Below are 512,357 nucleotides of genomic sequence, written 5' to 3' on the forward strand. Positions count from 1 at the left end.
GACAAAAGTTAGCTGGGTGCAGCAGAGACATCTCTTCATTAGTAATTCAGCGGGGGCAATACCGGTGGTCGCGTGGGGCGTCGTCCGGTACGCAAACAGGAACCGTGACAATCTGGTGCTGATGGAATCCCCGTCCAGCTTTTTCATCCAGCACTTAAAGGTTTGGACTGCTGGCTTGGCCAAACCATTAGAGGCTGGGTGGTAAGGCGAGGTTTTGATATGAGTTATTCCACTGAGGGTTGTAAGCCTGTGGAACTCTCCAATGGTAAATGCAGTCCCGTTATCTGACGCAAGCACCTCTGGTAACCCGTGCACTGCAAAACTCTGTTGTAAATGGTCCATGGCAGCAGCAGACGTGGTTGACCAGACATCATAGACACCCATCCACTTAGAGTGGGCATCTATTAATAAAAGGAACATCGTGCCCAAGGAGGGCCCCACGTAGTTGACATGGAGGCGTACCCATGGCCGTCCCAGCCATTCCCAGGGGTACAATGGAGCTAAGGGGGTAGCTTTTGTACCTGCTGGCATTGAAAACAACTTTTGACTAGGGTTTCGATGTCCGTGTCCATCCCTGGCCAACACAGGTAGCTGCGCGCGAGCATCTTCATCATACTAATGTCAGGGTGAGCACTATATAATTTGGCCAGGAAGGGCCTTCGCCCTCTCGGGGTCATGATAACCCTTGCTCCCCAGAGCAATTTGCCATCCTGGCAGGTGAGCTCATATCTGCGATTGAAATAAGGTTTCATGTCATCAGACTTTGGCCTGGACAGGGGAGGAATTCAAAAATTTAGTAATAAGACAAGTTCCTGGGGAATTGGAACCTTCATGTTGTTATCTGGCAGGGGGAGGCGGCTCAGTGCGTCAGCATGTGCGATCTGGCTTCCCGATCTGTGAATAAAAGTGTATTTGTAAGCTGCCAACATCAGTGCCCGCATCTGGATGCGAGCAGATGCAGTGGAGGGTATCGCTTTATCCTCTCCAAACAATCCCAGCAGAGGCTTGTGGTCAGATAGAATGTGAAAATGGCAACCGTGAAGGTATTGATGGAATTTCTCAATGCCAAACACAAAAGACAAGCCCTCCTTCTCAATTTGAGAATATCGTTGCTCTGCAGCACTGAGTGTGCGAGATGTATAACCAATGGGTCGTTCGGAGCCATCCGCCATCCAATGTGAAAGTACAGCCCCTACTCCATAACGGGATGCGTTGCAAGTTAAAATCAATTCTTTCTTTGGGTCAAAGTGGACCAGTAGGGCCGGTGATCTTAACAATTGCTTTACTTTCAGGAACACATCCTGGTGCAGAGCTTGCCAAATCCATTTATGGTTTTTCTTAAGCAATACATGTAATGGAGCCAGTATGATTGATAGATTTGGGAGAAATCGGCCATAGTAGTTTATTATGCCTAAGAAGGCCTTTAGTTCTATAGTGTTTCTCAGTGCTGACGCCTCGCTAGTAGCCTTGACCTTTTCTTCCACAGGATGCAGGCCCTGCGCGTTGACCTTATGGCATAAGTAAACTGCCTCTTTGGTTTGGAAAATATATTTTTCTCGTTTCAAGCATACCCCCACTTGTGAGAAGCGTTTCAGCACCTCCTCCAAATTGGCCCAAGTATTCTTCGTCAGTTAGTCCAGTGACTAAGGCATCATGGGACAGTCCCTGAAGCAGATTTTCCATGGTGCTTTGGAAAATAGCACACGCCGATGAGACCCCAAAGGGTAGTCAAGTATATTGATACAATCCTTGATGTGTATTGATGGTCACGAATTCCCTAGAGCCCTTTTCCAACTCCACCTGCTGGTAGATGTGGCTCATGTTGCGTTTTGAATATGTGATGCCCCCTGCCAATTTCTATTTAATTCATTAGTTTTTGGTATCAGGTGTCTATCAAGTTTGGCCACCCTGTTTACAGGTAGCTTATAGTCACCGCATAAGCGAACACTTTGGTCTGGTTTCAGTATGAGTGCTGGGTGCCATCCACTTTGAAAATTGCACCAGTTGTAAGATACTTAACTTTTCCAGCCTGTTTAATTTGGTCTCAGCCTTGTCCCGTACAGAATAAGGGATTGGTCTGGCTCTGATAAGTCTGGGGGTTGCTTTAGTGTCTACGTAGATTTTGGCTTGTAGCCCACGAATCCTTCCTAGCTCATCACTGAAAATGGAAGCGTACTTTTTTAACAATTCCTATAAGTCTCTCATTCCGATTTGAAAAATCTCAGCCCATTGCAATTTAATCTTTTTGAGCCAGTTGCAACCAATTAACTGATCTCCGTACTGCACCAGGAATTGACATATCCCTTTCACTTTTATTTCTTTGCCCGTATATGTTTTTGATTTAGTGTCCGATTCTTACAAACTTAAAGGATAGAATCCTTTATTCAAGTATCTGAACGTATGTTCTCCTATGACAGACACTGATGCCCCAGTATCAACCTCCATCTTGATGGGTTGTTCATTGACTCTAATGATTACCTGGATTGGCTCAGTTCTACCCACTTTCAAGTTGTATAATGAATAGATGTTAGATTCTGCTTCCTCTGGTTCTTCACCGAGACAGATTTCACGATTTTTACCTTTGTTTTTAAAATGCTATCTCAGCCTAGCTTTACAGTGCCACATTATGTGACCATTGCGGTGCCAGAAAAAGCATTCAATATTTCTGAATTGTCGATCGCCTGCAGACTGCCCTGATGCATTTCTCTTATTACTGTTGTGGGTTTTCACTGTAGTGCTGTTCTTCAATGGTCTATACATAGTGGGCGTTTCCCGCCTTTCTGTGGAGTCCAGTGTTTTCACTCCTTTTGTTACAGGCCTCCCACCCTGCAAAATGGATGGCGCCATTTTGTGTATCTTTTTTGCCTCCAAGTCTCTAACAGCACTCTCCATAGCTGTTGCCAATTCTAATGCCTTACTAAAGCCTAGATTAGTTTCAGATAGCAATCACTTTAGAATAGCATCGTCCTCGAGTCACACCCTTGATATAAACACAGTAGTTGGTGCATGATACAATACAGTCAGAGAGATCAATTGGCTGAACAAACACTGGTGGTTTATGGGAACTAAGAACAGAGCACTAACACATTGTGTGCTTCTTCAAACACTTCCAGCTCTAGACTTACAGTCACCAAAGTAGCCTGAAATGTATAGCGATTGGTCAATACAGTCAAGTGGTTAATCAACTACATTCTCTTAAAAGTACATAGCACTCCACTTTACCACATCTCCAGGGTAGTCAGTGCCCAAGGTTTGTACCAGAGGACTGCCCAGCAGGGCAGGAAGCAGATGAATGACCTCATCTGCTCCACCAGGGTAAGGGAAACCTCAACTGCTCACACTCAGCTCACTGAATGGTAGAGGGGACTTGAGCCTCAATTGGAACTCATAGTCCCATTGCAGTCTATCTACTCTGCAGGTGCCTCATCAGCCCCTTGCGGCAACCAATTCCAGAGGTGCCTCATCTGGCTTGGACGTCACAGATGCCTCTTCCTTGGCAGTCCTCCAAGTGTTGGGGTGCTTAGCTGACCCTGCCTCCTCCTGATGCAAGCATGTTTCCATGCAGTGACCACCAGAGCGTAAGAGCCTTCCTAAACTAGATCTAATACCCACCGAGGTGCGTGTCTCTGAGCTGGTGGAGGATGAGGGTGCAGGTGGCTACTGTGATGCCTCTACAGGTGCACTTTCTTCCTCCTCAATGTCCTAGGTCCTTTCTGGGCTTGTCTGAGTGCTAGACGGGGTTTCGTCTGTTTCGGGCCTTGCCCTCTTCTTGCTGGCACCTGCAAATGAAAGAGGAGATAGCAAGTGACTGCATGTGCTGCCTCCAACATGGAGGAATGCATTACCTCTCCTCCCAGTTTAATTCCCAACCCCCTGTCCCACCCTCAGCACAGACCATCGCTGCCCAACAGTGCCTCCTGCAGCCGTCCACCTGTAGCTTAAAGATCCACCTCTTGGGAGAAGCAGCATCTTGAAGATTGACCTCCTGGAAACTGCTGCAGCTTGAAAATCCACATGGTGGATGCTCCACCCACCCACTGCTGCACATGGTGTTCCACGGGCTGGTTGCTGGAGTCCTCCATCTTCTCTTCCAAACTCTGCAGGCTGCCCCAAGCCTCCTTCAGGTAAGTGCTGACATTTCAAACCATGTTGGTCCAGGCATGTTCTGGACCAGCGTGATTTCCTGCTGGCAGTGCAGACGATCGGGGCGGCGGGGGGGTGGGGGCTGCTGCTGGTGGTGTGGGTCGATTCCTGTCGGGCTTTCGTCTGCACCCCATTAATGGCTTGCAGATCAGTTTCACACCAGCCTCTGGCAGGAAAGGTGACCCGACATGGTGGGCAGCAGCACAAGATCCCACTGTCATTTCACACCAGCTGGAAACTGCTTTTTCAACTCCCGCCAAGTTGTCTTCCTCCCACCCATCATTAAACCTGCTGCAGGGGGGACTGGAGAATTCTGCCCAGAGTTTCAGAATTTGCCTGATCACATTAAATGCCTGAGTGTTGGGGGCTTCTTATGAGTATAAAGTATTGGTGCAAAGTTTTGGTAACAAAATAAGTTACCTCATTTTGTTCGCCATTATCATTTGAAGTAGATTTTGCTAGAATTGAAGATGGTGGGGGAGGGGGTTTGGGACAAGGGGCCGGAAGCAGGAGAAGCACCAGGGCCCATGATTTCTTTTTTGGATGACAAAATTGGATAATTGATTAAATGTTAGGATTGAAGCTAAGAAGACACTGTGACAGTCAGTAAAAGAGGGAAGGTAAGGTATGGGACTGTTGGTGAATCAGATCATAGTCAGCCCAGTCAGAGAGGGCACGTGTTGTTTACCTTCTTCCTTCCTTCTCCTCCTGGCAAGGGGTGTGTCCTCATGGTGGCAGGGTTGTGCAACATGCAGCAGACCACCACAATTATTGACACTCTGTTGGGTATCGCAAGGCTCCACTAGAGCTATGTTTAAAAACCTCAACAGTCTATCATATTTCATGTAGCAGCATGGTTTTCATTATACGTATTTTGTCCACATGTGTTACGTTGGGCACTGGAGTCATGAACCATGTGGTCAGCTGATAGCCTTTGTTACTACTCTGACCATAAGGCCATAAGACATAAGAGCAAAAGTAGACCATTTGGCCCATCGAGTTTGCTTTGCTATTCAATGGGCAGAATTTTTCCATCGGCGTGCAGGACTCGCACACCAACGCGTAAAATGATGTGGGGTAACATCAGGTGGAACTCCCGACGTCACCCTGCGTAATTTATATTTTCAAGACAGCGGGCGCGTCCACTGACCTGTCAATGGCCTATTAAGGCCATTAAGAAACCAACTCAGCTTATTAATGGACCTGCCCGTCCAACCTTAAGGTTGGCAGGCAGGCCAGGAGCCCAGGCGGGCTTGTGAAAAAATATGAAACCTCATCTACTGGCAAGATGAGGCTTCATGAGGGTTTTTAAATTTTAATGAAGGGTTGCAATAAAAGTTATGGACATGTCCCAACTCATGTGACAGTGTCACATGAGGGGACATGGCAAGGAAAATTTTTTAACTCCTTCATTAAAAGTTTCAAAACGGAGCCGATCTCCCTAAGGCAGCACTTAGACTCAGGGAGATCTGTGCGCTCTTTTGCACGCATGCGCGAAAAAGCGCACTCCCGGCTGAGGGAATCCCCCCCCCCGCCTGCATAGGGAACGCATAGCGCTTCCTGGCGGACATCACGCCCACGCCTTAATTGGCTTGCCCACGTAAAATGGCAGCACGCCCCCAACCGGGGCCACCAATTGGGAGCCCGCCTTCCCGCGCCCGCTCTTCCCCCCAAACGGGGGGGAAAATATTTTCCAATGAGATCATGGCTGATCTGATAATCTTCAACTCCACTTTCCTGTCTTTCCCCCATAACCCTTGATTCCCTTACTGATTAAAAATCTGTCTATCTCAGCCTTGAATATACCTAATGACCCAGCCTCTACAGCCCTCTGTGGTAAAGAATTCCACAGATTGACTACACTCAGAGAAGAAAATCCTCCTTATCTCTTTTTTAAATGGGTGACCCCTTACTCTGACATTAAGCCCTCTGGTCCAAGGCTTTCCCACAAGGCAAAACAATCTCTCAGCATCTACCCTGTCAAGCCCCCTAAGAATCTTATGTGATTCAATAAGGTCACCTCTCATTCTTCTTTACTCCAATGAGTACATGCCCAACCTACTCAACCTCTCCTTATAAGAAAATCCCTCCATGCCTAGGATCAACCTAGTGAACCTTCTCTGGACTGCCTCCAATGCCAGTATATTTTTCCTTAGATAAGGGGACCAAAACTATTCACAGTATTCTAGGTGTGGTCTAACTAGTGCCTTGTATAGTATTAGCAAGACTTCCCTATTTTTATACTCCATTCCCTTTGAAATAAAGACCAACATTCCATTTGCCTTCCCTATTACCTGTTGAATTTATATGCTAGCTTTCTGGGGTTCATTCACAAGAACACTAAATCCCTCTGGGCTGCAGCTTTCTGCAGTCTTTCTCCATTTAAATAATATTCAGCTCTCTATTCTTCCTGCCAAAGTGTTTAACCTCACATTTTCCCACATTATATTCCATCTGCCAAGTTGTTGCCCACTCACTTAACCTGTCTATATCCCTTTGTAGACTCGTGACATCCTCACCACTTGCTTTCGCACCTATTTTTGTGTCATAGTGGTTTAATTAAGATGTTACAGCGGACTGCCACAGAATGAAGCCATTGTGACTTCTCCACTCATCTGCAAGATATACCGAGGATGGTTGCATACCAACTGGATACTGGCAGAGTGGTAGCCCACCCCATTGCAAAAGATCTCAGAATTGACATGCAGCATGTGCAAGGCGATGCATGTGCAGTCAATGGCATTCTGCACCCATAGAGCAGCCGGTAATCCTCACAAAACCATGTGCTCACTTAATTTGCTTCTCTCTAGTCAGAGAGAATGCTTCTTCTTCCTCCATGCCCTAAGAGCGCATTGGTGATCATGGACTTCCATTGGAATGGTCCATGGTTATGTGTGGCAAAGTATTGCAGTGGTTTGCCATTGCCTTCTGCAGTTTGGCTGACCAGGAGCTCTCCTGCTTTTACCGCCTGCCATCAGGCGTATTGGAAGGATTTAGAGGCTGATAATCAACCTGTTTGGCCATGTTATGAATGCACCTTCCATGGCCATCAAGTTCTGAAGTGGGAAGACTTGAACCTGGAGCTTCTGGCCCAGAGGTAGGGACACTGCCATTACACCACAAGATGTCCTTACATGCTTCTTAAATAGATTTGAAAATCAGTAAAATGCCATGAATATGTCACATCAAAAAATCAAAGCATAGTTAAAATTACAGTATTCAACAAGTCCTATATTTTATTAGATGAGGATTAGGTTCAAATAAAGATGTATATTAACCCAAAAGGAAAACAATTGAGCATAATGGCTATAGTGAACAGAATTTCAGCAGTGCTTTAACAGAATATTATTACAGTGTATAATAGAAATTAGTAAAGCTACATTTTCACTGCCTTTTCAAAAGTGCCTGGATCGTTTTGGAAATATTTTAAGACCAGGTGGAAGTGTTCCCACTCTTGAATTGAGTTAAGCAATACTGGGCTGAGGGTCCTTTAGCATTCCGCTCTTTTCTCTTTTCCCTACAATGTGACCTGTATCATCTTGTTGCTGAACTTAATGCAAGGAGTACCTTCATCAGACCTCAAGTAACTCATGGTATGAAATCCATCCACTTTACCCCTCTTCTGAAGGTGCTGATTCCTTACAGGGGCTGAATCTCAGGTATCTTACCAAAGTGCCCATTCTTCATATGTGAACCTTGCCAGCCTATTCAACTGCAGTGGTCATCACAGCCAAACTCAATCCTTTTCTCCCTCAACATCTAAACTTGTTGGAGTTGTTGGACAAGAGCAGGACGTTTTGCTGATTTTCTCCTCCTTAACCTGGGAAAGCAGAGGAGAGTTGCATTGTTCCCTGCTGGCATCACTGCTGCGATCAGATGATTTAGCACAGAACAAGGACTTAACCTGAGAGCTTTGTAATCTGTATGACTCAACTATTTACTGGCAAAACACAGTCCACCAGTGGAGTCTATTCTTCTGTTTTTATGTGTGGAGACAGTGTGGAACTCATTACCCCATGGAGTAGTTGAGGCAATTAGAACAGGTGCATTTAAGGGGAAACTAGCTAAGTACATTAGGGAGAAAGGAATAGTAGGGTATGTTGATAATGGTGAAATTAAGTAAGGTAGGAGGAAGCTCATGGACAGTAGAGGCTTGTTAGGCTGTAAAATTCCACATAGCAATGTAATTTTCACGGATATCCCTGCTCCATTCAAACATAAATTTTCAGATGCAAAAAAGACTTGCAAATGTACATTTTATTTTTGACCCAAATAGAAAGTAATATCCTTTAATTATCTGAACTGTAGCTAGAAGCACTGTGTTCTGTCACAAAGCTTCACCCTTCCACACCTTAGGGAAACAATATTAATGGAAGGAAATAATGAACATTGATAACATGACTGGGGCTGTATCTGAGTTATTAGAACAGAAATGCATCAAGGAGGAGGAAAGGCCATTAAGTTAGCCAAAGCTCATCCTTCCAATACTCCACTTCCCATCTAACCATCCAAGTGCATCTACAACATTGATAACATTTAGACTATAGGGCTGATTTTAACTCTCAGAGTGACAAGAAATGAGCAATAGTTGATCGGCCACCAGTGATAAGCCATCCCCAAAGTTCTATTCCATTGAAGTTAATGAAAAGAAGCATTGGGTGAGGAGTATGACAGGCAGCCAATCCACTGACACTCATGTACTGCTATTGTCAAAAGTTACAACCTGCCTTCATCTCTCCAAAGTTACATTTCGGAGTTGGGGTCAACCTCCACGGAAATTACTACTGTGTGATTCTACTACAGGTGATTATTCCAGCCATTTATCACAATTTATATGAAGATCTTTTTATGATATAAAAACAGAAAGTGCTGGAGACACTCAGCAAGTCAGACAGCACCTGTTGAGGAAAAAGCAGAGTTAATGTTTCAGGTTGATGACCTTTCATCAATTCTTTTGATATTTGATTTACAACAATAACAACTTGCATTTATACAGCAAAATGTCCTAATAACCGGAATAATCAAGCCTAGGGCATGGATGGAGGTATCAGTGGCAGATGAACTGAGCCAGGAGCCAAGTGAGGCAATGTTATGGAGGTAGAAATAGACAGTGTTATTGAGGGTGCTATAACCAACCCTGTGTCAGTGTTATGGATAGAAGTGGGGTCGAGGGGGAGGGGCAGGAAGGGGTGGGTGGGTGCGGTTAATTTAAACAGCCCTGATTTCTCCTTTCAGAACCCATCTGTAAATAGAAAGGTTTTTTAATTTCAATTTCCCCCTTTATAAGCAGTGGCTTATTTTCCCAACCCCTCAGTTTTGCTGTGATCCAATTTCTACTGTTAATCCCACAGCAAACTCCAGATAGGGTAAACTCAGAGGATTAGTTTATTTGCACACAGTCAAACGTGGCAGGAGGGTCGCAACATAGCCCCCTTTTCACTCATACAATAAAAGACGGGGATAGAGAAAAAAAGATTTACAGAGCAAAGAACACAGAGGAAAGCATTATTATTTCACGTACGTCCAGAGTCCAATATCAAAGTTCAATGGTATATTCCTTCACAGAGGACAGCAGGCTGAACTGATGCTCGCTAATTCAGTTTTCCAGTAGAGAATTTACTTTCATGATGAGATAGGCGCATGGAGAGGAATCAGTATTGTGGGTGATGGTACAGAAGTTCAGAGGTTCCAGTAGGAACATTGTAGGTAGTGTAAGGAATATATCTTTTTATTTTCTGTTGGACTGTGGATAAAATTACAATGGCGGCAATTTGAAAGACATGCCCAATGGAACAGTATGAGATATATATACACAGTGTTGCAGTCCTGGAACAGAGTGTGCCTTGAAAGACAGGTTGGTGCCAGAAAAGAATCCTGGACCAAGGGAGCTGCCTAACAACAGCATTTTAATTGGCTCCTGGCCAGGGTTTTGTGTGGTAGCAGTGCAGCAGAAAGCTCCTGGCCTGCAAAGAGAAAACATCTAAAATCTCTTTTCCTCATATCTCTACAACCTGTTCTCTCTCTGAGGAACCCCTGTAAAAAGGAAAATGGGAAAACCACTGTTGGAGACATTGGAAAGCAAGTTCTCAACCATTGAACTAAATACTGAAAGTGCTGGATGACCTCCTCATATCATCAACGAGAACTGAAAGGAATTTGAAAAACATCGACCAAAATCAACCCATCGAATCCTGTACTCCGGATTGGTGCTATTGAACTGTTTTATCCCACCCTTAAAATCTATGATTTGTGTGTCTTATGTGTCTTGTGTGTGTGTATGTGTGCCTGTATAGGGCTTTAAGAAGGGGATAGAGTTTAAGTTATAGTGTTAGAAGTTAGCAATTCATATTTCTTTCTTTTGCCACTGCTTAACCACAGTTTGTTCAATAAATAGTTATTTACTTATTAAGTTTACAAACCTGGTGCATGTATTTTGTTAACTTAAATTAAATGGTTAGGTAGAATTGGGGCAATCTGGTGGTTTGGTCACACTTTCCACATTTGTTGCAGCTCGGGAACAGTGGGGCTTGATTTTACAGTGCACTATCCCCAGTGAGTTGTGACAACGTTTGGGGGAATCATCTGGAACAAAAGACAATGACGATTTGGTTGCAGATTTAGTAACTAATAAAAGCTAAAAGGAAACACCAGGTTTGTACTGTCAAAAATAAGATGGCACTGGAAACCGCTAAAGCTTTCCTGCAAGTGGAAAAGATGTCCATGACGATTTTACAAGGGATCCAAAAGCCAGGTTAATCAAATTGGCAAGTAAATTAAGAGGAGGATTGCTTGCCAAAGCTAGGAAGGCAGAGCTAATCGAAGAGATGGCAAGGCATTTGAAATTGGAAGGAATACCCAAGAGACCTAGTTCTCCAAGGGGTGGTTCATTGGAATGGGCTCAAATTCAGTTGTAAAATAAAACTGGAACTAGAGGCAGCAGAAAAAGAAAGTGCAGATAAAGAAAAGGAAAGAGAGAGAGCATTCCAAAGGGAACAGGCAGAAAGGGCATTCCAAAGGGAACAGGCAGAAAAGGAAAGGGAAAGGACATGTCAAAGGGAGTTAGAATTGGTGAAGTTAGAAAAGGAGGAAAGAGAAAGAGAGAAAAAATTCCAGCTTATAATGCTGACCGTCAAAAGAGAGACACCAATAAGTGAGGCAGGAATTATTTCCAGATTAGAATCCAGTGGGGAGATGTTTAACTTTGTACAAGATCTTCCAAAATTTGAGGAAAGGGATGTTGAAGCATTCTTTATTTCATCTGAGAAGATAGCTAAACTGAACTGGCTGAACTGGCCAAAGGAAAACTGGACATTGCGCATGCAGTGCAAATTGACAGGAACACAGGAAATATATGCTTCACTGTCAGAGCAGATTTCTAGGGATTATGATGTGGTGAAAAAGGCCATTTTGAGCGCACATGAGTTGGTCCCTGAAGCATACAGACAAAAGTTTTGAAATTTAAGGAAACAGCCTGGGCAAAGTTACATTGATTTTGAAAGAGTTAAGCAAAGTAGTTTTGACAGGTGGATATGAGTATTAGGAGTTGAAACTATCTATAAAATTCTCAGAGAGACCATTTTCTTGGAAGAACTTAAAAACTCCCTACCCTCTGCAATAAGAGCCCATGTTGAAGACCAAAGAGTTGCAACTGCTAGACAGGCAGCAGTAATGGTTGACAATTATGAGCTGATCCATAAAACTAAATCTTTTTTCCATCACCCCCATAAATTTGAAAAAGATAGAAAGTGGGAAAGTGAAAGGAAGGCAAGTAGCCAGGGTAAAGGATGGATATCTAGGAATATCTTGAGACCTCCTCCCCAGGTTAGGAAGGAAGGTACTGAGGGTGGAGGTGAAACTTGAAGGTCTAAGTGTTTCCATTGTAATAAAGTGGGACACATTCGTTCAGAATGCTGGAAGTTGTGAGGGAAGCCCATGGGACTTATTGGAGTTTGTAAGAGTGAGTCCGAAAAGGGATCTCAAAAAGAAAATGCCATGGATGAAATTGTAGCTTTAACTAAAAATAAGGGTCTGGAGGTAAACACTGCTGTGAATGCAGGTGAAATGAATAAGGTGGGTTAGAGATATAAAGGGTTTTCATCTAAAAGATAACCCCTTTTTCATCAAATGGTGCAGCTAAACCCATAACTACATTAAGGGACATAGGAGCTACTCAAACTCTTTTGCTGGAGGAGGACCTAGTTTTCCCTCCAGAGAGTTCAGTGAAAGCTAAAGTATTGGTAAACGGGATGAGTGGAGAGTATATCCCAGTTCCATTGTACAAAGTGCAATTGGAGTGTAATTTGTTGTCTGGATCAGTGGTTGTAGGAATAGTTAAGAGATAACCTGTGGATGGAATCAATATCCTCCTGGGGAATGATTTGGCAGGAGTGAAGGTTATAGCTTCGCCCACAATTATGGAAGGTCCGATAGAGGCTAAAGAGACAGAACAGTTACGAGAATAGGTTCCTGGTATTTTTCTATTGTGTGCGGGGTCCAGAGCATTGGCTCAACAAAGTCCATCACCTGAGGTCAAAGTAATGCAACAAGCAGATGTTAGAGTAGCCAAAATTTTCTTTAAGGATGAGGATAATCCAAAGGAAGTGTCTTCATTAATTGAGGCTCAAAAAGCAGATTCAGAGTTAAACAAGTAAGCACAGTCAGCTTACACTGAAGCTGAGGAGGAAGGAGTTCCAGAGTACTATTCCATTAAAAACGGAGTTTTAACGAGGAAGTGGAGACACCCTCACGGACCTGCAGATGAGGAATGGATGGTTGCTCATCAGATAGTGGATATCCCTATGGCAGGATATGTAGGAATACAGAAAACCCAAGCGTCGATAAACAGGCATTTTACCTGGCCAAGACTCCATAAGAAAGTAGTGCAATTTTGTAAATTGTGTCATACATGTCAGGTAGTAGGTAAACCTCAACATGTAATTAAACCAGCACCTTTAATACCCATACCAGTTTTTGAAGAACCATTCAGTCGGGTATTAGAAGATTGTGTACGACCATTACCCAAAATGAATGCAGGATATCAGTATATCCTTACAATCATGGATATGACAACCCGATTTCCAGAAGCTATTCCTTTAAGGACAATTACAGCTAAGGTGGCAGTGGAAAAGTTAACTCAGTTTTTCAATCGTTATGGCCTACTAATTGAAATACAATCTAACCAAGGTTCTAACTTCATGTCTAAAATTTTCCAGTACATAATCAGCAATTTGAGTATCAAACAACTAAAGTCTAACATCTATCACCCACAGACACAGGGAGCTTCAGAGAGATACCATCAGACTCTCAAAACCATAATTAAGGTCTATTGCTATGAATACCCAAGGATTGGAGCAAACAATTAGATTTCTTACTAATTACTACCAGAGATTCTCTGAATTAATTTACTAGATTTAGTCCATTTGAATTGATCTATGGTCATGAAATAAAAGGTCCATTAAAAGTGATTAAGAAAAAGTTCCTAAAGCAGAAAGACAAATCCTCCATGTTGGGTATGTGCCCATGTTTCTAGAAAGACTCATAGGAGCATGTAAAGTAGCACACGAGCACTTAAAAAATTCCCACGCCAAAATGAAAGAATGGGCAGACAAACTTGCTACAACTAGAAAGTTCCAACTAGGAGATGAAGTGTTGGCATTATTACCTTTGTAGGGGTGAACCCTTGAAAGTGAAATTCAGTAGCCCTTACAAGATAGTGAGGAGAGTTAATAAGGTGACTTATCTGATAGATACTCCTGAGCGTAGGAAGAAACGGTTATGTCACATAAACATGTTGATGCAATATCATCGCAGGGAAGATAAGACAGAGCAAGTGCACCAGGTGGGAGCAGTGGAAGATGACAGAGACAGTAAGGGCAAGGTAGAAGGAGAAGTAGATAGTGCCCAAAGCGAAAATCCTACAATTCGTCTAGCCAATACGACAATACTGGGACAGTTAGACACTGTGTTCTCATATTTAGAGGAAGGACTAAGGGAAGATCCAATAAGGTTACTTAGGAAGTATAAGGGAATTTGTAGGAATACACCTGGGTGTACTGTTAGTTAAACATGATGTGGACGTAGAAGACTCAGTGCTAATAAAACAAGATTATTATTGGTTGAGCCCAGAAAAACAAACAGATCCTATATATGCTGGACGATCAACTGATTGAGCCTAGCCAAAGTGGCTGGAGTTCACTGGTAGTATTGGTTCCTAAGCTGGATGGATCCACTAGATTTTGTATAGACTATAGGAAAGTGAATGTAGCAATGAGGACAGATTTGTACCCAATTCCTCTGTTAGAAGATTGCATCAATAGGGTTGGCAGTGCCTCATTTCTTCCTAAAATTGATTTATTGAAGGGATGCTGGCAAGAACCATTAACACCAAGGGCTAAAGAAATATCCACCTTTGTTACACCAAGTGGATTGCATCAATGTTGAGTCATGTCATTTGGGTTTAAAAATGCCCCAGCTACATTTCAGAGGCTTATGAATCAAGTCATAGCTGAAGTACCTAACTGTGTGGTTTATTTAGATGATGTTGTAATATATAGTAACACATGGGAAGAACACGTAAAGCAATTAGAGGACCTGTTTAAGCAATTGCAGTTGGCTGGCTTAGTCATAAATCTGGCCAAAAGCAAATTTGCAAAAGCAAGGGTATCTTATGTAGGTTACATTGTAGGACACGGGCAAGTGGTGCCAAGAACAGCAAAAGTGAATGCTTTAATAGAATTCCCCATTCCTAAAACTAAATGAGAAATCATGAGGTTTTTGGGAATATGTGGGTTTTATAGGAAGTTTGTGCCTAACTTCAGCACAATAGCTGTACTTCTCACCAATTTGTTAAGAAAACAGGTAAAAGTGACATGGTCAGCAGAATGCCAAGTAGCCTTTGAAAAGCTGAAGGCAATCTTAATAAATGAACCAGTGTTGGTCACCCCTGACTTTACCAAACCTTTTAAAATGGCAATTGATGCTAGTGACTTGGGGGTAGGAGCAGTTGTATTACAAGATGATAAATTAGGGATAGAGAAGCCAGTGGGGTACTTTTCCAAGAAACTAAACCAATATCAGAGGAAGTACTCTACAGTAGAAAAAGAAACTCGAGCACTGTTGTTGTCTCTTCAACACTTTGAAGTTGATGTCCAACACAATAACAAAGAAACATTAATCTATACTGATCTGAGGTGTTCTTTGAAAAGTTTAAAACTCAAAATGCGAGACTGTTTAGATGGAGTCTGTTGTTTCAGCTATTCAATGTAAAGATTGCTCACATTGCCGGCAAGGATAATGTGATTGCAGACGCATTGTCCCAGGTGTAAAATACTAAAACAAGTTAAAGGGGTAAGAAATGCTGCAGATTGTATAAGGATGAATGGAAGTAAATCTTGTGTTTTGTTGTCAATGTGTCACATACCTTCTGATGAAACGCATTTTGAAATGGCATTTCATTACTTTTAAGGGTGGAGGCATGTAAAGAACATATCTTTTCATTTCTGTTGAACTGTTGCAAAGAACATATCTTTTTATTTTCTGGTGAACTGTGGATAAAATGACAATGGCTGAAGTTTGAAAGTCATGTCCACTGGAACAGGATGAGAGATATATACAATGTTGCAGTCCTGGAACAGAGTGTGCCATGAGACAGGTTAGTGCCAGAAAGGAGTGCTGGACCAAGGGAGCTGCCTAACAACAGCATTTTAATTGGCTCTTGACCAGGTGAGCAGGGTTTTGTGTAGTAGCAATGTAGAAGAAAGCTCCTGGCCCGCAAAGAGAAAACATATAAAATCTCTTTTCCTCATATCTCTACAACCTGTTCTCTCTCTGAGGAAACCGCTGTAAAAAGGAAAAAGGGGAAACCACTGTTGGAGACATTGGAAAGCAAGTTCTCAACCAGTGAACTAAATACTGAAAGTGCTGGGAGATCACCCCGTGTCATCAACAAGAACTGAAAGGAATTTGGAAGACATCGATCAAAATCACCCCATCGAACCCTGTACTCCAGATTGGTGCTATTGAACTGTTTTATCCCACCCTTAAAATCCATGATTTGTGTGTCTTATGTGGGTGTGTGTGTGTAGGGATTTAAGAATGGGGTAGAATTTAATTTATAGTGTTATAAATTAGCAGTTCATATTTCTTTCTTTTGCCACTGATTAATGACAGTTTGTTCAATAAACAGTTATTTACTTATTAAGTTTCGTGCTCATATTCTGTTAACCTAAATTAAAGAGTCAGGTAGAATTGGGGCAATCTGGTGGTTTGGTCAAACTTTTCACATTTATCGCACCTCGGGGAACAATGGAGATTGATATTACAGTGCACTATCCCCAGTGAGTCGCGACAATAGGGCCAGGCATTCAAACCTGGACAGAGTCCCTTTTCTGTGCTGCTGCTGGGTGGATGGAAAGATGGCAGACTGTGCTTTACAGCTCCGCAAGGTAATATTACAGGTTCTACCAGCTGGGGGCGGGGAGTGGGGGGTTCATGTCTCATGACTCCCACCTCTCCACTTTGGCTTGGACAAAGGGTGTATATCCTTTTTCTGGGTTCCTGAGGTTGTTAATGTTCCAACCATTAAGAATTTGAAAGGAAGGTTGCAGGGTTCTTTGTCGTAGCAGACTTGTCATCTCCGGTTGTCCAGCCTGGGTTTTGAAATGCAAATGGCCTTGTTATGGTTCCCTTTGAATTTGGTCTCTGCAACCCACTGGGGTCATTGGTGTCTCTTCAGAGATAGTAGGGCATGAGTTTCTGCATACTGCCAAATAGCTCCTATTGTTCGAGGGTCACAGCCAGATATCACTCCAGCTATTTTAAAAGGTCATTATCCAGTTTTAATATTTTAGAAATTAGCCATGATTTTATATTATATATGTTTATAAAAAAAATATTGAGTGAGGTCCTAGCCCCAGTCATGACACCTGCAATAAAGCACTTTATTCACCATGTAACTCTAGCCTAATTATTTAAGATAAGCACTAACATGAAACCTTTCACAGTATGCAATCTCCTGTCACCATACTAAAGGTTGAGACCAGTTGGTGGTAAATGAGAGAACAACTATAAGCTGAATTCAGCCAAGTTATTTTGTCTGAGGTATGTCCAAGATTGTTATGTGATTCCCCGGGCCACCTACACATGATAACAAACACAGTGTGAGTTCAGATCTCTAGGCCAGGCAGTGTTAACTGTACTCTGAAGCTGTCCATACCAACAACCCCCTTGTGGATTCCAGCACCTGTGTCCTTTTCACATTTGTAACCAGTAATTACACAGTGATGCCTGTCTTATCACAGCACCTACTTGATTATTTATGACTCTTTTACATAAAATTTACTTCACATATGCTGTAAAATAATTATAGAAAGGTTGGGATTTAACCATAATCATGCCATTACCTTAAACTGTGTGAGATGGGGAAGAGTTGTTGGTGTGAGGCTAAGGATTCCGTCTACATTAATGATAACTTTTCTTTTAAATTACAGTCTGAAATATTAAAATGACCATGGTAGTTGCTGTTAATTGAGATTTTTAATGTTTTGTCATATTTGAATATTATGAACAAGAAACTTGGCAGAGCTATGTCAAATCTATTTTCTTTAATTTTGTTTGCCATCATAAAATTACTTCAAGCTATACATATATTCCATCATATGCCTGACTTATGCCCTGCAGATGGTGAAGTGGCTTTGGGGAGTCAGGAGGTTAGTCACTCACTGTGGAATATCAAGTCTCAACTTGCTCTTTCAGTTTACATAGTTGGTCCAATTGAGTTTCCAGTCAATGATGACCACCTCGAGGGATGTTCACAGTGCAGGACTCAGTGGTGGTATTACATTGAATGTCAAGGGAAGATGTTAAAGCTCTCTCGGTGGAGCTGGTAATTTGGCACTTTTTGTGCTTGCCATTTACTAGCCCAAACCTGATTGTTGTTCGGTTTTTTGCTGCACGTGGACATGGGTTCTTTTATTATCTGAGGAGCTGCTAACAGAAATGTAATCTGTACAATCAAACAGCTCCATTTCTGACCTGATGAAAAAGGAACATTCAGCTAAGAGGCTGAAGATATTTGGGCCTGGGGAGTTGCTCTGAGAACCTCCTGTGGCAATGCCCTCAGCATGATTGACTGTAAATAGGAGGGCACTTCCAGCAGCAGCGTAAAACTGGTCAGAAAATTAGAAGGATTGGTTACACCCATACACAATTGGTTCTCAAACATTTTCATCCACAGGCCACTTAGGTAGAGTAAAAGACATACCAATCCTACCTGCCTGCTTTTGTTTGCCACTGCAAAAAAAAAAAATCAGAATTAATGGGAACAATCTGCTGCTTTTGATGAGATACCAATTGTGTCTGGTTCCAAGCTGGAGAACTTCATGTCAGGCTCCACATTCAGCTGGTTCCTCTTTGTTTTCAGCCCATTCTGAAATGCCGGTCTTGCAGTTGTATGTTCCAACAGTGACATAAATCTTGTTTATAAACCTACATTGTTGTTGCTTGGCACTAATGACGATTCATGCCATGCATGCAGGAGCTGGTCTGATTGTATGATATTAGTCCAGTGGTGGGGATGAGCGCTCTAGCCTGTTCTCTCATATGGCCACAGCCATGGTGTTGCACGACAGTGACATTCATTTTGGATCAGTCCATGGGCCACCTGGAGGATCCTCGTGGACCATCATTGGTTCGCAGACTGCATTTTGAGAACCACAGCTATACACCATCATTTCTGTCAGGAGTTTCCCAACCTACATCTGTGCCTTCCCGTAGAAACTCTAGAGAAATGGCATAAAGGCTCCAACCACGATTTCACGCTGGCTGGCCAATTAACCTCAGTGCTGCCAGGGTTGGGGCTGGAGGAGTGCTTGAGGTCTGCGCATGCATGGGGGAGCATGCACTGAAAGCTCCCTGAAGGCACAGAGCAACCTCAGGGAGCTGAAGAATTTTAAAATGAAAAACAAACAACTTACAAATGATATAAACATGTCCCCACATGTGGCTCAGTCACATGAAGATGGACATGTTAAAAATGATGTTAAAACATTTTTATTGTTTTTTTTAAGTAACCGTTGAAAACCTCATCCTGCCCATGGATGAGGTTTCATTAAAAAATGCAAAGAACGCCTGGCCTAATCGCCCGCCCGCCAACCGAACTATTGAGTGGACAGCGAAAAATACAAATGAATTATTTGTTTAAGGGCCTTAATAGGCCTTTTAATTGTCGGCGGGTGCGCTGCCACCTCTCCCGCGCACCCGCCGACCGAAACATCATGAGAGTGCGTGATGACATCGGGACACTCGCCTGACATCTTCGCGTACTATTTTATTCCCTTTCAGGTCAGGTGTGCGCCCGCCCGTGGGACGAAAAATTCTGCCCCAGATATGGTCTCCTTAATGCACTGTATAACTGAAGCATAACCTCCCTATTCTTGTATTCAATTCCCCTTGTAACAAACGATAACATTCTATTAGCTTTGCTAATTACCTGTTGCACCTGCATACTAACCTTTTGCAATTCATACACTAGGACACTCAGATCCCTCTGCATCTCAGAGCTCTGCAATCTCTCATCATTTAGATAGTATGCTTCTTTTTTATTCGTTATGCCAAAATGGAAAACCTCACATTTTCCCACAGTATACTCTATTTGCCAGGTCTTTGCCCACTCACCTGACCTATTTACATCTTTTTAAAGCCTCCTTATGTCCTCTCCACAACTTACTTTCCTTCCTACCTTTTTGTCATCAGCAAATTTAGCGACTGTAGCATACCACTCGTCACATCCTGACAACCAGAAAATGAAACATTTCTCTCTGTTATCTATTAGATAGCCAATCTTTTATCGGTGCCAATATGTTACCCTCTACACCATGAGCTTTTATTTTCTGCAATAACCTTTGATAAGGCACGTTATCAAATGCCTTCTGAAAATCTAAGTACATCCCCTTGAGTTGGTCTAAGTCGAGTGGAATGCCTGAGGGCGCGGCTATGGCTAAGGGTGGTGCACCCCACAAGGCGTCGATGCAGTCACTGACTAAAGTCACCAAGAAGAAGAAGCCACCCAAGAAGTGGAGGAAATCTCGCAAGCAGAGCTATTCCGTTTACGTGTACAGGGTGTTGATCCACCCTTCCACCAGGATCTCGTCCAAGGCTATAAGTGTTATGATTCCTTTGTTGTCGACATTTTTGAGCATATTGCCTCCGAGGCTTCGTAACTCATTCACTATAACAAGCGCCACACCATCTTGGCCAGGGAGATCTAGAGCACCATCCGTCTCATACTGCCAGGGGAACTTGCTAAACACGGCATCTCCAAAGGCACGAAAGCAGACACCAAATACACCAATTCCGTTTAAGTTCATCATTCTAAAAATTATATTCCCTTTATCCACAGCACCTGTTACTTCTTCAAAGAACTCCAATAAATTGGTTAAACATGATTTCCCTTTCACAAACCATGTTGACTTGTCTGATTATCTTGAATTTATGAGTGCCCTGTTATAACATCTTTAATAATGGCTTCTAACTTTTTTCCTGTGACAGATGTTAAGCTGATTGGCCTATAGTTTCTTGCTTTCTGTCTCCCTTCCTTTTTGAATAAAGGAATTACATTTGCTATTTTACAATCCAATGGTGCTTTCCTTGAATCTACTGAACGTTGGAAAATGAGAACCAACGCATCAACTATCTCACTAGCTACTTCTTTTAAAACCCTAGGATGAAATCCATCAGGGTCCAGGGATTTGTCAACCCACAGTTGCAGCAATTTGCTAAGTAACATTTCCCTGGCAATTGTAATTTACTCAAGTTCCTCCCTCCCTTCCAAACCCAGACTTACAGCCATTTCCAGGATGTTATTTGTATCCTCTATAGTGAAGACTGATGCAAAATACCTGTTTAGTTCATCTGCCATCTCCCTATTTTCCATTATTAACTCCCCAGACTTACTTTCTATGGGACCAATGCTCACTTTGTTAAACTCTTCTTTTTAAAATATATATAGAAACTCTTACTATCTGTCTTTATGTTTCTAGCTAGCTTTCTCTTGCACTCTAATGTTTCCCTCATCAGGCTTTTAGTCATTCTTTGCTTTTTTTTTATATTCTTCCCAATCTTTTGACCTTCCACCCATCTTTGCACAATCATGTGCTTTTTCTTTAAGCTTGATACTGCCTTTAACTTTTTTGGTTAAGCATAGTTGGTGGGTCCTCCCCTTGGAATTCTCCTTTCTCATTGGAATGTATCTATTCTGAAATAGCCCCTTGTCTGCCACTGCATCTCTATTGACCTATCCCTTAACCTAAATTGCCAGTTCACTTTCGCTAGCTCTGCTTTCATGCCATCATAATTGCCCTTATTCAAGTTTAAAATACTAATCTTAGATCCACTCTTCTCTCCCTCAAACTGAATGTAAAATTTAATCACATCCTGATCACTGCTACCTAGGGGCACCTTCACTATGAGATCATTAATTAATCCTATCCCATTGCACAACACCAGGTCTACTATAGCCTGCTCCCTGGTTGGCTCCAGAACTTGCCGATCAAATAAATTATCCCAAAAACATTCTTTGAATTCGTCATCCACGCTACCTTTGCCCATCAAATTATTCCATTCTATCTGTAGATCAAAATTCCCCATGATAATCGCCATAGCTTTTTGACAAGGTCCCACTATTTCTCCTTTGATTTTCTGTCCTACCACGTGATTACTGTTAGGGGGTCTGTACACCCCTCCACAAGTGACTTTTTGTCTTTATTATTCCTCATCTCTAACCAAACGCTTCTATATCCTGGTTTCCTGAACTTAGGTCATCTCTCTCCATTGTGCTAATGTCATCTTTAATTAATAGAACCACCCCTCCACCTTTTCCTAACTTCCTATCCTTCCTAAATGTCACATACCCTTCAATATTCAAGACCCTATCTATGCCATCCTGCAGCCATGTCTCTACAATGGCTATAAGATCGTACTTATTCATCTGTTTGCACTATCAGTTCATCTGTTCTGTTTCAAACGCTATGTACATTCAGATATAAAGCCTTAAATTTTGTCCTTTTATTTTTGTAACTGCTAGCCTTATCTGTTAATTTATTCTTAGACATGTGCTCTCTGCCCCTTCCTGTCACAGTATCATTTCCCATATCATTACCTACCTCTCTACTCGGTTTCAATCAATGGATGTGGACAGTTCGAAGCTTGCGCGGTTCATTGGTTGCACACATCAGCAAGGGGTCCATTAATGCTGAGCACTATATAAAGCCACAACTGTTAAAGGAGAGGTTTGTTTGTAGCTTCTGGTGTTGTCGAATTCATTCTGAATGATGTTATGTGGGAGAATCAACAATGATTGACCATGGAAGAGGCTGTACAACAAGGTTTTCCAAAGCAGCACTGGAGGTCTTGGTAAAAGAGGTGGATGGGAGGTATAGTGATTCTTACTTTTATTTGCCTTTGTTGGGAGAGGCCCTCTTATGGTATTTATATGAAGTGTGTCCAACAGGTCGATGTGATGCATGTGGTGTGTGGGTGAAGAGAGATAGCATGCATTCTGCTTTTGTGTGCTAGCTTGCTTCTCATTTACAGCCTACGTCGCTGACTTGCAGCAATGCGAAAAATGAAAGCCATATGTGTAAGTCTCTCCCTTGTCAGTGCACAATCTCAATCAACAAGTTTTCAGCTATGCCTCCTTGTGGAAATACATGGAAACAGAGTCCATCGTAATCCCAGACTAAAGCTTCAGAGGAACTCAAAGGAGGGTTGGCCCCCAGACATATTGTGTGCAGGTCCTCAGTGCAGTGGACACTCCCTGGCACTCATGAACCAAACTCACACTCATGGGCGAATAGCTCCACCGCCTTGTGGATACCTTGGGAGAGTTGAAGGATTAACGGAGCAACCTCCGACAAAAAATTCTGGAATGGAGTCCAAAGACGGACCGATGTCTAAATATGTCATCTTTCCAGCAACTCCTGCAACCAAACCAATGCCAAACATAGTTCTTTGTATTCCTTTGAACTTAACCAGGGAGGTCAAAAGGGAGACCCTGATGCTTGGGCAGCCCAGGGTCTTCATACATTTTACCTAGCCTTGCGCCCTGGAGTGGACACTCCAGCTTTGCAGCGGAACTCTAACAGTCCAACTCGATTGGTGTAGAGAATGTGTGCTACAGCTGTTGACAGAGACAATGGCTGTCTCCGTTGTTGGGAGGGTCCATCGTGTCTCGTTGGTCAGCCACTGCCCATCTCAAGGTGGGGCAGCCTCCGACTGGTAAGGTGCTGACCTGTCATACTATGTCTGCTTCAATGGGTGCATGGAGCTTAGAATCTCTGCTCAACAAGTGGACGGAAGCCATTGCGCCAAAAAGAAAGAAAAGAAAGAAGTTGTCAGCTCTGTACTAAGCAAGCTGGAACATCAGGGTCACATGCATGGGATTGATAAATGACTTGCAACTAGTTGATAATACACAAAAGATAGCCATGTTCAACATGGAGCTTAATAGGCTGAACATAGCTTCCCTACTAGAGACCAGGCTCACCAAGATCAGATCACTGAAAGAAAAACATTACACATTCATCTGGCAGGGGAAGAGTTCAAAGGAAATGCATGAGCAAGCTGTAGGTTTTGCTGTAAGGAACTCGCTGCTCACAATGATAGAAACCCCCACAAATGGTTTAGAACGTGTTTTCTCCATCCACCTCTCAACTCAAACACAGCCAGTTAACCCTCATGAGTATCCATGCTCCAACGCTGTGCTCCGCTACAGATGTAAAAGGCCAGTTTTATGAGGATCTTGACACTAATGTTACCAGAATTCCTGAGACAAATATCTTTACATACTAGAGGATTTCAACGCAAGAGTGGGCATGGACCATGAAGCACAGACCTGCCTTGAACATCATGGGTTGGGAAAGATAAATGAGAATGGACAGAGACTACTTGAGCTCTGCTGCTACCATGATTTTTGTGTAACTAATACCTTCTTTCAGAAGGAACCATGCCACAAGGTGTCCTGGAGACATCCAATATCAGGACATTGGCAGCAGCTAGATCTGATCACCAACAGACATGACTCTCTGTAAAGCAATCTCAACATACACAGCTACCACAGTGCTGACTGAGATACAGATCACTCCCTGGTGTGCACCAGAGTTAGGATGCAACCCTTGGAGATCTTTCATTCACAGCAGAAATGCTGTCCTTGTATCAATGTCCACCATAGTACCTACCCAGATAAAAACCAACAGTTCCTCGACTCAATTATACAAGGTGCTCTCTGGCATTCCCATATGAGCGCAGAAGCACTAAAAAGCAAGATCCTAATTGTACAAAGTAGACATACCCCCGACAAAAATAAGAGTGGTACCGCCAAATCTAGACCTCCCTGGTTGTCTAGAGGAATACAGGGGAAGATCAAACAGAAAAAGAAAGCGCACAATAGGCACAAAGAACTAAGCACTGCAGATAGCCTAGGCGAATGTAGGAAGAGTAGGGGCGAAGTAAAAAAGGAAATAAGGAAATCAAAGAGAGGGCATGAAAAAAGATTAGCAAGTAAAGTTAAAGATAACCCAAAGATGTTTTACCAATACATTAATGCTAAAAGGTTAGTTAAGGAAAAAGTGGGACCTATCAGAGATGAAGATGGAAACTTGTGTGTAGATGCAGAGGCTGTGGGAAGGGTTTTGAATGAATATTTTGTCTCCATGTTTACAAAGGAAAGGGAGGATGTAGATATAGTAATCCAGGAGGAACACTGCGAGATATTGGATGGGATAGTCATAAAGAGAGAGGAAGTACTCGAAGGGTTGAAATCCTTGAAAGTCGATAAGTCACCAGGGCCAGATGGATTGTTTCCTAGGCTGCTGAAGGAAGTCAGGGAGGAGATAGCAGATGGTCTGAGGATGATTTTCCAATCTTCACTAGATACAGGGGAGGTACCAGAGGACTGGAGAAATGCAAACGTAGTTCCATTGTTTAAAAAGGGATCAAAGGAAATGCCAAACAATTATAGGCCAGTTAGTCTTACATCGGTGGTGAGCAAATTAGTAGAATCAATCCTGAGAGATAGGATTAACTGTTATGTGGAAAGGCACGGACTAGTCAGAAATGGTCAACATGGATCTGTTAAAGGAAGGTCTTGCCTCACAAATTTGATTGAATTCTTTGAGGAAGTGACAGGAAGAGTTGATGAAGGTAGTGCAGTGGAAGTTGTGTACATGGATTTTAGCAAGGCATTTGACAAGGTCCCTCATGGCAGATTGGTCAGGAAAGTAACAGCCCATGGGATTCAGGGTAATGTGGAAAACTGGATAAAAGGTTGGCTTTGTAACAGGAAACAAAGGGTAATGGTGGATGGATACCCTTGAGAATGGATAGTTGTCTCAAGTGGTGTTCCACAGGACTCGGTGTTGGGACCCTTGCTAATTGTGTTATATATTAACGATTTGGACGTGAACGTCGGGGGCATGATTGGGAAATTTGCAGATGACACAAAGATTGGCCGAGTAGTGGATAGCGTAGAGGATAGCCATAATCTCCAAAACGAAATAGATGGGTTGGTGGAGTGGGTGGTAAAGTAGCAGATGGATTTTAACATAGAGAAGTGTGAGGTCATACATTTAGGGAGGTCAAACAGTTACAGGGATTACACAATAAATGGGAATATACTAAGAGGGGTAGAGGAAGTGAGAGATCTTGGCGTACAAATACACAGGTCCTTAAAGGCAGCAGTTCAAGTAGACAAGGTTGTAAAGAAGGCATATGGAATGCTCTCCTTCACTGGCAGAGGTATAGAATATAAAAGTAAGGATATAATGTTGGAATTGTATAAAACACTGGTGAGGGCACAACTGGAGTATTGTGTGCTGTTCTGGTCACCACATTACAGGAAGGATGTAATAGTTCTGGAGCGAGTGCAGAGGAGGTTTACAAGAATGTTGCAAGGCTTAGAAAAGTGTAGCTATGAGGAGAGATCGGATAGGTTGGGGTTATTTTCCTTAGAACAAAGAGAGTTGAGAGGTGACTTGATTGTGGTGTACAAAATTATGAGGGGAATAGATAGAGTGGACAGGATAAAATTGTTTCCCTTGGTGGAGAATTTTAGAACCAGGGGACATAGATTCAAGATAAGTGGCAGAAAGTGTAGGGGGGACATGAGGAAGAACTATTTTACACAGAGGGTAGTGGGTGTCTGGAATTCGCTGCCTAAGTTGGTGGTATAGGCAGAAACTCTAAACTCTTTTAAAAAGTACCTGGATCTGCACCTTAAGTGTTGTAAGCTGCAGGGCTATGGACCGGGTGCAGGAAGGCGGGATTAGAAAGGGCACCTGGGTGTCCTCGGGCTGGCATGGACAAGATGGGCCAAATGGCCTCCTTCTGTGCTGTAACTTTTCTATGGTTCTGTGGAGTGCAGAAGCACAATGGAACATACTTCGAGACACCATCTACAACACCATATTCTCAACATTTGGGAAGTAAGAGTGGAAAATGTTGACTGGTTCAAGACTAACATCATTGTGATGGAACCTGTCACTGAAGCAAATCGGTCCACTCTTATTAAATACAAGGGAAATCAGAGGGAGAAGACTCCAAATGCATGAAGAGCTACTCAAAACAATGTCCAACAGATTGCTCAGTGGTATGCCAAATACTACTGATTACCACTTTGTTAGAATACCCAGAAGTCCTTCAACACAGGGAATTCTAGATGCATGTGTAAAGCGATAAAAAAGGCAACAGATCCATTAGCAAATAAAATAGCTCCACTGAAAACAAAGGTAGGGGAGGTCACCATCAACTCCATAAACAGCTTGAGAGATGGATTGAACAGTACCTTGAGTTGCACAGTAGGGAGAACACGTCAATGTCATGAAGCTATTAATGTCTGTATTATTGAAAAATATTTTTCTTTTAAAATAGAGGTTTAGTCTGTGGTTGTGTCTTAATTGGATTAAAGCTTTGATGTGCATTAGTTTTGAGGTGTAAGAGAGGTAGAGTGCATTTGTAATTTTTGAATAGACCGTTCAAGAAGTGGGGTGAAATCTGGCACCTAGCGAGCAGAGACCAAGCAAACTGTTCATATTGCTAATAAAATTGGAACTATGAAAGGGGTTTTATTGTTAGAAGAGGCTGGTGATACAATGAGAATTTACATTCAATGAGCTGTGCTAGGTATAACTTCAGCAGTTTTGTGTGTGCAGGGCAGAGACAGAGGTAAGATCAAAGCAGCTGTAAGTCTCCATCTGACTCCACAAGAACCAAAGTGAAAAGAACCTCATTTTGAATTCATAAGGTGAAAATGCTTTATTTAAAGTGTCTGTTTAAAAATCTATGGGTTGCTGTTGCCTTAATGGAGACTAGTTTAAGAATTTGTTAAAAGTTATGATAGTAGTAATTTGTAGCCATGTATATGTATTTAACTTGTGTAAATTAAAAAAATGTTTCATTTAGTTTAATATAAAATCTCTCGAGAACTGGTGGTCTGATTCCTGAATTTCAAATTGCATCTCAAACATACCACTTAAAAATATAGGTTATGACAGTTGTTTAAAGTTTCCCTCTGGGATTTTTAAATAACTCAGCTTTACCAAAAGGCTGTCTCATAACAGTGACCAAAGAAGCTCTAAACACCGTTAAAAGCCTGCTTGTCATGGGAGAGCTGGGTATTGACCGCACAGTGGAGGATCTTAGCAAAGCTATCGACTTATTTGCTATGGGCAAAGCTTCAGGTGCTGATGCTGCTATGCAGCCTGAAATCATCAAGCATGGGAAATGACACTGCAGAATCCACACAAACTTTTCTGTCTCTGCTGAAGGAAGGGGGCAGTGCCCCAGGATGTGTGTGGTGTAAAGATTAGGACCCTGAAGAACAGCAAGGGCAACCGCAGTAATTGCAATAACTATTGAGGCATCTCTCTGCTGAGCATTGTTGGAAAAGTATTTGTCTGTGTTGCCCTCATCAGATTGCAGATCCTGGCAGAACACATCTATCCCAAATCCCAGTATGATTTAAGAACTGGAAGATCTCCAGTTGACATGGTCGTCTCAGTCCGGCACCTGCAAGACAATGCTGTGAAAAAAGAATATCACTATATATCGCCTTCATCAATATCATCAAGGCATTCGACCTTGAAAGTCTATTTAAGCTGCTGGAGAAAAGTGGCTGCCTACTGAAGCTGCTCAATGTAGTGTCCTCTTTTCATAACATGATGGGTGAGGTCAGCTATGATGAGGCAACATCAGAACCCTTTGAGGTCCACAGTGGGGTCAAATAGGGCTGCGATCTGGCACCGACACTCTGGCATATTCTTCTCATTGCTACTTTGCTACCTTCAGGTCATCTACAAAGGGTGTCTACTTATAAACCACAACTGATGGAAAGCTGTTCAGCCTTGCTTACCTGAGATTCAAGACCAAAGTGCGGCAAGTTCTCATCAGAGATTTGCTCCGCGCTGACAATGCCACAGCACCATTTCATACTGAACATCTTCATCAACAAGTGGACAGGCTCTCAAACCTATGAAGAGAGTTTGGTTTGACCATCAGCATCAGGAACATAAATGTCATGGTCCACGATGTTGCCATACCACCATCTATCAGCATTGACAATGTGACGTTGGAGATTGTTGACTGCTTCACATATCTAGGTTCCACAATAACCAGCAATCTGTCACTTGATGCTGAACTCAACACACACATTGCAGCAGCTGCACTGTTATGTCTAAACTGAGCAAGATCATGTGGAACAACAACAACCTGACCGAGAACGCCAAAATGCGAGTCGACCAAGCCTGCATCCTCAGTGTAGTCCTCTACAGGAGTGAGACTTGAACGACATATGCTAAGTAGATGAAGTGGGATAACTGAAATGATTTCATAAATGTTAATATTAAAACACGCATTAATAGCTTTAGAATAGACAAATGTGGTTATGAGAGCTCTTTCTCAGCATAATGGAAAATGTAGCCAATACCGTAGGCATGATGGGATATGTGACCAAAGTGACTATGGGGCTTATGGCTTAGTAGTTAGCAATTAATGCATTAACAGCTTGTATAAGCATCATAATATTCATTGTTATGGTGAAGAAGGAAATAAGGTGGAACTGAAGGCCATACCCAAGGCTGAAGGTTGAGATAATGGGTACTTCTGCTGGTGGAATAGTGTACTTGGTTAAGAAACTAATGAGAAACATTAAAATGAAAAGTCAGAAGATAGGGACAATAAATATGTGCATTTAAACCCTGTAGCTTTGAGAAAGGCTCCTTGGCTGGCTGAGTTCTTTCTCACCCTTGCACGTACTTGAAATAAAATCTTTGTTTGCTGGATCTCTCAGACTCAAGAGTGGTCATTTTTACCACAACAATTGACGTAGTTGGCAGGATCCCTGCAATATGAGTCCCTGGCACCACATGAAATGTTGACATCAGAGGGCCAATGAGTACTTTAATTTTACCAGTCATTAGATAGGGAGGTCAGCATTCAAGATGGGTAACTAGTGGGCCAATTTGAGGATCTAAACTGGAGAGCTTGTCTGTGAGTGGAGTAATTAAAGACGGTGTGGCGCCTCACAGGGTAAAATGGGAGAGACCGTTCCTTAGAGAGAACCGGTAGAGGAAGACGGGAGAGACCATTGCCTGGAGAGAAATGGTAGCGTAAAACAGGAGAGACCGTTTCCTAGAGATAATAGGCTATAAAGGTAACATCAGCCATGGCAGACAAAAATTTAGATTCGGGAACTGAAGGGTCACTCACTGAATTTTTGGCAAATAAGTTAAGAGATGAAAATAATATTTTAAATTGATGTAAGTCACTAAAGCTTTTTGTTCTGGAGAGGAAGAGAGAGAGAGAGAGAGAGGGGTACCCCTTGGGGACTAGCGAGCAGTGAGACTCAGAGGCAGAGGAAATGTGAGCTTTGGTCATTTTGAATGTCCCTGTAGGTGGAAACCTTGAAGATCCCTTTATTCCCCCCCATTGCGGCTTGAAGTTTCATTTGTGAGAATTTACCTCTTCCTTAGTTTTAAATTACAGTTTATTTGGAGAAAGAAGAATCAAGACCACCTTTTTAAGTTTTAAGTTGTTAAGATAAATGTTATAATTGTGTGCAATGAAAAATTTGTGTAAGAGCTTTAACGTGCTTTCTTCCCTAAATTGTAATTTTGCTTAGGAGTCTCAGCACGTTGAGTTAAAAACCTCACAATGAGGACTGAATCGGATTAAAGGAAAGCACAATTCAACAAACCAGTGTTTTAAGTTATAAGATTCAAATTGAGATTTCCGGCCAAAATTCACAATTCAAATATATTCTAAAGAAGATACAGCATATTTTTTCTTTGTTTGAAATGAACCAGTCTTTGCACCACCCTCTTTCAGACTAGCAGGGAGTTAACTCTTTCCACCAGCAGCTTCAGCTTTCAGGGTGCCAAATTAAGGGGTCAGAATGGACCCTTGTGCTTTTATTTAGAAGCAACCATAAATGTAACAAGATGTCTAGCACTTTGAGAATCTGAGAATTTATCTATAGATTTTCAACGCCACAGCATAGTCATGGTTTAGAGGCTTTACTAAACCTTTTTTTTAAAAATGACTTAACCTATTTAGGCCAATTGTTGCCAGTGAGTATCAGATTTTTAGCAAGTTACTTTTGAAAAGCTATGATATCATCTAAGACAAAGAATCTGTGTCGATAAACATTTGGGACTTTTAATCTGGATACAAATTCACACACATGAAAATGGGTAGTTTTAATTTTGATAGTGAAAATTGCAGTTTTGAAACAACTGATCCTGAGTTGGATTGACATTGGGTTGAAAACTTCTTACAAAGTTTAAAGATTTGAGGTTTGGTTCCTGATAAAGTTCTCAAAGCGGAAAGGGAATATTCTTTTGAAAAAGAAAATAATGAAAACTATTGATACTAATTCAAAATGCTGCAAGTTTCTGTGCTGAAAAGAACTGGTTTAAAATATGCTCATAAGTCTGTCCCAAAATATAAAGATAAGCCTGATGTCTTGAAGAGGTTTAGCAGAAATCCAATTCGTGGCAGAGTTAAAGAAGAATTGTTTTTGGAAGAAATAAATTGAACACTAACAAAACCTGTCAGCTCAACAGCACTGCTATTTGAATTTGGGATAATTTTAAAATGAAAAAAGTCAAGCACAATCTAGTGGGTTACTTTTGAGAATAAAATGTTGTTTATGGGAAAGGAGACAAAGACGCAAAACATGTTAATGCCAGGAATCAAATAGAAATGTTTGATTTCTGTTTTAAAGATATTATGAGAATATTTTATTGAACTGTAAAGTCTCTCCACACAAAATGAACAAGATAAGGTGTTAACTATTGCATGTGTAAAACAGTATGAGGAAATAATTAAGGGTAGAAGATAGGGTTAGGGAAAAAGGGCACAACATACAAACTTTTTAAGAGAACTGAATTTGATAACCTTGCCATCACCTGAGTCATTGGAATCATACAGGGAGAGATAAGCAAGACCTCCCTTGACATGAAATGGTTACTATGCCCTAAAGAATAAGAAAACATTTTTTAAACGATCAAAGCAACAGAGATAAAAGCAAAATACTGCGAATGCTGGAAATCTGAAATAAAAACAGAAAATGCTGGAAAAACTCAGCAGGCCTGACAGTATCTGTGGAGAGAGAAAAGCAGAGTTAACGTTTCAAGTCCGTATGATTCTTCTTCAGGGCTAAAAATAAGTAGAAATGTGACAAAATTTATACTGTTTAAGGGGGTTGGAGCAGGTGAAGCTGGATAGGAGGTCAGCGATAGGTGGGGGCTAAGAGGGATTGACAAAGATGTCATGGACGCACCCCTCTTAGCCCCCACCTATCGTCAATCTTCTATCCAGCTTCACCTGCTCCACCCCCTTAAATAGTATAAATTTCATCACATTTCTACTTCTCTGCAGTTCTGAAGAAGAGTCATACGGACTCGAAATGTTAACAGTTTCTCTCTCCACAGATGCTGTCAGAGAGAGTAAAAAATTAAAGTAAAAGTATAAGGAATTTTGGGTTGAGACAACTGAAGGGTAAGGAGAAATAATACTTAATAACAATTACCCACAAGATGGATACAGGTAAAGGGAGAGTAGGGAAAGGATGGGTGGACGTATTACCAACCATATTAATGCACCTACAAGCTACACAGGATTAACAGCATGGTGACAGGCAGAGCTATGCAGTTCCCAGCAGGAACTGCCAATGGAAGTGAATATATTGCACCATTGAAAGATAGAATAAGAAGGTATGTTTAGAGTTGTGTAGACAGCTTAAGGAATTGAGGTCCGAGTGAGACTGCAGCAGGAGGTAGCAGACCAGGAAAGGAGTGAGCAGCTCCCCAAGGACATGTCAGAAGCAAGGGATAAAGTTATGGTTAAGGGGGCATCAGATGACCAGGATTTACCCTATGATGGCAAGAACCTTACCAGAGAATAATGGCTAGTGACACATGTGTGTTTGGACATGGTTGGTCACAGGAAAAATCTTGTATCTCACAGTCTGTTTCTGTCAGCAAGAAAGCAACCAGCAGCTCACTTAATTATTTTGTTTCAGACAAATCCTCAGAACAAAATCAATCTGGAGGACAGCAGCAGCCATCACACTCTTAACAATAACAGCAGCATGGAAGCTGCCCACCATGAACATCAAAAAAAATACCGGTCTGCATCCAGGACAGTACAAGCAGCTACCTAAAGGAGGGAGCGGGGAATGGATAAGGAAACCGAGTGTATGGATTTCTGATAGAGTCACTACCAGTAGTCATCGTGTCATTCAGGTAATATTATCAAAAAGGCACAGTCCGACTATTGTAACACTGTCCTGACCTTTTGCACTAATGACATGGCTGGAAGAGAGTGTGCGGCTCCAGCACCAGCACGGCACCAGTGTGGGGCAATTCTGGCATCTGTGCTCAGTATTTATGGGTGGGGGCATCTTAAGGGTGTCCAACACAGGACATTGAACATTACGGCGGGATAGATCAATCTACCCCCATTTGTTTGGGAGCCAGGACTGGAAGGACAATGTTGTCAAGAGCAATGTATAAATGTTGTTAATCGGTTTGGTTTTAGTGATATGAGATGCTTTAATTTGTCAACTTGTGGGAATCAGAAACCCACCATGTCACTGCCCCTGGATGAGATAATAGTAGAGGGGTTGAAACTACTATCCCAGGATATCATTAATACCATGGATTCATAGTCTAAGGGGAGGGCATGTGACATGTTGGTTCAGGACTTGATAGATAGCGTTGGGTCAGATATTGAAGATATCAGATTTGGTACTGCACCTCGACACATGTATCAGGCTGTGAAGAAATTAGATCTAATCAAATTACAAGAAGATTGAGAGGAATTAGTAGTTACATGGCCTATGACAGGAGAAGTGGGGGACACAATAAAATTTCTGATGAGCATGCCACAGGAACACATTAACGGAACATATCAGGGGGGATATAAATTTGAGCCCCTAGGAGTGGCTATACCAGGTAGGATCCCAGGGATATCTGGTTCCAGGCTTGAAAAGCACCCTTTTAAACCTCCTGGTAGTGGTTAGAGCCCTTTTCACTGTTCCCCAGGCCATCCTCCCCGGGACATCATCGATATTTAACATACTGTACCACCATGGGCTGAATGCATAACCAGTGAGGGCCCTACCTGCAAGATGAAAGCCATCCACAGTAAAGGAGTCAGTGATCTTTAAGCAGAAGATGTGGTTATTGTCACACTCTAATCCTCCATATAGGAACCTTATCTTGTCCATGAGAAAGTACCACTGCATAGGGGAGGTTTGGACTGCCTTAAAGGCCCTTTCAAGAGGACTGACTGATACTGCAATGGCAGAATCGTTACTGGTGGGTTTCAGGGTATTACAGGAGCAGCTGATGTAATGCTGTGATTCAGTACAACATTCTTGTGTTGTCATTTAAAGGGGAACAAAGCCATGGAGCAATCATGGGGAAGGATGCAGGTAAACCTAGCCACAGAGGAAACTAGGAAACTGGAAGACTCAGCTAGAAATCGAGCAAAGATGGCAAAAATGCAGCATAACTGGTGGGAAGTAGGGAGGATGGCAGCGGCCATTGCGCCTATCATGGTCTTGTTGGTTAGTCTCTATATTTGCTGTTATCAGAGGCTGATGGTATCCCAAATGTTGCAGATGGAAATGTTGGCTAATAAAGGATATACCGTGGAACCGCCACAACTGAAACTCCCCGCCCCCTAGGGAACATGAAAGTCGGGAACATTTATGAGGAATTTGCTATCTAATGAGATGGCAGTTCCAGGCTTAGCCTAGATCATTAGGACTTCAGCGAAGCTGTAAGAGAAAACTAGGATAACAGATCTGAAGCCCACCGGATTCTAGTAGGATCCCTAGAGCTGCTGGTGGGTGGAAGGTCTCGGGAATCTTCCACCTGGGCCAGGTAGTGCCTGACCAGGGGTCCAGAAGGAGGGATTGAAGTGGGATAACTGAAATGATTTCAATATTTGTTGATATTAAAACATGTATCAATTGCTTTAGAATAGACAAATGTAGTTATGAGAGCTCTTTCTAAGCATGGTGGGAAATGTAGCCAATACTGTAGGCATGATGGGATACTCGACCAAAGTGACTAGCAGTTAGCAATTACTGCCTCAGCAGCATGTATAAACTTACTATTCACTGTTATACAGAAGGAGATAATGTGGTACTGAAGGCCCTACCCAAGGCTGAGGGTTGAGATACTGGGAACATCTGATGGAATAGTATGGTTAGTTAAAAAATTAATGAGAAGCATTATAATGAAAAGTAGGAGGATAAGAATAATAAATATGTGCTGCAAACCCTGTAGCTTTGGGAGACTCTCCTTGGCTGGCTGAGGTTCTCTCTCTCCTTTGCATGTGCTTGAAATAAAATCTTTGTTTGCTTGAATCTCACAGACTCGAGTGGTTATTTTTACAGCAGCAGGTGAAAAGGCCGAACAGTTTCCACCTTTGCTGTCTCAAACATATTGTCGCCATCTCTTGGCAAAACAAGGTCACAAACTCAGAGGTCCTGGACTGAGCATGCTAATTACATTAGCATACACTCATTGCCAAGCCAATGATATCTGCAATGGCTTGGCCATGTTCATTGGATGGACGAAGACCGTATTCCCAAAGACCTTCTGTACAGTAGAATGGCCACTGGCTCACAACCTTCAGGGCATCCATACCTCCGCTACAAGGATGCCTGCAAGTGAGAAATGAAGATGGCAGACATTGACACTGAAAACTGGGAAACAGCTGCTGACGGCCATGACTTCTGGAGACTGACTGATTGAAAGAGCACAGCAAGAGGTAAGTAGAAATGAAAAGTTCAGCTGGTAGAAAAGAGGGCCCAGAGAAAACGGGCCAGTGAATCATGCACCTTCTCAGTCCACTGTCCTCCTCTGCAGAGACTGCCATACCTGTGTGGGGCTCCTGAGCCATACCAGGTGCGTTTAACACAGAGCTGATTACCACATTGCAAACCATTGTCTCACAAGACAGAAGGCTGCCACCACCGATTATTGAAAGATGGTTAAACGAATCTTATGAATTGTATGAGCCGTTTAAGTGATAGAAGAGTATCTTGAATTGCAATGCTATTCTTGTTTTGTAACTTTTTTAAAGAATGATGTTATATTCATGAGTCGTAGCTTTTCCAGTGAGTTCCTAGGCTTATTGTGCTGTGCATAAACTGACAAACCATCTGATGGGTTATTGTGAAATACACAGGCTAATATAAGAATATATAAATTTTTGGCTTTTGGTTCAATTTGATTTATAAATCCACCTATTAATGTATGCATTCAAAATCTTGTTTCAAAGACACTGAAGCTATAATCCCAACTCGGTATAATTTACCAATTTTACAGAATGAAAATAACTCTCTTTCTGTCAAAACTAAATTTTCTGCAGATCAGTTCTAATCCATTCACATGTGCAAACAAAAAAATAACTAAAATTAAACATTCCAGAAAACATTTAAAATTTGCTATACTTTCTAAAAGTCTAGGTATTAACATTGAAATTAGATTTGGCATCTTCACACAGTGTAATCTAAATGTCAAACCATAAGCTTGTTCAAGCTCTTCTCAAGTTAAGAAACAAAGGGTCAGGTTGGGTGATATTTTAAAACTTCAAACACAATTTTGTTACATCTCATGTTGGGACACAATGATGCCATTGTTTTTGACAATGGCTTGGTTGAAGAAACAGAGAGTCGTATATCCAAGTTTGCTGATGATACTGTTAGATTGCACAGTAGGTAAAGTAAATTAGAGGAGAAAGTTGCAAAACGACATTGGTAGATTAAGGAAATGAGCAAAACTGTGGTAAATGGAGTTTAGTGTGAGAAAGTGTGAGGTCATTAATTTCAGACCTGAGGAATGATAGATCAGAGTACTATCTAAACATTAAGAAGCTAGGAGCAGAGGGATTTGGGGGCCAAGTGCAAAAACCACTAAAAGCTAGTGGACAGATACAAAAATAACTTAAAATGTTAATAGAATTTTCGGCATCTGGGATAAATGGGAAAGGCCTAAAAACAAGCATAGGGAACTATGATAGGTGATTAACCCCCACAAGTTCATTTTGATGCAGGTAGCAGGCAAACTTTGTTCTGCCTCTACTTTTAAATGATGATAGCATGCTGCCAAATGCTAAATGCACTGTTGAGTGGCTGAATGCCTCAGCAAGAGGACCAAGTTCATGCAAGGGTTGTACCACTTAAAGCCAGCCTACATCTCTTAAAAGGGGAGTGCATTTTGGATGCAACAGGTGCTGTAACTGGTTGCAAAGGCATTCTGAAGAGGACAAAATGTGAAATGGTATAATAGGGCAGACAGTATGCTCCAAGGCTCTCAAATGCAGCACTAGAGGCATTAGTGCAGGAGGTGGGCAAAAAAAAAAGGTTATCTACTTGTAGCGGACCCTCCAGGCAGACACAGTGATGGTAATGGGAGCTGATTGTCACCACTGTCAATGCAAACAGTCTATCCCTGAGGACTTGGATGCAGTACAGGAAGAAGTTTCATGATCTCACATGAGTGATCAAGATCAGTGAATGAATGAATCGCCATATCCTACGAATTGCATCACTAGTCTCAGGCACAGCTCCATTCACCACACCCCTACCACTCACCTACCAACAACTTCTATCAGCCAGGACTCATACCTAGCATTCAGAGCTTCATCTCACCCTGCACTGTTCCAAGCCTCTCACCCACACCTCACACCTTTAACACATTGCTAGCTATTCAACCATGAAAGGCATGTCACCCAAACACACTGCACCACCCTCATTGACACAATTCCCTCTCTCTTGCAGGGCAAGGTGGTGCACAGTTGCAGGCAGAAACTGTTAAGCCCTCACCTCCAATGAAGAGATTGCGCTGGTAATCACTGGTCCAGGAACAACCGAGGCTGTAGCCAGTGACAGGGCCAAAATCATAGAAAATGACAGTACCTAATCCATCTTCTCATGTCCCAGTGTCTTACGATTTACAAGCTAATGATCTAAGGATGCACCTCTTGCTTTACGCCCCTTCTCCGCAATCCCACCCTTGTGCCTATTGCCAAGACAGGGGGAAAGGATTGCGCAATGATAATTGTATAAATTAAGGTTAAGTGTTTACAAGTGGGGACACTCATTGGATAATTACTTGCGCATGCACAAAAAGACACTTTATTGACACTGGTGGTGGGTTTTAGAGTAAGGAGCTATATATTTGTAATGTCCAACTTTGTGAATAAATCTAAAACTGAATAAAGACTGACTTCTGGTCTCTTCTTTCACCAATTTCAAGGCTGCAACAAGTTTAGCATGATAGCAGAAAATGGTGGCCTAAAGATGAAAGTTGGAAATGAAGAATTTTTTTAAGATGGAAGATGAGAATCTGAGCAGCTTTTGTGAAGAATGGTTGAAAGCAAGTATAATTTGCCAGGATCTGATTAGCCGACAATATTCCCAGGTTCTGAACCTTATTGGAAGAATGAAGTGGGTATGTGGACACGGATTACATCCCTATTAAAGAGGAAGCAAGGTACAGCCTTGGCGTAATTGCTTCCCAACAAAAGTCAGATCAGAAGCAAAGTATTTTGTGAGATGGAAGTCCATCAGTTAGATACTGAGGAAGGTTTGCCTCTATTAGGTTACATGAAGAAATTCACCAGAAAGAGCTGAACTCCAGAGGCAAGGTGAGAATGACTGCCCCTGACATCAAGGCAACGTTTGACTGACTCAAGGAACCCTAGCAAAACTGGAGTCAATGGGACAATGACATCACTGCAGGAGTTCCTCAGGGTAGTGTCCTAGGCCCAAACATCTTCAGCTGCTTCATCAATGACCTTCCTTCCACCATAAGGTCAGAAGTGGAGATGTTCGCTGATGATTGCACAATGTTCACCAATTGCAACTCCTCAGATACTGAGGCAGTCCATGTCCAAATGCAGCAAGCCCTGGACAATATCCAGGCTTGGGCTGACAAGTGGCAAGTAACATTCGTGCCACACAGGTGCCAGGCAATGACCATCACCAACAACAGAGAATCTAACCGTCGCCCCTTGACACTCAATGGCATTACCATCTCTGAATCCCCATTATCAACATCCTGGGGTTGCCACTGACCAGAAACTGAACTGGACTAGACATTCTGAAGGGGGAGGGTGAACAGCCAGTGGTTGTGGTACACATTGGTACAAACAACATAGGTAAAAAAAAGGGATGAAGTCCTAAAAGCAGAATATAGGGTGTTAGGAAGTAAGTTGAAAAGTAGGACCTCAAAGGTAGTGATCTCAGGATTACTACCAGTGCCACATGCTAGTCAGAGTAGAAACAGCAGAATATATCGGATGAATATGTGGCTGAAGAGATGGTGTGAAGGGGAGGGTTTCAGGTTCCTGGGACATTGGGACCGGTTCTGGGGGAGGTGGGATCAGTACAAACTGATGGGTTACACCTGGGCAGGACCGGGACTGATGTCCTAGGGGGAATATATACTAGAGTGGTTGGAGAGGGTTTAAACTAAAATGGCATGGGGGTGGGAACCTATGCAAGGAGTCAGAGGAGGGGGAATCAAGGACAAGAACAAAAGACAGAAAGGGGAATAAGGAAAGTGATAGGCAGAGAAATCAAGGGCAAGAATCAAACAGGGCCTCAGTGAAAAAGTGGGAACGGGACAAGTAATGTTAAAAAGACAAGCCTCAAGGCTTTGTGCCTTAACGCGAGCAACATTCGCAATAAAGTGGATTAATTAACCGTGCAAATAGATGTCAACAGGTATGATATAGTCGGGATTACGGAGACATGGCTGCAGGGTGACCAGGGATGGGAACTGAACATTCAGTATTTAGGAAAGAAAGACAAAAAGGAAAAGGCAGTGGAGTTGCATTGCTGGTTAAAGAGGAAATTAACGCAATAGTGAGGAAAGATATTAGCTCCAACGATGTGGAACCTGTATGGGCAGAGCTGAGAAACACTAAGGGGCAAAAAACATTAGTGGGGGTTGTATATAGACCCCCAAACTGTAGTGGTGATGTTGGGAATGGCATTAAACAGGAAATTAGAGACACATGCAATAAAGGAACATCTGTAATTATGGGTGACTTTAATCTGCATATAGATTGGACAAATCAAATTAGTAACAATACCGTAGAGGAAGAATTCCTGGAGTGTATACGGGATGGTTTTCTGAACCAATACGTTGAGGAACCAACTAGAAAACAGGCCACTCTAGACTGGGTATTGTGTAATGAGAAAGGAATAATTGGCAATCTAGTTGTGCGAGGCCCCTTGGGGATGAGCAACCATAATATGATAGAATTCTTCAGCAAGATGGAGAGTGACGTAGTTGATTCTGAGACTAGGGTCCTGAATCTTAATAAAGGAAACTACAATGGTATGAGGCACGAGTTAGCTATGATGGATTGGGAAACGTTACTTAAAGGGATGACGGTGGGTAGGCAATGGCAAATATTCAAAGAGCGCATGGGTGAACTGCAACAATTGTTAATTCCTGTCTGGCGCAAAAGTAAAACAGGCAAGGTGGCCAAACCATGGCTTACAAGGGAAATTAGAGATAACATTAGATGCAAAGAAGAGGCATACAAATTGGCCAGAAAAAACAACAGGCCTGAGGATTGGGAGCAGTTTAGAATTCAACAAAGGAGGACCAAGGGATCGATTAAGAAGGGGAAAATAGAGTGCGAGAGTAAGCTTGCAGGAAACATAAAAGTTGACTGTAAAAGTTTCTATAAGTATGTGAAGAGAAAAAGATTGGTGAAGACAAATGTAGGTCCTTTACAGTCAGTCAGAAACAAGGGAATTTATAATGGGGAACAAAGAAATGGCTGACCAACTAAATACATTCCTTGGCTCTGTCTTCACAAAGGAGGACATAAATAACATACCAGAAATGTTGGGGAACACAGAGTTTAGTGAGAGGGAGGAACTGAAAGAAATCAGTATTAGTAGGGAAATGGTGTTGGAGAAATTGATGGGATTGAAGGCCGATAAATCCCCAGGGCTTGATAATCTACATCCCAGAGTACATAAGGAAGTGGCCCTAGAAATAGTGGATGCATTGGTGGTCATCTTCTGAGATTCTATAGACTCTGGAACAGTTCCTACAGATTGGAGGGTAGCTAATGTAACCCCACTATTTAAAAAGGGAGGCAGAGAGAAAACAGGGAATTATAGACCAGTCAGCCTGACGTCGGAGTGGGGAAAATTCTAGAATTAATTATAAAAGATTTAATAGCTGAGCACTTGGAAAACAGTGGCAGAATCGGACAGAATCAGCATGGATTTACGAAAGGGAAATCATGCTTGACAAATCTACTGGAATTTTTCGAGGATGTAACTAGTAGAGTTGATGAGGGGGAGCCAGTGGATGTGGTTTTATTTAGACTTTCAGAAGGCTTACGACAAAGTCCACATAAGAGATTAGCGTGCAAAATTAACGCGCGTGGGATTGGGGGTAGTGTATTGATATGGATCAAAAACTGGTTGGAAGACAGGAAACAAAAAAGTAGGAATAAACGGGTCTTTTTCCGAATACCAGGCAGTGACTAGTGGGGTACCACAGGGATCGGTGCTGGGACCCCAGTTATTCACAATATATATTAATGATTTAGATGAGAGAACTATGTGTAATATCTCTAAGTTTGCAGTTGACACAAAGCTGGATGAGAGGGTGAGCTGTGAGGAGGATACAGAGATGCTTCAGTGTGAAACAAAAACAAAAATAGAAATACCTGGAAAAACTCAGCAGGTCTTCAACAGAGTCATACGGACTCGAAACGTTAACTGTATTCCTCTCCGCAGATGCTGTCGGACCTGCTGAGTTTTTCCAGGTATTTTTATTTTTGTTTTGGATTTCCAGCATCCGCAGTTTTTTGCTTTTTGCTTCAGTGTGATTTGGACAAGCTGAGTGAGTGGGCAAATGCATGGCAGATGCAGTATAATGTGGATAAATGTAAGACTATCCACTTTGGTAGCAAAAACAGGAAGGCAGATTATTATCTGAATGACTATAAATTGAGAGGGGGGAATGTGCAACGAGACCTGGGTGTCCTCATACACCAGGTGCTGAAGGTAAGCATGCAGGTGCAGCAGGCGGTAAAGAAGGCAAATGGTACGTTGGCCTTCATAGCAAGAGGATTCGAGTACAGGAGCAGGGATGTCTTGCTGCAATTATACAGGGCTTGGTGGGACCACACCTGGAATATTGTGTGCAGTCGTGGTCTCCTTATCTGAGGAAGGATGTTCTTGCTATCGAGGGAGTGCAGCAAAGGTTTACCAGACTGATTCCTGGGATGGTGGGACTGACATATCAGAAGAGATTAAATCGGTTAGGATTATATTCGCTGGAGTTCAGGAGAATGAGGGGGGATCTCATAGAAACCTATAAAATTCTAACAGGACACGACAGGGTAGATGCAGGAAGGATGTTCCCGATGGTGGGGGAGTCCAGAACAAGGGGTCACAGTCTGAGGATACAGGGTAGACTATTTAGGACTGAGATGAGGAGAAATTTCTTCACCCAGAGAGTGGTGAGCCTGTGGAATTTGCTACCACAGAAAGTAGTAGAGGCCAAAATATTGTATGTTTTCAAGAAGGAGTTAGATATAGCTCTTGGGGTGAAAGGGATCAAAGAATATGGGGAGAAATTGGGAGCAGGCTATCGAGTTGGATGATCAGCCATGATCATAATGAATGGCGGAGCAGGCTCGAAGGGCAGAATGGCCTACTCCTGCTCCTATTTTCTATGTTTCTATATAAATTCCTTTGCCTAACAATCTAAGGGTATTGGGGTAGATGGAAATGTAGAACTCGAAACACAACCAGATCAGCCATGATCTTATTGAATGGTGGAGCAGGCTAGAGGCACCAAATGGCCTACTTCTGCTCTTATTTCATATGTTCGTATGTCTCTATTTCATATGTTCGTATGTCTCTCTTTCATGGTTATATCCATGCTGGGGTGTCCCTGGAGAGAGAGCACTTGGTGTCTTCCTGTACACTTGTGGCCATCCGTGACTTGTGCGCACTGCAAGGTCTGGGGTGCATCATCTCCCCTTCTAAAATACTATTTTAATTTAATTTTGATAAGTTTCATTCAAAGATTTGGTTTTTGTTACAGTGCCCCATTAAGGCATTGTCAATTAGTTAATTTGTTTAGTTGTTATTAAAAGAGCATAAAGAGACACTCTAACAATTTCAGGCAGCGGACATGGTGGCTTAAATATGGAGGGAACAGTGGACTGGCACAGAATAAAAGCATCACGAATGCTGCCAGGATATCAGGAATTCGCCTGCAAGATGGGCAGAGAATGGTTGCACACCAACTGCATGTATAGTGAATGATGAGCTTTGCGGTTGGGGTACATCTCAACATTTAGAAGTGGCTCCTGCAAAGTCACGTGTATCCAGTCAATAGCACCCAGCACAATGAGGAGGTCCACTATCCTGGTAAAGCCACATGCATGTTCCACCTACTTCTCTCCAGTCAGACAGAACACAATGTATTGCCTTCTCCTGGCATAAAGAGTGCTTGTGAGTCCCTTATACAGCAGTGGATGGCGAACTGAGATATGTTATATTGGTCACCTGCTCCTCCCTGGAAGGATGCCAAAGCAAAGAGATTCAGGGACACAGTCACCTTCACAACCATCGGCAGACTCATCCTTGCCGAGGCTGCAAGAGGTCACAGATTTCTTTGAACACCTCCTTTGTAAAAAGAGGTGGCAAGCACACTGATCCAGACTTAGGTTGAGGTAAGAGAAATGTGAAACCTTAGGTGGAGTAGACCTCCTGCTGTGAGTGCGTTTACCTCTCCTCCTTCCCTCTGCGAGCAGCTTGTCCTCTATTGTGCTGCCTCAGCTCACTCTCCCTTTCATGCTGCAGACTGAGAGGAATGGTAACTACAGCACCAATAACTGGGAGCAAGTGGATTGACTAGGATCCTTGAAGTCAAAACCAGGGCCTTTCTACATGTGAAGCACCTCTCTCGATCAGTTAAATGATTGAAAATGCCGTCAAGCAGCAATAACCTGCTCACTGATGTTCAGTTTGGGTTCCGCCAGGGCTACATGGCTCCTGATCTCATTACAGCCTTAGTCCAAACATGGACAAAACAGTTGAATTCCAAAGCTGAGTTGAGATTGACTGCCCTTGACATCAAGGCAGTATTTGACCAAATGTGGCTTCAATGAACAATGAAGCAAAATTGAAGTCAATGAGAGTCAGGGGAAATCTCTCCATTGGTTGGGGTCACCTCTAGCACAAAGGAAGATTGTGTTTATTGGAGGCCAATCATCTGAGTCCCTGGACATCGCTGCAGGAATTCTTCAGGGTAGTGTCCAAGGACCAACCATTTCAGCTGCTTGATCAATGACCCTTCTTCCTTCATAAGGTCAGAAGTGGGGATGTTTGCTGATGATTGCACAATGTTCAGTACCATTCACAACTCATCAGACACAGAAGCAGTCCGTGTCTATATGCAGCAAGGCCTGGACAACATAAGTGGCAAGTGACATTTGCGCCGCACAAGTGCACCACACGACTCCAACAAGAGAAAATATAACCATCTCCCCATGACATTCATTGGTATTACATGGCTAAATCCCCCATTATCAACATCCTGAGGGTTACCATCAATCAGAAATTGAGCTGGACCAACCATATAAATACAGTGGCTAACAACAGCAGGCCAGGATTCTGTGGCAAGTAACTCACCTCCTGACTCCCCAAAGCCTATCCACCATCTACCAGGCCCACCATCTACCTTCAAGCCACTGGCAAGGTGCTGTGGCTGCAGTAGTCGGCAGATTTCAGTGGGAAGGTCCTAATTGGAGTGCAAGTGTCTTCGAAATTGTTCCTAGCTGAGGTTCAGTTAGCAGAATTGCTCCCTGAACACCCTGCGCAAATGGACCCTCTGCTGAGAGCCCTTCTCCCCTGATCTTCTTCCCTCTTCTACCAGCTTATCCCAGCCTGCATGGCCTCTGTTCATTTTCTCAGTCGTGCTCCATTCCATGGAGAAGGCCCACTATTGTACCCTTGTCTGGAAGCAACTGGTTTGTGCAGAAGCCTTCAAGTCAGCAAAAAGTCCTTCAGCACCTGCCATACCAACCTCTGTAGGCATTTGCAATTTGAAACAACTATAGAAAAAGCACCAAATACATGCAAAATTGTATCAGCAGCTAGAAAGAAATCAACAAGCAACTAATCTGCACATAGTTGATGATCCCTTTAGTTAGTGCTGGTGGGGAAGTCCTTCATGCTGCTGAACACATGTTCAGCTGTGTGAGCTTAAGAGAGGACTTCATTTAGAGCGCAGAGCTCCAAATGTCAGTGCTGGCATTGAATCAAGATGCATGTACTAACACCTTCACCAAGATGGCGCTCAACACAATTCAAGGCATGTGTGTGTGCTACAGAGGGTGCCATTTTGGTCCCCAAGTGGCATCCATAGCACCAAAATAAAAAGGTGCTCCAGAGTCCAAATTTTTCTCCATAGAGATCTTCATTTTCAGTGGTGTCTCTGAATTTTTACTCATTGGCTGAACAAATAAGACATGTCTTCGCTCTGCAAGGCTGCCTTTGCATTTTCCCTCATAACATTTCAATGTTCCCATGTAAAAGTGAAGTAAAATGCTGCCTGATTTGATCCGAAAATCTAATGCAATCTGAATGGTAAGTGTGCATACACACAAATCAATAGAATTTTCTGCTGTTTCCATCAAAAACCTTTACTGTACTCTCTCTTAAAGCAAAAGCTACTCTTATAAGCAAAGTGGATGAATAGAATCTGAGCCAAACAACTAATAAATTTAAATTGGATCAATGACAGACTCATGCATTGGTCAAGGGACACACAACTGAACAGCCACAACCATCCAGTTTTCATTTGCCCTCAGCTTTACAGTGTCCATTTTACAAGAAATGAAAATGTTCTATTTAGTACTAATATTAAACAGATTTGTCATTTAATGATGGAAACTTTATTTTTCATTACCATAATCTCTAATTATTATACATCATCTGCCAGGTTATGTGCTCATACACCTGAGAGAACATTTGTTCATAAACTTGAGTATTGCTGAAAAAAGAGACAAAGCTTTTTGTCATGCACTCATCAGCCCACTTCACAAGAATACCAAAATAAGGGAAAAACAATAATTTATGCTGTATGTGAAGAGAATGCTGATTGGTTGGCAAGTGGACTCTGGTTGGTCAAGGCATTGCCATGGAGATGGTGACAGACAGTTCATTGCCAAGCATTGTTTGAAATTTAAACCAGGCAACTTCACCCTGATTGGTCAAGGCACTGTCCTGAGGAACGAGTCAGCAAATGGCTGTCACTCATTTTGTTTAGCTGAAACAGGCACAATGTGTGTACATGTTCTTTCTGTCTGCAAAGAACAGGCCCCTGTTTATATTAATATATGGCCAAGTCTGGCATCAAGGAGCCCTAGCAAAACTGGAGTCAATGGGAATCAGGGGGAAAACCCTCCACTGGTCAGAGTCATACCTAGTACAAAGGAAGATGGCTGTAGTTGTTGAAGATCAATCATCTCAGTTCCAGGACATCACTGCAGGAGTTCCTTAGGGTAGTGTCCTAGGCCCAAACATCTTCAGCTACTTCATCAATAACCTTCCTTCCATCATAAGGTCAGAAGTGGGGATGTTCACTGATGATTGCATACATTCAGTACCATTTGAGGCTCCTCAGATACTGAAGCAGTCCATGTCCAAATGCAACAAGACCTGGACAATATCCAGGCTTGGGCTGACAAGTGGCAAGTTACATTCGCGCCACACAAGTGCCAGACAATGACATCTCCACCAACAGAGAATCTCACCATCACCCCTTGACATTCAATGGCATTACTATCGCGGAATCTCCCACTATCAACATCCTGGGGGGTCACCATTGACATGAAACTGAGCTAGACTAGCCATATAAATACAGTGGCTACAAGTACAGATCAGAGGCTAGGAATCCTGCAGCACGTAACTCACCTCCTGACTCCCTAAAGCCTGTCCACCATTTACAAGCCACAAGTCAGGAGTGTGATGGAATACTCCCCACTTGCCTGGATGGGTGCAGCTCCAACAACACTCAAGAAGCTTGACACCATCCAGGGCAAAGCAGCTCAGTTAATTAGCACCCCATCCACAAACATTCACTCCCTCCATCACTGACAAACAGTGGCAACAGTGTGCACCATCTACAAGATGCACTACAGGAATCACCAAGACTCCTTAGACTGCACCTTGCAAACCACTACCACTCAGGACAGGGACAGCAGACACATGGGAACACAACTACCTGGAAGTTCCCCTCCAAGCCACTCACCATCCTGGCTTGGATACAACCTCTCAGCATCTAACCAACAAGTCCTCTAAGAATGTTATACATTTCAATAAGCTCACCTCATTCATCTAACTAGGAAAATAAGAATAAAGGAATATACACGAACACAGGAATATAGGTCCATTCTACTCAATCGGTCCTCATAGGACAGACAACCCTCTCATCCCTCATTCTAGTGACCTTCATCGCAACCCCTAAGGTAAAGAAAACAAAATTACGATGCATGAGGCATCGCTCAAAAAGTTTAATACCAAAAGGCAAAACGTCCCTTTATGATTAACTCGATAGTCATCCAGCCCAGGGGAACAACAGTCATCATTTGGAATAGCTGTAAAAAGATATCTTGAACATCACATAAACTTCATATAAGTAATAAAACATTTTTTCCACTAAAATCAAAGAAAACCTGACTTTGGAGCGCCCTACTTGATTTCAGACAGATATGAAGAGACTCACGAGCCACAGTACCAAGAAAGGAAAGACTCAGCAGACGCAATATAGCACTTGCAGCAAGGGAACGTTTTAAGCCATTTCCCAACAGCTTCCATGAGCTAAACTCACACAGAAACCTGAAAAAAAAATCAGACAGGTGTGGGTGAGAGGCAGGGGTTATTGTTTCATTGAACTCGGTGATCTTTTCTCTAAAGTACACAGACGCCTGTTCTTTCCCAACCCAAAGGCCGTCGCTTCCCTTCAAGCCTCACACCAATCACTTCTTCCTGACTCGCTCACGCAGTCGGTCAAAGGTCAACGTCGTAAATAAAAGTTGAAGGGGAAGGAGGGAGCCGTATTTACGATGGTTGTGACGTATTCAGGGGTGGCCGGGCCGCGCGGCAGCTTCACTTTACGGCAGTGCCTAGTTGAGAGTGGAAACGGCCTCGAGTTATAGGCTATTTGGCGGTGCCGCTTGCGTTTGGCTTCTCCTCAGCTTCGGGTTCATCTCTTCCCACCCGCCCCCGCCCTCTGTGCCAGTGTGGGTGTCGGGCTTTGCCTGACAGGCCTGCTCCTCTGCAGCCTGGTCTAGTGTGGTCCGGTCGGTTGCGGGATGTGTGAGTACTGAGGGCGGGCAGCGAGTCTTCCCCCCCCCCTCCCTCCACCCTCTCGGGTTGGATCATTTTCTCTCTCTCGCTGCTTTCGGCCCTCATGCTGTCGCCGCGTTTCTCCGCTCTTTAGGATGTCTGATGTACCGCCCGGGCCCAGCGTGCTCTCCCCAGCCCCCGCTGACATCTCTCCCTTCGCTGCCACTCTCAACCACTCGGGAGCCTACGGCCAGCTCCCGGGGCCGCAGCCAGGAGGGGGCGGCGAGCAGGAGGAGGAAGCTGCGGCTCAGGACGGGACAGGCCAGGAGCACGGCGAGGAGGGCGGGCCACAGCCGGCGAACAGTGTTGGAAACTACTCGGAGCCGAACCGAGCCAAGAAGGGCGTCCTGCACCTTCACCACCACCATCACCACCACCACCAGCAGCAGCAGCGACTGCTCAACGGCTGTGTTATCATAAACCCTGAGCTCCACTACAAGGCGGAGTGCAAAGGCCGCCTGTCCTGCACCGAGGCCGCCGCTGCCGCCGAGTTTCACCCCGGACTGTCACTGCCCGAAGCTGGCAGGAGGAGAGCCGACGCCAATTATTGTGAGGGTCCCAACGTAAACTATGCGAACCAAAGGACTGCCGAGGCGGCCGGGTCCGACACTCACAACCCCAGGGATGGACTCGATCGGATTGGTATCAGCACAGATGATGAAGAGCAGTACAACCTGGCCGCCTCGATAGCTGCTTGTAGTTTGCATCCGCAACAAGAGTCCGACACGAACGACAGGATACGATATGTTGGCTATGAGTCAGAGTTGCAAATGCCAGATATAATGAGGTTGATCACGAAAGATTTGTCTGAACCTTATTCCATATATACATATAGATATTTTATTCACAACTGGCCGCAGCTTTGTTTTCTGGTAAGTGTGGCTGGGGAAGGGGCTATATAATATGAAAGTTATATCTAAAACAATGCTTTTGATAGAAATTTCTGTATAACATCTTGAATGTAGCACCTTTTTTGCATGGACTAAATATAAGTTGCCAAAAAAGTCACTTTAACGTATTGCATGCTGACTCCCACACTTTCAGTTGCAACTAATAATTGTCGTGTTAACGAGTGCAATTTTATTTTTGTGTAATCATCTAGGCTTTGAGAACTTATTGGAAAAGAATGAATTTGTCTTGCTATTTATAGTCTTCAATGTGATGAATAACCTTGACTTTGCAGTCCTGTTTAACGTGAAAGACTTCATTCAAAGGCTTACAGGCTTGTTCTAAAATCCATTGAAATCCTGTTGTATGGAATGGGCAGAAAGTTATGTATCACTAGACTTACTTACATTTGGTACATTGAGAGATTTTCTTTAATGGTAACACTCGTCATATTAATACCACATGTTCTAAGCACGTTTTGAATTCCTCTGATTTACTACAGATAACTGATGTGAAAATCATTTCTGTCTTCAGCATTTGTTTTTACCCGAAATAGGTAAACAGTGGAGGTAGTTTGAATGTTTTTGATTCTATGTAAATACATATTTAAAACCTTAAGTCACCATTAGTGACTGAGAAATGAAGAATGCTTTCCTGGCTCTAGATAGCAAGCCATAGGGCACAATGCAATTTTTTGAAAGTAGGTGCACAGAGTATACTAGTGCAGGAATATTCATATTTATGCAATTGGTTTTAGCAAATGGAGAATATCAAAATGCATTCAACAACAACTTATGTTCATAGAGATTGATAAATTTGTTTTTAAAAGTTAAACTTCAAATTCATAGGATGACACAAGATTTTACATTTTAAGACTGTTACTGTAACTAAAGAGTAAGAGCACAACTTACTTAGTAAGCATTACCTTTGTAGACAACTTATACTTTAAACCACAAAACAGAACATTCCCCTTTTTGCTTTTAGCAAAACTAAAAAACAGACTTCACAGATATACTTTACATTGTCCTTTAAGTAGCTGTGCCTCGGGGAGGTGATGGCGTGGTGATATTGTTGCTGGACTAGCCATCCAGAGACCCAGGGTAATGCTCTGGGGACCTGGGTTTGAATCCTGCCATGGCAGATGGTGGAATTTGAATTCTATTTAAAAAAATCTATGAAACCATTGTCGATTGTTGTAAAAACACATCTGGTCCACTAATGTCCTTTAGGGAAGGAAATCTGCCGTCCTTATCTGGGCTGGCCTACATGTGACTCCAGACCCACAGCAATGTGGTTGACGCTTAAATGTCCGCTGAAATGGCCTAGCAAGCCACTCAGTTGTATCAAACCGCTACAAAGTCTCAAAAAAAAGAATGAAACCGGACAGACCACCGGCATCGACCTAGGCACCGGAAACGACAACAGCAAACTCAGCCCTGTCGACCCTGCAAAGTCGTCCTCACTAATATCTGGGGGCTAGTGCCAAAATTGGGAGAGCTGTGTCTCAGACTAGTCAAGCAACAGCCTGACATAGTCATCCTCACGGAATCATACCTTACAGATAATGTCCCAGACACCACCATTCCTGGGTATATCCTGTCCCAATGGCAGGTCAGACCCATCAGAGGTGGCGGCATATTACTTACTATAAAGTAAGAAGGGAGTTGCCCTGTGAGTCCTCAACATCGATTCCAGACCCCACGAAGCCTCATGGCATCAGATCGAACATGGACAAAGAAATCTCCTGCTGACTACCACGCATCGCCCACTCTCAGCTGATGAATCAGTGCTCCTCCATGTTGAACACCACTTAGAGGAAGCACTGAGGATGGCAGGGATGCAGAATGTACTCTGGATGAGGGACTTCCATGTCCATCACCAAGAGTGGCTCAGTGGCACCACTACTGACTGAGCTGGCTGAGCCCTAAAGGACATAGCTGCCAGACTTGGTCAGCAGCAGGTGGTGAGGGAACCAACAAGAGGGAAAAATATACTTGACCTCATCCTCACCAACCTGCCTGCCGCAGATGCATCTGTCCATAACAGTATCAGTAAGAGTGACCACCGCACAGTCGTTGTGGAGATGAAGTCCTGCCTTCACATTGAGGATACCCTCTATTGTGTTGTGTGGCACTACCACCGTGCTAAATGGGATAGATTTTGGACAGTTCTAGCAACTCAAGACTGGGCATCCATGAGGCACTGTGGGCCATCAGCAGCAGAATTATACTCGAGCACAGTCTGTAACCTCATGCCCTGGCATATCCCCCAGTCTACCATTACCATCAAGCCAGGGGATCAAAAAAAGCCAATTCTCTGGGAACCAATCCAAGGTAACTTTTAGCCGCCAGGGGTTTAGTTCTGTTCCCTTCCTTTCTCAGCCCGGAAACTTTTAATCTCAGAACTGTCTTTCACAGTGAGTTTTTTCCCCCCTGGAGATTTTTCCTTGAGCTCAAGCTAGATGAATCTCCCAGCCTCGTTTTAACCCTTCCATGAATTAGGTCTTTTCAATCAGAGCAGAGCTCCCACCTGCATTACTGTGTGTGAACCACAGCATCTTGCTGCCTATTGCTGCTTGCCTTCTCCTGGTTCTGGCAGACTAACTTGTCTGAGATTATCAGCGATACCTTAGAAGCCCTTCCCCTCTCAAAGCCCATCTTGATGGCAACATGAATCACATGGGTCTTGTAGCCAGGTATAAATGCTGATTTGCATTCCTTGAGACCCCAACGCTTTTATATTGGAAGTAAATGGACACTCAACTGTTTGCAACCTGACATTCTCAACATCTTCAACTTTGGAGACTTTGTCTATCCACTGTTAGACTGCTTCCATTGTCTCCAAGTATAAATACCTAACACCTTGCACCTTCTTCCCAGTAAAACAATCTGGGCTTTCTTTAATCTCGAACAATCAAACCACCCAGCCTTGCTATGAGGCAGACTTCAGGACACGCCCTTCATTTACCTTTTAATTAAAAGACAATCCCAAAACATCATAATTTTAAACTTCAGAATTGTAACACATTTTTATGTAATAAAAACAGGAAATACTCAGGTCTGGCAGCATCTGAGGGGAGAAACAAAGTTAACTTTTCAGTTTGTGACCTTTCATCAGAACTGGGAAAATGTTGAAAATGTAATCGCTTTTAAGGAAGTGAAGTGGGAGAGGGTGGGAGAAAAAAACAAAAGGGAAGGTCTATCATAGGGCAGAAGGGATTAAATGACAAAAGTGTTGATGGGGCAGAATTCAAGGGAGTAGTAATGGGACCAGTAAAGAAACAAAAGATGGGTCCAGAGGAAGTGCGAATAGCAGAATAATGAATAGCTGCCACCTGAAGGCAAAGTTAAGACCGATACATGCTAAAAAATAAAATGGGCAGGGGTAATCTTGCACCCCACTAACCCCTGTATTCGACAGATCATGCTCCAGCATTTCTGCTCTCTCCAGGGTGCTGCCACCACCAAATACCTCTTTCACCCCTCTTTCAGCATTCTAAAGAGAACATTCTTTCTGCGACACCCTGGTCCACTCATCTATCACCCCAGCACTCTGTCCCCTTCTCATGGCACCTTTCCATGCAAACACAAATGTAGCACCTGCCCTTTTACCTCCTCTCTTCTTGCTGTCCAAGGCCCAAAACACTTCTTCCAGGCGAAGCAGTAATTTACATGTACTCTGTCATCTTCAGGGGACTCAGCAAGCCAATTCTGAAGATGCAAGCCTATGGGCAGAGGGCAAGTTGCCCTGATTTTGTGGGGTGGGGGAAGAAAAACAAAGGTGGTCCTCAAGCCAGGGTTCTGTTCTCTCTGCTTCTACTTCCATCATTTCTTTGCTGCAGGATTTCTGTGGTCAGCTTCCGACAGTATTGTCTCTTGCTGGATGAGGTGTTGCCACATGGTACAACTTGTGGCAAGTTCCTCCCATGCACCAATATTCATTTGTCTCCTTTTCAATGAAGCCCTCAGAGTGCCCTTAAAATGTTTTCTGTCCTCGAGGTTGGGTACCGTCCTTAAGTTGTGAAAAGAGAATCTGCTGAGGAAGCCAATTGTTTGGCATGGGGATGCAGTATCCAGATCAGCGGAACAGATTTCACATGATCGTAGTTGTAATGCTGAAGGAATTGGTTTCGGTGAGGATGGAGTTTGTTAATCTGTCTTCCCATATGACTGAGTATCTGGTGGAGACACCACTAGTGGAAATTCTTCAGCACCTGAAGACCTTTGAAAAGTGACCCAAATCTCGGTATCATAAAGAAGGGGTGGGTGGTGGTGGTGACAACAGCAGCGCTGTCGACTAAAGCCTTTGTCCTGTTATGGAGATGTCTGTTGTCGAAGACCCATTTGCACAATTTTTGGAAGCTGCACTGGCACAGCTGATTTCCATGTTGGATGATCTCTTCAATGATATTTTCAGAAATGTAGCTGCTGAGAAAAAGGAAGTGTTCAATGACTTCTAAAGTGTCTCCGTTAATGTTAGCTTGTAGGTGCTTGTACAGAGGATTTTGGTCTTGCTGATGTTGAGTGAGAGATCAACCCTTTTGTATGCAGAATTGAAGATGGCCTGAATGTTATTTGGAGTGTGGGCCACAACTGTGCACTCATCGGCATATTGTAAGTCTTGGATATGATGGAGGGTCACCTTCGTCTTGGCTCTCAGCCTACTGAGCTTGAAAAGCATCCTGTTGAGTGAAAACTCAGTCATGACTCCTTGTGGAAGTTGGTCACGAATGAGTTCCACAACTAGGCTGAGGTAGATAGTGAAGAGAGTTGGCGCAATCTCAGTCTTGCTTGACATCTGCCTGGAAATGAAAGGGCTCGTGCTTCAATTCATTGCAAAAGACAGTTGCTGTTATACTGTCATGTAGGAGTTGCAGAATATTAGCAAATTTTGCTGAACATGAAAGTCTCTGGAGGATTTTCCAAAGGGCTTCACGGTTGATGGAGTCAGAGATCTTTGACAGATCGATTAAATCACGTGGAGCTGTTTGCATTGTTCCAGACATTTTTCTTGAATTTATCAAGTGACAGTGTCTGTGATTTCCCTGGATGGCGAGAAACCTTATTGGGTCTCTGGAAGAATGTTGCCAATAGGAAGAAGGCAGTTCAGCAGGATTCATGTGAGAATTTTCAATTTAATGCACTGTATTCGCTGCTCAATGCAGTCTCATCTACATGGGGAAGACAAAACACCGATTGAGTGACTACTTTGCAGAACTCCCCTCAGTCAGCAAGCATGACCTGAGCTTCCAGTGGCTTGTCGTTTTCATTCTCCACTTGGCTCTCATACTGACATCTCCATCCTCTGCTGACTGCAGTGTTCCATTGGGGCAGAATGCAAGCTTGAGGAACAGCATTGAGGCACTTTACAGCCTTCTGGCTCAGCATTGGGAGTTCAACAATTTCAGACTGTAACCTCTGCCCCTCACCCAACATCCCCCTCCCTCCTTCCTGCCCTGCCATTTCGCAACCTTTTCTTTGCGGTCCTGTCTTAACCTTGTTTTGTGTTTTTGCTTCTAGGTGACAGCTGTTCAATATTCTGCCATTCACACCTCCCCTGGACCCATCTTCCGTTTCTTTACTGGTCACATTACTACTCCCTTGGACTCCGCCCCACCATCACTTTTGTGTCTTCTGCCTTAGGAGAGAGCTTCTCTTTTTTGTTTTTTCTCATCGTCTCTCACTTCACTTCCTTAAAAGCGATTACATTTCTAACATTTACCCAGTTCTGAAGAAGGGTTACAAGCTGAAACATTAACTCTGTTTCTCTCTCCACAGATGCTGCCAGACCTGAGTACTTCCAGTATTTTCTCTTTATTACATAAATACAAGTGTTACAATTGTGAGGTTTACAAGATTATGATGTTTTGGAACTGTGTCTTTAATTTAAAGGCAAAATGAAGGGGGACATGTGACCAGTTCTGAAGTCTGCCTGAAAGCAAGGCTGCATGGCTTGATTATTAGAGAAAACCCCATTTGTTTTACTGGGGAGAAGATGTTAGATGTTTATACTTGGAGACAATGGCAGCCTAACAGTGGATAGACTGAGAGTCTCCAAAGTCCCAGATAAGTGTTGAGAATGTCAGATTACAAATAGGCTGCCTTCAGATGGTTCATTATTATGCCATTCACACCTCCTCTGGACCCATTTTTCTTTTCTTCACTTGCCCCATTGCTACTCCCTCTGGCTCTTTGCCCTACAAACGCTCTTGTCATTTAATGTTTCCCGTCTTCTGCCCTATCACAGACTTTCCCATTATTGTTTTTAGCGCCTTCTCCCCTTTTCACCTTCTTAAAAGCTATTTTATCAGAACTGGGGAAAATTAATGATGTATGGTTAAGGCCTGAAATGTTAACTCTGTGGCTCTTTCCAACTATGCTGCCTGACCTGCTGAGTATTTCCAATATTTTCTGTTTATATTTCAGAGTTCCAGCTTCTGCAGTATTTTACTTTTGGTTTTGTATTTATGTAGTGCTTTGAATGTATGAAGACCTCCAGAGGTGCCTCAGAGGCATCATCAGGCAAAACTTGACACTGAACCATGTACAGCAATCTTAGGGCAGATGACCAAAAGCTTGGTCAAAGTGGTTGGTTTTAACGAGCGTCTTAAAGGGTGAAAGTGAAGTGGGAGATTTAGGGAGGGAATTCCAGCGCTTTAGTGCTATATCACCTGAAGGCATGATAGTGATTACAACCAGAGATGCTCAAGAGGCCAGAGTTGGAAGAGTGCAGCTATCACAGAGGGCTATCAAGCTGGAGGGACTTAAAAAGAAAGGGAGAGGTGAGGGAATAGAAATCGAGGATAAGAATTTTAAAATCCAAGATGTCGCTTAACCAAGGCCCAAGATATTTAATGGAACTTGGTGCAAGTTGGAACACAGAGCAGAGTTTTAGATGGCATCATGTTTATGGAGGGTAGAACATGGTACACTATCTAGGAGTGCATTGGAATAGTCAAGAGGCAACAAAATCAAGGCAATGATTTCAGCCTCGGTAATACTACTTTTGTATGCTTGTCTAAAATGCAAATACTATACATATAAAGCTGAGAGTTGTATGACTTGCATTTATAATTTGCATTCCTTCTTGCTGTTCAGTGCTGTTTTGCTCAAAATTTTACTTTGAATGCGTTTGGGAATCTATTTCTGAATGCAATAATTCTGCTCCTGGTTCCTTGATTTAACAGAAGTAACACTGCACGTTTAAATGCTTTCTTTTAAGTCAGCTGTTACTGACTCCTAGTTAACAAATGCATTAAGTGATACAGCATGAAATTTCTATTTGGGGGGAAAAAAGACTTGTCCTTTGGACGATACGGCCACATCCCTCCCAACTAAGAGGATTTTGGGCTCCCTGAGAATTAGTGTAGTCTTTGTGAAGGTGCTCCCATGGTGATTGTGGGTAAAGTTCCAGGAGTTCTACCCAATAACAATAGCCTTTACAATCTGAGGGACTAGCTAGACCACTTTCGAGGACTTAAGAATCATGTTACCAAAACAAATAAACCTCAAGTCAGCTACTGGTTAATGTTATATCTCAGGAAGACCCGAATGTGAGTTGCATTACATAGGGCCGCTAATGCTTGTTAATGGCCAGTGGCAAAATCATGGCTCAAACAGTTGAAGTTGATTAAACTCAGGATCAAGCTCACCATTGTTCATTTCTATAATTTACTTTTGCTCCTTGTGTAAATTTTCTAATATATTTACGGTGACTGAGTTTCTACTGATCATTCACATCCCATGTTAAATAAATGAATGTCTGTTTAGTCGGTGCGTACGAGTGACTGCAACTTTGGTACCTGCCAAAGTCTCATTTGCCTTCGTTATTTTGCTTGCTTGTACAGCTAGTGGATCTTTGCTATTTTTATTGCCTCAGATTTTTATATTTAGACAAGACCAATCAGCACCTTCTTTTGGTAATCTTTGACTTCAATAGGTAACGTGGAATTGGAATTACATGTAGGCTAGACCAGGTAGAATTGGCAGATTTAATGAACCTGAGTTTTGGGTGTCAGTTCAGCTTCTGCTTCTTTTAGTGTCAGTCCACAAATTGTGATCTAGTGAATTCAGCTTCATAAGTTGTTATTGGCAAAGCTTGAACTTTTGTCCATTAACATAACCACCATGCTATTATGCCCATAAAGCTTGATCTATGGTCTGATCGATCTCAGTATAGTTGTCATTGTTTCTGGTAAATGGAGGGAGGGAAATTGACCATTCCCATTCACTGAGTCCTTGAGAAAAGCGTGCTTAACACCAGGTCAGGTTCAATTTCCATGTTCCTTTTCCTACCTACTCCCCAACTGCACCCTTATTAAATACCCTGCTTGTACATCGGGAATAGTTATTTTGGTGAGAAATCGGTAGTTGGCCTATGCTGCCAGCTCCCCCAATTTTCTTCTAACTTTCGTCTGTTGAAAACAGATTCTTGCCCTACATAAGCATGCATCACCTTCTGGGGGTTCGGGGAAGAAAATTGGAGAGGAGGGTTCACTTCTTAGCTCCACAATCCTGCGTGATACCTGTGCTCTTCTAGTTCTAGCCTTTTGATTATCCCCAATTTTAATTGCTCCATGATTAGTGGTCAACTCTTCAGCTGCCTGGGCCCTCTGCCTTGAAATTCTCTTCCTGAACATCTACCTCGCTTTCCTCCTTTAAGCCTCCTCTTTGACCAAGTTTTTGGTAACTTGCCTTAATGTGGCTTCATGTCAAATTTTGTTTTATAAAGCCCCCGTGAAGTGCTTTGGGACCTTTTATAATATTAAAGGTGCTATATAAATACAAGTTATTTTGCATAATAAATTGTAGATTGTAAATTGAGGTACATATGTCTATAAATGTTATAATATAAATTGATTGTATTTGAGTCAATATCCCAGTAATACCAGGATATTGGTTTTTATAGAGAGCATATCTTTAAGCATTTTGCTAAAGGAACTTTTCAATCCTTTTTTAAATACAGAGAAGCTCTCTGAGTAGCGGACTTGAAATTTGGACTGTAAGAATCTTATTAAGGATTCTTACCATTATGAAAGTACACCAGTATCTGAAGCTGGTAATTGCAAGATTAATTGACATTCAAATTCTAGCTTTATTTTCAATTTTTTTATGGAAGTTATAGCACTAATTTGGTTCTGAAATCTTGATATATATCCTATTCACATTGTCTTTTATTTACCTCAAAAGATTCAAATGCTTTTGATACACTTAAATGTTTATGCTGTATTCTGGCTAATTGGTCCTATTTCTTTAGCTCAACTCCTCATCCTACCATCTCCCCAGTTTTGTTTTTAGTATTATTTTGGTTTTGTTAAAGGGCAAATTCTGTTAAATTTATAATAAAAATTCTAAATACTACATCATCAAATTTACGCTTGCCTTTACTTGTAGGGCTTAATTCATATTGACTTCTACAGTGGAAAAATATTTTTTGAATGTACTGAATTATTTTGGTGCAACTTTGCAGGAATTTAATATTTTCTCATCTGCATTGAGCACAGGAGAAGACCGCTCAGCCTGTGCCAGATCTTTGACGGAGCTGTTGAATTACTCCTATTCCTATGTTTTTTCCTCTCAGTCCTTCAAATTTCCCCTTTTTTCCTTTTCAAGTATACATTTCATACCCTTTGAAAGCTGCTATTGAATCTGCTTCCATTATCCTTTTAAGTAGTAAATTCTACATTTTAACAACTTATTGCGTTTGCAGGGAAAAAAAAATTCTCCGCATTTCTCTAAACCCTGCTCCCGGATTAATGTTTTTTTTTAAATTAGAGGGTTTCTTCCCAAACTCCGATCTCCTTGTGAACAAACGACTAACAAGTCTTAAAACTTTATTTGGAAAGTGACAATTAGGTTGATTTTTAAAATTGTATGCATAGTCTTAAAAAGTTTACAAAGTACATTGTTAAAAAGGAAAACCCTTGCATTTATGTACCTTTCATATCCTCAGGATTCCCCAAAGCACTTCACAGCCAGTTATGTTTTGTAGGCAAGCATGGCAGACAATTGTGCACAGCAAGTTCCCACAAACAACAAGTAAAGTGCCTGGCCAGTTATTGATGGTCTTCTTTGAAGGAAGAATGTTGACCTGGACAACTCGTTGCTCGTCTTTGAAAAAGCAACATTCTGTCTTTTGTAGTATCCACTTGTGCTGACATAATATCAGTTTAATATTTCACACAAAAGCGCGCACCTCTGAGAGAACAGTACTGCCATCCCTATGCTGGAGTTGGGCTTAAACTTGCAATTTTCTCCCTGAGGCAAGAGTCCTAGCATTGTGTATTCTTACTATATCTAGCAAAAGACTTTTGCTCTCTAAAGCAATTGCATCTCTAATTGATGAAAGGTGTTCAACTCATTATGTTTTGGAAAACAACACATTTTGAAATTAAGCGAAAACGTGCCTTGTTGGGCTATGCAGAAATGGTATTATGAATCATGCACACTAGGAAGTAAACAATAGTGTATTTTGAATAGTAAGATCTTAATGGACCAGAGGAATTTTGATCTACAGATAGGGAAGATTCGATACGTACCCATCAACACTGGTGCACTGTGGCTGCAATATCTATAAACTATCGATGCACTCTGGCAACTTATGCATTTTACTTTGATAATACCTCCTTCCTTGTGACCTACCACCAAGAATGAAAGGAGCAGCAAAGTTTTGGGAACACCATTACCTCGAGGTTCCTCTCAAAAATGCACACCATTTTGGCTTGCACAAACATTGCTCTTCCTTCATCACCACTGGGTCAGAATTCTGAAATTCTATACCTAACATCATCATGGCAGGCGCATCACCAGAAGGACTGAAGTGGTCCAAGGGGATGGCCCAACAACACCTCAGGGCAACCAGGACAATAAGCACAGCCTTGACAGCGGCATCCACATTAAAGGCGGAAGCATGATACATAAGGCCATAATATGGCATTGCAATTATAGATATTATATTAAGAGGCACAGAATACAAAATCAGGTAAAGGTGTTTCACCAGTATATTGCTGGGAAAGAGAAATTGTTAGTGAGAATTTAGGGCTGTTTTCACAAACTGCAAAGACCAAGGGGTGTTAAATTGTTTTCACTGGCTGGCCACATAATAAAAAGGGAGCACAAATTGAAGATAATCAGGAATTAAAGGTCAGAAAAAATTATTGCACAGCAAGTAGTTAAAACATGGAATTCTCTGCCACTGAGTGTTGTTGAATCCTAGTTCACAAGTTGTTTTAAAATTGAGATATGTAGTTGCTTTAAAGAGGAATTTTAAATGTAAAGAGCAGGAGAGTGGGATCAAACTAGCTGGCTTGTGAAGAAAAGCAACATAGATCTGCTAGACAAAATACCCTCTTTCTGTCTCCTAATATTCTATAAACACTCCTAGTATAATTTATATTCTGTGCTGGCTTTTCTAATTGTAGAAATGTTTTAAGTAGCCTTGGAACATAAAAGGTAAAATTGGCTGCATTTCCTAAACGCTGACACTGGAATGCCTGACCCTGGAATTAGATACATGTAGACCTTAAGGATTGGATTGGATGTCATTCATATAATGATCACTTGGGAGAGGAACCAGAGGGAGCTGGTATCTTTACTGGAGGCAGAGCAAGAAGATTTTTCAGAAGTATACCACGCCCCTTCAAAAATTTCAAGCAATAGAAAGTGTTGGAAACACTGATCACACTGCACTTTTGGCGACAGGAAGGTAGAGTTAACCTTTCAGGTGGTTGATTGGATGTCAGAACAATCAATTTATCCTGGGGGAAAGGAAGCTGTGCAAAGATCATATTTGTGCAAAAGGAATGATGTGATTTGAATTGCCATCAATTCAAAACAGATGTATAAGCTCTCAAAGCTCTGACCAAAGATAAATCTTCAATGTTAGTGATCAGGTTAACCTTTGGACAAACTTAAATGAATTCAGAAGTATTAGGCACATTCCAATTGCACATAATGCTGCTGATATTCAGAGTGAGCATGCACTTGTAATATAATTGTTATTGTATTGAAAGGGAGGCGGTGGTGTATTAGTATTGTCATTGGACTAATAATCCAGAGACCCAGGGGACCCGGGTTCAAACCCTACCATGGCAGATGATGAAATTTGAATTCCATAAAAGCCTGGAATTTTAAATCTAATTGTTGATTGTCATAAAAACCCTTCTGGCTCATTAATGCCCATTTAGCGAAGGAAATCTCCATGCTTACATGTGACTCCAGATCCACAGCAACGTGGTTGACTCTTAAATGCCCTCTGGCCTAGCAAGCCACTCAGTTGTATCAAAGGAATGAAACCAGACAGACTACCTGACATCAACCTAGGCACTTTGCCCTGTTGACCCTGCCAAGTCCTCCTTACTAACATCTTGGGGGCTAGTGCCAAAATTGGGAGAACTGTCTCACATACTAGTCAAGCAACAGCCCGACATAGTCATACTCATGGAATCATACCTTACAGCCATCGTCCCAGCCACCACCATCACCATCCCTGGGTATATCCTGCCCCAGCGGCAGGACAGACCCAGCAGAAGTGGTGGCACAGTGGGAAACAGTCAGGAGGGAGTTGGCCTGGGAGTCCTCAACATCGACTTTGGGCGCCATGAAGTCTTATGGCATCAGGTCAAACATAGGTAAGGAAATCTGCTGATTACCATGCTCTGCCAACACCCCCCCCTATTTTTTTCAGCTGATCAGTCCACCTCCATGTTGAACACCACTTGGAGGAAGCACTGAGGGTGGCAAGGGTGCAGAATGTGCTCTGGATGGGGGACTTCAATGTCCATCACAAGAGTGGCTTGGTAGCACCACTACTGACCAAGCTGGCTGAGTCCTAAAGGACATAGCTGTTAGACTGGGTCTGCAGCATGTGGTGAGGGGAAAAACACACTTGACCTCACCCTCACCAACCTGCCTCCTGCAGATGCACCTGTCCATTACAGTATCAGTAGGAGTGACTACCACACAGTTTTTGTGGCGATGGAATCCCATCTTCACATTGAGGATGCCCTCCATTGTGTTGTGTGGCACTACTATTGTGCTAAATGGGGTAGATTTCAATCAGATCCAGCAACTGGAGACTGGGCAACCATGAGGCGCTGTGGGCCATCATCAGCAGCAGCAGCAGAATTGTACTTGGCCACAATCTGTAATCTCAGGGCCCAGCATATCCCCCACTCTACCATTACCCTGGTTCAATGAAGGGTGCAAGAGGGCATGCCAGGAGCAGCACCAGGAATACCTAAAAATGAGGTATCAACCTGGTGAAGCTACAACACTGACTACTTGCATGCCAAACAGCATTAGCAGCAAATGATAGAGCTAAGCAAAGCCATAAGCAACGGATCAGATTTAAGCTCTGCAGTCCTGCCGCATCCATTTGTGAATGGTGGTGGACAATTAAACAACTCATTGGAGGAGGAGGCTCCACAAATATCTCCATCCTCAATGATGGGGTAGGCCAGCACATCAGTACAAATGATGGTGAAGCAATCTTCACTCAGAAGTGTTGAGTGGATGATTGATCTCTGCCTCCTCTGGAGGTCCCCAGCATCACGGATGCCAGTCTTCAACCAATTCAATTCAGCCCACATAATATTAAGAAATGGCAGGAGACTGCAGAGACTGATAGTATTCGGGCAATGGTACAGAACATTTGTGTTCCCGAACTTGCCGTGCCCCTAGCCAAGCCATTCCATCACAGCTACAAAATTGGCATCTACCCACAATGTGGAAAGTTGCCCAGGTATGTCCTGCACACAAAAAGCAGGATAAATCCAACCCAGCTAATTACCGCACTATCAGTCTACTCTTGATCATCAATAAAGCGATGAAAGGGGTCATCAACAGTACTGTCAAGCAGCACTTGCTTAGCAATAACCTGCCCACTGCTCAGTTTGAGTTCTGCCAGGATCACTCGGCTTCTGAGCTCACTACGGTCTTGGTTCAAACATGTGCAAAAGAGCTGAACTCCAAAGGTAAGGTGAGAGTGACTGCCCTTGATATCAAGGCAGCATTTGACACTGTGTGGTATCAAGGAGCAAAACTGGAGTCAATGGGAATCGGGGAAAACTCTCCACTGATTGGAGTCATACCTAGCGCAAAGGATGATGGTTGTGGTGGTTGGACGTCAATCATCTCAGCTCCAGGATATCACTGCAGGAGTTCCTCAGGGTAGTGTCTGAGGCCCAACCATCTTCAGCTGCTCATCGATGACCTTCCTTCCATCATAAGATCAGAAGCGGGGATGTACGCTGATTGCGCAATGTTCACCATTTGCAACTCCTCAGATACTGAAGCAGTCTATGCTGAAATGCAACAAGACTTGGACAATATTCAGGCTTAGTCTGACAAATGGCAAGTAATATTCGTGCCACACAAGTGCCAGGCAATGACCAGCTCCAACAAGAAAGAATCTAACCATCGCCCCATGACATTCAGTAATATTCTCATCTCTGAACCCCCCAATATCAACATCCTGGGGGTTGCCATTGACCAGAAACTGAATTGGACTAGCCATATAAATACAGTGGCTACAAGAACAGGACAGAGGCTAGGGAATCCTGTGGCAATTAACTCACCTCCTGACTCCCTAAAGCCTGTCCACCATCTACAAGGCACCAGTCAGGAGTGTGATGGGATACTCTTCACTTGCCTGGATGAGTGCAGCTTCAACAACACTCAAGAAGCTTGACACCATCTAGGACAAAGGAGCCCACTTGATTGGCATCCCATCCACAAATATTCACTCCCTCCACCACATGGCAGCAGTGTGTACCATTTCCAAGATGGGCTGTAGGAACTCACCAAGACTTCTTAGTAACAGCACCTTCCAAACCCATGACCACTACCACCTAGTAGGACAAGGGCAGCAGACACATAGGAACACCATCACCTGCAGGTTCACCTCCAAGCTACTCACCATCCTGACTTGGAAATATATCGCCGTTCCTTCTCTGTCACTGGGTCAAAATTCTGGAATCCCCTTCCTAACAGTACTGTGGGTGTACCTACACCACATGGACTGCAGCAGTTCAGGAAGGCAGCTCACCACCTTCTAGGGCAATTGGGGATGGACAATAAATGCTAGCCAACACACCTCATGAATTTAAAAAAAAGTGAGCTGTGCATTCATAGTGTAATGTATTGGGAATCTGTAAATTACAAATTAAAATTCAGTACAAATGATTTTCACCCTATCTGGAGTGCTTGGTTGGTTGATCTTCTGTGAATGCACTAAGTAAAACTGTACATTACAATTTGTGTTTTAGTAACGTGTTGTAAACTGTATCTTTAGCGGTGATTCAAAGTGTTTTTAATGGCAGGAGCAGTATCAGCAATAAATGATCTGTCAGATGTTGCATTGAGGGTGCTATTATCTCATTGCTACTCCACATTAAAATAGAGTCCAAAATGTAAAAACTAAACAATGCACCATAAATGACCACAATGATTCACAGACCTGTGAAGGAAGTATTTCCTGTGTAGAAAATTGACCCAGTAATGCCAGCGATTTGAGTGTTCTCTCTAACAGCAGATAAGAACAAGAGTAGGCCATTTAGCCCTCGAGTGAGAGTACATAACTCGCATACCTGTATTTGCCCCATACTCCTTAATACCGTTGATAACAAAAATCAATCTCAAATTTATAATTAACCATTGACCTAGCATCAATTGTGTGCAGAGGAGTTCCAAACAACACCCTTTATGTGTAGAAATATTTCCTAACTTCACTACTAAAAGACCTCACTCTAATTTTTAGATTATATCCCCTTGCCCTAGACTCGCCAACTAGCGAAAATACACTCCAGTTTCTATATCTCCAGTCAACTTAACTGGTGAATTTCAGCTATCATTCTGGTAAATTTTCACTGGACTCCTCCAATATAATTTCCCTAAGGTGTGTGCAGAATACCAGGTGTGATCTAACATTCTTTAGTGTCTTTATTTTCTTTATTTAATGTTGTTTTGCAAAGTGCTAATTTTGGTGAGTCCTCAATCACTGATTCAGTTGTAGTTTCTTTGGGATTGCAAGCATCCTATCCCCTTTCTCTACTGTAATTACTAATGTAAGATAATTACCCAACAGGCTCGCCGTTTCCTTATTTTCATTGAAAATTTCAGTTTTGAAGGGGCCCACATTTACTCCTAACCACTCTCTAATGGTTGAGTACAGCTCGAACAACACCGAAGAAGCTTAACACCATCCAGGACAAAGCCTCCTTGATTGGCACCCCTACCACAAATATTCACTCCCTCCACTACCAATGCACAGTGGCAGCAGTGTATACCATCTACAGGATGCGCTGCAGGATCTCTAAGGCTCCTTAGACAGCACCTTCCAAACTCACGACCGCTACCATCTAGAAGGACAAGGCCAGCAGACACATGGGACCATCACCACCTGGAAGTTCCTGTCCAATTCACACGCCATCCTAACTTGGAAATATATCGCTGTTCCTTCAATGTTGCTGGGTCAAAATCCTGGAACTCCCTCCCTAACAGATCTCTGGGTGCACCTACACCACATGGACTGCAACGATTCAAGAAGGCAGCTCACCACTACCTTCTCAAAGGCAATGAGGGATAGGCAATAAATGCTGGCCTAGCCAACAATGTCCACATCCCATGAACAAACACATTTTAAAAAAAAAAAAATCTTGCTGATGCTCCTGCTTCCCTCCCCCCCTCTCTGTGACCATCCAGGTTCATGACCTGTCCCACTCCCTGACCCAGCCTCTCACTGCTGGGCCTATGGCTTGCAGCCTCTCTCAATCCGCGACTCCCCCTCTTGCTACTGACCCTCCCAGGATCGTGGCCTCTACCACTCCCTGACTCTTCCTCTCACTGAACCTCCCACTTCCTGACTCTCGCTTGCCTCTCCTGAGCTCTCGCTGTGAGCGAAGGCTCTGGAGATGAGTGGCGAGAGGCAGGAGCCTGGAGGTCAGCAGCGAGAGGTTGGGTTCGGGAGCAGGAGAAGCTGTAAGTCAGATTCGGCAGCGAGCAAATGAATCGGGGAGCTTGAGAGGCCGTTCCAAAATGGTGCTGATTGGGTCACATGGTCCTATATTAGACAGCCGTGAAACAGCTTTAAAATGAAACTCGACACTAAATGAGAATACAGGCCTTATTAAATGACTGACATTAAAGCCAAACAATGTAAAACAGGGACTCTCTGTTAATAAATGGAATAGTTACACTGGATCTGGCCCCAGATCCAAATGGGGAGCCTGGATCTCAGGAAAACATACTATGAATATGCCAATGACTTTTTGCTCCAAGTTTTAATTCTCTTGTTCCCTTTTATGTGGTTCCTATAGCAGAGCCCAACTGGTTTATGTTGATCATACTCCACACAAGTCTCCACACACTAATTACCTCTTTCCATTTTATATCCCTCTTGCTTTCAAACTCTAGCATCAACCAAGCCCCTTAAATACATCAATGCTATCTGTTTGAACAAATCCATGTGGCAGTGAGTTTGATATTCACCCCACCCGATGTGAATATATGCCTCTTAAATTCTTTAACTTGATCTGTTAGTGACATTATTATACTTATGCCCCCTTGTTCTGGGCTTACCCACAATGAAAACAGTTTCTCCACATACAGCCCATTGAACACCTTCATAATTTAAAATATACACACACCCTGATGAAACACTAAGGAAGACACAAAACCAACCTGATGGGAAACAGGCCGATCGGCAAAAAAACAGATCAGAAAATTTACGCTGTCCCCAGTTGTTGGCTGGGAAGCTGGGACTGGGCCCACTGACAGACAAAAGTGCAACTTCAAGGCTTGATGCTTGCAAGCCTCAGGCACTTGATACAAGGGCCACAAGTAGGAGACAAAATTCTGGAGTTGGAAAACCAAAGATCAGAGTAAGTCATGTGAGGAATTGAGTCAGAAGTAAAAGAAACAGAGTTAATAATAGCAAAAGCATGAAGTGCATTATATTTATGAGATACAGAAGCAGTGAGAGGGAAGCATTATAGGAGTAACACAAGATATATGTGCTATACATGAGTTATATATAAAAAGAAAAGCAGCATCAAACCTTGTTGCTCTTCAGTTGATACCATGGCATTGTTTAAAAAAAAAAATCACTCATGTCAAAGCTCAAATTCCCCAGCCACCCTAACATGCATACATGGTTAGGACACTTGTCATGGGATTGCTCAGCAATTTGTGCTTCTTGTAATAAGAGTCTTTTGGGATTGGGGATGAGATTTATAGCTGTTCTGTACATTGAATTGCTGACTTTTTTTCTATTCTTTCCCTCGATGCCCTGATGATGTCTTTTTTGCATGCTGGTGAACAAACTGTACCTAATGCTAAAAGATGGGTCTGAACAGCTTGTGGACGTGCTTGCCTTCTGTCTGCTCTTGTTTCTTTAACTTATTTTCCTTTCAGATGAGAGGTGGGTATCTTGGCAGCCTGATCAGTTATTGTGCCATATTAAGTTTGTTGCTGATGATGTTGTGTTCTTTTGTTTTATTGATACTGTTATTTGTGGCCAATTTGTAGATATTTGTCTGTCTGGTAGTTCAGTTATTCTTTATTTGCCCACTTTTCCCTTTCTTCCTTTGGTTGTACCTTAGATGTCTCTGCCTCCTGTTAATTCTGTATCTACTCTTTTAGGTTAGAATTTATTTTACAATTGATGTCTTTCACTTCCTGCATCTGTATTTGAGAAAAGGAATGTAAAGGACTGGATCTGGGAGGCAGATATCTCAATTTCATTTATGCCTCTAATTTTTCTGTTTAACTCACCTGTTTTTGAGTTTTCCTCTATCTGTACATTATGGCTAGAAAAAAATCAAGGATTTGGGGGGTGGTTTTAAGGAAGCAAAAACAGCAGGAGGTATGTGAGACATCAGCCAAGACATCAGGGAGTACTTTGAATCTAGGGAAAGCACTACAGAGGGAAACCTGTGTATTTAAAGCAGAGAAACAGGCCATTCGGCCCAATGGGTCCATACAAGTGTTTATGCTCCACATGAGCTTCCTCCCGCCCTTCATCTAGCCTCTTCAAATATCCTTCTATGTCTTTTCCCTTCATATGTTTGCCATGCTTCCCCTAAAATGCATTTATGCCAGTTGCCTTAACTACTCCTTGTGATAGCAAGTTCCACGTTTTAATCATTGAATATTAAACTTCATGCTGAATTTCCTATTTGATTTATTAATGGCCATTTCCCCCAAAAATGGAACATCTTTCATAATTTTAATGACCTTTATTAGATCATTCCTCAGTCTTCCCATTTATAAATAAGAGCCCCTGCCTACTCATTCTTGCCTGATGTGCATAATTTCAGAGTTCTGGTGTCATTCTACTAATTATTTTTTGCACCTTCTCTAGTTCCTCACTATCCTTTTTATAATATGGAAACCAGAACGTTCACAATAGTCATATGGCCTAAGCAATGTTCTACACAAGTTTCACTTAATTTGTATTTTTTTTCAATTCTATTCCTGTAGAAATGAATCCTAGTCCTTTGTTTTTTATAAGACCTTATGAACAAGTTTCAATATTTCTGTATCCCCCCAGATCCCTTTTGTTCCTCTAGCCTGTTTAGATGTTTATTTTCTGAAGATTTCGTGGCCTCCTTATTCTTCTTACCTAAATATACCAACACGCACTTATTTAGGTAGCTCATTTGCCAATTCTACAAGCTTATTAATGTATTCTTGTACTTGTCACTTGCCTGTACTTGTCACTTGCCTGTACTTGTCACTTGCCTGTACTTGTCACTTGCCTGTACTTGTCACTTGCCTGTACTTGTCACTTGCCTGTATTAACTACACACCCTAATTTGGCATCGCCTGCAAATTTTGAAGTTTTACTTGCGGTTCCCGAGTCCAAATCATTTATGTAAATTGTGAACAACAATAGTCCCAACACAGATCCTTGTGGAATGCCACTACCCACCTTTAGCCAGTTTGAGTAATTACCTATAACTCTGACTCTCTTCCACTTTGTTCCAGGTTTCTATCTATTGTTACTTGTTCTCTAACTCCACATGCTTTAACCTTAGTCACGAGTCTACTACGCAGTACCTTGTAGAAGGCCTTTTTGAAAGTCAGAAAATATTATTCTTACATTATTCTTATTTGCCCTGTTATTCCTTCAAAGAATTCACTAAGGTTGGTCAGGCATGCCCAGCCTTTTGAAATCCATGTTATTATGTTTTTAAGTTTCTAGATGTTTTCTATTACATCTTTGAGAAAGAATTCCATTATCTTTCCTCCCACCGATGTTAAGCCAATTGGTCTATTATTTCCATGACTTGTTCTACTTCCCTTTTTAAAATACAGGAATCACATTGGCACTTTGCGTTTTCTCTGGCTGTGTTCAGTTTCCTGATTTTTGCCTCTGCTATCTCTTCCCTAACTTTCATAATGTACAGATGCAATCCATCCAAATCAGGAGTTTTATCCTCTCCAAATTTGATTAGTTTATCAATTGTCTGCCCCCATCCCTTGGGGCACTACTATCTTAAAGTCTTTATATCCTTTTTTACCTCTTCATCTAATGTCATGTCCGCATATAGAAAGTAACATTTAATATTGCTGCCATTTTTGCTGTCATTATCTGTGGGTTTATCTAAGGTGCCCTTTAGTAGTCGTATCCTGATTTTTCTTGTTATTTGTTTTTTTTTCATAAAATACATTTTTTTGTATTCTTTGATATTTTAATTTCAGTTTCTCTTTGCCTTTTTTCAAAAAACCTTCATACTTGCTTTTGTCATCTTTCCTTTTGTTTATATATTTAATTTATGCCTTCTTCCTTTGTTTCAAATCTGCCCTATTTCTTTATTCATCCAAGGTGTTTCGTTATTGGCAAGTTTGTTCTTGGTTTTTAAGTGGAACTTTCTTTCCTGAACCCTATTGATCAACACTTGAAATGTTTCTCACTGATCTATTTCTTTCTTTGTTGGTAATTTTTTTTGTTTACTTTCCCCAGTTTCATTCTCATCCCCTTAAAGATCAACTTTTTTAAAAAAAATTATTACTTTGGTTTTTGGCTTACTTATGCCCTTCTCAATATTTATCTTAAACCTTACGTTACACTCATTAGAGCAGGCTACAAAAGGAGAAGATATGAAGAAGGCAACATAGAAGCCTCAGGAGTTCACAGTACAAAGGAAAAAAAAAGAGAAACAGAAAAATTAATTTCAAAGAAAAATATAATTATCGGAATTTAATTCCACTTGTACTGCTGAATAGTCCATTCTAAAACCATATCTCAAGGATCTTGAAAATACATTATCTCTGATTGGCCAGCTATAACTATACAAGCAACATGGAATTATATGTAGTTACTGAGTATTATAGTCAGTTGTTCATTGCCCATCCCTCATTGTTCTCAGAAGGTGGTGGTGAGCTGCAATCCATGTGGTCAAGGTACACCCACAGTGCTGTTAGGTAGGAAATTCCAGGATTTGACCCATTGACGATGAAGGAATTATAATATATTTCCAAGTCAGGATTGTGTGGGGCTTGGGGTGGAGCTGGGAGCGGGAGAAGGCTTGGAGGTAGTGTTTCCATAGCTTACTGTCCTAGCCCTTCTAGGTGGTAAAGATTGCAAGCTTGGGAATTGCTGCCAAAGATGCCTTGGTGAGTTGCTGCAGTGTGACTTGTAGATGGTACACGCCAAACCATGGTGCACCTGTGGTGGAGGGAGGGAATGTTTAAGGTGGCTGATGGGGTGCCAATCAAGCAGCCAGCTTTGTCCTGGATGAAGTCAAATTTCTTGTGTTATTGGAGTTGTGTTTATCTCTCACACTTCTGACTTGTACTTTGTAAATAGTGGAAAGACTTTGGGGAATCAGGAAATGAGTCAGTTGCTACAGAGTACTCAACCTCTAACCTGCACTTACAGCCACTTTTTATGTGGCTGGTGCAGTTAGGTTTCTGATCAAAATTGGTATGTTTTATAAAACACCATGCAGATAGAAAGTGCCAATAATTAATGATTTAATGACTTGTACAGGAGGAAGTATCTGTATGTCAAATAACAGCGGGTGGGACTTTGTACAGAAGAATTACAATTGTCCTCGAGCTCTGCACAAGTTTCATTCATGCACTTTGTGTTGAGTTCTATTTTGCATAATTTATTGATATAACTAATTTTATCTGGTACTGAGATGTACTGAATTTAAAGGTTAAGTTAGTGATCATATCACAACAAATTTTTATTCCTTTTGTCTGTGCAGGAGTAATTTGCTAACTAAGTGTATGTGTGTTAAGTTTCTGTATATATCAAATGTGTAATATATTTTGGATATATATTCTGTTTCATGTATATAGCTAAAGAATCTTGTGATTTTTCTTTAGGCTATGGTTGGAGATGAGTGTGTGGGTGCCATTGTCTGTAAGTTGGACATGCACAAGAAGATGTTCAGGAGAGGGTACATAGCTATGTTAGCTGTGGATTCCAAATACAGAAGAAAATCCATCGGTAAGATTTGGATTTTCAAATTGGCAATGAAATTTTATTAAAAATATGTATGTAACCTTCTTGTTTCCCATGAAGCCCAATGTGGCAGCCGTGAATATGACTTGAATATATTTAAGAGATGGAAATTGATTCATGATTGCAATGGGTTGTCCTTCACTCTTTAGCCCTAGCTATGGCTTATTTGCCTATACCCATTTCAGAGTCCTGTACCTATAAACATCAACTCATCCAAAGCTCTGCTGCCTGTAGCTTATCCCACTCGGACATTACCCCCGTTCTCGCATTGGCTCCTTATACCCCAATGCTTGAAATTTAAAATGTTTTAAGTACCTTGTGGTATCTTTCTATGCTAAAAGTGCCAAATAATGCAAATTTCAGTTGTTTGTCTTTTTCCTCTCCTACTTCTCAGCAGCTTGTATCTACTGATGTGGCTAAATACCTTTAATTTTGAGCCGCAGTTTGCTACGCATTCACTTTTTAATATCAGTAACATAAGCTTAATAAGCAGTTATAAGCTTTAATACAAGTAGCAGTCATGACTGTTTTCAAACCTGTTTTAATTTATTTGAAATATTTTAGCCAGTTCCCTATTGGTTAGCAGAAAATTGTTTGTGACTGAATATCATCAGCCAAATCTTCTGGCCTCCAGATTGTCGGAGACTGGATGTACGGCTGAAGATGTGCTTCGGGGCCCTGTGGAAATCCTGATGTGCGGACATCCATAGGAATTGCCTAGAAAGTTTCAACTTCTGATGCACAATTCCTCTGCTCCCCAAGGCCCTCCACGAATGTCTATGACTCCAAGTTAGAGCGCCTTGGACGAGAGCCACAGTCCTTACCTGAATAGTTACCCAAGAAATGTTTGACAGATTAAAACCTAGCCTAACATCTGGGTAACAAAACTGACTACCCCCCCACCGCCATCGATCCAACCCGACCCAACTACCCACCTCAAACCACCTACCCCACTGAGCCCCACCTCACCCATTCACAAACATTCAAACTGGACGTTTAAGCTTGTCATACAGCACGTGTGTCTTCTGCATTGATCTTCTTCACGTGGATTCTTGCACTGAGGGATGACTTCTGGCTGCTGCACCGGAAGTCAGACCTTTTTAAACGTAACCAGGCAAGTGCACAGTTTTCTGACTGATCAGCGTTGGATGCAGTGGCTCCGATGCTGATCAGAACTTGTGGGCTCTTACTTTGAAAAGAAGCTTACAATTCACTGAGAAATATCAATAGTGAAAATTCACTTGTTAAAAAATGCATTAAAAACAATTAGATGGACACGTTTCACAACTTGTTCAATGGTATTCACTCAAACTTTTAAATTACTTGGAGAAAACTGATTAAACAGTATGATTTCCATTTCCTCTGTTCATTTCTTAAGTATTAAATAATCAGTAGAAGGTTGAATTTTGACTGTCCTATCAGTCGTAGTGACCATACTCATTTAAAGGGGGTATTTGATGCAACATTTCTACCAAGAAATTCTCAATTTAATTTATGCTTGAATGAAACAAATTATGAATAATATAAACTGAGATTTTCAAAATGGATCAGGTTTTAATAAGGGATTGATATCAATTATACAATTTACTTTAACAAAAAAGAAGTGGGACATCAATGGCTCAATTAGAGTTTGGGCTTTATAGCTTAACTAGGCCTCAGGAAAAAATACATTTGAAAACAGGGGGGACAGTCCTGAAATAAAAGCAGAAAATGTTGTTAACTTTGTTAAATGGCTGTTGAGGGTTATTATATGAGGTTAGAGGAAGAGAATAGTCTTGTGCCGTTCCACAGCACATCCCATAGGTTAGTATACCTGGATGAAGGTGAAGCCAAATTTTAGTCTTCTGTTATCTGTTGCTTTCACTGACTGTGTTGATATGCTATCTGATGCCTGCTGATATCACCACTTTCTAACTGGCTTAACTAATGATCCAAACCTTATACGTTTCTATAGTCTTTGCAAGGGCCTGCAGCTAAGTTTGGGTAATATCTTAGGTGTATCCAGAATACACTGGTTATTGATCACAATGGCATACCTTTCATGTAGTGCAATTGAAACCATAGCCTGATATGATCAGAGTGCTTCCAAGGGAACCTAAATATTATGGTTGATAAAGAAAGAAAACTTGGCATTCATGCTGCACCTTTCACAACCTTTAAACTGTAATAATCGCTGTAGTTAGTCACTGTGGTAATGTGTACAAACATGGCAGCCAATTTTGCTCACAGCAAGAACTTTCAAACAGCAATGAGGTAAATGACCACAAAACCTGTTTTGGTGGTGCTTGTTGAGGAATAAATTTTGTTCATGACACCAGGAGAATGGCACTGCTCTTCCGTGAATAGTGCCATGGGATCTTTCATGTTCACTTGAGAGGCAGATGGGGCCTTGCTTTAAGGTGCCACCTGAAAGACAAAACTTTCAACAGTGCAACACTTACTTTATTGTATCATTGAATATCAGCTTAGAGTATGTGCTGAAGTCTCTATCACAGTATTTTAATTTTAACCCTCTGGCCTTCTGACTTTGGTGAGGGTGCTACCACCAAGCCAAGGTATGCACAATTTAGTTTTGATTTCCCAGCTTCCATTGTAGCTGAAGCCTTGGCCTGCACTAATTATGCTGAATTGTGTGGTATGTGCACCGAATTGTCAAAGGCAGGTCTGTCAATACTTGTAGATGGGCAGAGAGCATGCCTCCTGCAATTGAATATGTCTGATAAGTCCTCCACTTCAAAATATGGCTGATTTTCCAAATGGGAATCCTCACTTCATGAAAATAATATTGGAAGCATTTTTTTAAAAAAACGCAGCACACAAGGCTTATGAAAACCTGAATGTCAGCTGGACAATAAATAAATTAAAAGTGGATAACTGCAGAAATAGCTGAGATAAAACTATCTGAACATTACAATGCTCTTTTAATTGAACTTCTAAATATTTACTACAAAGAAAAACCCTGGCCATTCAGATTGCATAAATATAATTAAGAGCTGAAGTTTTTTATGGAAAAACTTGATGACATGGGACGCATCACCGCTCTCAAATTGAAGAACAAACTTGTATGTTTCTGGCATTTTTCTGTCTTCAAGAAGCCTCAAAGTACTTTACATCCTATAGATTACCTTTGGAAGTTTTGCTGTTATGTAGGCAAGCAAGGCAGAGCAGGGTTCAGAGCAGAGTAGAAGAATGAATGATTGGTTGTGTTGGTTGAGGGGCGAATGTCTGTAATGATATTGAGTGAACTCGCTATTGTTCTTCAAATAGTGACGAGAATTTTTTTTGCATCTTTATCAGCAAGTAGATTGGATCACAGTTTAATGTCTCCTTGGAGACAGAACACCTCTTACAATGCAAGTCCTTGCATAGTACCACACTGAAATGTCAGCTGCGATTGTGTGCTGAAGTTCTTTTTGGGACTTCAGCCATATCTCTGATTCAGGCAAGCCTATTTCCAGCTGACCCAAGGTGACACTTTAAAAATTAATATTTAATTGGGTGGGCATATCCTCTCCCTGTTTCTTCCCACTCATGAAATAAACATATTGCACAGTTGGCGATTCAGTGTACTGGATCTTCATCATACGAATTAGGAGCAGGAGTAGGCCACTCGGCCCCCCGAGCCTGCTCCGCCATTCAATAAGATCATGGCTGATCTGAATGTAACCTCAATCCCACATTCCTGCTTACCCCCGCTAACCTTTCACCCCTTGTTAATCAAGAATCCTATCTAGCTCTGCCTTAAAAATATTCAAAGACTCTGCTTCCACCGCATTTGACGGAGAGTTCCAAAGATTCTCAACCCTTGGGTTTGCCAAGTTTTACATTTGTAAATTGGGAGTATCTATTTAAAGAATCTAGCCAACAAAGTAATAAATGTGGAGCAGGAAAATGACCAAAGAAACAAAATGCTTTGTGGATTTGTTAGCACAGTAAGAGATTGTAAAATGAAAGCTTGACAGTGTAAATTGATAAATACGTCTTTAAATCTCAAATTTATATATTGGATGTATGTTCACTCAAGACTGGGCCTTTAGTGATTAACTGGCAGCAAAGTGCATAAAACACTATCGAGACTCTGCAAATGTTAAGAAATATCTGGTCCATTTCCCTTCTGTGTGTCCATATGTAGGAAGCTGAGCAGGTCAGGCAGTATCTGTGGAGAAAGAAACAGAGTTAACTTTTCAGGTTGATGACCTTTCATCAGATGAAGTTATTAACCTAAAATATTAATTCTGTTTCTCTCTCCACAGATGCTGCCTGACCTGAGTATTTCAAGCATTTTCTGTTTTTATTTCAGATTTCCAGCATCTGCAGTATTTTGCTTTTGTGCAGTGAACTGATGTTGATCACGTAGCTGCTGAGGAAATGCTGATGCTTGGGCCAGTGCAGTTGGAAAGTATTATACTCTATATCTAGTGTATATCTGTCTTGATTGTGTTGTACAGACCCAGAATTGCTGCTGAAGCTCCTTTTCTTGAGTTATAAGAATTTCTATTTACCCATTATAGGCTCCAGAGACCCTTGGTTTAACTGGGTTAAAAAATTGAGGAGGATGGTTACATTTTGAGATTAATCCTGTATAATTCTAATAAAGTGGATTAATGCTGAAAAGGGTTAGTATTGAATTTTCACCCCTCTTAGTGACATTCTGATTTCCATTTAATGTGACCTTTTCAGTGAGGGGAGATCAAATATTTTGAAACCAGAGTTGTTGTTGATCATGTCCACTGAATCTGGTTGTGGGAGCAAGAAGGCACAATATGCTGCTGAACTGCAAATAGGAGTCATCTCCAAGGAATTTGCATGTCAGTCAAATACCCAAGGCTGCTTTGCCTTTTTTGTTAAACACCTGTAGACCTCTTTTATTCTTTCATGGGATCCGGGTGTTGCTGGCTAAGCCAGTATCAGTTGCCCATCCTTAATTACCCTTAAGGTGGTGTTGAGCTGCCTCCTTGAACCACTAGTCCATGTGGTGTAGGTACATCCACAGTGCTATTAGGGAGGGAGTTGCAACATTTTAACCCAGTGACTGTGAAAGAATGATGATATAGTACCAAGTCATGATGGTATGTGGCTTTGAGGGGAACTTGCAGGTGGTGCTGTTCCCATGTATATGCTGCCCTTGTCCTTTTAACTGGTAGAGGTCGTGGGTTTGGAAGGTGCTGTCAGAGGAGACTGAGTTCCTGCGCTGCATCATGTACATGGTACACACTGCAGCCACTGTGTCAGTGGTAGAGGAAGTGAACATTTAAGGGGGTGGATAGGATGCCAGTCATGCAGGTTGCTTTGTCCTGCATGGTGTTGAATATCTTGGATGTTGTTGGAGCTGCACTCATTCAGCCAAGTGGAGAGTATTCCATCACTCTCCTGACTTGCGCATGTAGAGTTGGGGAATCAGGAGTGGAGTTACTTGCTGCAGAACCCCAAGCCTCTGACCTTTTGTAGCCACAGTATTTACACAGCTGGTCGAGTTCAGTTATTGGTTAATGGTAGCCCCAGTATGTTGATTGTGGGAGATTCAGTGATGGTAATGCTATTGATTGTCAAAGTGAAATGGTTAGATTCTCTCTCACTGCAGATGATCATTGCCTGGCACTTGTGTTCTATATATGTTGCTTGCCACTTATCAGCCTAAGCCTGAATGTTGTCTAGGTCTTGCTGCATATTGACACTGATTGCTTCGGTATCTGAGGAATCGTGAATGATACTGAACATGGTACAATCATCAGCGAATATCCCCACTTCTGATCTTATGGAGAGGAGGTAGTAGCTGCAAATGGTTGGACCTAGGCCACTACCCTGAGGAACTCCTGAAGCAATGTCCTGGGACTGAGATGATTAACCTCCCACAACCATCTTTCTTCATGCTAGGTATGACCCCAGCCAGTGGAGACTTTTCCCTGTAATTCCCATTGACTTCAGCCTTGCAAGGGCTCCTTGATGCCACACTGTGTCAAATGCTACTTTAATCTCAAGGGCAGTCACTCTCCCCTCATATGTCCTTTCTGATCTTATGTCTACACAATATTTAAAAATCAAATAATTGCCAGTCGATTATACAGGATATTCCTGTCCCGAAATGCTGTTTTGTTTCCCTTGCTGAAGAATTTGATTTACTGAGTATATGTCCATCACATTTGCTGATAAGGTACTTTGCTATCCTTAGTATTATCAGTACTCAGCCTAATTTTATTGAACTTGATAGTGTAAATTGTCTACAAAAATGCATCTAAGCATTGATGTAAACTTTTAAGATTCTTGGATCTATTAGCTTGCATTAATTAGGAATGTGGTGTTTGTCATTTAATATTTTTGTCCACACCAGCCAGCATTTGCAGCAAGATAGATGGGGGACAACTTCTTCCCCTCTGCTTATGACACCCTGAAAACAGCTATAAAGTGTCATGCTCCCTCTCTGCGTGAAAGTTTATGACCTTTTTGTTTCTTTATAGCTACATGACAGCCATCAAACACTAAAATTACTAACATGAATGGGCCTCCCAGTCGCACCATTTATTGGTTCTGTATCTTGTGCATTCTGACTTGCAGTTGATATTTCATTTTGGAGGTCAAAGTTACTTTTCAGGTGTACTGATGAAATGACTGTACTCTTTGTTACTATTTTGTTTTCCAGGCACAAATCTGGTGAAGAAAGCAATTTATGCCATGGTAGAAGGCGACTGTGATGAGGTACAAAATGCTGCATCTTCTGTAAAGTCATATTTGGATTTCTTAATTTCACTTGCACTGTACTTTTATGTTATTAGCTTTGTATTGCTTTTATATTCCTCTCCTCTATGGATATTCACTGCTCCCTGACTCCCTCCTGCAGCTGATCTTGCGATTGACTCCTGACTTTATCATTGATAATCCTTGATCAGAAGTGAGGGTCTCTTTCTCTGTCCTTCCCTGCTCCCCACCAGGGGCATAGACTTGCATACATAAGATTCGCCCATTTTTTCCTGAAGTTGAGGTGGCTCTGTACTCTAGGTTGTTTTGTCGAACTAAGAGCTAGTAAAATTCAGGAGTCAGGTTAAATTACAGTAGAGCATTCAAATGTCGAGAACAACGACAGGAACTCTTCATTGCATTCATCGTCTTGACCGAAGCAGTTGACTTGGTAAATCACGAGGCTCTGTGGATTGTACTCCAAAGATTTGCATGTCTAAGAAACTTCTTCACAGCCCTGCAGTTGCTTCAGGATGATATGACTGCAACTGTCTTGAATGGGAGATCTGAAACACGGCTTCAAAATCCAGACTGGGGTCAAGCAAGGTTGTGAGATAGCCTCCATACTATTGACAATTTACCTGATAATGGCTATTCGTGTCATCAAAGAGTAACTGCCTTCTGGTATCAGTATTAATTACTGCCTAGATGGAAGACTCTTAACTTCAGTCACCTCTGTACCAAAACTAAACTGACTGCCATAGACATAAATGATCTGCAACTTGCGGCTGACTACTATGTCATTGCCCACTCCGCACATAGATTTGCAGGCCACTCTCAATCTCTTCAATCCTGCATACAAGAAACTCAACCTGTCCTTGAATGTTGTCAAAACAAAACTCATATAGCCATCCTTGGTCAACCAAATATTCCACCTCCCATATGTGTTGAAGGAGAGCCTCTGGAATATGGTGAGCACTTCTCATACCTTGGCAGCCACCTCTCTCAAAAGGCCACCATTGACAGGAGATCCAACACCGGATCAGCTGCACCAGCTCAGCCTTCTACAAGCTATGGCAGAGAATGTTCGACACCAAAGATCTTCGCAAGTCAACGAAAGTCCTAATGTTTCGAGCAGTTGTCGTCACCACACTTCTGTACTGCAGGGAGATCTGGACTGGGTGTCAGCCCACAAGTATGTTAGAGAAATTCCATTGACAATGCCTCTACTGCATCAGATTCAATGGGAGGACCGTCAAATAAGCACCAGTGACCTTCTTGAAGCCAGCTCCACAAGCATTCAGGCAAACCTCCTGCAAAATCAACTTTGATGGACTAGATGCTGTGTCTGAATAGCTGAAAACCGTCTCCCCCACCAGGTTCTTTTTCTAACTCTCAAATGGCCAACATTCTGGGGGAAACCAAAGGAAATGATTCAAAGACACCTTGAAGATTTCCTTGAAGTGCAGCAACATTGACATTGATCACTGGGAGGGGCTTGCTACCAATCAATCATACAGCTTGTCCATTAAGCTATACCATGCTTTGAGTCCAATGTCTTAATGAGGAGGCAGAGCAGCGGCAGAAGGAAAGGTCCCACTCCTTCATGGGATATCCTGCTCCATGTGCCCAAAAATCTGTGGGTCACATGAAGATCCATGGCAGAAACTCACAACCCTGACTAGAAGTCAACCCCAAATCAATCTATGTCAATGGCTTAGATGAGAGAACCGCATAATGTATCCAAGTTTGCTGATGATACAAAGTTAAAGGGAAGGTAAGCTGTGTGTAGGATGCAAAGAGGCTGTATAACGACATGGACAGATGCAGTGACTGGAAAATAACATGGCAGTTGGAACATAGTGTGGAGTTATCCACTTTGATAGGAAAAATAGGAAAACAATATTTTTCAAATGACGAGACACTGGAAAATGTTGGTATTCAGAGGGACCTGGATGCCCTTGTACACAAAGCATAGCAAGTTAACATGCAGGTACAAGAAACAGTTAGAATAACAAATGACATGTCTGCTTTTATTATAAGGAGATCGGAGTACAAGAGTGGGTAAGTTTTATTGCATTTCCATAGGTCCTTGATGAGACCGCACCTGGAATTCTGTATACAGTTTTGATCTCTTTACCCAAGGAAGAACATGCTTGCCTTGGAAGAGCATGCAATGACGGCTCACTAGACTGATTCCTGTTCCCTAAGAGGAGAGATTGAGTAGACAAGTGTCTCATTGAAATATTAAATTTTTGGACTTGACAAGTTGTAGCTGGGAATATCGTTCCACTGACTGGAATCTCGAAAAAGATATCATAATTTCAGGCTATGGGGAGGTCATTGGGATTGAACTGAGGAGAAACTTCTTTAATCGAAAGGTTGTGAATCTTTGGAATTCTGTACCCCAGACAGCTACAGATGCTCAGTCATTGACTGTACTCAAGACAGAGATCAACAGGCTTATGGATATTAAAGGAATCAAAGGATATAAGTATAGTGCGGGAAGGTGTACTTGAGGTAGTTCAGTTGTGATCTTAATGAATGGTGGGGTAGTCTTGAAGGGCCGAATGACCTCCTACTCTTCCTATTTCTTATGTTATGATATGTTTCACACGAGATTACTGGCAAAAATGAGAGCGATCACAATTCGAGGTAATCTTGCGATATAGATTGTAAATTGGTTGGGAGATAGGAGACATATTAGGTATAAAGGTCACATACTCTGAGGTAAGTGATGTTCCCTAGGGACCTGTACTGGGGCTTCATCTTTTCATAAATATCAATGACTCAAATGAAGGAGTAGAATGTTGTATAATTAAAGCTTGCAAATTATACTAAGTTGGGAAGCATAGTAGCAGTGCAGATGGGAACAAGAAGTTATAATGGGACATAAATCAAATAAGTAGGCAAAACTGGCAATTGGAGGTCAACGTGGGGAAGATTCATGGAAGAAAATAATATTTTCTAAATGGCAAGAAACTAGGAACTATTGAAGTACAAATTTGGGTGTCCGTGTATGCAGATTGCTCAAAGCTAGTGGACCAGTACAAAAAAACAATCGAATTGGCTAATGGAATGTTGGCCATTATCTTAAGGGAGCTGGGATGGGTAGGAGGATATGCTTCAGTTGTATAGTCTTGGTCAGATCACATCGACTATAAAGTTCAGCTCTGAGGACTGCATCTCAGTAAAAGAATAAAGAAAAGAAACACTAGCATTTATATAGTGCCTTTCATGACCACAGGAAATCACCAAGTGCTTTACAACCAATGAAGTACTTTTAAAGTCTACAAACTGTTGTAACTTTTACTGAGATGCAGGAAATATGACACCAATTTACACACAGCAAGCTCTCAAATAGCAATGTGATAGTGAGCAGATAACCTGATTTGAGGGATAAATATTGACCAAACATCAAGGGTAACTTCCTGCTGGAAGGATATATCTGCTTTGGAGTGATGCTGTGCAGATTCGCCAGAATGATATGAAGGCTAAAGAGATTAAATTACGACTTACGGCGCCATAAAATTCACTTGTATTCTTTTGAATATAATGATCTAATCAAAGTGATTAAAGTAATAAAATGAATCAATAGGATAGATGAAGATAAACTATTTCCTCTGTGATTTCAGAAGAAAGGGACATAATCTTAAAATTAAAACTAGATCATTCTTCAGTGAAATTAGGAAGTGTTTCTTTACACAAATGTTTGTAAAAATGTGGAGCTCTTTCCCTCCTCACTGCCCAAAAAAGGCTGCAAAACCTGGGTCAATTGAAACTTTCAAGACTGAACTGAATAGATTTTTGTTAGGTAATGAAACCAAGGCATATAGAGTAAAGGTACACAATGAGGATGAGGTACAGATCAATCATGATCTATAATGGTGGAACAGGTTCGAGAGATGAATGGATAACACCAGTTTATATGTTCTTATGATGAGATTCACAAAAACATTGTTTTGAATTCATGAATCTTTTAATTCCAGAAGAAATCTGAATAATTGACTACCTAAACTGTTATGTTAAAATTTAGTTTAATCAACATCTGTATATACTATATCAAATACAATATCCATTGCTTAATAAAATGCTGACTTGCACATTTGTATTGTTTGTGATGTTTCTAATTTTAAGAGATATAAATAGATAAAATGAACACTGACTATCCTAATTGATTTCTCTCTCTTTTTAAATATAGGTTGTCCTGGAAACTGAGATTACAAACAAATCTGCTCTGAAACTCTATGAAAATCTTGGATTTGTGAGAGACAAAAGGCTGTTCAGATATTACTTAAATGGAGTTGATGCACTGCGTCTTAAACTGTGGCTACGTTAGAGAACTATAAAGAACGAGTTCAAGATGAGTCCTTTTTGCATGCACTGCAATTTTAAAGAATTGCTTTGCAACAGGACTCTTGATTTCCATGCAGCTCTTATCTGTCTGTGTCTCATTGAGTGTCACATACATTTGTTGCACTATGGCATGGCGCAGTTGTGCTAAATAAAAAAGGAATTTTTTTCTTTAAAAATTGTCAAAATATTCATGGATGAATTGTGGTACCAGAAAGATGGAGCAGTTGTTCTGAGATGCATCATTTCAGTGAAGTGTGAGGAAAGAAACAAAGTTGCCTGTCATTTGCAGTAGACGACATCTCAAATGACCTGTTGGTGGAAAATGTTTTGTGGCTTCCAGAAAGCTTGTATGTTGAGATTTCTTCATGGACTGCACCAACATTTCAAACAGAAATTTGCCAGATTAAATACTGAACTCCTCAAAGGGTGTGGATTCTGTTATTCAGATTTTATTTTTCATATTAAATTTTCCAGTTAATAATTCTTGGTACCTCAGTAAATGAAGAAAACACATGTTAGGAGTTTGTATGTGTTTGTGTGTGTGTCTGTGAGAGAGCATAACAACAAAATAACATTGCGCAGCCAGTGCCTGTTTAGATATGCATAAATGTCTCATTCCTAGTTTGAGTGCATGCATTTTTTTTCCTCCAGATATTCTTGCCACAATGCTTTTACCTTTATTCAAACTATGATTTTGATTGGGAGTGACTCCACTTTTTTTTTGATTAGGACTTTTTTTCCCTCGAGCAAAAGCAAAGCTATTAATGCTTTAGGCGATATTTGGTAATTGTTTTAAGAGAAATTGTACTTTTTCTTTTATTTTGGAGAAACATCCAGTAGCTGTTCCTAAAACCCCCTTGTACACAGCTATATTTCGTTGATTCTATATAATGCACCTTTCTGGTTTAAATAGAGGAAATTTTTAAATGGCAGATTGTATGTTTGTATGATTTTAACCAAAAATCTATTCAAATTCTTGGAAGCTGTGACAGGCTGGATGTTTAAAATGATTGAGGCACATTTTATTGTCCAATTAAGTATGCAAGCAGGTTAGCTATAGGATCCTCACCCATCAGGTGCATAAGTTAGCTATTTCTAAAGGAAATTAAATTCCAAGTGCATATTACCCAATTTCAGTTCAATGTCTGTATGCCTTCTGCAGCTGAGCTCTTCTTTCCTTTGGAGCTAATGAATGCTCTCACCCTTGAATACATGAGCTACTTGGGACTGTACTGCTTTACATGGTTCAAAAATCACTTAATCTGCCTTATTTTCTCGAAGGGTGGATGGCCACTGAACAATGGATTTGATACTTTCATCAGTTTACATCAGATGGAGTTGGGAGCAGAGCACACTTCATGGAATAAGTCCTTGGGTTTATGTAAACCAACATGATAACTTTGCCATATGGTTTTATTGGAGTTAAGGGTAGTAAATGAGATTGGGCAACTTTTCAATATCAATAATTATTTCTGTGTTGAATGATTGGACTTCTATTTAGTCAGTAAATGTTGCTGAATTTCACTGCTGCCCCTGCTACTTCTCTCCAAATGAACAAGACAAAACCTACAGGAAAGGGTTAAATGGCAATTGCAATGTTTGTAACTTTGTAAGATGCGGTAAAATAAAGTGAAAAGTGGTTTTAAGAGTCTGAAATTCTGTGGTGAAAGAAAAGATTTTAATATTTTTGATAGATTGTCAATTCATGCCATGTAGGTTATCATACCAATAACCAAGTATTACAATTATTTCACAGGTTAGAGATTTCCTGTTTTATTCCATAAGGATTTTCAAAGGGGAAGTTAAAATGACTGCAAAATCCCAGCTTGTGAAATTATACTTTTTAAATACAATTTCAGGTTTTACTGTAATAACTTATTTTGGGAATGTGACATTTTCCAAATGTGCCCATAGAATAAATTTCTATGTGAAACACTATCTGGTAGCTTTTTATGTAGCAAAAATGTTTGACTATTATTCATAATATAGTAGCCCCTCACTATAAAGCTATGAGGCACAGTTGTCATTTATACACCTGGTTAATGTTTATTGAAAACCATATAAAATCACTCTTCCACTATATAGAACTACTTCAATCAACATTTCTAAATATCCCCAATATACTTAAATTGTAAAGTTTCCAAAGGTGGGAAAGTGGAGGTCTACTGTTTATCAGAGTTTGCCTCTACTGTGTTACTGTTGTACTGTGCAGTATGTAAATGTACTATAAAGTACATTTTTTAATAGCAAATCTTCTACTGAATTTTGATGGCAACAAATAATTCCCACATTTTAACACTATTACATGTTATAATGTTCAATTATGACATTTCTGCACTGTGGAGCTGTTTAAAATCTTAGCCAAAGAAAATATTGTGGATGGAGGTGTATTCACTTGCGCAAAGGAGAGCTTTTTTAAATTTATTGATGCTGTTCAGACCAGAATGTGCAATTATCTCCTAGTAAAGGGGTATTATAAGATGAATCCCACACAGTTATCTCTGGTGTCCCCCAAGGATCTACCTTTGGCCCGCTTCTATTTCTTATCTACATGTTGCCCCTCAGCAATATCATCCAAAAACACTTTCATTTCCACATGTACACTGACACCTAGCTGCACCTCACCACCATCTCTCTCGACTCCTGTCTCTAAAATGTAATACTGCTTGCCTGACATCCGAACAGCAATTCCTCCAATTAAATATTGGGAAGACTGAAGGCATTGTCTTCAGCCCTTGCTGCAAATTCTGTTCCCGAGCGTACGACTTCCCCTCACCCTGGCAAGTGTTTGAGGCTGAATCAGACTGTTTGCAACCTCTGTCATATTTGACACCATATCCTATCTGTAACTAAGACCGCCTATTTCCACCTCCTTAACATTACCTCACTCTATACCTACCTCAATTCTTTTGCTAAAACCCTCATCCATGCCTTTGTTACTTCCAGACCTGATTATTCTACCAGATTCCTGGCTGGCCTTCCACATTTTACTCTCCGTAAACTTGAGGTCTACCCAAATTCTACCCTTGTCCAAAATCGCACCAAATCCCATTCACTCATCACCCTGTACTTGCTGACCTAAACTATGTCTTGGTTAAGCAATGTCTCAATTTTAAAATTCTCACCCTTGTTTTCAAATCTAAATGGCCTGGCCCCTTCCTACTGCTGCAACCTAAAACCCTTGAGATATTGGCATTCCTCTAATTCTGGCCTCTTGAGCATCCCTGATTTTTATCACTCCACCTTTAGTGGCTGTGCCTTCAGTTGTCTACGCCCTAAGCTCTGGAACCCTCGCTTTCCTCATTTTAAGACAACTAGTCTTTTGACCTAAATAGTGCCTTATCTGACTCAGTGTCATGGTTTGTTATATAATGCCTTTATGAAGGGCTTTGGACGTTATGTTAAAGGCACTATGCAAATACTAGTTGTTGAATTAGAATTATTGAATTATACAACACAGGATGAGGCCATTCAGCCCATCATGCATGTGCCAGCTCTTTGGTAGAGCTATCCAACTCTGTCCCACTCTGCTGCTCCTTCCCTATAGCCCTGGAATTTTTTTTCCACTCTGTATATATTCGATTCCTTTTTAAAAGTTACTGTTGAATCTGCTTCCACCACCTTTTCAGGCAATGCATTCCAGACCATAACAATTTGCTGTGTAATTTCTTTTCCACATGATACTTCCTGGTTCCTTTGCCAATCACATTTAATCTGTATCCGATCATGAACATCGCATTCTGATGAAAGGTCATTGACCTGAAACGTTAACTGTTTCTCTTCACAGACACTGTTTGACCTGCTGAGTATCTAGCGTTTTTTTCTTTCATTTTTATTTGCAATTTCCAGCATCTGGAGTAGTTGGCTTTTGTTTTAATCTGCATCCTCATGTTTTTGGCTGCCACGGGAAACAGTTTATCCTTATTTACTTCATCAAAACCCTTCATAATTTTGAGCACCTCTATCAAATCTCCCCATAAATTTCTTGCTTGACGAAAACAACCCCAGTTTTCTAGCCTCTCTACATAATTGAAGTTCTTCATCCCTGGTATCATTTTGGCAAATATCCTTTAAACCTTCTCCAAGGTCTTGACATCCTTAAGTGGGATGCCTAGAATTGAACATCATAATCCAGCTGGGGTTTAACCAATGATTTAGCATAACTTCCTTGCTTTTGAACACACTGCCTCCTTTAAAATTGTACCATGTTTTTTATAATGTCTCTCCTCATCATTATTCCTACCAAACATGTCTCTGCATTAAATTTCATCAGTCATCTGCCTGCCCATTTCCTCAGTCTATCCATGCCCTTCTGAAGTCTGTTACTATCTGCATCACTGCTTGCTACATTTCAAAGTTCTGTGCAAACTTTGAAATTATCCCCTGTATACCCAAATCTATGTCATTAATATGGCAGAAAATGCTGGAAACACTCAGCAGCATCTGTGGAGAGGGGAAACAGTTAACATTTTGAGTCCATATGATTTCTTCAGAGCTCCGACTCGAATCGTTTGTACTTTCCACAGATGCTGACAGAACTGCTGAACTTCTCCAGAATTTTCTGTTTTTATTTCAGATTTCCAGCATCCACAGTATTTTGCTTTTGTTATAATACTGATCCCTGGAGAACATAACTGGTGTTTCCCTTCAGTTTGAAAAACAACTGTTCACCACCACTCTCTGCTTTCTGTCCCTGACTTAATTCATATCTACACAGCTAATATTCCTTTAAGCCTGTGGCGAGTTGACAAGGTATTTGAAGTTAACAGTGACTCTGCTTAAGTGACAAAGTAACTGCCCTCCCTGTTTGCAATGGGGCATTAATTCTTTTATCAAAGTAAACCATTCCTTGACTTTAATGTTCCATTTCTTTCCATTGTGAATTCATACTTTAGAAAGAAGTGGGAAAAGAACTTTGTATATTCACATAAGTAAAAGCTAATCATTTGTGCAGGTCATGTTGTTTACATTTCAGTGGACACTTCTAGTGTAAAACATTGCACATTAAATTTCATAAATTACTAGTGACTACGCTCAATAGTGCTTCAGTCCCTGTAAAGTGCTTTAGGATGCTTGGTGGTCATGAAAAGGTGCTATTTTATCATAATAGTGCAGGAATGTTTGAGAACAGGACAAGAATGAAAGAAATCTGTATTCTTTCACTTCAGATTCATAGTTTAAGAATCCAAGAGGAGAAGTGAGTTTGTGATCCAATAAACAATAAATTGCCAGACTATCAAATGCAAGTTGGTGGGAATATAGGCAAAGAGTTTGATTAGAAATTTGAGATCATTACTTGAAGTGAAACCAGGCCAACTGTTCAGGATTTCAGATAATTAAAACTCCCAAAATAACTATTGGTGTGGGAGCTGAGGTAGCTCAACATAAGTTCTCAATGCCAAAGCGAGAAGACATAGTGTGACTATTTTCTCAGTACATCAGGCTACATGAGGCAGTTCTGGAAGTGGCCAGACTATTGAGGAGGCCTAAGTAACTGAATCTCTGAGTGATAATGAGCACTAATAGCATCTGCTTCTGAGAATTTTCACCAGTAGCTTGTTCATCTCTGAATATAGAAATGCATGTTTGCAGAAAAATACATTGAAGTGAGAATATGAACCAGAAAGAAACACTATGACAAACAGCAGCCTGTACTGATCACCTGTCCTCTGGTTCCTCACGGGTTAGTGATCAAATACAGCTGCAAGTCCAAATCATGAATTAATACTGAGACTAGTGTTTTAGCTTTTTTATTTCACTACCTTTCATGATACACAGCCTGTTTCCTTGCATCCTATGTAAGTTGCAAATCAGAAGCAGAGCATATGTTTTAAATAATTTTCTAACCAATGCGACAAATTTTCAACTGCTATGGGAAATTTGAATGGACGCTCTTAGCAGTACTTTTGTCCAACACACACTATTTTACAAAGCCAGTGCAGTGGATAATAGGTCCTAATCCCAGTGGTAAAGTATAAAAACATTCGATTGTGTTGCTTATCAAATTATGTTCTCTGAAGATATGGGAAAGCACCATGAACTGTATTCTGTGACATGGTGCATATGAATGCTCCATAGATACTGCACTCTGTTGTGGATGGACCGTTTTCAATTTTCAAAGGGTTACATTTGAGATTGAGCACAATGAAATGTCTCACTAACTTATAAGTAGTGTTTGTGTGTTCTCAGTTTCCAGTGTTTCATTATTCTTGCTTCCTTAGTACAAGGTAACCTGCAGCCAATTATTATCTTAATGATAATTCCTTAATCATTGTAATGGATGTCCAGTAGTTTCTGCTAAATAGCACAAGGTCAGTGCTTAAAGTGATTTTCCCCTTCAAATTTCCTTCCCCTCTTGGTTCTTTGCTAGGAATTTCCAGGTGAAACTTACTTGCACAATTTCACTTTAGTATACTGTATTCACGCTCATGGTGTAGACTCCTTTATGTTGGGGAGATCAAACACAGACTGGGTGATAGTTTTGCTGTATACTTCCATTAAGTCTGTAAACATGACCTTGAGTTTATGGTCTCTTGCCATTTTAATTCTTCGTGCCAGCCCCACTCTGACCTCAGCCTCCTACACTGTTAATGAAGCTCAATGGAAGCATGAGGAACAGTACCTTATCTTTTGGGCACTTTACAGCCTTTGGATTCAACATTTGAGTTTAATAATTTTAGATCATAGTTACTGCACATTTTTGGATAGCAAGTGCTAGTAATGATTTTACTGTTGCCATTTACAGCTCATCTAGGCCCATCTTATTTTGCTTGTCTCACTACCGCACTCCTTTGCTTCATCATTCCTCGTTTATCATTTAATGACTCCTTTCAATCCTATCACAGACCTTCCATTTAATTTTTTCCTCCCCTTTCTTTGCCATGCTTAAAACCTGCTGCAACTGATAGAAACATAGTAAGTAGGAGCAGGAGTAGGTGAATTAGGCCCTTCGAGCCTGCTCCGCCATTCATTATGATCATGGCTGATCATCCAACTCAATAGCCTGCTCCCGCTTTCTCCCCATACCCTTTGATCCCTTTTGCCCCAAGAGCTATATCTAACTCCTCCTTGAAAGCATACAATGTTTTGGCCTCAATTACTTTCTGTGGTAATGATTTCCACAGGCTCACCACTCTGGGTGAAGAAATTTCTCCTCATCTCAGTCCTAAATGGTCTACCCCATATCCTCAGACTGCGACCCCTGGTTCTGGACTTTCCCACCATCGGGAACATCCTTCCTGTGTCTACCCTGTCTAGTCCTGTTAGAACTTTATAGGTTTCTATGAGTTCCCTCTTCTGAACTCCAGCGAATATAATCCTAATCGACTCAATCTCTCCTCACATGTCAGTCCCACCATCCCAGGAATCAGTCGGGTAAACCTTCACTGCACTCTCTCTATAGCAAGCACATCCTTCCTCAGATAAGGAGACCAAAACTGCACATAATATCCCAGGTCTCACCAAGGCCCTGTACAATTGCAGCAAGACATCCCTGTTCCTGTACTCGAATCCTCCAGCTATGAAGGCCAACATGCTATTTGCCTTCTTTACCGCCTGCTGCACCTGCATGCTTACCTTCAGCGACTGGTGTACAAGGACAACCAGGTCTCGTTGCACATTCCCCTCTCTCAATTTATAGCCATTCAGATAATCTGCCTTCCTGTTTTTGCTACCAAAATGGATAACCTCACATTTATCCACATTATACTGCATCTGCCATGCATTTGCCCACTCACTCAGCTTGTCCAAATCATACTGAAACATCTCTGCATCCTCCTCACAGCTCACCCTCCCACCCAGCTTTGTGTCATCTGCAAATTTGGAGATATTACATTTAATTCCCTCATCTAAATCATTAATATATGTTGTGAATAACTGGGGTCCCAGCACAGATCCTTGCGGTACCCCACTAGTTACTGCCTGCTATTCGGAAAAAGACCTGTTTATTCCTACTCATTGTTTCCTGTCTGCCAACCAGTTTTCTATCCATCTCAATACACTACCCCCATCCCATGCGATTTAATTTGACATGCCAATCTCTTATTTCGGACTTTGTCCAAAGCCTTCTGAAAGATGAACAGTCGACAAGCAAGTGCCAAACGATTTCCCTTGGCACAAATACTGCCAGACCCGATGAATATTTCTGGTATTTTCTGTTTTTATATCAGATTTCCATGGGTTTTATTTGATGCTTTGTTCACTAATGTTTACATTTAGACAAGATACAGATTATTTGACTTTGTGAAATATCACAGCCGAACGCAATTCCGCCCTTGCCTGATCAGATGTCATTGAAAAATGGATGTGAAACATGATTTTCCCCTCGACAATTGAGAGTGGTCTGCAATCTAGTGACTGTACTGCTGCCCTATTGGGAACAGTTTACCTGAAGGTCAAATCACGGAAATTCCCAATCTACTTGCCCCAGAATTGAATCCTGGTCATCATCGTGGTTGCTGACTTGTTATATTAACAAGGAACAGTAACAATTGGCGGGAAACCTTTGCTTCCTGCTCTCTCAGCCACCACATGTGGAACAATGCTTAGCAACAAATCATGGAGATTAATGCTAGCACCAGTTAAAAACACAGCTGAATAAGGGTGGGGCCTCGGGCAGGAGTTCATTTAAAAATGAAGCCAAGATCTCTTTCCTGATAGAAGATGCTTTCATGTTTGTGACTAATATTCTGTATGTTGTGGAGTACTTTTTTCCCCCCTGCACTGGCAAGCTTAATATGCATTAGAGTTCTTCTATCTGTTAACCTGGAAATTGCTGTTTCAGACAAGGTCCTGTCCGAGTGCAACAATTTGTTTCTCTGTAGCTAGCTAAAAGTGCATTGCTTTTCATATCAGTTATCACGTCGACAAAATCTTCAGCCTTTCTGCAGCAAGAGGTAACATGGCAGAATGCTATCATTCATTTTGTTTATCCTACATGGAATTTTGTATTTTTTCATGTTTCCCAGTAAATTAGGGTGACAACACTAGAGAAAGAGCTTCTGGAAAATAATTGGGCCTTGAGTTTGAGGTCAATGACGAAGCTAGGGCATTCACCGCTGACCTTGAAGAAAGCTGACACAATGATCTAGCAATCTCAGGCTGAATCTCAGAAATTTCCCCTTTCCTGAGAGCAGTTCAAATCTGGCGCCAAGGCAGATTTGCCGTTCAGCAGCAGTGATGTCAGCGAGCAGTAGGAAACCAAAGACACAGCAAAGCAGGAAGTTTAAAACATTTAAAATTCCTTGCTTTTATTTCACCAGACGAAATTTTAAAATGAACTTCGATTAACACAGAAGCTAAATTAAAGATCAACAGACTCTTAATAAAAGAAAAGTTTTAAATATATATAAGGAATTGTGGAGAAATTTGACATTTGAAATTAGGTTGCGTCTTTGGGTCCCAACATTCGGGGGAGCATTTCCTGCACATGAGCAGATGCATTACAGTGATGGGAAATGTTGTATCTACTGTATGCTCCACCCTAAAAGCATGCCTGAAAATGAAGACCAGGATAGCAAAACCATGGCAGAATAAGAGGACAAAATACCAATGAAAAATTAGCAGGAGTGCCAGCAACCGATCCCCTAGGTGCTAAATCCAGATGCTTTCTAATGAACGTGTCAGTTACAACATTTCATCATGGAACAAACCAGATCTGCCAAAGAACTGTGTAAACTACTTCTTCCAAAAGTTTCTTGCTCAGTTAATTGAGTAAAATTTATTATCTTCTTAAATGAAATATTAAATTTTAAAAAGTTATCACTTCATGTGGCCATGACACTGGGGTTACGAATCCATTAACTATCAACTGAGCTAGTCAGGCTGTGGAAGAACTCGGTCCATGAAACCTTGACAGCTCCCAAACTCACTGCTCAAACTTTTTCCCTCCGTCGGGGGAGGGGAGGAAAGAAATAAACGGTCCAAGCAAGGAATCTCTGTACCAGGGAGTCTCGGCAGTTCTTAGTGGTCTTCAGAGATTTTAAAGCAACTTTTTTAAAAATTCACCAATACTCCTGCCGCCCCCTGATCAGAAAGGTGTCAGGGTCAAAAACAAAAATACCTGGAAAAACTCAGCAGGTCTGACAGCATCTGCAGTGCTTCACTTGCACTTCCCTCAATTTAGTCCACTGCATTTGCTGCTCCCAATGCGGTCTCCTCTACATTGGAGAGGCCAAACGCAGACTGAATGACCGCTTTGCGGAACACCTTCGGTCTGTACATAAACCTGACCCAGACTTCCCTGTCGCTTGCCATTTCAACACCCCATCCTGCTCTCATGCCCACATGTCCGTCCTTGGCCTGCTGCAATGTTCCAGTGAAGCTCAACGCAAACTGGAGGAACAGCACCTCATCTTCCAACTAGGCATTTTACAGCCTTCTGGATTTAATATTGAGTTCAACAATTTCAGGTCATGAACTCTCTCCTCCAGCCCCACCACCTTGCCGATCCCCCTTTTTCCAATAATTAATAATTTTTTAAAAATATATATTTTTCTTTTCCCACTTATTTTTATATTTATTTCGATCTATTGTTTCATCTCCACCTTTTAGCCCATTTTGATCCCTTACCCCCATCCCACCCCCACTTGGGCCATCTGCCACTAGCTTGTCCTGCTTGCTACCCTTAATGTCCCCATTAGCACATTCCTTAGATAATATCACCACTGTCAACACCCCTTTGTCCTTTTGTCTATGACATCTTTGGCAATCTCTTCTTTGCCTCCACCTATCACTGGCCCCCTGTCCAGCTCTACCTGTCCCAACCCCCTCTACCAGCTTATATTTCACCTCATTTCTCTATTTCCTTAGTTCTGATGAAGAGTCATACGGACTCGAAATGCCAACTGTGTTTCTCTCCGCAGATGCTGTCAGACCTGCTGAGTTTTTCCAGGTATTTTTGTTTTTGTTGCGTATGCGAGAGCGGCGCAGTGCAGGCTGAGTGCGTGTGGACAAACGTTCCTGCCATTTTTCCGGTCAGGGGCAGGAGTTACAGTGGTTAGCTTATCAGTGAGACTAATAGCGTTAGAGTGGAAGTTTCCACCATATCATGATTGCAAGGGAGCTAGCTGTGTGTGGGAACATCTACAGTCCACCACATAGAGAAGTGCAGGCTCACTGACAGCATGTCCGAGCAACAGAAGTTGCTTTCAGTTTCAGTTTAATAACGACAGTGAAAGCTGATTGTTTTGCTCTCATTACTAGAACAAAATATGGGCTGTCTGATCCTAAAGTTTATAAAGTATGCAAAGTTCGCCAATAGTTCTCAAAACTTTTGTATAGCACACCTATTACAAAGATCTTTCCAGCCCCTCCATAGGGCAAGGTTGTTCACCTAAAAATTCCAGGTGATCCCTGTGTATTTTTGAATGTCGGATGCTAACATGCCTGTTTAGGACCAGATGATGGCTTCTGCACAGCACCAGGAATCAGTTTCCCTGTCTGCATTTGGTTTACTGGAATGCAGACTGGTAAGCTGCATTTAGGGTCACTCTCTTAGAAACTACTGCAGCATTTATTGTAAATGGAGAACTGTATAGTTGGAGTGCTGGGAGAAGAATCGGATGAATCTTTTAAAGAAAACCAGCAGAGCAGTTTTTTAATAATGAGATTGGTTATGAAAAGCAGAAGCCCCTTTAAGAGTCATTTGCTTTTGAAAGTCCGTCCCAGCCGTTGTATTTTCATGGCACTCATCAGAGTTTTCAAATCCTGTAGCATCTCCATTTTAACATTCATGCCAGTCTTTCCCACCAGAGACCCACCTACAGATCCAGATAGTCTTGGGCTCCCTCACTTGGCTTATTGAATATTCCCTACGTATTTGAGATCCAGAAGGGGGCTGTCTCCTGTAGGTCAGCTACACTGGTGGGGTGATCTATGGGACCCTATTACAGCATTATTATCCAACGTAGACAAATTTTGCTATCATAGGTGATGCAGAGTGATTTATTTCAATTGAGCAAACAGGTTTTGATTTCAGGTGCTTTGTACTTCTGGAAAGACAAGGGCCTCTTCCTTATACTAGACCTCATGTACTTCATAATCAAATTACTGAAATGAGTATTGAAAAGGGTTCAGCATGGAGACAATACTTGAGCCCATCTGTCCTATTAGTTGATGAATTATGTGCAATAAAGCTCCTAGACAGGGCAAGCTATATAAGTTAATTGTTCCCATAAATAAACAGTGGGGAACTTGTGATCCAACTTGTACGCCAGTGTCTCCATTATGAAATTATTCCCTTAGTTCTATTAGCATTGATGTATGGTGTAATGTAAGATGTTTTTCTGTTGTCTCCAGTTACGCTTCCAGCATTGGTTTGAAGCTCACTCTTCCTGGAGCTTATCAATGACTGCAAAATCAGCAGCATTATACTGATTGTGACATATATGATGCCACAGTGCTACTGTCAAGTGTTCAGCACAAATGCAAAATTAAAAGCTAAGAGCTGACTGGTTTGAAGCTGTTCTTTATTATAAAGTAAGGACAGTTGAACTAAATTAAACATAAATTATATTGGTACAAAGTCTTGTGAACTGAGCTGCAAGCATCAGGGGCAGTAATAGGAACTGTGCATTATTGCAATACAAGCAGAAAATGCTGGAAATACTGAGCAAGTCAGGTAGTATCTGTGGATGGAAAAGTTATTGGCTCGCATTTCGCTGTCAACTGCCCACAAAAATCTCTGTGGCAGATTTCCCCTTTCCTGACATCAGTTTGAATCTGCTGCCAAATCAAGAGGAGCTCTAGGCACCTAAAAATACAGTAAAAGCATGAAATATTTCACAGGCAGCAAACCAGGAAGGAAAATGCATTGAATTTTCCACTTCTAATTAAAATTCTACAAAGAGCAAAAAGGATTGAGACCTACACATGGGATGAATCTAGAAACTGGAATATCATAAAGGAACTTAAAAAATCACATTTTTAAAAAACAATCATAATGAGACATTTGACACTCCACAAGTATAAAATTAGATTTCCAGGACTAGAGGCACTGTTTACCAATAATTATGAACTTAGTATGCCATTAAGAATCCAATTGCACTTCATTGAACTTTTCCAAGGGTTTTTTTTACAGAAAGGCTAGTCGTGTAAAATGACCAGTTTTCATCAGTTCAGTGATTTCTTAACCGCAGTTTGGGCGTCCTCAGCATGCTTCGTGGGGAAGTGTAGAATCACTAAATGATGACAAAAGCTGAAAATTTCACGATCATTACTACCACAAGATCTGAGCTATTGTTTTAGATCAATGATCTACTATCAGAACTGGAAAACATTAGAAATGTAACAGATTTTAACCAAGTGGTGCTTGGTGAGGCAGACAAAGGGAGAGAAGAGGAAAGAATAAAAGGGAAGAGGACAGAGAAGTTAGAGTGAGAGTGAGAAGGAGAATTAAAATGACGTGACCAGAAGCTCCGGGTCGTGCTTGCGGACTGAGTGGAGATGTTCGGCAAAGCAGCCACCCAATCTGCATTTGGTCACCTCAGTGTAGAGGAGAACACATTAGGATGCAGAGAATGCAGTGTGCTGAATTGAAATGTACTGGTAAATTGCTGTTTCACCTGGAACAAGTGTTTGGGGCCCTGAACAGTGAGGAGAGGAGGTAAAGGGGCAGGCGTTGCCTATCCTGCAGCTTGCACATGAAGTTGCCATGGGAAGGAGAGGGGCTGTTGAGGGTGATTGAGGGGTGGATCAATGCTTTTGTCCATCACTCCATTTGGTTTAGAAAAAGAAAAAGGAAAAGATCTGCTGAAATGTAAATCCTTCAAGGCGTAATTGAAATTGTGAAGAGTTAATGGATTGCTATCTTCTGAAAATGGTAGAATGGTGATAATGCTACTGGACTAGTAATCCAGTGGTCTGGGTGAATGTTCTGAAGGCATGAGTTCAAATCCCACCATGGCAGCTGGGTAAATTTAAGTTTGATTAGTCAATAAATCTGGAATAAAAAAACTAATCTCAGTAATGATGATCGTGAAATTACTGGATTATTGTAGAAACCCAATTAGTAGTGTCATTTTAGTTGACACTCTAGTGCTTTCACTATGAAATTAATCTATATCTGATGAAATCATAAATGAGTTTCTGTTCTGGAGGTTCATTTAAAGAATCCATGGTACTATTTAAAGAAGTGTAGGGAATTCTGCCAGTGCCCTGGTCAGCAGACCCTCAACAGCCAACACCACCAAAAACTGATCAACTGGTAATTTATCTCATTGATGTTTGGGGATCTTGCAATGCACAATGGCTACTGGTTTTGCTTTCATAATGGTTGATGCACTTCAATGTAATTGATTGTATTTAAAGCATTTTGAGTTGTTGAGATGATAATGTATTATAAAATGTGTATTTTGCCCAGGGTGACCTGTAGCTAAGTTAGTGTCACTCTTGTTGGGATAGTGTTGGTTGCAGAATGTATTTGTTAAAGAAGTCTTCGTAGCGTTCTCTATGTTAACAGCGAATCTTTATTAACCACTTGTAACTATATACAAATACACAGTAAAGGGCACAGGCATGGAGCCATCTCCCTCCTAGGTCTTAACACATCTTTGGTCAACACCACACTGACCCTAGGCCTAGGTTATGTGCCTTCTTACATCACTGTGTGGGGGGTACTGCACTCAGTCCCACATTAATCCTGGATGTACCAGATCCTCCTACTACACCTCTCATCTGTGAATCAGACGGTTGTGACTACAAGTCCCATTTCAGAGGCTTCAGCACAAAAATCTCATTTGACACTTCAGTGCAGCACTGAGGGAGAGCTGTACTGTCGAAGCTGTCATCTTTTGGATGAGACAATAAACTGCGGCCTTGCCTGTGCTCTCAGGTGGAAATAAAACATCCCACATGGCACTATTTTGAAGAGCAGGGGAGTTATCCCCGGTATCCTGGCCACTATCTGACCCTCAGTCAATTTTGGACACTAAGGGAATCAAGGGATATGGAGAGAAGGTGGAAAATTGAAGTTCAGCCATCATCTTATTGAATGGTAGAGCAGGTTCAAGGGACTGTATGGCCTACTCTTGCTCCTTTTTCTTATATTCTTAACTAACATCACTAACATTGATTATCTGGTTATTATGACATTTATGGGAGCTCGCCATGTACATTTTCATACATTACAGCAGTGACTACACTTAAAGTACTCCATTGGCTGTGTAGCATTTTGGGATATCCTGAGGATATGAAAGGTACTTCTGCGATTCTGTTTAAGTCTGTCTTTCTTTTACTCTTTCCAAGCTGCAGTTTGCTTTATAGTATTTGAAAAGGAAGTAAGTTGTTGGCATGGAAATATGACAATAATAATGTATCAGGGATATTTTGTATGCATGTTTCTCTGCCACAGTTGTCTAATGGAACTGAAACAAGATTATGAGATAAGATTGGTGAGATCAGTTTATGATCACTTGAGCTCTGCCATACTGTAGCCATGAACTTTTACAGTGAGCTGTACACTTTGAGCTAGGGTTTATTTTATAATAATGAGGCTGAGTGTAGTGAATTGTTTAATGACCTTGAGTCAGAATTTTTTGACTAGATACAGTATTGGTATGTTAATAATTATAGGGTACTTCTATTTATAAGCAGTGAAACAAATTATTCTTAGAACTCGGCAATTAGAAATAAGTCAATACTTTCTTATATGGGCGTGCAATATAACTCAGTTTTATTAATCACCTCTTGAAGCGACCATTCAATTGCATAGATCAAACCTTACTCTCCAAGTCAATTTCCTTTGTTTATTATTAGCATGTTTGCAATCAACAGTCATTCAGCTGTAAGAATCTGATCAAAAGTGATATTCTTTAATGGCAAGAAAGAATTTAAGCGCTTGCATTAGCCTATTGGCTGCACAGTATATGAGTATTATGGTTTGCTGTGGTTTATAAGGCTGGCTGAGCATTTGATGCGTACAATGTTTCTATATCTCTTGTGAACAATGACAGACATCACCACCAAAAGTGACACTCAGTAAGTAATTGTAAACCTGCAACATGATGAGATTTACAGTAAGCTCATAGACTTAATTGAGGACAATGAGAAACATTTTTCATCCTTTTGTTCATTCATGTGATGTGGACATTGCTGGCAAGGCCAGTGTCTAATGCTCTTGAGATGCTGGTGAGCTTTTTTGAACCACATAGTCCATTTGGTGAAGGTACTCCCACAGTGCTGTTAGGGAGGGAGTTTCAGGATTTTGATTCAGAGACAAAGAATGACAATACAGATATGAAGTCAGGATGGTGTGTGGCTTGGAGGAGTGGTGTTCTCATGCGTCTGCTGCCCTGGCTATTCTAGGTGGTAGAGCTCATAGGTTTGTGAGCACTGTCAGGTAGCTGCTGTGCAACTTGTAGATAGTACACAGTTCTCCAACAGTGCACCATAGTTGAGGAGGTGAGTCACTCACTACAGAATACACAGTTGACCTGCTCTTGTAGCCACAGAACCTATGTGGCTAGTCCAGTTAATTTCCTGGTCACGGATAATATAATTGGTATAAATTAATGGGCACAATTTTAAAGGGGGTGCAGGAACAGAGAGACTTGGGGGTATATGTGCACAAATCATTGACGGTGACAGGGCAGGTATTAAAAAGACACACAGGATCATAGGCTTTATAAATAGAGGAACAGAGTTAAAAAAAACAATGAATTTATGATGAACATTCATAAAACTTCGTTTCAGCCTCAACTGGAGAATTGTGTCCGATATTGAGCACTGTGCTTAGAGAAGGATGTGAAAACTTTAGAAAGGATGGAGAAAAGATTTATGAGAATGGTTCCAGGGATGAGGGACTTCAGTCATGTGAATAGGTTGGAGAAGCTGGGGCTGTTCTCCTCAGAGAATAGAACATTGGAAGAAGATTTGATAGAGATGTTCAAAATCATGAAGGATTGAGAGTGTCCTTGTGGGGGCTTTTGCTAGTTCTGTTGGGGAGTATTTAAACTAGTGTGGCAGGAGGATGGGATCCCAGGAGTAGGATCAGATAGGTCAGATTCAGATCAGAAAAATGGAGGTAGAACATTAGCTAGGGACGTTGTGATAGACATGGAGTTACAGGAGAAGCAAAGTTTACAAAGTGTCCAGCAAGGGAAATTGACGGGGTTAAACTGTTTATACTTCAATGCAAGGAGTATTACAAACAAGGTAGATGAGTTAAGGGCACAGGTAGACACATGGCAGCAGGATGTAATTGCTATAATGGAGACCTGGCTAAAGGAGGGACAAAACTGGCAGCTAAATATCCCTGGTTATAGAGTCTTCAGACATGATAGAGTAGGAGATAAAAAAGGAGGGTGGGGTAGCGCTAATGGTTAAAGAATCAATTCCAGTTGTGAGAAGGGATGATATACTAAATGGGTCAACAAATGAGGCTTTATGGATTGAGCTTAGAAATAAAAAAGGGGCAGTCACACTACTGGGAGTATACTACAGACCCCCAAATAGTGAAAGGGAGATAGAAGAACAAATATGTAGGCAAATTTCTGCTTGTAAGAGCAAGAGGGCAATAATAGTAGGAAACTTCAACTATCCTAATATCAACTGGGATTCAAACAATATAAGGGGCACTGAGGGAGAAAAATTCATGCAGTGTGTCCAGGAAAATTTTTTCAACCAATTAGTGACAAACCCAATGAGAGGAGATACAATTCTAGACCTAGTCTTGGGGAACGAAGAAGGGCAAGTGGGTGAAGTGACAGTTGGCGACCATATCGGGGACAGTGATCACAATTCAGTCAGATTTAGCATTACCATGGAAAAGGACAGAGTAAAAGTCTTGAACTGGGGGAAGGCAAATTTTGCAGAAATGAGAAGGGACTTGGCTGAGGTGGACTGGACAGCACTGCTGGAGGATAAAACAGTGGAAAACCAGTGGGAAGCACTAAAAAGCGAGATCCTAATTGTACAAAGTAGACATGTCCCTGACAAAAATAAGAATGGTACTGCCAAATCTAGACCTCCCTGGTTGTCTAGAGGAATACAGGGGAAGATCAAACAGAAAAAGAAAGCATACGATAGGCACAAAGAACTAAGCACTGCAGATAGCCTAGACGAATATAGGAAGTGCAGGGACGAATTAAAAAAGGAAATAAGGAAATCAAAGAGAGGGCATGAAAAAAGATTAGCAAGTAAAGTTAAAGATAACCCAAAGATGTTTTACCAATACATTAATGCTAAAAGGTTAGTTAAGGAAAAAGTGGGACCTATCAGAGATGAAGATGGGAACTTGTGAGTAGATGCAGAAGCTGTGGGAGGGGTTTTGAATGAATATTTTGTCTCCGTGTTTACAAAGGAAAGGGAGGATGTAGATATAATAGTCCAGGAGGAACACTGTGAGACATAGGACGGGATAGTCATAAAGAGAGAGGAAGTACTCGAAGGGTTGAAATCCTTGAAAGTCGATAAGTCACCAGGGCCAGATGGATTGTTTCCGAAGCTGCTGAAGGAAGTCAGGGAGGAGATAGCAGATGGTCTGAGGATGATTTTCCAATCTTCACTAGATACAAGGGAGGTACCGGGGGACTGGAGAAATGCAAACGTAGTTCCATTGTTTAAAAAGGGATCAAAGGAAATGCCAAACAATTATAGGCCAGTTAGACTTACATCGGTGGTGAGCAAATTAGTAGAATCAATCCTGAGAGATAGGATTAACTGTCATGTGGAAAGGCACGGACTAGTCAGCGATGGTCAGCATGGATTTGTTAAAGGAAGGTCTTGCCTCACAAATTTGATTGAATTCTTTGAGGAAGTGACAAGAAGGGTTGATGAAGGTAGTGTAGTGGATGTTGTGTAAATGTATTTTAGCAAGGCATTTGACAAGGTCCCACATGGCAGATTGGACAGGAAAGTAAAAGCCCATGGGATTCAGAGTAATGTGGCAAACTGGATAAAAGGTTGGCTTTGTAACAGGAAACAAAGGGTAATGGTCGATGGATGCCCTTGCGAATGGAAAGTTGTCTCAAGTGGTTTCCATAGGGCTTAGTGTTGGGACCCTTGCTGTTTGTGTTATATATTAACGATTTGGACATGAACGTGGGGGACACGATTGGGAAATTTGCAGATGACACAAAGATTGGCCGAGTAGTTGATTGTGTAGAGGATAGCCATAATCTCCAAAACGAAATAGATGGGTTGGTGGAGTGGGTGGTAAAGTGGCAGATGGATTTTAACATAGAGAAGTGTGAGGTCATACATTTAGGGAGGTCAAACAGTTACAGGGATTACTAAATAAATGGGAATATATGAAGAGGGGCAGATGAAGTGAGAGATCTTGGCATACAAGTACACAGATCCCTGAAGGCAGCAGTTCAAGTAGACAAGGTTGTAAAGGCAAATGGAATTCTCTCCTTCATTGGCAGAGGTATAGAATATAAAAGTAAGGATTTAATGTTGGAATTGTATAAAACACTGGTGAGGCCACAACTGGAATATTGTGTGCAGTTCTGGTCACCACAATCCAGGAAGGACGTAATAGCTCTGGAGAGAGTGCAGAGGAGGTTTACAAGAATGTTGCCAGGGTTAGAATAGTGTAGCTACGAGGAGAGATTGGATAGGTTGGGGTTATTTTCCTTGGAACAAAGAAGGCTGAGAGGTGACTTCATTGAGGTGTACAAAACTATGAGGGGAATAGATAGAGTGGACAGGATAAAATTGTTTCCCTTGATGGAGAATTCTAGAACCGGGGACATAGATTCAAGATAAGTGGCAGAAGGTGTAGGGGGGATATGAGGAAGAACTTTTTTACGCAGAGGGTAGTGGGTGTCTGGAATTCGCTGCCCAAGTTGGTGGTAGAAGCAGAAACTTTAAACTCTTTTAAAAAGTACCTGGATCTGCATCTAAAGTTCTGTAAGCTGCAGGGCTATGGGCCGGGTGCAGGAAGGTGGGATTAGAAAGGGCACCTGGGTGTCCTCGGGCTGGCATGGATAAGATGGGCAGAATGGCCTCCTTCTGTGCTGTAACTTTTCTATGGTTCCAAGGTTCTAAGTGTGAAGTTATTCACTTTGGTAGAAAAAACAAGAAGGCAGAGTATTTCTTAAATGGTGAGAGTTTGGGAAGTGTAGGTGTCCAAAGGGCTTGGATGTCCTCATTCATGAGTCACTAAAAACTAGCATGCAGGTACCAAAGGTAAATGGTATGTTGGCCTTCATCTCAAGGGGATTTGAGTACAGGAGTAAGGATGCCTTGCTGTAGTTATACAGAACCTTGGTGAGACCTCACCTGGAGTATTATGCACAGTTTTGGCCCCCTTATCTAAAGAAAGATATACTTGCCATAGAAGGAGTGCAATGTAGGTTCACCAGATTAATCCCTGGGATGACGGGATTGTTTTTTTGAGGAGACGGGGTCTGTGTTTCCTAGAGTTTTGAAGAATGAGGGGTGACCTTGTTGAAACATACAAAATTATTACAGGGCATGACAGGATGGATGTAGATAAAATGTTTCCCCTGGCTGGTAAGTCTAAAACCAGGGTACATAATCTCAGGATGAGGGGTAGTCCATTTAGGATTGAGATGAGGGGGAATTTCTTCACTCAAAGGGTGGTGAATCTTTGGAATTCTCTACCCTAGAGGGGTCAACCATTGAGCATGTTCAAGACAGAATCAATAGATTTCTGGAGACCAATTACATCAAGGGATATGGAGATAGTGTGGGAAAGCGGCATTGAGGTAGATAATCAGCCATGATCAAATTGAGTGGTGGAGCAGGCACGACGGGCCCAATGGCCTACTCCTGTTCCTATGTTCCTATATGACTGAAGTTAATCAGCTTTCTGATTCAGCCAAGTATCTTGCATATCTCTGAGCTTGCACTGGACAGTTCTGCAGATGTTTTGATAAGCATCATGCTTGGATATTGACGACTTGTCATTGAGGTAAACTCTATAGGGGTGATGTTTCTTCTCCAGTATTTTCTGGATTGCCTTATAGTTTTCATCAAAACAACCTTGATGTTTACGAAGGGTAGGGCCAAGGGCCTCTAGAGCAGTGGAGTACACTATATCCCTGAAGGTCGCCCAGTCATCCTCAATGCTGTGTGTCCATTTTTGCTATATACAAGTGACTCTCAAGTTTTTCTCGAAACGTTAACTGTATCCCTCTCCGCAGATGCTATCCTAACTAGATAACTAGGTAAACTAGAAAGTAGTATAAAAACAGACAGTAAGAGCTTCTTTAAATATATAAAAAGGAAGAGAGAGGCCAAAGTGAACATGGGCCCCTTAGAGAATGAGGCTGGGGAAATAATAATGGGGAACCAGGAAATGGCAGAGGAGTTGAATAAATACCTTGCCTCAGTCTTCACAGTGGATGACATTAATAGCATTCCAAAAATACTAAATAATCAAGGGGCAAAAGTGGGGGAGGAAATAAATACAATAACTATCACTAGAGAAAAAGTACTAGAGAAACTAATGGGGCTAAAGGCTGATAAGTCCCCTGGACCCGATGGGTTGCATTCTAGGATATTAAAGGAAGTAGCTACAGAGATAGTAGATGCACTGGGAGTAATCTTCCAAGAATCCTTAGATTATGGAAAAATCTGAGAAGATTGGAAAGCTGCCAATCTAATGTCCTTATTCAAAAAGGGAAGGAGACAAAAAACAGGTAATTATAGGCCAGTTCACTTAACATCTGTCATTGGGAAAATGTTAGAATCTATTATAAAGGATGTAATAGCAGAGCATTCAGAAATGCATAATATAATCAAGCTGAGTCAGCATGGCTTCATGAAGGGGAAATCATGCCTGACAAATTTATTAGAATTCTTTGAGGAGGTAGCAAGCAGGATAAATAAAGAGGAACCAGTGGATGTAATATATTTGGATTTTCAAAAGGCATTCAATAAGGTACCGCACATAAGGTTACTTAGTAAGATAAGAGCCCATGGTGTGGGAGCTAGTATGTTAGCATTGATAGAGGATTGGCTAACTAATAGAAGACAGAGAATTGGGATAAGGAGGGCATTTTCAGGATGGCAACCTATAACTAGTGGAGTGCCACAGGGATCAGTGCTGGGGCCTCAATATATATATTGACAATATGTACAACATATATTTATGACTTAGATGAGGGAAGTGAATGTACATAAAAATAGGTGGGAAGGCAAGTGGTGAGGATGACACAAAGAGTCTATAGAGGGATATGGACAAGTTAAGTTAGTGGGCAAAAACTTGGCAGATGGAATATAATGTGGGAAAATGTGAGGTTATGCACTTTGGCAGGAAGAATAGAGAAGCTGAATATTATTTAAATGGAGAAAGACTGCAGAAAGCTGCAGCCCAGAGGGATTTGGGAGTCCTTGTGCATGAATCACAAAAGCTAACATACAAGTTCAGCAGATAGTAGGGAAGGCAAATGGAATGTTGGCCTTTATTTCAAAGAGAATGGAGTATAAAAATAGGGAAGTCCTGCTAAAACTATACAAGGCACTAGTTAGATCACACCTAGAAAACTATAAACAGTTTTGGTCCCCTTATCTAAGAAAAGATGTACTGGCATTGGAGGCAGTCCAGAGAAGACACACTAGGTTGATCCCGGGCGTGGATGGATTTTCTTATGAGAGGTTGAGCCTGTACTCATTGGAGTAAAGAAGAATGAGAGGTGACTTTATTGAAACATATAAGATTCTTAGGGGGCTTGACAGGGTAGATGCTGAGAGGTTGTTTCTCCTTGTGGGAGAGTCTAGGACCAGAGGGCATAATCTCAGAGTAAGGGGTTGCCCATTTAAGACAGGGATGAAGAGGAATTTCTTCTTTCAGAGGTAGCTAATCTGTGGAATTCTTTACTGCAGAGGGCTGTAGAGGCTGGGCCGTTAAGTATATTCAAAGTATATCTGAGATAGACAGATTTTTAATCAGTAAAGGAATCAAGGGTTATGGGGAAAAAGCAGGGAAATGGAGTTGAGGATTATCAGATCAGCCATGATCTCATTGAATGGCGAAGCAGGCTCGATGGGCCAAATGGCCTACTTCTGCTCCTATGTCTTATTGTCTTATGGTCTTATGGACTGTATGATGGCGAGAAAGTCATTGATGAAGCAGCTTAAGATGATTGGGCCTACAACACTGCCCTGAGGAAATTCTGGGACTTAGATTATGGCCTCCAACAACCACAACCATCTTCCTTTTTGCTAGGCATGACTCCAGCCAATGGAGAATTTCCCCCCGATTCTCAGTTTATCAGGGCTCCTTGATGCCACACTTAGTCAAATGCTACCTCCATGTAAAGGGCAGTCATTCTTACCTCCCTTCTTCAGTTCAGCTGTTTTGTCCATATTTGGACCAAGGCTGTAATGAGATCAGGAGTCGAGTGGCCCTGGTGAATCCCAAACTGAGCATTAGAGCACTGTTCCATCACTTTGCTCACGATTCAAAGTAGGATGATGGGGCAATATTTGACCAGATTGGATTTGGCCTGCTTTCTCTGAACAGGAAATAAATGGACAATTTTCCACTTTGTGGGGTAGATGCCAATGTCGTAGCTGTACCTGAACAGCTTGGCTAGAAGATGGCTAGTTCTGGAGCACAAGTCTTAGCACTGCAGCCGTGATGTCATTGGGCCCCATAGTCTTTGTGCTCAGCTGTTTCTTAATATCACTTGGAGTGAATCGCATTGGCTGAAGATGGGTATCTGTGATGGTGGTGTCTTCAGGAGGAGTCTGAGATGGGCCATCCACTTAGCACTTCTGGCTGAAGATGTTTTCAAACATCTTGCCTTTTGCACTCACATGCTGACCTCTGCCATCATTGAGGATTCGGATGTTTATCCTCCTCCCGTTAGTTTTTTAATTGTCCGCCACCATTCTCGAGTGGATTTTGTAGAACTGCAGTGTTTTGATCTTAGCAGTTTGTTGTGGGATCACTTAGCTCTGTCTGTAACATTATGTTTCTTCCACTGTTTGATATGTATGTAGCTTCACCAGGTTGGCACTTCATTTTTAGGTATATCTATTATTACCCCTGACATACTCTTCCTCATTCAACCAGGTTTAGTCCCCTGGCTACACAGTAATGTTAGAATTAGGGATATGCAGGGCCACAAGGTTACAGATAGCGGTGTTACATAGTTCTGCTCTGATGGTCTGTACCGTCTAATGAATGCCCAGTTTTCAACTGCTAGATCTGTTCTGATCTATCTCTCTTAGTATGGTGGTCGTGGCACACAGCATGATGGAGGGTGTTCTCAGTTGAAGATGGCATTTCTGAAGTCGTTATATAGTATCAACTAGTTGTAGCACTGCACTGCTGCTTCTCAGTAAATAAAATTGTTAAAATTTCTTCCTTTACCATCTTATTTGTGAAGCATTGAAGGGTACTTAACAATCAACCAGAATAACAATCCAATTGAGGACTCCTCAGAGTGGTGGATAGAGCTGAATTCCACTGTAGTGAATTGATGCAATGCAGTCTAAGCTACAAAACCATCAATATAGCACCCAAAATGTGTCACAAAGGAGGAACAGATGCAGTGAAGTAATGGAAGAGTTAAGAAACGTAACAAAAGCATGCTTAAAAAGATGGATTCTGACAAAACCTTCAAAAACAGAGAGAGAGAGAGAGAAAAGTGGAGTTGCAGTAAGCTGAAAGAGGCAATTGGAGGTTCTCCCAATGATTGGGGGTGGGTTCAGTGAAAGGAACATAATACAGAAGAAGCCAGTCACAGGGCTTAAGGATACAGGCTTTGGGTGTTGGGTTGCTTAAGCAGAAAGGGTGTGACCGTGGAATTAGAATTTGGTGCATCATAGGAACAGAGCCAAAGAAATGTCAAAGTCTGCTACATCAAAGGTTTGTTTCCAATCCCTGCCAGATGCAAAGCTGGCAGTTCAAGTGCTTCTCCACAGGCTGGGAAGGAAAATGAAAGTGTGAGTCAACTAGTGGCCCAGCCATGTACTTCTCAGAGCTTGGCTTGAGTAGATTGGCACAGGACAGAGAAGTTTGCCATTTGTTCTCTCAACCAGGTTACAGTCTAAGGCTAAGGAAGTACCCAAACAAAGAAAGAAAATGGAATATAACAAACTGATACAATAAATAAGTGAAGTATATTGGCTTTGTTTTCCGCACTTTAGCTTGGCAAGTGGACTGCTCCTCGTCTTAATTAGGACTGCACCAGCAGAGAAAGAAGAAGTAAATTACATTTATATAGCATCTTGAAAATGTGCAGGGCTCCCAGTGTGCTACACATCCAATGAAGTACATTTGAAGTAGAATCACTGTTGTAATGTAGACAAATATGGCAACCAATTTGCACACAGCAAGTGCCACAAACAGCAATGAGATAAATAACCACATAATCTGTTATAGTGGTTTAGTTGAATGATGAATATTGGTGAGGATACCAGGAGAATGCCTCTGGTCTTTCAATAGTGCCATGGGGTTAGTTACCTCCACCTGAGTGGCACGCGATGGTTCCTCTGTGCTGCACTGAAGTATCAGCTTAGATGGTGTGCCCAAATCTTGACTGGAACTTGAACCCCTAACTTTCTGTGTCAGAGCCAAGTGTACCATGGCACCATTGAACTGACAAAGAGGCATCAATTCAGGGTACAACAGGAGGATTAGCTAAAAGTGGCTTCAGGTACAAGAAAGCACAATAAACAGAACAAAAAACTGCTTGAGAGCATTAAATACCAATCATAGGACAAAATAACTAATTTAAGTAATTTTGGTATTAAATCAAAAAATGTATTTCTTGTCATTGAAGAGTAGCACCAAATTTTCACTGTGCAGCCCATGTCTTCATGAAGTGCTGCACTTGGTCCCAGTTCAAAATTCTTTCAACCATATGAAATAAAAAAAACTACAACTGTTGGAATCTGAAATAAAAACAGAAAATATTGGAAATGGTTAGTAAGCCATTAAACTTGTAAAGGACTAACATAAGCTAATCTTTCAGGCGCAAACGCCTTTGTAGGACAGCCAAAACAAATAAAATTGGTCAGGAACTTGATCCATTAACAAGTTTCGCAGAGGGGCTAAAATAGATTTTAGAAACAAGAAGGATGGGTATCGGTATTGTTCTCTGTGACTATCTGGCACGATATACTGTCACCCGAAGTACAGGTTATTCTCTTGCTCTCTTAGTTAAGGAGCATTTCAACAAAAAAATCAGCTTCAATGTAGATATGTGAAAAGATAAGGAAAATGACTGATTTTGCATACATCAACTATAATTCTACAATTTAAAGTGTCAAATAGTATTAGTTCATCAAATCAGTGTGGTGAGAAGAAACCAAATACCTTGTATAATATCCACTAGGTGGAGCTATTTTAACAATTTTAGTACTTAAATTGATCTATGGGCAATTCTGGATTATTTATAGTTGAATTATTAAATGAAGTTCGTATCTGCTGCATGAACAAGTTAATGTTACCAATATTGCAGTAAAATGATCAAACTGTACATGTAAACAATTAGCTCAGTTCCCAGGAAGAGTCACATTGAACTCAGAACGTTAACTTGGTTTCTCTCTCCACAGATGCTGCCAGACTGATGAGTTTTTCCAGCACTTTCTGTTTTTACGTATATACTTCTTCATCCAGAATGCAGTAAAAAAAATGTTTAATCATAGCACAGAACATTAAAATTCAATTACAGTATACAGTATTTCAAGGTTAAAGTTTTAGTGTATTGAATACCAAATAAATTACAAAAATAATGAAGTATTTAACCTTTAAAATTATTAAAAGTATTTGCAGAATGGCTTGGTATGGTATCGATCACTAATTAGATCGGGCTCATTTATACATCTAATAGTCGACAACATGAGTTAATTTTCTTCATGTGCATAAAATGAAAACACAGAATGGTTCTGTGATCACGCTCCTGTCTTGTGGCGCCATGGATAAGCACATCATCCATATGAACAAATTACTCCCCTTTCTCCTTCCAGAATGCCTGACATGGTTCGCTGGAATATCTCTGGAGCTGACAATATACCAAAGGGAAGGCAGTTAAAGCAGAATTGCCCGAAAGGTGTAATAAATGATGTCAGCAGCCTGGACTCCTGGTTGAGGGGTATTTGTCAAAACCTGCTATTAGCGTCAAGTTTAATGAAGAGCACACGGTTGGCAAGTTTTGTCAAGCTGTCATCCACTGAGGACATAAGATGGATTTCCCTCTGGTTTATTTAATTGTGTGAGGTCAACGCACAGCCTGAGCTCACCATTTGGCTGGGGAATTGTTATAAGCTCCGAACAACCCCTAGTTGGCTCAATAATGGGTGATATAACACCTCCATGTAACATTCTGTCAAGTCCTCTTTAGCTTTCTCCAGCAATGGGTCTGGTACCCTCCTGGGGGTGTATAGACACATAGACTTAGCATCTTGAAGCAACATAATATGATATTCACGATTGAGTTAGTCAAGTCCCTGAAAGAGTTGTGGGAATTCTTGATTGAACTCTGTACCGTTGTCCTGTTGTAGGACTTCATCTGCTTTTTTTTAGAAGACCCAGTTGTATACATGCATTTCTGCTCAGTAAAGATGTGCTTTGATTGTGCAAGATATAGAGGGTCTTGGTAATCTCCCACCCCTTGTGGCTAAAGGTGGCGGTTATCTGACCTTTTACTTAAAGACCTGTATCACCTGGGCCTTGCAATTTAATTCTTGATGGCTGGATGTCTACTGCTTTGAGACATTCCAAATGGTCAGCCAATACTGTAACATCGACTCAAGTACCGAGTTTGAACTCAGTTTTAAAGCCTTTAACTTCGAAAGCAACTGACCAAAATTTTTGTTCTTGAACCTTTACTTCTCCTGGGAAGTCTGTATTCCCATTTCTTTCCTTATTCCCAATTTCCTGGATTGTCTGCTTTTCATAGACATTCTCTTGTTTTCTTCCTTTAATTGCCTATTTAGATTCACAGAACTGCTTGAAGTGTCCTGTCTTTTGACATTGGAAACACACTGTGCCTCCTGTTTGGAAATCTTGCCTTCTGTGGTGCTCTCTAGCTCCACAGCACGGACACTTTAAAATGGCTGCTGCAGCGTTTCCCACTCTTTCCCCTGTTTTGGGAGGCTTTTGAGTGAGTGGGGCAGCTGCCTTTGGGCTTACCCAACTAAGAGACTCATCCAAAGCCTCAGTACTTCCATGGATTATGGCCAGATTTTGCTCCCTAAGTTCAGCCTGTCAATCATATTAAACCACTTGTTCAAGTGTTAGGTTGTATTTTGTCTGCAAAAAATCTGACAGTTTTTTGTTGTGGACTCCGACAACAATGCAATTGCAAATAAATTTGTCTTTCAATGCATCATACCTGCAACAACTAGCAAACCTATATATTCCTGTAAGGAACAATTCAATAGATTGCCCTGGCCTTTGCAGTCTCTGATTGAATTGTGCTTGCTCAATTACAAGGTTCCATTTGGGTCAGAAGTTTGCATCAAATGCTTTCAAGACAACCTTCAGAGATGCCTTCTACAGCAGGACATCATCAGCAATGGACCCCACTACATACAGGAACATACTAACCTGGTGCTTCTGCTCTTTGGCATGCAAACCTAATGCTGCTCGATATCTCAGGAATTGCTTTTTCCACGACTCCCAATGCTGGCCTTTCTGTGGACCTTCAAGGTCTGAAAATGGCTGTGGAAGGGACAGTGACTGTTCAAATTGTGCTGACATCGCTACTGATTCTCAGTGTGCCTCTCACCAAGGTAAGTCTTCTGATTCTTCCTTTGAAGAAGTCTTCTTCCAATTTTCCTCCATGGGTGTCCTGTCAATTGCACCAAATTGTTAGATTGGTGTCACCACCGCTGCTACCATGTTTAGTGGTTTGGTTTCCACTTTGAATACTATTTGGCCTCTCTTTGGATAACTTGTGGCCTGTTCTAGATTGGGACGATTTTCCACTACTTACGAGTGACTTAGGTCTAACTCCAGTATGTTTCTTCAAAAACGCCTTTATTCACATCATAGTACATGCTAAGCTTCTAGATAAGTACATCTCTCTCTTGTACAGACTATTCCATCTTCTCTTCTCAGTCTCTTGCACATGATTGTTGATGTCACCATTACATCATGGTACACATCACTATCCCATTACCATAACTATTAACCCATTATTCTACAGTTCTCTCATTCCCTTTTATTTGCAAATGTAATTCCATAGGAAAGGTGAGGGAGAGAAAGTCAGAGTTTCTACTTCTGCTTGAGTTGTGTCAGCATCACAGAATAATATCTGTATTCAACATTTATATACGTAATGCTAGTTAAACTAGGCATGACCTGCTGAGATGGTAATCCTGATAAAATAATCTAAGTATAGGTTTTGAAGATTTCAAGTGATGGGACTATGACTATTTCCTTTCGCAGCTTGTTCCATTGTGGGATTGTCCTTGGACAGAAATATAGACATGTCAGTCTAACATCTGTTCCGGGGAAGTTATTGGAATCTATAATTAAGGACCTAGTGGCTGAACAAATAAAGGAATTTGAGCTGATGAGAGAGTAAATTTGGAATGGATTTGTAAAGGGTAGGTCATATTTAACTACCCTAATTTTTTTTTGAGGACGGTGCTTTTAAGGAGTAATGAGATCATGGATGTAGCTCATGAGGACTCCTAGAAGGAATTTGATAAGGTTCCACAAAAGACTCTTAGCTAAAATTAAAGTTCATGGAATTGAAGCCAAATTATTGATCTGGTTAGGAGATTGGTTAGGTGACAAAAGACACCAAGTAGAGATAATGGAGATGTACTCAAGGTGGACAGAGGTCATGAGTGATGTCCCACAATAACTCTGCTTGGGCCTCAATTATTCACCATATTCATCATTACTGATTTAAAAAGCACAATAGAGAGCCATTTATCCAAGTTTGCCAATAACACAGAGGTTGGTGGTATAGTAAGTAGTGTAGATGCTTGCATTACATTACAAAGCGACATTGATGGATTGTGAGTGGGAAAAACTGTAACAGATGGATTTCAACGCAGGCAAGTGCAAGGACATCCATTGTGAACCAAGAAAGAATAAATCGGAATATTATTTAGTGGCGAAAAACTACAAACAGTGAAGTTCCAAAGAGATTTCAGGGTCCATGTGCATTGATTACTAAAGTGTAGCAGTCAGGTACAAAAAATAATCAAAAGGCTAATGCAGTGTTAGTTTTTAGAAGCTGGATTCAAGCGGGTAGGTGTGGAGCTTTGCTGCAGCTATACAAAGCCCTGTGCAGACCACACCTGTGACACTGTGTACAATTCTGGGCATTGCACCTTAGCAAAGATATATTGGTCTTGGAAGGAGTGCAGCGCAGATGCACCAAAATGTTACAAGGACTCCAAGAGTTAGATTATGAGGAGAGATTACATAAAGTAGGATTGTATTCCCTGGAATGCAATTTTCAAAGGAATTGATAGGGTAGCTGGAAACATTTTCAACTGCTGGGCAAGTCTAGGACAGAGATACATAACCTTAAAATCAGAGGCAGACCATTCAGGGGAAGAGTTAGGAGACAGTTCCTCACTTAAAGGGTGGGGGAAGTGTGGAGCTCTCTCACAAAATTACTTAAAATGCTAGCTTAATTCATAATTTTTAATCTGAGAATGATAGATTTTGCTAGCCAAATGTATTAAGGGATATTGAGCCAAGGTGGGTCGATTGAGTTATGACACAGATCAACCAAGATCTCACGGAATTCTGGAACTAGTCTGTGAGAGGCACCAGGTTTGCCTCCAGGGATGCTACTGTTTCTTATTGATCTTCACAGTGGTCCTTAGAACAACACAGCTCTGAAACTCATTAAGCCAGAGGAAATTTTAATTCATGTACTTAGCTAAGCTATTCTGATATCAATCTGTGGCACCGAATGTACAATTGAGTGTTGGATAGAACCAGTAGGCTTTGCATGATAGTCATTGTGCTATACCCATTCAAACAAATCGCTTTTGAACAGGTTGATAAGCCTAAGATATATAGATGGTACTCAACACTTGCTCTTCTATAATGCTTATTGTTGCACAAAAGCACCTCAAAAGTGTTGATAAGGAGGAGAAAAGAGGAAAATGGGAAAGTTAAGGATGGAGGAAGCAAAAGCACGATTGACAAGAGGTGTGGGGAGGTATTTTGAAAGGAAGGGAGATGATGAAACAAAGGAAACTAGTATGGGAGTTTCAAAGGCCAGGAGTGCAGTGGCTGAATGTGTAGCCAACATTGATGAAATGGAGGGTCTGAAGTAACAAGAGACACCTTAATTTTAAAGGAATGAAAAATGTTTGTGGGACCATGAAGGAGACAATCACTAAGGTAGACTGAGTGGAGGGATTAAGGCTGGGTTGGAAGGGTTGCACACATTACTTGTGTGAAGCCCCTGGCCAGGGAGGCCCCACCGTTATTTTGTTTTCAGGTTGCCAGCTTGTGTTTTTGTTTGCTTTGCTCTGTTAGAATTGCAGTACAATTCAGTCAAATATTCTGTATTTTAACATTTAGCTACAGAGCACACTGTAAACTCTCCGATCTGGGATGCTTGGGACCAAGTAATTTCTGGATTTTGGAATTTTCTGGATTATAGAATGATCCTAGCCACAAGTGTGTGAACCAGAAAACACTGCAGATATAAATATTTACCTGAAAGATAAAAGTGATAAAACATTATAAAGCAGTAATAAAAATTATTTTACTTATCCAAATGCTGAATCTTCCATGTTTCTACCCTCAGAGTACTGTACTAAATTGATGCCAATGACATAGAGGATCTGCTCAGAACATTTCCAGACAACTGGTGTTTCTGAACAATAGATTTCCAGACTGGAGAGATTACAGAATATTACATAGGATCCCCCAGCACAGAAACAGACCATTCAGCCCAATGTTTCCGTGTGGAGAGTTTATGCTCCACACGAATCTCTTCCCAAATTTTCATTCAACCCTTGCCTTGTGGGCAAAAATATTTGCATTTATCAAAATAGAATCTGCAGAATGTGTGTCAGGCACCTTGACACGTTTCAGGTTAGCTCTGTTTCTCTCTCTGTGGATGCTGCCAGACTTGCTGAGTATTCCCAGCATTTTCTGATTTGATTTCAGATTTCCAGCATCTGCAGATTTTTGCCTTTATGTTTAGGGGATGTTTGCTGCAAGTTGGCAAAATAATCTGTAATTGTTCAATCATGGGGGAAATTAGGACTTGGTGCTGCTCAAAATGTTATCCTGTTTCAAAATATTGAAGTATCTCATACAAAAATAATGAAATATTGCCAAGAAATGTTGAACTATTACTAACAACTATTATTGTATTAAGAAACCAAGGTGATATCACAGGGGCACCAATTTTTTTGCAATTAGGAACCTAATATAAGATTATGTTCCAAAGAAAAGCTTTCAAACTGGAAGTGGATGTCCTAGGAACAAAGTAAATAAAACAGCATGCAGCCTATTTGTGTTTGACCTTTCCATTATGTACAATTGATTAAAGGAATGAACTGATTCTACGTTAAGCACTGTGTGACACAGCAGCAATAGAATGGATTCCTGAAGTTGTCCTTCCCCATGGGCTGATGGTTTTATTTTCCACACTTCGCTGTCAATGCTAATTGCTGAATGACAGAATACAGCAACAGTGCTGTCCATTGGTGTCCAAGGGAATAGCCTGATACTTATAATGCTTTTCAACTGTGATTCCTCATAATGTCAGTCAGATATTTATTAACCTCAAATTCAGCACACACTCTGTCCAAATTCTGAAAAACCTCAAACAAATAATCACTAAACTGTTCACCATCTTGCAATTGTTTTGATTAAAAAAAAATGTCTAGGATATAAAAGGATATAGTCAGCAATAATCAAATTTCTAGCTACAAATTAGATCAGAATGTTAGAGCAGAATTTTACCAGCCGCAGGGCAATGGGATTGAGGTGGGGAGCGGGAAAACTCACCAAGGCTCCTTCGACAGCACCTTTCAAACTCATGACCTCCACACCTAGAAGGACAAGGGCACCATGGGAACACCACCATCTTCAAGTTCCCCTCCAAGTTACGCATCATCCTGACTTGGAACAATATCGCCGTTCCTTCACTGTTGCTGGTTCGAAATCCTGGAACTCCCTTCCTAACAGCACTGTGGGTGTTCCCACAGCACATGGTCTGCAGCAGTTCAGGAAAGCAGCTCACCACCACCTTCTCAAGGGCAATTAGGCATGGGCAGTAAATGCTGACCTAGACAGTGACACCCACATCCCATGAATGAATAAATAAAAAATCACTTGCATCCCCTTCTGTGGCTAAAGCAGCATCGAGTGGGAAACTGATCCGTAATCTTGCGATAAACCCAGTAGCCTCCCAGAGTGGAACTAATGATTTTCCATCATTGCAGTTCGAGCGGCAGCACCCGGAGTCCCAACATTGTCGAGGCAGAGTCCCCCCTGCTGCTTCTGGACCTTGGAGACACAGCCGCTAACCTGTACACTCCAATTAATGGCAAGGTAATTAACCTTTAATGATTCTCAGGGCATCACTTGAGTTCTATATCACCCGAATTTTGGCTTTAAGAACAGCTCTGTGTAGAAGTAGATTAATACAACAGCACTGACTGCAGTGTTTATATAACTAGTGCCTGGCAAAGAACTTTAATGAAATATGTGCTACTTCCTCATTTTTTAGATGTGTGATCTGCCCTCGATTTCACTTACAGATACGATTGTTGAGTGGGATTGAGATCCCAGAGCGAGTGTGGAACTCTGTCCATGGCCATTCCTTATTCTTTCACTGCTTTGCTATTGGCATCTGGGGCTCCGAGATGTTCAGAGAGGTTGGTCTCTTGGCAGAGCATGTCCACACTTCATGAGCAGTGGGTTATCTGCAAAGCTGGCACTTTCGCCAATAGAGTTGAATGCTGTCAAAGGTATACACTGAAATATACACATCTTAATGTAAATTGTTGTCATCGTCTTTGTTCCATGTCTCTGACCTACTTATGTATCCCTGTCACTTGTCTGTTATTGGATGCCCATTTTGTGCTGTGACTAAGGGTTTATAAATAACTCCTTGGTTAATTCTTTTGTCTTCTCTCCCACCAGCATGCTTCATGTGCCACCTCCACACCCAGGGACTAAGTGCGGAGGATGTAATAAAGAGATAAAGAAGATTAACAATTATATCTCAGACATAATACATGACTTTAACAAGAAATGCTTCCTGGAGACAAACTGTGTGCATTTACATTTTGAAAAGAAAGTGTTTTATTTATATATGTATTGTTTTTAATTGTGTTTTTCGAATAAAAGTTTGATACTTAGCTATAGTGTCAGTTTCAGTTTCTTCAATAGTTTTTCACAATTGTGCACATCATCAACTGATGCGCAAGGTCTTACTTCATTCAGGGTGGGTCCGCTATATATTTCCCTTTCATGAGTTGGATTAGGAATTTATTTATATGATATAAAATCATGATTTACATAATTGTTTCCCCAATAAAAGTTTGTTTACAGCTACAGTCAGTGGCTTTCAATTTCTTTCTTAGTTTTTCACATATCATCATGTTGGCATGCAAGGCCTTTAGAGGAGTGGATTTGCTAATTACCTATCATAAGTTACCAGCACCAGCTGTTTCCAACTAGGAAAAGCCAACAGGCTGGCAACTGGCATCAACTGTTGCCATATAGATTATATTATATTTTGTTCACTATAGCAGGAGCAATATTGCTGTGTTAGGACAGAATTTTATGCTGGCGGGATTTTACAGTCTCGCTGAAGGCAATGGACTTTTGAAAGTCTGGCTGCATTTTACATACTGGTTGGCCGTTGTTTCGCCCATTCATGTTAAACCAGTTTTTTCCCTTCTCGGGGACAGAATACCATCGGGTATCCAAATTGCAGACTTGGAAATATAACATCCAGCACCAAATCAGCACTTAACTTCCCAAACAACTGGGATACAAAAAATCTAATTTCGGTTTATGATTTGGAAAATAAAGTGAATCACAGATTATACAATATTTTGTTCACTATAGCAGGGACAATGGGCTGAATTTTGCCGTTGGCGAGCAGGGGGCAGGGTCCGCTCGCTAACGCGTAAAATGACAAGGGATGATGTCGGGCGGAACCCCCGACATCATCTCGCCCCATTTAAATTTTCAGGAAGGCGGGGGCACAGCAAAATCAGCTGCGGGCCCGCCAACCTGTCAACGGCCAATTGAGGCCATTGACAGGATCATTAAAACAATTAAAGGACCTGCCCGTCCAGCCTTAAGGTTGGCGGGCAGGCCAGGAGCCCCGGCAGGCAATAGAAAATACATGAAACCTCATCCATCAGTGGGATGAGGTTCCATATAGGAATTTAAAAAGTTTAATAAAGTTTTAGTGTAAATTATGAACATGTCCCATCTCATGTGACATTGTCACATGTGGGGGACATGTTAAGGATATTTTTTTTCCTCTATTTTTAATGTTTTTATAAGTGTCAGCGATCTCCCTGAGGCTGTACTTTGCCTCAGGGAGATGTGCGCTCTTTCGTGCGCATGCGTGAAAGAGCGCACTCTCGCTTCTGGGGAATCCCCCCACCCAACCCCACCCCCCCCCACCCCCCCACCGCCCGCATAGGGAGCGTATAGTGCTTCCCGCCAGAATTCATGCTGGGCGGGCCTTAATTGGCCCGCCCACATAAAATGGCGGCGGGGCCCGCTTCTCCGGCGAGGATCGGCTCCCCACCCGCCCGGCAGGCAGAAAATTCTGCCCAATGTTGCTATGTTAGACAGAATTTTACACTGGTGGGATTTTACAGTCTCGCTGAAGTCAATAGACTTTTGAATGGCTGACCGCATTTTACCACCCCACTCTCATTGCAAAGTGACTGTAAAATTCCTCCCAATGTCACAATTGTATAGAATTTATATTACACTATAACACAATAAAAAGTGGAAAATTGAGCACTAATGCCAATCATCCTGCCAATAAGAACCAGGCCTTTTGTATGCTCTTGCATTGTGTCACTGATCTTCAAACAACATTTCATCTATAGGTTAAAAATGAATCAATATTTCATAAACTCCTTTTCAAATAATCCAAGTTGAATTAAGGTTTCTTTTTATCATATTTTGTTTATTTTTTGCTGCTTGTCATTAACGCCTAACTGACATTAGTAGCAGGTTCAAGCCTGAGAACAGTTCTGTTTTGCAACTCTGTCTTTTCCTTGCCAATTTTATTTTTAACCTTTGAAATGCTAGAATCCCCTCAAGGAGAAACCTGTTAATTAGGTTCTAATGATAATTGACAGGCTACAACATAAAATGCTCAATGCATCTCTTTCTGGTGAAAATTAATTATTTAACCAGTAATAAAGTTAATTCTTACTTTCTCCCAAATTACATCTCCATCATTGCCATAAAATACATGAAGGATTAAGGGGGTCATTAGCATGAATATTCAGCCAGATTTTGTTATCATTCTGTATCACAAAAGCCTTTTATTCTCCTCATAGCCTTGTAGATACATGCAGTAATCTGGGTGGTTCTTAAGTGTTTGTGCTGAGTTAGCTGGTTTGAACCAGCATAGTTTTTAAAAGAAATCAGTGTCACTGAGTTAGGGAGAGGACAATAACAACCAAGTTTTGAACTCCTGATCAGTATCCAATTATGTGTGTTTGGATTTTAATTGAGAAGATAGTTAACACCTCTTCTCCTCCATCCAACCCTACATTAAACTAGACTGTCAAAACTCAAGCTCGTATGTGAAGAATGGTCACGTGGACAAGGTTCCAGAAGGCAGCTGGCTCCTCAAGAACACATTGCATTGTGTCACTGATCTTCAAACAACATTTCATGCTCCAGCATGAGCCAGCACCTTTAGGAGAACAGAGCAGAAGATGGGAGGAGGGATATTTCTTAGTTGTTCTTTGAAAACTTGATATCAAGTGAAGTTAAAAGGAAACTCACATTAAGATTCGTATGTTCTGTCATTTTCATTGATTCAGATTTTGCAGTAAGATTAATGTTGCTTATTTTTATTATTGAATAACATCTTCTGGCATCCACATGTGAACAGTAAAACATGGTAATCAGCAAGCTGTTGTCCCATTCACCCTGCTCTTCCACAATCCTTCCTACACCAGCACTTACTGATAGACTTGACATTGAAGTAAATGCAAGGGTTTAAAGTTGCAGTACTTATCCACGAGATACCTATTAAACTGCCATAAAATGTTAAGGCTGGTAAATTCAGGTGTAAGTGAATCTTTGATTTGATTACTGCCAAACAACCTCTCTGGCACTGAAAATTAACTTGTGGAGTCACATTCCTTCAGGTTTCAATTAATGTTGAGATTTTTAAAAGTTAAAAAATGTCCTTTTTCTCTTATCTCCCTCTCAATCCAATCTTCCTCTCCTACTCTTTATTTTGCTTTCTGTATCTGTACATGATGTTACACTGAATTAAATATTCTAACTTGATTTTGCAACGGAGGCAGGACTGGGTTAGGAGGTGGTGAGCAAGTGGCAAATTTGTGCTTGAGAGCAGCATTCTGGTTGCCCAACATGTTGCCTCCTTGGCAGGTTTTATTCCAGAGGCAGTATCTTGGGGACATCTTCCACATCTGATCTATTTCAGGTTGTACTGGAAGTGCATAGTGTTGATCAGCCCCTGACAAACATGTGCACCACTGGGAGAGTGCCAAATTTGGCAATTCTCTTCTTGACTTTTTTTTTTCCCAGGAGTGGGACATGAACCCACAACCTTCTGACTCAAAGGTGAGGGTGCTATGAACTGAGCCACAGCTGACACCTAGTATCTTGGGGAGGAGGGCTGTCCATTGGGATGTGTTGGAACATCAGTTAGGCTCATTATTAATCCAATTGAGTGGTCTATTTCATCACATCTGCAATTTTACAACAACGTATGGGCCTCGTGCTGTGTCCGTGCCTCATCAAACAGTTGAGGGGGCAGCACAACAGTACTCAATGAAGCTTCAGGTATTTTTTTTTTGTTTAAAAGGGGCAAGAGCCAATGAGCAGCCAATGAATAATTACAGACTTACGACTGAGGAAGTTGAGCTGTCATACTGAGTGTGCTGGAAGAGAGGGGGTCATTGGACTTGTGCTTAGTCATCATCACATTCAGGTGCCAGGTTATTTCTGCATCTAAGGAACGTGTGACTGTGGCTGTATCAGAAGAACGGGCTGGAGCTGTGATGAGGAGCAGTGTGTATAGCAACACAGATAGCACCCTGTGCAGAGGGACTTGGGGATGCTGCCCAAGGGGCAGAAGATGATACCTGCTGAATTGACTGTACTGCCAGAGGATCAGCTTCCTCAATATGTCAGAGTAGCAGTGCCAGTGATGGCTGCACCTAACGAGACAGACGGTGACTGAGTGTGCGCTTGTGTGCGCTCCTGGAGGACGACCTTAGGCCACAAGGCGCGGGGGATACCTTAAGTCAGTAGTTGTCAAGCTGACAGTGTCCTTGAACTTTCTAAATATGCCTCAGTCGGGGTGGGGGGAACAGCTTCAGAAAATAGAGTCCCTCGAGTAATGGCACCATTGATATCCTGTCATGCCTCAGCCCTTTCATGGCCCAGCTGCATGTCCATTTTTACCAGGTGAGCGAGAACATCTGATTGGTGTTTGTCAGAATGATGTATGTACACCCAATCTCACTGTCAGCAGCAGCCTACACTGCCACCATGGTGTCAAGGTTAAGGGCCTCCTCCTCAATGGGTGTTAATATTGCCAGATTGGCCACTCCACCCCCTGAACAACTTTTCTCATAGGCATTGTGTGTTTTCTCCTGCAATGTGAGGATGAAAAGTTCGGCTACAGTTAACCTTCCCATCTGACCATTGCAATCCACAGTCAGATGTGATGATCCTGGCATTGCAGGTCCTGTGCTTACATGACCATCCTCCCAAATCTACATTGCTTCGATGACTTTTGCTCAGGTGAGGGTTGCCGCTGAGCACACATCTCCTCGGGATTCCTATACACTGCCTGCCTTCAAGCTGTCCAGCTAAGAGGCATGCTATCCCTCTAAGATCCTCGTAGCTTACAACCTGGCTCTGCATGAAAATCCAACTTGCCAGACCTGAGAAGGTTGTTAAATTGTTTCCTGCATTAGACCCATGTCCTGATAACCACACTGCACCTGCTGAATTCTCTAGCGATCTCCAGCCATGTCCCCTTAGCTTGCCTGGCAGGCCTCCACCTGCTGCCCTTCAGAAATAAATTGTTCCTCCCGGCTCTCACTGCCTCTAGCTTGACCTCCAGGGATGTGTCACTTATCTGTGGGGTTGCCCTACCAACACAGGCTGCCATGTTAATGCTCCAATAGCATGTTCCTTCAGGGCTGACCCCTCTGGCTGCATCCATTTTGAATGCTGGCAGGCGTGCTTTAAATGGGCCCATCTCTTCAATCCTCCGCCCCCGATCGCACTTCCCATCAATAATTGGACAGAAAGCCTGGTGATGACCCACTCAGTGGCAGTCTCCTGCATAATGCTAACATGTGTTGCACTCCAACCTCAAGCAAGGGTGGGAGCCGAAAATGGCCCCAGCCTCGGGGTCCCGATGATCTCATCAAAATCCAGCCGAGTGTCTCAAGGGTTTTCAAGCAGATTGAGGAGTATGCTATCCCAGAGGTCCTGTTGAGGCTGCTGTGCTATTTCAGTCAACCAATGATTCTAAATTGCCCTGAAATGCCCACAAAAGGTCTGTGGCCACCTGTAGAAGCAATAAATGGTGAGCACCGTTCCTTCATCACTGACCGCAAAATCTGGATCAATATAAACTCCTATGTGAACAGTGCTTACATGTTTCAAAATTGTGTCCACATCGATTTTACACCAGATGGCGCTTGCCTTGTCACATTAATGTAAGATTTTCCCATTAATATGACAGACTGTGATGCTGGAATCATTTGTAATGGCACTATTTGACCCCGCAGTGATTTTGTTTAGCAAATATGATCTTTGTCAGCTGTTGTCAACTTAGTTTCTGTACCATTACAGTTTCAAACTACAATTTACATCAAAGTATATTTCGATTTAGTAATTTAATATTTTGAATTCTTAAGTTATTTACTTTTTTAAAAAACTTTTCCCCCATTTCAAACCTTCCACTGTTTTCCTTGATCACCGGCATTTGGCCACCCAGATTACAGCGGTAATCTTTTAAAAAATGGAACTGCTGCTTTGTGTAATTAGTATAGTTTTTTTTAATGATAATGAAACTCCTGCCCTGCTCCCAGTTGCATCTTGCCCCCTGTTATTTCCCACCACTGGGAAGCCTGCTGTGCTTCACCAGCTTTGCTGCCTCAAATGTTTATTCCCCACACCTCCAATCTGATGATCAACCCTCCCCTTCACTGCAGTGTCACCTCCCTGAGCCTCCCCCTTGCTGTGTTGTCACCTACCCGGCCTTCCCCCTGACTGATCTGTAGCTTCAATGGAGGTAATGTTACACCTTTAATAACAAGAACAGTTTGAGTAATGAAAAACTGGATTCCAGTAAACTGTATGTGAATTTTCATACCTAGTTCAGATAAAGCCTTCTTTCAGGATTTTAATCACTGCTTCAAACACAATCTATGTTTCATGTCTTGTCCGCAGACCTTAGCTAAGTATATAAAATGTTACCTCTTAGCTTCTTCCAGAATGTTTTCTGATTTTCCTTTGTTTCTCTCCTCCCTCTTCACTTCTCCTTCTCTCTCTCGCCTCACCCATCATGAATCTTCCTTTTCACCCCCACCACCCCTCTAATTGTACTCCACTTCTCCCACCTTCATTGTACTTTCTCTTTACCTTAATCCTTCTCTATCTCTGCATTCCTTGTCCTTTCTTCCCACTACTTACTATCTTCCTCTCTTCCTTTCCTCCTCCCCTTCCCCCTTTCCCTCCTGCCCCTTTCACCTTCCCACTTTTATTGCCCCTGTTCTCTCATTCTCTCCCCTCCTTTGCTCTTCCTCCCCCTCCCCTTTCCCCTGTATTATCTCTTTACCCTCCTTCCCTCATTTACCTGTCACATTTTTCACACTCTACTTTCCTCCTCCTTCCTTTTACCTACATACGCCGATACAAACTAGGATCAGAAGTAGGCCACTCGGCTGCCCTGGGCCTGCTCTGCCATTCAATAAGAGCATGATTTCCTCATCTCTGTTTTAAATCTAGAACCCCTAGTTCTAGATTCTCCCACAAGAGGAAACATCCTTTTGTAATCCACCTTGTCAAGACAGCTCAGGATCTTATATGTTTCAATCAACTCACCTCTTACTCTTCTAAGCTCCAGCGGATACAAGCCTAGTCTGTCCAACCTTTCCTCATAAGACAGCCCGCCCATTCTAGGTATTAGGCCAGTAAACCTTCTCTGAACTGCATTTACATCCTTCCTTAAATAAGGAGACCAATACAATACACAGTACTCCAGATGTGGCCCCACCAATGCCCTATATAACTGGAAAACCTCCCTACTTGTGCATTCATTTCCCCTCGCAATAAATGATAACATTCTATTTAGCTTTCCTAATTATTTGCCTGATGAGTGCAATTCCAACAACACTTGAAGCTCCAAGCCTCTCACCATCCTGACTTGGAAATATATCGCCGTTCCCTCATTGTCACTGAGTCAAAATCCTGGAACTCCCTCTCTATTAGCACTGTGGGTGTACCTACATAGGGACGGCAGCAGTTCAAGAAGGTGGCTCATCACCACCTTCTCAAGGGCAAATAAATGCTGGCCTAGCCAGCGACGCCCACATCCCGTAAATGAATTTTTAAAAATGCACATGCACACATCACATCATCATGACACCATCACCCCCAATTTCTCCTTTAAATCACAGAACACCCTGACTTGGAATTTTATCACAGTTCCTATATCATTGTGGGTTAAAATCCTGGAACTCCGATATAACAGTGCTTTACGCGTACCTAAATCACATGGATTGCAGAAGTTCAAGAAAGCTGTTCACCACCACCTTCTCATCGGCCATTAGAATGGACCATAAATGTTGCACTGCCAGTGATGACCACATCCCATGAACGAGTTAAAAATAAAACCCTCTCTATCATCCCCACCACTCTCTAATTACACTCTAGTTTCCTCCTCTTGCCTATTCTTGCCTTTGGTGTTGCAATTGTTACAACCAGGTGAAAAGGGGTGAACTGGTCCTCCTCTATTCACAACACAGGTTTAAGTTTCTTTTTCACAGGGATATGCCTTTTCCAAATTAGAATGTATTTAACTATTTAGGCTGTAATAAGGAGCCAATCAAACAAGGTTTTCTTGAGTCAAAGAAAGAGCTAACTTATTAACCACTAAACCTGGAAAAAAAATAATAGAAACACAACATGAAGCATTCAGCTTTCATGCAATCATTTGGGCACACACACACGCACACACATACAGGCATCAGAAACAAAGGGAGTAAGATTCCAAAATAAAAAGTAAAATAACATACGGTTAAGTGTCCTTTGGTTATTCTTGAGGCGTGGATTTTAAATGCTGCAGCCGATTTAGGTTAGCTGGTTTCTGGGAAACGGGCAGATGTAGAAGATGATGCAATTATTACAAGATCTCAATTCGCTGGTAGGTTTCTGGTAGAGTTGGCTCCTCGAATTGGGAAACACACTTGTTCCAAAAGAGAGGGACAGAGAGAGCATCCCTCAGCCTGTTTCCTTTCCTGAAGACTTTCTTGACACCACCTATGTCACTTGCAATCTCTCTCTAGTGGCTGGCAGCCTTGCTTTGAAATACTTCACCCATTGTGTATTTCCAAGAGGTTTTGGGGTGTGTCTGTCTATGGCAGCCATTGTTTCAATAACCAGCATTTTGCATTTTTTAAAGTCCCTTCCTTAGGCAGTTACAAGTTTTGATGGGTGTCTGGATTGTAGGAAATGTCTCTCTCTTCACATTCCCCTGAGGGTGATTTGTTTGTTTTTCGTCTTCATCTTGGAATGTGGCCTTGCATTTTTGAGCAGTTTGCTTTGTCCCAGTTTAAATTGCAAAATTTCCAGTCAATTGAAAGCTGAACAATCATATTTTCAAAAAAACAAACGGGCATTGCCTCGTGACACAGTTCTCACCCAGTTCTCATCCAATTATCTCCTGCTATCTAACCGTATCTGACCTAAAGAGCTCACTTGGTCTTGACTGCCAGCGGCAATGCAATGAAAAATCAACTGGTACAGCAAATAACTGCAAAATATCCCAAAAGTTGCTCTGCTAACATTGCTTCCAGATGTCCCCTAAAATATATGGCATTCAAAGTTATTTAAAGTCCAGATGTATGGCCTAGGGTTAATTGACAACACAATGGTCCAAGCATCCAAGATCCCTCAGCTTCACACTGAAATGTTTTCTCAGTTGATAATACTAACACAACCAGTATAAGAATGAAATATATAATTAAACAAAAATCATTTTAAATGTAATGAAGCCATATAATGACCTGCTCTCCATTAGTGGGATCACCAACTGATTCATTATTACTTTTAATTTTTTTTAAGTGGTTCCTCCACCATCTTGTGACTTCTTTTAATTTAAATCGCAATCGCTAAGTTCACAAGTCAAACACTGGGTTTGGTGTTAATGCTTCTTATATGCAGCAGTAACAATTCTTTAAATTATAAATTAAAACTGAAGTAGATGTTTCTGTACAACAGTTAACATTTTTCTAATGGGCACACTGACTTAGATGTAAACATTTAGAATGAACAGAATTATATTTGATGTGTAAATATGATGCAATAAATCTATTATTCATTAAGGTGTCTGTAAGAACCTGATTATTCATTGTAATAACAGTACCTTCATCCTTCAGTCTTTACGCAGTTTTGCATTCAATGAAACATTCTTCATTTATCACATGGCATAATAATTAAGGTCAATATGAAGAGAGAAGAAAGACACAAGGCCAACATATTCTTTCCATGTTTATTATTACTTAGGAATTGCATCAAAAATGGAACAAAATTTGATAGCTCCCCAAACCGTGTGCAGGGGATTGTGATACATGGTTAATTTGCACCATTGACTGCAATGGAGGTAACATGCAAACTTCATGCTGCCCAATGTTTTAAATGATTTCCATATCTAGTTAACACCAACCGTGCTGTTGATTGGCTGGGTGCCTGAATAGGAGCTCAATATCATGATGGCCTAGCACCTGTTAAAGATAGCCTGCATCTCTTTAAAGGAAAGGTGCATCGTGGCTGGAGCAAGTGTTTGGAGTCCTGTGGGAACTGAATCTTCCATGGGAAAGACAGAATGACACTACACGGGAGTGAAAAGGCCCCAATTCTTTTGAGGCCTTGATGGAGGAGTTGGAAAGGAAGAGAGATGTCCTGTAACCGCTGGGGGCCAGAAGGTCCTCCAGGTACATGCTCTAAAGACAGTGGGAGCAGATTACTGGGGACGTCAATGCCAGAAGTCAAGTCCCGAGGATCTGGCCACAGTGCCAGGTTCAATAAACCCACAGGAGTTGTCAAGGTCAGTCAATGCATCTTCAAGTGCTAAACCCTGCTATAACTGCACCACCAGCGTCAGGCGCTGCTCAAATCACCACAACCCCATCACACCTCCCAACAATCTCTATCAGGATTCATACCTGACATTCACATGCTACAATAAAAATATAAAGTGCTTGAAAAACTCGGCAGGTCTGGCAGCATTTGCGGAGAGAAAAACAGAGTTAACGCTGTGAGTCCTATGTGACTCCTCTTTGGAACTGAGTTCTGAAGAAGTCATATTGGACTTGAAATGTTAACTCTGTTCCTCTTTCTTCACAGATGCTGCCAGACCTGCTGAGTTTTTCAAGCACTTTCTGTTTTATTTCAGATCCCCAGCAACCACAGTATTTTGCTTTTATTCACAGGCTATACTTCACCGTGACACACTTAGCACTGCTGCAAGTTTCACACCCCCATCTCAGAGTTTGCACACATCACTGGCCATTCACCCATGACAGCCACATCAGCCAAACAATTTGCACGACACTCATTGACACACTTTCCTCTCTCTTACAGGAAAAGGATGCACACAACAGAAATGGCAGGAACTAACTAGAGAGTGACAGATGCGCCTGCATGTCCTTACTCCTATGGAGGAAATGGTGCTTGCTATTGGTGGGACACTCATTGCTGAGGCTGTGGTCAGCAAAGCAGCTGAAACCACTGATGATGACAGTATTCTCATACCTAATCCTCCTTCTCACATTCATTTCCCTCTTGTCCCATACTCTTTTGATTTGCCAGCTACAGATGGTATAAGCATGCACCTCTTATTTTCCCCTTTCCCAGCACCACAACCTTACCCTGTTCCTTTCACCCATTAGATATCCAAGACCTGTAATCTGGTCAGGCAGTGGAGGAACGGCAAGAGGGCAGTTTTGATGAAGGCACAGCACTTGATTGCACACATGAAGCCACCAGCTTGGATACTGGTATTCTACATAATTTAGAGGATAGGATTTAGAGGCGGGATCTCCATATGGTGAGACACCAGGCACAAGTGGCCTCCAGCCAGGGCAAGCATAGAGCAGATGCCAACTCACTAGAGGACAAGATCGCGCATGAGATCTGCTGCAGATCAGTCAGATAAGCACTTCAATGGGGCAGCTTACAGAAAGAGGCTGATAGGTATGCAGAAAATGGTAGGTGCATTGGGAAGTCCGGGACTAATGTCCTTTGGCACAGAAAGGTCCAGTATCAACTTGGAACAGGACTTTGTACTGAGCTTGAAGCCCATTCTTTTCAGCACAAAAGTGGTGGCCATCTCCATCAGCACATAGGACCCAAGCATGAGAGCTTTAGATGGCTGATGTTTCAGCCTCCAGCGCAGCATAAGCAACTTCCACCACAAGTCTGAGTGAAAGCTCAGACTGAAGTCACTCACGGTTAACTTGCTGCCATGCAAGTTGGGTATTGAGGGAGTAAAATCCCATTCAATTCTGGTACATGGCAAAGCAATATCTTGCAGTCAATGGCACCTGCACCATGGGAAGCCTGCAAAAGTTGTGTGCTCACTCCACCTGCTACCACTCAGTGATAGAGAGGGTCAGTAACCTCCATCATGCAATAGTGGATGGCTAACTGCAAGCTGGAAGGATCCAGATGTATAAAAGTTCATGGCCATGAATACCTTCACAGCCAATGGAAATGCTGTCCTTGCCCTGCTCTGAGGTTGCAGTTGGGGCTGTAGCAAGTGGCGAATTTAAGTAAGGACATCTTTACTGAAGCGTAGATAAATCACACATTTGTTTTCATTGAATTTTAGAAAGGCAAATTTCTCCCTGAACACCCTGAGCAGATATGGCTTTCTGTTCAGAGCTCTTCTCCCCTGCTCCCACTTTCAACAACTTGTCCTGCTCTGCATGGCCTCTGTTCATTCTTCAAGCCGTGCTGTATTCAAAGGGGAATTGTCAAATGGTTCTGTGAACTTATCCTATTGCTGTGAAATGATTCGGATTGGTTCAGTTCAACAGAAAAGCTATAATTCTTGATCAAAGAATTCATCAAACACTAGGATCCGTTCAGTCTTAGTTCTCATCAGTCTGTGCTGTGACTGCCTGGTATTATCCATCCAGCAATCCAAGGACTCATTGCTGGAGCTGTTGCTGGAACCATTCCATTGTGTCTGATGTTTCACAAGTTGATTAGGTATCCTAAAGTGGTTATTATTGCCAAAATTATCATTTATGAAGAGCATTGGAGAGATCAAGTTATTCCATAGATTATCTAAAATAAAATAGAAAGAATTAACCAAAACATAATCAGTTTGTTATTTTGTTAAAAAAAAAAGAACAGTCTGCTTTTAAATCTTTGCATATCAGGGGTGCAGATTTTCCGCTCCGTTGTCCATGAGGAATGCTCAATTCCTGGTGCAATGAAATGAAAATCAGGGCAGAGACACCCTGGGCCACATTTTCATTGCAGGTTCGGGAACCTGACACCCAAATGAATTCTGGGTCCCAGCCCCGTGCCTGAGTTGTGTCACTCTGTGAGGCTATTTTTAAATGACCTAATTGGACAGGAAGCAAGCTTGGCATCACTCACTTCCAGAAGACAGGAGTTGCCTGCCTGGCGCCAATGGCAAAGGCAGGCAGAAATCATGTTGGGGACTGCCTCTGCCTTGCCAATTAGAGTGGGCAACTCCTAGAGGTAGAACACAGTGGAAAGCAGCCAGGGGTGAGAAGGGTAAGAGCAGCACTCATGTCAGCGCTTGTTGGACCCACAGAGTAAGTTTAAACATGAATGCCAAGTAATTTCCCAGGGCTCTGTGGCAAACCCAACAGCTGTGCACAAACTTACACAAGAATGTTTGGGCTTGCCAGAAAAAATTAAAAATTCCAATTTCAAACAAATACCCCCCTTAATGATTTCCTTAAGGAGCTTAAGGGGCCATTAATTAACAGTGAACTTGTTTCTCAATCCCTCCACCCACTAGTCCTTTCACAATTCAAAGCTGTCCTGGAGACATCAGGATCCCAAGACAACATCTGGGACTGCAATCTTTAATTCCCACCTGCACTGAGTCCTGACTCCATGACCCTTTGAAAATCCAGCCCACTGTACCAGGTCTCCGCCCCGACACCACTCGCCCAGCTTTTCACGGACAAACTGATGTAAATGATTCTATGCCAACTGTAGGTGCCTTCATTGAGCTAAAAACATAGGAGTGTGCAAAGGATCTTGGGAATGGTTGTTGTGCTTCAACCGTCCATGGAATTGGGGGTGTCTAGGACCCTGGGAGCAAGTAACCGAATGGTGGCAAAGAAACCAGCATTTCAAGGACCCTTCCTCCACCCCATGGAATTTGAGTCTTAGGGCCTTGTTACTTCTGCTCTCTACACCACCACGTCCCATCCACCGTTTTCATTGGCGCACTAGCTCACGATCCTGCATCAATCTGCTGTGAGGCCAGTTCCAGGTACCCATCCTTATCATTATCCATTTCTGGAGTGGACTAAGATCTCACCCCTCAAAAATGTCAGGGAAACTCTAAAGGAAGGGAAGAGCCTAGCACATCCAGGTCCCAGCCTAGTTTGTGGTTATTTTCACCATGCTCCCATTGGATTTACTATCCAACGGTGCATTTTTTTTTTTCCCCTGCAGTCAACAATACGTGACAAATTTAATGAATGATTAGAAAGGCCTGGAATAGTGAGGGGCAAACAGCCTGCATTTGTAAAGGGCAGGTCATGCTTGACAAACTTTCTTGAATGTTTTTGAGGACATCACAGTGTATAAAGGGAATGTGGTGGGTGTAAAAACAAAAAACTGCGGATGCTGGAAATCCAAAACAAAAACAGAATTACCTGGAAAAACTCAGTAGGTCTGGCAGCATCGGCGGAGAAGAAAAGAGTTGATGTTTCGAGGACTCTTTTCTTCTCCGCCGATGCTGCCAGACCTGCTGAGTTTTTCCAGGTAATGTAGTGGGTGTGTTGTATGAATGCTCAGAAGGCATTTGATAAGCAGCCATTTAAGAAGTTTCATCCAAAAAGCCATGGGATATGGTGTTAAAGAAAATGCTGCCACTTAAATATAGAAATAGGGCGGGAACGGAGAATCCAGCGGCAGGCAAAAAGTCGGAACTCCACCGGTGTAAAAGCAGCTTGCAATTCTCTCGATGGTGGGTTTCAGGCAGGTCAGTTATCCCACCGTGAACGCCTTTTGCATTCATTAACAGCTCATGAATACCCATTAAAACAGCTGCTCGCTGGAATCTTGTCAGGCCTTCCAATCTTGCCTCACGCCAGCGGGAAATTACATCGGCCTCAAACCCGTTTGAAAAGGGGTGGCGTGCACACATCGGACCTCAGTTCACTGGCAACTTCGAGGTGCATGTAACATACATAGCCTACCTGCCATAGCGCTGCGCCGATCTTGTTGCTATGAACGCCACTCTGCTGGGGCTGTAGGGTTGGACTGCTCCTGCTCTTTGCCTACGTTGTCCGGAGGAACATCACTCTGTGTGGTACTCATACAGACCTCCACTTTCAGAAACTAGCACTTCAACTGGGGTGGGCTGTGAGGCGAGTGTGGAGTTGATGAACATGAGGGGGGCAATAGGGTGGCAAGGCTATGGAATGGCAGTGAGGGGGAAGGGCAAACATGAGGAGGCCTTTCTAGGGTCGCCCTCTAACTTCTTGTTGCCGCAGGAGTGAGCAGGAGTCTGCTTAGAAAGAAAGGAGGAAGACCTACTTGTGATAAAAGCCAGAGAAAGCCAATGGCTTCATTAGTGCTGTTAAAGGGCTACTCAGAACTCAGTGGCTTCATTTCACATTCGCTGCATCTCAAGAGTAACACATATGGATGTAGAATATGGGAATGCAGGCAATAGTGAAGGAGGCACAGCTGTATCATTTAGGGCATTCCAACAACGAAGGCCCATCACGTGTTCACAAGATTTGACATTCCTAGCGAGCCAAAGGGCATCCACTCATTGACCATGTTGTGGTGTTTGGAGGTCAATCATCTCAGTTCCAGGACATCACTGCAGGAGTTCCTCAGAGTAGTGTCCTAGGCCCAACCATCTTCAGCTGCTTCATCAATGACCTTCCTTCCAACATAAGGTCAGATGTGGGGATGTTCACTGATGATTTCACGATGTTCAGCATCATTCGCGACTCCTCAGATACTGAAGTAGTCCATGTCCAAATGCAGCAAAGCCTGGACAATATCCAGGCTTGGGCTGACAAGTGCAAGTAACATTCCTGTCACTCAAGTGCCAGGCAATGACCATCTCCAACAAGAGAGAATCTAACCATCCCCCCTTGACATTCAATGGCATTACCATTGCTGAATCCCCCACTATCAACATCCTGGGGGTTACCATTGACCAGAAACTGAACTGGACTAGCCATAGAAATACTGTGGCTACAGGAGCAGGTCAGAGGCCAGGGATCCTGCAGTGAGTAACTCACCACCTGACTCCCCAAAGCCTGTCCACCATCTACAAGGCACAAGTCAGGAGTGTGATGAAATACCTCTCCAATTGCCTGAATGAGTGCAGCTCCAACAACACTCAAGAAGCTTGACACCATCCAGGATAAAGCAGCCCGCTTGATTGGCACCCCATCCACAAACATTCACTCCCTCCAACCTGACGCACAGTGGCAGCAGTGTGTACCATCTACAAGATGCACTGCAGAAACTCACCAAGGCTCCTGAGACAGCACCTTCCAAACCCATGACCACTACCACCTAGAAGGACAAGGGCAGCAGACACATGGGAAGACCACCAACTGTAAGTTCCCCTCCAAGCCACTCAGCATCCTGACTTGGAAATATATCGCCGTTCCTTCACTGTCGCTGGGTCAAAATCCTGGAACTCCCTCCCTAACAGCACTGTGGGTGTACCTGCACCACAGGGACTACAGCAGTTCAAGAAGGCAGCTCACCACCACCTTCTCAAGGGCAATTAGTGAAGGGCAATAAATGCTGGCCTAGCCAGCGATGCCCACTTACTGTAAATGAATTTTTTAAAAAGCTGATTAGTCATTAATATGCCACATCAGAGATTCGAGCACAGAGCTAGGTTGGGTCACTCATCTCAATGAAATCTTAGCATCTCACACATGTTACATATCTGCGATGTCATCTTGGTGACCTCGATGCGTGTGCTAGTGTCTCAGAGACAAGGTGGCATCAGCCACCATGTACGTAGGGCAGGAAGAACTATGGACCCTTACAGTACCCATATGTTTCATCTACTCAGCTTCTTGCCCCTTGATGTCTTCAACATTTCCTTTCAGAGAGAAGGCAAAAGCAGATATGGATCCAGGGCTCCATGCTGCCTTTGTCATGTTCTAATGCAATGGGGGAGGTGAAGGAGGGGCAACTCCACGCGCAGATCCAGCAGGAGGGACATGGTCAAACGGAGCCAGAGCATGAACAGGAGGGTCAGGAGGAGAGACCCAGAAAACAGGGGTGACTTGCCAGACCTAGCGTAGAAGAGTCTCCTATTTACAAATGAGAGAGAGGCAATGCCGTGCACGTCTGCGCTTGTCCCGAGTTCTGGTACATCACATATGCCACATTCTTCATGAAGACCTGACCCTACGTGGAGTTAGAGGGTATCCCCTGTCAGTGGCTTTGAAGGTGAATGCAGCTCTCAATTTCTTGGCCTCTGGGTCTTTCCAAGGATCAACAGGCAACCTGTGCAGCACCTCTCAGTCTGCAACACATCGATGCATAAAGGAGGCCACAGATAATCTTTACAGGAAGGCCCATCATTATGTCAGGTTTGCTCTGGACAAAGATACCCAGGTCGCAAGATTCACCAGCTTTACTGCCATCTTAGGTTTCTCAAGAGTGCAGGATGCAATAGACTGCACACATGTGGCTATACGGGCTCCATGGCAGCAGACCCTGATGTTTATAAACAGCATGGGCTATCATTCCTTCAATGTACAACTGGTGTGTGATCACCGGAAGCACATGCTGCATGTTTGTGCACGGTACCCTGGGAGTTGCCATGACTCCTACATCCTGAGTCATTCACACGTACCTGAGATTTTCTAGGGATCATTACGTCTGCAGGGATGGCTGATTGGGGATAAGGGGTATGCACTGAAACGCTGGCTGATGACATAGGTGCGTCACCCCAGAGTTCTTCTGAGGAGGGCCCACACCTTCACATGCTCCCTTATACAGCAGACCATAGGGCTTCTGAAGATGTGCTTCAGGTGCTTGCACCGTTCAGGTATATCACTCCAATACACTCCTGACAAGGTTTCCCGCATCATCGCAGTGTGTTGCACCCTTCACAATCTGGCAATGCAAAGCGGTGACCCCCCTGCCAGGGGATGAACTGGAGAGGATGAGTGCTCATTGGAGGATGACGATCTGGAGGCTGGAGAACCTCAGGAGGCTGCTGAGGGTCAGTATGAGTGCGATCACGCCTTGGAGGAAGGAAGACGTGGGAGACGTGCCCGTGATACGTTAATCACTGACAGATTCCAGGAAGAGTAAAGTTAAGTGAGGGAATATGGCCACATCTCTCCTAGTTCTCAATGCCATTTTCTTTCATCTCAGGGGTGTCCACACACTTGCAGCGAGAACGAGTCCCACATTCACACTTGCACTTTCTGGCCTCATGAATCGCCAGGCCATGATCTTTGCTTTGGTCAGTGGGGCCCTGTGAGTGAGTTCACTCTGGGAACTGAGAGTCCACTTGGGAACAAGAGCAATGTGAGAGAAAACCTGAAGCCTTTGCCACCATCTAATGATGCAAACACTGCTGTGACTGAGATGTGGACATGCCCAGGGATCTCCTCCTCCTGTGTGTGTCTTTTCTTCTGCCGCTACCACTGAGGAGACACAAATGCCGCTAGAATATCAATGCTGATGAGCTGCCCTCACTCAATGGTGTTCCTTAGGGAAGAAGGGTTAGAAACGCTTACATCATACATTTCCAATAAAGATTTAAACACATCTCCCTGACATCACACAAGGTGTGGCAACTAGTTCAACTGAGGTTGACATCACAAGAATGTGAATCTCACAGTGGGACACTATCGCTGAGTGGGAGAAAGGCTAAACCTCAAAATAAGAGGGTTCCAATGTACAAAATCACAACGCCTTCAGATGCCCAAAACATTTACATAACCATCAAATATATTAACAAAAGTGCAATTTCTTTGCATCTATAGCACGCTCGTGACCCAAAAGCGACATCAAAATTTCTTAACTTTCCTAACTCTAGCATTGTGTCTGGGTACAACCCTGACATCCGCAGCAGAGGTGGAGGCAGCCTGCTGGCTGCTACGTTCTGATGCCTGTGATGACCTTGGCGGACGTCCTCTGGTGGCCTGAGGCCTGGAGGGCCCTGGCGCAGGGGCAGAATTGCCCTCGGCAGCCTGAGAAGCTGGAGTGGATGGGGTCACAGGCAGAGGGGGCTGTGAGCGGCTGCACACCCTTGGAGTGTCCTGAGAGGAGGCCGCCGGTGTATCCATCTGACGCTCCTCCTGCCTGTGGGTGCCTGAGGGCTCCGCCCTGACTCCTGCAGGAGATGGTACACCTGGAGGGAGGTCAAGGTGCCTCGTCCCCGTGTCACCTACATCTTGCTGCTGCCCACCCGGGGTGTGTGACCATGGAGTACAGGGCCGAGCCAAAATCTGACAGCTCCTGCTGGACCAAGGTCTCCATGGTGGTCGCCAGCCTTCCCATGGTGACCTCCAGGCGCTCGCATGTCGGAGCCACAACATCAGACAGAACGTGGACAGACCCCTCGATCTCTAGTCTCTGAGTGACTGCCGAATCTCTGCCTGATGTTTCGCAGCCTGTCATTGCATCTCCAGCATGGATTTGGCAGCTGCTTCCAGTGGCTCATCATCTGACTCGGACTGAGTGGGTGGCTGGTCTCCAGCAGCCCTCCAAGTGCTGGAGACCTGGTCTGTCTCTGCCTCCGACTGCTGCGGGGACGTGTCAGTGAGGTGTTCTCCAGAAAGTGAGGCCGAGCCTAATCTACAGCTGTGCCCCTCCCACGTGTGTGTCTCTGAGCTGGTGAGCGTGTGAGCGCCGTGACGATTCTTCTGGAGCTTCCTCTTTGGACGTAGTCTGGGGGCTCGGACTGGTGCTCGACTGGCTTGGGGGCCTCAACCTGCTGGTGCCTAGAAAATAGAAAATAGACTTTCAGTTAATGAGCATGAGCCAGATAAGACTGCATGTGACTCACTGAGCAGAATTTTATGTCTCATGGGTGGGCGTGCGCCCAACTCAATCGGGCATAAAATGGCGCGCGATGATGTCGAGTGAGCGTCCCAATGTCACTGCACACTCGCGCGATATTTCAGTCGGTGGGCCCACGCAGGAGTCGGCAGCCGCCTGCTGACAATTAAGTGGCCTATTAAGGCCATTAAAGTTTCAATTAATGTGAATTTTTGTTGCCCATCCAATGTTACAGTTGGCAAGCAGGCAAATCGGTCAGGCGGCCTTTGCATTTTTGAGGAAACCTCATCCAAGGGTGGGATGAGATTTCTGATATCGATTTTAAAAAATAAAAATGTTTGGGCAGAATTTTTATTATCTACATGCTCAGGTGAGTGAGTCTTATGTGGCGACATTTTTTTCAGAATTTCATATTCTTTATTTTTGTATTTAAAATTCTTCAGCTCCCTGAGGCAACTCTCTGCCTTCAGGGAGCTTTCATTCTGCGCTCCCCCATGTCCGCACTGATGTCACTGCTTGCCCTCTTCCCACCCCAACCCCAGCAGCGCTGAGCCTTTCAGCATGTGTTTCACGCTAGTTGGCCGCTAATTGGCCAGCCAGCATGAAATCGCAGTCCAGGGCTGATCACGGTTGGCGGTCTGTTTCCCGGTCACTCCCAGGCCTACCCACCGCGCCTGCCCGACAAAAATCCTGATTGTCAGGATTTGATGACATGATAATGCTGTGATCTGCACTAGGTTACTGGGAGAGGCTAATCTCCCCTTCCCTACAAGTGCGATCTCTGTCTTCCCCAGCCAGGTCAGCTACAGTGTCCTCAAACTCATTGAGGGCAATGATGTTGGCCATCCCTTCCCTGGTCTGCGCTCTCTCGCGTCTGTTGTGTGCCAGCTTGGTCTGTATCAAGAAGTAAGAAAGGCATGTAAAGAGAAGGGATGGAGCAGAGGTTGGGTGAAATGCATGTCCCCTGTGTCCGGTGGGCCCTCTCCAGAAGGGCCAGAGGATGGAGTGTAAGCAACATGATAGATGGGATGGTGGTGATGTGAAAGTCTCGGTGAGAGAAGGAGTGTTGATATGTGTCTCCCCCTAATGGTTGTGTGAGATCCCTGAAGAGAGTAGCTGTTTGAGTGCATAATGCCATGATTAGAGTTTGAAATTGGAGGGAGTTGAAGGATGACTCACCCAGGTGGAGCAGATGAGATCATTCTTCCTCTTCCTGCACTGGGTGGCATTTCGGGTGCCGTTACCAGCCACGCTGACCTGCTCTGCAACAGCCTCCCAGGCCGGAGAGGTGAAGCCTCTGTGCTTCCTGCAGCCATCCCTGGGATACAGGACTTGCCTGTGCACCTGCACCACTCTGACCAAGACCTGGAGGGCCTGATGAGTGAAGCAGGGTGCTGCCTTCTTCTTGAGGCTCTTGGCCTTCTTCTTCTGGCTGCAAGACATCTCTGCACATGTCCGGAAGACAGGTGGGCTGGAGAAAGCGAGATTATGTGATGGTCTGACCTTTAGATATGGTGCCCGGACCTTCAACTCCGCCAGCTGATGGCAGGCAAACAAATCAGCTCCTGACCCGCCAGATGTGTCAGCCCGATATTTGCCTGTGCATAATTAATGACCCTCCAAGTGCGGAATCAGGCGTGAGTTCCCGCCATTCCAGCCAGCGGGATGAGTGCTGCCAAAACCACCCCCCACCGCACTTAGTCTCAGGATGCAAATGCAGTCTCATCCCAAAATCTCTTTCTAGGAATCACCCAATCACTAATCATATAAATAATTTGGGCACAAGAGAAAAGTTTGTTGATATCAAATTAGGCCTTAAAGAAGAATGTTGGAGATACAGCAGGACATGAATAGGTGGTGGAAACCTGGGTAAGTAAGGTTTGGGAAGAAATGAATAGGGAATGCAAAACTATGCCACATGGTAAGATTCTTAACAGGGAAATCTGAGGATGTAGATGAATGGGTCCAGGTTTTCACGGAGTCTTCCCGACTCTACGGAACTTCAAAAATGATGGGCGGGACACAGATGCATAAGTCCTGCCCCATTTCTGACATATCCAATTCTTGCCAGCAGGAAAAAGAGGGCAGGGTATGATTCACACATGAGGGAAACTCAAACTCAGCAAGGTCATTTGAACTCAGTGCTGAATTCAAGCATACCCCATTTTGGATGTTGCAATGGCCTTAACCAGCTGTACAGGTGTCACAAATTTATGGAGTAGACATAAGCGCTCTTGACGACTGTCTAACCACCATGATCTGAACTTATTTAAATTCCTGTCAGTTTAGAAATGAAAAATAGGCTTCAGACATCAGTGACAGTTAAAACAACTCTGTTGTATTGCTTTGATTGATAGTCAGGTGATGGAGCATCTGTTCTAGCAGTTTCAATAGTTGTTGTTGGCATTTCATAAGGGCATGAATGCTTGACTCATTTCTAAAAGATACAATTATCTCAGCCAGGTGTTCTGAGGTTACAGTTTGTATTATAGTTAAAGAACCTATTGCAGGGTTAGCTGTCTTAGATGTGAGGTATCAGTAGAAGTTTGTTTGGTTTTATAAGAGATTAAACACTTGAGATTTTATAAAAGCTTTAATGGGCCTTCATGAATGGGAGTTTTTTTTACTATTAAGTCTTTATGGTGAGAGCTGTATTAGATTTTTAGAACTTTGTTTCATTTAATCTTCAAATGGCTCCCTAGGTCTTCCCAGGGTGGATACTGGGTAAGTTGGTATGGGGGGTATAAAGGACCATTGGGGAGGCGGCTAGGTGGGAGGGCATGAATTGGCATGAGTTGGGATGCAGAGTATAAGGGGCCATGGGGGGTAGTTGGGGATGAGAGGGTGTGAGGAGTGAGGGCTAGAAGGCCTAAAATCTTACAATACAATTGGCATAAAATCCCAGAGAACTGAGGCGAGCCTTCTAACTGTTGTAATGTGCCTTAAAGGGATAACTATGTCTTTAAGGGGTAACAGCATGACACACCTCCCTTCTAGTAATAGCGTGCTGCTATCCCTTAGAGGTTTATTACAACACTAACCAGCCCATCCTGGCACACAGTTGCCCCTGTGGCCACCCACGCACTGCTTCTGAGGCTGCTGACCCGACTCCATCCTGCCCCTTCCCCCCGGGAGCAAAAGTTGTGAAATACGAGGCCTGTTTACCAAGGCCAGATATTTCCTGACTCGAGCTACTGGCCTTGGAGGCAAAAATCCAGCCCATAGAACTTTAGAGTGCAAGTCGAAAACATTAATTTAAAGAAAGCAAATGGGATTCTAGGTTTTTTATTTAGGAGCATTGAATATGCTGTAAAAAACAAGTAGGGAAGACCTAACCTATAAAAGAAACTTACTAGGGCAATGTTGGGAATGGTAGCATAGTGGTAATATTACTAGACTTACAATCCAGCAGTCCAGTCTAATGCTCCAGTGAGTAGAGTTCAAATGCCGCTATGGCAGCTGGTGGAATTTAAATTCAATCACAGAATTCATAAATCTGGAATTAAAAAGCTTAGTCTCAGTAGTGATGATTATGAAAGTATTGGATGATTGTAAAAAACCATATGGTTCAGTAATGTCCTTTAGGGAAGGAAATCAGCTGTCTTCACCCTGTCAGACCTATATGTGTCTCTCGGCCCACAGCAAAGTGGTTCACTTTTAACTGCCCTCTGAAATGGCCGAGCAAGCCACTCAGTTATATCAAGCAACCACAGAAAAGCCAGAAAGGAATAAAACACCAAGTGACACCCACATCCCATGAACGAATAAAAAAAAACATTGACCTTGGCACCAGAAATGACACATTCTGTCAAGTCGGCCCTGCAAATTGTTCCCTACAAACATCTGATTTTGTGCCAAAAGCTATGGGTCCTGACATCTGGCAGTTGTACTGAAAACTTGTGCTCCAGGAATAGCCATGTCTCTAGCCAAGCTGTTCGAGTACAGCTACAACACTGGCAAATACCCGACAACGTGGAAAATTGCCCAGCTCTGTCCTGTCCACAAAAGCAGGAGAAATTACCAACCCATGAGTCTGCTCTCAATCATCAACAAAGTGATGGAAGATATCGTCAAAAGTGCAATCAAGCAGCATTTACTCTTCCATAATCTAGCAGCCAATACTTACTTTGGTTTCTGCCAGAACCTCTTAGTTCCAGACTTCATTACTGCCTTGGTCCAAACATGGGCAAAAGAGACGAGTCCAGAATGACTGTCCTTGACATCAAGGTAACATTTGACCAATTCAAGAAAACGCTCACCACCACATTCTCAAGGGCAATTAGGGATGGGCAATAAATGCTGGCCTTGCTGGCCAGAGATGTTCCCATCCCATGAGCAAAAAAAAACATGCATGAAATTCTGGGAAATCCATTATCGGGGGGATTTTAAAACTATGGAAAGTGAACAGAAAAGTAAAATGATACCGTGAATGAGAGGCTATTGTTATGAAAGGAAGACTCAAAGTATTGGCGACTTTCTGATTGTAACAGAAAGATTAGGGGAGCAACCTAATGAAAAATGTTAAAACTGCAATAATTGTTGAGAGGCTAAATAGCAAAAGATTATTTCCATAGGTTGAAAAAATCGCAACAAGGGTATACTCAGAATTGTCACTTGAAGAATGAAGGGAATTAAAAGCATAATTATCCATAGAGGGAGATTAGAACATGGGCCTGAATCTTCTGGTCGGCGTGCGGGGGCGGGACCCACTCATTGACACATAGAATGACACGCGGTGATGTCAGGCATGCGTCCCGATGTCACCGCACGTCATTCAGATCTTCAGTTCGGTGGGCGCACACCGGAGCCGGCTGTGCACCCGACTGTCAAAGGCTGAGTAAGGCCATTTAAATATCAATTAAAATAATTAACAGAGCTGCCCGTCCAACCTTAAGGTTGTCGGGCAGGCAAAGAGCCCAGGCGGCCTTCGCATTTCTCCTGAAACCTCATCCACGGGCGGGATGAGGTTTCATGAAGTTTTTAAACTTCTATTAAAAATTTTTAATAGAAGTCATAGACATGTCCCAGCTCATGTGACACTGTAACATGAGGGGACATGTCTGAATAATTTTTAAAAATCTTTTATTGACATTTTGATAATGAAATTGAACTCCCTGAGGCAGTTTCATGCTCAGGGAGGACAGGCCCAACTCAGCCTCCTCCTCCACATGCACAGGGAGCACTCAGCGCTTCCGGGTGCACGTCATGCTGGGCGTGCCTTAATTGGTCCACCCACGTAAAATCGTGGCGTGCAGCAGATCGCTGTCCCCCCCGCCCTCACCGACAGGGAGAAAATTCTCCCCATGGAATACTTTGCCACAAATTGGAACTGAGGCAGAATTTGTAAGTGGATTGGATAAGTATTTGAAAATTAAGATGATAAATGGAGAACAGGCCGAAAATGGGATTAGAGCAGATAATTCCAGTTGAAGAGCTGGAAGCAAACACCTGCATATTTGATGCAATGCCCAAAACAGTAACTTGAACGATTTTCAATCTGTGTTAAGGCTCTCTCACGCCACAACATATTTTTTACCTTGGTCTAAGGCAATATTTGCCATTGTCTTTCTGCATAATATTCAGGGTGATCACCCATCCACTTTTGAAGGAAACAGTCCTGTTTTGAGAACGGCCATTTGGTAGTTTTGAGGAATGAAAACCAAACAACAACGTCCATTTCGCACTCATGTGAACCAAATAACTTCGGCTCACAAAAAAGATTGGCAGAGTTGGGGGTCATGTGGCTGCAGCTTTCTTACTTCTCAGACCTGGGATGACTACCCATTTATTCCAAGTGCACCAGCATTTCTTAGAAATAAACCTGAACGTGGAAATTCATTTGGATTTGGTTGTGTTCCAAGTTGTGCCTTATGCCTGGGTGTTTGACTGTTGCATTTAGCAAAAGATTGCACACGTGTGAGGATGTGTGTTTTGTATCCATACACAAGCAGATCCTTTTTATCCATGTGTACAGCCTCTAAAAATGACCCACGTCATCCAGTTTTGGAGTAGGAAAGTGGTGTGATATTCATACCAAATATTAGTTAAGACACATTTCTGCACGAGTTGAACACTTCGGGTACATGGTTTGCATAATATCAAGCACTCTAATGTGGTATGGACTCTCACCCTCTATGTGGGAGGTAGGCCCCAAAATTCCTAGGTGTAACAATTCATCAGTGCCTTTGCATTTTATCCAAGGGATAATTTAGTTACCATCATCTGTATTGAACGTTTCATCACATTCTATTGCAATATAGTACTGATCTTCTTGATAATTATTATTTTGTTCTCTTTCCCTTGCTTTTTTGGCTCCGAGATCCTTTATTTTCTGTTTATTATTGCGAGTCTCCAAGTGAAGACTCCTCTTCATTTCTGTCTGTTCTTGCAGGTGAATTGTCTGTTCAAAGAAACAAATGAAGCCATGAACCAGTCATTCTACTGGGTTATGAAATAAAATGTGATAAAAGTTTAGACTGGAAGTTGAATACAACCCCAGGCATGAATATAAAAAGAGCTACAAAGTTAATCAAAACTCTAATATTACGTTATTTTATTATATTTGAATTGAAATAGGTTCTCTCAGCTTTAAGGTAGGGTTTTAATCTATCTGCATCCGAGAGTATGATGCCAAGGTTAAAGATATGCTCTTGTTGTATTTTTATTGCTGTTATAGACTTGCTTTCCCCATATCCTATTTGTTTCTCATGAATGCAGGATAAAACGCTGATGGTGAATATGATTCCAATACTGATAGAGGTCTGGATGGTGTGTCCCCAGGCTTACTCAAGGAAAGTAGGAAAGAGATAGTAGTGGCACTAGTTTAAAAAATACAGAAGGTCCAGAAAAGAGGGGGTGGTGTCAGAGGACTGATGGACAGCAAATGTTAATCCATATAAGAAACAGGAGATAGAACAAATCCTGGGACGGAGAAGGGGGAAGGGGAAAGTAGGTCATACTTAACTAACTTAATTGTTTAAAGAGGTAACTGAAAGAGGAGATAAGGATCATGGGGTACATGTCATACACTTGCATGTTCAAAAAGTCTTTGCTAACATGCCTCAAGACAAAGATTAGAACATGTGGAACCAGAAGACAAATAGCTCAATGGATAACTGCCTAAAAAAAATTAAAAAGCAGAAGAGGAGGGGGACAGAGTTATTCAGTAGGAAGGAAGGCTGCACAAGATTCAGTGCTGAGATCACTGCGTGGAATTCTCCCAAGCCCCCGCCAGTGGGATCAATGGCGGGCGGAGGGAGCGGAGAATTCAATGGGAGGCCCAAAAATCGGTTTCATGCCGGCATGAATTTTCAGTGCCATCTTCCAACGCTGCCCGCCATGGCAGATCGGGAATCCCGCTGGACGCTGGCGTGAGGCCAACCTGCGTTCCACTAATGGGGTGCAAATGAAGGCCCGACCAGAACTGCCCCCCATGCCCAATTCTCCGTTACGCCATTGAGAAAACACGCCAGTCCAGAACACGTCTCAACAAGCGTGACGTGCAGAAGTCGGGACTTAACTTTAGGGCCTTGCTCAGGTCATGGGCATCGGAGGAGAAGATGATGCTGGAGGTGTACAGCAACCGGGCCCCAGAGGAACACGTGCAACACATGCTGGGTGGATTCTCATGGACACGGCTTCACCGCGAAGCAGCTCATGGAAGGTGGGAGGCTTCAGATCTTTGTGGACTTCGTTGATGCTTCGGAACTTTCTGGACTTTGTCATGGGCTGTTAAGGATGCAGCAAAGGGATACGGGGGAAAGAGGGAGGTTTAAGTGTGAGTGGGTGAGGAAGATCTTGGGTGGGGGGAGCGAGTTCGGAAGGAGGAAGGTGTAACAGGGAGAATGTTGCAAATGGGGAGGTAGGTGTAAGGGAGGGAGTCTGGAGGGGGGAAAGGTGTATAGGGGGAGGTGGGAGTACGGTGGGGGGAAGGAGCAAGTTCTGGGGGGGTAGGAGGTGTTCGGGGGAAAAGGGCGTATGCGGGGAAGAAGGAGTGAGGGTGAAGGGAGGAGAAAGAGGGGGAGGAAGGTGTAAGGTGTGAGGGGTGGAATTTCCAGGTGAACATGCAAGGGAGGGGTTTGTGGAGTCAATGACTGCCTCCTGGGGAGCGTACTCAGGGTGGGCATAGTAGGATGGGATGATTAGAGTAACAGGGGACAGTAGGATGGGAGGCCAAGGATGCATTTGTAGCATTGGAAGGTGTGGAGAGGGTGGTTGGTGGGGACATGAACCCGAGGGATGGGAAGGAGGAGGTCAGGGAGTTCAATGTGGACAGGGGTGGGGTTCTCTGAAAGACAGGGAATGTGCATGTTCATCTAAACATCTTGGAATGAGGAAGGTTCAGACTGAAAGGTGACGGTGGGGAAGTCAAAGGTTATGCCGGGGGGGTCTATTGTTATGGGGGAAAGGGCATGGGTGACTGGGGGATGGGAAATGGTGGGGGAGCTCATCAGAAATGTGACTATTGCCATCCTTGCGATGTGTTGGATGGGCACAGGTGATGCATGGGAGTGTGCTCAGTGGGTGGGTGGAGATGCAGGTCAGCTCAGTTGGACAACTGAAAGAGAACCCCAGCAGGCAGCATTGAAAATGCTCGGGACAAGATGAGTGTGACAGATGAAAGCTTTAGTGTTTGGGAGAATGCTTGCATGAGGTTCTGAAAGGCCCTGCCACACACACACTTCTCCCTCCAGGATCATTTGTGGTCCGGTTGCATGCAGCTGAACTGCTGGTGTTGTGGGGGGGTGGGAGGTCTTACGAAGCCTGTACAATGATGCTGAAAGGCAACAGTAGACATTATTTAGTGATAGTGAACATATTTGCAGCTATTACAGTGACATTGTTCACTGTTCAAATTTTCTTGATTTTACATTGCCTACCACCTCTCCTCGGTGCTGCCCTGACATCCGCAGGAGGCAGGCTGTGGAGTTGTTTGCCCTGTTTCCTTTGATGACTTCGGCGGCTGTCTTCTGGAGAGCTGAGGCCTTGGGGGCCCTGGCTTCCTTTGGCTGTCACCCTGTGGGCCAGCTGCTCCCTCTGCGGTGACAGAGGATGAGGTTCAAGGGATCACAGGCAAAGGGGACTCAGAGGGAACCTCAGAGTCCTGAATGGATGGCTATCCAGCTGCCGCTCTCCCTCCCTTTGGGTGCCCAAGGGCCCCAGCCTGGCTCCTTGAGGGGAAAGGGCACCTGGAGGGATGTCGATGCGGCTTGTTCCCCTTTCATATTGTCAGTGCATGAACTCACCCATGACAATGGCGATGGAGTGCAAGTCTGCGTGTATCTCCGCCAGAAACTGGGCATTCTGCTTGACCAGGGTCTCCATGGCTTCCGCCATCCTCCCGATGGAGACCTTCATACGTGCTCATGTGGGCACCACTTCTTCAGAGATCAGGCCCACAGACTCCTCCAACTCGTGTGCCACTCTGTTGAGGGCTTCCAACAACTCTGCATGATGTTTCCCCGCCTCTTGCTAACTCTCTACCATGAGCTGGAAGGCCAATTCCAGAGGCTCATCATTTGACTTGGTCCTCACAGGTGCCTCTTCCCCAGCAGTCCTCCGAGAACCGGGGAGCTTGGCTGAACCTGCTTCCTCCTGCTGGGGACACGTGTCCATGCGGTGACCACCAGATTGTGAGACCCTTCCTAAACTAGTGCTAATACCCGCTGAGGTGTGTGTTCCTGAGCTGGTAGAGGGTGCAAGTGACTGTTGTGATTCCTCTACAGGTGTGGAGCTCTCCTCTTCCACTCCCTCCTGGCATATCTCTGGTCTGGAGCTGTGGCTGATGCCCGATAGGGAGTCCTCCTCCTCCTTGGGCCTTGGTCTCTTCCTGGTAGCAACTGTAAGTGAGATGGAAGAGTGCAAGTGACAGCATCAGCTGCCTCCAACATGGAGGCACATTTGACCCTCAGGTTTGCATTGAATGGATGAATCCTTACCAGATGGGTGCCCAAGGCTGAGCTCCCCATCGCCAATGGCTCGGTCCAGCTCCACTCCTGCGAGCTCAGGTGCCCTCTCCTCGAATTCCATCAGAGACCTGAAAAATGGTCACCCCCTTCTGCCCCCCCCGACCTCTGCAATTATAAAGGACCTTCTCCTGCTCAAAGAAGAGAACATGTTTGAGAGGAGTTGCATGTTGCATGGGTTGGAGCAGTGGAAATTGGTTCATTTATCATGCCTCCCCTCGTAAGATAGCCCATGTCATCACTGGTGCGAATTGGGCAGAAGGGTTGTGGACTTGCTCCCTCCAGAGCGCTGAGCAAATCCACATGCAAGGGGAGGGCTCAGACAGGCATGTGATTTGCAGAGGTTGCTGGTTCCGTCTGCGACTAAGCCGGTTTCCCCCCTTTCCCCCCCACCCATCCCCAGCCCCCCTTCCATGTAGTGTTCCATGTCTGCTGAAGGGTGAGGGAGGCACAGTGGGCACTCCACCACAGTGTGGATCCACTGAAGTGGGACTGTGAGGCAGGACATGCCATTGCCACTGAGCATTGAACGCTGACATATTGGAGCCTTTGTGGTTTATGCAACCATCTGATGAGACTTACACTGGCGGAACAAAGAGGGTCGTTCATCCTCATCCAGCACTGTGTTGCCGACCTCTTCTGCAACACTGGGCACTGACAGCATCGGCCACCTGCGCCCAAGCAGCATTGGTATCTCTGCTTGGCTTCCTCCTCCCATCAGGCGGGTACAACACACCTCGACATAGTCCAGGAGGACGCGCAGGGAGGCGAAAATAAATTTCAGAGCAGGGCTGACGGATGGGCTTGCAGGCATCTCTCTGTTTTTGGTCTGACATTGTGGATGTCCGGGTGCCTTTTAAATATGGTGCCCTGATACGACAGTGTGACGCGCGCCATCAAGCCCACCCCGCAACAGAAGACGGCGCGGAACCCTAGGATGCATAATTAATTACGCTGGGGCCAGAAGATGTGGCGTGGTTTCCTGCCGGCCTCCACAGCATGAGACACTCCCCGCACTCCCCGCACTCCCCTTCCCTCCCCTCCGCCGCCCCCTCAAAATGGGGCTTAGTCCCAGATGGGAAAATTCCGCCCACTGTTATTAATTTATATTAATGATATGGGCTTGGGAATAAGTAACCCAATATCAAAATCTGCAGGTGACACCAAAGCCGGGGAGGGTGGGGGATGCAGCGAGTTGTGTGGCATAACTAACACTGAGGAAGAATGTAACATATTACAAAAAGACATTAGAAATCTTACAGACTAGGTAGCTAAATAGCAAATAAAGTTTAACCTTGATACATATGAGGTGCATGCACTTTGGTACAAAAGACGGAATCATCACCGACACTTTTAGCAAGTAAGAAACTGAATAAGGTAGAAGAGCCAAGAGATCTAAGGGTACAGGTGAATAAATCATTAAAAGCAGCATCGTAGGTCAGCAAAGCAATTAAAACTGCTAAAATGCACTGGGATTTATTTCTAGAGGTACCGTGTTAAAAAAATACCAAAGTTATGTTAAACTTAAAGCACTGTGCAGTTGTGGTCTCCACACCATTAAAAAGGACATAGGAGCACTGGAGAAAGTGTAAAAATGATTTGCAAGGATGGTACCAGAACTGAGAGATTAGCTACATGGGCTGGATTTTTTATCTTTAGAAAGGATAAGACTTGGAGAAGACCAAATAGATATTTCTTTAAAATTATCAATGGGTAGGACAGGGTAGATGAGGAGAGAATGTTTCACTTGTGGGAGAATCCAAACCGACATCATAAATATAAGATTGTTGCAAATAAATCCAACAGAAAAATAAGGACAAATTTCTTTACTCAGAAAATGTGGAATTTGTGGCTACAGGAAGTGGTTGAGACAAATAGCTTAGATACTTTCGAAAAGAAACAGATGAGTATTTGTGAGAAAACAGAATAGAAAGATATGCTGAAAGGATGAAATGAGATAAATGGAATAGGAGGAGATTCATGGGGAGTATAATGTCAGCTTATAGTTGGGCCAAGTGGCCTGTTTCTGTTCCATATATTCTATACAAAATCTATTTTCGGCTAATTTCTGAAGTATAAGGAAACCCAATTTAGTGCATTATTGAATTATACAATGGAACTGTTAATTAACGCCTTCTTTATATTACAGAACTGCTCAACTTAGAAACAATTGCGCAATATGTTTCCAATACTGTGGAATCCACCCTATTTACATTTCCAATTAACATCAAAGGACAAACTGCAGATAGCAAGTTTTATGCATGAGTAGCTTAATTCTTGGTCAGAAAGTCTTCCCAATGTCTGACAAAGTTCCTCACATTGAAGCAAATGAAAAATCACTGTTAGCCTGTAAGAGTGACTTGGCTGAGTGTTTAGCCTGTCTGTGACAAGACAATCATGGTCACTACCATTACTGTCAGTATTTATATTTGCTGCCTTTGGAGGCACCAGGGAACTTATGGTCCTGGTCACCTCCAGAACCTGCAATGTCACTCCCTTTGCAGTGTTCCTGGTCAAGTTCGAGCTCCCTTTGTACGCATCTTGGTAATAACTAAAGAGCTGCCTTGGACTACATGTATTTTGTTTTGTTTACCTTTAATGATACTAACAACCAATTGTAAAAATACAAGCAACTTTGTAAACCTCTTAAAAAGTTTGAAATAATTAATATTAAGTTTTCTCACTTTTCAAAAAAAAAATATGGTTTAAAAAATCACACCATAACATTATCCAAGTAGAGAGGGCTTTAAACTAAACAAGAGGGGTGAGATCTCAAGCTTGGGTAGATGTAGCAGTTCAAGGTGTAGAGTCAAGACAGGAGAGCAAAATAGTAATATGAGAAATGAGGGTCAGAGAATGGCAGGAAGGGACAGAGAGAAAAAACCTAAGAATACATCAACAATCAAGACTGTATGTTACAAAGGTAACAAAAAGACAAAACTGAAGGCTCTCTGTCTGAATGCACATAGCATTCATAACAAAATAAATGAATTGATGGCCCACATTGAAGTAAATAAATATAATCTGATTGCAATTACTGATACGTGACTGCAAGACGACAAAGATTGGGTCCTTAATATTGAGGGGTACATGACATTCAAGAAGAATAGGAAGCTAGGTAAAGGTGGAGGGGTAGCACTGTTAATCAAAGAGGGTATTGGTGCAATAGTTAGAAATGACCTTGGTTCAGGAGATCAGGATGTAGAATTGGTTTGGGTGGAGATCAGGAAAAGTAGGGGTAAAAAGTCATTTATGGAAGTGGTTTACAGGCCCCCTAACAGTAGCCACAGTAGGACAAAGTATTCAAGAGAAAATATTGTGTGCTTGTGATAAAGGGACGGCAATAATCATGGGTGATTTTAATCTACACATAAGCTAGAAAAATTAGATTGGCAGTAGTAGCCTGAATGAGGAGTTCATAGAATGCTTTTGAGATAGTTTATTTAGAGCAGCATGTTCTGGAACCAACCAGAGAGCAGGTTATATTAGACTTGGTATTGTGTAATGTGACAGGATTAATTAATGACCTCAAAGCAAAGGCACCCCTAGGTAACAGCAACCACAATATAATTGAATTTTATATCCAGTTTGAAAGGGAGAAGAGTGGGTCTAAGGCTAGTATCTTAACTTAAATAAGGACAACTATGTGGGGATGAAAGCTGAGCTAGCTGAAGTGAACTGGGAAACTAGGCTAGAGGATAGATCAATAGAGAAGCAGTGGCAGACATTTAAGGGGATATTTCAGAGTATTCAGAATAAATACATTCCTACTATTAAAGAAAAATTCTAAGGGGAGGATGCGCCATCTGTGGTTAACTAAAGAAGTTAAGGAAAGCATCAAACTTAAGGAAAAAGCATACAACCCCACAAAGACGAGTGGCAGGACAGATGATTAGTCAGAATATAAAGAATGGCAGAGAATGACTAAAAAGTTAACCAGGAGAAAGAAATTAGAGTATGAGAGGAAGCTAGCTAGAGATATAAAAACAGATAGCAAGAATTTCTACAGGTTTTAAAAAAGGAAAAGAGTAAGTAAAGTGGGTGCTGGTCCTCTGGAGAGTGACAGTCGGGAGTTAATAGTAGATAATAAGGAAATGGCAGAAGAAGTTAATAAATATTTTGCTTCTGTGTTCACTCTAGAGGATACAAAAATACATTCCAGTAATAGCTGCAAATCAGGAAGTGGAAGGGAGAGAGGAACTTGGTGAAATTGAAATCACTAGGGAAACGGTACTGAACAAATTGATGGAGCTGCAGGCTGGCAAGTCTCTGGGTCCCGATGAACTACAGCCTAGGGTCTTAAAAGAGGTGGCTAATGAGGTAGTCGATGCGCTAGTGTTAATTTCCCAAAATCCACTAGATTCTGGAAAGGTTCCATCAGACTGGAAAGTAGCAAATATAACCCTTCTGTTCAAGAAGGTAGGGAGGCAGAAAACAGGACACCATAGGCCAGTTAGCTCAACGTCTGTTGTGGGGAAGTTGTACGAATTGATCATTAAGGAGGTTATAGCAGGGCACTTAGAAGAGTTCAAGGCAATTGGGAAGAGTCAGCATGGTTTTATGTATGGAAAATCACGTTTAACCAATTTATTGGAGTTTTATTGAAGGAATAACGCGTGCAGTGGATAAAGGGGAGCTTTAGACGTACTGTACTTGGACTTCCAGAAAGCATTTGATAAGATGCTACATCAAACGCTATTACAGAAAATAAAAGCGCATGGCATAGGGGGTAACATATTAGCATGGATAGAAGATTGGCTGGCTGGCAGAAAGCAGAGAGTATGGATAAATGGGTATTTTTCTGATTGGCAGGATGTGACGAATGGAGTCCCACAGGGTCTGTGTTGGAGCCTCAACTTTTTATAATTTACATCAATGGCTTAGATGAGGGGAGCGAAGATATGGTGGCTAAATTTGCAGATGACACAAAGATAGGTAGGAAAGTATGTTGCTGAAGAGGACATGAGGAGGTTGCAGATGCATATAGATAGGTTGAGTGAGTGGACAAGGATCTGGCAAATGGAGTTTAATGTGAGACAATGTGAAGTTGTTCACTTTGGCGGGAAGGACAAAAAAGCAAAGTATTACTTAAATGGAGAACAGCTGTATAATTCTGAGGTGCAGAGGGATCTAGGTGTTCTAGTACATGTGTCACAAAAAGTTAGTACGCAAGTACAGCAAGTAATTAAGAAGGCTAATGGAATGCTATCCTTTACTACAAGAGGAATTGAACATAAAAGTAAGGATGTCATGCTTCAGTTATACAGGGCATTGGTGAGACCGCGCCTCGAATACTGCATGCAGTTTTGGTCTCTTATTTTAGGAAGGATGTAAATGCATTGGAGATGGTTCAGAGGGGGTTTACTAGATTGATACCTGGAATGAGTGGGTTGTCTTATGAGAAAAGGTTGGACAGATTGGACTTGTTTCCACTGGAGTTTAGAAGAGTGAGGGGTGATTTGATTGAAGTATATAAGATCCTGAACGGTCTTGACAAAGTGAACGTGGAAAAGACATTTCCTCTTGTGGGTGAGTCAAGAACTAGGGGGCACTGTTTTAAAATTAGGGGTTGCCCTTTTAGGACAGAGATGAGGAGAAATTTTTTCTTCAGAGGGTTGCACGACTTTAGAACTCTGCCTCAGAAGGCAGTGGAGGCGAGGTCATTGCATATTTTTAAGGCAGAGGTTTTGTTAGGCAAGAGAATCAAAGGTTATCAGGAGTAGATGGGAATGTGGAACTCGAAACACAAAAAGTTCAGCCATGATCTTATTGAATGGCAGAGCAGGCTCGAGGGGCCAAATAGAAACATAGAAACTAGGAGCAGGAGTAGGCTATTCGGCCCTTCGAGCCTGCCCCGCCATTCATTATGATCATGGCTGATCATCCAACTCAATAACCTGCTCCCGCTTTCTCCCCATATCCTTTGATCCCTTTGACCCCAAGAGCTATACTTAACTCCTTCTTGAAAACATACAATGTTTTGGCCTCAACTATTTTCTGTGGTAATGAATTCCACAGGCTCACCACTCTCTGGGTGAAGAAATTTCTCCTCATCTCAGTCCTAAATGGTCTACCCCGTATCCTCAGACTGTGACCCCTGGTTCTGGACTCCCCCACCATCGGGAACATCCTTCCTGCACTAACCTGTCTAGTCCTGTTAGAATTTTATAGGTTTCTATGAGGTCCCCCCCCTCATTCTTCTGAACTCCAGCAAATATAATCCTATTCGACTCAATCTCTCCTCATATGTCAGTGCCGCCATCCCAGGAATCAGTCGGGTAAACCTTCGCTGCACTCCCTCTATAGCAAGTATATCCTTCCTCAGATAAGGAGACCAAAATTGCACACAATATTCCAAGTGTGGTCTCACCAAAGCCCTGTATAACTGCAGCAAGACATCCTGTACTCGAATCCTCTACCTATGAAGGCCAACATACCATTTGCCTTCTTTACCGCCTGCTGCACCTGCATGCTTACCTTCAGCGACTGGTGTACGAGAACACACAGGTCTCGTTGCACATTCCCCTCTCTCAATTTATAGCCATTCAGATAATAATCTGCCTTCCTGTTTTTGCTACCAAAGTGGATAACCTCACATTTATCCATATTATACTGCATCTGCCATGCATTTGCCCACTCACTCAGCTCGTCCAAATCACACTGAAGCATCTCTGCATCCTCCTCACAGCTCACCCTCCCACCCAGCTTTGTGTCATCTGCAAATTTGGAGACAGTACATTTATCTAAATCATTAATATATTTTGTGAATAACTGGGGTCCCAGCACCGATCCCTGTGGTACCCCACTAGTCACTGTCTGCCATTCGGAAAAAGACCCGTTAATTCCTACTCTTTGTTTCCTGGCTGCCAACGAGTTTTCTATCCATCTCAATACACTACCCCCAATCCCATGCGCTTTAATTTTACACGCCAATCTCTTTTGTGGGATTTTGTCGAAAGCCTTCTGAAAGTCCAAATAAACCACACCCACTGTCTCCCCCTCATCAACTCTACTAGTTACATCCTCGAAAAATTCCAGTAGATTTGTCAAGCATGATTTCCCTTTCATAAATCCATGCTGACTCTGTCCGATTCTGCCATTGTTTTCCACGTGCTCAGCTATTAAATCTTTTATAATGGACTCTAGAATTTTCCCCACTACTGACTTCAGGCTGACTGGTCTATAATTCCGTGTTTCCTCTCTACCTCCTTTTTTAAATAGTGGGGTTACATAAGCTACCCTCCAATCTGTAAGAACTGTTCCCGAGTCTATAGAATCTCGGAAGATGACCACCAATGCATCCACTATTTCTAGGGCCACTTCCTTAAGTACTCTAGGATGTAGATTACCAGGCCCTGGGGATTTATCGGCCTTCAATCCCATAATTTCCCCAACACCATTTCCCTACTAATACTGATTTCTTTCAGTTCCTCCCTCTCACTAAACCCTGTGTTCCCCAACATTTCTGGTATGTTATTTGTGTCCTCCTTTGTGAAGACAGAACAAAGTATGTATTTAGTTGGTCAGCCATTTCTTTGTTCCCCATTATAAATTCCCCTGTTTCTGACTGTAAGGGACTTACATTTGTCTTCACCAATCTTTTTCTCTTCACATACCTATAGAAACTTTTGTTCTGTTTTTGTTTTGGATTTCCAGCATCCGCAGTTTTTTATTTTTATATCTGCTGAGTTTTTCCAGGTAATTCTGCTTTTGTTTTGAAACTTTTACAGTCAGTTTTTATGTTCCCTGCAAGCTTGCTCTCATACTCGATTTTCCCCTTCTTAATCAATCCGTTGGCCCTCCTTTGCTGAATTCTAAACTGCCCCCAATCGTCAGGCCTGTTGCTTTTTCTGGCCAATTTGTCTGCCTCTTCCTTGCATCTCATACTATCTCTAATTTCCCTTGTAATCCATGGTTTGGCCACCTTTCCTGTTTTACTTTTGTACCAGACAGGAATAAACAATTGTTGCAGTTCACTCATGCGCTCTTTGAATGTTTGCCATTGCCTATCCACCGTCATCCCTTTAAGTAACGTTTCCCAATCCATCATGGCCAACAGGTTTACTCCTGTTCCTATTTCTTATGTTCTTATGTTTTTATCTTGTGTCATAAAGAAGGTATTAAATACAAAGTATTGCGAACTCAGAAGTTGTCAACTCAAATTTCAAATTGAATCCCAGTAATAAACTGCTCTAATTTTATCCAGAGAAATTATTATTATATATTTTATGTAAAACACGATATCTTGCTTTTAAGAGATTGTGACGGCAATACAAGCTCCTAGTTTTGCAGTGAAGTGCAAAATGAGTCCACTATAGGGTAATGCGAGGAATGATTCCACAATCCGGCAATTCTTAACATTCATGTTAGGAAAGCCTACCTGTCAATTAGTATAGCATTTGGCAAAAGCCACAGGTGACTGAGATTGCATGAAAAACTTGAAATATCAGGGAAATATTGTCATGTATTGCTAGAGCAGAAGGCATGATTTCCCTCACATTCCAAGATCTTCTTTTAGACTGTACCATCCTCCTAGCAGCAAAACTATGGCATGCTACAACCATTGAGGCACTCTTTTAGTTAAAGAACAAGACATAGCTTAAGGAAGCTAATTTCAACAGAGTTATAAGATTTTTAAAAATTTAAATTAAAACATCAGATATTACAGTAAACAATACTTCCAGGGCTGCTCAAATGCGTCAAGCCATAAATTTACTAAGTGGTGCAGTACAAGCCATACAAATTTGGTTTGATATCTGGGACGGAAGCTTCCGGGTTCACCAGCAGTGGCGGGCAGGGGAACTAAATTTGGCAGGAGGCCAAAAATCAGTTTCCTGACGGCAGGCTGAGCTTTTGTAATTAAGTTCTTGGGGCTTTAAAGGTGGGTCGAGCTTCCCGACGACCAATGTCGGGAAGCCCTTTTGCATGCATTTGCATGTCATGCATGCTCATTAAAAGCCACCTCTCGGGAATTAAGTTCTCCTTCCAAATTAAGTTCCCTGCCAGTCAGAAATTAGTATGTTCACTTCTCGAGCTGCATGTAAGTGGTGTGCACCTGGCGAAGTTGACGTCTTCCAGGACTTTGAAGTGAGCAGCCACTGCTTTGTCCTCTTTGGGGACCTCTCAGAAATGTCAGCCCCCTTTTTGAGATCGGGTGCCAGTCTGGCAAGCTGCACGTGACTGGACACAGGAAGCAGGGCCAGCGGGTAAGGTTGGAGCAGGAGGGAGGACCAGTGGGGAAAGGTGGGAAGCTGTCCTGAGAAGGAAGCCAGACTGTCTGGCGTTTGTTCAGGAGGGTAAGCATGTCATGAATGTCCTGGTCCCGCTGTAGGGCAGTGGAAGGCCTATCCAGGCAAAGAGCATCATGGGGAGATGTGTCCAAAGGGCGTGGTCCATGAGCTCTTGAATTTGGCCCTAGGGGTTTGAAGGCGGGTACTGGGACTCAGAGGGTACAGTCATAGTCAGATGAGGGAGTTGGATCAGGTAGGGTGGAAGTGCTAGAATCATGGGGAGGTCGTGGAAAGGCAGAGTACAGCTGGCCTCGGGAATGTGACAGTTCAGGGTCAGGGGCATAGGCACATCGACAGTGAAGGGAACAAGGGAAAACGAGAATGTCAACATAAGTGATAATTGGGTCCAGGTAACGGGGAGGGAGGGGAAGGGAAGCTGAGTGGTTACAGTTGGGAGAGAAACAACATGGTGGTGATTATGGAAAAGGATCGGGGGGCCTTTGGTGGGTAACAGTGGGAGGGTAAAAGGTGCTCGATGCACTTGCAAACCTCACGCGCACACAGGCTGAAGCTCTCAATGTTGTTGCACAGTTCGTAAAACCTCTCAAGCATTCAATATGGGAGGGGTCTCAGAAAGGGTGGGAGAGCTGATACCTTGTGTTTGGGCCGAATGAAGGGACACACTATTAATTATTAGCCCACACTAGGGGGAACCAGGCTCAGCTGAGTTCCCAACTCAAGGTTCCAATACCCAATAAAGCAGCATTGCCCCATGACTAATGGGTCGAATTCCAGCGAGAACCCATCAAGGTCTGGAGCTGCTGTACATTCTGTGCGATTTTCCCTCCCATGCTGTCAGGCTTGGAGGGAAGGAAGAAGGTGGATACCTGTAAGAGGAATAGCAAACTTCCGACTCAAAACCTCCATCCTCCCTGGTAAATGGTCATGGCTGACAAGGGCACATGTGTCTTTCTATGATACTAAGGCTACAGAGTCTCGAGGGTAATGGAGGCAAGCTGAGTAGTGTCTGAGGGAGGGTTCTTGCACATGATTGTCATCATCCCAGTCAATGCACAATGTCTCCATGCACAGCCATGTACGAACAGAAGCAACACTCATCTGTGGTCCTCCAGGATGTCCTTCACCAGGAAAGGGTGGGGTTGGCCATCTCTAGTTACATGCCGGGCACAGAGCTTAGCACTGGCATGGTGGCTCAGAGATAGCGGCTAATCTACAAAAAAAATGTGCTCATGAGGTATATTGCTCATTCATTCACAGATCCATTGAGGCCTAGGTCATGCAGGCTCCAGGCAACGCTACCTTTCTATTGGCTCATGTCCAGATGAGGAGGGGAGGGGAACTGGTGCAGGTTGGCACAGGGCCAGGGGGAACAACAGCCTGAGCAGCAAGAGGCAGCGGGGCCTCAAGAGGGTTAGGAGGCTGGTGACCAGGGGCCAGTGCAACACCGAGCATTGACCTGACCTTGGGTGTATCGCAGGTGGTGCAGCTGTCTACAGATGAGCAAAAGGCAATGCCAGAGCTGCCTTAGAATATCCCAGAATGTGGTTGCTCACATCTGCCAGCTTCTCCATGAGGACATGCAGCCGCAAGGACTTGGAGGCAATCCCGTGCCAGTGGCATTAAAGGTCACTGCATCCCTAAACTTTTTTGCCAGTGGCTCCTTCCAGGGCTCCACTGGGGACCTGTGCAGTATCTCCAAGTCAGTGATACACAACTGCAACCAGGAGGTGGTAGATGCCTTGATCAGGAGAGCGCACCAATTTGTCCAATTCTGCATGGATCCTAAAAGCCAGGCTGCAAGAGCATTGGGTTTTGCAGCAATCACAGGGCTCATGCGAGTGCAAGGGGCTATTGACTGCACACATGTAGCCTTGAGAGCTCCCTGGCATCAGCTAATCATGTTCATCAATAGGAAAGGTTTCCACTCTTTGAATGTGCAACTGAAATGTGATCACAGAAGACAAATCCTGCATGTTTGTGCTCAGTTCCCAGGGAACTCTCAGAATGCCTACATTCTGTACCACTTCCAGGAGCCACACATTTTTGAAGGACCTCGGCAATTGCAGGACTGGCTCCTTGGGGACAAGGGATATCCCCAGAAGACCTGGATGATGACACCAGTTCACTGTCTGCAGAGTGCTGCTGAGGAGAGCTACATTGCTGCATATGCCGCCACCTGATCCATGACTGAGCAGCGCTACTCCTCCTAAAGATGAGGTTCTGATGTTTGGACCGCTCGGTCGAGGCTCTCCAATACTCCCCATAGAGAGTGTCCTGGATCATCGTTGTCTGCTATGCCCTGCACAACCTTGTGCTACAAAGGCGGGTGGGGGGTATCTTGGCTGAGGGAGATGTGAAAGAGGGAGATGGTGATGATGAGGGCCAGGATGTCGTGGAGGCACATTGCAGCAGACAGGCCATGAAAATCTGATAGCTGCCAGATTCCAGGCAGAGTCAGCTGCTAAGACATTTCATTCACTATTTGGTTTTCTATCCTCTGCTGACTGGCAGGCCCCAGCTACGTTTTGGTAACAGACATTATACTTTGCTCTAATGTACCTTGATTTATGGTAACTGAATTAAATTGCACTACTTAATGTCTGCCCTGTGATACAGAGCCCTGGCCTTAGAGCCTGCACAGCACTCTGTTCTCCCATGACCATGTGCACCTGTAGAAATGAGATTTTTTTCCATGCCCTCACAAAGTCCGTATGCATGGCACTTTGGAAACAACATGACATCTTACCTGAGCAGGGATGCACTCATGTCACCTTCATACCTGCTGCTAAAGGGGGCAGACCTTGCAGAGAGCTCTTTCAGGCAGAACCAGATATATGGGTCCACAGGGAGGAGCAGCAAGAGAACAGCATTTGAACCCTCGCGATTGCACCTCCATGCAGACTGATCAGAGAAGTTCATGTTTCTGCCCTCCCCAATCACCATTCACCCATAGTAACCCCATATCGCTTGACATCTTTATCATGCCGAGAGGTTGAGGTTACTTTGAAGTCCTCTCACTGAGAATGTCTCATCTGTGCTGTGGGTTATTGAGCAGCAACCACTCCAAACCCTCCAATCACAGAGATTCCTAGAAGTCTCAGTCCTAGATGGCCTTAGTATTATTGCGAGACTGTGATCTGTCATTGTGGATACCCCAGCCAAGGTAAACTTCTTTCCTGCACGGACCCAATAAGTGATTAACAAGCAGGTTGCCCTGCAACTGATAGGATATTGAAAGCATGAAGTGGCTGCCACACATTAGATGCACATCTGCTGCTGAGTCCTACAACCCAAACTCCTGCCTGACATCCCTGTGCACTCGCTCACTAACACTGCCTGATGCCCTTATGAGTGTCAGTTTGCAGTGTGTAGACAGTGCCACTTACCCTGGCAGAGCGCAGCAGCTCACTATCCTTTTCCTGCACTCCAGAGCACTTCTCCTGTGGGTCCCATGGGTGCTAATCTCTGCTGCGACCTATGCCCAGGTCAGATGGGAGGGCCTCCTGCTGTTACCCTGGGAAACAGCGCCTCCCGCCTTTCCTCAACAGCCTGGAAGAGAATCTGCAGGGAGGCTTCGCTGAACCGTGGGGCCACTGCTCTGGGACACACTGCCCGATGTGGGGAACCTGGAGCTCCTGGATTGCAGTGAGTGAATGCCTGTCCGGGTACCCCATAAATATGGTGCCCAGACCTTCGACCCCATGCGGTAACGGCGGGCAAGGCGACTTCCTGTCCAACCCCACCGTGAGAATCGGTGAGCTCCTCACCTAGGTAATTAGCTGAACGGTGCAAGATCGCGCATGGCCAGCACTCCCACCCATCCCCACTCCACCCCCCTCCCTCCCAGTGGAAATCACTCTCACTTCCGCTCCCCCCACCAAACGTAGGCTCCAGAACAGAAGATTCCAGCCCTGGACTGTGCTGTATCAGCTGGTCTCAGCCACCTTCTCTGTATCTCAGATCCAGCTGCCTGCCCTCTCTGTGACTTTGTGATCCCCATCTTCTCCAGGTCTCAGATTTCTCCCACCCTTTCCAAAATCCCATTTCTTTTTCTCTGTGATTTTCCTTCTCTCCGTGCCTTTGAAATTGCCTCTCACTGATCTTTCCTTCCCTCTGTCTTTTTACTCCAACTGCAATGTTTTAAACTTTTTGTTCCTACATTCCAACCTCCTATAAGCCCAAGGTCTAATATAAAAAACCTCGCTCAACTATCCCCTTTCCTCCCTCTCACTGGCACCAATTTTCCTCCTGTCAATGTAGCACATGTTGGTCTTTCATTTACTAGATCTAGCCGTGCTTTTAACTTGCTCAATATAGTCTGCCCACAATTCTCATTCACCACCTGTTGTTATCCCTTAATCCATATAGAGCTGCTCATATCTCTTATCCCATCTAAATTCACTCTGCCACTATCATCAAACTTCTCACCCAATCTGGTCTATCTCCTACACGCCAGCACTCATACAATGACCTAATATCTGCAGCCAGGTAGGTGCTCCCTACCATCCTTCCTCTGTTTCTTTACTTTCATAAAAAAAAATGTATAAAATCTATTATATATATTTACATAGCTTAAACAATGTATTCTCATAACGTACTATGAGTAGCATTACTAGGTATGCACTAGCTTTTACTTAAATTTGGGATAGCTGATAAAGAAGATTAATTTACAACACTATACTTTTGTGGTGCGCCCAAGAGACTGACTCCATGCAGTTGAGAGAATTGACCAACCATCTTGATTTCCAACTACTGCATTGTGGATACTTAATTACAAAACCAGTCACACCAGCCACTTGACAGTTAATAAAACTGACCTCTTGCTGTCTTTGTTTCTTCACATATTGTACCTTCTGGATTTGCTGCCGTCTCCTGGAAAATTGCTTTCCAATTTCTGCTTGTATTTCTTGTGCCTTTGATGAGAAGTGGAGATTGTGATAATGCAGTCAAAATGTATTCCAGAGAACTGAAACAGGAGATTATGTTTAATCATTTCTTAAGATAGTGTTAGTCTCTCTGAGCACTGTGATAAAACATATTAGGCTAAAATGGTTTTCTATTCATATTATGATCCACATAACTGTTACTCCTCATGATTGTAAAAATTGAAGTGTTGGAAATGTTGACACACTGTTCAAAAAAATTACAATAATTAAAGACAAGTCAAGTCATTTGGTCCATCTTAATTTAGCCATCCACAAAAGTCCACAAGTTAGCCCGTTGGAGTTTCTGATTTTACCCCCACTCCAACCCCCCATGACCCCCACCTCCTGGGAGTCGGTAAAATTCAGCCCAATGGGCCTGTAGCTACCTGTTTTAACACTCTTTGTGAAAAGCACTTGTGACTGAACAGTGGCAGTGTGCTTACCAGGGCAAGTTCACCTTTTGGCTTCTCTTATGCATGGAACTCTATATTTGGAAGAGAGGTTTGTTAACTGTGTGCCTTGTTTGTTCTGGCTTCACTATAGTCATGGGATTTAATATTATTCAGGTCCTCACAGGGTTTTTTTCTCTCTTTTATTGTATAGTGCTGCCCTATTATATTTGCAACAATAACACAACATTTGTTTATTTACATTTACTTCACTATATATTCATAATTTACTTCATTAACTTTCAAAAATCCAACTCACCTCCAAAATCCCAACTGTCTAACCTTTGGCCTTCTGTTAGCCACACCATTTCTGCAGCTACTGATTCAACCACACACTCACCTCCAATTTTGATACCCTGATCCCCATTGAAATCATTGCTCTCTCTCTTCCGGGCCATGCCCCCAGGTATGGTCCACATCTCTGCTCCTTTAAGTCCAAGGTATGCAGACTTGAAAGAATGTGGCTGTCAACTTGTTTAGCCATTCACTGCCAGATCTGATTGTGCCACATTAAACACTACTGGGTCCTGCTCACATCTGATAAAACTGCCCACTATTTCAGGATTATGCTGAAATGCAAAGATAACCCCTGGCTTCTTTTCTCTACTATTTTTTGTCAGTAAGATTGACACCCAATCCGCTACCACTGCATCTTCCCACCCTTCCACTAGCCCACACCCAGCTGAACCTCCTTTAAAGTTTTCTCCTGTCCTAGCCCTGGACTTGCATCTTTCTCTAGTTTCTCTCCTCGTGCATTCTCCAAGCTCAACTTGCCCATGAGACTCACCTTCTGCTCCCTCGATCCTATTCCCATCAAACTGCTGACCAACCAACCTTCCCTCCTGGTCATGTTAGCTGATATTGCTAACGATTCTCTCTCTTTAGGTCATGTCTCTCTCTCCTTTAAATCTGCCGTCATCACCCCTCTCCTCAATAACCAACCCCTGATCCCAGTGGCCTTGAAAAATACAGCCTCATCTCCAACCACCCTTTCCTCCCCAAAGTTCTTGAATATGTTGCTGCCTCCCAAATCCACACTAATCTCTCCTGGAACTGTTTGAACACCTGCATCCTCACCATAGTACTAAAACAGCTCTCATCAAAATTGCAAATGACATCCTATGTGCTTGTGCCAAAGAAATCTATCCTTCCTTGTCCTTCTCGACCTGCCCCCACACTTTAACATAGTTGATCACATCATCCTCCTCCAACCTTCTATTGTTAGGCATCTGGGTGTGTCTAGTCAAGTGATTTATATAAGATAGAAACTCCTATATCCAATTAACATGGTTACAGGAAATTATTGCAGATGTAACAGGTTGAGAAAAGAACAGAAAAGAAAATAATAATAAAAAAGCAGCAGCTGCTTTGTTACTTTACTCCCAGCAGTTCAACTCTTCACTGATATCTAGCATCAGAATGGTCAAATATGTTATTTTATTTCCAGCAAGTAAACACTTCACCTATATTCAGCTCAAATATGCTATCAGCTGTGGTCACTCAATCTCCAGGAGTGGCCGGCTCCTGTGGTCATAGATTCTTCTCCTAACGGTCAGTCGGGCTCTCTCTCTCTCTGAGATCTCCTTTCGACAATTAGTGGGGTTTCTTCCACTTTGACTGCATTTCAGGTCTCCAATGTGTTCAATCTTTTATACCTTTTTTCAGGGGATGGGATTAGTTTATTATATTAACAAGCCATGCTGTCCCATGAAGCTTCTTATAAAAGCACAATACCCAATTATGTTCCGCAGTCTTTGTTTAACCCATGATTTGAATCACTTCAGAAAGCTGTCCGTCTTTCATCTGCTTTCTCCAGTAATTTTCCATTATGTGAAGTCCATCATAGTCAATTTTCCAGGAAAAGCTGTTTATATTCTGCTGGAACATCTTATCTCAATTCAAGAGCTGGTCATCAAAACTAAAACATTGATCTCTGGCTAGCCTGTAATCTCTGCTGTTTTCCTTAATGGTATTTGTTTTGTCTCTCAGCTTGGTGAGGTTTCTTTTAGAAAATCTGCGCAAAAATTGCTTTTTCAGTCCAGGTCGCTTTATTGCAAAGCATGATGGGTAACCTGATCAATCATTGCCCTGAATCCATTTAAAAAGTTTTTCTTTGCCACAGTCTGCACTGGCTTGGTCCTATTCTGTTCTGTCTAGTCATAGCTAGAGAATCATTTGCAATGGCTTCTCTTCCCCTTCCAATACCATTATTTCTGGTGCCCTCCAAGGATCTATCCTTGGCCCCCTCCTATATCTCAACAGTATGCTACTCTGTCAGAAATTAGAAATATGGAATTCCCTTTCCTGCTGAGGTAGACTTGTGACCTGCCTCCTTGTCCTGGCCCTGAGAATGGAAGGCAACAGCAAACCACATCTGACAAAAATAAAACTGCAAAAAAACAGCTCAGGATGAAGCATCAGCAGGCAATGAGCTAATGAGCTGCCTTCAGGCTGAGCACACAGACCATATGCTATAGATATATATTTCAGCTTGAAATAGGTAAAGGAATAGATTAATCTTGTAAGTTTCATTTTCCTGTGGACTGCATAAGGTTCTGTTTCTCCAGAAATAAATCACTGGGATGATTATTCTTAGGTTGTAGCTAGCTCAGAAAGGACCCATGCTCAGACAAGACCTCAACACTTGTGGCAGAGCAACTGGTAGATACTTAAAACAAGCAATCATATTACAAAACTGTGTTGGGCTTTTCATTCAACCCTGCTTAATGAGGACTTTGCTGGAACGCAAGTTCATTAGTGTGCGGAAGTAGAATAGAAGTTACTTAAGTGAACAACTCCATGGTTCAACAGTTTAATGAGGAATAACAACAGCTGAACTGAATGGCCATTATGAACAGCTTGTTAACAGGTCTTGTGAACAGCTCTGACCATAAATAAATGGTGATAGGACTGATACAAATTAATGAAACTTAGCTTTGAAGGCTGGAGATGGAATGCTTCTTGAAGAATGCAACTGATCAGGCAGAACAGCCCAGGGTGAGATAGGGAAGGATGATGTGTGACTTAAGTCTGATTGATCAAGGACAGAAGGTATGTGCAAAAGCTCAAGGAGCTAACTGCAGGTGAATGACATTAAAGGCAGGTTTCCTGACCCAAGATTTAGACAAAGAACTTCACATTTTATAGATTTAGTAAAAGAAAAACATCTTTATATGGTGAAAAAGCCTTGTCAATAATCCATCAAGGTCCACCTGTGAAATAGAGTATAAATAAGAGATTTTTGAAGACCTCAGGTGGTGGAGAGAAACTCCTAATGGTCAATCCATGGGTAGTTTGAGAAGTTGTGAAAACATGAGGCATCAAGAAGAAAGAAAGGAGGGAGGGAGGGAAAGGAAGGAACGATGGAGGATGGAAGGAAGGAAGGACTTGCTACTTGTCATGGTCATTTTTTTCTTTATAACTAGTGAGTTATAGCTCGTCTTAAACTCTGATTAAACTCAACAGTCACCATATTTGTTGCTGTCGGTCTTAATTGATTGGTTAAATAGTGATAACTTTCAAATATCTTTTGAAAGATTAAAATTATAACAGCCCCTCGATGACATGATCTGCAAGCATTGAGTTAGTTTTCACATGTACGTTGAGACACCCAGTTCTACTTCTTCACCACCCACAACTGTGACTACACTTCAAAATTGGCTGTAAATTACTTTGGAACGTCATATTAAAGCATAAATGTAGGTCTTTCTTTCCTGACCTTTCTTGAAAGTTCATCGACATGAAACGTTAGCTCTGTTTCTCTCTCCACAGAAGCTGTCTGGTTCATTATTTTAAAAACAGCACAGGGAAATATTATTGCCTTTCAACAGGGAATGGATTGGATAAAATAACATCCAGCACACTGATGAAACTACAAAGAACTCTATCTCCAAATTGACCTTCTTTCCTGCAGTTCTACTGACAAAATGGCATTGTTACTTATATGTACATCTGACAAAACCCTCTTGAAAACAGTAGCAGCTTTGCGGTTCTTTGGTATTCTCTATAATCTTACAGAGCAGAGCAGCAAATCTTTCTACACAACATGAAAAACATTCCGAAACCACCAACCTTAGTGGCAGGGCACAATGATAAATACTAATCAAGTTACCGTTGTCCTAAAGGAATTACAAAATTGCTGAAAATCAAGGCACACGAACACAAAGAAGGAAATACAAAAGATGGGGAAACAAACAAAATATACAAAGGAAAAAGTCAATTATGTAATCCAATCAATAGAAGAAACTGCAAAGGAATTAATCCACTTCATGAAGTGCAGCATAATTTGCTTCATTGGATTCTAATTGATTGTCAGATGGTGTGTATGTGTTAATGATTATACATGTGTTGACAATTCTCAACATTAATGCAAGGCTTTTTATAAATTATTGGCGACCATAATATGCATGTCTGTAAGCCTGATTGCTATACCAGCATGTTTATAAACCCTTATGAGTAATAACCAAACGGAAAGAGCTGTCCACAAGATTAAAAACTACCTGTTAACAATCAATCATTTAACAACTGGTTATCAAGCTGCATTGTTTACTACAGTTCAGCTCCTCTGATACCCCAGTTACCTTTCAAGAACTGTTAGCCATTTCAGATCATATCTGCTACAGAAATATCTTTTCACAATCTGTGTACAAGTTAGTTTAAGGAGCATTGTTATTTACACACTGAGATCAATATTCTATAGTGTTTCTAAACATTCAAAAAATGTCAATTTCTATTTATCTTAGCAAACATTAAAAACCTTCTGAGTGCACGATAGGTGAGACTAGGAGCAGATCTGAGAAGCATAGGATCTGAGGATGGGAGTGGAGTGGAGCAGCGTAAAAGGTGAGGATGGGAGTGGAGTGGAGGAGTGTGAAAGGTGAGGATGGGAGTGGAGTGGAGGAGTGTAAAAGGTGAGGATGGGAGTGGAGTGGAGGAGTGTAAAAGGTGAGGATGGGAGTGGAGTGGGGCAGAGTAAAAGGTGAGGATGGGAGTGGAGTGGAGGAGTGTGAAAGGTGAGGATGGGAGTGGAGTGGAGGAGTGTAAAAGGTGAGGATGGGAGTGGAGTGGAGGAGTGTAAAAGGTGAGGATGGGAGTGGAGTGGAGGAGTGTAAAAGGTGAGGATGGGAGTGGAGTGGAGCAGAGTAAAAGGTGAGGATGGGAGTGGAGTGGGGCAGAGTAAAAGGTGAGGATGGGAGTGGAGTGGAGGAGTGTAAAAGGTGAGGATGGGAGTGGAGTGGAGGAGTGTGAAAGGTGAGGATGGGAGTGGAGTGGAGGAGTGTAAAAGGTGAGGATGGGAGTGGAGTGGAGGAGTGTAAAAGGTGAGGATGGGAGTGGAGTGGGGCAGAGTAAAAGGTGAGGATGGGAGTGGAGTGGAGGAGTGTAAAAGGTGAGGATGGGAGTGGAGTGGAGGAGTGTAAAAGGTGAGGATGGGAGTGGAGTGGAGGAGTGTAAAAGGTGAGGATGGGAGTGGAGTGGAGGAGTGTGAAAGGTGAGGATGGGAGTGGAGTGGAGGAGTGTGAAAGGTGAGGATGGGAGTGGAGTGGAGGAGTGTAAAAGGTGAGGATGGGAGTGGAGTGGAGGAGTGTAAATGGTGAGGATGGGAGTGGAGTGGAGGAGTGTAAAAGGTGAGGATGGGAGTGGAGGAGTGTAAAAGGTGAGGATGGGAGTGGAGTGGAGGAGTGTAAATGGTGAGGATGGGAGTGGAGTGGAGGAGTGTAAAAGGTGAGGATGGGAGTGGAGTGGAGGAGTGTAAAAGGTGAGGATGGGAGTGGAGTGGAGGAGTGTAAAAGGTGAGGATGGGAGTGGAGTGGGGCAGAGTAAAAGGTGAGGATGGGAGTGGAGTGGAGGAGTGTAAAAGGTGAGGATGGGAGTGGAGTGGAGGAGTGTAAAAGGTGAGGATGGGAGTGGAGTGGAGGAGTGTAAAAGGTGAGGATGGGAGTGGAGTGGAGGAGTGTGAAAGGTGAGGATGGGAGTGGAGTGGAGGAGTGTGAAAGGTGAGGATGGGAGTGGAGTGGAGGAGTGTAAAAGGTGAGGATGGGAGTGGAGTGGAGGAGTGTAAAAGGTGAGGATGGGAGTGGAGTGGGGCAGAGTAAAAGGTGAGGATGGGAGTGGAGTGGAGGAGTGTAAAAGGTGAGGATGGGAGTGGAGTGGGGCAGAGTAAAAGGTGAGGATGGGAGTGGAGTGGAGGAGTGTAAAAGGTGAGGATGGGAGTGGAGTGGAGGAGTGTAAAAGGTGAGGATGGGAGTGGAGTGGAGGAGTGTAAAAGGTGAGGATGGGAGTGGAGTGGAGGAGTGTGAAAGGTGAGGATGGGAGTGGAGTGGAGGAGTGTGAAAGGTGAGGATGGGAGTGGAGTGGAGGAGTGTAAAAGGTGAGGATGGGAGTGGAGTGGAGGAGTGTAAAAGGTGAGGATGGGAGTGGAGTGGGGCAGAGTAAAAGGTGAGGATGGGAGTGGAGTGGAGGAGTGTAAAAGGTGAGGATGGGAGTGGAGTGGAGGAGTGTAAAAGGTGAGGATGGGAGTGGAGTGGAGGAGTGTAAAAGGTGAGGATGGGAGTGGAGTGGAGGAGTGTAAAAGGTGAGGATGGGAGTGGAGTGGAGGAGTGTGAAAGGTGAGGATGGGAGTGGAGTGGAGGAGTGTGAAAGGTGAGGATGGGAGTGGAGTGGAGGAGTGTAAAAGGTGAGGATGGGAGTGGAGTGGAGGAGTGTAAAAGGTGAGGATGGGAGTGGAGTGGGGCAGAGTAAAAGGTGAGGATGGGAGTGGAGTGGAGGAGTGTAAAAGGTGAGGATGGGAGTGGAGTGGAGGAGTGTAAAAGGTGAGGATGGGAGTGGAGTGGAGGAGTGTAAAAGGTGAGGATGGGAGTGGAGTGGAGGAGTGTAAAAGGTGAGGATGGGAGTGGAGTGGGGCAGAGTAAAAGGTGAGGATGGGAGTGGAGTGGAGGAGTATAAAAGGTGAGGATGGGAGTGGAGTGGAGGAGTGTAAAAGGTGAGGATGGGAGTGGTGTGGGGCAGAGTAAAAGGTGAGGATGGGAGTGGAGTGGAGGAGTGTAAAAGGTGAGGATGGGAGTGGAGTGGAGGAGTGTGAAAGGTGAGGATGGGAGTGGAGTGGAGCAGTGTAAAAGGTGAGGATGGGAATGGGAGTGGAACAGAGTAATGTAGATGCAAGGCCTCGCCTTTTACACTGCTCTCTTCCACTCCTGGCCTTGCTTTCGACACATCTTTGGGCTGCATTTTACATTCCGCCTGTCTTTAAATTCGGGTGCAAGGTGGCCTATGTTTGGCAGACAACTCTGCAGTTATTTAACAGTTGTCAGATCTTTAATTGGCTTTAGGTGAATCTTCCAACTCACCCGAATGAAATCCCAGCTACAAATGCTGCCAGCCAATCAAACGGTCGACAGCTCTCTTGTCTCTGAAGCAGTGGGAGCAGTGGCCACTGCAAGGATCCTAATGAGATCCCTGAAGAAGAGAAGCCAGAAGCCCAGAACAGGGCGAGTTTAGGGTCTTGCTGGCAAGCCCCTCACGGGAATTCCTTGGTGGGGAGCCTCTGATAGGCACAGCGTGTGTAAAACAGGTGACATCCACCCTGGCCTGGCCACCAGCTTTTACCAAGCGGCCTGGACACTCGGGGTAGGCCTCCTACCATCGCAGGAAGAATCGCAGCAGTGGAGGGAGGAGGCCCTCAAATGGCCATTAATAGCAGCACTGTGGTTGTACCTACACCTCATGGCCTGCAGCGGTTCAAGAAGGCAGCTCACCACTACCTTCTCAAGGGCAACTAGAGATGGGCAATAAATGCTAGACTAGCCAGCAATGCCCACATTCCATAAGTCATTAAAAAAAATTGGCATTTAAGGGACACAATTGGCTTACAGGCAAGTGAGCCACCTACCACCTCCCCTGCAGTGGGTAAAATATCCATGGGGCAGATGAGGGAGGGTAGATGGGCATGAGTTGCTACCATAGTACCCAATTTCTATGCCCCCGTCTGCTATCCCAGTCCCAGGGAAGCATATAAAAAAAACATAACTCTATTTTTCTAGGATTCGATATTGTCCGGTCACCAACTTAACTGGGCTATGCTGCATGACGTGCCCCAAGAAGGAGGTATGGAAGTAAAATATAAAATAATTGGAACATAAAAATTGCCCGAGCCTCACCAGTGGTAGAACCTGCCCATGTTATCCCCATAGTTTGGACTTGAATACAAGGTGTATTCAATTAATGTTCACCTGTGCTTCGGATGCATTTGCTGCTCGTTGCTTTTCTAGAAGTTTCTCTGAGGAGATCACTGTACCACTATTGATGGGTTCAAGTCTCTAAAATACATAGAATAAAAAAACTACTCACTTTCATAGTTTTATGCATGTTGACGTTTTAACTTAATGACAAACAATAATTTGGATACTCTTTGCCCAGTATAATTTTGAACTGACATATACTTTTGTTCCGTAATGTGGCCTGTATATTGGAAAACAGTTGTTTTTGCTTGTGAACCAGCATGAAGAGAATTGTACAAATTGTAGAGAAGTGCTGTTCTATGCTACAATATGATAATATCCCACTTTTATAAAATTGCACTTGGTCCTAGTTTTTTAATTGGGAAGAAAACTGGTGTTAAATTAGTTTATGTTAATTAACTCATGTTAATTAATGAAATTCTGACATTCTGACTGGGTCCCTTTAGGGTAATGATTGGAATAGGCATGATGTTTTTGTGTCTAATAAAATAAATGGGATCAACCAAAGGGTCCCATCCACTTTTCTTTAGTTATTGTGTGCTACTAATACAATGATTGTCCGCCTCAAATGCTACCTTAAATTGTAAAATAGTGGAACTATCACTCGGCCAGTCAAATGTTTCCATAGTACATTAGACCTTCGCACCAGGGGTCCCTTTCTTTATGAAATGGAAAGGTCTGTTGCTGGAATTTTAATCTAAGTAGACATTTGTATACAAAGCATTGAGATACACAGCAATTTGATTATTGTTGAATATCCGTGGACTGATCTTCCAAATGCACGCTTTCACATGTAGCATCAGAATTACTCATCTGAACAATCGTTCTTTAGAAGCATCTAGTATTCCTACTAGAAAAACTGAGGACAATTTGTAAAATAGCGTTTTTGTAAAGTAGCATCAATCTTACAACAGTGGCTGCACTTTAAAAGTACTTCAATGGCTGTAAAGTGCTTTGGGATGTTTCTAATGGTTTCTAAAGGTACCATATCTCACTTTGGAAAGCAGTGCTCTGGCTGATGATACTGCAGAAACTGTTACAGGAGCAGTGCTGATATTAAAGGCAAAATAAGCCACACAATGGGTGGAATTGTTCCAGATTTGAACTAAGTGTGGTAGTGAGCAGTTAAAATGTCATTTCATGCCGTATCATCCCAAACCCGCTGCATTAATTATGCATTCCCAGGAAACATGCCGTTTCCATGGCAGGCAGGCTCTCATTCGCCTGCCACGCCATCATCTCGCCGCTTCATCACACCGGGCACCATATTTAAAGTGCAGCCGCACACACCTCTCAGTGTTTCCAGCCCTGAAAGGCAAAAAGACTGCAATCCCCAGGTTCAATGACACGTCCCTCATACACCTTTTGGATGCAGTGGAGGCTCACCATGATGTCCTCTACCCCCGTTCTGACTGCAGGATGGGCAGCAACATCACCCCAATCTGGCTTGGGAGGAGGTGGCAGCAACGGTCAGCACCAATGCCCTGTAAAAGAGGACAGCCACCCAATGCTGCATCAGGATGAATGATCTTCTCTGTCCTGCCAGGGTAAGTCACTCTTCTCATCAATATTAACTCTCACACTCACAAACCCATCACACATCCACAGGGCCCTCACTCACTGCCGGTTCAAGGGACAAGACCATTCACTCTCTCACACACACCTTCATTGTTCCCATCCCGTCCATGGGACCACTCAGCACCCACACATGCCAGGCATACTTTTCATCTGGCCTGGCAGGCATCCTGCTTACACTCTCTCCATCTCTATTCATGCAGGACAAGCTGGCACACCCCAGGAGGGAGAGGTCGCAGGCCGGTGGAGAATTGTCTGAAATCAAGGTCCTCACGGACTTTGAAAACAGAGCCATCCAGCTGGCCGGTGACGATCTGGACCATTCCTGTGCTGACAGTGAGGTCGGCGCTGCTCTACCAAGTGAGGGTCTAGCAGTGCAACAACCATCAGACAACCATGCTGTGAGTGATGTGTCCACTTTCACAGGCCACTGCCATGCACTAATTATCTCTCCTTGCTTTCGCAGGCACATCTGCTAAACAGCCGACAGAGTCCATGACCCAGGGCCTCAAATCAAGCCCCAAAGAAACCCCTGAAGAAGAATCTGAAGGCACCCTCCCTGAAGTCCCAACACAGCGCTGACCCACACCATCCACCAGCACAGATACACACATCGGTGGAACCTAGCTTGAGAGTAGCCTCGGGATCACAATCTGGTGAGCATAGCGCACTTTCTGACCCACAGCAGGCAGTGGCAGGGACTTCCCTGGTGTCCTGCATTCGGAGGACTGCTGGAGGCCAAATATTTGCTGAGTCCGAGTCAGGTGATGAGCCTCTGGACTCGGTCATGTCACAGTTGCTGGAGTTGCAAAGGCAAGCTCAGGAACATCAGGAAGGGATGTCCGCTGCATTCCTCAGATCACAAAGCACAATGGAGGAGACCGCCCACCTTCAAGCTGAGGTGATAGCGCCGGCATGTCAACACACTGAGGTAGGATGGTGGCCACCATAGAGACCGTGATCCAGGACAGTGCTCCGCTGCGTGGGGTCAACTCCAACACTGACGCCATAGTTCATCTCCAACGGTGTGTATGCGAGAGGGATGCAAGGCAGCTCGATCTCACTCCAGCTACCCCTTCTTCTCAAGTAGTCAGCCTGGGGCCCTTGGACACCCATAAGGAGGAGGATCAGCAGGCGCACACCCCGGGGCCATCCACCCAGGTAACTCCGGGAATGCCCAGCCCATCCAAATCCCCTCTTCCTGCGACCCCAGCAGCACCAGTTCCACAGGTCAGGGAGGGTGCCACTGCCACACAGCAGGTCCCCGAAAGCAGGCCGGGGCTCTCCAGAGGACACCCATCAAGGTCATCACAGAAAGGGTGTAGCAGTCAGAAGGCTGCCTCCACCCCCACTGTGGATGCCTGGGGAGCACCAAGACGTAGTGGCAGGGCTAGGAAAGTTAAGAAGAATTAGTTGCACAGCCTGGGCATGGGTGTTAATCACTTGTACATACTGTTCGCTATTGTCAATAAACTCACAAGAATTCCTCCCTGCCAATGGCTCCTTGTCCTAATGAGCAATGTTTATGTCATTCAGATGTGAAACCTTTCTGTGCAAGATAAAAGTGGGTGTCTCATTCGAGGGCCTCATCCCTGTGCTCTGTGCAGCCTTCAGACCAAAGTGATGGTTTGGCTTCACACTCACTGGACACATTAGTGATGCCTACACCTCGATGGTGTTTGTCATTGCTGCCAGAATGTTGCCATGGAGATCTGAGCGCCACATGAGTGCAGTCGATGGCACTCTGCACCTGTAGGAAAACTGAGATCTGGGCAAATCCAATCGCTCTTGCATCCTGGCTTTCCTAGTCCTGGGTGAAATGCACCAAGATGGCATCCTTGACCTCATGGATGCACTTGTGGGTGGAGGATTGTCATATCCCACAGAGGTCACCTGTGAAGCCCTAAAAGGAGCCACTGGCATAGAAATTGAGCAGCGCAGTCACTTTCACGGCCACGGGCAGTGGATGCCCTCTATGTCCATGTGGCGCCAAATCCTGCAGCAGGTGGCAGATGTGACTGACCAGTTCCCTAGACATGTGCAGTCTTTGCCGACACTGGTTCTTGGTCATCCGCAGGAATGAAAGGCGGCATCCATAGACCCTGGGTCTAGCTAGGCGCCGACTAGTTACGGCTTGTTGTGTGCGGGAGCCCCAGCCGCCCTTCTTCCTAAGGGTGCTGCTCCTCCCTCTGCGCAGCCAGGCACCTCAATCACTTTCTTCGCTGTTGTCTCCACTCCCTGTAGGCCATGAGGCATACAACTAATTCACCAGGCTCCATGCTCCTGATGTTCTCCTCCTGCAGGATGAAAGAGAGAGACGTGTGGGTTAGCATGAGTGTACTAAGGACCTCTCTTGGTTAGGTCTGAAGGCCCCTTAATGCATCCCGGAGAGTGCTGGCTACCACTTGGATGGTCAGAGATTAGTGCGCTGAATGGCTGCCCGAAACCCCACCCACCTCTGCCCCACTCCACCTGACCGATTGGCAGCAGCTTCACTCATTGGACTGCTTGCTGTGCTCTCAGCTCAGGTGCAGGCATTCTCCTAATCCACACTGCAAGGCTGCACTGTTAGCTTGAACCATGGCGGGGCTGATCCAAACCGGGATGCTGACATTGCAAGGGGCTGTGAGCGCCTCCACCAGTGACTACTCCATGGCCAGCTTTAGCAAGGAGATTGTACAATGTGCCCAACTGTCCAATTGTTCTGCAGTCCTCTAAAACACTCATTAGTTTGCAGCCTGTGCCCGAGGGGTGAAAAGTTCTGGAGCACTTGGTGGCACTTTCATGCCTCTGCGTTGCTTGAGTGGGCAGATAAGCTAGAGGCCCGACTCCAATCATATCAATGTGGTTGTGCCTGAACTGTCTGAGTTGCAGAGGAATGGTCACTTTATACAAGGTTTCCCTAATGCGTGGTCACTTCCCTCGCCCACCTCCACCCCACACCACACGTGCTTGTGTGCTATCTTCAACCGCAGGAAAGCCTTTGCCCCCACCCCACCAAAGTTGCCTCAACCACAGTGCAGTCTTTGTTCCAGCCCCACCCCACCAAAGTCGCCTCAACTTCAGGGCAGCCTTTGCCCCCTCCCCCAACGTGCCTCAACCTTGTAGTGCAACAGACGTCCTTCGCGAGTGCTCCACAACGTTACTGTGCACTCAACTCTGAGTTCCCCTCAAAGTGCAGCCTGCCAAGTCCAATCCTTTTATATGATGTTGTGAAACACGTTGGTGTGATCCATGGGTGGATGATCCAGCAGGTGGGGGGAATGAGTCTGGCGGGCTGGCCTTATAATGATATGCTGATGTATTACAATGAGGTTCCCGACGTCTGATTGACGAGCTGAGCGGACGATCGCAAACTGGTTTCACGACATCATGAAACCAATTTTTGGCCTTCTCGCCACGTCGTCCACTCATGTCACCAAACATGCCCAACATGCGACAAGGGCAATTCCACCCAATGTGTGCATTTTGTTGCAGGTATGTTATTTCTATCATAGCTTGGATAAAATCTAAGATGGAAATGTAAGGAAGTTGTGTGAAGGCTCGAGATGCAGAAAATTAAAGAAATCCAAATTGTGAATTGCATGTCCCCTGTGGATCTAGCTTGTTGTCAATCCAGTCCTGAAAATTCAGGCTGTCAGTTCTCTTTGAAGTTATCCTTCTAAGGCTCTGGCTGGGATTTTACATTCCCAATCGCGGCGGGCATAATGGTGGCCGCAAGAGCTAAATCTCGTGAGAAGGCCCAGAAGTGGTAATACAAGGAAGCGATTGTGCGCTCCGGCCGTCAATGGAGTGTCGCGTTCCCCGCTGCTGATTGTCGCAAGCGTCATTAGCTTAAATCAGCATCTCTTTATGACGCCAGCTCGCTGGAATCGTCCCTCCACACTGGATGAACAGCACATGTCAGCGTGCAATTAGAACATGTTTCACAAGAGCACTTAAACAATGTGCAGCCGGCGATTTGCACTTCACTCCTGACCCCGAGGTGAGTTTATATAAGTTGCATTGCGTAGTGCTCGTGGGGGTCAGCGCCAGGCTTTGCAGGCTGCACCGCATCGGTTTCAGGCGGATCCCAAAGCCAGTTTCTACAGGTACCAACAGGCAGGGGTGGCTTTTACCGTGCTGCAGGACGAGGGCTCCACTGGGTCAAGGGCCAGACAGGACTGAGGGAAGGGAAGGGCTACGTGCTTCTCATTGTTACCGCAGTGAGGAGACCATCAGGAAGAAGGAGCCTGGTGTTATTGCTGCCTGCATTATTGCTTATAGGCAGGAGGGAAGAATGAGAAGAAGATGACAGAGGTGTCTGGATTGCCAAGGGGAGGAGCAGAGCCCTCAAGACCAAGGAGCAGCGGATCCTCCTCTGAACACAGAGGATAACCCTCAGAGAGCCATAATTCATACACGCCTCACTACTCCCAGGCTGTATAGACATCACATGTGTAATCTGCAGATGACCGAGAACCAGTGTCACAGATACCACCCATGTCAAGGGATCTGGTGACTGACGTTTGCCACATTCTCCAGGAATTGGTGCCTCGGGGACTGGGAGGCCATCTATTGCTCGTGGCTGTGTAAGTAACCGCTGCACTCAACTTCTACGCCAATGGCTCCTTCCAAGGCTCCACTGGGGACCTCTGCAGCATCTCCCAAGTGTTCACCCACAAATGCACCCAGGAGGTCACTGACATCCTTTTTGCAAAGGCCCACAATTTTGTCCACTTTGACAGAGATCAAGCAAGCCAGGACACGAGAGCACTGGGCTTTGCAGAGCTTTCCAGTTTCCGACAGGTGCAGGGTGCCATTGACTGTACTCATGTGGCTATAAAAGTTCCCAAGCAACAGGCAGTCCAGTATATCAACCAGGAAGACTCCCACCCATTCAATGTTCAGCTGGTGTGTGACCATAACAAACTTATCATGCAGATGTGCACCATGGAAGCGTCCATGACTCGTACATCCTGAGTAGGTTTCAGATCCCTGACATCTTTGAGGGACAATACAGGATGTAGGGTTGGCTCCTCGGGGACAAGGGTTACCCACAAAGGCTGTGGCTGATGACGTCCATGCATCAGCCTCAGACTCCTGCAGAGAGGTGGTATAACAAGGCCCACGCCACAACCCATGAACACACTATGGTGATCCTGAAAATGCAATTCCGATCTGGCAGAGTGCTCCAGTACCATCCCCAGAGGCTCTCACACATCATCTTGGCTGGCTGCATGCTACACAACCTGGCGCTACAAAGTGGGGAGGACTTGGCAGGTGACGAGATGGTGGAGCTGCACATCTCCTCCAATGAGGAGGACCTTGAAGGGGATAATGGTGATGAGATCTTGGAAGCCAAGGATGCAGGCTGCAGGTGCAGAGGCCACTGCACAGGCCAGATGAGGCAGGTGTGCTCGTGAGGCCCTCATTGCCTGCAGATTTCAGGAGGAGGATGATGAGATGCACTGAGGATCTTCCTGGACAACCTCCATCATGGGCCAGTATGACCACCAGCATAGCTACTCCTCTAATTTCACCCAGGGACTTCCAGATGATAGTGCATCATTGCACAGAATGCTCACATTGCCCTGATGCAGTGAAGGATGTAGGTATATGTCTGCGCTGAGATGAGGTGATACCTGGTGGAGGGCATTCCGACATCAGACATCAAAGTACTGCCTCTTCACACATCCATCCAGCATCCCAATTGCAACAGCACCCAACAAGACACATGGGCACTTGCGCGATCCTCACTGGCCTAGTGCCTGCATTGCCTTCAATCTGGCAAAGCTCCTCATGGAGATCCATCAGAACCAATGCAGCCACGCACAATGTGTTACATCGATGGTGACACAGAAACATAACACTTGGGACAAGGCAACTGATGAAATACCGCTGCTGTGACCGCACTTAGAGATGACTCAGTACACTCCCTGACTGCCTGATAGTGAGATGCCTCCTCTTCTACACAACCAGTGTGCCCTCATGGCAAGCCCTGGCTCTAGCAAAGTCCAACATGATCATGAGAAAAACATGAAAGAATATGAAGCCCCCGAGGGCACACGCCATGGCTAATGAGGAGCACTGTTCTGCTTCATCACATACTCACTCCTATCCCATTGCTCCCCTCCACCTTGTCTGAAGCATCGATGTGCAATTCCAGAGCATACCTGAAGGCTGTTTTGGCCTCCAGAAATCACCATTTGGAAATAGCATCAGTAACCTCTTGGAGTGTCAATGTGATAGGACGCACATCACTGTCTATCAACTTTGTGACCAGACTCTTCTCCCCACAATAGTCACAACTGCAGGGTGAGAAATGCTTAAGGTTGGGCATCTCAGCGCCTGCATACAAATGTGCCATTGCTTCATCACCTTGATGCGGAAAGGTTGTCCAAGTTTTTGCTGAGCTCAGCAGATTGACACTGGGAATGTCGGAAACTTGTTTGGCGGAGGGCAGCACACATTAGCCCTGAGAATAGACATATCATTGTAAGCCTGCCGAGAGACAGTGGGCAGATGGAGTTGGATGGTACATGAGCCTTCTCCATGCGTTAGCACATCTCTCTTTAATCACCATGCCTTCACCTGTCAAGTATGTAGATGACATAGGGGCACACCCCAGCCTCAATCGTTCAGAGCCAAGAATGCACATGACGAGATCCTATGAGGCATGGGAACGAGGGTCATTCCACAAGCACAATCAGCATTAGGTGCAGGCATTACTGATATGGAGCATAATGTTGAAATGGGCCACTCACTGTGGTGAGATGGCAGCACACTGCACAGAAGAGAGGCCCAGGATAGAGACAATTGCGAAAAGTGGGTGCAGGAATCAAGGTATCACGTGATTGACAGTAACACATCTCACCATAAGAAGGAGGCATAGACAAGAGGAGATATGAAATGATTGTGAGTCTATTTACATTTGTGAACATTATATACATGTGGTTAACACCCTGCCAACATTGTACAACTACATCTTCACTTTCTTTGCCCTGCTGTTACTTCTTGGTACTCCCCCGGCTTCCACAGTGGAGCTGGAGATAGCCTGCTGACTGCTACGCCCTGTTGTCTGTGATGACCTTGGCAAGCGTCCTCTGGAGGGCTGAGACCTGGTGGGTCCCAGCCTGCTTTTGGGGTCCTGCTGTGGAGCTGGTGCACCTTCCTTGGCCTGTGGAGCTGGAACTGATAAAGTCATAGGAAGAGGGGATTTGGATCAGCCAGAAAATCCCGGAGTCACCTGGGTACATGACCCCGGAGGGTCAAGCTGCTAGTCCTGCTCCCTTTGGGTGGCCCAGGGCTCCTGGCTGACTCCTTGAAGAGAAGGGGCAGCCCAAGTGAGATTGAGTGCCCTGCAGCCCTCTTGTGCTGACACTGGATGACACCAAAAGTTACAGCATTGGAGTGCAGCACCTGCAGCAGTGCAGGACCGATGTCCTGGACCAACATCTCCATGGCAGCCGTCAATCTGCCGGTGTTGACCACAGTGCATTGGCATGCCGGTGCTATCACCTCGGACTGAAGGTGGATGGACTCCTCCTTTGTGCGTTGCAATCAGGAATGCAGTGGACATCCCTTCCTGATGCTCCCGAGTTTGCCTTTGCAGCTCCAGCAACTGAATTAGGATGAGTCCAGTGGCTCGTCATCAGACTCAGACTCAGCAGAATTGTGGCCTTCAGTAGCCCTCCGCGTGCCGCAGACCTCTGATGTCCCTGACTTCACCTGCTGTGGACTAAACTGTGTGCTGTGCTCGCCACATTGTGATCCCAAGGCTGCTCTAGACTAGGTGCCACTGAGGTGTGTATCTCTGAGCTGGTGGAGGGTGTGGTGAGTGCTGTGATGGGCCTTCGAAGGTGCTGTACTCAGGATCCTCCTCCGAGAAGTCTTCAGGGCTGGATTTGAGGGCCTCGCTCGCGATGCCCTCGGCAGCTTCCCAGAGGCATCTACTAAAGAAAGGAGAATGATTTGTGCATGGCAGGTGACTCTGAAACAGGAGAAATCACTCTCAGTGTAGCTGTCTGATGGATATTCTAGTTAAGGATCCTTGCTTGAGTGTGCGCCGCTAACCTCACTGTCAGCACAGGCACGGTCTACACCCTCCATGGCCAGCTCTATGGCTCTATTCTCGAACCTTGATCTCGGGAGCTCCACCCCCGGTCTGGGACTTCTCCTTCTTGTTGTAAGCCAGCTTGTCCCGCATGAAGACAGATGGCGAGAGTGTGAACAAGACGCATGCGAGGGCAGACAATAAGGATGCCAGGCACGTGTGGGTGGCAAGTGGAGCCCTGGACAGGATTAAGATGCAAACTCCAGAGGAGATGAGGTCAGTTGGAGATGTGAGGGTGTGTGGGAGTGAGAGGTGATGTCCCTTGAGGTGGCAGCGAGAGAGATCCTTGCGAATGTGTGATGGGCTTGTGAGTGTGTGAATAGATGAGATGGTTGACTTACCCTGGTGAAATGGATGAGATCGTTCGTCCTCTTCCTGCACTTGGTGGCTGACCTCTTCTGCAGGGCATTTGCACTGACCACCGCTGCGGCTGCCTCTAAAGCCAGGTTGGTCACCTTGGTGGAAGGCCCGCAGTCAGAGCAGGGGTAGAGGGCAATGAGGTGGGCTTCAACTGTGTTCAACAGCTGCAACAGAGAGGCACCACTGAATTTGGGCGCAGCATGCTTTCTGCATTTGGCAGCTGTATCGTCACTGGAGCAGCTGCAGAGAGTGCGAACGCTGTGCAGAGGCGAAGTTTAAATATGACACCTGGAGTTAGGGAGCGCTAAGGTCACGGCAGGGTGGAAGAATCAGATGCTGCCACCAGCGGGACGACGTGTTCCTGTGGATGAATAATTAATCAGCTGCGATGCGGACAATTCACCACAAAAAGCCACCATTGTGGCTGGCGGGTGGAACGCCATTTTTCCTGCCTATCGGACTTCGCACATTTCAGGGAAAATCCCAGCCTCTGGTTTATCCCAGTTTACATTTTATGAGCCTGAAGATTTGAAAAGTTCTTACTTAGTGTTATTACCCCTTTGATGAATAAATTCAACATTATTCTACCTGTTAGTTTCAGCTGCCTGATATTGGTTAAAATGATTGACAAACGAGTTTCAAACACTATGTACAGCCCATAAATGTAGAACACTTGGGTACTCCCATGTCGATAAAGAATATGCAGCATAACACATCATTTTCAACAGCCTACCTAACAATATGACACTACATCATCCAGCAGTTATTAACACTGATCATGTGTAGCTGAGTGAGGTTACCTGTTCAAGTGCCATATGGTTGAAAGGTCGTCAAGCTGAAACATTAACTCTGTTTTTCTCTCTCCACAGATGCTGCCCGACCTGCTGAGTACTTCAGCATTTTCTGTTTTTATTTCAGATTTCCAGCATCTGCAGTGTTTTGCTTTTGCCATATGGAGGATCTTTCCATATCCAGACAGGCAGACAGCCCTTTCCAGGTCAGATGCATAATGACACAATGAGGATTGGCCTCACCCATATCTGAATAATGAGAGTTTTTGCTTGGCCTTTAGGACAAAGTTTTGACAGGCCATAACCTAAAAGGTGTTTTAAGTTTCTTCTTTCAAGAGGGGAAAAGTAGAAAATCAATAAAATGAGATTAAATTACACACACAAAAAGGTAACATTTAAAACCGGGGCCGAACGGACTGAAGAGGGGGGACCTTGTTTATAAGCTGACTGGGTAGAAAAGGGCTGATCATTTCCCAGGTCCTTCAGACTGAAGTTTCCTTCTGTTTTTGGCCTTAAAAGTTGTTTCGTCCTCTGATTAACTTAGAGCTGATCCAACGCGCTGACGGGTGCAAAATAGTTGACTCACCTCAAATACTTCACTCACCTCAAATCTTCGAGGAGGGTGTTTTTTAATGATGCTCTTTTCCCCGTCGTCTAACGTGACATCAATCGAGATGGGCCTGGGCACTTAAAAGATGGATACAATTTGTCAAAAAATCACACGTGGCCTCGTGAAACATTAACGGTGCAGGAACTGTTGACCGCTTTGTCCTCTAGGAAAAAATACCATAGCAATATGCAAATCTATAGACAATAATTAACAAATTAAAATGCACTCCAAGGGAATATTGACAAATCCCTGGGTCCCCTGATCCATTCCACTGAACTTGGAAGGCAGGAGACGACAGAGCTTGTAAACCTGCTCAGTGCATAATGTATTTACACAAATAGTTTCCCCCGTAAGGAGAACTTCTCTGACCAATACAAGATTATGTGTGTGTCCGCGACTAAACCGTCTGGAAAAAGTGAATCTTTCCTGTTGTAAAAAAGGAAACAATTGGGCGAAAGTGAATAAAAGCTGACTGGGGTTGAAAGCCCCCGTGCTGAGCCAGCACCGAGCACAAGCTGCTTCAGGGCAGGTCCAAGTGGGTTGCTTTATTGGTGCACTTACCTTGCCTGAGGCTGGGCAGGGCGCGAGCGCCACATCCCACCTCCGTCAAGGGAGGGAGTTCGCTGACTCTCCACCGATGAGCTGCCTTCAGGTGGCCGTGGGTCAGAAAGTCCCCGGCGGCCACAAGCGAACCCTCCGGCCCGCGACAGGCGGAGCTGCCGTCCCGTTCGCCTCTGGGGCAAGTACCCGCTTCTCCTGCCGGCACCGGAGTCACCTTGATCACCTTGTGATGGGCTTTGGACCAGCCCGAGCCCATCTTCCCTCCGGGCTGTCTAAAGTATCAAGGCTCAGGGAGCTTTCAGACGATGACTGTGTGTGTGTGTGTGTTTGTGTGTTAGTTGCGGGTTTTAGTCCACGGATCTAGGCGGGAGATTTACATTGCAGTGATCAACCAGGGAATTCTGCAACTTCTGTTACCGGGGTAACGCCACAAGCTCTGCCCCTGTTACTCACTAGCACAGGTTAAAGAGTTACCAACCCTGTTCCTGTCAGTAACTCCAAGCGCCCTCTCAGCCTGTTAAATGATAAACTCAGTCACGCCTGGCCTGCAGAGACACCAGGGATTAATCTATTAAGGGTACGTTGTTGCACTATGCTCCTGGCCTGGTTACTTTGTTCATTCCTTGTTTTAGCATCGAAAGATAGAGTGAGGGAATAAGGCACAAGATTATGCCCTTCCAACAGTTAGTCAGCAAATTTAATTTCTCCCTGCATGCAACCACTACCTGAATCTGTGGTACTGCCTCCAGAACTCTGAATAGTCAACCTGTGTCAATCCCTCAGAACTCTTATTCCATTTCCCAAGTCTCCTCTTCACCCTGCTCACCTCCATAACTAAAGACATTAGAGAAAACCTGAGGAATGCTGTGGTTAGTGAACCAATAAACCCTTCAAGAACTATTGAGCAGAGGGCACCAGATGGACCTTTACACCTTAAATCGTCAACAAAATACCAGCTAGAAGTTTACCATCAATATCTGGGGAATATAAGAATGAGTATAGGTGGTTTCTGACTATATGGCTGTTTGTTTATGTAATTTAATGGCCATTTAAGGGAATAAACTTTTTTCTATAGAAATAGAGTTTCTTTTTGCAGTATCAATGACAGAGGCTTGAATGAGTGTTTAATTAGATTGTTACAGGTTTAATGTTTTCATACCTGCATTGCTATTGCATGGCTCCATACTGGGTGAGATGCTATGGATAATACATGGTGGGCATGGAGGGGACATGGTGTGGCATGGGGATCTGAGGGGTCATAGAGGAGCCTAGGGGATCTGAGGGAGCATGGGAAATCTGAGGGGCATAGAAGTGGCATAGGGAAATATGAGAGGGCATGGAGGGGGCATGAGATAGCATGGGCATGCAGGGAGCATGAGGTAGGTGGGGGTGGTGGGTGAGCCTTCTAAGCAGCACACCTCCACACCCAGGCTCCTCCTGCACTCCATCATGGCTCACAAATCATATTGTGAACCCAAACCCTGTGTGAAAAGATGAAAATCCTAGGCAAAGTAAGTCATGAGTAGGGTGTGCATTTTGGACATCAGGAAAGGGCCCGACTCACATTTTGCAACAAAGAATCTGGCCCCCAGGCTCAATAAAGAAGGTTGAGAGGGGAATTGAAACAGCAAATAAGGGAAGCAAAGAGAGTATGAGAAAACACGGGAGGCTAATATTAAGAGGAACATAAAAGCCTTCTAGAGGTATATAAATAGCAAAAGGGTGGTAAAAAGTGGAGTGGAGCCAATTAGGGACCAAAAAAAGATCTACACATGGAGGCAGGTGGTATAGCTGGGGTATTACATGAATACTTTGTATCTGTCTTTACCAAGAACGAAGATTCTGCCCAGCTCATGGTGAAAGAGGAAATAGTTCAGCTGTGGGAATAGGGAATATTTAAAAATTTGAAGGCTGTTTTCAGCTATGTAGAACAACCAATTATCTTTCTAAAATTGGCAGAAGAAATATATGTATTCATAGAACTTGGTAATTCAGCCAATCACGCCTGTGCCGGCTTTTTGAAAAAGCTTTTTAATTAGCCCCACTCCCTTGCTTTTTCCTCATAGTCCAGCAACTCTTTCATTTTCAGAAATACATGCACTTCCCTTCAGAAAGTTACTATTGAATCCATTTCCACCACCCTTTCAGGCAATGTATTTATGATCATAACAAGTAGCTGAGTAAAAGATATTCTCCTCATTTTCCCATTCCCCACCTTCCTCCAAGGATGCTTATTATCTTAAATCAGTGTCCTCTGATTTCTGATCCTCCCACTAGTGGAAACAGTTTCTGCAGATCTACTTTTATCAAAACCAACGTGGAACAGAAGTTCAGGACCCTAGCGGCTGTCACAGGAAGGGCTACCCTGTGACTGGTTTGGGGCTCCAGATTTGCCTGCAAAGTGACAGAGCTTGGTTACAGCCTCCTCACTGAAGCAGGAGAGGGGGGAGGGGGTGGGTTATGAGTAGTGGAGTTGTAGCTGGTGCACATGTGAACAGAGATTAACTGAGCTGATGGTTAGAAGCCTTACTTTGACAATCCAGGGAAGGTCATCACACTTCTTTTACCATTGCAGCCAGGTCCTAGGGGCTAAGTTCCTGAAATCAACTTCCTGAGTTATCTCTTCCCATTGCCAATGCATTTGTTGTCTGGAAGATTCTCTGTCCCCTGAGGAGTATAGATCTCCCTCCCCTTGCCAACTGCCTGAACAAGGACCTCCCATGTTACATGTGAGAATCTGCAAGTCTTCCAGTTATGTCGTCCAGTTTCAAGTACGTCCTGCTACCTATAGGTACGATTCATCTCCCCTTTAAGGAGGTGCAGGCTACCTTTAAGTGGCATCAGTGAATTCTAATTTCCTGCCCACAGTCCCCCAAACAGCCACACTGCCAATAAGCAGCATGGGCAGCACTGACTATGTGCCAGTCTCATTATAATGAACTGCCAGCACAAATCTCCCATGCATTAACTGCAGCACTTAAACAGTATTCAAATAAGTCATAGTATGACCTATACAAGACAAAGCAGGACACTTTTACATGTGCTCTATAGGTATTTTATTTTGATTCTGTTAGAATACAATTGAATGCAGTAACGACAATCAAAAAGAAAAAATGCTCTTTTTAACCAAAGAGTTGTATCATTAAATAAATAATAGAAAACCCAATGCAAGGACCTTTACAAAAACTTTATTAGACATTAACACCCATTCCCATGTAACTTTATAAAGTTTGAATTGCAATAATGTATTCTTTATAATTTATTAACTATTATACTTATATTGTATACCATAGATCTTTGCTTCAAAAAGTAATACTGTCATAATAGCATACTAAGTCTCACAAAACTAAATTATATTCACAGAATATACATCTTCGTGCATTTAAAAACTTAGCTGCTTTTAAGCTAAAGGAATTGAAACTGTTCCATTTGCCCTGCTTCTGCTTCGGGTGTGGACACTGGACTCTGTGGTGTCTTCTGTTTGTTCTTCATTTTTCTTCTCTTTTAATCTGTTTATAAACCTTAAAGTTATTTCATCCCATTCTTCAGGAAGAAGCATGAGCAGGAAGCCGATGCATATGATACTAGTTGCAGTCAACCTCACCATACTGAATATTACCTCATGTTTCATAAGGTCGACAGCTGTGTAAAAAAGGTATCATTCAATTAAAATGTTTCTGTACAATTTATTAGTAATGTTGCAAATTGAATGTAGTCTAACCTTGTATAGTTGTGGAAACAAAATGCAATTTAATAGTTATTCAGAAATTACTCAAAATGAGTCCTTGAATTATCCTGTTGTTTCCTTCTGTATGTTTCATGCTTAAAAATATTACATTTCACATCTGGCTTATTTGAGTATTCCATCTGAACATGACTCAGTCTAAGAAATCAGGGGCTGGGTTTTACATACCCCCACCAGGCATGTTTTCCCACCACCTTCCCGCCCACCACCGAACTCACCCCCATAACACGGCAGGTGGGTGGGCGCCATTTAAATAAATAATCAAAGGTCAACTGAGCTTGTTAACCAGCCAATTGACTCCAATAATACACTGACCACGCCATAACACAGTTGGCTTGGTCAGTCGGCCGGGAATGGGTAAAGTTGAAGCGCATGGAATAAAAGGGACAGTGGCAACACGGGTACAAACTTAGCTGAGTGATAGGAAATAGAGAATAATCTCCTCAAATAACTTACAAGCAGAGGCCACTGATAGTTATTTGGTGAAGGAACTCTGGCTGTTTTCTTTTCTCTACCTTAACAGCTCTTTTTCGGACTGGAGGAAAGTATTCAGTGAGGTTCTTCAGCGGTCAGTACGGGGACCACTAGTTTTCTTGATATATATCTTAATGACCTCAGAAGATGACAGGGCACTCTACTTAAAACATTAACTTGGTTTTTTTCCACAGCTGCTGCCTGACCTGCTGAGTTTTCCCAACATTTTTTGTTTTCATTTCAGATTTCCAGTATCCACAGTATTTTACTTTTGTATGGGATCCTGGGCTTAATGAATAGAGGCATAGAGTACAAAAGCAAGGAAGTCATGGTGGAGTATTATTTGCAATTCTGGGCACTGCACTTTAGGAAGAATGTGAAGGATTTAGATGGGGGTACACAAAAAAAATTGATGAGGATGGTTACTGGAATGGGGGAATTTGAGTCTTGGGTTCTTGGTCAAATTGGAGAAGCTGGTGTTATTCTCAGAAAGGGTTGAAAGGGGGTTTGATAGAAGTGTTCAAAATCATGAGGGTCTAGACAAAGCAGCTAGGGAGAAACTGTTCCCATTGGCAGAATGGTCAAAAACCAGAGGACACCGATATAAGGTGAAAGGCAAAAGAACCAATGGTGACCTGAGGAAAAAGCTTCTAATGCAGAGTGTGGTTAGGATCTGGAATGCACTGCCTGAGAATGCAGTGGAGGCAGATTCAATCATGGCTTCAAAAGCGAATTGGATAAGTACCTGAAGACAGCAAAATTGCAGGGCTAGGGAGTGGAATGAGCTGATTTGCTATTGAAGAGAGCCAGAACAGACATGATGGGCCAAATGCCTCCTTCTGTGTTGTAACTTTTATGATTCTAAACATAAATGCTGAGATTTTTAAATTGAATGAATTGAGGCAAACAGATTAGCATAGCTTTCACAATGGGTATTACAGTTAAAGAAAAGTCAATAAAATGCCTGAAGTAGCAATTAAAGGAGAGATTTTTGCTTCAGTGGTTGTGCTGGTGTGCTACTGGGAAAGAGAATGGCAAATTCACTGCCCTAACAATGCAACAGGACTGTGAAGCTCTGCATCTTGTAAGGAACATATCTTGTTATTTCTGTCGGACTGCTGTAAAGGACATATCTTTGTATTTCTGTTGGACTGTGGATTTAAAACTACAAAGGCTGCAGTTTGAAAGACATTTCTAATGGAACAGGATAAGATATATATACAATGTTGCAGTCTTGGAACAGAGTGTGCCATGAAAGAGAGGATGGTGCTAGAAAGGAGTCCTGGACCAAGGGAGCTGCTTGACAACAGCATTTTAATTGGCTCCTGACCAGGTGATCAGGTTTTGTGTGAGAGCAGGACAGCAGAATAGCTCCTAGCCTGAAAGGAATAAGTCCTGAAACCTCTTTCTCCTGTGTGTGGAAGATTCCAGTAATTCCACAATAATAGCTAGCTGGCTTTTTCTCCTCATATCTCTACAACTTGTTCTCTCTTTGAAAACTCCTGTCAAGAGGCAAAGGGGAAAATCACTGTTAGAATCATTGAAAGGCAAGTGCTCAACCAGTGAACTAAAGACTGAAAGTACTGTAAGACCACCTTGTGTCATCAGCAAGAACTGAAAAGAATTTGGAAGACATTGACGAAAATCAACCCATCGAACCATCTTCCGATTAGGCACTTTACAGCCTTCCGGACTTAACATTGAGTTCAACAACTTCAGGCCATGAACTCTCTCCTCTATCTACACCCCTTTTTAATCCCTTTTGCAAAATTCATTTTTAATTTTTATCCACTTATTTTTATTCATTTTTATTCATTTATTCATTGTTTTATCCCCCTTTTTTACCCCCTTATCCCATTTTCGATCCCTTATTCCCCCCACCACTGCCCCTCCCCCCACCCCAACCCCACAAGGGCCATCTGTTACTTGTGCATGTTGTTCTTTTCATAGTGCTTACCATTGTCCTGCTATTATCACATTCTGTGTTCTTACCTTAATGCCACTATCAGCACCTTTTTTAGCCCTTACCACTACCATTAACAATCCCTTTGTCCTTTTGTTCATGACATTTTTGTCAATCTCTCCTTTGCCCCCACCTATCGCTGGCCTTCTATCCAACTTCACCTGCTCCACTCCCCCTTAAACAGTATAAATTTCATCACATTTCTACTTCTCTGTAGCTCTGAAGGAGGGTCATACGGACTCAAAACGGCAACTGTTTCCCTCTCCACAGGTGAGGTCAGACCTGCTAAGTTTTTAAAGCATTTTCTGTTTTTGTTGCCATCAAATCCTGTACTCGGAATTGATGCTATTGAGCTGTTTTATCCCACCCTTAAAATCCACGCTTTTTTGTGTGTCTTTTGTGTTTGTATGTGTATGTGTATAGGGATTTAAGAAGGGGTAGAGTTTAGGTTATAGAGTTAGAAATTAGCCGTTCATAGTTCTTTCTTTTGGCACTGGTTAATGACAGTTTGTTCAATAAACAGTTATCTACTTATTAACTTTACAAACCTGGTGCTCATATTCTGTTAACATAAATTAAAAAGTTAGGTAGAATTGGGTGGTTTGATCAAACTTTTCACATTTGTTGCAGCTCAGGGAACAGCGGGGATTAATATTACAGCACAATATCCCCAGTGAGTGGTGACAATCTCCTGATTGGCCAATGATAATAATGCAAGGAGCTCACGTTGCAGACACATACAGGTTTTTAAAGTGAGCAAACATCATGCAACAAGGGTCAGAGCCTCCTTCCTCTTCTATATTTTCCATGGTTTGCTGCAGAAATGTCTTATCACCACTAAAGGCTGATTTAGGGAAATAGATTTTCAGACTCACACTTGGTGTTCCTCACAAATCGTTTTTAAATGCATTGGGGCTGAATGTGATGCATTATGTTTTAGGTTTGCTTTAGTTGCAATTTTTTTTTGGTGTATATCTTTTGGCCATTTTGTTGTTCAACTGTGGACAGCTGAGCTCACCCAACCTCCACAAAAAACTTTCAAAGCAGAGGCCACTGACAGTTATTTTCTGGCTGTTTTCTTTTCTCTTTGCTAACCCAGAGTAATTAATGTCATTTATAATAGCCTTACTTTGTTGCTAGCTGAGATCCTAATTAACAATCATGGTTAATGTCAACAGATAAATAGCAATCATTTGTTTGATCTGAACTGTGGAACCGAACCCAGGGAAAGAGTAATGGCTTTAGCAAGGATAAGGGGTGGGAGGAGCATAGTTTGTGAAGAAAAAATAAGTAGACTAGCGTATAAAAAATAGTAAAACTGGATGGTTTTAATGGCATTTTTCATCCAGAATTGGTTGTATCTGTTACAAGTGGATTAGGCAACTGGATATAAAAATTGTGAAAGTCTCACAAGAATAGTAACTAGTAAGAACTTCACAATTTTCAACATGTTTTTGTCCAAGGGATTGATACACCGATGATGTAAAAGACCAAGCAACATTGCAACTGCAAAATGGAAAAGCCCAGCAAACTGCATGACTCAAGAGGGAATCAATGCACATTAAACCGGGGATATCTTACTCAATGGAATGAAAACAGGTCGGCTCTATAAAAGGTTAGGTGATTCACTCTTCAAGATTACCATCCAAACAGTGAAGGCAAAATTCAATGGCCAGAATCTTACGCTGTTGTGCAGGCATGCGCCCAACCTGGAATCATGTCAAATCGCACGAGAAGATGTTGGGCACACATCCCAACGTCATCGCGCTCACGTACAACCTTACAGTCATCAGAAGCGCGCCCGCCGACAATTAAGCAGGCAATTAAGCCCATTTAGCAGCCACTTGTCAATGAATTTACGTGGCCCGTCCACTTTTACAGTTGGCAGATGGGCCAAATGGCCAGGCAGCCTTCACATTTTCACTGAAAACTACATCCAATGCAGAACAAAATGTCCGAGGTTGAATAAAACAAAATAAGATGTTGGAAGGATGATCTGCTATGTAGTCTGCTGCCAGGTGCTTGAATTTACAGTATTGTCACAGTTTGCAGCAATTTATTGAGCTCATTGCATTTTTAAATTACTGCAGCTCGCTGAGGCAGCAGCCGTCAGCCTTCAGGGAGCGCAAGCCCACACCCTCCCTTCTCTCGGCATCCGCCCTTTTCCTGCCCCCACCCTGCACCCCTCCACCAGCAGCGCTGAGCCTTTCTCAGCATGCATTTCACGCTGGACGTAAATTGGCCAGTCAGTGTGAAATTGCGTTTGGGGGCCAATCACAGGCAGAAGCGCATTTCGCGTCCGCTTCCAGGCCCACCGATCGCACGCGCCTGACGAACGTAAGATTCCGGCCAATGCTATTGTTTTATCACAAGTGTAATTTTTTTTAACCAAGAGGATAGGAAAATCATTTGGTACTTTTGCTCAACAGTGAAAGAACAGGAGAGCAGTGCACAGTGAGGAAAAACATTACCTGCATTTCCAGGGACACTCAGTACAGTTCCAATTGAAATGAGTATAGGATAAGTTAATACAACACCGACATTCACAAGAACATTGAAGGCTGTACAAAGAAAGAAAATGAGACAGGTATTTAAATTCTGATAAATTATTTCCATCATTTTCACTCTTAGGGAGATATCAGACAGTTATTTTGTTCACTAAATAAACAACAATTTGGCTTTGGAAACTGATCTGAATTTGTGTTTCAATGGGTATGGATTTCAACCAAACAAACCCAAGTGCAAAAATAAGACTACTGAGTGTCAAAATTTATCTTCACGAAGAATATAATTAGTTCATGCCCAAACCCAGTATCAGCAATGGGAACAGCAGCAATGGATAACTGGAATCCTGCCCAAGCCAATAATAATGCCTTCTGCTGCAACTTGTGTGAACTCTGTTCTCTCAGTCAAAACATTCTTAATAAAATTCATATCTTAGTTAAAACACATTGGCCCATATTTCGTAATGAGAATAACAATAAGGCTATCGGCACAGCCATTATAAAGAGTAAATCAGACAGCAACTTCCAGCGACTACATAAAAGTGGACATCAGGAAGTCCTGTTCAAGCTTCCCTGCTCCTCCACAAATTTTGTTCAAACAGTCTCTCGCCAAGAGACTCAGCACTGAAACACATGAGGGATGTGAAGTTGTGGTACTTACCGACTAGCTACCCACTAAACACATCAGAAAGTTAAGGCTTGTCCATTCAAGTGTAAATGAATTTTTAAGGGTGTATTACCGTCGCTGGGTCAAAATCCTGGAACTGCCTCCGTAACAGCACTGTGGGTGTACCTACACCACATGGACTGCAGCGGTTCAAGAAGGCAGCTCACCACCATCTTCTCAAGGGCAATTAGGGATTGGCAATAAATGCCAGCTTAGCCAACGAAGCCACATGCCCTGGATGAATAAAAAAATTACTGACAACCTCTCTGGCATTAACATTTACCTTTAAAAATGTAGTGTCTCATTCCTTCAGATTTTAATTATTGTTGGAAGCATTCGGAGTGGGAAGATTGTGATGTTAGCCAGTGTCTATTGTGGTTTTGACACCTGACCTGCCATTTTAGACTTTGCGGGTCCTTTCCCTCTTAAACACACATGAGGGAATCCCCACTGGTGCTATTTAAAGGGACCATGATTCAACTGGTGAGGTGCTTTTGACTTTCCTTTGCTGCTGCAGATTTAGTTGAAGGCGCTGTGTATTGAGTTGATGGAGGAGCTCACAAAATTCTTTCAGTCAGGTAGGAATGGCGTTGGACCTTAGCAAGGAGTGGTATGGATTTGAAAGGCCTCTAAACAGGAAACCTGTTAGCAATTATGGCAACTATAGTTGCTGTTTCTTTTGGATTGCAGCATGTTTTGCAGATGGAGCAGAGACGAGTGACTGTTTGCAGTGGGAGGAGGAGGCAGGCTCTCAACAGAAGGTCAGACCCACATACTGTCTTCGAAGACCACTTCTCCCAATTCCCCTCAGACAGCCATAGTGTCTGCAGTGTCTATACTTCACCAAGGAGGTGGTCACTGTCCCAACAACCACCCCCCAACCCTTCTCCCACCACCCCCGCCCCCCCTTCTCCCACCCCCCCTTAAACCAGCTTATATTTCACCCCTCTCCTATTTTTACTTAATTCTGTTGAAGGGTCATGAGGACTCGAAACGGCAACTGTACTCTTCTCCGCCATTGCTGCCAAGTTTTTCCAGGTATTTCTGTTTCTGGTCACTGAACTGTGATGCTTCCTCAATCCAGGCCTGCAGCCACAGAGTAGCGTAAGAACGAAGCACAAGGACAGTGCTACCTATGGCCCTCAAGGTAACAGTGACCCTCAATTTCTATGTCTCAGAACATTTCCAGGCTAGAGCTAGCAACATCGCAAACATCACAGAGTTTTCTGTGCATTGCTGTACCACTGAGGTCCTTTATGCAATGAAAGGGGCCTTTGACAATACAAGGCTAAGTAGGAATGCAAGCTGTGAGGAGGACACAAAGAGGCTGCAAAGCGATATAGACAGGTTAAGTGAGTGGGCAACAAAGCGGTAGATATAATGTGAAAAAGTGTGAAGTTGTTTACTTTGGTAATAGGAATAGAAAAGCAGATTTTTTTTTTAAAAGGTGTGAAACTTGTAAATGCTGTTGTTCAGAGGGCCTTGGTTGTGCTCGTACAAGGAACACAGGAAGTTAGCATGGAGGTACAGAAAGCAATTAGGAGGGCAAATGACATATTGGTTTTTATTGCAAGGGGATTGTAGTACAAGAATGAAGAAGTCTTGCTACAATTGGACAGGGTGAGATCATACCTGGAATACTGAGTGCAGTTTTGGTCTCCATATTTAAGGGAGGATATACTTACATTGGAGGCATTACAGCAAAGGTTCGCTAGATTGATCCCTGGGATAAGAGGGTTGTCCAATGATGAGAGGTTGAGTAAACTGGGCCTATGTCTGGACTTTAGAAGAACGAGAGGTGATCTTATTGAAACATATAAGATTCTAAAGGGACTTGACAGGGTAGACACCAAGAGATTGTTTCTGCTGGCTGAGGAATCTAGAACATAGGGACACAGTGTCAGGATAAGGGGCCGATCATTTACGATTGATTTGAAGAGAAATTTCTTCACTGAAAAGATTGTGAATCCTTGGAATTCTGTACCACAGAGGGTTGTGGATTCTCCACTGTTGGATATATTTAAGGTTGAGATAGACAGATTTTGGTCTCTCAGGGAATCAAGGGATATGCGGAGTGGGCAGAGAAGTGGAATTGAAGCAGAAGATCAGCCAATTCATATTGAATGGTTGAGCAGGCTCATCAGGCTGCATGGTGTACTCCTGCTCCTATTTATCTGTTCTTATGTTCATTGTCTTCTCTCTAAGCAGAGAGAATCAGGAGGAGTGGGCACATGGATTTACTCAGATATTGGGCCCCCAGTAGTGTAGGGAGCCATCAGTTGCTCTGCAGGCTCCATCTCAATATCTCAATCACTGCAAAGGGTGTGCAAATGTGTGTGTGTGTGTTTGGCAAGGGTGGTGGGGGGTGGGGGGGGGGGGGGGGGGGAGACAGGAAGAAAGGAAGAGAGAAAGAGACAGATGATAGTTTACTGATAATGTCACTGGACTAGTAATCCAGAGGCCCAGGCTAATGCTCTGGGGGCATGGGTTCAAGTCCCACCACAGCAGCTGGTGGAATTTAAATTAAATTAATAAAGCTGGAGCATAAAGCTAGTCTCTGTCATGGTGACCATGACAGCTATCATTAATTGTTGTAAAAACCCATCTGGTTCACTAATGCCCTTTAGGTAAGGAAATCTGTCATTTTTACCTGGCCTAGCCTAAATGTGACTCCAGGCCCATAGCTATGTGGTTGACTCTTAAATGGCCGAGCAGGCCACTCAGTTCAAGGAATGGGCAACAAATGTTGGCCTTGCCAGTGATGCCCATATCCCATGAAAGGATAGAAGCTTCATGATCATGCAGTTGGTGTGTAATCAAGCACAGGCCTATCTGTTGATGAATTCTTGCTATCCTGGCAGCAATTCTGATGATTTTATCCTGTGCCAGTCAGTCATTCCCACCATCTTTGAGCCACCAGAGGGTTGCCACATGGTGGCTGCTGCACACGTGGTTAATGAGTGACCCAAGGCCTGAGCACACGTGGATAGATCTCCTTCAATGACAGCGATCCTGTGCCAGGAAGGTTGTGGAACAGACCACTGGTATCCTCAAGCAATGGTTACACTGCCTTGGCCATACAGGACTCACCAGAGCATGTCTTGCGGTTCGTGGTGGTCTGCTGCATCTTCCACAATCTGGCAATATTGAGGGCAGCCTTTGCCACCAGAGTTTTGGTGACCACCTCAGGAGGAGGAGGAAGTGAAGGTGGAAGGGAGGAGGCATACAGGATATATCACTCTGGATTGACTGTCATGAACTTCTGTCAGACTCTAGTGAAAAACTTTACCTGTGGAAAAAGGTTCCAAATTACAGTTGCTCCACGCTTCTGGAACTTTCCATCCTTCTGTTATAAACCATCACAGTGTCCTCAGTCAAAATCCCGAAATAAAACACACCTCAAACCAACCATCCCATACCAGCTTTATTCCACTTCTAATAATACATAGGCCAGAATTTTACATCTCGTGGGTAGGTGCGAGCCTGACCCAAACGGACATGAAATAGCGCAAGATGACGTCAGGCAAGCATTCCAACGTCATCCTGCAAGCGAGCAATCTTTAGGTCGGCGGGTGCGTGCGGGTGTCGGAGCCACGCCTGCCAACAATTAAAGGGTCACTGACGGCCATTAAAAAGGCAACTGATCCTGATTTAACGTTGCTCGTGCGATTTCGCGCTCATCGCACGGGCAGCCTACCTTTAACGAAACCTCATCCAAGGGTGGGATAAAAAGGGTCAGCAGCATTGCCATTGTGAGTAGTGAGGAGTTTAGGAGATAGTTTGCTGCTGGCTGCTTATTTGAACTTGACAGTACCATCTCTGTTCTGAGCTTCAGTACTTCCAGGCATTATTTCAGGACTCATTGGTGTCTCCAAGGCCCCCCAAGAATTTTGACCATGTGGACCCAACCAGGCACCAGGAAATCTTCTGTTACCCTGGTAATGGGGATTGTGCTCTCCACTGGTAGCACCTCCTCTGAGAAGGAAGAGAGGGGCAGAAGGGAGGGGAGGCCAGGTGTCCCAATTCAGCTTCCAGGAGGGACCTGTAGGAGGAGAGGCGCAGGCACATGAAGCGTAGGGCCAGATGGTAGTCCAAGGCGGAAGGGACCGCAGAAGATGCTACTATCCTGTTGCCAGGGTTTATAGGCAGCAATGCACCTACCTCAACACATGCGAGGTGCAATGCCGAAGGAGGCTCTACCTCTCCAGAGAGACTGTGACCTCTATTTGTCAGATAACTGGGCCTGAGATCAGCTCCGACTGTGTGGGTGGAAACCCCATGCCAGTGGCTCTGAAGGTCACAGTGGCCCTCAACTTCTATGCCTCCGGCTTTTTCCAGGAGTCAGTGGAGGATCTGTGTGGTCTCCCAATCAGCTGCCCACAGCTGCATCAAGCTGGTGACTGATGCTCTGTTCAGGTGGATAATGACATTTATTCATTTCCGTACAGACGAGGCCAGCCAGCTAAGCGAGCCAGAGGGTTTGCAGCGACTGTTAGGTTATCGACAGCAACATTTGGCCATCAAGGTGCCAGCAGGTCAGCGGATTTCTTCGTCAACAGGAAGGGATTCCACTCAATGAACATCGAGATAGTGTGTGACCACAAGACACAGATTCTGCAAGTCTGTGCAAGGTACCCTGGCAGCTCCCATGACACTTACATCCTCAAACATTCACAGGTGCCGAGGTTCTTCACTGCTCCAGCCCAACTGGATGGATGGCTGCTGGGTGACACAGGCTATCCATTGAAAAGGTGGCTTATGACTGTTAGGAAATAGAGATAGTTTAAGTAAGGTATATTGGTATTTGTAGGTGTTAGGAATGAGTTTTAGCTTTAAAGTTTAAATTTGATTTGTATTTCTGTTTCCGTGTGTTAGTAAAGGTCTAATTGAGTTTTAGTTTCACTTTAAAAAGGTGCATGCATTTCTAATGAGGTTTTTTACAACTGTTGCAGCTAGGTTAAACAAACAAGAGTAGAAGAATTGGGCTGTTGCCTAGCCACAGGGATCCACAGAGGCAGGCCCCTCCCAGACACACACAGAAAAGCTAAAAACAGCAGTTTGTTTTGGAAGTTGTTGGAGTTCAGCTGGTATTGAAGATAGCTGCCAGAGAAGCAGACTAGAAGAGGCAGATAGCCAGTTCCAAGCTAAAGTTGGTTGAACGTAGCTGCCAGAGAGAGACTGGAGCAAGAGGGACAGATAGCCAGTCCCAAGCTAAGGAAAAACCCCAAAAATCCAGACGGATGGAACAGGGGAAAGTCCCAAACAGACCTTCTAGTCAAAGAAAAGACAGGAACCTGAAAAAGGTCCTGTTAAGTGAAGTTAAGAGTGAGGAGCAGAGAGAGAAAGGCTCCAAACTTCAGATTTAAAGAGACAAAAGCTGCTTAAAGCAGATTTAAAGCAAGAACAGCTTGCAAGAATGTCCAACGAGATAGCTGAAGGTCTATAACTCTTTGCTATGAGCATGTGAAGCAGTGGTACTGTTGACAGCTGAGTCGGTGAGAGAGAGTGTGTGGAAGACAGCTTGAATGCATGTGGTGAGCCAGGGAAGAGGAACATAGGAAGAAGAGTTCAAAACCCTGGAGGTGAACCCTGGTGGAAGGCATCAGAGAGAAAGCGTCAGTTTGGGAGAAGATTCCAAGGTGAGGTCTTGGAGAGTGGAGATTGGAAACCCTTGTGTGAAGGACAGAATTCTGAAGGACTCACAGTTGGCTCACAGTGTGACAAGCGTCTGGTGGGGAGCTGAGGAGAGATCCATAGTATCTCATTGAGGTGACATCTGTCACTTGGTTTCAGCGTGTGATGTGTCTGACCACAGGGTGCCTATTGGTTTACATGAAATGTGTATTTACCGTGAACATTAAAGGATAAAGTAGCTTTTGCAACTTGTATTATCCTTACAAACCTGTATATATCTGTAAAGGTATAGTTGTGGGTAAAGGAGTATTGTAATATAGTTCATCTTTAGTTTAATAAATGTTAAATTATTAGCTGACTCTGTTCAGTAGCCACTCTCCACGTATCTAAACAAAAAAATTAAAAGTTAGGGTCTATCAAACTGGGTTCCACCCTGGGATCGGTCTTGTCCAGGGGTAATCTCAGCTGGGATCATAACAATGACACCTCTCCGCTACCCAAGAACAGAGACAGAGCATCGTTATAATATGAGTCATGCCTCCACAAGGGCGATGATAGAGAGGACCATTGGTCTTCTGAAATTGCGTTTCTGATGCCTGGACCATTCAGGGTGAGCACTACAATACCCCCCAGGGCGGGTGTCACTTATGGTGGTTGCATGCTGTAGTCTCCACAATCTAGCACTGGCAAGGTGGTGGTTAGGGGCCCCACTGGAGGAAGAGAATCTTAAGGCTGTTCCACAGGCCACAGAGGATAAATCCAGTAGTGAGTCAGAAAAGGAGCCCAGTGAGGAGAATGGTGAGGACGTGGAGGCAGAGCTTTGGATCCTTCAAGGAGGCAGGGGCACCAGGGAAGCCTTCATCCAACGCTCCTTCAGCTAGGCTGCTAAAGATCCTCTTCCACCTCATGCCAGGGGTGCCGTCTCCATCCCGGATGTCTGAAATGACCCTTTCCTTTGAACCCAGAGTCCACTCAGTGCCTGAGCAATAAAGTTTAGAGCCACTCATGTCCAGCATGAGATACTGGCCTGCCCTGCAACTACAAAACAAGTGAAGCATACTCAGCCCATTAAGACAAAAGCAAAATTTATATCATGTTGGCACTCACATTGAATGAACATAACAATATACAGTGTTAATGGTCACACCAGTAAACATATTAACAAAACATGGCAGAACAGAAGATCACCCATGAACAGTCCCTCTTGTGTTCATGGTGCCTTAAACTTACGTTTTGCGAGTGCTGCGTCTTGTTGCCCCACACCCTATTCCTGCCCACCCCGCTAGCAGCTGCATTAGAGGCAGCCTGCTGAGTCTGCTCTCCTGTTGGCCTTAATGACCTTGGCGGTCGTCCTCTGGCCAGTGGAGCCTGTGCTGGCCCCGCCTGGAATGCTCCATCCAGTGCCACGACTGGCCTCTCCCCAGTCATCACAGCCTCATCAGATGCCACGTTCACTGGTAGAGGGGCGGAGGAGCTGCTGCCATCATCCAGAGCACCCTGAGAGGAGCCCGCAGAGACGACCAGCAGCTTGTGTGCAAATGTGAGGTCACTCTGGACCTCCCTGCTCGCCATTAATGGATGGGAACCTAGCTGGGATACAGGGTGTCTCATCCATCTCTCACACTGGCACTGACCACCTGAGGTCAGTACCTGTGTGAGGGCTTGCAGGTCCGAGCGGAACCCCAGGAACCCTTGATTCTATCCCTGGAGCCGCTTCTCCATGAGAGTCACCACTCTCTCAATGGAGGAGGCAGTGCGCTCGGTGATGAGGGTCAACGCAGTGCTCACGCTCCACATGGACTCCTCCACAACAGAGACCATGGCAGGCATACCCTCATGGATCTCCACCAGATCTTTCTGCATATCCCGCTGGACATCCAGCATCTGCCACCTAATGGATGACTCCAGAGGCTCATCATCTGCCTTCAACCCAGCGTCATCCAGGTCTCCAGCAGTCCTCCGACTGCTTGTGCCTTGGGCACTCTCTGCCTCCGCCTGCACCTCAAGCAAGTGTGAAGTGCCCTGACCACTATGCTCCGGCATTTTAGCCAACGATCTGATGCCCATCAAGGTGCTGGTATCTGTGCTGGTGCTTGGTGCAGAGAGGAGGTGTGATGCAGGTGCATCAAAAATCCTCTGGCGTCAAGGGTTGCTCTTCGGGGTCTAGTGTTCGAGGACGAGCTGGCAATTCTAAGGGAAAACAATGACATGTCATTCATTTAAGTCATTACTGTCACTGTGCATGCCAAGTGCCCTGGTGAGACAATGGAGATCTGCATCATGATGCCATCGTCTTTCAATGTTAAATGGGGACTCCAGGTTTGAGGCTCGCATTAATGATGAGACTACACAAGAATGTTTGCAGAATCTGACACTCTCACCTCTGTGTACTGCACTCTTACCTTCATCAGAGACCCCTGCTTCTCCACGACCGGCTGACCGAGTTGGGTGGCGGCACTCCAGCTCCATGGCATCCATCTTGCACCTCGTCAGAATGAGGAGGTTTGGGGGCCCTCTGCCTGTCTTAGCTCTTTTGTTGTTGTTATGGCTTCTCTTCTCCTGAAATGACAGAGGAGCATTAATTTGTTCACTCTCTACCTGCAGCGCCATTGCAGCCTGGCCAACACCCCCTCCACCCCCGGGGCACTTTGCAAGGCACATCCGAGTCATGACCCTCGACCTGCAAGGCACTCAGACCAAGCAGCCAGGTCTCACCCCCTTGGCCGCCTTCGGTGTCAGCGTCAGTGCCAGTTGGCACTCACTGACACCCCTGAGCTGTGCGGGTGGGCGGCCAACCCTTAACACTTCTCCACACTGATCCATGCCAACTCGGTACTCACCCTTGCCGAGCGCAGCAATCGTTGAACTTTCTGCAGCACTGCACACGTTTGCGCCGCACAACGTCATGGCCGCTGACCTCGGCTGCCATCTCTTCCCAGGTATTTTTTGTCAGGTGCAGTGGCCTCCTCCAGCTGTACCTGGCTGTCCCGCCTGACACTAACCTCCTCCACAAGCACCGCAAGGCACCCGCCCAAGAAACGGGGGGCCGAGTGCCTATTCGACTTGCCCTTCCGCCTGATGTTTCCAGTCACTGGTGAGGCCATTGTTTGAGTGAATGGTTTCCTGAACAGACTCCAAAGATTCTCTCCTGGCAGCCTTCAGGGAGCTGCCTCTGCTGGTTTTAAAGTGACTGCCAGGTCACCATTGGACCCAGCACCCGACAGGCTCCCGCCCCTGCCCGGCCCTTCCCGGCCATTGAGAGGACACGTTTCATGCTGGGTGGACCTTAAATGGTCTTCCAGTGTGAAATCGCATTTCCAACACAAGCGCGGCCGGGAGTGGATTCTACATCCGCTCCTGCCGACTGGGCACGCATGCCAAGCATGAAGTTCATGTCACAGTCTCACCAAGCACACCTGGTCAAAAAAAAAGAGTAGCATCTGGAGCTCCAGAATTTCTTGTGGAGATTTGAAGCAGCCAGAACCTGGCACTCCCTCCACGCCACTGCCCTCATTTCACTCATGTCTCTGGGGACTTTGGTGACATCCCCACAATGTCAATAATCCGTTTGTCTTGCCCACTGCCCTCTCACCATCAAATTTAGTGGGGTCAACTGCTGCATTTGTGCGCCAGTACAACTCAATATTTAAGCCAGGAAGCACCCCATCACACCACCACCCACCCACCCTGTCACCACCCTAAGGGATTCTCAGGGCCCAGATCTTTTCTATCCACAGTATTTGTCTATAGCTGTGAATTGAGAAGCCACTATTCAAATAAAGGGATGAGCATCCTTTTGTGAAATAAAATTAAAAATTATAAAATGCTCATATGAGAAACTAAAGAACTTGCATTTGGATAGCATCTTTCCTGCCCTCAGGACATCTCAAGGTTCTTCATGCTTAATTAATTACTTTTTAAGTGTTATCACTGACAACAGGTCATTGACCTAAAACATTAACTCTGTTTCTTTCTCCACAGATGCTGCCCAAATTGATGAGTATTTCCAGCATTTACAAAATAATTATTTTATATTAGAAAATTAGCACATGACTGGATATTTAATAGAGGGAGTTTAGGGACAATTTTGTATATTTTAACTTTTTTGTCTATCATGTGTATACCAAGAAAAGAGACAAGATAAATATTAGCATGAGCTTTATGATTAATAAAGCGATGCTAAGAACAGTCTCTCAGGGCCCTTAAAGTTCTTCATCTGAAACAACTAGTTACACTAGCACTAATACTCATAATGCAGTGTATTTAGAATGTTGTTTCTGGAAGCAAACTATACTGTAACAATCGTTTTCACTTTGTGCAAATGTGCTCAATGATAATTAGAGTTCTCTGAAATTATACTGAATTGTGCAGTAAGAGTCACAAAATCTTATTCATCAAAAATACTGTAAATGTGCAATTAAAATGTAAAGAAAACCATGAAGCAAATTATAAATCAGATTATATAGAATTCGTTTTGTTATTTTCAGGATAGGAGTAAGAAATTAATAGGTTTCTAAAGTATATTGAAGAAGCATCCAAATCACATACCTAACCAAAGCCCAGCAACACCACAGAGGTAACCCCAAGGCAAAGCAGAAAATGAGGACCAGTACTCCACTTTCGTAAAATACAGTATAACTGGTGCAGATGATATGAAAATTAAATTGAAGAAACCCAGTGTAGAAATGAAATAGGCAGCTTCTCCAAAATTTGCACTTCCAAGAAACATTTTAAATAGAACCTGAAAGAGATAAAAGAAAATCAAATTGAGGACACCAGAGACTCCTGAATAGGATTTCTTTAATGGTAAAAGCAAATTGCAATCAAACCATTTAATCAACCAAGGTAAATTATCTAATATCTGTATTCATCATGCACTTTACAAATTATGGAGAGAGGACAATGTATACCATCAATAACATTTCATTGCAGTTGGCATGGGTTAAAAAAAACTACTTTGATTGTCGAAGGGTGGCCCAAAGGGTATGAAATTTAACTGCTGGAGAAGCGTTACCAGGCCCACGCTCCAGTTGATCCTTCTAAGAGAAGGAGGCCAACAAGGGTGCAGGAATAATGTACCTTTGTCAAAAATAAATAAATCCTGGTCTTATAATGGAGTTGCACATTCTGTGCATACATTGATTGTTGCTATTAGAAACTTGTCGGCCATTCCCTATGTGAGGCACACAAGTGTGATGTTTGTTACTATCTTATAGTCTTCCATAGTTTTCTACACTATGGAAGACTATAAGATAGTACATTTCTACACTAGCCACCCTGATCTTGCCTCTTGACTTATATAAGACCATAAATTGTATGGAAAAGGTCAATCTGGAAAATTACTGTAAATTACAATGTAAGTGTAGGGTAAGAATCAAAGGTATAACTAGTAAAAAGGTAAATTTATGGCTGATTTAAGTGTGTATTCATACAAACAGCAATCAATACATCAAATGGAGTAAGGGTCAATGGAAGGCTGCAGTGGGGAGATTTTTGGATCACTAACATAGGTCTAATCGCCTTCCTCTCTGTAATTATTTTGTGATCTAGTCCTAGAGTCATGTTTTAATTTGAAGCAATAAATTTATCTTTTCTGTGTGATTATATCTTGCATAGTTCAACACATACACCATAAAATTATGTCCTTTCAAGGCTAAAAAATCCATAGTTTTTCTAGTTCTTCATGATAATTTATTCCTGTGATGGCAACAATCAATCTCATAGCAACGTATGTATTATAATAATTTAGCTTATTTTTGATTTTTTTAATTGCCAAGCTTCATGCAGTCATGAGTTTTGCACTTAATCCTACTCACTGTCAGCAATTCAGCCGTGCCCAGAAGTAAATATTTTTATTTATTTAGAAACGAGGATAAAAGGTTAAGGCTCATTTGACAGGACAGCTGTAAAATTGTTGGTGCTGATAAAGATCAAAGGAGAAACAGAATAAAAGTTACATAAGGATACAGTGAAATTATACATTTCTGCAAGGAATAGTCCCTGTTGCATTTTTGGTAGATATTTTGATGCTAGAGTCAATTGAGTGAGGATTAACTTTGAGTGTCTGCATCACCTGCCAGCTGACAACCAACATGTACAACCCCAAAACCAGATGGGTGTCATCAGAATTGCTGAGTCAAGGTCCACTTTTTTGGCACATACCAGTTCAAATTGCACGAAACACTGATGCTATAAAGGAACATAGGGCAGAATTTTTCGCTTGGTGGGCGGGCGCGTGCCCGATCTGCTCAAGTGTGAAATAACGCATGTTGACTTTGGCTGAGCATGCTGACGTCAACGCGCACTCTCAATATTTCGCTAGGCAGGTACGCGAGGGAGACAAAGGCACGCCCGCCATTAATTAAGAGGTCAGTTAACGTCCTTCACACACCAATTGTCTACGAGTTTATGTAGCCCGTACGAATTATCAGCCATCGTATGAGCAAAATGGGCAGGCCACAATTTGCAAAAGCATGGGTGGGATAAGAAGGGTCAGCAGCATTGTCAATGTGAGTTGTGAGGAGTTTTGGAGATCGTGTGCTGTTGTTGCTTTTGTGAACTGGACAGCTTCATCTCGCTTCAGAGCATTTCTAGGCTTCATTTTAGGGCTCGATGTTGTCTTCCAGGCCCCCGGAGGATTCAGACCGTGTGGGCCCTTCCAGGTAACAGACAGCCTTCCATAACCCTGGTAATGGGGATTGTAGACTTTGCTCTGAGGAGGAAGAGAGGGGTGGAAGAGAGAGGAGGCCAGATGTCCCAATGCAGCTTTCAGGGGAGCGACCTGTGGGGGGAGAGGCGCAGGCACAAGGGGGGGCAGGGCCAGCTGACAGTCCAAGGCGGAAGGGGCCACAGAAGACGGCACTATTCCGCTGCCAGGGTTTACAGGCGACGATGCAGCTACGTCAATATATCGAGGTGCAATGCCGAAGGAGGCTCTGTCTCTCAAGGGAGACAGTGACCTCCATTTGTCAGAGGATCGGGCCTGAGATCAGCTCCGACTGTGTGGGTGGAAACCCCATGCCAGTGGCTCTGAGGGTCACAGTGGCCCTCAACTTCTATGCCTCTGGCTCTTTCCAGGGTCAGTGGGTGATCTTTGTGGAGTCTCCCAATCAGCTGTCCACAGTTGGATCAAACTAGTGACAGATGTTCCGTTCAGGCATGTATTGACTTTCATTCATTACAGTATGGATGAGGCCAGCCAGACAGAGCGAGCCAGAGGCTTTGCAGTGATTGATAAGGTTCCCCTGCATCCAGGGTGCCATCGGCTGCACGCATGTGGCCATCAAGGCGCCAGCGGGTGAGCCGTGTGCCTTTGTCAACAGGAAGGGATTCCACTCCATGAACATGCAGATAGTGTGTGACCACAAGATGAAGATTCAGCAAGCCTGTGCAAGGTACCCAGGCTGCTCCCATGATGCTTACCTCCTGAGGTACTCCCAGGTGCCGAGGCTCTTCAGTGCTCCAGCCCAACTGGATGGATGGCTGCTGGGTGACAAGGACTATTCCCTGAAAAGGTGGCTCATGACGCCTCTCCATCACCCAAGAACAGAGGCCGAGCAGCGGTACAGTAGGAGCCACGCCTCCATAAGAACAGTGGTAGAGAGAACCATCAATCTTCTCAAGATGCACTCCTGATGCCTGGATCGTTCAGGGGGCACACTGCAATACTCCCCCAGAACGTGTGTCACTGATAGTGGTTGCATGCTGCACTCTCTGCAATCTGGCACTGGAAAGGGGGGATGCAGTGGAGGAAGAGGATGTTGACGCTGCTGTGCAGGCCACAGATGATGAGTCCAGTAGTGAGTCTGAGAAGGAGCTCGGTGAGGAGAACGCTGAGGGCATGGACGCTGACCTGGGTAACCTCCAGGGAGGCAGGGACACCTGGGACGCTTTGATCCAACACTCCTTCAGCTAGCCTACCAAATAAGAACCACCACCACATGCCAGGGCTGCAGGCTCCATTCTCAATCCCTGACTGGGCCATTTCCTTGGCCAACAACATACACTCTGTGCCTGTGCAATAAAGTTTCAGGAAACACACGTCCATCATTACATAATGGCTTACCCTGCACCTACAGAACAAATGAAGCATACTAAGGCCAATAGCACAAAATAAAATCTCATTTAATAGTGCATGTGAAACATAGCTGAAATGACCATTAGCTGGTGTTGTTTAACACATCTTTAAAAAAGTTAAAGTAAAATGGAGGAACAAAATATCACCCGTGATAAGGCCGTCTTGTGCACTGGCGTTGGAGACAGGCTGCTGACTCTGGTGTCTTGTTGACCTTGATGACCTTGGCAGTCATCCCCTGGCCTGTGGAGCCTGTAAAGGCCTGGGAGGGAGCAGCCAGTGCCACGGCTGGCATCTCCCCAGTCGCCGCAGCCTCATCAGGTGCCACGGTCACTGGCAGAGGGGCGGAGGAGCTGCTGGCCTCATCCAGGCCGCCCTGAGAGGAGCCTGAAGAGACAACAGGCAGCTCGTGCGCCAACATGAGGTCATTTTGGACCTCCCTGCTCACCATTGAATGACAGACACCTAGCTGGGATGCTGGGTGCTCAATCCATCTCCCACACGGGCACTGACCAGCTGAGGTCATTGCTGGTGTGAGGACTTGCAGGTCTGAGTACATCCCCAGGAAGCCCTGATTGTGTCCCTGGAACAGCCTCTCCATGAGAGTCATCACTCTCTCCATGGAGGGGGCATTGCGCTCAGCCATGAGGGTCAATGCAATAGTCATGCTCCGCAGGGACTCCTCCCAAATGGACACCATGGCGCACATTCACTCATGTATCTCTGCCAGATCCTCCCGCACACCCTGCTGTCCACCAATGGACAACTCCAGAGGCCCATCATCAGCCATTGACTGAGCATTTTCCTAGTCTCCAGCAGTCCTCCTAGGGCAGTCTCTGCCTCCGCCTGCACCTCAATGTGCACCGAGATGCTAGACAGCGATCTTATGCCCACCAAGGTGCTGGTATCTGCGCTGGTGCCTGCTTGACAGAGATGGTGTGACGCAGGTGCATGCTGAGCACAGTGTCCTCCAGGGTCAGGGGTGGCCCTTCAGGGTCCTCATGGCGATTGCCTGCTGGTCAGCCTAAAAGAGAGAAGAAGGACATGTCATTAGTGTAAGTCAAGACACTGTCATGCCATGCATCCTGATGAAACAGATATCTGCATCATGGTGCCCTCGTCTTTCAATTATCAACGGGGACTCCAGTTTCGAGGCTCACATCAATATAGAGACTACACTAGAATGGTTGCAATAACCAACATTCTCGACTCAATGCACTGCGCTCTTACCTTCGTCTGGCACCCCAACCGGTTGACCGAGGTGCATGCTGCCTCTCGAGCTCCAGTGCCTCCTGCTCATAGCGCATGAGGGTGAGGAGGTGTGGGGGTCACCCGCCAGTCCCTGACCTCTCAATATTGTTATGGGATGCCTTCTTCTGAAAGGATAGAGGACCATTGATTAGTCCACTCTGTATCTGCAGCACCATTGCAGTCTGGCCGACCCCAAATGAGGAGCACTTGGCAGGGCTCATCCAATTCATGGCCCCTGAGCTGCAAGACAGACAAAGCAGCCAGGGCTCAGCCCCTTGGCTAGCTCTGGTGTCATTGACAGTTGCTGCTTGAACTCTGGCACCCCTGAGGTCCACGGGGGGATGGCCAGCCCTTAGCTGTTCTCCACACTGACCCATGCCAACACGGTACTCACCCATCCCGATCACAGTAGATCATTGAAGTGCTTCCAGCACTGCACCCATGTGCACCTCACCAGTCGTGACTGCTCACCCTGGATGCCACCTCCTCCCAAGCCTGTTTGGTGAGGTGCAGGGGCCTCCTCCTCCCGTCTCTGGGGCCAAGGGTACCCCACCTGGCTGCCACCTCCTCCAGGAGGGTAGTGAGGCACTCATCCAAGAAATGAGGGGCCGACTGCCCTGCCGACCTGCCGTGTCCAACTGCACTTAATTGGCCCGCCAGCGTGAAATCGTGGTCCGTTCCCAATCGCAGGCGGCAGTCGCCTTCCTGGCCGCCCGCCCACTCTGCCCATAGTCTTAAAGTTACGATGTCAGGGTAAATCTCAATTAGCCAAGTTTGGGGGTTTTCCAGTCCTGTGTTATACTCAGCCATGTTACTGAACCAGCAGTGAATATACTACAGGGGAATGTTCTACATATTGTAATTATAATAATAAGGTTTAAAAGATTATGATATTTTAGGGATTTTTGGCAGAATTTTACAGCCCTGTCACAGCCAGGGCAGAGCCCTAAAGTGCGGTGAGCCCTCCAAAAGTCCATTGACTTCAGTGGGACTGTAAAATCCCACCGGTGTAAAATTCCACCTTATGTCTTTAATTTAGGCTAAAATGAAAGGGGTAATGTGACCTGTTCTGAAGTCTGCCTGACAGCAAGCCTGGGTGGTTTGACTGACAGAGATTAATGGGGCCCAGATTGTTTTGCTGGGAAAAGGCGCAAGACGTTTACTCTTGGAGAAAACAGCAGCATCCCGTGTGCTATCAAAGGACAGACTGAGAGATTCCAAAATCCCAGAAAAGTGTTGAGAATGTTGGGTTGCAAATTGTTGTGCTTTAAACTGTCCATCTACTTCCCAGATAAGAGAGATTTGAGATCTCAGGAATATCTACCTGGATACAAGGCTGATACGATTCATGTTGCCACAGTGATGGGCTTTGAGATGGGAAGGGTACATAGGAAGCCACAGTGATATCAGGTAACAGGCTTTCCTAAAATCTCATTGAATACCACAGACAGGTTAGTCTGTCAGGATCTGGGAGAGGGATAGCAGCTATAGGCAACACATCACTATGGTTCACCACACAGGAATATGGGTGGGAGCTCGCACTTCCACTGGAAACACCAAATGATTGGGGAGTTAAAAGAGGTTGGAAGATTTTCCTAGCTTTAGCTAGAGGGAGAAGTCTCCAGGAAAACTTGGACCATGAATAGCAGTTCTGGAGTTAAAAGTTTCCAGGCTGGGAAAGAAAAAGATCAGAAGTAAATCCTCGGGAGCTAACAATCATTTTGGACTGATTCTGGAAAAAGTTAATATCTACTTAAAGGACAGCGTAAAGTATACCTGCGAAATGTGTTTCTTCAGTTGCACTAAAAGTAAAAAGGAAAAGGTTCTGTTCTATGGTTTAAAGAATAAGTTGCCTACAAAAATAGTGTTTAGCCAACAGTGCTTTTAGTCTGGTGTTACAGTAAAAGTCTTAAAATGTGAAGTTTTGTTGTGCTATCCTTTCAGGTATTAACTGGAAATTGAAATTTCTTTTTTTGAGAAAAGTTATCAGTCACTGATAACTGCCTGAAGCTTGAATGTGCACTCCTGGCCTCCTCCTCCTTCTAGCTCTCCCTTCCTCCTCAGAGGAGCTGCCTTCAGTGGACAGAACAGATCCCATACCCAGGCTAAGGGAAGGCTTCCTGAAAGCTACAGGCCCGGAAAAGATTCCTCACTGCGGAGTGCTAACCTGAAAGTTAAGAGTCCAGAAAAAGCAGCTGGAATGTGTTCGGAAGTACTACAGATCACACAGGCAAGTTTAAAAAACTTTCTCCAATAAATACTACACAGAGCAAATTCACAGCCCCACTGAGCACTCTTATCCCGCCCGTAGTTGAGGTTAATAGAAATATCTCCTACCCACCTGCCCGTTGCGCCTGTGAGCCGACCTGAAGATTGCACCAGCGCTGAAAAATCAGCATTGATTGAAGACTAAAGGGCCTTAAATGGCCCGTTAATTAATGGCAGGTGCGCGTCGGGCTTCATCACGCGCCCGCCCAGTGAAATATTGCAATGGCGCGCGGTGACATCAGGACACTCACCTGACGTCACCACACATCATTTTACACAGAGGTGTGCGGGGCCCAACCCCTGGCACATCAAACGGAAAATTCTGCCCTAGGCGCATCTTAGGTGGCCAGTTTTGTTTGAACTGGATATCCAGGTTCAGGTCATTAATGTTGGCCTGATATTCCCTAGGTCCAGGCTAACTGGTTGGAAAGAACTGTGTTCAGAATCTAGGGTGAAAATCCAGCTGCTATTGCAGGGCCTCTGATTAAAAGGCTGAATTTTTCCAGGTGAGTTACGGTCCAGATGTCAGCCTCAATTCTGGTTTGTCAACCCAGAAGTGACTGTGGCAGCATGTCAGACACAATCTTTCTGGAAGAGGCCAATTAAGAAGCTGCCTCTAGGAGCCCCAGCCATTTCAGGACAGAGGCAAGGTTCTAGTATTGGGAGGACCATTCACAGAATTTTAATAGTACAACAGGAGGCCATTCGGCCCATCACGTCTGCACCGGCTCTCCAAATAAGCATTATGATCTGATGCCATTGCCCTGCTTTTTCCCTGTACCCCTGCACATTGTTTCTATTCAAATAAACATCTAATGCCCTCTTGAATATCTCGATTGAACCTGCCTCCACCACCTTCCCAGGCAATGCAATCCAGACCCGAACCACTTGATGTGTGAAGAGGTTTTCTCACATTTGCTTCTTTTGCAAATCACTTTAAATCTGTGCCCTCTTGTTCTTGATCCTTTTACGAGCAAGAACAGCTTCTCCCTATCTACTCTGATCAGCCCCCTCATGATTTTGAACATCTCAATCAAATCTCCTCTTGGTCTTCTTCTCTCCAAGGAGAACAGTCCCAATCTCTCCAATCTATCCCCCTGGCTGAAGTTTCTCATACCCGGAACCATTCTTGTAAACCTCTTCTGCACTCTCACCAATGTGTTCACTTCCTTCATATAATGTTGTGTCCAGAACTGTACGCAATACTCCAGCTGAGGTCTAACCAGTGTCTTTTATAAATTCAGCATAACCTCCTTGCTCTTGTACTCTATGCCCCTATTAGTAAAGCCCAGGATACTATATGCTTTATTAACTGCTCTCTCTACCTGTCCTGCCACCTTCAATGATCTATGCACATATACACCCAGGTCTTTCTGCTCCTGCGCCCCCTTCAAAATTTCACCCCTTATTTTGTATTGTCTGTCCATGTTCTACCAAAATGCATCACCTCACACTTCTCCACATTGAACTTCATCTGCCTACTCCACCAACTTGTCTATGTCCTTTTGAAGTTCTACACTGTCTTCCTCACAGTTTACAACACTCCCAAGTTTCCTGTCATCTGCAAACTTTGAAATTGCCCCCTGCACACCAAGATCTAGATCATTAATAAATATCAGGAAAAGCAAGAGTACCAATACTGACCCCTGGGGAACCCTACTACAAACCTTCCTCTAGCCCGAAAAATATCCATTGACCATTACTCTGCTTCCTATTTTTTAGTCAATTTTGTATCCATGTTGCTACTGTCCCTTTTATTTCATGAGCAATAACTTTGCTCACAAGTCTGTTGTGTGGCACTGTATCAAATGCCTTTTGAAAGTCCATGTACACCACATCACCAGTATTACCTTCGTCGACCTTTTCTATTACGTCTTTAAAAAACTCCAGCAAGTTAGTTAAACACGATTTCCCCTTTGTTGGCTCTTCCTTATCAACCCATATTTTTCCATATGACTACTAATTCTATCCCGAATAATTGTTTCTAGAATCTTGCCCACCAGTAAAGTTAAACTGAATGGTTAGTAATTGCTAGGTTTATCCTTACAACCTTTTTTGAATAAAGGCGTAATGTTTGCAATTCTCCAGTCCTCTGGCACCTCCCTCGAGCCTAGGGAAGACTGAAAAATTATGGCCTGTGCCCCTGCAATTTCTACTCTCATTTCCTTCAATATCCTTGGATGCATCTCATCCAGTCCTTGTCAACTTGAAGTACTAACAGTCTATTCAACACTTCCTCATCAATTTTCAACCCTTCTAGTTTCCTCGTCTGTCACCATGGCCTGGTAGCATCTACCTCCTTAGTAAAGACGAATGCAAAGTATTCATTTAATACCTCAGCCATGGCCCCTTCTTCCATGTGTAAATTCCCTTCTAGATCCCTAATCGGCCCTACTCCTCCTTTTACCACCCTTTTACTATTTATATGGCTCTGGAAGACTTTGGGACTCCCCTTCATGTTGGCTTCCAGTCTTTTCTCATAATCCCTCTTTGCTTCTTTAATATGTTTTTTCACCTCCCCTCTGAACCTTCTGCATTCCTCTTGGTTCTCAATTGTATTTTCTATCTGACACCTGTCATAAGCATGCTTTTTCTTTTTTATCTTAATTTTTATCTCCTTTTTCATCTAGGGAGCTCTAGGTTTGTTTGCCCTACCTTTCCCTTTCAATGGAATATACCTTGACTGTACCCGAACCAATTCTTTTTTGAAGGTAGCCCATTGTTCAGCTAGTTTTTCCCACCAATCTTTCATTCCAGTCTATCTGACCTAGCTCTGTTCAAGCCCATCGACTCCCATCCAGTTAATTACTCTTACTCTGGATTGCCTATCATCCTTTTCTATCATCATCCTAAAATGTATAATACAATGTTCACTGTCTCCTAAATGTTGCCCCACTGACACTTGACCTACTTGGCCCACCTCATTTCCAAGAACCAGGTTCAATAGTGTGTCTTTTGTTGGATCGGGCACATACTGCTGTAGAAAGTTTTCCTGAACACAATCTAGGACCTTTTGCCCCTCTCCACCCTTTACACCACCACTGTTCCAGTCTATATTGGGGTAATTAAAGTCCCCATTATAATTACTCTATAATGCTTGCATCTTTCTGTAATTTCCCTGCAGATTTGTTCTTTTATGTCCTTCTCACTAGTTGGTGGTCTATAGACTACACTGAGCAATGTAATTGCCCCCTTTTTGTTCCTTAGCCAAATTGATTCTGTCCTTGAACCCTGTGGGATATCCTCTTTCTCCAGCACTACAATGCTCTCCTTAACCAATACCGCCATCCCTCCTCCTTTCCTTCCTTTTCTATCTTTTCTGAACACTTTGTACCAGGGAATATTTAAGGAACTCAGTCCCAGCTCTGTTCAGGTGCAACCCGTCCGGCTTGTACAGGTGCCATCTCCCCCAGAGCCAGTCCCAGTGTCCCAGGAATCTAAAGCCCTCTCTTCTGCACCATCTTTCCAGCCACACATTCATATGCCTTATCCTCCTATTTCTGTACTCACTGGCATGTGGTACTGGGAGTAATCCGGAGATTACTACTATTGAGGTACTGCTTGCTAATTTTCTACCTAGCTCCCTAAATTCTGATTGCAGGACCACATCCCCCTTCCTATCTAAGTCATTAGTACCGATGTGGACCACGACCTCTGGCTGTTCACCCTCCCCCAGAAGAATGTCCTGCAGTCGCTCTGTGACATCCTTGACCCTTAAACTGCGGTGTGACCACCTCTCTGAATGTGCTATCCACATAGATCTCAGCCTCACCGATGCTCCACAGTGACTCCAGCCGTCGCTCGAGCTCTGCAACCCCGAGCTCAAGTTTCTACAGCTGGCAGCACTTCCTGCACAAGTGGTCATCTAGGACACCAGTAGCATCCATGACTTCGCACATATTACAGGGCATGCATTCTACTCGACTGAGCTGCTCTGCCATGTCTTAACTCTACTCCCTTACGTTAATTTTATTCTACTTTGGATTATTTACATTACTTTACCATATTGGCCCTAAACTTCCCTTATTCCTGGCACTTCTCAGTTAAATCCAAGTAGAGCAACTTGTTTAAAAATATTACACTTTTCTAATTTACTCACCAGGTCCTACTTGCCAAGGCTCTTCCTTCTGAGGAAAGGTAGAAAAGGAAAGGAGCACCTCCTCCCTCCTCACCGAACGCCCTCAGTCACCTGCTCTCGAACTCTCGCTGCTTCTCGTGCTGTTTTTATAGCTCCTCTGCTGTCCTCTAGATGCTGCCCACTGCCTGTTCCAGGGTCCTCCTCTCACACTCTCCTCTAGATGCTGCTAACTGTCTGTCCCAGGGTCCTCCTCTCAAACTCTCCTCTAGGTGCTGCTGACTGCCTGTCCCAGGCCCCTCCTCTCACGCTCTCCTCTTAGCATGGCTCATGAGTAGGGCCACCGGTCACCTTCGCAGTGTGGGTACTGCTGAGGGCCCAGCAGCAGGAGCATAAGCAGCACCATGGAGGCACCTTCATTTGGAGGTCAGCGGCCATTGCATTAAGAGTTAGATTAGTGGAGACATTTGTCTTCATGTAGTGACTGTAATGACACACATTCTGCTTGGGAAGATCTGGGCACTGTGATTTAATGCCAGCAATTTAATAAAAGACCTCAAATGGTTCGCGGCTCCTGCTGTGAAGCCAACCTCTCTCCATTGCAGGGCTCCTGACACACCGAGGCGTCTGTGCGCCAACAAAAAATTACAATCCAATTCCACGTGCGAACATACAAATTAGGAGCTGGAGTAGGCCATTCAGCCCCTCAAGCCTGCTCCGCCATTTGATAAGATCATGGCTGGTCTGACTGTAGCCTCAACTCTACTTTCATGGCTACCCCATTTAATTTTTGACTTTCTTGTTAATCAAAAACCTAACTAACTCAGCCTTGAAAATATTCAGTGACCCTGCCTCCACTGCTCTTTGGGGAAGTGAATTCCACAGACTAATGGCTATCAGAGAAAAAGATTCTCCTCATCTCCATCTAAAATGGGAGAGCCCTTATTTTTAAGCAGTGTCCCTTAGTTCTAATCTCTCCTATAAGGGGAAACATTGTCTCAGCTTCCACCAAGTCAAGTCCCCTCAGGATCTTTTATGTTTCAATAAGATCACTTCTCATTCTTCAATGGATACAGACCCAATCTTTCCTCATAAGATAACCCCTTCATCCTAGGAATCTGTCAAGTGAACCTTTTCTGAACAACTTCTAATGCAATTATATCCTTTCTTAAATAAGGAGATCAAAACTGTACACAGTGCTCCAGAAGTGGTCTCACCAACTCCCTGTACTACTGTAACAAAACTTCCCTATTTTTATACTCAATTCTCAGTGCAATAAACATTAACATTCCATTTGCCTTCCAAATCACTGGCTGGCTGCATACCAGCTTTTCCTGATTCATGCACCAGGACACCCAGATTTCTCAGTTCTGCAATCCCTCTCCATTTAAATAATTACCTTGCCTTTCTATTCTTCCTGCCAAAGTGGACCAAATTCACATTTTCCACATTATACTCCATCTATCAATTTTTTGCCCACTCAATTAACCTATCCATGCCCCTTTGAGGACACATCATGTCCTCTTCACAACCTACTCTCCTACCTTTCTTTATGTCATTAGCAAATTTAGCAACCATACATTTGGTCCCTTTATCCCAGTTATTAATATAGATTGTAAATAGTTGAGGCCCCAGCACTGATCGCTGATGCACTTCACCAGTTACAGCTTGCCAAGCCGAAAATGACACATGAATCCCTACTCTGCTTGCTGTTAGCTAACCAATCCTCTATGCATGCTAATGTACCATGCCCCTTATACCATGAGTTCCACAATAGGGCTAATTGCCCTAAAAAGTGCCTAATTGGCTACCCGCCACTGTTCAACAGGTAGCTGTTGCTGCTGGCAGCCCATCTTCAGGAAAAGCACAAAGAAGTGAGAACATGTGGCAGAGCCAGACTAACATGAACCAATCAAATTTTCCTCGTTTCCCTGCCCTGACCTTCAAAACCACTTTCGCGCGGCTGGGAAATTCAGCCCTTTGATGTTGTCCCTCCAGATAGAAGAAAGCAATGACCTTTTGGTTGGTCTCCTCGAGGTACCCTGGCTCCACTCAAGATTCTTTTACTTGTCCGGTTGACTATGACCTACCACAGCAAACAGGTGGGCACACTACAGGAACTTGGCAGCTGGATCAGGTTCTAACAAAATGTTATTTTTTTTCTCACCAAATGATTTTTTTTTTCCCCTCAATCCAAACAGATATGGTATCACACAGTAACTGTCCCAGAAGGAATTGATTAAATGCCATATGTGCTGTTACATTCCAGCAAGTACAATCTCTTGGGAGATTTATTAGCAGATTAAATTTGGAAGGGCTGCTGACACTGCTAAGAGCTAAATTAGGCAAACTGTGAAATTCCCCATCTTACTGAAGCTTGAGTAATCAGTTTGAATTCAAGGTCCCTTGGTGCTCCTGTTGAACTATGACTTTTCAAAATAGAGAAGCTTAACCAATCAACAGGGAGCAATGCAGTGTGAATTTTATAGTCTTAAATGGGTATAGATTTGAATAGTAACATAAAATGGGCGATATTGTATCAGTAGCTATTGTACACCTGCTCAATATTCAGTTCCATTTGCTTCAATAGAATTTATTAGAATAACAATCTGGTGATGTGATACTGCCTGTTTTGTGTTAGCAATCCAAATTTTTACCCCATATATCCATCTCCTCTATTACTCTAAGCATTGATATATATTCCGCTCTTTTATTCTGGGTCTCTTTAGGATTTTAAAATCACAGAAGCAGTCAGCAGTAGCATGTAGCATGTTATAAGATCAAGAATCAGACTTTACAAACAGGAAGCTAAATAAACAGGTTTCTCAGAAAGGTATTTGGTGACTGATGCCAATTTGACCTCATTATCTCTGTTTTCTGCTCATTAGTACAGTATTGCTATGGGAACAGCTTGGGCTGTCTGACCTGCAGCTATCAGTGTGATAGACCCTTGTGGCGATTCCAACCTGTTTTCCTCCACCAGGTGTAACAAAATTAAATAGCAGCGACACTGGGATAACGATCCATGAAAATCTATTTTGCAAATTAATAATAATTTGCACTGTTTTTGTAAAATAGGAGCCTGCTTCATGTTGACTGTTGAGGTCTGCAGCAGTAACTAGTATCAAGATAATTTGCCAGCTATGAAATTAGAAAACTAAGGTCTCAATTTCAATTATATTCTGCTCAAACCTGTTAGTCCAGTATTTCTCAGAGCCAGATTTGATAATTTTCTTTTATGTTTTTACATGGGGAAGGAAAAGTACTTCCATTTATATAGCACCTTCCACAACTTGAGGATATCCCAAAGTGCTTCACAGCCAATGGAAGGAAATGTAACAATCGACAGTGACCCTCAAAATTATATCCGAGTTATTCTGACAGTGCATGGTAGAACATTGGAGAGTGGTAAATGTAATACCCTTTTTCAAACATGCAGACAGAGCTAAGTTGGGTAATTACAGGGCAGTTAATTTAAAATCCGTGGTCAGAAAATATTGGGATCTTTAATCAAGGTGAAATGACAAAATATCTAAATAAAAAGAATTGAATACAGCCAACACTAAATTCAGAAAAGAATGTCGTGTGCGACAAACCTTAAAGACGACAGATATGATGGATGGGGGAAATACAGTGGATGTGATGCACATTACCATTGACAAAATATTACAGAGGATACTATTGCAGAGGATAAAGGGATACAGAATTAAGAGAAGTCTAGCAAGCTGAATTAAAAATTAGGGAGAAGGGGAAGGACTTAAGGTCAGATCCTCAGAGCAATTGGACGTTGATAGCCCAAAGCTCCATTTTAGGAACACTTCCGTTCACTGATTTGAATATAGGAACTAGAGGGAGCAGTGTCCATTGTTGCAGACAGTACTAAAAAAGACATGAATGAGCAGAATTTTATTTGAACTGGCCTGTTCATAGTGGGGTTTGGTTGGGGGTTGCAGAGGGGAGTGTGGGGGCAGCAGGTTGGGATCCAATCATGGAAGCAGTCGGCTGTTTAACTCAGCCATAGCATTAACATCTCGCTTCTGGGTGCCCTAACCAATCACAGCAAGTGGGAGTGAGGATGACCCACTCCTGTCAACGAGAGGATCTCTATTTAGAGGGACCCTGGCAGGTGTTGGGGGGTTTGGAATGGCTGCATGGAACGTTGATTTAGAAGGTTGCAGGGATAAAGATGGAAGCACGCCGTGGGAAGGCTGCCCCCATTTTTCTGATTTTTTCCTGGAGCTGATGATGGAGGGGGTGAGGACCTGAAGAAGCATGTTGTTTCCTACAGAAGGGAGGAAGAGGCCAGCCATACAGACTAAAAAGGCATGGCTGGAAATCTTTGAGGAGGTCAGCAGCAGAAGGCGTGATCCCTGGAACATAGACAGTGCCACAAGAGGTTTAATGACCCCATAATGGCAGAAAAGGGAAGGGGCGGGCCATTTTCAGGTGCCAACCCTTACTGTCTGACTTCCTCATCATTCTCCCGCATATCGCTCTGCAGAACAACACACCTTGAAACTTCATTCATTCCTCTCTCTTGAGACACCTCGTCACATCCCCATCTGGACACCCAACACTCACACTCATCCTGGTCTTAATGGCATATCACATTCATCCCTCACAGTCACTCTCCATAACTGTTTGTCATTCTATCATCACCATACATTCCACTTCTCACATTCAATACCCTGCTTTCTCTCATTGCAGAAGAGAGGGCACAACTCCAGAGAGAGGCAGAGAACCAGAGGTGGGTGGTGGGGTGCTCTGCAGTTGTGGCTACACTAACTGTTGCAGAAGTGGAGATGTTTGATATCGGCAGGGTGGTACACTCGATGGGCGTAGAAGATGGTGTGATGGGGATCTCCCACAGACCTGGTGACAAAGATGATGTCACACTGCCAGTTGGCACATTACAGTCACTCCTATTGAATTATTGTCACCAGCAGCTGAAATGTCAATATCGGCACAACGTAGATTTTGAACTGTTTTTTCCATGTCAGTTTTCATTAATGTCTTTGGTCATCCACAGGTCCTACAAGAGGAATAAAAGAACTGCAGCAGGGGGAAGCTGAAGAGTCCCCAGAGCACCATCACATGAACATTGTGCACCCTCCACCAATGCAGAAGGAGACACTTCATGGGTACCCAATAGAGATAGCTAGATTGTCACATAGTGAGGTGCACATCAAATGTGAGCTGGGGCAGGTGCTGGAGACAGGGATAGCAGTGGAGAGTCCCGCTGGAAGGTGCAGCATACTCCAAGCTCTTCTCAGCTGGATGCAGATCCTGCACATCGGGGGTCACCCACGAAGATGGCACTTCTGGAGCAGCAATGGGAAATCTGAGAGGTTCTGTCACCCTTTCCAGAGACACATCCTTGGAGAGAGGGTGCTATGATATCTCAGACATTTGATCTAATGCCCACCTCCATGGAAAGAGTGGCCAGCTACATCGAGAACCTGACATAGCAGGCAACTGTGTGCATGCTTGCAGACAGGAGAGGGAATACTTCTTAGTTGCTTAAGGGGATTCACTTTGCTGTTTATAACAAAGTCAATGTTGTTATGTATGTGAAATTGTAAATAAATCAAACGCTTTATTCGAACTCTCCATTATCCTGCCCCCTCTGTTGTTGCATTCCGATTTTCAAATGGGCATTAGCCTTCAGGAGAATAGTATGACCTGAGTGGAGGATGAGCAACTGTGTGAATGTGATGGAAGGATTTATGACTGTGGGGATGATTTGTGTTGGGATGGGGCAAGATGGAGTGCCATATGGTTTCATATACCCAGTTTATCTGAAGCATGCCTGGTAAACTGGCCACATCAAGCTCCTCCTCTTCCTTGGACAATGCTGAGCAGTCTGCACCTTCCTCCTCCTGCAGCTGTACTCATCTCTACAGTGCAATGTTGTGCAAGGCACAGCAGTCCACAACCATCCCAGAGACCATGGCCGGCGTATACTGAAGGGTGTCCAGATCTGGCAAATAATAGCAAATCTATAAAAAAACCTTAGCAAGATGATAGTTGGAGCACTTTGTGCAAATTTTGGCTGCAAACAATGGAAGGATGTTGCAGTATTATAGGGAATGCAGGACAGGTATGAGTGGGAAGCCTGGCCTGCAGGCACAAGAACTTCAACTTATATTGCATTGCCTCCTTATAATAAGGTACTGGCAAATCTGCCTCTTGCAAACGGGTTCATCCCAGTTCCCCCAAGCCCCCTTCCATTAACACTGGAAGTGGATATGCTGGAGACCCACCCTGGGGATTAAAATTGAGCCTATTCTTTCCTTAGGGACAAAATTAAAACAGAGAATCCCAGGGATTTCTGAATATGTACAGCGAAACTGGAGGTGAAGTGAACTCCTATTAAGTAAACCCCTGGGGCTGCCACAATCACAATCTGTACCTCTAGGCTTTGAAATATTCCTATATTTTGCATTTAAGACTTTTAGCCAGGTGATGTAAAGCTAATTAGTTACTTCAGAGGAACTGCAATATTTTTCTATGATAGTTTGAAGTTAGAGAACTTCCTTCCAACACCTGAGGACATCGGAGGAAGCCAAGGTACATGTATACGTTGTAAAATATAACATTTGGGTTATTTCTCTTTAAATGAATTCATTTAAAGACTGCATTTAACATTTTAACGTCTTTTTTGTAAATTAAAACTGAAGAACAGCAAATGTCTTTGTCCATCAGTAATGAGTTTGGTGGACACTACGAACATTAGTGGACTAATAATCAATACACAAGTTGTGTAATGTACTTTTAGTATGAGCTCTTTCTGTTTTATATTATCATTTAATTATAAAGATTCTTTTTGTCCAGAAATTGCTGTTTCTTTTTGGTAAAATCCATAATTGCAGAGATTTTGGCATGAGAGTACGTTAAATACAAGTAGATTACTGAAGATGGGTAACCATTAATTTTCAAGGTACACAACTATGTGAGGACATCTGAATTATCTGCGTATGGAATTACTGATAGATATTAAATAAGAGGAAAGTTCCACCAACTTTGGAAATAGCAACAATCGCATTAATACTGAAGGGGCAATGTATCTTTCAGGGACTGATATAAATACATTGGGCCCATCCACTGGCTGGAGAGCCAGTGGCAACCCCACCGTGGCCATTGTTCGCCCCCTGTCAGGCACTTACCTGGCTGGCAATGGGGTCCTTGGCGCCTTTAGTGGCAGCTCTCCAGTACTGGCAGCTCTCCAGTACTGGCAGTGCCATCAAGAGCAATGGCCACTGCCAGCATTGCAGTAGGCCCATGCTGATGATTGTCGCTAGAGGTCCAGAGGGAAGGTAGGTGAGGCCGATGGCAGGGGGGGGTGGTGGGGGGGGGAACTGGTGGGGGTGGTGGGGAGGGGTGGGGGTGGGGGGGGGTAGTTCAAAGGGCAGGTGGGGAGTGGGGTTCTTCACACATGGGTGGCACTTGCCACTTGCAAGTCTGTCCATTGGGCATGAGCTGCCCAAGTATGAAGGATGTCCCCTCCACCAGGCTGCAGGCATACCTGCCAGGATTTACCTGGTCGGTTGCCTATATGGCATGGCCCCTGCCTATGGCCACTTAAGGGGCTTAACTGCCCCCCGGGCGGGAAGGCCGTCCACAACCCTTCCCATCTAGCCTTAATTGGGGAAGAGGGGGCTGGAGTTTGGAAGGTGACAGTGTCTCCATCCTGCACCTCCCCACCTCCCAGCCCGCCTTTGGGGGAGCATTAAATTCCCCACCCATTGCTCGGTAAATTTGACAAAAATCAGTAAGTATTATTGTTCATTTCCTACAACGAGCATGAAAAATTTTTCATAATTACTCTCTGCAGGGTCATTGCTCTTAAAGACAAGATTTTTTGAGAGAGCATCCTTGTAGAATAGTTTTCAAAGTAAACTCAACAAAGTAGTCATGTATGATAATGAATGTTAAAGTGGGAATTAGCATCAGCATTATCACTGACTCACCCTCTCAGTGAATTCCATTTCATTTCAAGTTTGGGATGTATACCAATGTTAATTCTGAAGTTTCTAAATAGGTTTCCAAATAACAGGTGTATCAAAAAAAGTAGAACGGCTTCAGATTTTGATGGGAGATGAAGCGACTACAGTGTACAGCTGGTAAAACTTGGCCTAGCAAAGTTGTGTAACAAAATTCACCTTGCCACAGTCATATTAACCGAGCACTGAATGTCAATATTAAGAGATAAGAGCCTTTATCCCAGAACCACAAAAGAGATTACTGTTTTGGAGTTACAAGTTGGTACATTTACCTTGTATAATGCTGATGTGGAGGCAGATCCAACAGCCAGTGCTACTCCAATGATTGAATCACCGTGGAAACCATCTGCATATGCCATCATCACAATCCCAGTAATTGCCATGATTGTAGCAACTATCTAGAGGAGGGCAAGAGAATTGAAAATGGTTTAGGCATGCTTTAAAAAAATCCTGCTAGATTAAAGTGAACAAATCGCCATGGTACCATAACAACAACCGCAAAGAACTTCTGTCCCAGTATTTCAAAATGTTCATATTTTTCTATAGTCCCCATGCAGATGCCAGGTTTAGCTAATCACAATACATTGATGTGACTTGCATTACACATGAATGGATTTTAGTAATTAGGAAAGCCCATTTCAATTTACAGATTTAATTTCAATAATTTTAGTTTTTGACAGAAAAGGCACTTTTTAGGGCTTCTCCCAGAGATTGGGAAATGATGTAAATTATTTTAAAATTAAAAGTAAAAGCTTTTGTAGACATTTGGCAGTATTTGAGTGCAGGATTGCCTATATATGATTATATTTTGCTGTTAACAAATTTTTCCATACATTGTTTCCATCCATACCACAGGATATTTTCGACTTCTCTAACTTGCTGTACAAATGTTTTATGCAGATAGATCTAGTCAAAAACCTGGCACATGTTCCATATCCTCTTGCATGCACTTTGAGTTGGCTTCCTTCCAAAACTATGCTGAGAGAAACTGATCCTGTGGACTCCTGCTCATTTCAGTGTTCAGGCAGTACTGGAAGTACCAAATTAATATTTTATTCTTTTATTATCTTTTATAAAAGGTCGCATCACATAATTATGAAAATAACACTTCATTAAAATAAATTATGAAAATCTCCATAATTTTGTTCAGACGGTAAAGCTGCCTTCAGTATTCTGATGCTGACATGCAGCACAAAGCAGCAGTACAAGAAATTTGCAGCAGGTTAACTATCCATCCTTTCACCTGAAGAGGTGTAAATTCCCCAGAAACCTGAGGGACTGGCGCCTGTGCTACCTACCTAGCTAAGATGGCCTTCAGTTACCACACTGGTGTGCTTGCTTCTCTCACTATCTATGTCACCACTGATAACACAGCATTGAAGCAAGGATTGCATTGACACTTAGAGAGAGCACAAAGGTATCAAAGGATAAAGTCACATCATATAAGGAATAGGATGCAAGGGTAGATTACATAATACACAAATTACACAGAGTATTGATGTTGATCATCTTTGATTTTTTAAAAATCCTTTAATGCAACCTTGGTGAAAGCAGAAAACATTAATAGTATTGAAGCTCACATGTGGTTATACAAAGTGAGAAACATGATCGTTTGAATAAGAAATAGCATTTGCCTTTAGTTCCTGAGATAGGTCCACAGAGGTCTCATATGGTGTGGCTGAATTGTGCAGAATATAGCATATTGTGTAAATTTTGCAAAGTTTTTATGCTGCGTACTATTAAGCTTTTTCAGGTCTGCTCAGAAGCTCTCCTTCAAGAAAGGAAAATATTTCTACTTCAGAGCATATCGTTTTATGAGGCTTGTTATATCTTTACTGACTAAGAATACAAGAATTATATCATAACATTATGCACCTGACCAGTTCACATCTATCATCACTCAGAAGCAATCTATGTACTCCACAATTTCTCTGAAACATTTTGAGCGCAGGCATCAAGATAGAGCCTTTGGTACTTATCCGGTTATCAGAATAAAAAAGTTAAAGATAGTATAAAATTTAAAGACAAAGCATAAATTAGCACAAAGATGGGTGGTAGGTCAGAAGGTTGCTGTTTTTTTTATATTCTGTCCAATGACTAAAAAGTTAATGAGGAGGCAAAAATTGGAGTACGAGAGAAAGCTAGCTAGAAGTATAACGGCAGATAGTAACAGTTTCTATAGACATTTAAAAAAGAAGAGAGAGTTAACAAAGCAGGCATTGGTCCTATAGAAATTGAGTCTGATAATCAAAAATGGAAAATAAGGAGATGGCAGATGAATTGAACAGGTATTTTGCATTGGCCTTCACTATACAGGATACAAGTAACATCCCAGAAATAGCTGTAAATCAGGAAATGGAAGTGAGGGAGAAACTCGAGAAAATTACAATCGCGAGGGAAGTGGTACTGAGCCAATTGTTGGAACTGTGGGCTGACAGGTCCCCGGGTCCTGATGGACTTCATCCTGGGGTCTTAAAAGAAGTGGCTAGTGAGATACTTGATGTATTGGTTTTAATTTTCCAAAAATCCCTAGGGGAGAATTTTCCCCATGTCGGGTGGGCGGTGTGGAGCGGGTGCGGGCAGGCGCGGACCCGATCACCGCCCGCGATCGGGTCTGCGCCATCATTTTAAGTGGGCGGGTTAATTAAGGCTGGCCCAGCGTAGTTCACGACTCCCGTGCATAGCGGGAGTGGGTGGGCAGCAGCGGGCGTGCTCAGACCGCCGGGTCCAATGGCGGCCTGTTTAAATGAAGACCTGGCAGCCTTGGAAAGGCTGCTCACAATGGCTGGGAGAAGAGCACATCAGAGGGGCAATGTGCCTGATGCAAGTCCGGAGGGTAGCAAATCAGGACAGGCCAGGCTGGAGGGTAGGCCATCGGGGCAGGCCAGGCCAGAGGGTAGGCCAGTGGAGCAGTGTGCCCCTCGTTTTTTCTACGAGTGCCTAGCCTCCATCCTGGAGGAGGTGGCAGTGTGGCGGGAGGTCCTTTTTCTGAGGGATGGGAGGTGGAGGCCTCCCCACCTGACCAAACGTGTGTGGGAGGAGGTGGCCGAGCGTGTGAGCTCCCATGATGTGGTGCAGCGCACATGGCTCCAGTGCCGCAAAAGATTCAACGATCTCCTGCACTCGGGAAGGGTGAGCACCATGTTGCCTCAAGTCACTAAATGCAGCGGTCACCCTTTCCCCTAAACCCACCCCCGGCAACTCTAAGTACAGTATCAGCATTGTATCCCTCACTGGGTGGGCCAGCAGAGATTGCCCATTCCTAGTTCACCCTGAGAGGGTTAAGCTAGGATGTGTTCTGCATCCGCAGCATGTGTGACACTGACACCTAGACTATAGAATGGGTTTGAAAGTCAAGGGTCTGCACTTAGGCATAGTGCTGGAACTGTGAAGCATGTCAAAGTCAAGATGCTAACATGCTGGGAGGGGAGCTTCCAGGTGGTGGGGCACCAATCCATCTGCTGGTCTTTGTGCTCCACGTGCTTGTGCCTCTTTGCTTAGCAAAGTTACACCTTGTGGTGCCACATGTGAAGGAGACAGCATATGGGCAATGGTGGTGAGGGTCAGCCCTGGCTTGTTTGGGTGAGTGTGTGGCAGCTGCAGGGTGACGAAGAACTGGAGCCCTGCAATGTCCCACTCTGGCTGGGTTGGCAGGGATGTGATGGGAATCCAGGTACAGGCTGGACTAATCAATGCTCTACTCTCCTTTTCAGGAGAAGACTGTGCACAATGCCTCTGAACGCATTCGGACTGGCGGAGGGAAGGCCCAGTTGGCCATCCTAATACCTTTCGAGCAGCAGGCCATGGATCTGGAGAGGCGCCATGCCCCCAGGTCCACCGGTGGCGGTGAGGCTGGGGTGTCACAGGGAGGTATGTTTGGCGAGCACTCAGGTCACCATGTGTGTCCTAGCAGCCATGGCACTGCTGAATGCTCAGTGATTGAAGTTAACAACATGGGTTTACCATTGATGATGGAAGAATGAGCGCGTATTGATCTGGGGGAGCGGCTTGCAAGTTGACATTGTCTGCACTGTAACTAATCAAATGTTCTTTTTCTTCCTTTCAGCATCACTGGAGCAGGGCCGGGAGGAGGAGGCAGAGGGGCCACCTCTCACCCCTGAAGCCCCCGAGCAAATGCACGCATCAGCGTCACACCATCTCAGCCAGGCAGGCACCAGTGCAGATACTAGCGCCTCAGTGGGAATGAAATCTTCGGCTAGTGTCCCAGGGCATGGCAGTGAGGGCACTTCACACTCGCTTGAGGTGTGGGCAGAGACAGAGAGTGCCCAGGGCGCCACCAGTTGGAAGACTGCTGGGGACCAGGTACATGCTCAATCGGTAGCTGATGATGTGCCTCTGGAGTCATCCATGAGGCAGCGAACGCTAAAAGTGCAGCAGGGTGTGTGGGATGATCTGGTGGAGATACATGAGGCTATGCGTGACATGGTGCCCGTGCTGGAGGAGTCCACATGGAGCATCACCGATGCAATGAGCCTCATGGCCAAGAGCAATGCTTCCTCCATGGAGAGAGTGGTGACTCTCGTGGAGAGGCACCTCCAGGAGAACAATCAGGTCCTCCTGGAGTTGCGCTCAGACCTGCAAGCCCTCACAGTGACATTGGCCTCAGATGGTCAGTGCCATTGTGGGAGATGGTTTGGGCACCAAGTATCCCAGCTCGGTGCCCACCCATCTACGGTGAGCAGGGAGGTCTGAAGCGACTTCACGTCGGCGCAGCAGCTGCCTGTCGTCTTTGCGGGCTCATCTCAGGGCACTCCTGATGAGGGCAGCAGCTCCTCCGCCCCTCTCCCAGTGTCCCTGGCATCCGATAAGGCTGCGGCGACTAGTGAGAAGCCAGCTGTGGAACTGGCCGGTCTCTCCCAGGCTCTGCGGGCCAGAGGATGTCCGTCAAGGTCATTGAGGCCAACAGGACAGTACAGTGAGGAGGCTGTTTCAGATGCCAGTGCCAGTGAGGGGACAGCACCTAGACGTAGCACCCATAAGTGTAAATTTAAGGCACCTTAGGCACACCACGGGTTTCTCACTGGTGCTTTTATGTTGGTCCATAGTACTTTGTGGAAGACTTGGTGTGATGTCCAATGGAGTAGGCCACTCAGTCCCTCGAGTTTCCTTCTCCGTTCAATAAGATCATGGGTGATCTGATTGCAACCTTGGCCCCACATTCCTGCCTACCTCTGATAACCTTTCACCCCCTTGTTAATCAAGAATCTATCTAGCTGTGCCTTAAAAATATTCAAAGATTCTACTTCCATCGCCTTTGAGGAAAAGATTCCAAAAGACTCATGACCTTCAGAGAAAAAATTTCTCTTCATCTGTCTTAAATGAGTGATCCCTTATTTTTAAACAATGACCCCAATACATAAATAGGAAAGGCTACCACTCACTCAATATACAGCTGGTCAACGATCACAAGAAATTTACCATACAGGTTTGTGCCAGATACCCAGGAAGCATCCCAAACTCATACATCTTGGGCTGAATTATCCCCCCGTCGGAGGGGTTGTTGGGGGGGGGGGGGGCGAGCGGGAGTGAGCGCAAACCCGATCGGCACCCCCTCAATCGGGTGCGTGCCGCCATTTTACGTGGGCGGACCAATTAAGGCCCGCACAGCGTGATGCTTGCCCGGAAACGCTGAGCACTCCCTGTGCAGGCGGGGGTGGGGGATTCCCTAAGTTGGGGCCTGGGGTCTTTCACGCATGCGCACAAAAGAGCACCAAAATCTCCCAGAAGCACAGAGGTGCCTCAGGGAGATTTGTTTCAGGTTCAAACATTTAAATAAAGAATTGAAAATATTTTAAGACAAGTCCCCTCATGTGAGTTTCACATGAGCTGGGACATGCCAATGAACATTAATTTAAAAATGTATTTCATTTATAAACACTTCATGAAACCTCATCGACAGGCGGGATGAGGTTTCATGAAAAATGCAAAGGCCGCCTGGGCTCCTTGCCTGCCGCCAACCTTAAGGTTGGACAGGCAGCTCATTTAATCGATTTAATTAGTTTTAAACAGGCCTTAATAGGCTTTTGACAGTTCGGTGGGCACCCGCTGAACTGAAAATCTAAATGACACGCGGTGACGTCAGGACATCCAACATCACCGCGCGTCATTTTACACGTTGGCGAGCGGGCTCCGCCCCCACTTGCCGACTGGAAATTCTCCCCCTTGAGTAGATCACAGATCCCAGGTATCTTTGAGGGACCACACAAGATCCAAGGCTGGCTCCCCGGTGACAAAGGATACCTGCAAAGGATGTGGCTGATGACGGCTATAGAATCCTGCAGAGAGGAAGTACAGCTCAGCTCATGCTGCAACCTGAACATTGATGGAACACATCATAGGGATCTTAAAGATGCGATTCTGATGCCTGGGCAAATCTGGCTCTCCAGTACAGTCCCCAGAGAGGCTCGCGGATCATCGTGGGTTGCTGCGCCCTGCATAAGCTGGCACTGCAAAGGGGGAGGACTTTCCAGATCCCGACATGGAGGAGTTGCATGTCTCCTCTCATGAGCAGGACATCAAAGGGGTTGAGGGCATTGCATTTGAGGAAGCTGAGGCTGCAGGGGAGGAAGCCATTCCACAGGCCAGATGAGGCAGGCGAGCACCTGAGGGCCTCCTAGCCAACAGATTCCATGAGGAGGAGGCAGTGAGTGCCCTCTTGGACAAGTGCTCTCCATCATGGACCAACATGAACACCAGTGTTGCTATTCCTTTCATATTAACCGTGCACTTCAATATGAAAGTGAATAGTTACACATCGGGCTCATATTGTCCTGATCCTTTGAGGGATGATGAAGTCTCGGGAACATGTGTCCTTGCCGAGATGAGGTGCTAACTGGATGAGGGAGTCCCAACATCATACCTTAGAAGGTGCAGTCTCTTCAAGTGTCTCTCCAGCATCCCAATCACAACGGCAGCCTATAAGAGCAAGGAGCTGTTCCACCATCTCAGTGGGCTTTTAGCTATATGCCTTCAACGTGGCAAAGCCTCAAGGAGATCCATCTCCAGCAATGGGACAACATATTATGTGTAATCTCAATGGTGAAACTGTAAGTGGTGAAACTGCCAAGGCAGCAGGGGACATTCGGCAGGTGTGCATCTAAGCAGAGATGACTCAATCCTCTGTGTCACCTTCTTCTCTACCACATTCACATCAAGCACTCTCAGTCAGGGATGCTGACCCACTTTTATCCTCACCTCACTATGCATGTGGACCATCTGAAGATAACAACGTTCAGCCACTTGCGTTCCAGGCATTAAAGTGCCTCCTCTTTAAGACACACATTATGCCCTCATGGCCAGCCCTGGCCTTTGAGAAGTCCAAAATTCTCAGGCACCATGAGGCCCTCAAAATAACAAGTCATTGCTAATAAAAAGCACACTTCATCTTCAGTGCATCCTTGCTCCTCTTCCATAGCTTTAAACAATGTTGAGGGGAGCAATGTGTGCTTCCAGAGCATGCTCAAAGGCTCTACTGACCACCATAAACCACCATTTGCAATGAGCATCACTCGTCCCCGCGAGTGCTCAGGGGATGGGACAAATAGCACTGAATCCCAACATTGTGACGAGAGCCTTGTGGCCACAATCCAGACAATTACAGGGTGAGAAACGCTCAAGGTTGTAGGATCAAGCACCAGGGCAATAATATGGCTGAGGGAGGCAGGGCTTCGGCATCTTGAGGTAGCAAAATATTCACCCACTTATTGGTGAGTTCAGTAGATGTACACTCTAAGTCGGAAACGCAATTGGCAGACAGGAGCACATACAACACAGACAGCAAAATAGCTCATCATAAAACGGAGGAGATGTGAAATAGGTGTGTTAATATTTACAGTTGAGAACATTGGCCAGAACTTTTCGCTCGGCATGTGGGCGCACGCCCAACATGCTTGAGCGTAAAATAGCACACGATGATGTCGGGTGAGCATCCCAACCTCATCGCGCACTTGCATGATATTTCATTTGGCAGGTGCAGGCGAGAGTTGGCAGCACGCCTGCCGACAATTAAGAGGACTATTAAGCCCATTAACAGTGCAATTAACAGGATTTTTTGCTGCCCATCCAACATTATGGTTGGCGCATGGGCGAATCGGCCAGGCGGCCTTTGCATTTTTCAGGAAACCTCATCCAAGGACGGATGAGGCTTCTGAGATAGATTTTTAAAAAGATGAAAATGTTTGACACAAATTTCAGCATCCATGTGTTTAGGTGACTCATTCTGATGCGTGGGCATTTTTTTCCGGGTTTTAAAATCTGTTTTTATTGAATTTAAATTCTTCAGCTCCCTGAGGCAGCTCTCTGCCTTCAGGGAGCTTTCATTGCCTGCTCCCCCATGCCCACGCTGACTTCAGCACTCGCCCTCCTCCCGCCCCCCACCCCGGGAGCGCTGAGCCTTTCAGCGCATCTTTCACGCTGGCAGGCCGTTAATTGGCAGGCCGTTAATTGGCCAGCCAGCGTGAAATCGCGGCTGGGGGCTGATCACGGGTGGCGGTCTGTTCCCAGGCCGCTCCCGGGCCCGCCAATCACAGCTGCCCACCGACATGAAAATTCTGGGTTGTCTTATGAGGAAAGTTTAGGCAGGCTAGGCTTGCATCTGCTGAAATTTGGAAGACTAAGAGGCAACTTGATTGAAACGTATAAGATCCTGAGGGGTCTTGACAAGATGGATGTGGAAAGGATGTTTCCTCTTGTGGGAGAATCTAGAACTAAGGGTCACTGTTTAAAAATAAGGGGGTCGCCCATTTAGGACAGAGATGAGGAGAAATTTTCTCCCTCAGAGGGTCATGAACCTTTGGAACTCTCTTCCTCAAAAGGCGGTGGAAGCAGAGTCTTTGAATATTTTTAAGGCAGAGCTGGATAGATTCTAGATTAACAAGGGGGCGAAAGGTTATTGGGGGTAGGCGAGAATGTGGAGTTAAGGTTACAAACAGATCAGCCATGATCTTATTGAATGGCAGAGCAGGCTCAAGGTTCCGAGTGGCCTACTCCTGCTCCTAATTCATTTGTTCATACGTGCGCATGATAATGGAAGTATATGGTATTAAACTCTTCTCAGTGTTTCCTCAGAAGCTTTCTCAATGTAGCTCAAAATAATAAATTGACAGATGCACAACCAACCCAGAGAAACAAAGAAGCACCATTCATGACAGCCATGGCCTTCAAAGCAAGGAAGATGATTCGGAGTCAATGTTCAACAAATGACACCTGCCAGTTATTGTTTATTGGCTGAGGCAAAGCTGACAGAAACATAATGTCACCATATGTTTTTCCAGTTCAGTTTGCCTCTGCTGTTCTTAATTAGCTACTAATTTAGAGGGAGGCAACGGCAATGGTGTCGTGGTATTTCACTGGACTAGTAATCCAGAGGCCCAGGGTAATGCTCTGGGGGCCTGGGTTTGAATCCCACCACAGCAGATGGTGGAACTTGAGTTCAAAAAAAATCTGGAATTAAAAGTCTAATGATGACCATGAAACCATTGTCGATTGTTGGTTCACTAATGTCCTTTAGGGAAGGAAATCTGCTGTCCTTACCTGGTCTGGTCTACATGTGACTCCAGACCCACAGCAATGTGGTTGACTTTTAAATGCCCTCTGAACAAGGGCAATTCGGGATGGGCAATAAATGCTGGCCTAGCCATGACGCCCACATCCCATGAATGAATAAAAAAAAACCCATCAAAATGCTAAGTTTTCCCATCGGAAGATTGCTGTTGAGAACTGCATATTCATGACCTCTGGCATTAATAATAGTGAGAACTCAAATAGCTCTCAGGATTCTTGGAGATGACATAGAGGGGATGATTTTCTATGCTTATACTGGCACCAGAGGCACATATTGAAAAAATTGTGAGTAGTGCCCCAACAATTCACTGATTACAGGTTCACTGGTAGGCAAGGTTCCCATCAGTAGTGCCAACATAACAAATAACCCACATTACCTCATTTTTTAATTCCCTGAAAAACTGTTTCATAGTTTCCATAAGTGCTCGAAAGTACAGATTGCCTGATCCTGTGAATTCCCCTTGTGTATCTGAACATACATTGGGAGTGGCCTGAACTACCTGAATCCCCATAAGCCTTTTTTATGTAAATTCATACTCCTAGGGTTCAGGTTAGCACATCCTTTTTCCTGTGAGGCCAGCCTTGCCCCACAGTCTCTCCCTACAGTCTGTTCAAGAATAATGAGTCTATCTTAGCATCCACCATTCTGAAGCAAACGCAACTTCAATATCAATCTTGTTGTATATTTTATTAGCATTTATTTATATCTTGGTTACAAAGGAACAAAGGTAAAAGATACCTTTAAGTAGGAGTATTATAGTTTTAGCAAAAAATTAGACAATATGTTTCTTCTCAACATGTCATTAATGTTTTTTTGATAGGCTATCTTAGTGTCATTTCATCTGCCCGCCTTTTGGAATAAACAGTGTTTTTCATTTAGTACGGACATAGCATAACACTGACAGTGCATAATAAGTGGTTAAGAAAATGCTGAACATTCTTAAAATAGTGATGACAATCTATGAAAGGAAATGCTGTGCCATACGCCTGAATAATTTCCCAAGTCTTAGCGATTACAACACTCAGCATATCAATCCAGCCAACAGTCAGGGTGATTTATGGATTTTCAGATCAGGAACTGGTTTCAAACATCAGCAGTAATATTGTCTAACTGTGAATACTAATGCTTTGCATTCGTCACTTGCCAATATCATACTTGTATTCCAATGAGCAACACAATCTAAAATGTAGCTGGGTGCAAAGAAGGCCACATACTGTTGTGGATATATTTGTTTTTTGTCCGGATAGACTTAGTTGAATTTGTCTGATTGTGAGATCAGAAGAGTGCATTTGTGTTTAACTCATGACTTAGTGGTATCACAGCTAAGATAAAAAGAAAATAGTAGGGGCAATTTGAATCTGACCTATCGATGTGAACAGGATGAACTGCCACTAAAATGGCAAGAATCAACTTACTGCCCATTTCCCACAAGGAGTCCGCCAACTATCATTTTAACATTGGAGTTGACCAATGAAGGAGATGCCTCATTAATTGATGTATAATTCAAGGAGCTATGATGTAATTAGGGTCCCGACATGATTTTAACTGGGCAGCTTCGAAGTCCTGCCCAACAACGCCCTACTGATTAAAACCTTGCTTCACAAACTGACCGATATGACTGAAAGTATTCTTAAAGGGCATTTGGCTGCAAGCGCTCAGATCATTGGAATCTGTGGCCGGGATTTTCCGGTCATGCCATGGCAGGACCTGCCACGGGAGTTGTGGCGGCCCAGTCAAAAGTTCATTGACTTTCGGCAGGACCAGATGATCCTGGCAGCGGGCAGGACTGAAAAATCCTGCCCTGTGTGCTTATTTGGATTTCCAAGGAACTTCTGAGCTTAGAGATTGCTGTTCTTTGAGTAGAAGAATGGTTGGCTTCAATAACCAGGATGAACTGCTTGTGGAAGGCCTTACTCAGCCAATGAGGTCTACAGGTTAAGAGTCACTTTCCTGGATATAACACTGCATCAGGAGGCAAGCTGTTGCTGAGTTATACAGCCACTCAGAGCAGGACCTGCTTCTTGTCAGTCTATGCTTTGTCAGTGGGGCTCAAAGTCATCACAACCTTATGTTTTTCACTTTAGGTTCTTTTCGTCTTGCTACAGGGACCATCACCCACCTCTTCAACACACAGCTGCATCAAGCAGGTCACCAATATCCTCTGTGCCAAAGTCAACCAATGCATTCCTTTCCATATTGACGCCAACAATCAGAATAAGAAAGCTCTGGGATTTGCAGTAGTGGCTGGCTCCCCTCACATCAGGGCATAATAAACTGAACTCAAGTAGCTGCAGGGCACCAGAAGACCAGCTATCAACTTACGTCAACTGGAAAGGCTTTCACTCCATCAATGTTTAACTGGTATAGTTCACCTCAGAAAGAGCTTGGTAGATTCGCTGACAGCTGTCACAATGCTTTCCTCCTACGACACTCACCTATTCCCCAATTTTCCACCTGCCCAAGGACAAACGAACTTGGGGACATGGGGCTACCTCCTCTGCACATGGTTGCTGAGGATAACGCTCTGTAACCCAACCTGAGCAGCTCAGGTACAATCGCAGCCATTTCTCTTATTGCACATCATTGTGGCTGGAGCCACAAGAATAAATATAGAAGCTCAACTGTTTTGGGACACATAAGTCTCATTGCCATGGGAGTGGGGTGGCAAAAATGTGGGGTGGAACCCCTTTTTTCTTGGTTCCAGCCTCTTTCAGGCAATTACGTCTACCAGCGATAAAGGACGAGCATTTTCTGCACCATCACTCTTCGCACCCCCCTCCCACACCAGATTATAAAATAAATTTTGTGCTGTATGGCCACTTGAGAGCCCCACAATAAGATAGCCAAATGACAATCAATCTAAGTGATCAGGCCACTGAAAGAGCAGCATATAATGAGACTTTAACTGTTATAACATTTCTGCCAGATCAGCCTTTGCCTACCTTAAAGAGGTAGCAAAATGCCACACCAAAATCATGAGGGCCCACAGCCTGGGTGCCCCAATGATACCAGTAGAGCTGTGGGAAATCATCCCTATTACTTAAATAACTGTCCCCAGGATGTAGGATAGATACAAGGCAAGGACAAATGCAGCATAAAAAGGTCAATAGTTTGACAATAACTCAGCACACTCATGAAAAAGTCTTCAGGATAGCTACTGTGGAAATAAACATTGTGACAGTGGTGCAAGAGTGCTCATCTGGGGCTGGGACCGAGTAGACGAGTTATTTAATTTATTGACAAAAGTAATCATTAATAGTGAATTATATTGCTTTCTTGTATCATTCCTACAAAGCAGTGATCCAGGCAATGCAGTATAACTGCACCCAAACCAGGGTTACTTTTTCATTTGTTCTCAGACCACCTTGAGGTGGTGGCTACGAGACCCATTCACAACCAGCAATATCCTGTTTGTACCGTCTATCTGCATTACAGACTGCTTGATCCAGAAGAGTATTACCTGCACCCATGCTTAAAAGTGTTTAAAATGTTTTGAGAGTGAGGAATACCCATATTCTCAGCATACTGGAATGATGCATTGGATAGATTTATAATGTATACAGCAGGTCATGAGCACAATATTAACTTGATTTGAATCACTCTCTAGGTGGTTCTAAACATAAGCATTTTGAGACCAATTCCTCTGGGTTTTACTCTGAAATTAGTCTGTGATCTGATGCAAGTGTCGTATGCAATGTTTGCACAACAGCAAAATGGGAATGGCTTCATGCCAACCCTAAAATTGCAGTACAATTGTGCCAATGCATGCCTTTGTTTTCACACTGAGCAAAAGAGTCTTATTTTTTGGTGCACTGGCCCAAATTTGAGTTCCTCACATTAGAAAAGATTCAACTGCTGTATTGATTTATTTGTTTGTTACTTTGAAAATTTCACTGGCAATGAGAGGCCAGAGTCCACACTGCAGTTTAAATGAATTGATATAAATCAGCACTACAGTGTCACAATTAGAAAATGCTAACAGTGTAAAATGGCAGATAATGAATTACTGCACCATAAATACAGGAGAAAGGAATATGTAAAAGTCATATTTGTAGCAATGTATCTATGGTGCCATTATCAGAAATAATCATTGCAATAAGCATTCATTTTGTTGGTACAATCACTATACATTTATCTACATGTTTCCATTTCACAGTCAGTTATATATTTATCAAGGCACTGCTGAAACAAAATGAAATGTCAATATAAGACCAGTTCTATTTACAGATCCTACTCAAATAGCTTTTAACAAAACAATCCAAATTATGGTTCAAACTAAAATCTATTAAAGGAGGGGATCATACAATATAAATTGCTATAGAATAATACAACAAACATTAAGTATTGGAAGTTGGTTAACTCCCGAAAATGGTCATAGGGACTGCAGCCACTGAGTGGAATGTGGGCAACATGCCAACTTCATGCTGCCTACTCATGAGATTGACTTTTCTTGCAGCCAGCATTTCCTGCACTGTTCATTGGCTGTAGGTATAAGCAGGGGGCCCAATAAAGGGGGGGCCCAATAGTGTTCGTAACTTGCACTTCATAAAGCTAGTCTGCATTACTTAAAAGAGAGGTGTATTGCGGCTGCAGCAGGTGCTGGGAGTGGTTCTGCAATTGAATTGACTTGAGAAAGAGAGATCAATGGAAAACCATGGGATAGAGAGAACGCCCCCCACCCCCCACCTCCCCTCCAAGGCTTTCAAACACTGAGCTGCAGGTCTTAGTAGAGTATGTGGAAAGAGATGTCTTGTATCCTCTGGGGAGCCAGGCAGCCTTCAGACACAAGGTGGCAATAGGAATAGATAGCCACGAAGGTCAATGCTAGGGGTACAGCTCCAAGAACCTGGATGTGGAGCCAGAAGGAGTTTAATGATCTCACATAAGTAGTTAAGGTCAGTGAATGCATCTTTAAAGGCCATATGGCTCCCACCAACTGCATTACTAGCTTCACTCACTGCACAATATACCACACCCCCATAACTCACTGACGAACAATCTTTATCAATAAAAACTCACACCTGACATTCACTTCACCTTCAACAAGTTCAGCGTTGTTGCAAGTCACACATCCACATTTCACAGTTTGCACACAGTCAGCTATTCAATCATGACAGCCACATCGTCCAAACAAATTGCATAACACTCACTGATATGCTTCCCTCTCTCTTGCAGAACAAGGTGATGCCCAACTGATGGCATCAGTAACTAACCAAAGGGGGAGGTGCATGCCTACATGTTCTAATCCCTCATGCAGGAAACAGTGCTGCCAATTATGGGAAGGGTCAATGTTAAGGCCATGGCCACCTGCAGGGCTGAAGCCATTGAAAGTGAAGCCATCCACATTGCTAATCTCCCTTCTTTCATCTCTTTACTCCCTCAACCCATGTACTCCTATGACTGAGAAGCTACTGATGATTTAAGCATGCACTTCTTACTTTCTCCTCTTCCCTCACCACAACTCAATTTTATCTCTTTTTCCTTTCAGATATCCAAGAACTGCACCTGCCAAGGGAGTGGAGGAAGAGTATGACAACAGTGAAGATGAAGATATCACTCAATTGCACAGTCACAGCCACTAGCTCAATATTGACACCACATAATTAAGAGCAGGGATTGGCACATGTGAGATACTGGACACAAGTGCTCTGCAACCAAGGTAGGAGGAAAGGAAAGTGTAGATGCTAGCTCACAGTTCATACACTACTTCTGCTGTAGAGGACTCAGGAGATGAATTGATGGGCCAGACTACAGAAGGACGCTGATGGATGTATACACCCAAATGCATGGTGCACTGGAAAGCCTACCGAAAAGCTGGAGTTCAATTTCAAGGAGTACTGAGGAGTCTGACACCAGCTGGCACAGGGCTCTGTGCAGAGCTTGAAGCCTGACCTCCTCATGATAAAACAGGTGGTCACCTCCATTTACACACCTGTGCAGCCAACTATGATGTAACTTAACAGAGTACTTAAGGAAGTGGCCCTAGAAATAGTGGATGCATTGGTGGTCATCTTCCGAGATTCTATAGATTCTGGAACAGTTCCTACAGATTGGAGGGTAGCTAATGTAACCCCACTATTTAAAAAGGGAGGTAGAGAGAAAACAGAGAATTATAGAGCAGTCAGCCTGACGTCAGTAGTGGGGAAAATTCTAGAGTCCATTATAAAAGATTTAATAGCTAAGCACTTGGAAAACAGTGGCAGAATCAGACTGAGTCAGCATGGATTTACGAAAGGGAAATCATGCTTGACAAATCTACTGGAATTTTTCGAGAATGTAACTAGTAGAGTTGATGAGGGGGAGCCAGTGGATGTGGCTTTTTTGGACTTTCAGAAGGCTTTCGACAAAGTCCCACATAAGAGGTTAGCATGTAAAATTAAAGCGCATGGGATTGGAAGTAGTGTATTGAGATGGATAGGAAACTGGTTGGCAGACAGAAAACAAAAAGTAGGGATAAACAGGTCTTTTTCTGAAAGGCAGGCAGTGACTAGTGGGGTACCGCAGGGCTTGGTGCTTGGACCCCAGTTATTCACAATATATATTAATGATTTAGATGAGGGAACTAAATGTAATATCTCCAAATTTGCAGATAACACAAAGCTGGGTGGGAGGGTGAGCTGTGAGAAGGATGCAGAGATGTTTCAGTGTGATTTGGACAAGCTGAGTGAGTGGGCAAATGCATGGCAGATGCAGTATAATGTGGATAACTGTGAGGTTATCCACTTTGGTAGCAAAAACAGGAAGGCAGATTATTATCTGAATGGCTATAAATTGAGGGAGGGGAATGTGCAACGAGACCTGGGTGTCCTCGTACACCAGTCGCTGAAGGTAAGCATGCAGGTGCAGCTGGCGGTAAAGAAGGCAAATGGTATGTTGGTCTTTACAGCCAGAGGATTCGAGTACAGGAGCAGGGATGTCTTGCTGCAATTATACAGGGCCTTGGTGAGACCACATTTGGAATATTGTGTGCAGTTTTGGTCTCCTTATCTGAGGAAGGATGGTCTTGTTATAGAGGGAGTGCAGCGGAGGTTTACCAGGCTGATTCCTGGGATGGCGGGACTGACATATGAGGAGAGATTGAGTCGGTTAGGATTATATTCGCTGAAGTTCAGAAGAATGAGGGGGGGATGTCATAGAAACCTATAAAATTCTAACAGGACTAGACAGGGTAGATGCAGGAAGGATGTTCCCGATGGTGGGGGAGTCCAGAACCAGGGGTCACAGTCTGAGGATACGGGGTAGACCATTTAGGGCTGAGATAAGGAGAAGTTTCTTCACCCAGAGAGTGGTGAGCCTGTGGAATTCACTACCACAGAAAGTAGTTGAGGCCAAAACATTGTATGTTTTCAAGAAGGAGTTAGATATAGCTCTTGTGGCAAAAGGGCATAAAGGATATGGGAAGAAAGCGGGAGCAGGTTATTGAGTTGGATGATCAGCCATGATCATAATGAATGGCGGAGGACCAAATGGCCTACTCCTACTCCTATTTTCTATGTTTCTATGTAACATCAGGTGGCCAATGTCTCAGCTTCCATTACAGCACAAATGACATCGACCCACCATCTGAGTATTGTAGTGAAAGCTCAGCCTGTTGTCATGGAAACGGAGAGTGCGGCCATCATGGCTATGGACACCAGTGTGTAAAGTGGCTTCCAGGGCATCACAGCACATCAGCAATCTGTTCTCCAACCAATCAATTTCCTAGCGACCCTCTCCAGATATGGCCTTCTGCTGAAACCCCTTTGCCCCTTCTCCCTCTTGCAGTAGATTGTCTTACTCTGCATGGCCTCTGCTCATCCTCCCAGTCATGCTCAATACCAAAAAGGCGGCTTGCTAGGCCATCCACATCTGGGAACAACTGGTTGGTGCACAAGCTGTTAAGTCAGCAAGGAAGTCCTTCAGCTTCTGCTTAGGCCAATCTCTGTAGATCACTAAAACTTTAACCAACTACAGAAAGCATCCAAAACTCAGTTTATTCTTCTAGCTGTTGCTGCGATTCTAACAACCAATAGTTCCCTTTAAATAGCACTAATGGGGGAGGGAGGTGTTCTTCATGCCATTGGATGTATGTTCAGTTGTGAGAGGGAGTAGGCTGGAAATTGGAGCTCCAAAATAGCAACACCGACATCAAATCAGCGTTACATATTGATTATCATCACAATCTGCTCACTCCACATGCTGCCAACAGATGTTAGGTGTGCATGCACTAACCCCTTTACCAATGTGGGGGTGAATTTAACAGCACCCTCCCACCCCCACCAACGTATTTGAAAGAAGGCGGCACATAAAATAAATCAGGTGGCCAGCCAGACACCTTTCTGCCCATTCCTGACCTGTCCTGCATATTACCAGGGGTGAGTATGGCAACAGACAACCCACCCACCCTTTGACCCACTGAGGCCCTTAAATGGACAATTAACTGCCACTTAAGGACTTCATTCCACCTTTGCCACAATCGTTCTGTCTGTGGGGTAAGGCAGAAGCAAGGCTGGCAGCTTTGGCAGCATGGGCTGTTGTCAGGCAGGTCCCCTGTACCCATTGGGGGGCACTCCCCCCAAAGATGGCACAGTCTTTGCCCCTGCCCTCCGTCCGCTCTGACTTGACCCCTTCCCCCCTCTCCCTGATTGCTGGGGTCTCCCAGCCATGCCTGCTCAAAATCCCTGGACTTACCTGAAGGCCAAGAGACATCTTCACTTCTTCGTGGGGACTGGTTCTGTTCTAGCAGTGGCCACTACCGTCTTCTAGCATGGTTGGGGCTACAGAACTGCCAGCCAATCAGATTGGCCAGCTGCTCTCTAGGGTGGGACTTCCTGTCCCTGAAGGACAAAAATCCCACTCTGCACTTCAGGCCGCTCTGAGCGTATTATTGCTGCGGGGCAGTCAGATTTCACGTCAGCAAGGTGCCAACCGGCTTTTAGGCTGGGGGGCAGGTAATCCATACCCCCATAAAATCCACCCCATGGAGTCTTGTGCACTTCACATCAGAAGTGTGCACATGTGCCATGGACACCATTTTTTTTTAAAGTGCCCAAGAAATGAGCACTACCACGCCCAATTTCACCTTCAGGACTTCTAATTAAGGCCAATTTGACTGAGCACATTGGTTCAGTGGTAGGGAACACTTAGAATTCGGCTATAAATGTAGCAAGACCTTTTAGGTAATATTTACTGTTCCTGTTGATTCGTGTGATAAACTTGGTCTGCAATGCCACTATGCACATGTGCAAATTCCACCAATTATGCAAGAAGATAATGTAGAGAAACGACCCTATGTTGCCGTGTTTTTTAAGTTCATGCCCTTTACAGGTGAACAATCTTATTCTGTACTGTGTCTAAAAATACAAAGTACAAAAGTATTACTGAGATTAGAATTGATGTTTTTTAAAAAATTCGTTCACACAGTGTGGGTGTCGGTGGCTAAGCCAGCATTTGTTGCCCATCCCTATCCTTCGAGAAGGTGGTGATGAGCCGTCTTCTTGAGCCACTGAAGTCCACCTGGTGCAGGTACACCCACATTGTTGTGCGGAAGGGAGTTCCAGGGTTTTGATCCCGGAACAGTGAAGTAACACTGATATGGTTCCAGGTCGGGAAGGTGTGAGGCTCAGAAGGGAACTTGCAGGTGGCGCGTTCCCATGTGTCTGCTGCCCTTGTCCTTCTAGGTGGTAGAGATTGCAGGTTTGGAAGGTGCTGCTGAAGGAGCCTTGCTGAGTTACTGCAGTGCATCTTGTAGATGGTACACACTGCTGCCACTGTGCGTTGGTAGTGGAGGGAGTGAATGTTTAGGTTGGTGGATAGGTTGTGGGCTGCTTTTTCCTGAATATCATCAAGCTTCTTAAGTGCTGTTGGAGCCACATTCATCCATGCAAGTGGATAGTATCCCATCACATTCTTGACCAGGTTGACCAACCTTCCCAGATTTTACGGGACCGTCCTGTGTCCTGGGTTGTTTGCTGCTGAGCTAATTTGTAAAATTATTTTTTTAAAACTGGACAAAGGGTTTAAAATGACTGAAAACAGGACCTGCTATGACTCACAAGAGGAGTTTCTGGCCTTCAGAAACAGCGGCAACCTCATTATCTCTAAAGAGGCGCCAATGCTGCTTGTGACTGCAGAGATCAAATCCCAAAGGTTGTACAAAGATCATTTACATTTCGGAGGCCAGGCTCTGGCCAACAGAGATGATCCATCTATGAGGACAATGGACCCAGAAGCCTCTGTTGAATTTATTAATGATTGAAACATTAATCATCTCAAGAATCCAGAGCAGGAATATACATCCTTTGTCCAAACCAAGGTGGAGAAGTGGGAGTCATGTCACTGACACTCCCCACCCACCAAGCTGCTAGAACCTGTAATATTGCCTTGGTAGTCTGCCATCTTCCCAGCAAGCAAACAGCAGCAGAACCAGAGCTCTGTCCACATTTAAAGTGCCTGGCCCTCATCAACTCTGTTTCTACGAGAACTTCTGAGCTTCTGTACCATCACCTATAAGGCTAATTCATTCCCACGGGCCCATCTCATCATGGAAGTCATTTCTACTGGAAAAGTGAATTCTCCAGCATCAGTTTTCAACCAGCCAACTCTGAACGAATACACCATTGGAATTTGATTCTGGACTCTGGACTCACATGAAACAATAATTCTTATTTTGTCTATGTTCTTTGCCTTGTACCTCTTTCTTTCCCTTACCCCTCTTCTATTGTATGAATGTACCAGGGGTTACATAGTGATACACCCTCCCCATGTTTTGAGCGTGTGTAAAATAAACTAACCCTCTGATTTTACCCTACCTTGAGTTTGCTGTGGGGTTTTTAATAGAGGATTGGATCACTCCAAAACTGAGGGTTTGGGGAAAATACACCACCAGTTATAAAGGTGGAAATCAAGAATCAAAAACATCTTCCTGTATGTGGATAGGTAGTGAGGAGAGAAATCAGGACTGTTTAAATAAACCCGCCCCCTCCCCCCGAACCCCCACATCACCACAGAAATTGGGAGCTCAAGTCCAGGAAAACCCAATTTGCATTTGACCAAATTTAAGAGACAATCCAAATCTGAAATAAAAGAGCCAATTGGAAGCTAAGGGGAAAACTCAGTGGCTGGAACAAATTTTAAAACACAAGTAACTTACCACAGCAAATTGCTTTTCACTAGCACTAAGAAAATGGCAATGTTTCATGCCCAGATGTTTATTCAGCGAGGGAATTTAAATGGTGAAATTTTGATGACCCTAAGAGAGGGAGAGAGACAGAGAGAAAAAACAGGAAAGAGAATTCCAGCTCTGAAAATTGGAAACGGAATTAGCAGCTCAAAGGGAGACAGAAACCAGGCATTTGGAAGCGGCAAGGGAAAAATCTCTCTCTACCCAGTAGCACCCTTTCTCCCTCTAACCTGGAACCACTCTCCGAGGCCCCCAAGTAGACAAAGTTCATTTCCGAATTTGGAGAGTGTGATCTGGAGTCATCTTTTGCCACTTTTGAGAAAATAGCAGGACGCAGTGATCTGGACATTTTTAATTCAAGGGCAGATGTCAGGGAGAGCCCAAGAGATCTACTCCATGTTCCCCTCCCGATGTGCCCCTGAATTATGAGCAGACCAAGGCTGCCATTCTAAGTGCCTAGGAGTTAGTCCCAGGGGCATATCGCCAGCAATTCTGGAACGCTTGTAAGAAGCCCACACAAACCTATATCGAGTTTGAACGGCTGAAGCAAACAGCATTCGACCGATAGATAAGATCCCTAAGAATCCCATGCACCTACGAAGAGTTGCATGAGTTGTTATTGTTGGAGGAATTCAAAAATTGCTAACTCTCCAACCTGCGAATGCACTTAGAGCAGCAGAGAATCCTCACAGCCAGGGATGCTGCAGTCACAGCAGACAGCCATGATCTCACCCATAGGCCTGTAAACTCAGGCAGACCCTTTCCAAACCATACCCCATTGTATTATAAGTAGGGCGATCTAGATAGGAAAGGCCCCCAGCCCAGAAAAGAAAACACAAAAGATCGCAAGAAGCCCTGCTGCATCCCGAAAGCAGAACTCCCGGAGGCCAGTGAGTTCTCATTGCAACAAAATAGGTCATTCCAGACATGAATGCTGGAACTTGCTCAGCAAGCCAGTTGGCTTCACATCCCAATGAGTGGTGCAGCAGAGCAGGAGAGACTCTCGCTACAGAAGCTTACCCTTTGGAAGACATGGCACTGTGTGTGTCTGAGCCAGACAAACTCCCAGAGAGCTTCCAGAGTTTTGTCCTGTCAGGAACATTGTTCCCCTATCCATCCCAAAATGTGAGTAGGTCTGTGGTACTGCTCAGGGACATAGGGGCCACTCAATCCTTAATGTTGGAGGAAAACTTTAAATCCACCCCCTGAGCTCTCCCTGAAGGCCAAAGCATTGATCAGTGAAGTTGGAGGAGGATCCGTGTTTGTGCCCCCTCCATAGGGTTCACCTAGAGTGTGATCTTGTTTCAGGCCCTGTTAGAGTAGGGATTGCCCCTAAACTACCAGTAGCAGGAATCAATTTCCTCCTTGGGAACAATCTGGCTGGCAACAAGGTGTTAGCCAGTGAAAGAAAAGAGGTCAATGCCAACCAGCAAAAATCTGCAGAAGGCTAAAGAAGGTCCAGAGGCCCAAAAAGGTGAGATAGCACCCACAGACCTCAAGTGACAGCTGCTTGAAGGTAGCAAGTCCGAAGCCAGGCCAAGAAAATGAAAATAACTCCAGTGAATGCCCCTAGATTCAGAAATAGATTCCACGAATATCCCAGAATTAAATAGGGACCAAAGAAGTCCTAGAGCAGGGGAAAAAAAATAGTGAGGGAGATGCCCCACATAGCCAAAAAGCCTGAGGGAAGACCAGTTCTTAAGCCTGGAGAGGGAATGGGTAAGGGCCTGCCAGAAATATGGCTAACAGAAACTTTCTTTCTGACATTAACTAGGGACAAAGGGAGTTCCCAAAGCAATAAGTAGATAGGGAATGCAATGCCTCACTCAGTTGAAAAGCCACAAGGGAGTATAGCTGGAGCTGCACCTCCACTTGAGGGTGTCAAGAAGATATAATAATTTTCATAATGTTATTGGAATTTAATAATGAGGTGTGTGTGTATGTGTGTCTTAATTGAATTAAAGGCAGCTGGTCTGAAGGCTTTGAGGTAACAAGATAAGCTAGGTTTAAAATGTTAAGTAGGTAAACATAGGTGTAGGGAACATTTGCATTTTTAAATAAACCAGACTAAATTGAATACAAAAGAGGGAGTGAAATACACCTAGCCAGGAGAAGTTAAGAAACAGTGTATTTATTTTTCTCAAAAATTACTGTTAAAATTGGTACTGTGAGAGATTTTTATTATTAGAAAGGTAAAGACCAAAGACATCGTGAAACAATGGTAATTTGCATTCAAAAGGGAAAATATGGTTAAAGGGAGAGAAGGCTGTGTGCAAGGAGAGGCATTCTAAGATCTAAAACAAGTATAAAAAAGCCTCCAGCATCTACACCTCAACCTGCTGTCTACAAAGAACTGAAGTTAAGAAAACTGACTTTAAATTGGATTGTTCAGGGTATTGTGTTTCTTTGCCTGGGTCTTTTAAAATCTATGTGTCTTACTGTTGTCTTATCAAAGGTGTAACTAGGAGTTAGATTAACTAGGGGATTTAGAAGTTATCATAGTATTAATTTGTAGATCTATGTATATACTTAAAATTATTTATTCTATTAATAAAGGTTTAATTTAGTTTTGTAAGAAACATATAAGACTCAGTGGTCTTATTACTACTTAATTCAAGGCATGCATCTCGAAATTTATGCAAATTGCAAAACAGTTGTGGCAGTTGTTTCAAGTTTCCCTTTGGGATTTGAGCAGCTCAGCATTCACCATCAGCTGTGCCATAGCAGAGGGCAGAAGGGTCCAAGGGACTTAGAACAAGTTAGGAAAACAGCCACTCCCAAACCAAAGGCCCTAGCTAGGAAGACATTGGTAGCTTTATAGCGAATTTAAATGTGGACCAGAAAAGTTCCCAAATTGACTCAGAGTGATACCTCACTTAGTTGAAAGGCCACCTGAAGGTACACCAAGAGCTGACCATCCACCAGAGGACAGTAGTGTCCAAAAAGACACAATGCCTACCTCCCCAACTGACCAGCAGAGGGACCCCAAACAGATTGGACCCCATGCTCACCCACCATAGGGACCCCAAACAGATTGGACCCCCATGCTCACCCACCATAGGGACCCCAAACAGATTGGACTCCATGCTCACCCACCATAATGTAGAATCGCAAGGTGACTGGACAGGGTTAACCCTCCTATTTAAAACGATCCATAAACCCCTACCAGGCTACAGCACTGTAACCCTCTCCAGTATGGATGCAGGAGAGGCCCCTGCCAGAAGGCCATCGTCATATCATCCACGCCCAGAAAGGCTGGCCCAAGTTCAGGAGCCAACTACCCACCTGTTGCCATGCCAATCCGAAGCACCTAGCAACAGAAGCTGGAACTCTCCAGTTGTGCTAGCACCTGAACTGGAATCCCCTAAAGAAGCCAAAGTCTCTTTAAAATACCTCACTCTCTCGACCCTCAGCCTACCCACGGTCCCTGCGCGTGGTAACCCGGAGGTTCAGCTGTTCAAAGTGGACAGGCAGGAGCTAAGCTGGACAAAAGCAAATTGGCCCTATGATCCCAGGGCCTAGCACCCATAGATTGCGATGCCCAGCATTCCCCTGTAGATGGCCCAAAGCAGCTGGACCATCACTCGCCCCCTGAATGCTAACCACCCTGAAAAACCCCCAGTCCCTTTTGAGGATACTTAATCAGGAGGTTGGAATGCCTGACCCCCACAGAGGGAAGTCAGAACTCTAACCCGAATAAACTTCCCCTTGCAGATGAATTTCGAATCCTCCCAAGTCACCTAAACCTTGCCAAATCCCAGGACTGGACAATGTCCTCGTAAGGCCACACAACACAATGGACAGGATGCTCAGTGCGAATACTGGGCTCTCTCTCCACAAGGACTGTGCGGTGGTCACTCCTCTAAATACTGTTATGGACAGATGCATCTGTGACAGATACATTGGTGAGGACAAGTTTTCCCCTCTTGTTGGTTCCCTCACCACCTGCTGCAGGTCCAGTCTGGCAGATATGTCCTTCAGGACTTGGCCAACTTGATCAGTAGTGGTGCTACCAAGCCACCAATTGCTGATAGACATGGAAGTCCCACAATCAGAGTACATTTTGCATGCTAGACACCCACAGTGCTTCTTCCAAGTGGTGTTCAACATGGGAACATTCTGATCCATCAGCTGAGTTGGGTGGGTGGGGGAGGGAATGTAGGTGATAATCAGTAGGAAGTTTCCTTGCCCATGTTTGACCTGATGCCATGAGGTTTCATGGGGTCCAGAGTCAATGCTGAGGACTCTCAGCGCAACTCCTTCCTGACTGCACACCACTGTGCTGCCAGCTCTGCTGGGTCTGACCTGCCAGTGAGACAAGGCATTCCCAGGGATGGTGGTGTCTGGGACATTGGCTGTAAGTAATGATTCTGTGAGTATGACTATGTCAGGCTGTTGCTTGACTGGTCTGTGGGACAGCTCTCCCAATTTTGGCATAAGCTCCCAAATGTTAGTAGGGAGGGCTTTGCTGGATTGACAGGGCTGGATGTGCTGTTGTTGTTTCTGGCACCTAAGTCAATGCCAAGTGGTCTGTCCAGTTTTATTCCTCTTTGACTTTTCTGTAGCAGTTGGTACAATGGATGTTGACATTACTCTGCCAGCTATCCTATCTAAAACATTAGCCTGTTTAAAATGTGTAGGTTAGGCATAACATCTACTTTTGCTCACAAATGAAATGTTAGTTCAGATTAATCTAACAGTTAATATTCTTGTTATTTTATTTAATAACATTACAGATGATGACATGAGTAATACATTTGTGCTAAATGTGACTCTCAGTTGCTAACAACTGTAAAGCGTCTCATTCTTCTGCTAATTTTGTTCTCACATTTTACGAACCACTTTACCACTTCTCCATTTTGCTCACAAATTGCTGTATCTCTCTCTCTCTCAACATGCACACTGCATGAAGCTTCAGCACATCTCTGCACAGCCTTTTACAAGAACAATACACTAACTCCATCCTGCAAGACAAGCTGGCTCATTGCACAAAGGAGAGGGTCAGAACCAAGAGAGGACTAGCATCTATACAAGCTCTCGAAGAGGAAGCATTGAAGATCAGTGGCGCAGACAGCAGGAAAAGCATCTGGGTTGGCAGGATAGATACAGAATGGGAAGGTGTCTGCCTATTCCTCTCACCTGTTTGCTTTCCTCAGTCAGCCACAACAGATCTCAGTAACCTGGTCTCGCATTATGATGACACTCATCTGCTCCTGCTTAACCTGCCCTTTATTGGCTGACCTTTTCCCCTCTGTCGTCTCTTCAGTTCCCTCCCATAAACTGGGCCCTGCTGCTCAAGTGGTGGAGGGGGAGGCTAGTGAAGATGTGCTGTCACTCGCTTCACCTTTCTCAAGGACCAGCACAGAAATCAACACTTTGGGTGGGATAGATAGTGAGTTACAGGCATCTGCATTGGGTAAGTCACTCAGCAACAGTGAGCAGGAGCTAGTGGATGACAGAGCAAGAGTCGGCTGACCAAAGGGAATGCTTGGGCCCTAGCTCTGTTGAAGAGGATGATGTGCAGACTTCAGTGGCCCGGCCTTTCAATGAAAAAAAAACTTCCATATACGCCAACAATCTCTCAAAGCATTGGGCTGCCTGCCCAAGAGATGTCATAACCATTTCAGAGACTATTGGGGAGTCCGCTTCTAGCTTCTGTGCCAGACTGATGCAAGGCCTCAACACCCCACAGTTTAACATGCTGCGAGCAATTAACCCAACAGATAATTGCAGCTGGGCCCACTGTCCAGGAGTTTGTGGCACCAGCACCAGTGCTTTTTATTGCCCTTTCAGTCCCTGGACACCATCATCTCCATCACCTTCAAAAGTTTGACAAAATGCATTGATAGAGCCTTCAATCACATCACAGATCTCCTCCAGCCTGTTCTCCCACATAATATTGGGCAGGTTGAACTGCATCCTCGTGGGAGTGGCAATGTCGCTATGGGAGTGGCACATGTTGCCTCTCTCACAATGATAACATGTCTGATCCCCTGCCAGCTCTGTAACTCTTCTTCAACTTTCAAGATAGATACCAATGATCTGACTACTTGCAAGTGAATGCCCTTTAAACACCACCAGAAATGTTCACTTCCAAAGTGTACTGCTCAGTAGCACTGAACAGGCCCAGCAATTATTGGGCTGGTCTAGCAGTGAGTTTTACCAAGTTAAAAATCTGAAAATGGCATCCGGGTTCTACTACGCAAAGAATCTGATCTGCATGCTATAATGAGTCACCTGCTTCATCAGGCAGCTGCTCTGTCCACTTATAACTAGGCCCCGATAGAAATGGCAGTGAGCAAGTTAATGGCAGAAATGGCTAGGTTCTGCTCTGCAGTTTTCATTCAGTAGCCTGGATCTGGGATCGTAAATACAAATCCCACCATGGCAGCTGGAAAATTCAAGTTCATTTGAATAAATCAGGAATAAAAAGCTAGCATCAGGAATATGAAACTACCACCTTGTCAGTAAAAGCCCATCTAGTCCTTTACAAAATCTCCTGTCTTACCTAGGCTGGTCTCTTTGTGACTCCAGACCCACAGCAATGTGGTTGATTCTCAACTGCTCTCCGAACTCAACTAAGACTCAGTTGTATTCAAGAAGGCAGTTCATCACCACCCTCTCAGGGGCAATGAATACTTGCCTTGCCAGCAATACCCACATCCTGCGAATGAATAAACAAAAAAAGTTTCTCTTCAACATCTTAAGCCAGATATTCCTGAACCTGGGCATATTAGATTGCCTGGGCATATAGAGAAAAGTCGGCCTGGAGGATGCCATGTCCTCAAAGGCTTTGGCTGGATTTTCCATCAATTAATTTATGTGATCCTCCCTGACAAAGATTTCTCTCTGTAATCCAATACATCTATGGGCAAGAAAAGGAACATCTGCCCATTTTGTTATAATGCATACACATTAAAATTATCTTCTCCATACTGTAAACCTTCAAATTAGTGAACTAGACCTACCCTTAATAAATCTTCTTAATCCTGCTGTAGGGATAGGCATCACTTTCTGTTCAACTCTGTGGTTCAGAGGCAGGTCTTTCTACATTAGTTTAAAACATTATTCCCTCAAAATTCACACAACTTGAGTAAAACTATAAACAAAAACAGAATTACCTGGAAAAACTCAGCAGGTCTGGCAGCATCGGTGGAGAAGAAAAGAGTTGACGTTTCGAGTCCAACATGACCCTTCAACAGGACTGAAGTATAGTTAGGAGAGAGGTGAAATATAAGCTGGTTTAAGGTGGGGGGCGGGGGGAGAGAGAAGTTGAGGGTGGGGTGGTTGTGGGGACAAGCAAGCAGTGACAGGAGCAGATAATCAAAAGATGTCACAGACAAAAGGATCAAAGAGGTGTTGAAGGTGGTGATATTATCTAAGAAAAGTGCTAATTAAGAATGGATGGCAGGATACTCAAGGTACAGCTCTAGTGGGGGTGGGGTGGAAAGACTAACAAGGTATTAGCTGTAGAAAACTATTATGATTGAAAACAGGTACCAGGATTCAATTATTGGTCATTTTTCTAATGCTTCTAAAAGGAATTTACTGTATGTTAAAGACTACATTGCAGTTTCCACCTGTGGACAAATTGCTTTCATCGAAGCCATTAATCATAGGTACTTACTCTAACTCCCATGAACTTGTCTTTGAGCACAATCCAAGAGAGCAGGAAGACAAATGCTTTGTTGCAACAGAAAAGGGCAGAGACATCTGTGGCTGTTAATTTCTTCAGCGCCAACAAATATAGGTAATTAGTTAATGTCCAGAGGATAGAGAATGGGGCTGTTCTTTTCAGAAAGAGTTTCAGAGTCAGTCCTTCTTCTCCAAAAATTCGACTACATTCCCTGCAGGCAATGAACAGATATAATCAGAGATATGTGTAGCAGTAACTTTTCTTTCACCACGTCTATTCAATTAGCATCAAACACAAGTGCCTACTACACCATCAAATAAATATTTCTTTAAATATTTTGTCTATCTAGCACCTAAGCTGAATGACATAGCTGATCTTCAATCATGTGGACATAGTTAATTGGGTTGTTCATTTAAAGGAGAGTATTTCCAAGATAAACTTACTGATTCACAGTGTATTTGAATCCTTTTAAATCAGATTTCTCAGTGGCATTATTTAATGCAGTCAATGAGACACTTTAATTTTCAGCAGGAGCTTCAATAAGCAGGTTTTAACTGCACAATTATATAGAAATTTGGATTGTCCACCCTGGTCCTTCCAATATCCAGAGGTTGATTTTACAATACTGGACAAACTTAAAGGAAATAGTTTAGGTTCTAATCTGTCTAGTTTTGTAAAAGAATATATAGATAAGAATTGGTTTGCTTATATTCAACTTTATACTGATGGTTCTAAGGATCCTGGGACAGGAAGCACAGGTTCAGCTGTGTTTATTCCTGAATTTAGTGTTAAGATTGTGAAAAAGGTTATCTGATGGTTTATCAGTATTTTCAGTTGAGTTGCTGGAAATTATGTTGGCTTTAGAGTGAGTAGTAGGGGTAAAGCTATTGAGAGTCAGCATTTGTTCAGATTCATCATCAGCATTGGTCTCTATCCAATCTTTGTTTTTCTGAATCCAGACAGGATTTTATTTTTGAACTTTTTCACTTATTGTGTAACAAACACCAGTTGGGTATTGTGGTGGGTTTTTTATGGATGCCAGCACATAGAAATGTGGTAGGGAATGAAGCAGCAGATTTGTTGGCTAAAAATTCTATAAATCACTTGATTCCAGATGTTGAGATTTCATTAGGAAAAGCGGAAATTAAATCTATTATGAAGGGTAAACTATATGCATTATGGCAACAAAAGTGGGTTATGGACGAGAAAGAAAGACATTGTTTTGAATTTGATATAAATGTGAAGTTACCGAGTAAATTCAATGGGAAGTGTAGAAGGGACGAGGTGATTATGAGCAGGATTAGGATTGGGCACTGTGGGTTAAATAAGTCTCTGTATTTAATAAGGAAATATGTTAATGGTTTGTGTCAGGAGTGTGGGGAAGGATTTCTGCAATCGGTGGAGCATGTTTTATTACACTGTACTAAGTTTGTAACTGAAAGGGGAGCTATGCAGTCTAATTTGCATCAGAAGGATATACAATGTGATACGGTGGCTAGTATTTTAGCAGTTAGATTTGGGTATTGGGATATTTATAAAATCATGTTGCCTTCTTTATATTTCACAGGATTAGCGCATAGAATTTAGGTTTTTTTTATTGCATTGCACTTCTTCCTCCGATACAGTAGGTGGCAGTAATACACTAAAAAGGTGTTAATTTGCTAGGAACCAAAAAAAGACATTTGGATTGTGATTGTTCGACACCCAGTCCTGAATGAGCAGAAATTTGTATCAACTAAATATTGGGAAGACTAAAGCCATCGTCTTCCGTCCCCACCCAAACTCCATTCCTTAGCCACCAGCTCATGGCTAACTCCCCTGGTATCTGTCAGAGGCTGAATCAAACCAATCACAACCTTGGTGTCACATTTGACCCTGAGTTGAGCTTCCACCTACATACCTGCTTCTTCATTAAGATCACCTACTTCGACCTCTATTACATCACCCACTTCCACCCCTGCTCCAGCTCAATTGCTGCTGAAACACTAATCAATGCCCTTGTTACCTCTCAATGACTTCTCCAATATTTTCCTGGATGGTCTCCCATCTACCACCCCCCATGAATTTGAGCTCATCCAAAACTCTGCTGCCAATTCCTGACTCACGCCAATTCTAATTCACCCAACATCCCTGTGTTTGCTGACCAACTTCAGCTCCCAGCCCAGCAACACCTCTATTTCAAAATTCTCATCCTTGTTTTCAAATTCCTCCATGATCTCGCCCATTTCCCATCTCAGTAACCTCCTTCAGCCCTACAAGCCTCTGAGGGCTCTGTGCTCCTCCAATTCTGAGATCTTCCACGGCCAGTTTTCATCTCTCTGTTACTGCCATGTCTTCAGCAGCAAATACCCCAAGCACAGGAACTCCCTCCCTAAACCTCTCCCCTTCTCTACTTTCCTTACCTTCTTTAAGCTGCTCCTTAAAGCCAAGCTCTTTGACCAAGCTTTGGTCATCTGTCCTAATATCCATCTCCTTTTGTGACTCAGTGTCAAATTTTGTTTGATAACGCTCCTGTGAAGGATCTAGGGAGGATTTACTATGTTAAAAGTGCGATATAAATGCAAGGTGTTGTTGTGAGTGAAATATGTTCCAACCTGTGATATTGTGACAATGTGAAAAAGTGACTATCGCCAGAGCAGCAATGTGCTGAAAACGCAGTCAGCTTTGATTACTTCTTGTAACAAAAATTAACAATTTAGCAATGTATAATTTTGAATTACACAATATCCTTTAACTTTTTACTTAACAAAAAGAGAAGGAATCAGTACCTAATTTTTTGAATTAATGTCTGCTTTTCCTCTGCTGAAGCCAAGTGTCCCGAGTAGTACATAGGGAAAAACATTAAGTTCCAATTTGTAGAGAACCAGGTCATAAAAAAAGGACAATGGAAGTTCTTGTATGTGACTTTGACAATCTGTGTAGTACCAACCCAGGAGGACGATACAGAGAGAATGACCAGAAACCCCCAAAAAATCTTGAAGAACGTAGAGGTGCATGATTGACAGCGTGTCTTAACATTATTATCAGGATTAAGATTTTCGGTGTGATTCTCTGAAGCTTCCTCTCCTGGAAAATAAAAAGAAACCGTTTAAAACACAAAATCTAAGCAGTACACGTTGATCTAGTGCAAAAATTTGACAGTGCTGATAGCTTTGAGGTCCTTCTACCAGTTTTAAATGGGAAATAAAACATTAGAATGCTGGAACAAAAGGTGGTAATTCAGTTCCTTGAGCCTCCTCTGCTGTACTTGTTGCTGCGCAGGTGCACAGCCATGCAACAGTCTGGAATGCACACCGCATTGCACAGTTTGCCCACAACCACTGTTTCCTCTACGATGCATGCATGTGTGGTCATATGGCAATCTCGTGTGTACTGCACAGTGCAATAAACAGACCACATACAACAAAGAAATATTAGAAGGAACATTGGCCCTGGCACTTCTGTCTACTTAACCCAAATTCTCTGCACTTGATCTATAGGGCCAATTTTCCTGGAGGCAATGATGGTGAGTGATCCACACGGGTTGCACATTGGAATAGTTCGGTGCCCAAGGTTACTTCTTACTGCCCTGATTTTTAGTATGGTTGGACAGGCATTGAGTTCTCCCGCTGGGTACAATTATGAAGGTCTTTCCAGAGCTACTTCAGAGCTTAAGGGCCTGTGGTCATTTAAAAGGGATAAAAGTGGTGCATCATGAGTGTGTGGGAGAAATCACTCAGCAAGGCTGAATATTTTGAACGCCTGCAACTTAAAGCCAAACATTGTCAACTGAGAAGCTATTACAGCCCAGGTGATCATTTTGAAAGCCAGGAGGGAGATTCTGTGGCTGTATTGCAATCCATCAGGATGTGTCAGGAGGGCTTGTCACATAAAGACACCTTTGACAATGAGGCAGAATATTGAGCTCTGGTGCTAGCACTGCAGCAAAGACTGGGAGCTGTGGTTTGAAGTCTGCTGTCAGGAGGTGACACAATTGTTTTAACAACCTCTGTATTAAACCGGAGCAGCCAGAGGCATCGCTCCTCACTAAGGTCTAGGAATACCAGACTAGATTTTTGCGGAATCTCCCCGTCTCTGCAGACCTTTAAAAATGGAGGACAGGACCCGATTCTGGGATTTCTACTCCCATTACCGGCACCCCCAATTTTCCCTGGTGCGGGAGAAGGGCTCGGGCTCACACCCTGCACTCCCAACCTGGCCAGATCCAGTGTGGAGACAGGCATCTCCTAGAACCCCCCACCCCACCCCCCTTCCCCCAATTTTCATGCAATCAAGCCAGCTTTTCAAGGAGACATGGTTCATAGCCCCTCAGAGGTATCGTGAACCATAGTTTGGATAAGGTAACCTTTTGAAAGATAACTTCAAATGATCTTACCCTTAACCCCTTCCACCCACTCCCAATGACCCTTCATACTCTCCATGGCAACCCATGCCCCTTCACCCACCCCAAATGGTCCCTCATACCCTCCATGCCTATTTACTCAGTAAACATTCTAAGAAGAACCAATGAACCCTGTAGTAACAATAGCATGTGTGGAAAAACTAAAAAAAAACAGCCATTTATAACTTGCTTTAAAAATCTGCTGTTATTACAATATTATAAAAGCATCAGTCAACCAGACCTTTAAAGTATCAATAGCAGTTGATTCCTCTTTATCTTGTGCAAATAAATAGTGAACAATTGACAAAATAAATCTAAGAGAAAAAGCTGTCAATCAAGCAATGTTTTCCCTTGTGTGCACCTGTTGCAACAGACTATTGGAAGTCTGGGCCCTCAGAGAAACCTCATTATTCATTCTTGGAAAGAGGGATATGGGCTGGCATGATTTGGCACGGATGGCACATGTGGATTGAGTGGCGGGGGGGTGGCAAGCAGATGTGAGGGGGTGAGGGCTAGAGGGCCTAATATGGAGCAACTGGGACAAAGTCGCAGAGAACCGAGATGGGCCTTTTAAACAGCACTCCTTAGCACTTGGCAGCCCCTGTGACTGCCTCCGAACTGTTTCCAGGAGCAGTGAGCCCGACTCCAGACTGCACCTGCCTTCCTGGGGCGAAAATTGCGGCATTCCAGGCACTTTTTCCTGAGACAGGCATGCTGAGCTGGGAAATTTCTAACTCCCGTTACCTGCCTCTAACATGAAAATCCAGCCCATCCTTGAGGTTTTAAACCTGCTCAGATGGATACCCCTCAATGGGTGCTATTCTTTTCTAGTATTACCTTAATATTTGTGCATCCAAAGAGCTTCCTGCTTCTTCTCATCTGTAGGTAGGTGTGTCAATTATGGATGGATTCTAAATGAGGTCCTATCACGTAGCTTTGACAGGTGTCCAACCAAAATTTGTAGCAGACATGGTCCATTTAATTAATGAAGAGAACAACTATGAAGTTCATGGTAATTGTAAAGCTACTCTACCTCACATATTTTGCTGACTTAGCCCTCACAACTCTCAAGACATTTGGTTTACATATAGCACCCTCTTTTTATTTTATGTGGACAGTCTTATACACCTACGATCTATATAAGACCAGGAAGCTGAATTGCAAAAAAATACCCAAAATGCTGGAAATACTCAGCAGGCCTGGCAGTGTCTGTGGAGAGAGAAACAGTTAACGTTTCAGGTTGATAGCCATTTATCAGAACTGGGTATTTCCAGCATTTTATGTTTGTACTCCAGATTTCCAGAATATGCAGTCTTTTCCTTTTGTATCAGTTGAATTCCAGTTTTTGGTGATGTTATAAATGTGACAAATGGAATGAATTGAAATATCTGTGCCTGCTTCAGGTGCTCAATGTGGGCCTCTCAGATTAACAAGGTAGGAAGTTAATATGTAGTCTTATTGTTACATACCTTCACCTATGTTTCTGGTGTACCATGCCTCCCATTCAGGCACTCCTAGGGCACTATTCCCTGGAATATCAGCCCTTACATCTCTTAGGTACTTACTTAGAAATTGGGATATGGTCTCTCTTTTAAACAGCTCAACTGGCTTTGCATCCGTGGGTTCTGGGCCGTGAATTCCACAGTCTCACAACTCATTAGGGAACATTTTTGCTAAATTTGCTTTTAACTGGCTTTGCTGAATTCCAAGATTAAGTCCACTTGCTTTGGATTTCCCTACTGTAGAGAAAAGACTACTCTGTCAATGCCGTCCATTATTTTCAAACCACAGTCAGGTTTATCTCTGACCTCTCCATCATGTGGAATAGAAACTATATTTAGCCAGGGTCTTGTCATAACTCAGTCCCTTCGTATCAATTATCATCCTGGTGAATGATTGCTGGCCTTTCTCCAAGGCAGAACACCTTGCTTGGTGCAACTGAAACAACAGCTTTCAACATGACAGTTGTAAAAACAAAGATCGGGGAAAAACTGGTTTGTGTTGCAAAATATCAGCCAAACAGTGGGGAGAATTAATGCAGCAAGTAGAATGTGAATAGAAGCTGAAAAAAATGAACTTAATTTCAACCTTTACACTATAGAGGAGGAACCTCACCCTCCAAGAGCACATACTGGAAATTTTGTCATGGGCTATACATGATTTCCAAATATTACTTTAAACCATTGGAGAATTGTGCACAGCAAAATCTCTGAGATGCATACTCGACAGGCAGCAAACACTTTCCAAGCATGGAATGCAAAATCAGAAAGTTACCCTTTAGATGTAATAAGAACCAATTAAATATACCTTTTAAAAAAGAAACTCCCAAGCACCAGAAAACCAAATCATTGGTGAGGATGATCAAAAAACCTCTACCTACCTATATTGCAAATTAAAAATTGAAAAGAACATCTTAAAGCTATGTACAGCAGCTTGAATGTTATTTCATCCAGTTTCTAATCCATAAGTCTTAACAGACTGTTCAACTTTGGCAAGCAACACTAATGAAGTAAGCTGTTGAAAAATATCTGTGAATTCAGCATAAAATTACTTGCAAGATTGCATTAACATAAGAAAGCTAATGAGGCTCTTGCATGCTCCAAGAAAATGTTTTCATTTTGAATACGATATCTGCCAATCCAGCACCAAAGACCAAATTCAGGCAGGTGCTTCTCCGAATGCCAGAGTACACTCTCAGAATACTCAGGAATTCCATTCTATGGTGTAAATCTTGGCATCATCACCAATCTCTTCCCATATACCCACAGCATCATTACCTATTGCTTCTCTTTACAGATGTTTACGGACCTACCTGTGTATTTCCAGCAAGTTCTGTTTTTTTTTTAATTTCAGAATTTCAGATTTGCTCATTATTGGGAACTTTCTAAGTACTCGAGGGGTCCTATAATATGCCCCAGTTTATTACCTTTCCCATCTTTATTTGCTTTGATTGTATTCCTCTTCTCTTTACTTCTCTCCTTTCTTTCCATGATTTTCCTTGCCTCTTTGCTCCCTACGCACACCCACCCAGCCCCCACCTCTGACTCACCCATGATGTCAAACAGAATATGAAAATGTGGATTTAATTTTCAGATAAGCTCTGCACTATATGGTGCAGTGATTTCTTTGTGCCTATATTTTAGAAATGTTCACTAGCAGTTATACTACATTAGGCACGTCTTTGCACTGCTGTGAGACCATCTCTTGGAGCTCACTTCCCAGTTTTGGGCATGGCTATGGAGTTCTGGGAATGCTTTTGTGAAGATATGAAATTATTGTATAAGTGCGGTGAAGAAAATTAACATGAAGCTTACAAATGATTGTACAGATATTAAAACCTCAAAATATATTCATAATTTTGTTCAATTTTAAAGCATGTAATGACAGCAGTATGGAACATCAAGCAAATGAGCTGTCAATTGTGATTCCTACAGTAACTTTCACTTAAGTTATTTATGATAACATATTTCGGCATGTGGCAATGTTCCTTAGAAATAGAAAACCTAGTGGGGTACACCAAACTACCGAATACATCATAAACAGTGAGAAAAAAGCTCAACTGACTCATGAGTAGCAATAAAACTAGGAGAGTGAGTTATTGACTCAGACTTTATTCCAGACATTGGTTATTCTCTGTGATGTATAATTTAGACTCTAGAGTTTACATTGAATGATTAAGCAATCATTTCTAAATACTGTTCTTACCTTGATATAACATTAGATATGGTTATTACTATATTTATTATGATTATTACTGTCATGTTCATATTGGGTATGCTTGCCTCATTTCAAGACTTGGTGGTTTGGCAGATTTACCAGTAAATGTGCTTTTCCCATGACTACCGATTATTCACAATTTGCAACTGGCATTAATAACTAGCTGTAATGGCTGCTGCTAAAGTTACTGTAACCAATTAAAATGTTCTGGATGAAAATGATGCAAAAACTGACTAGTTACCATTACCCAACCCAAAACCCAACTATGACATTGGTAACAAGCATCCATTGTAATTCTTAACTTTGATCCAAAATGGTGGTGCGTCCACAGTGCTTGCCCAAAGCCAGTGTCGCGATGCTCGAACAAAACATGCACTCCACAGCAGCACACTGGTACTGGAAGGCTGAAAATCAGCTGGCTTCTGCCTGGTAATGCCAGTTGGTGGGGAAAGCCTACCGCAGAAGCTGAGAGTGGGCCAGCAGTGGCTATGGCTTCATGGGACATGGAGGGAATATCCTGTTCTTTCTGGCCATTATTAAACTCTCTCCCCGTAACATTTACCAGCCTTTTTGAGCATACTCAAGTGATCCCTTTAAAGATAACTGATTAGCACATTGAATACCTGATGCAACTGAGCATTGTGCACACAGTGGAGGCTCTTTCATAGGTGAAAATGGCAACTGGGGCCCTCAGCCTGGCAAAGGACTCCAATGTGAATATTTAAATAACTTTCTGCTTGTTTTGGAAGGTGGGTGCCCATTTAAAGGCCTACATAAAAATTGAATCAGGTTGGTCTTGAACAACAAAAGGCTGTCAAAGGTACCCACCCAACTTTCCTCTGCCAGTCGCCTAATTCTCAGGCAAGAAACAGCAAAGAGGTAGTTGAAAAATCACCCCTTATATTTTCACATTGAAGTATTTTATCTGGTATTTTTATGACAGTGTTTATCCATTATTTAAACACATTAACGTAGCCATTTAAATAGAGTAAAGAGAAATTTCAGGTGGTCATGTTACTGCATTAATTACTAATATCATACAGCACAATATCTATCCATAGATTATGAAGACTAAATACTGTTTGTCCATTATTAAAATGTCCAATAAGAATTTGCCTGTGCAGCAAAAGCTGGCTTCTTCTTCCCTCATTGTGTTGAAAACTTCTCCGACTTTTCACTCACTTTGATCAGCACTTTTGCTACCAACTGATTCATCTTGCAGAGTGCATGCCCAGTTTTCAAGGTAGGAGATCCACTCCTCTTCCCTATTTAAATGTATGTAAATAGTAATTCTCCACATCCCCCAAGTGTTTTGGGGAGGACATTTGTTTTAGGGAAACTCTAGCCAAAGCAGCTTGATTCTGCTTCAAAATCATAGAATCATTACAACACAGAAGAAGGCCATTTGGCCCATCATGTCTGTGCTGGCTCTCCTAAGGATCAATTAACATACTGCCACTTCCCCACCCTTTCCCCACATTTCTGCACAATCCTCCTTTTCAGATATTTAGAAAATTTAGAAAAATTTACGGCACAGAAAGAGACCACTCTGCCCATCATGTCTGCACCAACTGAAAAACGAGCCCCACCATCTCACAACCCCCAGCCTAATCCCATTTTCCAGCTCTTGCTCCATAGGCCTGAGGGTTACAGGACTTTGGGTGCATATTGAATTAATTAATTCTACAAAGTTATCTTTAACCACAATCAGAACATTTTAAAAAGTATTTCATCCATGTTGTCAATGTGACATGGTGGGTACTCATGTTTTTGCCACTGTCTGATGAAGAATCGCTAGAAACTGGCAGAACTCTTTTGGAAATCTCTGAGCAATCTTGGTCTTCTGCTGCAATATTAGACATAAAGAAGCTACACCAACCATCTGTTGGTCTGAAATCTTTGCTGGACTCAAGGTTCGATTTGGCCCACTTAAGTGCATATATACACAATGCATTTCTGATGAAGATGTAACTATGCTGGCAATTTGTGAGGACCTATTCCAATACATGCTTCTCAAGATCACACCAGTGACTGGTCCCTGTTCTCATTGTGCATTTAGTCTTGAGCATCTTCTTCAGAGACGATTCCTTCTTCTTCTATTCTCACATCAGTTTTTCACTGCTGAACTCCCTTGCTGCAGCACAGTTATTTGACAAGTTAGCAAATGTTACACATTTTAGTTTGAAACCATCTTTGTACTTCATCCTTTTTGCCAGAGGATCCATTTCTGTTTGTTGTTCGCCATGCAGATTCTGCTGTGTGTGGGGGAATCTTAAACTCCCACACATCTTCTTAGCAACACGGCCCGTATTGCCGGTTTAATCCCATGTGTTGACTTAAAAGGTGAATAAATCATTTGCATTTGAAGTGAAAAATTGAGGCCAACTTCTAATGCTAATGTAGCATTTCTTAGTAGAAAAAAGGCTACTTTGCCTCGTTCACAAGTTAATTTTTCCCTTCATTTGAACCTTTTGGTGGAAATGACAGCAGTCAAAGAGGGCAAGACATTCATTTCAGGTTGTTAAGCTGACTTATTTACATGATTTAAGTATACATTCCATCTAATGGCAATAGCTTCTCACTGATAGATTGAATATTACAGCAAAAGCTGAAAACTCATCATTCGTGCATTAGCACAAAATTGATCAAATGAACATGAGAAGCATTTACCATTCTCCCAGAGGAAAATCTAGCCTGCTGAATGTCAAACATGTGAAAGTGACTAACCAAAAATTCATATAACTTTCGGTTGCATATAGAACCATAACGCTTGACAAGACATGTTTACCGAGGCAAAAGGTGGGATTTTCCAGCTCCATCCGCTGCCGGGATCATTTGGTCCCTCCAAAAGTCAATGGGCTTTTGGCTGGGCCGCCAGGTCTCCCAAGGTGGGTTATGCCACGACGGGGGCTGGAAAATCCCAGCCTAAGCAAATTGCAATTCTAGGAGAGATTAGTGTATTTTCTCAACTGTTACATGATAGTAAAATTGTTCCAATAGTATGGAAATATCATAAAATATAACAGTCAAATTATACCATACATGTTATTCCTTCCTTACCTCAGTCAGGTGAAAGTTTATCCCCAATGATATCTCAAACAAGCAAGTATCCTACAAAGTTAAAATAGAAAAGGCTCACCAGAGTTCCATTAAAAAAATAGTGTGAGGCACTCAAATAAATCTTGCTGACTTTGGAGCTGTCATTTAAAAGTGATTTTTATTTCAGGCAAAAAGTTAAAAGATGTAACACAAAAAAGCCCAAAAGACTGTTCAGTGGGCCGTGTACACATGAGCCGTGGGGTATCAGTCTACCCTTACTGCATTTCATTAGACTTCGCTAGAGAAAGCAATTTACAGTTTTAAAAAGTATCATTGGAGTCAGAGCTATTACGGCACAGAGGGAAGCCTTTCGGCCCATCGAGTCCATGCTGGCTGTTAGGGGGAAATAAAGGGATACGGTAAGAACTTATTAGGGAATCAATACTTAAAATATCCAAGCAGGCAAAACCTGTCTACGTAAGCTGTTAACAGTTAAATGCCAGGCTGGACAGAGAGAAATCTAAACCTTGCACATTCTCAGGGCTTGTGAGTATCTGCAAGGCCATATTGGATGAAGAAGAATGTAAATATGATAGATTGGGTGTTTTGGGAGTCAGACTGGAGCCTTAGGTTGAAAAACAACTAAGATTGAGCCTGTTTACAGCAGTTAGGGAAAGAACAGATGGTCCTAGTTTAGGTAGGAGGCAGGGTCTCCGCCTGGGTGAGAAACAAATAGGACATACAATACATGTACTTGTCACTAGACTTGTCAGTTTAATGTAAACCTATATGTTGACAAGATCGAAATCTGGGAACTGTTCTTGTAAGTGGCCAATAATGTATAAATATGATGAACACTTGTAGTTTAGCAGAGTACATCTCAAGCTGCATTGAGATAGTGCTCTCCTTGCAATTGCTCGAATAAACGATCGTGACCTGTACCTGAGACTCCTGTGGTCCATTTGTCAAAATGACCACAACACTGGCTCTCTGTAAAACCTATTAATGAAAGCCAATTAATGAAGCTTAAACTACTCCCCTTCTAAAACCTATGGGGCAGAATCTTCTGTTCGGCGAGTGGGGGCGGGGGGCGGAGGGGGGCCGCTTGCCAACATGTAAAATGACGCGGGGTGGCATCAGGCATGTGAACTGAATCGGCTGTGCGCCCGCTGAACTGTCAAAGGCCCATTAAGGCCATTAAAAAAATAATTAACATGATTGATGGACGTGTACATCCAACCTTAAGGTTGGCGGGCAGGCCGGGAGCCCAGGCGGGCTTATGACAAAACATGAAACCTCATCCACAGGCGGGATGAGGTTTCATGAGGTTATTAATATTTTTATAAAATGTTTAAATAAAAGAAATTGACATGTCCCAGCTCATGTGACAGTGGCACATGAGTGGGCATGTCAGTAATTTTTTTCCCCTTCTTTATTGAAATTTTCAAATTTGAGCCGATTTCCCTGAGGCAGCACTAAGCCTCAGGGAGATCTGTGCGCTCTTCCGTGCACATGCATGAAAGAGCCCACTCTCGGCTCAAGGAATCCCCCCCCCACCCACACAGGGAGCACATAGCACTTCCTGGCGGACATCACGCTGGAATTGGCCCGCCCACGTAAAATGGTGGCGTGCCCCCAACTGGGGGCGCCGATCGGGAACCCACCCGCTCGCGCCCGCTCCCGCACAACCCCCCTGATGGGGGGAAGATCCTGCCCATGCTGTATATAGGGTAACAGAAAATACTGCCTTAAAAAGGCCACAAGTGCGATATGGTCAACATTCCATGACCATTACATGAATTGTTCTGATACAGCTCTATGGCACCAGCAGCCTGCTGTAGCTCATCCAAGTGGTTATTTTTCACATGTATTCTTGATGATGGATGTTAACAATTTTATTATTGTTCTCATCTGCTATAAGGTCAAAAGACCATAAGAAATAGGAACAGAAGTAGGCCATTCAGCCCATCGAGCCTGCTTTGCCATTCACTAAGATAATGGGTGATCTGATTTTAGCCTTAACTTCATATTCCTGCCTATCCCCCATAACCCTTGACTCCTTTGTGAATCAAAAATCTGTCCAACTCAGCCTTGAATATATGTAATCACTTTGCCTCCACTGGGTGAATACTAACAACCCTCTGAAAGAAAATGGAAGACCACTTATTTTTAAGCATTTTTTTATTATTCGTTCATGGGAGTCACTGCCTAGGCCAGCATTTATTGCCCAAACCTAATTGTCCTTGTTCAGAGGGCATTCACATGTAGGGCAGACCAGATAAGTATGGCAAATTTCTTTCCCTAAAGGGGGTTAGTGAACCAGATGGGTTTTTACAACAATTGGCAAAGATTTCATGATCATCATCAGACTTTTATTGAATTTAATTAAATTCCCACCATCTGCTATGGTGGGGTTCAAACCCAGGTCCCCAGAGCATTACCCCGGGTTTCAGGAATACTAGTCCAGTGACAATACTACTATGCCACTGCCTCCCCCTAGTCCCAGATTCTCCCATGAGAGGAAACATCTCTCAGCATCTACCCTGTCAACCTCCCTCGGAATCTTCTATGTTTCAATAGGATCTCTTCTCCTTCTTTTAAACTCCAATGAGTATAGGCCCAACCTGCTCAACCTTTCCTCAAAAGACAACCCTTTCATATCAGGAATCAGCCTAGCAAATCTTCTTTGAACTGCTTCAAATGCAAGTAAATCCTTCTTTAAGTAAGGAGACCAAAATTGCACTCAGTACTCCAGGTGCAAGACTTCCCTGCTTTTATATTATATTCCCTTTGCAATAGCGGCCAGCCTTCCTAATTTGCCTTCCTAATTATTTGCTGTTACCTAGATGCTAACTTCTTGTGATTCATGTACAAGGACACCTAAATCCCTCTATACTGCAGCATTCTGCAGTCTCTCTCCACTTAAATAATATTTTACTTCTCTATTCTTCCTGCCGGAGTGGACAACCTCACATTTTCCCACATTAAGCTCTGCCAAACGTTGCCAACCACTTAAGCTATCCATATCCCTTTGCAGACTCTTTGTATCCTCCTGCTTTCTAACCTATCTTTATATCATCAGCAAATTTGTCTACCTCTAAGTCATTAATATCAATCAGAAATAGCTGAGGCCCCAACCGATCCCTGCGATACTCCACTCGTTACAGTTTGCCAACTTGAAAATTTATCCTGATTCTCTATTTCCTGTTAGTAAGCCAATCCTCTATCCATGCTAATATATCACTTCTTGGGCAGAATTTTGCCCTTGATGGGCGGGCGGGCCCCACCAGTTTGGCGGTGGGCAGGCAGCTGATCACCGCAGCCAAAACGGGCCCCGTTGCCATTTTAACTGGGCGGGCCAATTAAGGCCCACCCAGTGGGCTGCCCAACGGGAAGCACTATACACTTCCTGTGCCGGGGGGGTGGGGTGGGATTCCCCATCTGTCAGAGTGCACTCTTTCGCACATGTGCGCAAAAGAGCGCACAGCTCCCTGAGACTAAGTGCTGCCTCAGGAAGAGCACTGACAGTGTTTGAAACTTTAAAAATAGAAAAATAAAAAAATTATTAACATGTTCCCCTCATGTGACAATGTCACACGAGATGGGACATGTTAATAAATATCACAAAAACCTTATTAAACTTTTTTAAAACAGACATGAAACCTCATCCCGTCAGTGGATGAGGTTTCATGTTTTTTCAGAAGCCCGCTGGGGCTCCGGCCTGCCCGCCAACCTTAAGGTTGGACGGGCAGGGCCTTTAATTGGTTTAATTACCCTTTCAATGGCCAATTGGCCATTGACAGGTTGGCGGGCGGACAGCTGATCGCGCTATCCGCCCGCCTTCCTGAATATTTAAATGGGGCGGGATGACATCGGGGGTTCCTCCCGACATCATCCATCGGCATTTTCGTGTCGGCGAGGAGACCCCGCCCCCAGCTCACCGACGGAAAAATTCTGCCCCTTACCTTCAGCATTACCAATTTACATGGCACTTTATCAAAAGTCTTTTGGGGATCCAAATATGCTACAGCTACTGGTTTCCCTTTATGCACCCTGCTTGTTATATGCTCAAAAAACTCTTAACAAATTTGTCAAACACGATTTCCCTTTCACATAACCATGTTGACTCTCCACTATCTCTGCAGCCACTTCTTTTGAGACCTTAGGATGCAGGCCATCAGGTCCAGGGGACTTGTCAGGCTTTAGTCCCATATAGTTTTCCTAGTATTTTTTCTTTTGTGACCATGATTGTTTTAAGTTCTTCTCTCCCTTTTGCTCCCTGCTTTTATACTATTCTTGGGATGTGTTTTGTGTCTTCTGTTGTGAAGACAGATACAAAATACCTGTTCAAAGCCTCCGCCATTTCCTTGTTTCCCATTATTGATTCCCCAGTCTCACCCTCTAAGGGACCAACACTCACTTTAGCTACTCTTTTCCTTTTTATATACTTGCAGAAGATGTTAATGTCTGTTTTCATATTTCTTGCTAGTTTTCTTTCATGCTCCAACTTCTCCCTCTTTTTTATAGTCTTCTTTGCTGGTTTTTAAATTTTTACCCAACCTTCTGGTCTATCGCTAATCTTTGCAGCACTATACATCTTTCCATTCAATTCGAATCCATCCTAACTAACTTCCTTAGTTAGCCAAGGATAGTGCATCCTCCTTGTAGAGTCTTTCTTTCTCAATGGAATATAATTTTGTTGAGAGTTTGGAAATATCTCCATCCATCCATACACAATTTTCCAGCAGGTATCACTGGATAGCGACCCGGAGTGGGAGCATAACTGATTTATTTTCTCAGGGATACTGAGCTCAACTAGGGCACATTAAGTGCCACTCCTGCTAATTAAACACAGGTTGCAGATCAAACCTGGGCTAATCTGCTTTGTATTGCTCCGTCCAAGGAGAGAGCATATTATTTCATATTTCTTTTCACCTTCAATTTACAGGGCTATTGGGATAGAGTAGGGAAGTGAGACTAATTGGATAGCTCTTTAAAAACCAATGGGCAGAATGGGCTCCTTCTGTGTTATATGATTCTATGATTTTGAGTGTGTCCAGGTCACATGTATATGTCTCCAGTGATGAGGGTTTCGCAGCAGAAGCCCTAGAGGAGTATAGAATGTGTAGGGGGGAACTTATAAAGGAAATTAGGAGAGCAAAAAGGCAGCATGAAGAAAACATTGGTAGGTAAAATAAAGGAAAATCCAAAGGGAAGAATTCTCCCCCTGTTGAGGGGGAAGTGCAGGAGCGGGTGCGCCTCTGATCGGTGCCCCCAACCGGGGGCACGTCGCCATTTTACGTGGGTGGGCCAATTAAGGCTCGCCCAGCGTGACGTCCGCCAGGAAGTGCTATGCGCTCCCTGTGTAGGCGGGGTGGGGATTCCCTTAGCCGAGAGTGCGCTCTTTTGCGCATGCGCACGAAAGAGCACACTCATCTCCCTGAGGTAAAGTGCTGCTTCAGGGAGATCGTCTCTGATGTAAAACTTGAAATAAAGAGGTTTGAAAAATTTCCCTGCCATGTCCCCTCACTGTCACATGAGTTGAGACATGTCCATAACTTTTATTGAAACCTTTCGTAAAAATTTAAAGACTCTCACGAAACCTCGTCCCGTCCGTGGATGAGGTTTCATGCTTTTTCCAAGGTCCACCTGGGCTCCCGGTCTGCCTGCCAACCTTAAGGTTGGACGGGCAGGTCCATCAATCATCTTAATTGGTTTTTTAATGGCCTTAATAGGCTGCTGACAGTTAGGCAGGCGCGTAGCCTAATCGGCTATGCGCCCACCAAACTGACAATCTAATTGACGCGGGGTGACGTCGGGACGCATGCCCAACGTATCCCCGCGCCATCTTACGTGTCAGCGAGTGGGCCCCGCCCCCGATCGCCAACCAGAAAAGCCTGCCCTAGGTATATTATGGGCGGATTTTTCCCCCAGTGCACAAAGTGTAGTGGTGGGTGTGAAAATTGGTGTTTTACCCGCTGGCCACAATGGTGGGTTTTTGCACTGTATCATCAACGTCCTGCTTCATTAAATATGCACATGTGGGAAACAGGCTGGATCACTGGCGGGCAACCTCTGATTTATTTGCCCTGCCATGAGCTCACCACTTCCTCACTCCGGGCGCCATATTTAAAGTGCAGCCGTGCACAGCGTTCTCAATGTCTGCATGCCAGGACTGCTCCACTGATGACATGCCCCAAAAGTCAAGAAGACAGCAGCCCCCAAATTCAGTGACACCTTACTGGAACATCTTCTGGATACAGTTGAGGCCCACCATAATGTCCTCTACCCGCACTCTGACTGCAGGAGGTCCACTAAGCTCACCAATCTGGCTTGGTCAGTGCCAACCCTGAACAGAAGAAGTCAGGCACCCAGTGCAAAAAGAGGATGAATGATTTCATCCGTGCCGCCAGGGTAAGTCAACCATCTCATCACTCTCAACTCACACACTTACGAGCCAATCACACAGTCACTAGCATCTCACTCACTGCCAGCTCAAGGGATATTGCCACTAGCTCTCACACTCATCCTCACCCGGTCCAAGGCTCCCCTCACCACCCACACATGCCAGGCATCCTTATCATCTGCATGGCATGCGCCTTGCTCAGGTCCTCTCCATCTGTCTTTATGCCTCGCCCAATTTATTGCAAATGTCACTATCATGGGCCTCTCTCTACACAGTGTACTTCCATATCACCACAGTGTATTCCCCTTTCTCAGATCATTCTTGACATCTGTGATGCCTCGACCTTAATGTTAAGTGTGCTTGTGGAATGAACCCCATTCACATGCTTTGCAGGGTCATGATATGTTTATTGCCATGTAAGATTGAGGCAGAGGTGTTCTCCTACCTTGACTGCATTCTTGGAAGGTGAAGGTATAGTGTACAAGGGTCATATATCGTGCAACTCCATGTGCTCTCTGTCATCTGGTTTTCATGCTACGAGTTCCCCTCCAAGTCACTCACCATCTTGACTTGGAAATATATCACCATTCCTTCACTGTTGCTGGGTCAAAATCCTGGAACTCGCTTCCTAACAGCACTGTGGATGTACCTACACCACATGAACTGCAGCGGTTCAAGAAGGCAGCTCACCGCCACCTTCTCAAGGGCAACTAGGGATGGGCAATAAATGCTGGTCTAGCCAGCAAAGCCCACATCCCATGAATGAATAAAAAAAAGTCCACATTTGGAGCTCATATGTGCTCCTGTCTGCCAAACATGTTTCCAACTTTGAGTGTACATCTACTGAACTCACCAATAAGTGGGTAAATATTTTGCCACCTCAAGATGCTGAAGCCCTGCCCCTCTCAGCCATATTATTGCCCTGGCGCTCGACCCTACAACCTTGACCATTTCTCAACCTGCAATTGTCTGGATTGTGGCCACAAGGCTCTCATCGTAATGTTGGGATTCAGCAGTGTGAGTCCCATCACCTAAACACTCGCCGAGACGAGTGATGCTAATTGCAAATGGTGATTTATAGTGGTCAATAGAGCCTTTGAGCATGCTCTGAAAGCATTTTGGAGGGTGTAATGAGTGAAAGTGAATGAAGGTGCTAAGCTTGTTTTAGTCATCTAACGCACATAGTGCACTTATAATGGAATTCTCAACTGTACATCAGCAATTACGATATAAGTGTTTTAAGTGTCTAAAATAAAGCCACCCCTTGCTGTTGGAAAAGCTGTTAATCCAATTCACTTTCTACTGAAAGAAGCCTATCATTGTGTTTCCAGCCATGATGAATCATTGGTTTTAAGCTCTTTTGAATGCTCACTATATTTTATAATCCAAATAAAAGCACAATAAGAGCTTGGCCTGGAGTTTCCTCTGTGATGCAATCAAAATGATAGACCTGAGATTGCCATCATCACAGGCAGACACAACTGGACCTTTCAAAGCGAGGCACGAACCCGCTCCTACTGATCGGGCCTCACGCCTATCTTTTCAGGCACATGGGTCATTCGCTGTGCCCAGTTCCCACTGGCCCATTTGAGCAAACAAACTTTTATCCCAAGGTGTTAAATATATTGATGGAAAACTTGCAGATCAGTCACCCATTATGATCTGACCCGATTTTCCTTTCTAATCGGGTTGGATGTGTAAAAAGCAGCCACTACACCACCACTAGTTTCCCAGCCCTACTGCAGTTAAAACTCTACTGCCATATAAATATAGGGATGCACACAGATTAGATGTTCAGGGGTATGAGAGCCAGAAGAGAATATTGGAGGAAATGAGAGCATCTGGAGACCATTGGAAGAAAATGACACAGCTTACAGAATTGCTGGAATATTAATGGGAACGCCAGGAATGGTAAGAGAGGACCCGAAGGGCCAGTAACGGAGAAAAACAAGAAAGTAACAGAGACCAGAAAGAGAGCAAAGCAGATTCAAAGAGGGATAGTAACAGAAAAAGATAGAAGCATAAGGCAGCAAAGGAGAGAGTAACATGGAGGGGAAGCTGATTTTTTTTGTTTCTGCTGAGGGAAACACCACTTTATAACTATGCACATTATATCAACTAATATGAAATGGAGTACATACTGGAAGGTGATAATTAAATCCAAAATACTGCTTTAAGATTTGAAAGCAATGGGGAAGAAGGGCTGCATTTGGTGGAGGGAATTAAAAGACCATTTATACCAATGGCAAATTTTGTTTTTCACACATACCACTAAAGTCCTATTTCCTTGCTGTTAGCCGAGTGAAATATATTTCTATGACTGCATGCTTCCAAATTGCATTAGATAGAGGTGTCCTGTAGCTAACACGATTTAGTAACTCTGCAGAGGGAATAACACTGTGAGAAACTTCTTTTTACCCAAGCCATGGAAAGACATGAGAGCAATAATTCTAACTGCCACATCATTGTCAAGGCCACGATGGGTGGTGGTGAATTGAGAGAATCTCATCTAGTGAATTTATTTGTCTCTTAACGGAGAAGAAAACTGCTCAGAAACCATTTGACTACCTGCTTGTGACTAAAGGGAAAATGTAATAATTCCAGATGGAGGGCTACATACACAAACTTCTTTCTTGAAAGAAGACAGAGTTTGAAATTATAAGTCCAAATTCAAACCAATAATAATTTCCTTTCTAACTCAAGAAGTGGGTATGTACTGCACAATAAAATGTTGTTGGTAGGAAAAAAGCAATTATCTGACGAAAAGCTGAGATAGGTTATGTTAGTATTTACAGCTGCTTTTTTTGTGAGATTTGTGGTTCGAGTCTGATGACAGATTATCTGATAGTGTCTTTGGGCAGCTATGCCCACACACCGCATAGTAAACTGTGCTCAGCTGAGAAGCAAGTTACCAATATCTTGTTTGGCACCATGATGATTTATAAATGCATTATATATAAGTTGCTGTTACCGCCATGACTGCTCTACAACATTCTCAATTTGTACATTCACAGACTTGAACGCTTCAGTTCTATTGTGTGTGAAATCCACAGCCAAAATGCTATGCGATTTTGCCCACCTCCGCATCCTTCTATTCTCAAATGGTAGTCACATTTCATAAAATGCAATCAGAATCCTTTCTTTGAAGGGCTAACACTTCCTTATTCCACAAACTGCATAATTTCTAAACCAACTGCATCTTACATCTTCAACGTTTTTTTATTAATTCATGGAATGTAGGTGTCACTGGCAAGGCCTTTATTTATTGCCCATCCCTAATTGCCCTTGAGAAAAGACTGGGGAGTCAGCTTCTTGAAGCTCTGCAGTGCATGTGGTGTAGGTACACTCATTATGCTGTTAGGTACAGAGTTCTAGGATTTTGACCAGGTAACAATTAAGGGGAGGTGACATATTTTCAAGTCAGGACTTGGAAGGGAGCTTACAAGTGGAGCTGTTCCCATATGTCTGCTGCCCTTGTTCTTCTAGGTGGTCAAGGTCACAGATTTAGAAAGTGCTGCTGAAGGAGGTTTGATGAGTTGCTGCAGTGCATCTTGTATATGGTACACACTACTATTATGGTGTGCCAGTGTTGGAGGGAGCGAATGTTTAAGATGGTGAATGGGGTGCCAATCAAGCTGGCTGCTTTTTCCTGGATGCTGTTGAGTTTCTTGAGTGCTGTTGGAGTTGCACTCATCCAGGCAAGTTGGGAGCATTCCATCATCAGTCCTGGCTTGTGCCTTGTAGATGGTGGACAGGCTTTGGGGAGTCAGGAGGTGAATTACTTGCCACAGAATTTCACCTCAGACCTCCTTTTGTAGCCACCGTATTTATGTGGCTGGTCCAGTTAAGTTTCTGGTAACCCCAGGATGTTGAAGGTGAGGAATTCAATGATGGTAATGCTGTTGAATGGTGTGGGTGGCACTTAAATTCTCTATTGTTGGAGATGGTCAATGCCTGGCATTTGTGTGACATGAATGTTTCTTGTCGCTTATCAGCCCAAACCTGAATTTTGTCCAGGTCTTGCTGCATGCAGACATGGGTTATGCTTCATTATCTGAGGAGTTGTGACTTTTTTAATCAGATGTGAGCATCACTGACAAGGCCAGCATTTGTTGCCCATCCTGAATTGACCTTTGAGGGCAGTTAAGAGTCACCCACAGTGCTGTTGGTCTGAAGTCACATGGAGGTCAGATCAGGTAAAGATGGCAGATTTCCTTCCCTAAAAGGGCATTAGTGAACCAGATGGATTTTTATGGGCAGAATGTTTTGCTCAGTGTGCGGACGCATGCCAGACCCGCTCAAGCATAAAATAGCGTGTGGTGACGTTGGGCAAGCGTCCCAACATCATTGCACAATTGCGCGATATTTCGGTCAGCAGATGCGCAGGAGAGTCAGAAGCACACCCATCGACAACTGAACGGCCTATTAAGGCCATTAAAGTAGCAATTAACTGAGATTTTTTGTTGCCCTTCCAATGTTACGGTTCGCAGGCAAATCGCTCAGGCGGCCTTTGCATTTTTCAGGAAATCTCATCCGTGCGCGAGATGAGGTTTCCAATATTAATTTTTTTTAAATAAAAATATTTGGACAGAAGTTTCATTATCCATATGTTCCGGTGGTTGATTCTGATACGTGGGCATTTTTTCCTGATTTTTAAAATCTTTATTTTTTGCATTTAGATTCTTCAGCTCCCTGAAGCAGCTCTCTGCCTTCAGGGAGTTTTCATTCCGCATTCCCTTGTGCCCACACTGACTTCAGCACTCGCCCTCCTCCCGCCCCCACCCTGGCATCTCTGAGTCTTTCAGCGCACCAATTAACGGCTAGTCAGTGTGAAATCGCGGTCAGGGGTCTGTTCCCCGGCCACTCCTGGGCCCGCTAAATTAAAAATCCTGCCCTATGACAATTGTTGATAGCTTTATGGTTACTGAGATTAGCTTTCAATTCCAGATTTTTTTTTTAATCAACTGAATTTAAATTCCACCAGCTGTCATGATGGGATTTAAACCCATGCCCTCTGAGGATTATCCCCTGGATCGCTAGCCCAGTCACATTACCACTACACCATAATTTGCCCACAAATTGGTACTGGGGTACTAAACACTGTGCAATCATCAGCGAACATCCCCATTTTAGATCTTATGTTGGAGGGAAGGTAATTGCTGAAGCAGATGAAGATGCTGCCACATTCAGCTGTGAATGGCAGTGGATGATTAAACAAGTAACTGGAGAAGGAGGTTCCACAAATATCACCGCCCTCAATGATGACAGCACATCAGTGCAAAAGACAAGGGTGAAACGTTTACAACTATCATCAGCACCTTCAGCCAGAGGCGCCAAAAGGACGATGCCCCCGCCATCACAGATGCCAGACTTCATTCCATCAGAACTCAAGAACTGGCTGAAGACACTGGATACAGCAGAGGCTATGGCATTCTCTCCTGTATTGAACCCGGATTGGTTCCTGGCTTGATGGTAACAGTAGAGAAAGGGATATACCAGGCAATGAGGTTGTAGATTATGGTGGAATAAAATTCTTCTGCTGCTGAAGGTCCCTATCATCAGTTTGACCTGACACCATGTGACTTCATTAGGTCCAGAGAAAATGTTGAAGACTCCCAAGGCCGCTGTATACCACTGTACTGCCACCTCTTGGTGGGACAACAGATGCCCAGCAGTAGTGACAGAGGAGTCTGGAACATTGCATCAAACGTGTGATTCTGTGAAAATGATTATTTCAGGTTGTTTCTTGACTAGCTTGTGGGACAGTTCTCACAATTTTGGCACATGCCTCCAGATGTTAGTGAGGAGGATGTTACAGGGTTGACTGGGCAAGGTGCATCTTTGTCCAGTCAGATGCCTAGGTTAGTGCCAAGTGGTCCATCCAGTTTTATTCTTATTAGACATTTTCATCGGAGTCTGTTACCATTGAGTGACTTGCTAGTCCATTTCAGAGGCCAGTTAAGAGTCAAGCACATTGCTATGGGTCTGGTGTCATGTACAGGTGGGATTGTGTAAGGATGGCAGATTTCCTTCCCTAATGGGCACTAAGTGAACCAGATAGGTTTTTAACAACAATCTGGTAGTTTTCATGGTTACCTTTATTGATACACAAATTTTATTACAGATTTATTCAATTAACTGAATTTAAATTCCCCCAGCTACCATGGTGGAATTTGAACTGATGGCCCCAGATCATTTGTCTACATATTTGGATTACTAGTCCAGTAACATAACCACTATATTACAATATGCTTAGGTCTTTAACAAAACATCGCAACAGCACACACATCACCATTACAAATATATCTGCATGTAATTTTCAGAATTTTGATTCATATGTTGAACATTCATGTGAAAAAGTGACCATGATATTCTTTCCAGAACACTGGATTAGAACACAGAGTAATTTACATCAATATTTCAATACTTTCAATGTGAATTTTGATAAGGAAAGCTTAAAGATCATTCTTGGTATTAAAAAAATCTTAAAATATTGGCATTTTCTATCCACTATTTTAATGTCAATTTGTTTATCTTAAATAAGGTAACAATGCCATGAAAGTAGCGATAGAACAATATCACATGACTGCCTTAACTATCTGCCTGCTGTTACCAACCATATTTTGAGGTAAAGTCATATCATGCAATTTTTTTTACAAATATGTCTTGGATGGTATATCTGAAAAAAGCATCTTTCGCAGGGTCTGTTCCCAGCAGAGCTGTATGTAATTGAGTTTATGCTACTGTTAAAAAATATTTTAAAGAGACACATTAAACACCCATACATTAAAGGATGAAAATAATCAAAATTCATCTTTAAAATAACTAACATTGGCTTTATTATAATATAAGTTTATTGAAAGTTTAATAGACATATTAAATGGTTATGTAATTTGTGTAAAACTATTTTCTCATCAGAAAGTTTTAGACAAGATATCTATACATATCTATATATGTATATAAACACACACACATGTATTAATGGATATACATGCATAAATATATAATAGGTTCATAAGAAATAGGACCAGGGAAGCCTGATCCACCATTCAATATGATTATGGCTGATCTTGGTCCCCGATTTCACTTTCCTCCATCCCCTCCCCACATCCCATATCTTAGCCATAAATATATTTAACAATGGTACATCCACAATCTTTTGGAGTAAAATTCCAAAGATTCACAACCCTTTGAGTGAAGAAATTTCTCCTCATCTCAGTCCTAAATGATCAGCTCTTTATCCTGAAATTGTGCCCCTTTATTCCCCAGCTGGGGAAACAGCCTTTCAATATCAACCCTGTCAAGCCACTTGATAATCTTGAACATTTCAATGACATCACTTCTCATTCTTCTAAATGCCAGAGGATAGGGACCCAATTTATTCGGCCTCCCATGATAGGACAGCCTTCTCATCCCAGGGACCAACCTAGTGAACTTTTGCTGTACTGCCTCCAATGCGAATATATCCTTTCTTAAATATGGAGACCAAATTTGCACACAGTATTCTAGGTGTTGTCTCACCAAAGCCCCGCACAATGGTAGCAAGAATTCTTTATCCTTGTACCTCACTCCCTTTGCAATAAAGGCCAACATGTTATTGCTTTGTTAATTGCTTGCTGTACCTGCACGCTAACGTTTGTGTTCCTTGTATTAGCACATCCAAATCTCCCTGAACATCAACAATTTACAATTTTCACGCCTTTTAAAAAATATTTTGCTTTAAATTCTTACGACCAAAGTGAACAACCTCACACTTGCCCACATTATACTCCATTTACTACTTTGTTACCCGTTCACTTAACCTGGTTATATCTCTTTGCAGCATCTTTGTGTCCTCCTCATAGCTTATATCATCAGAAAACTTAGATACATTAATCTCTGTCTCTTCACCTACGTCATTAATATAGATTGTAAATAGCTGAGGCCCCAGCATTGAGGGGACATGTTTTATAACATTTTTCAAATCTTTTTTTTTAAAACTTCACCTCCCTGAGTCAGCTCTGTGTCTCAGGGAGATTTACAAGCACGCACTCGTGCGCATGTGTGAAGTTCACGCTTGCCCCGCTCACCCTCCTGCCCCCCTACCCCCACCCTGCACACGCAGCACTGAGCATTGCCGTTCACATTTCACACTGGGCGGGCCTTAATTGGCCTCCAGCATGAAATCCTGGTCCAGCCTCGATCGCAGGAGGTGGTCAGCTTCCCGACCGACCTCCCCACCCCCGCCGAGCCTGCCTGACAAGGGCAACTTTCTGCCCCAGGAAACTATCACAAATGCATTCTACAAACTCATCTTCCAGACCACCTTTGCTCGTTTGATTGGTCTGGCCTAAATGAACATTAAGGTCCCCCACAACGATTACATTGCCTTCAATTGTTACAAACCACCAATAATTTATTTTTTAATGCTCTGTCCAATGGGATGGCTACCGTTAGGGGGCCTATAAAATGTTCCCAACAGGGTGTTCTGACCCTTGCTCTTCCTAATCTCCGCCCATACTGACTCTACTTCTTGATTTTCTGAGCGAAGATCAGGGCCAGGGCTACCCCACCTCCTTTTCAATTCTGCCTGTCTTTTCAAAATATTGTGTAGCCTGGAATATTTATTTCCCAACCTTGATCATCTTGTAACCATTGGCAGAATTTTACAGTCCCCTGCAGGTGGATTTGCAGGTGGGTGCCCCCTAAAATTCTCCGGGTGTCCTTCCCACTGCCTTCCCGATTATTGGCCACTAAAGAGCCGCTTCCTGCCTGGCCTCAATTTTGGAGCTGGCGGAGGAGTTCGGGGGCAGGGAGGGGGAGGCCTGGCAGTTCACCCTGCTTGGGCCTTGGGCAAGAAGGGGAGGATCCTTCCCAAGGATCCCCTTTCCACATCAGGTCTCCCCCCACCGCAAAGCCTTCTCCACCCCAGTAGGTGCTCCCTCCTCCACAGCCTCTCCATCAAGAATTCCAGTCCCCTCTCCCCACCCCCTGGGCCTCCCCGCCTTCGCTACCCCGACCCCCCACCATCCCCAATCTCCACTTACCCGGTCTTGGACTCTGGGACTTTGGATCTGGGGACTGCTTATATTCCCAGTCCTAGCCACTGCTGCCACTGGCGCTGCTGGGACTACAGAGCTGCCGGCCAATTTCTGAAGTGGGACATCCGCTCGAACGAGAACAGTCCAGTCTGTAGCCAATCAACATTCCTCAGAGCGTCAAATTGCTGCAGGTCTGATGTGTTCGGTGGGGATGCGTTCCCCGCTCACTCTTCAGCTGGTAGTGTAGGACACCTCACCATCCAAAAATTCTTGCCCCAGATTTCTGTAATGGCAATTAGATCTAAACCATTTCTGCTACTACTTCATCTATCTTATTGCAGAATCTCCACACATTGAGATAAAATGACTTTAATTTAAGTTTCCAATACTATTCCCTACATGGATTTTACTCTCTGATGTATTAGGACTGTTAAACTCTGTCCCTTCCTGTTCCACTCAGCTTGTCTTTATTTAAATCAATATACTTTTCTATTGCCTAAACTTTTAACCTTATATTTCTAAATCTCACTTCACCTGAACCCGCCTCACCTTCTGTCAGTTCAAAGCCATTTTCCCTACTTTGGCCATATTTGCTTGTGCACCCTTCTGTTGTACACTCTGGGCTGAATTTTCTGGCTGGCGGGGGAGCAGAGCGGGAGCAGACGCAGGCGGGCGCGGACCCTTTTGCCACCCGCGATCAGGTTCGCGTCGCCATTTTTTGTGGGCGGGCCAATTAAGGCTGGAGGGTAGACTGTCGGGGCAGGCCAGGCCGGAGGGTAGGCCATGGGGGCAGGCCAGGCCGGAGGGTAGGCCATCGGGGCAGGCCAGGCCTGAGGGTAGGCCATCGGGGCAGGCCAGGCCGGAGGGTAGGCCATCGGGGCAGGCCAGGCCGGAAGGTAGGCCATCGGGGCAGGCCAGGCCAGACCGGAGGGTAGGCCATCAGGGCAGGCCAGGCCGGAGGGTAGGCCATCGGGTGGGGAGCCAGTGTGCCCCTCCTTTTTCTGATGACTGCCTTGCTGCCCTCGTCGAGGAGGTGGCAGCACGACGGGAGGTGCTGGTTTCCCAGGACAGGAGTAGGAGGCCCCCCTGACATGACAAGATGTGCCTGGGCGGAGGTGGCGGGGGTGGTGAGCTCCCATGACGTGGTGCGGCGCAGCTGGATCCAGTGTCGCAAGCGCTTCAATGATTTGTTGCACACTGGAAGGGTGAGGACAATGTCGGCATTGGTCACTTAACCCAGGAGGTAGGCTTTCCCCCCTGCTGCCCTCCCCAAGTCTGAGTGTAGTGGCTGCACTGAATCATTGACGGCATGTGTCCTTTGCTGGGTGGGCCAGCAGATATTGCCCATGCTGAGGTCACCCTGAGAGGGTGATGAAGAGATGGGTTCTGCGCCCGCAGCATTTGATACACTGAGTCCCACATGACTATTTTGGGGGCAACCTGGAGGAGCTGCACCTAGGTGCTGTATTTGAACTGCAGGATATGTCTGAGTCAGGGTGATGACATGCTGGGAGGGGAGCTTCAAGGTGGCACGGCAATGAACCATCTGCTGCCCTCTGCGCTCCATGTGCTTGCGTCTTCTTGCTATGGAAGGATATACCGTGTGGTACCTAATGTGATGTAGGCAGCATGTGGTCAAGGGGAGGGGGTGTGGTGGGGTGGGGGGGAACAGGACTAGCATCCTGTTCAGCAGCAGTGGGGTGAGGAGGCACTGGAGCCCTGATATGTCCCACTCTGGTTGGGGTGGGCCGTGCGCAAAGACAGTCCATGCACAGTTTGCACTAATCAATGCTCTTCTTTCATTTTCAGAAGAAGAATGCTCATAATGCTGCAGAGCGTGTGAGGACTGGCGGCGGCCAGACGCAGCTTGCCATTCTCAGCCGGTTTGAGCAGGAGGCCCTGGATTTGAGGAGGCGCCATGCGCCCAGGTCCATGGTGTCGGTGAGACTCGGGTGCCACGGCCAGGTATGTATGGCCAGTAGTGAGGTCAGCATTGTCCTCCCAACAGCCATAGCAGTGCTGAATGCTAAGTGATTGAATTTTGCAACATGGCTTGACCATTGCTTATGGAAGGATAAGTGCATAATGATCCGGATGCACTTTGTCATTGTTTCCACGTTAACTGATCCAAGTCCTTGTTCTTCCTTTCAGCATCATCAGAGCAGGGCCGGGAGGAGGAGCAGCAGAGGCCCCCTCTCACACCTGAGGGCCCTGAAGTCTCACCAACATCACACCATCTCTGTCAGGCAGGCACCAACGCCGATATTAACACCTCAGTGGGAGTTAGAACATCAGCTAGTGTCCCGGGGCACAGCGGTGAGGGCACTTCACATTCGCTGGAGGAGCTGGCAGAGATAGAGAGTGCCCATGGCACCAGCAGTCGGGGGACTGCAGGGGGCCAGGCACATGCTCAGTCGGTGCCTGATGATGTGCCTCTGGAGTCGTCCGCGATGCAGCAGCTGCAGGAAATGCGGCCGGGTGTGCGGGACCATCTGGAGGAGATACATGAGGCTATGCTTGGCTTGGTGTCTGTGGTGGAGGAGTCTACGCGGACGATCGCCGAAGCAATGAGCCACATGTCCCAGCTCGGTGCCCATCCATCCACGGTGAGCAGGGAGGTCCGAAGCGACCTCACGTCGGCGCAGCAGCTGTCATCTCTGTGGGCACCTCTCAGGGCGCTCCGGATAAGGGCAGCAGCTCCTCCGTCCCTCTCCCAATGACCATAGCATCCGATGAGGCTGCAACGACTGGGGAGATGCCAGCTGTGGAACTGGCAGCTCCCTCCCAGGTGGGGCCAGCACAGGCTCCATGGGCCAGAGAATGACCGCCAAGATCATCGAGGCCAACAGGACAGCAGAGTCAGCAGGCTGGCTCAGATGCAACTTCCAGCAATGGGGCAACACCTAGACGTAGCACCCTGAAATGTAAACATAAGACACCTTAGGCACACCACAGGTTTATCACTGGTGCTTTTGTGTTGGCCCGAGATGAGGTCTTTATGATTTGCTTTGAATTGGAACACCATTGTCATTTTTTTGGCTTAAGTTTCTTTGCTTGTGATTTTAAATTCAGACATGTGACCATGGCTGAGGGTGCCTCTTTTCTTCTGCACTGCTTCAGTATCTGAGGAGTGCTGAGTGGAAGATCCATCTCGGCTTCCTCTGGAGAGCACCAGCATCATAGATTCCAGACTTCAGCCAACTTGATTCATTCCACATGATATCGAGAAACAGTTGAAGCACTGGATACTAGAAAGGCTATGGGCCCTGACAATATTCTGGCAATAGTACTGAAGACTTGTGCTCCAGAACTTGCCGTGCCCCTAGCCAAGCTGTTCCAGTACAGCTACAACACTGGCATCTACCTAGCTATGTGGAAAATTGCCCGGGTATGTCCTGTACACAGAAAGCAGGATAAATCCAACCCGGCCAATTACCACCCTATCAGTCTACTCTTGATCATCAGTAATGGAAGGGGTCATCAACAGTGCTATCAAGTGGCACTTGCTTAACAATAACCTGCTCACTTACGCTCAGTTTGGGTTCTGCCTGGATCACTCAGCTTCTGACCTCATTTCAGCCTTGGTTTAAATATGGGCAAAAGAGCTGAACTCCAGAGGTGAGGTGAGAGTGACTGCCCTTGACATCAAGGCTGCATCTGACCAAGTGTGGCATCAAAGAGTCCTAGCAAATCAGAAGTTACTGCGAATTAGGGGGAAACTCTGGCTGGAGTCATTCCCAGCACGAAGAAAGATGGTTGTGGTTGCTGGAGGTCAATCATCTCAGTTCCAGGACATCACTTCAGGAGTTCCTCAGGATTGTGACCTAGGCCCAATTATCTTCAGCTGCTTCATCAATAACTTTCCTTCCATCATAAGGTCAGAAGAGCGGATATTTGCTGATGATAGCACAATGTTAAGCACCATTTATGACTCCTCAGATACTGAAGCAGTCCATGTCCAAAGGCGTCAAGACTTGGACAATATGCAGGCTTGGGCTGACAGGTGGAAAGCAACATTAATGCTGCACAAGTGCCTGGCAATGATCACCTCCAACAAGAGAGAATCTGACTATCACCCTTTGACATTCAATGGCATTACCATCGATGAATCCCCCATTATCAACATCCTTGGGGTTACCATTGACCAGAAACTGAACTGGACTAGCCATATAAATACTGTGGCTACAAGAGCAAGTCAGAGACTAGGTATCCTGTGGTGAGTAACTCACCTCCTGACTCCCCAAAGCCTGTCCACCATCTATAGGGCACAAGTCAGGCGTGTGATGGAATACTCTCAACTTGCCTGGATACTCATCCAGCTCCAACAATGCTCAAGCAGCTTGACATCATCCAGGACAAAGCAGCCTGCTTGATTGACACCCCATCCACAAACATTCACTCCCTCCATCACTGATGCACGGTGACAGCAGTGTGTACCATCTACAAGATGCACTGCAGGAACTCACCAAGGCTCATTAGACAGCACCTTGCAAACCCACAACTGCTACCATCTAGAAGGACAAGGACAGATGATACATGGGAACACCACCACCTGCAAGTTCCCCTCCAAGTCACACACCATCCTGACTTGGAAATATATCGCTGTTCCTTCACTGTCGCTGGGTCAAAATCCCAGAACTCCCTCCCTAACAGCACTGTGGGTGTACCTGCACCACATGGACTGCAGATGGAAGGCACCATCTTCTCAAGGGCAATTAAGGATGGGCATAAATGCTGGCCCAGGCAGCGACGCCCACATCCCATGAATGAATAAAAAAACAAGATTTTCCAGAGAGTGATGAGATCTCAGTAAAGCACAATGTTTCTCTGGTCTCCTAGGAAACAGATGTGTTGTCTCGGTAAACTGTTGGCACTGGAGTAGGGCTCAAGTCTGCTGTCTCCATTTCTGAACAAAATTATACCAACTGACTGACACATCGATGTTCCGAGTAGGTATCTAGTCAGCTTCCCTCTCCTACCTGCAGACACTGTCTCTCTCCCTCTCTTTCTCTCTGTATAATCTGTCCTTGATTTTTGACTTTTCTCGTCAGCAAGTTCCATGTTTGCTCGCCTCGCATCGCAATATTTACCATCTTTATCATCATTCAGACATGGAGTAAGGTTGGGTTTCAACAGATTTCATACAGGCATGTTTCTACAAGCAAAGAAGCACTGATCAATTTGTGTATTTTCTTGGCTTCGCCTTTCAGATCCCGGGGGCGTTGGTGGTGGTGGGGGGGCCTAAAAATGAAGCTGAGCACAAGGCCTCACTAACTGTAAATCCGCCGCTCGTCTGTGGTCATTGGTTTATCCCATTCCTTATGAGGAGAACAAACTCACAGCTTGTCTCTAGCACTCATTCTATTTTTCTCCCTATGTGTGGTTCGGCATGATGCACGTTTGGGATGAAAGGTATTGCTTCCTATTGTGCGGGTGTGACTTATCACTGGGCTCGCCTTGCAGCTTAGCTTTCTGTGCAATGACATTCTGATTGGTTTGCCTCACTGAGGTGTGCTGTGGTCTGTTGATGGCTGCTTCTCTGTTCCAGCATTGTCTGGCTAATGGTTGCACTGGCCGTTGGGTGCAGCCCCCCTGTTGTGGTACCTTGAGGTACCTTAGCAGCAGATGTCGGAGCTGGAGGTTGAGGCTCTTCTTGCTGCTGGTTCACCTCTTGGCTGTCTTCCCCTTGAGGCATCGTGGTAACCATCTGAATGGTTGGCTGGTCTGAGAATGAGAAGCTTCTGGCACCTGCAAAGAAAATGGACAAACCAGCTCTGCAAAGAGTGAAGACAATTCAGAGCTGAAGTCCCAGTCGAGAGTACCGTTTCTGTTGGGGCTCTCAGGAACTTACAGTTCTGTGTAATTGACAATATAGGTTGTTTTGACATCTTCTATTGTTTTAAGAAGATTCAGGGCAACGCGGGCATCCCTGCTCAGAAGAGACAAAGACTCGTTACGAATAACATACACGACTTCAAGGATTTGTTTGCTGCCATACCGAGATGCTTCCAGAATCATGCCTCTAGCCAGGAGTCCGGATCCTCTGGGCCCATAGAGTGGTGTTGTTCTGTTGCTTGTAGCCAAAGGTCTCTCAGCCACAATTCCTTGTCTGAGAGAGCCATAACACTGGCTCCTGTGTCCAATTTAAAGTTTGTGAGATGACCATTAACTAAGATGTCCACGTTCCTGATCTTTGATCTCACCTAAGAAGCATGTTTTTATTTTCTCTTGTTGTGGTACCTCAACCTTGTGAATCATCATGGGATCATCTGGGCATCTGGTTGTGTCAGCTTTGCATAGCTTTCTGAAGTGTCCCATGTGGTTACAATTAAAACACTGTGCTGAGACTGCCAGGCATTGATCATGCCTGAACAAAAACAGAATTACCTGGAAAAACTCAGCAGGTCTGGCAGCATCGGCGGAGAAGAAAAGAGTTGACGTTTCGAGTCCTCATGACCCTTCAACAGAACTGAGTTTTTCCAGGTAATTCTGTTTTTGTTTTGGATTTCCAGCATCCGCAGTAGTTTTTTGTATTGATCATGCCTGTGGAGTCGCTTGGCTCCACAATGCTGGCATGGTCACCCACCCTCTACTGGTCAGTTAGTGTATTGCTTCCCTTGGCCTGGGGTGTCCCTGCTCCTCCGCTGTTTTACTAGCTGGACAGTGGGGTTGCTCTGTACCATTTGTCCCTTTGCCTTTGCCCCTTATGACGGATCTGCGCTATAAATGGACTTTGAGTAGCCTGATAATCTGAATGGCCTTTTTAAGGGTCAAATATTCTTTAGCTTCAAACATGTCTGAGGGTGCATCATCCACCACTCCAACAATTCTGTCCCTGATTAGCTTCGATTTCAGGTCACCGTAGTCACAACCTTTAGCTATTCTGTACAGCTCAATAATTAAGGTGTCAACAGGTTCTCCTGGCTGTTGAAGACATTTGTTAAACTTTGTTCTTTCAAGGAACTTGTTACTGTTCAGATTAAAAAATGCATCAAATGACTTTAAAAGTTTATCAAATTTTGCTGAGGATTCATTGATTCTTTGTCTAGCTATTATATCATTGGCTATTGGACCTACCGGATAAAGCAGTGTGTTAACATAAAAACAGAAAATGCTGGAGAAACTCAGCAGATCTGGCAGCATCTGTGGAGAAAGAAACGGAGTTAATGTTTCAAGTCCATATGACTCTTCTCATATGGACTCTAGGTGTTCAGGTGCCAACTCGGGGCTTAGGCTGTTCATGGTGCATTTTAAAATGGCAATTCTAACTGCTGCTGACTTAAACGCTTTTTAAAATTTGTTCTGGCCAAGATTTTAAGCTTTTTTTGCTTACCCCTGTTAGGTCTTCTGACTCTGTACTCTTTGGGTTTTGAAGCTGGACTTCCACAGGATTCAATAGAGTCTTCTATTGCAGTGTGGAGTTTTATTTCTGACTTCTGCTTACAATCTGCCTTGGAGCTTTTCTCTGGTGATCTCCTTCTGCCCCTTCACTACTGGTGTTTTTTGTCAGTTCAGAATGCTGCTTTTTCAATCTTCCCAGTTTTAAATTTCTTCTCCAGCTTCTGTGAGGTTCTGGGCTGTTCCAATAGCTGTCACCATGTTGTAAGGTGTGTGTAGTTTGGTAGATCTCTTGAAAAGATTCTGAGTCTTGTATAGTTTAACAGTAAATGTTTATTCACTACTTGTAACTGTGTACATATATATATTATAAGGTCTAATCTAGGAGCTGTCTCCATGCTTGCCTCTGCACAGTCCAGTACAAGAGTGCCCTCTAGAATCGGATAATATGTTCTTTTACATCACACTGTGAACAGTACTATATCCAGCCCCATGTTAACCCTTTCAATGCCAGACCCTTATACTACATCGTCCACAAAAACTGCAAGAACGTCGAACCTGTAGGACAATTGTAGGGGCTGAAACTCCCTCCATTGCTAAGTTTTGGGTTCCCACACCTGCCTCACTAACAGTCACATCTTCCTGTCACTGACCACAGACTAAATCTGAAGTACCTAACCTAAGGCTGCCTCCTGAAACAAAGTGTCCAGGTAAATTTCCCCCTCCCTGGTGCATCGCAGTATCTGAAGTTCAGGCCCCAGCTCATCAACTCTGAGCCAAAGTTCCTTGAGCTGCAGACACTTTCTGCAGATGTGGTTGTTGTAGATCACACTGGTATCCATCAGATCCCACAAGCTACAGCTGCAACACATCACCTGCCCTGCCAGTTTTATTTAGCTAATTAGGTTTCAAGTTTAGAAATATCACCCAACTGTTATCTGCAATTATATTAAGTTAAGTACTTAAACCAGTTAAGTTATAAATTCAATGCAATATTTATATCTCCCTGGTACGGGTATAAACTACTGTGCTGTTTAAAGGGATAAAATCTTAAAGCTCACCAACCAATCACCTACCTGCTCACCTAATTAATGCCACCGGTTACTAGAGACTGAAGAAGATATAAAAAGCCACACCTCTTTCCCCCTCTGAACCAAATTCCCACTGCACCAAATTCCCAAGTTAGCACTTGTTCCTGTCATCTCCACTCTGTGTTCCCACCCCACTAAACAGACCAAAACAAATTCTCTTTCAGGATCCATCCTTTCAGACTCTGTACCAATTTAAATACTTTATATACTTTCAATACTTTAAAACCAAAAATATTTAAACAAACTGTAATGTCGGTCTCATTTTCTGCAGCATAATTTTCAAAATTCACATGAACTTTTGCAAACTCACTAACAGGATTTAATTCCTACTCAGGGGTATGATGCAATCAGTGTCTAAACTGTTTTAATATTTAGCCTAATTAATGTCTGGCTAGTTACTGGAGTTTTATAGCCAGTTGTAGATGAAATGACGCAGAGTCAACAGCCCAGTCCTTTGAAATACAGAACCCACACCATGCTCTTGATAATAGATTAATTACAATTTTCCCTGCAAAGAAGCAATTTGAAAGCTATGTGCTCACATTCAAAGAAATAGGTTGATTCCACCAGGATTCTTCTTTAAATTAAATCTAGTTGTAAATGGCATCCTGACTGTTTAACTTGATCGGTGTAGATGTTAATAACTGTTCATGCATTCTTTGTCTGCTGATACTGACTCTAGCATGAGGTGAGTCAACAGCGATTGGGAAAATTCTGGGAGCATTAGTATCAGAGCAGCAATTCACTGCAACAACAGGAAATATACATTCCATTATAATGCCTCTCCATCCCACTGCTAATATGTGCACTAAATACCAATGTAAAAACAAATTTACTGCAGTTTGATCTCATCTCCCAAGACTGAAATCCTTTTTTAATTTTTAATTCTGTCCAGCAACTTTGATTTTAAAATGGGAGGATATACAAAAAGTGATACCAGCAATATATTGCAGTTACCTTCTATTATCGCAGCTGTTAAAGCTGAGGTGCTATAAGCAGCTAACGGTGCCACTCTAGCCGAATGCTTCTTCATCTTCTGCAATGATTCTTGGAGTTATTTGTACTTACAGTTTCCTGTAGCTGCACATATCTCAAATACCATGCTGGAAACCTAGTGGTGAAGCTAAGTCTGTTGCCTGAATGATCGTTTGGAAGCGATGCAGCACGCTTTGGATACTGATGCGCTGTTTCCCTGGGAACCTCTTCATAACATGGTAACTGAGTCTTGACCTCTCTCAGCCTGAGTCTGAACACTTCTTTTTTGCTCGTACTGCTGCTATAGATAGGCTAGAATCAGATCAGCAAGATTTGAACAGAGACGGAGCTAACCTCCCTGTGAATGCAACAGCAGTTGATTTGCGTCAGTGCAGTACCTGCCTGCCTCTTCTTAAAGAAATGAACACAACTATTGTTCTGTGGGAATTGCAGAAATCCAATCAAATAAAAAGTAGATCTATTTTTTCAAACTACAGGTTAAAATTTTAGTAACATTCTAAACATTGGCTTATCAGTAAAACAGAGGATTGTACTTATGCATTTTAATTCCTATAATCAAGAATTGCTAGAGACTTGAGAGGACAAAATAAATCATTGAAATGAGATACCATTTAAACTCTTGTGGTTCATTTTTGTAAGCTAGAAAGATATTGCTTAATCCACATAGAAACCTAACACATTACTCCAGCATTGTGCCAGACTTTGTGGTCTAAACAAAATTCGGGGCTGCATTTTGTGCTCACTTCTTTAAGGAATTGGATTCCTAATTTTTATTCTCCAGTCTCATATGTATTAAATAATTCCATAAATTAATAGTAAGTTAGAAGTATATTGCTTAGGAACTGTGTAGATGCACTCAACAAGAAACTGAAGTTCCACACAGGTGAGATTGTACACTGCCTCTGTTGACCTGGAGAATTAGGGTGAGACAGGTCAATCTGAAGAATGCAATTGCAGTTCAAACTCTTCAGTCAACTAATATCATCTGTGTTCCAGTGTGGTAAACCCAGAGTCTATTATTTCGACTAAATCATAGATCAAAGCTGCCACTTGGATAACAGTTTACTTTACGGTGGAATTGTTAGAATCTGAATATCTGGGTGTTGTTCTAAAGCATTATTGATATTAATTGAATTAACTAATTTCCTGAAACTGTTGATCATGAAATTAATATTTTACACTTAAAATTGACATAGTAACAATAAAAATGTAACTATTACCCAGGTTAGACATTTTTCTAATTATTTTCCTAACAATTTTTAATGTAGAAAGGTTCTTGTTGTTTTCTCATAATAGATTTAATCTGGTTATACTTCAAATTTCCAGTAGAATGTGTAGGTACTTGCATTAATTCTTTTAATAAAAAACAACCTAGCATGCATCGAGACATTTTATATATTTAGACCTTTTCACACTTTCAGAAGGTACTGAAAACAGGTTAGTAATGACAACAGTCAGCGTCCTGCCAAGCTTTATTACTGGAATATTGACATGCCAGGAACAAAACAGCATAAAGATGGATAACAGAAAACCGTCTGGCTGTCCTGGAACTGGGGAGATTCACTGTACTCTAGAACATGGTTGCGTTTGATCATCCTGGTAAAGGGATAATCAATCAGAGAGGTCAGCAGATTACATACAGATAGTTGAAGAGATCTGACAAACATCAGCACGCAACTTGGCTTTCAAATAAATTGCAATTTAAGTAATTACATTACAAAAACTCAGACTGTCTATCACAGTCAATGGGCAGTTTTGAAGGAGGGGGAATGGGGGAGGGTCGTAAAATCCAGCAGGTGGCCTTCCCACCACCTTCTCGCCTGCCCCCAACCTGCCTGAAATTTTACAAGGGATGGAGGGAGGCATCGGGCAGCCCGTCAACCCTTGGCTATTCAGGCCCTTAAGTGGCCAATTAATGGCCGCTTAAGGACCTCATCCTGTCCCTGCCGCTATTTCATCCACATCAGGGGGTGGCCCACGCCATGCAGGAAGCCTGGGAGCTTTAGCTGGTGTCAGCAAAGGGAAGGGGACTTTCCTTATGGGTCTGCTGGGTCCATCGAAGGTACTCCCCACCAAGGTCATCTTCCCTTTAACCCTTCCCCCACAACTCCCTCACCTTCCTCACTGAATCCCCCGGCTCCAGACTTACCATGGGCCCCTCGTCATGATGGGATTGCCTGCAGTCCCAGCAGTGGCCACTGCTCCCCAGCTGGTGGTGCTGGGACGACAGAGCTGCCAGCCATCTGACTGGCTGGTAACTCTCTAAAGTGGGACTTGCTCCCTCCACAGGGGTGGAAGTCTCACCTTAAAGCAATAGGTGAACTCCCCTCGACTTTTTAGTTGGGGGAATGGGGACCGTGGCACCCCATAAAATCCAGCCCAGTGTCCCAGATCTTCATAAAAGGATTCATCACTATTGCTTCGGTCTCCAGCAAATTTAAAATATTCCTAGTCTTTTAAACACACAAAGAAGGTAATATTTGGGTTTGATGGTACAAGGAATGAGTGAAATCAATATCTAATTAATTTTTAATTGCAGACATTGAGATTTGCTAATTTTTGGAACAGAACTAACACTTTAAAATAGTAGTCCTTAGAATAAGGTGTTAATATTGATGTCCATTTGATAGACCCTCTGTAAAAGAACTCTTCACTTTGATCTAAACCAGCGACTCACCATTAATCGCATCTATATGAAACAACGAGCTTATTTATATTAAAGAGCACCTCTTCACACAGAATACAAAGTGGAAATTTATTAAAGGAGCTTCTGAATCTAACAACGCTGCTAAACCGAGTAGCATAACTCTCAAGCTTTGAACCAGCCAGTGAGACACATAACTCATCTTCACCATGGGCAAATGACTGAAAGCAAAAGCATTCATTTCTAACAACATGTACCAGTGAAAGCCTGTTCAAAGCCTTAATTTATATCACTGTCTACAGAAGGCTTGAGTCAGGCTTGATATTTTTCCCTAGAGCTATTAATTCTGCTGTGTTACTCTGTTAACTGAAGGTAAATCCTGTAGTCTAACCATGTGCAGTACACACAATGTCCCAGTATGAGTCAATGACATTTAGTTAGTACAAATATGCTTTTCTTCCATCACAAACAAGATCTTTTGTTTTCTTTTCAATTATTTGAAAGCTAGAAGACAAATTTATATTATATATTCTTTAGATAGAGAACTTGACTGTATTTATGAGTGAGGGAGGGGGGCGGAGAAGGAGATCCATTTCAAAATGAATGACCACATAATTTACACTGCTGTTGATGTTCAAATGGTAAACATTCTAGTGAATCAAAAATATCAAATTCTGATACGGAGAGGTAGACAGTGCCTTTTCACATTCAGATTTGAAAATGATCCCTAGTTTAAGAGCCTTTTATTACAATAATAGAATTTAGAGAGCTGGATCAAGCCTATGCCACAATGATCCATATCAGAGACTGTGGGGTGGAGTTTCGCAGTGGCACATCACAAAGACCTGCTATGTTATGGGGATGTAGGTTAAGGTATTGCCTGCAAAAGCTGCTCTTCCCCTTGGTGTTAAAGAAACTAAAATTGGCCTGCCCAGCTATCAGAAGGCTGGACGCTGGATCCCATTAATTTGGTGTGGTCCTTCCGCTATCCTCATTAGATAGGTGCAGTGTGTGCAGCATTGGGATTGTTGAGAAATTTGTTCTTTCTGGCAGAATATTATGGGGGAGGGAGTTGTCCCCACCCTGTCCAAAAGCAAAGTCAGCATGGAGCTGACCTGCTCCACGCCAGCCCATGCTGCAGCCATAACGAGCTGCAGACAGACTAAACAGAGACGTGTGGGACTTCCACCCCTCACTGGGGAGGAAGCCCCGCCCTTGGGAGCTGCCAGCCAATCTGATTGGCCAGCAGTTCCATTGGCCCCAGCAGTGCCAAGAGTGGACTAGTGGACGCTGCCGGGAATGCAACAAGGAAGAAGGTGGCCCAATGGATCCCCAGAAACAGGTAGGTCTGGGGTCTTGGGCAGGGAGGGTTTGTGCAGGTTGGGGGCGGGGATGTGGCGGAAGGGCGGGGGGTGGGTTTAATGCAGCAGGTGGATAGGAAGAAAGGGGGGCTTCTTTCTTCGGGGAGGGCTGTCCCCAATCTGCAAAGGGCAGCCCCAAAGATAGAGACCCCCTTCTTTCCCATCCTTTGAAGAATTTGCTTTAAACAAATCGAACTGTCCACTCCTGCCTGACTGCCCATGCCAATTGTTTTATGGTGTGGGCAGCATATTATCAGGGCTAATTGGCTTGGTAAGAAGCCTAATTGACCCTCAATTATCCACTTAAATGTGGCAGGCTGGCTGCCAATTTCAGCGCCGGCCACCGCCAGCCACCCCCGGTGGATGAGCTCTGGGGTGGGTGGGAATGTGGCGGGCAGGGCACCCGCCCTATTTTACATGCCCGCGCTGAAAACACGCCGGGCTGGGGCACGTAAAATGCAGCCTTTGATGCCTTGCTAAAAAGTCTCAATTCAAAGAATCATGTTTTCTTGGACATTGATTTACAATGGGCTAAAAATTAGTTCTGGTAGAGGTGGGGAGTGCACAAATTTGATGCTGCCATCTCATTTCCATGATTGTAGCACCAGGCCAAATGACTCCTGTGCTGCTGGCTACCTCTGACTTCAGCAGGGGGCCAATAAGAATTGTGCAGAGAGTGCAGCCAAATTTTTGTTCTTAAAGGCAACCTACCCTCCTTAAAGGGAAGCTGTGCTGAATGGCAAGAGGCTGCAGTTGAATACTATTGCTGTAATTTTAAACAAGGAAAATGGAACACCAGGCAGAGGGAGTGCTTCAGGGAAACAGAGCAGCGCTCGAGGTCTTGTTGCCGGAGATGGGCCAGAGGAAAAATGGCATGGATTCATAGGAGTCGAGGGGGCCCTCAAGGACAACCCTCAGAAAGGACTGGAAGCAGGTGCTCAGGGAGCTCAATTCTCAGCATCGAGGACCTGGCAACAAGCAGTCTAATGACTTACATGGATGACTCACATCAGTGAATGCATCTTCACAAGGCATCTCCTGCCCACCATTCCACCAAACTTTCTCACAGCTCAATGCGCTGCACACCATCAGCAGTCCCTGGAACTCAGGATGCAGTAACATCCAGAAACTCTATCTCACCATCACACACCTACCAATGCTTCCATCCTCATACACACCTCTCGCTGCCTCCACATACTTCAAGTATTCAGCTGTGGTAGGCGCCTCACCCACAGAGAGTGCTACACTACCATATTCTACTCTCCCTCTTGCAGGACAAGGTAGCTCACAATAGAAGGGAGCAGATTGGAACCAGCGAAGGGACAAGGAGGCCTACGGAGGAGATGGTTCTCTGCATCATACGGCCAGAGCCCGTGGCATCCAACATTTTGGACAGCATAGAGGATAATGGTACGTTCCTGCTTTATGCCCCTTCTCAACTCTAAGCTCACAGTCATCCTGCGACCTGGCATCATGAGCAAGGTACAGATGGTGTCACCATGGACCTCTTGCTTCGCACCCCACCCCCTTCCCTAACCCCAGTCTTCTTCTAATTTTCTGCTTTCAGACACCCAAGAACTGCCACCAAGAGAGGGAGCAATACCACAGCACTGATGGAGGCCCCGTCATTTGATCAGATACTCATAGCCACCAGCTCAGCCGACAGCACTGCAAGTACCTTGGAGACCGGTATAGAGTTGTGACCAGTACATGGTAAGTCATCTGGGCATGAATAGCCCGCAATCAGGCCAGGGGTAAAAGACGGTTCATTTTCCAAGTCACCAAATGGTGAGGTTTGCAGACCAGTCCTGCTTTAGGGGATTCTGAATGAGGCCTTTGATGGGGTGGCATCCAGGAGAGCGTCAATGTCATGTTCACCAGGATGCTGAGTGCATTGGCTGGCCTCCCAATCAGCCTCTTGTCAGTGTCAAGGAGCATAGAAAAGTCAGGCTCCAACTTGGCAAAGGGCATGGGCATCCCTGTCTGCAGCCTCTACTCCACCTCCCTGTCTGTTGTAGACCGAGAGACCCAGGCAATGCTGTTCCCATACCTTTTGTAGCCTTTGTATGGGCAGATCACATAGTCTTCTGCCCTCTCCGTGAGGAAGTAGCAACTCTTCCTGCCAAATCCAGGAGCTCACCACAACACCTCCAACAACACTCCACAATACTTCCAGAGACTTTACAATAGCAGAGTTTTTTTTTTAAATCACCTTTTCTGCAACTGAATGCCTAGCCCTGCCAGTTCTGGACCCTTCTTGCAGCTGAATGGCTCACCTTGGGCAAGTGATATATGAATTATTAAAATGGATCTGCATGTGGTCAAAATGTGAGAAATGGAAATCACATCAGCCAGCAGGGCTGTGCGACATCAAGATAGCATCGGTTCAGCTGCTTCAGATACATACGGAGGACGCCCACACTAGCTCCCTGCTCAAGTTGGTGATCATGCCAGAAGCTGCAGCCAGCTGGGTGGGGGATGGGGACAGGGAGGCCTTTGTATTAAGAGCAAACGTTCTCCAAATCCAATGCCATTTACTGATAAATCATTTCATACCTTGTCCTAAATCAATAACAGGGCCACAATTCTTCAGGAATAAATGAAAGATGCTTAATGTATCCAGAACCAATAGTGTCCTACATGTGTATTAATTTGTTATCTTGGGACAACATCTAAGCAAATAATATCAATTCAGTGACAGTCACAGTGGCAGCATACAGCACTCCAACGGTACAATGAGTCCCTTGCCATGTGTGCACACTTCCCACTATAGTTAAACTAATTAGATTCTTAAAGCAGCATAAACAGTGCTTCAGTTAAATCGACTGATAGAGCAGCAGACCCTGTTGCCTTATGAGGAAAAGCAATTGCAGCCACAAAGCATTCAAATCAGTTGCTGCTCTTCCTAAGTACTATGTTCTGACCATTTCTTTCCCTCAAAGCTTTTTCATATTTTTGAAAACAGATCAGTAGTGTGCTGTTCTTTTTTATCTTGGAGGAATAGTAAATAGACAAATGGGGACCTGATTATTTTACCAATTATAGAGATGTATGGATAGATTATTAGAAGCTGGAATAGATAGTTCATGAGTAAAGGAACACTTATCAGATATAATAATGCATATCTCTAGTATCCCACAATCCATCCTACATTGTCAGTCAACTGCCAAGTGCATGATCTACTCAACTACCCTACTCAACAATGAGAAATATCAGTGTTCAGGCAAATTGGTTCATTCCAGTTGACAATACAAAATGGCTGAGAAAACACAGGAGAAGCCCTGACAACATCCAAGCTGAAACATTGCTGCCCCCTAGCCAATCTGTTCCAGTGGAATGACACTGATAACCACCTGAAATGTGTAAATGTGAAAAATCTAACCTATCTGATTATCTCCACTGTGTCTAAATTGTCAGACTGCTTGGCCCAGATTTTTGCTCCTGGCTCGGATACGCAGAGATGGAGGAATTCCCAGCTCTGTGAACCTGGCCTTTAAAAATGGCCATGCAGGTTAGATTTTCATTCCGGGAGGCGGGGAGTGGAGGGGGGTGGTGGAGGGTGGTGGACTGGATTGGAAGTTGGGCCTGCTGCTCCAGAACGAATGTGGAGCTGTTAGGTGCGAAGGTGGGCTGGGCGGAAGGCCTGCCTCTGTGCTCCAGAACTTTGTTGAACTAAATTTTTAAAAAAGAATAAACCAAAAACAGCCCTCCAGCTCTAAACCCTCAACCCCCCTCATCCCCCACCCACCACCCCCCTCCCATGGCCCCTCATACCCCCATTCTAACCCATGCCCCCACCCACCACCCTATGCTCTTACCCACTTCATGCCCAATCACCGAGTATCCTCTGACAGTTCCTTGACAGTTTTAACAGCTTTAACAGCTCTGACTGCTTGATAGCTCCTTGACAGTTCTTTGACAGTTCTTTGACAGTTCAACAGTTCTTTGACAGGTTTTTCACAGCTTGACAGTTCTTTGACAGCTTGATAGTTCCTTGACACTTCTTTGACAGCTTGACAGTTCGACAGTTCCTTGACAGGTCTTTGACAGCTAGACAGTTCCTTGACAGCTTGACAAGTCCAATGAGTTTATGCACTTTTTACGCACTGCTCTGGGGATGTGCAAGAGGCTTAGGTACATACGAACATACTCAATAGGAGCAGAAGTAGGCAATTCAGCCCCTCGAGCCTGATCCGCCATTCAATAAGATCATGGTTGATCAGTTTGTATTTTGAATTCCACGCTCCCATCTATGCCCAACAACCTCTGATTCACTTGGCTAACAAGAATCTATCTACCTCTGCCTTAAAAACATTCAATGGCCCTGCCCCTGTTGCCTTCTAAGACAGAGAGTTCTAAAGTAGCACAATCCTCTAAGAGAAAAAAAATCTCTGCCCTAAAAGGATGACCCCTAATTTTAAAACACTGCCCCCTAGTACTGGACTGACCCACAAGAGGAAACATCCTTTCCACGTCCACCTTATCAAGACCATTCAGGATCTTATATACTTCAATCAAGTCACCCCCTCACTCTTCTAAACTCCAGTGGAAACAAGCCCAGTCTGTCCAATTTTTCCTCATAAGACAACCCACTCATTCCAGGTATCAATCTAGAAAACCTTCCCTGAACCGCCCCCAATGCATTTACATCCTTCCTTAAATAAGTAGGCCAAAACTGCACACAGTATTCGAGATGTGGTCTCACCAATGCCCTGTATAACTGAAGCATAACATCCTTACTTTTATGTTCAATTCCCCTCGTAATAAAGGATAGCATTCCATTAGCCTTCTTAATTACTTGCTGTGCCTGCACTGCATGCTAACTTTTTGTGACGAATGCACTAGAACACCTTGATCCCTCTTCACCTCAGAATTCTGCAGTTGTTCTCCATTTAAGCAACACTCCGTTTTTTATCTTCCTGCCAAAGTGAACAATTTCAAGAAGAATGAAAAAAAGCAGCATATTACTTAAACGGAGAATGACTGCAGGTAGGTTAGGGAGCGTGAGGTGAGGGGTGAAAATAGTGAAAAACACACAGCAATAACCTGCTCACTGATACTCAGTTCAGGCTATGTCAGACCATCTATCTCTCCTCAATATAGCCTTGATTCTGACAAATATGCAAGTACTGACTGCCAGAGAAGAGGTATAGTTGCATTCGATCAAGTATGGCACCATATCTACCATGAAAAAGAGCAAATGTCATGAGAACAACATTGTTTTGTAGTTCTCTTTGGGTATCTTATGGCCTAACTGTATTAGGAAGGTTTCTCTCTACTCATGACTTAGGTCTGACTCAGGTAGTTTTCTTCAAAACCACTTTATTTAACTATATACATGATAAGGTTCTAGGTAAGTACATCTCTCTTGTGTGCAGACTATTCCGTCTTTCTAACAGGGTCTCTAACACATGACTGCTGATGCCACTGTTACATCCTGATACACATCGCTATCTCATTGCCATAACTATTAATCCATTCTGCTACATCTCTCCCCACCCAAACATAACGTCAATGTTTTTAATAACAATCTTAAGCTATTTTCTTAAACCAATTACATTACATTGTTGAGCTTCTGTAACCTCCTTTACTGTTACAGATTCCATCCAACCCCTACTCCTCTCATCCCCTCGCCCAGAGCTACTATTAGAAAGGATTCAAACTCCCAGTGTTCTCAGCTTTCTGGGAGGACATTGTGGACACATGTGGTCATTCATCTTTTCCCTGAAAGACAACAACACCGACAGAATGGGACAGCAGTTTTTCAGGACTGCTGGTAACGAGGATGTGATCTCCACAACGACTGAACTGTAAGGGTTGTGAAACCTTTTAAATGAAAGGCTGATCCAAGAGAGGAGACCTCAGAACATAGACAATCACGCTCTTTTGAACAGGAAGACGACAAACTAGTATTCGCTCAGGAAACTTCTGCTCCCTCTTAGCACACCAACGAAAGGCTTGAGAAGTTCAACTCCAATAAACAATTGCATAGCTGTATCAATCACTGCTGCACTGAGGATAAAAAAGGTTTTCAATATCTGAGATTTAAACAAATTTGGACGACAAGAAGAAGGATGATGAAATTCCTGCAGACTTTGCAAGAAATAAAGATATGACTTCCCTGCTGCACTTAGGAAACTACTCTCGCTTTCTGTAGGTAGTGGTAACATTGCCACACTAGCTTCAGCATGAGATTGCTCCACTGTAGGCAAGGGGGTGACTGTGTCAGCATAAGAATATAAGACAACACCATCTTCAGCAATGGAATGAACTCCAGAATTAAATCTAGATGAAATTCTTGTATAGGACTCCCAGCTGTAGAAGCTCTAGTTTTGGCCTCTGCTTCTGAAGGACAAATTTAATGGAAGGATGATTTTCCAATGAGATTAAAGTTTGGGCATCAGCTTACTTTCACCCAAACCAGTAGGCTCTACCATTGCTCTGGCAGTGTGATCCACTATGGAGTCAAGTATTTTGTTCTCCCTGGACAGCTCTCTATCATCAGCCAGCAATATACAATGTATCTCATTGGTGGGTTCAGTGGGACAACTATACGAATTCTGAACTTCGACAGCACACACCGCTGACTCCGCAAAAGAAAGAGACTTCATATGCTTGGGCAGTAGCATACCAATCTCTAGGACCTCGTCTTCCAACAGATCACTCGTCACTACAACGGCTTCTTTCTCATAACCTTCTTCAGGAAACAGCCAACCTAAGTCTAGAAAGTCCTCTTGTGGATGGTCACTGTCTGCTACACTGCCTTCTGTTTCCCACCTTCCGGCCTATCTTCAAAAAGAACTGAGAGATCGACAATCTCCTCCCAGGGTCCCCTGGATAGTGTCTCTGCAATGGAAAATGATCCACCACTCAGTGAATAAACATCACCAGCTGCTGCTGAATGGAAAGTTTTCTGTTCAGCACCTGACTTTGGAAATTCCCCCATGAAAGCTACCTGGTTGTCTTGATGTAGTCTTCAACTATTGTTTCCAGGATGCCTAGTTGTATAGGTGCATTTTCACTCAGTAAAGGTATGCATTGATTGGGCATGATACAGCAGGTTTCAATAATCTGTCACCCCTTGTGGAAAAGGGTGGTGGTTATCTGACTTTTTACTTGAAGATCCGTACTATCTGGACCTTGCAATATAATGCTTGATGGCTGGATGTCTACTGCTGTGAGCCATTCCAAATGATCAGCCAGGACTGTAACACCGGCTCCAGTGTCAAGTTTGAAGTCAATTTTAAGGCCTTTAACTTCCAAAGGGACTGATCAAAATTTTTGTTCTTGATCCGTTCCTTCTCCTAGGAAATCTGTAATCTCATCGCTTTCCTTATTGCCAATTTCTTGAACCGTCTGTATTTCATAGACATTCTCTTGCTTTCTACCTTGAATGAATTTTTTTGATTTACAGAACTGCTTGAAATGTCCTGTCTTTCTACATTGGAATCACTCTGCGCCCCCTGATGGGCAAACCTGCCTTCTATAATGCCTCAACATAAGCACCTTAACATGGCTGCTGTAGGGTTTCCTGCCCTATTGCTTGTTCTGGTGGGCATTTGAGTGGGCATGGCTGTCACCTTTGACAGACTCATCCAAAACCTTGGTATTTCAATAGATTGTAGCCCAATTTTGCTCTCTAAGTTTGGTCTGCCTAGCTTATTGTACAACTTGATCGAGCGTTAGGTCAGCTTTTGTCTGCAAAAAATCTGACAGCTTTTCATTGTAAACTCCAACGACAATGTGGTCATGAATAAATTCATCTTTCAATGCACCATACCCGCAACAACTGGCTAGACTGTACAAGTCTGTAAGAATCAATTCAACGGTTTCCTCTGGCCTTTGGGATCTCTGATGAATCATGCTCACTCATTTACGAGGTTCTGTTTTGAGCTGAAATATGCATCAAACACTTTCAGGGCAGTTTCGAAGTCTGCAGGCATCTCTTCTACCCCCTGACTCAGGAGGACGTCATCAGCAACAGGCCCCACTGCATAGAGGAATGAACTAACCTGGTGCTTTTGCTCTTTGGCATGCAACACGACACTGCTCAATACTTCAAGAAGTGTTTTTTACACAACTCCCTACACTGGTCTCTTTGAGAACCTGTGAGGTTTTCAAACAGCTGTAGAAGGGGCAGTGACTGCTCTGCTGGTGCTGACATCGCTACCGATTCTCAATGTGCCTCTCTGATCCTTCCTTGAAGAATTCTTCTTCTGATTTCTCTCCAGGGGTGTTCTGTTGATGGCGCTAAATTGTTGTTAGGTTGGTGTCACCTCAACTGCTACCGCGTTTTGTGGTTCTCTTCTGGTAACTTGTGACCTAATCAGTTTTAGGTAGGTTTTTCTCTCCTCATAAGTGTCTTAGGTCTGACTTAGGTAGGTTTCTTCAAAGCTACTTTATTTGCACTATATACATGAAAAGGCTGTGGGTAAGTACATCTTTCTTATGTGCAGACTATTCCATCTTTCTAACGGAGTCTCTAGCACATGGCTTCATCGTTATTGGGTCAAGATCATGGAATTCCATACCTAACACTGTTGTAAGAGCACCATCACCATAACTACCACAACAGTTTAAGGAGGTGGTCCACCACTACCTATGATGGGCAATAAATGTAGCCTTGCCTGCAATCTCCATACCCCGAGAACAAATAAAAAAAATCTTATGCAATGTCTTACCAGTGTCAAAACTTCCTTCAAACCTTTTTTCTCTTTTAATAGGACTGCACATAGTACTCCTTGTAAAAGATTTTGGCATTTTCAATTTAAGAAGGTTATTAAAATTTAAAATACTTGAGGTCCTTCTGATTCTAGTGACTTGACTGCTTAGGATCCTCTAACTGTGGGGATGAGTTTTTTAAACACTCATTTAACCAGAGACTATTAATGCTGAGCTTTGCCAGTTCTTGACCATATTGCTTATTGAGATACCTTATTGTGAGTCACCTCACATTGTGACATCTCTTCAATGTTTATTTACTCCAGCCTAGTAGAATTCGCACAGTGTCTGAATCAGAGCAACCAGAAGTGGGTGCTATGTGCCAAAATCTATGTGCAGTGCTGGCCAAATTTGATGCATGCACTGGGGTTTCTGCACCTCAAAAGATTCAAAAGAAGAGGGCAATCTCTGCTTCCCAATATCATCCAGGCCTGCAGTCCAGAAGATACAGTTTTCACTCTAAACTTCAAAGAATATACCTCTTTAGACGAATATTCAAGGGTCAAATTTAATGGTGGGAACAGGGCAGTAACAGAATTAAAACTACTACGCATCATTTACTGCACCATTACCACTCTGCTGCCATTTTAATGCAGCCTTCAGCAGGAAAGCCTTAGTTGGGAGCCTCATTATTACGTACAAATCAGGGGCCCTATGATGTTCTTAAGTCTGATATAATATATAGGACAAATGGGTAGAGTGTGTCCTGTGTTCCACTGAATTGAACAAGAGGATACAAAGGGCCCAAAGATGTCAGCATATAATTATTTTTGTGGAGCCGGGAGCGATAGGAGTGCGAGCTAGCCAGCTTGGTTCCAGCGAGTTGCAGCATGGTGCTCATTCTAGGTGTGCAGATTGCCAGCGGCATTGTAATGAGACCTGCAACTGGAACTGGACTGGACATCCCACTCATTGCATACCCATTCCATTTCTGGAATCAAAATCTACCTTGGAGCATTAATACCTATTGTACATCTGAAATAACGATTTTAACTTTTTGACAGATTTTCTCGGATGAACCACACCCACTGCTAGTTATTAGAATGGTCAGCCTACCAGGCCTGGGAGATCAAACAAATGTGATGGCAGGAACTAAATAAGCAACGAGCTTTGTATAGTGGTTCCTCAGGAATCAATTTGTAATTAGCACAAGCTTCCATTCCTGATTATAAAACTTCAGAAGTAGAAACGTTGGGCAGGATTACCCGGTTCCGTTGGTGGCGGGCATGAGCGAGCGATTTGGCAAGATGGCCAAAAATTGGTTTCCTGCCGTCCAATGTTGGGAACTTAATTTTAATGCATTTGCATCTCATTATAGTGCCCTCATGCTGGAACCATCCCCTCAAGTCAAATTGACTGCCCACCTCAGCGTGACTTCAGAACAGTGTGCTTCACGACTGCCTTTAAAAGGTGTGCACATGGCGAGCTGAACTTCGAGGGGAATTTAGAGGTGAGTGCACACAACCTTGCGCAGCGCTTGCAAGCATCACCCGTAGGTCATCAAGAAAGAGGCACCTTGGATTTGGGAGGCAGGGGGCACAGGCAAGTTGTCTTTTCCCAGCCGCCTTTCAGAGCAGTGCCAGGGCAAGGGCTCCAGTGCCGGGGTGGGGTAGGGGGGATGGCGATGAGGGGAGGTGCAAGTCAGCACAGACTGAAGGAAGTACACAAGCACGTGCCAGGGGGTGGGGGGTGAGGGAAGCAGCCACACACTTGGAAAAGCTTGTCAAAAGTGAGCATTCTTCCGCAGCTGAGCCTGTTCAGCAGCAGCTCCATTGACGTGCTTGGAGTCGGGCCTCTGAAGCTTTTCTGCCCACTCAAGCAACACAAAAGCATGAATGTGCCACCAAATGCTCCAGAACTTTTCATCCCTCGGGCACAGACTGCAAATTAATACGCGTTTTAGGGGCCAGCAGAACGATTGGCCGACTGGTCAAGTTGTACAATCCTCTTGTAAAAGGTATCCATGGAAGAGTCACTGGTAGAGGCATTCAGAGGCCCTTTATTAAGGTTTGGACCAGTATCCCTCATGGTTCAAGCTAACAGTGCAGCCTTGCAGTGCAGGTTAGGAGAATGTCTGCGTCTGAGCTGAGAGCACAACATGCAGTTCAGTGGCCGAAGCTGCCACCAATCAGTCAAGTGGAGTGGAGCAAAGGCGGGCGGGGTTTCAGACAGCCATGAAGTGCTCTACACACTCGCCATCCAAGCGGTGGCCAGCACTCTCCTGCATGTGTGAAGGGGCCTTTAGAGTTAACCAAGAGAGGTCCTTCGGACACAAATGCTAACCCATGCATCTCTCTCTTTGATCCTGCAGTAGGAGAACATCAGGATCATGGAGCCTGGTGATTTAGCGGTATGCCTCATGGCTTACAGGGAGCAGAGAAGAAGAGGAAGAGAGCGGCGGAGATACCTGGCTCAGCAAAGGGAGGAGCACCTCCCTCAAGATGAAGGGGCGGCAGGGCCTGCTGCGCATGTAGCTGAAGATCCACAGAGAGCCATTGCTCGGAGGCGCTTAACTAGACCCAGGATCTATAGACGGTACTTGTCATTCCTGCAAATGATTGAGAAACAGTGTCGCCGAAGACGGCGCATGTCAAGGGAACTGGTCAATCACAAATGCCACTTGCTGCAGGATTTGGTGTGATGAGGACTTGGAGGACATCCCCTGTCAGTGGCCACGAAAGTGACTGCGGTGCTCAATTTTTATGCCAGTGGCTCCTTCTAAGGCTTCACAGGTGACCTGGGTGGGATCTTACAAGCCTCCATGCACAAGTGTATCCACGAGGTCACGGACACCATCTTCACAAAGCCACAGAACTTTGTGCATTTCGCCCGGGATCAGGAAAGCCAGGAAGCAAGAGCGTTAGGATTTGAACAGATCTCTAGTTTTTCACAGGCGCAGGGTGCCATTGACTGCACTCATGTAGCGCTTAGATCTCCATGGCAACAAGCAGTCAACTATGTCAACCATAAGGGCTTCTATTTGCTGAATGTTCAGTTATGTGCGACCACCACAAACACATCCTGCAGGTCGGTGCACGATTCCCTGGGAGTGTCCATAGCTCCGACATCCTTAGCAGGTCTCAGGTCCCTGACTTCTTCCATGGTCAGCGAGGCTACAGGGTTGGCTCCTCGGGGACAAGGACTACCCACAGAGGACACGGCTGATGAAACCCATGAGGTGCTCTCAGACTACAGCAGTGCCCCTGTACAACGAGGCTCATGCCAAGATCCGGACTTTGGTGGGGCAAATGATAGGCATATTGAAAATGAGGCTCCAGTGCCTCAACAGGCCTGGTGGAGCACTGCGATACAGTCCCCAGAGGGTGTCGAGCATCATCGTAGTTTGCTGAGAGCGCACAGAGAGAATGATGCAACTCTGTGATGCCTGCCCATGACATTCTGGCAGCAATGACAAGCACCATCAAGGTGCAGGCATCAGTAATGATGTGTCCAGTGAGTGTGAAGCTGGACCATCACTTTGGTCTGAAGGTTACACACTGCACAGGGAAGAGGCCCTGGACTGAGACACCTGCCTTTACCTTGTGCAGGAACCAAGGTTTCACATCTGAGTGACACGAACACTGCTCATCAGAACAAGGAGCCATGGGCAGGGAGACATTGTCGCAGAGGTCTCACAGAATACACTAGCCAAACTGGACCAATATATCAAAAACGGAACCAAAGAAATTCTACACCTTCCGCCACATACGACGGATGGTCTACTATACAGCAGTAACAGGAATGGAGGGCTAGCCATGCCGAGGCTTGAAGTCCAGATTCCGTCCGCCATCATCCGAAAACTAGAGGCATTGGAGAGCTCATTGGAGGCAGTGATAGAGGCCTCATTTGAATTCAGCGGAATTGATAATAAACAAACAATCGAATCCCTGAGGAACCTCAAAGTACTCAGAGAGATCGAAGAAGCCCTCAAGGATAGTGGAGGTCCAAGAGGAGCGAATGAAGGTGATGGCGTGGATGAAATCGGTATCGATATGGGACACATAAGTTCTGTTGAAGGGTCATGTGGACTCGAAACGTCGACTCTTTTCTTCTCCACCGATGCTGCCAGACCTGCTGAGTTTTTCCAGGTAATTCTGGTTTTGTTTTGGATTTCCAGCATCCGCAGTAGTTTTTTGTTTTTAGACATTGTTGAGAGTTTATTTACAACAGTGAACATTGTGTACAAGTGATTAACACCCGTCCCCAGGCTGTGCAATTACGTCTTCTTAACCTCCCTAACCCTGCCGCTATGCCTTAATGCTCCCCGGCATCCACAACGGAGATGGAGGCAGCCTGCTGACTGCGACGCCCTGTCTGTGATGATTTCGGCATGCGACCTCTGAAGGGCTGAGACCTGGAGGTCCCCGGCCTGCTTTGGGTGTCCTGCTGTGGCCCAGCTGCACCCTCCTTAGCCTGTGGAGCTGGAGCTGTGGTGGTCACAGGAAGAGGGGATTTGGATCGGCCGGACATTCCAACATTCCCGGAGTCACCTGGGTGGATGGCCCCGGTGTGTCAAGCTGCTGGTCCTCCTTCCTATGTGTGCCTGATGCCCTGGCTGACTCCTTGAGGAGAAGGGGAAGCTGGAGTAAGATCAAGCTGCCCTACACCCCTTTCACGTTGACACTATTGGAGACCAACTATGGCATCAGCGATGGTGTTCAGCCTGCACAGCAGTGCAGGGTTGATGTCCTGGACCAAGGTCTCCATGGCAGCCACCATCGTGCCACTGTTGACCTCAGTGCATCGGCATGCCGGCGTTATCACCTCAGACTGAATGAAGACGGACTCCTTCATCGCCCCTTGTGATTTGAGAAATGCGCCAGACATCTCTTCCTGATGTTCCCGTGATTGTCTTTGCAGCTCCACCAACTGATTGAGGACCGAGTCCAGAGGCTCATCATCTGACTTGGACTCAGCAGATTCCTTGCTTCCAGCAGTCCTCCGAGTGCCGGCGGCCAAGGATGTCCCTGCCTCCGCCTGCAGTGGAACAGATTGTGTGCTGTGCTCACCAGATTGTGATCCCAAAGCTACTCTACATCTAGGTCCCACCGAAGTATGTGTCGCTGCGCGGGTGGAGGGTGTGGGTCAGTGCCGTGACGGGTCTTCAATGGTGCTGCCCTCAGGGTCCTCATTCCAGGTGTTCTCGGTGCTGGGGTCAGGGTCAAGTTTGCCTGAGGGCCATGTGTCAGATGTGCCTAGGAGAGAAAGTGGAGATTATTAGTGCTAGGCAGCCATTGTTGAACACAGAACAATAGACCTACAGTGGCGTTGAGAGAGAGAGATGATTATGGTGCAAGATCCTCATGTGGGCGTTCGCCACCAACCTCACTGTCGCCGCAGGAATGGTCCACGTCCTCTCTGACCAGCTCCAATGCTTAGCTCTCAAACGGAGTGAGGACCTTGATGCCTGGCACTCCACCCCCGGTGTGCGTGTGTGCTGAGTGGAGACATGGATGGGATGAGGAGGCAGTCTCCAGAGAAGATTAAACCCAGGTGGGGATGTGAGGGTGTGTGTGAGAGAGTGAGTGGTGAAGTCCCTTAAGCTGGCAGTGAGTGAGATGCCAGTGAATGTGTGATGGGCTTGTGAGGGGGTGAGTTGAGAGTGATGAGATGCCTTATCCTGGCAGCATGGATGAGATCATTCATCCATTTCCTGCACTGGATGGCTGACCTCTTGTGTGCAGCATTGACACTGACCATCTTTGCCACTGCCTCCGGAGTGGTGAGACTGATGGGCCTCCGGCGGCCAGAGCAGGGGTAGGGGACAGCACGGCGGGCCTCCATGGCATCCAGAAGGTGTCCCAGGGTGCATCACTGAATCGGGAGCTCTACTCTTCTTGGCTTTCAAGGTCATGTCTTCACCGGAACAGTCCTGGGCTGCAGGCATTGAGAAATGTACGCTCGGCTGAATTTTAAATATGGAGTCCAGTGTGAGGAAGCAGCGAGGTAACAGCGTGGTGGGCAAATCGGAGGCATCCACCAGTGATCTGGCAGGTCTTCTGTGGCTGCACCATTGACGAGGTGGGAAGGGAACTATACAGGGCCTAATCAGAGACTGTGGCCGGCAGGAAAAACATCTTCTTTCACGCCCACTACAGCACTTAGTGCAAATCTGGGACAATTCCACCCATTGCCTTTCATGCAAGAAAAGGAAATTGCTGTGGCCTTGAAAGATGTAAAGGGAAAAACAAATCTAAAACTTCAAATAGCAAGTGACATAGCTAGGCCAATACAAAATGTTGATTGTTATGCATGATTACATGACATCCACTGTGCAAATAACTGAAAATGACTCTCTGGTATTTTTAGTGAATCTTCTGTCAATCATGGGTAATTGTGCTTTTTCTTTGTACTTGAAATGAAATGCTTTAACATTTTGCCTTAGGGTACCTCAATTTGTCAAAATGTGTCTTTGCATGGAAAAGTGTTCAGAACTAAAAAGTACTACTCATTCTTATTACAACAGGCTACATATAAATGAGCTACTCCCCTTGCATTCGTATTGGGCTGGATTTTACAGATCATTGGTCCTTGACCCCCTGACTACAAAGTCTTTGGGGGGCGGGGGGGGGTGGTGTGGCCCGCCCACAATCCTGATGGCTGCCCAGCAGCAATTTAATACTGGGAGTAGCGTTAGTTACTTTAAGTTGAGGCTTCCGCCCCTATCTCAGTAGGAAGCCCCACCTTAGGGAGCTGCTGGGAGCAATGACCACTGCTGGGACTACAGACAGTCCCACCATGCTGAGAAGCCCAGGCAAGTCCAGAGTTGGGGGTTGGGGGTGGGCGGGGGGAAGGATTAAGGGGCCAAAGGCCTTTGGGAGGAGGGTTGCCTCCAAAGGCTCCAGGGAACCCGCAGAGGTGGTCTCCCTCATCTTGGCCGACAGCTTCCCACATGGCATGGGCCTCAACCCAACACGGGTAAAATTAATTGGCCACTTAAGGGCCTCAATAGGCGCAAGAGCGGGCCAGCCACAAGACATCTCCCCCGCCCTCCGTAAGAGAGGTTTTGTGGCTAGGGTCTGTGCCTCTTGACTTATTTTCATGGTCACACTGAGAAACAGCCAAGGCAGTTTTCAACTAAGAAATGGAACAATGGACGAAGGATCAAAACATGTTGGCGTCTGTTGTTTCAAAGGAAATATATTTTTTCCAGGGGTCATGTTCGCATAAACTATCCCATAATCTATTATCAATGTAAAGATTTAATGAGAAACAGGTCTCAAGTTTTATTAATGTTGTAGAGAGCATCATGGTTGGAAAGGAAAAACAATAAGGCTAGATCTCTACCGAGAAAGTATTTTCTATTTCTCTATATGTCTACTGCTTAAAGATACTGGGGAGAAAATTGGATAGACCCTGAAAAAAGGCATGGGGTTTGCAATGCATGATTAACCCAAGCCTGTTTGATGCAAACAGCGTGCAAGCTTTGTGCTTCCTGCTCATTTAAATGATTGTAAGGTGCTAAGCACACTGCTGAGCGGCTGCACACCTGACCTGAGATTGGTGGGCGGTGGGGGTGGGGGGAGGGGGTGGGTGTGGGGAGGGGTGCAAAATCATGAGAATCTAGATTGCATTATCTGAAACCAGCCTGCAACTTTTAAAGCAGATGTGCATTTTGACTGAAGCAGTGCTGAAAGTCAGTTTAAAAGTGATTTTGACCGTTTGACCTGGGAAGGATATAAGAATGGCACAACATGGCAGACAGCATACTCCAAAATTCTCTGACACAGCACAGGAGGCATTGGTACAGGAGGTGGACAGGAAGAGAGGGTCATCTACCCATAAGGGGCCAGGAGACACTTCAGGCAGAACTGGGAAGAAAGTGGGAACAGAATGCCATCACAGTCAATGCCAGTAGTGTAGTTATGAGGGGCTGCATGCAGTACTGTAAAAAGTTCAATGACCTCTCACACAAGTGGCCAAGGTCAATAAATGTGTATTCAAATCCATATCCCACCAACTGTACCATTAGCCTCAGAGACTGGTCAATGCACCACACCTACATAATTCACTTACAACAAAATCAGCATCAAACAGATTTATGACTCACATTCAAAGCTTCACCTCACCCTCATACACTGACCACTACTGCAACCCTCACACCCACATCTCAAAGCTTGCATACATTGCCAGCTATTCAACTGTGAAAGGCACATCACTCAAACAGATTTCATCACACTCACTGACACCCTTCTCTCTCTCTTGCAGGACAAAGTGGCACACAACTGCAGGTAGCAGCACCTAAGCAGCACGGGGAGAGGCACAGCCACACATCCTCACCCCGCTGGAGGAGACAGTGCTCTCCATCATGGGAGGGGCCATGCGTGAAAGAGCGCAGGCCCCGGATCTCCCTCCTCCACCCCGCCCGCGCGGGTAGCGGGCGCGCGTCACGCTGGGCGGGCCTTAATTGGCCCACCCATGTAAAATGGCGGTGCACAGCCGATCGCGGGCGGCGATTGGCTCCACACCCACCCCCGCGCCTGCTCCCGACCGGCCCGCCCAACCGGCAGAAGATTTTGCCCCATGTCAAAACATTTTTTTCAAAATTAATGTCGGAAACCTCATGGATGAGGTTTCCTCAAAAATGCAAAGGCGGCCTGGCCGATTCGCCCACCTGCCAACCATAAGGTTGGACGGTCAGTGGAAAATCGCCGTTAATTAATACTTTAGTGGTCTTAATAGGCCTGTTAATTGTTGACAGGCGCGCTGCCAACTCTCGGGCACGCCAACCGACCGAAATATCGCCCAAGTGCGCGATGACGTTGGGATGCTTAGCCAACGTCATCATGTGCTATTTTATACCTGATCAGGTTGGGTACACGCTCACACATGTGATGTAAAATTCTGCCCGAGGTGTACCTCTGCAAATAAAAGCTTATAAAGTGCCTAAAGATTTTGTCTGGTTTTCTGGAATAGAACAGGTAGAGACCAGTGGTGGGGCTGAAACCATCAGCAGGTTGTATCTAACCTTGCACCTCCCCCCTCAGGACTTAATCTCTTCTGCATTACAGCAGCAGGTGGCTTCAGGATACACTCAGATAAAAGCAAAAAACTGCGGATGCTGGAAATCCAAAACAAAAACAAAATTACCTGGAAAAACTCAGCAGGTCTGCAGCATCTGGGGAGAGGGATACAGTTAACGTTTCGAGTCCAAATGACCCTTCAACAGAACTAAGTAAAAATAGAAGAGAGGTGAAATATAAGCTGGTTTAAGGGGAGGGTGGGACAAGTAGAGCTGGATAGAGGGCCAGTGATAGGTGGAGATAACCAAAAGATGTCACAGACAAAAGGTCAAAGAGGTGTTGAAGGTGGTGATATTATCTGAGGAATGTGCTAATTAAGGGTAGAAAGCCGGACAAGCAAGGTACAGATAGCCCTAGTGGGGGTGGGGTGGGGTGAAGGAATCGAAAAAGGCTAAAAGGTAGAGATAAAACAATGGATGGAAATACATTTAAAAATAATGGAAATAGGTGGGAAAGGACTTCCTGTAAGGACTCCATCCCATTCTCTCAGCTGAGGGTCTAGAGCATGGAACCTTCCACTGCAACATGCTACAACTGCAGCAAAAGCAACACCGACAGCAGCACCAGCTGCCTCTTGCACAGCCACATGCCTGTCACTGGAGAGCCACCCCTAGCTGCCACCAACAAACCCGTGTCTCTGACTCAAGTTGTGTGATCTCTTCTACAATGAGAAAAAGCATGGAGGTGTGAGTGTTAGGGAAGGCTTATGTGGATAGGAGGGAATGACTTCATTTGCGGAGGGTTGCTGTGAGTCATGGATGTGAGGGGGTAATAGACTGAGGGTGAGTGCAAGTGTTGCCTGCTCAGATGGAGATGGGAGGTGCCGGTAGGGAGACGAAACAGTGGAAGTGCAAGGTCTGTTGTTCGGAGGGATGCTGCGCAGGAGAATACCTGTCAAGATAGATTGTGGGGCTTGGCAGCTGAAAGTGTTATACCACTCATCTGTCATCCCATCCTGAGGTCCCGGATCCTCCTGTTGCACCTGTTCAGGTTAAAAGGGCCACACTGCTGCTCAATTCCTGTGCCCGCTTGGTTGGAGAGGCTGTCCTCCACCTCCCACCCAAAGGAGAGCTCACTGCAATGCAGCCCCGAAGCTTCCTCAACTGGATGTCCAGGTAAGAGTGCGAGACCTGGGGAACCGCCTTCCTAGGTCTCCTCACCATTCCTGCTGATGAGCTTCTCTGAAATATGCTATGGTCCCTTAAGTAGAAATCCTTTCTATGACAAAATGGCTGAGTCATCCCACCCAACCTCCCTAACTGTTCGGGGAGCCTGGAGGTGGGCCCTTAATTGGTCACCTTCCGGAAAGAGCAACCTGAAGATCCACTACTCGTGTTCCCAGATGGAAAATTATCCAGACACTCCACCAAAACTTGAAGTGGTAAGATTCCACCCCACACTGCTAGAGATGGTCAGCCCACAGATTAAGGGTGTGCAGGCAAAGAGAGAATGAGTGACTGCCAGATAGTCAAGCAGGACCAGGCCACTTGTGCAGGAGTTCCTCCTGGTGTATCTTACTCTCCAGCTGGTATTCAGTTGAGGATGATAATTCCTCGGAGAGTGCAGCCAGAGCTAAGCCCATGGCACCACATACGAACATATACAAACATACAAACAAGGAGCAGTAGGCCATTCAGCCCCTCGAGCCTGTTCCACCATTCAATGAGATCATGGCTGATCTGATAGTATCCTGAAATCTGCATCCCACCAACCCCCCTATAACCTATCACCCTCTTGCTTACCAGGAATCCATCCACATCTGCCTTAAAAATATTCAGATTCTGCTTCCACCACCTTTTCAGGAAGAGAGTTCCAAAGACTCACGACCCTCTGAGTAAAAAGATTTTGCCTCATGTCTGTTTTAAATGGGTGGTCCCTTATTTTTAAATAGTGACCCCTAGTTCTAGATTCTTCCAAAGAGGAAACATCCTCTCCACATCCACTGTCAAGACCCCTCAGGGTCTTATATGTCTCAATCAAGCCACCTCTTACTCTTCTAAACTCCAGCGGATACAAGCCTAGTCTGTCCAACCTTTCCTCATAAGACAACTCACCCATTCTAGGTGTTAGTCTGGTAAACCTTCTCTGAACTGCTTCCAAAGCATTTACATCCTTCCTTAAATAAGGTGACCAATACTGTATACAGTGCTCCAAATGTGGTCTCACTAGTGCCCTGTACAACTGAAGCATGACCTCCCTACTTTTGTATTCAATTCCCCTCGAAATAAATGATGACATTCTATTAGCTTTGCTTGCTTTCCTTGCATACTAGCCTTTTGTGATTCATCAACTAGGACACCCAGATCCCTCTGCACCTCAGACCTCTACAGAGGGGAAGAAGGAAGATTGGGAAAGTAATAATCAGGGGGAACTCAATAGTTAGGGGAACAGATAAACATTGCTGTGGCCACAGACATGAATTCAGGATGGAATGTTGTCTTACTGTGCCATGAGGACTTAGAAATATAGGAGCAGGAGGAGGCCATTCAGCCCATCAAGCCTGCTCCATCATTTAATTAGATTGTGGCTGATCATCTACCTCAATGCCACTTTCCTAAGCTATCCCTATACCCCTTGATGTCATTAGTATCCAGTAATCTATCGATCTCTGTCTTGAATGTGCTCAATGATTGACCTTCCGCAGCCCTCTGGGGTAGAGAATTCCCAAGATTCACCACCCTCTGAGTGAAGAGATTCCTCCTCATCTCAGTCTTAAACGGACAGCCCCTTATTCTGACACTGTGTCCCTTGTATCTAGACTCATCAGCCAGGGGGAACATCCTACCTACATCCATCCTGTCACGCCCTGTAAGAATTTTGTAAGTTTCAGTTAGATCGCCTCTCATTCTTTGAAACTCTAGAGAATACCAGTTTCCTCAAACTCTCCTCATAAGATAACCCTGCCATTCTAGGGATTAGTCTGGTGAACCTCCGTTGCTCTCCCTCTGTGGCAAATATATCCTTCCTTAGATAAGGAGACCAAAACTGGAAACAAAACTCCAGGCGTGATCTCATCAAGGTACTATACAACTGCAGGAAGACATCTTTGCTCCTGTACTCAAATCCCCTTGTGATGAAGGCCAACATATCACCCAGAGGTCATGGTCTATATCGGTACAACTGATATAGGTGGAAGGAGGGATGAAGTACTGCAGGCAGATATAAGGGAGCCAGAAAGGAGACTATCAAGTGGGCCTTGAAGGTAAAAAATCTCCAGAGTACTTCCAGTACCACATGCTAGTAAATAGGATGAAAGGCCAGGAGGGAAGGCTTTATGTTCCTTGGACATTGGGGGAAGTCAGGCCTAGACAGGCTGGTCAATTTGCACTTCAACAAAACCTGAACCAATGTCCTTGTAGGGTGGTTTTGCTAGTGCTGTCAGGGAGGGTTTTAACTAACTGGGTGGGGCAAATTGGGACATGGAGATAACATTAGGGAGGAAAATCAAGGTGCACAAAGAAAGCGTTTAAAAAGGGATACAAGATCCTGGGCTTTATAAATTGATGTGTAGTGCACAAAAGCCCAAGGAAGTTATGACAAACTTTTTTACATAAGTGAGTGGTTAGAATGTGGAATGCACAGCCTGACAGTGTGGTGAAGCCAGATTCAATCATGGCTTTCAAGAGGGAACTGGGTAATTATATGATGAGAAAAGCTTTTCAGAGCTACTGGGAAAGGGCTAAGAAGTGGATTGGTTTGAATTGGTCTTGAAGAAAACCAGAACAGACATGATGGGCTGAATGACCCCCTTCTGTGCTGTAGCTATTCTATGATTCTAAACATAAATACTGAGAAAAGTTTTAATTGAATTAATTGAGGCAAATAGATTAGCATAGTCTTTACAATGGGTATTACATTTGGAATCAATGTGAAAGAATGCAGCTATAAATACAGTTATAAGAGAGTCCGGCTACAAATAAGGATTTATAAGATTAAAAAAAGCGATTATCCTATGAAGCAGGGATTGAAAATTAAGAGCAGAGTTCATATGCTGGGTGAAGGTTTAAAAGTTTATAAACATGCCTGGGCATAATTGTGTGCTCAAGGACAATAACATCCTGTGGCATATCCTCTAACACAAAGCAGTTTTGAAAAAACAGAAACTGACCTTTACATCACCTCAGCAAGGCATTGGTGAATTGTAAGATACTACAATCTAACAAGGAATAAACTTAAGAATGACCCTAAATAATTTGTAAATTTACCTCTGGAAACTGGATGTTGCAAGGAACTGACCACTGTCTACACCTCTGAGTATCCTGTTTGCTTGAAGGATGTTGACGATGTTGGGTGTACATCATGCTTCCTGCTGGTTTAGTTATTTCAGGGTATAAATATTAGAACTACATAACAGGATTTTTAGATTTGTTGGATTCACTCCAGCATCTCTCAAGGTTGTTGAGGTGTAGTGATGATAGTTCTCCCCTAATTGAGATAGAGGTATCTTGCTAGATAGCTTTCTACTCAGGGATTTAAGGTAAGTGCTACTTTAGATATTGAAGGGTATCTTAAATATCTCTCTGTAACATTAATACGACCTGGATTCTCTATTAGAAATAAGATTATACTTACTTTTCCTAAAACTGTCAATGTTGCAATTGAATTGCCATCAAAAGTTAAATGCATGTTCAGTTATTTAATAAACTCTTATATCATTTAGAAAATATATTGTCTCGTAGAGACTTCTGTGTCCAAACTCGAGAATACATCTCCGTACACTCTTCAGTGGAGAGGTACATTATTGAAGAGAGATGCCCAGGCCCTTATTATATCCGGGTTGTTATAACCTAGCTAAAACTTGTTACTAGCCTATCTAGAGGACAGTAATATTCTCTGGTGGTTCCTTTCCTTTGGGGAAAGTCGGATCAGTTCTTCAGACCCATTTAAGTGTCTGTGAGGCCTGTCTTTCTCAGCTTTAAGTGAGAGTGATCACCTGAGGAGTATGCCTGTTCTGGAATAATCCCAAAAAGGGCTAGGATTATTATTTGCTTCACCAAGAGGCCTACTTGCCACCATGGCCCTGAATGTAATGAGGTGGGACATGAAAAATCACTCCAGTGTTCAATATTATAATCACTAATCAACATAATGAGAAGTCACTAGTGCCATCTTGGACAATAAAACCTTGTTGACACAAGGCATCAATGTGTTGGCACAGGAGATAGGGATGATAAAAATTGGGGATAATCTGTTTGATGTCTGACCACACTAAAATTTAGGGGACATATTTTGACTTCAGTTGAAAAAGGTTAATTTTTGGCCAGCCTGTAGTGATGAGAATGATAAATGCTTAAGGTACTTTAGGGTCAGATTTTCTCAAGTATTGTGGCCAAATTGTCAATTATACGAACAATGGATCATGGTTTCACCAAGGGTGTTTCCTCCAACCAGACACGCACCAAGGTATGTCTCTAACCTCAACAGCCTGACCCAGATACACAGGTGCTTAAACACAGTACTGAACATTTACTCACTAGGCACAAGCATGACTGTGGGTGCCTGAAGGGTGAAGGAGTTGTTAATTGCCTGATACATGTTAAAATTCAGAAGAGTCCCTGTCCAGCTGAGAACTATCCTGAATACAGTTGCGGAGCTGCTACCAAGGTGTTAAACAGCAAAGCGCTTTCATGACCAATTCGCCCATTTGGCTTGTTAAGAAACCAGGTTGTAGTTGGCACCACACAATCATTTATCGAAAGTTAAATCTAGTGATTCCAGTCTGCTCTCTGGTGGTGAGAGAGATCACCACATTATTATCCCAAATGCCAAGGAAAGCTAAATGTGTCTTGACAGTCGATATCGCCAACAGGTTGTGGAATATTCCTGTAAAGAGGAGGGAATATACTTTGCTTTTACTTTTGGGAATTAACCATTTACCTGGGCTTGCCTGTCAAAGGGTTTCATAAACCTACCATTATTTTTCATGAGAATAGCCACTGAGGTCATTAACCTTTCACATCCAAACTGTTTGTTACAGGATGTTGATTTGCTTCTTTCCATCAAAACCTATGATGGACAAATATAACTGCTTCAGGAAGTGCTACAACTGCTGGTCTTAAAATTAACACATAGAAACATAGAAACTAGGAGCAGGAGTAGGCCATTTGGCCCTTTGAGCCTGCTCCGCCATTCATTATGATCATGGCTGATCATCCAACTCAATAGACTGCTCCCGCTTTCTCCCCATACCCTTTGATCCCTTTTGCCCCAAGAGCTATATCTAACTCCTTCTTGACACCATACAATGTTTTGGTCTCAACTACTTTCTGTGGTAACGAATTCCACAGGTTCACCACTCTCTGGGTGAAGAAATTTCTCCTCATCTCAGTCCTAAATGGTCTACCTCATATCCTCCGACTGTGACCCCTGGTTCTGAACTCCCCCACCATTGGGAACATCCTTCCTGCATCTACCCTGTCTAGTCCTGCTAGAATTTTATAGGTTTCTGTGAGATCCCCCCTCATTCTTCTGAACTCCTGCAAATATTATCCTAATCGATTCAATCTCTCCTCATATGTCAGTCCCGCCATCCCAGGAATCAGTCGGGTAAACCTTCGCTGCACTCCCTCTATAGCAAGTACATCCTTCCTCAGATAAGGAGACCAAAACTGCACACAATAATCCAGGTGTGGTCTCACCAAGGCCCTGAATAATTGCAGCAAGACATCCCTGTTCCTGTACTCGAATCCTCTGGCTATAAAGGCTAACATACCATTTGCCTTCTTTACCGCCTGCTGCATGCTTACCTTCAGCGACTGGTTTACAAAGACAACCAGGTCTTGTTGCACATTCCCCTCTCTCAATTTATAGCCATTCAGATAATAATCTGACTTCCTGTTTTTGCTACCAAAGTGGTAACCTCACATTTATCCACATTATAGTGCATCTGTCATGCATTTGCCCACTCACTCAGCTCGTCCAAATCACACTGAAGCATCTCTGCATCCTTCTCACAGCTCACCCTCCCACCCAGCTTTGTGTTATCTGAAAATTTGGAGATATTACATTTAATTCCCTCATCTAAATCTTTAATATATATTGTGAATAACTGGGGTCCCAGCACCGATCCCTGCGGTACCCCACTAGTTACTGCCTGCCATTCGGAAAAAGACCCGTTTATTCCTACTCTTTGTTTCCTGTCTGCCAACCAGTTTTCTATCCATCTCAATACACTACCCCCAATCCCATGTGCTTTAATTTTCCACGCCAATCTCTTATGTGGGACTTTGTCAAAAGCCTTCTGAAAGTCCAAATAAACCACATCCACTGGCTCCCCCTCATCAACTCTACTAGTTACATCCTCGAAAAATTCCAGTAGATTTGTCAAACATGATTTCCCTTTCGTAAATCTATGCTAACTCTGTCTGATTTTGCCACTGTTTTCCACGTGCTCAGCTATTAAATCTTTTATAATGGACTCTAGAATTTTCCCCACTATTGACTTCAGGCTGACTGGTCTATAATTCCGTGTTTTCTCTCTACCTCCTTTTTTAAATAGTGGGGTTACATAAGCTACCCTCCAATCTGTAAGAACTGTTCCCGAGTCTATAGAATCTCGGAAGATGACCACCAATGCATCCACTATTTCTAGGGCCACTTCCTTAAGTACTCTGGGATGTAGATTATCAGGCCCCGGGGATTTATGAGCCTTCAATCCCATCAATTTCCCCAACACCATTTCCCTACTAATACTGATTTCTTTCAGTTCCTCCCTCTCACTAAACCCTGTGTTCCCCAACATTTCTGGTATGTTATTTGTGTCCTCCTTTGTGAAGACAGAACCAAAGTATGCATTTAGTTGGTCAGCCATTTCTTTGTTCCCCATTATAAATTCCCCTGTTTCTGACTGTAAGGGACCGACATTTGTCTTCACCAATCTTTTTCTCTTCACATACCTACAGAAACTTTTACAGTCAGTTTTTATGTTCCTCTCAAGCTCGCTCTCGTACTCTATTTTCCCTTTCTTAATCAATCCCTTGGGCCTCCTTTGCTGAATTCTAAACTGCTCCCAATCCTCAGACCTGTTTCTTTTTCTGGCCAATTTGTCTGCCTCTTCCTTGCATCTAATACTATCGTTAATTTCCCTTGTAAGCCATGGTTTGGCCACCTTTCCTGTTTTACTTCTGCACCAGACAGGAATAAACAATTGTTGCAGTTCACCCATGCGCTCTTTGAATGTTTGCCATTGCCTATCCACCGTCATCCCTTTAAGTAACGTTTCCCAATCCATCATAGCCACTTGAACACTTGAAAGACAAATCTGCTGCAGCCAGAAGTTACTTTCCTCAGCGTTAATATCTCAGATAAAGGATGCAGCTTGACCAATATAAAGGAGATGTGCTCTAAAGACTGTCCCTGTTTATTTCTCCGACAGCTTTGTGGTCTTTTTAAGGTTGGTGGGCTGCCAGAGATCATTTATTCCTGTATGACCTACCCGAGGTCAAAGAGTTCAAAGAAAACTGGACAGAAGCACACACCAAGGCAATTGGACAACTGAAAACTGAAGTGATGGAAGCTACTTCCATTTATCTCACCTGATCCAGATAAAGAATTCCACCTCAAAGTTACTTCTACTGACCAAAGCTTGGCTGCAGCTTTGGTGAAACATCACTGACCTCCATTGTCATTCTTTTATGATAAATAGTGACAGAATTAAGAGACCTCTTTGACAGGCAAACCCAGGTTTACTGTTAATTCCCAAAAGTAAAAGCAAAGTTAAATTGATGCCCCCCACCACCACCTTTACAGGAATATTCCAGAAGCTGTTGGTGACATCAAGGGTCAAGAGGTTCAGAATATCTACTTAGTATTGTACTTACCTCACAGATTTTTACCAAGGTGGAGAAAACATATAATGCTTGTGAGATGCATTTATTAGCCCTATATGAGCAATCTGACATTTTACCTTTACCACTGGTCGGCATTTGCTGTTTCCTGAGTACAGTTACACTCTTGAAATATCCTGAAGTGACAGGAAGTCACACTGGTTTCTTCTGGAAGGCTGGTCTGTTGGTTTTTACTCCTAATGGAGCATGGTTTGCACATCACCCCAAAGAAAACTACCTTGCTTCCACAACTATTACTTTATCTGGGGCACCTCACCCGTGTCCACTGCCAGCTGTTGGGGGTTCAAAACACATCCCGTGTTGAAGGGACCACTGCCAATGGTGAACATGTGTCTATCTGTGGATCTTCCTTTCATCAAAATGAAATGCCTATGACTGGATACAGTGCTTGCACGCTTCACAATGTGAACCAGTACTAGTACTCCAGTACTTCTGTACACCAAACTAGCTGCTTTGCTGTCAGTTCTGAAGGACGCCTCCCAATGACCCACCGATATCTGGTCAAATAGTGCCTACAATATTAACACCATGCTGCCTTCGTGCTATACCAAAAAGATCATTTTAAAACATCCAATGTGAAAATCTTAATACACTCAACATGCACTCGAATCCAGAAAGGCCTCATGCCATATTGGTAAAGATACAAGAAGTTAACATTCAGGGAGACTCACTGATAGGGCAGCTAATGAGGCAACCACAAGCTATGTTAGCATCACACAAGTTGGATTAAGTTTTTTTTATTCATTCATGGGATGTGGGTATCGTTGGCTAGGCCAGCATTTATTGCCCATCCCTAATTGTCCTCATTCAGAGGCATTTTTAAGAGTCAACTACATTGCTGTGGGTCTGGAGTCACATGTAGGCCACACCAGACCAGGTAAGGACAGCAGATGCCTTTCCTAAAGGACATTAGTGAACCAGATGGGTTTTTACAACAATCGACAATGGTTTCATGGTCATCATCAGACTTTTAATTCCAGATTTTTATTGGATTCAAACCCAGGTCCCCAGAGCATTCCACCGAGTCTCTGGAATACTAGTCCAGTGACAATACCACTACACCACTGCCTCCCCCTCATATTCCTGCAGGATACATTTGAACCTTGCGAATTGGTCAAGGACTCTGGCAAACCACTTATTAAGTGGGTTGACGATACTAAGACAATAGGGGCAGATCAAAGTCTAATGAGTCCACAAGCTGCTTGAATGCCCAATGTTTACCATGTGTGTACACTCACCACTTGCAGAGGATTTCTTTCACATGTTTTATTCTCACCCTATAGGGAGCCATTATTCAGCTAAGGTAACATCAAAAAGTGGAATATTGAAACACATTGTCAACATTTAGTTTGCAACATAATCCTTATTAGCATGCATAACTGTGCCTTTGTCAAATCCACTCCTCCCTCCCAAGGGACCATGGAGTCACCTCCAAATTATTTTATTGGACTCCAGCACAGGTCAAATTATGGTTACCAATATTGCTTTGTAATTATTGATAAATTCACCATATGGATCAAGGCATTCCTATGCAGAACTAACATGCCACTCACTGCATTGCTCGCTACTGAGTGAAGTGAGCTGCTGGCGGGGACTATCAATAAAGGTGATCAAGCTTCACATTTCACAGGGAACATTTTTGCAGAAATACAAGAAACAATGGGAATTACAAAAAAATTGGGCATTGACCAGGGATGGTCAAAAATGGAGATAGGTCTTCGAAAACAATGCCTACAATGTTTTGTGTAAAATTAGAGTTTGGTTTAATCGCATATGATTAAAGATTTTGATTTCTGTTTTACCTAACGAAATGATTAAATTGATGCTTTATGATACTTTAGGGTTTGATGTGTCAGGGTATAATTTTAGTTCACATTCTGATATAATTGTTTGCTGAAACGACTGGATATATACTGTTTGTGTCTCATAACTTATCTCCATGGTGACATTGAGAAAGAGACAGCCAAAGCAGTTTTCAGATAACTAATGGAACACTGGAGGAAGGACAAAAACAATTTGGCATATCCTGTTTTGAAGACAATATAGCCTTTCTGAGGGTCTTATTCACAATAACACGTCATACCAGAATCATTTTCAATAACAAGGTTTCACGAGAAAGAGATGATAAAGATCCCAGGTATTTATTGGCAAGTTGTATTCAGGATCAGAAAGGAACACCGACAAGTTGAAATCTCTACCTTGGGAAAGAAAATGCGGTGGGATTTGTTTTATTTCTCTGTATGCCCACTGCTTAAAGATGTTCCATGTATCTGGTCTCGGTCATATATAATAAGAAACACTGCAAACTATTTCTCTGGTGTCAAGAATCAGCTTGTTACAGTTCTGAAATTCCATTGTGGATGACCCATCAGTGGTTTTCCTTTCTGAAATCACATCTGGGAATCATGTGAGGGCAGGATCAGGATCAGGCTCAGATGCGATGCACTTGCTGTTAAATGGACTGTGGCACACTGTCTCGTCTCACACATAATAGTCAGCTGTACAAAGTTGTAGGCGAGTCCAGTAGCTGCGGGAGCACATCCCATCATAAATTATTACTTCTACGGGGGCGGGGCAGTTTTTATGAGGAAAATTATTTGGGAAGTTTCATATATTCCTGTAGAAACCATCTATAGCATAAAGATAACATACACAAATGAATATTTCAATCTATCTGAAACCTACGGTTTTTCAGAAGATTCTAAAACAACGGTAACATGAAAGAGCGTGAAGCGTGTGGAAAGAGCATTGAAAATAGGCAAGGCTGACAAAGATATAACTTTGCACAAAATACCTCTTTGGTCATTGGCTGTTGCTTAAGCAGCTATACAATTTGTAGCCTGAAAGGTTTTTTTTTCAATTAGGAAGCAATATACCCAAGATTTCAATAGCATTCACATGTAAAACATAAAACATTGCAGGGAACAATTTCTGCTCTAGATGGTGTCAGCTCAAGGCTGTTCTTGTGAGAGGGAGGGATTAAATCAGGAGGAGGTCGAGCTCCATAATCAGGTTATATTTTTATATTTACCCTTATGCTGACAGCCTACAGCATACAGCAGTCTCGTTAAGGATTGCGTGTTAGGTTGCATGTAGACCGTATTGTTCTGAATGCAGCCAGTTAACAAGCTGAAAGTTATTCCATTTTTTTTTGACAGAATGTTTCCTTCGGCCACATAAACCAGAGCCCAAAGCACTGATGAAAACAAGATGCGGTTTCATTGAATCCGTTGCATCTTTAGATCTTACTGCTTACAACCAATAGAAGCACCTGGAACAATAGAGGTTGTATATTCAAGTGCTTCCCATTCAGATGTCTAGATGTTTACAAAAACTTCAATAGCAAGCCTGCTCAAAGTGACTGAAGGCTGCTATTTCAATGTTCCATTAGATGTTCTTTGCTTTAGACTTAAGAACACAAAGCAAGAAGTCAAACAATGATTCAGGAAATTGCTAGAATTTGACTTTCTGATTAAGTTGCTCTTCATCACAAGTGCAATGTTTCTCTGGTCTCTCTGGTCAAGCAGAGAGAATGTGATTGTAGTAACTGTCCCAATTAACACCAATTAAAGATCAGAACAGGCAGGTTAATATCACTAGATAGTACAAACATCCTTTCATGATAACAAACGGCAACGATTATATTGGTTACCATGAACAGATTTAGTACAGCCCAACTGTGTTCACACAATTCCCGGAAATAACACAGAAAAATCTTTCAGATAAATTATTTTCACATTTAAGTTTGGGTTTTATCATTCAATGTTTTATATCCACACAATTAAGAAATTTATGAAAGATCAATTATGTTGGTTTTCAGTCCAAGGAGTTAATTGAAGCAAAACCTTTGTGATTTTTGTTTAACAGATAAACAGCAGACTGGACACTTCTTTATCTCCTGACGGACTGCTTATGGTAATCAGAAAAGACACCGTCTTATAATGGCAGCTGCCTTATACCATGAATTTCAAGATACATCATTATAGTTAGGGCAAGTGATTTGTTGCAATGCAATATCCCATAAAATACTTTAATGTAGAGAACAGTTTTTCTTATCTGTTTATCTACTCATTGAAAGTTTACATTTAATCAGGAATATGTTTGAAAGTGTCAGTATTCTGCCTCTCTAGCCCTGCTCAAGAGTGAAGGAGATTCCCAGCTAATTGCTCTGTTTGTACTGTTGCTACTTGCTTCGCTTCCTGGCTGTTTAATTCAATCTCCAATTTTAAACAGTACTGGTGAGCTGTACACTTGCCGGCTGTTATGGGGTTAACATTCCAGTCCTATGATACAGACACACTCAGCTGTAGGGAAACAGGATCCATAATAAATCTACCTGATTTGTGTTTTACCAACAGGTAGGCACTGGAGGCCCAGGGGATTGACACAGCTTCATGGTACATGTCTCATTACGGTATTCATCTGGGCTCTGTTGAGGTCCTTGCTGCCCGAGAATTTGGATGCGCCACTCCTAATTAGTTGATCTCTAGTGGCATTGCTAATTTGACACAAGGTTTGACAGGAAAACTATTTGCTTGGCCAGGAATTTCCACTAGGTTGCGCTTTTTTCACTTCACCAGACAAACTAGTGCCGATAATGGAGGAATTTCAGGCGCAAATTACATTCAGCACAAATTGAATTTCGGCAAATTTTTGCATTTGTTTAAAAAACATCCAACTAGAAGCTGGACTTGTCCCCAGATTGAAATGATCACCTTTGTGAATTTCCGTTATTGTGCCCATATCCAGGTCTTTGAACAGGCCCTTAAAAGAAAGAAATAAAAGCAAAAAATACTGGAAATACCCGAGCAGGTCAGGCAGCATCCATGAGTGTCAGGTCCATGACCTTTCATCAGAACTGAAGAAAGACAGAAATCTAAAAGTCCTTAAACCAGTAGAATGGAAGGAGGGGGCACCAAAGAACAAAAGGGAAGGTTAATGATGGGGTGCAGGGCAGGAGAGATTAAATAACAAAAGATTTCATGATGCAAAAGCCAGAGAGAATGGTAATGGGAATAGTAAAGAAACAAAGAATGGCTATATAATAGCCACCTGAATGCAACATGAAGGGATAAAGAAATAAACAAGCCAGCAAAAAAAGACAGCAAGAAAAAAAACATTGAATAAGATGGAGGCAGAGGTTATGATCTAAAGTTGTTGAACTCAATATTGTGTTCAGAAAGCTGTAGAGTGCCGAGACGAAAGATGAGGGTGCTGTTTCTCGAGCTTACCTTGAGCTTCATTTGAAGACTTCAGCAGGCCAGGGACAGGAAAGTCCGAGTGGGAGCAAGGTGGAGAATTAAAATAACAAGTAACAGGAAGCTCAGGGTCATGCTTATGGACTGAATGGTGTTCAGCAAAGTAATCACCCAGTCTAAGTATTTTCCTGAAAATTAAGCTCTCTTTTAGGTGAAGGATACTAATATGCACATTTTAAGAGCTTTTTAATATAATTCCTATTCAGTTTACAAAGAAACTGACTACTGTACACCAATGGAACTAAAATATAGTTCTGTAGAATGCAAATCATTTTTCAGTTATTTAAAATTGGGATTTGAACTCATGTCCCTGAAGCATTGGTCCAGGCCTCTGGATCACTGGTTTAATAATATTATCACCATGCTGCCATCCCCCAGCTGACATATTGAACCCAGGACCTGTCAAAGAAATGGCTCCATACCAGTTCAACCACATTGCAGGCTTGGCTTACAACCCTCCTACATTAAATTGATATCAAAATAATTTAGATCTCATGGATGTGACATTAATTTGACATAACCAGGTCACAAGCCCCACCCCTATTACATGGCAGATCACAGAGTAAAATATCAGTTCCTGTACATTAAAGCACAGGCTGAAAGCAGGCGCTCTGCAGTGCTCTTTGGAAACATAACTCATTTGAAGGTTTGCAATGCCATTACTGCCCCCTAATGACCAAAACCAGTGTACCACAGACATGGTCTGAATCTGCCTTTTGGCTTAGGAAAATCTGACCTGCATACATTTGCAGCTCGTAAATTGCACACCAGCCTGTGTGTTACTTCACATGCCACTTTTGTCTTTTCATACCAGGATCAGGTTCGCAGTGCAATTTGCAAGACACAAACCAGTGTGGGAGAAGTGTGGGTGCAGAGGCGGGCCAGTTAGAAGGCCAGCACAGTATCCCAGCTCCCAACAATGTTTAAAGGCCCCCTAATCCTCACCCCTCACTCCACAACCATTTCATCATGCCAACCCATGCAGCCTCAAATCACCCATGCCCCCTCAGAGTACCCGTGCCAGCCAATGCCACCTCTACGCCTTTATGTATCCTCCATTCCCCTCAGATCACCTATTTGGACAGCTGAGGATCCCTACATCTGGATGTTCCACACCCAGTACCTTCAATGGGACGTGCCAACAGCTAGCGGCTGTGGAACGTACATAGGGGCCCAGACAAGATCAAGGTATGGGCCAAACACAAGGGAAAACTATCAACTTGCTTCTGAAAGGAACCTGGCACCCCTTCTCAAACCAACCACCTTAATCAAACATTCCAGCCTTATGTTTACTGTGGCCGTCTCCTATACAGTCCTGATGATGCAAGCACCAGTCATAAGTTTGATAATTAAGCAACTTTCCCCCGACCCCCCATGACCTTTGGCAGGGCTCTTAAATAGGCAGAGCTGCACATGCACCCTGTCAGATTCAAAGAGCATATTTTTGTGTGAGGAAGCAGAGAAAGCAAGAGTTCATTACATATTCACTTCGTCACTGCTTATTTTTTATTGCTCCATCCAGCTTGCGCCTTCTTTCACACTTTGGGAGTTATTTTGATGTCGTTCATCGTGTAAGCGATTGATAGAAAATCAACAGACCCTTTTACATTTTTCCTGATTTTTGAAGAAATTGAACTTCTTCAATGGAACTAAAGATGAGGAGAGATGTAAAACTGGCTGTAGATTCACTAGCATCTGGTTTGCACTATCACACAACCAGAATTACCCCTGCACCCTCCTTGTGTTTTATTTATTTTCTGATCCTTTGCTCCATCTCTTCTACTCACCACTTGTAATACATTTTTTGTGTTTGCTTAGCAATATTATTTGCAACTGGGGAGGAAGGATTACTTAGCTCATTATATGTAGCAACATCAGAGGTGGGCAGAATTCTCCTCTTGCTGTCCGCAGATTTAGTGGCAGGAATGAGGCAGGGATCACAGCAGTGCGATTCCCCCATCCCCCACCTCCCACATTTTTGCATCTGTGTCAGTTTTTTGGGATCTCTGCTGCCTGACACTGAAGGTGCCCACTCGAATCTGATCAGGTGGATTCCAATGAGAAGCCAATGATTGAGTGGCATGATGTATACATTTTTCATCATGATTACATTAGCTGAAGAGATAGTGGAGGCATTAGTGGTGATCTTTCAGGAATCACTGGAGTCAGGGAGGGTCCCAGAGGACTGGAAAATCGCTAATGTAACCCCCCTGTTTAAGAAGGGAGTGAGGCAAAAGACGGGAAATTACAGGCCCATTAGCCTGACCTCGGTCGTTGGTAAGATTTTAGAGTCCATTACTAAGGATGAGATTTCAGAATACTTGGAAGTGCATGGTAAAATTGGGCAAAGTCAGCATTGTTTCATCAAGGGGAGGTCATGCCTGACAAATCTGTTAGAATTCTTTGAGGAAGTAACAAAGAGGTTAGACAAAGGAGAGCCAATGAATGTTATCTACTTGGACTTCCAGAAGGCCTTTGACAAGGTGCCACACAGGAGGCTGCTCAGTAAGATAAGAGCCCATGGTGTTAGAGGCAAAGTACTAGCATGGATAGAAGATTGGTTGTCTGGCAGGAGGCAGAGAGTGGGGATAAGGGGGTCCTTCTCAGGATGGCGGCCGGTGACTAGTGGAGTTCCGCAGGGGTCAGTGTTGGGACCACAACTTTTCACTTTATACATTAATGATCTAGATGAAGGAACTGAGGGCATCCTGGCTAAGTTTGCAAATGATACAAAGATAGGTGGAGGGATAGGTAGTATTGAGGAGGCGGGGAGGCTGCAGAAGGATTTGGACAGGTTAGGAGAATGGGCAAAGAAGTGGCAGATGGAATACAACGTGGGGAAGTGTGAGGTCATGCACTTTGGTAGGAAGAATAGAGGCATAGACTATTTTCTAAATGGGGAGAGAATTCAGAAATCTGGAGTGCAAAGGGACTTGGGAGTCCTAGTCCAGGATTCTCTTAAGGTTAACTTGCAGGTTGAGTCGGTAGTTAGGAAGGCAAATGTACTGTTGGCATTTATTTCGAGAGGACTAGAATATAAAAGCAGGGATGTGCTGCTGAGGCTTTATAAGGCTCTGGTCAAACCACATTTAGAATATTGTGAGCAATTGAGCAATTCTGGGCCCCGTATCTCAGGAAGGATGTGCTGGCCCTGGAGAGGGTCCAGAGGAGGTTCACGACAATGATCCCAGGAATGAAAGGCTTAACATATGAGGAACGTTTGAGGACTCTGGGTCTATACTCGATGGAGTTTAGAAGGATATGGGGGGATCTGATTGAAACTTACAGAATACTGAAAGGCCTGGATAGAGTGGACGTGGGGAAGATGTTTCCATTAGTAGGAGAGATTAGGACCCGAGGGCACAGCCTCAGAGTAAAGGGAAGACCTTTTAGAACAGAGATGAGGAGAAACTTCTTTAGCCGGAGAGTGGTGAATCTATGGAATTCATTGCCACAGAAGGCTGTGGAGGCCAGGTCACTGAGTGTATTTAAGACCGAGATAGATAGGTTCTTGATTGGTAAGGGGATCAAAGGTTACGGGGAGAAGGTGGGAGAATGGGGTTGAGAAACATATCAGCCATGATTGAATGGCGGAGCAGACTCAATGGGCCAAATGGCCTAATTTCTGCTCCTATGTCTTATGGTCTTATCAAATGTTAAGAGAAACACAAGACCATAAAGAACCTAAAGGTCCAAATCAATATTAGAAGTTAAATCAGGTGCAATAGATTGGCAGTCTAAACTAGACTCTGCCACTCCATCAACATCATTTAATTTTGCACGGGTCATCAGCCTGGAACGTTAGCTCTGCTTCTCTCTCCACTTTGCTGCTGAGTGTTTCTAGCATCCTTTTTTAAAATTTCCAATTTCCAGCATTCATAGTCCTTGGCTCTTGTAATCATTCAAGCTGCCTGACCCTTTAAATTGTTGCAGACACCTGTCTCCTATGTTATGGGGTTGAATTTCTGCAGGGTTCTCTTGGTTACTTGCTCTAATTTCAGCGGAATGGTGCTTATGCGATGTCCCTAAGGTTGGCCCAGATCTTCTACCGAAGTTATGGCAGACAATTGGCAGAACGCTGACTGAAATTCAAATACTGTGGAATCAGGAAGACTCTTGTGGAGGGTTCAAAATAATGAACCTGGATCCGGAGGTCCCACCCCCATTCTCAGCATTTCCGATATTGAAAGGTATATGAAAAGGGGCGTACATGCCAAATTAGCCAGGCCATTTAAAGAGATAGGAGAGAGCAGGAAATCATGATGTTCACTGTCAAAAGGTGCAAAGGTTGCTGTGTGTGTTCCGTGACTTGATACCAGAGACGTGAACAGCTCTGAAAGCCTGAGGCCAAGAATTCCAAGCCTTGTATAGCTTTGTGTGCGGTATCAGGGTTAAAGCTGAATTTGCTCTGAGATAGAGGCTGCTATATGACTTAAGGGAAGGGAGGGGTTGGGGTGGCTGGAAAAGAGCAAGGTCACAAGGAAGGTTGAAGCAATAGGCACAGGACCGTCATACATGCAGCATATAGGAGTAAAGATGGGGGCAGCAGTTTGCGGCTAGAGTCATGGTACCCGGGCATGAGGCGGCAGAGCCCCCAGTTAGACCAGCTGGAAGGAGGAGGGTGAAATATTACCCTGAGTGAAGGATATTCTGGAACAGGGATAGCTTCCTCGAAATGAATGAAAGGCGGTGTAGGCAAAGGCTTAGAATGTGTGAGGAAATGGTCAAAGAAACCTGTGCCATGTTGGAGGAAGACCTCATGCCTCGGACAACAGGTGCCCATCCCGTGCCAACTGTGGTGAAAGTTATGGTGGTTCTCAACTTTTATGCAGCTGGATCCTTCCAGAGATCTGATCCAGAGACCCAAGGAAATACTCTGCTTGAATCCATTTGAATTCAATAAAAATCTGGAATTAAAATCTAACGATGACCATGAAACCATTGTCGATTGTCAGAAAAATCCATCTGGTTCAATAATGTCCTTTAGGGAAGGAAATCTGCCATCCTCACTTGGTCTGGCCTACGTGTGACTCCAGATCCACAGTAACATGGTTAACTCTCAAATGCCCTTTGAAACGGTGTTGCAAGCCACCCAGTTGTATTAAACTGCTACAAAGCCAATAAAAAGGAATGAAACCAGATGGACCGCCAGCATCGACCTAGGCACCGGAAACGACAAAGGCAAACCCTGCAAAGTCCTCCTTACTAACATTTGGGGACTTGTGCCAAAATTGGGAGAGCTGTCTCACAGACTAGTCAAGTAACAGCCTGACATAGTCATCCTCATGGAGTCAGACAACACTATCACCGCCATCCCTGGGTACCTCCTGTCCCACTGACAGAACATACCCAGCAGGTGTGGCGGCACAGTGGTATATGGTCGGGAGGGAGTTGCCCTGGGAGTCCTCAACGTTGACTCTGGCCTCCAAGAAGTCTCATGGCATCAGGTCAAACATGGGCAAGGAAACCTCCTGCTGATTATCACGCACCGCCCTCCCTCAGCTGATGAATCAGTACTCGTCCATGTTGAACACCACTTGGAGGAAGCATTGAGGGTGGCAAACGCGCAGAATGTACTCTGGGTGGGGGACTTCAATGTCCATCACCAAGAGTACCATTACTGACCATGCTGGCCAAGTACTAAAGGACATTGCTGCCAGACTGGGTATGCAGCAGGTGGTGAGGGAACTAACAAGAAGGAAAAACATACTTGACCTCATCCTCATGGCCCTGCCTGCCACAAAAGCATCCGTCCATGATAGTATCGGTAGGAGTGACCACTGCACAGTCATTGTGGAGGTGAAGTCCCGCCTCATGGCCCGGCATATCCCCCACTCTACCATTACCACCAAAACAGGGGATCAACCCTGGTTCAATGAAGCAGGAGGGCATGCCAGGAGCAGAAAAGGCATACCTAAAAATGAGGTGTCAACCTGGTGAAGCTACAACACAGGGCTAATTGCATGCCAAACAGCATAAGCGGCAAGCGATGGACAGAGCTAAGCGATTCCACAACCAGTCCTGCCACATCCAGTTGTGAATGGTGATGAACAATTAAACAACTCACTGCAGGAGGAGGCTCCAGAAATACCCCCATCCTTAATGATGGAGAAGGCCAGGACATCAGTACAAAAGGTAAGGCTGAAGCATTCGCAACAATCTTCAGCCAGGACAAGAACACACTGCTTTCACGTCTAAAGATGCTCAATACTATCCAGGACAAAGCAGCCCAATTGATCACCACCCCATTTTGCACCTTAAACATTCTATCCCTCCAACAATGACGCACAGATGTGGAAGCAGTGTGTTCCACCCACACAATGTACAGCAGCAACTCACCAAGGATCCTTCAACAGCACTTTCCATAAGACCTCTACCACCTAGGACAAGGGTGGTAGATGCATGGGAACATCACCACCTGCAATTTCCCCTCCAAGCCACACATGTTCCTGACTTGGAAATATATCGCCATTCCTTCACTGTTGCTGGGGCAAAATCTTGCAACTCCCTTCCTAAGAACACTGTGAGTGTACCTACATCACATCGACTGCAAGGTTCAAGGTGGCACCTCACCACCACTTTCTCAAGGATATTTAGGGGTGGGCAATAATTGCTGATCTGGCCAGTGCCACCCAAATCCCATGGTTGACAGCTATCAGCAATGGACATTTCACAGGGAACCCGACTTGACTATGATGGAAACACATGGCTTCACCCATCACAACGGTGTAGTGGCTGAGGGATGGACTTCTGGCTACAATCTTCAGTGACGCTGGTAAGATCATGCAGTTGTATGTTCACTTGGTTATTGTATGTGCCACTCAGCAAGTGTAGGCCAATATATCTATCCTTTGATTTTTATAGCGTATTTACAGAAAATGGAAAAGGTATACTTAACGATGTGAGATAAACACCACATGTGAACCCATCAGTGATCGAAATGCTGTGGTGCCTTTCAAGTTCAAACATTCCTACGTGGTGCCCCTTTACTCCCATGTTGCCTCGGAGGAGGTGGAGGCAGTCTGCTCACCTTTCTGTCCTTTGAGGGGCATTGTGGCTGGTCTCTTCTTGCAGGTACCCATTGGCGATCTACCTGAACATACCGTACATACAAACATAGGGCTTAGGAGCAGGAGTAGGCCACTTGGCCCTTCAGGCTTGCTCCGCCATTCAATGAGATCATGGCTGATCTGAACGTAACCTCAACTCCATGTTCCCGCCTACCTGCTGAGACTGCGGGACCTGCAGTGGTTGCCATGCTCACTGGAGCACGTACCACAGGTGGTGGCTGTGGTGGAGGGGCTGTGGAAGCTGTGGAAGACGAGTGTGCAGGACTATTCGCAGCAGACTTCTGATCCTCTGCAACCTCCTCACTCCTAGGTTGGCTTTCTGGAGGGTTGTATGGGGTGGACTGTTGGGCTGCAGCGGTCGTCCATTCCAGCATCTGTTGTGCCACTAGCAAGAATGTCCTGTTATGGGTACACAGCTCCTCATGTATTCCATGGTGGACAGTGCTCATACTGTGAACGGACTGGTCCAGGCTACTGAGTGAGCCTTATTCCATTTGCAGGAATTCATGCTGCTCTTGCATACACTAGGAGTGATGCTGCATGTGACTCGCCATGAGATTGGCCAATCTCTCATGGTTGGAGCTCATGCAGTCGAGCCCCCAAGACAAGGTCAAGCTCATCACCACAATGGACTCCTCCACTTGCATGAGCATGCATTGCCTTGGGGAACTCTGTCAGATATCCAGACATCTGCTGCTGATCCAAGTACTGTGCCCCTGAAGGTGACTCCTGAGGCCTCACCTCTATAGCAGCTGGAGCATCATTGTGACTTGCCTCCCTCCTCCGAGGGAGACTGTACACAAATGGCTCTGGCTTAGACACCTCCTCCTACACTCAGATGCTGTGACCTTCACCATGTGCAACCAACTCTAAACGTGCACCACTTCACTCCTCAGTGCTAGTATCTGTGTTGGTATATCATGGGCTGGTCAGATGGGACGGTGCTTCCTTGGACATCTCTTCATCATCCTCCTCCTCCTGATGCCCGAGAGAAGTTCTGGCTCTGGGGGTTGGGTATGTTGCTATGGGATCTGTGTGAGACACAACAGAAGATAATTAGGGTAATCTTTGCTCAGTGTGAGCGCACATGCAGTTATAGGCCATTATCAAAAACAGTATAAGCAGAAGCCTTGCCTTGAAACTTTTCTTTCATCCTCCACCATGTACCAAATGCCCATTATGCCTGATGCACCGCCACTGTGCTGAACAACCATCACCACCACCAGTGAAACCATGATCGAAGGTCCCTTTGACATCGCCTTTGGCACCTGCTATGGGCAATTCACCATCTCCTACAGTGGCCTGGGAAGGCACATGCGCTATCTGCGTGGCCCTCTCCTCCACTGACCAATCACCCTGAGGTTCGCAGGCCTGCCCCCTGTCTGGGCCATCAACTTAGCATTTAGAGCTCTCTTCACCTGCAAGTGAACAATAAAGACAAATTCAAGGATATTGAATCCTGCATCCATGTAGCAGACATTCAGATGCCATCTGATTCATGCTTGGACATACAAAAGTGTCATTTCCATTCGGTCATCCTTGTTGATGGTGACGTACATGGCAATTATGTCCCATCTGATGCCTCAGTCATCTGGGGCCCAAACCAGAGGCAAATGAATGCTTCAGTCTAACAGCTCGCCTTGCTTGAGCACAGCACACCATGGAACTGCATACGACACTGAATCCATGTTTAGATATATTTGCCTGATGCCTTCACCGCAGCAGCAGTTTCCTGCCACATTCTCTTTGTGATGGCAGGAGGGTTTCTTCAACCTGCTGGATACAGGGTGTGCCTCTAGCTTTTGACCTCCTACACCAAGATCTCCAAGTCCTGGTCACAGAACCTGAATGCATTTAATCCATGAGACACTGACACGCTGCTCCTCTGGGACATTCCGCCATGGCAATGAATAAACAACATGGATGAGTCATGATTCTTCTCTCTTTCTGCTGCGCTACTCGATTCCCATGTGCAACCACCTGCTGGAACCTTCTTCCCGAGTAGTGCACAGGCTTATTTTGTGGTGGTGGGGGCCCATTCATGGTTTGGGTGTTCTGAGCTTGCGGGCGAGCACCTCAGAAAGTCATGGTGTGGTCTGGGGCTCATAGGACTCTGATGGGGTGCTTTCTTGGAGTCACACATGCCTACGAGGTCAGTGTGCTGATGTCATGGTTATTGGTGAGGCAATTTTGGGTGTCCACACTTGAAAAGGTGATAGATGAAATGTCATGTGGTTGGACATGAAAGGTCTGCATGGGCTGTGGTTGGCTGGGGGGGGTGGTTTAGGGTGCGGGGAGGGGGGGCCTGATGCCAGCCCCTGAGGTGCTCCGCTCATTTCACTTGCTATACAGTGTCGTGACCTGATGTAACTACAAAAATGATGGCATCTACGTGGCTGGGTGCAATGGATCTTTGCAAACAGTGAATGTCAGCTGTGTGAACACTCCTTACACATTTTGAGTCGGCAGATTTCAGCACCTAAACTTTCCTATGGAAAGCTCTTAATGGACTATCTCTTACAGCAAAAGTAACCAGGTCGCCAACATTAAAAACTTGCACTCATATGACAACGCAATGAAGTCTCCTCCCACACAGCTTTGTGATCCCTTCACAACTTCCTTCCTGTCAGAGTGAGTGACTTCCAAGATGGCCCTTTATACAGGGACTGAGCCGTGAAAAGGTCCCACCTCTGCCTCTGAGTATTTCCAGAGTTGGGTGGCCAGACTTCAGCCCACACCCAAATCCCAGCAATGAAGATTGCGCCTCTGAAGCCACTTTTTCCTGAGGCAGGCACGCGAAGCCGGGAATTTTCCCAACTTCCACTGAATGCCTCATGGATGAAAACTCAGCCCTATGCTTCTATCACTTCCAGGCTTTCATAATTTAATTGTGGTATTTATTAGCCCAAGAGGAACATTATCAACATCCTTAGGGGTTACCATTGACCATAAACTGAACTAGACTAGCCATATAAATACCGTAGCTGTAAGGGCAGGTCAGAGGCTAGGAATCCTGCAGCGAGTAACTCACCTCCTGACTCCCCAAAGCAGGACAAAGCAGCCCACTTGATTGGCACCCCTTCCACAAACATTCACACCCTCCACCACCATCGAACAGTAGCAGCAGTGTGCACCACCTACAAGATGCACTGCAGGAACTCACCAAGGTTCCTTAGATAGCACCTTCCAAACCCACGACTGCTACCATCCAAAAGGTCAAGGGCATCAGACACATGGGATCGCCACCACCTGGAAGTTCCCCTCCAAGTCACTCACCATCCTGACTTGAGATATATCGCCGTTCCCTCACTGTTACTGGGTAAAAATCCTTGAACTCTTTCCCTAACAGGGCGATGGGTGTACCGACACCACAGGGACTGCAGCGGTTCAAGAAGGCAGCTCACCACCACCTTCTCAAGGGCAATTAGGGATGAGCAATAAATGCTGGCCTAGCCAGCGACGCCCACATCCCATGAGTGATTTTTTTTAAACTACATTGAGGAGCATTGGTATGAAGTATTTTGATTTTGACATGGGTAAAGAGTCAGTCTTCTGAGGAAGAATGGCTTTGTGATGAATTGAGATTCAATGAAATACACCGTAGATGCAGAATAATGGAGTTCAAGAGCCTGTGCCCAATTGCATTGTCTGATTTTTCTTTGACTGTACATACACTGAAGCTATGAATTTACAAGGCACTGTCTGTGACATGGAGCTTCACTGCTGTTGGTGGGAGTTGTGAAATTGGTCACCACTCTTATGAGCTAATTTGTGATGGGCAAAATGAAGCAAAGCTGTTGGCAAACATAACCCAATTTATATCGAGTAGCTAAAATAAGGTCCTGTTTCCAAGACTTTGGGGAAAGCTTTGGGTATCTCACTCATTGCAGACCTGGACAACATTCACAGAATTCTGAAACAAATTTGCTGTTGTTTGAGCTGGTTGCAAACAGTTGTACCTTTTCAGCTGTGGGCATTTATACAACAACAAGAACTTGAATTTATATAGTGCTTTCCTCCTCCCTCAGGAAACATGCCCTAAAAGGGCACTGGTAACCATAGATTTCTGCTGGGTTGGTCTATGATTATGCTTGGCAAAGTACTGCAGTGTGACTTGAACCCAGAGCTTCTGGCCCAGAGTTAGGAACACTACCACTGCACCACAAGACCTCCTCGTGTAATGCTTTAAGGTAGTAAAATGTCCAAGGCACTTCACTTCAGCAACATTATCAAACAAAATCTGACACTGTGCTAAAAAAGATGTTAGGACAGATGATCGAAAGCTTGGTCAAAAAGGTAGATTTTAAGGAGCGTCTTAAATGAGAAGAGGGGGCAGAATGGTTGAGGGAGGGAATTCCAGAATTTACAGCCCACGCAACAGAAATCAGAGTCGCTAATGGTGGAGTGCACGAGGAAGGGGATGTGCAAGACTGCAGATTTAGGAGAGTGCAGATATATTGGGGCTGGGGGAGATTACAGAAATAGGGAGGGGGCGAAGCCATGGAATGATTTGAAAACAAGGATGAGAAATTTACAATTGAGACATTTCTGGAATGGGGGCCAGCAAACACAGGGGTGATGAGACAATGGGACTTGGTGCAAGTTAGGATACAAACAGCAGAGGTTTGAATGACCTGAAGTTTATGGATGGTGGAAGATCAGCAGCAGGCTAGGAGAGTTTTGGAATAGTTAAATACAGAGGTAACAAAGGTATGGGTGAGGGTTTCTACAGCAGATGACTTGAGGGAGGGTAGGATTGGGAAATGGTATGGAGGTGGAAGTAGGTGGTCTTGATGAGGGTGCAGATATGTGATTGGAAGCTTACCTTGTGGTCAAATATGACACAAAGATTGCAGTCTGGTTCATCCTCACACAATAGCCAGGGAGGCGGATGGAGGCAGTGGCAAGGGAACAGTGTTTGTGGCAGGGACCAAAGATAATACCTGCGGTCATATACAGAAACAGAAATGTTTGGCACAGGAGGAGGCTGTTCAGCCTATCATGTCAGTGCTGGCCAAAAAAAGTCCTATCCAGCCTAATCCCACTTCCCAGTTCTTGGTCAGTCGTCCTGCAGTTTATGGCACTTCAAGTGCATATCAAAATACTTTTTAAATGCGATAAGAGTTTCTGCTTCTATCGCCCTTTCCAGACAGCGTGGACCAGAACTCCACCACTCTCTGGGTGAAAACCTTTCTCCCTCAACTCTCCTCTAACCCTCTGCCAATTACTATAAATCTGTGCACCTTGGTCACTGATTTCGCTGCTAGGAGAAAAAGGTCCTGCCTATTTATTTACACTGTATCTGCTGCTGCTGACAGGAAAGGCGTCAGGAACAGTTGTGCATGTGCATTCGGCCCGCACTGCAGCTGCCAGCACATACGCAACCGATTCAGACCCCTCTGTATTCATCAACAGGAGCATCTGGAGTGCGCGCCTGGCTGCCAAGCATCAAATCCCACTTCAGATTTCTACTTCATTACCAGGGATAAACTTCACAGGTTCACAGTACGGTTACAGCACAGAAAGAAACCATTTGGCCCGTCATGTCTGCACTGGCGCTCCGAAGGAGCAATTAACTTAGTGCCAGTCCTGGCCTTCTCCCTGTAACCCTGCACATTATTCCTTTTCAGATAATAATCCAAATTCCTCTTAAATGCCTCCATTGAACTGCCTTGTTGAACTTGTTGAATTTGCAAAACATCACAGATATATAAAATGGAAAGTGATTGCAGGTTTAAATGGGTTTTCTGAATCAAGTTGGAAAGGCTTTGTGCAAGCAACCCTGGTCTACCTCAGTTGATAGTTAATGAGGTTCTTTACCCCAAAGTCAAAGGCCGGGATTTTCCATGCCCTCCAGCATCAGGCATTTTCGGTGGCGTGAGTGGACAATATGGCGCAATTGGTTTCACAACAGCATGAAGCCAGTTTGCGATCGACAGCTCAGCCCACGTTCTCCGCCATCGGACATCAGGAACCTCATTGTAATACATCAGCATATTGTTATTAGGCCTGCCCGTTGGACGCTTCCCCCGCCCCCGCCCGCCCCTGCCCGCTGGATCGCCCTCTCACGTCAGTGGGAAAACACGTCCACGTGTTTCACAATAGCACATAAGCGATGTGCGCCTGGCGGGCTGCACTTCACTCGGGACTTCGAGGTTTGTTTGCCTACCTTGCTTCGGGCAGCACTTGCAGTCATCAGCGCCAGGCTTCACAGACAGCACCACATCACTTTTAGGGGGGCTCAAGGGTAGACCTCTAACTGCACCTTCCAACCCCCCTGTAGGTAACTACTTAAAGTTTGTGAACTATACATGATATGACTTAAAGTATTTGGGGGGAGCCGAACACAGATGAGAAAAACAAGCATCTGAAGGAAAAAAACGGAACTTGCTGAATAGACATAATGTATAGTGAAGAAATGGGGAAGTAAGCATACTGGAGTCCAGAGGTCCATAAGATGAAGGAGTGAAAGACAGCTTAATGTATATTAACAATGTAATTGGGACTGGTTGCTTGGAGACCCAAGAGGCCATGGGATGAGACAATGTCTACTTCCTGAGAGATGATAGCTAAGGGAAATAGCTGCCATGTGCGGTCGAAACTGAGAGATGAGACCCTTGAGAAACAAGCAGATGTTTGGACTGGTGAAAGGTCAACCGACTGTGGTGGACGTGGCACACTTGTGACGCCTGCCAGTGGTCAACAGACCAACCATCAGGAACTGGACACTGGGGTCGACTTATCAAAGCCTGATCATGCAAAGCGCATGTGGAGAATGGGGTATAAGAGAAGGTGCTCTATAGGTGATAAGTCAGTTAACTCGGGAATGAAGTAGTCTGATCAACTACTTGGAGATCAGAATAAGGAGAACTGATAATTCCTTCTGATCTGATTCTCGGACCTTCCAAGCAACCAGCAACCTGACCTGTGTGGATACGTGAGTACATAATTGTATTAGTCATGAAGCACTAAATAAACTTGCTTGGAGTGGACAAACTTGGTAGTTTTGAGTTGTTGATACCCAGAATAAACCTAGGAACAGCCTACACCACTTACACCTACCTTCCCAGTTGCCGTCTTTGCCCCTGTTACCCGCTCCTCCCTCCCCACTTCCAACCTTCCCCCCGACGCCTTAATTCCCCCCTCACAGCCTCACTCCATCCAGACATCTTCATTCTCCCCACCCGACCTCACCCCATCCTGACACCTTCACTCCCCCTCTCCCAATCTCACCCCATCCTGACACTTTCATCCCCACCCCCACAAACCTCACCCCCCCCCCCCCACGACACCTCTTCCTCTCCCAGTCGATCCTAGATCTTCCTCTCCCACCCCCCAGTACATCTTCCTCTCCCGAACACAGCTGGGCTTTACTCTCCAGCCCCTCGACCATCATCCGTTGTGAGTAGATTCTCAATGGTGTCTTTTCACCTTCTGTGAGCTGCTTTGCAGCAGAGCCATGTCCATGAGAATCCACCCAGCATGCCATGGACGTTCCTCCAGTGTGCCGTTGCTGTCGGGCTCCAGCATCTTCTGCTCCTCGGACGTTCGTGATGTGAGCAAGGCCTTGGTGGTAAGTCCTGACTTCTGCACGTCACACTTGTCGAGATGTGTTCTGCACCAGTGTGCTATCACACCAACATGGACAGATGATCCAGCAGTGGGGGATGATTTAGCGGGCTGGCCTTATAATATGTAACCATCAGCGGGCTGAGCGGACATCACAAACTGGTTTCATGATGTTGTCAAACCGGTTCCTGGCCTTCTGGCTGTATTGTCCGCTCACGCCTTCGAGCACGCCCGGCACCAGCGAGCATGGAAAATTCCACCCTATACCTGCACATGTGCAGGAAGTGCTCCCCCTAGTGTTGTGGAACAAATAAACACAGCCATTTATTTAGTCAGACGAAATTTCTGCTCACCCAGTACTGGATGTCGGACAAGCAGTCTGACAGTTTAGAGACAGTGGAGAGTTTAAGAGAGGTGGTGATAAGTTAGAACTGGGTATGAAAAGATGTGAACTGTAGGCTGGCCTGGAAAGAACCTGTTACGTAAAATTTAATGTTATTGTAGCCTTCACAGCTACTGGGAACCATTCCAGTCGTCAAAGTTATTTGCAAATCAGCCTGCAGCAGATGGCCTAGCTCAGTCACTGTTCCTGCTTTGAAAACAGGAGAACTCTGACACACCCAGATAGGCATGGTGAGGTCTTTTAATATGGGTCTTTGGGATATTGATTGGTCCTTTAGCCAACAGGTCAGTGTTTTCTCATTGCCATCTCCCCCCTGTTCTAACTCACTTGTGTTCACTGATTCACCAAATGCTCTGTCCTGCAGCTTACTAACTGAAGGCCACTAGGGTGGATATATCTGGCTTATCATTGAGTGATAAAGGGTCTTGTGAGGTGCTTGGTTCAGAAAAGACTCAGCCTCTGTAACCTCTTCTTTTTAGATACCTATGAGATCAGAAGAACATGGTTCAGAATGTCCATAATAAACCACATTTCTAAGCACAGCTTAGATGACATGACATTATAGCATGTTATGCTGCAATTTATGCCTGAGTATTGGAAGAGTTTTTGGGAGAGTAAGAATGAGTAGAGAGGATGTCTCTGATCTTTCCCTCTCATTGCCTTTAAGAAGCCTTTAAGATGACTGAAATAGTCAATCTATCCCAGCTTCATTCACTTAGGTTTTTAGTCTTATAAGGGAAAGCTTAATCTTGTCTCTATCTATGAACAACAGTATGAAAACCCAAAGATGCAGATTGACCAACACCCAGTCCGAGAAAAAGACCACATCATACCCTGATAAGAGACTAGTTGCCAAGACACCATGTAACATGATGGAAGATAAAAGTTGGCCTGTGCACTTACTGTATTATAAACAAAGTTCATAGAACAGAGGCGAAGGTGAAAAAGTTTATAAGCAAAATAAACACCTAAAAATGTGACCTTAGCTAAATATGCAACTACATTATACATAGGCACAAGCCAAGGGTGTATTGTTGTATGAATTTTTTTTTTATTCGTTCATGGGATGTGGCTGTCGCTGGCTAGAATTAAGAATAGAGAATAGGCTCGAGGGGAACATAAACATCATCATTAGTTGGGCTGAATGGCCTGTTTCTGTGCCATATATCCAATGTAATCTATTTCCAGCCAAATCAGAACTTTCCTGAGGTGGTCAGGAGTCGTGCAGCTGCATGGAAGGTCTAGAAAGCTGGAGTTGGCTCCCCATAGCTTGGCTGTGTGGTTCTACTGACAGATGGAGTGTTCTCGAGGTAGTCAGAGCCTGGGAGCTAGGTTGTATTATTTACATGTCATTTAATACAATATGACAGACCATATCAGTCAATGTATGAAAGCTTATTATTAAAAAACCACTCAGGCCTGAAATCATGAGCAGAGTTATTGTTGCCAAACTAACAATTGCGATGGTAACCACCAAGGAAATACGTTGACAGTTCTAACCCTCTATTGCCTCCAGTCCTGAAGCTGAAGTGCCTTCTCATTTAAAAAAAAGAGATCTTAACTACACTGGATTCCCTATTTAGGATATGAGACATTGGATATACGGCACTGAAACAGGGCATTGGCCCAACCAGTCCATGCCGGTGTTCATGCTCCACTTAAGTCTCCTCCCATCTTTTCTCAGCTAAATTTACTTTCGTAATCCTCTATACCCTCTCTCCCTCAAATTCTTGTCTAGCTTCCCCTTTAATGTTTCCATGAAGCTGGGATAGACTGACTATTTCAATCGCTTCATCCACTCCCTGCAGTAGTGAGTTACACATTCTTACTACTCTTTAGCTAAAGAATCCCCTATTGGATTTCTTGGTAATTATCTTATATTGATGGCCTCTAGTTATACTTTTCCCCACAAGTGGAAACATTCTCTCTATATCCACTCTAACAAAAGCCTTTCATAATTTAAAGACTTCTATTAGGTCACCTCTCAGCCTTCTGTTTTTAAAAAAGACACCCAGCATGTCAATCCTTTCCTGATATGTATACGCACACACTTCTGCTATCATCCTTGGAAATTTTCTCTGCGCTCTCTCCAGCGCCTCCATATCATTACTCTTCTTATGTATGATGTAACCAAGGTTCAATACAGATTTAGCATAACTTCCCTACTTTTCAATTCTATCCCTCTAGTAATAAAGCCTAGTGCTAGTTTTTTTTTCTTTTTTTATGGCCTTGCTAACCTGTGGCACAACCTTCAGTGATTGGTGTATTTTTACCTTGAGATCCTTTTGTTCCTCTACCCCACCTAGACTTGCACCTCCCAAATAATAAGTGACCTCCCTATTCTTCCTGCCAAAACATACTACCTCCCATTTATCTGTTTTGAACTTCATTTGGCAATTATTTACTCATTCTGCAAGTTTATTAATGTCCTCCTGGAATTTGTTGCAGTCCTCCTAGGTATTGACTATCCACCACAGCAACCCCACCGCCCCCATTAATTGGCCACTTAATGGCCTCAATAGACCCAAGGATGGGCTGGCCATCTGTCACCTCCATTGCCCCCTGTAAAATGGGAGACCGGTCAGGAGTGGGTGGGAAGACAGTGGGTTGGACACGCACTGCATTTTATGAGTGCCACCCTCCCAATCTTCAGACACGCCATGGAGGGGGGGTACGTAAAGTCCAGCCCTGTATTTTTGATTCTGAACAGTTCTTGTGGAACACCACTCCCCATCTTCTGCCACTCTGAATAACTACCTTTTACTCCCACTTTCTGCTTCCTATCTTGAAAGGAAATACAAATCCATTCTGTCACTTGTCCCCTGATTCCACATCCTCTAACCTTATTCATTAGTCTATTAAGGGGCACCCTTAGGCCAAAGGCCTTTTGAAAATCCAGTTAAATTACATCTACTGCATTACCATTGTCTACTCTCTCTGTTGTGGTCTCGTGGCTCAATAGGCAGTGCCTCTGCCTCTGAGCCAGAAGCTCTGGGTTAGACTCCTGCTTCAGGACTTGATGGCTGTGGAACAAGCATTCATGATGCAGCCTAACAGGTTGATAATAAGCTGCTAATCCTTTCAACATGCCCATGGCAGGCAGTAATAGTGGGAGAGATTCCTGGTCATCCATGCTTGATGCAAAGTGGTGCTCCTCAAGCAATAATCGCTTATTTATTTCTAACAGAGAGGAATGCTTGGGCCCCTCATGGATTATGGACTCTCTCTGTTACCTCCTCAAAAAATTCAATCAAGTTATCAAACAAGGTTTTCCCTTTTGAAATCCATGCTGACTATTCGTTATTACATTTCTCATCTCTAGATATTCGTCTATTCTCTCCTTCAGTAGGGATTTCATTAGGTTTCCTACCATGGATGTTAAGCTGACTGGTCTATAATTCGCTGGACATGTTCTGTCTCCCTTCTTAAACAGAGGGATTACACTAGCTATCCTCCAGTCCCTCTAGCACTAACCTTTTTCTGATGAATTATTAAATATGAGTAGTAATGTCTCTGCTATCTCTTCCCTGGATTCTTTTAAAATACATGGAAGCAATCCATCCGGATCAGTAGCTTTATTTTCTTTTAATTTGTTTAGTTTGTTTATTACATCCTTTTTATTATTTCAAATCATTTCGTTATTCCATGTCATGTCTACCTGTTCAATTGCCTGGTAAATACCGAAGCAAAATGATTATTTAATACTTCTGCCATCTCCCTATCATTACCTGTGTTATTATCCTGCCTATCCCTCGATGGTCTTATTCCCATCACAGCCTTCATTTTCTATTGATGTGCCTGTAAAATATTTTATTCTTTTCTTTTACATTCCTTGATAATTTAATTTCATAGTTCCTCTTTGCCTTCTTCATTGTTTTTTTAAACTTCTCTCCTAATTTCTTTGTATTCTCTCTTATCATGCACCTCCCTGCTGTCCACGTACTTAATGTATGACTCTTTCCTAATCCTCAATATCTTTATTCATCCATGGCGTCCCACTATCGTCTACTTTGCTCTTTTTAGTACTCTGTTGAACATCATTTTAACTGTTTCCCATTGTTGTTCTACAATGTTGTTTGTTTATATTGTTGCCCATTTTATTTTCCCAAGTTCTATTCTCAGTCACTCAAAACCAACTTTTCTCCAATGTATTAACATGGTTTTCATCAAGTTCTTCTCTATCATCATCTAAAAGTGTATTATATTACGGTCACTATTGCCTAGATGTTCCCCTACTTTTAATTGCTTCATCTGCTCTGATTCCATTATTAGATCAAATAACAGATCATCCCTTTTTGGGCTTCTTACATATTGGATTAGAGAGGAGCCCTGTACATATTGTAGGAACTCAATTTCCTTAGCCCTTTTACCAACTTCTTCTGTCCAAGAGGGTAATTGAAATTCCTCATTATTATTATTCGATGTTTTCACTCAATTCCCTAATTTGTCTATATTTCTTCTTCCATCTCCCTTCTACTATTTGGTGGTATGGAGACTACACCTATTAGATTGATCCTTTATTACCTTTTTTAGACTTCCATTCTATAAATCTATTTATTTCTTTGCCATCAATGCCCTCCCTTAATTTACTCTTTTCTAGGCTCTCTGCCCTGTTTTGTTTACATTTAGGCTGCTTACGTTTCTTGTAGATCCCTCCCCCCCACCCCACCCCCCTCGACAACCCACTGCCAACCCCAACTCCCATTTTTACTAGTTTAATGCCTTTGCCAAATTCCTATTTTACCCTTTTCATGAGAACATGTGTCCCATCTTGGTTCAGGTGCAGACCATCCCACCGGTACAGATCCTTTCCATCAGAGAACTGGTGCCAGTGTAGCAGCAAAAGGAACCCCTCTTTCCCCTTTAACCATGTGTTAATTCTCCTGATCTATCTGCTCCTATGCCAATTTGCACATGGCTATAGTCACTATCTCACTATCTGGACCTGCAATGATGTCCTGCAAGAAAATAAAGAAGGGACGTATGTTGGAATAAGGGAGACAAGAGAAGATAAGTTCACCCGATTGCTAGTCTACCAGCCATCTGACATGAGCCCTTGAATATGCAACATGCAAGTGACTCATGTTGAAATGCAAACACATTTAAGAGCAGCAGTACAATATTGCAGAAACACAGGTGATTATTTTAACCCTACCCACTCAGCAGAAACCAGAGAGGAGGGCAGTTAAAATTATCCAAGTTACTTACCGACACTGGGGCGGGATTTTCCGTTAATAAGACTAAGTGCAGTGGTGGGAAGATTTGGTGGTGCCCACCCCACTGGCTGGAATGGCAGGAACTCATGACCGATTCCTTGCTTGGAAGTTCATTAATTATGCACAGGCGAGTATCAGGTCGAATCACTGGGAGCTGATTCGTCTGCCCACCGTCAGCTGGCAGGGTCAAAGGTCCGGGCGCCACATTTAAACACCAGCCAAAACATCCACCTCACTCTCAGCCCACCTGTGTTCATCACATGTGCAGAAATGTCTTCCAGCAACCAGAAGAAGGCCAACAGCCTCAAGAAGGCGGCAGCACCCCGCTTCACCCACCAGGCCCTCCAGACCTTGATTAGAGGAGTGCGGGCACCCAGGCACGTCCTGTATCCCAGGGATGGCTCCAGGAAGCACAGCAGCCTCACGACTCTGGCCTGGGAGGCGGTTGCAGAGCAAGTCAGTGCGCTGGTGACCACACCCGAAACACCATCCAGTGCAGAAAGACGATTAATGATCTCATCCATTCCACCAGCGTAAGTCATCCTTCAACTCCCTCCATTATTAAACTCCCATCATGGCATCATGCAGTCAAACAGCTACTCTCTTCAGGGACCTCACACAACCATTAGGTGGAGACACATGTCAACACTCATTCTCGCACCGAGACTTTCACATCACCACCATCCCATCTGTCATGTTGCTCACACTCCATCCTCTGACCCTTCTGGGGAGGGCTCACCACACACAGGGGACATGCATCTCATCCAACCTCTGCTCCATCCCTTCTCATCACATGCCTTTCTTTCTTCTTCATACAGGGTCAAGCTGGCACACAACAGGCATGAAAGATCGCAGACTAGGGGAGGGACGGCCGACATCATTGCCCTCAGTGAGTTCGAGGAGGCTGAAACTGAGCTGGCTGGGGAGGACAGGGATTGCTCCTGTGGAGAAGGGGAGATCGGTCTCTCCCAGCAACCCAGTATGGATCACAGCTCCATCACCTCATCAAATCCTGACAATCACAGTGTGTCACATGCAGACTTGCTCATTCTCATCAACTGAAACTGTATTTTCTATTTTCTATGGACCAGCAGATCAAGGCCCACAAGCCAGTCGAGCCCCAGTCCGAGCCCACTGACCACATCCAAAGTGGAAGCTCTGGAAGAACCGTCACGGCGCTCACACACACCCTCCACCAGCTCAGAGACACACACATCGATGGGGCACAGTTGTAGATTCGGCTCGGGCTCGCTTTCTGGGGAACACCTCACTGACCCATCCCCAGGTCTCCAGCACTTGGAGGGCTGCTGGCTGCTGGAGACCAGCCACCCGCTCAGTCCGAGTCAGATGGTGAGCCTCTGGGAGCAGCCGCCAATTCAATGCTGGAGATACAACGATAGGTGGCGGAACATCAGGCAGAGATTCGGCAGTCACTCAGAGACTAAAGCAAACGATGGAGGAGTCTGTCCGTGTTCTGTCTGATGTTGTGGCTCCGACATGCAAGCGCCTCGAGGTTACCACAAGAAAGCAACCACCATGGAGTTCTTAGTCCAGCAGGTCTTGCTGGATTAGTGCTCGGCCCTGCACTCCATGGCCACACACCCTGGGTGGGCACCATCAAGATGTAGGCAACATGAGGACGAGGCACCTTGACCTCCCTCCGGGTGCACCATCTCCTGCAGGAGTCAGGGTGGGGCCCTTGGGCACCTACAGGGAGGATGAGCATCAGTTGGGCGCCCCTGGGGCCTCCTCTCAAGCCGTTCACAGTCCCCTCTGCCTGTGACCCCATCCACCCCAGCTGCTCAGTCCGCCAGGGGCACTTCTGCCCCTGAACAGATGACCCTTATCATGCTGGGGCCCTCCAGGCCTCGGGCCACCAGAGGATGTCCGCTAAGGACATCACAGACATCAGTCAGCAGGTTTCCCCCGCCTCTGCTGTGGATGTCGGAGCTGCACCCAGGCGTAGCGCTGGACTTAGGAAAGTTAAAAAATGTTGATGTCACTTTTGGGTCACGGGCGTGCTATACATGTAAAGAAATTGCACTTTTGTAAATACATTTCATGGTTATGAGAATGCTTTGAGCAACTGAAGGTGTTGTGAATTTGTACATTGGAATCCTCTTATTGTCTCCCACTCAGTGATAGTGTTCCACTGTGAGATTCACATTCCTGTGATGTCAACCTCAGTTGAACTAGTCCCCTCACCCTTGTGTGATGTCAGGGAGATGTATTTAAATCTTTATTGGAAGTGTGTGATGTAAGCGTTTCTAACCCTTCTTCCTTAAGGAACACCATTGAGTGATGGCAGCTCATCAGCATTGTTATTCTAGCGGCATTCGTGTCTCCTCAGTGGTAGCGGCAGAAGAAAAGACACACACGGGAGGAGGAGATCCCTGGGCATGTCCACAGCTCAGTCACAGCAGCGTTTGCATCATTAGATGGCGGCGAAGGCTTCACGTCTTCTCTTGTATCACTCTTGTTCCTTAGTGGACTCTCAGTTCCCAGAGTGAGCTCACTCACAGGGCCCCACTGACCAAAGCAAAGATCATGGCCTGGTGATTCATCAGGTCAGAACGGGCAAGTGTGAATCCAGGACTCGTTCTCGCTGCAAGTGGGTGGTCGGCCCAGAATTGAAAGAAAATGGCATTGAGGGCTAGGAGAGATGTGGCCATATTCCCTCACTTAACTTTATTCTTCCTGGAACCTGTCAGCAATTAACGTATCACGGGCACGTCTCCCATGTTTTCCTTTCTCCATGCGTGACTGTGCTTATGCTGACCCTCAGCAGCCTCCTGAGGTTCCTGGGCCTCCGGATCTTCATCCTCCGATGAGCTCTCATCCTCCTCCAGTTCATTCTCTGGCAGGGGGGTCACCTCTTTGCATTGCCAGATTGTGAAGGGCACAACACACTGAGATGATCCGGGAAACCCTGTTGGGAGTTTATTAGAGTGAGCCATCTGAGCAGTCCAAGCATCTGAAGCGCATCTTCAGAAGCCTTATAGTCTGCTCTATAAGGGAGCATTTCAAGCTGTGAGCAGCGTTGTACCTCTCCTAGGAACGACTCTTGAGGGCAACGCACTGGTGTCATCAGCCAGTGTTTGAGTCGGTACCCCTTATCCCCAAGCAGCCATCCCTGCAGACGTAATGGTCTCTCGAAAGTCTCAGGCTCCCGGGAGTGACTCAGGATGTAGGAGTCATGGCAACCCCTAGAGTACTGTGCACAAATGTGCAATATGTGCTTCCGGTGATCACACACCAGTTGTACATTGATGGGATGATGGCCCTTGCAGTTTATTAACATTAGAGTTTGCTGCCATGGGGACTGTATAGCCACATGGGTGCAGTCTATTGTACCCTGCACTCTTGGGAAACCTGAGATGGCAGCGAAGCCAGTGAATCTCATGGCCTGGCTATCTTCGTCCACAGCAAACCTGACATAATGATGGGCCTACCTGTAAAGGGCATGTGTGACCTCCTTTATGCATCGATGTGTTGCGGACTGAGAGATCCTGCACAGGCCCCCTGTTGATCCCTGGAAAGACCCAGGGGCAAAGAAATTGAGAGCTGCAGTCACCTTCAAAGCCACTGGCAGGGGATACCCTCCAACTCCACTTGGCATCAGGTCTTCACGAAGAATGTGGCATATGTGGTGTACCAGAGCTTGGGACAAGCTCAGACGTGCACGGCATTGCCTCTCACTCATTTGTAAATAGGAGACTCTTGGACAATAAACCCTAGGTCTAGTCATTTGCTTCTGTTGTCTGGGTCTCTCCCCCTGACTCTCCTATTCATGCTCTGGCTCTGACCATGTCCCTCCTGCTGGAGCTGCACGCAGTCGCCACTCCCTCCTTCGCCCCCTCCATTGCATTAGGACCCTGACAAAGGCAGCATTGAGCCCTGGATGCATATCTGCTTTTTGCTTTTGCCTTCTCTCTGAAAGGAAACATTGAAGACATTAATGATTCAAGGGGCAAGAAAGTGAAGCTCAGAAGATGAAACGTAGGGGTACTGTAAGGGTCCATAGTTTTTCCTGCCCTACTTACATGGAGGCTGATGTCGCCTTGTCCCTGAGACACTAGCACACACATCAAGGTGACCAAGATGGCATCGCAGATATGTAACATCTTGAGCCCTGCGTGAGATTCTAAGGTTTAATTGAGAAGAGTGACCCAACCTAGCTCTGTGCTCCAATCTCTGATGTGGCATATTAATGACCAATCAGTTGCTCATGGTCAGTGAGTGGATGCCCTTTGGCCCATTAGGAGTGTCACATCTGGTGAACATGTGACAGGCCTCCATTGATGGAATACCATATATGATACAGCTGTGTCTCCTTCAATATTGCCTGCAATCCCAAATTCTACATCCCTATGTGTTACTCTTGAGATGCAGCAACTGTGATGCGAAGCCACTGAGTTCTGAGTAGCCCTTTAACAGTGCTAATGAAGCCATTGGCTTTCAGTGGCTTTCATCGCAACGATGTCTTCCTCCTTTCTTTCTAAGCAGACTCCTGCTCACTCCTGCAGCAACATCAATTTAGAGAGCGACTCCAGAAAGGCCTCCTCACATTCGCACTTCCCCTCCCAGCCCTTCCACAGCCTTCCTTCCCCGTTGCCCACCTTGTGTTCGTTATCTTCACCCTCGGTTCACAGCTCACTCCCGGTTGAAGTGCTAGTTTCTGAAAGTGGAGTTCTGCCTGGCTACCATTGCACAGTGGTGTCCTTGTGGACAATGGTCTCAGCCACTGGGAGTAGAAGACCCCTGCACTCCCTCGGCCACAGCGCTGGTCATTGTCTGAAAATGGAGACCTGCATGATTACCACACACAGTGGTGGTGTTCTTCAGGACAACGTGGACAAAGAACAGGAGCAGACCAACCCTACAGCCCCAGCAGAGTGGCATTCATCGCAACAAGACCGGCGCAGCCCTATGGCAGGTAGGCTATGTATGTTACACTCACCTCGAAGTTATGAGCAAACTGAGGTCTGACTTGTGCACGCCTCCCCTTTTCAAACGGGTTTGAGGCCGATGTAATTTCCCGCTGGCGTGAGGCAAGATTGGAAGGCCTGACAAGATTCCAGCGAGCAGATGTTTTAATGAGTATTCATAAGATGTTAATGAATGCAAATGGCGTTCATACCACTAGTTGGCAGGGTAACTGACCTGCCAGAAACCCACCATCAGGAGAATTGCAAACTATTTTTACACCGGCGGATTTCCAACTTTTTGCCTGCTGCTCCCGCCTGCCACAAAGCCCGCCACAGGCGGGATGGGAAAATTCCCCCCCAGAAGCACCAGAAACTGCCCCCCTCCTGATATTTATCTGCCTTTCTAAAGACAAAACAACATTCTATTTAGATTTTGTTTTGGACTTGGATTCATTTTCACATTTCTGATAAGTTCTTTGATACATCACACTGCCTGCACTTGTTTTCATCCACCACCTTCGCTCTCTTGCACACAATTGTTGCTTCTTCCTCTCAGTGTGCTCAGGATGCTAAGCTGCCTGACACATCTTCATAACATTTTCCTCAGCTACACACATTAACCCACACTCACTCTCCTTGCAGAATTAGCTCAACAACAGAAGATGTGAAACTACAAGAACTGCGGGGAGGTGCAGCCATGTTGCAAGCTCTCACACCATCATCAATATTATTCGCAAAGTCACAGATTTGGAGATGGTAAAGCTGGAGATGGTGAGGCTGGAGATTGCACATAACAGGGTGTTTTGCCATATTCACTTTCTTCCCTGACTCCTTCTATTTAACTGTCTCATGTGCACAGACCCACACACAGTGTGCTGCCACTCACCTGCTACTGCAAGCCACCATATCCTACTTCTCATTGTTTCGTCTTCTGTTCAGGGTCTATATGGGGTTTCTCTATGGTTTGCCTGTTGCCCTAAAAGTGCTACCATACACTGTTATTCATAAAAACTATTCTTGTTTATTTACATTTGTTTATTTAGCTTTGTGTACATCTCAATACTCAACACGAGGTTGTACTTCAGCTTCCCACCAGATCTCAGTGACTTAATCATGTGTCATTGCATCATAGTGACATCAGTCGTTACATCAGTATCAGGTGCTCCTGATGTTAACCCTTTACTCTACACTTATTCTTCTTCTCTCCTTCTAATGACATAGGCCTTGCAGCCACACAGATGGAGAGGTGGGGAGCACCTTCCTGAAGATGCACGGTTATTCACTAAAGGGACCAGCATTGAGATATACTGAGGGGATAGATGGTACACCAGTTGTCCAGTAATGAAATGAAATTCACTGCAGTTGATGAAAGCAGTGGATTTGACTGCAGGTGCCCACATGGCAATATGTCTGCAGTCAATGATTCCCTAGACCTGGGGGAAGCTTGAAATCAGAGCAAATCCCAAAATCCTATCCTGCTATTTCTGGTCATCCATGGGGAATGTAATGAAATTTTTTGCTTTTTCAACTATGACATCCATCACCTACTTAATGAAAGCATGAAATGCAGACTGACTGATGTTTGTTAGGCAAGGATATTAATCAATAGGGAAGCAAGGTGGATAAATGGAGTTTACATACAAATCAACCATCATTTAATTGAATTGTGAAGCAGTCTCAAAGGATTGAACAGTTTATGCTCCTGTTCCTAAGTTCCTATGTTCCTGATATTTCCTGTAGCCACCTGGGGAAATCCAGAGGCAAAGTTGTGGGTTGTAATAATTTTGACTGAAACAAGCAATGCATTTCCAGCTGTGAAAATAGGTTGTTGGTCTGGTTGCAGGAGTCAACTCTCTGTTAGGCACCCTAGAGAAGCACAGTCTCCTTATACACTGCTGCTTAGACAAGAACAGGCATGTCACTCTCAGTCTATGCACCTTGTTGGAGAGATAAGGTTCTCTGTGAACTCTCCTTGTCTTCAGTAGTCTCTCTCCAACAGCAACTCTTTATGGCCCCTCCACCAGCTGCATCTCTTCCTCCAGGCAGAACAGAATAGCCAAAAGGATTTCAGTTTTCAGAAAAGTACCCCACTTCAACTTCCCTGAAGGTTGCCCAGCCACTAACTGCACAATAAGGGACAGTAATACTTCCCTCAAGAGCAACTGAGAAATACAAGCCTGCCAGATGTTTTTGGTGATGTATATTACAGCAATTATATGCCCCTTTAAATATCACTCTAACTGGCTGTTTCCCACCCTGTGCCACCCATGATTGGTAGGCAGGCTTCGGAAACATAGATGGCAACAGTGATTTCCACCAAAATGGTGCCTGGGTCTGAACCACTACATAGGACCTAATTTAAATATATGTATTCAGCTCGTGCTTGCTTTTGACAGGCAGCCTCCTAAATCAAGGCCCACCTGAAAATCGCAATGGGTGAACCTCCAAGATAAGCCAGTGTTTAGTTTGTTCCAATTTTTCTCCTGTCAAAAGAAATAATATTTTGCAGGACACAGTTATGTAAGGTACATCAGTTTGCAATCAATTTGGATTAGTGTGACCATACCTTCTGCTTTTAAAGGGATTGTGCTGTATTTGAATCCTATGGGGTATCCAATTTTTTTTTTAAAGTAGCAAATTGTCCTGTATTTTCTGCTTCCTGATGTCTGTCGCATTTCAGAACATCTGATTTTGTCAAATGGCTATTGTTCCTGAAACAAAACTAAAGGTAAACCTGAGGTGATGTTATATTGTTATATTATTCTAAAATGATTTTGGAACTATATTGTCACGCATATGTATACATGTACATCCACAATGTCACATGACTCACAACTGTGCCACAGTGAGAGTGTACCAAGCCAACATTCATCATTCTGCCACACACAGGGAGAGATGTGAAAAATACACTTGATGTATCGGTGCTATCTGAAGCTGTATTTCAAACTTTGGGGAACTATAAGACATAACAGGTGGGTAAAATTTTTGTAAGGTACACAACAAAATCTTATTGCACTCACAATAACATACCTATAGTGCTCAGATTTACATTAGGTGGCAGGAGCAGCAATTCCCCTGTGCAACCTGAATCAGTGCTAGGTGCAAAGCATTGCAAGATCATAACCACATGTGCAGTTAGTTAAATCTTTACTCCAGAAATGTTACAAAAACTTGCAAATTATGATTGACAAAACCAATTCAAAGATTTGAAAAAGACTCTTCAGTATCTGACAACAGTCCGGTAACTCAGGTTATATGTCAAAGGTGTGCAGCACATTTTTCGGCCATTGTGACATTACTCAGCACCTTTGGACAAAAAGACACAAGGAGGCTGAACAAAGTAGGTGTGCAAATTCAAGGGTGGTATTTTACTGCCTTGTCGTGGCGGGGGCAGGGTTGTAAAATGCAGCGAGCTATTTAGAAGCCCATTAACTTTGGCGGGACTGGAAGATCCCACCGGCAGGAGGGGCTGTAAAATTCTGCCCCAACTGTTTTGGAATTTACTGTTAAGCGAAACACAGAAGCTGATCAAATACATGCAAGTGCAGGACTGTTTTCTTATCCTACTGAGCACCACAGACACACTTTCCGATCTATTGATTATAGTCTTAACTGATTGAAAAACTTTACCTCGAGTATTCTAAATTGCAAGTGCTAGACAGAATTTTGTTGATTTTTATTGGGCCCAAGGCATGTTTTCTCTCTTAAGAGAAATGCACAACACTGTTCAAGGAAGTGTTCAACAACCATTGAATGAAACTGCAACTTTCTTTTTGTGATGTTTGCGTTTAACGTTTATGCTTTTTTATAAAAGGACATTTTGGTTAAAAAGAAGTGTTATATAAAATACCTGACAGTAGGGTGTGCTAAGACCCAGATGTATTGCCCTCTGGTGGAGAATAAGGAATAAAGGAACCTTCTGTTTTCTACACAGGAAGCTGGGGTTCAAAAGCAGATAGGTGTGTCTGTGTGTGTGTGTGTATTCTTAATTGTTAAGAAGTGACAAAACACTTCATATAGCGACAAGAATGGGATCATCATTATTAGGAGATTTAGAGGCTTTTGATCCAGTTACTATGGGCTTTGTACTTTATGTCGAGCAAATGGAATAATTTTTTATTGTGAATGAGATTGAAGAGGAAAAGCAGGCTTCACTGTTTGTTACAGTCATCGGGATGAAAAATTTCACTTTACTGAGAAATCTCATTGCTTCTGACAAGCCAGCAGATAAAAACTTTAAAGAGTTTGTGGACGTTTTGAAAAAGCACTTCAACCCCAGACCAGCAATTATTGCCGAGAGATTCAAGTTTCACCAAAGAAAGCAACATGAAAGTGAATCAGTTTCCCAGTTCCTGGCTAAGCTGAGAAAATTAGAGCAACATTGTGATTTTAAAGGTTACCTGGAAGAAGTGTTGCATGATCACTTGATTTGTGGACTAAGAAATGAAAGAATTCAGCATAGATTGTTAGCAGAGCAAGGGTTGACATTGAAGAAAGCATTCGAGATTGTGCAAAGCATTGAAATAGCAGAAAAACAAGCTGGAGATTTGAAAGCCCATTCTAACAATGCCGAAGTTAAAATAGTAAAGTCAGGGTATACTCGCTTCCAAACATGTTACAGCTGTAATGGAATAGGGCATAATGCAGAAACCTGTAAGTGGAAAACCACTGATTGTCGCTTCTGTGGCAAAAAAGGACACAAACATCGTGCATGTAGATCAAAGGCTGATCACAGTAAAGCAGTACAGCCAAGAAAAGGGCATCACGAGGAGCACACAGACAAGTTGTGCTTGAAAATAAACAGGCAGTTTATTACTTGGAAACAAAATACAAAAAGTAATGCGAGTCCAGGCGAGACAGTGAAACTAACAGCCACAATGCAGAAGAGCAATTGTATTGCATTCAGTCTGAACTAGATGAAGGACTAAAAGTTGGCATTGCCTTAAATGGTCAAATGTTTGAAATGGAGGTTGACACTGGAGCATCTGTTTCTATTGCTTCAGAGAAAACATGGGAGAAAATTTTCAAGAAATGTCCATTGGAGAAAACCCTCCTCCAGCTCAGTACCTACACTGGAGAGCCTGTGAATATACTTGGAAAATGTCCATTCAAGCTAAATATGGAGATCAAGTAGCAAGGTTTCCACTTATCATTGTGAAAGGGGATCGCCCATCGTTTATGGGCAGGAACTGGCTAAAAGAAATTCAGCTGGACTGGAATAAAATAAATAAAGTGCATTGCAACCCCATGTTGCAATCCTTGTTTGACAAGCATACTCTTGTCTTCAAAGACGGTCTTGGAGTTATTAAAAACATTGAAGCCAAACTTGCTGTAAAGGCTAAAGCTCCTCCAAGGTTCGTCAAACCACCTTCAGCTCCCTACCCAATGCGACAGAAAATTGAGCAGGAGCTAGAACGGCTTGAAAACTTTCAGATAATTGAGAAAGTTGATTGTGTAGAGCAGGCAACTCCAATAGTCCCAGAAGTGAAGGATGACGGGTCTAAGAGAATATGTGGTGACTATAAAATCAGCACTAATCCTTTCCTGGAAGTGCATCAGTACCCGCTAACGAAAATTGAGGACCTGTTCATTGCTCTGAGTGGAGGTGAATTATTCACAAAGCTTGACCTATCACAGGCATTTTTGCAAATGCAGCTGAGTAAAGATTCCAGGAAGAATACAACATCAGCACACATGGAGGTCTATGTCAATATAAATGACTACCATTCGGAATCACATCATCACCAGCCTTATTCCAGCAGGCCATGGACAAAATACTGCAGGGCCTCCCTGGTGTAATCTGCTTCCAAGATGACATGCTCATCACCGGGGAAAACCTCCCAACTCATACAGAGAACCTAGGCAGGGTCCTGCATAGACTGGAAAAATACAGCCAGCATCCATTGTAAGAAATCCAAATGCTCGTTCCTGAAGCCCTCAGTGGAGTACCTGGGACATGTGATCAATGAAACTGGCCTCTCAACCTCACCCAGAAAGTTGGAGGCAGTGGTGAATGCACCAGAGCCCAAAAATGTTAAGGAGCTTTATTCATTTTTGGTACTTGATTAATTACTACGGCAAGTTTATTTTCAGTTTGGCTACCAAAGCAGCACCACGGAATAATCTGCTGAAGAAGAATGCAAAACGGGATTGGTCACAAGCCTGTCACGAAAGTTTCACGGAACTCAGGCTCACTTCTGCTAAAGTGCTGGCACATTTCAATGAAAAGTTACCTGTCAGCCTGGCTTGTGATGCATCTGGATCTGGTGTTGGATCTGTCATCTCCCACACATTTCCTGATGGCAGTGAAAGGCCCATTGCATACACCTCAATCACATTGTCCAAAGCAGAACAAAATTATGCCCAAACTGAGAAGGAAGCTCTTGGACTAATCTATGGAGTCGAGAAGTCCCACCAATATTTGTATGGGCATAAATTCACATTAATTACAGACCACAAATCTTTGACCTGGTTGCTTAGCCCAAAGTCACAAAGCCCGACACTTGCCGCTGCACGTCTACAAAGATGGGCACTGATCTTATCTGCTTACCAGTACAAAATTATATTTTGCTTTACTGAAAATCATGGAAATGCGGATGCACTTTACACATTACACATTACACCACAGCTCCACAACCCAAAGTGAAATCACTGCTTTCAATGTGAACCAGATAGACATGTTACCTGTTAAAGCAGATCAAACTTGACTTGAAACGCAGAGGGATGCTGTGCTCTCCAAAGTTTACCTGTACACAGAGAAGTGTTGGAGTGTAGTTCAAGAAGTGACTACTGATCTTAAACCTTACTGCATGCATAGACTTGAGCTGACTCTGCAAGATGGTTGTTTGTTATGGGGAATCAGAGTTGTTATTCCTCCAAAATTCCAAACACGAGTGTTAGACGAACTTCACCTCAGTCACATGGGAATCATCAAAATGAAAGCATTAGCTCATCTACATGTATGGTGGCTGCACCTGGATAAAGATATTGAAGGCATGGTCAGTGATTGCCTTCCATGCCAAGAAATGACGTCCTCTCCTGCACCTGCCCCATTACATCCGTGGGCTTGGCCTGACCACCCAGGCAGACTTCATGTGGACTTTGCCGGACCACTTCTCGGACATACGTTCCTGATTGTGGTGGATACCCACACAAAGTGGCCTCATGTTATTTCCATGAAGCTGACTACTTCAACAAAGACCATTGATGCTCTCTGGAATGTGTTCATTACTTTTGGATTGCCAGAGCAGATTGTGTCTGACACACAGTTCATATCATGTGAATTTCAAACATTCCTGAAAAACAATGGGATCAAGCAGATTCTCATCTCACCTTACCACCCATCCTCAAACGGTGAAGCGGAATGCTTCTCCACATTCAACAACAGGCGTATCTCCTGCCGAACTGATGTTTGGAAGATGACTGCGGACCAGAATGGATTTGCTGTGTCCGGATTTGAAAGGAAAGACTGTGATCAGAAAAGGTCACATGATACAAGTAAACCAGCTCACAAGTTTAATCTGGATCAGTTTGTTTGGGTCCGAAATTAGTGTGGGACAGCAAAGTAGCTCCTGGGAAGAATCATCAAGCATCGAGGACCACTGACCTATGATGTTGAATCTTGCTGTGGAATCTGGAAGAGACACATTGACCAGATTAGAGAAGCCAAATCCAAGGAACCAAATTTCCAGGGATCTCCTGTCATAGTGGAAGATTTCTGGGAAACATCTGCTGCAGTTGGTGAAACCCAACTTGATTCAACTAACAAACCTGTAGCACCTGTAGCTGCAACTGTTGAACCTGATCAGAAATAAGTGGAACAGCAGAACCTTCCATTTCTAAGCAAATAAACTGAGTTACCTAAGCCAATGCTCCTCTCTAGACCAAAGTGAACCTGAAAACTGCCTGACCGATTTGTTCCTGGCTAAAGGGGGAGGAGATGTGATGTTTGTGTTTGACGTTTATGTGTTTTTGTAAAAGGACATTTTAGTTAAAAAAGAAATGTTATATAAAAAACCTGACAGTAGGGTGTGCTAAGTCCCGGATGTATTGCCCTCCGGTGTAGACTAAGGAATAAAGGAATCTTCTGTTTTTTACACAGGAAGCTGGGGTTCAGAAGCAGATAGCTGTGTGTGTATTCTTAATTATTAATAAGTGACAAAACACTTCACTTTAGCTGTAAAGCAAACTGCCATCTCTCAGTAGGGTCAATCGAGAAAAGCAACTCAACAGTGACAGAAGTAGCACTGCATATTCATACCCTTCAAGATAATTTAGCAAAGAGGCTCAGTGTAAGATTTGTCACATCAGACACAAAGGTCCTGTTGCAGTCTTTGAGAGTGGGGAAATTAAGAAAGAGGAATTATACAATGCAGTTGAGAATTTTTTCTCAACATCTCTGAATTATTTGGAGCACTGGAAGCCGGCTTTTGAGGGCACAAAAAAGCTTGAGTGGGCCCTGTTGAGAAAAATGCCAGTGTGGGATAATATACAAAGCAGCCTTGCCATATGTCCCACAAAGACTCCCACCATAACTCTGATAGACAAAAGTTGTCTTTTTGATGAATGGGCAAATGCAAAACCAATAATTTCACATCACATGTCTGACTGGAACACTCAAAAGCATCCATTGGAATGTTTCTCAAGGGGTGGACATTAAAGCAGCAGAATACTCAGGTGTGGCAAAAGCAACCACAGCCCAAGTTGAACATGTCTTTTGAGTAATGAATGTAGTTTGGTCACCTGAAAAATCACGTCTCAGTGTTTTCTTCATGAAGACTATTTTGTTTGCGTAAGTGAATTTTGACCTGGACTGTGCTTTATTCCACAAGAAGCTGCTGGAAGACAAGTGGACCCTTAGAAAAATTGCTTCAAGTGAGAAATACAGTCCACAAGAAACATCACACTGTGAAGGACAGCAGGGTGAGGTCAGGGCAGGCACTTCTAAAAAGCAGTAAGAACTTAATTGTAATATATAGTTATATTTTTCTTACTTATCAATGTTATAATAATGCAGTATTTATTTTTTAACAGGCGCTCAGTGAACTTGATCTTAATTTGTATATTTGTACAGTGCAGATCTGATTGATTGCCATTGAACTCGCTTGAATATAAGCAATTTTACCAGGTATCCCATATTCAGCATCAGAAAATATGGACACCTTACCTTGGATACTTTGAGGTGAATTTTGCCTTCATCGGCCCGGGAGCGGTCGCGAAACCAACTGCCGCCCACAACTGGGACCTGACCACAATTTCACGCTGGCTGGCCAATTAACGGGCAGCCAGCATGGAAGGCGCGCTCAGAGCCTCAGCACTGCCAGGGTGGGGGTGGGAGGAGGGCAAGTGCTGAAGAGGCTGAAGAGTGCGCATGTGCACGGGTGCGTGCCCTGAAAGCTCCCTGAAGGCACAGAGCTGCCTCAGGGAGCTGAAGATTTAGAACAGTACAAATAAAGATTCAAAAAATAAGGTGACCATGTCCCCTCATGTGACTCTGTCACATGAGCAGGGGCATGTTATAAATGAGATTTAAATATTTTCACTTTATTTTTGATTCCTGTTGGAAACCTCATCCCGCCCATAATTTCATAAAAAATCCAAAGGCCGCTTGGCCTTTTCGCCCGCCCGCCAACTGAATGGCTGGACGGGCAGCGAAAAATCCAATTTATTTAATTGATTAAGGCCTTAATAGGCCTCTGAATTGTCAGCGGGCGCATTGCCATCTCTCGCACACGCCCGCTGAGCAAAATATCACGAGAGTGCGCAGTGCCGTTGGGACGCTCGCCCAACGTCATCATGCACTATTTCACTTTCGCTTGGGTCGGGCACGTGCCCACCCAGCACGAGAAAAATTCTGCCCATTTGCTTGCTTTGCACATATCCTCCAATCCTATACTTCCTCTTCCAGAACCAGCAGATAGGAAAGGAGAGCTCTTGATAAAGACCCATAACAGTTTCATCAACTAACATCTACAAATGGCAGATGGGGTGCATTTTTAACAAGGTTTGCTGTTGTGAAACCCTAAAACACAAGCAGCTACTTGGGGCAATCATTGGCTCCCCTTCAAGGAAACAAACCAACGTGATTGAATCAGCCAATCGTCCAACATGTGGTTTGTAAACAACAGTGTTTGTCGGGTGCTGCGATAGTATTACGGAGTGAGGACACATTAACAACTTTCTTGAGGGTTTACGGAGCCTGGTCCGTACCTAGTACTCAGACCTCCAGCCTCACAGTCATTTCCCAACTATATTCTCACATGTTGAGCTGAATTATATGGGACCTGCAGGAGTGGGCTGGGAGGCAGTGGGGGGAGGAGCAAAAAATCAGGGGTGGTAGGCAGACTGCCCATCATCTTGCTACTACTATGGCATTCTACCAGTGGAGGGGAGGGTGGAGGATAGCCCTCACACCCAGAGGCCCATTGTGCTATGTAAGTAGCCAATAGGTACTGTCGCTGGTACTTTATGAGTGGTGGGTGGGCTCTCTGCCATATGGGAAGACTACCTGGTGAACCCTGGCAGCTTCCATGCATGTTTGGGTAGAGGCCTCCTAATCAGGCAACTGTGTCCCATGGAGGGGGCCCCATGGCAACCTACCCCTATTCTTACAAATCACTGCCTCCACCCCCACCTCCTGGTCAGGGCCTGCCTAACTGGCCCCAGCGACCCTGATCCACACACCTCGTTCCGAGGGCTCTGTCCATTGGCTGGGTGCAGTGCCTGGAGTGGCCACGGCTCCTGGTAGCACTGCTGGGACCGAAGATCTGCTGACCATCTGATTGGGCAGCAACTCTTAGAGGCAGTCTTTCATCCTTTAAAGACACAAGCGCTCCAACGGCTGCTCAGTAGCTGCAAGATAGGCATAAAATCTGTCTAAGGGTCCCCCAAATGGCTGAGGCAGGGCTGACCCTGGCTTTTCAGGCCACCCTGGCATTATCCAGCCCATTGTGTGCAACAGGCGGACAACAGCCCTCAGGCCTTAAAATCTGTTGCACATCATCGCTACAGGCACCAACCATCACATTATTGGCCTTCATCATTTATAAACATTAAGGGCTAGAAATTGGCTAGCCCTGTTTTTGGGTGTGGGGGTCATGATTCGACCTGCCCGTGTGCATTCAGATCGAGTGGGCAACAAACAAACTTTGCGTGCTCATCTCATCTGAATGATTGTGGCATTGGTCTGAGTGGCCCCGACACTGGAGTCTGCTGCTGAGTGATGCCTGCAGCCCCTGTGCACAGCTGGAGGACCCAGGCCACTTGGTATAGCCAAACTGCTATTCTTAAAGGCATCTTAAAGGGACATTGCACATAGATATTGCTGCAATGTAAATTACTTAAAGTGAACACAAGGACATTGGGGATGCATAGGAATGGAGGTGGCGCTAGAACCATTAGTGGTGCAGGGGGAGAGGTGCACAAGTCCACAGGGAACAAGGTGGGCCTCAAGGGCAACCCTTAGCAAGTGGGCCAGAAAAAGCTGGTCCTGGGGATCTGGCAGCAATGCCACAAGAAGTCTAATGGCCTCACACAGGTGGTGGGCATCATGAATGCATCTTCATATGACATCTGCCCACCACATCACCAGCTTCTCAAACTGCACAATGCACAATGCTCCCATCACTCACCCAGCAGCAATTCCTGCCAATCTGGACTCACATCCAGATGTGCCACATTGCAGTTACCAATGCTGCCAGCCTCACGCCCATCTCCACCTGCTCCCACAAACCTCCTCCAGCTTTTCAGTTATGGAAGGCATAGCACCCAAACACAGCCACTGACATTCTGCTCTCTCTCATGCAGAGCAATAGAAGGGAGCAGAACAAAGCAACAAGGAAAAAAGACGCCCACATCGCCTAAGCCCTACAAAGCGGTCGTTCCCCACATTGTGGTGCAGCTGCAACAAGGCCTGTGGCATTCAACTGAGAACGTTGAGGATGATGGTATCTTCCTGCCTAATGCCCCTTCTCAATTCCCACCTCTCCCTCATCCTGCTATCTGACATGATCAGCAAGCTACAGATGGTGTAACCATGGACCTCTTGCTTCCCACTCCCACCACCTCCCTTCCTCACACCACTGTTCTCCCTCCAATTTCCTGCTTTCAGATGCCCAAGAACTGCTGTCTGTTCAGTCACAGCAGCCCTGGGGTGTGGGGTGTGTTGGTGGAGGGGGGGGGAGTGGAGAGAGCAAGAGCACAGCACTGATGAGGAGGCCCCATCCTTTGATCTGACACTCACAGTGAGTCATCCAGGCACAAATGGCCTGCAGCTAGGCCAGTGGTGAAGGATTGTTCATTTGCCAGCCCATCAGAAGGTGAGGTGGCAGACAAATTCTGCTGCAGAGGACTCAGATGAGGGCCTTAATGGAGCAGCATACAAGAGAGTACTGAATGAGCCTGTGCACCAACTATATTGGCTGACCTGCCAGACAGCCGCCTGTCACTGTCCAGGAGCATGAGGAGTCCAGTTCCAACTTGGCAGAGGGTATGGTGCAGTGCCTGCCCTCTCCACTCAGCTCCACCTCCCTGTCGTGCCAACCCAGAGGCACTGCTTCTCCTATTCTGTTGCAAATTTGTGTATACAAGTCATCTACTCCTCTGTCCCCCAGCACCCCCACATCTCCATTGTAAGAATGCAGCAACACTCTCTGGCAAATGCAGGCACTCACCAAAACAGCTCCAAAAACAACTCAGAGTACTTCTAGACACTTTACACTAGAACAAGTTCAAAACATTTAATACACCCTGCAATCAGGATGACGAGCCCTTTAATTAATGCCACTGCACCTTGCAACTTCATGCTTGCTTTTTCTCTTGAGTAAATAGTGCAGATGCCCTAATAACTGAAATGTTCCATTATACAAATGACCAGTTCAGGCCAATAATTTGAATTCAAGGTTGAAATTTTGACAGATCTCCCAGCTTCTGGTTCAATTGTCTAACCAAGCTATTTTGCTAATAATGAGTCTATTGTTTCATTTATAGTCATTCAGTCAATTTACACTCATTCTCACCTGCTGTTAAAAAAACATTGCCATAGAACATATAAATAGCAACTACAAAATAGACCAGCAGGTGGCTTCCTATTACTTGAATTATTGCCTAAAGCCACTTCTCTTATTTTCTATCCACAAGGAAAGTATTTCATATTTTTCTATGCCTATTCCAAAATAGAAATTTGGTTCCAAAGAGCATTTGACAGGTAGGGAGGTGAATTTGGGTTTCTTTGCAGTAACTATAGCCTGTGACTAAGCTGGTGGAAATTGGCAGGGAGCATAAATAAGTCATATTTCGTTTCACCATAAATGAATGCATGCCGCCCTCTAGAAACCAATTGGACTATTCACACATCGTAAAGGAAAATGAGTATATACTCCTAACCAGAGTAAAAAATGGGAACAACAGCAGCAATTATTATCCACCAGTCACTTTGGCAACAAGCTCCGTCTATCTGACATTGAGAGATTGTGACCATGTGAAATAAACTAAACTGACCATTTTGATGTTAGTAACCTTTAATGCTCTATTTATCTGAGTATCTTTTAACTTGACAGGCAGCAGATGTAAAATTAGAAAAGAAATGCAGAAGGAATATCAATATCATTCTCCAGCATTGGCAAAACAAAATATTCCTGCTGAGCCCAGACACTAAAAGCTGCCCAGACAGGCACATTATGCACTACTCAGATGAAGACTTGTATTATGGGATTTGTTTTTGAATTTTTGCCCATATCCAAAAGCTAACAGGGCTCTGATTTCAGCAAAATTGAATCCCATTTCTCTTATATCTTCTTTCTCACTTGCATTTCTCCAAGAATTTCTTCTGTTCCAAATGCTTAAGATTTCCTTTCCCCTATCTGAGATCTCTCTTCCGCACCCCATTTTGAGCTTTCTTTCAGTCTTCCACTTCTTATTCACTTTCACACCCTCACAGTTACCACCAGCACACAGAAATCTATTGGAAAGTAAAACACAATATTCATTAAAAATGTGTTTATCGGAAGCAGAAATTATATTGTGATGCCATCCATCTCATTTTTCTATTTTTTAATTTATCATAAGCTTCTCAGAGATAATTGCCTTGTTATCCCAGACATTTAAAGTCATTGAATACAGGTGAGTGGAGGCTGATTATTGATCTCAGTTGCCTTTGGGGGTTGGGGGAGGATGTCCAGAGCTTCTCCCGAAATTAGCTTTAAGGCATTTTCTGGATTTTTTTGCCTCTCCCTGGAGATTGCATACCTTGGGAGCGAGCAGGGAGGTGAATGGGATGATGACTCCACCATGTCCCATTGGGAGTCACTGATGGACCAGTTGGCTCTGCTTTTTCTTATGTTGACATGTCACATTGGTAATGAGATTCTGTAATGCATAAACAGCAGCTGCAGGCTTCTGGAGTCTTAGCTCAGCCTCCTTCTCAGTTTATATCTGAGATTTTCCCCTGCAAACGTGAAAATAATGCAACATTTAAATGTAAAATTGCAGCAGTTCACTGTCCTACCACCTTTCTCTCGTTAGCCTCAGTCTTCAAGTAAGATAGGAACGTCGTGGGGCTATTCTAAAATCCTAAGTGGTCAATTTCCTTCACTGGTGTCAAGAATATGATAATATTCCCATTCTCCCCCATACTCACTGTCACTTACAAGAGCAAGGCCAAGCAGGGATAGCAGTGTAATACCAATACAGGGAGAAGAACAAATGGAGGGAGAGGGAAAAGACATTGAGCAGGAAACAGCTGATTCATTTGTAAAATGTCAAAAGATGCCTGCTATGTTTTAATCTTACCGTCTCTCTCTCTCACACACACAAGCATGAGGATAGATTTTTGTTTTAATCATCTGGGGGTAAAGCAATATCTAGTGGAATGCAATGAGAGAAACCAGCTGTGGATGGTCTAACAGAGCCAGCCTGGTTTTGATTCTGTCAAATTAAATGCACCTGTCTTCAGTATTCTCAGTTATTTGTGCTGGCGAATACAATAAGGCTTCTTGGGGGTCCATCTCTGCCCTGCCGAGGAATCCTGGCCGGCGAACTGGCAGGAACTGGAGACGAAAGTCACCGCTCGCCTGCGGCGCTGGACAGGACTGCTCCGAGTGCTGTCTTACCGGGGTCGAGTTCTGGTCATAAACCAACTGATCGTCACCATGTTGTGGTATCGGCTGGTCACTTTGACCCCTCCCCCGGACTTTGTCGCAAAATTCCAGAGAATGTTAGTCGACTTCTTTTGGGACAAAAGATTGCACTGGGTCGCTGCTGAGGTTCTGAGTCTCCCGCTTAGGGAGGGCGGTCAGGCGCTAGTGTGCCTACACACACAGGTGGCAACTTTCCGTCTTCAGACCCTACAGCGATACCTTTACGTCGAGCCTCCTCCGAGATGCTGTGCCCTGACGACGTGTTTCTTCCGCCAGGTGCACGGCCTGAATTATGACGTGCAACTCCTGTTTATAGAGCAGAGGGGCCTCGATGGCTCCTTACAGGCGTTGCCCGTCTTTTACCAGGACCTGATCAAAGTCTGGAACGTGGTCGCCTCGCGACGCAGCTCTCCCCGTCAGGAGTAGCGGCTATCGTCAGAGAGCCGCTGCTCAGGAATCCGCCCCTCCATCCTTTTCAGTGGCTGGTGGAGAGGAGGGCTGTGGCTGCCGGGGTGACCAGGATCGGGGACGTGCTGGGTGGCGGAGGACTGGGCTGGATGCTCCCGCAGGAGTTGGCGCATCGCGCGTCAGTGAGTGTCCAGATCACAGCCGATGCCATCCAAGACCTAAGGACGGTCGTGCTTGGACCCGATGTCATTTTAGGTCTTGAGGTGGCCCAGGTGCACGGTGGTCTTCCGTCTGAACGTTCCCCTGTTCGGACCGAATTCCACATTGGCCCCAAGCCCTGAACCCTCCCTCGGGTGCTGGTGCCCCGCAATAATATGAGCCGCCTCGGGGACATGCCCTTTGGCACGGCGCAGAGGAGTTTTCTGTACAGACTGCTGCTGCACACCTTCCATTTTCTCGCCCTCGTCCGCCGCCCGGACATGCCCTGGCGTGCCTTGTTGCCGTCCGGCAGCGGAGGCCCCCGATGGGAGGCCCTTTACGGAGGTGTCCTCCCGCTTTCTATCGGGGACCTGGGTTGGAGGGTGTTGCATGCAACAGTCCCCTACAATAGGAGGATGTTTAGGTTCACGGACTCCCAGGACCCTTGCCCTTTTTGCGGTCTTGTGGAGTCCATGGACCATGCATATATAGGGTGTTGTAGGCTGCACTCCCTTTTTAGTTATTTAAAAAACCTTTTGTTACTGTTTTGTTTGCACTTCAGTCCCACGCTCCTGATCTACGGACACCCGGTGCGGAAGGGGGTCGAGAAGGAGGAGGACCTCCTCGTGAACCTGCTCCTGGGCCTGGCCAAGTTGGCCATCAACAGGTCCAGGCAGCGGGCGATCGAGGGGGGAGTCCCACCCGATTGTTTGTCCCTCTTCCGCGGCTACGTTCGTGGCCGGGTGTCCCTGGAAAGGGAGCACACGGTGTCTGCCGGCACCATCGAGGCCTTCCGTGCCCGGTGGGCACCGCGGGGACTGGGGTGTTTTGTTGACCCCTTTAATCACATTTTGGTTTAATGTTTATAAGGTTCCTTTAAAGTTTCTCCTTGATTTTACAGCTGACCTGATTTAGGGGCTGTGCTTGATTTATCCCTTGTTTTTGTTAATTTAGTTAATTGTTTTAACTCTACAAGAGTTACAATAGGGCTTCTCAAGGGCAGCTAGAGATGGGCAATAAATGCTGGCCTTGTTAGTGCCACCCACATCGTGTGAATGAATAAAAAAAAGTGAACTCTCAAACTATTGCACCCATCAACTATTTCCTCAGGACAATGTCACTGTGTGCACTTCCAAACAAACTCTTCTATACTTCAAATCATTGGAGTTGCTTTGTGGGAAGTGGCCGACCACCTAGGTGACCAAATGAACACATCCAGACCCACAGCTCTTGCCAATTCTTCACCAACTTCACCATGGTTTCTTATTTGTAAAAGGACCATCAGACCAGAGATACCCACTCAGGGGAACCACTCACAAGTCAGAGGGGCTGTCACTGGATGGTGCATTAAACACATAAAAGAATGCTGCTTGCCTCCCAACTTCAGACAGTGTACCATTCTGTGGCCATCTGTTCCTTTCTATCTCACTTCATCCAGCTGCACCTGAAAATCCATCGAGTCTTACCAACCTGCGAAACATTATTTGGAAAGTGAACTTTTTAAATTGAGTTGGCTCTGGAAGCTATGATGGGGCTTTCCACTTGGCCGAGAATAGTGCCACACCCCACCCTCATTCAGGATTTCTCTCGAGCAGAAAAATCTAGGCTTTATAATTTTAAGAGGCAGGAGATATACATCCTTTCAGGCTGTGTTGGATTCAAGGAAATTGCTGGAAATGGAGAGGGTGTAATCCGGATTTCTCTCTCAGGGTACCCGAAATATGGTCCCCATGGATTCCACCCTGTTTATTCCAGGCCTTTAAATACCAGTTAGGAGCAGGTAATCTATCCACCCATATCACAGGGGATGTGTTGAAGACAGTTTCTGGATTCCACCTGGGAATTCCTCTCTTTAAGCCGTTAAATGGCCATAGGGAAGGAAAGCTTCACTAAAATAAGATAACTGATCTACAAGACGATTATTAACCTCTAGCACCAGACAGACTCCAGTCAGGGGAGTGGGGGGGTGGGGTTTGAACAATGAGAGAAAAGTTTTATTTCAGTCCAGTTGAGTCTCAGAAAACATCAGGAAGAGTGACACGATAATGCTCTACCTTACGTGAGCTGAACAGGCCAGTCTGGGCTGGGTACCACTGAAGCACCCCTCCTAACTCCCGGCTCTGTGTCCATCATGCAAATGACTCCTGTCCCAGGATTTGGAAAGGGCCTCTGACCTATGCCGGGGCGGATGAGGGATCGGAATATATTAATTTCCAAATCATAATAATTATGCTCACAAAATGTTCCATCATCTTGTTAAAGTTTTCTTGTTTGTCTAGCCACAATATATTAAACTATTTAGATAAAAGCAAAGAACTCCGGATGCTGGAAATCCAAAATTCTGTTGAAGGGTCATGAGGACTCGAAACGTCAACTGTGCTCTTCTCCACCGATGCTGCCAGACCTGCTGAGTTTTTCCAGGTATTTCTGTTTCTGTTTTTATACTAAACTATTTGTCTGGTTACAAGATGCAAGCATTTCCATAAGTGATTCAGTGATGATTCAGACGATATGAATTTATCATCTGACCAATTTTAAAATCAATGTCTTAAGGTTTTCATCAGTCATCTCTTGGTTTTTTAAGAGCATACCATAAATTGAAGCATATTTTTAATTACTTGAGTGGTTCCTGGAATCACTGTCTGAATCAACATCCTTCGGCCTCCTAACATTCAATAGTCTGATTTCTGGTTCTGACTAAACTAAACATTAGCATCAATCATGTCTCTATTCATTTGAACAATGTAACTGAAGGTTTTATATGATCTTACACAGATACAATTGTCGTGTTTTAATAATACAGAAAGATAATACAATTATTCATCTTGCCTTGTCAGCACTTGAGTTGGTTCCCAGCATATTTTTCTTGGAAGCACACAGACTAACTAACATCCAATGCAATTCCATCCTTTCGGATAAGAGGAATGAGTAGTGTGACCAGTAGCTTTTAACTTGGTTTTGGTTGTCTTTTGCTCTCCATACCAAATAACACTGTTTCACTTGAAGGCAACTGGATGCTTTAATGAGCATCTTGAATAATGAGCAAATGGGTTTTAATGGATCATATGGCCCTATCTCAGTGACTTTTCTATCTGATTGGGTCGGATTTTGGGGTAGTAATGATGATGAAACTGGCAGCGTTTGCCACCATTACCCCTCTGAAACTGACAGTAGCCTCTGGAGCTGGATTTAACTTTCAGACCTGGTCAGAGTGAGGAAAGCTGCCAGCGAGTTGGGAACCCGCAGTTTCCGCAGTGGGTTTGCCGGTGTCTTTTTATCCCAACCAATGCATTTACGTCTGACTTTCAGTTTCCTAGCGAATTAGAGCGAGTGGGTGTAATGCTGACCCATATCATTCAACCCCACTGCAACAACAACAACTTATAATTCATATAACATCCTTAACCTTCTGAGGCACTTCACAGAGGTTTTATAAAACAAAGCGTGACACCAAGCCACATAAGGGGATATTAGGGCAGATGACCAAAAGATTGGTCAAAGAGGTAGGTTCCAAGGAGTATCTTTAAGGAAGAAAGTGAGTTAGAGAGGTGTAAAGGTATAGGGAGCTTAGAGCTTACAGCCCAGGCAGCTGAAGGCATGGCCACCAACGGTGGAGCAATTAAAATCAGGGATGCTGAAGAGGCCAGAATTGGAGGAGAACAGAGATATCAGGGGGTTGTAGGTCTGGAGGTGATTACAGAAAACATTGTGGTGGGGACAAGGCCATGGAGGGGTTTGTAAAGAAGGATGAGATTTGTAAAATGAAGGCCTCATTTAACTGGGAGCTGGTCAGCAAGCACAGGGTGAATGACAGTTGGTGCAAGTTAAGGCAGCAGAGTTTTTATTTATTCATTCATGGGCAGTGAGCATCGCTGGCAAAGCCAGCATTTGTCATCCATCCCTAATTGTCCTTGAGAAGGTAATGGTGAGCTGCCAACTTGAACCCCTATAGTCCATGTAGTGGAGGTTCACCCACAGTGCTGTCAGAGAGAAAGTTCCAGGAATGGTGATATAGTTCCAAGTCTGGATGTTGTGTGACTTGGAGGGCAACTTGCAGGAGGTGGTGTTCCCATGCATCTGCTGCCCTAGTCCTTCTTGGTGTTAGAGCTGCTAGAGGTCACGAGTTTGGAAGATGCTATTGAAGGAGGCTTGGCAAGTTGCTCCATTGCATCTTGTATATGATACACACAGCTGTCATTGTGCCAGTGGTGGAGGGAGTGATTGTTTAAGTTGGTGGATAGAGTGCTGATTGAGCAGGCTGCTTTGTCTTGGATGATGTCAAGCTTCAGTGTTGTTGGAGCTGCATTCATTCAGGGAAGTGGAGAGTATTTCATCACTCTCCTGACTTGTTCTTTGTAGATGGTGGACAGGCTTTGGAAAGTTAGGAGGTGAGTTATTTGGAGGTGTTGTACCCACAGTATTTATATAGCTGGTCTAAGTTTCTGGTCAATGGTAACCCCCAGAAAGTTGATGGTGGGGTACTCAGAGATGGTAATGCCATTGAATGTCGAGGGGAGATGGTTAGATTCTCTCTTGTCGGAGATGGTTATTGCCTGACACTTGTGTGCTGTGAATATTCTTGCCACTTATTGGTCCAAGCCTGAATGTCGTCCAGATCTTGCTACATGACAGCATGGACTGCTTCAGCACCTGAGGATTTGCAAATAGTACTAAGTAGCATCCAATCATCAGCAAACATTCCCACTTCTGACCTTATGATGGAGGGAAGGTCATTGGTAAACCAGTTGAATATGGTTGGGCCTAGGACACTACCCTGAGGAACTCCTGCAATAATGTCCTGGGCTGCGAGGATTGGCCTCCACCAACCCCAACCATCATCCTTGTGCTAGGTATGACTCCAATCAGTGATGAGTTTCCCCAATTCCCATTTACTTCAATTTTACTCCTTGAAGCCAGATTGATTCAAGTGCTGCATGGATGTCAAGGGCACCTTACTTCTGGAACTCAACTCTTTTGTCTGTTTGAACCAAGGTTATAATGAGGTCTGGAACATAGTGGTCCTGGCACAACTCAAACTGAGCATTGGTGAGCAGTTTATTGCTGATTACATGCTGCTTGATTATACTGATCGAGACACCTTCCATCACTTTGCTGAGAGTAGATGAATGGAGCCGTAGTTTTGGACCTCAAGTTCAGGGAAAGTAGAATGTGTAGGCCCTGTCATAAGTACGTTGGAATAGTCAAGTCTGGAAGTAACAAAGACATGGATCAGGGTTTCAGCAACAGAAGAGCTGAGGCAAGGACAATATTACGGAGGTGAAATTAGGCAATCTGGGTGATGGCACACATATATGGTTGAAAACTCATCTTGGGGTCAAATATGACACCAAGGTGTAAATAGTCTGGTTCAGCCTTAGACAGTTGCCAGGGAGAAGGATGGAATTGGTGGCGAAGGAACAGAGTTTGTGCCAAGAACCAAAGACAATGACTTCAATCTTCTCAATATTTAATTGGAGGAAATATTTGGTCATCCAGTACTGATGTCAGATAAGCAGACTGATAATTTGGTGACAGTGGAGGAGTCAAGAGAGATGATGATGCAGTAGTGCTAGGTGTCATCAATGTATGTGTGAAAACTGTGTTTTCGGATGATGTCATCAAGGGGCAGCACGTAGATGAGAAATAGGAGGGTTTCAGTGATAGATCCTGGTAACCAAGGTAACTGTGCAGGAATGGGAAAAGAAGCCACTGATAGTGATTTGCTGGTTACTATCAGATTGATAAAAAGGAACCAGATGAGAGCAGTCCCAACCAGCTGGAAAATGCTGGGGAGGTATTTCATGAAGACAGTTTTGCAACCATGTCAAAGGCTGTAGACAGGTTGAGAAGGATGATGGCCTTTGACGCAACAGCATAGGATGTCATTTGTGACATTGATAAGAGCATTTTTTTTTCTTTATTCTTTCATGGGATGTGGGCATCACTGGCAAGGCCAGTATTTGTTACCCATCCTTAATTGCCCCTGAACTGAGTGGCTTGATAGGCCATTTCAAAGGACAAGTGGATCTGGAGTCACATGTAGGCCAGACTGGGTAAGGACAGCAAATTTTGTTCCTTAAGGGACATTAGTGAACCAGATGGGTGTTTATGACAATTAATGGTAAAATAAAACTCCTGTATGTTGGTGTAAGGCTTTTCACAGGTGTTATCAGCCACATCCTTAGAGAGCAGGCCTTGTCTCCAAGCAGCCATCTACTGGTTCTGCTTTGAAATGTGTATATTTGTGGGAGATTTGACTGGGACCAGATGAAAGCGTCATGGCAATGCCCTGGGCATCATGCACACACCTGCATTATAATCTTTTGGCGGTTGTGGACGAGCTGAACATTAATGGAGTGGAATCCATTTTGATTGATAAATACTGCTGATCTGTAGGGCCACCTTGATCACCACGAGTGCAAGAGGCGACTCCTTGCACCCATGGGAATCCAGCGAGAGCAGCAAATCCAAAAGCCCTCTCATTCTGACTGGCCTCAACAGTAGCAAAGCGGATCTAAGTGACAGCCCTGGTTAACCATGGCATCCATTACCTTGGAGATGCAGTTGTGGATGGCAGATTGTGAGATTCTAAAAATATCACTAGTAGGTCCTCAGAAGGAGCCAGGGGTGAAGAAATTCAGGGGTCTGGTGACCTTGACCACCAATGGCAATGTGTGCCTACCACATTTATTTGACAAGAGGTATCCTTCCAGGAGGTAGCAAATGTCAGCAGCCATGTGAAGGAATAGTCTGAGCCTCTTGAGGCACTGATGCTCAGTCAGGTCCAGGAAGCTTATCTGCGACCTGAATACCCTCTGTTGGGCTATTGCCTCCTGCAAGTGGAATTCTGTGTTCAGCTCCCCTATTCGAGGAGGATTCAGCAGCTCCTGCTGCTTCTCCAGCTACTGCTAGTGGCATTGGTGCTTCAGCTCCTCTTATTCCTCATCGGGGATCCAAGGTCTCCCTGCATAAGTTGCTTCCATGCATCCAACTGTACGCCCTGCTCTTTGGAATTATTCCCTCATATCAAATTTTACCACCCAGGTCAGCGTGACTTCAGAGCAGCTTGTTTCAACACTGCCTTTAAAAGGCATGCACCTGGCAACCTGAACTTTGAGGGAGCTTGGAGGTGAGTGCACACAAACTTGCACAGGGCTCGTCAGCATCGCCCGTAGGTCAACAAGGAAGAGGTGCTGCACATTCGTGGGAGGCACAGGCGAGTCACTTTTTCCCGGCTGGCTTTCAGTGAGGTGCTGGGACAAGGCTCCAATGCGGGTCAAGCCGGGGGTGGAGGTGGGGGCAAAGCAGCACAGACAGACTGAAGGAAATACTCAAGCACATGCCAGAGGAAGGGGGAAGGGGGGAGGGGGATGTGAGGGAAGAGGCCACACACTTGGAAAAGCTTGTTAAAAATGAGCATTTTTCGGCAGCTGTTCAGCAGCAGCTCCATTAACATGCTTAGAGTCAGGCCTCTGAAGATTTTCTGCCCACTCAAGCAATGCAGAAGCATGAAAGTGCCACCAAATGCTCCAAACCTTTTCACCCCTCGGGCGCAGGCTGCAAATTAATGTGTATTTTAGGGGGCAGCAGAACAATTGGCCGACTGGGCAAGTTGTACGATCCCCTTGTGAAAGGTGGCCATGGCGCAGTCACTGGCGGAGGTGTTCACTGCCCCTTGCAATGTCTTTATTAAGGTTTGGACCAGTATCCATCATGGTTAAAGCTAACAGTGCAGCCTTGCAGTGCGGGTTAGGAGAATGACTGCCTGAGCTGAGGGCACAGCATGCAGTCCAGTGGCTAAAGCTGCCGCCAATTGGTCAAGTGGAAGTGGGTGGGGTTTTGGACAGCCAATGAGCACACTACACACAGGCCATCTAAGTGGTGGCTAGCACTCTCCTGCATGCATGAAAGGGCTTTCAGACTTAATCAAGAGAGGTTCTTAGTACACCCATGTTAATCCACACATCTCTGTCTTTCATCCTGCAGGAGGAGAACATCAGGAGCGTGGAGCCTGGTGATGCGGCAGAATGCCTCATGGCTTACAGACACTAGAGAAAGAGAAGACAGTGGCAGAGGTGCCTGGCTTGGCAAAGGGAGGAGCACATCCCTCAAGATTGAAAGGACGGCAGGGCCTGCTGCTCACACAGCTGAAGATCCACACGAGCCATCACTCATAGGCACCTCGCTAGACCCAGGGCAACATTTTCCCCCCGTCAGGGGGGATGTGCGGGAGCGGGCGCGGGCGGGCATGTTCTCAATCCGGGCGTGTCGCCATTTTACGTGGGTGGGCCAATTAAGGCCCGCCCAGTGTGACATCTGCCAGGAAGTGCTATGCGCTCCCTGTGTGGATGGCGGGGGGGGGGATTCCCTCAGCCGGGAGTGCGCCCTTTCACACATGCGAAAGAGCGCACAGATCCCCCTGAGGCAAAGTGCTGCCTCCGGGAGATCGGCTCAGAATTGAAACAGTAAATAAAGATGAGATAAAAATTTCGCTGCCATGTCCCCTCATGTGACAGTGTCACATGAGTTGGGACATGTCCATAACTTTTATTTTACCATATTCTGGAATTTTTAAGTCCCTCATGAAACCTCATCCCGCCTGTGGATGAGGTTTCATGCTTTTTCAGAAGCCCGCCAGGGCTCCCAGCCTGCCCGCCAACCTTAAGGTTGGACGGGCAGGTCCATTAATGAGGTCAATTACATTTTTAATGGCCTTAATAGGCCGTTGACGGGTTGGGGGGCGAGCAGCCAAGTTGGCTGCGCGCCCACTGACCTGAAAATGTGAATGACACGGGATGACATCAGGATGCCCGCCCGACGTCACCCCGCGTCACTTTACACGTTGGCGAGTGGGCCCCGACCCTGCTCACCAACCGGCAGATAAAGCCCCCAGTGTCTATAGACGGCGCCTGTCATTCCTGCAGATGACTGAACATTAATGTTGCCAAAGACTGTGCATGTCTGGGAAACTGGGCGATTATGTATGCCACCTGCTGCAGGATCTGGCATCACAGGGGCACAGAGGGCATCCACTGCCAGTGGCTGTGAAAGTGACCACGGCACTCAATTTTTACACAAGTGACTCGTTCCAGGGCTCCAGAGGTAATCTTGCAAGCCTCCACACACAAGTGTATCCAGGAGGTCACGGATGCCATCATCGCGAAGGCACAGAACTTTGTGCATTTCGCCTGGGATCAGGAAAACCAGGAAGCAAGAGCACTGAGATTTTCACAGATCTCTTGTATTCCACATGTGCAGGGTATCATCAATTGCACTCACGTGGTGCTTAGATCTCCATGGCAACAAGTAGCCAACTATGTCAATCGCAAGGGCTTTCACTCGCTGTATGTTCAGCTGGTGTGCGACCACCACAAACGCATCCTACAGGTCTGCACACAATTCCCAGGGAGCGTCCATGACTCCTACATCCTTAGTAGGCCTCAGCTCCCAGACAACTTCCAGGGTACACAGAGGATGCAGGGTTGGCTCCTTGAGAACAAGGGCTATGCACAGACGGTGTGGCTAATGATGATAATGTGGTGGCCTCAGACTGTTACAGAACAACAGTACAAAGAGGCTCATGTTGCAACCCGGATTTTGGTGGAGCAAACGATAGGCATTTTGAAAATGAGGTTCCAGTGCCTCGACAGGTCCGGTGGAGCACTGCAATACAGACTCAGAGGGTGTCGCGCATCATCATCGCTTGCTGCATGCTTCACAACCTGGCGCTGCAACAGGGGGAGGGCCTTGCTGAGGAGGAGATGCGGAAGCTGTACTTATCCTCCAATGAGGAGGATGTCGAAGGGGATGACAATTATGAGTTCCTCGAAGGCCGGTGATGAGGCCATCGCACTGGCCAAATGAGGTAAGCGTGCTCAGGAGGCCCTCTAGCCGCAAGATTCAAGGAGGATGATGACGAAATGCAGTGCGGACAGTCCTGACATCCTCACCTTGCATCTGTGAACATTTGACTCCTGTGTGGCTGCTGCCAGTGCACATACCGTCACTGTTCAGAGTCATGCCATGGAGGCACAGCAGAGGCCCTAATAGTCACTAGATTCCAGCAGGATGATGATGACATACAGTGAAGACACTCTATAGATCTTCACATAGCCTCTGTGAATATCTGACATCTGTCGGCTGAGGGCAGCTCGCTTGCGCTCCGTGATCAGGGTCATATGGAGACACAGCCGTGAAACTTTAAATGCACCTGATCCTTTGACAGCCTTCAGCACCTGACCCTTTCAGGAGCACACTGTCACCAGTCACAGATGTGGAAGAGATGGGGGCCAGCCCCACTTTAAAGCTGCTGAGAGCACACAGAGAAAATGACGGAACTCTGTGATGCCTGCCCACGACATTCTGGCAGCAATGACAAACACCATCGAGGTGCAGGTATCAGTAATGATGTGTCCAGTGAGCGTGAAGCTGGACCATCACTTTGGTCTGAAGGTTACACACTGCACAGGGAAGAGGCCCTGGACTGAGACACCTGCCTTTATCTTGTGCAGGAACCAAGATTTCACATCTGAGTGACACGAACACTGCTCACCAGAACAAGGAGCCATAGGTAGGGAGACATTCCTGGGAGTTTATTTACAACAGTGAACATTATGAACATATAACATTTGAACTGGCAGTGAGTGAGATCCCTGTGGATGTGTGTTGTGTTTGTGAGTTTATTAGTTGAGAGTGATGAGAAGGGTGACTTACCCTGGCACAACAAAGGAGATCGTTAATCCTTTTTCAGCACTGGGTGGCTGTCCTCTTTTGCAGGGAGGTAACACTGACCACGGCTGCCACTGGCTCCCATGCTGGATTGGTGACCTTGCTTGCTGGTCTTTGCCCAGGTCGAAGGTAGAAGGCTTCAGACAGGCCTCCACTGCATCCAGTAGGCGTTCGAAGGAGGTGTCGCTAAATCTGGGGGCAGCATGTTTCCTCCCTTTGGCAGCCATCAGTTCGCAGCAGCTTCCTATCCCTTGAAGAATGCTAGTTCTTTGAGGGGCAGCCTTTAAATATGGCGCCTGGTTTACTGAAGGCCTAATGTGATGGCGGGGTGGGTGAATGAGAGGAAGCCCCGCCAGTGACCCCATGTGTTTCCCGGGAATGCATGGTTAATGAGGCAGAATTGGGACGATGCAGCGTGAAAAGCCGCCATTGCAGCCAGCAGGTAAAACATCCTTTTTCCCACCTGTTAATGCACCTAGTGCAAATCTGGGATGATTCCATCCCAAGTATTTTTTTGTGTTTGTGGGCTGTATCGACACATGCCAAGGACCCTTACCTAGAATTTTCAATCCAGCAACAATGCCTACAGAATTATGCTATTGAAACCTCTGTCCCCATTGTTATGATGTGGCAGGTGATGTGTGTCGGGTGGACCAAATTCACAAGGGAATCTTGGCCATGCTATCACAACGGTTTTGCAATTTACATTTATTACAGGAAGATTTGTTCACTGAATTCAGAAATAATGAGCCCACTAACGCTTTGAGATTTTAAAAATTAAATTAAAACATTTATTAACAAAAGAAAATATTTCAAGCACACACATAGAATTTCAGTTACTTAATACTATAACAAATCGAAAAATTCCTAATTAACCTCACTCCTAACTACACACTCCCTTTAAGGCAACAGTCCAAAATAGATTTTAAGTTTAGATAGGCAATCCAGCTAGTTTACCACAGCACCCACACGACAGTGGAATTACAAAGGCTTTTCTCCAATTTTGGTTACTGGACATCTGCAGACATCTGCACAAGTGGCTGGATGCTTTTCTCCCAAGGCTGTTTTACATGGTCCTTTTAGATCTTATATGCCCCCCAACATAGCCTTTTATCCTTCTTTATATATGTTTCTCTCTCTTTAATCTGTAAATTCCTTTGTCCTATATGTCTTTGGAAATTTACCTTTCCCATAATATAAAAATCTTTCATGCTGCCAATATGGTCATTACCTTTGGGAAAAATAAACATACTGCTTGGCCTTGCTTATCTTATTAGTTGTAAACATCCTATCATCCCTTTGAAACATAAACAGCCCCTTCACTTACCTAGAAATGCAAATTTACTTCACACCCTACATGCTGCCCTCAGCCATGTTTACTTATTAGCATTTCAAATGCCTTTTACACCTAACTTATTTTGATCATTTCAACATTGCAGTCCATCTGACTGCAATTCAATTAAATCACGCAGACAGAACCATACACACTCACACTCATAAACCTACTTTAGAATAAATCACAATAATATTATGACAATTATGATAGTTTCATGACATACTCCAGCTACCAACAGCAGATCTTGGTTAATCATCTGAAGTCAGATTCATTGAAATATCAGTGGCAGGTTCCCAGTGATATTTTAGCATGGCACCTACCTCAGGTGATGCGGATGGAAATCACTACCAATGCTAATTAAAGGAAAAAATATATAGATCACAGAATCACAGAATTTTAACAACACAGAAGGAGGCAATTCGGCCCATCATGTCTGCACTGGCTCTCCAAATGAGCATTATGACCTAGTGCCATTGCCCTGCCTTTTCCCCCGTATCCCTGCACATTATTTCTATGCAAATAATCATCTAATGCCCTCTTGAATGCCTCGATTGAACCTGCCTCCACCACACTTCCAGGTAGTGCATTCCAGACCCAAACCACTTGTGTGAAAAAGTTTTTCTCACGTCACAATTGCTTCTTTTGCAAATCACTTTAAATCTGTACCCTCTCATTCTTGATCCGTTTATGAGCGGGAACAACTTCTCCTTATCTACTCTGATTTAAATAAATATAAATTTTAAAATAGATTTTTAAAAATTATTTTGTGTAGATTGCTGTAATCAATGACTCTGTGGTTACCTGCAATAGGCAAGACAGCCATCCCATTTTTGGACTCATCCCCCCCAATTCCACATCTTTTCCATTGTGTGAGCAAAACTGGATGACTGGAACACGAGGACATTCCTGGCCTTCAGCTTTGCTAAGGTAATAATAACAGGAACTTTGATACTGTATTCCCATCATTGCTCAGTATCGCTCTATTTATCAGTGTCTGCCATCATTTCTGGCAGCGAATCACAGAGGTGGTGGACGGGGGCAGGAAACATTGGAATGACTTCCAAAACAGCTGATAAAAATGCAGAATATTTTGTCCACACTGTCCAGAGTTTAAATTTGTGTTCCCATTAATTTGGTCGTAAAGCTAGGTTGCTGATAGTAACTTATCTTTTGTGTTCTGATTTTACATACATTTACCAAGGAAGCAACAGTACTAAAAACAGCCCTTTCCAAAGCTCCAGATTTCCAGGATATGTGCACATAAATGTAGGGGAGAATCATGTTTTCCCACTAATGTGGGTCGTAAATTTCACATGGGGGAATGATTCTGGCGAGTAGGGCTTATAATGATATGCAGATGTATTAAAATGAAGTTCCAATGGTGGGAGAGGCTGCCCACCATTGTCGGGCGGAGTGCACGATCGCAAACTGGCTTCACCACATCGTGAAGCCGATTTTTGGCCATCCTGCCATATTGTTTGCTCACGCATGCCATGGCGCCCAACACCAATGGGCATGAAAAATTCTACCCTTGGTTACCTTTATACCATTCTAAAGCTCCTTAAGCTATATTTATCCTACGTTTTCCTTATCTTGTAATCACAAGAAATTCAACAATGATGTGCTTTGGCTCATTAAACTCAGGAGTCCCTCTCCCCGAATCAAGTGCCCAGTTTACAAAACAGCAAAAACAGTGATCTTAGAAATTTGTTCTTTTTGTTATCCTGTGAGGGTGCAAGAATCTTAGTAGGCCTTATTATAATTTTAGACAATTTAATAAAAGTTAGCCTCACTTCAATGTGTAAAGAAAATGTTCCACCTGTTTACCTAATGAATAATGCTCACCCATATAAAATGAGACCTGCTGTGATTTACTGTTACTTGAAGTTTATGTTTGACTGTCTGCTTGAAGATCTTATGGATGGCAAATTACCTCATGTTGCACTATGGAGGCCTTGTGCTGTTTTCCATGCATGGCCTGTGCTGCCAGCTGCTTCTTGCACAGCATTCTGTTTCTCACGTGTCGGTGCAGATTCGATGGGCCGAAGGGCCTCTTCTGCACTGTGTGATTCTGTGATAAGGGCACATGCAGCTGTGCGCCCTGAATGTACCAGAGGATGTTGTTTTAGAACTAACCTGATGCCACACAACCCAAGTGGCTGATGTCACACCAGGACCTCAAATTTGGGCAATGCAGGCAACAAATTTGTTGTCCACTCAAAAGCAGAAGGTGTGAAGCTACAAGATGGGCCCTGTCTTATTTAAAGGGCCAGGCACACTAATTGCAGGTAAAGTAATTTCTTGGAGATGTTTCTATTACAAAGTTCACTGAGTTCCTGGATTTGCAAAAGGGCATTGTCACATCCTCCGCAGATGCATCTGTCCACGACAGCATCAGTAGGAGTGACCACCACGCAGTCCTTGTGGAGACAAAGTCCCATCTTTACACTGAACCTTGGTTCAATGAACAGTACAGGATGGCATGCCAGGAGCAGCACCTGGCGTACCTAAAGATGAAGTGTCAACCTGGTGAAGCTACAACACAGGACTACCTGCATACCAAACAGCATAAGCAGCGTGCAATAGACAGAGCTAAATGATCCCACAGCCAACGGATCAGATCTAAGCTCTGCAGTCCTGCCACGCCCAGTTGTGAATGGTGGTGGACAATTTAACAACCCACAAACAGCTTCACAAATATCCCCATCCTCAATGGTATGAGAGCCCAGAACATCAGTGCAAAAGATAAGGCTGAAGCATTTACAACAATCTTCAGCCAGGAGTGCAGAGGAGATGATCCGTCCTGGCCTCCTCCAGAGGTCCCCAGCATCACAGATGCCAGTCTTCAGCCAATTCGATTCACTCCACATGACATCAAGACACGGCTGAAGGCACTGGATAGTGCAAAGACTATGGGACCTGACAATATTCCAGCAATAGTACTGAAGACTTGTGCCCCAGAACTTGCCGCACCTATTGCCAAGCTGTTCCAATACCGGCATCTACCCGCAATGTGGAAAATTGCCCAGGTATGTCCCGTCCACAGAAAGCAGGACAAATTCAACCTGACCAATTACTACCCCATCAGTGTACTTTCAATCATCAGTAAAGTGATGGAAGGGATCATCAACAATACTATCAAGCAGCATTTGATTAGAAATAAACTGCTCACTGATGCTTAGTTTGGGCTCCGCCAGGGTACTCAGCTCCTGACTTCATTATAGCTTTGGTTCAAACACAAACAAAAGAGCTGAACTCCAGAGGTGAGATGGGAGTGGCTGCCCTTGACATCAACGCAGCATTTGACAGAGTGTGGCATCAAGGAACCCTAAAAAGCTGGAGTCAATAGGAATCAGGGGAAAACTCTCCGCTGGTTGGAGTCATGCCTAACACAAAGGAAGATAGTTGTGGTTGTTGGAGGTCAATTATCTCAGTTCCAGGACATCACTGCAGGAGTTCCTCAGGGCAGTGTCCTAGGCCCAACCATCTTCAGCTGCTTCATCAATGACCTTCTTTCCATCATAAGGTCAGAAGTGGGGATGTTCACTGATGATTGCACAAGCTTCAGCACCATTCGTGACTCCTCAGATACTGAAGCAGTCCATGTCCAAATGCAGCAAGACCTGGACAGTATCCAGGCTTGGGTTGACAAGTGGCAAGTAACATCCGTGCCACACAAGTGCCAAGCAATGACCATCTCCAAGAGAGAATCTAACTATCGCCCCTTGACATTCAATGGCATTACCATCGCTGAATCCTCCACCATCAACATCCTGGGGGTTACCATTGACCAAAACTGAACTGGACTAGCCAGATAACTACTATGGCTACAAGTGCAGATCAGAGGCTAGGAATCCTGCGGCAAGTAACTCACCACCTGACTCCCCAAAGCCTGTCCACCATCTCCAAGCCAAAAGTCAGAAGTGTGATGGAATACTCTCCCCTTGCCTGGATGAATGCAGCTCCAACAACACTCAAGAAGCTTGCGACCATCTAGGGCAAAGCAGCCCACTTGATTGGCACACCATCCACAAACATTCACTCCCTCCACCATTGATGTATAGTGGCAGCTGTGTGTGCCATTTACAAGACACACTGCAGGAACCCCTCTTAGGCAGCACCTTCCAAACCCACGACCACTACCATCTAGAAGGACAAGAGCAGCAGATAGATGGGAACACCATCACCTGGAAGTTTCCTTCCAAGTCACTCACCATCCTGACTTGGAAATATATCGCCGTTCCTTCACTGTCACTGGGTCAAAATCCTGGAGCTCCCTTCCTAACAGCACAGTGGCTGTATCTACACCACATGGACTGCAGCGGTTCAAGAAGGCAGCTCAGCAACCATCTTCTCAAGGTCAATTAGGGATGAGCAATAAATGTTGGCCTAGCCAGCAACCCCCACATCCTGTAAATGAATAATGAAATAACTTACACCAAATCTTTAAAACAGCCAAACTGCATTGACAATAGGATATAGAAAATGCATTTTCAAATTCCTTTTTTCTCGATTCTTTGCATTCAGTTAGTGGATGAGTCACACTTGGAACTTGTATGTCCTATTAGTCCAACAATGTAGCTCACTTTAAAATTGGAAAGTAAATGGAACTGGTCAGGCAGCACAGATAGGCACAAGGAAGGTCAACAGCTCAGAAGGCTGATTATTGTCTAAACATCATTAAACACAAAAAAAATTGTGATTTTTGCAACTTAATATGTAATAGTTTTTCTTGTGTAATGGGCTATTGAACACAATGATCATTATCTTTAAGTATTTCACTGAGTAGCTGAAACGAATTCCAGAGACTTCGTTTTACAATAGGCTGAGCTTAATGTATAAATAATAAATAAATGTTTTTTTACAATGTAGAATTTTATGCTAAATCTGAAAATAATTACATCTTTATTTCTAGAATTTGTCAGTGAATATTACTGCTTAGTAAAGATCTCCTGTAGCTTTCCCTTTTGCAATATTTTTCTATTGTTAAGAGATAAAAACATCAGTTGTTGGCATCTGAAACAGCCTGTGACAATAAAGAAATAAGACTGGCCAGTCTTCAAGTTGCATTCCAAACTAAGTGGAATAATTTTTACGAGTCCCACACTATAAACTCTAAAAAGCGCCCCCATTCATAAATATAATAAAAATGGCTAAAATTCCACAAGGCTGTCACAACATAAGTGTGAACAAAACTCAATTTTCTATAATTCCTGAAGTAGGATTTGTGACAACTCACCTGCTGTCATGAACAGATGGGATAATTTAGGATAATTTTCTTGTTACATGTCCTCTGATGCGGCACCTTTGAGCCATTGTATGTGCTGCGTACAATGTTAACATCTACACTTCATACAGTTAATTGGCCGATCTGAAGATATATTCAGTAGTTTGTTACCACTTAAAAGTGGTTTGTTACCATCACACTATTTCTGACACAATGGAATAAAATCACTCCTTGGGAAAACCAAGAAAAGCTCTCTTTACATTCTCAGTTCAAAGTCCTCTAACTACAACAGTAGCTTGCAGCTATGGTATAAAGCATCTACTGTACCACAAATTTTTTAATGTACTTTTGAAAGTATAAAAAATCTTAACTGTAATAATAAGACAGTGGCATAAAGTGTCATTGTATCTCTGATCATGTATTTATATGTACCTGTGTTTGCAAGAGAGGTTAAATGTCTTGCAGCCACATCTCGTCAACTCTGAATGTTGCTCAACAAGACATTTGTTTAGATAAACTGAAATCATACAGCCTAGAAATTATTACGTCACCCCTGTTTTACAGATAGAAAACACATACCCAATTGTTCAATATGGCAGGCAGCAGCGTAGACACCTTCAATACACTCTGGAAGTGTGCCACTGCCATATTGCTATAAGATCCTTCATGGCGACCAGGTTGTACATGCTGTGGTCAGTATCTTCTGACAGTTGGTAGCCAAACCAGTGGATCCTTAAAATATCCAGTAAGGTGAGTCTGTTTATTTGAATTTATCTTATCATAGAATGGGAAGGAGCAGGACTGCTCCTTTCAGCTCCACACTACATTTCTGGGTCACTGTCGACCAACAGTTGCTCCCCACTACACTCCACAAATGTCACAATTCCCGCAGTTGCCTCCTCCCCATGACCTACTTTTATGAACTCGCCGGCCAACACTGGTACTCCCTGGGACCAGTGAGCAGCTTCTGGGGCTGGAATTGGTGTCAGCAGTTTGCTGATAATAAACAAATATGACGCCAGCAGACGAATTTTCTGAGGTCCTATCACTGGCCTCTTTAGGCATGTGCTGCATGCACTACACCAGAGTTGCACACCAACTTGGCACTCCAGTTTCTAAGCCAATGACTCCAAGGGATATTTCTTCACAGCATTTTATATTGCCACTCAAGTAATGTCTTTAGCTTTTTTTTATCTATCTCTTTAAAGGGAGATAACATGCATATTTTAAAACCTTTTATCTGTCGTGTCTGTTATCAGATCCTGAGGGAGATATTTTTGATTAAAGAATGTTTGTAGTAGTCTTTAATTTGAACCTGCTGCTTGCACTGTCAACTGAAATGTTACAAATTTTGCAGAAAATTCTATTCTTATCCACGTAATTATCACATGTCCTTTTGAAAGAATGATCAATCTCAACTCTGTTAAATTGTCAATGTAATCATCTCATACAGAAATGCATGGTCAAATATCATTATTTCTAGACATAACCCTATGTGAGAGCTACAGGTTTTGCTTGTACATAACCAAAGGAAGGAAGATGTCTAAAAACTGATTTTATAAATGCACAGGTATGAGTCACAAAAAAAGAAAATACATCTCAATCTACCTGCAATGCCAGTTAACAAATTTGAAAGACCATCCTGAACATGAAGCAATCCGTTTCCATCTTCCACAATGACCCTCTTACAGAAATTGCAGGGAATACCAACTTTTGGTATAGAGCAGGAAGTAGCAGATGACCACCCAGTATATACTCCACCCCGTTTTCTTTTCCAGTGGCTTGGGTGAGGAACACATTAAACTACTGCCCATTTTGTGCCTCCAGTGTTGAATTTTATCCACTTCAAGTCAAGATAATACAATTGGCATTTACTTCCCACTGAAACCCACCATTAGAATTGTCAAAGGAAAAATACCGCGAATGCTGAAAATCTGACATTTAAAAAAGCAGAAAATGCTGGAAATACTCAGCAGCTCAATGAACTATAAAAGTAATCAATCACTTCTCTCTCCATAGATACTGCCTGACCTGCTGAATATTTCCAGCATTTTCTGTTTTTATTGGTTATTTTGTGCCCCCACCAAAATAGAATCTCACTCCTAATGTGTTGTTTTCAGTGTGGCTACCCAGGCACCAGGTACAGTGTAACGGCAAGTTGTTTTGGCTAATGAGATACCCAATAATAGATCCTGTAAAGATGCCCTGACATGTAGCACTTGATTACACTGTCCTAGAATGCTTTCTCAGAGGTATACATATGTAAAATCAATGATTAGTTGTTGCACAGTGAAGAATTATCCAAATGGAAAGTGTCCACTTCTGGCAGAACATCACCAAATTAAGTCAACAGAAGGCAATGTGAGTGAGTGTTTTTGTGTAATCTGCCTTTAAGAGACAATACAATGCATTTTCTAAAATCTCTCTCCCATTAACATCTGATTGAAGTGCTAAATGAGAGTACAAGACTCTTCTTTAGAAGAATAAGGGGAGCCAATACCAGACTTTCTAAAAATGACTCTTCAGTTTTATGTCCCTTATACTCATGATTACAAGGGTGCTTGTGAAAATGTATGAGAGGATCCACAGCAATTGCTCTGCTTTCCCATTCCGTAATGGAAAAATGATTTATTCGAGCATACAATTTATGGTACAAACTGCTTTAGATTTTTGTAGTATGTTGTTCTTGATATTACGGTCTCCAAGTTGCATAAAATGAGAAGTACAGATTGAGTTAAAGGGGAAATTATTCAAATTAATATAATTGCAATATGTGCATTAACGTTAGCTTGATAATGTTATGCCATAAATTATCTGAACCTTTAAAAAAACCTCTGAATTACCATATTTGGTGCCCTGAAGAAATAATTCTGTAGTGATGTATACCATGAATTCTGTAATGCCAATTAAAGATTTTCAGACGGGACAAATGGACTGTATAGTCCTTTCCAGGTCCTTATAAGTTCTCTAGATCTGAAGGTCTATAATAAAAGCCTCCAGCTCTAAGAGCCTTTGTTCCATTTCCCCACTCTGAGAAAATTGAGTTCTTCAGAATAAAGATTTAACCTTGAAAAGATCCCCTGCACAGTGCAACTGGTATATTTTGATTAAAGCTGTTACTTTAAATTATTCTTTTTTTTTACTTTCTATATGGTGAAGTGTGAGAGTCTAACCTGGCCAGATCATTTAGAAGGAGAATTGCTTGGCAATTTTCTTATTTGTCTCTCAGATATTTAGTTTACCTTGGTATGGTAAACTGAACAATCTGATGCTGCAGTTATTACACGTCAATGCCAGTATGTAATTATAATCCTCTACAGCCTGATGTGTGTCGGAGGAGCTGGGTGGAAGCCAACAACTTCTTCCTTACCGTTTGGAGGTGACCTTGGATCCAGTAATTCTTAGCCAAGATTTTGAAGTAAAATGAAACTAACCACAAGAATCAAAAATAGTCTCATTCCACTGTATAAATATGTCAATTAGGGCTTCCACTGGAGATCCTGCTACAGGTTTCACTGGCCTACTGTTTTATACTTCATGTAAGCAGTTAATGGAAGGAGATGGCTCCATGAATATCCCCATCCTCAACAATGATACTGTCCAGCATGTGAACGTAAAAGACAAAGCTGACACAGTTGCAACCATCTTCATGCAGAAGTGCCCAGTGGATGATCCATCTGGACCTTTTGCTGAGGCTCCCAACATCAGATTCCAGTCTTCAGTCAAATCTGTTCACTTATTGTGATATCAGGCAACGATTGAGCGCATTGGATACAGCAAAGGTTGTGGGCCTTAACGCCATCCCAACTTTAGTGACAAAGACTTATGCTTTAGAACTAACTGCGCCCTTAACCAAGCTGTTCCAGTACATAACACTGGTGTCTACGCAACAAAGCAGAAAATTGCACAGGTACAACCTGCACACAAAAAGCAGAACAAATCTAGTCTAGCCAAGTGCTGACCATCAGCCCACTCTCAATCATCAATAAAGTGATGGAAGGTGTCATCAACAATGATCTCAAGCTCTACTTATTCCCAAATAACCCGCTCACTGCTGCTCAGTTTCGGTTCTGTCAGAATCACTTGGCTCTGGACCTTGGTCCAAACATGGAAAAAGGAGGTGAATTCCAAAGGGTAAGAGTGATTGCCTTTGACATCAAGGCAACATTTGACCAAGTGTGGCATCACAGATCCCTGGTAAAACTGAAGTCAATCGGAATCAGGAGGAAACTCTTCATGCTGGTGTCATATTTAATACAAAGGAATATGGTTGTGGTTGTTGGATGCCATTCATCTCAGCTCGGAACATTGCCCCAGCAATTCTTCAGGGCAGTGTTCAAGGCCCAACCAGCTTCATGCTGCTTCATAATTGACCCTCACAATGCTGTAAGGTCACAAATGAGGACGTTCGCTAATATTTGCATAGGCCAGAATTTTCCCGTCGGCGATTTGGGGGCAGGGCCTGCACGCCGACAGGAAAATGACGCGGGATGACGTCGGGAGGAACCCCCGACAACATCCTGGTCCCTTTAAATTTTCAGGAAGGCAGGCGGACAGCGAAATTGGCTGTCCACCCGCCGACCTGTCAATGGCCAATTAAGGCCATTGACAGGGTAATTAAAGTAATTAAAGGCCCTGCCCGTCCAACATTAAGGCTGGTGGGCAGGCCAAGAGCCCCAGCGGGCTTCTGATAAAACATGAAACCTCATCTACTGGTGGGATGAGGTTTCATGTCCGTTTTTAAAAACTTTAATAAACGTAATGTAATATTTATTAACATGTCCCATCTCGTGTGACATTGTCACATCAGGGGGACATGTTAATAATATTTTTATTTTTCTATTTTTTAAGTTTTGTACACTGTCACTAATCTCCCTGAGACAGCACTGTCTCAGGGAGCAGTACACTCTTTTGCGCGCAGGCGTGAAAGAGCGTACCTTGACAGCTGGGGATTCCCTCCCCCCCTGCACAGGAAGCGCATAGCGCTTCCCGTTGGGCAGGCCGCTGGGCAGGCCTTAATTGGCCCGCCCACTCAAAATGGCGGCGGGCCCCGTTTAGGCGGCGGGGGTCGGCTATTCGCCCACCGCCAAGCCAGTGGGGCCCGCACGCCCACCAAGGGCAAAATTCTGCCCATAGTGTTCAGTTCCATTCCTCAGATACTGAAGCCGTCCGGGCCTGTATACAGCAAGACCTAGACAGCATTCAGGCTTGACAAGTGGCAAGTAACATTTGTGCCACACAACTGCCAGGTCAGGTCCTCGACTTGAAACATATCACTCTCCACAGATGCTGCCAAATCTGCTGAATATTTACAGCATTTTAGTTTTCATGCCAGCAATGACCACCTTCAACAAGAGAGAGCCCAACCAATTCCCCTTAACAGTTAATGGCTTTACCATTGTTGACCCCCCCCCAACATCAGCATTCTGGGTGGGGTTATCACTGACCAGAAACATAACTGGACCAGCCACATAAATACTGCAGCTACACGAGCAGGTCGGAGGCTGGATATTCTGTGACTCACCTCCTGACTCCCCAAAGCCTGTCCACCATCTATAAGGTACAAGTCAGGAATGTGGTGGCATACTCTCCATTTGCCTGGATTTTTGCAGCTCCAACAACATTCAAGAAGCTCACCACATTTTCTCTCAGCCAATTAGCAATGGTCAATAAATACTGGTGTGGGGGGACTAAGACCTCACACTGTATATTTTTATTAAATATACATAGATATGTTCATCACTATTTCTAAAATTTTAAAAACTGAATAAAGACACTTAAAATGGCTGAAACTGTATCTGCCTGTGACCCTGGAACAAAACTTGGCAGTTTTAGAAAATCCCACACTTCATTACCTCTGAGGAGCCACTAACCACCCCCTGTGGACTGTACAGCCCAACTTCAAAGAGAGCTATACAAAGGCCATCTGCATTTAATAACCCAGCCTGGCCAGAAGGAGATAGATAATTTACAAAGACAAAGACCCCTAATGGCTAAGACATTTGACAGTCGTTGGAATCCAGACAATGGATGCACATACTTTGTCAAAGATAGTGGAGAGGTGGGAGTCATGTGACATGGGCCTCTGGCTTGTGGAACAAGTAATATTGCCTTGCTGAACTGGAAATCTCAGTCTGCTGTTTACCATATGACTAGCAGTCTCATAGAAAAGGAAAAAAATAAAAGCAAAAAACTGCGGATGCTGGAAATCCAAAACAAAAACAGAAATACCTGGAAAAACTCAGCAGATCTGACAGCATCTGCGGAGAGGAACACGGGTAACATTTCGAGTCCGCTTGACTCTTCAACAGAACTAAGGAAAAATAATCTATTTGCTGTCAGACCTGCTGAGATTTTCCAGGTATTTCTGTTTTTGTCATAGAAAAGGAACTCTGCCAGACTAAACACCTGGCCCCATCTACACTGCATCTGCTGGAAATTCTGTACCATTGCCTACAAGACTGATTCATCTCTGTGCGCCTATCATCTTGTGAAGTCCACACTGCCGGAAAAGTTAATTCCACAACATCAGTTTTCAGCCCGCCGACCTCAGTGAATGAATACCTCATTGGACTTTGATTCTGGACTCTGAAACTCCCAAGAATCAATGTTTAGCTTCTCTCTACTCTTTGTATTGTAAAACCTTCTTTTCTCGATCCCTTTCTGTACTGTTTGAGTGTGGAGGCGACATTGTGACTCGCCTTTCGCAGTTTGAATGTGTGCAATACACTAACCCTTTGAGTTCATCCTATCTCAAGTTTGCTGTGGGGTTATTAATAGAAATTGGATCACACCAAAACCAAGGGGTTGGGAAATACGCTACCACTGATAAAGAGGGAAACAAATCGAAACACCTTTCTCTTTACAGATAAGTGGTGAAAGGGAAAATTAGTGCTGTTTTAATTAACCCCCTGCCTATCCATAATAATTGGCCTTGCCAGAAATGCCAACAGCCCGTGAATATATAAATAAAAAGAAATGTAAGTGTTATTCTGAACATGCAAAATCTGACATAAGAATATTTTCAGAAGTACTTTGTGTGGTTTGCTTTCCCCTGTACAATATGCTTATGCAAAATGATCTTTTTGCTTGATCGGGGTTACATGTGTACATGGCAATCTTATTCACCTATGTTGGATTTATGAAACTGTCAGATGTTTCAAATTTCGGTGAGTATTGTGGTATTACTAAACTCTCTTGAACCACATCCAAGAATTTTAAATATATGCAGTTAACTAAAATGTGCCACGAACACTTCCTTACTGCATCAAGGGTGACATATTTCAAAAAGAACTGCCAACCATGGCACTTCAAGTGAACCCTGATGAATTCAACCTGCAATAAATATTGACTTATGTTGTTGCTTTACTGCTGATATGTGGTATTTTCTGGTTGTAAAAGGATCTGTATTGGGATGGGAAGGTCGTAAATCAGACAAGCAGCTCAATGTATACATGTGGAAGAGATTGAACGTAGGCTCTTTAGAATTGGATTGTTACATTGGGAAGATTACTTTATGGTTGGTTTGTGCTACTCTTGAACATAAGTTATATTTAGACACATTACCATACTGGGAATTCCTGAAAATGCCAGTCAGATTTTCTATTTGTAGGCTCAGCAGTTGGTGATTTTGTGGAAAATGTAGTGCAGCCTTTAAAAATGCAACCCAGTTTCACACTTCAGTATCAGACTACTGGACAAGAGGGTAAGGAAGGAATAGTGCTTGGTTCTCATGAATTTATCCCTTGCTGTGGTGTCTTTGATGAATGGACCACAGGAGACTCAGGTACAGGTTACGATCGTTTATTCGAGCAATTGCAAGGAGGGCACCATCTCAATGCAGCTTGAGACAGTACTCTGCTAAACTACAAGTGTTCATCATATTTATACATTATTGGTCACGTACAAGAACAGTTCCCAGATTTCGATCTTGTCAACATATAGGTTTACATTAAACAGACAAGTCTCTGGTACAAAGGTACATGCATCATCTGGCCCCACCTACACCCAGGCAGTGACCTGCCTTCCTACCTAAGCTGGGACCATCTGATCTTCCCCTATCTGTCGAAGGGCACACTTAATCTATGTTATTGCTATTCTCTGACTCCAGTCTAATTCCTCTATCATATTTACATTCTTCTTCATCCAATATGGCCTTGCTGATGCTTGTAAGCCCTGAGAATGTGCAAGGTTCAGCATTCTCTCTGTCCCAGCCTGAACTTTAAATGTTAACTACTTAGCAATTGTGGTTTTGCATGCTGGGATATTTTAAGTCAAGTCCCTTGACCATTACTGTATTCCTTTATTACTCCCTAACACCCTCAAGTCACTTCATGCATGTCTCATCTTTCTTTTCAAAAAATATGTCTGCAGTCGGACCAACTGCACCAAGCAGCCAGACAAGGCAGCATGGCACATTGCCAACCCAGAGAAGAACAAACTAGAGCTTTAAGGACTCAGGTCTCCAAGTTTTCCTGGAGGAAACTGAAGTCCAGAGGGACAGACCCCTGGGCGTTTGTGCCAGCAAGCCAGAGGGAGATGGCAATGTGCCATCTCTCTCGCAACCACCCTTTCCCCACTAGGGCTGCAGATCAATGCCAAAACAAATTCTACCACCTTGGTGGGGCAAGCAAGATAATGTGCCATGAAGTCCACCTTTTCTTCCATCTCCTAGCCTGGGCACCCTATACTTCCCAAAGCAACACTTACATATTTAATAGAATACAATACATTCCAGTAGTATGGTGGTCTAGAGGGGGGAGGGGGGCAGGGGTGATGGCTCTATACTTGGTAACTTGCATTATCAGTACCCAGCTTCCGCAAGAACAATTACTCATAAACACAATGTTTAAAGTCCTTCCTCCATTTTAACACACTCATACCCTTATTTCTTACTGTGTTTCCCCCTTGTTACATGACACAAACTTCTCTACCACTCGCCTTACTCTCATTTACTTTATCTTCTTACAGTAGTCAGGGCTGGTGCAACCACTAGGCAAACTAGGCGGTCTCATAAGGCACCAAAAATTTGAGAGGTGGCAAAAAACTGAACTGAAACTACATAGAACTTCAAAATGATATAAGCAACTTTCCACAAGTGACCGAAATTTCCACAGATGTCATCATGCCATTGTTACTCATACCATTTTAAAACTCTATGTACGTTCAGTTCAGTCTGAAACTCTGGAATTTTCTGAAGCATCTCTCCCCCGGCCCACCCACCCATCCCTGCGCATTCTCGTTAAACCTTCAATGACAGCAACCCCATCCCCTCCATGCTCACTGATTGACCAATGACAACAGCTTCCCCTTTCCCTGCTCCACACCTAGCCCAGGCGCTTGCTGTCTGATCCTCCAATCACAGCCTCATGTTTCCCCCTTGTGCCCACTGATCACCCAAATAGCTTTCTCTTTTCTTGCCCCCTCCCATACGTGCTCACTGACCCCCTAATTACTTCAGTTTTCCACCTTTCCCGCAATCCTGTGTACCGTTCTCTACTGCTGCCCATCCTTTTTCCATTTCATTGGTTTTAAATAGCTGTTTGGTAGTACAGAACTTGAGTATTACTGAAAAAAGAGACATTTTTTGTCAAAGCTTTTTGTCTTGCACTCATCAGGACAATTCGCAAGAATACCAAATGTAAAGGGAACAACAATTTATACTATGTGTGAAGAGTGCTGATTGGTTGGCAAGTGGACGCTGATTGGTAGGGGGCGTTGCCAGGGAGAATGCACCAGTTGCTGGTGACTGACAGATAACTGCAAAGCATTGTTTTAAAATTTAAACCAGGCAGTTTAACACTGATTGGTCAAGGCATTGCCCTGAGGAATGAGTCAGTGAATAGCTGTCATTTATTTTGTTTAGCTGAAACAGGCACAATATATGTACATGTTCTTTCTGTCTGCAAAGAACAGGGTCCTGTTTATTAATATATGTATCTTCCAGTACACACAAATGCATCACACTGATAATGTGCCTGACTGACAATCTTAAATTGGTTGTCAGCATATTTGCCACCAACAGGACGCTGCTGTCAAGCCAAGAAGATATTCTGCCTATCACACAAATGAATAATATGGTATATGAATTTCAGTGCCAGTGTGATGCTAGGTACATAGGTCATACAACCCAAAGACTGGCAGATTGTATCAAACAGCATGTCCCAGCTGCTGTTTGCAACGGGCAAGGCACAGACTGTACCCAACCGTGCTTGCAGAATTAAAAATAGTGTATTTAGTGCATTAGATATGATTCCATGATTGAGCAATATCTGCCAAATAATAAGAATTACGCTGACAACCAATTTAAATTGTTGGGCTCGCAGTGTGGCACATTTGCCATTTGCCAACCAATCTTCACTCTCTTCTCATATAGTATGAATTGTTATTCCCTTTACATTTGGTATTCTTGCAAACTGTCCTGATGAGTGCAAGATGAAAAGCTTCGACAAAAAAATGCACTGGATTTGATGCTCAGCTGCTCATGGTTGCCCTTCAGCCCAATAAGCCATTCAGCGATCTGCTGCAGGACTTCACACTCCTCTGCTCTGCAGCTCAAAGTCAAGTAACTGCCTTTGAAATGAGAGAGATCTGAGATTAATAAAAGGTGGAACAGGGAAGTGGGAAAGCAGAGGGGAGGGGGCTTCACCTGACAGACTGAGATAAGGAATGAGAGTGTAGAGTGAGCTTCCTCTCTCAGACCAAAACCAGCGAGCCCTTACAGGTCACGTGGCATCATGGCAGATAGGGACAGAAAAAAACTGTCTGGAGGAACACAATTTTGTAAATGGAAGGTTGAAAAGGAAAAAGAACAAGCGAAGCAAGAAGGTTCCTTTTTGAAGTATCTTTGTCCACAATATCAAGATGAAGGTGGCTGTAGCTCAAATGATCAACTTGAGACCAAAGCCGAGGCGACAGTTTAGCCCACAGTCTTACAAGTTAAAGTGGAGTTTGAGGAACATAATCTGAAGATAGAAGATTAAACAAATGAAGTCTGCCAGGATCAGGGTTTGAAAGGATGTGGGCCTGCCACCAGTTTGAACTATGGTGACTCTGCTCCCTGGCCCGAATGCGATGGTCGTGTGTGATAAATCCTGGTGATCATAGGCAAGAACAAATTTGGTAGTTCAATTTCATTAGAGATGGTAATCAAAGAAAATTCTCAACAAACCATGACAAAAGGATACCTGCCAATGGAGAAGAAATGCACTGTCAGTGGCTACAGCATTCCAGTTAAGGGCTTGGTGTTTTGTTTCTGTTGCAATCTGTTTACCAGTAACACAATTGGTGCATCATCACTTTTTTTCTGGTAAAGGTTCAAAGGATTGGAAAAACATGTCTTCAATTCTAGCAGCACACGAGAGAAGCAGGGGATATCTGGAGAATTCTCAAAAGTGGAAAGAACTTGAACTGAGATTGTAAAACTATTGATGAAGAATATTTGCACGTCATGAGAGAAGGAGAAAAATATTGGCAGCAAATCTTAGAATGACTGATCACTTTAGTGAGAGTTCTTGGTATGCTAAATCTGACCTATCCTGAACACACGAAAAACTTCACACTTCTGATAAGGGGACCTTCTTAAAATTTGCAGAATACCTAGCTTTGTTTGACCGCTTATGGGTGAGCATCTTAGTAAGATAAAAGACAATGAGACACACGTACACTACCTCAGGAAAGATATACAGAATGAACTGATTCAGCTCTTATCTAACCCCATCAAAGAAAAAAAATCCTAATATCTACTCATGCTGTCAAGTACATTTCAATCATTCTAGATTGTACAGCAGATGTAGGCATGTTGAACAAATTGCTATGATCATTCATTTGGTGGACATAGATTCAGACACTGATAATTGTGAGCCTGTATGCATAAAGGAACATTTCTTGGAATCTGCACCACTAAAGGTGCCAATTGGTGCTGGTATGACAGAAATGGTCCTTTACCAGATACAAGAGGTGTCACTGCCTATTGAAAACTTACATGGGCAACACTATGATAAAGGAAGCAGTATGAATGGGAATGAAAACAGTATGCAACAAAGAATTTTGGGTGTTAATCCATGAGCCTTGTTTTTTTTTCCTGCAGTGCTCGTTCTTTGAATTTGGTCATTAATAGTGCTGCCAATTGTCACTTGGAGGCAACTGCTTTCCTTGACCTAGGACGGGGAGCAGTGTGATGCATGTCAGCATCACTGTGAAGCAGACCAGGAGGAGGGTGAAGCAGGTCAGCACCACTGCGGAGAGACTGGGAGCAGTGTGAAGTGGGTCAGCATCACTGGAAGCGCAGCAGGTGGTGTATTCAGAAGAATGGTCTTCCTCAGGGAAGCGTGCTTGCACCGCTGCTGTACAACATCTACATGAATTACCAACCTATAGGTGGTGTCATACGCCGTTTTATATGTGCTGATGACTTATGTGTCACTGCCCGAAGCACTGATTTTAACACCGTGGAGGAAACGCTTTCTGAGGCCTTGGAGGGACTAACATCCTACTATGAAGAAAACCACCATCGCGCAAACCCATCAAAGACACAAGTTTGTGCATTCCACCTCAGAAACCGTGAAGCCAAACGCCAGCTTAAAGTAACCTGGTGTGGAGCAACACTGACGCATTGCAAGCACCTTATCTACTTAGAAGTCACCCTTGACAGATGCCTCACCTTCAAGAACCACATCGAAAAGACAAAGGAAAAAGTGAGCGCACGAAACAACATCCTGAATAAGCTCACTAACACAAAATGGGGAGCAAGCTCGAAAACATTGCGAACCAGTGCACTTGCTCTTTGCTATTCCACTGCCGAATACGCCTGCCCAGCATGGGAAAGATCTACTCATGCTAAGAAGATGGATGCCGTTCTGAATGCAAGCTGCCGATTTATCAGAGGTTGTTTAAAACCAACAAACACCAACAGCCTATATATCCTGGCGAGTATCACTCCCCCTGATATAAGAAGAACGGTAGCCAGCAAGAAAGAGCGACTCCGTCAAACATCAGATGAGAGGCACTCTCTACATGGTCATACACCTACACCCAGCTGCCTAAAGTCAAGGAAGAGCTTCATGAACAGCGTTGTTCCATTACAATCAACCCCATCTGAAGCCTGCATCGCCTTGTGGAAAGACCGGCTCGCCAGTCTCGAAAAATCCCCAGCGATGGAAATTCTACCGGATAAAAGCCTTCCCCCAGGAGCTAATTGCAACTGGGCAACCTGGAAGTGCCTTAACAGACTTAGGACTGGTGTAGGTCGTTCAAAGGTGTCACTAACCAAATAGGGATATACAACCAGCCCGGCAACTTGTGAATGTGGAACTGAGCCACAGACCATGCAACATCTCCTGCAATGCCTATCGCTAGAGGAACCCTGCACTGTTGCAGATCTTGCCAAATTTAACAACAAGGCACAAAAATATGTCCAGTTCTGGCTGGGCCATGTATAGACTGTCCGTGGACACGTTAAGAAGACTGTGAAGAGACCAGGAAGTGTGTGAAGTGGGCCAGCATCACTGTGAAGCAGACCGGAAAGAGTGTGAAAGGGGGAGGTATGGCAGTATTGATTAAAGACAGCAGTGCAGTGCTGGAGACAGAGGATATCCCAGAGGGTTCAAGGTCAGAATCTATTTGGCTAGAGCTAAGGAACAAAAAAGGTGCAATTACACTGCTCAGTGTAGTTTATAGGTCACCAACTTGTGGAAAGGATGTAGAGGCCCAAATTTGCAAAGAAATTACAGAGAGGTGCAAGAATTATAGAGTAGTTATAATGGGGGACTTTAATTACCAAAAAAGGCTGGGATAGTCGTGGTGTAAAGGGCAGAGAGGGGCAAGAGTTCCTGCGTGTACCGGAAAATTTTCTACAGCAGTGTGTTTCCAGTCTAATGAGAGGGGAGACACTGTTGGACATGGTTCTTGGGAATGAGGTGGATCAAATATCAGTAGGACAACATTTAAGGGACAGTGATCATTGTATCATAAGGTTGTTATGGAAACTATACTTATCTTGGAGTTGAGAGCAGAGGTCGGGAACTTCAGCTCCCAATGTACATTTGCTCATGCACAGGCTGGGAGTGGACTGCACACGTTCAGTTCTACAGTGTTTATGTCCTTTAGGCCCAGCAGGCCTGTGCAAGAGAAGAAAAATGATGTGAAAACCCTGGTCATGTGACTGGGTGCAGAGCACCATCGAGAATATGAGTCCCAGGCTGGGGACAGGAAGAGGGAGACAGAGAGAGGTCTCAAAAAGAAGAGTCCTAGTCAGGGGACAGGGCAGGGAGAGGTCCCAGTTCAGTTAATAAGAGAGTAGCAGAGAAACAGGCTCCAAACAGGAAAAGGGCTGAGGATAGCAGACTTTAAGTGAAGAGGGCTCAGGGGAAGATCCAAGAAGGCAGCTGAAGGTTGATGACTCCGTGCTGCGGGCCACTGGGGCAAAGGTACCCCTTTGGGCCAGTAGTGTTCTACTCAGCACAGCCAAAGAGCTGAACTTGTGAGTTGGTGCTTCAGTGCAGACTCGGGAAGCCAAGGGAATGGAATCTCAGGAGACAAAACTGAAACCCTGTGACGTGGGCCATTGTTGATGCTGTCCAAGTTGCAGCAAATTTTGGAGAAAATTCCCAGGTTAGATCTTTGAAGCTGAAGACAGGAATTCCTCATGAGAGAGACAGAGTTTCAGTGAAATTGGTTAATTTTTGTCCGTTCAAAATCCATGGAATCTTGTGGCTTTATTCACTTAGTAAGTTTCTTGAATCTTAAACTTTGATAACTTTAAACAAAACATTATTGGTCCCTAACTAGATCTTACCAACAACTTGGAAGACTGGCCAAGAATTATAACAAGTTTAGGTTGGCTATGGGAAAGGGCAAAGAACAACCTAGAATAAGAATAATTACCTGGGGGAAGCCAACTTCAGTGGGGTAAGAATGGATCTGGGCTGATAAATTGAAATCAAAGGTTGGCAGGAAAAATACTGATGATATTTCACACAGACAGTTACATGGGATGAAATGGTCTCATGAGAGTCATGGGAAAATTGGAGGAATAGAAAATTTGATAATGGAAAAGATAATAATTCTGGAAAACAAACAGAAGGATGCCAGAATAATAGACTCAATGTTGCCAGACAACTGTCAAAGCTGTCAAAGAATTGTCAAAGAACTGTCAAAACTGTCAAAGAACTATCAAACTGCCAAAGAACTGTCAAAGCTGTCAAGGAATTGTCAAAGGAGTCTCGGTGGGTTGACATGGAGGGACTAAGGGCAAAGGGTGGGTGGTGTGGGTCATGGGGGGCATGAGCTGACACTACATTGGCATAGTGGCTATAAAAGGCCAAGGGGATGTGGGGGGCTAGAAAGGGTATGGGGGCCATGGGGGTGGGTAGAGGGACATGGGTTGGCATAGCGGTTAGGGGTCATGGAGTTGGGTGGGGGGCATCAATTGGCATAGGTTGGCATGGATGGGACATGAGGAGTGTGTGGAGGGGGTGAGGGATGGAGGGCTGTTTTTTGTTTCAATCTTTTTTATTAAATTCAACACAGAGCCAGGACTCTGGGCCAGGCCTTCCGCCCACTCGCTCCATCTCTGTTCATGCAGGACAAGCTGGCACACAACAGGAGGGAGAGATCGCAGACTGGTGCAGGATTGCCTAAAATGAAGGTCCTCACGATCTTTGAAAACAGTCATCCAGTTGGCCGGCAAGGATCTGGACCGTTCCTGTGCTAACGGTGAGATCGGCGGTGCTCTACCAAGTGGGGATCCACCCGTGCAACATCCATCAGACAACCATGCTGTGAGTGACGTGTCCTACTTCACAGGCCACTGCCATGCACTAATTATCTCTCCTTGCTTCTGCAGGCACATCTACCAAACAGTTAACAGAATCCATGACCTAGGGCCTGAAAATACCTCTGAAGAAGAATCTGAAGGCACCCTCCTTGAAGTCCCGTCACAACGCTCAACTTCCACCAGCGCAGAGACACACACCTCAGTGGGACCTAGCTTTAGAGTAGCCTCAGGATCACATTCTGGTGAACACATCACACTGTCTGATCCACAGCAGGCGGCAGCAGTAGGGACTCCCCAGGTGTCCACCACTCAGAGGACTGCTGGAGGCCAGACATTTGCCGAGTCCGAGTCATAAGACGAGCCTCTGAACTCAGTCATGTCACAGTTGCTGGAACTGCAAAGGCAAGCTTGGGAACATGAGGAAGGAATGTCCGCTGCACTCTTCAGATTGCAAGGCACGATGGAGGAGTCCAGCCACCTTCAGGCCAAGGTGATAGCTCTGGCGTGTCAACGCACCAAGGTAGGATGGCAGTCTCCATGGATGCTTGGTCCAGGAGGTCGCTCCTGCACTGCTGCGTGTGCTGAACTCTATCGCTGATGCCATAGTTGGTCTCCAACAGTGACTACGCAAGAGGGGTGCGGGGCAGCTCAATCTCACTCCAGCTTCCCCTTCTCCTTAAGGAGTCAGCCACCTTGGGAGGATTAGCAGGTGCACACCCTGGGGCCATCCACTCAGGTGACTCGGGAGTGTCCGGCCCATCAGAATCCCCCTTCCTGTGACCCCAGCACTTCCAGCTCCACAGCTCAAGGAGGGTGCCACTGCCACACAGCAGGTCCCCAAAAGCAGGCCTGGGCCCTCCAAGTCTCAGCCCTCCAGGGGACACCCATCAAGGTCATCACAGACAGGGTGTAGCAGTCAGCAGGCTGCCTCCACCTCCGCTGTGGATGCCTGGGGAGCATCAGATCGTAGCAGCAGGGTTTGGAGGGTTAAGAAGATGTAGTTGCACAGCCTCGGCAAGGGTGTTAATCACTATTCACTATTGTAAGTAAACTCCCAAGAATGTCTTCCTGCCTATGGCTCCTTGTTGTGATGAGTAATGTTTGTGTCACTCAGATGTGAAACCTTTCTGCACAAGGTAAAGGCAGGTGTCTCAGTCCAGGGCCTCTTCCCTGTGCTTTGTGCAGCCTTCAGACCAAAGTGATGGTCCAGCCTCATACTCCCTGGGCATATTAGTGATGCCTGCACCTCGACGGTGCTCGTCATTGCTGCCAGAATGTTGTGGGCAGGTGTCACAGAGTTCCGTCATTCTCTCTGTGTGCTCTCAGCACCTTTAAGGTTGGGCTGGCCCCCATCTCTTCAACATCTGTGACCAGTGCTCCTGAAGGGCTCAGGTGCTTAAGGCGACAAAGAATCAGTTGCATTTAAAGTTTTATGACTGCGTCTCCAGATATGACCCTGATCACAGAGGGCAAGCGAGCTGCCCTTGGTCAGACAGGTGTCAGTCATTCTCAGAGGCTATGTGAAGATCCATGGAGCGTCCTCACTGCATGTTGTCATCATCCTCCTGCAATTGAGCAACTATTAGGGCCTCCATTGCGTCTCTATGACAGGAGCATTATCATAGAGGGTATTTGCGCTGCCATAAGCCAGACTGGAGCCAAACATTCACAAATGCAATGTGAGGATCTTACGGTGTCTCCTCACTGTATATCGTCATCATCCTCCACAATCTGGCAGCTATGAGGGCCTCCTGAGCGTGCCTGACTCATCTGGCCAGCGAGAGGGCGTCATTGCTGTCGTTGTCACTTTCGAGGACCTCCTCACCCTCATCACCGTCGACATCCTCTCATCAGAAGAGGCCTCCAGCTCCTCTTGCTCCTCCTCAGCCAGCTCCTCTCCCTGTTGCAGCGCCAGGTTATAAAGGACGCAGCAGGCGACGATGATACATGACACCCTCTGTGGACTGTATTACAGGGCTCCACCAGACCGGTCCAGGCACCGGAACCTCATTTTCAGCATCCCGATGGTTTACTCCACCAAGTTGTGAATTGCAGCATGAGCCTCATTATACTTTTGCTCTGCTGTAGTCTGAGGCTGCTGAACGGGTGTCATTAGCCACGGCCTCTGCAGGTAGCCCTTGTCCCAGAGGAGCCATCCCTGCAGCTTCTGTGGACCCTGGAAGACATCAGGGATCTGTGACCGACTGAAAACGTAGGAGTCACGGACACTCCCTGGATCCCGTGCGCAGACCTGCAGGATGCATTTGTGGTGGTCGCACACTAGCTGCACACTCCAGCTTGAACTATGGGGGAGGCTGGTCCAAACCGGGATGATGACATTGCAAGGGACTGTGAGTGCCTCCAACAGTGACTGCTCCACGGCCAGCTTTAGCAAGGAGATTGTACAATGTGCCCAGTCGTCCATCTGTTATACAGTTCACTAAAATGTTCATTAGTTTACAGTCTGTGCCCAAGAGGTGAAAAGCCCTGGAGCACTTGGCAGCACCTACATGCCTCTGCGTTGCTTGAGTGGACAGATAAGCTAGAGGCCCAACTCCACGCATGTCAATGTGGCTGCGCCTGAACTGTGTCAGTTGCAGAGAAATGGTCACTTTATACAATGTGTCCCTAATGCATGGCCGCTTCCCTCGCCCACCCCACCCTACTCATGCTTGTGTGCTACCTTCAACCACAGGGTAGCCTTTGCCTCCCACTAATGTGCCTCAACCTTGAAGTCCAACAGGCATCCCTCAAGAGCGCTCCGCAACGCTACTGTGCATTCACCTCCCAGTTCCCCTCAAAGTGCAGCCCGCCAAGTGCATGCCTTTTATATGCTGTTGTGAAACACATCGGTGTACAATCACGCCGACATTGCCGGCCGATCCAGCAGGAGTGGATGAGTCTGGCAGGCTGGCCTTATAATGATATCCTGATGTATTACAATGAGGTTCCCAACGTCCAATGGCGGGAAACACAGCCCGGCATCGATGGGCTGAGCAGACGACTGCAAACTGGTTTCATGACATTGTGAAGCCGATTTTTGGCCTTCTCACCATATTGTCTGCTCACGGCATTGAATACACCCGATGCCAGTGGGCACAGGCGATTCTGCCCAATGTCTTTCATTTTCCTTTTTTTTATCTTTTTCCTTTCTTTCTAATTCAATCTTTTCATTTCTCTATCTTTTGCTGATTCAAGTTTTTTCATTTCTCTTTGTTTCTCTTTTTCTTCCAGTTCAAATCTTTTCATCTCTCTTTTTCCTCCATTCAAGTTTGTTCAGTTCCATTTCTTTTTCAAGTTGAAGTTTCTGCCTTTCTCTATCTCTTTCAAGCCCCTTCATTTGTAATTGATGTTTTACTGCCCCTAGCTGTGACACATCAGTTTCAGGTATCTCTTCCTTTAATTTTAAATGCTGAGGAAGAATTTAAGCATATTAAACTTACGAAATTCTGCTTTTATTTCTACCTCCACTTTATCTGCTAACTCTCTCAGTTTAACCTTAGTCAAAGATTTCAAATAATCCACAGCTACATCTTCCACTCCCAGAAAAGTCTTTGCAACAGTCAAAGCCTGTTTAATTACCAACCCGTGTATTAATTCACAGTAAATCCTGTTCCTATGCACAGTAACACCACCTCCACACGCTCATTCCGTTAAGGATTTACAAATCCCACTTAAATTCAAGGATGAACTCCCACTTTGTTATGATCCAAACTGACGTTACTACTGGACAAGTCAGGTCCTATGGTGGAACCTGGCTTGATAGATCCTAACTTTTATTTTTTGTTTAGAAATGTGGGGAGTGGCTACTGAACAGAGTCACAGGAGTCAGCTGATGAACTTTTAACAAAAGAATAAAACATTTATTAAACAAGAAAAAATGAACTATGTTACACTACTCCTTCCCCTCAGCTATACCTTTACAGATATATTCAGGTTCGTAAGAATAACACAAGTTGCAAAATTCATCTTATACTCTAATGTTCCCAGTAAGTGTACAGTCCATGTAAATGAATAGACGAACTGTGGTCAGACACCCCATACTCTGAAACCAAGTGACAGATGCTCACCCAAAGCAGATGCTTTGGCTTTCTCATCAACTGCCCCACCCAGATGCTTGTCACATCGTGAGCCAACTGGTCTCACTGAAATCTGTCTTTCTCCGAAAGGTTTCTAATCTCAACGTTGGAAGTACTCACCTTGGCATCTTTTTCCAAATGACGATTTCACTTGGACGTCTTCAACAAAGATCCACCTCCACCAGTTTGAACTCTCCTTCTGATATTCTCCTCCTCTGGATCTCTACATGCATTCAGACTTTACTCTCCACACAGGCTCTCAGGTATTTGGCTGTGCAAAGCCAGGCACCACTGCTTTACAGGCCCGTAGTAAGGAGTCACCCGTCTCCTCGGACCTTCTGGCTTCTTGCAAGCCCACCTTGCCATGATTCTGCTCCCCACAGCTTTGTCTTTTAACTTGGAGCCTTTTACTCTGCTCCTTACTTTAAATTCCAATGAACAGGACCGGCTCAGATTCCTGTTCTTTTCCCTCGACTTGATTATCTTCCTGGGACCATCTTCTGCCCAACTCCCTGGTTTTGGAACTTTTTGCCTTTGGGACCTGTTCCCTGCAGTTTCCTTCCTGCCTGCTCTGGCAGTTTCTGTGGAATGCTCTTACCAACTAAAATCAAACTGCTTTTCTGTTTCTCCCTGTGCGGGCCCCCTATTGCTAGGCACCAGTACAGTTTTCCTTACTTTGTGAAGCAGTGGTGCCTGGCTTTGCACAGCCAAATACCTGAGACCCTGTATGGAGAGTAAACCACTTCAAGGGTCGTAAAGCCTCATTAAAATGCAGATGCACAAACAGGGCTTCAGAATTGCTGATTCTATCTCCCGGAGAAAAACTCTAAATGAAACTAGACCCAGGTTTCACCCTTTTAACCCACAAATAAAATATATATATATATATTATATATATACACATTAAACTTAAAGCCAAAGCTTATTCCCAACACACACAAATGCACAAATAGCTTACTTAAAACTATCTCTAGTTCCTAACAGACAGCTTGACAGTTCTTTGACAGCTTTGACTGTTCCAATTATTTTATGCAATTTTTACGCAGAATCATGTTTACTTTTAACAATCCAAACGGATGGCTTACTTCTCCCAAAGGTGTCCCGGGACTATATCCAAAGGGGTACCTTACCTCTCGAAATGGGGACCCTGGCTATCTGAACAAATCCACCAAGTTCAGACCAGCTCTAATCTGCACACTCCTAGACTACCAAAATCCCACTCCAGTAGAGGCAAGGTGGTGATTTAAATAGTCAGCTGCCTCTGTAAACCTCTCATGCATAAACCACTGCCTGAGTTCAGTACCGCTCCTGTGAAAATAGGAAGTGCTGTGTTCAGGGGTGGGACTAAGGATTCCAAGGCTCACCCACCATTTTCACCGCAATGGAGAGGTTCTCTGTCTTGGCAAAAATGTAGGCCATAGTGTCCCCAACGTATTTATTGCTCTCCCCATCCTCTTGACCCTCCCTGTTTCTGATCAACTGGCTCACATGATACCGTACTATGTATCATGTGAGCCACAATACACATAAAAATATGCATTTCTTAATATCCTGTGAAAAGTGTAGAACAAAAGAATGTACAAGCAGTATCATACTATTCTAGGTGTGGTTTAACTGGTGCCGTGTCTAATTTTAGCAAGACCTCCCTATTTTTAACACTCCATTCCCTTTGAAATAAAGGCCAACATTCCATTTGCCTTCCCTATTACCTGTTGAATTTGTATGTTAGCTCTTTGGGATTCATGCACAAGGAGTCTCAAATCCCTCTGTGCTGCAGCCTTCTGCAGTCTTTCTCCATTTAAATAATATTCAGCTCCTCTATTCTGCCGGCCAAAGTGCACAACCTCACATTTTCCCAGATTATATTCCATCTGCCAAGTTTTTGACCATTCACTTCACCTGTCTATATCCCTCTGTAGACTCCTTGTGTCATCCTCACCACTTGCCCCCCCACCTATTTTTGTGTGATCCACAAACTTGGCGATTGTACATTCACTTCCCTCATCTAAGTCATTAATACATATTGTAAATAATAGAGGCCCCAGCACTGATCCCTGTGGCACTCCACTAGTTACAGGTGTCCATCCTGAGACACAAATGCCGGTAGAATATCAATGCTGATGGGCTGCCCTCACACAATGGTGTTCCTTGAGGAAGGAGGGTTAGAAATGCTTCCATCACACACTTCCAATAAAGATTTATACACATCTCCCTTACATCAAGGGTGCAGATACTAGTTTAACTGAGGTTGACATCACAGGAATATGAATCTCTCAGTGGGACACTATCACTGAGTGGGAGGAAGGCTAAATATTGAAATAAGAGAATTCCAAAGTACAAAGTCACAAAGCCTTCAGTTGACGGGAACATTCACACATAACCATCAAATGTATGAACAAAATTGCAATTTATTTACATGTCTAGCACATCCGTGACCCAAAAGTGACATCAGTTTTTCTTAACTTCCCCAACATTCGCAGCAGAGGTGGAGGCAGCCTGCTGACTGCTCCGTCCTGATGCCTGCAATGACCTTGGTGGATGTCCTCTGGTGGCCTGAGGCCTGGAGGGTCTCAGCCTGATAAGGGCCACCTGCTCAGGGGCAGTAGCGCCCTCGGCGACCTGAGAAGCTGGAGTGGATGGGGCCACAGGCAGAGGGGGCTGCTCGCCCTTGGAGGGTCCTGAGAGGAGGCCCCCAGGGTGTGCAGCTGCCACCTCTCCTCCTCCCTGCGGGGCCCAAGGGCCCCACCCTGACTCCTGCAGGAGATGGTGCACCTGGAGAGAGGTCAGGGTGCCTCATCCCTGTGTCGCCTACATCTTGATGGTGCCCACCCGGGGTGTGTGGCCATGGAGCGCAGGGCCGAGCACTAATCCAGCAAGACCTGCTGGACTAAGGTCTCCATGGCGGTCACCAGACACCCCATGGTGACCTCAAGACGCTCGCATGTCGGAGCCACAACATCAGACAGAACGCGACAGACTCCTCCATCATTCGCTCTAGTCTCTGAGTGACTGTTGAATCTCTGCCTGATGTTCTGCTGCCTGTTGGTGTAACTCCAGCATTGAGTTGGCAGTTACTTCCAGAGACTCATCATCTGACTCGAACTGAGTGGGTGGCTGGTCTTCAGCAGCCCTCCAAGTGCTGGAGACCTGGTCTGTCCCTGCCTCCGACTGCTGCGGGGACGTGTCAGTGAGGTGTTCTCCAGAAAGTGAGGCCAAGCCTAATCTACAGCTGTGCCCCTCTGACGTGTGTGTTTCTGAGCTGGTGGAGGGTGTGCGTGAGCGTTGTGACGGTTTTTCCGGGGCCTCCTCCTCAGTTGAGGTCCGGGGGCTTGCACTGGTGCTCGACTGGCTTGGGGGTCTCGATGTGCTTGTGTCTAGAAAATAGAAAATAAAGTTTCAGTTAATGAGCGTGAGCCAGATAAGACTGCATGGGACTCACTGTGATCGTCAGGATTTGATGAGGTGATGGAGCTATGATTGTACTGGGTTGCTGGGAGAGGCTGATCTCCCCTTCCCCACAGAAGCGATCCCTGTCCTCCCCGGCCAGCTCGGCTGCAGCCTCCTCAAACTCAGTGAGGGCAATGATGCTGGCCGTCCCTCCCCCAGTCTGTGATCTCTCGCGCCTGTTGTGCACCAGCTTGGCCTGTATGAAGAAGAAAGAAAGGCATGTGATGAGAAGGGATGGAGCAGAGGTTGGGTGAGATGCATGTCCCCTGTGTGTGGTGAGCCCTCCCCAGAAGGGCCAGAGGATGGAGTGTGAGCAACATGATAGGTGGTGATGTGAAAGTCTCAGTGAGAGAATGAGTGTTGAAATGTGTCCCCCGCTAATGGTAGCGTGAAACCCCTGAAGAGAGTAGCCATTTAAGTCAATGATGCCATGATGAGAGTTCGATATTGGAGGGTGTTGAAGGATGACTTACCCTAGCGGGGCGGATGAGATCATTCATCCTCTTCCTGCACTGGGTGGCACTTCGGGTGCTGACCTACTCCGCTACTGTGTCCCAGTCCAGAGAGGTGAGGCTGGTATGCTTCCTGCAGCCATCTGTGGGGTACAGCATGTGCCATTGTTTCTACACCCCTCCGACCAAGACCTGGAGGGCCTGGTGGGTGAAGCGGGGTGCAGATTTCATCCTGAGGCTCTTGGCCTTTCTCTTATGAGTTGCAGACATCTCTGGTGGGCTAGAGAAATTGAGATTGTGTGTTGGACTGGCATTTAAATATAGCACCCAGACCTTCGAACCCACCAGCTGACAGCGAGCGGACGAATCAGCACCCGAGCCGCCAGATGATTCAGAGTGAAATGCGCCTTTGCACAAGCGCAGTATCAGGTGAGGATTGGCGTTGCTGAAACCGCCCACCACCGCACTTATTTTCATTTTGGGAGAATTCCGCCCATTAACTCTGTTTTTCTCTCCACAGATGCTGCCTGACCTGCTGAGTATTTCAAGCGTTTTCTGCTATTATTTCAGATTTTCAGCATCTGCAATATTTTGCTTTTGTCACAGAGAAGCACTCTGCTTTTACAGTGGGAGATGCTGAGGCTAGCAGCATGTTCCCAGTGCCATTGTTGCCTTGCCATCCCTGTGAAATGCCATACTAAACAACTTCAACTCTCTTCCATCTACTTAATCGCAAGGAGAAATGTTTAACATCCTTTCCTATACATCTATTACAGCAAAGGGCAACACAAGAGAAGGAAGATGATGACAGTGATAATTAAAACAACAGAAACAATGGCAGCTTGTGGGCCACCTAATTAGTTCCTCTAAAGACCTGCTACCCTGTGGTCCTCTGCATAAATCCCTTCCAACTCACCATCTGCTTCATTAGCTTTCTCTTGCTCAGAAACCAGATTTTTTTTTATTCTTTTACAGGATGTGGATATCTCTGGCTAGGCTAACATTTATCGCCTAATTGCTGCCTTCTTGAACCACTGCAGTCCATGTGGTGTAGGTACACCCACATTACTGTTAGGGAGGGAGTTTCAGGATTTTGACCTGGCGACAATGAAGGAACGGCAGTATATTTCCAAGTCAGGATGGTGAGTGGCTTGGAGGGGAACTTCCCATGTATCTGCTGCCCTTGTCCTTCTAGATGGTAGCAGTCGTGGGTTTGGAAGGTGCTGTCTAAGGAGCCTTGGTGAGTTTCTGCAGTGCATCTAGTAGATGGTGCACACTGCTGCCACTGTGAAGTAGTTGTGGAGGGAGTGAATATTTGTGGAACGGGTGCCAATTAAGCGGACTGTTTTGTCCTGGATAGTGTTGAGCTTCTTGAGTGTTGTTGGAGCTGCACTCATCTCGGCAAGTGGATGATGGAGTCAATGTGCCTGATCCTTGTCTCTCCAGATGGAAGCACATACCAGGCCTCTGGCCTTACAGTACAATTCCAGTGGAATGTGGGAGGCAACACCAGAAATGCAGCACTTGGATCATAAAAAAAAGAGGCAGTGCCTCCTTGCAGCGTATGTGGAATTGCCTCTCTTACAGGAGGAGTCAAATTAATGTCCCTTTGATAAGGCCCTATTGTTCTAGCGGGTAACTGCCACCTGTGGAACAGTACCCAAAACAAGGAGAGGATGGGAAGGAACAAAACTGCAGAGGGAAAAAAGGTACCAGCTCCATTGTGTTCAGTATTACCAATCCATTAAGCTTTAAAAAACTCTCAAATTTAACTCAGTGTTTCCTGTGGTTTTCCTATCTTGGCAAAAATATGGTAGATACCAAGTTTAAAATTAAGACAAAAGATAATCTGTAATCAACTTAAAAGTTCATAAATACACTGACGCCAGTGATAAAAAGTAGACACACACCACTGAAATCAATACGTGCATTCACCAGAGTATACTTGCTTTTTCACATGCCTACATCCAGAGTTCTCCTGGGAAACATTTAAGTGATCAATTTACTTTTGGAAAAAATAACAATGAAGGAAAGAATATATACTTTGTATTTTAAGTACTTACTCCCATACCCATTTATTTTAAAAATTAACATAATGGCATGCCAAATAATCAAAACTAGGTTTTTAAAAAGTAATTATGGATCATGGGACACTGATGAATAATTTCCATGAAAATATTCAACAAGAGAACTCACAGGGCAACTTCATAATTTGCATGTCAATTGTATCCATGTGCTTTGAATTATTTGTTGATAATGCCTAAAGAAAGTTATAGAAGATGTTCTTATATTTTTGCAGGGGAGAATATTTTTGATAATCAGCTAACAATACAGACACCTCAAAGGCTCAACACTCTGTAGCTAACTAGACATATGAAAAGCTAAAAAAAACAGAATTTGCTGTCCAGTAGCTCCATATAAACAGGCTAATACTTGTATATTGCTGCAACAATTTAGAGTTCATTTAAAAGAATACAGTAGCACATAATTTATGTAATACTTGCTGATATTACTTATGTCCTTAACACATCCTTCAGAATGACATTACTGTTGGCAAGGTAAAACTGTCACTGAGAATTTCCTTCTACACTTGAGAACATAAAAATGAAAATATGAGCTGTGCCATCATCCTTGCAATGCCCTTGATCACCCCGGAGCACAGGAAAGAGCAGCTTTTCAAGGATGAACTGCTGTAGTAGAACTCAGATGAGTCTTCTTTCTCGTATGGCATGTTGTCAGATCTTTTTTTTTATTATTCATTCCTTGAAGATGAGCGACGTTGGCTAGGCCAGCATTTATTTCCCATCCATAACTGACCTTAAGAAGGTAATGGTGAGCCTGAACCACTGCATTCCAGGTTGTGTAAGTACACCCAAAGTGCCGTTAGGAAGGGCATTCCAGAATTTCGACCCAGTGACAGTAAAGGAGCAGCGACTTCAAGGGGGACTTGCAAGTAGTGGTGCTCTCATTCATCTGCTTTCCTTGTTCTTCTGGGTGGTAGAGGTTGCAGGTTTGGAAGATGTTGTCAAATTGCTGCAATGCATCTTGCAGGTGGTACAAGCTACTGCCACTGTGTTTCAGTGGTGAAGAGAGTGAATGTTTAAGCTGGAGGATGGGGTGTCCATCAAACAGGTTGCTTTATCCTGGATGGTATCAAGCTTCTTGAGTGTTGTTGGAGCTGCACTCATCCAGGCAAGTGGAGGGTTTATCATCACACACCTGATTTGTGCTTAATAGATGGTGGACAGGCTTTGAGGAATCACGAGGTGAGTTACTCACCACAGAATCCCCAGCCTCTGACCTGCTCTTGTAGCCACAGTATTTATATGGCTGATCCAGTTAAGTTCTGATCAATGGTGCTCCCTAGGATGTTGGTGGTGAGGGATTCAGCAATGATAATACTGTTGACCATTAAGGGGACATGGTAAGATTCCCTCTTGTTGGAGATGGTCATTGCCTGGCACTTTTATGGCAGCAATTTTACTTGCCGCTTATCAACATAAGCCTGAATGTTGCTCAGGTCCTGCTGAATGTGGGCACAAACTGCTTCAGTATCTGAGGAGTTGAGAATGGTACAGTACCATTTGCAATCATCAGGGAACGTTCCCCCTTCCAACTTTATGATGGAGAGAAGGTCATTAATAAACCAGCTGAAGATGGTTGGGCCTAGATCACTACCCTGAGGAGCTCTTCCAACAATGTCCTGGTGTTGAGAAGATTAGCCTCCAGCAACCATGGTCATCTTCCTTTGTGCTAGGTGTGACTCCAACAAATGGAGAGTTTTCCCCCTGATTCCCAGTGACTTCAATTGTGCCAATGCTCTTTGATGCCACACTCGGTCAAATGCTGCCTTGATGTCAAGGGCAGTCACTCACCTCACCTCTAGAATCAGCTCTTTTGTCCTGGTAGCACTGTCAATGACACCTTGCATCACTTTGCTGATAAGTGAGAGTAGATTGTTGAGGCGGTAAGTAGCTGGGTTGGATTTGTCCTGCTTGTTGTGGGCAATTTTCCACATTATCAGGTAAATGCCAATTTTGTAGCTGTACTGGAACAGCTTGGTTAGGGGACATAACTTGTTCTGGAGCATAAGTCTTCAGTACTACATCTGGGATGTTGTGATGGTTCACATACTTTCTGTATCCAGTGCCTTCAGCCATTCCTTAATATCATGTAGAGTGATTCAAATTGGCTGAAGATTAGCATCTATGATGCTAGGGAGCTTGGGAGGAGGCCAAGGTGGATCATTAACTCAACGCTTCTAGCTGAAGATGGTTGCAAATGCTTCAGCCATTGAAACAAATGAGCAAAGTCTCTTGGCAAAAGGAGCAAAGGTGAGATGTATTTATGAATATTTTCACTGTTTCATTTCAATTATTCTTTGAAAATGATTAGCAATGAAGAAGTTGAATTTAGTGCAGTGTTACTGTGTACCAGAATCTCTACAGCACTGCTTTCCAAACTATTTTCCAATATGAAGCTATTTTAACGATTGAAAAGTAACATGATCCCAGGCACCAACAAAAACAAAACAGCAATAAAAAAGCATAGGCCAGGATTTTTCAGATGGCAGAGTTTCCCTTCCCGCCATCTGAGGAGTCAGTGGCGAACGCATCGCCATTGATTATGCCTGCCCCACAGCCATTTAACGCTCCAACAAGCACTAATGGCTGGAGGCTGAACTTCCGCCCCTCAGTCGGGAGGAAGTCCCACATCAAATCTGATTGGCCAGCAACTCTAGTCCTGGCAGTGCCAGGAACTGCGGTGGCCAGGCGTGGGACTGCAAGCAGCCCCCAGAGTCTAAGTCCCAGGAGTCCAGGAGCAGATACATTTTGGGGGTCTCAGGGCAGGGAGGGGAGGTGAAGCCTGGTGGGGGGTGAAGGAGGGAGGTCTAGGGGTGTTGATGGAGGGACGAGGCAGAGGAAGCTCCCACAGTGGCCTCCTTGTGGGGAGGGGGCGCCCAGTATTAAAAGAAGGCTGATTGAGGCTGCCCTGACTTCCCATTCCCACCCAAGACCTGAGCGGGGTCAGCCCTTGAACTCCTCCCACCAGCCTGAAAGTTGTGGCTGGGTGGGAAACAGCCCTTAAGCGGCCAGTAATTGGCCACTTAAGGGCCTCAATTGAGGCAAGGATGGGTGGGCTAGCCTAGGCATCACCCATGCACCATAAAATTGCAGAGAGATCAAGACGGGCGAGTGTCCAGTGGGAATTCCATCCAAAGAATTTTACGGCCACACCCCAGCAACAAACCTGCCGGTGAGGAACGTAAAATTCTGCCCATAGTAACATTCAGTATATAATTATTAAAGCTTGCATATTATAGATTAATATATTATACATCATATAAGTACAAAAGCCTGTGTTTTGCAGTACTTGGTAAAGATTTTATTATTTTATGTACTCACTGTTGTAAGATGTGTGTAGTTCTGTAGATCTCATGAAGAGGTTCTGAATCTTATATAGTTTAACAGTGAGTATTTATTAACCAGTCATAACTATGTAAAAGTATACAGTATAAGGTCTAAGCTAGGAGCTGTCTCCAAGCTTGCCTCTACACTCATCTTTGTCTAGTCCTAGTTTGCCCTCTAGACTCAGGTCACATGTTCCTTTACATCACAGTGTGGGCGGCACTGTACCCAATTCCACGTTAACCCTTTCTATGCCAGACCCTTATACACCTCCCCCAAGTCTTCATCCAACGTACATTGCATTCATGTTTACCCATCATATTTGCATTACTTATGTGGCCACTTCTCTTTCCCTTCCCCCGCCCCACCACCTCCCTCCCCCAAGTCTCTGTGTTTACAGGCTCAGGCTTTATAATTATTTCAGATCTTCTTGTTACAACAGTTGGAGGAGTGTAGACTTTGTTGCAGTCGGAAAACCTTGATGAATAGGAGGTTGTTTTGGATGTGGTCTTTCTGGCATTTGGTTGGTTGTCTTTAATTCTCATTTTACATTCTTTGGAGTTGATCCAATCCTTGTCAACTCCCCATCTACTGTTATGGTCATTGGTTTAATCCCTCCCTTGAGGGGAGAACGAACTCTCCTCTCAGCTGTAGTGCTCATTCTGTTTCTCTTCCTACATGAGGTTCACCATGATGCATGTGGGAGTTTATGTTTCAAGAATGGAACCTTCATTCCCACTTGCTTCTCACGTTTAGCCAAAAATTTGATTACTCTCTTATTTTCCAGTTGTTTTTCGAGCTTATGAATCTTTTCATTCACTCAGCAACTGCTCTGGTGAGTTCAGTTGTCTTTACTTCACATTTATCTGTGGAATTCTTATATTAGTTTAACAACTTCACCTGGGCATTCAGTTCTTTTCAGAATGTTTCTTCCACGATCACTGACTGCTCTTTAGACTCTTTCAATTCATTTGTTAGATCTTCAGTCCATTTCCTAGAATTCTCCTTACCTGTTTTCAAAGCCTGGGAGGGAAGTGGTATTGAGCAAATTGGTGGGGCTGCGGCCTGACAAATCCCAGGTCCAGGTGGACTTCACCCTAACACCTTGAAAGAAGTGACTAGTGAGATAGTTGATGCATTGGTTTTATTTTTTTTTAATTCCCCAGATTCAGGAAGGTTCCATTTGATTGGAAAATAGCAAATATAACTCCTTTATTCATAAAGGGAGGGAGACAGAAAGCAAGAAACTATAGGCCAGTTAGCCTAACATCTGTCATAGGGAAAATATTAGAAGCTATTATTAAAGATGTTATAGCAGGGCACTTAGAAAATTTCAAGGCAATCAGGCAAAGTCAACATAGTTTTGTGAAAGGGAAATCATGTTGAACCAATTTACTGGAGTTCTTTGAAGGAATCACATGTGCTGTGGATAAAGGGGAACCAGTGGATGTACTGTACTTAGATTTCCAGAAGGCATTTGATAAAGTGCCACATCAAAGGTTATTGCGGAAAATAGAAGCTCATGGTATAGGGGGTAACATATTGGCATGGATAGAAGATTGGCTCGCTGTCAGGAAGCAGAGAGTTGTCATAAATGGGTCTTTTACTGGTTGGTGGAATGTGACGAGTGGTGTGCCACAGAGATCAGTGCTGGAGCCTCAACTTTTTACAAAAATATAAATTACTTGGATGAAGGGATCGAAGGAATGATTGCTAAACTTGCTGACGACACAAAGGTAGGTAGGTTAAGTAAGCGGGCAAAGATCTGGCAAATTGAGTATAATGTGGGCAAATGTGAAATTGTCCATTTTGGCAGGAATAATAAAAAAGAAACTTTTATCAAATTTTGAGAGATTGCAGAGCTCTGAGATTCAGAGGGATTTGGGCGTTCTAGTGCATAAATCAAAAAAGGTTAGTATGTAGGTATAGCAAGTAATTAGGAATGCTAATATTATGTTATCATTTATCGTGATTACAAAAGTAGGGAGGTTATGCTTCAGTTGTGCAGAGCATTGGTGAGACCGCATCTGGAATATTGTGTACAGTTCTGATCTCCTTATTTAAGGAAAGATGTAAATGCTTTAGAAGCAGTTCAGAGATAGATTCTTGATTAACAAGGGGGTGAAAGGTTATCGAGGGTAGGTTACAATCAGATCAGCAGTGATCTTACTGGATGGTAGAGCAGGCTCGAGGGGCCAAGTGGCCTACTCCTGCTCCAAATTTATATGTTTGTATGTTTGTATGTTCATACTGCGCATCCCATCAGATTGGATCGAAGTTCAAGAATTTCATCAGTTTTGGTTGTTAATTTTGCTTTCAAGCAACTATTCTGTTGCATCAGCAATTCTTTCTCCTGGCCCAGGTGTTTCCCACAATGTTTAATAGAGACTTCTGATGCATGAAGTTCATCTAGTTTTAATTGAAGATCTACTTTGTTGAATTTGTTTCTACAAGGTTATCATTTAGGTGTTTCAAGTCCTCTTTCAAGTGTTCTACTTACTGTGAGCGGCATTCCAGTATTCTCATCAGTTCTTGTTTTTCCTTATCAAACTCATCTTAAGCTGCCACCATGTTGTAAGATGTGTGTAGTTCTGTAGGTCTTATGAAGAGGTCCTGAGTCTTACATAGTTTAACAGTAAGTGTTTATTAACTACTCATAGCTATGTACATATATACAATATAATGTCTAAGCTAGGAGCTGTCTCCATCCTTGCCTCTACACACATCTCTGTTCCGCCCCAGACTGCCCTCTAGACCCGGGTCATATGTTCCTTTATATCACAGTGTGAGCGGAACTGTACCCAGTTCCATGTTAACTGTTTCTATGCCAGACCCTTATACTACACTCACCATACCATTCCCTCATCTGAGCCACTCCAGCTCATGGACCTTGGTCAGGAGACAGCAAAAACTATTGACATTCGCATTTGCATTCAACATTACTGATCCACAGCAACATCACACCAAGGTTATCAAAAGGCCACATTGATACGTGAGACAGGTCAAATAAACTTTTAATTTTCTACTGAGGATTTCAAATGATACAAAATAGTATTTATATAGAGGCTGCAATTTCACTGAGGATTCTGCTACGCACAATGCATGTTTAAAATTAAATGGATTTAATTCACAAGGTAAGTAACTTACCTGAAAATGAAGCCATGCTTCTCCCAACCCTGGGAAAGCGGAGTACTTCTGAACAGGCACAGAGAATAACATGTGACAGTTACTAGTCATTGAGGTTTCAGCCAAGCTCTCCATATTCACTGATAACGGAAAACTCAGTGAAAGCCCTCTGCCACCCCCCCACCACACTTACACACACCTGTAATCAGCCCCTCTCCCCCCCTTCACACAAATGCAGGTCAGTCAGATAGTGGGGGCCTCTGTGGAGGCATAGCAGCTCTGACAGCCCGAGTCCAAGCCTGAGCCCAAGTCAGTATGCAGCTGTGGCCGTGCAGGGAACGTTTTTAAACAGTCTTCACAAGAAGAAAAAGATCCCGAGACTGAGAGAAGAGCAGGGTAAGGGCAGGGCCAGGCATTGCCTGGGCTTCAGTACAGGGTGCAGTCTCAGAGGAGGGGGAGCTTGCAAACCCAGTTACGGTTTCTGAGACCCCCAATTGGGGTCGTGGGCCACAGTTTGGGAACTGCTGCTCTACAGGTTCTGAAATTTATCACATTGCAAGTTTACATTCTTACCTATCAATTTCCAAGTGTGTTTCTGAGCCCAAGCTCAACAATCTTCACAAGGAGGAAAAAGGATCAAAAGGTAGATAGCCTCATGCTTCACGTGTACAGCATTCAGCCAGTTTCAAACAGCATCAGGAAAGGTCTAAAAGAATTTTAACCATGGAAAATAAAAAGGGAATGCACTGCAAATACAATCTCTCCCACTTGTGCAAATGCTTACAGTGCCAGTTAATGCATTGATGAAAACACTACATTCTGCACAGAAATTACTCTCTCAGGGGGCAATTAATAGATGACAATATCAACTGTTTAGACTGGTTTTGAAACCTTGGCATGTTTGACAATACTTATTTTACTTCACTCTTTCTAAGCTTCTGTGTTGAAAATATTTGTTATCCCCATCTTTACCCAGGATATATAGATCAAGTTTAGGCCACAGTGGATGGACACTAAAGCGTTATGAAGCAGGCCCTGTGCCATTTCCAGTCAGATATTTTTCAGACATTTTCGAGACACAAGATGTTGGTCCCCAAAACTGTGTTTTGCTGTGCACTTTTAAGCCTGTGGATCAGGTGTAAGAGATCCAATTTTTACCACAGTAATACAAACCAACTCCACAGTATAAATCTCACTAATAAAATAAAAACATGTACAAGTCTCTGAAGAAGCATTAAATTAATGGTTCTGCAGGAAATATAAGCTTCTTCTGACATGAGAGGCATAGACATTGAGGGAATCTGATTTGGTTGAAGTATATGATAGTCCACACAATAAGCAAAAAAATTAGCAAGCCAATGGTTGTGAGCTCAAAGTTATGTAATAGAATTCAATAAATCTAGTAATTGTGGGCCATCACCAAGAAAAATAAGCAACAACATGCATTTATATAGCACCTTTAATGTAATATAACCATCTAAGCATCCAATTGTCATAGAAAATCAATTGAATCACCAATGTATTCCAGAGAAGGGACTCTGCCATTCTTACCGAGTCTGATCTACATACAAGAAGATTGACTGTTACTGCCCTTGGAAATGGCTGAGCATGTAAACAATCTCTACAAAGGTCAGTAATATGAAAACTAGGAGGTCCTTGGTGCTGTGGGTAGCATTCCTGCCTCTGAGGCAGAAGCTCTGGGTTCAAGTTCCGCTCCTGGATTTGATAGCCAAGGAAGGTGCGTTCATAATTAAGCCAAACAAGTTGAGTATCAACTTGTAAAACCTTCAAACATACGCCAATGGCAAGTGGTTACAGTGGGAGAGATTCCTGGTCAGCCAAGTGATGGAAAGAAAATTGAAGCTTCTACCATCACTATTCATAGCTCCGGACAACAACATGTATGGCAAAACTTGTGTTGCCACAGCAACTCGGACTCCTTGGGGGGTTGCTGGTTGGTTCAGTTGGCTGGGGTGGATTCGGGACCCTGCCTCCTTGCCCTACCTATGGTGGAGGTCATTGTGCCTTTGGGCAGAGAACTGAAGAAGAATAAACAAGGCATTATATCAGGATAGGATTGATACAATCTCAGCACCACAATATCTGCTTTGCTAATCTGGGACCTGGTGCCCAAGTTGGGAGAACTTCACCACAAATGAGTCAAGCAACAGCCTGACATAGTTTTATCCACAAAATCATATCTATTAGTCAGCATTTTGGATTCTTGCACCATCATCTTTTGGTTATTTCCTGTCCTACGAGCAAAATAGACCCACCAGGGGTTGAGCTCAGTGATATACAGTTTGGTGAGAATGTCCCTGAGAGTCTTCAACATTGATTCTGAACCCAGAGAAGTCTCCTGCTGATCAACAACTACTGCTTTCTCCTCAAATAATGGGTTAGTGCTCCTCCAGGTGGAACATTACTTGGAGGAAGCTCTGAGGAAACCAAGAGCATGGAATATTTTCTTGGTGGGAGACTTCCATCAGCATAAGTGTCTCAGTAGTATCATCATTGGCTGAACTTGCCAAATAATGAAGAGCACAGTTGCCAGTCTAGGACTGCATCAGAGGGTGAAGGAACTAACACATGGAAGTAACCTTCTTGACCTCATTCTCAACTATCTATTTATCACAGACTTATCATTAAGTCGGACAGACTAAGGGCATATCTAGACGATAGCAGCTCAAAACTGCTATCCATGTGGTGTTGAGGGCCATCATCAACAGCGCACTTGTATATCCTCACAATCTGTAAACTCATCTTGCAACCCATCTCTCACTCCGTGATCACCTTCACATCAGGAAACCAACCTGGTTCAATGTGGAATCCGGAAAGCATTCCAGGAGCAGCATCAAGCATACCTTAGAATGAGGTTCAAATTTAGTGAAACTATTTTCCCGGGCTACATGCTAAAAACAGCAGGCAATAGCCAGACCTAAGTGGTCCCCCAAACAACATTCAGAACAAAGCTTTGAAGCCCTATCACATTCTCTTATGAATGATGGGAATACCATCACTACCAGGGGTGGAGGAGTTCAAGGAGAAGACTCATTACCAACTTCTCAAAACAACTAGGGATGCGCAATAAAAAAAATATAGGCAACCAACAGAAGGAGGAAATGCCATGATCATCTGTATTCTTGACTACAGTGTAGCATAGCAGCAACCTGTGAGTTCAAGAGACAAGAGTGAAGCAAGTATTTTCAGCCAAAAATACTGAGCAGTGTGCTCACAAAGATCCCAATGTCCAGTGAGTTTGGTTCACCAGATATGATATTATTCTGTCCGGTGCACTCAGCCAAATTTTAAAAGTGATACATTTTGATACCATAGCTATAATGCTAAAGATCTGTGCAGACTAACAAGCTACTCCTTAAGCCTGTTTCAGTACAGCTATAATGCTGGCAACAATGTGATCATGGAGAAGATTGCCCAAGTATAGCCTATCCGCTGAAAACAGGATAAATTTAACCCAGCCAATTGCCACTCTGTCAGCCTCCTCCATTAATAAAGTCATCAACAATTCCATCAAGCAACACCTATTCACCTGACCCCTTGAATACTCTCCATCATCTACAAGGCTCAGGTCAAGAATGAGGTGAAATACTGATCATTCCTTGATCTAAGCAACAACACTCATCCAGGACAGAACAGTTGGCTTAATATATGTCCCTGCTGTTGGACTCAATATCCACCCATTCAACAAATGGGACACTGTAGCTGCAAATATATATAGTCTACAGGGTGCAGAGCAGCAAGTCAATAGGGTTACTTCAATAACATCTACCTCCAAGAAGAAACAGAGCAAGCACTTTGTGAGAATACCATCAATTGCATTCCAAGTCACATACCATCCTGGTATATTGTTCACAACGTAGTCTTCTCTACATTGGGGAGCCCAAGCATAGACTGGGAGACCATTTTGTGGAATACCTCCATTCAGTCCATAAGCATGACCCCGAGCTTCCAGTTGCCTGTCATTTTAATTCTCCACCTTGTTCAAACTCTGACTTTTCTGTCCTTGGCCTGCTAACGTGTTCCTTCCAATAAAGAACACAACATATGATGTGTTCTGTCATCAGACCAGATGAGGAACGGCATCTCATCCTTTGACTGGGCACTTTACAGCCTCCTAGACTCAACACTGTGTTCAACAATTTTAGATCATAACCTCTGCACCAATTTTGTTTCATTTTTCTTTACTGGTTTGACTCTTTTCTCTCTTATTCCCTTTGCTTTCGAATGGTGCCTATTCAGGAGCCTGTCATTCACACAATCATCTAGATACAACTTCTGTTTCTTTATTTGTCCTATTACCACTGCCTCTGACCTTGCACCATGGGAACTTTTGTCATTCAATCTCTCCTGTCCATCACCCAATCACAGACCTTCCCTTTTGTTCTTTTTCCACCCTTTCACCTTTCACCTGCTCAAAACCTATTACACTTCTAACTTTTCCCAGTTCTGAAGAAAGGTCATAGGTCTGAAACATTAACTCTGTCTCTCTCTCCAAAGATGCTGAGTCTTTTGAGCATTTTCTGTTTCTATTTCAGATTTCCAGCAGCTGTAGTATTTTGCTTTTGGGTTCACATACCATCCTGGGTGGAGATAAATCATCATTCTTTCATCAATAGTTTTGAATTCCCTACCATTATGGGAGCATCTATACAAGAGCTACCGCAATTCATGGCAAAGATCCACCATCACCTTTTCAGGGCAACCTTGCCAATTTTGCCCATAACCTGACAGCACAAAAAAACTTAAAGCCATTGACAACATAGATAGAGGTCTGAAATTGTCACATGGGTCTTCCAATCTCCCACTGTAACTTTAGCGGCACATTAGGAGAAACCCAGGATAAACATTGTAAACAAATATTCCCGCCATTTCTCCCCAGGGTTTCAACCAAACTTGGAGCAGGCAATTTGGAAGTCCTTGCAAAAAAATCCGGAGTGTTTGAGATGATGGGCCATGTTAAACTCAGTCCAGTCATTTAATCTGGGAAAGCTGAGAGTGGAAATCTAGAAATGCTAGTTTTTCAGAGGATGATTAGCTTATTGTGGAGGTGTGAAAATCAATTATTTGCAGTCCTTCAAGAAGATATTAGGAAAAGTTCTGGAAAAAAGTTTATCAAACTCATTGATTTGAGGCCACTAGCAGTCTGCCTAATTGTCATCTATGGTAGGAGAGCATCAGAAGTTCTCTTCCCTGGTCTTTGAATCTTTCCCAATAGTTAGCAGTTTTCAAGAATCAGCATTTTCAATCTCCTTTATAATGTTGAAAACTTCAATCAAGTCCCCTTAAAATGTTGTCTTTACCCAAGGTAAACAAGCTGAGTTTTTCCAGGTAATTCTGTTTTTGTTTTACGTTCTTACTATGTTGAAAATGTAATGTTTGTTGCTCACCTCTGCATTTGCTCAAGGCCAATGTTTTCCCTACATACAGTACTCCAGAGTCTCAACAATGCTTTACAGAACAAGGACATAACAAAGTTATATAACCTAATGCTCTAATGCAAACTTAATCATCAAATATATCATTAAAAAATGTACAGGAAGAATTGAGGGAGACACACTCTGACAATGCCACACTTAAAGCCAATGTCATAAAGAATAGCTACACATTGATCCCAGAACTTAAGGAAATGATGCATGAGGAAAGATTGACAACCTCGGGTCTTTCTCACTTGAACAGGCTAAGGGGTCTTATGACAGAAGTGTTTCAAATTATGACAGGTTTGAACAAATCAGATCCAAGTAAGCTTTATTGCTGTGCACCAAATGTAAATACAGGGGAGTCATATTTAGAAATTAAGAACAATAGAAAAATGCAGATTAAGGGGTGATAAATATGTGGAACAGTTTACCAACACAAGGAGGAATGAGGTATGGGTTTTGTCTACAAATGGGATTCAGGATGGATAGGTGGGTTAGATGGACTGAAAGCCTCCCATGGCTGATACTGTTGCTATGTTACTATCAACGTGAGAAATTGGATGATTTACAATGACATTTCCGTTAGTTTAATAATTTTCCTGGAAGCAACGTGAATCCCTGCCTTCCAATTCCTCTGGGCTATTGTGTTTCATTTTGTAATATTCACGTTAAACATGTTGTCTAACTCTTGATAATTAGGTCACCCTTAAGTAAGATAATCAGCTTTTCAATAATGAGTAGATGATCTAAAGGATACAATAACTTTCTCCCAATCTCGGGTCAGGTAACCATCATAGTCTGAACGAGAAACCCTTGGGGAATATCCATTGATTTAAAATAAACACGATCTCTCTCTGTATTTTAAATTTCTTTAGTACGACTTATAAGCAGAGACACTTGTGTAAATAAACATTAAGTACAGGAAAAATCAGACTGACTGATTACCGTGTATAGTTAGTTACAGGTTGTGTTCGTTTTTTTTTCGAAGATCTGAGTGTAATTGTTCCCCATCCAGGCGCCACTAAAGTCAATGTTAGCGAACACCAGCCTGTATAGCACTCTTAGATGTCGCATTGATAAACATCTGCCCGCAGTACTGTCAGAGGTACATAAGGGATAAAGGAATATGCTGATAGATTAGATGAGGTACAGTGTGAGGACGCTCGAATGGGCATAAACAGGGCTGTACAGTCTGTCATTGCAGAGATCACCATCTGAGCTTTTGAGATTTGTGGTACAGCGCCCAGTGCTTAATAGCCATCCTGTTAACTGGACTTTGGTCATTCATCCCACACCGCCTGTCTTAACAGAGTGTTTTGTTAGGCACACGGAGGTCCCCCTCGTAACATTGCCCAAAAAAGGCAGAAACATTTCATCTTTGCACTGCCCCGCCCCCTGGCCCCCTGGCTTGAAAATACTGTTATCAAAACAAAATCTTTATTGCGCGTTGGGGCCACTGGTCCATACTTGGTTTTTATTTAACATCGTTCTCGAGTTGATGCAGCATTGAGATCACCACTAATCGTGCCACTGGTCGTAACAATACGACAATAAACTCAAGTCTGCCAGTGCATAGATTACATCGCGATGGAAACCCAAGGCTTGGAGCAACAAGAGTGTTTTCTGTACCACGAATGTTTTATGAGCCATCAGTCTCCTTCAAGTCTCACCTCGATTGGTAAGCTAAGTTAAAGGCTGTTTCCGTCACTGTTGGCTTCACAATCGTGTCCGTTAACAGTGCTGCAATCCATTTCAGTCCCCTTGCTAGTTACAGTTCCCCAAGGGTCTCCCAAGCCTGTGGTTACTATTTACACACTGGTTTCAGAGGCCAGCACAGGACATCACCACTGCCCGTTACACAAATTCTGGACCATCAGTCAAACCCAAGCTAATTGACAGCAGGAAAAAATATTCTGCATTAAAAGGGATATTCTAATGAAGAATGAACTCCTCATAAAACCGAGGGGACATTTTATCCGCACCTGAAACCCCCTCGGTTTGGAGCCATCAACCTGATATGCACCGAGAGTACTGAATAAATCCGGTCACTGGGAGGCGCTGGGTTATATAACCCACCTTCCTTTATACCCCCAAAAACATACACATCAACCGGAAAACATCCAGAAACTCAATAAGGACCTAAGAGTTGCAAACAATTTGAAATTGCAGTTAGGCGACGAATTGCGTTCCTTAAGTTTTAGACTTCCAATTCTTGCTGATAATCTGATTCAAAGCAAATGATCCTGAGTAGTGTGAAACTTTGGAATAATCGCCACTGGAAACTCTGCCAATAAAGGCGCTTTCCCACTTAACCCACCGTTAACTGGGAGTTTGGATGCTAAAGCTTCACTTACTTTGATGACTCGAATATCCCGGGTAATAGCCATAATATCCCGTGATCCGTAAGATCCTGTCTTCGATGGTGGAAACCCCGTTGGAAGCCGCCTTGACGTCCATAAAGGATCGGGAGCACTGCTGGTCTTCAGAGGACGGAGGCGAGAGATACTTGAGCTGGTTGAGGTGCAGACTTATGTCCGACAATCTCCGCATGGTTTTGTTAGTGAGCGGGGAGCTGGATTCCGTCAGTCACTGCTGTCGGAAAGATCAGACCCCCCGCCCCCCCACTCCCCGGACTCTCCACTACAACATTGTCACATCTAGGGGGCAGCCCTGCATTCACCTAGCACAGTCAGTGCAGTGTCCCACACCGCTGGCAGCAGGAGATTTTATGTTGAGAGTAAGGAGGAAAACACACAGCTGCAAGATGGGCACACAGTTAGTGGCTTTTTTTGTGTAGATGGAAACTTAGAAACTGGCTGCTATTCTTATAAATGGGAAAAAATGAATTGCATCGAAGATCTGCGTCAGAGATCACTGGCTGTGAAGAACAGCCTTTGCACCAAACCGCCCCCTCTACTCACACACACACACACAGGCAGGCAGACAGACACCGTCCTCGGTAAATAGCGTTCTGCTCTTTGGGGGAAAGCCTTAGCTCATTGCTGGAAGTAACGCAGAATGCAATGGCTTAAAATGCTGCCTTTAAACCCCTTTGACTGTATTTGGGCTGTACTGAATGTGACGGAGGAGGCTCTCATTGGAAACCTCTAATTTGGAAATTAGGTTGTGTTTTTAATTCGGTTTTAAACGTCAAAGTTCCTTTCCCAATTTGAATCAAAGTGTCAAATTTTGGAGCGAAATGTGTATGATAAGATTAGTCACTCTTGTCCGAGCAACAAACAGAAGAACACAAAATCCAGTTCATAACCGCGCGGAACGATGCTGCTGGGACTGGTAATAGAATTTATAATCATTCGGTGGAGCTGACTTAAAGACAAAAGTAAAGCGTACTAAAAAGTTAATAGATGATTAATAAGAATTGTACATCAGTGACTAGAATGTCTTATCTGTAGCTATTACAGTGTGAATGTTCATATGCTGTATATAATGCGCTAGTTGTAATGAACAATTAAATATCTTGCATTAAATCCATTAATGACTTTTGGTGACCATATATGGAGTGTATTTTTTATTTTGGTTTACTTGTTTAAACTAATAATTGAACAATCATGTCACTGGTGCTATTAATTGCTTCCTTCAAAATTAGTTTTAATCAGTCTGACTAATCAATATACTTTTCAACATTGACTCTCCAGGTACAAAGTGAAATAACAACATATATAATTACAGTATATAACAAAGTGAAATGTAGAAATTGCTAGTGGTTGGCTTCATTGCATTGCTGGTTACACAGCCCCCCACCAATAAACAGCTGCAGAATGATTAATTTCACTCAAACTAAAAACAACAAACCTGGCCCGAAATTCTGGCAGAATATGAAATAGGTCACTTCACAAAGATATCCTATTGCCACAGCCTGGCCTCCCAGAAGAGAAGCATAATTCATGGCTGCCCCTCAGAAATCTCCAAATTAATTCACAAAATAACCTCCAAAAGAGAGAAATAGAAACCAACCTGTACCTGATAGGACCACTGCTTTGAAAAGGAAAGCATCTCTTGAGTTGTAACTTAAAATAAAATGTTTACCTCATTTAAAGCAGGTATTTTCAACTTGATGAAGGGGACTAGTATTCTCTCCTTTTGAATCAGAAAAAAAGTACATAATTATATTTTTAATTCAGTAATGCAAATAGCTCTGGTGTCAGGTTAATTAAGAAGAAAATAAAGCTTCATGCAAGTGAATTCTACAGCAATCATTGAATATTTCTTTTGGTTTACTGAAGGAGTTAAGTACCACCACTGCTTTCTTATAGCACTAGTCAGAGATGGCTAGCTCCTAATGAATGTTTTAATCCACTGCACTGCAGTAATGAAGGTAAAATAATGAGCTGAAGCAGTCTGGAATATATGCTCAACATACAAGAAACTGGTAAGCTTCAAATTATAAAGCATAATCCTCAACGCATGAAGAAAATATATGAGTCTGTATTTGTAGCTGAAACAAACAAATCCAAAATGTATAATATAATCAATAAACATAAAGTGACAACCAAAGAACAGCAATCAGACTAAACATTTTACCTTTGCTATTGAATAGAAAATGTATTTGGTGTTGAATTACAATTAATTTATATAACCCCTTTGAAACTGAGATTATAGGGTAGAGTTAGTTTCCCGTTGCCATTTTGACTGAGCAGTTATCCTTCTGTTGTGCCTTTGTATTTAATTGAAATTCAGATCTCTTCTGATGACTATTCTCCATCTCTCTGTAGCATTTTTTTTATTCTGGTTCCCAAAACTCTCCTTAGCTTGCTTAATGTGTTGCATTGTCAATCGCTATTTTCTTCTGTTGCAGGCTAGGGTTATATTGCCTTGAATTTAGGAGGTTAAGAGGTGTTTTGTCAAAATTTTCAAGACATTGAGGGCAACAGATAGAGAGAAACTAATTACACGGGATGGGGAGTCTAGGACAAAGGGGCATAGTTTAAAAATTAAAGCCAGACCTTTCAAGGCTGAAATTAGGAAACACTCTTGTGCACAAAAGATGGTAGAAATTTTGCACTCCCTTCCACAAACAGCAATTGATACTAGATCAGTTGTAAATTTTAAATCTGTGATTGATAGATTTATGTTAGCTAAAAGTATCAAGGGACATGGGGTAAATATTGGTATGCAGACCCCTATGATCTTGTTGAAGGCAAAATGGGCTTGAGGGCTGAATGGCCTAAACATGTTCCTATGTTCCTCAAAAGGTTTTGGTACACATATCAAATCATGTTGATCTTTTATCTCCTTTATATTTATCACCTACTCATATAGCTCAGTACCATTAGAAAATCATATTACAAGTAATGCTGTGTTAGTCATTTGGTATGTGGCAATTTTTTCTATTTATTACCACCTTCACTATCAATCAATAACATTTTGAACATTGAGGAAAAGCATTTTACTCCAATATACCATGTGAAATTTGTACCATCATAGATTAAATTTAGCTTATTTCATGAGGAAGATGAATAACCATAGATAAAATTCCCAAGATAAAACTTTAAAAATTGTCCTAATCTTTAAAGATAACTAAAAAGAAAACTGTAGAGCATAAATTTCATTGCTGACACTCTTGTGCAGTACTGAGGGAATGCTGCCCTGTCTGAGGCGTTGTTTTTTTGGATGAGATGTTAAACCAAGTCCTATTCTGCCCTCTCAGCTGGACATAGATTATCATATAACACTATCTTAAAGAAGCACAGGGGAGTTCTCCCCAGTGTCCTGGCCAATATTTATCCTTTAACCACACTGCTAAAACAGATTTTCTAGGCATCATCACATTGTTGTTTGTCAGGCCCTGCTGTGCCCAAGTTCACTTCAATGTCTCCCTCATTATAATAGTGACTTAAAAAATGCAAAACAGTTACTGTAAAGCGCTGTGGAATGTTCTGAGGCAATGAAAGGTGGCTTATAAATTCAAGTGCTTCTTCTTTCTTTTCCTCCTAGAGAAAATGCGCTTAAGATAGTGATCAATTTCAATAAGTGTCAAGGAAAGTAACACTCTCAAAATAAAGCTGCAACTCATTGTAATTGCTTCCAACATTGGCAGGGTAAGGGAATTTTTAAGGAACAGCGATGTCACCTTATGTCCTATTCATAGACTGCTACAACAAAAGAGCTTTTTAAATGGCTTCTCACATTGTAGTTGGTTTTCTCAAGTAATTGAGCCCTACCTGAAATACATTGATGTAATTTTTGTGGAGAAACAAGCAATACTTCATCATTTGTGCATGGAACTTTATTTGCACTTGGTTTGAATCAGTAAGTATGCTGTCCTAATATGAAGGCAGCATGTGGATGCCTTAAGCTCCACTCTCCAGCTGTTTCCAAAATAACTGCATAAAGATATGACTTTGCTCAAATGCATAATGCAGCCGTGGCATGGCAGCCTATTTCTCATATTTGGTGCTCATTTTTCTTAAATTGCTTTCATAATTAAAAATATTAAACATGGAATTTAACTGAGATAAACTTGGGGACCACTGAGTGTACTCCAAGCTTCTCCTGTACTTCGATCTAACTGTTAAACATGCTTCTGTTAAATGTTAAGTAGATGCTACCAACTGGAAAATTAGGCAGAGAGCAGTATACCGTATCTTTGCTAATTTTTCACTGCTGCTTGCCAGGGTAACTATGATGGGTCCAGGCCTGCTAGGTTGCAGGCTGAAGCAAGCAATTGAGGTTAACAACTGTGCCAATGTAATGCCATCTCCATCATCCATCCATGCAAACTGGGTATTGCTAGATGCTAGTTCTTTACAAAAGGATGTTCAAAAACCCTGTAGAAAGATTGCAAAATGTCAGACCTTAACCATTTTGTTTTAAAATCTGTGTTATTTTCCCATTATGATATCGGTTTTTAGAAGCCTTTGCATCAATTGTCACTTGCTGCATTTTTTTTCCCAAATTGCCAAATTTTGCCTCAATCGATTTTCCCATATGACTCCTCTGTGTTTTCAGAAGAAAGAAAAACAGAACAATTATTGAGACGTCACATTACATCAGAGGAGCTCTGCATGAACTTGCTGCGGTAACTGCATACCAGAATCTAGGAACAAAGACATATATGTCTCCTTATGTCAGAGAAGCAGTGTCTGTGGATGCTATGATTCACAAAAGGTAACATGGCAGAGTTATGCTGTTACTGACTGTTGTCACCAATTATTTCACAGGCACAGCTCTACCAGTGACAAGCAAGGCCACAATACGAAGAACCTTTATGTGTTGGGAATCATTTCAGCTTCCACTGGGCAAATAACAGCAATAAACAACAGGTTATCCACAGATGGGTAAAACAAGTGTCTGATGTTTCATTTACCTGAGCAATTTATCCTCTTTTGCATACACAACTGACAGCACCATGAGGCATTGCGTAATCTTATAGTGATTGGATTTCCAAATTGTATCATGTGGTATTACATCATGTGCACTGTCACCATACACATGTACTACACTTCCTGAATATCTTATTTATGATTGCCTACACCAGATTGTGCAAATCAAACCTTTCATCGATCCTCTCCTTTTCAGGCAACCCACCACCTCATCCAAAAACTTACCAACAAAAGTAAGTGCCAAAAGTCCCTTTGGAATCAAAATTCTCTTCTGAAGCCATGGCTTATGTCACCTGTGTGGTATCTGATGAGAACACCCCAGCTGGGTACAGGTATAATGAGGCACTGCCACTCACCAGAGTAATCATTAAGCCCATTATTGGCATGTGATTCACATGTCAGGACAGATTATGGGGATATCTTATTGTATAGCTCAGTGCAACTTTTAAGGAATGCGTGTTGAACACTGTATAACTTTGCCTTCAAAGGGGTGACATCATGGGAGGCCTTGTTGAAGGAAAATAAACAGATGCATAAAGGACCTTTAAGATCATAAGAATGTAAGGACTAGAAGGTGCTCAGATTTGTTGCAGTGGCTGGATTCCCATAGGCATGGGGAGTCTGACACAGACAGATTTTTGCCTCCTCAGGGAATCAAGGGATAGGGGAGCGAGTGAGGAAATGAGTTAAAGCCGATGAACAGCCATGACCATATTGAATAGCAGAGCAGGCTTGAGGAGGCCTATGGTCTTGTCCTGCTCTTACCTCTTATGCTCTTATGTTCTAATGTCATTGACTACGCATATGTGGCACCCTGAGAACAGTCTGGGGTGTTCATGAATCACAAGGGATTCCGCTCCCTCAATGTTTAACTTGTTTATTACTGTTACATTTTAAACTGGTACTGCCAATAGCTTTTCAAAGATTAATCAATACACGCATAGGCGCAGGGGGTGATTGAACATTGCAGCTTCCATTTTATTTTACTTCAACAATCAAACTAACAAACAAAATGGATTCTACGATTCCATAATGCACTGGCTTGCAAAGTGCAGCAAGCTAAACAAGACATACAGTACATAACATATTCCTCCCCCTTCTTGGAAATGTCAGTTTAACAAAACATTTTCTGAACTAGGGAAAGAGGGTAGACTGCCTCTATTCCCAGCTGAACCCTGGGGATTATCCTGCCCCCAAAAAAACACATGGGGTCGCCTTAACTATAATTCAGACGCTCAGGAGGTCTTCACACCCGGTGTGGGTTACAGCGGACTTCTTGTGCTTTTACTGAGTAATGTTTATTGGAAGCTGATGATAACTTAGGGCTTGTAGCAAAATCTGAAGTTGTATCTAATGTAGATGAAGGTGAAATGACTTCAACTTCAGTGGAGCTAGACTGAGGAGGTGAGACTGGATTCAGCATTCCTTGATTTGGAGATGGCTCACTCGAAGTAGTAAAATGTCACTGTCGCTGGGTCAAAATCCTGGAACTCCCTTCCTAACAACACTGTTGGTGTACCCACACCACATGGACTGCAGCGGTCCAAGAAGGCAGCTCACCACCACCTTCTCGAGGGCTACTAGGGATAGGCAATAAATGCTGGCCCAGCCAGCGAAGCCCACATCCCATAAACAAATTTTTAAAAATCAGGCTATTCCATAAGAAGTGTATCTTTAGATGGCGCTTGACTTAGCAACAGTTGGTCAACATGTCTCCGCCAGGTGAGATCATTCGCAGTTTGTATTGTGTATGAAACAGGCCATGTCTGAGCAATCACGGTAACAGGAATCTATTTAGCTGCAGTAGCATAATTGCGAGCTAGAACTTCTTGTCCACAACAGAAAATTCTTGGCTTTGATGTTTGTGCTCTACTCTTCACTTGGTCATGCTGTTGACCTTGCATAACTTGTCGTATTTTTGTTGGTTTCAGCAGATCAAAGCAAGTGCATAGTTACCGTCCCATTAGTAGGAATGCTGTAGATGCTTTAATCATATCAGGTGGCATGTTTCGGTATGCTAGTGGAAATGTGTCCAGATGCTTTTGAATGGAGGAATGTCCTGGTGCTGAGCTTAAAGCGTGTTTCATGGCTTGAACAAATCTCTCTGCTAATCCATTGGTGGATGGGTGGTATGGTGATGTGATGAATTCTGTTACTTCTCAAAAAATTCTCAAACTTCTGTGAGACAAACTGAGGTCCATTGTCGGTCACGAGTTGTTCTGGTAACCCATAACGACTGAACATTTCTCTTAGCCTTTAAATTATACTCTCAGCTGTAGTAGAGGGCATCACTGAAACTTTTGGCCATTTGGAATGAGCATCCATAACCACCATGAACATTGTTCCTCTAAATGGACCAGCAAAATCGATGTTGATGCGCTGCCAAGGGTTTACCAGCCAATCCCGTGGATGGAGGGGTGCTAATTGAGGCATGTTTCTCACACTCTGACATGAAGGACAAGATCTTGCTTTGGCCTCAATGTCTTGGTCTAGGCCAGGCCATCAAATGTAGCTTCTTGCAATCTCTTTCACGTGAACTATTCCATAGTGTCCAAAATGCAGTTGGTCCAACACTGGTTTCCTCAATGTTGGTGGAATAATAATTCGCATGCCCCAATGCAAACAGGCTGAAGTGACTGATAACTCCAACCTCCTGGGAACGTAAGGATGAAGGTCAGGTGAGACTTGAAAGTTCAGGAAAGAGTTGCCATTCATCACAAGATCTGTGACTTTGGACAATGTTGGGTCTGCTCGAGTGGCCTTCTTGATTTGGACTGAAGTGATGAGTGTGTTCTCCACATGTGCAAAGTAGAAGATGTCTTTCTGAGCAGTGTCCACGTGGCTGACTGGTAGGGGCAGCCATCTGCATTGCCATGCAGAGTAGATTTTCGATATTTGCTGTGTGAGCACTCAACATCAAGGCCCAACGCTGCATCCTGCTTGCAGCTAAAGAAAGGATGCCTGCGTGTGGACCGAATATTGAGGTGAGTGGTCGGTGATCAGTCAGCAGCGTGAATTTCTGTCCAAACAGGTACTGGTGAAATTTCTGGATTCCAAAAATGATTCCCAGTGCTTCATGTTCAATTTGAGCATATTGGCTCTCTGCCTTGATTAAACTCCGTGAAGTGAACACTATGGGGCTCACCACACCTGAGAGTATTATGTGTGAAACAACAGCCCCAACTCCGTAAGGCAATGCATCACATGCAAGTTGTAGAGGTAAGGAGGGATCAAAGTGCATCAGTACCTCGGAACCTGTCAGTATTGCTTTGTCCTTCTTGAACGCAGCATCACAAGCTTCTGTCCATTTCCAGGCTTTGTTCGGACACAGAAGCTCATGCAAGGCTTTCAGCAGGGTTGCCAGCTGTGGAATAAATCTCCCGTAATAATTCAGCAGCCCTAAGAACGAGCAAAGCTGGTTGATATTCTGAGGAGCTGGAGCATCCACAATAGCCATTACCTTGAAGGGTGATTTGTTAAGCCCAGCAGCACTTGAAATATGCTTGAAATATTCCACAGAGGGCTGAAAAAACTCACATTTGTCTTTGTGAACCCATAGGCCATGTTCCTCTAGCCTTTGAAGGTGGTGTCCAAGTTCTTGAGATGATCCTCATCAGTCTTGTCCGTCACCAAGATGTCATCAAGGTAGCACTGAACCCCAGGAAAGCCACTCAGGATCTGGTCCATGGCCCTCTGAAACAAGCCTGGAGCTGACGTTATTCCAAAAGGCAAGCGGCAATATCGGTACAGTCCATTGTGTGTTGTGATGGTAAGATGTTCTTGTGATTTCTCATCAACGTGCATTTGTAAGTAGGCCTGGTATAGATCTAGTTTGCTGAATTTCTGTCCACCAGCCAGGCCAGCAAAAAGGCCCTCAATATGGAGAAGTGGTTTTGTTCATCACACAACACGGGGTTAACAGTAGCCTTGCAATCTCCATAGATGTGCCTGGAGCCGTCTTTCTTGAGTACTGTAACGATGGGTGTTGCCCATTTGCTATGGGAGACAAGTACCAGGACTCCTATCTTGACCAGATGCCCAGGTCAGCTTCAACGTTTGGTCGTATGGTATAAGGCATGGTTCTGGCCTTCAGAAATTTTAGTTGAGAGTCAGCTTTGATATTCAATTGTACGGTGATTCCCTTCATGCTTCCCAAATCTCCTTCAAAAACAACAGTGTAATTTTTATAACAGCAGTCAGACCAGTTTCTTCTTTTGCAACGCTGTGTACTTCTGCCCAGTTTAACTGGGTCTTCTCAAGCCATGACCATCCAACTAAAGCTGGGTAGTTGCTTTTCACCACAAACAGTGGTAGCTTAGCAGTCTGTCCATTTAGTTCCATTTTAACTTCCGTTCTGCCCATCATAGGTACAGATTCCCCTGTATATGTTTTCAGAACGAATTTTGCAGGCATCAAGGAAAGATATTTAAGCTTCTCCTTATACAAAGCATCTGGGACCAGAGAATTTGCCGCTCCTGTATCCAGTTCCATACATATTGGTTGGCCCTCCAGCAGCGGTGTTACCCAGTAGCCCTGTGAACCACCTGCCACTGACAAGGTGTAGAAGGGCCCTTCTTCTTCAGATTCGGTGTCCCTCTGGTACCCCAGTTCCTGCTGTATAACATGCAGATTTTTCTCCTTTTTACGCCAGACAGCAGATTCCTGTCTCTCTGGTTTGCTTTTCTGATTCACTGCTACTTTTTTGTTTTTACACGCACACTCAATGTGTCCCTTGCCACACTGACAGCATTCAAGGTCTCTGCACCAACATTCAGATGGATGGTGACCAAGCTTTCTACAACAGTGACATTCTCCGCTGCTTGCTATCTTGTGTGCACACTCGGCTGTCATGTTATGCACTAGAGTTGATGCACTCAGCTGCTGTGCTTCTTTTGCAGCCAGCTCCATGGAGACTGCAATCTCTATGGCTCTCTGCAAAGTGAAGTTAGCCTCTGTTAGGAGGTGTTTCTGGATTGCTTCAGTACGAAGGCCACAGACTAACCTGTCACAGAGGGTATCGTTCAGTACTTCATTGAATTAACAATGTTCAGTGAGCCTTTTAAGTACTGCAACATACTGCGCAATTTCTTCCCCCTCTTGGTTTCTTTAGTGAAACCTAAATCTTTCTGCTGTGACAAGTGGCTTAGGGGAAATATGTGTCTCCGGGACTTTTACAATGCCCTCATACAATTTTGGGCCAGGTTTGTCAAGCTGTATCAAGCTTCTTAAGGTTTTAGCTCCAATCACAGTTCCCACCTTTCTATCATTTTCAATTCTATTTGCAATGACAAAAAACTCAAAGCTTTCAGTGTAGGAGCTCCACTGTTCAACAGACTCATCAAAATGTCCCCTAGTTCCATTAAGTGTAGTCATTTTCCGCCTTTTTATTTTCTCTTCTTCATCATTTACTTTTTGTTTACTGTCATTTCCATATTTTTTACTAGCAATTTCCTTCTACTAGCTTTTTCACTTTAGTTTCGCTTATAGAGTGGCATTACTGCAAAGGTTCATCATCCTTGTTGTCAATTTGTTACATTTTAATACTGATACTGCCAGTAACTTTTCAAAGATTACTCAATACACATGCAGGCACAGAGGTGAGTGAACATTGCAGCTTCCATTTTATTTTATTTCAGCAACCGAACTAACAGACAAAATGGATTCTGCGATCACATAATGCACTGGCTTGCAAAGTACAGCAAGCTAAACAAGACGTACAATACATAGCAGTTACCACCAGAAGATTGTCATGCGTGCCTGCGCATGTTATCCTGGAGGTTGTCAGAATTCATTCCTTCTGAGGTAGTTGCATCTCCCACAGGTTTTTGCAACTCCACAAAGCCTTCTTAGAAACAAACTACCCTCTGAGGATCTGACTGATGACTCCTGTGAAGAATCCTACCATGAACACAGAGGAGAGGCACAATAGGAACCACATCACCACTAGGACAACTGTGGAGCAAGCCATTGGGTTGCTGAAGATGCAATTCAGGTACGTTGACAGATCTTGGAGGGCAACCTTCAATATGCCCATCAAGGGTCTCTAGAATGTGATCTGCTGCACCTGGGCACATCACACTGCAGAAAGGAATGGAGCTGCAGAACAATTGATAACCTCCTCCAAAGAGCAGGAAGTGAAGGAGGAGGACAAGGACAAGGAGGAGAAGGAGCCTGTTATGGCCAGTATGCCTGCAGCCACTCACCTAGCTGCCAGAACAGCCTGCGATGGCCTCATACAGATATGCTTCAGCTAATCTGAGTGCAGGATACCATATGGGTGTGCATTCATAAATCCTGTGGTGCCCACCCCAACACAAATCATTCCCACAGTCAAATATCCAATGGTTACATTCACTTCCTTCCTTGTCTTAGAATTCACCTGAAGACTGCTGTCCAATTGGAATTCAGGATGCAACAAAGTAGAGGCCAGGAAAATGAATAGTTCAAATAAAGCCTTTCATTCTTTGAAATAACCATTATGCCATGAGAAAGTGAATCCCCATGTATAGCTGTTATCTTTCTTATCCACTTCCTATTACTCCTACATGGTAAAACCCCTGCATCTTCAGCAAGCTAGAGGTAGACTACTCATTACCCTGCTCTGATAGTTGAAATGCATGTGGTGGATGTCTTCTGGATTTTGGAGCCAGTGGGGAAGCTGGCAAAGACTGTCCCACCTGCACCTGTAAAGGGTCGGGTTGTCGGGGCTGGAGACAGCATGTAGGGCTCTAACTGAGGGGATTGGGGCAAATGATGAGAAGAGGGCACTGATTTGTGCCTTTTCTTCATCTTCACTCTCATCACCCACCTACACTTCCCTTCTAGCTAAGAGCTGGAGAGTACATTTTTTAATTCAGTCTTGGGATGTGAGCATCATTGGCAAAGCCAGCATTTATTGCTCACTCCTAATTGCACTTGAGCATGTGGTGGTGAGCCGCCTACAACTGAATGGCTTGCTAAGCCATTTTAGAAGGCAGTTAAGAGTCAATCACATTGCTGTGGGTCTGGAGTCATATTTAGGCCAGATTGGGTAAAGATGGCAGATTTCCTCCTGAAGCACATTAGTGATTCAGATGGGTTTTTCAACAGTCCAGTAGTTTCATGGTCATTATGACTGCATGTTAGTGAGGCACTGCGCCACCAAGGCAAGGCTTTACTCCATCCTGTGTAAAATGGCATACTGAGCACAGCTACAGGCCATTGGTCTGGGCCAGCATACATTGGGTTGCCTGCTGGGTCTAATTCTTCATGCAGGTGGCTCCCTTCTCCATCGAGATATCATGCCACTCTAGAGAGGCTTCTCCAAGTCCTGTCCAAGGCAGGGAACTGCCTGTGGAATGGCTGACAGAAGCACACTTTTGCTTCTCCACAAGGTCCCTTTTCATGGATGACCCCTAAGCTCAACATCTTATTCCAGCTGAGCACAGCTTGGAGTGTCCTGCACCCTCTGATGGGGGCTCTCCACTGCTGTCCCTTTCTCTAGCAACTGCTCCAGCTCACATATGATGTCCTCCTCACCATCTGACAACCTAAACATCTCCACTGCAGTACCCACCAGAATGTAGGTATGTCAGTGCTGGTGGAGGTCCACACGAGTCATGTTATGGTGTCCCTCAGAGTGCCTGTCCTCCTCTGAACCCTCCTCAGCCTCTTCCTGCTCCAGCTCCTCCATCACCCCTGAAGATCTATAGGAGATGTAAGGCTTTGATTAGAACTGACATGTGGAAAAGTTTTAAATCTATTTTATGCAGTTCTTGACATTTCAGTTAATGGTGCCAGCAATTCAATACGAGTGACAGTTAAGTGCCAAATGGCCATGCATCATTTAATGCTGTCACTGGGTCTCTGGGCCACCCCATCTCTACACTGATGATGCCTAATGTCTGTGGCCACCCTGCCAATCTCCAAGCCGTCCTCCTGTGCTGTGCTGTGCAATGGATGCAGGTCCACCTTTGATTCTCTGCTTCTCCCTCAGGTTTTCCAGCCCCTTTTGCAATGAGGGAAATGCAACATGTGCTGAGGATGAAATGAGAACATTTGTGGAGGCTGTCTGTGAGGGATGGCTTTGAGATGGCAATAGGATCAGTGTGTGAGTGTTGGCTATTCCAATGGAGATTTAAGGAGATCCCTGAAGAGAACTGAACGAATGAAATTGCCAAGTGCATTGTTCTGAGGCGCGCTATGCAGGGGAATGCTATAGAAGTCAGAGAAGAGTGAGGGCTTTTACCTGAAAGTTGTACATTACTCAACTAATGAGCTCAGCTAACATTTTGACACTGTCACCAGGTCCATGGCACAACACACCTGCTGCTCACAGCCTCTGCTTAGGGTGGCCATTCTTCCAGTTTTACACCAGGCAATCCAGTTTTCAGATGGTCTGTCCCCTGTGTGGCACTGTATGTCTTTGTGCCCAGTGTTTTTATTCTGGGATCACCAACAATGCAAGCAATCGCTCCCTTAAACAGCATCATTCCTGTGCCTCACAGTGACTGCAATGCCACGGTGAAGCGTCAGCAGCGGCCTTTCCCCAGCCAGCCTGCACACCAAATTCACCTGCTGCCCAGATCCGTGGAGACTCTCCCCTGAACCACATAGCTGACTGATAATGTTGATGAGTTTGTCTCACTGGCTGCCATCCCGGTCCCGGTCCCAGCCCCAGCCCCAGCCCTATACCCAACTTGCATCGTGGGGCTCTCAAGTGCAGACACTCTCCATGGTAATGTGCAGCAGGATTAAGGTGGTAATTCATCTGTTTATACCAGACAGTCCACTTTTTATCTAGTCTGGTGTCCAATTTTCTAGGGCTCTGTCAGTAGCTAGAGCTCAGCCTCCCAGGGATATCCTTCGAACAGGTCTAGACACTCAAAACTGGGCATCCATGTTGTGCTGTGGGCCATTAGCAGCAACAGAATTGCTCTCAACCACAATCTGTAACCTCATGGCCTGGCATATACCCCACTCTACCATTACCACTAAGCCATGGGATCAACCCTGGTTCAATGAAGAGTGCAGAAGGGCGTGCCAGGAGCAGCACCAGGCATACCTAAAAATGCATAAGCAGCAACTGATAGACAGAGCTCACAACCAACAGATCAGATCTAAGCTCTGCAGTCCTGCCACATCCAGTCGTGAATGGTGGTGCACAATTAAACAACTGACTGGAAGAGGAGGCTCCACAATTATCCCCATCTCCAATGATGAGGGAGCCCAGCTCATCAATGCAAAAGATGAGGCTGAAGCAATCCTCAGCCAGAAGTGCTGAGTGGATGATCCATCTCAGCCTCTTCCAGAGGTCCCCAGCATCATAGATGTCAGTCTTCAGCCAATTTGATTCACTCCACATGATATCAAGAAATTGCTGAAGGCACTGGATACTGCAAAGTCTAGGGGCCCTGACAATATTCCGGCAATTGTACTGAAGACTTGTGCTATAGAACTTGCCACACCCCAAGCCAAGCTGTTCCAGTACAGCTACAACACTGGCATCTACCCGGCTATGTGGAAGATTGCCCAGGTATGTCCTGTACACAGAAAGCAGGACAGACCCAATCCAGCCAATTACCTCTCCATCAGTTTACTCTCGATCATCAGTAAAGTGATGGAGGGGCTCATCAACAATGCTATCAAGTGGCACTTTCTTAGAAATAACCTGCTCACTGATGCTCAGTTTGCATGTCAGCAGTGTCACTCAGCTCCTGACCTGTAATAGCCTTGGTTCAAACATGGACAAAAGAGCTAAACTTCTGAGGTGAAGTGAGAGTGACTATCTTTGACATCAAGGCGGCATTTGACCACATGTGGCATCAAGGAGCCCGAACAATGTGAATCGGGGGAAAACTCTCCACTGGTTGGAGTCATACCTAGTACAAAGGAAGATGGTTGTGGTTGTTGGATGTCAGTCATCTCAGCTCCAGGACATCACTGCAGGAGTTCCTCAGGGTAGTATCCTCGGCCCAACTGTCTTCAGCTGCTTCATCAATGAAGTTCCTTCTGTCATAAGTTCAGAAGTGGGGATGTTCACTGATGATTGCACAATGTTCAGCACCATCCGGGACTCCTCAGATAATGAAGCAGTCCATGTCCAAATGCAGCAAATCCTGGATGATATCCAGGCTTGGGTTGACAAGTGACAGGTAACATTCACACCACTGACCAGCCACTGACCATCTCCAACAAGGGAGAATCTAACCATCGTCCCTTGACATTCAATGGCATTACCATCGCTGTATCCCCCAATATCAATATCCTGGGGGTTACCATTGACCAGAAACTGAACTGGACTAGCCATAGAAATACTGTGGCTATAAGAGCAGGTCAGAGGCTAGGAATCCTGCGACGAGTAACTCACCTCCTGACTCCCCAAAGCCTGTCCACCATCTCCAAGACACGTCAGGAGTGTGATGGAATATCCTCACCTGGATGAGTGCAGCTCCAACACTGAAGAAGCTTGACACCATCCAGGACAAAGTAGCCCACTTGATTGGCACCAGTTCCACAAACATTCACTCCCTCTACCGCCGACGCACCATGACAGCAGCATGTACCATCCACGAGATGCACTGCAAGAACACAGCAAGGCTCCTTAGACAGTGCCTTCTAAACCCATGGCCACTGCCATTTAGAAGGACAGGGGCAACAAATACAAGGGAACACCACCACCTGAAAGTTCCCCTCCAAGCCACACACCATCTTGACTGGGAAATATATCGCCGTTCCTTCACTGTCGCTGGGTGAAAATCCTGGAACTCCCTCCCTAACCGCACTGTGGGTGTACCTGCACCACATGGACTGCAGCGGTTCAAGAAGGCAGCTCACCACCCCCTGCTCAATGGCAGTTAGGGATGGGCAATAAATGTTGGCCTAGCCAGTAATGCTCACATCCTACAAATGAATAAAAAAAAACTTCTAGCTCTGCCTGTTTCATCAATGTAGCTGGCCTCTTCCTCCCGTCCTGAGGAAACAGTACATCCTTAAGGCCCTAAAAGATCTGGTTACACCTCCAGGGAAGATTCAGAAAACTGAGGTGGGGGTGGGTGGGGGGGGCAGCCTTTCCATTATTTCACTTACACAAGCTTTCCAAGCAAAGGTTGGCTGCAGCCACTTTTAACCCTACCGGGATTTCTTTAACTAGAAACCCTTCCTTTGACAGCGCGCACTCTGCGATTGTTCAGGATATCCAGGAGTGGGACGTTAATGCCATGCCTGAGTTAAGCAGCCCTCCTGCTGCCCAACCCCCACAACCACCACCCTGGTATGAGCCCATCAGTTTTCATAAAATTCCACCCTTTGTGTCCTCCTCACAGCTTACTTTTCCACCTTGCTTTATATCATCAGCAAACCTGGATACATTACCTCGATCCCCTCATCTAAGTCATTGATAAAGATTGTAAATAGCTGAGGCCCCAGCACCGATCCTTGCAATGCTCTGCTAGTAACAACATGCCAACCTGGGAATGCTGTTTATTTATACTCTCTGGGCAGAATTTTCCATGCCCACTAGCAGCGGGCGTGATAGGTGGCGTGTGTGGACAATATGGTGAAATTGGTTTCACGACAGCGGGAAGGCAGGTGGCGATTGTTCGCTCAGCCCCCCGATGGCAGGCTGCGTTTCCCGCCAACAGTCATCGGGGAGCTTGTTGTAATACATCAGCATATCATTAAAAGACCATCTCACCAGGCTCTTGGAACCCGGCTGTATCGTCCGTCCATATCGGCAGGAAGGCACGCCAACGTGTTTCACAACGGCGCACAGGCAATGTGCACTTGGCAGCCTTCACTTTGGGGGAACTGAGGTGAGTGAACAGCATTGTTTTCCACAGCTTGCCAAGGTCGCCCGTTGCTTTGCAGGATTCAGAGGCACCAGGGGGCCTGGGTGAAATGCCGCACTGCCTCAGAGGCAACTGTTTTCAGAGGGGTAGCGTCCGGGGGCAACTGCTGCCCTGCCACAGAGGCAACTGTTGCTGTAGTCAGGGGGGATGGAGAGCAACTGCTGCCCTACCATTGGATCCCGCGCACAAATAATCGCAGTGGGAGGGCAGGGTAATTGAGGGGAGTGGCTGCATGTTAGGGACACCTGTATAAACTGACCATCCCTCTGCAACTGAGACAGATCAGGCACAGCAACAGCGATATGATTGAGGTTGGGCTCCTAGCCTGCCCACTCATGCAAGCAACGCAACAACCAAACGCTCCAGACCTTAATCCCCCGCCCCCTACCCACCCCCACCCCCCGGCATGGTCTTCGAGTCCACGACCACTTTACTGGACCGCAGAGCAGTTGGACTGCACACGTTGTACAATCTCCTCAACAACACTGGCCATTAACAGTCACTGCTGGAGGTGCTCACAGCCCCTTGCAATCTCAGCATCCCGGTTAGGAGCTGTCTTCACCATGTCACAGGCTGACAGGGCAGCCATGCAGTGCATTCATCCGTGGCCATCCGAGGGGTGAGCAGCACTGCCCAGGAAGCATTAAGGGTCGGTCACACAGGGCTTGGAAAGGTGCTAAGTACACCCATGCTAACCACGTCTCTCTCTCTCTTTCATGCTGCTGGAGGACCACATCAGGAGCATGGATCCTGGTGAGCTAGCTGTAGGCCTGATGGCCTACAGAGAGTGAAGAAGACGGAGAGAGCGACTGAGGCACCTGACCGCTCAAAGACAAGAGCAGCAACCTCAGGAAGAAGGGGCTGCGGGGGCTCCTACACACTGCCCAGGAGCGACAGCGAGCCGTGGCTGGCCGGCGCCTAGTGAAATCCAGAGCCTACAGACGCCGCCTGCCATTCCTGCAGATGACCGAGACCAGTGTCGCTAATGACTGCGCATGTCTAGGGACCTGGTCGCTCACATCTGCCACTTACTGCGGGAGTTGGCGCCAAGGGGACATGGAGGGCATCCGCTGCCAACGGCTGTGAAATTGACCATGGCGCTCAATTTCTATGCAAGTGGGTCCTTTCAGGGTTCCACAGGAGACCTCTGTGGCATTTCACAATCTGCCTCCCACAAATGCATCCATGAGGTCAGAGTTGCCATCTTCTCGAGGGCACACAACTTTATGCATTTTACCTGGGACCAGGACAATTGGATTCTCCTGGATCTCAGGATTCCCACAGATGTAGGGTGTGATTGACTGCACTCATGTGGCGCTCAGGTCTCCGTCGCTGCACACGGTGAACTACATCAACCACAAGAGATTCACTCACTGAATGTGCAGCTGTTATGCGACCACCACAAACACATTCCACAGGCATGCGCACGGTTTCGAGGGGGTGTGCACAATGCCTACATCCTCAGTCGGTTGCAGATCCCTGGAGTCTTCCAGGGTCCACAGGAGCTGCAGGGATGGCTCTTCAGGGACAAGGTCCACCTGTAGAGGACGTGGCTGATGACACCTGTGCAGCGGCCTCAGACTGCAGCAGAGCAACAGTATAATAAGGCTCATGCTGCAACTCGCAACTTGGTGGAGCAGACCATCGGGGTGCTGAAGATGAGGTTCCAGTGCCTGGGCTAGTCTGGTGGAGCCCTGCAATACAGTCCACAGAGGGTGTCACGCATCGTTGTCAACTGCTGCGCCCTTTACAACCTGGCGCTGCAATGGGGAGAGAAGCTGGCTGAGGAGGAGATGGAGGAGCTGCACGTCGATGGGGATGAGAATGCTCCTGTCATGGAGACACAGTAGAGTCCCCAATAGTCTCTCGATTGCAGGAGGATGATGACGACATGCAGTGAGGACACTCCATAAATCTTCACATAGCCTCTAAGAATTTCAGACTCCTGTCTGGCCCTTCAAGAACTGAAGCACCGCATCAGTGGTCACAAATGCTGAAGAGGTGGGGGTCAGCCCCACCTTAAAGGTGCTGAGAGCACACAGAGAGAATGATGGAACTCTGTGACACCTGCCCACGACATTTTGGCAGCAATGATAAGCACCATCGAGGTGCAGGCATCACTAATGTGTCCAGGGAGTGTGAGGCCAGACCATCACTTTGGTCTGAAGGCTGCACAGGGCGCAGGGAAGAGGCCCTGGACTGAGACACCTGCCTTTATCTTGTGCAGAAAGGTTTCACATCTGAGTGACACGAGCACTGCTCATCAGAACAAGGAGCCATAGGAAGGGAGACATTCTTGAGAGTTTATTGATGATAGTGAACAGTATGTACAAGTGAATAACACCCGTGCACAGGCTGTGCAACTAATTCTCCTTAACTTTCCTAACCCTGCCTCTACCTCTTGGTGCTCCCCAGACATCCACAGTGGAGGTGGAAGCAGCCTGCTGTGATGACTTTGGCGGGTGTCCTCTGGAGGGCCGAGACTTGGAGGGCCTCGGCCTGCTTTCAGGGTCCTGCTGTGTGGCAGTGGCACCCTCCTCAGCCTGTGGAGCTGGACTTGCTGAAGCCACAGGAAGAGGGGATTTGGATGGGCTGGACTCCTGGAGTCACCTGGATGGGTGGGCCCGGATTGTGCACGTGCAGATCCTCCTCCCTATGGGTGCCTGGCTGACTCCTTGAGGGGAAGGGGTAGCTAGAGCAAGACCGAGCTGCCCCACACCCCTCTCATGTACACACTGCTGTAGGCCAACTATGGCATCAGCAATGGAGTTGAGCCCATGCAGCAGTGCAGGAGCGATATCTTGGACCAAGGTCTCCAAGGTGGCTGCCATCCTACCAGTGTTGACCTCGGTGTGTTGCAATGCCGGCGCTATCACCTCAGCCTGAAGGTGGACGGACTCCTCCATCATGCCTTGCAATCTCAGGAGCGCAGCTGACATCCGTTCCTGATATTCCTGAGCTTGCATTTGCAGCTCCAACAACTGTGACATGACCGAGACCAGAGGCTCATCATCTGACTCGGACTCAACACGAGACTGGTCTCCAGCAGCCCTCCGAATGCCGGGGACCTGGAAAGTCCCGGCCACTGCCTGCAGTGGATCAGACAGTGCAATGTGCTCACTGGATTGTGGTCCCATGTCTACTGTAAAGCTAGGTCACACCGAGGTGTGTGTCTCTGCGCTGGTGGAGGGTGTGGGTGAGCGCTGTGACGGAACTTCAAGGAGGGTGCCTCCAGATTCCTCTTCAGAGGTTTCTTCAGGGCTTGATTGGAGGCCCTGAGCCATGGACTCCATCGGCTGTTTAGCAGATGTGCCTGCGAAAGCAAGGAGAGATAATTAGTGCATGGCAGTGGCCTGTGAAAGAGGACCCATCACTCATGGTTGTCTGATGGATGTTGCACTGCTGGATCCCCACTTGGTAGAGCAGTGCCAGCCTCACTGTCAGCACAGGACCAGTTCCGATCCTTGCTGGCCAGCTGGATGGTTCTGTTTTCAAAGTCCGTGAGGACCTCGATTTCGGGCATTCATCTCTATCCATGCAACCTCTCCCTGCGACCTCTCCCTGTTGTGTGCCAGCTTGTCCTGCATGGATAGAGATGAATAAAGTATAAGCAGGACGCCTGCCAGGCCAGATGGTAAGTATGCCTGGCCTGAGCAGGTGGTATGTGGTCCCATGGACGGGCTGAGGACAATCAAGGTGTGTGTGAGAGAGTGAATGGTGATGTCCCTTGAACTGGCAGTGAGTGAGACCTGTGTGGATGTGTGATGGGTTTGTGAGTGTGAGTTGAGAGTGATGAGAAGAGCGACTTACCCTGGCAGACAGTGGAGATCATTCATCCTCTTGCAGCATGAAAGAGGCTGTCCTCTTCTGAAGGGTGTTGGTGCTGCCACCGCCTCCCAAGCTGTATTGGTCACGTTGCTGCCCATACTGCAGCCAGAGCAGGGGTACAGGACATCCTGGTGGGCCCCTGCAGCATCTAACAGTCTCTCGAGGGATCCGTCATTAAATGGCGGGGGAGGGAGGGTTGGGGGTGGGTAGTGGGGGGTGGCGCTGCGGACTTTTATCCTTTGCTGGCCATGTCTCCCGGGCAGCGGTGGTGAGTTGGTAGTGATGAGTGGTGTGCTGGCAGCTGCCTTTTAAACATGGCAGCCGGCGTGTTGCAACGGCGGGGTGATGGCGGGACGGAGAATGAGAGCCCGCCTGTCATGGAAACGGCATGTTTCCCGGGAATGTATAAATAATGCGATGGGCTTGGAATGATACAGTGTGAAAACCTCCCATTGCCTTTGGCGGGTAGGACGCCATTTTGCCCGCCCACTACCGCACTTAGTGCAAATTTGGGAAAATCCTGGCCTCTGTTTTCTGTCCATTAACCAATCCTCCACCCATGCTATTTCCCTAACCCCATGAGTCCTTATCTTGTCCAATAAGCTTCTGTGTGGCCTTTGCAAAATCCATATATTTTGTATTTACTGGTTGCTTTTTAACTACCCTGCAAGTTTCTTCCTCAAAAAAACCTCAAATATATATGTTAAACATAAGTTCCCTTTCATAAAACATGTTGACACTGCCTAATCATATTATGATTTTCTAAGTGCCCTACCACTCCCTTAATAATGGATTTCAGTATTTTTCGAATAACTGATGGCAGGCTAATTGGCTGTGGTTCTCTGTTTTCTCTCTTCCTCCTTCTTAAATAGCAGTGTTATGTTTATTCCTTTCCAAACTATCTGGGGCTGTACTGGAATCTAGGAATTTTGGAAAATCATAACCGATGCATTTTTATCATGGGCAGAATATTGCGCTCGTCGGGCGAGCGAGCGCCCAACCCGAACGAGCGTAAGATGACGCGCGATGATATCAGGCAAGCATCCTGACGTCATCGCACACTCGCGTGATATTTCGGTCGGTAGGCACGCGTGGGAGTTAGCAGCCCGCCCGCCGACAATTAACAAGCCTATTAAGGTGATTAAAGTTCTAATTAAATGAAACTTTTCACTTCCTGTCCAACCTTACAGTTGGCGGGCGGCCGAAAAGGATAAGCGGCCTTTGGATTTTTTGCGGAACCTCATCCACGGGGGGTGAGGTTTCGATCAGTGATTAAAAAAAAATTTTTAATTTTCAAACTAATTTCTAACATGACAGAGCCACATGAGGGGACATGCTATTAACATTTTTAAATTCTTTATTTTTTATTTTCAAAATTCCCAGAGCTGCCTCAGGGAGTTTTTACTGCACGCACCCCCGAGCATGCGCACACTTCCGTGCTCGTGCTCCTCACGCCCCCACCCCGGCAGCACTGCAGCACGTGCTTCACGCTGGCTGAACGTTAATTGGCCAGCCAGCATGAAATCCATGTCCAGGCCCAATCGTGGGTGGCAGTAAGCTTCATGACCGCTCTTGGGCCCGCCCACCATGACGGGGGCAAAATTCTGCCCCATCTCTGTCAGTTCCTTATTCCCCATGATAATTTCCCCTCTCTCATCCTCTAAGGAACCCACAGTTACTTCTGCTACTCTCGTTTTAGATACTTAGAGAAGCTATTACAATCTGTTTTTATTTCTTGCTAGTTTAGTCTCATGTTCTATTTTCTCCGTCTTTTCAGTCTTTTGGTCTTCCTTTGCTCGTTTCTAAAACTCTCTCAATTTTTAGGCTTACCACTCCCCTTGGGAGGACTATAAGCTTCTTCCTTCAATCTAACAACCTTTTTAGTTCACCAAGGATGGATTAGCTTTCCTGTGTAGTTTTTATTTTTCACTGAGAATTCTGAAATATTTCTTTAAATATTTGCTTATCCGCCGCTATACCTTTGAATCTAATTTAGCAGTCTACCTCAGCCTACTTTCCCTGGGTTAGCTCGGCTGGTGCTTAAGTAAGTTGTCATGAGGAGTGGGCAGATCAGAGGAAGGGATCCATCAGCCAGACTGCTCATCAGAGGAATGTAGGCATTCAGCACCTGTGACGGACACATCTTAGACTCGTCTGCTGTCTGACTCGTGAATCAGAAGACGTGTGAGAAATAGTAGCATGCCTTACAAGTCTTAAGAATGCATGCAGTCAGAAAATCTCACCATCATGTAAACATTAAATGCCATTAGCAACCTAAACCTGGCAGCTCTTCTGCAACTTCTCCCTCTCTCACAGACAGCCTGGTGTGTCTGACCAGGAGTTCCAGAGCTTCATTCTCACGTTCGAGGAGACTGATGTTTACCACTCCTCTACCCATGGTGATCTTTTGCTTCTGGTTGCTTTTCCATTGCAAAGATTTAGTCACCGACTAATTCACAGTGTGCTTTCACCCAGGTGTCTGCAGACAGCCCATTGTGAACATGTTATCAGGTGCAGGTAATGCAGCAGTCTCTTTTCACATACATTACAGAAGATGTGACCTGCTGTGCTTGTGGCATTTTTATTAATGCAGCCTCCCTCCCAGTGACAGAGTAGCAGTCAGCAGTGGGATTCTCATCAATGTCCCACTCTGCATAGTCAATGAGCACTCCCAGCTCCCACCTCACCATCACCCCCACCCCTCACTCTCACTACCCGGGCAAGGAAAATACAATCAAATGTCAGTGGGATATTAGCGCTGATGCTATGAAAATACCCCTTAAATTGTACACCAGAAATTTACCTTAAAGAAGTGCCCCTTCTAATGCGAGGTGAATAAAAATAGGGTCCCATCAAGATTCCCTTTTAAACAAGGCTGTAAATCATTTAGTGAACAATTGTTGACAGGATGGATACTTTATAATTGTTTTCACTTAAGGTCCAGTCCATGAGGAGATGCTATTCTGAGACCTGAAGCACAGGAATGATTGTTCTGCCTGCCAAACTGTTGAAAGAATCTGAAGTTCACAAGACATTGCAGTCACTAATCTGTCTAGAACTGTAGCAAAATTCAATACCATTACACAAGGAAGAAGAATCACATTCATTGTCAGGAATGCATATCAAGAAGGCATGCGTGAGTTGTGTGTCTAATGAGAACCGATGAATATTTATGCTCCATAGTTAGACCAGTTTCAATGCATAAATATTATATTACATGACACACTGTGAAAAATCAATTAAATCATTCTTTATTCCAATAAATTTCATCTAATGAAATGATGTGGAAAAGAAGTCACATTTAGGAGTAACTAAATACTCTTTCACAAAGAAGTCTTCCAGGTTTTAAAGGACACAATTGCAATGCCACGTATTCTGCTTTGCAACACAACTCACATTGAATTAAATGTTGACGTACCTAAATTGTGAACACCATAAGCTAATTTATATTCAGTTCAAAACTATCTCAGTCACACAACTGAGAATGTATTTGTGATTAAGAACTTTAATAGTTTTTCAGCTGATTTCATCTTTTATGTAAAAAGGTGCTATTTTGTATCCCATTACAAAATAATTGCAAATAATAATTGAAAACATTAGTATTGGTTAACCTGCCAACCAAATCATCCTTCTCAGGGTTCTGTAACTTTCTGTTCTGTAGTTTCCCATCATTTACTATTCTCCACTTCAAGAATGTCCAAGATGTATGCACTGCTATACCGTCTTTCACTGATCAGTAGCCATTGAATGCTTTGATCTTTTGCTTCTGATGTGTTCATTTACTTCTGATACAAATGGCCAACTTTGAACTTCATCTCGATAATCAAAGACATCCTGATCTACTTTGACTGGTAGACAGGATGCCAACCCCCACATGCCCACTCTCTCACTGAATTCTAGTCAAAGCCACCACAGCACTGAAAACTTAATAACATACTGTAATGATACTGTGACTCTTCTGCACAGATAGCACCAATCTTTGAATGGGATTCCTGAAACGTAATAATATATATGATTTCAGTGAAGCCATGTGAACCTCTTTTCAATTTACAATTTGCAGGTTAGCCTTGGTTGAATGAATGTTACAATAAATTAATAAACACAAGGAATCAAAAACAATTGTAATTTTTTTTTCTATGTATACCTCATTGTGATCCAAACATTATGCATGTTTTGAGAATATAAGTTTTCTTCAAATTAATTTGATCTCCAAAATGCGATTTCATATTTTGTCCTTTAATTTAAGAAAGAAGGAAGGCTTGCAATTATATAACACCTTTCACGATCACTGGATGTCCCAGATGCTTTACAGCCAATTAATTATTTTTGAAGTGTAGTCACTGTTATAATGTGAGAAACATGTGCCAATTTACACAGTAAGTTCCCACAACAACAATGTGATAATGACCAGATAATATGCTTTTGTGATGTTGATTGAAAAATAATTGTTATCCGTTGAGGGTAATTCCCCTGCTCTTCTTCGGAAAAGTGCCATTAGATAATAATACATGAAATTATGCAGATCCATAAATATATGTTGCAATCTTGGCTCAGTGGTAGCATTCTTGACCTTGAGTCAGAAGCTTGTTGGTACAAGATCCACCACAGAAACTTGAGCACATAATTTAGTACAGTGCTGAGTGACTGCTGCACTGTCAGTGGTGTTGTCTTTTGCGTGGGACACTATCTCTTCTCTTAGGTGTAAAGATCCCAGAGTATTATTTGAATCAGATCAGAGAGTTCTCTCAGATTTCCTAGCCACTAATTATCCCTCATACAACATCACCAAAATAGACTAACTGATTATTTTCTCATTACAATTGGTGGTTAAGTTCATTGCCACGCATCCTACATTACAGCAGTGACTATATTTCAAAAGCATGGCTGTTTGGCTGTATCATGAAGCTATTAATGTATACAATATTATTGGAAAATAATTTTCTTTTAAAATAGAGGTTTAGTTGATGGGTGTGTGGATTAATTGGATTGAAGCCAACTAGTCTGGGTGCTTTGACGTGTACTAGTTTTGAGATGTAAACAGAGAAGTAGAGGTGCATTTGCATTTTTTGGATAGAGCATTCAAGAAGTGGGGTGAAATCTGGCACCTAGCTAGCAGAGACAAGGCAATGTTTATATTACTAATAAAATTGGTGCTATGAAAGGGTTTTTATTGTTAGAAGAAGTGGAGTTCAAAGAGGCTGGTGATACAATGAGAATTTACATTTAATGAGATGTGCTGGATATAACTGATAGCAGTTTTCGTGTGTGCAGGGCAGAGGCAATGTAAGAACAAAGCAGCTGTAAACATACTAATGTCTCCACAGGAACCAAAGTGAAAGGAGCCTCATTTTGAATTCATAAGGTGAAAATGCTTTGCCTGGTGTCTGGTTAAGTTTATGGGTTGTTGTTGCCTTAATGGAGATTAGTTTGGGAAGTTATGATAGTAGTAATTTGTAGCCATGTGTATATACTTAACTTGTGTAACTTAATAAAATGTTTCATTTAGTTTAATATAAAACCTCTTGAGAATTGGTGGTCTGATTCTTGAATTTAGAGTTGCATCTGAAACATACCACTTAAAAATATAGGTTATGACAGTTGTTTAAAGTTTCCCTCTGTGATTTTTAAAGAACTCAGCTTTACCAACCACTGGGTCATAACAGGCTGTAAAGTGCAGTGGGACATCTTGAATTCATAAAAGGCTCCATAAAAATGCAAGTGCTTCCTTTATATATTTTCAAAATCTATGAGGTGTTAAAAGAGAAAACATGGAGGAAACTGCCACATTGCCATTCATGTTAGCCCCCATCTTTCCAAAAAGAAACATTTGTTGCTAAACATTTGGCAAAATGCTTCAGAATAAAGATGTTAACACGCTCCTATTGGAATGATATTCATATTAGCAGAAATAATCTCTGTCAGCTAAATTGGTAAGTGGAGCAAAACAGAAAATGCTGGAAAAACTCAGCAGGTCTGACAGCATCTGTGGAGAGATAAACAGAGTTAACGTTTCGAGTCCATCTTCAGAGCTAAAGAGAAGTAAAAATGTGATGGAATTTATACTGCTAAAGGCGGGTGGAGCAGGTGAAGCTGGATAGAAGGCCAGCGATAGGTGGGGGCAAAGGAGAGATTGAAAGGATGTCATGAACAAAAGGACAAAGGGGGCGTTAATGTTAGTGGTAAGGGCTAAAGGAGGTGCTGATAGTGGCATTAAGGTAAGAAAGCAGAATGTGATAATGGCAGGGCAAGGGTAAATATTCTGAAAAGAACAACATGAACAAGTGACAGATGGCACTTGTGGGGGTGGGGTGGGGGGAGGGGACATTGGTGGGGAAAAAAGTTCGATAATAGGATTAAAGGTGGGGATAAAACAATGAATAAAAATGAAAATAAATATATCCTATCCAACAGCAAGTCCCACTCATCCATCACCCATATCCTTGCTAAGCTGCAATAAATCCTTGTTGTCAACATTTTCAATTTAAAATTTTCATTCTTGTGTTGAAGTTCTAGCCTTGCCTCTCCGTATCTCTGTAATCTCTCTCCAGCCCTATTTCCCTCCAGAACATTCTGTTCCTCTGACTCTTCTGCATTCACCTTCTCCCTTTGCCCCAGCACTGGTGATTGTGCCTTCAGCCAACTAGGCTCCAAGTCCTGAAATTCCCTCTCAAAATCCCTCTGTTTCACTATTTCCCTCTGTTCCATTAAGGACCTCCTTAAAACTCAGCTCTTTGACCCATCTAATCCTTCGATCTCTCTCTTTTGTTCTCCATTTTTGTCTGATTAGACCTATGAAGTGCAATGGAAAAAATTCTATGTTATAGAAGGCAGCTGTTGTTGTTGTACAGGGAAATATCAATTAAATCTTAGACTATGACTATATGACTATGACTATGAAATGACAATGGTGCTAATTGCATGGAAGAATATGCTTTAGCTTGGTGTTGCAGTTTTACTTCATTGGTGGGTGTGAGGATACCTTTCCACAACACAACTGATACTTCCAACTTGTGAATTAGCGGAATAGTCCACATCACCATGTAGTGTGCAAGGTTCTGGAGATGTATTGAATCTCACCAATGAGTGTGAATTAGAGATACCTGTCATTTGTATGAAAAGTCATCGTTGCTTGGGTACAGTGATCACGTACAACAATAATTTTCTACACACACATAAAAAGGACTGTCACCCTAAATTCCTCTCATTAGCCACTTCCAAAACTTTAATGAAGAAACTGTAGATTCCCAAAGGTTTCTCTGCAAATGTAATTGGATTTTCTTGGGAAACATTGAGTAGTTATAGGAAATGGAAAGAAAGGCCATTAAATCTTAAACTATTTGAAAAGCATATTAATGTAAAATATACTAAATATCATATGTAAACTAATGATAGGTTAATGAGGGGATATGAGGAAGAATTTTTTCACCCAGAGGGTGGTGGGAATCTGGAACTCACTGCCTAAAAGGGTGGTACAGGCAGAAAGCCTCATAACATTTAAGAAGTATTTGGATGTGCACTTGCAATGCCATTGCATACAAGGCTATGGGCCTAGTGTTGGAAAATGGGATTAGAATAGTTAGGTACTTGTTTAACCGGCGCAGACTCAATGGGCTGAAGGACCTTTTTCTGTGCTGTAGACCTCTATGACTCTATGACTCTATCTGCATAATTATACTTGATATTGCAAGCTGCTCTGTTGGGAAAGACTAGCTCTCTCCAATTTAGAATTCCTATTGCATTAATGAGGAGAAATGAACCAATTTTTTTTATTGGATGGGTAGCTAAAAGCTCCATTTTCATTTTTTCCTCACATAATTGTAAAAATGTGCAAATTAGGGTTGAATGCAGAGTGAAAGATTATTGCAACCCTGCATTTGCAGTATTTAAAATCTAATAAGTTAAAGAGTAGCGGAGTCTAGATATCAAATTTTGATTCCACGGTGCAGGTGCCAGGTCCAAAATGATATATCAGGAGTCTGGCATTGGAAGAGTACACAGAGTACGCTGAAAGTATGCAGAGTAGGAAGATCATAATGTAGGTCAGCATGTAACATTAATTTCATTAGTGGTGCCATTTTCGACCTCAGCTGTCAAGTTAACGTCCTTCCTTAATGTCACACGGCTGAACGTGCATGCAGGAGCAAGAAGGACCCCCACACCTCCCCCACAAACACCACCACCACTGCGTTATAGGGATCATCAACCACTCTCAGGCAATCACAGGGACAAAAGGATAGTGGTTATGCTACTGGGCCAGCAATCCAGAGGTCTGGACCAAAATCTGTTGACATGACTGCAAACCCCACGATTACAGGTGGGAAATTTAAATTCAATTAATTAAATAAAGAGAGGAAGAGAAGGTGGGGCAAGATGATGAGCCCCTTGCACTGGAGGTGAGGGGTGCTGAGAGATGCACAAGAAAGACTAGGGAAAATCTCATTCAAACCTGCTTCCTGCAACCATGATACCCTTTCAATGTCTATGTGATAAAGACTCACCTTCACTTTGCCCAGATATCACCTCCTTCACATTACTCACCATTGCTTGGTGTTCAGCTTCACAACACACACAAACTCGACCTGTCCCTAACTGGGAGCTCATTGAGGAAGCAAGGAAGTAGGTGACATCTGACAATGCAGCAATAAGGCATAAACGGTCAACAGTAACTGTAACATGCATCCTTTGGAAAACCTGTATCATATCTTAACATATGCCAAGCTGAAACAGCTGTGAACCCCTGGTGCACATAGGTGCTCTGCTTAACATGCTTACAAGTGCTTCTACTTGGTGCCACCCTGTGCATGTAGCTGGGGTAGAGGCAGGCTGCTGATCGCACTGTCCCAAGGTCTAGGATGATTTTCGTGGCCATTCTCTGGCTGCCTGAGACCTGGAGTGCCCCAGCATGCTGAGATTGTCCCGCTCATGTGCTGGGGTCACTGGCAGAGGTGTTGAGAAGCTGTTGTCTGCTTGAAAAGTGCCTTGAAAGGAACCTTCAGGGGTGGAAGGCAGCTGCCCTTCTTCCCTTGTAAGGCTCACTTGCACCTCCCTATTGGCCTGAGATCGATGAGCACCTGGAGGAGACTCCAGATGCCTTGTCCCCCTCTTGCCTTTCCACTGCTGTATTTTGCCCATAGACAAGGTGATGGTATGCAGGTTTGCATGTATCTCCAGCATCCACTGACTGGTCTGCTGGACCTGGCTCTCCATCAGGGTTGCTGACCTCTTGATGGAGGATGCCATGCCCGCCTATGGCCTGGATGGAATCTTCCGTCACCCACACATGGCTGCACATTGTCTCTGGCAGGTCCACCAAATATCCACATATGCTGCAACTCCAGCAAGTTCCATAAAGCTAATGCCAGAGGCCTCTCAATGTCCTGGGGCTCAGCATCACCCTGGCCTCCCACAGTCTTCTGCCTGTCAGCGACCTCAGTTGTTACAACCTCTGTCAGCTGCTCGGATATGTCTGTGATTATGGTGAGTGCATATCCACCAACTTGAGAATATTTGCACTGGTGGAGGGTGCAGGTGAATAACATGGGGGGGAATTTTCCGTGTCCGCTGGTGTCAGGCGCGCTCAGCAGTGTGAGTGGACAATATGGCGAGAAGGCCAAAAATCACTTTCACGACATCGTGAAACCAGTTTGTGATCATCTGCTCAGCCCGTCAATGGCGGGCCGCATTTCCCGCTATCGGACGCCATCAGCATAACATTATAAGGCTAGCCCACCAGACTTATCCATCCCCACTGGATCATCCGCCCATGTCAGTGTGATTGCACCCGCCGATGTGTTTCACAACTACACATAAGTCACGTGCACCTGATGAGCTGCACTTCGTGCAGGACTTTGAGGTTTGTTTGCCTATCTTGCTTCGGGCAGCACTCGCAGTCATCAACACCAGGCTTCGCAGACAGCACCACATCACTTTTAGGGGGTCTTATGGGCAGGTCTCTACCTACTGGACCAGCTATAAGGCGGGGTTGGCTTTGTACGGCTGCAAGGCTAGGGCTTGCTAGGGGAAGGGGGAGAAGTGGCCTCAGACCAGGGAAGAGGCTGCAGAGTAAGGGCTGTACTGGGGAAGGAGGGTATTCCAGAGTTTGTGTGGGGGCACAAGTTGATCTGTACAAGTGGCCTCAAGGTGGTGAGGGCTGAGGAGGCAGCCTCCAGAGGAGATGAGGCCACTTTAAGATGTGAGGGTGTGTGTGATAGAGTGATGATGTCCCTTGAGCTGGCAGTGATTGAGATGCCAGTGAATGTGTGATGGGCTTGTGAGTGTGTGAGTTTAGAGGGATGAGATGGTTGCCTTACCCTGGCAGCATGGATGAGATCATTCATCCTCCATCTGCATTGGATGGCCAACCTCTTCTGTGCAGCATTGGCACTGACCACCAATGCCATCGCCTACCAAGCTGGAGTGGTAATGTTGCTGCCCCTTCTGTGGCCAGAGTTGGGGTAGAGGACATCACGACGGGCCTCCACAGCATTCAAAAGGTGCTCAAGGGACGCAACACTAAACCTGGGGGCTGCAGTCTTCTTGCCTTTCTGGGCCATGTCTTCTTTTCAGCAGTCCTGGGCTGGAAACACTGAGAGATGTGTGTGTGGCTGTACTTTAATCCTGGTGCCCGGCATGACGAAGCAGCAAGGTGACGGCGTGGTGGGCGAATCGGAGCCTGCCCACCATCGAAGCGGTGTGTTTCCCAGGAATGCATAATTAATGCAGCGGGTTTGGGAAAATACGGTGTAAGAAGCCGCTATTGCAGCCGACGGGTAAAACATCACCTTACCCGCCCGCTACCGCACCTAGTGCAAATCTGGGACGATTTCGCCCGTGATGCTGCACCATCTGAGGATCCCTGTCTACTTCAGAGATGAACCACAGGCCCTCAGTTTCTGTGGCTGTCTGTCCTTCTGAAGTGTCAAGACATGCGCGAGACAGCACAAACTCTTCTCTTCTCTTAGGCAGGGTCGAGGATGACTTGCTTCCACACTAAAAATAAATTCTCAGGTGACTGAAGAGTCCATTGTGCGACCTACAGTCTCTGTCACAGGTGGGCCAGACAGTGGTAGAGGGAATGAGTGGTGGGGTGCCCGGGTTGCCACACGCTCCTTTCACTGTCGATGCTTGGCTTCAGGTAGCCCTTGGTGATGAGACTCAAGGTGTTCAGCTCCTTCCTGGATGCTTTCCCTCCACTTCGGGCGGTCTTGGGCCAGGGATTCCCAGGTGTTGGTAGGGGTTTTTCAGTTTTTCAAGGAGGCTTTGAGGGTGTCCATGAAGTGTTTCCTCTGTCCTCCTGGGGCTCACTTGCCGTGTTGAAGCTGCGAGTAGAGCGCTTGTTTCGTGCATCTCGTGTCAGACATGTGGATGATGTGGCCCGCCCAGCAGAGCTGATCGAGTGTGGTCAATGCTTCAATACAGGGATGTTGGGCCAAGTGAGAACACTGACGTTGGTGCGCCTATCCTGCCAATGGATTTGCAGGGTCTTGCAGAGGCAGTGCTGGTGGTACTTCTCCACTTTGAGGTGCCTGCTGTACATAGCCCACATCTCTGAGCCATATAGGAGGGCGGGTATCACTACAGCTCTGTAGATCATGAGTTAGGTGCCTGTTTTAAGGTTCTGGACTTCAAACACTCTCTTCCTCAGGCAGCCGAAGGCTGTATTTTGCCCATAGACAAGGTGATGGTATGCAGGTTTGCATGTATCTCCAGCATCCACTGACTGGCCTGCTCGACCTGGCTCTCCATTGGCATTCCTGACCTCTTGATGAGGATGCCATGCCCACCCATGGCCTGGATGGAATCCTCCATCACCCACGCATGGCTGCACATTGTCTCTAGATGTGGATCTCCATAAATCCAGTGGTGGACAAACAAACTCAATGCCTCCTCAGTCTCTTCATTTGCCACTTCAGTCTTGCCATCCACAATCGCACAGCCACCCCGAACTCCAGCCTGTTCGAGGCCCTCTTTCTATGCTGGCATAATGTCAAGAACTCCACCACCGATCCTGGACTTCTCCAAACTGTTGCGGGCCAATTTCTCCCTCAGGCAAAAGGAAGCGATGCTGTGAGTTCCACACAAAGACTAGCACAACACATATACTGGTGGCTTCCCAATGGCCCATGATGTGAGCTCCCGAATGCCTACTCCGTACATATGCTCTCCAGAGGGGCTAAGCAAAGATAGACATTTGTCTGACACCCAGACTTAACCATGCAACATACAGCAGCTGGTGGTTCACCTTGCCAGCGCCTGGTTGGTCACTCCCTCCCCATGAAGTGCTCCAACCCGTGCTGCCACATGCAAGCTCCTAAGAGGAGGGTGGTATGTAGGACTCACCCTTGCAGAGTGGAGGAGGCCACTGACATGTTTGAAGCGCTGCACCCAGGATTGGTGGGTGACCCCACAGCTGCTGACCTCCACTGTTACTTCCATCCAGGCTTCTTAGGTTAGATGGGAGGGTCTCTTCTTGCCGTCCATTGGGAAGGGAAACTCCAAACCTTGCCTTGCAACCTGGGGGAGAACCTGCAGGGAGGCATCGCTAAACCATGGAACCCAGTGGTCTTCCCTCTGCCATGTCTTCTGCACCCTCCCTGCCGCATCCTTGAATTGCTGTCCTACCATTGGCTTCTACACTGGTCAGCCTCAGGAGTTCCTGTAGCGAGCATTGGTCAGCCTCTTGGGTCCCTGTGATGAGCACTGGTCAGCCTTCAGGTCGAAGGGGTCTACCCTGGAGGGAGCACCCTTTCCAGAGTGTGGCTGCACTATGTTGTAGTGTGAAAATCAGGACAAAATGCGGGACTAGCAAGTTTTTAAAGATGGCACCAGCACATGCTTTTACAATAGGTAACGCTGAGGTCAGCACCTTGTGGCCCACCCTGAACAACAGCATTGAACAGGACCTATTCTCCAGACTATTAACTGGTCAGCTGCCATGTGATTGCAGTTGGCCAGTCATGTTTCCCCTGTGTAGCAACAGCATCCATTTCTGGGGCCATCGCCAAGACCTGTGTCACATGCGCTAAATTTAGTTATGTGCACCAGCCTGTAAAGAACTGAAACATACAATTGACAGTCATGGTGATCTTAATACCCACTGGTGAAACCAACTGGATCACAGATCTTGGCCAGAATCGCACTTAGGAAATGGCACAACTCAATTCCTCCCTGTTCCCTCAAACACTGCTTTTCAGTGAATCCCAAGCAGCTGTGCCTGGAATGGCACGCTATATGGGTAGCTCATTGTCCTCAGGCAAATCCAGTAGTGAGAAGAACTGAACACGATCCCCATTTTGACAGATCTCAATTCTGACGAAATCAGCTACTTTCTTGGGTCTTTCTTTTCTGTCAAAATCAATTTATACTTTGCAAAAAGGGGTTTAGCTTTTACTACATTTCCACGACATCCTTAAACAATTTCCTTTTAAAGTATAGATTGCCTAACAATCCCTTTCTCTACCACCCTTTTGAATTTGTTGTCTTTCTTGTTTATTTGCACATCTTTCTTGCTAGCACTATCATTTTGTTTATTGAATATAACCTGACACAAGTGCACTTTAAAATCCAATTACCAGGGAATGAATAAATCTTTTCAGCAAGTTTGCAAAGACAAGCCCAAAGGTAAAATCCAAAGTCAGCAACTTCAGTGCTATCTTTGAAGACTTGTGTAATTCTATGGAGAAAACATGAATAGGCTTCTAAGGAATTGTATTGATACGTTTAAAAACCTGAGCCAGAATTTTTCACTGAGCGGGCGGACGCATGCCCGACCCGCTCAAGCATAGAATAGCACGAAATGACGCCAGGTGAGCGTCCCGATGTCATCGCGCACTCGCGCGATACTTTGGTTGGTGGGCACACGCTGAACTCGAAAGCGGCCCCGCCGACAATTAAGAGGGCTATTAAGCCCAATAACGGCGCAATTAACTGGGATTTTTTTGCTGCCCGTCCAACGTTACAGTTGGCGGGCGACTCGGCCAGGCGGCCTTTGCATTTCTCAGAAAACCACATCCAAGGATGAGGTTTCCATTATTAAATGAACAAAAATAATAATCTATGCACAGAATTTTTATAATGTCTATGCTCAGGTGGCTTGTGTCGTGTGGACAATTTTTTCCGCTTTAAAAAGCATTATTTGATACTTCTGAAGTCTTCAGCTCCCTGAGCCAGCTCTTTAACTTCAGGGAGCTTCCTGAGAGCGCTCTCCTGCACCCGTGTTGACTTCAGCGCTCGCCCTCCTCCTGCCCCCCAACGCAGGCAGCGCTGGATCATACCAGTGGGCGCTTCACGCTTGCTGGCTGTTAATTGGCCAGCCAACGTGAAATCGCGGTCGGGGGACAATTGCGGGTGGCAGTCCATTCCCTGACCGTTCCCTGGGGCCCTCCAATCGCACCCACATGCCAACCTAAAAATCCTGCTCCTGGTCTGACTTCATAATGTGGAGGATTACTTATACCAAATAAATCTGTTTTACGAGGTTTTATAATTGCAATACCTCAATAACAATTATCAAAGAGATTGGCAGAGGTAAATAAATAAATAAAACCCTTCCATTGGCTTCTAAAAGAGACACCATTCTGTGAAACATTATATGCAGTCTCCAGAATTTTGAGCATTTTCTCACCCTGTAATATTGTCCACACTTGCTTCTGTCAAACATTTACAAAGCTTGTGTAAAATCAATGTAGATGCTACTGAAACTTTGTTATTTCATAATATTTTGCAATTAATTGTCTATGGGTGAACAAGCATCGTTTAATTCAGCACTCCCTCACTCACAGCAGGAAGCCCCACCACAAGTCATAGATATGGCTACAATACCGTAGCAGCTTTGCTCTGGCCTGCACTACTCTTGAGCATGGCTCCTGTTGAGAACACTGACTTTATGGAAAACCTTTTCTAAGAACACTTTCTGCTGTTCACCTACAAGTTGTCATTCTGATTGCCAAGACTATCATAAATACTTCATTAGTAATAATCAGAAACCCATAAAATGGGCGCTATGTAGCTTATCACTCGCTCGCTTTCTGTATAAAGAAATCCTTTCTGATGTCTGCCCTAGCACTGGAAACAAATATTTAGCACATTAACTATTCTCTTGTGCAATTCCATATTGTATTAACATTCTCCCTGACTACAAGTTCACTGCACAGTGTAATATTTTGTTGTGATTCCAGTGAATAGCATCACCAACACATTTGTCAAATATCAGACAGAATCCTTTGACAATCCTGTGAATTCTAAAATTATCCTAAGGATCTTATTTTTGCATCTGATATTACCCCGAAAATTACCAAAAGATTCACCAAACAGAATTGAGTCTTATTCCAACTTCACAATTTTTTGTTGTTCTTTTGCCATTGATATATCAATGAAAAATATCGAGAACAGCACCACGAATCCTTCATGGCGTTCATCAACACCTGACCGAAGCATTTGACTCAGTGGAGCACAAGGCACTGTCAATTTTGCTCCAAAGATTTGGATGTTGTTACAATTATGAGGTTTTATAAGATTATTATTTTTTGGGAGTGTATCTTTAAATTTAGGGTAACTGAAGGGGTCATGTGACCTGTTCTGCAGTCTACCTGACATTATGCTAGGTGGTTTGATTTTTGGAGATCGAAGGAAGGCTTATATTGTATTGCTGAGAAGAAGATGTAAGATATTTATACTTGGAAACAATGACCACATGAGTTTACCATGAGCAGACTCTGAGCCACCCAAAGTCCCAGAAGGTTGTTATAGGTATCGAGTTGAAAACAGTTGTGCTGCAGGCTGTCCATTTACTTCTAAGATGAATGGGAGTTAAGGTCAAGAATGTCTAATTAGCAAGGCCACCTAAATGGAAAGATCTTTAACCTCAATCGCCTCCATGCCAGAATTAAACCAACTTCCATAGATATACATGACCTACAGTTTGCAAATGACTGCAGTGTCATTGTTCACTCTGCCCTAGATTTGCAAGCCACTCTTGATCTCTTCAATTCTGCATACAAGAAACTAGCCCTTGAATATTGCCAAAACAAAACTCATTTATCAACCCATACCGGGTCAGCCAAATATTCCACCCCCCACATGTGTTGAAGGAGAGACTTTGGAATATGTTGAGCACTTCCCATAACTTGGCAGCCACCTCTCTCAAAAGGCCACCATTGATGAGGAGATCCAACACCAAATCAGCTGTGCCAGCTCAGCTTTCTACAAGCTATGGCAGCAAATGTTCGACAACAAAGACCTCCACAAATCAACAAAAGTCCTCGTGCCAGTAGTTGTCACCATGTTCTTGTACTGCAGTGAGGCCTGGTCTGTCTATCAGCCACACATAAGAGAGCCAGAGAAATTCCACCGGCAATGCCTCTGCTGAGTCCTCCAGATTCAATGGGAGGGCCATCAAACAAATGAAAGTGTCCTTTTTGAAACTAGCTCCACAAGCACTCGGGTAAAACTCCTGCAAAATCAACTTCGATGGACTGGACACTCTGTCCGGATGGCTGAAAACTGTCTAGTCCGCCATGTCCTGTTTCTCAATTCTCAAATGGCCAATGTTCCAAAGGAGGACAAAGAAAATGATTCAAGGATACCCTGAAGCTCTCCTTGAAGTGTGGCAACATTGACATTAATGACTGGGAAGATCTTGCTACCAATCGTTCAGAATGGCAACAACTTGTCTATCAAGCTGCATTACACTCTGAATCACAACGTCTTAATGATGAGGCAAAGCAGCAGCAGAGAAGGAAAGAAAAGGAAGAAAATCCTGCCCTCCTGATCTCACTACTTCATGGGAAGTCCTGCCCCATGTGCTCAAGGATCTGTGGATTGAGAATTGGTCTGTTCAGACACATGAAGGCCCATGGCAGGAACTCGAGACCCTGAATAGGTGCCATTATCAAATCGAGGGACAGCAGCTGCCACGACGATCCATTACTATGAAGTAACCTCATTATTAAAACTCTTTGAACCAGTAAAATGGTTAGCGAATAATCTCATTAAGACACTGGCGCCCATTTTGACCGTAGTGGAGCAGCATCCAGGATTAAGTAAACAGAAGTTAATGTTATTTTTCTCCCCTGATGGTCCAGTCTTCAGTTTCTAAAATTAAAACTACAGTAGTAATCTTTTGGTTTTCAATGCCGTACCTGTTGAAGAGAAAATTTGGAGATGCCAGAAGTCTCAGCAGAGAAGTGCAAGAACCCCCTCCAGAAAACCCAAGTACAACAAAACTACCAATCATATTCAGCAAAATGTGGAAGAGAATAAGAAACTTTCACCATGTGGTCAATCTGCCAGTTTAGAATTGGCCTCGAGGATAAGGATTTCAAGCCAGTAAAAATTACAACAGGAAAATCTGATTCTGCCATTAATTCCACTGAAACACAGGGAAATACTGTAAACCAAACAAGTAATAACACTAGCATTTTACAACTACATAATAACAATAATTCAACCTGCAAATCTAGATTTAGATATATTCTAGCTACAAGGGAGTTTCTTCTGAAACTTTGAATGAGCAATTCTATCATGTCTGGGTTCAAAAATTATAATGCCCCTGCAATAGGCCAACATCGAGGTAAAAATGACTCTCAAGTATCTGGGGAAATTGAAGTTCATGTTATCCAAACCTTAGTAAAACGTATCCAATTTAACCCTCCAGGTATTTAACCTGATCGCATTTGCTGTTCTATGTGGTTAAAAATCAATTATTTTAATGCTTTGATTTTGTTGTTGCATTTTGAATTGTAATCTATCACTACCGTAAAGCTCCAAACATAATTTGTTAAAGTATTTGGAAAGCTTGGTAGTGCAATAGAATGAATTATTCATGAGGTGTGCAATTCAATGTCAGTATTAATATTGATTCTGTTTACAGTTGCTGCCATGTTATGTTAGTGTGCAAATTGATAAAAATTCATTGTTTCTCCCACTGCATTGATAGGCTGTGATACTGTGAAGATTTACAAACTTTGTCTGCAAAATTCAGCCCCGGAGCACCGCTATTTTCAATATTATAGGAACCCTGAGGTGCAAAAAAATGGCAGTGAGACCACTTCTGATGACCTCCAATAATATCCCCCACCGATTGCCACCTTCCCAAAGGTGATAGAGTGAGTGTCCCAGTTTTGTGCTGGAAGCCTGCAGAGTTGACAGATTGTGACGTCAGCCAGCAACTAGCATTGATTTGGCACCAAATCTGCCATTTGGACCTTACTGGCCCTGGTAATGCCCTCTCTCAAATACATATATCTGAATAGGGATCTCCGCCTGTGCTTTTTAAATGGATCACCATGCAACCTTCAGGTGAGATTCTTTTGACTTTCTTTTGCTGCTGCAGAGTAAGTGGAAGGTTTATGTACTGTATTGTTGGAGGAGTTCACCCAAGTCCTTCGAACCAGATGGGAGTGGTGCTGGAACTTTCCAGGGAGTAGAGTGGTTTTGAAATGCCTCTGAGCCGAAAACTTGCTATCAGTCATCGGAGCTATAGTTGCTGTTCCTCTTGGGCTGCTGCATGTCAGGGAGATGGGGCAGGGGCAGCAGAGAGGAAAAGCTGTGCGAAGAGGGAGGAGCGGGAGGGACCTCAACAGAAGGACATACCTATCTTGCAAGAGTACTTCTACTTCCACCTCAACCAGGAGCAGTGTCTGAGGAGACTACGCTTCATAGAATGGTGAATTGGACTTGCAGTTGCAGCGCAGGGTAAGGTCACTGTCCAGGTCACCATGGTGCTTAATTTCTACATCTCAGGATACTTCCAGGTTGGAGTTGGCAGCACCTCAGGAATCACTGACTTCGCTGTACGTATGGCATCAGGAAGGCCTCTGTGGCACTGAATGCAACAAAAGGACACTTCATTGTCTCATTTCTAGGGAAGGATAAAAAAGCATTAGGAGTGGGCAAATGGCTTTGCCAGGGTAGCGGGCTTCCCTATGTTGGGGGTTGATATCAACTGCACACATATGGCTCTGCAGGTGCCACGCATCAACGGGGAGATACACCATAACTGAAAAAGTTTCCACTCCCTGACCATGTAGTTGGTATGTGACCATGGATAGATTATCATGTTGGCGAATTCCCATCATCCTGTGCTGTCAGCCATTCCTGCCATCTTCAGACTACCACAAGTAAACTGAAGATGTCTGCTTGACGGCAAGGGCTCTCTACACCTGGTTAATGACCATCCTCCACCACCCAACCACGCGTGGATTGTGCTCCTGCAATGACAGGCATGCTGCAACCAGGAACATCCTGGAACATAGCATTGGTGTCCTGAAACACCAGTTCTGCTGCCTGGAGCATTCAGAGGATGCCCCCCGGTATTCAATGGAGTGTGTCTCATGATTCCTGGTAGTCTGTAGCATCCTCCACAACCTGGTAATCATGAGGACTCAGCCTTTCCGCCAGGCCTTTGGTGACACCTCAGAAAGAAAAGGAATAGGCAAAGGGGAAGGAAAAGCAGTGGGATGAGAAAGGGGGAAGCCATCCGGGGCATCATTCTTCTGGCTGGGCTGTCCGTGAGCATCTTATCAGATTCCGGTTCCCCTGAAAAAATCCCCATCACTGATGCTCGACAATTCCCCACCTTTCCATTTCTCTAATGTGGACCATCTCTTGGCCAAAATCCTGAAATAAAAAACACCATGAAAGAACCATTCCATACCAACTTTATCTAACAACACTTTCAATAATCATCACAATACTCAACTATCAACCCTTGTGCTTTTCCTTAATGCCTGTCTTGCGAGTGCCTTTCCTAATGCTCCTCTGCAGTAGCTTCTGCATGGCGGGGGAAGTCTGCTGACTTTCAGTGGGGGAGGCGGAAGATGGCCTTGCAGGATACCCTGGAGCAGCTCTGGACCTTGAGGCTTCAAAATGCCTTGGGAAAGGCAGCAGCAGTCTGTGCTAGCTGGCTCAGAAGCAAGATCAGGTGCACTGATGGATTGGCAGAGCTGGAAGCACAAAACTGCCATTCCGAGAGAAGACAACAGGTCAGCCTTTCCCTGTGCACCACCCTATCAAAATCCATCTGAGTCTTCTGCAGCAGAACTCGTCTGCGACCTCGTCTTCCGAGGAACTGACACATGCCTTCCCTCTGACTGTGTGCCTTGTGACTCACCATGTGCAGATCCCACTTCTAATCTACCCTCTAAAGTATGCACAGTGCCAAAGTCTGAGCTGGGGACTGTGAATGTCAGATGAAGTGATGGCGCTTCTTTCTCAGAGGTGTAATCTTGTTCTTGGCTTTCAGCCTCCGTCACCACTGGATGGCCATATAGCAAGTCTTGGGTATCTGAAAGCATAAATGCAAGAGGGGAGGTATGTGGTGAGGGAAAGGCAGGTGGATGGAATACAAGACCATTGTAACACCATCTGCAGCTTGGACATCATACAAGATTGCAGGATGAGCTGAGGTGAGATTTGAGAAGGTGGGTAAGACAGAAACATACCATTACCCTGGATGCTTTCAACGATACTGGTGGCAACAGCCTCAGTGATGCCCATGCCAATAATTCAGAGCACTGTCTCCTCTCGGGGGCTAATGCAACCATGCTTGTTACACTCTGATTCTTTGCTGTTCATTGCAGTTATGCGCAAGAGAGGGGGAAGTTTGTCAGTGAGTGTGTTGCAAAGTGTTTGGGAGACGTGTCTGTCACAACTGAATAGCTGAAAGTATGCTGAAGCTGCCTGTGAGGCTTGCAGCTGTGGTAAATGTGTGAGGACGGAGATCTGAATGTCTGCCATGAGCCCTGGTTGCCAAAGATTGTTGATCAATAAGTAATGGAGACATGGCACATTGAGCAGTGTGAGAGGTTGGTGGTACAGTGGGTAGGAGGTGGCATTTAAAGATGTATTCATTGAGTTTGACAACTTGTGTGAGGTAATTGAATATTTTCCAGCACTGTTGTCACATCCTCAGGGCCAGGCTCCTTCCATTGACCTCCATGGCTAAGAGCTTCCATTTCCTTTTAAGTGTATTTTAGGATGCCCTCCTGACCCCCTGCTGAAAAATGTTTCCCCTCTTTCTTCCACGAAGGCGTCCAGTGCTGCACTGGGGAACCCCGGAGCCCTTTCTCTTTTCTGCTGCTCCACTGCTCCTCTTTCCTCCTTCTGTGAAACACTTCGATGGACACTTTTAGCGTCTACTGCAACCAGACAACCAGAATGTCCCTCCTCTTTTAGAGGTGAAGGCTTGTTTTATGTAGTGCAGGCTAGCTTTAATTGGTGCTAGCCTTGCACGAAGCTTAGTTACATGTTGAGTATGCGGACAGTGAGCAGCGCATTTACTGCTGGACTGCACACAAGAATCATTTGGAGGAGCAGGTAGCACAAAGTTTGCATACTGCCTGCATCACTCCCATGTGGCACAAGGTACTTGCTCGCTGGCAGCTGGTTAGCTCAGTTGGCTAGATGGCTAGCGTGTGGTTTAGAATAATGCCAACAGTGTGGGTTTGATTCCAGTTCTGGCTAAGGCCCTACCCTGAGAGTGGAAGGCAATGGCAAACTATCACTGAAAAAAAAACTGCCAATGAACAGCTCAGGATGAATCATCAGCGGACAATGAGCCAAGGACCTGCCTTTTTGTGAAGCACACATGGATGCCCATGCCTGTCAATGGTTTTCATCCATTTTTTAACCAGTGTCTTTTTGTGATTCCTCTGTTGATAAAGGAAAGTACAAAATGGTTAACTCTATTCATGACGAGTTAGTAGATGTTTTTATATTGTCACACTTTAACTTAGCAGGAGAATTTGCAGTTTGATTGACAGTCAGGAAGGTGATGAACTGAACACCACTTCCACAGCCATAATGTGCATTATACCAGCAGATAGAGTGGTTAGTCCTTTCCGGCAGGAAAGTACCATGGGGCTTCCATAACCCAGACAACGAGGGGAGAAGGCCATACTCACCAGGCGCAAGTATCCCGATAGATGTTATCCTAAAATTCAGGTCTGGAGTTCTGGCCTCCACTTATCAGAACTGTCTAGGGCAGAGTTCAAACTCTGCAGCTTCTGATTCAAGATGGGAAACCCAACTTGAAGCCAAAGACTTGCTCCAGAAAATTATTTAAGCTAAAGGAAGACTAAGTGTTCGGGATGGAATACATGCTGCCTATGAAAAATGAGCGAGGAAATTGCAGAGGCCATAGAAATTATATTTCAGGACACTATTGAGTTAAGATGCAAGCTGTGGGATTGGTGAGACAGAGTTGGTCTGTGTAATTGTAGGCCTGTTAGCTTAACATCTGTGATAGGGAAAATTTTACAGTCATTAATTAAGGATGCAATGATCATGTTTCTAGATGAAGGGAAGAGAGTTAGACGTAGCCAGCACAGATTTTGAAAGGGTTGATCAGGCTTCACAAGCCTCATAAAATTCTTTGAGTGGGTAACAGATATGGTCAATGTGAGATACAGTGGATGTAGTGTGCATGGGGCAGGATTTTACAGGACCCCGATGGGGGGTTTGCATGCAGGCGAGCCTGTAAATTCCCCAAGTGACCTTCCCACCGCCTACCTGCCTGCTTTGACCTGCCCGCAACTTTATGGTGGATGGGTGAGGCCTCAGACAGCCTGCCCACCCTCATCCCAATTAATGGCCACTTAAAGGCTGCCTCCTGCCCCAGCCTCAATTTTGAGGCCAGCATAAAGGGTTCAGGGCTGGGGGCGAGGCTGTCCGACAGGTTCTCCTGGTAGGGCCTCAGGCAGAGGGGGAGAAGCCTCTATTGCTGGCTCCCTTTTCCAGATCAGGTGCCCCCACATCCCACCACCCACCCCCCTCCTCCGAGGGCTGGACCTCCCATGTGCGTTCCTTCCACTCGTTCTTCAAATCACAACCCCCAACAGCTCACACCCACCCTCCCTGAGCCTCTCCTCCCCTTTCCACCACAAGATATTTCAGACTTCCCTGTGATCCGGCGTTCCAGCACTTTGAACCTGAGGACTGTTTGTCATCCCAGCAGCGGTCACTGATCATAGTGGTGCTGCTGAGATGACAGTGCTGCCGACCAGAGGCAGGACTTCTGCCCGAGTGAAGGGTGGAAGTCTCGCTTCCGGCCAATTAATGTTGCTGCGAGTGTTAAATGGCTGTGGAGCATCCCTCTTCAGTGGGGGATGCATTTGCTGCCAACTTCTCAGGTGGCGGGGTGGAAAACTCTGCCATTGGTAAAATTCTGCCCATCGACTTAAAGAAAGACTTTGATAAGGCATTACCTGGGAGATTACTAATGAAGGACAAGAAATGAGAAAAATAGCAATCTGGATTAAAAATTTGTTAGAAGCATGAAACCAGCGAGTAGGAGTTAACAGCAGTTTTTCAGAGTGTTTGGAAGTGGGTAGTGGTGCCTCAGGGGATTCAGTTCTGGAGTCGCTTCTGCTCACTGTTTATAGCAATGATTTGGATGCTGGCATCGAGTGAGTTATGTTACAATTTGCAGATGTTATCAAATAGAAGGTGTAGTCAATTCTTTTAGAAGGCCAAAGGAATATTGATAAGATGGAGGAATGGGCTAAAAATGACAAATGAAATTTATGTATGTATGAGATGATGAATTTTGTTTAAAAATAGCAATGGGAATTATATCCTGTATGAAAGTAGACTCAGTGTTGCACAGCATCTGTGGAGAAAGAAACAGAGTTAATGTTTCAGATCGATGATAACCTGTCATCATTGACTTGAAACATTAGTTCTGTTACTCTCTAGATTCTGCCTGAGCCACCCCATAACTGTCATTTCTCTAACAAAAAAACATCCAATTTTCAAGTCTTTCTTCATATTTGTATTTTCCCAAACCAGGCAGCTGAATCAGTTCTGGTGAAGGGTCATCGACCCGAAACATTAACTCTGTTTCTCTTTAAATGCTGTCTGGCCTGTTGAGTATTTCCAGCATTTCCTGTTTTTATTTCAGATTTCCAGCATCTTCAGTATTTCGCTTTAGAATTTTGGAGTTGCTGCGAGAAACAGGCAGCCCTCCAGCTCTCTTGGGTGTCATTTCGTCATTCCACGAGTACATGCACTGTTTCGTCAGTTGCAATGGAGTAACATCAGACGCTTTCAAGATCAGCAGCAGGGTAAAGCAGGGCCGCATCCCATAGCCAACTCTCTTTGAAATGTTCTTCTCCGTGCTGCTATTGTACACTTTTAGTGAATCAAATGAGTGTGTCTACCTTCATGCCTGAGCCAATGACAAACTGTTCAACTTGACAAGACCAATGTGCATAATGTCCTATGCATTAGGATATTAATGCCTAATTAATCGCTGTTTGCTCATTATGCTGCACTGGCATCTCATACTGAGCTTCATTTGCAACAGCTTGTAGATTGGTTCTCCCAGGCATGCTTGGAGTTTGGACTGACAATCAGTGTCAGGAAGACCAAAGCTTTGGGCCAGGACAAAGAGACTCACCTTCCATCAACATCGAGAACCTCACTCTGGAGGTTGTCGACAGCTCCACGTACCTTGGATCAACAAATACCAATCACCTGTGCCTTGATGCCAAAATCAGCACCAGGATTGCCAAGGCCACAGCTATCATGTCAAAGTTGAGAAGGTAAACGTGGAAAAACAGCAAACTGACGTAAAATACATGGGTCAGGCTTGTATTCTCAGCATCCTCCTTTACAATAGTAAAGCATGGACAACTTATGCAAGCAAAGAAAAGCAACAGTTTTCACCTCCACTGCCTGAGACAAATATTGGGCATCTCCCGGCAAGTGCTGAATATAGAAGTACACAAGCGTGCAGGGATCCCCAGCATGTTTGCCCTCTTGATCCAGCGATGACTCCATTGGTCATGTGAACTGAATGGATGACAGCCACATTCCCAAAGACATGCTCTATGATGAGCTTGCTATCGGCACGAGACCAACAGGTCACCTACGCCTACAATACAAAGATGTCTGCAAGCAAGTTGACCATGATGGGAGTGGATACATGGGAATTCCTCACTGCTGACTGGAATGCCTGGAGACAAGCAGTCAGGAAGGGCATAGAAAGAGCAGAGGACAAGAGAAATGACTATATTGTGGAAAAGAGAGCCTGGCGAAGGAAAAAAACAACTGTCAACCTCACACCAATGCTATTCATCTGTGCCAGCTGCGAAGGGACCGCCACTCACAAGTTGGCTCCTACAGCCTCAACAGACAATGTTCAGTCCAGAAGTGACATACACCCCGGGTGCACTCCATCGTCTCCTGAGATGGACATGTGCCTACATATGAAGTTGGGGGTGGGCATGGGGATATGATGGATATAGTTAAAATTATGCAAGGGTGGATGATAGAAGCATACTGTTTCCATTGGGTAAGAGGTTTAGAATGAGGGGCTATACTTACAAGATTATATTTAAGAGATTTAGAAAAGAAAGCAAGAGAACCTTCTTCACAAAGAGAGTTGTAATGCTGTGGCATTCACTTCCAGAGTTAGTAGTTAAAGTAAAAACTATGTTAATATTCAAGGATCGATGAAGGAAAATGAGTTAAGTGTTGTGGGAAAATGATGGGTAAATGTGATTCGAACCATATCTACATGCCTAGAGGGTAAATGCCAACACGGACTAGCTGGACAAATGTCCTGTTTCTGTTTTGAACATGTCACTGTCAAATCCATGTTCACCTATCCTGCAGGCCCATGTTTGAACTCCTCCAATGTCATTTCCACCAGCATTGAAATGGCCCTCATCAAAGTCACAAATAACAACCTATGTGAATATTACACTAGTAACCATTGTCAGATAGATGTCAATGCCTTAACCATATTGGAACAGTTTGGCTAGAGTTATGGCTAGTCCTGAAGCACAAGTCTTCAGTCTTGCAGCTGGGATGTTGTCGCAGTCCATAGCCTTTGCTGTATTCAGTGCACTCAGACATTTCTTTACCTCATAGAACAAATCAAATTGGTGGAAGACTGGCGTCCATGATATTGGAAACCTCAGCAGGAGGCAGCAATGGCTCATCCACTCGGCACTTCTGGCTGAAGATAGTTGTAAGCACTTCAGCCTTACATCCACATGCTGAGTTTTGCCATCACTGAGGATAGAGATGTTCATGGAGCCCCCTCCTCCCACTAATTGTTTAATTGCCCACCACCATTCATGACTGGATGTGGCAGGACTGAAAGCTTTGATCTGACGTTTTGGTTGTGAGGTTGCTTAGTCCTTTCTATAGCATGCTGCTTCCAATGTTTAGCATGCCTGTGTTGTGTTTTCATCAGGTTGGCACCTCATTTTTAGGTGTGCCTGGTGCTGCACCTGGCTCTTTTACAATCCTCATTGAACTAGGGTTGAGCTCCTGGTTTGATGGTAATGCTAGAGTGAGGGATATGCCAGGCCATAAGGTTGCAGACTGTGGTAGAATCCAATTCTGTTGCTGGTGGTCCACTGTGCCTCATGGATGGCCAGTTTTGAGCTGGTATATCTGTTCTTAATCTATCCCATTTAGCACAGTGGCGGTGCCACACAACGTGGTGGATGATGTCCTCAGTGTGAAGACAGGACTTTGTTTCCACCAGAACTGAACAGTGCTATTAACATGGATAGATGTATCTGTAGCAAGTAGATTGGTGAGGATGAGGACAAATATATTTTTCCTTTCAAATGGTTCTTTCACTACCTGCTGCAACCCAGTCTGGTGGATTTGTCCTTCAGGACTTGGCTTGTTCAGTGGTGCAACTGTGCCACTCTTGGTGATGAACAATGAAGTCCCCCACCCAGAGTACATTCTGTGCCCTTGTCACCCTCAGTGCTTCCTCCAAGTTGTGTTCAACATGAAGGAGCACTGATTCATCAGCTGAGGGAGGGCGGTATGTGATCAGCAGAAGGCTTCCTTCCCCATGTTTGACTATTCCAATGCTCTCCTAGTTGGTCTTTCACTCTCTGTAAACTTGAAGCCATCCAAAACTCTGCTGCCTGTATTTTAAATCTCCCTGTGTTGGCTGGCAAAAATTCCCTCCAGCTTCAGCAAAGCTTTGATTTTAAAATTCTTATCCTTGTTTTCAAATCCCCTCATGGCTTTGCCCTCCCCTATCTCTGCAATCTCCTTTAGCCTCCCAACCTTCCGAGATATCTGTGCTCTTCCAATTTTGGCCTTTTGGGCATCCCTGATTTTCACCACTTCACCATTGACAGCCATGCCTTCAGCTATCCAGGCCCTAAGTTCTGGAATACCATCCCTAAACTTCTCTGGCTTTTTACTTCTCCTTCCTCCTTTAAGACACTGTTAAAACTCACCTCTTTGACAAGCTTTTTGTCATCTCTCCTAATATCTCTTTACATGGCTGGGTGGCAAATTTTGTTTGATAACACTCCTGTCAATCACCTTCAGACATTTTACTATGTTAAAAATGCTGTATAAATACAGATTATCTATTCGTGCTGTTGTAACCTCAGTGTATTTCTGTGAAATCATATCACAACTGGATTTACGGGCGAATGCTTCTAAACTGTCAGTTATCAGTTATGGGAAAAGGTCTGTCTAAACTGATAAAACAACAAAGACAAAATAAAATTACATATAGATTATGCATGGTACAGCTTGCAAGGGATGTAAGTCAGAGATGTTTTCCAAAAAAAGTGAGCATTGCATATTAATGTTCCATAGACCCTGAAGCATGCAGCAAAGCCATAAACATGGACAAGCAATCAGAGATAGTAGACTTGTTAACATTGTAGGAAATTTCCTAGCTGAATGTTCTGTTTGTGCAGCATTAAGAAGCATCCTTTTGGGAAATATTTCTCCAAAATGATGCACCATTAAATAACAAAGTATGCAGCATTTGGTATCTAAGTACTTTGCCTCATATGCAAAAAAATCAAATCAAAGAAAGCTCCCCACAACATTAACCAATCTAAAGTTCTGCTGAAATTAGGTTGAGTGCAGCAACATCTATACAGTGATGCCAATAGTACAATACAAAGTATGGAGATGGATAAATGAATGATTTCCCCAGATAACCAAGCCCTACTAAATGTTCTTCTTAGTAATCGAAAATAAGGATCACGTTTTTTACTATCAGATCAGGGCTGCCAAAGCCTCTAAAGCAGCTGCAGACAAATTTCAGTGAGTCTCAGCGACCATTTAGCCTCAGCACACTGCACAGACTGTGTACGTGTAGCTCATCAAACATGAGAGAGAATGAGAGGGATAAGTAAAGAGAGACAGGTTAACCAAAGAAAAATACAAGAGGGGCAGGAGACTATAAAACTGTGTTTTAAATGAAAAAAGTCACCCCAATATTAATCAGAAGGCTGATTGTGAACTGGGGTAGCGGGGGCAGGGATTGAAATTGTGTGGGTGAAATTTGAAAGTCAACTCAGCAGGTTGGAATCAGTGATCACAACTGAACTGAAGCAACACATCTTGATTTCTTGGGTTTGTGTCACCAAGCTGTGCAGCGGGTGTGATGAACACCCACATGACTAAATCTATGCTCTATTTAAAGTGAATATGTTCACAATGGATGGTGCACAAAAGGTAAGGGCAGCTGTTATAAATACCTAATTCATGGTTCATGTTAATATTTTAGAGGTAATTTTTAGTTCTGGGAAGATTAAAGTTTAACTGTAGAAAAGGGGATACATGCAACTAAAGCAGCTTGAAGACTATTACATTTGAAAGGTTGGGGCAATGTTGACTTAAAGGGTTAACAGCTAGAAAAGTAATATAAAACAGCAGCTGGACTTCCTTAGCTGGAGAATTGGAGATGAGGTGTCTACACTGCTTGCAAAGAAATGCAGCTCAGAGGGTTGTTTTGTTTTAGGAGTTAGAGCTACAATTAATTTAAGAGAATTCAGTGAGCCCTGGAATACTATGTTGTCATGGAGATGGGTGGAGCTTAAGAAAGTCCTAGGGTTTCAATTCATCTGTGTGTTTGCTGGGGAGAGTGAGTGTTCTGCAGCAGGGGGAAAGGCCATACTGAAAAGTTGCTGCTGTTAGCAGGCTCCAGGCAGCAAAAGCGTTGCTGTTAGCTGGCTCTGTGTAGTTGGGGCTCAAGAGAAGTCCCAAAGCCATTTGATAGTTCTATGCAGTTAGGGCTTAGGGCAATTCCTGGGGAGCTGAAAAGGTGGCTGAAGGTCACTGGCTTCATGCTGGAAAAGGTTAGGGCTCAGAAGAAGCCCTGGGAGTCATTTATAGTTTGATGTAGCTGGGGGATTGGAGCTTGGTGAAATCCAGTAGCAGTGCCTGCCCAGTGAAGCTAGCAGGCTATTAAAGAGCTGATGTTGCATCAGTAAGTAGGAGCTGGAGTGCAGACTCAGAAAATCAGGGAATGGAGTCTCAGGAGACGTGATTGAAACGCTAGGAGGTGTGCAGTCACTGAGTCACTCCAAGTTGGAACAGCTTTGAGGGAATTCAGAGGCTTGATCTTCAAAAGTGAAAAGTTTGGAGTCCCTCGTGAGGGAGACAGAACTTCAACAAGATTGGTTGGCTCAAAGTGTTTACTGATATCTGGATTGGTTGCTGAGAGATCTATTGGATCTGTCTTGGTTGCATTTGCTATTCATTGTACAGTGTGGTGTGTTCAACCACAATTTGCCTGTTAATTCACATATACCTCATATTAACTCTGAATGTTAAAGGATTAGATATAAATTGTCATGAAGCTATTAATGTATATAATGTTATTGGAAATTATTTTTTTTAAATAGAGCTTTAGTCTGTGGGTGTGTCTGTGTGTGTTTTAATTGGATTAAAACCAGCTAGTCTGGGCGCTTTGATGTATAATAGTTTTGAGATGTAAACACAGAGGTAGAGGATATTTGCATTTTGTTGAATAGGGCGTTCAAAGACTGGGGTTGAAATCTTGCACCTAGCTAGGAGAGACCAAGCAATGTTTATATTACTAATAAAACTGGTACTATGGAAGGGGTTTTATTGTTAGAAGAGGTGGAGTTCAAAGGGCCTGATGATACAATGAGAATTTGCATTCAAAGAGAAGTGCTGGATATAATAGAAAGCAGTTTTGTGTGTGCAGGGTAGAAGCATGTAACATCAAAGCAGCTGTAAGCCGACAACTGTCTGCAAAGGAACCAAAGTGAAAGTAACCTCATTTTGAATTTGTAAGGTGAAAATGCTTTGCCTGGTGTCTGCTTGAAGTCTATAGGTTGTTGTTGCCTTAGTGGAGATTAGTTTGGGAATTTGTTAAAAAGTTATGATAGTGGTAATTTGTAGGCATGTTTATATGTTTAACTTGTGTAAATTAATAAATGTCTCATGCAGTTTGATATAAAAAACCTCTCAAGAACTGGTGGTCTTATTCCTGAATTTAGAGTTGCATCTCAAACATACCACTTGAAAATATAGGTTAAGACAGTTGTTTAAAGTTTCCCTCTGGGATTTTAAATAACAGCCTTTACCAACTGTTGTATCATAACAACTGGGGACTCTTGCAGGATAAAAATATTTCTAATTCCTTGATTGGTTTGGAATTGGTGAATCTTAAGGTTATGAGTACAAGAGGCACTTTAAATTCAGAAGTTGGTGAGGTTTTTTGGAAGGGGTAAGACTGCAAGATGGCTTTGGCAATTGCTAAGACTTGTCTGGGAGTAGAATATATAACTCTGATTGGTATGGAAAAAATAACCAAAAGTAAGTTAACAGAGTTGGTAAATAAGTTAAAATTGGGGTTATCTGAGGGGGCTAGGAAATCAGATCTAATTAAAAGTATAGCACAGCATCTACAGTTGGAAGTGAAACCTGACACTAGTGAGTCACAGCTGGAGCTAGTGAGACTTCAGTTACAAATGAAGACACTTGAATTTGAACAAGCGAAGGAACTGAAAAAGCTTGAATTAGAAGCAAAAGACAGAGAAGTGGCTTTTAAAAGGGAACAGGCAGAAATGCAGGAGAGAGAAAGAAAACAGGAAAGGGAATTAGAAATTGTGACGATAGAGAAGGAGGAAAGAGAAAAAGAGAGAGAGAGAGAATTCTAACTGAAGATGTTGGCAGCTAAAAAAAGAGATGCCAGGGGGTGAGGTAGGACTTATCTCCAGAGTGGAACCCAGTGGGGAAATGTTTAAATTTGTACAAGCTCTTCCAAAGTTTGAGGAAAAAGATATTGAGGCATTCTTCATTTCATTTGAGAAGTTAGCTAAACAGATGAAATGGCCACAGCGAAACTGGATGTTATTATTACAGTCTAAGTCAGTGGGTAGGGCGCATGAGGTATGTGCTTCACTAGCAAAAGAAATGTCGGTGAATTATGATGTGGTGAAAAAGGCTATTTTGAGTACATATGAGTTGGTTCCTGAGGCATACAGGCAGAAACTTAGGAATATGAGAAAACAGCCTCGGCAAACTTATATTGAGTTTGAAAGAGTAAAACAAAGTAATTTTGACCAGTGGATATGGGCGTTAAAAATAGAGACAGCATATGCAGCTCTTAGGGAAGTAATTATTTTGGAGGAATTTAAGAATTCAATCCCTTCAGTAATGAGAACTCAGGTGGAGGATCAGAGGGTTGATTCTGTAAGAAAAGCAGCAGAGATAGTTGATGATTATGAGTTAGTTCATAGAGATAAACCCTTTTTCTTCATCCTTTCAAATTGGAAAGGAGAAAAAGTGGTAAGGTGAAAGGAAGGTAGGTAGTCAGGGAAGAGAAGGAATGGCTGGAAGTTCCCAGGAAGATTTTTCTGAGAATAAAAAGGGAGGTGCTGAAGGTAGAAGTGACATTCGAAAATTGAGGTGTTTACATTGTAATAAAATGGGGCACATGAAGTCAGTGTGTTGGAAATTGCAGGAAAAACCTATTGGAATTGTTGGAGTACAGAAAAGTTTTGGAAGTGAAAGTACTGTGAGTTCTGCAGTTCAGGCACAGGAGAAACCAATGGTTTGTGTACAGGTGAAACAGGGTAGAATCAGTGAAAGGTAAAGAAGCGGGAATGTGTTCACAGTTTACTCAAGAAAATCCTGAGGAGCAGGTTGCAGAAATGTTTAAAGACTTTGTGTGTGGAGGGAAAGTCTTTCCATGTGTACAGGGTGGAGTAGGTAAAGATGTCAATCTTAAGAAACACAGGGGCTAATCAATCTTTAATATTGTGGGATGGTGACATTTGTTGTCTAAACAAAACATAAATGGTCCCTAACCAGATACTACAAAAAACCTAGGGCCTGAATTTTATCCTTGGGTGCACGCAATCGACAGGCCTGGGAGCGGCTGGAAAACCGACCGCCAACCGCGGCTGACCCCTGACCGCAGCTGGCCCCCGACCGCGGCTGGCTCCCAACCTGGCCCCTGACCACGGCTGGCCCCCGACCGCGGCTGGCCCCCGACCGCGGCTGGCCCCAACCTGGCCCCCGACCGCGGCTGGCCCCCAACCTGGCCCCTGACCGCGGCTGGCCCCCGACCATGGCTGGCCCCCGACCGCGGCTGGCCCCCGACTGCGGCTGGCCCCCAACCTGGCCCCTGACCACGGCTGGCCCCCAACCTGGCCCCCAACCGTGGCTGGCCCCCGACCGCGGCTGGCTCCCGACCACTGCTGGCCCCCGACCGCGGCTGGCCCCTGACCGCGGCTGGCCCCTGACCGCGGCTGGCCCCTGACCGCGGCTGGCCCCTGACCAGGCTGGCCCCTGACCGCGGCGGGCCCCTGACAGCAGCTGGCCCCTGACCGCGGCTGGCCCCTGACCAGGCTGGCCCCTGACCGCAGCTGGCCCCTGACTGCAGCGGGCCCCTGACCGCAGCTGGCCCTTGACCGCAGCTAGCTCCCGACCATGATTTCACACTGCTGCCCAATTAAGGGCCAGCCAGTGTGAAACGTGTGCTGAAAAATTCAGCGCTGCCGGGGTGGGGGCAGGAAGAGGCAGGCGATAACACGACCACAGGCTCAGGTGAGCGCTGCGAGAGAGCTCCCTGAAAGCAGACGGATGCCTCAGGGAGCTGCAGACCTGCAAGTAATGAAATAAAGCTTTAAAAAGCTGCAAAAAAAGTCCATGCATCACAATCAAGCACCTGAAAACATACCTCAGAAAAATGCTGTCCCCAGATATTTATTTTTATTTTATTTCCAAACGGAGATTTCATCCCGCCTATGATGAAAAATGTAAAGGCTGCCTGGCCGATTCGCCCGTCCGCCAACCATAAGGTTGGACAGGCTAGGAAAAATCACAGACAATTGTGCCGTTAATGAGCTTAATTTCCTTCTTAGTTGTTGGCAGGCGCACTTCCGGCTTTTACACGCACCCGCCAAGCGAAATATCGTGCAAGTGCGCGATGACATCAGGACGCTCGCCCGACATCATCTCGCTCGATTTCACGCCTGAAGAGGTCAGGTGTGTGCCCACCCACGTGGCATAAAATTCTGCCCTAGGGGCCTGGCCTAGGATCATAACACAGCACCCAGATTGAGTGATGCATCACTGGAGTTACTGCTATGAACAGGAGGGATATACTTTTCCCCAGCAATGGGACGGAGAAACTTGCTGCTCTCACCTAGAAAGTATGGTTGGAGGTAACTGAGGAGATGAGCAGCAGAAATATTATGCAATGTAGGAAGTAGTTTAATGACCTAACCCGGTAAAGATAAGAGTGCATTTGCTAATTAACTTATATCCTGTGGTTTAACCTCCCACCTGCTGTCTCTCAGCCTTGCCATGCATTCTTGTCATATTATTCCTTACACCAACTCAACTTTCAGCAGCATCCAGCCCTCACTTTCTATGGGCTTCATCACACTCCCACTTATCTATTCACCTTTGCTACTTGCCCCAATCCTTAAGCAATGTGATGCATCAGTCTCGCTGTTACCTTCACTGAATACACTACATTAATTACCACTGACCAGAAACTGAACCAGACCAGCCATATAAATACTGTGGTTACAAGAGCAGGTCAAAGGCTGGGAATTCTGCTCTAAGTAACTCATCTTCTGACTCCCCAAAGCCTGTTTAACAACTACAAAGCTCAAGTCAGGAGTGTGATGGAACATACTCTGCTTGCCTGAATGAGTGTGACTCCAACAACACTCAAGAAGCCTGACACCATTCAAGGCAAAGCAGTCTGTTTGATTGGCACCCCATCCACTACTTTCAACATTCACTCCCTTCACCACCAACTCACAGGGCAGAATCTTCAGGCATAAAATGACACGCGGTGACATCAGGCATGCATCCCGACGTCACCGTGCGTCATTTAGATTTTCAGTTCGGCGGGCACACAGCCGACTCCGCTGCATGCCCGCCGAACTGTCAAAGGCCTATTAAGGCCATTTAAATGTCAATTAAACTAATAAACTGAGCTGCCTGTCCATCCTTAAGGTTGGCGGCAGGCGAAGAGCCCAGGCAGCCTTCGCATTTTTCATGGAACCTCATCGACAGGCGGGATGAGGTTTCATGAACGTTTTTAAAGTGTTTTAAAAGTTTTTAATAAAATTAATGGACATGTCCCAGCTCATGTGACAGTTTCACGTGAGGGGACATCAAAAATTTTTAAATTAAAATTTTTGTTCACCTTTAATCGATGTTTAATAAGTGAGGCGCCTCTGTGACTCTCCCAACTCAGGGAGCCCCTCCCCCGCCCGCGCAGGAATTGGCCCACCCACATAAAACGGCAGCGTGGATCCGATCGGGGACGCCGATTGGGTCCGCGCCCGCCCGTGCCCACCCCCGCATAACCGCACACACCCAACGGGGGGAAAATTCTACCCACAGTGGCAGCAGTGTGTACCATCTACAAGTTGCACTGAAGCAGCTCACCAAGGCTCTTTCGACAGCACCTTCCAAACTCCCTGACCTCTTCCTAACGTCTGAATTAAATGGCTGCCAGGATGTCATAAAAAGCACCATATGGTTTTAGCCCAAATGCACAGTCCAACAAACTGCCTGTGATTCTCTAGTTGCCAAAAATGTGCATCCATTTAGGATTGAAGCAAATGGAATTGAACTCAAATGCCCGTCCCTTTATTTGCATAATATAATAGGCTAAGTGTTTCACATCAGCACCTCCTGTCTAATGTTCACAGTAAAACCTGCTGAGTATATGTAAACTTTTATTCATGACCTTCAGCCCTTGTTACAATTTGTCCAATTGCTTTTTGTTGTGTTAGCTAATTGTGAGACCAAATGCTAACCGAAAAAAGTGCTGAATTTTTTTGCACTGTAAACCATTAGGAAAGATTTATAAGTTTCAACCTGTAGCTGAATATATTTCAATCATACATTTTAAACTTGGATTGGCTCATAACTCATTTTAAATAACTGAACTATTTAATGTCAGCATCTGCACAATATTTATACAGGGGATGATGGACCCGGTCACAAATTGCAGCCCCCTTGCCCAAAAATCAGGATGAATGAATTTTGCAGCCTTTGTTTTTCAAAAGCTAGCGGGTGAGAAATCGGGGAGGTTATGTTTCTCGGCGTTAGGAAGAAGAATGAGGCTCTGGATGATTGAATGGCATTGTGCTCTCAAAGAAGTGCAGAGTTCAATGATGCAGCATTGGAGCTGCTCCATCACAAAGGGCAACAAAAAGAGTTGCCCTATCTGGTATCGAAGGGAACCTGCGCTCTTTGGAAAGAGGTGGCAAAAAGGGTCAGTGCAGCCTCCAAACATTCAGAGAATGTGGGGATAGGAGACAAATAGTATTGTCAGTCCCAGAAAATCGACCAATATAAAACCACTCAGCACGTCCTTATCCAAAATAGATGTGTGCCGCAACTGTTATGCCTTGAATGGGTCCAATTGCAAAGTACTCTAACAACCTAACAGCTCTTTGACAGCTTTCCGTGCCTGCCCATATTGCAGCAGGGCAAGCTTCCTAGGTGCAACTTCAAGCTTGAACTATTGGTTCAATAACAACTATAATGTAGTCCCAACAAAATCAATCACATGTTTATTTACTCACATATGGTGTGAGCATTTGATGTCGCGGAAAGTGTTTTTGAAACTTCCAAAATCTCAGGACCACTTACCTGCTTTCAGGATAAGGGGGGACAAAACTAAACAGCAGGAGGACCATGGAATTTTTCACCCTTAGGTAAATTTGAAGAGGCCACACTGCAGATCCTGGTTGGGTCAATAGGAATTAGGACAAGATGAAAACAGATGCTTCCCTAACTTCAGAGTCAGTGCCATTCTGTTCCTGTGCTTTCTCAGGTAGCTCACTCACTCACTTTCATACAGTCAAGCGTAACTTTATGACATGAGTAGTAGTTGAAGGCTTGTTTTGCAGTCAGCATCCTAACATAAGTTCATTTTTTTACTATAGGTGTCTCTGAAAGACTGACAGAACTCCTAGCGCATCAGAAGGAGGTAAAATCTTACACCAACCAGTATCATTAACACCATCTGTTGCAAGTATCAATACATCCAGCCTTGGGGGTTTCAGTTATTCAGCACAGGAAGTGTCAAATGAAACACAAGAAAGCATCATGGTTGTCATCATTGAAGGATCAATAATCTGTTCGCTGAAGAGCAAGCTTGTGTTTTTCATTGGCTGCAGAGCCCTGGAATTAGGACTACTTGAGTTGATGGAGACTTTTAAAGAGTGGAAGGTAAGTGACTAGTCAGAAATGTTAAAGGAAGGATTTCAGAGAGTGTCTAAAGGCCCAGGAAACAAAAATGGAACAATAATCTAGTGCTAGACAATTGGAGGCAAGGGCTGAAGAAAGGAGATAAGAATAGGTGAGACCACAAAGCAATTTGAAGATGGGGGTAATTCTCTTGGGTCAACAAAGCTGGTGAAGCTGGGCAAGATCAGCAGCAATGGCTTTAACGTAATCCACAGCATCATGAATGTCTTGTAATTTATGAATGTTAGAAGTGAGGATGCAGTAAGGGCAGTGCTGAAGAAGAACAGTCTTGGGATGATGAAGGCATGATGTGGTGGCAGAAGGAGATAATTAAGGAAGCAGGGCAGATGATGTTTCAGAGGTAAGAGACAGCAATCTTGGTGATTGATCAAACATGCATGAGGAAGCTGAAATTATGGTCAAGCAACATCCTATTATTCAGCATCTCTGGACTTAACTTGAGATGACAGTCAGGGAGGTGGATGGAGTGGCAGCTGAAGGCATGACTTCATTTTAACAGATATTTTATTTTAACCAAGAGCCCAAGGAAACTTGGCAAAAAGACTGAATCCATGAGGAAAGTGCCACACTGCATCACCCCATATCCAATTGGATATCCTCACCCCACCCCCCAACAATTTCTCTAACCCCCCACAAAACACCTACCTGCACTAATAGGTTTAGGTCTTGTGAAGCAGGCTTACCACCTGAAAGGCCTCCAGCCTATTATTCAGGCTGCCTGTGGGTGGAAACACCACAGAAAAATGTAAGGCAGTCCTGCAGTTAAATTCTTCCTTCCTAACAGCACTGTGCGTGTGCCGACTGTTGTAAGGGTTTGTTCTGTTCAGTAGGTCTCATGAAGAGGTTTAAAGGCTTGTGAGGTTGAACATTGTTTGTTAGTACACATAACTGTATACATATATAGAAGGTGTAGCGCAGACTATGAGCTAACTCCATGCTTACTTCGACACAGGTCTCTGCATGACTCTTAGACTGACCCAGGTACCTTGTTATGTGACCCTTTACATCACACTATGGGCAGTTCTCCAGTCTCACATTATCCCTTGCTATGCCAAACACCCTTACACTACACTTCCACTACCACCCAACCCCCCCTCCCCGCCCCCTAGTCTTTACCCAACATATTTACAGTACAGTCTTTCTTTACACATTACACCTTCTCCCCGCCTCAGGTCTCTGACTTTATAAATTCAGATTGCACTCTGGTCACATTTGGAGGAGTGGTAGGATCAGTTGCTTTGGGCAAGCTTTGTTGTTTTGAAGTTTGAAATCATAGTATCCTGTGTTTCCGGCACTTGGGTATCTCCCTCTGATTTGCTTTTTGTGCTCTTTGGAGTTGAAGTGTTCCTTACCAACAACCCATCTGCTTTGTTTGGACACCATAGGCTTGTCCTGTTCCTTCTGGAGGGAGTGTTCACCCTGTTCCTTCATAGTATGAACACGGGTTTTCTTTTTCTGTGGGGTTCGCCGAAATCTTTCTGGGAGTTGATGGTGTATCTTCATTCTATTTGAATGTTCCTCACCTATGAACTCAGCCTGCAGTTTGGCTTTCATCGCCACACTGTGTTGTTTCCTGCACCCTTGTACCTCACTATGGAGTGTTTTAGTGAGCTGATGATCGCTACTCTCCTGCTCCAGCATTTGTCTTGCTGCTGTGCGCTACTGCTGGAAATTGCCGTTTTTTGCCCCAGTGTTCCCAGATTGTGTGAGAGTAACCGTTAGAGCCTGAGGCTGGGGCTGGTCATTCCCATGTGTGTCTTCTGCTCAAAGTATGATGGTACTTATCGGAAGGTTTGGCTGGCCTGGCCAAAGAGGAACTTCTGTCACCCGCAAAAGAATTGGACAAGCTGGCTCTGCAAAGAATGAAGACAATTCAGAGCTGTTGTCCCAGTTGGGAGTCTCTTCACTGGTGGACCTCTCAGGAACTTGCAGTTCTGTGTAGTTAACGACGAGGTTGTTTTGACATCTTCTGTTGTTTTGAGGAGGTGAAGGGCAACGCAAGTATCCCTGCCTAACAGAGAAGAGAATTGGTCTCAGATGACGTACAAAATTTTGAATATTTGCTTGTCGCCACACCGGAGTGGCTCTAGGATCATGCCTATGACTGGAAGTCAGATTCCTCCAGACCCATAGAGTGGAGTGTCTGTTGTTCACAGTTACAGTTCCTTATCTGAGAGGACTGTCACACTGGCTCCTTTATCTAATTTGAATTGGTGAGGTGACCATTTACAGAGATGTCAGCATTCCTAAAGGAGAACCCGGGATCCTTGATCTCATCCAAGAAGCATAGCTGAACTCCTTCATGGTGTAGTACCTCAATCTTGAGGACTGTTTTGGGATTGTCCGCACGTCTCAATGTCTTCGATTTGCACAGCTTTCCAAATTGTCCCAGCTGGTTGCAGTTGAAACACTGTGCAGAGATAGCAGGACATTGCTCTTGCTTGTGAAGTCCTTTGGCTCCATAGGGCTGTCATGGCCTCCCACCATCGTGTGGCCTGTTTGGGTATTGTCTTCCTTGGAGTGGCGTCTCCCTGCCATTTTGTTGCTTTATGAGCTGGACAGTTGATGTTGCTCTATACCAAGGCTTAAACTTGCCAAGTAAAATGGACTGGTGTTGTTGGTGAATTTCAGACTGCCTGACTATTTGGATGGCCTTTTCTAGAGTCAGGTCTTCTTTTGCCTGTAGTATGTCCAAAAGGACAACACCAGCCACTCCGACTACTAGGCGGTCTCGTATAAGCTCTGACTTAAGGCCACCATAGCCACAGCCTCCAGCCAATCTGTATATTTCACTTGTGAAAGAATCAATGGGTTCTCCAGGCTATTGGACTCGGCTGTTGAACTTAGCTCACTTGAAAATGTTGTTACTTCTTTAATTAAAGTAGGTATTAAAGGATTTCAGAATTCTTCAAACTTACCTGAAGATTCATTTATTCCTTGCCTCACAATGATGTCATTGGCTAACAGACCTACTGAGTACCGTAATGTATTCACTTGTTCAGCCTGTGTCTTCTTATCTAATCCTGAAGCTATCGTGTATCTTGAAAATATTTTTCACCAAAGCTCCCAATTCTGCACCTGGTCTAGCCCTCGTATCAGCCCAAATAGAAGTGGCAAGGTTGATTTATTGTCTATGGTTGCTTTTCAGCTCAAGGGAGTACAGCTTTAAATGTTACCTCACTTTTAAAGATGGTGCTGCAGTAGCCGATTATTCAATGCTTCTGTCCACGCTTATTGGATTTTGGCAGGCTCCCGTGGCAATTATGGACCAGACCTCAAAGGGATCGATTCCTTGAAGTAAATGTTTTCATCAAAGATTTGGGCCCTTTAGAATATTTTAGGAGTATGTTAGGGCAATTAGAAAGCAATTCCCGGCTTTGGCTGAGTTTTTAAGTTTGTTTTTTTTAAGGAGCTTGTCCGCCGCGTGATGTGACTCTGAATCCTGGCTGGCAGCGATGATTAACAAAATGGACTGCTCTGACTGATTGATGGCCTGAATACTTTTAAAGGCTAGTTCAGCCTTAGAACTGAATTTTTGGTCACTCTTGCTAGGTCCTTTGACTCAGCAATCGATGAGGACAATGGACCATCACCATGGACCTCCATGTGTTCTGGCAGAGTCCTTTAGCTGCATAGTGGAATTTTCTCCTGCCTTTCAGCCTCACGACTGCAATGGAGCTTCTTTTTGTAGGCGATCTCCATGTCTTCAGCTCAGGTGAACTTCAGTTAGGTCAGAATACTGTTCTTTTAGTTCTTCAGTCTCCGGGGTCCTTCACCAGCTTCTTTGGTTCTGGGTTCATTCATGAGCTGTCACCAATGTTGTAAGGGTTTGTTCTGTTCAGTAGGTCTCATGAAGCAGTTCAGAGGCTTGAATGGTTGGTTACACATAACTATATAAAGATATACAAAGTATAGTCCAGAATATAGGCCGAATTTTCCCTAAATTGCACTAAGTGTGATGGCGGGCGTGAAAAATGACGCTTTTCCTGCCGGCCACAAGGGTGGATTTTTGCGCCGTGTGGTCCGCTTCCTGGCCCATCCTGCCTCATTAATAATGCATGCATGGGAAACATGTCAGTTCACTGGCGGGCGGCCTTGGATTTGCCTGCCACTCCGTCGCCTCAGCGCTTCTGCACTGTGGGAACCATATTTAAAGCACGCCAGACCACAGCCTACTTCATGTCTACAGACCAGGACTGCTCCAGGCGACAGATGGACCCAAAAGCCAGGAAGACGGCAGCCCCCAGATGTATGGACGCCTCACCGGAGCACCTTTTGGAATCTGCTGAGGCCTGCCACGATGTCCTCAACCCCCACTCTGGCTGCAGGAAGTCCACCAGAGTTATCAACCCGGCCTTTGAGGCGGTGGCAGTAGTGGTCAGCACCACTAGACCATACAGCAGGTTAGTCATCCAGTGCAGGAAGAGGACGAATGATCTCATCCATTCTGCCAGGGTAAGTCAACCACCTCATCAATCTCAACGCACACACTCCCAAACCCATCTCACATCCACAGGGATCTCACACCTTGAGGGACAACGCCACTAACTCTCACACACACCCTCACATCTCCATCAGGATCATATCCTCAGGAGATCGCATCCTTATCCCCACAAACATTCCACGCATCCTTATCATCTGCCATGGCATGCGTTCTGCTCACACTCTTTCCATCTGTTTTCATGCAGGAGAAGCTGGCTCACAACAGCACAGAGAAGTCCCAGGTTGGGGGTGGAGTGGCCCACATTAGGCCCCTCATTTACTTTGAGGAGTGTGCCATCACACTGGCTGGTGAGGATGTGGACCATTCCTGCGGTGACGGTGAGGTTGGCAGCAAACACCCACGTGAGGATCCTGCACCACATCATCCCACCCTCAACGCAAATGTGAGTGCTCTCTCTCCTGCTTTTGAATCTGCTGCCATGCACTAATTATCTCTACTTTGGTTCACAGGGAGCTCTGCCAATCGACCGACAACTTCAGGCAGCCAGCCCCTCAGCTCCATCCAGGTCCTCACCTCCAGCCAAGAGGACACCTCCTCCATTGAAGAGTTGGAAATAAGCAGCCTGAAAGAGCCCATCACAGCGCTTACCCACACCCTGCACCAGCGCAAAGACACACACCGCAGTGGGACCTAGATCTAGAGTAGGCTCAGGTTCACAATCTGGTGGTCACTGCATGGACAAGTGTCCACAGCAGGAGGAGGCAGGTTCAGCCAAGCTCCCAGCACTCGGAGGACAGTTGGAGAAAAGACATCTCTGAGGTCGGAATCAGATGACAAGCCTCTGGATTCTGCCTTCCAACTCATCCTGGGGAGTCAACAGAAGGCGGGGGAACATCACACAGAGCTGTTGCAAGCTGTCAACAGAGTGGAACGCAAGTCAGAGAAGTGCATCCACCTTTTCTCCGATGAAGTGTTGCTCACATGTGCGCATATGGAGGCCTCCATGAGGAGGATGGCGGATGCCATGGAGATCCTGGGCCAGCAGAGTGCGGAGATGCATGCAGACCTGCATCCCATCGCGGTGGCCTTGGATGAGTTTCTGGAGCGGCAACGCAAGAGGGAAATGGGGCACCTTGATGTTCCTCCAGGTGCTCCTTCTCTCAAGGAGTCAGGCCAGGCCCCTCAGGCACCCGAAGGGTGGAGAAGCAGTTGGACACCCCTGGGTCATCAACTCAGGAATCGCAAAGGCTGTTCACTCTTCCAAGCCTCCTTTGCCTGTGACCCCCTCAACCTCATCCTCTGTCACCACAGAGGGAGCAGCTGGCCCACAGGAGGACAGCCAAAGCAATCCAGGGCCTTCCTCCAAAGGACGTAGGCGAAAGTCATCAGAGGCAACAGGGCCAACCATTGCACAGGCTGTCTCCACCTCTGCTGCAGATGTCAGGGCAGCACCTAGAAGAAGTGGTAGGCCTAGAAAAGTTAAGAAATTTTGACCACAAGAGCATGTGCAGGTGAACACATTTTGTCACTTTATATCCTGAAAATATATTCACTTTCACTGAATAAAGTGAAATGTTGTCTTTCAGCATCACTGACAGGCTTCGCAAGTCCTCCTCCTGCAATTCCCCCCCTCACCACCTCCATTAGCAGTTCAGCTGCACACAACTGGACCACGAGTGATTCTGGAGGGAGAAGTGTGTGTGTGGCAGGGCCTTTCGGAGCATCGTTGCAATCACTCTCCCAGGCACACGGATCCTTCACCCATCACACTCATCTCACTATCTGGAGCATTTTTCAATGCTGCCTGCAGGGGTTCGCCATCTGAGCTGACCTGCATCTCCGCCCACCCACTGAATGCACTCCATGCAGCACCTGTACCCATCCAACACAAGGCTCTGCTCAGTTTCAATTTGTGCAAAATAGTCATAGTAAAGTTTCTGATAAGCTCCCTGTCCTTTCCCCACCTCCAGTCACCTGTGTCCTTTCCTCCATCACAGTGGACCCCCCTGGCATCACCTTCCGCCTCTTCACTGTTACCCTACAGCCGGAACCCTTCTCCTTCAGGAACGTCCAGGTGAAACTCTTTCGAGTTATCAACAGTCACAGATTGCAACTCTTTCGAGTACAATCACAGTTCTTGGTTTCCGGGAGTGGGACATGAACCCACAACCCTCTGATTCAAAGGCGAGGGTGCTATGAACTGAGCCACAGCTGACACCTCATGTCCAGGTGAACATGCACCTTCTCCACCTTCGAGAAAATCACACCCCCATCCACATTTGTTAGGGAAGGAAACAGTTAAAGAAGTTAAATTGCTAATTATTAGGTTGTTTAGCTAAGTACCATTTGGTTGTAAAAAAGGGATAACAGCTGAGACCAGTGCTGTCTGTGGAGAGTTTTACAATAAGCAATAAATCTCTGTCTGAAGGAGTCTGTCTTGGTTTCGGTCTTCATTTCTAAATAACTATTGGAACTTAACAACATTGACCTCCCTGACCTCCCCCTTCTCACCCCCAGGGTCCATGTTTGCTTCTGTGTCCCCCATATACCTTCACCTCTCCCCCCTCCATATACCTTCCCCCCTTCCATAGACCCTCCCCCAATACACCTTCGCCCTCCTCCATACACCTTCCCCCTCCATAGACCTGCACCCCCTCCATAGACCTTCACCCACTCCATAGACCTTCATCCCCCTCCATACACCTTTCCCCAGTAAAGTGCCTGGAAGATGGTGCGAGGCCATGGCAAAGTCCATGAAGATCCAAAGCCTCAGCAAAGTCGAAGTTGCTCTGTGGAGACCCCCCACCTTCCGAGAGCTGCTTCACGGTGGAGCCGCGTGTATGAGGATCCACCCACCATGTGATGCACGTGCTGCTTCAGGGGCTGATAGCTGGAGGCCTTCAGCATCTCCTTCTCTGAGCAAGGCCCTAAAGGTAAGTCCCGAATTTTGCATGTCACACTAGTCCAGACATGTTCTGGACCTGCGAGTGTTCCCACCGACATAAGAGTAAACTGGATGTGGGTGGACGATTCCGGTTGGGCCTTACTTTGCATCCCATTAACGGGATGCAAATTGGTTTCACGCCTGCCTCCAGCGGGATTTGCGATCCGCCAGGGCAGAAACCATCAGATGATCCCACTGTGATTTCACACCGGCGTGAAACTAATTTCTGTCCCTCCCACTGAATTTTCCCCAGTCCTGCCTGCCATGACGCCAGCTGCAAATGGGAGCAGAATATCCTAGCCTATGAGATAACTCCATGCTTACTTCTACACAGGTCTCTGCATACTCTTAGACTGACCCAGCTCCCTTGTCATGTAGCTCTTTACATCACACTGTGGATGGTACTGTTCTCCAGTCCCACATTAACCATTGCTATGCCAAACAACCTTATACTATACCTACACCACTCGGACTGCAACAGTTCAAGAAGGCGGCTCACCACCACCTTCTTAAGGGCAATTAGGGATGGGAAATACATGCTGGCCTAGCCAGCGACACCCGTGAAAGAATTTTTTAAAATGTGGAAAATTTGTACTTCTAGGTTTCCCGACCCCACACCAGCCCAGAGCTCATCTCCTGGTGATGCTCTCAGTATAATTTGAAGAGAAAGGGGCCAAGCATGGAACCCTGTGTTATGTGAGGGGTGGTCAAGCTGGCAAAGGAGGAAGTGATGTAATGTCTACGATGCAGCAGGTAACAGAAGACAGGTTGTACAAAATAACCAATTACAACATAATTCCTGCTAAAATATTCAAAAATAATCTGTGGCTGACTATTAGAAGATTATAAATGTGATAGGTAAGGCAAATATAATTAATTAATCGTTAGGCAAAGATTTCCCCTTCCATCATGCAGAAACTGGGTGGTAGTACCACAAAAATCACAGGGAAAAGCTTTTAACAATGTTCCCATCATTTCTGTGGCCATCATCATTTTCCTGGTGTCCTTGGAATAGGCAACCCAGAATTAAGTGCCTGAATTAAGTGCAAAGCTAACTCGGATATTTAAATCAGGCTATATGACGTCGGTAGGATCCCAGCATCGTTGTAGGACTCAGCTGGGCAGAACGCAATCATCCAGATTTCATCCAGTAGACGTGTACCTAATTAGTTTTGTGAGGCTTTTCAAAAATAGCCTCAGCTACCCCTGCAGCAGGTTCCACTACACTGAGAACAGGCCCCTCCCCCTCCGCCCTCGTTTGACCTACCTTTCTTCTGGCCCAGAGGCCAGCTGGGCTACTCGATATTGTGGCAGCCTGGAGCTGGCCGACTGCCCTGGGGCACTTGTTTTCCGCTCATAGTCTGCCGGTTCTCAAAATGGACCACCTAACTAGGCCGCCTAGAAATGGCATGAAGGGAAAATGGCTCTTACTGCTTTAGACATTGCAGGGGTTATTTTTGGCCAGTAATCTGGTGGAGAAGATAGCCAACCTGTTGAATTAATCCATTCAGCAAGGCTATTCCTTGACAGTAAAGCTGAAAATTACCCCCTGCATTTGTCTAACTGTTGCTAAGGATATTGGATACCTGCTTATTCAGCAATAAATAAAGAACACAGCCACCTTTTTTTCTGAAGAATCCCTTTAAGTATTAATTTTCTTCAGTTGTGTAAATTCATCAAACCAGGAACCATATTTACATACTTCTAAATAATGGAAAACAAAGTTTGAAAAAATGAATGTAACCAATCCTCATAAGGTTAAATTGACAGGAATGATTTACCGTACCTACAGAAAAGAACTTCAAATTAACTCTTACATAATCTTTGCCATTCCACTTTGAGCCCGTTGAACCCCATATAGTGCAATTGTGCTTGTTATCCACATTATACTCTGAGAGGTATAGAGAAGATGAGTTTACCTTTATTACCATAAAGCCTCAGGCAAGTCCCTAGGCAGAATTGAGAATTAGATATCATGAAACTAATGGTGCCATCCAATACAGTGAGAGGTGGAGTGAGGCAGCAGCTGAAATATTACCCAGGTTGAAGATGTTCTCTCAGGTTGTTCTGCCAGTTTATAGTTATTTCCAGTCTTACAGAAAGGCAAGAACCACAGGCACTGCTGGCCAAAGAACTCTAAAAGAATACTGAGATTTAGATTTATTAGATTTTAGGTAGCTTGCCCAAATAATTGATGAAATCTATTTCCAATCTTAACAGATTGCTTGGCCTCAGGGAGATTTGTTGATGAAAGAACTAAATATAGTCCTACAGCCAGCAATTAATGTGACAGCTTGGCTCAGTTCATAGCGCTCTTTCCAACAGACTTGATTACATTATTTAGGAGCAGTCCTGGCCAGTGGTGGAGGCGGGAGGGTAGGGGTGGGGTGGGGGGCAGGGGTAGAGGTTTGCCAAACGGTTAAAGACGCAGGCCCTGAAATTCTTGTCTGTTCAAGCCTGAATATGCAGGCTCTCGAATCATAGAATCTTACAGCACAGAAAGAAGCCATTCAGCCCATTGTGCCTATGTCAGCTCTTTAGAAAGAGCTATTCAATTAGTTTCTTTCTCCACAGCCTTGCAATTTTCATCCTTTTCACATTGATAGCCAATTTACTTTTGAAAGTTATTATTGCGTCTGTTTCCACCGCCCTTTCAGGCTCAGGCAGTGCATTCCAGACCATAACAACTCATGGGAGACAATTTCTCGCTCGGCGTGTGGGCACGTGCCCGACATGCTCGAGTGTAAAACAGCGCGCGATGGCGTCAGGTGAGTGTCCCGACATCATCGCGCACATGCGCGATATTTTGCTTGGCGGGCACGCTTGGGTGCCAGAGCTACACCCGCCATTAGTTAAAAGGCCAGTTAAGGCCATTAAAAAATCAATTGATCCCAATTTTTCATTGCCCGTGCGATTTCGCGCTCATCGCATGGGCAAAACGGGCAGGTGACCAGCCGACAATTTCAAAAACCTCCTCCACAGGCAGAATAAAAAGACTCGGCAGCATTGCCAATGTGAGTAGTGAGGAATTTGGCAGATAGTTTGCTGCTGGTGAGTTATTGGTATATGGTAGCTTCATCTCTGTTCAGGACTTCATTGTTAGCATTCCCAGGCTTCATTTCAGGACTCCTTGGTTTCTCCAAGGACCCCAGAGAATTCAGACCATGTGGACCCCTCCAGGTATCAGATAGCCTTCAGTTACCCTGGTAATGGGGATTATGGTCTCCATTGGTGGTACCTCTTCTGAGGAGGAAGAGAGGGGCAGAAGGGAGGAGAGGCCACGTGTCCCTGTGCAGCCTCCAGGGGAGTGACCTGGGGAGGAGAGGCGCAGGTGCAGCGGGGGCAGGGCCAGCTGGCAGTCCAAGGTGAAAGGGGCCGCAGAAGATGCCACTATTCCGCTGCCAGGGTTTACAGGCAGTGATGCAGCTACGTCAATATGCCTGAGGTGCAATGCCGAAGGAGGCTGCGCTCTCAAGGGAGATAGCAACCTCCATTTGTCAGATGATTTGGCCTGAGATCAGCTGCAACTGTATAGGTGGACACCCCATGCCAGTGGCTCTGAAGGTCACAGTGGCCCTCAACTTCTATGCCTCCGGCTCTTTCCAGGGCTCAGTGGGGGATCTGTGTGGAGTCTCCCAAACAGCTGTCCACAGTTGTGTCAAGCTGGTGACAGAATTTCTGTTCAGGTGGGTATTGACTCTCATTCATTTCTGTACGGACAAGGTCAGCCAGGCTGAGCGAGCCAGAGGCTTTGCGGCCATTGCTGGCTTCCCCCGCGTCCAGGGTGCAAGCGACGGCACACATGTGGCCATCAAGATGGCAGCAGGCCAGCCGGATGCCTTCGTCAACAGGAATAGATTCCACTCCATGAACGTGCAGATAGTGTGTGACCACAGGATGCAGATCCTGCAAGTCTGTGCAAGGTACCCTGGCAGCTGCCATGACATTTACATCCTGAGACACTCCCAGGTACCGAGACTCTTCAGTGCTCCAGCCCAAGTGAATCAAGAATTGGCTGAAGACTGGCATCTGTGATGCTGGGGACCTCCAGAAAAGGTCGAGATGGATCATCCACATTGCCAAAAGATTGTAGCAAATGCTTCAGCCTTATCTTTTGCACTGATGTGCTAGGCTGCCCCATCATTGAGGATGGGGATATTTGTGGAGCCTCCTCCTCCAGTGAGTTGTTTAATTGTCCACCACCATTCACGACTGAATGCGGACTGCAGAGCTTAGATCCGGGAAGAGGACGTTGATGTAGCTGCGCAGGCCACAGGTGATGAATCCAGTAGTGAGTCAGAAGAGACAGCACTTGTCCAAAATGGTGTCATTTCCACCCTATAACACTTAGGTTTGCAGCTGAGGAAGGCCAATGCTGGATTCCTATGAATTTCAGTGTTTCACTGTGTAATATATAGAGAGCCATTATATACTTTAGATATTTTGGAAATTTTAATCTTGCAATTTTTTTGAGGCCCCTCACTTCATTTGATTCAAGACTAACTTTAACTTCAGAGACATCCCTCAAATATATCCTAAAGCTACAAGATGGGATAACCAAAGAGGACTTTCTTTTTGATGACATAAATGGAGGAGAAAGAAAAGTGAAAGAAACAGCAGAGAAACCAGGAGGCCAGGCTTCAGCCCCTCTTGTAGATTGCCAGCTGTTCAGCTGGATAGACCAGACCATAAGACATAAGACACAGGAGCAGAAGTAGGCCATTCGGCCCATTGAATCTTCTCCGCCATTCAATGAGATCATGGTTGACCTGATAATCCTTAACTACGCTTTCCCCATAACCCTTGATTCCCTCACTGATTAAAAATCTATCTCAGCCTTGAATATACTTAACGACCCAGCCTCTACTTTCCTCTGCGGTAAAGAATTCCACAGATTCACTATCCTCTGAGAGAAGAAATTCCTCCTCATCTCTGTCTTAAATGGGCGACCCCTTAATCTGAGAGTATGCCCTCTGGTCCTAGACTTTCCCACAAAGGGAAACAACCTCTCAGCATCTACCCTGTCAAGCCCCCTAAGAAGTTTCAGATTTCCAGCATCCACAGTATTTTGCTTTTATCCCCTAAGAATCTTATTTGTTTCAATAAGGTTGCCTCTCATTCTTCTAAACTCCAATGAATACTGGCCCAACCTACTCAACCTCTTCTCATAAGAAAATCCCTCCATACCTGGTATCAACCTAATGAACCTTCTCTGGACTGCCTCCAATGCCAATATATCTTTCCTTAGGTAAGGAGACCAAAACTGTTCACAGTATTCTAGGTGTGGTCTAACTAGTGCCTTTTATAGTTTTAGCAAGACATCACTATTATTATACTCCATTCCCTTTGAAATAAAGGCCAACATCCTGTTTGACCTCCCTATTACCTGCTGAGCTTGTATGCTAGCTTTTTGTGATTCATGCACGAGGACCCGTCGGGCGGAATTTTCAGGTCGGCGGGGGCGCAGCCGAATCAGCTGTCAACGGCCACTTGAGGCCATTTAAAAAGTAATTGTACTGGTTAAGGGACCTGCCCATCCAACCCTAAGGTTGGCGGGCAGGCCAGGAGCCCTGGCGGGCTGCAGAAAAATGAAACCTCATCCACGGGCAGGATGAAGTTTCATGTAGGTTTTTAAAAATTTAATAAAAATTTAATTAAAAGTGATGGATATGTCCCAACTTGAGGGGACATGTCAGGGAAATTTTATTTTTCTATTTTTAACATCTTTGAATTTGGCACCGATCTCCCTGAGGCAGCACTTAGCCTCAGGGAGATGAGTGCGCTCTTTCACGCGCATGCACGAAAGAGCGCACTCTTGGCTTAGGGAATCTCCGCCCCCCCCACTGCCCGCACAGGGAGCGCATAGCGCTTCCTGGCAGACGTCACGCTGGGTGGGCCTTAATTGGCCCGCCCATGTAAAATGGTGGTGCGCCCCCAATTGGGGGCGCCAATCGGAGGTGCGCCTACATGCGCCCACTCCTGAACTTCCCCTCCAACGGGTGGAAAATTCTGCCCTAAGGATTCTTGGAAGATTAATACCAGTGCCTCCACTATCTCTGTAGCTACTGCCTTTAATATCCTAGGATGCAGCCCATCAGGTCCAAGGGTCTTATTGGCCTTTAGTCCCATTAGTTTCCCTAGTACTGTTTCTCTAGTGATAGTTATTGTATTTATTTCCTCCCCCGCTTTTGCCCCTTGATTATTTAGTATTTTTGGAATGCTGTTGGTGTCTCCAAACAATTATTTGAATGTATCAAATTATCCATAATTCATTCATAACGGGGTGGTAGTTCAGCACAGAAGGCCTGGGAGAACTTGGCTCTATCCTAATGGGAGATCTGCAAACTTCATCAAGAAGCAAGACAGCAATTACTGTGATTCAGAAAGTCACTGTTTTGCTTAATTTCCTAACAACTGGATCATTGCAAGGGACAACTGACTGCTTCTGCCAGGTTAGATAAATTGTGTCTGTTTAGAGTTTAAGTTGAAACCCTTAAGCTTGTGAATCTATTTTTAAGATAAATATCAATTTCCAGTCTGAAATGTCTCAAATGCACAGTAATGCAAAATTGCACAAAAACAGAAAATGCTGGATAAACTCAGCAGGTCGGACAGCATCTGTGGAGAAAGAAACAGAGTTGACGTTTCAAGTCTGTATGACTCTTCTTCAGAGCTACAGAGAAGTAGAAATATGATGAAATTTATACTGTTTAAGCGGGATGGAGCAGGTGAAGCTGGATAGAAGGCCAATGATAGGTGGGGGTAAAGGAGAGATTGACAAAGATGTCATGAACAAAAGGGCAAAGGGGAGTGTTAATGATAGTGGTAAGAGCTAAAAAAAGAAAGTGCTGATAGTGGCATTAAGGTGACAAAGCAGAATGTGATAATAGCAGGACAAGGGTAAGCACTCTGAAAAGAACAACACGAATAAGTAACAGATAGCCCTTGTGAAGGTGGGGTGGGGGGAGGGGGAGGTGGTGGGGGAAAATAAAGGGATTAAAAATGGGATAAAAAGCGGGGGATAAAACAATGAATAAATGAATGAAAATAAAAATAAGTGGATAAATAATAAAAATGAATATTGAAAAAAAGATTAAAAAAGAGGTGTAGATAGAGGAGAGAGCTCATGGTCTGAAGTTGTTGTACCCGCTTGGGCCCCAGTTATGCCTGTCTCTTTAAGGGGTTATGTGGAACATTCTTTGTTCCAGTCCTACTGAGGCCCCCTCCCCCAACCCTTTTCTCAGTACAACGATGACTGTTTTGGTGCCGCTTCATGCTCGCGTCTAGACCTGGAAAAATTTATCAATTTTGCTTCCCATTTCCACCCCTCCATCACCTCCACATGGTCCATCTCCAACATTTCTTTTCCTTACCTTCTCCTCTCTGTCTCAATTTCTGGTGATAAGATGTCCACCAATATTCATTACAAGCCTACCGACTCCCACGACTACCTCGACTACAGCTCCTCACACCTTGCTTCCTGTAAGGACTCCATCCCATTCTCTCAGTTCCTTCACCTCCGTCGCATCTGTTCCAATGATGCCACTTTTAAAACGGTGCTTCTGACTTGTCTTCCTTCTTCCTTAACCGAGGTTTCCCACCCACAGTGGTTGATAGGGCCCTCAACTGTGTCCGAACCATCTCCCGTGTCTCTGCCTTCACACCTTCCTCTCTCTCCCAGAACCTGATAGGGTCCCCCTTGTCCTCATTTTTCACCCCACCAGCCTCCGCATTCAAAGGATCATCCCCCACCATTTCCGCCATCTCCAGCATGATGCCAACACCAAACACATCTTCCCCTCACCCCCTTGTCAGAATTCTGGAGGGACCATTCCCTCTAGGACACCCTGGTGCACTCCTCCATCACCTCCAATGCCTCATTCCCTTCTCATGGTACCTTCCCATGCAATCGCAGAAGGTGCAACACCTGCCCTTTTACTTCCTCCCTCCTCACCGTCCAAGGCACTCCTTTCAGGTGAAGCGGTGCTTCACTTGCACCTCCTTCAATTTGGTCTACTGCATTCGCTGCTCCCAATGTGATCTCCTCTTCATTGGGAAGACCAAACGCAGACTGGGTGACCGCTTTGCAGAATACCTTCGGTTTGTCCGCAAGCATGACCCAGACCTCCCTGTTGCTTGCCTTTCAACACTCCACCCTGCTCTCATGCCCACATGTCCGTTCTTGGCCTGCTGCAATGTTCCAGTGAAGCCCAATGCAAACTGGAGGAATAGCACCTCATCTTCCGATTAGGCATTTTACAGCCTTCTGGACTTAATATTGAGTTCAACAACTTCAGACCATGAACTCTCTCTACTTTCTACACCCCCTTTTTATCCTTTTTTTCAATATTCATTTTTATTTTTTATCCACTTATTTTTATTTTCATTCATTTATTCATTGTTTTATTCCCCCTCTTTTTATCCCCCCACTTTTTATCCCATTTTTAATCCCTTTATTTTCCCCCACCACTGCCCCCCTCCACCCCACCTTCACAAGGGCTATCTGTCACTTGTTCATGTTGTTCTTTTCAAAGTGCTTACCCTTGTCCTGCTATTATCACATTCTGTTTTCTCACCTTAATGCCACTATTAGCACCTTTCTTTAGCTCTTACCACTATCATTAACACTCCCTTTGTCCTTTAGTTCATGACATCTTTGTCAATCTCTCCTTTATCCCCACCTATCATTGGCCTTCTATCCAGCTTCACCTGCTCCATCCCGCTTAAACAGTATAAATTTCATCACATTTCTATTTCTCTGTAGCTCTGAAGAAAAGTCATAGGTACTTGAAATGTCAACTCTGTTTCTTTCTCCACAGATGCTGTCAGACCTGCTGAGTTTTTCCAGCATTTTCTGCTTTTGTTTCAGATTTACAGCATCCACACTATTTTGCTTTTATCTTAATGGAAAATCGCAGCCTTGGAACTTATCTTGAAGGTATTTGCCCTGGTGAACAGCACATCAGTGGACTAGTAATTCAGAGGCTTAGACTAATAGTCCAAAGAATTCAAATCCCACATAGCCAAATTTGAATTTACTTAAAAAAAACTGAAAATAAAAAGCTGTCGTCAGTCCAACTGACCACAAAGCTGTAAAAATTCCTCACTAAGAGATAAAATGTTGAAATTTCAAGCTTTGTCAACTCTTATTTTGATAAATGGAGATTTACAAAAAAAGCCCATTAGTTTTGAAACTCAAGAACTGTGCACTGCATATTGACTGATATATTGATATACCCTGAGGCAGCTTAGATGAGGTCAACTTCACAGCCACTGGCAAAGCCAAATCTGATGTTTGCATCGACTGCAGGTCATATTTCAGCAGATGTACAACTCCGTTACTATTCCCCCAAAGACACAGAGCCTGAAAAGACATTTAACTTTGAATATTTCCAGGTAGTTGTGCCTGGGGCAATTCACAAAACGGTTGTGGCATGGGGTGGATCTGGGCAGTCTGCCACCAGTGCAAGCAAAGCTGCCTTGCATTAGTCTTTTCATCCTCTTCTACTGCCTGCACAAATCCCATCTAGAAAGCAACACTCAATCTGATACTCATTTTAAGAATTGCAGCAGTTAAAATGACAGCTATATGTACTGGCCTCTATAAAGACCAGGAAAGTGCCTTCCATTTATCAGCCATTTTACAAGGGCAAACTGAGATTACTACATTCCCCTTCAAAAAAAAGTGAATGTCACCACAGGGCATTGGATTTGCACCTTTAATGCAGCTCTCAGACTGTATTAATTATATGATGGTGCAGCAAAAGAGGTACCTTGCCCGATTTCCTGTACCTTGGATGGCCACTCCACACTGGCAAGAACTATCAGAGCAGCTAGAAAATTTAGTGCTGCATGTTTTTGGCCATCCCTCATTTAATTCAACAAAACACCAGGGAGTCCTTTCTCATTTAAAAAGCAGATGAACTGGTAATGAATATAATAAACCTAGCTACTAGAAAGGAGGTGGTTAGTCACCATCTATTAAGTTGAAATGGAGATTCACAAATCTTGAGTTCCAAAACTAATGGGCTTTTTTGTAAATCTCCCATTTATCAAAATAAGAGTTGACAAGGCTTGAAATTTCAACATTTTAACTCTTAGTGAAGAATTTTTATAACAATCCAACAGTTTTGTGGTCACTTTGATTGAAGACAGGTTTTTATTTCCAGATTTTTTTAACTGAATTTAAATTTGGCCTTGGTGTGATTTGAATTTACATTCTTTGGATTATTAGTCCAGGCCTCTGAATTGGTAGTCCAGTAATATAACCACAAAACCTAAAACAAAAACAAAATTACCTGGAAAAACTCAGCAGGTCATGAAGGGTCTGCTGAAGGGTCATGAGGACTCGAAACGTCAACTCTTTTCTTCTCCGCCGATGCTGCCAGACCTGCTGAGTTTTTCCAGGTAATTTTGTTTTTGTTTTGGATTTCCAGCATCCGCAGTAGTTTTTTGTTTTTAACCACAAAACCTGTTGTGTGCTAACCCACATTTAATGTTTTGGCAGACTTCCTACCCATCTGCCTATGGCAGAAGCATCATTATTTCCATACTTCAATCTAGTCTCTTCAACAAGAGCGGAAAAAAATCCGATGTCAAATGAATTTAGGGTCGTCAGCTACCAGCCATAAAAATGGGAAATCTAGAACTCTGCTCATGGGCAGGGGTTACAATACATTCTGTTACCCAACATTTTTCCAGGTTAGGATTACAGTATACAAAATTAGGAGCTGACCTTTCTAATGAAGCAGCTTTCTTTTCATATCTGTGAAATTATAGTAGACTCAGGTAATATTTCTGCTGAGAAAGAGAGCAAGCAACCAGAAGAGAAGTTTCTACTCACAGTTACGTTCGTAAACAAAGCACAGAATCGCATCATCCATTCAAATTCAAGACTTTTAAAAATGTTCTTAAAAAGTTTTAATAATAATAAAATCAGATTATAACAAGGTTTACAGCTTTGTATCCTCCCATTAAGAATTGATTTACTTTATTATTCTGATTCCATAACTATTGAATGAGAAGAATATTCTAGATGAATATTTATCTCTTTGATAGAGTTAATCTTGCTTCTTTAGAATCTTGCCTCCCCTGCTGTGCATCTGCCATCAGGAATAAGTTCCAGTCTGAAATGTGAAACATGTTTTGGGTCTTTTCTTGTGAGTTCATTAGGAAAGTAACGATCACTCCATCAGAGAGCCTAAATTGTCATCAATAAGTAACATAAAGAGCCAGATTTTAACTCTATGCAACTGGGTGGGTATTGAATGAGTTAAAATCTTGCCCAACATTTCTGAGCTATTTCCAGGAGAAATTTTGGTCAAGCAATACAATTATATCCAATTGATATGTGCAGCAAAAAAGAACAGAGCCAGGGATTGAGATGAGATGATCTTTGGGACGGGGCATTCTGTGAAATTGCCAATTAATCCAATCTAAACTAACTATTGTGTGGCCTTTGACCCAGAAGCAATAACAGTAAGCAAAGTTTGTAATTACTTTAAAATGCTTGGGGAATATGTTATTGTTTTTAAAATTATTTGAAAATGATTTTTAACTGTTTATATCACTTGTAAAGGGATCAATTATATTTTTTAGATAATAAGAAGTGCTAGTCCATGTGGCCTGGTGGCTCTTGATCCAAAAGCAGTATTAGCAGGAAGGAAGTTAAAATACTGAGGCCATGTGACAGACAGACAAGGAAGAAAGAGAAGACCTGGAGAGAGAAGGCGGCCAGCAAGCTGGGCAGATTCCTGAGCAGTTGGGAAGCACGTTAAGAGTTGCTGCTGCTGTTCCTTTCACTTCTGAGCGATTGAATGCCCAGAATCAGCCAGACCATGCGAAGGTAATCCAAAACAAAAACAGAATTACCTGGAAAAACTCAGCAGGTCCGGCAGCATCGGCGGAGAAGAAATCAGTCAACGTTTCGAGCCTTCATGGCCCTTCGGCAGAACTGAAGCATAGTTAGAGGAAGGGAGAAATATAAATTGGTTTAAGATGGGTGGGGGGGGGGGGGGGGGGAGAGAGAGAGAGAGACATCGAGGGTGTGGTGATTCTGGAGATGAGCAGATAATCAAAAGATGTCACAGACAAAAGGGTCAAAGAGGTGTTTTGTCTGAGAAAAGTGCTAATTAAGAATGGAAGACAGGATATTCAAAGTACAGCTATAGTGGGGGTGGGGTGGAAAGGCTAACAAGGTTTTAGTTTTAGATTTAAAAATAATGGAAATAGGTGGGGAAAGAAGAATCTATATAAATTATTGAAAAAAAAAGCGGGGGGGGGGGGAAGAAACGGGGTGGGGATGGGGGGAGGGGGAGTTTAAGATCTAAAGTTGTTGAATTCAATATTCAGCCCGGAAGGCTGTAAAGTGCCTAGTCGGAAGATGAGGTGCTGTTCCTCCAGTTTGCATTGGGCTTCACTGGAACAATGCAGCAAGCCAAGGACAGACATGTGGGGAAGAGAATAGGGTGGAGTGTTAAAATGGCAAGCGACAGGGAGGTTTGGGTCTTTCTTGCGGACAGACCGCAGGTGTTCCGCAAAACGGTCGCCCAGTTTGCGTTTGGTCTCTCCAATGTAGAGGAGACCGCATTGGGAGCAACGAATGCAGTAGACTAAGTTAGGGGAAATGCAAGTGAAATGCTGCTTCACTTGAAAGGAGTGTTTGGGCCCTTGGACGGTGAGGAGAGAGGAAGTGAAGGGGCAGGTATTGCATCTTCTGCGTGGGCATGGGGAGGTGCCATAAGTGGGGGTTGAGGAGTAGGGGGTGATGGAGGAGTGGACCAGGGTGTCCCGGAGGGAATGATCCCTACAGAATGCCGTCAGGGGGGGTGAAGGGAAGATGTGTTTGGTGGTGGCATCATGCTGGAGTTGGCGGAAATGGCGGAGGATGATCCTTTGAACGCGGAGGCTGGTGGGGTGATTCTTCGCCTCCGTCGCATCTGTTCTGATGACGCTACCTTCAAAAACAGCTCCTCTGACATGTCCTCCTTCTTCCTTAACCGAGGTTTTCCATCCACGGTCGTTGACAGGGCCCTCAACCGTGTCCGGCCCATATCCCGCGCATCCTCCCTCACGCCTTCTCCTCCTTCCCAGAAACATGATAGGGTCCCCCTTGTCCTCACTTATCACCCCACCAGCCTCCGCATTCAAAGGATCATCCTCCGCCATTTCCGCCAACTCCAGCATGATGCCACCACCAAACACATCTTCCCTTCACCCCCCCTGACGGCATTCCGTAGGGATTGTTCCCTCCAGGACACCCTGGTCCACTCCTCCATCACCCCCTACTCCTCAACCCCCACTTATGGCACCTCCCCATGCCCACGCAGAAGATGCAACACCTGCCCCTTCACTTCCTCTCTCCTCACCGTCCAAGGGCCCAAACACTCCTTTCAAGTGAAGCAGCATTTCACTTGCATTTCCCCTAACTTAGTCTACTGCATTCGTTGCTCCCAATGCGGTCTCCTCTACATTGGAGAGACCAAACGCAAACTGGGCGACCGTTTTGCAGAACACCTGCGGTCTGTCCGCAAGAAAGACCCAAACCTCCCTGTCGCTTGCCATTTTAACACTCCACCCTATTCTCTTCCCCACATGTCTGTCCTTGGCTTGCTGCATTGTTCCAGTGAAGCCCAACGCAAACTGGAGGAACAGCACCTCATCTTCCGACTAGGCACTTTACAGCCTTCCGGGCTGAATATTGAATTCAACAACTTTAGATCTTAAACTCCCCCTCCCCCCATCCCCACCCCGTTTCTTCTCCCCCCCCCCGCTTTTTTTTTTCAATAATTTATATAGATTCTTCTTTTCCCACCTATTTCCATTATTTTTAAATCTAAAACTAAAACCTTGTTAGCCTTTCCACCCCACCCCCACTATAGCTGTACTTTGAATATCCTGTCTTCCATTCTTAATTAGCACTTTTCTCAGACAAAACACCTCTTTGACCCTTTTGTCTGTGACATCTTTTGATTATCTGCTCATCTCCACAATCACCACACCCTCGATGTCTCTCTCTCCCCCCACCCACCTTAAACCAATTTATATTTCTCCCTTCTTCCAACTATGCTTCAGTTCTGCCGAAGGGCCATGAAGGCTCGAAACGTTGACTGATTTCTTCTCCGCCGATGCTGCCGGACCTGCTGAGTTTTTCCAGGTAATTCTGTTTTTGTTTTGGATTTCCAGCATCCGCAGTAGCTTTTAGCTTTTTGTTTTTATCTATGCGAAGGTAATGGTGGTTCTGATAGATCAATGTTACCACAATCGATAGTTGAAAAGGTTCCAGAAAGAAATGCACCATTGTGTAAAAGATTATACAAGCATCACTCTGTTTATATGGAAGTGGCTGCCTGAGGGATAATCAGCTAAATCCTTGAAGGAAAGGGACTTGAATTCTGACTGGAAAAGATCCAAGTTTAGAAGAACTGTGTAGCATAAATTGGTGCCATACAGGCAAAACTGAAGACAAATAAGATCCATAAGTTCTATCTTTGTTGCATTTGCTCTCCATGTGTAATTTATAGTTTGTACTGACTGTTGTTTGCCTGTTAATTTCTGTTTAATTTACGTTGACTTTTATCTGTGTTAAAGTATAAGTCACAAAAAGTGAAATCTTGTTCAATACTTGCTTCATTTGGATGTTCAGTAAATTTGGTTCGTTTAGTTTATGGATCCCCATGGGGATCATAACAAAATTAGGGGCACTTGTGGGATCAAACCCAAAGGCTGTAAAACGGTTCACTGGAACTTTCCAACGTTTAAACAAACAACATTTCACATTTTCTCTTGTTATTTTATTGGGAAATCAACACGAGTAACTTTGAAATTCAAGCCTTTGTTGAGAGAGAGATTCTTACTTGAAACAGTCGAGAGATAATTTACAGGTTGTAGCAGAGCACAACGGGATTAACATAAAATCAGGAGGAAAGAGAGACAGGATCATTGAAGAATTGGCTAGGCACTTGAGGCTCAAGGGAAAAAGGATCAGTTCTGTTAGTGATCAAGTACAACTGGCCAGAATTGAAAAGGAAATAGAACGAAGAAAGACTGACTTAGAAATAGAGAAATTAGGAAGAGAGGAAAGCAATGAAGAAAGGGAGGGGGGCGGGGGGGAGAGAGAAAGAGAGAGGTAAAAGAAAACTTGGGGCAGAATTTTCCCCCCGTCAGGGGGGATGTTTACGAGCGGGCACGCGGAGGCGTGCTTCCGATTGGCGCCCCCAATCGGGGCCGTGCTGCCATTTTATGTGGGTGGGCCAACTAAGGCCCGCCCAGCGTGGCATCTGCAAGAAAGCGCTTTGCGCTCGCTGTGCGGGCGGGTGGAAAGTGATTCCCTGAGCCAAGAGTGTGCTCTTTCACGCATGCGCACGACAAAGCGCACTCATCTCCCTGAGGCTAAGTGCTGCCTCAGGGACATCGGCTCTACAATAAAAAATCTGAAAAATAGGAAAAAAAAATTTCCCTAACATGTCCCCTCATGTGACACTGTCTCATGAGTTAGGACATGTCCATAACTTTTGAATACACTTTAATTACATTTTTTAAAACCTACATGAAACCACATCCTGCCCGTGGATGAGGTTTCATGCTTTTTCTGATGCCCGCCAGGTCTCCTGGCCTGCCCGTCAACCTTAAGATTGGACGGGCAGGTCGATTAATTAGTTTAATGACTTTGTCAATGGCCTCAATTGGCCATTGACAGGTTGGCGGGCGGGCAGCTGATTCTGCTGAGCCCCCGCCTACCGGAAAATTGAAATCGGGAGTTCTGCCTGACGTCATCCCGCGTCATTTTGCGCATCAGCGAGCAGGTCCCGCCCCCTGCTCGCCAACCGGAAAATCCTGGCCTTGAAATGGAGCTTCTGATAATGCAAACTTGAATTTATGAGGAGAAGTGAGGCTGACCCAAAGAAAACTCCTCTTGGTTTTGATTTGGAAAGGGATTTTCACTTAGGACCAAAATTTAGTGAGCAGGAAGTGGCGATGTACCTTGAATGATTCGAAAAAGTTGCCACGAATCTGAATTGGTTGAAAGAACAGGGGACTGTGCTCCTACAAAGTGTTTTGGTAAGGAAGGCTTTGCAGGTGTAGTCGTCTCTTTTAGCAGAGTACTCATGTGGTTACGAGGAAGTAAAGACTAACATACTCAAAGCTTACGATTTGGTGCCAGAGGCCCACAGGCAGAAATTTAGAAATTTGAGGAAGAGAATGGGCTGGTCCTAAGTAGAATTTGCCAGGGAAAAGGAAATGGCGTTCAATAGGTGACGTAGGTGGATGAAGGAGAACCAGATCTTTGATAACCTTAGGGAGATGCTGTTGGTGAAAGAATTCAAAAAAAGTGTCTCACTTGAAAGACCACCAAGTTTAAAAAAATGAGGAAAGCCTCAGTGACTGTCATTAGGGTTTTCATGTCTCAAAAGATTCTGGACCATTTTGTTCAATTTTTAATCTATCTCTATTTTCTTCCAAGAAGTGATATGGCAGAGGATTTATCCTTGGGCTCCAGTTTACAGCTGCCAGCACCCAGAAGCCAGATGGATTGCCAGCAATCAGCAATGTTGTTCTTGAGAAAGTTAGCCAGACAGAACAAATTGTAAAACCTTTGGTTCCCTCATAAATGCTAATCCAAGGTCCTGACTGTACAAAATCCAATGCAGATTTTAGAAAGCAACATGAAGAACACAACATTAAGGAAAACTAGGACCCTAAGGACTCACGCAAGCTGGACTTCAAATCTTAATTTTCACATTTGGTTAGTTTTGCTACAGCTCATGATGGTACCAGAATATTTAATGATGAAATGTGTTAAATAGTTGAGGTAGGTACTAACCTATACAGACCATAATTCACCGATGTTCCTAGAAAAGTTCAGAACCAAGAATCAAAGGCTGTTTTGGGGGAGTTTGATGCTACATCCATTTACTCAAATAATTGTGCATGTTGCCAGCTGAAACAATATCATTGCAGGTGTGCTGTTGAGAGTTTAAAGAACAAGTAATGGCAACAATGTCTTAAAGAGAGCTGGATGTATTGGTTTTATAAGATTGTAAAATAAAACTGTATGTTTGTAAGGAAGCTTGTTTTGTAAATATGATGTATCATTGTTGTTATTTGTGTACTATGTTTGCTATTTGTTAAAGTGTTTATGATGTTAAGAACTTGTTTTATTTCACACACTATTATGAAGGAAACTTTACTGTGGTAAAGCTTTCTTTTTTCCAAGGGGAAAGGTGAGATGGCCTTGACCCAGAAGCAGTAATGGTAAGCAAAACTTATAATTACTTTAAAATGTTTGGGGAATCTGTAACTGTTTTTAAAAATGTTTGAAAGGGGCTTTTAAGAGTTTGATTCACTTGTAAAGGGATAAATTATAATTTTTGGATAATAAGAAATACTGGTCCAAGTGGCTTGGCAGCCCTTGGTCCGGAAGCAGTACCAACAGAAAGCAAGTCAAAATATGGAGACTGTGTGGCAGAGACACAAAGAGGAAAGAGAGGAGCTAGAGGGAGGAGGTGGTCAGTGAGCTGAGTTGGAAGACTCCAATTCCTGGGGCAGAATTTTACAGCCCCGTTTCGGTGGGGACGAGGCCGTAAAATGCGGTGAGACATTCTAAACCTCATTGGCTTCAGCGGGAACGTAAAATCCCGCTGTTGTAAAATTCTGCCTCTGGGCAGTTAAAAAGCACATTTAGGACCTGCTGCCACTACTTCTTCCACTTCCAAGGGCAAAATTTCCGGGTCGTCGGGCGGACACGGTGGGCAAGCCCGGGAGTAGCCGGGAAATGGTCCCCCACCCGCGATCAGCCCCGGACTGTGATTTCACGCTGGATGGCCAATTAACAGCCAGCCAGTGTGAACGGAGCGCTGAGCTTCTCAGCGCTGCCGGGGTGGGGGTGGGGGGAGGGTGAGCGCATAAGTCTGCGAATGCATGGGGGAGGGCGCACTGAAAGCTCCCCGAAGGCAGGGAGATGCCTCAGGGAACTGAACAATTTTAAAATCAAAAAGAAAGATTTTTAAAATCTGAAAATAATATCCTGACATAGGACTCACTCACAATAACATAAACAGAATAAAAATTCTGCCCAAAAATTTATATTTATTTTTTATTTCATTGTGGAAACCTCATCCTGCCCATTTTAGTTTCTTAAAAAATCCAAAGGCCATCAGGCCGATTTGCCCACTCGCCAACTGTAAGGTTGGACGGGCAGCGAAAAATAGCTTTTAATTAATGGAGCAATGGCCTTAATAGGCCTCCTAATTGTCGGTGGGTGCACTGTCGACTCTCGCATGCATCCATCGACCAAAATATCACGCGAGTACACGATGACATCAGGACGCTTGCCCGATATCCTCGTGCACTACTTTACGCCCAATTGGGTTGGGCGTGTGCCTGCCCACGGGACATAAAATCTGGCTCAAGTGATTGAATGTCCAGAATCAACAATTCATTGGCTTTCATTGCGAGAAGAGTTGAGTTCAGAAGTAGGGATGTCTTACTGCAGTTATACAAGCCTTGGTGAGACCACACCTGGAGTGTTGTGTGCAGTTTTGTTCTCCCTACCTAAGAAAGGATATACTTGCCATTGAGGGAGCGCAGCGAAGGTTCAGTAGGCTTATACCAGGGATGGCAGGACTGTCGTATGAGGAGAGATTGGTTCGACTGAGCCTGTATTCACTGGAGTTTAGCAGAATGAGAGGGGATTTGATTGAAACGTATAAAACTCTAACAGGGCTAGACAGACTAGATGCAGGGACGATGTTTCCCCTGGTTAGGGAGTCTAGAACTAGAGGCCACAGTCTCAGGGTTTGGGGCAGGCCATTTAGGACTGAGATGAGGAAAAATTTCTTCACTCAGAGGGTGGTCAACCTGTGGAATTCTCTAGACTGGAAGGCTGCGGAGGCCGGGTCACTGAGTATATTCAAGAAAGAAATTTATAATTTTTTGGACATTAGGGGCATCAAAGGTATGGAGAGAAAGTGGGAATATGGCATTGAGATAGAGGATCAGCCATGATCATATTGAATGGCAGAGCAGGCTCGAAGGGCTGAATGACCTACTCCTGCTCCTAGTTTCTATGTTTCTAACATGCAATGTTGAAGGTGGTTCTTGTAGATCCAAGCTATGATGACTGATGAGAGCTGAGAGTTGAAAGTATTCCAGAAAGAAGTGTGCCATTATGTATAAGATTGCACAGGCAAAACTCTGTTTACGCAGAAGCTGTGCCCGCAGAGAATTGGCTAAGTCCTTGAGGGAAAGGGACCAAAACACCACCTGAGGAAAATTCGAGCTTGGAAGAACTGTGTGCATGAAACTGGTAACATATAGGCAGAGTAGACGGCCTATAAGATGCATGAGCTCTATCTGTTGTATCTGCTATTCCATGTGTAATTTATAGTTCATACTGACCATGATTTTTCTGTTAATTTTTGTTTAAATTACGTTGACTCTTGATCCATGTTAAGGTAAAATTTTTGAAAATGAAATCTTGTTCTGTAATTTCTTCAATTGGGAATTGTTTGGTAAATTTGGTTTCTTTAGTTTATAGATCCCCAGAGGGATCATAACACCTTACTGAATATGATCATCTTAAATATTGAGCAGAACATTAATTGACAAGAAATAGAGCTCAGATATTGCTGTGTTAAAGTAATGCACTGTCAGATATTAATTCCACCAATTAATCATGTTGTGCATGATAACAACTAATTATAACTAACAATAAAACGACTTTACTGGATGTTATATACTGAACTGCCTTTCTAACTTTGGTGAATAATACAAATTCATTACATAGCATTACCATTTAACATTAAAGAGCTCATTATAAAGTCCAGATGGTCAGCCAGTCAAATGTGCAGGCAGACCACCCAGGAGGGTAGGGATTGGGTGGCCTGGTCCATTTTAACAGCTGCGCTTCCTTCACATGGAGCCAGCAAACTGCTCCCCCAAAATGAGTGTCCTTGATCGTAGCCATATTCTAACAATATTGGGCAGGCCCACAACTGCTCACATGGCAACAAGGTATGAAGTTGGGCTGCTGGGGGGATCACAGAATCACATCACAGAATTGTTACAGTGCAGAAGGAGGCCATTTCGCTCATTGTATCTGCCAGGTCTCCAAATGAGCAACTCATCTAGTACCATTGCCCTGCACTCTCCCTGTAACCAAGTACATTCTTCCTTTTCAGATAACTGTCTAATTCCTTTTGAATGCTTCAATTGAACCTGCCACTACCACACACTCAGGCAGTGCATTCCAACCACTAACCGCTCACTGCGTAAAAAGTTTCTCCTCATATCACTTCTGCTTCTTTTACTAATGACTTTAAATCTGTACCCTCTTGTTCTTGATTCCTTCATGAGTGGAACAGTTTCTCCCTACCTACTCTGCCCAGACCCCTCATGATTTTGAATAACTCTAGCAAATCTCCTCTCAACCTTCTTTCCGCTGAGGAAAACAGTCCTAACTGTTCCAATCTATCTTCATAATTAAAGTTCCTCATCTCTGGAAGCATTCTTGTGAATTTTTTTCTGCACCCTCTCCAAGGCCTTCACAACCTTCCTAAAGTGCAGCACCCAAAACTTGATGCAATACTCTAGCTGAGGACAAACTAGCGACTTACATATATTCAACATAACCTCCTTGCTCTTATACTCCATGACCCTATTAATAAAGCCCAGGATACTGCATGCTTTAGTAACTGCTCTTTTAACCTTTCCTGCCACCTTCAATGATCTATGCACACATACACCCAGGTCCCTCTGCTCCTGCACCCCTTTTAGAGTTTCACCCTTTATTTTACATTATTTCTCCATGTTCTTCCTACCAAAATGAATCACTTCACATTTCTCTGCACTAAACTTCATCTGCCACCTATCCACCCATTCCATCAATTTGTCTTTGTCCCTTTGTAGGAACTATCCTCCTCAAAGTTCACAATGCTTCCAAATGCCTTTCCCCAGTCACCCACAAACTTTGAAATTTTAATGTATACCAGGAAAAGCAAGGGTACCAACGCTGACCCCTGGGGAACTCCACTACAAACCTTCCTCCAGCCCGATAAACATCCATTAACCATTACTATCAGTTTCCTATTGCTAAGCCAATTCCGTATCCATATTGCTACTGTTCTTTTTATTCCATGAGCTATAACTTTGCTCACAAGTCTGTGCGGCACTGTATCAAATGCCTTTTGGAAGTCCATTTACACCACATCAACAGCATTGCCATCATCAACTCTCTCTGTTACCTCTTCAAAAAACTCCAGCAAGTTAGTTAAGCATGATTTTCCCTTAAGAAATCCATGCTAGCTTTCCTTAATTAACTTGCATTTGTCCATGTGACTATTAATTTTGTCCTGAATTATTGTTTCTAGAAGTTTCCCCACCACCAAAGTTAAACTGACTGGCCTGTAGTTGCCGAGTGAATCTTTGCACCCTTTTTCGAACAAAGATTCATAATTCTCCAGTCCTCCAGGGCCACTCTTGAGTCTAAAGAAGATTGAAAAATTATGCATCTGCAATTTCCACGCTCACTTCCCTCAGTATTCTTGGATGTATCTCATCTGGTCCTGGTGCCTTATCAATTCTTAAGTACAGGTGCCTATCCAATACCTCCTCCTTTTCAATTTTAAACACATCTAGTATTTGAAATACCTCATCTTTTACTATCACCTGGGTAGCATCTTTTTTTCTTCGTGAAGACAGATGCAAAGTATTCATTTAGTACCACAGTTATGCCCACTGCCCCCATATGTAAATCCCCTCTTTGGTCCCCAATTGGCTCAACTCCTCCTTTTATCACCTTTTTACTATGTATATGCCCATTGAAGACTTTTTTGCTAGCTGCCAGTCTCTTTTCACCCTCTCTCTTTGCTTCTCATATTTGCTTCTTCATCGTTCCTCTGAAGCTTTTATATTCAGCTTGATTTTCAATTGTATTTTCTACCTGTCACCTGTCTGTCATAAGCCCACTTTTTCTCCTTTATCTTAATTTCTATCTTCTTTTCATCCAGCGAGCTCTGGATTTGTTTGCACTATCTTTCCCTTTCAAGGGAATATACCTTGACTGCTCGAATCATCTCTGCTTTGAAGGGAGCCCTTTGATCAGCTACCACTTTTCCTGCCAACCTTTGACTCCAATTTATTTGGCCTAGATTCGTTCTTACCCATTTGAAGTTGGCTTTTTCCCAGTTAATTTTTCTCACTCTGGATTGTTCCATGTCCTTTTCCATAATCAGCCTAAACTTTATAATACAATGATCACTGTCCCCTAAATGTTCTCCTACTGCCACTTGATCCACTTGGCCCACCTCATTTCCAAGAACCAGGTCTAGCAGTGCCTTTTTCCTCATTGGACTGGAAATATACTGCTGAAGAAAATTTCCCTGAACACACTCCAGAAACTTTTGCCCCTCTCTGTCCTTTACACTACCACTATCCCAGTCTATATTTAGATAATTAAAGTCCCCCATTATAAGTACGTATAGTTTTTGCACCTCTCTGTAGGTTCTTTGTAAATTTGTTCTACATCCTTCCCACCATTTGGTGGCCTATTGACTACACTGAGCAATGTAATTGCACCTTTTTTGTTCCTGAGATCTAGCCAAATAGATTCTGTTCTTGATCTTTACTTTCTCCAGCACTCAATGCTCTCCTTAATCAATACCATTCCCCTTTTCTTCCTTTCCTATCTTCCCTGAACGCCTTATATCCAGGGATATTTAACACACAATCCAGCCCTTCTTTGAGCCAGATTTCTGTTATAGCCACAGCATCATATTTCCACATGGCAATCTGCACCTGTAATTCACCCATCTTATTTACCACACTCCGTGCATTCACATACATGCATAGTAAGTGTGATTTAGACTTTATTACATTCTCCTTTACTCTGTCCCCATCTATTAACTTGCTATTCCCTATCCTAGTGCTATCTAGCTCTCCCAGTATTCTGTGCACCTTTTAACTCCTCTATAATATTATGTCCTGGTCCCCACACCCCTGCCAAGTTAATTTAAAACCTCCCTGACAGATGGCAAAATGCCCCACAAGGAACCTTGTCCTTGCTCTGTTCAGGTGCAACCTGTCTGGCTAGTACAGGTCCCTTCTCCCCCAGATCCAGTCCCAATGTCCCAAGAATCTAAAGCCCTCCCTCCTGCACCATCTTTCCAGCCATGCATTCATTTGTGTTGTCCTCCTATTTCTGCACTCACTTGCACGTGGCACTGGGACTAATCCAGAAATTACTACTTTTGAGGTCCTGCTTGCTAATTTACCAGATCCCCTAAATTCGGACTGGAGCCCCACACCCCTCTTTCTACCTATGTCATTGGTACCTATGTGGACCATGACTGCTGGATGTTCACCCCCCCCACCCCAGCTTGTTCTGCAGCTGCTCATTGACATCCTTGACCCTGGCACCAGGGAGGCAGCATGCAATCCTGGATTCACATCTGCGGCCACAGAAACGCCTATCTATTCCCCTAACTATTGAATCACCTATCACTATTGCTCTTTCAGACTTCCTTATACCCCGCTGTATAGCTGAGCCATCCGTGGTGCCATGGACTTGGCTCTGGCTGCACTCCCCAGATGAACCATCACTGTCATCAGTAGTCAGAATTGAATACTGGTTGGAGAGTGGGATGCACTCAGGGAATTCTTGCTCTACCTGCCTGTTCCTTTTTGACTGTCGGGTGGTCACCCATCCCCTCTCTTCCTGCATACTCTTAATCTGTGGGATCACCACATCTAAAAACAAGCTATCTGCTGTTCGTGGATAGTGTTCGGGAGGGTTTCAGGAGAGTGAATGTGGGAGTCTGGGGCAGCAGTGGCTCAAATTATTTTATTGCTCCTGCTCCTCCTGTTCCCACAAGTTTGTTTTTCAGACTTACCTTGTGCTTACATGTACTTCTGGCCGGACAGTTTCTACCAAGCAGAGTACCTCCATGGCTGGTGTTCCACATAGTAAATCATAAAAATGGCCTTGGCCCCATCTACCTAATAAGATCCAGATTAGCATAAACTCATGAGGCCCTCACCTAAGTCAGGAGGACACTTCACCCCCACAGTTTTAAGATAGGCATGGAGTGCAAAACAAGCGGTGAATGGGTCACTTTGTACCATCTGATTTCAGGTGGGTAGAGGGAGTTAAATCTTCTTTTAAGATGTTACTAATTATATTATCCTAAGTGTTTTAGTATTTATTAGTTTTATAGTCTGGCTTCCTTGGTGATTTTAGTAAAGACAGGTTAACTCATACACTCAGTAAAATACATGCATTGTAAGAGGTGAATGCTTGTGTAAACATTAACATAACTAGAAGCAATTAATTTAGGATCATTCGGTGTGTCAGATTCAAGATCCCTAGATGTGGGCAGTGAATTTTTAAACGATTCTTTATTAAGATTGGAATGGTTAATGAGTCATCTGGTGCCTTTTGATGAATGTTCCTTCATTTATTGGGTTACTGGGTCCCACAGTTCTTACATCAAATATATTAGCTCAGTGGAATTATCTGGGCCTCACAGGGAAGCAATCACCTCAGAGGCTCAGGTTTATCAGTGAAGTCTTGTTGGAATTGTGTCACTTTTTGCAGGGGACCTTCAGCCCAAGCAGTAGAATAATCACGGCATTGCTAATAGCAGTCAAGGTAATAGGTGCTTTGGACTTTTTGCCCTCTGCTCTTACCAAAATATCATTGGGGATATCATTCACTTTGCACTGCAGCACTGTATCCAAGCAAATCACTTCATCACTTTCCTCATAGGCAAGAGAAAGCAACAGGACAGGACACCTTTTTAATGAAGATTTTCTCAAAGCACAATGCATTACTAATAGCTGCATTTGGTTCTACTTGCTCCAGTACATGAACCACAAGAAGCATGAACCATTTATTCAATGTACAACTTGGGTGTGACTATCAAAATAATGGGCAGGAATCTCTGCTGCCCTGAAGGCAGTCAAGGTGCCTTTATTTTAAGAAAGAGCTTAGATTTATACCAAACCTTTCATGGTTCTGGAATGTCCCAAAGTGTTTCACAGCCAATGGCTTGGTTTTGACATGGTCCTTTTAAAGTTTTGTTGCTGTGCATGGCCAGTTTTTCCAAAGCATGGTACCTTTAAATTGTTTTGTGTGGCCACTGCACACTTGGTATCTAACATGGAACGAGATCTGCCCAATGTCTTCTAGGCTGCTGTGTGTCTGCACATATTTGCAGCTTAATGGGAACATTGGCAGTTACTATTATGTAGGGAAGTACAGCAGCCAATGTTCACACAGCCAGGTCCAACAAACAGCAATGCAATAAATAGCCAGTCAATTTTCTTCTTGCTGGCATTGGCTGAGGAATAAAAATTGGCCAGGATACCACGAGTATTCTCGTGCTCCACTTTGAAGAGAGCCACTGGACCTTTTACATCCAGCCAGCCGAGCAGATAAGGCCTTGGTTAAACATTCTGTCTGAATGACAGGACCTCTAACAATGTGAAAACTTCTTTTCAGAGCCAGCTGGATTGGTTCATTACTGATGTCTGACTTGGAGGTTCATTGAGAGAGATGACCTGAGCTTTTGCTCTGCGTGTATCTTCACATGTGCAAGAGGTACAAGTTATTCTGGTGTCATGGCTTGCTTTAGTAAATTTGGAAAGTTGCCAGCACTATTCACACTGTTTATTGGCAGTTGGCCTAATGAGGTCTGGGAGAATTGAATCAAGACAACATTTGGAGAAAGGATTAATATTACAACATAGTAATTACTGCTATTTTACATCCTCTCTGATTATTCCCCTTTTCCCTGAAGATGCTGACTATCACTGTGGTTTCAAGGCGAGCCTTGGCCAAAGAGCAATTGATGGATTACTTTAGAAAATACGATGACATCAAATCTGGTACAAGATAGTTCTATCAGGGATTTAGCGTTTTAGTGACAGAGACTAAATATGGCATCAGAGAGTCACTAATTTGTTAGATGGATTCAATGGTCTTTATTTGGTCTGAAGCTTTTTTTGAATTAACTCATTCAAAATCAGAACGCCTTCTCTGATTTATAAATGGATGCTTAAGAACTTTCAGTCTAATATGGTGCTCATCTTCAATCCATAAAGTTCTAGGGTGCTGCATATCTGATTTAAACTGAGATAACTTTTAAAATTTGTAGATCAAGAAAGTGTGAATATTGAAATGTTTGCAGAATTTCACATTGTCGATACTATGCCATAAAGTCTGGAAATCAGGGGGAGAATTTTCCCCATGTTGGGCAGGGCGTGCGGGAGCAGGTGCGGGCAGTCACGGACCCGATCGCCACCGGTGATCAGGACCGCGCCGCCATTTTACATGGGTGGGCCAATTAAGGCCTGCCCAGCATGTCTGGGGACAGCGGGAGTGGGCGGGCGGAGGCGGATCGGCAATCGAATGGCAACCTGGCAGCCTGTTTAAAGGCCAAGCTGCAGCCACTCCAGGGCTTCTGTACATGGCCAGAGGTCGGGGCCAAGGCACATCGAGGCTGGCCATGCAGGAGGGTAGGGCAGGTGGTCACTGTGCGCTCAGGTTTTCAGACAAGTGCTTTGCTGCCCTCCTCAGGGAGGTGGCAGCATGGCGGGAGGTGCTCATCCCCAGGACGGGAGGAGGAGGAGACCACCCCACTTGACCAAGTGTGCGTGGGAGGAGGTAGCGGGGGCCGTGAGCTACCACAACGTGGTGCGGCGCACATGGACCCAGTGCCACAAGCACTTCAACGACCTGCTGCATACGGGAAGGGTGAGTAGCATGTTGGCATCATTCACTTCACCCATCATGTAAGCTTCTCTCCCCCTGGTGCCCCACCCATGCCTGACTGGTCAGAATACAAAGAATCATTGACGGCATGTGTCCTTAGCTGGGCGGGACAGCAGATATTCCCTATGCGTTGGTCAGCCTGAGAGGGTGGTGATGAGATGGGTTCTGCACCCGCAGCATGTGGTGGACTGAGACCCACATGGCTGTGGTGGGGGCAACCTGGAGGAGCTGCACCCAGGCGCAGTGCTCGAACTCCAGGACATGTCGAAGTCAGGGTGATGACATGGTGGGAGGGGATGTTCAAGGTGGTGTGGCACAGATGGATCTGCTGCCCTCTGTGCTCCACATTATTGTGCCCCCTTGCTATGGCAGGTACAACTGTGTGCTCTCAACTGTGATGAAGGCAGCATGTGGCCAAGGGTGGGGGAGCGGAGGGGGAAGGACACGCATAGCCAGCAGCGGGGAAAGGATGCACTGCACCCCTGCAATGGGCAACTGGGCTTGGGGTGGGCCGGCCGCCAGGAGATTGATGGCACAAGTATCACTTATCAATGCTACTTTTTCATTTCCAGGAGAAGAATTCTCATAACAACGCCGAGCGGCTGAGGACTGGGGGTGGGCCTCCCAGGTTTTGCTGCTTAACCGTTTTGAGCAGGAGGCCCTCGACCTGGAGAGGTGCCATGCACCCAGGTCCACTGGAGACGGAGAGGCTGGGGTTCCACGGGCAGGTATGCATGGCCAGTATATCACATCACCAGTAGTCTCCCAACATCCATGGCAGTGCTGATTGTTAAGTGAGTGAGATTACCAACATGGCTTGCCCATTGCGTGTGGAATGATGAGCACATGATGATCCGGGGGACAGGCATGTACATTGACATTTTCCGCACGCTAAGTTATCGAATTTCCTTACTCTTCCTTTCAGCATCAGCGGCGCAGGGCCAGGACCCAGAACAGCAGGGGGTCCCCTCTGACACCTGAGGGCCATGAAGTTCCAACATCACAAACATCACACCATCTCTGCCTGGCAGGCACCAATGCTGGCACTGGCACCCCGGTGGGCATCATATCTTCGGCTAGTGTCACGGGTCACAGCAGTGAGGGCACTTCACAGTCGCTGGAGAAGCTGGCGCCCATTGTCGGAGGACTGCAGGGGCCCAGGCAGATGCTCAGTCCGTCGCTGATGATGAGCCTCTGGCGTCGTCGGCGGTGCAGCCAACTGATGAGATGCGGCCGGGTGTGCGGGAACATCTGGTGGAGATACATGAGGCTGTGCCTGGCTTGGTGTCAGTGGTGGAGGAGTCTACACAGACCATAGCCGATGCATTGAGCCTTACGGCTGAGTGCCAACCTTCCTCAATGGAGAGAGTGGCAACTCTCATGGAGAGGCAGCTCCAGGGACAGGATCAGGGGTTCCTGGGGTTACGCTCAGACCCGCAATCCCTCATAGGGGCATTGACCTCATGTGGTCAGTGCCTGTGTGGGCAGAGGTTTGGGCACCATGTATTTTACCTCGGTGCCCACCCATCTATGGTGAGCAGGGAGGGCCGAACAGACCTCACATCGGCGGAGCAGCTGCCTGTCGTCTCTGCGGGCGCCTCTCAGGTCGCTCCGGATGAGGGCGGCAACTCCTCCGCCCCTCTGCCAGTGACCACGGCACCCAATGAGGCTGTGACAACAGGGGAGATGCCAGCTGCGGAGCTGGCAGCTCCCTCCCAGGCGAGGCCTGCACAGGCTCCACGGGTCAGAGGACGACCGCCAAGGTCATCGAGGCCAACAGGACAGCAGAGAGAGCAGGCTGTCTCAGATGCCAGTGCCAGCGAGGGGGCACCACAAAGACACAGCACCCACAAACATAAAATGAAGGTACCTGAGGCACACCCCGGGTTCATCACTGGTGGTTTTTTGTTGGCCCCCCTATGAGTTCCTTCTGATTGTGTGTGAAGGGCAACACCATTTTATTTCTGTTATGTCAAGAGACTTTTGTTACAGCATTAGATTTATGTCATCTAAAATGGCTGGGGGTGCCTCTTTTCTTGGGCAGGTGCATGGGTTCCTGAGATTTGATGAGTGATTTGTGCGTCATTTATATTTATTGACTGGGCCCATTATCAATGCTCCTATCGTGACAGATTTTGCACTAAGGTCTCCAGGGTGGAGGCTACAGGCCAGGCTTATGTTGGAGATCCATATGTGTGTGCTAGCTCAAGGTTCCTTGGATTAGAGCGTCCCCTGTGTCCCTGCCTCCCTGGAGTATGCCCTGATCAGCGTGTGCCCCCTCATCATTTCCCTGTGCGTGCTCATCCTCAGATTCACTGCTGGGCTCATCGTGTTCAGCCACAGCCACTCCGCCTACATCTTCTTCATACACTGCGTCCCCTCTTTGCAGCGCAAGATTGTGGAGAGTGCAGCATGCAACCACTATCAATGACACTCGATCTGGGGGGTACTGCAGTGCACCCCCGGAACAATCTAGGCATCTGAAGTGCATTTTGAGAAGCCTTCACAAGGGCTGTCTCCAGCACAGCCCTTGTGAAGGCCTGACTTCTATTATACTGCTGCTCGGCTTCTGATCTTGGATGGCGGAGAGGCATCATGAGCCACCTTCTGAGGGGATAGCCCTTGTCACCCAGCAGCCATCCATCCAGCTGGGCTGGAGCACTGAAGAGCCTCGGCACCTGGGAGTGTCTGAGGATGTAGGCGTCGTGGGAGCTGCCTGGGTACCTTGCACAGACTTGTAGAATCTGCATCCTGTGATCACACACTATCTGCACGTTCATGGAGTGGAAGCCCTTCCTGTTGACGAAGGCACCGGGCTCACCTGCTGGTGCCTTGATGGCCACATGTGTACAGTCTATAGCACCCTGGACGCGGGGGAAGCCAGCAATGGCCGCGAAGCCTCTGGCTCACTCTGTCTGGCTGGCCTCATCCTAGTGGTAGTGGATGAAGGTCA

General features: G+C 44.4%; 3 protein-coding genes across 4 annotated transcripts; 1 reads left to right on the forward strand and 2 right to left on the reverse strand.

Moving 5' to 3' along the window:
- Positions 1-47,640: 47,640 nt before the first annotated feature.
- naa30 (N-alpha-acetyltransferase 30, NatC catalytic subunit) lies at positions 47,641-84,169 on the forward strand. 2 transcript variants are annotated; one of them, XR_013579479.1, is made up of 5 exons: positions 47,641-48,993; positions 71,347-71,470; positions 75,786-77,359; positions 78,123-78,178; positions 82,359-82,435. XR_013579479.1 is itself a non-coding variant. In XM_078562695.1 (4 exons), exons 1-4 carry the CDS (start codon positions 48,217-48,219, stop codon positions 82,494-82,496), a joined length of 1,095 nt encoding a protein of 364 aa, XP_078418821.1. In that variant the 5' UTR covers positions 47,641-48,216; the 3' UTR covers positions 82,497-84,169. The 2 variants fall into 2 exon arrangements, 1 of the variants encoding a protein (XP_078418821.1); XM_078562695.1 differs by lacking the exon at positions 75,786-77,359 and having other exon boundaries at positions 82,359-84,169.
- Positions 84,170-128,916: 44,747 nt separating this feature from the next.
- Positions 128,917-181,202, reverse strand: LOC144693164 (factor associated with metabolism and energy-like). The gene is made up of 6 exons (XM_078562697.1): positions 180,917-181,202; positions 180,350-180,432; positions 168,916-169,002; positions 160,134-160,229; positions 142,317-142,500; positions 128,917-129,164 (listed from the first exon to the last, which is right to left on the reverse strand). Exons 1-6 carry the CDS (start codon positions 181,170-181,172, stop codon positions 128,917-128,919), a joined length of 954 nt encoding a protein of 317 aa, XP_078418823.1. The 5' UTR covers positions 181,173-181,202.
- Positions 181,203-183,956: 2,754 nt separating this feature from the next.
- Positions 183,957-418,585, reverse strand: slc35f4 (solute carrier family 35 member F4). Its single transcript, XM_078562696.1, has 7 exons — positions 418,092-418,585; positions 250,723-251,020; positions 247,946-248,165; positions 219,847-219,972; positions 200,452-200,644; positions 189,570-189,659; positions 183,957-184,558 (listed from the first exon to the last, which is right to left on the reverse strand). The coding sequence occupies exons 1-7, from the start codon at positions 418,285-418,287 to the stop codon at positions 184,317-184,319; spliced, it is 1,365 nt and encodes a 454-aa protein (XP_078418822.1). The 5' UTR covers positions 418,288-418,585; the 3' UTR covers positions 183,957-184,316.
- Between the last annotated feature and the right edge of the window lie 93,772 nt (positions 418,586-512,357).

This window comes from Cetorhinus maximus, chromosome 18 (genome assembly GCF_964194155.1).
Source record: "Cetorhinus maximus chromosome 18, sCetMax3.hap1.1, whole genome shotgun sequence".
NCBI lineage: Eukaryota > Metazoa > Chordata > Chondrichthyes > Lamniformes > Cetorhinidae > Cetorhinus > Cetorhinus maximus.

Bases quoted from the DNA above. Each gene is read 5' to 3' on its own strand.
- slc35f4 (XM_078562696.1), bottom strand. From the start codon at position 418,287: ATGCGGAGATTGTCGGACATAAGTCTGCACCTCAACCAGCTCAAGTAT. The intron at 248,166-250,722 runs GTACTGATTCCT...CATTGCCTGCAG, and splicing joins ACATTAATTCAAAAAATTAG to GGAATGTAGTCGAATTTTTG. The intron at 189,660-200,451 runs GTATGTGATTTG...TTCTTTGTACAG, and splicing joins TGTTGCTGGGCTTTGGTTAG to CCTTCAATGTTCTTGTGAAT.
- LOC144693164 (XM_078562697.1), bottom strand. From the start codon at position 181,172: ATGGGCTCGGGCTGGTCCAAAGCCCATCACAAGGTGATCAAGGTGACT. The intron at 142,501-160,133 runs GTCAGTTTTATT...TTCTTTGAACAG, and splicing joins AGAAACAAAGACAGCAAGAG to ACAATTCACCTGCAAGAACA. The intron at 129,165-142,316 runs GTAACTAAATTA...ATTTTATTTTAG, and splicing joins AACGTTCAATACAGATGATG to ATAATCTATGGAATAACTTG.
- naa30 (XM_078562695.1), top strand. From the start codon at position 48,217: ATGTCTGATGTACCGCCCGGGCCCAGCGTGCTCTCCCCAGCCCCCGCT. The intron at 71,471-78,122 runs GTAAGATTTGGA...TTTGTTTTCCAG, and splicing joins ATACAGAAGAAAATCCATCG to GCACAAATCTGGTGAAGAAA. The intron at 78,179-82,358 runs GTACAAAATGCT...TTTTAAATATAG, and splicing joins TAGAAGGCGACTGTGATGAG to GTTGTCCTGGAAACTGAGAT.